General features: G+C 38.6%; 5 protein-coding genes, 2 long non-coding RNA genes and 4 pseudogenes across 60 annotated transcripts, besides 21 other annotated features; 4 read left to right on the forward strand and 7 right to left on the reverse strand.

Annotated features, from left to right (window-relative positions):
- Nucleotides 1–4,125: 4,125 nt before the first annotated feature.
- Nucleotides 4,126–46,425, reverse strand: COPB1 (coat protein complex I subunit beta 1). Of its 3 annotated transcripts, none has more exons than NM_001144062.2 (22): nt 46,356–46,425; nt 45,452–45,599; nt 40,824–41,053; nt 40,256–40,425; nt 37,179–37,293; nt 35,106–35,198; nt 32,981–33,118; nt 29,646–29,765; nt 27,604–27,711; nt 27,373–27,519; nt 26,183–26,328; nt 23,533–23,629; nt 22,399–22,559; nt 21,109–21,229; nt 15,950–16,177; nt 15,295–15,474; nt 12,896–13,040; nt 11,525–11,644; nt 7,800–7,945; nt 6,822–6,911; nt 5,146–5,301; nt 4,126–4,497 (listed from the first exon to the last, which is right to left on the reverse strand). In NM_001144062.2, the coding sequence occupies exons 2-22, from the start codon at nt 45,540–45,542 to the stop codon at nt 4,438–4,440; spliced, it is 2,862 nt and encodes a 953-aa protein (NP_001137534.1). In that variant the 5' UTR covers nt 45,543–45,599; nt 46,356–46,425; the 3' UTR covers nt 4,126–4,437. The 3 variants fall into 3 exon arrangements, with proteins under 3 accessions (NP_001137534.1, NP_001137533.1, NP_057535.1); NM_001144061.2 differs by having other exon boundaries at nt 46,321–46,425; NM_016451.5 differs by having other exon boundaries at nt 46,223–46,425.
- Nucleotides 25,508–25,564, forward strand: RNU7-49P (RNA, U7 small nuclear 49 pseudogene; annotated as a pseudogene).
- Nucleotides 46,547–46,646: an enhancer, noted in NCBI's record as "active region_4474". NCBI's record gives its function as "activates an Ori minimal core promoter by ATAC-STARR-seq in GM12878 lymphoblastoid cells {active_cell/tissue: GM12878}" and the evidence as "EXISTENCE:reporter gene assay evidence [ECO:0000049][PMID:35858748]".
- On the reverse strand, nt 51,490–190,276 carry PSMA1 (proteasome 20S subunit alpha 1). Of its 3 annotated transcripts, NM_148976.3 has the most exons (11): nt 190,069–190,276; nt 157,580–157,765; nt 65,611–65,655; nt 64,494–64,595; nt 64,256–64,359; nt 61,017–61,105; nt 60,431–60,501; nt 60,184–60,313; nt 57,486–57,565; nt 54,270–54,380; nt 51,490–51,862 (listed from the first exon to the last, which is right to left on the reverse strand). In NM_148976.3, the coding sequence occupies exons 2-11, from the start codon at nt 157,598–157,600 to the stop codon at nt 51,806–51,808; spliced, it is 810 nt and encodes a 269-aa protein (NP_683877.1). In that variant the 5' UTR covers nt 157,601–157,765; nt 190,069–190,276; the 3' UTR covers nt 51,490–51,805. The 3 variants fall into 3 exon arrangements, with proteins under 3 accessions (NP_683877.1, NP_002777.1, NP_001137409.1); NM_002786.4 differs by lacking the exons at nt 157,580–157,765; nt 190,069–190,276 and adding an exon at nt 66,911–67,000; NM_001143937.2 differs by lacking the exons at nt 51,490–51,862; nt 54,270–54,380; nt 57,486–57,565; ... (2 more) ...; nt 157,580–157,765; nt 190,069–190,276 and adding an exon at nt 66,911–67,000 and having other exon boundaries at nt 60,524–61,105.
- Nucleotides 66,793–67,407: an enhancer, noted in NCBI's record as "NANOG-H3K27ac hESC enhancer chr11:14541725-14542339 (GRCh37/hg19 assembly coordinates)". NCBI's record gives its function as "activates a minimal SCP1, AML or CMV promoter by ChIP-STARR-seq in primed H9 embryonic stem cells {active_cell/tissue: H9 hESC(primed)}" and the evidence as "EXISTENCE:reporter gene assay evidence [ECO:0000049][PMID:30033119]".
- Nucleotides 66,942–67,131: an enhancer, noted in NCBI's record as "active region_4475". NCBI's record gives its function as "activates an Ori minimal core promoter by ATAC-STARR-seq in GM12878 lymphoblastoid cells {active_cell/tissue: GM12878}" and the evidence as "EXISTENCE:reporter gene assay evidence [ECO:0000049][PMID:35858748]".
- Nucleotides 179,877–180,466: an enhancer, noted in NCBI's record as "OCT4-NANOG-H3K27ac-H3K4me1 hESC enhancer chr11:14654809-14655398 (GRCh37/hg19 assembly coordinates)". NCBI's record gives its function as "activates a minimal SCP1, AML or CMV promoter by ChIP-STARR-seq in primed H9 embryonic stem cells {active_cell/tissue: H9 hESC(primed)}" and the evidence as "EXISTENCE:reporter gene assay evidence [ECO:0000049][PMID:30033119]".
- Nucleotides 190,270–190,669: a silencer, noted in NCBI's record as "silent region_3173". NCBI's record gives its function as "represses an Ori minimal core promoter by ATAC-STARR-seq in GM12878 lymphoblastoid cells {active_cell/tissue: GM12878}" and the evidence as "EXISTENCE:reporter gene assay evidence [ECO:0000049][PMID:35858748]".
- PDE3B (phosphodiesterase 3B) lies at nt 190,418–445,935 on the forward strand. 11 transcript variants are annotated; one of them, NR_190763.1, is made up of 17 exons: nt 190,418–191,667; nt 318,551–318,601; nt 333,051–333,299; nt 335,720–335,856; nt 350,558–350,664; nt 364,797–365,007; nt 365,750–365,823; nt 377,312–377,460; nt 378,254–378,391; nt 379,336–379,447; nt 381,596–381,709; nt 390,441–390,640; nt 405,657–405,860; nt 407,819–407,980; nt 432,420–432,606; nt 435,850–435,920; nt 445,570–445,935. NR_190763.1 is itself a non-coding variant. In NM_001363570.2 (17 exons), the coding sequence occupies exons 1-17, from the start codon at nt 190,690–190,692 to the stop codon at nt 416,272–416,274; spliced, it is 3,573 nt and encodes a 1,190-aa protein (NP_001350499.1). In that variant the 5' UTR covers nt 190,418–190,689; the 3' UTR covers nt 416,275–418,658. The 11 variants fall into 11 exon arrangements, 7 of the variants coding, with proteins under 7 accessions (NP_001350499.1, NP_000913.2, NP_001350498.1 ...); NR_190766.1 differs by lacking the exons at nt 435,850–435,920; nt 445,570–445,935 and adding exons at nt 279,395–279,480; nt 434,574–435,438 and having other exon boundaries at nt 432,424–432,606; NM_001363570.2 differs by lacking the exons at nt 432,420–432,606; nt 435,850–435,920; nt 445,570–445,935 and adding exons at nt 322,197–322,430; nt 414,120–414,372; nt 416,075–418,658.
- Nucleotides 208,269–208,448: a silencer, noted in NCBI's record as "fragment chr11:14683201-14683380 (GRCh37/hg19 assembly coordinates)". NCBI's record gives its function as "represses an EF-1alpha promoter that drives an FKBP-Casp9 reporter gene in an ReSE screen in HepG2 liver carcinoma cells {active_cell/tissue: HepG2}" and the evidence as "EXISTENCE:reporter gene assay evidence [ECO:0000049][PMID:32094911]".
- On the reverse strand, nt 219,996–221,103 carry MORF4L1P3 (mortality factor 4 like 1 pseudogene 3; annotated as a pseudogene).
- Nucleotides 242,884–252,652, forward strand: LOC107984315 (uncharacterized). Its single transcript, XR_007062606.1, has 2 exons — nt 242,884–245,588; nt 247,268–252,652. It is a non-coding gene; the product is annotated as an uncharacterized LOC107984315 (long non-coding RNA).
- Nucleotides 262,205–262,791: an enhancer, noted in NCBI's record as "NANOG-H3K27ac-H3K4me1 hESC enhancer chr11:14737137-14737723 (GRCh37/hg19 assembly coordinates)". NCBI's record gives its function as "activates a minimal SCP1, AML or CMV promoter by ChIP-STARR-seq in naive H9 embryonic stem cells {active_cell/tissue: H9 hESC(naive)}" and the evidence as "EXISTENCE:reporter gene assay evidence [ECO:0000049][PMID:30033119]".
- Nucleotides 262,792–263,377: an enhancer, noted in NCBI's record as "NANOG-H3K27ac-H3K4me1 hESC enhancer chr11:14737724-14738309 (GRCh37/hg19 assembly coordinates)". NCBI's record gives its function as "activates a minimal SCP1, AML or CMV promoter by ChIP-STARR-seq in naive H9 embryonic stem cells {active_cell/tissue: H9 hESC(naive)}" and the evidence as "EXISTENCE:reporter gene assay evidence [ECO:0000049][PMID:30033119]".
- Nucleotides 273,285–273,848: an enhancer, noted in NCBI's record as "OCT4-NANOG hESC enhancer chr11:14748217-14748780 (GRCh37/hg19 assembly coordinates)". NCBI's record gives its function as "activates a minimal SCP1, AML or CMV promoter by ChIP-STARR-seq in naive H9 embryonic stem cells {active_cell/tissue: H9 hESC(naive)}" and the evidence as "EXISTENCE:reporter gene assay evidence [ECO:0000049][PMID:30033119]".
- Nucleotides 289,659–290,158: an enhancer, noted in NCBI's record as "H3K27ac hESC enhancer chr11:14764591-14765090 (GRCh37/hg19 assembly coordinates)". NCBI's record gives its function as "activates a minimal SCP1, AML or CMV promoter by ChIP-STARR-seq in primed H9 embryonic stem cells {active_cell/tissue: H9 hESC(primed)}" and the evidence as "EXISTENCE:reporter gene assay evidence [ECO:0000049][PMID:30033119]".
- Nucleotides 324,256–324,756: an enhancer, noted in NCBI's record as "H3K4me1 hESC enhancer chr11:14799188-14799688 (GRCh37/hg19 assembly coordinates)". NCBI's record gives its function as "activates a minimal SCP1, AML or CMV promoter by ChIP-STARR-seq in primed H9 embryonic stem cells {active_cell/tissue: H9 hESC(primed)}" and the evidence as "EXISTENCE:reporter gene assay evidence [ECO:0000049][PMID:30033119]".
- Nucleotides 363,855–364,030: a silencer, noted in NCBI's record as "fragment chr11:14838787-14838962 (GRCh37/hg19 assembly coordinates)". NCBI's record gives its function as "represses an EF-1alpha promoter that drives an FKBP-Casp9 reporter gene in an ReSE screen in K562 erythroleukemia cells {active_cell/tissue: K562}" and the evidence as "EXISTENCE:reporter gene assay evidence [ECO:0000049][PMID:32094911]".
- On the reverse strand, nt 383,246–399,324 carry LOC124902639 (uncharacterized). Its single transcript, XR_007062605.1, has 2 exons — nt 399,288–399,324; nt 383,246–385,534 (listed from the first exon to the last, which is right to left on the reverse strand). It is a non-coding gene; the product is annotated as an uncharacterized LOC124902639 (long non-coding RNA).
- Nucleotides 402,654–402,854: a silencer, noted in NCBI's record as "peak1207 fragment used in MPRA reporter construct". NCBI's record gives its function as "represses an SCP1 promoter by STARR-seq MPRAs in K562 erythroleukemia cells {active_cell/tissue: K562}" and the evidence as "EXISTENCE:reporter gene assay evidence [ECO:0000049][PMID:32103011]".
- CYP2R1 (cytochrome P450 family 2 subfamily R member 1) lies at nt 424,054–439,057 on the reverse strand. 34 transcript variants are annotated; one of them, NM_001400560.1, is made up of 7 exons: nt 437,363–438,285; nt 437,046–437,083; nt 434,244–434,443; nt 432,390–432,531; nt 426,750–427,382; nt 425,728–426,057; nt 424,054–424,911 (listed from the first exon to the last, which is right to left on the reverse strand). In NM_001400560.1, exons 4-7 carry the CDS (start codon nt 432,409–432,411, stop codon nt 424,736–424,738), a joined length of 1,161 nt encoding a protein of 386 aa, NP_001387489.1. In that variant the 5' UTR covers nt 432,412–432,531; nt 434,244–434,443; nt 437,046–437,083; nt 437,363–438,285; the 3' UTR covers nt 424,054–424,735. The 34 variants fall into 34 exon arrangements, 22 of the variants coding, with proteins under 22 accessions (NP_001387489.1, NP_001387488.1, NP_001387496.1 ...); NR_174521.1 differs by lacking the exon at nt 434,244–434,443 and having other exon boundaries at nt 425,728–425,821; nt 437,514–438,285; NR_174514.1 differs by lacking the exon at nt 434,244–434,443 and having other exon boundaries at nt 425,728–425,821; nt 426,750–426,973.
- Nucleotides 438,353–438,592: a silencer, noted in NCBI's record as "silent region_3174". NCBI's record gives its function as "represses an Ori minimal core promoter by ATAC-STARR-seq in GM12878 lymphoblastoid cells {active_cell/tissue: GM12878}" and the evidence as "EXISTENCE:reporter gene assay evidence [ECO:0000049][PMID:35858748]".
- Nucleotides 452,343–452,442: an enhancer, noted in NCBI's record as "active region_4476". NCBI's record gives its function as "activates an Ori minimal core promoter by ATAC-STARR-seq in GM12878 lymphoblastoid cells {active_cell/tissue: GM12878}" and the evidence as "EXISTENCE:reporter gene assay evidence [ECO:0000049][PMID:35858748]".
- Nucleotides 452,623–452,732: an enhancer, noted in NCBI's record as "active region_4477". NCBI's record gives its function as "activates an Ori minimal core promoter by ATAC-STARR-seq in GM12878 lymphoblastoid cells {active_cell/tissue: GM12878}" and the evidence as "EXISTENCE:reporter gene assay evidence [ECO:0000049][PMID:35858748]".
- On the forward strand, nt 454,113–454,613 carry CALCP (calcitonin pseudogene; annotated as a pseudogene).
- Nucleotides 454,375–454,874: an enhancer, noted in NCBI's record as "H3K4me1 hESC enhancer chr11:14929307-14929806 (GRCh37/hg19 assembly coordinates)". NCBI's record gives its function as "activates a minimal SCP1, AML or CMV promoter by ChIP-STARR-seq in naive H9 embryonic stem cells {active_cell/tissue: H9 hESC(naive)}" and the evidence as "EXISTENCE:reporter gene assay evidence [ECO:0000049][PMID:30033119]".
- Nucleotides 513,282–518,965, reverse strand: CALCA (calcitonin related polypeptide alpha). 7 transcript variants are annotated; one of them, NR_125898.2, is made up of 6 exons: nt 518,859–518,965; nt 517,721–517,815; nt 516,549–516,689; nt 515,440–515,611; nt 514,288–514,468; nt 513,282–513,715 (listed from the first exon to the last, which is right to left on the reverse strand). NR_125898.2 is itself a non-coding variant. In NM_001378950.1 (5 exons), exons 2-4 carry the CDS (start codon nt 517,804–517,806, stop codon nt 514,309–514,311), a joined length of 387 nt encoding a protein of 128 aa, NP_001365879.1. In that variant the 5' UTR covers nt 517,807–517,815; nt 518,859–518,965; the 3' UTR covers nt 513,282–513,715; nt 514,288–514,308. The 7 variants fall into 7 exon arrangements, 5 of the variants coding, with proteins under 5 accessions (NP_001365879.1, NP_001029125.1, NP_001365878.1 ...); NR_166196.1 differs by having other exon boundaries at nt 518,835–518,965; NM_001378950.1 differs by lacking the exon at nt 515,440–515,611.
- Nucleotides 518,146–518,792: an enhancer, noted in NCBI's record as "H3K4me1 hESC enhancer chr11:14993078-14993724 (GRCh37/hg19 assembly coordinates)". NCBI's record gives its function as "activates a minimal SCP1, AML or CMV promoter by ChIP-STARR-seq in naive H9 embryonic stem cells {active_cell/tissue: H9 hESC(naive)}" and the evidence as "EXISTENCE:reporter gene assay evidence [ECO:0000049][PMID:30033119]".
- Nucleotides 520,397–520,446: a silencer, noted in NCBI's record as "silent region_3175". NCBI's record gives its function as "represses an Ori minimal core promoter by ATAC-STARR-seq in GM12878 lymphoblastoid cells {active_cell/tissue: GM12878}" and the evidence as "EXISTENCE:reporter gene assay evidence [ECO:0000049][PMID:35858748]".
- Nucleotides 521,409–521,938: an enhancer, noted in NCBI's record as "NANOG-H3K4me1 hESC enhancer chr11:14996341-14996870 (GRCh37/hg19 assembly coordinates)". NCBI's record gives its function as "activates a minimal SCP1, AML or CMV promoter by ChIP-STARR-seq in naive H9 embryonic stem cells {active_cell/tissue: H9 hESC(naive)}" and the evidence as "EXISTENCE:reporter gene assay evidence [ECO:0000049][PMID:30033119]".
- On the reverse strand, nt 534,400–535,042 carry OR7E41P (olfactory receptor family 7 subfamily E member 41 pseudogene; annotated as a pseudogene).
- Nucleotides 552,677–552,971: a silencer, noted in NCBI's record as "tiled region #7615; HepG2 Repressive non-DNase unmatched - State 13:Ctcf, and K562 Repressive non-DNase unmatched - State 13:Ctcf". NCBI's record gives its function as "represses a minimal TATA promoter and a strong SV40 promoter by Sharpr-MPRA in HepG2 and K562 cells {active_cell/tissue: HepG2 | K562}" and the evidence as "EXISTENCE:reporter gene assay evidence [ECO:0000049][PMID:27701403]".

Consider the following 576,716-nt stretch of genomic DNA (forward strand, 5'->3'; position numbering starts at 1 on the left):
TAATTTAAACTCAATCTTGATTTAAGAGAAAGGCTATACATTAGCTGACTGGAACATTCATCAATCTGGAAGGAACAAGTCACAAATAAAACTACTTAGTTTACCCAATACATAGCACAAATATTTCACCTCTGATATTATTTGAGTTTCTAAAGATATTTATGTTTTGGTTCTCTTACCTTTCTGATATCCCTAAAATGAGTTTTTGTCTCCCACATTATTTCCCACTTAAGTAGAAAAGTTTCTGACAGGTAGCAAAATATCACTATCAACCTTGGCATTTTTTTTTTTTTTTTTTTCTGAGACAGGGTCTCACTCTGTTGCCCAGGCTGGAATGCAGTGGCATGATCACAGCTCACTACAGCCTCAACCTCCTGGGCCTTATCAGTCCTCCTACCTCAGCCTCCTGAATAGCTAGGACTACAGGTGCATGCCACCACGCCCGGCTAATTTTTTAATTTTTTGTAGAGACAGGGTTTTGCCATGTTGCCCAGGCTGGTCTTAAACCCCAGGCTCATGCCATCTGCCTGCCTCAGCCTCCCAAAGTGTTGGGATTACAGGTGTAAGCCATCGTGCCCAGCCAAAGTTGTTTTTAAAAGAAGAAAAAGCAAGTTTTCTATTAGTGAGGTAAGCAAACAGCTTGATGTATCTGCCAACTATATTAACTTCCTTCTCTTTGTTCTCATTTACGAATTACCTTGCTAATAGAAAAATAGCCAGGTGCAGTGGCTCACGCCTGTAATCCCAAAACTTTGAGAGGCCAATGTGGATGGATTGCTTGAGCTCAGGAGTTTGAGACCAGCCTGGGCAACATGGCAAAACTGTCTCTACAAAAAATACAAAAATTAAATTAGCTGGGCATGGTGGCATGTGCCTGTGGTCCCAGCTACTCGGGTGATGAGGTGAGAGAGGTGGAGGTTGCAGTGAGCCAAGATCGCACCACTGCCAGACCCCGTCCCAAAAAAAAAAAAAAAGGCCGGGCACCGTGGCTCACGCCTGTAATCCCAGCACTTTGGGAGGCTGAGGTAGGCAGATCACGAGGTTGAGATTGAGACCATCCTGGCCAATATGGTGAAAACCCATCTCTACTAAAAATAGATAAAAATTAGCTGGGCATGGTGGCCCACGCCTGTAGTCCCAGCTACTCAGGAGGCTGAGGCAGGAGAATTGCTTGAACCAGGGAGGTGGAGGTTGCAGTGAGCCAATTGTGCCACTGCACTCCAGCCTGGTGACAGAGCCAGAGTCCGTCTCAAAAAAAAAAAAAAAAGTTTTTTAAAAAAGGAAAAATAATCTTGCTTTTTCTTAAATTTTTTTTTTTTTGATGGGGGATCTCTTTGTTGCTCAGGCTGGTCTTGAACTTCTGGGCTCAAGTGATACTCCCACCTTGGCCTCCGAAAGTGTTGGGATTACAGGCATAAACCACCATGCCCAGGCTCCTTTAAAAAAAAATTTTTTTTTAAAAGAGAGGGAGTCTCACCCTGTCACCCAGGATGGACTGCAGCGGCACAATCATAGCTCGCTGCAGCCTTGAACTCCTGGTCCCGAGAATTTCTCCCGATTCAGCTTCCCGGGCACATGCCACCATACCAGGCTAATTTGTAAAATTTTTTTGTAGAGACAGGGTCTATGTTGCCCAGGTTGGTTTTGAATTCCTGGCCTCAATCCACCCTCCAGCCTTGGCCTCCCAAAGTGTTGGGATTATAGGTGCGAGCCACCACACTTGACCCTTTTTCTTCTTATAAAACAACTGAGTGCCAATCTCTTCTAATTGCAAAATGAAAAAAAAAAAAAAAAAAAAAAAAAATCACTGCACAGAGCTCCCTCTAGTGTTGTGACATTACTGCAATGTAAGCCATTTAATGCTCCTGTAAGCTTTACAGGTTTATCCACATTCAATACATTAATATATTAAGCTTTCATTTGGTATTTAATGTTTATTCTCTACCGGACATCATGGTCCTAATTATATGGTATCTTATAATGTGAACAGCTACTATCTTTGAATGTATATTATATCCCAAATAACAGGGCATAGTGTAAACAGCTTCTTTCAACAATGTGCTGCTATCCAATTCAGTTCACATTTATTACATGCACAAAGCTAATGAAATGCTAATGAAGTAAACAGTTTAATGTATCTGACAATTGTGTTAACTTCTTTGTTCTCCTTATTTATGAATTTAAGAAAATGGCAATGTGAGGCAATCTGATTCCAACAAAAATGGCCTGAATATGTCAGGCAGGCAACTTTCTAAGAGTATCAACCGAGATATATTCTAGGATGTACACAGGCATAATTCCTTCAGATATGAAATGTGATACTGGTTAACTGTGATTACAACACTAATATCATTAACAGGCTAAGTCACTTTTCCTGTCCCATATATTGTCAATAGGTCATGGAAAAAGGATTCCCTGGTAAAGTAAGGTTAGGATATACTGGGTTAAACCAAACTAATCTGCTTTCCTCTCAGAATCTCTGGTATGCTAATGTACATTGTGAATCTCCAGTGCAGGACAGTTTGAAGCTTTTCCCCAACTTACTTGACTATGGAATTACTTTTTCACTCAGAATATCTAATGACATCTAAGGAAGCTAATGTTCAGTAGAACAGAGTTTGGGAAATGATGATCTAATCCAAAGTTGCACCAGCTCCTTCGCTCTCATTGCAAATCTCTACCCTTGAATCGACATCCCTTCTCTGCACTTCCAGTATATCTTTCCCATTTGATAAGCCCTGGCTTTGTTCTAAGATCTCAGTGTTCTGGAATCTCAAATGCCCTGTAATCTAGGCTTTTTTTTTCTTTTTTTTTTTTTAAAAGCAAGTGGCTTCACAGTTTATGACATCATACAAGGTATCAATCTCCTTATACTCCAAACAAATCATTTCATTCTTAATGAAATAGGAGATGCTTTCAGTCTTTCACAGACCTTATCTAAGGACTCACAGGGAATGCAGCCTGAACCCTAGCTGGTAGACAAATAATAGCCTTAAGTTTAGACTTAGCTAAAAAATCAGACTACCTCAATCACCCCCAATGAAAGTAAAGGCCAAAAGGAAAGCACAATCAGACGCTGGGAAACTTAGCTTGGAAATGCATTTGGAATTATACTGCAGTGTGATGGTACCCAGTCCTAGTGTGAAGTGAGGAAAAGGAGACGAGTGAGTAAGGCACAGAGGCAACAGAGAAAAAGGCAGCTTTTTGAATCCTCTCTAGTTGAATCCTCCCAGTACCAGCTTCAGTAATTGGTTAGAACCAGTTTTATTCCTAACAAACATAGAACACCCTAAACTAAATGTGAGTAAGGCACGGAGGCAACAGAGAAAAAGGCAGCTTTTTGAATCCTCTCTAGTTGAATCCTCCCAGTACCAGCTTCAGTAATTGGTTAGAACCAGTTTTATTCCTAACAAACATAGAACACCCCAAACTAAATGTGAATGATTAAAAAATCTATTTTGGATTATCTACTCTTCATTATGATTCAGGATAATTAAGAACAGTATATCTATTTCAGTTCGGGTACATAATACTTCTTTAAACTGCAGAGCGATCTGTTTTCTCAAGTTATTTTGGGCCGGGTGCGGTGGCTCACGCCTGTAATCCCAACACTCCGGGAGGCTGAGGCGGGCGGATCACGAGGTCAGGAGATCGAGACCATCCTGGCCAACATGGTGAAAGCCCGTCTCTACTAAAAATACAAAAAATTAGCCAGGCGTGGTGGCGGGCACCTGTAGTCCCAGCTACTTGGGAGGCTGAGGCAGGAGAATGGTGTAAACCCGGGAGGTGGAGCTTGCAGTGAGCCAAGATCACGCCACTGCACTCCAGCCTGGGTGACAGAGCCAGACTCCATCTCAAAAAAAAAAAAAAAAGTTATTTTGATACTTTCTCCCTGGAGCTAAATTCAAGAGCAAATCCCTTCAAAACATGATAATGCATTTTTAGAGATAGCAATGTTGGAATATTAAATAAGTAAAAAACAACCAAGTGAATCAAGGCCTACCTTATTTTATATCATTGAATTTGTAAATTCTCTTAATAAAGCTGCATATATTCACAACTCAGTAATTTAAATTTATAATAGAAATTTATAACCCAACTAAAAGAAATCCATTGCCATATAACTAAAATTATGTAATCATTTATTTATAAAATAACAAAAATTTATGAATAGATCTGTTTATTGTACTGTGAAAAGGGTCTTGGTACATGAAACATTATATACTTTGAGGACAGCATTCAGAACTGTTAAGACAAAAGACAAACTATAATTTTAAACTCAATCTTGATTTAAGGGAAAGGCTATAAATTATTGGCTGAAAAGTATTCAGCATGAACTCAGATTCTATATAAGCATGAAAGAGTACAAAAGATGTTGGAGTCCAGTAAGCCCATACCTAAATTAACTGTAAAGCTTCAAGGACTTTTTGTTTATTTTTATATACTAGTTTTCTTCTGTGACAAGTTGATTTTATCTCCAAGACTTAAGGCCATTCCCTGTAAAGAAAAATTAAGATATTTATAATTATTTAAACTATGTACAATCAGTAGGTTATTCCATATTATTAAGCCCCAATTCAATTCAATGACACCATTATCAACAATAAAATCAAGGACATACCAAACAGACTTACCAAACTTTACTGGTAATTACCTTTCAGTGCTAGATTTTTCAAGCCGTCACCAGATTTTTTTTTTTTTTTTTTTTTTTGAGACGAAGTCTCATTCTGTCACCCAGGTTGGAGTGAAATGGCACAATCTCAGCTCACTGCAACCTCCACCTCCCGGGTTCAAGCAATTCTCCTGCCTCAGCCTCCCGAGTAGCTGGGATTACCGGGTGTGCGCTACAACACCCAGCTAATTAGTCACTAGATTTACACCTTGGCTTTCAAAAAATTCTAGAGAACCCATTTCACAAACACCCCATAGGAATCAATCTGGTTTTAGGCAAATATCCCAGAATGAGGGGCCCAAAAGGTGAGAAATTTTAATGAGAAAAGTTATACTTCTATTCAGAGTATATTATTATTGTATGTGTATATGCATCTAATGCTAAAAAGATACTACATATAGAAATAATAAAGTCATAAATTCCTCCCCCCTTTGTCAGTCCAGAGATACTCTCAAAAAAAAAGGAACTGTTACCTGGCTCTTTGCACGAATTCTTATATGGCCGGTAACAGCAGCATCTGGTCCCTGGTGAATTGGCTTCTCAATGCTGACATTTGCAAGTGCATCTTCACCAAATATGGAACGAGCATAAAGGTTGGCTGCCATAAAGCCACAGTAACCAGAAAGGGCCTGGAAAAAATTTGTGATAAATTCATTACTTTACCAGATACCTACATAGAGGCAAAAACCAAACAGCATAGGTGACTTTTTTTTTTTTTTTTTTGAGACAGAGTCTCACTCTGTTGTCCAGCTTGGAGCTGGAGTGCAGTGGCGTGATCTCGGCTCACTGCAACCTTCCTCCCAGGTTCAGGCGATTCTCCTGCCTCAGCCTCCCAAGTAGCTGGGATTACAGGCATTCGCCACCACACCTGGCTAATTTTTGTAATTTTAGTAGAGACAGGGTTTCACCATGTTGGCCAGGCTGGTCTTGAACTCCTGACCTCAAGTGATCCACCCGCCTCGGCCTCCCAAAATGCTGGGACTGCAGGTGTGAGCCACCACGCCCAGCCCCATTGGTTATTTATCACTTAAAACAGTACTTACATACAGGGTGGTGGTTACATAATCTTATGAGTTTGTCAAAACTCAACTATACATGTAAAAAGTGTGAATTTTACTGTGTATTATACCTCAATAAATCTGATGTTAAATAAATAGTTCTTAATCCGATTTGTATTTATATATTCTGTTTACTTAACTTGCTTGACTGCCTCCCATATCAGACCTTAAGCGCCATGAAGGAAGAGACTACTTTTGTTGGACTCAGTATATGCTGAATAAACTAATATATAAATTAAAACCTACTTGTTTGGTAGCAGACATTATTTTATTTATAAAATGAATATTATAACATTATAGAAATTTTACATAAAGAAAAAAGTTCCTTAGAGCTCCAGCTTCATTTTTCTTTCTCTCTCGTTTTTTTCATACATACACAAACATAGCAAAAAGTCACAGTATAACAACGATTCTGTATTTGAGCACATATATTTTAACCAACAATCAGAGCCCACGGAAGAGCTCATGGACATTTTCTAATCCAGTATTACAAATAAACGATTTTATTTATCTTTTTGAGACAGAGTTTCACTCTGTCACCCACGCTGGAATGCAGTGGTGTGATCTCGGCTCACTGCAACCTCCACCCCCTGGGGTTCAGGTGATTCTCCTGCCTCAACCTCCCAAGTAGCTGGGATTACAGGCACGTGCCACCACACCTGGGTAATTTTTGTATTTTTAGTAGAGATGGGGTTTCGCCATATTGGCCAGGCTGGTCTCAAACTCCTGACCTCAAGTGATCTGCCCGCCTCAGCCTCTCAAAGTGCTAGGATCACAGGAATGAACCACCATGTGCAGCATAAACTACTTTAGAATGTGCCTCTAGCTGAATGGGGGAGAAGATTGAAAAGAAAATAAAAAAAAAATTAATCTGACTATTCAGTTGGGTCACTGCACTAGGAAAAAGTAGGATGGTATAGTCCAATAGAAAGAGGTAAGCAGATTCCAACATTCTATGGGATAACATCTTTTAGATAGCCTAGAATGGTACTGCATATTGAATAACAAAAATGTGCTAGAGGAAATACAGGAAGGCCAGGAACCTACTCTACCATTCCATCAGATTTCTGAATTTCCTAGTCAAATTTTACCTTTTCTGGAGTCAGGCATTTCATATTGGTTGACTTTAATATGTGCTGTAAGTAGTCATTTAAATCAACCATGTTGGTGTTAACTGTCACCTGTAGAGAGGAAAAAAAAGTCAAGGAGATCATAAATCTTACTATGAGAAAGCTGTGAATCACCAGTATGTCATATTAAAAACTTGTTCCAACTGTTTAGGTTGGAAAGAGTAGACACCAAGAAACTAAATAACATCTATAAAATCCAACAAGCTGTAGGTTGGTATCAGTACTTCCCAATAGAGATAACTTCACAGAGATTCAATATGAAGCATATAGAATATTTCTTTTTTTTTTTGAGACAGGGTCTCACTCTGTCACCCAGGCTAGAGTGCAGTGCGTCATTTCAGCTCACTGCAGCCTCAACCTCCCATGTTCAAGTGATCCTCCCACCTCAGTCTCCGGAGTAGCTGGGACTACCACACCGGGCTAATTTTTGTATTTTTTGTAGAGATGGAGTTTCACCATTTTGCTCAGGCTGGTCTAGAACTCCTGAGCACGAGCAATCTGCCTGCCTCAGCCTCCCAAAGTGCTGGGATTACAGGCACGAGCTACCGTGCCCAGCCTCATATAGAATATTTCTAATAAAAGTCAAGGCTCAAAGGGACAAAGTTCCTCAACAGACCATGAACTTTGTAAAGCCTTTTTCGGGCACTAGATTAAATGGTAAGCTCTTGGTCATACATAGAAGGGATGGAATATTACCTATAATGTCTAAACCTATCAGATTGGCTATAGAACTGCTACTCTAATCAATTTATAACAGCAAATTACCAAACTACTTACATGATTTTTAGTTAAGGCTAATTTGCAAGAACAGATACTGAAAGACTATTTGCTTTTCATGTTAAACACTTTTTAGCGAGATTAATTTTATTAGCAGACTCCTCAACAGCAGGCAAAAGGAAGAAAGATAAAGGAATATGAGAAAATCTCCCAAGGACTAACTTTGTTTTCCCATTCAAATTCGGCCCACATCTGACGGAATTCTGCATCAGTGCAAGTTGCAGGCTGGATATAGTCCATGATGTCGATGTGAATATCACTGAGAACCACACAATTTCTGTCACTTGCTGCTCCAGAGACATCATAAACTGCAATTACATATACAAAAAGATTCGCAATCACTGGGGCAAACTTGAATTTAAAAAATCTTAATATCCAAATATCCAAAGAACTACACTATTAACAATAAGATTGTTTATATAATACTTATTATGTACAGAGCTCTATTCTACATGCTTTATAAATATTACTGGTTTAATACTCCCATCAATTCTGATAGTATTATTATTTTCCATCTTACATATGAGGAAATGAAAGCAGAGAAGTTAAGTAAGTTGTTCCAGATCACACAACTGATAAGTGGTGGGGATAGGATTCGAACTCAGGCACACTTTGTTTTTTGTGGTTAAACAAATAATTCAATTCAGTGAGTACTTACATAGCAGTTGCAGCATACTAGGCACTGCAGCAGATATACAAGTGGACGATGTTCCCATAGGAGGTACTTAACTAATACTTTTGAATAAATATTGCTGACCCATACTACTTAATGATACAAGATTAGTCATCCCTCAGTATTAATGGGGAATTGCTTCCAGGACCCCCTATGGATACCAAAATCTACAGATGCTCAAGTCCCTGATATTAAATGGCATAGTATTTGCATTACCTATACACATCTTCTCATATATTTTAAATCATCTCTAGCTTACTTACAGTACCTAATACAACATAAATGCTATGTAAATAGTTATACTGTATTGTTTAGGATATAATGACAAGGAAAAAATGTCTATATATGTTCAGTATAGACACAACCATTTTTTTTTTTTTCTAAAATATTTTCAGTTTGTGGCTGGTTGAATCCATGGATGTGGAACCCACGGATACAGAAGGCTGACTATATTTGCTTCTATGACCATTTCTTCCACAGTAGAGAGTTATAATCTGATTGGAGCCTACATTCCTCTTTCTAGGCTCTTTTCTTTTCTTTTTTTTTTTTTTTTTGAGATGGAGTTTCACTCTGTCACCCAGGCTGGAGTGCAGTGGCACAATCTCAGCTCACTGCAACCTCCACCCTTCGGGTTCAAATGATTCTCCTTCCTCAGCCTCCTGAGTAGCTGGGACCACAGGCGCCTGCCACCGCGCCTGGCTAATTTTTTGTATTTTTAGTAGAGATGTGGTTTCACCATCTTGGCCAGGCTGGTCTTGAACTCCTGACCTCATGATCCACCCGCCTTGGCCTCCCAAAGTGCTGGGATTACAGGCATGAGCCACTGTGCCCGGCCTCTAGGCTCTTTTCTTGACATTCTTCCACTCTTTCAACTTTCAGGGAAAACTGAGGCTACCAAGAATAAGCTCCTTTAATTTTCAGCTCCACATCTAAAAACAACTCTCTCTCTTGGAATTCACTCTCACATCCTTCCCTCTCATACGTATCAGAGAAGTACTACCTCATTTCTTCAAGATTAATACTTCCTGCCATCTGTGATTCCTGCTTTGGTCCAGGACCCCACTCCAATCACTATCTCTTTCATCCTTATGTCTTTACTTTCCCATTCTCTACCAACTTTCTTCCCTTATGGTCTATAAATATACTCGAGGTTCTCTTATTTTCAAAAAATAAATCCTCACTCATTCTTGCCTTCTCTTCTTGGTACTGCCCCTTCTTATTCCTATCAAAGCCAAGATCCTACACTCAGAATAGTCTACACTACCTGTATTTCTTCATATCGTATTTAGTCTTCAACCCACCACTAACACCCAAGATGTCCCACAAGAAATGTTTTAAAATCACTAATAGCCAAATCCAAAAGACCTCTCTTTCAGACTTTAATAACTAAAGTTATTTTATCCTGTGGAGCTTCAAATACTTTCTGAAGGTTTTTCCTTACTTTTCTAACCACACTTCAGATACCCTTGTAGGCTCTTTCTCCTTTGACCAAGCTTTCAGTGTTGCTGTTTGCTTGGATTCTGTTTTCAAATCTCCCCTCTTTTTAGTCTGTATGCCCTCTCTGGGTGATTTCTTCTATTCCTATGGCTTTTAAACAAATACTTATCTCTAGTTTATTTTTACTTATTTATTTATTTTTGAGACAGAGTCTCACTCTGTTGTCTAGGCTGGAGCGCAGTGGTGCGATCTCGGCTCACTGTAACCTCTGTCTCATGGGTTCAAGCTATTCTCCTGCCTCAGCCTCCCGAGTTAGCTGGGACTACAGGCGTGCGCCATTACGCCCAATTAATTTTGTATTTTTAGTAGAGACAGGATTTCGCTATGTTGGCCAGGCTGGTCTTGAGAACTCCTGATCTCAGGTAATCTGCCCGCCTCGGTCTCCCAAAGTGCTGGAATTACAGGTATGAGCCACCACACCCGGCCTATCTCTAGTTTAGACCTCTTGTTTGTGTCCCAGACTCACATCAAACTGTCCTTGAATATCTTTAGGCACTTTAATACCGAACCTGCTCAAGATTTAACCTATTATGTCTCTCTAAAGTTTGTTCTTCTCTCCTGTATTTCCTGTTATGATGATGACATAAACAACCCAATAAACCTAATCTGGAAATCTGAGTGTTACTCTAGCCACTTCCTCTTCAATCATTAACCATATCCTTAATATTATATTCATCCTTCTCTCCATTCCACTACTGTGTTGGCTCAAGTCCTCTGCCATCTCTCACTTGGGCTTCTCTACTAGTTAATCTTCCTGCCTCTTCCAATCAACCTTCTATAGTACTGTCGCAAAAAGATATAATGCTATAAGTCATTCATTTGTAATTCCTCAATGTTTCCTCTCTCCACAGATAAAGTCTAACATCCTTAGCATGACAAGTAAAATATGGCTTCCACAAACCTTCCTAACTTCATTTTTTTCCTGCCATCATCCTCCAACCCATTCTGAACTCCAAGTGTATCAAATCATTTGCATTTATTCTAACTGCATCCTTGTCTATCTGTAGTCTTCTACTGAGCACTTGCTCCTCCATGAAGCCTTTTCTAAGCTTTTCTCCCAATCCCCCACCACTCTGAGAACTGACCAAATCCCTTTATGGATTCCTACCTTACTTAGTACAGGTTTACTTATTTTTTTCTTTCACAGTACTTACCATTACATACTGCACATATTTATTTTATATATCTGTTTTCCCTTACTCAACCATAATCTATCATTTGTTCCTCACCATGGTAGCCCTATCCTTATGACAGAAATTGCAACAAAATAAGCTTACTGACTGAATGACTCTATACAAGCTAATCCCTAGGTCTGAGATACCCTTGTGCACCTAGCAACAAATGACTCAGGTAAAATATTATCCTTTGATAACACACCATCTTCCTTTATAAAGCCTTCCACACTGTTAGCATTTTTTTTTTCCCTAACCTCAAAGCATATGGTATATAAACCAACCTGTAACACACTGGACTACAATTATATATTGCCTTAGCTAGCTCCTCCTTTTGCCTGACAGTTTCTAGAGGACAGTGACTCTATCTGGTTCATTTCTGTACATCCAGAACATAGTTCAATGCGTGGTACCATAGAGAGTATCTCATAAATTATGAATAAATGGATTTAGATCCTCTCCTCATACAATGTCCCCAGCTACTCACTATAGAAATTCTTCAGTAAAAGTATTCAAACATTACATGCCATAAAACAGCACCTTACCTATATTACCAAAAATTATTCCATTTTCTGTTGATGCTACTTTGACGTTAGCTTTAATATTTGCGAAGTCATGAGGAGCAAGAGTCAAAGGAGACGGCTTTTCCACAAGTTTCAGATCCCCTGAAAGAAAGAGTTTGGATATGGTTAAAAATACACACACACACACACACACACACACACACACACACACACACACACACTAACCATAAAACCTTAAATGTATGCAGCTTAATAGTTTCTAGGAAAATAAGGAATATGACGAATATGAGAAGAGTATGAATCAAATATAATGAGGACAAAATAAAGAAACCACTTAACCATCCTTATTATTCACCATCAATAGGCATATTTTCTTTTAAAAGGTAATAGGCATCTCAGAATAATTCCATATTTAATTTGTGGGAAGGGAGGATACTTTGAGCCTACCATTTATTTATTTTGAGATAGGGTCTTGCTTTGTTACCTAGGCTGGAGTGCAACTGCATGATCATAGCTCACTACAGCCCTGATCTTCCAGGCTCAAGCGATCCTCCTACCTCAGCCTCCTGAGTCGCTGGGACTACAGGAGTGGCCCACCACACCTGGCTAATTTTCTTGATTTTTTGTAGAGATTGGGGTCATTTTATTTCAATGAATGAATGCAAACTTCTCAAAAAGCTTAAGTCTTAAACTATATACTTCATTATGAAGAAAGATAAAACAATCTGCATAAAGACTTGTAAATGCTTAAGAAACATGGTTTTTTATACAGCCATCAAGCTATGCTGAGGACAACAGGGCAAAAGTATGTTTTCCCCTTGATATCTTGAAGTTCCTTAACACTTGCATAAGCCATATGAAATCTGATGGGGGTACTGCACTGTTCCCATATACAATTTATATTTTCCAACTTCAAAACCAGATGTGGAAGTAAGCAGTCTGACCCATGTGTCTTTACTAAGAAAAAAAAATGCATCTCATATTGCTAAATGTAATATGATTTATTACTTTGGTCACATGTGGTATCTAACAGTTATGCATTCAGAAAATACTTAGTTCTGTAATGAGGCAATTAGAAATTAACTAAGTGAGCTACCTGGTCAATCTGCGACTTAAACAGCTCGTATTATAACTAGAAATACTGACATTTGCTAGATTAAGCTTATTAAATGAATCCACCTGAATGTGCCAAGAGCATAAAAATTCAGTATGACAGAGGTTCAGAAAACTGGAGTTTAAGGAAACTAAATGATAAATGAAAAACTAAGCCTTGATTCAAAATGTCAGAAAAGGTTCAAGAGAATTTTTATACTGAAACCTGTGCACCTCCCTTAATCTGTCATAAAGATCTACTATGTGACAATCTCTTTCCTGAATGGTAAGTTTCCTCACCTAGTGTAGCTAGTTCTAATGTGCAATTCTGCAAAGTATCACTGGTTTGGTTCACAACAAGTACATCCAGGACAATATCATATTGGTTGACATGAACGTAAGCTTCTGCATATACAGGATCTGAGAAACCTGTCAATTGGGTGACCTGTCAAAACAAAAACAAAGACATAATCAAATGACAGATGCAATTTCACCAAACATACCCTGGCCAAATGATTAAGTCTGGTAGGTTATTAACAGAGTTGCTTAGAAGTCATTTTGAGATAGGTAAAATAAAATTGTTTTATAATGCAGAAATGGAAATTGAAACCAGAATATTAAGAAATAACAGGTCCTAGAGTTTAAGACATCTATTTGTTTTTAAGCTCAATAACTCAGTATAAGGTATTATACATGTTGATTTTTGAGCTTATAAGTTCAGTAGTAGAAAAATGTTAAATATATTTAGCAAATACATTAAACATTATCCCAATTTTGCCAACTAAATAAATTTGGATACACTTTCATTTAAATCCCTCAGTAAGTATCTAAACTCACTACTTGATCTATGAAACTCAGGATCCAAATAAAATCCAAATCATGTGGTAGCCCTTGCTCCACAAACTGAGGCACTAAACAGATTATATAGTAAGAAATGATTGTAATGCCACAAAAATAAAATTACAAATGCCCTCCCACTCCAAATTTAAACACACTGAAAGCACTGTACTTTAAAAAGCTAATATTGTCACCAAAAGCATAGGCAATAAAAGAAAAAATAGATTAAACATCAAAATTAAACACTTTTATGCATCAAATATTATCAACAGAATGAAAAGGCAACTCACAGAATGGAAGAAAATATTTGCAAATCATGTATCTGATAAGGGGGTTAGTATCCAGAATATTAATAACTCCTAAAATTCAAACAAAAAAAACCAACAACCCAATTTAAAAATAGGCACAGGACTTGAACAAACATTTCTCCAAAGAAAATATACAAATGGCCAATAAGCACGTGAAAAGACACTCATCATCACTAATCATTAGGAAAATGCAAATCAAAACCACAATGAGATACCACTTCACATACCCATTAAGATGGCTATCATCAAAAAAAAACAAAACAAGTGTTGGCAAGGATATGGAGAAATTGGAACTCTTGTGCACTGCTGGTAAGAATGTAAAATAGTGTAGCTACCATGAAAAACACAATGGAGGTTCCTCAAAAAATTAAAAGTACAATTATCATATGATCCAGCAATTCTGCTTCTAGATATATACCCAAAAGAACTAAAAGCAGGGACTTGAACAGATATTTGTACATCTGTGTTAACAGCAGCATTCTTCACAGTAACCAAAAGGCAGAAGCAATGCACATATCCAGGGATGGATATATGGATAAACAAAATGTGGCATATACTTACAATGTAATATTATTCAGCCTTAATAAGGCAGGAAATTCTGATACATGCTATGACATGAATGAATCTTGAAGACATTATACTGAGTGAAATATGCCAGTCACAAAAGGAAAAATACTGTATTGTTCCACTTCTGTGAGGTACTTAAAATAGTCAAAATCACAGAGACACAAAGTAGAATGGTGGCTAGGGGTAAGTAGAGGTTGAGGGGAAGTAGGAATGACGAGTTATTGTTTAATGGACATAGTTTCAGCTTTGCAAGATGAAAACAGTCCTGGAGATGGCTGCATAACAATATGAATTTAATTAATGCCACAGAACTGTACACTTACAAATGGGTTAAAATGGCAAATCTTTTGCAACTTTAACTATAATTCAAAAAAACTAAAAAAATTTTATAAATGTAATATTATTGATATCAATTCCCAATTTTAAGGGAGGGAAATTGTTTTAGTAATTCCAATTCTGCTACTGACCTTATCTTAAACAAAAGTAATGTAAGACTGTTCATTCAGTCTAATAGATGAGGGATCACTGATTCTTAAATTTATATATTTAAGAGAGTAGAATCATTTTCCTAATAAAATTCTATATGGAACTCGATATATTAAGAATATAAAAGTAGAACTGCTCTGTTTAAAGTAGCAGAGAATAAGAGAAGGTGAGGTCAAGGTGTGGGAAGAGGCCAGGGCTGTTGCCTGTTCAGCTTCCCTTTAAAAACCTCAGCTAACCTTTAAGGATCCCCTTCCCTCAACTTCTATTTATTGGTCTATGATTCCAGACACAACTGGATCGAGTTAAACCATCTGATGGACTTACAGTACTATCACATATAGTAGTAAGGTACTTCATCAGCTTCTGAGTTTCAACTGAGGTTTAATGGACCTATCACAGTGACTTGACAAAATAGTTATCTTTCTTTTAAAAATAGCAGCACTAACAACTTCCTTAAGGAGTCGATTTAAATAATTTAGAGTCTATCAGACATTTTGTTACCTTGTTAAGTTTAGATGCTAGGGGATCTGCTGCCTCTTTCCTCTGTGTGTTACCCATTGCTGCCAGTAAACTCAGCTGAAACTGATCTTCCTTGCAGTTCATTTCATTCTTAGCAGTTAGTTGCATGAAGGAAATGGGGTCATCAGGCTGTACTGTCACATTCCTCTTTTCAGATTCTTTCTGTGTTGAGAATATAACAAAGTCTCTCTTTAATATGAAAAGATAGTTTTTTAGAGGCTTTTGACAGAGACAGCCCTCACATATGAAAACTGAAAAATCAACAAAACAACAAGAAAACCCACAAAGCACTTTTCTTTTCTTTTTTTTCTTCCTGAGACAGGCTGTTACTCTGTTGCCCAGGCGGAGTGCAGTGGTATGATCACAGCTCACTGCAGCCTCGAACTCTTAGATTCAAACGATCCTTCATCCTCAGCCTTCCAAGTAGCTGGAATGACAGGCACATACCACCATGCCTGGCTAATTTTCTCATTTTTTTTGTTGAGACAGGGGCTTGCTATGTAGCCCACACTGGTCTCAAACACCTGGCCCCAAGGAGTCCTCCTGCCTCAGCCTCCCAAAGTGCTGGGATTACAGGCGTGAGCCACTGCACGAAGAGACACAAAACACTTTTGTTGCCTCATCATATATACCTTACCTTTTGGGATAATTTCTCTTCTTCTAGTTTAGCAGATAACATGTGAGAAAGGGACTGTCTGCATTCCTTATTGAAAATGTCATTCATTAAAGGTGAACATTCAGACAAGACCTTGAGGCACAGGGAAATTCGATCCACATCATCATCAGTAATTGGCTTCTTAGGAAGAGAGGATTTTCCCAAATGCAGGATAGTAGCCATGAGCAACATAGCCTCAGCAACAAAAGACTAAGAAAGTAAAGAAATCGGTTACTGATATTGTCTTGATTCTCAGATTGCAATCATGTCACTTCATTATAACTCACAATCTAAATTTTCACTTCACCTGAATAAGATTTCAAATTCTTTGGATTTTATGTCCATATCTGTTTTTGCATTCTTCTCCTTCCTTTCTACTCTTAACTGCCACTCTCTAAGACCTGCATTAATCCTCAATTAGAGACAGCAGAGGCTTTTTAACTGTTTTCCCTTGCTCCAGTCCTTCTCTGTAACCACTTCATATGCTGATGCTGTCCTTTTTAATCCCAACTACAGAAAAGTTAAAAGAATGATATACTTTACCAATTGTTAACATTTTGCCACATTTGCTTACCTATTCTGTATATGTACACTTATTTTTTTTGGCTGACATGTGAAAAAGTCTTCACCTCATAAATGCTTCAGCATTCATCTCCTAAGAGTCAGAACAGTTTCCTACAAACCACAATTTCATTTTCTCATCTGAAAAATTCAACAATTCCAAAATACAGCTTCTATACTCTGAATTCAAATAAATCTCCCTAAATTGTCTTAAAATGTTTTTGTTTTATTTTTTAAATCCAGGATCAGCTTCATGCATTTTATCCCTCTTAATCTAGACCAGTTCTCTGCCGTTTTGTTTTTAATCGCACTAACTTTTTTAAAGAACTGAGGCCAGTTGTTTTATAGAATATCCCACACTTTTGATTAGAATACCAGATAGGTGATGTTTTGTATTTCACCCTGTACTGCATCACAAGGTACCTAAAGTTAGGCTGTCCAATTATTGTGCTGCTAAGCGTGATCACCTGATGCTGCTATCTTAATCTTTATACTGCACCAATCATTTCATTCCCTATGTAAATACCTTTAATGAATGTCAGCCTTCATACTGAAGTCCGTATTACTTAGCTCGCTATTCAAAGTCTTCCACAAGTGATTGCAACTTACTTTTTTAGTCTCATGTAGCATTATCCTGACACATATGCTCTAAGCCCTTGCCAAATTGCCTTTGGCTGAGTACTGATCTGCACACATGCATGAAAAACTACTGGAGGCCTGGGAAAAACCAGCAGAAGAGTAAGTATATGTCCCCCAAGTTTGGATACTGTCTCCAAAAGGAGAGGAAAGAGAGGAGGGGACAGAAAAAAAAATCCGAGGAAATGACTGAAAATTTCCCAAACTGATGGAGATATAAACCTGCAAACCCAACAAGCTCAATGAACCACAAGTACAGCAAACATGAAGAAAACCACACTAAGGCATATCCTAATCAAATTACTGAAACCAAGTGAAAAGGAGAAAATCTAAAACCAGTGGAAGAAATACACACACACACACACACACACACACACACACACACACACACACACTCTCTCTCTCTCTACACCCAGGGAGATAAGAATGACAGTAGACTTCTCACCAAAAAGCCAGAAGACAATGGAGCTTTACTTTTACACTACTGGGAAAAAAAAACAGAAGACTTAGAATCCTATACCCACAAAGGTAACTTTCTAAAGTGTACAAAAAAATAGGCTTTTTCCAGACAAAAACTGGAACAATCTGTTGCCAACAAATCTGCACTATAAGAAAAGTTAAAGCAAATTCTTTAGGCAAAAGATGTATGATACCAGAAACTTAGTCCTACACAAAGAAATGAAGAGTGTTGGAAATGGCATAAATGAAGGAGTGCCAGTGAGATTATAAGCAACCAAACTTCCTTCTTGTACCAAACAGTGCAAACATTATTAACTCGGTATGTTACAAGAAACTGGCTCTTTTAAGCAGGTATCAGTAAACACTCCCAACTTCCAGAAGTGATGCAACCAGGAGAGGAAAGCAAATTCAACTCTGAGATAAAAAAATGTTGGAGACTTTTAAAAAACATACTTTAAAGATTATACTGTGACCAGACCTGAATAAATAAATGCCCACAAAAGAGTTACAAAATAAATTATTGCTCAAAAATCAAATCAATTAAGGGATAATATACCTTGTAAATTATCTGGCTCTCATTTATGGCTTTTCTTATAATGGAATTAAAACAAAAACAAAAAGAACCTGGCCAGGCACGGTGGCTCATGCCTGTAATCCCAGCACTTTGGGAGGCCGAGGTGGGCGGATCACCTGAGGTCAGCAGTTCGAGACCAGCCTGGTCAACATGGTGAAACCCCAGTCTCTACTAAAAATACAAAAAAAATTAGACAGGCGTGGTGGCAGGCGCCTGTAGCCCCAGCTACTCGGGAGGCTGAGCCAGGAGAATTGCTTAAACCCAGGAGGCGGAGGTTGCAGTGAGCTGAGATCATGCCATGGCACTCCGGCCTGGGCAAGAAGAGTGAGACTCCGTCTAAAAAAAAATTTTTTTTTAGATCAAGCTGTTAGTCTCCAAAAACGAAGGAAATATGAGTGATGTGAGTGAAAGTGTTTCAATTTAGAAACCTGCTGTATAGATAACCAACATAATACGAAAGCTGAAGGAATCAAAAGGAGTCCCATTGCTACAGGCCCAATTTGAATGTCAGAAATTGCTGTGGTAGGACATTGTAACCAACTCTGCGCTACTACCACAAATGTTCTATGGATTCTGTTTCTTAAATAATAAGAGTTGAAACTACTTGATCAGTGGCAGCATAATGGATGTTGTCTTAGCAGGCATGAAAACATTCATTTCTTTCTACATCTCCATCAGAGCTCTTGGGTGACCAGCTAAATTGTCAATGAACAGTAATATTTTAAAAGGAGTCTTTTATTTCTGAGCAGTAGGTCTCAATGGTGAGCTTAAAATACTTAGTAAGCCATCCCGTAAAGAGGATGTGCTGACATCCAGGCTTTGTTGTTCCACTGACAGAGCACAGACAGAGTTGATTAAGCACAATTCTTAAGAGCCCTAGGATTTTCAAAATGGGAAATGAGCAATGGCTTCAACTTAAGTTACTGGTTGTATTAGCCCTTACCAAAAGAGTCAGCCTATCCTTTGAAGCTTTGAAGCCAGGCACCGACTTCTCTCTAGCTACCAAAGTCCTAGATGGCATCTTCTTCCAATATAAGGTTGTTTAGTCTACACTGAAAATCTGTTGTTTAGTGTGGTCACCTTCACCAATGATCTTGGCTAGATCTTCCAGATAACTTGCCACAGCTTCTCCATTAGGACTTGCTACTTCATGTCAAACTTTTACATTATGAAGACGGGCTTATTTCCTTAAACCTCATGAATCAACCTCTGCTAGCTTCAAACTCTTCTTCTGAAGCTTCCTAACCTCTCTCAGCCTTCATGGAATTGAAGAGAGTTAAGGTCTTAGTCTGGATTAGGCTTTTGGCTTAAGGGAATCTTGTGGCTGGTTTTATCTTCTATCCAGACCACTCAAACTTTCTATCAGCAATAAAGCTATTTCGCTTTCTTTCTTCTTCTTTTTTTTCCTCGAGACGGAGTCTTGTTCTGTCTCCCAGGCTGGAGTGCAGTGGTGTGATGTCAGCTCACTGCAACCTCTGCCTCCCATGTTCAAACAATTCTCCTGCCTCAGCCTCCCAAGTAGCTGGGAGTACAGGCGCCTGCCACCACACCTGGCTAATTTTTGTATTTTTAGTAGAGACAGGGTTTCACCATGTTGGCCAGGCTGGTCTCGAACTCCTGACCTCGTGATCCGCCTGTCTCGGGCCTCCCAAAGTGCTGGTGTGAGTCACCACGCCTGCCAAATGTTTCACTTTCTTATCATTCATGTGTTTACTGGAGTAGCACTTTTAATTTCCTTTAAGAGCATTTCCTTTGCATGCATAACTTGGCTACCTACTTGGCAAAAGCAGCCTAGCTTTTGGCTTAGCTCAGCTTTTGACATGCATTCCTTACTAAGTTTAATTATTTCTCACTTTTGATTTAAAGTGAAAGACATGTGACTCTTCCCTTCACTTAGAAGCCACTGTAGGATTATTAACCGGCCTAATTTCAATATTGTGGTATCTCAGGGAATAGAATAGGGAGGCCCAAGGAGGAAAGAGACGGGGTAACAGCCGGAACACACACAACAATTATTGATTACGTTTACTATTTTATATGGGAATGGTTCCTGGCATCCCAAAACAACTATGATAGTAACATTAAAGATCACTGATAACAGATCACCATAACAGATGTAATAATAATGAAAAAGTTTGAAATATTGTGAGAATTACCAAAATGTAACACAGAGATATGAAGTGAGCATATGCTTATTTGGAAAAATGATGCTAACAGACTTGCTCAACTCAGGGTTCCCACAAACCTTCATTTGTTTAAAAAAAAAAAAAAAAGCAATATGTGCAAAGTACAATAAAATGAAGTATGCCTGTAAATGCTATGTAAATAATTGTTACACTGCATTGTTTTCAACTTTCTATTATTTTTTACTGTTTATCATTTTTTAAAAAAGATATTTTCAATCCATAGTTGGTTGAATCTGCAGGTGCAGAAGCTGTGAATATGGAGGACCAACTGCATACCATTGTAAATGGGTGTTTGGTTAGAACGGTCAGAAGCTACAAAGCAGGCATGAACTACAGATGAGAATAACTTAAGAGACATTCTGGGATAAAACAGACAATGACCGAATGGATGCAGATGCTGGAGAGAAGGACATTTCCTTCACTGGTCCTGAACTAATCCCAGCAAACTGAGGTGACTTCATAAATCCTTTCTCTTCCACTGGAATAATCACATGACATTGTTATTGTATTACTTTGTCAATTTTCATTTTTTTAAAGCCCAAACAGAAGAGGAAGATACTTTATCAATTTTAGAGTAATATATTACTGTGTCCACTTCTGCTATTAAATCATAAACTCTTTCATGACAGAAACTTAGCATTAATTTTTGAGTCCCTCACTGTTCAATGCATATAGTAGGCACTCAATGTTTAATTGTTGGTTAAATGTAAAATAAATGAACTTACATTTTGCTTTTTCTTCTCCTGAACCAAAGCTACATAGCGCAATGCAATCTTGGTCAGAGTTGTGGCAAGGGAGGCAGCAACAAAGAAATCTCCATCCAGAAGGAATCCTCTCAAGGGAGGTCTGCAAAGCAACCAAGGAAAATCAAACCCACCAACTTGCTAAGCAGCATGCAGCTTCTGTATAAATGAATGATATAGGCCTATTAAACACTCTTATTACCATCCTTCAGTGATAAGGATACCTTAGCTAACTAACTCCTTAGCTCCCAGAAGAAAGAAGGAAAAAGAAAAATAATACATGACTTTAAAACTTATCTTTGGCCAGGTGCAGTGGCTCACACCTGTAATCCCAGCACTTTGGGAGGCCAAGGCGGGCGGATTACCTGAGGTCAGGAGTTCGAGGACAGCCTGGCCAACATGGTGAAACCCCGTCTCTACTAAAAATACAAAAATTAGCTGGGCATGGTGGCACAAACCTGTAATCCCAGCTACTCAGGAGATTGAGGCAGGAGAACTGCTTGAGCCCAGGAGACAGGTTGCAGTGAGCCATGATCGCGCCACTGCACTCTAGCGTGGCCGACAGAGCAAGACTCTGTGTCAAAAAAAAAAAAAAAAAAAAAAAAAAGAAAACTTATCTTTGAATGACACAAAAGCCATCAGAATATGGAAAGATACAATATTTAATTAGGGGCATACGTAATTGCAGCTAATGAAGTACCTCCGAATTCCAGCTTACCTGTTTATTTACTGGGTAAGCCTCAAATTCTTCTTCCATAAAATGGAGATAATATATTCTATCTCAAAGGCTTATTGTCAAGACTATATGAGACAAACTACTTAGCACAATGCCTAGCACTTAGTGGGTATTCAGTAAAATTTTAGGCAAAGATTTCACCATCTTCACCATTAAAATTTACTTAATAGAAAAATGCACAATTTTATTCCATCATTTAGAAATTGAAAAATCTTCAAAATGTTTTCAGATGCTAATAAACAACAAAACTCAAATATCTTCAGTTACCCCCACTTAGCATTTTCTGAGTAAAAATAATTTGAGTTTAAACAGAACAGTTATTTCCATAAAAACACTGGAAGGGACAGAGAATTAAAACCATCAATACAATTCCTAGGGGGAAGAACTTAAACATCCTCCGCTTCTCAAGTACCTTAAATGGCAAAGATTTTCATTTTGGTTGCAAAAGCAAGAGGAAAGAAATCATTTGACTGTCTTACATACAAGAGTAATAATAAAAGTAGTACAGCTGGCAGGGTATATGTGCCATAAATTACCTGTCTTCCTCTTTCTTGGTGGGTCTAGAACTGCTAAGGGCACTCTGAGTTGCATAGGTACCCATTTCAGTAACCAATTTCTGAACTGGCCCTACAGTTATTTCTTCTTCAGGTTTTAATTCACCAGCTTCTTTCTTTATTTCTGACTCTACAATTGGGATCTAAAAGTCAATTGGAAACATCATTTTAGTAATAGTATCAACAGCAAGCAAAATTATCTTTAAATATTTGATTGTTTCTCTAAAAAAGGCATTACCCTAATGGGATTTTTGGAACTGGGAACTCTGCTTTCAATTTATTTCCTTCCCAGGATAATGTAGTAGGTAGAATAGGGGCTTCAGAGATGGATATTCCAGGGTTTGAATTCTCACTCTGCCACTTACTACTTTGGACCTCAGTTTCTTAATCTGCTAAGTGGAAATCTTAATTCTTTCTACACATTTTACCTAATAGAAAAATGCATTGGACAGTGTCTAACACAAAGCAGATGGTCATTAAGTCGTATTCCTCTTCTTCATTCCTTTCCTTGAAATTTTAACCAAAACAGTACTCATCCTTCTAAAATGAAATAAATCCGACTTATTTGTACATAATAACCTCATCAACTAACTTTTAAATTAACTGAATGGCTATTATGTATTTATTACTCAATACCAGTCCATTACCTAATATAAGAGCACTAAGAGTATTTAATCATTACCTATTTTAATTTATTTTATAGGTGAAAAACACTGATGTCAAGTTAGGTTGAGGAACTTATATTCAAGGTCCTCCAGCTAACTGTCGACACAACAATGACTAGAACTAATTGTCAGGTCTCCTGATAATTAGTCCACTGTTCTTTCTATTCTACCATAAGGTTGTTAGGATGAAGAATACTGTCAGTTTTACTGCATAAATATTCTGAAGTCAGACTTACTCTAAGGCATTCTTCCTTCAGAATACAGGCTAAAGCAGAATTTTACAAGCTACTGCTTCTTTTTTTTTTTTTTTTTTTTAATAAACACAGAACATTTTGTTCAAACAAAATCTAACTCAGAAGTGTAAATAATGTAAGCAAATCACTATAAAAAGTCAGATTTTCCTAAAGGAAAAATTACCATATAAACTAACATTTACTAAAGTAAAACATACCTCTCCAAGGGACCTGCGGATCTCAGTCATCACACTCTGAATGTCTTCCTTGGTACTACAGTATTCTCCCAGGATCCATAATGCTCCTCGGTAAATCCTAGCACAATACAAGATCTGAAACATGAACTTGGCAGACAAATCTTGAAGCAGAGATCTTTCTTTGTTAATTTAAGCTCAAATAAAAACAAGGGCCAGGCACTCACGCCTGTAATCCCAGCACTTTGGGAGGCCGAGGCGGGCGGATCACGAGGTCAGGAGATCGAGACCATCCTGGCTAACATGGTGAAATCACGTCTCTACTAAAAATACAAAAAAATTAGCCGGGCATGGTGGCGGGCGCCTGTAGTCCCAGCTACCCGGGAGGCTGAGGCAGGAGAATGGCGGGAACCCATTCTCGGGAAGCGGAGCTTGCAGTGAGCCAAGATCGCGCCACTGCACTCCAGGCTGGGTGACAGAGCGAGACTCCGTCTCAAAAAAAAAAAAAAAACAAGGGCCAGGCACGGTGGCTCACGCCTGTAATCCTAGCACATTCGGAGGCTGAGGCCAGCGGATCACTTGAGCCCAGGAGCTCAAAACCAGCCTGGGCAACATGGTGAAACCCCATCTCTACTAAAAATACAAAAATCAGCCAGGCATGGTGATGCACATCTGTAATCCCAGCTATTGAGGAAACTGAGGCATAAGAGCTCCTTGAGGCCGGGCACAGTGGCTCACGCCTGTAATCCCAGCACTTTGAGAGGCTGAGGCGGGCGGATCACCTGAGGTTGGGAGTTCAAGACCAGCCTCACAAACATGGTGAAACCTCGTCTCTACTGAAAATACAAAAAAAATTTGCTGGATGCAGTGGCACGCACCTGTAGTCCAGATACTTGGGAGGCTGAGGCTGGAGAATCGCTTGAACATGAGAGGCGGCGGTTGCAGTGAGCCGAGATCGCGCCACTGCACTCTAGCCTGTGAGACAGAGCAAGACTCCATCTCAAAAAAAAAAAAAAAAAAAGAACTGCCTGAATCCAGGAGGCGGAGGTTGCAATGCCCTGAGATAGCGCCACTGCACTCCAGCCTGGGTGACAGAGCAAGCTTCTGTCTCAATAACAAAAAAACAAAAAACAAAAACCAACAAGATTCTGCAGTTCTAAAGTATTTTAGATAAATATTTCAGAAAGAATCTAACAAAACCTAGGTTTCAGTTCTCTCCAGAAATCACAAAGATTAAAAGTAAAATAACTGTTCTTATTATTAGGAACATTCTAAAACTGGTAAACCTAGCAGTAAAAATAAAATACCAAAATGTTTCCCAGTAAAGTGTCCATTTAGGACACAGTGAAGGCAAATTTGGCTTAATCTCTTACTACTCTAAGAAATGTATTATTTTATGGCCAGACACTGTGGCTCACACCTGTAATCTCAGCATCTGGGGAGGATGAGGTGGGAGGATTGCTTTAGTCCAGGAGTTCGAGACCAGCCTGGGCAACAAAGCAAGGCCCTCATCTCTCTTAAAAAAATAAATAAATAAAGTAAAAACAAAACAAAAACAAAAACAAAAAATCAGGAATGTATTATTTTAATGTAAAAAGTAATTCACTTTTTATTTTCAGTCACTGAAGAGGCAAGGTGTTGAACTGAACAATGGATACAGAAGAAGTACAAGGGATCAGTAAAAAAATAATAGTAAAGAAAGCAACCATTCATTCATTCATTTAGATTAAAAAAATAAATAGAGACAAAGTCTCACCATGTTGCCCAGGCTGGTCTCCAACTCCTGACATCCAGCAATTCTCCTGCCTTGGCCTCCCAAAGTGCTGGGAATACAAGTGTGAGCCACCATACCCAGCCAACAATTCTTTAGTTTAAAATGTTAAACTGAATAAAGTCCTTAGTCATCTTTCCCCTAAGATTTTAATTAAATTTATTCAGAAAAACTTAATTATAGAAACCAAAGCTCTAAGAGATTATGGCTGTCAAAAACAAATTCTTAATGTCATAGCTCTTTTAAAATTTGTTTAGCAGGCTTTCTGGTTTTTGCCGGAAAGCCCTCTCACAAAAAAAAAAAAAAAAAAAAAAAAAGCAAATCCTTAATATGATTTTCTTCTCACAAAGGAAGCAAATCCTGCTCTGCTCACTTCCATAAATATTAATATATTTTCATATCATAAAAACAATTTTGTACTTGTCCCTTCCTTCCTGAGACATATTTCAAGTCTGTTAGAGACTATCCATCAGATGCTTTAAATGAAGCAAAATTTAGATGCAACAGTCCTTTCTCATTAGCAAAGGCTCTCTGAAGGGAAAGACAGATTTAGGTTGCATTTTCAATCTTTCTCTTCATTAAATGTGAAAGGAAGATATAAATAATAGTAATAGCCAAAAAGTGATGCCATTTAAAAATATGCTCTTTAGTTACTTTAAGATTCACAATGTTTTAGAGAAAATCAGAATAGAGACCCTGAGCTAAATCACTCCTAAAAAAATTATTTTGGGCCATTTATTATAGACTAAATGAGAGTGGAGTTAGCGAGATGCTTGTTGTACAAACTTGTCTTATTTTGGCTTGATTGTCCTCTCCATTCTATTTTCTATCAACTGACCCTTTAAAGATAAAAACTGATAAAATGCTTACTTGACCTTACATTTAAATGTATTTTAAACCTACTTGACAGATTTAATAGCATGAAAGACTTCAAGCATCTTCTCAACAATAAGCATTCTCAGGTTATCAAAGCGCTGAATGGCTTCACGAACAAACTCCAAGACATCAGCAGCTGCTGCTTCGTTGTTGTCACTGAGAAATTCCATTAACTAAAAGAAAAAAAAAAAAAAGAAAATGGAACTAACAATTTTCGAAAAGAAAATTATCTAGGACAAGAAATAAATTAAAAGAATGTAATTCTTTTTTTGTTTTCTAAGAGACAGGGTCTTGCTTTGCTGCCCAGGCTAGAGAATAGTGGCACAATCATAGCTCACTGCAGCCTTGAACTCTTGGGCTCAAGTGATCCTCTGGCAGCCTCAGCCTCCCCAGGAGCTAGGACTTCAGGCATGACACTATGCCTAGCTAATATTAATTTTTTTGTAGAGACAGGGTCTCCCTATATTGCCCTGGCTGGTCTTGAATCCCTGGCCTCAAGTAATCCTCTTGCCTAGCCCTCCCAAAGTGCTCGAATTACAGACATGAAGTGCCATGCCTGACCCTTGTAATTCTTAATAATTTTCAAATACACAACAAAATGTAAATTGAGAGACAAGTACTATTATGTAAACAAAGTCACAATGGCTTTTCCATTTTATGTGCAGCAAAATTTATTTTAAAATTCACTATAAAAGATAAGCTAGAGATCCAAAACTCCAAATAAATAAATGAATTCGATCCTCCTAAATTGTAACTAAAATCATTTTAGAGAGAACTCAAGAGCTCAAAGGCAAAAATCAAATTATAATAACATACCTCACTTATCTGACAGTGACAGCAAAATATTCTACATATGTGAATTTTTCCTATAACTGATTCCTTTAAGAGCTAAAGCTATTTAAAATAAATACCTATTTGCCTTACTGAATAATATATATACACAGCATAATTTTACTTTAGGTAACTGTATCATCAATTAAAATAATATGCAAAGCTTTTTTTTGGTCACTGTTTTTGTTTTTTTGATGAATATATAAGTGAAAGAAGTCAGTCCTCACCCTTCTGAGTTTAAAGGTAGAGGTAGATATAAAGATCACTTCTCACCATGAGATTTAATGGTTCTAGGCAGCTGAGATTTCTGGAGTTTGTCAAATAACTATATTTTTTAAAAAATTCTTTTAGATAATTTCAAAATTAAAGTCATCAGAATTACATACCACAGGAATAACATTTGCAGCCATATCTGGAAATCGGACAGAACAGGAATGCAATGTTCGCACTAGGAGTTGTCTGTATTTGTCAGTATCTTCATGCTCAGACACATTATTTGTTTTTATCACTTCCTTCTTCAGGACAATAACCAGCTTATAGAATGAAGTAAAAATAAGTGAGAGTTACATCATATTTGGGCCTGATAGCTACAAAGTGCTGTCAGAGTTTCCTTTTACCTCTTCAACATTTCTAGAAGAGACAAGATCCAGTGCTAACTGCAGAGTTTTCTTTCGTACTTCTAAGTCTGGTGTGCTCAATACTCTTAGGATATCCATAACCAGATCCTAAAAAAGAAGAAAAAATCAAGAATTAACACCAATCTTTCTGGTCACAGGAAAAAAATCTTCACTGCAGAATGGTGGGGTTTATCTATCATCACTTTAATTCTTTAATCAATAACAAAACCACTAGTGGTGGAAGAACTAGATAGTTTGGGTCTCCTGATACACTGCAATATGAAATAATAGCACATGACACATTCAAACTGATAATGTTTACTTTGACTCTGTCAAGCTAAAGCTAAAGCTCCAACTTACAGTTTATAGAAAGTAACAGAAGTCAAAGAACAAGCTAAACAACGTAAGAAAGTAGCCATACACATCCAGAAAGAGGGGCATTTTATAGTATTACTGGTCTGGTCTCTTCAACAAATCAGTGTCATAAAAAAAAGATACTGTCCAAAATTAAGAGACTGAAAGGGCATAACCACCAAATACGATACATGGTCACAAAATGGGCAAACTAAACAAAAAGGGCTTTTGGGATAACTGGGAAAATCTACATATAGACTTGGTATTAGATAACATTCATAAATTATTAACAATTTCGTTAAATGTGATATTATTTGACTCCATAGGAAAATGTAACATTTAAAAGATGCACACTTAAAAACAATTCGAAACTGATAAAAAAGTTCTAAGAGTGAACTCCTGTATATCCTTCACCTACATTCACCAGTTAATATCTTCCCACATTTGCTCTTTTCTTTTTTTTGAGATGGAGTCTTGCTCTGTCACCCAGGCTGGAGTGCAGTGGCAAGATCTTGGCTCACTGCAACCTCTGCCTCCTGGGTTCAAGCAATTCTCCTGTCTCAGCCTCCTGAGTAGCTGGGACTACAGTTGCACACCACCATGTCCAGCTAATTTTTGTATTTTAATGGAGACAGGGAGGGTTTCACCATATTTGTCAGGGTGGTCTCGAACTCCTGACCTCAGGTGATCCACCTGCCTCAGCCTCCCAAAGTGCTGCGATTTTAGGCATGAGCCACCACACCTGGCCCACATTTGCTCTTTACTGCTGATAATTTTAGTGTATCTCTCTCAAGGGTAAGGATAATTTCTTATATAACCACATTATAATTATCAGAGAATTTAACACTGATCAATACTATTAACTAATATACACACCATATTCATATTTCTCAATCTGTCCCAATAATGTCCTTCATAGAAATTTGTTGTTGCTGTTGTTCTGATCCAAGATCAGCACTGCATTTACCTGCCATGGGGTTTTATTTTTATAACCATTATTATTCTCATGGATTAAACAAATATGGTGATAATTTTCTAGAATCAGATCACCTTTTATTCTCAATTGGTATAATAATTTTCCACGAAATGTAAATTATATTCAAATTAAAATGAGTATGTCACTGTCGCTAAGAATAGTCAATACAGTACAAACCGAAAAGATAAAAAAATATAATACTGATTCACTTTAGAAAAACATTTTTTTTTTTTGAGACAGAGTCTCACTCTGTTGCCCAGGCTGGAGTGCAGTGGCACGATCTCAGCTCACTGCAACCTCTGCCTCCTGGGTTCAAGTGATTCTCCTGCCTCAGCCTCCCAAGTAGTTGGGATTACAGGCGCACTTCACCACACCCAGCTAATTTTTGTTATTTTTAGTATAGACAGGGTTTTACCATGTTGGCCAGGCTGGTCTCAAACTCCTGACCTCAGATGATGTGCCCGCCTCTGCCTCCCAAAGTGCTGGGATTACAGGCGTGAGCCACCGCGTCCAGCCATTTTAGAAATATTTTTTGTGGTAAAGATAATACCCCAAAAGGCTATGATGACTCAATAGTTAACACTTTAGCTGATCAAAATATAAACTGCTCAGTTTCCAAGCATTTAGGTTAACCAAGATGGGCAAAGCTTGAGAATGACCTAAATTTGAAAAACATTTTATTTAGGATCTCTCTTTTTCAGATAACACTTACCTGTAGTACTCGTTCATGAGCAGGATGCTCTTTTAATTCTATCAAGCGATCCAAAACTATGAGTTTTACATTGTTGTCGCTCTCCTTAATAATTAAATCAATGTAACACTGAGCAGCAGCCTATATAAAAAAAGAAATACATTTTAAGAAGTTATTCATCTATCATAAAATTTGAAAATAAGCATGCGCGCGCACACCACACACACACACACACACACACACACACACTCCCATGAAGCCAAAATACACTCATTAATTAATCCCTGTACTAGAGTTTATATATTATACATTTTGTTCTGAGGAATGGGTTCCTCTAGTCCCTTGTTATTTTTCAAACTTACAGAAGATTAGAGGCATTACAAATTAAAAGGATGAAAAAAAGCTGCTATAGGTAGACATACTTACTAACAGCCAAAATTTAAGGGTTAAAACTAAGGAACAAGCCAGAAAAATGCAGGAAAAGAATCCCAAGAAGTACATCGATTAAGCATATTTCAGTTTAGAGGCAAAGTCTAACTCATCTGCATTGCAGTACACAAACAACAAGAATATAAAGATCACCCAGAGTTGTTAAAATATTTTAGTATTTATAATAACTATTAATAAGACAAAAAATGTGTAAAGTATTTTAGAATGATAGAATAAAATGTCCATACTGATACAAAGAAAGAAGGAAGGAAAAGAAGGGAGGGAGGGAAGAGAAAGAACAGCCCTTCCTTGCATAAGAATTCCAATAAATAAATACTGAATGAGAGAAATAGAAAACCACCATTAGAATACCAAAGCAATAATTGTAAGAAAATCCACTGATGGATGCTAAAATAAGTAGGTGTGAATTTGAGGAACAACATATTTGCATAGTTTCAAAGTATCTCCCCCTACAACATGTACTGATTACACTAGAAGAAATCATAAAACTGGAAGATCTGGCAGACAGCACCTTCACTGATCAAGGTTAACATCATCAGTAATAAGACATACAGACATCATGTACTCCTTGGTAAGATACACTAAGAAGGACACATCACTTCTGTGGTATTCTTTCCAAAAATGTACAACCTCAATCTGAGAAAACATCAGACAAACCCAAGTTACGGGATATTTTACAAACAAACCAGCCAGTATTCTTCAAATGCGTCAAGGTCATGAAAAATAATAAGTGACTAAGAACTAGCACAGATTGGAGGAGACTACGATATGACCACTGCATACAATATGGGATCCTAGGTTAGATCCTGAACAAAAAAAGGACGTCAGTGGGAAAACTGATGAAATATGAATAAAGCCTGTAGTTTGGTTAATAATATTGTTCTGATGTTAATTTTGTAGTTTTGACAATTATATGATTATAGAAAATGTGAACATATGAGAAAGGCTGGGTGAAGAATATATAAGAATGTTGTCCTCATCGGGCATGGTGGCTCATGCCTATAATCCCAGCACTTTGGGAGGTCGAGGCGGGTGGATCACAAGGTCAGGAGATCGAGACCATTCTGGCCAACATGGTGAAACCCTGTCTCTACCGAAAATACAAAAATTAGCTGGGTGTGGTGGCATGCGCCTGTAGTCCCAGCTACTCAGGAGGCTGAGGCAGGAGAATCACTTGAATCTGGGAGGCGGAGGTTGCAGTGAGCCAAGATCCCACCAGTATCTTCCAACCTGAGCGACGGAGTGAGACTCCGTCTCAAAAAACAAAAACAAAACAAAAAAACAACAACAGAAAAGAACTTTGTACTATGCAATTTTTCTGTAAGTTTAAAATTATTTCAAAATCAAAAATTAAAAAAAGTTCAAGTTTTGGGTAAAGCAGTAAATTCTCCAATTTAAACAATTTGGCTTTTAGAACAGCTCATTCTCTGAATAGATTAGGGGCTGATGATATAGTCTTGATAGAATAAATTAGAGAAAGGGAGAAAGGTAAATACTCTATTATTGAAAACACTCACTAAAACTTAAAATCTACATGTAACATTTTTCTTTTAATTTTTATTTTCTTAGAGACAGGGTCTCACTGTTTCACCTAGGCTGGAGTAATGATAGCTAACTGCAGTCTTGAACTCCTGGGCTCAAGCTATCCTCATGCCTCAGCCTTCAGAATAGCTGGGACTATAAGCACACACCACCATGCCCAGCTAATTCATATTATTTTTTGTCTTTCTCTGTTGCCTTGGCTGGAGTACAGTGGCACCACGATAGCTCACTGCAACCTCGAACTCCTGGCCTCAAACGATCATCCCACCTTGGCCTCCCAAAGTACTGGGACTCCAGGCATGCACCACCACACCTAGCACCAGCTAATTAAAAAAAAAAGGTTCTGTACAGATAGAGTCTCTCTTTGTTGCCCAGGCTGGTCTCAAACTCCTGGTTTTAAGCAATCCTCCCAGCTTGGCCTCCCAAAATGCTGGGATTTTAGGTGTTAGCCTCTGTGCCCAGCCACGCACGTAACTTTTGACTCCCCAAAAACTTAACTACTAATAACCTACTGTTGGCCAGAAGCCTTACCAATGACACAGTTGATTAAAACATGTTTTGTGGCCAGGCGCGGTGGCTTACGCCTGTAATCCCAGCATTTTGGGAAGCCGAGGTTAGCGGATCACTTGAGGTCAGGAGTTCAAGACCAGCCTGGCCAACATGGTGAAACTCCATCTCTACTAAAAACACAAAAAATTAGCTGGGCATAGCGGTGGGCACCTGTAATCCCAGCTACTCGGGAAGCTGAGGCAGGAGAATTGCTTAAACCCAGGAGGTGGAGGATGCAGTGAGCCAAGATTGCCTCACTCCAGCCTGGGTGACAAAGCAATACCTTGTCTCAAAACAAAACAAAACAACCCATATTTTGTATGTTAAATGTATTATATAATGTATTCTTATCAAGTAAGCTAGAAAAAAGAAAATGTTAAGAAAAGCATAAGGAAAATATTTACTACTCATTAAGAGGAAGTAGATCATCATAAAGGTCTTCATCCCCAACCTCTTTACACTGAGTAGGCTGAGGAGGAGGAGGAGGAAGAGGAAGAGGGATTAGTCTTGCTGTCTCAGGAGTAGCAGAGGTAGAAAAAAAGTCCATGTATAAGTGGACCTGCGCAGTTCGAACCTGTGTTGTCAGAGGTTAACTGTACTGTCATTCTCTGTCTGTATCTATATATGTGTGTATGAAAGCAGGAAGGAAGAAAAGAAGGAAGGCTGAACAATGTAAGGCATCAAATAATTTTATAAGTTTGTAGTTATTCTCTCTGTGCCATGTAACCACATAGTGAATTGAAATGTCACTAAATCATGAGTGCTAAGACAGAAAATCTATCATCTAATCTGGCCCCAAAAGAAATACACAGTACCTTGATTGCAGTTGGTGCACTAGAGAGTGTCACTAATGTCCCAGCAGCTTCATATTTTACAGCAGGGCTGGATGACTGTAATAAGTTATAGATGCAGCGAATAAAACGAGCTCTTTCTGATGGATTAGCATGACAGACCTGGAGAAGAAAACATTAACATTTCAACCGATTTCAGGAACGCTTGTTTTCAAATGGAGTTTTTTCATGAATGTCAGCTTATGGGATGCTAGTTTTCTCAATATGAAAGCTAAGAACAGTCTTATGAGGACATGAAAATATCAGACAAAATGGGATGAGACACTATGACACAACATCAGTAATTTCAGAAAGAAGCAAGTTAGAGGCCAACAAAAACATAGATAAGAAATGGCTTTACTAGATAGGATGGTGTGAACAAAATAATTTTTACAGCTGTGCACTTATTTATTCATCCCATCATAATTTATATTTTTACTGTTTCGTAAAAGGTTTTCTGATGACTTAAAATGTGTATGCTATACACAAGTGAAAGAGAAAAAGAAAATGTAAAGTAACAAAAGTAAGGACACATTAACCCAGTACACTAATATGGGTACTGTCACAGGATATTAAATTTGGTCCTAAATGTTTATTCTGGATGCCAAAGGGAAACATGACGGATGATATAAATCTCAATAGCTAATAAAAGGAAAATACCAGTTTTTCAAGCAAGAAAGATAACACATTTTTCCCAAGTACTACTACTTATTATTTGAGACTATATTCAACATTGGAGAGAAAACTAAAAATTTCTATCCCATTCTAAATGTATCCTGATACCTTTACTTGTATAGTAAATATCCCTTATTTTTTCTCTTTTGAAGTCAGTATTTGTAGTAGATTTTCCTAAAATATATATAGTCAAAACTCTATTACATGGACATGACTTAAAAGTTATTTCCTTTTACTATAACATGGACCCTACTTAAGTCATTAGATAGCAGGGAACCGCTAATTTTGAGAACCTCAGTGGTATCCTAAACTATACACATGAATTAAAAAGAACTATAGGCTGGACATGGTGGCTCACGCCTGTAATCTCAGCGCTTTGGGAGGCCAAGGTGGGCAGATCACGAGGTCAGGAGTTTGGGACCAGCCTGGCCAACATGGTGAAACCCCGTCTCTACTAAAAATACAAAAATTAGCTGGATACGGTGGCGTGCACCTGTAATCCCAGCTACTCAGGAGGCTGAGGCAGGAGAATCGCTTGAGCCCAGGAGGTAGAGGCAGCAGTGAGCCGCGATCGCACCACTGCACTCCAGCCTGGGCAATAGAGTGAGACTCTGCCCAAAAAAAACAAAAAACAACAAAAAAAAAACAAAAAAAAACTGTACAGTAAGTCTTGGTTTCATCTTAAATTCCCATTCCAAACTACTGGTACCTTGTGTTAAGAGGAGCCCCTTTCTTACAGAAGCAAGACAGCTATAATCAGTTAGTAATGTCTACCGGTGTTTTGACCATACTATCATATTTAATAAAGCCATCTGGACCTATGTTTTGTTGGCCTCTAATGGTATCAATAGCAAAGTTGGATCTTCTTGTACCTTTTATCAGAACATTAAGATGTAACCAACTCTTTCAAAGGATATATCATAGTAAAGTGTTGCCAATATAGTATTTGATTTAAAAATCCAAAATTCTTAGCTGGTTTTAGATTTCCTGTCAATGGCCTACAATGTCATATTAATGCATTTAAAGTTTTTCTATTCTCTTTTACAAACAGGGAACATAAAAAGTATTTAAGGCTTTTTTGTTTGATTTTAGTCTGATGTATGCTCAAGAAAATCTTGAATTTTATTTTAAAGCCTAATTATAATCTATTCAGTGACTGGGAAGTTCACAATGATTTATGTGCAGCTACACTGGCTCAAGCCATGAATTTTTATCAAAATCTTTATGGAGGTTTAGAAAGGATATAAGCAAGTATTCTACTTGGAAAATACAATAAACCAAAAGTAAAAGAAACAAAGGCTTTAATAGGCTATGCTATAAAATATTTATACTATTAAAATATATTATCCTAGCAATAATTATCCCAGAAAGAAAGTATTTAACCCTGTCTTAAACTGCTGAGTTTATTTTACTCATCATAGATTATCATTCTTACCTTATAAATCAGTTCAACAATAACCAGCTGCAGAATGTCTCCAAATGTTTGAACTTGATCAATGCAAGTACTTAAGTAATCCAAAGCTCGATCCTAAAAAAAATAAGAATATATTTATCATTCTCCACCTCATTCAATAGAAGGACTTAATGCATCTTAAAAAATACACACATTACAACTCAATATAAAACAAATGAGGAGATCAGGGCAAAGAGAAATTAACTGGGAAAAAAATCAAGAATAAAATTAACATATAAAATATAAGACATAAAGTTAAATATATTTTCTGGAAATGAGCCACAAACCTGGGGTCTGATTTTCTAGCAGCTAAACCAAAGAGGGAAAACACTATGTGTTATGGGATTCAGGGTATCCATACAATCAAAACCAGCTGCTTAGGTGTATAGTTATTCCTATTACTGAGACCTAAAAGAAAAATCTCCTATGTGTCCTCATATATTGGACACTGTAATATACAGAACTACAATGCTGAAAACATCTCTCCAGTAAAAGTATCAATAAATTTTATTGGACTATTTCTGATTACGCCCCTCAATGTAGGTTAACAGCATAATGCCAAAAGCATTGGTCAGTAAAACCAATTACACAAGAGGACAAAACACTGCTCATATACGCAGCTTTCTCATAATCTTGTTTAGGAAGACAAAATGACAATATTGAATACCACTTCACGTGCCCATTAACATTGCTACTATCAAAAAAACAATAGCAACAAGTGTTGGCATGGATGTGGAGAAAATGGAACCCTTGTGCACTACTAGTGAGAATGTAAAATGGTAGAGCTGCTGTGCAAAACAGTATGGCACTTCCTAAAATAATTAAAAACAGAATTGCTGTATATTCAGTAAATCCACTTCTGGGTGTATACCCAAAATAACAGAAAGCAAAGTCTCAAACAGATACGTGTACATCTACGTTCACAATAGCATTATTCCTAATAGCTAAAAGATTGAAGCAACCCAAGTGTCCACCAATGGATGAACAGGTAAACACAATGTAGCATATATTTACAATGGGGTATTATTTAGCCTTAAAAAGGAAAGAAATTCCAACACATGCCGCAACATAAATGAACCTTGAAGACATTAGGCTAAGTAAAATAAGCCAGTCACAAAAGGACAAATACTGTATGATTCCACTTATCCGGAATACTTAGTCAAAATCACAGAGACAGCAAGTAGAATGGTGGCTGCCAGGGACTGGGAGGAAGTGGTAATAAGGAGCTATTTTTTAATGGGTACAGAGTTTCAGTTTTGCAAGACAAAAAAAGTTATGAGGATGGAAGATAGTGATGGTTCTACATTATAAATGTATTTAAAATCATTGAACACTTAAAAATGGTTAAGAGGGTAAATTTTTTTGTTATGTGTATGTTACCACAATTTTAAATAACTGGGGGACAATCCATTAAAGGAAGATCTGGGGGAAAAAAGTCACAGTGTCTAGATTTCAGAGGACTGGAAGGCCTCCATATTTTTCAGACTTCATGCATATTATTTCCCATATTTTGGTGATAAATACTGGCTAGAAAATTTCAAGATTAGATGGCATCAAGGTGTACAGAGTAATTGCTAACCAAAAGTAGATCCATGTACTTTAACCACCAGCAGAGCAGGATGTGGAGTTGGCACCCGTGTATGAAAGTTGAAGAACCTAAAAGGATACACCTCTACACTGAAGGCCACCCTATTTCCACAGGCATGGCTAAGGATGTATCTATGCAAAGCTACTATTTTTCTCTACTAAACAATTTTAGATCTATACCATCATAGGAAAGAACAGTCATAATAATTTTAATTTTTAAAAACTGTAGGGTGGCTGCTCTAAAATGCCTCTTCAATGTTTAATTGAAAAAAGAATGTATACATATGCAATATTTTAGAGAAGGGTTAAGAAAAAAATGTATTTTTCTACAAGCTTAAAAATTTCAAAATACACAAACCACATGAACTATAAACAAAATTACTGACTAAAAACATGATTAAGTCTATGTAATACTTTCAATTGTCACTTAAATACAGTAATAAGAGTATTTTTTAAAAAGTACCTCACCTGATCTGCATGAATTAGCATCATAAATGCATTCCTTTTGCAACTTGCATCCTTCTCATTCACCAGAAAATCATGTATCAGTTCAGGAGCATCAGGTATAAGATGTTCAAAATTTCTTTAAATAAAACAGGTAACATCCATATTTAATAAAAGCCTACTTTACTATTTTAGTAACTCTCTGGACAATACCAAAATTAAATTTAATCAAACTTTACAACATACTTTTGCTTTTTTTTTTTTTTGGAGACAGAGTCTCACTCTGTTGCCTGGGCTGGAGTGCAGTGGTGCGATCTCAGCTCACTGCTGCCTCCACTTCCAGGGTTCAAGCAATTCTCCTGCCTCAGCCTCCCGAGTAGCTGCGATTATAGGTGCCCACCACTATGCCCAGCTAATTTTTTGTATTTTTAGTAGGGATGGGGTTTCACCATGTTGGCCAGGCTGGTCTTGAACTCCTGACCTCATGATTTGCCCACCTTGGCCTCCAAAGTGCTGGGATTACAGGTGTGAGCCACCGTGCCCAGACAAGGCTAGAGTGCAGTGGAGTGATCTCGGCTTACTGCAACCTCCGCCTTCTAGGTCGAGTGATTCTCCTGCCTCAGCCTCCTGAGTATCTGGGACTACAGGCACGTGCCACCATGCCAGGCTAATTTTTGTTATTTTTTTAGTAGAGACAGCATTTTGCCACGTTGGCCAGGCTTGTCTCATATTCCTGACCTCGAGTGATCCACCCACCTCGGCTTCCCAAAGTGCTGGGATTACAGACATGAACCACCACGCCCGGCCTGCTTTTTGAAACTTCAAATCAATTAGAACTGGGAGAAGGAGCCGGGCGCAGTGGCTCACACCTGTAATCCCAGCACTTTGAGAGGCCCAGGTGGGCGGATCACCTGAGGGTGGGAGTTTGAGATGAGCCTGACCAACATGGAGAAACTCCATCTCTACTAAAAATACAAAATTAGCCAGGCGTGGTAGCGCATGCCTGTAATCCTAGCTACTTGGGAGGCTGAGGCAGGAGAATTGCTTGAACCTGGGAGGTGGAGGCTGCAGTAAGCTGAGATCGTGCCATTGCACTCGAGCCTGGGCGACAAGAGTGAAACTCTGTCTCAAAAAAAAAAAAAAAAAGGAACTGGTAGAAGGAAACACAAAGTTATACCTTCATCTATTAAATTATCAAATTATACGTTTTCTAGTTCAATACAGAAAAAGCTGATTTATTCAACACACCATCTGTTAACCAATGTCTCTAATAACTGTTGTGCATACATTTTAAGCATATCAATATATTAAGAATTACATTAAGAGGAAAAACATAGTCCCTTGAATTTTATTAGTTGTGTACTATTTGCTTACTGACTTGCCTCTTCTTTTGGAAATTTAGAAATATTAGTACAGAGAAGAGTGAACACTAGCTTAATAAAATCCATCACCTTGCTTCAACAATTATAATTCATAGCTAGTTTTGTTTCATCTATATCCTTGCCAAATTTACCTCTTGCCATATTATTTTGAAGCAAATCACAGGCAATGTATCCTTTCTTCTGTAAATATATTGGTAGGTTTCTCTAAAATCAAGGACTCTTTACTTGCAAAACTAATTATTCATCATCACACCTCACAAAATTAATAATTTCCTAATATCAAGACATAGTGTTCACATTTCCAATTGTCCTATAAATGGCCTAATTTTTCTATGTGCACTATAGTTTAAATTCTGAAATTTGTGTAGTCTGTATGGTAACATTAAAGGAACTCACCCTACATTATTATTATTATTATTATTTTTATTATTATTTTTTGAGATGGAGTTTTGGTTTTGTTGCCCAGGCTAGAGTGCAATAGCGCGATCTCGGTTCATCGCAACCTCTGCCTCCCAGGTTCGAGCAATTCTTCTGCTTCAGCCTCCTGAGTAGCTAGGACTACAGGCATGTGCCACCACGCCCAGCTAATTTTGTATTTTTAGTAGAGACGGGGTTTCTCCATGTTGGTCAGGCTGGTCTCGAACTCCCGACCTCAGGTTATCGGCCCGCCTCGGCCTCCCAAAGTGCTGGGATTACAGGCATGAGCCACCACGCCTGGCTCATCTACATTATTAACCAGAATACCACTTTCCTTAATGGATAAAATCTAACAGTAAGATAACTATGAAATTATATCTTAACCAACAAATCTACTAAAGTACAAAGATGCTTATAAAAATTACATTGTAGTCCTTAATAAATTGATACCTGTGACTGTAAAAACTGAGCATTCTAGCTTCATCTAACTGGTTCCTTAAATTGGTTTAAAAATCCAAAATCTCAGCCGGGCGTGGCAGCCTGCACCTACAATCCCAGCACTTTGGGAGGCCAAGGCGAGTGGAACACTTGAGGTCAGGAGTTCGAGACCAGCCTGGCCAACATGGTGAAACCCCATATCTACTAAAAATACAAAAATTGGCTGGGCGTGGTGGTGGGTGCCTGTAATCCCAGCTACTTGGGAGGCTGAGGCAGGAGAATCACTTGAATCCGGGAGGTGGAGGTTGTTGTGAGCCGAGATCGCGCCACTGTGCTCCAGCCTGGGCAACGAGAGTGGAACTCCATCTCAAAACAAAACAAAAACAAATAAAAATTCAAAATCTTCAGCTTTCTAAGAATTGGACTCAGTTATAACTGTAGCCCTTCTCATTTAAAAAGTTCCTTCCTCAAAGCTTCTGACAGTAAAAAGACCGACATTCCACAAAACGAATTCTAAAACAAGGACCAAAGTTAAAAGCCTATAGAGGCTAAGCAAGTGAACATATAAAGTGGCTTGGAGTAATACGGTTGAGAATGACAAGCACTGTCATAAACTGTAAAGTATATAACTTATTTAAAGGGGGTTACTGTTATACAAGTTCAGCAGAATGTTGTCTTGTGGAAGCTAGGAACAGCGCTGCCAGATCTTTTGACTTTTCAATGTTCATAATAAAAAATACAGTGCTGGCCATACAAAATATATCTTCAAGCTATATTCAGTCTGCAAGCAACCACTTTGGAACCACTAGTCTAAAAGACTAAACAGTACTCACAGAATGAAGCCAAAGCAGTATCTTTATTTACCTATAGATGGTATAGATGGCCAAAACAGCATTTCTTCTAACATAGCTGTGTCGATGCTCCAAACATGCACGAATAGCTGGCATTAAAGGTTCTAGCAATTCTGCTTCTTTCAATTTGCAAAGAAAACGAAGAGTAGATCCTCGAATAAATTCATTAGGATGTTGAAGATCCTGATATAAAAATTAAAATATGAAATGCTGAGTTTCAGCTTTTTACAAAAAGAAAATTTTAATGCAAAACTTTCCAATGGAAAAAAAATACGTTTGAGAAAAAACCTAGATTACCGACAATTTCCATCATATTCTTGTTGACTGAAGCAATTTTTACCTATCTCATCAATGTCTTATATGTGTGTCACTGTTTTTTAATTAATATATACACATAAAATGCATAGAAAATGTCTGAAAAGTGACAATAAAACTTTTAAAAATAACTCTTTTACAATTCCAAATCTCTACAACTTACATCTTATCAAAGACTCAATTTTAACAATTAAAACACAGCCCATTCTACCAATTTTACATTTAAATTCAAAGCAATATTCAGAAATAATTATGATTTGGTTTACCTTTCTGTATGCATCACATACAAGGATCATCTCATGTAAAAGTCTCCCATCTGGAGTTGTTTTAGGAACAATTTCCCAAAATACCAGAAGTAATTTCTTGATAGTGTGATCCTGAAGAGGTAGCACAAAACGAATGATGGTCATCAGAAGTCCAGGAAGTTTTTCACCATTCAGAATCATAATGATTACTTTCTTCAAAGCTTCAGTCTTTGACTTTACATCTCCTTTTTCTGAATCAAAAATTTTTTTAAAAAAAAGCACAATTATTTCAAAAGAAAATTCATCACATAAATTTAAAAGCAATTAACAAAATAAAATGTACCTTCTTACTTCAGTATCAGCAATGGTAATAAAAGTACAAACCCAAGTGACAAGGTTCTCCACCTGGTTCTCCACCAAATAATCTGTCTTTGCTCAAGTCATTTATCTCTGGAAATCAGACTCTTTATATATAATATGAAGGCGCTGGATTAGATTTCTGGTTCCTAACCAATTGAGTTAATGCAGGCTCCATGAATCTACAGTCATACCAAGTAAACGTGTTTCAAAACACATATAGCTATTTTTCAAAATGTAAATACATACTATTAATTGATTTTGAATTCAAAACAGCTTTTAGCTATTTGTGTGCATTTTAACAAAGTTAAAACTACTATTATGGGAGGATAAATATGTAACTTTTTTAACATTAGAAAGAGAAACGTCATACTCAAAAAGGCTGAAAACTAAAGTAGTGGATTATTTCTAAAATCTCATCATAGTTCTGCAGGCAGGCTGTAAAACTTTAGAATCTTTCTTAAGATATCATCTGGAAAACTGGGAGGTAATTCAAATGTTCTAGATTAGTAGTCATTATTTAGAATTAAGGATGACACATTAAAGATAAAATGCTAGTTTACTGTTATTTAGCCTAAAAACTCTGCAACATAAAGTATTTTACGCAAAACTATCTAAAATTTCACACCATTATCATTGCATACTGAAGAATTTATAGTACTAAAAATCTTCTGGATCCAAAACTCAAAGGCAGAGAAGTATGTAGTAGCACACTGTACTACAACTGTTTAGATCATCAAAATAAATGAATTATCTTGGGAAGGGGAGAACAAAGAATGATTACAAGTCTTCAATAACCTTAGGGCCATTATGAGGAAAAGAACTACAACTAATGGGTAGTAGTTACCGGGAACCAGATTTGGGCCTAAATATGAGAAATACATTTCTAATGATTAGAGCTAAGCGGCTATGAAACAGAGTTCTGAGCGTCAGATGCGGTGGTTCATCTGGCCCACAGAACTCTTCATTTAATAGCCACTTAAAATTTTTGTATTTTTACTAGAGATGGGGTTTCGCCATGTTGGCCACGCTGGTCTCGAACTCCTGAAGTCAAGTGATCCACCTGCCTCAGCTTCCCAAAGTGCTGGGATTACAGGCATGAGCCACCATGCCCAGTCTCAACTCTTCTTAATGGCAAAAATATACATTAAACTGGAGAGTATGTATTTATTTATTGGTTGGAGGAAGGTAGCTAAGGCAGCTTCAATTAAGACTAGGGCATTGTTCCAACTAAGGGCAGATTTTATTCTTTACCTTCCTAGCTATAACCTTAGGTATCCTGAGGATCTAACAATGAAAATTTTTAAATTATGAGGAAAAACACTAATGAATGTATTCACTATTTTGCATTCAACTATCCTACATGAACATGAAAAAAGGGAAATATATGTGGCTTATGTATATAATGGTATCATTTTAAATATCATAAAACTGGGTTTCTTTTCCCTTCTCTAAAAATAGACCTCAATAGAAACCTAGTATTAAGTAACCTAGAATCAGGAGGTATTCCATTACTGCTGATTAAGAAGTGGGAATAGGCAAGTAAAATATTAAGTTTCTTTTCAAACTGCAAACTATCTTCTAAAAGATCCTTTCTATATTTGAAGCATAATTTTCACTCTGCTCTGTTTAAACAATATTTATCAGTTTAAGTTGTATTTATTTTTAGCAGTTCAATTAAACAAGAATCATTACTTTGGAAAGCATATTAATTATAAATTTTTTTTTTCTTGACAGAATCACTCACAAAAAGGAGACACGGTATACATTTTTAAAATTCAGAAATATGATAAATTTAGTAAAGTTCCAGGACACAAAATCAACATACAAAAATCAGTAGCATTTCTATATGACAACAGTGAACAATCTGAAAAAGAAATTGAAGAAGTAATCTAATCCCATTTACAATACCCACAGATAAAATTAGATACCTAGGAATTAATTTAACCAAATAAATGAAAGATTTCTACAATGAAAACTATAAATACTGATGAAAGAAATTGAAGAGAACATCAACAAATGGAAAGATATTCCATGATCATGGATTAGAAGAATCAGTATTGTTAAAATGTCCATACCACCCAAAGCAATCTAGAGTCAATGCAATTCCCATCAAAATACCAATGACATTCTTCACAGAAAAAAAAAAAAAATCCTAAAATTTATATGGAACCACAAAAGACCCAGAATAGCCAAAGCTATCCTAAGCAAAAAGAACAAAACTGAAGGAATCACATTACTTGACATCAAATTATCCTACATAGCTACAGTAACCAAAACAGCATGGTACTGGCATAAAAACAGACATAAAGACCCATGGAAAATAACAGAACCAAGAAACAAATCCATACACCTACAGTGAACTCATTTTGACAAAGGTGCCAAGAACATACATTGGAGAAAAGACAGTCCCTTCAATAAATGGTGCTTGGAAAACTATGTGCAGAAGAATGAAACTTGTCCCCCATCTCTCAACTTACACAAAAATAAAATCAAAATGGATTAAAGGCTTAAATCTAAGACTTTAAACTATGAAACTACTACAAGAAAATATTGGGAAAAATCTCCAGGACGCTGGTCTGGCCAAAAATTTCTTGAATAATACCCCACAGGCACAGGCAACCAAAGCAAAAACGGACAAATGGGATCACATCAAGTTAAAAAGCTTCCGCACAGCAAAGGAAACAATCGACATACGTGATGAGACAACCCACAGAATGGGAGAAAATATGTGCTAACTACCTATCTCACAAGGGATTAATAACCAGATATGTAAGGAGCTCAAACAACTCTACAGGAAAAAAAAAAACTCATAATCTGATTTAAAAATGGGCAAAAGATTTGAACAGACATTTCACAAAGACATACAATTGGCAAACAGGCATATGAAAAGGTGCTCAACATCACTGATCATCAGAGAAATGCATATCAAAACTACAATGAGATATCATCTCACCCCAGTTAAAATGGCTTTTATCCAAAAGACAAGCAAAAACAAATGCTGGAGAGGATGTGGAGAAAAGGGAACCCTCGTACACTGTTGGTGGGAATGTAAACTAGTATACCCACTATGGAGAACAGTTTGGAGGGTCCTCAAAAAACTAAAAACAGGGGTACCATACGATTCAGCAATCCGACTACTGGGTATATATCCAAAAGAAAGGAAATGAGTACATCAAAGAGATATCTGGACTCCTATGTTTGTTGCAGCACTGTTTACAACAGTCAAAACTTGAAAGCAACCTAAGTGTCCACCAACAGATAAATGTATAAAGAAAATGTGGTACATATACACAATGGAGTACTATTCAGCCATAAAAAAAGAATGAGATCTTGTCATTTGCAAAAATATGGATGGAACTGGAGGTCATTATGTTACATGAAATAAGTCAGGCATAGAAAGACAAACTTCACATGTTCTCACTTATTTGTGGAAGCTAAAAATCAAAACAAACTCACGGAGACAGAGTAAAAGGATGGTTATCAGAGGTGGGAAGGGTAGTGGTAGGGAAGTGGAGATGGTTAATGGGTACAGAAAAAATGAGTTAGACCCGATATTTGATAGCACACAGGGTAACTACAGTCAATAATAATTTAATTGGACATTTAAAAATAACTGAAAGTGTAACTGGATTGTCACACAGAAGACAAATGCTTGAAGGGATGGATACTCCATTTTTCCATGTGATAATTATGTATTGCATGCCTGTATCAAAGCATTTCATGTACCCCATAAATATATACATCTACTGTGTACCCCCAAAAATTAAACATTACAAAAAGTTCAGAAATATAGTTGTTTTCTTATTTGCAAAAATGCATAAAAAATGAAAAGGTAAACTTTTCTGGAAAATACATGTTTATTCCAGTGTTCACCTAATTGTTTGGGTGGGTAATCCAAAGAACAAAGTTCTTTTGGTTTTACAAGCTAAGTAACATGAAGTTAAGTGCACGATGGAATTAAGATATTCCAATACACATCCTCAACCTGTTGCCTAGAGAAAATAATCAGCCACATTAATATATTGAAGTCTACAAAAATTATGACATTTTGAGGAATATCTAAACTATTACAATTTCTTTAGGTTTACTAAGATAAACTGAGATGTTCTATTTCAAACAACCAATATTTAAAGAAGTTCGCATTTTTAATAAAAGGTCTATCGAAGAGATCCTAGAAAAACTTTAGACAAAAATTAAGCATTTCTAATTATAAAGGAATATGAAATATGAGTTTTTTATTTTTGTTTTTTCTTTTTTCATTTCATTCTCAAAATAATATCGAAGTTTACCTAGATCATTTTTTAAGCTAATTTCAGATGGTGGTTCTGAATCCATTGGCACGTTAATTAACGTGTAGCATACGTTCTCAGCCGCCGTCATGGTTTCTGGTTATATTATAACCAATCCTTGACACAAGATTTAAGGATGCCAGAAAATCTAGAAAAATAAACACAGACATATCATTACAAATTAAAAAAAAAAAACCCACAAACAAGTACCTATAGTGACCTTTTAAAGTATTAGAAAGGGCAGGTCAATCTATATCGTGTTCCCATAAAAATAAATTCTAGTAAAAACCACATTATCAGCTCTGGCATAAGGTATATTATCTATCACTCCCTCATCGCATCCCGGTCCAGTGTTTGAGAATGCTGTATAGCCGAATGAAGGCCCACAGAACAGTGACAGTCCCCCCAGCCACACCCCACAATGTTATGGACCGTATGGTTTTTACACAACACACAATCTGCATGCTCAAGTTAAGAGACCTTGTGCCTGAATACTCTGCCAAAACCCTAAAGCGCTTTATCGCGGTCCTTGGTGGGTTCCGACTCTATGTCCGCGGGTCCCTTAATCAACGCGCTGCACCCCCACCTCGCCCCACCCGCTTCCTCCTCCCCTTCCTCCAGCAAAGCAGCCCTAGGCCTGAAAGGGTACGCCTAGGGGTCTTGGGAGGGAAAAGACCCCCGGCCAATACAAAGGACGGGATGGAGCGTCCGACCCGGAGCTTCCTAGCCCTCCGCCCCCACCCCGACCCGCACCCCCACCCGTACCCCCACCCGGTCCCTTCTGCCAGGCCCAGACGCAAGCGGCCTAGTCGCTCCCCTTCCGCATCTTCCAGCTAGAAAGCCAGTTCTTCCGACTCTGCCCGACCCACCACGCCTCTGGGACTGGGGGCTTGTGGCCCACTACCAGGCTCCGAGGGGCAGTGGTTTGGTGCAGCCGCGGATCCGTCTACTGCGGCTCCGTCTACTCCGGCTATGAACCGCAGCAGCGGCGGCGGCGGCTCCAGAGTCCTTGGCTGACGTGGAAGGGGGTGGGGTAACGACCGAAGCCACAGCCACCTAGCACCTACGGCGACTCAGAGAGGACATGCTTTCTTTGTGCAGCGCTTGCGCGCTGCAAGTATATCCTATTTTCTTCCTCTTCTCTTGTCCAGGGTTTGATTAGGCCGCAGAGCAATGAAACCACGTATTTTCTAGTTTTCCCTGCAAGCCAAGCTCTGAGTTAAGCACTATGCTAATTTAAACGCTAACTGGAAATCGTTCCTTCTTCAGGAACAGTCAAGGGGAGAAAGTGCTTGGAGAGAGGGAAACTTTTACAGGGCTCTGTTCCCGTGAAAAAGAGCTCTGGACTAGAAAGTGGAAACCCAGTAATCCTTTTTCTTGTCCACACCCTAATAAACTGGGAAAGTAACTAATACTATTGGGAAGGTAATTCAGTTATTTTATTAATTATCACTAGATTAAAATCCATTTCAGTTCTTAACATCGCTAGTAGTTTGAATCTGCCTCTCTGCAGGTAGGGCTGGAGTTATTTGAAAATCCAAAGTCACATTGGTATAATTTCTGCTTTTTATTTAATAATGGCCTCTTTCCGTGATCCTTTCTGAGCACCCAGTAGATTAGAAAAAATTTTTATGCATAAAGGGAGACAGTCACTGTTTTAAAGGATTTTACGTATCTCCAAAGACCTGTTACAGCTGCAATCAGCCATAGTACTTTCGGTTTTGCCCATTTGAAGTTCCATAGCACGCCCCGCCCCTACACCTCCCTCTGCCCACAAAAGGGTTTTATGGCCAATTATTAATAACAAAATATCTTAAAGCTTAAGCAAAATACTGCGAATAAAAACAGATCTGACGGCAACTGCCCTAGTTAACAGGTTCATCTCAGGAAGATGGAACACCAATAGTACCTCATTTATGTAGGATCTAGCTCTTTTGAGCTTTCTCTTTTTAGAACCATCAAGCAATCTACAAATTCTTTGAGCACCCAAAATTGTATTCAAAGGCCATGTGTTGACAGCACTTTAAGAGTGCCTCTCTGATTCTGTGCATTCATTTTTTTTAATATTTAATCTTAATGGTAGAGTGACATGAATACAGAGATCCCATATACTCTTTACCTAGTTTCTCCCAATGGTAACATCTTGCATAGTTATAGTACAATATCAATTTCAGGAAATTGACAGACATAATTCACCCAGCCTTGTTCAGACTTCACTAGTTTTACATGTACTCGTTTTTATATTCACTTGTAGACAATTTTATCATGCTTATATGTGTGTAATCACCAACACAGTCGAGACAGAACAGTTCTATCACAAGGATTCTCATGCTGTCCTTTGATAGCCATAGCCACCTCCCACACTAACCTGTGGCAACCACTAATAATTCTCTATGATTTTTATCATCTCAATGTTATATAAATGGAATTATACAATGTAATCTTTTGAGATTGGATTTTTTTACTGAGCATAATTCCCCTGAGATCAATCCCGGGTGTGTGTACAACAGTTTGTTCCTTTTCTGTGTATTCGTTTTTAACATGGAAGTTTTACAAATGCAGTTATCTGGTTTCCAAGCCCACTTAACTTACCAAAAAGTGACAATCTGTCAGCAAGAAATGAGGCCAAAAAAGGTATAAAAACTAGATTTACAGTAAGAAAGCTCAGTTTAGGGCCATCATGGTGTAGGACTTAAACCGTACAGACTTCATTTGCCCCAGAGGTTCATTCTGTTACAGAATAACTTTGAGGTTTCTCATGACCCCAAGTCATTAAGTTCTAAATATGAAAAGGCAAGAAAATGTAATGTTTTACATATTACTTTAGTTAGATCTGAACCTACAATTGTCATTGGCAGTGCATATATTTTTCCATATTCTTAAGTACAAAGCTTTTTGAATGGGTATAAGGACCTTAATATTAACCTCATTAACTCTTCCTGATCTGTTGTAAAATACACTTTGTTTGGGCTGTTTTACTCTAAGATGTAATTATATAATTTTGAATGCCTTTAAATTATAAATGCAGAGCAAAGACCTTGTCATTTTATCAAGGACCATAGAAATTGTGGTATCTAAAAAGTCAAGGCCTAGAGAATAGGGACTTGCCCCAAATCATGTAATGGCCAAACACTGAGTTAGAACTAGGACCTGAATCCTGTCATCTACGTTATTATTTTTATTTTTTTGAGACAAGAGTCTCACTCTGTCACCCAGGCCGGAGTACAGCGGCATGATCATAGCTCACTGCAGCCTCAGACTCTGGACTCAAGTGATTCTCCCACCTCAGCCTCCTGAGTAGCTGGGACCACAGGTGTGTGCCACCACACCAGGCTAAGTTTTAAAAATTTTTGTAGAGATGGGGTCTCACTATATTGCCCAGGCTGGTCTTGAACTGAACTCAAGCAATCCTCCCACCTCGGCCTCTCAAAGTGTTGAGATTACAGGCGTGAGCCAACACACCCAGCCACTGCCTTTTATTCCATGCCAGTTCTTCAGAGCTGCACACATACATGCTCAATAAATTCCAGGTGAATTGAGTATCTTTGTATCAAAGTGACAGGCTTTATAAAACATCATTAGGATTTTACTGTTTGTAATTATTCAACAGACTAAATGGAATATGTGAGTACAACAGACTAAACATGAAAGGGCATCACAATGAACTGTATATACAGTGGGGTTGAGTATTACTGGAGTGGGGAGGACTTTAAGTTCTAAAGTCAGTATATAAGACTAAAAATCACATTGAAAAAATTACTTAAATTGCTCCCAAAGTATAATACAGAATATTTATTTTTTTAGCTGAATACAAGCCAACTAGTGGTTTGTATTTGTGGAACAGGTGCATGTTCCACAATGATAAACATAACAATATCTTTGGTTTTATTTTTTGAGACAGAGTCTCGCTCTGTCACCTGGCCAGGCTGGAGTGCAGTGGCATGATCTCGGCTCACTGCAACCTCTGCCTCCCAGGTTCAAGTGATTCTCCTGCCTCAGCCTCCCGAGTAGCTGGGACTACAGGCGCGTGCTACCATGCCCATTTAATTTTTGTATTTTTAGTAGAGACGGGATTTTGCCATGTTGCCCAGGCTGGTCTCGAACTCTTGACCTCAGGTGATCCACCCGCCTCGGCCTCCCAAAGTGCTGGGATTACAGGTATGAGCCACAATATCTTTAAACAGCAGAATCATTCAGCAAAGACAGAGGCTCACCCAATGGAATGCATGTGGAAGAGAGATCTGCCTAAGCAAAGGGCAGATTATTATATTTCCCACTTATGCTCCCTCCCCAGACTAAATACCCATTGAGTGTAGAGGCAGGTGGGAGTTCCTGAGTTCACTATTTTGTGTGTGTGTGTGTGTGTGTGTGTGTGTGTATGTGTGTGGAAAGTTACATGTGCTTGATGCAACTCCACTGTAGGTCAAATAGCCACATGGTACTTGCGTCTAACTCCCAAGCTTGCATGGTAGATTCCTGAGGCTACTGCTGGAGAAACTGACATCTCTCACATTCCAGTACTTAGACATCTTTCCCTTAATAAGGCTCCCAGAGCTACTTTTACCATTCTCTAAGAAATCAGGGGGATTTAAACCTACTAAGGCTTTTGAAGATTTGGGAAAGTTGGGGGGAAAAAATAAACTATGAATTTTAGAGTTTAAAAGGTGTTATCACATAAATTCTCCCTTTTAACCCTCACTATAATTCTCCAAAGGGTTTCCTTAAAAAAGAGCTAAGTAACTTGCCCAAAGCCAATAGCAGCTAATTAGAATTAGGTCTAAAATGGGTTACTATCTATAAATGAATTTTTCTTCAGAAAGATGTATTATCTCAGAAAATAAAATAACTCCTCTAGATGTCAGCAGCCAAATTTTGGATTATGGTTTTTGTCTTTTTTTTTTTTTTTTTTTTTTGAGACAGAGTCTCGCTCCAGGCTGGAGTGCAGTGGCGCGATCTTGGCTCACTGCAAGCTCCGCCTCCCGCGTTCACGCCATTCTCCTGCCTCAGCCTCTCCGAGTAGCTGGGACTACAGGCACCCTCCACCATGCCCGGCTAATTTTTTGTATTTTCAGTAGAGACGGGGTTTCACCGTGGTCTCGATCTCCCGATCTCGTGATCCGCCTGCCTCGGCCTCCCAAAGTGCTGGGATTACAAGCGTGAGCCACCGCGCCTGGCCGGATTATGGGTTTTTAAAAATTAAATTAAATTAAAATTTTTTTTGAGATGGAGTTTCACTCTTGTTGCCCAGGCTAGAGTGCAATGGCACGATCTTGGCTCACTGCAACCTCTGCCTCCTGGGTTCAAGCGATTCTCCTGCCCCAGCCTCCTGAGTAGCTAGGATTACATGCATGTGCCACCACACCCAGCTAATTGTTTTGTATTTTTAGTAGAGATGAGGTTTCTCCATGTTGGTCAGGCTGGTCTGGAACTCCCGACCTCAAGTGATCCGCCCACCTCAGCCTCCCAAAGTGCTGGGATTACAGGCATGAGCCACCACGCCCAGCCAGGATTATGGTTTTTTTTTTTAAATCAGATTTCCTCTAATTTCAGTTTACATGGTCTAAGATAAAAATGGTTCTGCAATACCTGAGTATGCCACTCATGGGAATAACAGAAGGCAGCCTAAAGATCATGCTGGAGTGGGGCTGGAGAGGATAAAAGGTTTGGGATTACAATTTCCCATGTGTTGTTTTTACAGAAGTTCCCTTCAAAGACCAGAGCTACAACTACTGCCATTTGCTGGTTGGAAAGAAAACCATTCATATGATAACTGATGCTTATATCAGGAAGTGGTGGTTTCTTAAGTTTTAATTAAAATCACCACAGTTGAACCCTGAAATTTGTATTCTAAACCAAATCTCCATGGATTCTCATGCAGCCAGTTCATACACTGGAGAACTGTTATAAGGCTATGACAGATAAGAGGTATTATTTTTCTCCATCACTAAAAATAAGGCAATTTAATTAGGCAAATGACCAGTTGTAATCCCAGACTACTATATAGAGTTGAAGCTACTTAAAAAAACAAAAACCCAATATACCAGGCGGTGAAACAATTTTATTTCACAGTTGTCTTTAAAACCACAAAGACACCTATGTTCTTCATATAAAAACATTAGTATAGATACCCATACTTTCTAGAAAATGATTATACAGACCCTTTCAAAGAAAAATGTATTCCATTATATAGGTTTCAGTGAGGTTGCTTGGAAAAAACTCACATCTGGACTGATTCCTAAAACATAGCATTCCACCACTCTGCAACTTTTGGTTCAAAGTATAGATTATTGTCATCAGTATGTGGTGCCTGTATTCTTACATATTTGATAATACATATATAGACTGGCTTATCACTTAATGTTCCATTGGTTCATCAGCCTTTTCTGCAGGTTCATCAGCAGGTTGAGCAGGCTTAACAGGGAAAGAAAAAAAGAAAATATGTAAAATGAACACTTGATCAATATACACATCTAATCACAAATATTACGTTATTAAAAATTGAGAAAAAGGGGTAAAGAGATATTCTGAATACTCAGTTTTAGTTCACTGTCCTGTTAACATTTCTGAGCAGTATTTTTTTTCTCCTTGAGTGCTCATGATTTGAGGGAATAAAGATTTTTTATTTAAAAAAAATACAGTTGGCTCGAACAACAAAGGTTTAAACAGTGAGGGTCCACTTATATGCAGATTTCTTTTTCTTTTTCTTTTTCTTTTTTGTTTGCTTTTACTCTAACATTGTTTAGGGTGAAGCTTTTTTTTGTTTGTTTGTTTTCCAATAAATATAAACTAGCAGACCAACTGTGTAGCCTAGAAATATAAAAAAAAAGAGTAAGAAAAAGTTAGGTATGCCGAATGCATAAAATATATGTAGAAAATAGTCTATTTGGTCGGGTGCAGCAGTTCACACCTGTAATCCCAACACTCTGGGAGGCTGAGGCATGAGGATTGCTTAAGCCCAGGAGTTTGAAACTGGCCTGGGCAACACAGTGAGATCCCATCTCTACTAAAAAGAAAAAAAATGTGCTGGGCATGGTGGCACACACCTGTAGTTTCAGCTACTTGGTGGCGCGGGGGAAGGTAGGAGAATCGCTTGAGCCCAGGAGTTCAACCTTGCAGTGAGCTATGATGGCACCACTGCACGCCAGCCTGGACAAGAGGGCAAGACCTTGTCTCAAAAAACAACAAAAAAGAAACTAGTCTATTTATGTGTTAATTGTCAGTTTATGTTATCAGTAAGGCTTCCAGTCAACAGCAGGCTATCAGAAGATTTTTAGGAGTCAAAAGTTATATGTGGATTTTCAACCATGCTGGGGTTTGGCACCACTAAACCCCACACTGTTCGAGGATAACTGTATATATAATTTCACATTTCTGAAAACCTAAATATCATTGAACAATTCCACCATTTTATCGTACTTTGCATTGCTCAGGAATAAAAGCTTTCCTTGTATTATCACTACTATGTTTAAAATACAATCAGCACTTTTTAGACATTCTTTTCCCCTTTGCCAAACTAGTTTGTGGTATTCCACAGCATTCTTCCCAACAGTGCTAGTTTTTACCAAAAACAGTTTAAATATTGCAAATCTTGATCCCCCAAATAGTACCAACAATATCCTTTCCAAGTTAAAAAAACTCATGCTGTAGAAATTTCCATACTAGATTCTTTTTTACTTTCAATTACACTGCTATCAAATAAGCATCTATAAATAGCAAATGTATATTCTAAACATCTAGCAAAAAGACCCATATTTCACCTGAGATTCACTTCTTGATGCTTTTCTCTTTATGAAGAGCCATCTTAGTGTCCAAAGCTGGCCCCCAATGAGCATTTCTCCCAGTCTCTGCTCAAACAGAATCTGGGCCAGGCCAGTGACTCACTTTAACCAACAGAATGTGTACAAGTGATGTTGTGCCAGTCCTGCATCTCAGCCTTAAGAATGCCTGGCGGCTTTCACTTCTGACTTTTGCAAGCCCTGAGTTGCCAATATGCTAGAGAGACCCTGCTGAAGAAGCGGCCCTGAAACTACGTGGACAGAGGCTCAGTCATCCTAGCAGAGGTCTCTGCCTTCTAGATGCTCCTCTAAGACACCTAAAAGGTGTGAGTAAAGAAGACATGTGACTGAAGTTATCTTGGGTGTTCCAGTTGCACCCCACAAATGACTGCAATGTTTGAGAGATCCCAGGTGAGACCAGCAAAGAACCATGTAGGTGAGCCCCAGTCAGCCGCAAAATTGTGAGAAGTAGTGTTTGTTGTTCTAGCCCCTAAGTTTTGGGGTAGCTTATTACCTAGCAATAGATAACCAAATAATCAACACTTCTCCCTTTTTGTGTTTGTTTTTTTTTTTTGAGACAGAGTCTCTCTCTGTCGCCCAGGCTGGAGGGCAGTGGTAGGATCTCAGCTCACTGCAACCTCCGCCTCCCGGGTTCAAGCGATTCTCCTGCCTCACCTCCTGAGTAGCTGGGACTACAGGTGCATGCCATGACGCCCAGCTAATTTTTGTATTTTTAGTAGAGACGGGGTTTCACCATGTTGGCCAGGATGGTCTCCATCTGTTGACCTCGTGATTCACCCGCCTCGGCCTCCCAAAGTGCTGGGATTACAGGCATGAGCCACCGCACCCGGCCCCCTTTTTGTGTTTATGGAGATCACTGCCCTTTCAATATTTAACTTTACTCAGTTCTTAATTTTCCTGTTGCCATTTGAATTATGGGCCCATTTCAATATTTAAGACAAAATGGAAAATTTACAGACACAGTTGTGGTAAGAACAGCAGCTTACAATAGAACTAAAGCCTCTTGTGTTATGATTATATACCTGTGCCTTTCTCTGTGGTCTTTCTTCAAGACCTTCCAGGAATGGAGACACATCATCATCATCATAGATTGTAAACTCCAAGTCTTTACCAACAATTCCAATGGAAACATTCTGAAGGGTAAAATATGGTAAAAGTAAAATAAGAGAATTTGGATGAAAAAATACATACGATAAAATATTGGGTGAAAAAAGCAGAATAAGAATTTATATAGCATTTGAATAAAACCTTAAAAACCACTTATGTGTAGGAGAAAAAAGAAGGAAACTAGTGGACCCTTGTCATTTGCAGATTTAATATTAATACTAACTTTTGATTATCATGAGTAACTCCAAAGATCTATGTTATCTAGAAACATTTTTTTAAAAAGATAATGCAGGCTATAAAGTCTTCACATTGATATTAAACAATAATTATCCAATCACCATAACAAAATGGCTTTATAAAACTGACTAATCTCACTTTATTAATGATCATTAACTTCAAGTAGGCCTTAGTGGTTCCTGGATCCCACTATACCCATTTCTACATCATTCATGCTCCCCTTCTTTTAGACACTTCTAACATTCTCCAAGCTCTTTGAAGCTGAAAACCTTGTTCCTATATTACTGCGAAAACAGAAGCAATTAGAAGAGAACTTTCACAAGTTCCCACTGTATCCACTCTTTCCTGTACCTATGTCCCTAGATTCTCTCCTTTCCCATTAAAACTTCCTAAGGCCAACCCTTCCACCTATGTACTATTAAAGGACATTGTTCTAACAATTTTCTCATTATTTTTCCTCATAAATGCTTCCCTAAATTTACTTGGATTACTCTCACAATCATGCAGCAAATGTGATGTAATTTCTTCCATCTTAAAAAACAAAACAATTTATTTCTCTCCTCTTCCAGTCACCACTCCATCTCAAAAAAAAAAAAAAAACCCAGATTGTAGGGGTAAATAGATAGTGGGGCTATGGGTAGAAATAGTTTTAAGGCTATTCAGGTAATTCATGTGAGAGATGATAGCGATTGGAGCAGAGTGACAGAGTGACCGTCAACAGAAATATCCTCCAAAAAGCTATCTGCAATTCCTCGTCTCCCATTCTCTCCTGATTCCACTATCAGGTTTTTGCCTTATTATTCCATTAAGCCTGTTTTGTCAGGTCCTCAGTGACAACTTCATTGCCCCTCCTCCTTGAAAGTTTATTCGTTTGCCTCCAAAGATGCCTCATTTTCCAAGTTTTCCTCCTACTTCTTTGACCACCTCTCTCAGTCTTTTTTGCCAACACCTAACTCATCTCCCAGTTGCTAAAGGTTAGTGTTCTTGGTCCAGTCCTCACAATGCTTGTCTAACTATTCAATTCCTTTAGGAATCTCTTCCAGTCCAGACTCTAAATGCCATTTCTATATAAAGACTTCAAAAATTTGAAATGTAGGTTGGACCACTCTCCATGGAACTCCACGTGTTGCTTATAACTGCTTACTCTGTACCGTCAATTAGACAAAAAGGCATTTCAAATTTTACATGTCCGCAACTGACTGCCTGACCTTCCTCCCCAACGCCTACTCTAAAACCTGTTCCTCCCACTATCTTCTTCACCTCAGTAAATCATAAATCTTTCATTCCAATTAATTAGGCCCAAAACCTTGGAGACATTCCCCCCTCACACCCTATAACAAATCTATTAGCAAACTTTTTTGGCTGTAATTTCAAAAGATATCCAAAATTGAACCACTACTCTTCATCTTTAACTCTGTCACTCTGCTGCAATCACTATCATCTCTCACATAATTACCTGAATAGCCTTAAAACTATTTCTACCCATAGCCCCACTATCTATCTACCCCTACAATCTGTTTTTTTTTTTTTTGAGATGGAGTTTTGCTTTGTCACCCAGGCTGGAGTGCATGCACCGCCACGCCCGGCTGATTTTTGTATTTTTAATAGAGACAGGGTTTCATCGTGTTGGCCAGGCTGGTCTCGAACTCCTGATCTCAAGTGATCCACTCACCTCAGCCTCCCAAAGTGTTGGGATTACAGGCGTGAGCCACTGCGGCTGGCCCACAAACCGGTTGTTTTTTTTTTTTTTTTTTTGAGACGGAGTCTCGCTCTGTCGCCCAGGCTGGACAGGCTGGAGTGCAGTGGCGCAATCTCAGCTCACTGCAAGCTCCACCTCCCAGGTTCACGCCATTCTCCTGCCTCAGCCTCCCGAGTAGCTGGGACTACAGGCGCCTGCCACCAAGCCCGGCTAATTTTTTGTATTTTTAGTAGAGATGGGGTTTCACCGTGTTAGCCAGGATAGTCTTGATCTCCTGACCTCGTGATCCACCTGCCTTGGTCTCCCAAAGTGCTGGGATTACAGGCGTGAGCCACCGCGCCCAGCCTCAATCTGTCGTTAAAATGCCAAACAGAGTGACTGTTTTAAAACCTAAACCAAATCATGGTATTCCTCTGCTCAAACTCTTAACAGCCCACCCAGAGTAAAATGCAGAGTAACCACAATGGCTTATGGGACCTCCATTACCTCTCTGATTTCTTCCCTTTTCCTCTTCCTCTCGATGATTGACCTCAACACTACTGGCCTCCTTGCCTTAAATACTAGGGCCTTTGCATTTGTATTTCCTAGAATAATTTTGCTCTAGATCTGCATAGCTCATACTCACTTACCTCCTTTATATCTTTTCCTCAAATTTCATTTTCTTGGTGAGAATATCCTCAACCACCTATTTTAAATTACACCTACCTACATCCAATTGGTCATTCTTTCTCCTTTTAACGCTTTTTTATTTTTTACATAGCATTTATCTTCTTCTAATATACTATATAATGTACTTATGTATATACTGTCTATCTTTCCCTACTAGGATGTACGTTCCATGAAGAAAAAGTTATTTGTTGTGTTTACTGTATTTTCAATGCTTAGAAAGTGCCTGCACATGGTAGGTGCTCAATATATATATATTTTTGTTAACTAAATAATACCAAGATATGCCAATCTGCTGAAAATAATGAAGGACATTTTGCATGAAATTTACTGGTTTTACTGCTTTGTACCAAAAAGAAATGTTTAAAAAATAAAATTGGATTACTTAGCAAATAGCTTAAAGGAAAAGAATCTGCCAAGACAATCATATCCCAAATTACAGAATGTTGCATATATACTCCATTACATTTATGCAATAAAGGTTTAAACTGTAACGTTAATATCTACAATTGGAAAAGACAATACTTACCTTTGTAGTCAGGTCCTGTTCTGCAGGAAGCGTCTCTCTTAAGGCACGCAGACCATGTTTAACTAGTTCATTTAAATTACCTATATGTAATAAATTAACAATTATTTCTTAATTTCATTGTTATGCTAGGCTTCTGTTATTTATCAAATCTACAGTCTCAAATTGTGGTTTTTAGTTACACACTAAATTTATCACAGTAAAAACAGCCAAGTTTAATGCTAGTCATATAATCTTTTAATAGCATTCTATGACATTGCTGATTCTTATTTTATTTAATGAGAGGACTCATGATTTTTGTTACGATTTTGATCTTCTCTTTTGCTAGGTCAAATCAAAATCCCGACTATAAATTATACAACTCCAAGTTTTGTAGAATGTGTTCTGTAGAATCCTAGTCCTTATATTTGCTCATTGTAAAAAGGAATCTCCAACTTATTCTATGTGGCCAGTATTACCGATAACAAGAATAAAAACATCACAAGAAAATAAAACTACAGACCCAATATAGATGCAAAAACAAAACAAAACAAAACAAAACCCTCAACAAAAACTACAAACGGAACCTGGCAACACATTAAAAAAATTATATACCATATACAAGTGAGATTTATCCCAAGAATAAGTTAGTTTAACAACTGAAAGTCAGTGTAATTTTCAGTTACACTGAAGGAAGGGAGAAAACCTGCATAACCACCCCAAGAGATGCATAAAAAGCACGTGATAAAACCTAAAATGTTTGCATAATAAAAACACAAAACAAACTAGTAATTGAAAGGAACCTCTTCAGTCTGATAGAGGGCATCTACAAAAAGCTGACAGGTAACATCAATCTTAGCAGTGAATGACTAAAACCTTTTCCCTTAAGTTTAGGAACAAAAAAAAGAAGGTTTGTTCATGCAACTTATATTCATCATTGTACCAGAGGTTCCAGCCACGGCAGTTAGAAAGGAGAAAGTAAAACTATCTCTATTCCCAGACAACATGATCTTAGGAATCTATAAAAAAATGACTAGAACTAATAAACAAGTTCAGCAAGATTGCAGGATATAAGATTGATATATAAAAATCAACTGTATTTCTATATAGTTGCAATGAATAATATGCAATGAAATTAAGAAAACAATTCTGTTCACAACAGCACCAAAAATAATAAAATACTTTAAGACAAATATGATTTGTACACTGAAAACTACAAAACATCAGTGAAAGAATTAAATACCTGGTTGGGTGTGGTGGCTCACGCCTGTAATCCCAGCACTTTGGGAGGCCCAGTTGGGCGGATCGCCTGAGGTCGGGAGTTTGAGACCAGCCTGACCAACATGGAGAAACCCCGTCTCTACTAAAAATACAAAATTAGCCAGGCGTGGTGGCGCATGCCTGCAATCCCAGCTACTCAGGAGGCTGAGGCAGGAGAATTGCTTGAACCTGGGAGGCAGAGGTTGCAATAAGCCGAGATCGCGCCATTGCACTCCAGCCTGGGCAAAAACAGTGAAACCCCGTCTCAGGAAAAAAAAAAAAAGAATTAAATACCTAAATAAATGAAGATATTCCATGTTCATGGATCAGATGCTTTGTATCATCAAAGTAGCAGTACTCCCCAAAATTATCTATAGATTTATTGCAATCTTTAGGAATTTCCTATCCAGGTTGAAATGTGCTAGGCAGAGGGTGCTGATATGAGCAGTTCTGAACCAAACTTTGGACACTGAGTTTCTAATGAGCTTCTCTGGGCAGAAACATCACATACATATTGCTGCAAGTGTACTCTGTGACTCCTTATGGGAAGGAAAGAGCATAAGGAAGCCTGCACATAGATTCCTCTGGACTGTATTTTTCCTTAATGATCCACCTATGTACTGTTATTTTATTGTTAAAAGTCTTACCTGGGAGTACAACTATATGCTGTGCGCTTTAAGTCCTAGCATATCTCCAAATTTAGGGGTAACCTTGGGGACCCCAAACCATTTACCATAATTTACAATGTTAAACTTTAAGCCAGCATTTACCAAGCTTATTTGTCCAAGGAATCCTCTTTTCCCAAAGTTAAACCTATTGTCATCCCACAAGTTTGCTTTGAGTAATGTCAATTAAACTATTTTTCTCTGCATTCACTAAACCCCAAATATTTCCTCCAAAGAATGCTTTGTCACCAGAAAACAGATAAGATGACAAAGAGAAATGTAAAACCCGATACCCTCCTTCCAATGCAAAGCAAAGCACTTGAAAACCTGTCCTGTCATAACATCTTACCTCTTTTACCTTCTTCTCCCTCAACTACACTGCCTTTTTATTTCTTGTTTATGGACTACTAATGCAGAAATGTCTGTGTGGCTTAAAATAACAAAAGACTCACAGAAAACTAAAAGTGAACAGAGCTTACAACTGGCAGGTAGTACAGTGGTTCTCCACTCTCCACTCCACAGGGCACACTTCTGACCAAATGAATCAAGAATTTTCAAGGTTGGGAACACATTTATATTTTGAAAAAGTTCTACTCGTGCTTGAAACTACTGTGGTAACCAGAAGTTAAGATTAGTATATGTGACAGAAACAATAAACTCTTCATGGGCATAATTTTTTTTAAAAAAATTCTTTCTATAAGACTTACAGTTTTATGCATTTAGGATACTATGTTTATTTACTATATAGACTGGAAAAGGCAAAAAAAAAAAAAAAAAAAAGCAAGGCTGTCACTTACACTCCATAAATTCAGACATATGTCTCTCCAAGTAAGTACGAGCTGATTGGGAACGGGCTCCAATGGACATGGCTCTGCAGTCAAAATAGTTAGCAGATGGACAGGTTTGGAAAATGTGAGGGCCCATATCCTACAAATAGAAATAAATACACCACATAATTATTTACTTTGGTTGAACTAAAAATTATAAAAATTTCTAGTTAATTAAAAAAAATCATTAACATATAACAATATTCAATGAACTTACATCATAACCAGCAATAAGGAGACCAACACCATATGGTCTCCGGCCATATCGTTGTGTTGGTATCTGGGTCTCTTAGACTGGTTAACGAGCTTGTTTTAACAAGGAATGAAGTACTGTCTTTATTTTCAAATTATACATTATTAACAAAGGTCTCTGGCTTATTCTTTAATTGTTGCATAATCCACCAGAGAAATAATGCAATAGGACACTATTTCTTTGGCCTAATATAAAATGTTTGACTTTCTACCGAACCTAAGAAAGAGTGCCAGCAAAATAATTTCTTCCCATCTAAAACCTGATTTGTTTTGGATACAAGGGGTCTAGGATTTCTTGGGACATCTAGAACCATTAAGAAACTTTAAATCCCCTCTAAAAAGATGCTTAGATGATTTTCCTGAAGTTGGGCTTATTTGTGTCTAGCAAATATAAATTGCTTATAAAGGCTAATGAAAGAGCAATCCAATTTGTTGTTTTAAAGTTTTCACAATCTTACCTATGTCATATTATTATTATATTCCTAATAATTAACACAAGTATCAAAACCCTTCAAAGTTCATATCCATAAATGCTAACATAAAAAGGATACTGCTTCCAATTAGAGATACAAGACGAGACACAGGCAGTGGTCTATCGAATACAAATCTGGAATCCAAACACTCCTGACGCATAAAATTACTAAAAAAGAAACAAAAAAAGTTTAGTAATTTCAAATTATAGACAACTATTCCAATCTAAATTGTTTGATTTCACTTCAAATTCTTCCAAGCGTTTACATGGATAACATCCATATAAGAAAAACAGAAGGTAAGAAAGACATGCCTGCAAGGGTGCGTTTTTGTGCTAAACTCTGGAGCCACATAAGGTTTTTAAAAAAGACTGAAACATTTTTTAGCTCTAGAAAATCTTTGTATCAGAGCACTTATGGAACAGAGAAGAGAAGGCTGAACAAAAGAAAAACAGCAACCTCTCTTCTCTTATCCTTCCCACTGTCAGCAAGCTTGTCGTAATTCTAGATCTCGAACCAGCAAAAAGATTATCTACTCTGTCCTTTTTTCTTGAAAGCAGACTAACATTTCTCCAAAAGAGCAAATATAAGAAATGGAAAACACAGCAGGGGGGATCTTTACGTGTTTCTGCCACTGTTACTTCTATTCATAAGAAGCACTCTAGAGGAGATACTGGACACTAGCCGCTGAGTCTCACTGTTAAATCTGATGAAATTCAAGCAAGGTTAACATTGGGGAGAAGAGAATTTATGCCTATAAATAAGATAAACAAGAAATGGATATGCTCCTTTTTCTCAATGTTGCTTTGTCCAGTATATGCGTATGTCACATCTGATCATCACATGGTTGACTACAGGAACCAAGCTATTTGTTCAGTACTTATATTTAAGTCCATTTCCCAATGCTGCCTAAAAGTATACTGCCCAATATGGCAGGCAATAATCACATGTGGCTATGGAGCTCTTGAAAAGTAGCTAGACTGAATTGAGATGTACACCAAGTACAAAATAACATACCAAATTTCAAAGACTTAGTACCTAAAAACGTGCAATAACTCATTAATAAAGTTTTTATATTGATTATGTGTTGGCATGGCAATATTTTATAGATTGGGTTAAATAAAATGTTTGATAATATAATACATTTTCCATTTTGAAGAGTAGGTGGAAACCCTTAAGGCTGTCATTATATTGCTGACTTAGAGCAAGGGACTGGCTGAGTAAATTGAAATTCTTTTTTTTTTTTTTTAATACTGAGTTTCGCTCTTGTTGCCCAGGCTGGAGTGCAATGGCATGATCTCAGCTCACTGCAACCTCTGCCTCCTGGGTTCAAGCGATTCTCTTGCCTCAGCCTCCCAAGTAGCTGGGATTACAGGTGCCTGCCACCACGTTCAGCTAATTTTTTTATTTTTAGTAGAGACAGGGTTTCACCATGTTGGCCAGGCTGGTCTTGAACTCCGGACCTCAGGTGATCCACCCGCTTCAGCCTCCCAGAGTGCTGGGATTACAGGCATGAGACACCATGCTCAGCCTGAAATTCTTAAACCATAGCATTACTATTTACACTGTTTTTGCTGCTGCTGTTGTTTTAAGAATAGGGTCTCACTCGGCTAGGTGCTGTGGCTCACGCCTGTAATCCCAGCACTTTGGGAGGCCGAGGCAGGTGGATCACGAGGTCAGGAGCTCTAGACCAGCCTGGCCAATATGGTGAAACCTCGTCTCTACTAAAAATGCAAAAATTAGCCGGGTGTGGTGGCACATGCTTGTAGTCCCAGCTACTCGGGAGGCTGAGGCAGAAGAATTCCTTGAACTCTGGAGGCGGAGGTTGCAGTGAGCCGAGATCATACCACTGCACTCTAGCCTGGGCGACAGCGCGAGACTCCGTCTCAAAAAAAAAAAAAAGAATAGGGTCTCACTCTGTTGCCTACGCTAGAGTACAGTGGCACTATCATAGCTCACTGCAACCTTGAAATCCTAGGCTCAAGCAATCCTCCCACCTCAGCCTTTTGAGTAGCTAGGACAACAGGTGTGTGCCACCACACCCAGCTAAGTTTTAAAATTTTTTGTAGAGATGGGGATTCACTATGTTGCCCTGGTCTCAAATTCTTGACCTTAAGCTTCTCAAAGAGCTAGAATTATAGGTAGGAGCCACTGTGCCAGGCCCACCCTTATAATTTATATTCTTTCTTTCCTAATCAAATCACAAATTTACAAGATTAGTTTTAGCTAACTACCTGCCATCCACAACACACATACTCACATAATACCTGAAAGGCTCTGTGTTAGTGGTTTACAGTAGGCAATTTAAAATATTTAAAAATAGGCTGGGTGCAGTGGCTCACACCTATAATCCCAGCACTTTGGGAGGCTGAGGTGGGCAGATTACCTGAGGTCAGGAGTTCAAGACTAGCCTGGCCAACATGGCGAAACCCCGTCTCTACTAAAAATACAAAAATTAGCCAGGCGTGGTGGCGGGTGCCTGTAATCCCAGCTACTCGGGAGGCTGAGGCAGGAGAATCGCTTGAACCTGGGAGGTAGAGGTTGCAGTGAGCTGAGATCACACCACTGCACTCCAGCCTGGGTGAGAGTGAGACTCCATCTCAAAAAAATAAATAAATAACATTTAAAAATAGCCTTGATAAAGAAAACACTGGAAAAAATTCAGTGTTTAGGTATTTAGCCAAATCTCAGATACTAAGTGGTGAAGGTGAGAACTCAATATGTGCAATTTCAAAGCCCTATCTCTTCATTTATGTATTGCCTTTTAACCATAAATAATCTGTCTCTTCTAGACTCTCACAGAAATTTTTCTGTTATATTATAGATAAACTACATTTGAGTTTATAGATAAACTTGCCTTCAAGTTCCCTTAAGACAAGATCCATGTCTGAGTCACTTATGTATACCCTGCAGTATCCAGTATTGAGCATTGCAAAAAATAAATGTCTAATAAATACTGATGTATTGAAGAAAACAAGCACAAAGAAAACAAGTGTGGTTCAGCTTGTCCTTAGAAACCAGACAAAAGTATCACGTTCTTCTTAGACATAACAGGGTCTCAAACGATATACATTGTATTAACAAACATCACATTACTCAGTGACTTCTGAAAAGTGCTAATGTTTAATCTTATTAGTTACTCCTACAGGGATCAAAAAATGGAAAATTTAATAACAAACTCAAAACCACCAAGGTATTCATAATCTTAATTTACAAGAACTTTGGCAGACAACTTCCTAAAATACCTTATCTGGATCTTTTTGAGAAAACTAATCAATTATGAAACAAAAAGGATGTTTATTTTTCATGATTATACTTACCATAACAGTCTAGCATCAGCAGTAAGCCCCGCAATTGAGATACCAATATGGTTGTCAACATGGAGAATTTTTTTCTGATGAGCTGCAAGCTCTGATTGCGCCCTCTAAATAGAGACATTATAAGATGTAAAAAAAAAAAAAAAAGAGACAAATGTAAAAATAAGTTTACAACCTTATTTTCTATGGTGAAATTTACATTGTTTTCTACAGAGGAAGACATATTTATTACTGTACTTACTTTCAATGCAACCAAAACTGCATGAGTTTTTGATTTCAGACCAACTGTGGCTGAACCTTGTTTAACAGCTTCCATTGCATATTCAATTTGATGAATCCTGCCCTAAAGAAAAAAAAAACAAAAAACACACATCTTAGAAGATCTTTTATAAATTAAAAATTAGGGTTTTCAAATATCAGGTGAGCACAGTTAAATCTCAACTGATTTTTTTTTTAATCAAGAGACCTTTTTTTTTTTTTGAGACAGGTTCTCACTCTGTCACCCAGGCTGGAGTGCAGTGGCACAATCTTCAGCTCAGTACAACCTCTGCCTCCTAGGCTCAAGCAGTCCTCTCACCTCACTGTCCACAGTAGCTGGGACTATAGGCAAGCACCACCACGCCCAGCTAATTTTTGTATTTCTTGTAGAGTCCGGGTTTCATGTTGTTCAGGGTGGTCTTGAACTCCAAGACTCAAGCAATCTACCTTCCTTGGCCTCCCAAAGTGCTGGGATTACAGGCATGAGCCACTGCACCCGGCTGAAAGCTTCTTTTAAAATAAATTTTCTTGTGTATATTTAACGTATGCAACATGATGTTATAAGATACACATATATAGTAGGGTCACTATCGCAGAATGAACACATCCGTTGTCTCACATAGTTACCCATTTTCCTCTGCTGTGGCAAGGGCTATAAACTACTCATTTAACAAAAATCTTGAATACAAAACACTACCTGCATTATTAACTGTAGTCTTCATGTTGTACATTAGATCTTTCCACTTGCTCAACCTACATATTTGCTACTTTGTATCTCCTCTTTTTTCCTCCCCACTGCCACCCCCTACCCTGGTAACCACTGTTTTACTCTCTCTATATATATATTTGCCCTTTTAAACAAAAGATTCCACATATAAGTGAGAGCATGAAACATTTTTCTTTCTGTTTCTGGCTTATTTCACTTAACATAATGTCCTCTAGGTCCATCAGGAAACCTATTTTAATTATAAATGCAACTTCCAAGAACGTCTAAAATAATTATATTCCATTTTCCCCAAGCCTACGCTCTCACAAGTTTCTAAATATATTGCAGCCACAAAAAGCCACTTCACAGAAAAGGTTTAAAAACATTATTTTACCTGGGGGCTCCAAACAGTGACATCATTGTCATACTGATTTCGAAACTAAAAGTAAAAGAAAAAAATACCTGTTAATAGAAGAACATTTCAAATCCCAACTCTTAACATTCATTAAGAAATATGCTTGTATTTCCATTCAATGTTAAGGCACTCTGTTCATGCAGTCTTACTGGAAGATTACTACTGTACTCAGATGTAAGCCAATTCTACATTTACCATAAACTCGTGGGAGAGGGAGAAGCAGATCTAAATGGGTCCTATTTTTCCAAACTCTTATTCTAACACCCTCCATATCAACCCCTTTAGGCTCAATTACTAAAGTTCACAATCAACTTTCTTGCCTATTTTTGCTTATGCTGCTCCCTTTTATTGGGCCCTAATAAATGGTTAAAAGTCTTCCTTTTCTTTAAGGTAGCTTAAATGTCGATTTCTTGAAGTCTTCTCCTTTTCTTCCCAAATCCCCCTAACATATACTCCCACAGCTCTTTATCTAAACGTCCCTTTCTGTTTTTATGATTAGGGACATGTATGACTTATTTTTTAATGTTCACTGTAGTTATGCCTGTACAAGTGCTGTCTGTATATTCACATTGAATGAACAAAAATGTCCTCACAAAGTTAGAGGTGGACACAAATAGCTGCAGCGATAGAACCATTACGGCTATTACGACTATTATAATAATAGTCATGGGAGTGAGATTGAGTGCTAGAATGGCAGACAGAACTGGAAACCCAGAACCCTATATTGTAACCCTGATTCCATCACTTCCCCTCTCAGCCTCGGCTTACTCATCCGCAACTAGGTGACTGGACAAAATGATTGAAAAGGGCCTCTTCTAATCGAAGTCTAGGCGAGAGATAAATAGACGGACCCACCAGGAAAACGGACGCTGTCCAGGAACACAAACCTGGGGGTCAAGTCCGCACTGGTGGTACAGGTAGGCCTCCAAGTCAAGTCTCTGTCTTCTCCTCTCCCATACACAGCACTAGGAGCTATTCTGGACCGCTCAGAATCTACTCCACTGAAGGAACCTGAGGGGCGAACTCATCTAGCTGACCGAGGAGGAAGTGTCGGAGGCTCCCCGGGAAGCGAAAGCGGTGGAAAGGCCGCACTGGCTACCGATAACCCCTAGCCCGGCCAGGCCGGAGATGCTGAATCACTGCCGGAGCCCGGCCGTCTGCCGAGGCTCTCATACCTCGTGGCACCGGGCGACGCTAAGGATGACAGGAGAGGTGGCTCGTCATCCCCCAGTCACCAGAGCTCTGCCCTAAACCTTCCAGAGATCGGGATTCAACGTACCATGGTGGCGGCGCGGGCCTGGTTGCGGCCTCCAGCAAAACTGAGAATCAAGGAGGTGCTGCCGAAAGTATCGCTCAGCGATCTACAGAGAAGTCTGCGGGAGTTTGACGGCGGCGGCGCAGGGTAGCGCAGTCTATTCCAGAGATATCGATAGGCTTGCAACACTTCCCCCTCCTTAAAACTTTCCGACCGCTCGGCGGCGGGCGGAGCCTCGGAAGATCTAGGAACTGAGACTGGCGGGAAAACCTGGCTGGGAGTGCCGGCGGCTGAGAGCTGCGGGGCAGCCCCTGTCACGTAGCCCTTCTAGGTTCCTGTGTATGGCGGATTCCCTCCAGTTTCTCCCGCTGGCGGGCTGCATCTAAAGTCGTCCGAGTCAACAGCCGTGACTCTGGGTGATACTAGCTCTCATTAACCGTCCACAGATTTGGGGTGTTATGTGACTGAAAGGAACGAGGCTGCAGGAAAGCCACAAGATAACGATCCGTTTCTGTGTGTCAGCTGTATTCTTCCTCGAGTATCTTGTTTGTGTACATGCTTTTATTTGCATTAAGGTTGGTGCAAAAGTAACTGCGGTTTTTGCCATTTGGCAAAATACTTTGGAATGCTCTTCCTTATTCCCTGGAGATGTTATCTTTCAAGGGTCTGTTGTCGTTAACCCCTCATTGTTATTATGATTGATTTCTTCCACCAGACTTTGAACTCCATGAGGGCGCTAATGTCTTTCTATGCCCCCAAAACCAAGCATGGTACCTGACAGATTAGGCCACTGAGAAAAAATGGACACTTTCTTTCGATTTATCTATTTCGTCTTTTGAGAGCATCTTTCCATAACGAAATAGTCTGACATCCACCGGCTATTTATATTCTTTGTAAAAAAGAGACTGGGTGTGGTGGCTCACGCCTGTAATCCCAGCGCTATTGGAGGCCGAGGGCGGAGGATCGCTTGAACCCAGGAGTTTGAGATCACTATATTATTTTAATACAGTGGGACCTCGTCGCTACAATAATAATAAGAATAAGAATAAGAATAAGAATAATAAAAAAAAAAGGCTGGGCATGTTGGCATGGGCCTGTGGTCCCAGCCACTCGGGAAGCTGATGTGGGAGGATCTCTTGAGCCAGGGAGATCGAGGTTGCAGTGAGCCATGGTCGCGCCGTTGCACTCCAGCCCGCCTGGGCAATAGAGATTCTGTTTCAAAAAAAAAAAAAGCCGGGCGCGGTGGCTCACGCTTGTAATCCCAACACTTTGGAAGGCAGAGGCGGGTGGATCACGAGGTCAGGAGATCGGACCATCCTGGCCAACATGGTAAAACCCCGTCTCTACTAAAAATACAAAAATTAGCCGGGCGTGGTGGCGTGCCTCAGGAGGCTGAGGCAGGAGAATCGCTTGAACCCGGGAGGCGGAGGTTGCAGTGAGCTGAGATCGTGCCACTGCACTCCAGCCTGGGCGACAGAGTGCGACTCCATCTCAAAAAAAAAAAAACAAAAAACAAAGTACTAAATTGTTCTCCAGAAATGTTTTACCAACATATACTCTCAACAGTAGTATATGAGGTTACCTTCTCTAATTCATCAACACTGGTTATTGTCGTATTTCTGAAAAACACTGTTGATTTGGTGGACTAAATTAACAGATTAAATTAATAGATTGTTCTCTTTCGTTTCTCCAGGACCTAGCACAATGCGTAGCACATATTAAGTGTTTATAAATAGTGCTAACTGATTAAATAAATGCTCATTTAAAAATTGTCATATACTACATAAACATTTTGAAAATTCTTTCCATATATATCTCTCTAGTCACATGCCTCACACAGATGTGTAATAAATATACAATTTTTAAAAATAAGATGATACTGTTTTTATTAATACACTTAAAAAGTTATAGCTATCATATGTCCATAAGTAATGGTCTATATTATTTTCAATAGTCGCATAGTATTTTATTGTATGGAAATATAATAATTTGCTTAATTATTAGTGTGCAATTCAATTGTTTCCAAGTTATTGGTATCATAAAAATACTATAATGAATATTCTTGTACATACACACCTATTGTGTGCATAATTACCTTACCTGATGAAGAATTCATAGAAGTAGAATTGTGGGGTCAAAGGGAACTTACATTTACAGTTATGATAAATATGGCTGAGTTGCAAAAAAAGTTATATCCATTTAATATTCTACGCTGCCTGAGAGTCAGTTTTCTCTGTATTCTTACCAACACTGGATATTATAAGTACTTTTTACTTTTATCAATTTGATAGGCCAAAAAAGAAAACCTGTTTCTTTAATTTTTAATTTTATTTATAGTTTTTTATTACTAGTAAAAAAATCTTTTGTTGTATTTCTTGGCTGTTTATGTTACTTTAGTGGATTGCCACTTCATTCCTTTCCTCATATTATTGTGTTAATCATTTTCTTACTGACTTGTAGGAGCTTCCTGTAATTAGGGATGGTAACCTCTTATTACTGTGTCACTTTTATAGAAAGGGCCTTTTGGATACAAATAAAAGAAACCCACTGAATCTAGTTTAAATAAAAGTTGAAGCACACATTGTAAATATGCAACAGGGAATCACATAAATATCCAAACATAATTTTTTGACTTTTTAAAAATTTACTGAGATATTCCTAGTACCTGAAACAAAGCCTGGCATATAGTAGGCACTCACTAAACATTTGTTGAATGAATGAGTGATAGATCTATCACTCCAAACCTGTCCTTCTGATAATTATTTCCTAAGCAAATATCTGGGGCTTTGCGATACATCCTTTATTCACAGCAATTGTCTGTACTCTTCAGAATGGCTGTTATCAAAGCTCTACTTGTAGACCAAAAGAAGGGGCATTTGGTTGACCTTTTTGTTAAGAATGAAAGTCCCAAGGGCTTATTAAAGGTTTATATGATTTTCAGCTCCTCTTTGTGTGTTTTGGGGATTTGGCTCAAGATACATCGTTAAAAACAACAACAACAACAACTTTTTTTTTAGAGACAGAGTCTAGCTGTGTAGCCCAGGCTAGAGTACAGTGGCATGATCATAGCTCACTGTAACCTTGAACTCCTGGGCTCAAGCCATCCTATTGCCTCAGCCTCCCAAGTAGCTAGGGCTACAGGTGCACACCACCATACCTGGCTAATTTTAAAATTTTTTGTAGAGACAGGGTCCTACTATGTTGCCCAGGCTGGTCATGAATGCCTGGCCTTAAAGTGATCCTCCCTCCTTGGCCTCCCAAAGTGCTGAAATTACAGGAGTGAGCCACCATACTCAGCTCCTCAGCTCTCAGGATACATTTTTTTTTTTTTTTTTTAAGACAGGGTATTTCTCTGTTGCCCAGGCTGGAGTGCAATGGCACAATCACTTCAGCCTGGACCTCCTGGGCCCAAGTGATCCTCCTACCTCAGCCTCCCAAGTAGCTGGGACTACAGGCAAGTACCCCCATGCCCAGATAATTTTATTTTTTTTGTAGAGACAAGGTCTTACTTTGTTGCCCAGGTTGGTCTCAAACTCCTGGACTCAAGCTATCCTCCTGCCTGGGCCTCCCAAAGTGCTGGGATTATAGGCATGAGCTACCATGCCCGGCCTCAAGATACATCTTGAGCATTAATCAGAAGCTGAAAAACTGATCAATAAAGATATTTTGTAGGAAGACTAGGTCAGCGAACATAGTACTACTTCTTTAAAGGTCATTGGAAGCCAGGCAAAGTGGCTCACACCTGTAATCCCGACACTTTTTTTTCTCCTGCTAATGCAGGAGAATTGCTTAGGGCCAGGAGTTACCAGCCTGAGCAACATAGCAAGACCCTGTCTCAAAAAAAAAAAAAAAAAAAAAAAAAAAAATGAAGGGAGGGAGAGAGAGAGGGAGGAAGAAAGGAAGGAAAGAAAATTAGCCAGGTGTAGTTGTATGCACCTGTAGTCCCAGCTACTCGAGAGGCTGAGGTGACAGGATCACATGAGCCCAGTGTCAGGCCTCTGAGCTCAAGCTAAGCCATCATATCCCCAGTGACCTGCACGTATACATCCAGATGGCCTGAAGCAACTGAAGATTCACAAAAGAAGTGAAAATAGCCTTAACTGACGAAGTTCCACCATTGATTTATTTCTGCCCCAACCTAACTGATCAATGTACTTTGTAATCTCCCCCACCCTTAAGAAGGTTCTTTGTAATTCTCCCCACCCTTGAGAATGTACTTTGTGAGATCCACCCCCTGCCCCCAAAACATTGCTCTTAACTCCACTGCCTATCCCAAAACCTCTAAGAACTAATAATGATAATCCACCACCCGTTGCTGACTCTCTTTTTGGACTCAGCCCGTCTGCACCCAGGTGAAATAAACAGCCATGTTGCTCACACAAAGCCTGTTTGGTAGTCTCTTCACACGGACACGTAAGACATTTGGTGCCGAAGACCCGGGTCAGCGGACTCCTTTGGGAGACCAGTCCGCTGTCCTCACCCTCACTCTGTGAAGAGATCCACCTATGACCTCGGGTCCTCAGACCAACCAGCCCAAGGAACATCTCACCGATTTTAAATCGGGAGCCCACTGGAAATCAGACTATCCAACTTGCCTGGCAGCCACTCCCAGAGCCCCTGGAACTCTGGTCCAAGGCTCTGACTGACTCCTTCCCAGATCTCGGCTTAGCGGCTGAAGACTGACACTGCCCAATCTTCTCGGAAGCCTCCTGGACCATCACACTTACAGTGGAGGGTAAGTCCGTCTCCTTCTTAATCAATAGGGAGGCTACCCACCCCTCATTACCTTCTTTTCAAGGGCCTGTTTCCCTTGCCTCCATAACTGTTGTGGGTATTGACGGCCAGGCTTCTAAACCCCTTAAAACTCCCCCACTCTGGTGCCAACTTGGACAACATTCCTTTATGCACTCTTTTTAGTTATCCCCAACTGCCCACTTTCCTTATTAAGCCAAGACATTTTAACCAAATTATCTGCTTCCCTGATTATTCCTGGACTACAGCCACACCTTATTGCCACCTTTTGCCCCAGTTCAAAGCCTCCTTCACATCCTCTCCTTGTATCTCCCTACCTTAATTCACAAGTATAGGACACCTCTACTCCCTCCTTGGCGACCGATCATGCACCCCTTACCATCCCATAAAAATCTAATCACCCTTACCCCGCTCAACGCCAATATCCCATCCCACAGCACGCTTTTAAAGGATTAAAGCCTGTTATCAGTTGCCTGTTACAGCATGGGCTTCTAAAACCTATAAACTCTCCTTACAATTCCCCCATTTTACTTGTCCAAAAACCAGACAAGTCTTACAGGTTAGTTCAGGATCTGTGCCTTATCAACCAAATTGTTTTGCCTATCCACCCTGTAGTGCGCAACCCGTACACTCTTTTGTCCTCAATACCTTCCTCCACAACTCACTATTCGGTTCTTGATCTTAAAGATGCTTTTTTCACTATTCCCCTGGACCCCTTGTCCCAGCCTCTCTTTGCTTTTACCTGGACTGACCCTGACACCCATCAGTCCCAGCAGCTTACCTGGGCTGTGCTGCCGCAAGGCTTCAGGGACAGCCCTCATTACTTCAGCCAAGCTCTTTCCCTTGATTTACTTTCTTTCCACCCTTCTGCTTCTCACCTTATTCAATATATTGATGACCTTCTACTTTGTAGCCCCTCCTTTGAATCTTCTCAACAAGACACCCTCCTGCTCCTTCAACATTTATTCTCCAAAGGATATCGGGTATCCCCCTCCAAAGCTCAAATTTCTTCTCCATCCGTTACCTACCTCAGCATAACTCTTCATAAAAACACACGTGCTCTCCCTGCCGACTGTGTCCAACTGATCTCTCAAACCCCAACACCTACAAAACGACAACTCCTTTCCTTCCAGGCATGGTTGGATACTTTCGCCTTTGGATACCTGGTTTTGCCATCCTAACAAAACCATTATATAAACTCACAAAAGGAAACCTAGCTGATCCCATAGATCCTAAATCCTTTCCCCAGTCCTCTTTCTGTTCCTCGAAGACAGCTTTAGTGACTGCCCCCACACTAGCTCTCCCTGACTCATCCCAACCCTTTTCATTACACACAGCCAAAGTGCAGGGCTGTGCAGTCAGAATTCTTACACAAGGACCGGGACCGCACCCTATAGCCTTTTTGTCCAAACAACTTGACCTTACTGTTTTAGGCTGGCCATCATGTCTCCGTGCAGTGGCTGCCGCTGCCCTAATACTTTTAGAGGCCCTCAAAATCACAAACTATGCTCAACTCACTCTCTACAGCTCTCATAATTTCCAAAATCTATTTTCTTCCTCACACCTGACGCATATACTTTCTGCTCCCCAGATCCTTCAGCTGTACTCACTCTTTGTTGAGTCTCCCACAATTACCATTGTTCCTGGCCTGGACTTCAATCTGGCCTCCCACATTATTCTGGATACCACACCTGACCCCCATGACTGTATCTCTCTGATGCACCTGACATTCACTCCATTTTCCCATGTTTCCTTCTTTCCTGTTCCTCACCCTGATCACACTTGGCTTATTGATGGCAGTTCCACCAGGCCTAATCGCCACTCACCAGCAAAGGCAGGCTATGCTATAGTATCTTCCACATCTATCACTGAGGCTACCACTCTGCCCCCCTCCACTATCTCTCAGCAAGCCTAACTCATTGCCTTAACTCGAGCCCTCACCTTTGCAAAGGGACTACGCGTCAATATTTATACTGACTCTTAATATGCCTTCCATATCTTGCATCACCACGCTGTTATATGGGCTGAAAGAGGTTTCCTCACTACACAAGGTCCTCCATCATTAATGCCTCTTTAATAAAAACTCTTCTCAAGGCCGCTTTACTTCCAAAGGAAGCTGGAGTCATACACTGCAAGGGCCACCAAAAGGCATCAGATTCCATCACTCAGGGCAACGCTTATGCTGATAAGGTAGCTAAAGAAGCAGCTAGAATTCCAACTTCTGTCCCTCATGGCCAGTTTTTCTCCTTCTCATCAGTCACTCCCACCTACTGCCCCACTGAAACTTCCACCTATCAATCTCTTCCCAAACAAGGCAAATGGTTCTTGGGCCAAGGAAAATACCTCCTTCCAGCCTCACAGGCCCATTCTATTCTATCATCATTTCATAACCTCTTCCATGTAGGTTGCAAGCTGCTAGCCTGCCTCTTAGAACCTCTCATTTCCTTTCCAACATGGAAATCTATCCTTAGGGAAATCACTTTTCAGTGTTCCATCTGCTATTCTACTACTCCTCAGGGATTGTTCAGGCCCCTTCCCTTCCCTACACATCAAGCTCGGGGATTTGCCCCCGCCCAGGACTGGCAAATTGACTTTACTCACATGCCTCGAGTCAGGAAACTAAAATACCTCTTGGTCTGCGTAGACACTTTCACTGGCTGGGTAGAGGCCTTTCCCACAGGGTCTGAGAAGGCCACCGCGGTCATTTCATCCCTTCTGTCAGACATAATTCCTCAGTTTGGCCTTCCCACCTCAGTTTCTCAGGCTCTTGGTATTCAGTGGCACCTGGTTTTACCTCAAACTGCCACCCTTAAGTCTCTCTTTAAGTGGATAGAAGATCTTCAGTGACAAAGTACACTTCAATACTTTCACCCTGATGAAGTCCTATTCTTTACTTTTATACTTACTCTTATTCTTGTTCCCAATCTTATGCCACCCTCTACCTCTCCCAGCTATCTCCACCACACTATCAATCTCAGTCACTCCCTCCTAGCTGTTTCTAATCCTTCTTTAACAAACAATTGCTGGCTTTGCATTTCTCTTTCCTCCAAAATCGCTGAGGCCTCGACTTACTACTAAAAAAAAAAAGGGGGAGGGAAACTCTGTATATTTTTAAATGAAGAGTGCTATTTTTACCTAAATCAATCTGGCCTGGTATATGACAACATAAAAAAACTCAAGGATAGAGCCCAAAAACTCGCCAGCCAAGCAAACAATAACGTTGAACCCCCTTGGACACTCTCTAATTGGACATCCTGAGTACTCCCAATTCTTAGTCCTTTAATACCTATTTTTCTCCTTCTTTTATTCGGACCTTGTGTCTTTTGTTTAGTTTCTCAATTCATATAAAACCACATCCAGGCCATCACCAATACTATATGACAAATGCTTCTTCTAACAACCCCACAATATCACCCCTTACCCCAAAATCTTTCTTCAGTTGAATCTCTCCCACTGTAGGTTCCCACGCTGCCCCAATCCCGCTTGAATCAGCCCTAAGAAACATCGCCCATTATCTCTCCATACCACCCCCAAAAATTTTCGCTGCCCCAACTCTTTACCACTATTTTGTTTTATTTTTCTTATTAATATAAGAAGACAGGAAGGTCAGGCCTCTGAGCCCAAGCTAAGCCATCATATCCCCAGTGACCTGCACGTATACATCCAGATGGCCTGAAGCAACTGAAGATCCACAAAAGAAGTGAAAATAGCCTTAACTGACGAAGTTCCACCATTGATTTATTTCTGCCCCAACCTAACTGATCAATGTACTTTGTAATCTCCCCCACCCTTAAGAAGGTTCTTTGTAATTCTCCCCACCCTTGAGAATGTACTTTGTGAGATCCACCCCCTGCCCCTAAAACATTGCTCTTAACTCCACTGCCTATCCCAAAATCTTTAAGAACTAATTAATGATAATCCACCACCCGTTGCTGACTCTCTTTTCGGACTCAGCCCGCCTGCACCCAGGTGAAATAAACAGCCATGTTGCTCACACAAAGCCTGTTTGGTGTTCTCTTCACACGGACACATGAGACACCCAGGAGTTCAAGTTTGCAATGAACTATGATCAGCCTGGGTGACAAAGACCCTGTCTCAAAAAAAAAAAAAAAAAAAATTAAAGGTAATTGGTAAGTTATGTTAGGCTTTTAAAAGAATCAAATAAAAGTAAATTCTAAATAAGAGCCAAGTTGAAAATTTTTTTCATGGATGTGTAAATCTTACCGTGTTATTATGTTTAGCACCTATAACTGGTACATTGAACAAATAGATGTATAGGGTGCAATTTGTAAGTAACTTATTTTCACTCCACATGTTAAAACACACCTGGTGGAGTTAATCCTCCCATGCTCATTGAATAAAATAAGATACAAATCTCATGAGTTTTCTGGTTGTTCAAGTAAAAAATGTTTGACTTCCCTTCTATGTCCCTGTCTAAAATTTCTCTCCTAATCGCCACCACATCTGCCCCCACCCCAACTCCCATCATCACCACCAACTCCAGGTTTCCTTCCTTCTTTCAAGTTCAAACAGAGGAACAGGCAAGAACATTCTTAACTTGGCTACTACAGTTCTGTGATTAAGGGCTGGTACTCTTTGAGCTTGGCAGATGTTTACAGTTGACACTTGTAACTTTATGCGTGCGTTCTTTGGTAACACCTTAACTCTCACCTTAGCCCAATGAGAAAATACTGGTAATCTTGTGCTTACCCTTGGGTAAATATATTTCATCTGGCTATCAGCTCAATATTAATAGCTAGCATGTATAGCTACACTCCCAGCTTTTTTTCTGTGGAAGTCTCATCCTTCTTTGTGAACCTTTCTCGTAGCCCTGGTCTAATCCAAATACCTACAGAGTGGCTTTGCCTCTGAGAGTGCAGACTTTGACCATATCCCAAACTCATTTTTGCAATTAGCCAAAATTTCTTGCTCTCATCCACTAGAATGTTAGCTCCATGAAGCGGGGAATTTTTATCTATTTTGCTCACCACTGCATTTGCCTATACCTAGAATAGGCGAATACAGTGCCTGTACTTAATAAGTGCTACATTAAGTATTGAATGAATGAATTCCTCAGATATGAGTCAGACACTAGTCCACTGTGACCTCAACCCCTGCCCTACCCCCCTGCTAGGTGTAGGGATCATATATCAAAGTTTCATTAAAGCCTCTTTCCCTAGGTGTGAGGTGAGGAAAAAGCAATGTCCACTCACAGCACACCAAAAACTCTCAAAATCTTCTAAACTCCAGTCTCTGAATTAGAAGTAGATGGACAGCTAAGAGTTGCAAAAACAGTTCCCTTTCCACTCCTGCCACCTTTTTTGGGCAATTTCTACTTTTTATGGTTTTCCACTTTATTATAAAATACGAGAATATTGGCATTTTACTTTCTTGGAGCCTCAGCCAAACTGAGACAGAAAGAGTCCCTTTTAAAATGCAACTACACATATAAAGCTTAATTGCACTTATTTGTTCATATGTTGTCCTCACATTAAATCAGGAGCCGCTGGAGGATAATGTTTCATATTTATCTTTGTACATATGTTTAATGTGTCACACTGACTCGATGCTCAATAAAATTTAGTTAAGAGTTAGTGGGCTGGATGCAGTGGCTCATGCCCGTAATCCCAGCACTTTGGGAGGCCAAGACGGGCAGATCATGAGGTCAGGAGTTCGAGACCAGCCTGACCAACATGGTGAAACCCTGTCGCTACTAAAAATACAAAAATTGGCCAGGTGCGGTGGTGCACGCCTGTAATCCTAGCTACTTAGGAGGCTGAGGCAGGAGAACTGCTTGAACCTGGGAGGTGGAGGTTGCAGTGAGCCGAGATCACTCCACTGCACTCTAGCTTGGGCGACAGGTCAAGACTCCGTCTCAAAAAAAAAAAAAAAAAAATTAGTGAATGAATAAAAGTTCTCTAGTAGTAGTAGCAATAATTTCAAATAATTTACATAGTACCAAAAGTTGAAGTCTAAAACTCTATGTTTCTAGTACTCTTCTAGTAGATAGTTTTATCTGGAAATATTTATAGGAAAATTGTGGAATTGCTTATACTTTGTCATTGTGCTAGATATTCTCTGATAACCCTATAGATATACTTCACCCTTTTTTTTCCTTTTTTCAACTTTTATTTTAGATTCAGAGGGTACATGTGCATGTTTATTACATGGGTAGATTGCGTGTTGTTGAACTTTGGTGTACAAATGATTTCATCATGCACATAGTGAGCATAGTACCCAATAGGCCCTTCTTCCACTCCCTCCACTCAAATCGACCCTGGGGTCTATTGTTCCCATCTTTGTGTCCATATGTACTCAATGTTCAGCTCGCATTTATAAGTGAGAACATGTGGTATTTGGTTTTCTGTTCCTGTGTTAGTTCACTTAGGATAATGGCCTCCAGCTCCATCCATGTTACTGCAAAGGACATGATTTTGTGTTTTCCTTTTGGTTTTAGAGATAGGGTCTCATTCTGTCTCCCAGGCTAGAGTGCAATGGCGCGAACTTAGCTCACCGTAGCCTCGACCTCCTGGGTTCAAGTGATCCCTCTACCTCAGCCTGAGTAGCTGGGATCACAGTTCTGTGCCACCACACCCACCTAATTTTTGTATTTTTTGTAGAGATGGGGCTTTGCCATGTTGCCCAAGCTGGTCTTGAACTCCTGAGCTCAAGTGATCCGCCTGTCTTCACCTCCCAAAGTGCTGGGATTACAGGAATGAGCCACCAAGCCCAGCCTCCTGTATTTTTTATGGCTGTATAGTATTCTATGGTACTTTAATCTTTTATAGATTGCATCAGTAAGATCCCTTCCTCTCTAGCTCCTGGTTGGGCTCAGCTAATGGAAGACACTAGTAGATCAGAAAGCAATAGGAAAGAGATATCAGATTATGTATTACCTTCTCCCGCTCCATGTTGGCCACAGGTTGGCAGTGGTACTGCATTACCACTTGCTGTTCCCCTGCCCACATTCTGATTATACTCTCTTCAGTTACCCCTTTGGAGAGTGCATCTGATTCTTGCTGAGACTCTGACTAATATAATACCATTTTAATTTTTTTCAGGGTACAGGAGTTATCCAATACTTTTTTCTGTGAAAAAAAAAAAATCCTCATCTTTTTTTGACATTAAGTTTGTATTATACTTCTGGAAATGTTAATATCAATAGGTCTAAAACAGCTGGAAAATAGAACCTAAGTTTATTATCTATGCCCTTCCCTATTTTCGACCTGTTCAAATATATAGGAAAAACAGCTTACAGCTGGTTTTATAATATACATTTTTTCTAATTAAAAAAGGGAGGCCAGGTGCGGTGGCTCACGCCTGTAATCCCAGCACTTTGGGAGGCCAAGGCGGGCAGATCTCCTGAGATCAGGAGTTCGAGATCAGCCTGGCCAAAATGGTGAAACCCCACCTCTACTAAAAATACAAAACTTAGCCCGGCGTAGTGGCACATGCCTGTAGTCCCAGCTACTCGGGAGGCTGAGGCAGAAGAATTGCTTGAACCTGGGAGGCAGAGGTTGCAGTGAGCCGAGATTGTGCCACTGCACTCCAGCCTGGGTGACAGAGCGAGACTCCGTCTCAAAAAAAAAAAAAAAGGGGGATATACATTGAAGATTTTTTTTCAATAAAGACAATATGATTGGCCAGGCTAGGTGGCTCATGCCTGTAATCCCAGCACTCTGGGAGGCCAAGGCGGGCAGACCACTTGAGGTCAGGAGTTGGAGACCACCTTGACCAACATGGCGAAACCCCAGCTTCTTGGGAGGCTGAGGCATAAGAATTGCTTGAACCAAGGAGGTGGAGGTTGCAGGTGAGCCGACATCTGCCACTGTACTCCAGCCTGGGTGACAGAGCAAGACTCTGTCTCAAAAAAAAAAATTTAAAAAAAATCTAAAAATAGCTGCTAAAAAAAGACAATATGATAAATTACTATATTGTACTAGGTAGTGAAACTTACTGTGTTTTTTCCCCTTCAATACTATCCATCTAGAGAAGGGAGAATATCCTGAGAATATATTTTCCAATATGTGTAACATGTATATACATCGTGTGTACATATGCATATTGTGTATATGATTCTTATTTCATAGAAATAAATACTGCATTTCTTTAGGTCCACTTGAATCTAAGCCTGAGCTCCCATCCTGCCATGCTGGTGAGAAATTCTACCTTAGTTATCATTGAGCATTTCCTCTCCATCCAGGGTTGTACAAAGTTTCTAGGGCTTGAATTATTATAGAAGTACCTGGAATTATCTCAAATTACTTGGTCATCTCTCCACATTGATTTGGTGCTGGGATTCCCTTTTGTGCCATCTTCACTTCAGACTGGTGACTCTCATATTTCTTTACCACTGTTGGTACTCAAGAATCTGGAATCAAGTAAGTGAATGTGGCAGCCCCTGCACCCAAGTACAGCTTCCTAAGGTACCCCATGTGGCTTTCCTCTTTGAGGTTTTGCCACTATCTGGGCTTTGTTACAGAACAAGATGGGAATCTTAGCTATTCACTCAAACTATAGGCTTCAGACTTCTAAGTTTTTTTCTTTTTTCTTTTCTTTTCTTTTTTTTTTTTAATAGAAACGGGGTCTCACTATGTTGCCCAGGCAGGTCTTGAACTCCTGGGCTCGAGCCATCTACCCAGCTCAGCCTCCCAAAGTGCTGGGATTACAGGCATGAGCCACTGAGCTTGGCCCAGACTTCTAACTTTTGAGGAATCCCTCTTTCACCTCCCTCTTCTCATTTCACAAGACAGAGCCTATGGTATTTCTGAGCAGTGTTTGCTTTTTGCCTTACAAAAATCTGAAGTCTAGATACTTGCTTGAATGGGAGAAAGGGGTAGTAGGATAGGAGAACACATAAAATTAATATCTCAAGGCTGGGCGCAGTGGCTCATGCCTGTAATCCCAGCACTTTGGGAGGCTGAGGAGGGTGGATCACCTGAGGTCAGGAGTTTGAGACCAGCCTGACCAAAATAGTGAAATCCCCATCTCTACTAAAAATACAAAATTAGCCGGGCATGGAGGTGCATGTCTGTAACCCCAGCTACTTGGGAAGCTGAGGCAGGAGAATCACTTGAACCCAGGAGGTGGAGGTTGCAGTGAGCCGAAATTGTGCCACTGCACTCCAGACTGGGCAACAAGAGCAAAACTCTGCCTCAAAAATACATACATACATACATACATAAATAAAATAAAATAAAAATTAATATCTCAAAATAAACTGCCACAAAAAATTTGTATCAAATTATATATGATTCTTTTTAAACCTGCTTTTCTATGTAAACATTAAACCACGAACATTTCTTCATGTCACATGCTTTAAATGTCTGTATAGCTATAAGGTATTACATCATATAAATGTTTCATAATTTATTTGACTAATATTTGATAGCCTTTAAACAGCTTGCTTTAAACTAGCCTTATCTGCACCCACTCCCACCTTTTTAAAATTTTAATTTTAATTTATTTGTTTATTTTTAGGACAGGCTTTTGCTCTGTTGCCCAGGCTGGAGTGCAGTGGTGTGATCAAAGTTCACTCCTGGGCTCAAGCAACTCTCCTGCCTCAGCCTCTAGAGTAGCTGGGTCTACAGGAGTGAGCCACTGTGCTGACCATTTTTTTTTTAATTACTGTGTTTTTTCCCTTTCAATACTATCCATCTGGAGAAGGGAGAATATCCTGAGAATATATTTTCCAATATGTGTAACATGTATATACATCGTGTGTACATATGCATATTTAAAAAAATTAAAAAAACAAACAAACCTGCTTATAGGAGGCCAGGTGCGGTGGCTCACGCCTGTAATCCCAGCACTTTGGGAGGCAGGCAGATCTCCTGAGATCAGGAATTCAAGACCAGCCTGGCCAACATGGCAAAACCCCGTCTCTACTAAAAATACAAAATTAGCGGGCATGGTGGCAGACGCCTGTAATCCCAGCTACTCGGGAGGCTGAGGCAGGAGAATTGCTTGAACCCAGGAGGCAGAGGTTGCAGTGGGCCGAGATTGCACCACTGCAATCCAGCTTGGGCGACAGAACGAGACTCCATCTCAGGAAAAACAAAAACAAAAAACAAACAAAAAAACCCCTGGTATTTTAGAAGCTTTTTATTTTTAACTGGTTATTCAGAAGCTAAGGTTTTTTTTTTTTCTGGCAACAGCTAACACTTGGAATAGAGCAATCTGGAATTAATAGACATAATTGGGAAGAATAACAATTTAGAGTTATATCTAAACTGTATAATATAATTTTCCTCCCTCAGTGTGTGACTAAAAGAGAGGCCTGTACAAAAGCCATGGCACACTTGAGTTGTTTAGAAATATTTTTTTCCAGAAATTAAGCAATTATTACAGACTGTCATCTAGATAGTTGAGTAACAATGAATCTTACATGTTCATGGGAAAATTTCTTTTTCTTTCTTTCTTTTTTTTTTTTTTTTGAGACGGAGTTTTGCTCTTGTTGCCTAGGCTAGAGTGCAATGGCACGATCTCGGCTCACTGCAACCTCCGCCTCCAGGGTTCAAGAGGTTCTCCTGCCTCAGCTTCCCGAGTAGCTGGGATTACAAGCATGCGCCACCACACCCGGCTAATTTTTGTATTTTTAGTAGAGACGGGGGTTTCTCCATTTTGGTCAGGCTGGTCTCGAACTCCCGATCTCAGGTGATGCGCCCACCTCGGCCTCCCAAAGTGCTGGGATTACAGGCATGAGCCACCCCACCCGGCCATTCATGGGAAAATTTCAGTTTGGCTTTTATTTGGATTTTTTTTATTCTAAAAAATCCTGAAATAACTAATAATGGTCTTTAAATTGGAGAATTAGTGTTGTTTTTCTGTTCCATTCTTCCTGCAAGATACCTCTATTGATCAATTTTGCAAATACTGGTTAAGAATCAGGGTGTATCCTGATCCAAATCCCCAAATCATGCTTCGAGGAGTTGAAAGCCATTAAAACCCCAAGAAACCAAATATCTCTTTTGTTGGTCCACAAGTAGGGCTTTTATATAAGAGCCACTCTGAAGTGTCCAGCCAAGCACTTTCAGCCACCAATATATATGCATAGAAGGTAATAGTGAAAAGCACAGGTTTTGGAGCCAGACATTTCTCATTCCTTCAAAAAATATTTGTTGATCACCTTACTATATACTAAGCATTATTACTAACAATAATAACTGTTATTACTAATCCCGGCCAATGTCTTCTCATTTTCAAAATAAACCTCTCTTAGGCCGCGCGAGGTGGCTCACGCCTGTAATCCCAGCACTTTGGGAGGCCGAGGGGGGCGGATCACCTGCGGTCAAGAATTCGAAACCAGCCTGACCAACATGGCGAAACCCCGTCTTTACTAAAAATACAAACATTAGCCGGGCTTGGTGGTGAGCGCCTGTAATCCCAACTACTCAGGAGGCTGAGGCAAGAGAATCGCTTGAACCCGGGAGGTGGAGGTTGCAGTGAGCAGAGATCTTGCCACTGCACTCCAGCCTGGGCGAAAGAGCGAGACTCCGACTCCAAAAAACAAACAAACAGAAAAACAAACAAAAAAACTCAGATATTTCTTCCTCTAATAGGACAAAGGCAGCATTTAAAAAAATTTTTTTTTATTTTTATTTTTGAGACGGAGTCTCGCTCTGTCGCCCAGGCTGGAGTGCAGTGGCACGATCTCGGCTTATCGCAAGCTCCGCCTCCTGAGTTCATGCCATTCTCCTGCCTCAGCCTCCCGAGTAGCTGGGACTACAGGCGCCCGCCACCACGCCAGGCTAATTTTGTTTTTCTATTTTTAGTAGAGATGGGGTTTCACTGTGTTAGCCAGGATGGTCTCAATCTCCTGACCTCGTGATCCGCCCGCCTCGGCCTCCCGAAGTGCTGGGATTACAGGCGTGAGCCACCGCGCCCTGCCAAAGGCAACATTTTTTCGTGTCATGATGGCTTCAGAATTTCTTTTCCTTTAGCTTGTTGCTGGAGTGGCAACGGCAACAAGAGAACAGACATTTTATGATGGAAGGAGTATGCTTACAAATAGGCCAAATATTTTCATTTGTTTTATTTCTTTATCTTTCCTCAAGACAAGAGAGAAAAAATTCAATCCTTAGTCTGCCAATAGACCAATAATTCCTAAGATATTGTTTACAATAAAAGTAATATGTCCTTTAAAACTAATGTTTTCTAGAATTTCAGTGGCAAACTAAGTGCGCAGTTCCTTCCTCTACTGCTAGGTGGCGATTAATGCCTTATTTAGAAAAAACAATTCTTCCTCCCTGACCCCACCACCCTCGCCCAGAAAAATACGTGCATTTTCTCTTCTTTAAGGTAAGACTTCCCTTAAGGATAATATTCTTTTATTCCTGTTTTGTCCAAGTGAATTTACATTCACCTTTTCCTTTAATTGTTAAGAATAACACATACAAATCAAACGCATACTGCAATAACTAAGGAAGAATAGATCATATCTTTTAAAGAGGGTGGTTTCCAAACTGAGTGTATGTTCATGAATGATACAGAGTAGGAAGTTGCTATAACTTCCCTGCAGGGTTTTTTTTTTTTTTCAGTTTCACTAAAGAAAAATTTCCTGGCCCATGCTAACATCATGCCTAATGTGATTAATTATAAATATAACATTATTAAATATAAAATAAAAATAGAGAAGGAAAATTATTTTAAAGACCTAAAGGCAATTTTAATGTGGTAAAATTACCCTTTTTTTTTTTTTTTTAGACAGAGTATCACTTTGTCACCCAGGCTGGAGTGCAGTGCCATGATCTCAGCTCCCTGCAACTTCCATCTCCCAGGTTCAAGTGATTCTCATGCCTCAGCCTCCCCAGTAGCTGAAATTACAGATGTGCACTGCCACACCTGGCTAACTTTTGTATTTTTAGTAGAGATGGGGTTTTGCCATGTTGGCCAGGCTGGTCTCGAACTCCTGGCCTCAAGTGATCCGCCTGCCTCGGACTCCCAAAGTGCTGGGATTACAAGTGTGAGCCACCGCGCCTGGCCTAAAATTGCTTTTTAATGTGAACTATGGGAAAAACAACGAAATAATTATTCATAAAAGTAACTGAGGGGGTATAATATAAAAAAATTTTTTTTCAGGCAATCTTTCAATATTTATTCCTAGCAAAATTACTTAAAAACTACACATAGTTCCTATGTATTTATAAGTCTAGTGAATCTGGTCTACATTTTTTTCTAAGTATGTTTAATTGTGTGTACATTGCTGTCTCCAACCTTCTTTGCCAAAAAGAATACGTGTAGTGGATGTTTGTTTTATATAAAATTCAAATATTGAATCCCTGTTTAAAGAAGACTCTCGGTTTGGGTCTTAAACTAAAGACTTTTCCCAGGCTGGACTCGATGAAGTCTAAAATCAAAAAGAAAAGCTGCTTCTGGCATTCTAGGCCTTCCCTGCATCCAGATGGCCTGTCTGTAGCCTAGCCAGAACCAAACCCTTCCTGCTGCCTTTTCAGCTGGTCTTGGATGACAGCCCCATGCTACGCCAGCTTCCATATCCCTTAACTCTTGAATGTCCAAGATTTTTAAGAAGAAGTGGGACTTCCCATGTGAATTTGGTTGAAAGGGTAAATCAAGTTTTATACTTGAAGTTTAGTTTATAAAATATTTATTCACATCACTACCACCAACCCCTTCACAGGCTTCCTCCCACAGTAGCTCAGTCAGCCAAGTGGCATCAGAGGGAGCACCGTTTGGAAGGGAGTGTGTGTGGGCAGCTTGCAGGTGAGGACAGGGCTGCCAAGGCAGACCATGCGGTCTGTCCTGTGCCTACACCCAGTACCTGACTTCTGCCTTTCCAGAGCATTTGTATACACACAGCAGTTCTGTTGTTTGGGGTGTGCGTAATTTCAAAAAGTACTTTTTAAAATAACTCATTGACAAGACTTACATTTAGCAAACAAGAATATGTAATGGCAGATATAAAATGACCATGCATGGATTTAAGTGGGAACTTCTCTGAAGTCGTTGGGACAGAAAAACAAATCTACTCCATGTTTTAAAAGTACCTTTGGAAATCTTACTAGTGGCAGCCATTGTTTTCTTATGGGTTCTCAAAGGCTTATTTGTCTGTGGGAATTTCAACAGAAGGTAATACACAGGCAAACTACACTTGAAGGCAACATTTCTCTCTGGCTTTCCTTTTCTACACAGAGAGATATTCTAACTGATTTGCAAGGGTGCTTCTCAGTTGGCCGGAATGAGATATTTTCAGATGAAAGCCTATGACTCTGTGTCACTTTCCCCCTTATTTTTGAATCTCATGTCTTAGTTCTGCAGTCACTGTTATTTTTAATTATTATTATTATGCCTGTTGCCAAGCTATTCCACTTTACACAGAGTTGATTAGAGACCTGACAAATCCAGGCCAACATAAAGTCCTGGCTTCCAGATCAGACTACGTGAACAAAGAAAAAAAAGAAATCTACCAAAGTGCCAGCTTTTAGAAAGCTCTTAAAGGAAAAAAAGGAAGAAAAAAATAATTTTAAAAACCAAAACAAACTAGAGTTATAAAGAGTGGAGCTTAAGAACAGGACCCACGGGCCGGGTGCGGTGGCTCACGCCTGTAATCCCAGCACTTTGGGAGGGCGAGACGGGCGGATCACGAAGTCAGGAGATGGAGACCATCCTGGCTAACATGGTGAAACCCCGTCTCTACTAAAAATACAAAAACAGAATTAGCCGGGCGTGGTGGCAGGCGCCTATAGTCCCAGCTACTCAGGAGGCTGAGGCAGGAGAATGGCGTGAACCTGGGAGGTGGAGCTTGCAGTGAGCCGAGATTGCGCCACTGCACTCCAGCCTGGGTGACAGAGCGAGACTCCGTCTCAAACAAACAAACAAAGAAAAAAAAAACAACAACAGGACCCACAGGAGGAAGATAAAGGATAAAAAAATCCTATATGGCTAAGATAAAAAGGAAACATATAAATGAGAGAATAAAAATAGACCTGATATCACTATAGATTTGCAGCATTTAGCCTGTAGTGCTGCGTGACTACTCTAAGCAGCAGGAACCTCTCTCCACCACTAACATAAAAGGGGCACTCTGGCACAGGGTTTCCATTTGTGGCTTCAGAACTGAAATGTTTCCCTTGACCCTCTCTACCCACCCAGCTCTGTTCAGATCTTCACTCCCTTGTTTTCAGCTTCCCTACTTGCTCTCTGCATTTGCCTGGCCCACAAATGCACAAAGTTGCCTTCTGTGGGTGACCTTGTCTTTTTGCAACTAAGATGATGAAAACTGGAACTCTCCATCCAGCTACGTTGTCTCAGGCCACCCTGGGTGACACTCCTCCCAGTTGGATCCAGTCCTCAGGATTTTTCCCTCTGAAAAACACAGTGAACTAGACAGGCTTTTAGGAAACATTACGTCCTCAGGAGAGATACGATATTGCTTATGGTTCAGCGCACACTTCCAGAAAATAAACTGAGATCGCCTAAATGCAGAAAGATCAAAAAAGCCCTTCATTTCTGGAGGTAAATGTCTGTTTTTCAGTTCTACACATACTACCTTACTAAAAGCTGATACCTGATGGATTGCAATTGGGTTTTCACACAACAATAAAATACTACTCCTATCAGAAAGGAAATGTGAAAAAAAATTGTGAACGTAAAAAAGGAACATGTGGAGTTAAACATCAACTTTTCCTCTTAGAAAATCTGCAGAAAAGCCCAGTTAAAGAAGAAGATTGTTTTAGAATAAGTCATCTAATGCTGGCTTACTGTTCTTTTTAAAAAAGGTACACTTTTTGTGAAAAGAATTTTACTTCCCCTGTCATTTTGGGATGGGGGACAAAAACTTGGGAGTATCACTCCCATGTTCTAGTGTAAAAGAAAAAAAAGTTCCTGGTATGAAAAATGTTATAAAGTTAACACTTGGACACAGGAAGGGGAACATCACACACCAGGGCCTGTTGTGGGGTGGGGGGAGGAGGGAGGGATAGCATTCGGAGATATATCTAATGTAAATGACGAGTTAATGGGTGCAGTACACCAACATAGCACATGTATACATATGTAACAAACCTGCACGTTGTGAACATGTACCCTAGAACTTAAAGCATAATTTTTAAAAAAAGAAAAATGTTCTAAAGTTATATATAACAATAGTTTTCTCCCCTAATTAAAATGTTGTATTTTTCTACTTTTCCACATTAACATGAGAATATATAAAAGGCATCCTTGCATAAAACCCTTTGACCAGATTTCACAACTCTAGTCCTATGCTAATAAGAAGTCTTTATTTAGTTTCAGTCTTTCCAAATAAGCCTGTATGCTTCTGACGCAGCAAACACCAGTTTGGTCCTCTCTGTCCTCTGTCCCTTGACCCCCAGGCTCAGTCTATTCACCTAAGGTAAAACTAGACCCTATTTGTACAGAACATATTCGTCTTTGTGCAGGCGCACACAGAACTGGGGGAGCTCTGCTCTGGCCCAGGAAAGAGATAGAGATTGGCTGCCATCCAGTTGAGTTGGCTCAAGAGAAGTTCAGCTTTCTTGTCCTCTCACAGACAGTCCCTTCCGTGCTGACCTTTAACTAATTGGCAGGGCTCTGGAGCCTTGACTCTGCTTCCCCACTGCCCACACTCTTTTCCCCCACATTCTTGATACCTTTTGGAAGGCAGAAAAGCTGGAGAAAGAGGCACTAGGGAGAGAAAAGTGCAAGTCTGAGCCTCTTAGGAGTTCCCCTCCTTCTTGATAAGGGAGTAGGACTGTTAATTTCAAAGGATACCAACACATGGCATGGAAAATTTGCAAACACATGGAGAATTTAGCATGGTCTATGCATCAGGGCGGATAGTTTATAAACCTTGGAAGAATATGCTAGCCTTTCTGCAGATATCCTATAGTCTTTTTGAAAGTCCATATTTAATGGAGCTTTTGCAAATATATTGCCGCTTTTTTATAATGAGCATTATCAGTATTTCCACTGTGTAAGATTAGATTCCAGGCAAAATTATAACGCATACAATGATCAAATAGTTTATAGCTACAGCTATTGTATATAGCTTTAGCTATTACAGCTAATAGCTAAAGCTTTTTAAAATGCAAACTATAATTACTTAATTTTGAAAAAGACCCAACAATTCTATATTAAAAATTCTCTATACCATGGTTAAAACTTTTAAAAAAGTAAATATTACAGAATAAAAATTATAAAATTGTGGAAGTACCTTTACAATTGTAAAAGCAAAGATTTGATTGTATTTTCCTGATTTTTGTTCCCCTTTCATGATGTTAATGATGATGGCTCAGTTACATGCTTGGCATCCTTCCTCCTGCTAATTTTGTACAAACAATCTTCTCCCTCATTTGGGGGCATCTGTAACCCATTCATCTAAACCACTCTATTTACCTTTCAAAGGCTGGCATTCAGCTGTAAGCAGGGAAAAAAAAACCCAACAACTTTCCAGTTTGTTGGCAACTTGTTGAAGGCAATTGACTGCTTTTCAATAGAAAATGTTTCCTTCCCCTATTGTGTCACCTCTACCCCCTAAAACATTTCACAAAGCTCTGGCTGAGCCCTCCCATGATTGCCAGACAATGGCTTCCTTTGGAAGAAAAATAACAGAAGCAGCTGGTGTCATAAACCTGAGGTGTTTTATTAAAGAGTCATTGCCCTCCACCTACAATGTCTGCACAATAAATGGCACCACAGGGCTGGAAGGGACTTCCCAATTCAATCCTACCTATTAAATTTTACAGGGCAGGAACCTGAGTTCCAGAGAAGTAAGGATATATAGTTCCAATTCTAGAGCAAGAGTTCTTCACTTTTTCTGTGCCAGAAACCATCTTTGCAGGTTGGCGAAGCTAATGGATTCCTTCTCAGAATGATTTTTTTCTTTCTTTCTTGAGACGGAGTCTAGCTCTGTCTCCCAGGCTGGAGTGCCGCGGCAAGATCTCGGCTCACTGTAACCTCCGCCTCCCAGGTTCGAGTGATTCTCCTGCTTCAGCCTCCCGAGTAGCTGGGATTATAGGTGCCCGCCACCACACCCAGCTAATTTTCACCCTGTTACCCAGGCTGGTTTTGAACTCCTGAGTTTAGGCAATCCACCCACCTTGGCCTCCCAAAGTGCTGGGATTACAAGCGTGAGCCACTGTGCCCTGCCAGAATAAGGTTTTTAAGAGCATAAAATAAAGTACATGAGGCTGGACCTTTCCTTGCACCAAATTTCAAAAATTAACTCAAAATGGAGCCAGGTGCAGTGGTATGTGCCTGTAGTTCCAGCTACTCTGGAGGCTGAAGGGAGAAGATCCTTTGAGCCCAGGAGTTCAAATCCAGTCTGGACTACATAGCAAGACACAGTTTCTTAAGAAAACAGGAGTAAATCTTAAGACTGTGGATTTGGCAGTGGCTTCTTTTGTCTTTTGAAAGATAGCTTTATTGAAATATAACTCATATAACCATAAAATTCATTCATGTAAAGCATACATGATTCGGTGGTTTTAGTATATTTACAGAATTGTGCAACTATCACCATGATCTAATTTTAAAACTTGATTTGGTTTCTTTTTTTTTTTTAAACAATAAGGAGGATTTATTGGCTTGTGTACAGAGAAAGTCAAATAATATAATAACACCAAGGTCTGCATTTTTCTCTGTCCTTCTGCCATTTTGGCTTTTATAAAAAACAGCTTTATTGAAATTAATTTACATACAGTAAGTCCTCACTTAAAGTCCTTACCAGGTATTTGGAAACTGCAACTTTAAGTGAAACAATGTACATCAGGTCCTTGAATAAGACTGTTTAGTTCAACTTCATTTTATTATAATGATGAGAAAAAAATATTGGTTCTGTTATATGTCCTTTTGCTTAAAGTCATAGTTTCCAAGAACCTACTGACAACATTGAGGACTTATTGTACTATACAGTTCACTCATTTAAAGTGTTCTTATGCCAAAAGTTTTCGGCATATTCACAGAGTTGTACAACCCTCACATAGGCAGTAACTTCTTAAATATGACATCAAAAGCTCAAGCAACAAAAGAAAATATAATAACTTGTACTACCTCAAAATAAAACTTTTTCTTTTTTGAGACACGATCTTGCTCTGTCATCCAAGCTGGAGTGCAGTGGCACAATCACTGCCTCGACCTCCTGGGCTCAAGCGATCCTCCCAACTCAGTCTCCTGAGTAGCTGGGACCACAGGCGCACAACACCAAGCCCGGCTAATTTTCGTATTTTTTGCGGAGACAAGGTTTTGCCATGTTTGCTGCCCAGGCTGGTCACAAACCCCTGAGCTCAAGCAACCCGCCCGCCTTGGCCTCTCAAAGTGCTGGGATTACAGGCGTGAGCTACCGTGCCCGGCCGGTAAATTAATAACTTTTGTGTTGCAAATAATATCATCAGGAAAGTGGAAAGGCAGCCCACAGAATGGAAAAAAAAATTGCAAATCATACATCTGTTAAGGAATTATATCCAGAATATATTAAGAACTCTCACAGTTCAATAATAAAAAGACAACCCAATTAAAGAATGGGCTAAGGTTTTATTTATTAAATAGATATTTCTCTAAAAGGAGATATACAAATGGCCAATAAGCCCATAGAAGATGTTCAACATCATTAATCATTAGGGAAATATAAACCAAAACTACAATGAAATACCACTTTATACTTACTAAGATGGCTACAATAAAAAAGATACGTAATCACAGGGGTTGGAGAGGATATTGAGAAATTGAAACCCTCAAACCACTGCCAGTAGTAACATAAAATGGTGTAATCACTTAGGAAAACAGTCACGCAGTTCTTCAAAAGTTTGAATGTAGAGTTACCATATGACTCAGCAATTCTATTTCTAGGTAATAACCCAAGAGAATTGAAAACATATATCCACCCAAAAACTTGTACATGAATGTTCATAGCAGCATTATTCATAATAGCTAAGAAGGGGAAACAACCTAAACGTGCATCAACATTGATAAACAAAATATGGTAAATCCAAACAATGGAATATTATTTGGCATTAAAAAGAACTGAAGTCCTGAAGTCCAGAAGATGGAGTGGAGTAGAGAGTAACAGCTAATGGGTTTCTTTCTGTGGTGATAAAAAATGCTGTAAACTTAGATTATAGTGAAGATTGCATAATTCTGTGATTAGAGCCAGTGGATTGTATACTTTAAGTGGAGAATTTTATGACTTGTATCTCAATAAAGATGTTTTAAAAAATAAAACACATAAGAATCCAAAGCAAACCAATTCTATTGAAATGCAGTTATCAAAATATTAAAAACAAATTTGGGATATAGTGATACATGTGATTGTTTAATTATTTTATTTTTAAAATTTAATTTAATTTAAGTACCAGGATACACGTGCAGGACGTGCAAGTTTGTTACATAGGTAAATGTGTGCCATGGTGGTTGGCTGCACCTATCAACCCATCACCTAGGTACTAAGCCTTGCTTGCATTAGCTATTTATCCTGATGCTCTCCCTTCCTTTCCCCTCGTACAGGCCCCAGCATGTGTTGTTCCCCTTCCTGTGTCCATGTGTTCTCATTGTTCAGTTCCCACTTAGAAGTGAGAACATGCGGTGTTTGGTTTTCTTTTCCTGTGTTAGTTTGCTGAGGATAATGGCTTCCAGCTCCATCTATGTCCCTGCAAAGGACATGATGTTGTTCCTTTTTTAATTAACACATTAAATTATAAGGTATAGCAGTAGATCTATTAACTACCATAATTTTGAAGTGTAATTAGTATATGTGATGTTTTAGATATCTGCAACAAATGTGAAAGCAATAAAAAAAAGTCTGTGATTTCCACTGGTGAAAGTCATAAGGACTGCTAATACTTTATGATTTCTTGTCTACATTAATAATTGAAGAACCATGTGCCAATCTAAGCCTACACATAGGAAGAGGTGAAAGATAGGGCAGAGATTGGGGGAGATCCTGAAGGAAATGCTAAATTTAAATTAGAGGTCAGTGAAAATAATGTAATTTTACTTTCCTTCCAAGTTCATGCACACCCTGAATTCTGTCTCTAGACTCCTTTGGGGGGGTCCATCAAGCTCAAGTTAAAAACCTTTGTAAAGAGAGTTAGTGAATGAGCTGGTTTAAAATTCAGGCCTCCTGTCTCTAAGTCTCTTGTTACCTAATTCTACCTTTCTCTCTCTCTCTCTCTCTTTTTTTTTTTTTTAGTAAAGGGGATTAGGTGGAAGAGATAGAGTTTTTATTTAAACCGCTAGACTGAGTCAGTTCTAAAAAGAGAGGGGCAAGAGGGTTGCTTATGTAGGAGTTTCCAAAGAAAAGAGGATTTTGATTGTGACCCTCCCCTTTTTTCTCCACCCTGCCCCCCAACAACACCAGCACCCATACAACCATATACAGCAAATGATGTTAGAATGCTTTTCCCTTTCAGCAGAAGACATTACTTTAGAGAAATAATTGTTGTTTAGAGCTCTCATGGAAATGTGGCTTTTTTTCCCCCCAGACAGAGTCTCGCTCTGTTGCCCAGGCTGGAGTACAATGGCACGATCTCGGCTCACTGCAACCTCTGCCTCTCGGGTTCAAGCAATTCTCCTGCCTCAGCCTCCCAAGTAGCTAGGATTACAGGCGTGTGTCACCATGCCCGGCTAATTTTCGTATTTTTAGTAGAGACAGGGTTTCACCATGTTGGCCAGGCTGGTCTCGAACTCCTGACCTCACAATCTGCCCACCTTGACCTCCCAAAGAGCTGGAATTAGAGGTGTCAGCCACCACATCCAGCCCAGGAAATGGGGATTTTAAAGTTTTTTCAGAGGGACTACTTTCTAGAATTTGCTTTTGAATGCCTGGAGAAGCAGAAAAGCTGCCAGCAGAGATTGAGTCAGTTGGATATAGAGTGGGAGTAACCTAGCTCAAACCACTCATTTTGGATTTTGCAAAAATTTAGTCACTCTTCAATTTAGAGGGGTGCTTACCAGAACATGCCTTATGATAAAGCTTTAAATAGACAGGTGCTAATATACACATGGTGACTAAGAGATGGAATGAAGGAAAACAGTGGCTCAAGTTGTTAGTTTCCATCATAATGAAATGACAACAAATATCAGATGATTACAATATGCATACACAAATACAGTAAAATAATATTTAAAAATAAGAATGGAATGTGTGGATGTGTGGCAGAAATCTGCCATTAATTTGAAAACTGGGGCAAGGAGATTTCTGGGTCCTCCTCTGAACTTTGCCTTCTTTCCAAATCACCTCTATCATGTAATATGGTGCAGCTTGTTAGAGTAGTAGGGCCTGGGCACTGGTTTAGAATTGGTCATCACTTCAGTACTGGAAATTAGAAGGTTAGAGAAATCTTTTTAAATGACTGTATTTTGTGAATTTAAAAATTCAGGGAATTTTGTATTTCTTTTCGTCATTAACAATTTTCTGGGCAGTATACTTTGCATGCCAAAACATTAGAGTCAAAAGGACAAAATATTTAAAGTTGACTCTCTCTGGAAAATCCAGGTTAAATGGTCATTATAGTTATAGATTTCAGGGAAAGTATCACAGATGAAGGGAACTGGGAGTGCAGTAAAAAATGGATAGGAACTGGGGAGGGTCCAGAGCAAAATCATCATTCAGGATTCCAAGCCAAAGCAAGGTCATGGGGTCAAGGTCCAGAGATTTGGACACACACTCTGAACAGGGATCATCAGTCAGAAACCAATAGACAAGAGACAACCAGAGGAGCTCAGAGGCTCTGTGGGGGACCAGGATAGGTAGCCAAACATCCAGGGCCATACTCCTTAACTGGAGCTCTCCAGGGATCGATGGAGGGAGGCAAAACAGGCAAGAGAGCAGACACGATGCTTGCTTAAAAACAGCTCCTGCCTCAGGTCTAAAGATTTACTGTGATTCTGATTGGAACAGAACTTAATCCCTACTTGGCTAACTTGAACCTGCAAATGGGAGGAGGAGGGAGATGGAGCAGAGGTCCCAGAGTAGAGGAGGAGATGGAGATGAGCATCAGCTGCTTCTGGTGGGCAAGATCCTGAGAGATCACTATATACAACACACACACACACACACACACCACACAGAGTTGTATATACAGATAATAATAATGATAGCAAAAATAATAGCTGATGTTTATATAGCTCTTATGTGTTACTGTTGTTAGCACTTTATAGATATTAATTTAATATTTATAACATACCTACTAAGTGCTACTTTTTTTCTATTTATTTATTTTTTAACTGGGACAGGACTATTGCAGTAAGTGGTACTATTATTATGTTCTATTATTATGTACTATTATTATGTTCACAAAAATGTTAAGTGATTTGCCCAAGCTCATATGACTGGTAGGTGGTAGAGGTGGATTTCAAGGTAGACACTGGCTTCAGTCTCTGTCACTACTTCAGACTTCTTGGTATATGTATGTGGTGTATACACACCTGTACACACAGGTGTGTGTGTGTGTGCATGTATACACATACTTTTACATACATATGTATGTATATATACACATGTATAGATACAGTAGTGTCTATATGTATAGATACTGGTGTACAAGTATCAAGTGTGCATATCTCTTCCCAACTCCATATTCAGGGACATCATATTGGCAGCTTGAAACTGGCCATAGTGGAAATATTTACAGTATGGAAATGAGCAAAGGCAATAGATCAGGATTTAATTTTTTTAAGAGTTGATTTATCAGCACCCCACTGGATATACATATCACACAGACACATACATCATGTGGATAGACATATGTAACATAGGTAACCAAGAACATAAATAAATTAATTCGCATCTTAAGCCACAAATTAAAAATATATTGTCTTTTCTTGACTGTGTAATAAATATTTTATTTTGACCTACTTTCCCTCACACCCAGTCTATACTGATTAAAAGATCCAATAAAGAGATTTCCTTATAAGATACTTGTTATAAATGTTAAACTAAATTTCAGTATAGAAAATAATGCCTTGCTACTGCTCTGTAGACAACACCTTATGACAGGTCTCTATCAGTCTGAAATCTGCTATGTTGTTTTATGAAAAATACTGATTTTTTTAAAAAGCCCTGATGGTTGCTATTACTGTTTTTTTTTTCTTTTCAGGTAGACTCATGATAGAGTCAGTAGTGAAAAAGATACATTACAATATCTATTTATGGTTTTTGATGAAATGTGCTTATAGGTTGCTGTTAATTTTAAATAAAACTTATTGCCTGGGACCTGCATGACTTTTTTGTTTAACTTAATAAAATCTTCTGGATATGGATTAACCTCCTTTGCTCAATATTTGTTATTGTTTCATCTGCAGTGAAATGGGAACTGTACACATTTTGTAAGTAGGTTGAAAGGCTTCTAAATCTCACTCTACTCTCTTGGAGTGAGCCCCATTATATGCAATCTGATTTTGTGATTTCCTGAAATGGAAATCAAACCTAAAGAGACATTCTTGGCCGGGCGTGGTGGCTCATGCCTGTAATCCCAGCACTTTGGGAGGCCAAGGCAGGAGGATCACAAGGTCAGGAGATCGAGACCATCCTGGCTAACACGTTGAAACCCTGTCTCTACTAAAAATACAAAAAATTAGCCGGGCATGGTGGCGGGCCCCTGTAGTCCCAGCTACTTAGGAGGCTGAGGCAGGAGAATGGTGCGAACCTGGGAGGCAGAGTTTGCAGTGAGCCGAGATCGTGCCACTGCACTCCAGCCTGAGTGACAGAGTGAGACTCCATCTCAAAAAAAAAAAAAAAAAAGAGACATTCTTGTCACCTCATACAACGTGGCAATAGTAGGCAGCTCTCCCTGTGCCTACTGGATTCTCTTGGTCAAATGAGTGTCACACAGTGTGCTCAAGGCCAGCACTCTGTCTGGGGCCATGAGAATGTGAACAGATTTTGCCCTGCTGCTCCAATGGCAAGAGGATGGGGTCAGTAGGTAATATGTTGGATGGGATCTTTGTTATCTCAGCAAAACGAAAGATGTTAACTCTTCTCAGCCTCATCTTCTCCTAATGTCTGGTATTCTGTATTTAACAAAACATATCATGGGTAAAACAATCATCTGAACAAATTCTGGGCACAGTCATTATTTGTAATCATGCTGAGATGCAATGGAGACCATATGACTGCCCTCTGGGGTTATGACTGCATCTCTTCATCTCAAAGGACAGAGCTGAACACAACTAGCTTATTATTATTATTTCAAGTTTACGTGAAAAAGCGTCCTTGTGCATGAGTTAGAGGCAAGCAAAGCTCAAAGTAAATATATTCATGTATTTCATAAACATTAATACGTTTCAAAAATACTGAAGGAAATCAAATCAAAATAAAACACAGCTTGATAGAAATATTATGCTAAGTTTTATCCCCAACCCAGTTGAAGTGATCTTTAAAAAACTTCAGTTTATCATATACTGCCTTTGGAATCCTAAAATTGTAGTGGAATTACTTCAGAAGCCCTAACATGTTACAGCAAATCTATTTATCTTGATAGATAAAGTTATTACAAAATCACTCATAAAGCCAGTTGCCTGGTATTTTTTCTTGGCTTTACTGGACATAATCAATTGACAAAGTTTGGGAAGACCTTATTAGTAATGATGGGTACCGTGAAGGTGTCATTTTAAGAAAACTAGAGAAGAAAAAAAACATTGAAAAGAGAGGTAAGGCAAGCAAAAGGATTCTAGAGAATACCAGATAACTAATTAGAGTTTGAGGGTGGGGGATCAGTTGGAGTGTTATTTTTGCTGACGTGAGTGATGAAACTTCTTAATTTTTTTACGGGAAAATAACCTTATAATTTATTATTATTAATTATATTTTCTTATTCTCCTGTAAGGAAGAAAATAGGATAATTCTTCATGTGTGTATATATACACATATATATGTGAGGAATTACCATCAAGATTGCATTTAAGCCTTTTGCAAATTTGGAGTATCATACTTTCATTAGAACGTCCATTATTTCTATGCAAAGAGTGGGGAAATGTCATGGACTTGCTTGACCTAACTAGGTTATTGATATATCTAAAGTTTAGGTATCTAAATATAGCACACAGCACAGTGCATGAACTCAACACTTAAAAATCTGACTTCAGTGACATTACTGTTGTGTCATTTGCATCTAGCAGATTTCACTATTATCATACATGCCGCAATTAACTAGTCTTCAAATACTATAATGATGTAATTTTTGATGTATAATTATTTTTAAGTTTCTTAAGACAGTTTCTTTGCTTGGATGCTTCTGGTGTTTTGAATCCTAGATTGAAGATCTAATATAATTTGTTTTATATATGCCATTATCAGGATGTGATGGGTACAGGAAGGCTAACCCAAAAGCAAAGAAATTATATGGCTTTCAGAGTTCAAATTTAGAGTCCCTACGTAATTTACTGGAACAGATCTATGCAAAATCATCCTGAAGAGACATGGATATTTGGTCAGCAGAATTGGCCTGTTATTTGATGGAAGGGGTGGTGAGCTGTTGAGGCATAGAAAAAAGACGGCCTCCAGGACAAATGTTGACAGTGTTCATCCAAGTGCTGTCAGGGGGAAGAGAGTCCCAGCCAGCCAAATGCCTCTGACGATTGCAGCTCCACAGACAAGGACATTTTCAAAGTAAACATGGATTTGGGAGATCATAGCCAATGAACTTCCAGTGTTCCCAGCTCCCCTACCATGATGTGAATGTCCCTATTGTGGGATTAATACATCAGACTCTGATAACCTGATCCCTTTAAATGTTGAACTATTCTAAAGCCTCTGGCTCTGCTTCATGTTCACCAAGCAACAGTCTAAGGAGGATCATGAAAGTCTACTTTAAAGAGGGGACAGTGGGCTAGCCATATGGATGTAACCCATTGCTGTGACATTTATTGCAAATTAATAAAGTGGCTTTTGTAGTTTGGTAGGGTAATTTGTTAAAATATTAATTTTATTTTATCCTCTCTATATTTTCCTCTTCTCTGCATTTCACAAGGTAGTGAGGCTTTATAATTTCTTATAATAAGAATGTTGGCAGGACAAAAATTAGAAGCAGCTTCAAGTTAGTGGTTTTCCTCAGCTCTGGAAAAGCTAAGCTGATTGACTAGATGTTGCTGGATTTCTTGGAGGGTTGAGACAGAAATGATCTTAGAGAGGAAAGAGGCTTCTCTAGGAGTTTCCCTGAGGCTGGAGAGGGTGAGATGTCAGAGCACAGAAAGATAGCAAGACCTCAGAGAGCAATTGGAGTGCCCATGGAGGCTGGATCCTCAGCACGAAAAGTTCCCGAGTCCGAAGCATCACAAAAGCCACAGTCTCTACTCCTGAGAGTGCCCTTCAGACTACAACAGTGGGTGTCTGGACAGTAACCAGACCAACAGTGCCTTGGCAAGGAATTACTTAGGCTGAATTTCTCTCCAGCTCATATGATGGGGATGTGGAGTTCAAAATAAGTTGATTTAAAGAAGAGAGAGAAACTTGTTTTTTTCTTGCACATCTGAAATTGCGGCTGAGATTGTCACACATAGTACATCAGTCCTGTGAGCTCAGTTAATATGAATTCATGCTAGGAAATCAAAATTTTGAACCTGAAAAGATAAGGGCAAGACAATTACTCTATGGTAATAAGTGCTATTCTTTAACAACTCTTGAAAATATGCTACTTGCCTTCTTGAAGCAGTGAGCATCTGCATTAGAGTCCCCCTGGGCCCCTTTGCCTTCACCAAGTTTTGCAAGAGCAAAACTTGATGAATTTCTATAATTTCTACCAACATCCCAAATGTTTAATTCTAATTTTATACAATACACAGTTTGTTAAATAAAGGTAAACTTTAATCCCTAATTAATGAAGTTTTATTATAGAGCTTATATAACTTTTTTTTTTTTTTTTTTTTTGAGACAGGGTCTGGCTTTATCACCCAGGCTGGAGTGTAGTAGTGCTATTATCATAGCTCACTGCAGCCACAATTTCCTGGGCTCGAGCAATCCCTACACCTCAGCCTCCCTATTAGCTGGGACTAAGGCATGCATCACGACACCCAGCTAACTTTTTACTTTTTGTAGAGATGAGTTCTTCCAATGTTGCCCAGGCTGATCTCGAATTCCTGGGCTCAAGCGATCTTCCTGCCTTGGCTTCCCAAAGTGCTGGGATTACAGGTGTGAGCCATTACACCCAGCCTATAACATTTTTTATAAGATACATTTTTTTGGAAACTTTTTATTTTAAAATTATTATAGATTCATAGGAAATTCATAGTACAGGGACGTTCTGTGTACCCTTTATCCTGTTTCCCCCAATGGTAACATCTTACATAACTATAGTACAATATTAAATTCAGGAAATTTATATTGGTACAATCCATTGAATTTATTCAAATTTCACCAGTTTTTACCTATACTCGTGTGTGTGTGTAGTTCTATGCAATTTCATCACATGTAGTAAATTGATGTAACAACAGTAAAAGTCAAGATACAGAACTGTTTTATTACTACAAATATCCCAAATGCTACCTCTCTATGGTCACACCTGTACTGCCCCCAACCCATCCCTAGTGCCACTAATCTGTTCTTCATCTCTGTAATTTTATCATTTTAGGAATGTTAGATAAATGAAATCATACAATATCCAACCTTTGAGATTGGCTTTTTTTTTTCACTCAGCATAATTTTCTTGAGACTCATACAAATTGTTGCATGTACTAATAGATTGTTTCTTTTTATTACTGAGTAGTATTCCATGATATAGATGCACCACAGTTTGTTTAGCCATTCACCCATTGAAGGACATTTGGGTTGTTTCCAATTTAGGCTACTACAAATAAACTTACAATGGGTATTCTTGTATAGGTTTTTGTGTGAACATAAATTTTCATTACTCTGGGTAAATGCCTAGGAATGTGATTGCTAGATCATGTGGTAAGTATAAGTTTAGATTTTTAAGAAATTGCCAAACTATTTTGCAGAGTGGCTATACCATTTTACACTACCACCAGCGATATATGAGAGAGTCAGTTTTCTCCACAGGCATTTAGTATTGTCATTATTTTAGCCATCCTAATAGGTATATAATGATATCTCATCATGGTTTTAATTTGCATCTTCCTAATGGCTAATGACATTGAACATATTTTATTTGCTTATTTGCCATTTGTATATCCTCTTTGCAGAAATATATTTTCATGTCTTTTACCTATTTTCTAATTAGATTGTTTCCTTGATGTTGATTTTTGAGTGTTCTTTATGGTCCTTTGTCAGATGTTTGGTTTACTATATTTTCTGCAGTGGTTTTTGGTTTGCAGACACCTTCTTTCAGCCTGTGTCTGTCTTCATTCTCTTAATGTGATATTTTACAGAGCAAAAGTTTTAAGTTTGATGAAGTCTAATTTATCAATTTTTCTCTTAAGGATCATTTCTGGGTATCATGTTGAGGAACTCTTCACATTGCCCTAAGTCCTGAAGGTTTTCTCCTTTGTTTTTGTGAAAACATTTTATAGTGTGACATTTTACTTTTAAATCTGTTATCCATTTTGAGTTAGTTTTTCTATAGGGTGTGAAGTTTAGGTTGAAGTTCATTATTTTGCCTATTGACATCCAGTTGCTCTAGCACTATTTATTGGAAGACTATCTTTTCTCCATTGAATTTTTTTTTGCAACATTGTTGAAAATCGGTTGGCTATACTTGTGTGATATATTTCTCTATTATATTTCACTGATCTATGTGTCTATCTCTCCATCAATATCACACTGTTTTCTTTACAGTAGCCTTAACATGTAAGATTCACTTTTTTTAAAAGTGGATTTTTTAAACGGATTTTTTTAGTGCTTATATATGCCAGGCATTGTTCTAAGTACTTCACATGCATAACTCACAAAATTCTATGAGATGGTATTATTAGACCAGTTTTATCGATGAGAAGACTGAGTACAAAGTAGTTAAGTAACTTGTTTGACAGATAGATTTGGAACCCAGGCCAACACTCTTACTACTATGCTTTATTGCCTCTCTAAACAGATTTTTATTTCTTCATAGAGTTGCTTTTACTGAGCACTGCATTGGCATTTTGCCATTCACCTATGTTGAGAGACATGACAAGAAACAGCTCTATGAAACTTATTGTTGCATTTACTGTTGGCAAGTTAAGGAGGATGTGGTTCACTACGTCACATGTGTCCTCTTTAGGAGAACAGATGGGAGAACTGTCTCTCAGATCGCAGTACCAGGAATAGCTATATTTCTCCTGAGTAAGTGGTTTGTTTTTATCTCTTGGACATTGTGAAACCATGTAAACAATTACATTTCCCACTTTATGCTTGCTGCTAAAAAGCTCAGAACCAAATTTTCAGCCTATCTTTAGCAATGATGTGTACTGGATGATGTGCATTACTTCTGACTTCATCTTATTTTTTTCTACCCTAATTTTCCCTTCTCTCTTATTTCCTCTTTAAAATTTTTTTTGCTTTAGTCTTTTAAAAAATAGAAACATACAAGAATTCTTCAGGCATCATATCTAGAGGAATAAAAATAAAAGAAAAAATATATAAGCACATAGCATAAAAAGTCAAATCCAAGGCTTTTAACAACAAAAAGAAACAGTATTTTGCTCACTCTTCCCCACCTCTGTGTTTTGCTCCACACAGCTAACTGTAGTCACATCTTTAGCCATTTCTTCTGGTGCTTGTACTTTTTCTCTCTTGACTTTTCAGTTTTAGATATCATCTCTTGATTTCCTACTATGGTGGTTAGGATCTAGTTTTCTTCTACCACCCTCTCCAACATAAACCCTTCACCTATCCCCATCCTCCCATTACATCACAATTTCAGTGTTTAAATTATTAGGCCTAAGAAAATATTGTTCACAGATGAACTGCTTGATGTTCACTTCATATCTGATACAATCATTTTGTTTTCCCTTTAGTTAATAATTGTCTTTTTAAAACATCAATGTTCATGAATTAATCACTAATTTCTCCCTAGCCCTCTAACAGAATTATAAATCTCTCCTTCTATCAGTTTTGTTTTCTCACTGACTTCTCTTCTGGATGTCACCCTGGGGACCTTCCTTGTCCGGCTCTGGTCTGGGTTGTTGCTGTCCAGGGCAGCTCTCCAGCTGTTTGAGATGCCCCCTTTTCATCATTTTGGGAATTCCTCCACATCCCCCTTTTGTTGGATCTCCTGTTTCCTTAGATCTCCTATATTCCTTTTGGTTTACTCACTGGGTTTGGTGGAGCTTATCCTGCAATAGCTTCCTGAGAAAAAGTTTATGGAATGTGTATTTCTTTGAGACCTAGCATGACTGAAAATGTTTTAAATTTAGCATTGCACTTGAGTGAAAGTCTGAGTATAGACTTCTAGGTTGGAAAAATTTTCTCTCAGAATTCTAAAGGCATTACTTCTTTGTCTTCTAACTTTCCATGTTGCTGTTGATATGTTTTACATTAATAATATTTCCTACGGGACATGAAAGGGTTTTTTCCCCTCCTCTCTGGAAAGTTTTGGAATCTTCTTTTTTTAATGTTTCATGATGATACACCTTAGAATAGTGTCCTTTTTCATTCTGTATGAGGAATGAACGTCAACACAATAGGCCTTTTAAATCTGAAAACACATTTCCTTCAGCTTTGAGAAACTACCATGTGTATTCTTTTTTAAAAGGCCATATCAGCTTCAGGCATCTTATTTTAGTAATTCCCTCCCCTCCACTTTCTCTGCTTACTCTTGAGAAAAAATTTTTTTGACATTTTACTTTTAAATCTGTTATCCATTTTGAGTTAGTTTTTCTATAGGGTGTGAAGTTTAGGTTGAAGTTCATTATTTTGCCTATAGACATCCAGTTGCTCTAGCACTATTTGTTGGAAGACTATCTTTTCTCCATAGAATGTTTTTGACATTTTACTTTTAAATCTATAGAACTGGGGGACTTGCTCTGTTGCCCAGGCTAGGGTACAGTGGAGCAATCATGGCTCACTGTCGCCTCCAACTCCTGGGCTCAAGCAATCCTTCCACATCAGCCTTCCAAGCAGTGGGAACTACAGGTGCATACCCAGCTACTTTTTTTATTTCTATTTTTTGTAGAGATGGGGGTATCACTGTGTTGCCCAGACCAGTCTCAAACTCCTGGCCTCAAGTGATCCTCTTGCCTTGGCCTCCCAAAGTTCTGGGAATCCAGGCATAAGCGACTGCACCCTGCTCATTCTTTCTAGAACTCCTGATTCAGTTGTTGGATCACCTGAACTGACTTTCTAGGTTTCTTATCTTTCCTTTTTCTTCTGGGAGATTTTTTTAACTTTATCTTTTAATTTTTCTTTTTTTTGAGACGGAGTCTCACTCTGTCACCAGGCTGGAGTGCAGTAGTGTGATCTCGGCTCACTGCAACCTCCGCCTCCCAGGTTCAAGTGATTCTCCTGCCTTAGCCTCCAGAGTAGCTGGGACTACAGGTGCACAAGCGCACCACCACACCCAGCTAATTTTTGTATTTTTAGTAGAAACGGGGTTTCACCATGTTGGCCAGGATGGTCTCGATCTCTTGACTTCGTGATCCGCCCACCTCGGCCCCCCAAAGTGCTGGGATTACAGGCGTGAGCCAACGTGCCTGGCCATCTTTTAATTTTTCTACTCAATTTTAAAATTTCTGCTATCACATTTTTATTTCTAAAAGCTATTTCTAGTTCTCTGTTTTCCCCTCACTCCTAGAGGGGTGAGGGAATTCATCATTCAGTCTGTAGACTTCCATTTAAATCCCTTGTTTTCAGTTGTGTCTAGCATATACTGCCCAGAGCGTTTGACCCAGCCTTTCATGAGAATAAACCTTCAGGCTTTTTCCTGGGTAACAGAAGAGCAGTCATTTGACAATAGTATGTTGGGAAGAAGATCTGGGGATCTAAACGGTCATTATAAAGCTTTCAAATAATCTTTTCTTTCTACCTACACCCCACAATTCCATCTTCAGAGACATCTGGTGCCTCCAATTGCAGAATTGTCCAGGGTTCCATGGTGCTATTTATCGTCCTTCTTTCAGCTTTCTCTGATTTGTCCCAGTATGAGTGAATCTGAATCCTGATTCAGGAGCAAAACAAAAGTTTGAAGTCAAAGCCAGAGAAATGGTGCCGATAGTCAAATACAAACGATGAGCAAAAACAAGAAAGTTTCTGCAAGTGGAAGGATAATCATATTAAAAGTCACAATCTACCTTGGCATGGTGGCTCACGGCTGTAATCCCAGCACTCAGGGAGGCCACGGTGGGGGGACTGCTTAAGGACAGGAGCTCGAGACTGGCCTGAGCAAGGTAGTGAGAGCCCATCTGCACAAAAAAAAAAAAAAAAAAAAAATACTGTGCATGGTGGCACACATCTGTAGTCCCAGCTGCTAGAAAGGCTGAGACAGGATCACTTGAGCCTAGGAGATCAAGGCTGCAGTGAGCTATGATTGTGCCACTGCAATCCAGTCTGGGCAACAGAGTAAGCTCCTGTCTCTAAAAAAATTAAAAAACAATAATAAATAAAAGTCACAATCTTTGTCTACCTTCTCTCTACATTTCCCTGTTTGAAAAGACTCTGCTTTGAGATAATGTGCTAAAGAGGAGCTGTAGTTCCCTCTACTGACCCAAGCTATTCCCTGAGGGAGAAGCAAGGCTATAAATGGGAGAACGAATTGCAAGATCAGAAACCTGGAGGTTGGGGAAAAGTTGAGATGTGTGTCCAGGCTTTAGGACTAAGGTCAACAACAATGTGAGGACAGAGAAGATCCAATTTTATGTGGTTTTTGATTTAGAAGTGCACAGGAGGGCCTGGTGTCTTAAAGGAGCCACTGGGAGGGGGCTAGGTTGTGGTTTCCATCCTCCCTGTCCAGTTGGTCTTTGAAGACTGGCTGGTTGATAGAAATCTACTGGTTAGGAACATTCCACATTACTACACGAAATATAGTGGGCCTTTACAAAACTTGGAGGCGTTCCTACACAAAGAGAATGCTGTTAATAAACTCTCCATCCAAGGGCATGAGCTCTGGGTTGTTGGTCAAGTGGGATGTGCTGCAAGACTCAGCCAGACCACCAATTTGCTGCCAACCTTGGCCCCTGGGGAAGTTTTGAGAGGGAATAGTTGTGTCCTTAATATCACATTTAATAACCTTAAATAAGCATAGGTATAGCCTACCTTTACTTAAGAGATGACTCAGAGTTAGTGAGCAAGAAATTTGCTGAAGGAAGGAGAGAAGGAAACAAAAAAGAAAGGAAGCAAAGAACTTACTTTCCATTTACAGCTTTATAATTCAGAAATTGGAAGGTGTAAATCACGAATACAAGGATTTGCTGTGAAAAGGTGTTGAAATCCCAATGGGAAGCAGAAGTTGAAGATGTAGTGGGTTAAGGAAGGAACTTTCTAATCATGAGAGAAAAGGGCAAAGGAAAGAAATAGAGAAACAAGATGGTGACTGCTAGCCAGAGGAATTTTAGTTCCCTTCCTCCTGGCAACACTGGAGAGATTCCCACAACCCTCAGCATCCGGAACTTAGTTCACAATGGGTGCGGGCAGATAAGTGACAGCTAGTGGGACTAGTGGCTTTCTGGAAGGATGGGATGGAAAAGCTCAGGACTTAACACAACCAGAGAGCAGAAGGGGATAGAAAATGACCACTAGACGGAAGCAGAACTGAAAGGCTGGCTGCTTTTGGTATTTAGCACATGCAAGGAGGGCTGGGTTGCAAGGAAACAAGGTGTCCATGCTGCTGGTGAGGTAAATGAACTTTACAGACAAAGATGACCCAGGGATTCTTAATATCTTTATACAGTCAAATGCTTAGAGCTTTAAGTGTTAGTGTCTTCTGTTAAAATATAAACACAAAAAATGAATATAACTGTTGTATCCTGAGTTCCCTAGAAATAGACTCTGAGATGGATATTTGCAGGCAGGGAGTTTATTGGAGAGTGCCTAGGGATTCAATATCAGGGAAAGAGTGAAGGAAGTAGGATTGGCTAGAAGAAGTTAAACTGCAGTAGGGTCACAACAAAGGTCTCTTGGCCAATCCTACAGGGAGCTCTGGAGTTGTCCTGCTTTGAAGCAAAGAAGGCTGGGCCTTAATACCTGGGCATGGACTAGTTATTAGATATGGGCTACCTATGAACTTGGGCAAGGTGACTCTCTTTAGCTGAAAACAATTATCAGGAGATAAATTATATGAGAGCTATCAGTGGCCAATATTCCTAGTAGTTGTGGGAATGACTGCCTTAATCCAACCAGGGGATCTGAGTGGCAAACCACAGCATTCATTACAGCCAATGCTTTGTGTTGGATCTACTAATTTTGCACAAGTTCCAGGAACAGTTCCTCCAGTATCCTGGTTAGACTCTTTTTTCTGGGTAAACTTACAAGCAGAAAGTTAGTGGGGTAAACTAGAACCTTGTTACTGACCTCTGGTCTGAAAGTTGCCACTGATACTCATTGTGTTCCTGTTCTACAACCCATTTTAGCTTCACTCACCCTCAGCTCTGCCATCCAGGTGGTTTACCTGGTGGGTTTCTGGTTACTATGTCCTTCTTGGGCCATGGCTGCTGCTCCTGCCTCCATTTACCATCAAAATTGGGCAAAGTGATACCAAGAGATGTACCAGTCAATCACCAGGACCTCCAAACCCACAAATCCCAGGGTTGCAGGGATAAGAAGCACAAATAACACAAGTGGATCACTGTGAGCGATGGTAAGCAGGGCCCAGGGCCACTCCTACTTCTTACTTTTGGTTCCCAGACTTATGTGTTGTACCTATTGAGAACACATGCCCATATAATGATGGTAGATTTAGAGTGTATGCTGCATCCTGGAAGATATCACTCTATCTTTGCAGGGTATCACCTATAAAGTAGCACCTCAGTTGCACCTGCAGAAGGCGATTTCATTACTCTGTCAAGCTGACAGCTTCTGTACACAGAAGCTGTATGGTATGAAACAGGAACAGTGGAATAATTTTGGTTTTAAAATATAGGCATATAATCATAGGTACATACATACGATATGCAAGCATAAAATATATGAAAGGAAAATTTTAACAGCAGTTAACCTTGGATGATTGGATTACAGATGAACATAATATTTTTCTTTTCATGTATATGAATATTTTAATATGTATCACAATGAACACATATCACTTCGTTGCTTAGAAAAGGAGAAACTAAATAAAATGAACATAAAAATATTAACTGCTAAATAAATCACAATTATTTAGAAAATAAAAAGAAGAGGAAGGTTGGGAATATGTCACATTATGGGAAAACTCAGATAGATTGCATTTGCTCTCTTTATGTGGCATTTTCCTTCACCATGCTGACTCAAAACAGCTCCTTCAATATCCGTTGAACTGAGCTTTGATCATTGCTGCTTTATAACATTACCTGAGACTGTCCAGTCCACTATCTATACATCTCCACATAGTTGCCTGCTAATGTGCCTGAAATGCCTAACTCTCCTATCCCAGTCTGTATTGGTCCTGTTCCTGGAATCTATTTCCTGTAACTACAACTGCATCTGCCTTTGGCTTTTGCAGTCAGCTGGTTACCACAGTGACTAGTGTCACTGATTTCTTTCTGGATTTCTGGTAACAGATTTTCTCCTTTGTGTGTTTGTATAATTCTTCTCAAATCTCTTTGTAGTCCTTCCTCAATTGTCAACCCTCCTCACTCTCATGTTACCTACCCACCCATTCCCAACTCCACCTGGACTGTCCTAGTCTCAGCTGCATCAGAAAGTGTGGGATGATAGACTATCTGCTCAATGTAGCCATGCCCTGCGCTGTTTTTGGGGGCACAGAGGTGGATACCTGCACAAAAGGACAACAGCTTATGATTTGTGCACTCTAGTCCTAAACTAAACTAAACTAAATTAAACTAAACTAAACTAAACTAAACTAAACTAAACTAAACTAAACTAAACTAAACTATAAACTAAACGAAATAAAGGGCAGTGTTGAAGCTAACAATGTATCAATCAGGGTCTAATCAGGAAATTAGAAATCACTCTAGATACCTTAAACAGAAGGGATTTAATTCATGGAATTTCTTACACAGGTGTTGGAAAGCTGGAAAAGCAAAAAGAGGAAGCTAGGAAAACCAAAGATTCATATTTCAGGAAGCCGCTTCTACCTTTAAGACTGGGAGAACAAAAGTGAGCCAATGCTATGAACATCCTCCAGAGCTACCACTGCTTCAGGGCCTGAGACTGTGGGAGGTGGGATGAGGTGTCCCCCAGCTAGTGCTTAGATCTCAGGGAGCAGGACCATGAAGAATTCTTGAGATATGAAGAGAGTTGCCATGGTTCATAGTTTCAGAGCAGTGAGGTCCAGCTGTTCTCTGTTACTGTCATTAGATGAATTGAGAAAGCTTGTTATAGCTTTTTTTCCCCCTTGTACATGAGCTACTTTGAAGGAGGTCTCTGTGTCTTGCAAACCAAAAAACCTTTCCAAGGCACCCAATGGTGCCTCAATGGTCTTTAGCCCAGACCTCAATGGTCTTTAGCCCAGACATCTTTCCTAACATTTTCCTTTACCATACTGGCTCAGAACAGCTCCTTCAATTTCAATGGAACTGCCAAAGAGTTTTGATTATTGCTGCTTTATAACAGTACAATATTTTTAAATCCATGAAAGAGTTCTACAACATTATCTTTTTTCCTTCGTGAATAAATATGCTTCTATTCATGAGCATTTTTTTTTTTTTTGAGACAGGGTCTCACTCTGCCACCCAGGCTGGAGTGCAGGGGCATGATCAGGGCTCACTGAAGCCTCTGCCTCCTGGGCTCAAGCGATCCTCCCATCCCAGCCTCCCGAGTAGCCCGGCTAATTTTTGTAGTTTTAGAGACTGGTCTCAAACTCCTGGACTCAAGTATCTGCCCACATACTGGCCTCCCAAAGTGCTGGGATTACAGGTGTGAGCCACCGGGCCTGGCTGTATTCATGAGCATTTTACAATTATTATGTCAAGTTCTGGTTTATAAAACTCTTAATGCCCCATTAATTATCATTGCATTAAATCTATGAATTAATATGGAAAGTGTTATTATGTCATTTATGTAATCTTTCCAGTTACAAGCAAAGATGGCTATGCATCCAGTCTGATTACCTTTATTGTGTCATTATGGTTTTAGAGTTTTCTTTTTAGTTCTTGTTAGGTTGACATTAAAGTATTTAATGGGGATTTAGAATTTCATTTGGAGATGGGATTGCTTTTTACGCTTTTATTCCTGGCTATTGATTGTAACAACTATTTTACAATCTGTTTGTTTCCTGCTGACCACTTGAGGAAATGAGAAATTGTCCAGTATGAGAAGAGGTGCTTAGCAGAAATGGATTTGAGATGCCTGTTTACTTTCACGTGTTTGTGTCTCTTGTGGACAGTGTTTGAGTAGTGACTGTCCCTTGTGAGCCATGCAGGCAGTGTACCTTTACCATTTTCCTCTACGAATAAGCAGAGTTAATTGACCTGTGCTGGGATCAAACCCATATCCTTAAACCCCCTAATGGCACAGGCAGTGCAGACCTTTGCTTTCAACAGCTCTCATTTCAAATAATTAGAGCTGCCTGGGCTGCTTTGGGAGCTATTGGTTTCTATGGTATTAAAGACTGAAGTGACTAATTATTTGAGGATTCATTGCAGGTTTTCAAGCAATGGATTAAGGGTTGGTCTAAATAACATCTTTAAAATATCATGTTTCTTTAAAATTATGTCAGTAATATGTGTTTACTGTAGAAAATAAGAAAATGCAGATAAGCTAAAAAAAAATGCCCATAATTCTACCATTTAGAGATAATCACTGTTAGGAAGACTTTGTTGTCTTTTCCTCTCCTAAATGGTTCCCTATTTCTGATGCAAATAATTATACAAATAAATATGCATACTTAATATATTTCCTAGTTTCTAAGTTGTACTTTCTCATTTTTCACATTTTTGAAATTTAGGTGCAATTTTATAATCAATGATTAAATTTAATAAAGTGTTTCTCTTCTCCCATGAAACAACCATAATTAAATAAAGTCTGTTGGGAGAAAGATTTTTAATTAAACTTTTAATTTTTAGATAATTTTAAATTTATACATAGTTGTAAGAAGTAATACAAAAAGATACCTTATATCCTTTACCCAATTACCCCTAATGGTAAACATCTTACAAACTTATAATACAGAACCACAACCAGCATACTGATATTGATACAGAACATTTCTAACATCATAGGATATCCCATGCTGCCCTTTTATAATCATACCCACCATCCTCCTACCCCCCCACCCCACCTACTCTGTTACCCTGGTAGCCACATATGTTCTTTGTTTCTATAATTTTGTCATCTGAAGAACGTTTCAAAAATGGAATCACACAATGTGTAAATTTTTGGCCTTTTTTTTCATTCAGCATAATTCTCTGGCGATTCATCCAGGTTTTGCATGCATTGATAATGTGTTCTTTTTTATTGTTGAGTAATATTCCACAATATAGATGTACTCAATTTTTAAACTATTCACTCATTGAAGTATATCTGGATTGCTTCCAGTTTTTGGTATTACAAATAAAGCTGCTATAAATATTCATGTACAGATTTTTGTGTGAATGTAAGTCTTCATTTGTCTGAGATAAATGCCCAGGGGTGCAATTGCTGGGTTGTATGGTAGTCACATGTTTAGCTTTTAAAGAAATTGCCAAACTGTCAGAGTGGCTGTCCCATTTTACTTTCCACCAGCAATGTATGAGTGATTTGTCTTTTCTTCATCCTTAGCAGCATTTGGGGGCTATTTTTTATTTCAGCCGTTCTTACAAGTAAGTGAATTTCTTTAATAGTTATAGTACTTTTCTTTTCTTTCTTTCTTTCTTTTTTTTTTTTTGAGAAGGGTCCCACTCTGTTGCCCAGGCTGGAATGTGGTGGTGCAATCACAGCTCACTGCAGTTCAACCTCCTAGGCTCAGGCCTTCCTCCCACCTCAGCCTACCAAGTAGCTGGGACTACAGGTACACATCACCACGCTTGGCTAATTAAAAAAATTTTTTTGTAGAGATGGGGTCTTACTTTTTGTCCAGGCTGGCCGTGAACTCCTGGGCTCAAGTAATCCTCCTGCCTCAGCCTCCCAAAGTGCTGAGATTACAGGCATGAGCCACAGCACCCAGCCTATAGGGCTCTTCAAATGATCTATTTCATATTGGGTGACTTGTGGTTGCATTTTTCAAGGAATTGCTCTATTTAAACTAAGTTGTCAAATTTATGTGTATAGAGTTGTTTTTAGTATGCCTTTATTATCCTTTAGATGTCTGCAGGGTCTGTAATGGTATCTCCTATTTCATTCCTGATATTAGAAAGTTGTGTCTTTTATCTTTTTTCTTTCTCAGTCCTGCTAGAGGTTTATCAGTTTTACCGATCTTTTCAAAGAACCAGCTCTTAGTTTTGTTAATTTTCTCTATTCTTTGTTTTTCACTTTCATTGATTTCTGCCCTTTGTTATATTTCCTTCATTTGCTTTGTGTTTATTTTATTCGCTTTTTCTAGGTTCTTGAATGTGAGCTTAGATTATTGATCCGATAATTTTCTTCTTTTCTTATATATGCTTTTAGTGCCATGAATTTCTCTGAGAGACATTTTATATTGCATAGAGAAAGCCTTAGTGTATCTGCTATGTTTATAGCTACCTACCAAGGAATTCAATTCAACAAATATTTATGGAGCACTTGGGCCAGGCACTGTTCTAAATCCTTGGTATATCATGGAGCAAAGCAGACAAAGATCTCTATCTTTGTGGAGCTTATATTCTAGCAGGGAGAGATAAGCAATAAGTAGTAAGCAAAATGTATATAATATGTTAGAAAATGGTAAGTGCAAGAACAAAAGGTAAAGCAGCGGCAAGAAGGCATGGATCTGTGGGGAACTATAGTGTTTATTTCCACAGTATTTACTGTACGGCATTTATCCACCACAGTTGTAGAATAAAATAAATTAGTCAGGCAAGCCTTCTGGAGAAGTTGAAATTTGAATAAGGATCTAAAGGAATTAGGGGAGTTACTCAAGCCATTATCTGAAAGAAGATTTTTTTCAGACAGATAGGGCAGCTGGAACAAAGGCCCCATGGTGGGAGCATACCTGGATATCTGACAAAAAGCAAGGCCAGTGTGGCCGGAGTGAAGTGAGCAAGGGAAAGTGGTAAAGATGGAGTTGGAGGTAATGGGGCTAGGGCTTTGGCTTTTACTTTGAGTGAAATGGGGAGCCAGGAGTATATGTGAAACAAAGGAATGACATGATATGACTAAGGCTTTAAAATAATCACTCTAGCTGCTATATTGGGAATAGACTATGGGTAGAAGCAGGTGACTTCTTAAGCTACTGGAGTAATGCAAGTGAAAGGCAGAGTGGCTTGGAGCAGAGGGGTAGCAGTGGGAGCAATGAGAAGTGATTATATTCTAAATATATTCTGAGGGTAGAGCTAATAGGATTTCTTCACAGTTGGACATGAGGTATTAGAAAAAGAGAAGGGTCTGGATAACTAGCTTGATGTAAATCCTTCAACATAAGTGGCCACATGTGATACCATATGCACACCTCCAACCCCTACAACTCTGCTTACTGCTTGTTAGGCTATGATAGGCCCTTACCTAGGGGCAGCTGATCAATAGGCTGGACATTGGCCTGTTGGGTGTCCTGGCAGGAAAATTCTGCCCAAACACATGGCAATTAACTATGTCAATAAGATATTTTATTTCAATAATCAGAACTGGAGAGACACAGGGAAAAATTCTTCAGTGAATGAAAGCTCAAAGGTGCAGAGTGAAGCCAGTATCAGACTTCATGAGTAAGCAGAAACCATGAATAAACAGGAGCGCTGAGCAAACAGAAGCCACAAGGCAGTGAAAAGATACAAAGAATAACAACATAAATGATAGAAGATAACCAAGACAAATCAAACCCTCAGGAGAGAGTCAATGGCTGGGTCTCGCTCACAGGCCAATCCTGGAGCCAGTCAGTTCCTCTGTTACCAGAACTGGGAGAATGGTGCTAGACAGGCAAAAACGACAGGTGTGCACCAGACATGTAGAGTCAGGCTGGAATCAGTGCCATGGAAGTCAGAACCACATGAGAGTCAAAATTATGAGGGTGCAAGAAAGCCAGAGAAAGCAGAGGAAACCTGTCTGCTGAGAGAATCAGAAAAGTGTAGCTAGCAGATGCTCAGAGAGGCACAGATGGCAGAGGATGCATCCACCTGAGAGTTGGGACTTCTTCTGATCTTCCTGTTTCAGTCCCAACGCAGGGTGGCCTAGCTATGCTGAACCCTGCACTTTGGTGCCTCAAGAGATTGCCTCTTGTGTCTGTTCAAAACACCTTCTTTTCTATTTTAGCTAGTGTGAGTAGTTTTTGGTCTATGCTCCCAGGATAAAGATGAGACATTTGGCTGGAAGTTTCTTGATATCTACTTATCTCTCAGATTTGAGCATGGCAGATAAGGTACAGGAAGTGAAAATGTAAATATCTGGTATAAAGAAGAACTAACTGTAACCATGCAAGGCATTTTACATGCCTTCTTTCATTTACTCTGTAGTGTGAGGGAGGTATCATTACTAAGGCTCACAGAAACTTAGTACAGTTCATCCTCATTATTCATGAATGGATTTGCCTACTTGCCAAAATTTATTTGTAGCCCAAATCAGTGCTCATGGAACTTTTGTGGTCATTTACAGATATGCGCAGATCCGTGACAAATGTGAGTTGTCTAACATGAATATTCCCAGCTGAGATTGAACAAAGCAATGCCTTGCCTTCTTGTTTCATCTCTTATACTGTAAACAAGAATCTTTTTGCAGTCTATTTAGTGCCACGTTTTTCTCATTTTTGTGTTTTTTGGTGATTTTGCTCTTTACAATGATTCCTAATAATAGCGTTGCAGTGCTGTCTGGTGTTCCTGAGAGTAAGAAGGCTGTGATGTGCCTTATACAGAAAACAAACGTGTGTTAGATAAGCTTCCTTCGGGTAGGAATTATAGCCCTGTAGGCTGTGAGTTCAGTGTTAATAAATCAACAATATATATTAAATAAGGTGTCTTTAAACAGAAACACACATAAAACTAGGTTATGTATTGATTGGTTGATGAAAATGTGACCAGAGGCTTGCAGGAACCTAACCTTGTATTTCCCCTGCAACAGCTCATAGCAAATGCTAGGTCAATGCTTCAGATTTTATAGAATATTAACTACCATAAAAGAGAATGAGAATTGACTGTAACATGTCTAGGATCAGGCAATCTGTGGAAGAGTGAAGTGCCCAACTCCAAAGCCATACCTTTCTAACTCTGGGCACCTTGTGCTCATTCCATCCCACCATGCTACCTTTCAGAAGAGAAAGAAAAGCTCCTTTGCTCAGCTTCCACTGCTCCTTCCACTGCATAATGCTGCCTTCCCTGGAGCTTGTTGCCCAGTTGGAAAATCAACAGGTATGTGAAACAACTGTGAAAAATATAAGATAGGCTACATTAGGGCTGGGATAGTAATGTGTGCCACATTTGCCCTCATTCATCCCTTAAATACATGTGGCTGACATTGCTAATCTATCATAGCTTCTTTTCCTGCTGAACTCAGATGGAATTTCACAGTCCTTAACTCAGGACTCTAAACCACAACTACCAGTCACTCAGAGTTGGCATCTAAGATGAAATCTTTATCTTCCTTGCAAAAGTGTCCTTACAAAATCAAGCATACTCCTGGAGGATCTGAGTTGCCAGGCTTAAAGAACTTTAGAGTTTAAGCAAATTTATTTGTCTGTTTCAAAGCCTATATCCTCTTAGGGAGCTCTTAGTGTCTTGGCTAGTGATAGCTCTTAGTGTCTTGGCTGACTCTGCTTTGGAAAGGCTTTCTGGAGTCCTTTGTATAAGACTTTGCTTCTGCAAGATTCACTGTAGCGGGGACATCTTTCTTGTTCATCTCTGAATCTCACCTGTGTGCCACAACTGGAGCTGAAGCAGCTGAGACACAGGGCACCATGTTGTGAGGCTGCACAGAGTAGGGGGGCCCTAGGCCTGGCCCATGACACCATTTTTCCCTCCTAGGACTCCAGGCCTGTGATGAGAGGGGCTGCTGCAAAGGTCTCTGACATGCCCTGGAGACATTTTCCCCATTATCTGGGCGATTAACATTTGGCTTCTTGTTACTTGTGCAAATTTCTGCAGCCAGATTGAGTTTCTTCCCAGAAAATTGGTTTTTCTTTTCTACCACATTGTCATCAGGCTGCAAATTTTCTGAAATTTTATGCTCTGCTTCCTATTGAATGCTTTGCTGCTTAGAAATTTCTTCTGCTGGGGGGAGGTTCAAAGATGGCCAAATAGGAACAGCTCCAGTCTGCAGCTCCCAGCATGAGCGACGCAGAAGACGGGTGATTTCCGTATTTCCAACTGAGGTACCAGGTTCATCCACTGGGGCTTGTCGGACAGTGAGTGCAGCCCACAGAGCATGAGGTGAAGCAGGGTGGGGCATTACCTCACCTGGGAAGTGCAAGGGATTGGGGAATTCCCTTTCCTAGCCAAGGGAAGCCATGACAGACGGTACCTGGAAAATCGGGGCACTCCCACCATAACACTGCACTTTTCCATCAGTCTTAGCAAATGGCACACCAGAGATTATATCCCACGCCTGGCTCAGGGGGTCCCACACCCACGGAGCCTCACTCACTGCTAGCACAGCAGTCTGAGATCAAACGGCAAGGCGGCAGCAAGGCTGGAGGAGGTGCGTCTGCCATTGCTGAGGCTTGAGTAGGCAAACAAAGCAGCCAGGAAGCTTGAACTGGGTGGAGCCCACCACAGCTCAAGAAGGCCTGCCAGCCTCTGTAGACTCCATCTCTGGAGGCGGGGCATAGCTGAACAAAAGGCAGCAGAAACTTCTGCAGACTTAAACATCCCTGTCTGACAGCTTTGAAGAGAGTAGTGGTTCTCCCAGCATGGAGTTTGAGATCTGAGAACAGACAGACTGCCTCCTCAAGTGGGTCCCTGACCCCCAAGTAGCCTAACTTGGAGACAACTCCCAGTAGGGGCCAACTGACACCTCATACAGGCAGGTAGCCCTCTGAGACAAAGCTTCCAGAGGAAGGATCAGACAGCAACATTTGCTGTTCTGCAATATTTGCTGTTCTGCCGCCTCCACTGGTGATACCCAGACAAAGAGGATTTGGAGTGGACCTCCAGCAAACTCCAACAGACCTGCAGCTGAGGGTCCTGACTGTTAGAAGGAAAACTAACAAACAGAAAGGACATCCGTACCAAAACCCCATCTGTATGTCACCATCATTAAAGACCAAAGGTAGATAAAACCACAAAGATGGGGAGAAACCAGAGCAGAAAAGATGAAAATTCTAAAAATCAGAGCACCTCTTCTCCTCCAAAGGAACACAGCTCCTCACCAGCAATGGAACAAAGCTGGATGGAGAATGACTTAGACGAGTTGAGAGAAGAAAGCTTCAGACGATCAGTAATAACAACCTTCTCCAAGCTAAAGGAGGATGTTCAAACCCATTGCAAAGAAGCTAAAAACCTTGAAAAAAATTAGACAAATGGCCAACTAGAATAAACAGCATAGAGAAGACCGTAAATGACCTGATGGAGCTGAAAGCTATGGCAGGAGAACATGATGCATGCAGAAGCTTCAGTAGCCGATTTGATCAAGTGGAGGAAAGGAGTGATTGAAGATCAAATGAAATGAAGCAAGAAGACAAGTTTATAGAAAAAAGACTAAAAAGAAACAAACAAAGCCTCCAAGAAATATGGGACTATGTGAAAAGACCAAATCTACATCTGATTGGTGTACCTGAAAATGACGGGGAGAATGGAACCAAGTTGGAAAACACTCTTCAGAATATTATCCAGGAGAACTTCCCCAACCTAGCAAGGCAGGCCAACATTCAAATTCAGGAAATACAGAGACCACCACAAAGATACTCCTTGAGAAGAGCAACTCCAAGACACATAATTATCAGAGTCACCAAAGTTGAAATGAAGGAAAAAATGTTAAGGGCAGCAAGAGAGAAAGGTCGGGTTACCCACAAAGGGAAGCCCATCATACTCCAACAGCAGATCTCTCAGAAGAAACTGTACAAGCCAGAAGAGAGTGGGGGCCAATAGTCAACATTCTTTTTTGTTTTGTTTTGTTTTGAGATGGAGTCTCGCTCTCTCACCCAGGCAGGAGTGTACTGGCGAGATCGCGGATCATGGCAAGCTCCACCTCCCAGGTTCTCGCCATTCTCCTGCCTCAGCCTTCCAAGTAGCTGGGACTACAGGAACCCACCACCACGCCCGGCTAATTTTTTGTATTTTTTAGTAGAGATGGCGTTTCACCATGTTAGCCAGGATGGTCTTGATCTCCTGACCCCGTGATCTGCCCGCCTTGGCCTCCCAAAGTGCTGGGATTACAGGCATGAGCCATCGTGCCAGGCCTCAACATTCTTAAACAAAAGAATTTTCAACCCAGAATTTCATATCCAGCCAAACTAAGCTTCACAAGTGAAGGAGAAGTAAAATCCTTTACAGACAATGCAGAGAGATTTTGTCGTCACCAGGCCTGCCTTATAAGAGTTCCTGAAGGAAGCATTAAACATGGAAAGGAACAATCAGTACCAGCCACTGCAAAAACATGCCAAACTGTGAAGACCATTGATGCTAGGAAGAAACTGCATCAACTAACGAGCAAAATAACCAGCTAACATCATAATGACAGGATCAAATTCACACATAACAATATTAACCTTAAATGTAAATGAGTTAAATGCTCCAATTAAAAGACACATACTGGCAAATTGGATAAAGAGTCAAGACCCATCAGTGTGCTGTATTCAGGAGACCTATCTCACATGCAGAGACACACATAGGCTCAAAATAAAGGGATGGAGGAAGATCTACCAAGCAAATGGAAAACAAAAAAAAAGCAGGGTTGCAAGTCTAGTCTCTGATAAAATAGACTTTAAGCCAACAAAGATCAAAAGAGACAAAGAAGGCCATTACATAATGGTAAAGGGATTAATTCAACAAGAAGAGCTAACTATCCTAAATATATATGCACCCAATACAGGAGCACCCAGATTCAGAAAGCAAGTCCTTAGAGACCTACAAAGAGACTTAGACTCCCATACAATAATAATGGGAGAATTTAACACCCCACTGTCAATATTAGACAGATCAACGAAACAGAAAGTTAACAAGGATATCCAGGAATTGAACTCAGCTCCACAGCAAGTGGACCTAATAGACATCTACAGAACTCTCCACACCAAATTAACAGAAGATATATTCTTCTCGGCACCACATCGCACTTATTTCAAAATTGACCACATATTTGGAAGTAAAGCACTCCTCAGCAAATGTAAAAAAACAGAAATTTTAAGAAACTGTCTCTCAGACCACAGTGCAATCAAACAAGAACTCAGGATTAAGAAATTCACTGAAAACTGCTCAACTACATGGAAACTGAACAACCTGCTCCTGAACGACTACTGAGTACATAACGAAATGAAGGCAGAAATAAAGATGTTCTTTGAAAACAGTGAGAACAGAGACACAACATACCAGAAACTCTGGGACACATTTAAAGCAGTGTGTAGAGGGAAATATATAGCACTAAATGCCTGCAAGAGAAAGCAAGAAAGATCTAAAATTGACACCCTAACATCACAATTAAAAGAACTAGAGAAGCAAGAGCAAACACATTCAAAAGCTAGCAGAAGGCAAGAAATAACTAAGATCAGAGCAGAACTGAAGGAGATAGAGACACAAAAAACCCTTCAAAAAATCAATGAATCCAGGAGCTGGTTTTTTGAAAAGATCAACAAAACTGATAGACTGATAGCAAGACTAATAAAGAAGAAAAGAGAGAAGAATCAAACAGACACAATAAAAAATGATAAAGGGGATATTACCACCAATCCCATGGAAATACAAACTACCATCAGAGAATACTATAAACACCTCTACGCAAATAAACTAGAAAATCTAGAAGAAATGGATAAAATCCTGGACACATACACCCTCTGAAGACTAAACCAGGAAGAAGTTGAATCTCTGAATAGACCAATAACAGGAGCCGAAACTGAGGCAATAATTAATAGCCTACCAACCAAAAAAAGTCCAGGACCAGATGGATTCACAGCCGAATTCTACCAGAGGTACAAGGAGGAGCTGGTACCATTCCTTCTGAAACTATTCCAATCAACAGAAAAAGAGAATCCTCCCTAACTCATTTTATGAGGCCAGCATCATCCTGATACCAAGCCTGGCAGAGACACAACAAAAAAAGAGAATTTTAGATCAATATCCCTGATGGACATCGATGCAAATATCCTCAATAAAATACTGGCAAACCGAATCCAGCAGCACATCAAAAAGCTTATCCACCATGATCAAGGGGGCTTCGTCCCTGGGATGTAAGGCTGGCTCAATGTATGCAAATCAATAAACATAATCCAGCATATAAACAGAACCAAAGACAAAAACCACATGATTATCTCAATAGATGCAGAAAAGGCCTTTGACAAAATTCAACAGGCCTTCATGCTAAAAACTCTCAATAAATTAGGTATTGATGGGACATATCTCAAAATAATAAGAGCTATTTATGACAAACCCACAGCCAATATCATATTGAATGGGCAAAAACTGGAAGCATTCCCTTTGAAAACTGGCACAAGACAGGGATGGCCTCTCTCACCACTCCTATTCAATATACTATTGGAAGTTCTGGCCAGGGCAATCAGGCAGGAGAAAGAAATAAAGGGTATTCAATTAGGAAAAGAGGAAGTCAAATTGTACTTGTTTGCAGATGACATGATTGTATATCCAGAAAACCCCATCGTGTCAGCCCAAAATCTCCTTAAGCTGATAAGCAACTTCAGCAAAGTCTGGAACTTATTGGGAACTGGAGCAAAGGTCACTTTTGTTATGCATTAGCAAAGAGCCTGGCGGTAGTGTGCCCCTGCTCTAGACATCTGTGGAACTTTGAATTTGAGATATATGATTTAGAGTATCGGGCAGAAGAAATTTCTAAGCAGCAAAACATTCAAGAATTGCCCTGGCTGCCTCTAAAATTCTATGTTCATATGCATGAACAAAGAAATAACCTGAAACTGGAACTTATATTTAAAAGAGAAGCAGAGTATAAAAGTTTGGAAAATTCACAGCCTGGCCATGTGGTAGAAAAGAAACACCCATTTTCAGGGAAGGAATTAAAGGAGGCTGCAGAAATTTGCATATCTCAAAGAGAGGGAAGTACTAGTAGCCAAGACAATGGGAAAAAGACCCTGAAGATATTTTACAGACCTTCACAACAGCCTCTCTTATCACAGGTCCAGAGGCCTAGGAGGGAAAAATGATTTTGTGGGTCAGGCCCAGGGCACACTGCTCCCTACATCCCAGCCACTCCAGCTCCAGATGTGGCTCAAAGTTACCCAGGTACTTGGGCTGCTGCTTCAGAAGGTGCAAGCCATAAGCCTTGGTAGCTTTCACACGGTGTTAAGCCTGCAGGTGCACATAGTGCAAGAGTTGAGGCTTGGATGCCCCTGCCTAGATTTCAGAAGACGTATGGTGATATGGTTTGGCTGTGTTCTCACCCAAATCTCATCTTGAATGGTAGTTCCCATAATCCCCATGTGTTGTGGGAGAGACCCAGTGGGAGGTAATTGAATGATGGGGGTGGTTACCCCCATCTCCTGATTGTGAGTTTTCATGAGATCTGATGGTTTTATAAGGGGCTTTTCCTGCTTTGGTCAGCACTTCTTTCCCCTGCCACCATGTCAAGAAAGACATGTTTGCTTCCCCTTCCACAATAATTATAAGTTTCCTGAGGCCTCCTTAGCCATGCAGAACTGTGAGTCAATTAAACTTCTTTCCTTTATAAATTACCGAGTCTTGGGTATTATCTTTGCAGCAATGTGAGAATGGACTTATACAGTAAATTGGTACCACTATAGTGGGGTGCTGCTATAAGGATACTAAAAAATGCAGAAGTGACTTTGGAACTGGGTAACAGGCAGAGGTTGGAACAGTTTGGAGGGCTCAGAAGAAGAAAGGAAAATGTTGGAAACTTTAGCACTTCCTAGAGACCTGTTGAAGGGCTTTGACCAAAATGCTGATAGTGATATGGACAATGAAGTCCCAGGCTGCGGTGATCTCAGATTGAGATGAGAAACTTGTTGGGAACTGGAGATGAACTCTTGCTTTGCTTTAGCAAAGAGACTGGCGGAATTTTACCCCTGCCCTAGAGATCTGTGGAACTTTGAACCTGGGGGAGATGATTTAGGGTATCCAGCAGAATAAATTTCTTTTTTTAAATTTTAAAAAAATTTATTATAGTTTAATTATAATACTTTAAATTCTAGGGTACATATGCACAATGTGCAGGTTTGTTACATATGTATACATGTGCCATGTTGGTGTGCTGCATCCATTAACTCGTCATTTACATTAGGTATATCTCCTAATGCTATCCCTCCCCCCTACCCCCACCCCACCTCAGGCCACAGTGTGTGATGTTCCCCACCCTGTGTCCATGTGTTCTCATTCTTCAATTCCCACCTACGAGTTAGAACATGCGGTGTTTGGTTTTCTGTCCTTGGGATAATTTGCTCAGAATGATGGTTTCCAGCTTCCTCCATGTCCCTACAAAGGACATGAACTCATCCTTTTTTATGGCTGCATAGTATTCCATGGTGTATATGTGCCACATTTTCTTCATCCAGTCTATCATTGTTGGACATTTGGGTTGGTTCCAAGTCTTTGCTATTGTGAATAGTGCCGCAATAAACATACGTGTGCATGTGTCTTTATAGCAGCATGATTTATAATCCTTTGGGTATATACCCAGTAATGGGATTGCTGGGTCAAATGGTATTTCTAGTTCTAGATCCTTGAGGAATCACCACACTGTCTTCCACAATGGTTGAACTAGTTTACAGTCCCACCAGCAATGTAAAAGTGCTCCTATTTCTCCACCTCCTCTCCAGCACCTGTTGTTTCCTGACTTTTTAATGATCACCATTCTAACTGGTGTGAGATGGTATCTCATTGTGGTTTTGATTTGTATTTCTCTGATGGCCAGTGATGATGAGCATTTTTTCATGTGTCTGTTGCCTGCATAAATGTCTTCTTTTGAGAAGTGTCTGTTCATATCCTTTGCCCACTTTTTGATGGGGTTGTTTGATTTTTTCTTGTATATTTGTTTTTTTCTTGTAAATTTGTTTAAATTCTTTGTAGATTCTGGATATTAGCCCTTTGTCAGATGGGTAGATTGTAAAAATTTTCTCCCATTCTGTAGGTTGCCTGTTCTCTCTGATGGTAGTTTCTTTTGCTGTGCAGAAGCTCTTTAGTTTAATTAGATCCCATTTGTCAATTTTGGCTTTTGTTGCCATTGCTTTTGATGTTTTAGTCATGAAGTCCTTGCACATGCCTATGTCCTGAATGGTATTGCCTAGGTTTTCTTCTAGGGTTTTTATGGTTTTAGGTCTAACATTTAAGTCTTTAATCCATCTTGAATTAATTTTTGTATAAGGTGTAAGTAAGGGATTCAGTTTTAGCTTTCTACATATGGCTAGCCAGTTTTCCCAGCACCATGTATTAAATAGGGAATCCTTTCCCCATTTCTTGTTTTTGTCAGGTTTGTCAAAGATCAGATGGTTGTAGATGTGTGGTATTATTTCTGAGGGCTCTGTTCTGTTCCATTGATCTATATCTCTGTTTTGGTTCCAGTGACATGCTGTTTTGTTTACTGTAGCCTTGTAGTATAGTTTGAAGTCAGATAGCATGATGCCTCCAGCTTTGTTCTTTTGGCTTAGGATTGTCTTGGCAATGCAGGCTCTGTTTTGGTTCCACGTGAACTTTAAAGTAGTTTTTTCCAATTCTGTGAAGAAAGTCATTGGTAGCTTGATGGGGATGGCATTGAATCTATAAATTACCTTGCGCAGTATGGCCATTTTCATGATATTGATTCTTCCTATCCGTGAGCATGGAATGTTCTTCCATTTCTTTGTGTCCTCTTTTATTTCGTTGAGCAGTGTTTTGTAGTTCTCCTTGAAGAGGTCCTTCACATCCCTTGTAAGTTGGATTCCTAGGTATTTTATTCTCTTTGAAGCAACTGTAAATGGCAGTTCACTCATGATTTGGCTCTCTGTTTGTCTGTTATTGGTGTATAAGAATGCTTGTGATTTTGCACATTGCTTTTGTATCCTGAGCTAACACTTGCTAAATGCCAGTCACTGTTCTAAGAAATCAGTATGTTATTTACTAACTTATTTGATTCCATGAAAGCCCTATAAGATAGGTCACTATTATTATCTTCATTTTACAGAGGAGAAATCTGCTCATGGTTCTGTAGTGGTACAGATGAGAAAACAATTAAGTAATCTGCTCATGGTTGCGCTGCCATTAAGTAGTGAAGGCAGGATCTGAACTCAGGTACTCCAGTCTCATAAAGAACATGCTTTAATACTACTACTAATTTTCTCCTTCCAATGATGATCTTTCCTCCATTCTACCTCTGCTATCCACTTCCACTGTCATACTGTGAACCCTCACATCACCTCAACCTGCCTCATCTTGAAATCACTAATTCAGGCATCTCACCCTCTGACCAACTTCCTGTCTCTCCAGAGAAGTTATAAAACAACAATAAAAGTAATAGTAATAATAGCATTTATATAGCCTAAGTGCTCTTCACAAGTTAACTTATTTATTCCTCACAATTCCCTGGCAAATGTAGGTATTATTACAACTGTTTTACAGATGAGGAAATTGAGGCAAAGGAGGTTAGGTGACATGCTCAAGGCCACACAGCTTATGGGTGGCAAAGCCAGAATTTGAACCCAGACAGTCAGGCTCCAGTGTTCACATCCTTAACTATTGTGTTAAGGATGATAAGCCTGGAGTTGAGGGAAAAGTTATTATCCCACTTAGGAGTTAACAAAAAAATCCATGCCTAACTCATGTTCCAAATATTTGTTTATCTGTTTGTTTGAAAGAGCCTCTAACATGATTTGCATATTCACTCATATTGAGAACCACAAATTAGATCATTTAAACAGCCACATGTTGTCGCTCATAAGTGGGAGTTGAACAATGAGAACACATGGGCACAGGGAGGTGAACATCACACACCGGGGCCTGTTGGGGGGTTGGGGGCTAGGGGAGGGATAGCATTAGGAGAAATACCTAATGTAGATCACGGGTTGATGGGTGCAGCAAGCCACCATGGCAAGTGTATACCTTTGTAACAAACTTGCATGTTCTGCACATGTACCCCAGAGCTTAAAGTATAATTAAAAAAAAATAGTCTCCCAATCTGGAGTTCTGGTCAAGTTTAACCCTATTGTTTGTTGTCCTGCTGGCCTTGGTTAGAATTGCTTCACATAAACAGGACAGGGCTGGGCTTGAGAGTGTCAGCATTATGACTTGTCCAGTTAAATGAAAAAAGCATCATTGTCAGTAGCTTGGCAGGGCTGGAGCAAGAAAGGATGGACAAATTTCTTGATACAGACATGATACCTGACGTGTTATTACTTGTGTTCATCTGATTTAATCCAATAGCTAGGAAGAAGACTAACTGATTAGCTGGGAATAGCTCAGGGCAGCAGTTTGCAACTCATTAATATGATGGCTTCTACTATAAGAAGAAAGCAGAATGAGAAATGCAAAGTAAAGAAGGTATTCTTGGCATGGGTCCAGGGGAAAAGCAGTCTGGCTGAAACCATTCAGTTTCGTCAGTCAGGAAGCAGCTATCTACGTAAACAGGAAGTAGAGAAGGTTGCAGGAGAGGGCAGTGGTTAGTTGGTGACAAACAAGAGCTGATACCAGATGGGTGTAAGTGGTTACATGTAAAAGAGATTCTGATAGAGGCCCAGACATTGCATGTTAATTATCCCGGCCTTCTCCTGGGAGAGCTTGTTTCACCAGAGTGTCTATGCAACATGTGTTGAGTCCTATTCTCAAATAGATACTTCCTTTAGAGCCTGGTTTTTGCCAGTTGTCTGCTGGGTAGTTTTATTTTATCTCATTGAATCATCTCAACATTCTGTGAGGATGGGATTAGGTGAAGAAACCAGCTCAAAGGGATTAAGTTACCTGGCCTAAATTCATTTACATCATGCTATTATACAACACTTTGGAAACTGTCTCCTCTCTTAAAAGTAACTATTAGGTATAACCTATTAGAAAGAAGGTATGTTGACATTCTAGAGATGCCATAACAAATTGCTACAAACCTCGTGACTTAAAACAACATAAATCTATCCTTTTACTATTCTAGAGGACAGAAGTCTGAAATCAAGGTATTGGCAGGGCCATGATCCTTCTGAAGGTTCTAGAAGAGAATGCTTCTTTGCCTTGTCCAGCTTCTGATGTCTCCAGGCATTCTTTGGCTTCTAGCTACGTAACGGCGATCTCTACCTTCATCTTCATATGGCCTTTCCTCTTTGTCTTTGTCTTTTACTCTTCTGTCTGTTATAAGGATACTTGGAATTGGATTTAAAATCCATCTGGATGATCTCATTTCAAGATCCTTAACTTAATTACAGCTGCAAAGACTTTTTTTTTTTTTTTTTTTTTTTAAATAAGGTAACATTAACAGGGGCCAAGTATTAGGACATGGACACATCCTTTTTGGGGCCAACTTTCGACCAACTATAAGAGGTGTCACTATTATAATATAAATGCAGATTTTGTAGTATTTTAATAACAACTAAGGAATTGAGAGGAGTATGTCTTGATTAGAGTTTCCATGTCTAGATCTCTATTCTTTAAAAGAATAAACTTTTACAAAATGCTAGTTCCCCTAGAAACCCCCCTCAAACCTTTGGCCTATTAGAATTTCAGAGCAAGAGGGGCATGTGATGCAAAGGCACATGTACTTTGAAAATGCCCTCCAAGTGAACATGATATATCCTTCCTACAAGCTACACACCCACATGTGTTTGAGAATTGCTTCTCTGAGGAAATGCCATTCCCAGGCTGATGGATGGGTAAGAGGGAACTTCAAGGTACACTGATTGTGTGCTGAGGAAAGGGAGAGAAAAATCTGTCTGCAGTGATAATGGAGGCCACAAATTGGGTTGATCTGAAGAACCTCAAATCCAAAGAGCAGGGCTGGAAAGAAAGATCTGATTACTACAAGAGAGCGACACTGTTGCTCATGTGATCTGTCTGCAATACAAATGTAATCATGTCACTCTCGCTTGAGATCTCATTGGCTGTCTATGAATAATGGATGATTTTCAGATTCCAGAACACAACACACAAGGATTTCACAAGCTGGCTTCTACCTACTATTTTAGAATCATCTCTCACCACTCTCCCTCAAAGACTGTCTGCTCCTGCCATACTAAAATTCTTGCTATTTCTCAAACACGTCTTATCCTTTATTGCCTTCCTAGCCTTGAACATGCTGTTCCATCTGCTTGGAATGCTATTCTCTGCTGGATAATTCCTGCTACACCTCAAGACCACTTTTCCTGCCACTCCATCTTCTGTCCTGCATTAAAAAGCCTCCTTATTCTCTTCAATAAGTTGGCATCTGCCTCTGCTGTGATTCTAAGTCACTCCATTCATAGGAACTGTTGGCCTTGTGTCCCATCTTAACTTCCCCTGAGTCCAGTACTTTGAGAGCTTCTAGAAAGATAAAACTGTGTCATACTCATCCCTAAATCTCCAGTGCCTAGTAAGTGCTTAATAAACATTTGCTGAAAAATGAAAGGATCAGATCATTATGGCTTCAAGTCTGAAATACATACTTGGTTTGGTGATAGTGGGATCCAGGCTTTAGATCTTAAGCCTGTCAGACTGGAGCCATAGGCAGAGAAGAACACAAGGGAGTAAGTCTGGAAGAGGCACAAGAAGAGGGAATTGTAGGAAACTGAGAGATTATCCAGTTTGGAGGCATAATGGGGGTTGTTTAAGAAGATTAGGAGCCCTCAGTTCATTCTCCCATCTTCAGCATGGAAACTACTGAAGTGGAATCGTGTTGGGATTCCCCTTAATACCAGTGGCAACACATCAGGAGTGATAGGAATGACAGATGAACTACAGATAGAAAGTGTCATACTGACACCAGGGAGCTATGTAGTTATGGGATGAATCGAGGGAAAGAGGACAAAGGGAAACACATATGAGAGAACCTTTAGAAAGTTCCCAAATAAGAAAAGAGGGATTTGATGTTGGGTCCCATTGGCTGGTGTACATATATTGGCTGGTGAATAGTCTACTATATTCTTGGTAGCTGTCATTCTCAGCCAATTCTGACGAAAGTGAACTACATTGCCCACCCTTGCATTTGTTCTAAGGGCATATAATTCATAGGCTGGCAACCTCTAATGAAGTCTTGGTATGAGAGCTTTTCTTAAAAGGATGTTAGTATCATCTGAATCAGTTGGCTCAAGCAGCACAGTGTAACAGTTAGGAATCCAAGGTCTAAAACCAAAGTGTACACCAATTAGACAAGTTAATTAACTTCTATGTGCCTTCGATTTCCTCTTTAGTAAAATGGATATGATAATACCAGTACATACTTCATGAGGTTGCTTTTGAGATTCAGATGGGCTAATATGAGTAAAACCCTTAATAAGAGTGATCAGTAAGTGTTATCTATGTTATAACTATTCAGAGGCAAATACACTAAAAAAATCACCTTCTGAGTTGAAATAATAATAATTATTTTTCCAGCATATAAGGACCTGTATTAGTCAAGACTCAGTTGCAACTGCCAGAACCCAACTCAAAATAGCTTAAGAAAAAAAGAGGTTTTTATTGATTTGTCTGTCTGAAAAGCCCAGGATTATCTGTAGTAACTTCAGTATTGTTTCAGGGTTGCAAAGTCACATTATTAAGACTTGGCTTCTTTATATCCCTTAGCTCTGCTTTCTTCTATACGAATTTTATTCGCAGGCAGTTTCCTCTTATAGAAGCAAGATGGTTGTTGGCAATGCCACACTTGCATTTCCACACAACTTAGTAACTTTCAACTTAATAACCCCAGTAGAAGGTCCAGCAAAAACTTTGCCCCTGATTCTTATTAGCCCAAATTGGATCACGTACTTATTCCTGAACCTGGATCATGTGTCTACTGCTGAGTGAGCAGAAAACCTTTCCACAAAGGCAAATCAAGGTTTGGTTACCTTGATCTGCAGAAGAAAGGCAATTGAGGCAGATAGGGATAGATTCAGATTTTATGGAACTGAAAGCCTTATAATTTTGGGGTCTTCTTTAATTAAAAAAAATACAAATTTAAAAACAGGTATAAAAGTTGGTTTTATTTAGAATGAGAAAATAAATCCCAACAAATTATTGAACTCTTGGAGATTTAGGTTCTTTACTTCTTAGATCGATTTAGACAATTTACCAGAAATGCTAATATATAAATGCTTGTTGATTGTAACCTGGCTTTCTCTCCCCACCTAGAATACTCCATAACTCCCAGCACCTCCCATGCAACTGAAGGCTTCTGAAGCTTAAGCTTTGTTAGTTTCACAATATAATCCACCTCTGGACACAGGGCAAGCAAAAACAAAACAACAACAACAACAACAACCAAAAAACCCCTAGCAAATATCCACTTCATACATTTCTTCCTTTTCTTTTTTTTTGAGATGGAGTCTCACTCTATCACCACGCTGGAGTATAGTGGCGCCATCTTGGCTCACTGCAACCTCTGCCTCCCAGGTTCAAACAATTCTCCTGCCTCAGCCTCCCAAGTAGCTGGGATTACAGGCACACGCCAACAGGCCCAGCTAATTTTTTTTTTTTTTTTTGTACTTTTTAGTAGAGATGGGGTTTCACCATGTTGGCCAGGTTGGTTTCAAACTCCTGACCTCAAGTGATCCACCCATCTCGGCTTCCCAAAGTGTTAGGATTACAGGCGTGAGCCACTGCTCCCAGCCTCATACACTTCTTAATAGCAGATTCCTTATTTTAAAGAATGGGCAACTGAATGTATATCCAAGTAACTCTGCTCAGTCCACCACATCTGGAGAACCCTGGGTCTTGGCAGTACAAATGATCATCATTTTGTACTTTGTGGCGACGGCCAAACCCAGCTGGATTTTTGCTACACTGATTTTAACAGCTCTGCGCTCACGTAATTCGGTGCTTTAAAAGGCCATGTTTTATTTGGCACTGATGCTTTCAACAAACTTACAGGGACCATTGGCCCCAGGAGCCAAAAGCTGAACCTGTGCTGCTACAGCTCCTGGCCCTGTCCTAATTTCCTCTTCTTCTTCTCTGCTGTTTCTTCTACCTTTCACTTCTCTTCTTCCTCTTTGTTTTCCTCCACCTTTTCTTCTTCCTTCTCCTCTTCTTCCCTGATTGTTTTGACAGATCATTGAGTTCAGACAGTACATCACACATGAGGCCTAAATTATGAATAAATTCCATTGACGTCAGGCCGTTTGTACATCCAGTGAACTTGGCTCAATTTTTGGCATCTCTAAGCCGTGTACACTGGAGATGCAGACGAGTGCCTTCAGGGCAACAGAGGCATTCCAGATGGTGGCGTTCAGATAGACTCCCCAACACACTGCCTCCCATCTGGGCCAGCGCTCAGAATGCCATAAGCCACTCTCAGCACATCCCCAAAGCTGCTGTTGACTCTTGGAAGGAGTGCAGCAAACATACTGTGACTTATCAGGGCAAACCTGCAGATGATTAACTTTGGGCTCATTATATGCTGCATTTCCACCCAAGTGGACTCCAGGCTGGGGGTAAAAGCAGGGTAGGAGAGAGGGCAGACAGAGTGAAACAACAGGAGTTAGGCAGCAATTATAAAAGTTTTCCCCAGCAAAGGAGACACAACATTAGGAGAAAAGTAGACGTTTAAAAATAGGCAAACATAAGTTAAAGTCCCTGCTATTTCACTCATTACTTGTGTGCACCTGTTAGGTTGTGGTAGATATCTGCTCAGTATTTTTCCCACACCCCTGCTTCTGAAAACGGCAGCCTCTTTTCACTTGGGGGACTCCTTTACTACTCCACATGGCTTCAGGGCTCATACCCTCCTACCCTAACCTCATCTGTCTCCTAGGGAGTGATTATCCCCAGCAGAGCCAATTACAGTGTCACAGCCCCCTGGACACAGCAAATAAGCACGTGGCTAATGCCAGTCCATAAAGTCCTTCTTTGAAAGTTTTTTAAAAAAATTCTATATTGGATCAAAGCTATGTAAGAATGTTAATATACCTTACAACTCCAAAATAAGGGAGAAAGGAAAATCACTGTCATACCAGCTGGGAGAAATGGAGACATTCAAAGTCAAAAAGCGATGCCTTCACTTTTCTGAATCACTGCCATAGCTACCTAGATTTATGGAGGCAATGTGGGATTATACATATGTGAATTTTCCTGGCAGCTAAAAGTTATCCCTTCAGAGGTAAAAGGACCTCTCTTTTTGTTTTTAAACCACGCTATTCGCAGGCTTTTCTAAAATATTTCACATATTTCCCTTACTTTTTAAGTGGAAGATACCACATTTAGCCTCTTCCGGATGGCTCAGAGGCATCAAAATAAGTGTCAGTTAATAGGCTATGTGATAATATGGTTTGGAGTGTTTTTTTTGTTTTTTGTTTTTTTTTTTTTTTTTTTTAAAGACTGTCCCAACCTGCACTGCCTAACTCTTTCCTGCTTACCCAAGCACCACAGGGCAAGCTCTCAACAAGAATGAGCTTGAGGTACCCTGGCCTCATTCATGGCCAAAGCCCTGATTCTATTCCTGTCTCATATCCCCCTTCCTGATATGTTCTTGCATTCCTCTGGCTCCTGAACTTCTGTTTGCTTCCTGCTTTTAGTCCCGCAGTTTTCCTTTAGATCTCACCTGTGACACAGCTGTTCTGTGACTGACCTTTGGTTCTCTTCCTCATATGCCATTCTGCCTTTGCCCTTAGGCCCTGTTCTGTCTCCAGCTGGCAATTGTAGTAAGACAGGCTGGGGTCCCATGACGAGGATCAGATGCTAGTGTTCCTGTCTCCTTTCACATGGTTAAAGGGACTGGAATCATTTACTGTAGAGACAAACAACCTTATACACTACAGTAACCCTCAGAGTAAGATTTTAAAATAACTGGAGATAGGGGAAGGGTTATAGAAGATATTCATGTTACTGCAGATTAGGCAGTATAGAAATCCATTTTCTGGGAAGCATCAATTACTCTCTTTACTGATTAATTGGGTTATACATGCTTCTTTGGAATTGTCAAATTTCCAAGCCTGACACTAGGCTCGATTGCTTGTTCCTATACTATCCAGGCCTAGCTTTCTCTTGTTCCTTTTCTGCTGACCCAGGAGTCCAAGGCTGCCAAAGGTATAACATTTTCTTTCTGCTTCCCTTCTTTCTGAACAGGTCTCTTTCTTCATCTCCATAAAAATGAATTAAAAAAATAAAACATAGAAATGCATCTCTCTCTATATATATGTTGAAAGTGGATGTTATACTTCTCAAGGGAGATAACATGCTAAAAGTATTATTCTGAATGAATAGATGACCTTATTTAAAGCTATAGGAAACATTGTGAAGGATGAGTCATTGCCAAATTAAAAGTTTACATTAAATATAAACTTTTGAGTCCCCTTTTAAGAACTTCAGAGAACCCTAGCTAAGCCTATGTTCTCAGTAACCCCTGCTGAATTGCTAAACCTCTCTTGCCTCTTTCACATGCAGTTGATCCACCCATTCCGACACAGAAAGCACATAAAAGTCTAGCCTGGAGGCCTCATCTCTGATAGGCAGACAGAAATTTGCCCCTCTTTTATTCGCCCCTCCTACTTATCCCATTCTCTGTTCTGCTCATGCTAGCTCTGTGATCCCATGGCATATTGCAGTGCAGTAGCCCTGAAACCTGGCTGCACATTGGAATCTATCCAGAGAGCTCTTGAACAGTTTTGGGGTGCTGAGCCCAATCTCTTCCCTCCACTGCAAGACTTCATTGCAGTGGTCAGAAAAAAAAAATCTGGTGTCCAGACCCAAATACAACCAATTAAATTAGAATCTTTCAGGCATGGGATTTCTCTTCTCAGTATTTTATTGAGAAAATTTTCAAACAGACAAGACAGTTGAAAAAATTTACAATCTTGCCACCTGGATTCTACCATTAGCATTTTATTATTCATGCCTATCCATTTAGTAACATTTTATTACCACATATCTATCCATCTGTTAACATCCCTCTGTCTACTAATCCACTTATTTTTTGATACATTTAAAAGTAAATTGGACCAGGTGTGGTGGCTCACACCGGTAATCCTGGCACTTTGGGAGGCCGAGGCTGGAGGACTACTTGAGGCCAGGAATTCGAGAGCAGCCTGGCCAACATGGTGAAACACCATCTCTACTAAAAATACAAAAATTAGCTGGGCATGGTGGCGCATGTCTGTAATCCCAGCTACTTGGGAGGCTAAGGCAGGAGAATCACTTGAACCCGGGAGGCAGAGGCTGCAGTGAGCCGAGATCGTGCCATTGTACTCCAGCCTGGGCGACCAAGTGAGACTCTGTCTCAAAAAAAAAAAGGAAATGCAGATAAATGATGTGTTACTCCCTGAGCCAGGGTAGTATGCATGTGGGTGTTTGTTTTTCATTATTCTTTATACTGTACACATATATGATAGGTATTCTATTTTATCCCCAAATAAAAAGACATTTAAAAAGAATGAATAGTATTCTTTGCCCAAGGGAAAATACTTAGGTAGTTTTTTCTGTGTGGAATACCTACCTACCCTCTTCTTTTCACCCATAGAAAGTCTACCTTTTTTTAGGAATTGGTATAACTTTCCCCCACCGAAGAATCTCTCCCTTGCTACTGCAGCCATCATCAATCTCTCTTTCTTTCTTTCTTTCTTTTTTTTTTAGATGGAGTCTTGCTCTGTCACCAGGCTGGAGTGCAGTGGCACGATCTCGGCTCACTGAAACCTCTGCTTTCCAGATTCAAGCCATTCTCCTGCCTCAGCCTCCTTAGTAGCTGGGATTACAGGTGCATGCCACCATTCTGAGCAAATTTTTTGTATTTTTAGTAGAGACAGGGTTCCACTATGTTGGCCAGGATGGTCTCGATCTCCTGACCTCGTGATCCGCCTGCCTCGGCCTCTCAATCTCTTTCTTTTGAATTTACTTAATATCTTTGCCATTCATCATAGCCCCAAATTAAATGCTATTTAATTTATATTCTTTTCATTTCAGGTAGAAAGGTAGCTTGCTGACACTAGTCTCAGATCCATTCCCACCCTTTCCCTGCTCTTCTCTGTTGCTGCCTCTCACAGGCTGTCTTGTTCTTTCATTCTTGATAGGTTAAAGCAATGAGAGGCACCACAGGAGGACTGGAAACGGGAAGAGAGAAGCCAGGCCATTTCTCACTCTGTTCCCTGTGTCCTTTGGAATCTGGCGGTGTCCCTCTGGACAGCCTCTCCCTTCTTTCTCCCAGATCTACTCAGGCAGTTCTCCTGGTGGTTTTTGCTCCTTCTGTCTGACAGCCAAGGCTTCTGGGCTCTGGTGACAACTGCTCCTCCCAGTGTCACCCTTGCAACAAGGAGAATAACTTCCCAATTTTGCTAATCTGTGAATTACTTCACCATTCCCTTTTCGACTTCTTCACTGCTCCATTCATCTGCATAATGAATCCTCTGTTGAAACAATTTCCCTTCCTCTGAAAGACCTGTTTTTTTTTTTTGTCTTTTTTTTTCCTGGCTAGATCCCAGCTGACATCATGTATAGTGAAAGAGCACAGGCTTGGAAACTGGAGGGACCTAAGTTTGAATCCTATTATTTATTCTATGAACTTGTTTAAGTTACTTAATTTCATTCTTAAACTAGGGGTTATAACACCTACTTCACTGGGTTGCTATGAGTGTTAAATGGCATACTATATGAACAGTGCCAATACCATAGTTAGGACTCAATAAATGGAAGCTACCATTATTGATTTATATACTCCCTGACAGCATAGCCATTTTCTTCTTTTTGTGTCTCAGTGCTTTACCTAAAGGTGTTTATCACATTACTTCCTCTGAAATTTAATTTAATCAGCAACTTATTGAGCATCTACTCTGTACTGGCAATTGTGTTAGGTAGTACTTCTAGAAGATATGATGAAAATACAGCCCTTGCCTTTAATGTGCTTACAATCTAATGAAAGTAAGAGATGTGACAACAACTAAGTCTGCAGAAATGCAATCTGACAAACACACCAAACTGAGGTACAAGTGACACCAACAGGTACATGGTTGAAGGAATGAGTGAGTGACTCTGCCTGGGAATATCAGGAAAAACTTCAGAAAGGAATAGGCGCTCTGCTGGTTTTGAATGAAAAGAAAACTTTCAACAGGCAAAGAATGAGGGAAAGAAGAATTTGGGCTGAGGGAATGGCATGAACTAAATGGTGGAGCTATAACCATGCACGTACATTTACAGCACAATTTCAACACCTCTAACAGGAGTAGGTGGAGGGAGATGTAGGGAGAGACCTTGAAATCCTTGATAGCTGCTGGGTATGGACTTGATCCTACAAGTAAAAAAACAATGCAAATTTTTGAGAAGGGGAGTGATTTCTGAGTGACCTCAGAAATCCAACTGTAACTTAAGAAAGAAAAAACAGAGTTTGGAGACCCATTATCAAGTTCTTACTATAGTCCTACTGTGACATAATCCACAACACATGGGGATAGATTGATAGGAAGGATGGACAAGAGTGTTCATTAAAATTGGCTTTGAAACAGCATTTCTCCATCTGTTTAGCATACGAGTGTCTCATGAATCACAATAATCGCAATTATAGCCAATTATTTTTTAATGTATTTAGAAAAAATATACATTCTTTATACTGGCCTATAATAAGGCTTTATGTGATCTGACCCAGAAAGTTCTCAGACTTCATCTGTATGCTTCCCCTTGCTCAGTCTACTCCAGCTCTATAAGCCATTTTTCTGTTGCTTGAATAGGCCAACCACGCCCTGGTTCTGACTCAAGGCCTTTGCAGCTGCTGTTCTATCTGCCTGGAGGAATTTTATTCCAGACCTTTGCTTATCCTTACATCTTCTGGCACTTCACTTCTTACTACCCTTCCTTTTACTTACCCTCCTTTAGGCATTCACCCTTCTTACTCTTTCTTGAATAAATCAAGCATGCTCTTGCCCCAGGGCCATTGCACTTGCTGTTTCTGCCTAGAATTCTCTTCTCCTAGATTTCTGCATGGCTTATTTCCTCACCTCCTTCAGGTCTTTCTTTGCTTATGTGTCAACTTTTCTGTGAGGAATCCCTGCATCCCTATTTAAAAATGTGAAGTTAAATATTCTTTCTCCTTTTCTACTTTCTTTTTCCCCATAGCACTTAACCACTTGGGATACTATGTATTTTCCTTTTCCTTTTTGTTTTTCCATGGTAGAATTTGAGGTGCATTAGGGAAGATATATATATATATGTGTGTGTGTATATATATATATATGTGTGTGTGTGTGTGTGTATATATATGTGTGTGTATATATATATGTGTATATATATGTGTGTATATATATGTGTGTGTGTATTATATATATATATATTTTTTTCTTTGTCAGTAGAAGGTGACTTACTGGAAAATTTAGAAACATGTGGCAACAAGACAGGTAGATCTCTGTACTGTTACTCCCCAGACCCAGAGCTTACACACCGTATAGAAAGAGCATACGTGCTTCAGAAGGAATGTGTAGGATCACTGAAATTGACCCCTCAGGGAAAGGTAAGAATGCTGTGTCTCATAGCCCATAATTTGCCAAAGGACAGCACTTAGGTAAGTACATGTTTATGATAACATCAAGGTTGTCTTGGCTTACACAAGCAACAGTACATAAAGTAGAAATCTTGAGGCATTCCTGGGCCTGGGGTTAATCAGAAGTCAACATGGCAGATTAGCATCCAAGATGAAGTGGCATCATCCTGCACAGTGTCCAACGCTGTACACTCGATTAGGAGGGAGTAAACAAGATTGAGCACTGGGAGCAACAGTAGCAGGACACCCAACAGCCCAAAGTTGGAAGGAGCACAAGTGTTCACTGATGGATGAATGGATAAACAGAATGTGGTCTAAACATACTATGAAATATTATCCAGCTTTAAAAGGGGAGGAAGTTCTGATGCATGCTACAACATGGATGAACCTTGAGGACATCATACAAATGAAATAAGCCAGGCAGAGAAGGATACATGCTGTATGATTCTACTCATATGAGGTACCTAGAGTAGTCAAACTGATAGAGAAAGTAGAATGTTGGTTGCTAGGAGTTGTGGGGATGGGAAGATGGGAAGTTATTTAATGGGTAGAGTTTCAGATCTGCAAGATGAAAAGAGTTCTAGTGATGGATGGTGGTGATGGCTTGCACCACAATGTGAATGTACTTTACTAACTGCACATTCAACACGGTTAAGATAGCAAATTTTCATTTTGTGTTTTTTACCAGAACTTAAAAAGAAAAACAGGGTTTTTTTTGTTTGTTTGTTAGTTTTCAAAAGAGTCACAGGACAAAACAAGGTGAGAATGGTCTCATGAAAACCAAAAAAACAGAGTGTTTCTAGAATGAAGGATTCATTGAATGCTGCTAAGAAAAAGATGAGATGAGGAATGAAAACATCAGTGGGACTAATGAACAGGGGCATCACTGCTGAAAAAATACAATGTCTTTAAGATGTAGAAGTGGGGTTGAAACCACATTGAAATGGGTAACACTCTCTTCTTCCTTATCTGGGAATGAGTTGGTTGTTGGTGATCATCAGTCTGATCCACTCCAAGAGAGATCGTAGCGGGGTCCAGTCTGTGCTCCCCTGGGATCGTTTGCCATGGCTAGAAGTTAAAACTACACAAACGCAAGATCAAAACCCGAGACCCGCACGCCCAGATGACCGGGACGAGGCCATACTTCACATCTTCTCTCACAGACTCACAATTAGGCAATGGTTACCTCAAACGACTTTATATGGCGGACACCCCAGTGAGAGGTGACAGTGTGCTGGCAGTCCTCACAGTTCTCGCTCGCTCTAGGCGCCTCCTCTGCCTGGGCTCCCACTTTAGCGGCACTTGAGGAGCCCTTCAGCCCACCACTGCACTGTGGGAGCCCCTTTCTGGGCTGGGCAAGGCCAGAGCCGGCTCCCTCAGCTTGCAGTGGAGGGAGAGGCGCGAGCGGGAACCGGGGCTGCGTGCAGCGCTTGCGGGCCAGCTGGAGTTCCAGGTGGGCATGGGCTTGGTGGGCCTGCACTCGGAGCAGCCGGCCGGCCCTGCCGGCCCTGGGCAGTGAGGGACTTGGCACCCAGGCCAGTGGCTGCAGAGGGTGTACTCTGGGTCCCCCAGCAGTGCCAGCCCACCGGCGCTACGCTCAATTTCTCACCCAACCTTAGCTGGCTTCCCGAGGGGCAGGGCTCAGGACCTGCAGCCCGCCATGCCTGAGCCTCCCACCCACTCTGTGGGTTCCTGGGCAGCTGGAGCCTCCCCGATGAGTGCCGCCCCCTGCTCCAGGGCGCCCAGTCCCATTGACCACCCAAGGGCTGAGGAGTGTGGGCGCACGGCACTGGGACTGGCAGGCAGTTCCACCTGCAGCCCCAGTGTGGGATTCACTGGGTGAAGCCAGCTGGGTTCCTGAGTCTGGCGGGGCCTTGGAGAGTCTTTATATCTAGCTCAGGGATTGTAAACATACCAATCAGCACCCTGTGTCTAGCTCAGGGTTTGTGAGTGCACCAATCGACACTCTGTATCTAGCTGCTCTGGGGCCTCGGAGAACCTGTGTGTCCATACTCTGTATCTAACTAATCTGATGGGGAGGTGGAGAACCTTTGTATCTAGCTCAGGGATTGTAAAGGCACCAATCAGCGCCCTGTTAAAACAGGCCACTTGGCTCTACCAATCAGCAGGATGTGGGTGGGGCCAGATAAGAGAATAAAAGCAGGCTGCCCCAGCCAGCAGTGGCAACCCGCTCGGGTCCCCTTCCACACTGTGGAAGGTTTGTTCTTTTGGTCTTTGCAATAAATCTTGCTACTGCTCACTCTTTAGGTCCACGCTGCTTTTATGAGCTGTAACACTCACTGCGAAGATCTGCAGCTTCACTCCTGAGCCCAGCGAGACCATGAGCCCACCGGGAGGAAGGAACAACTCCAGACATGCTGCCTTAAGAGCTGTAACACTCACTGCGAAGGTCTGCAGCTTCACTCCTGAGCCAGTGAGACCACGAACCCGCCACAAGGAAGAAACTCTGAACACATCATCTGAACATCAGAAGGAACAAACTCCAGACGCGCCACCTTAACAGCTGTAACACTCACCGCGAGGGTCCGCGGCTTCATTCTTGAAGTCAGTGAGACCAAGAACCCACCAATTCCGGACACACCAGGACCTTCCGCTGCTCGCTCCTCCTCGTCCCTTCTACCCGCTGGGGTCAGCCTCATCGACCCCGTCTCAACTCTGACACAGTCTCTCTCTCTCTCTCTCTCTCTATATATATATATATATATTTTTTTTTTAGATGGAGTCTCGCTTTGCTCCCCAGGCTGGAGTGCAGTGGTGCAATCTCTGCTCACTGCAAGCTCCACCTCCTGGTTTCACGCCATTCTCCTGCCTCAGCGTCCCAAGTAGCTGGGACTACAGGCGCCCGCCACCACACCCTGCTAATTTTTTGTATTTTTAGTAGAGACGGGGTTTCACCGTGTTAGCCAGGATGGTCTCAACCTCCTGACCTTGTGATCCGCCCGCCTGGGCCTCCCAAAGTGCTGGGATTACAGGCATGAGTCACTGTGCCCGGCCAGGGCAGATATTCTTGTAGAATTTTGTTTCTTGCTTTATCCCTGGTGCCTAAAACAATTTGTGGTATACAGTAAGTACTCAATAAACATTTTTTGAATGAATGACTGAATAAATGGATAAATAATTCCAGTCTCCTCATATCTCAGGTCTCAGATAAAATGCCTTCCTCAGAAATGCCTTTCCTAATCCTCCTATCTAAAACAGCCCTTCTCATCCTAGTTGTGCTTTATAATATCATTATGTTTTACTTTTCTCATATTACTTGTCATTATCTGAAATTATTCTATTTATTTACTTGCTTATTGTCTTCCTCCTCCCTCCTCCATTAGAATGTAGGCTCCTTGAGACCTGGGCCCTTGACACAATAATTGTTAAATGAGTGAATGTACAAAACACTGTGTTGAAAGCCTCAGATGAATTATCTCACCCACTTCTCATAGCAACCCCAATTAAATAGTACCATAGAATTCCCTTATCTCAAATGAGAAAACAGAGCTTTAAAGAGCTTACATAGCTAGAAAGTGGCAGAGCCCAGATTTGAACACAGGCATTTTGATTCCAGGACTCATTCTGAGTTAGTTTACGTAACTGAAGACTTCTGAGAGCCTTGTATATCTACAATCTGCAAGAGAAGGAAAGCATCTACAACGCTGCCCAAATTTACCTGACCACAGAAGCTTCTTCTTTGTGGGAAGTTCCTAGAATTTTATGGATATACTTTTGAAAATGCTTCCATAAGGTTCTAGCCCTTTTGACTTGGAAGTTGTTAGAGCTTTCTTTACAGGTCTAACATAACTTCATTGTAATTCAAGGCATGTCACCTAACATGCCTAAGAGCCATGGTGGGAAGAAGGAAGAGAGGTCTGCTGAATGGAAAAGCAAAGACATTCCGGGGTTACTGTCAAAGAAAGTAATAGAGGAGGAAAAATGAGAGAGAGAGAGAGAGAGAGAGAGAGAGAGAGAGAGAGAGAGAGAGAGCGCCAGCCCTAATGTGTGGTCCTAATAAGAGAAAGGCACAAAGATCGGCTTTCTTTCAGCAAAATCTGTGACTATTCAGTATGTGGTCCTGGGTAAGGCAGCAGAAAGTTAATTTTGGCATGTAAATCTCCAGTGGGTGAGTAGACATTGGTGTTGTTTACTCAAAATTCATTCTCTTTCTTCCTCTTTTCTAACAGAACACTGTATCTTGCCTTGTAATTCACCCTCAGGCCCTTAGCCTGTGCTTCCCTAAGCCAATTGCTCCCCTCACCAGTAAATGCTGTAGGAATGAATAGGTTGCCTTACGCAGTTGTGGTCAGTGAGACATAAAGGCAAGTCTGCCTGGGGACTTCTAGGAAAGGTTTACCTCTTCATGGAAAAGAGGCACATAGGAAGAGATGTTGGACAAAGCTAATGTTAATAATGAGAATGGCAGAGCTGAAGAATGGAAAGAACCTGATTCATGATGACATTCCTTGGCCAACCTACATTCTCATCTGGACTTCTTCTTATGTGAAGTAATAAATGTTTCTTATTATTAAAGCAATTTTCTTAAGTTTTTCTGTTACTGGTGACCAAAGCATCTCAACTGATATAGTTAGGAAATAGAACCCCTCATATCCCCTCCATATGTTCACACAGGTCAGAGTGTGAGCATTTGGAAGGAGCACTACAACAGTGGGAAGTCCAAATAGAGAGATCTACATCTCTGCAGTAAAAGATACTAATAAGCTTGATAAATTGTTGGCACAGGGAAGGGGGGGGTTCAGCTTTACATTTCCATCATGTCTAGACCAAGACATGTAGGTTCCCATGCAAAAAAACATTTCGTACTCCTTTAACCCAATATTCAGTAAATAAGTGTTCAATATTGATTTAATGGGGATGAGAATATCTGATTTTCTGTTAATCAAAATTGTAGATGTCTTTCCTTGTGTTTTAAATAAGAGATTTACCACATATATTGACCATAATACAACATTTTAACTTACTTGGAATTATTTTTCCATAGCACAATGTTAGCTTCTAGTTATCATTCATATTACAGTTAAAGGTAACTTATATGGGTCTACTTATGGGTTGAAAAAATGCATAACGTTTCTTTTTTTTATTATACTTTAATTTCTAGGGTACATGTTCACAACGTGCAGGTTTGATACATAGGTATACATGTGCCATGTTGGTTTGCTGCACTCATCAACTCATCATTTACATTAGGTAATTCTCCTAATGCTATCCCTCCCCCAGCCCCCAACCCCCAACAGGCCCCAATGTGTGATGTTCCCCACCCTGTGTCCAAGTGATCTCATTGTTCAATTCCCACCTATGGGTGAGAACACGCACTGTTTGATTTTCTATCCTTATGACAGTTTGCTGAGAATGGTTTCCAGCTTCATTCACGTCCCTGCAAAGGACATGAACTCATCCTTTTTTATGGCTGCATAGTATTCCATGGTGTATATGTGCCACATTTTCTTAATCCAGTCTATCATTGATGGACATTTGGGTTGGTTCCAAGTCTTTGCTATTGTGAATAGTGCCACAATAAACATACGTGTGCATGTGTCTTTACAGTAGCATTATTTACAATCCTTGAGGTATATACCCAGTAATGGGATTGCTGGGTCAAATGGTAATTCTAGTTCTAGATCCTTGAGGAATCACCACACTGTCTTCTACAATGGTTGAACTAATTTACACTCCCACCAACGGTGTAAAAGCATTATTTCTCCACATCCTCTCCAGCATCTGCTGTTTCCTGACTTTTTAATGACTGCCATACTAACTAGCATGAGATGGTATCTCATTGTGGTTTTGATTTGCATTTCTCTGATGACCAGTGATGATGAGCATTTTTTCATGTGTCTGTTGGCTGCATAGATGTCTTCTTTGCAGAAGTGTCTGTTCATATCCTTTACCCACTTTTTGATGTTTTTTTCTTGTAAATTTGTTTGAGTTCTTTGTAGATTCTGGATATTAGCCCTTTGTCAGATAGGTAGATTGTAAAAATTTTCTCCCATTCTGTAGGTTGACTGTTACTCTGATGGTAGTTTCTTTTGCTGTGCAGAAGCTCTTGAGTTTAATTAGATCTCATTTGTCAATTTTGGCTTTTGCTGCCATTGCTTTTGGTGTTTTAGTCATGAAGTCCTTGCCCATGCCTATGTCCTGAATGGTATTGCCTAGGTTTTCTTCTAGGGTTTTTATGGTTTTAGGTCTAACAGTTAAGTCTTTAATCCATCTTGAATTAATTTTTGTATAAGGTGTAAGGGAGGGATCCAGTTTCAGCTTTCTATATATGGCTAGCCAGTTTTCCCAGCACCATTTATGAAATAGAGAAATCCTTTCCCTATTGCTTGTTTTTGTCAGGTTTGTCAAAGATCAGATGGTTGTAGATGTGTGGTATTATTTCTGAAGCCTCTGTTCTGTTCCATTGGTCTATGTCTCTGTTTTGGTACCAGTACCATGCTGTTTTGGTTACTGTTGGCTTGTAGTATAGTTTGAAGTCAGGTAGTGTGATGCCTCCAGCTTTGTTCTTTTGGCTTAGGATTGTCTTGGCAATAAGAGCTCTTTTTTGGTTCCATATGAACTTTAAAGTAATTTTTTCCAATTCTGTGAAGAACGTCATTGGTAGCTTGATGGAGATGGCATTGAATCTATAAATTACTTTGGGCATTATGGCCATTTTCATGATATTGAGTCTTCCTATCCATGAACATGGAATATTCTTCCATTTGCTTGTGTCCTCTTTTATTTCCTTGAGCAGTGGTTTGTAGTTCTCCTTGAAGAGGTCCTTCACGTCCCTTGTAAGTTGGATTGCTAGGTATTTTATTCTCTTTGTAGCAATTGTGAATGGGAGTTCACTCATGATTTGGCTCTCTGTTTGTCTTTTAATGGTGTATAGGAATGCTTGTGATGTTTGCACATTGATTTTGTATCCTGAGACTTTGCTGAAGTTGCTTATCAGCTTAAGGAGATTTTGGGCTGAGACGATGGGGTTTTCTAAATATACAATCATGTCATCTGCAAACAGGTACAATTTGACTTCCTCATTTCCTAATTGAATACCCTTTATTTCTTTCCCTTGACTGATTGCCCTGGCCAGAACTTCCAACGCTATGTTGAATAGGAGTGGTGAGAGAGGGCATCCCTGTCTTGTGCCAGTTTTCAAAGGGAATGCTTCCAGTTTTTGCCCATTCAGTATGATATTGGTTATGGGTTTGTCATAAATAGCTCTTATTATTTTGAAATACGTTCCATCAATACCTAGTTTATTGAAAGTTTTTAGCATGAAGGGCTGTTGAATTTTGTCGAAGGCCTTTTCTGCATCTATTGAGATAATCACGTGGTTTTTCTCCTTGGTTCTGTTTATGTGATGGAGTACGTTTATTGATTTGCGTATATTGAACCAGCCTTGCATCCCAGGGATGAAGCCAACTTGATCATGGTGGATAAGCCTTTTGATGTGCTGCTGGATTCGGTTTGCCAGTATTTTATTGAAGATTTTTGCATTGATGTTCATCAGGGATATTGGTCTAAAATTACTTTTTTTGTTGTGTCTGTGCCACGCTTTGGTATCAAGATGATGTTGGCCTCATAAAATGAATTAGGGAGGATTCCCTCTTTTTCTATTGATTGGAATAGTTTCAAAAGGAATGGTACCAGCTCTTCCTTGTACCTCTGGTAGAATTCGGTTGTGAATCCATCTGGTCCTGGACTTTTTTTGGTTGGTAGGCTATTAATTATTGCCTCAATTTCAGAGCCTGTTATTGGTCTATTCAGAGATTCAACTTCTTCCTGGTTTAGTCTTGGGAGGGTGTATGTGTCCAGGAATTTATCCAATTCTTCTAGATTTTCTAGTTTATTTGCGTAGAGGTGTTTATAGCATTCTCTGATGGTAGTTTGTATTTCTGTGGGATTGGTGGTGATATCCCCTTTATCATTTTTTATTGCATCTATTTGATTCTTCTCTTTTCTTCTTTATTAGTCTTGCTAGCGGTCTATCCTATCTATTTTGTTGATCTTTTTCAAAAAACCAGCCCCTAGATTCATTGACTTTTTGAAGGTTTTTTTGTGTCTCTATCTCTTTCAGTTCTGCTCTGATCTTAGTTATTTCTTGCCTTCTGCTAGCTTTTGAATGTGTTTGCTCTTGCTTCTCTAGTTCTTTTAATTGTGATGTTAGGGTGTTGTTTTTAGATATCTCCTGCTGTCTCTTGTGGGCATTTAGTGCTATATATTTCCCTCTACACACTGCTTTGAGTGTGTCCCAGAGATTCTGGTATGTTGTGTCTTTGTTCTCACTGGTTTCAAAAAACATCTTTATTTTTGCCTTCATTTCGTTATTTACCCAGTAGTCACTCAGGAGCAAGTTGTTCAGTTTCCATGTAGTTGTGTGGTTTTTAGTCATTTTCTTAGTCCTGAGTTCTAATTTGATTGCACTGTGGTCTGAGAGACAGTTTGTTATAATTTCTGTTCTTTTACATTTGCTGAGGAGTGCTTTACTTCCAAATATGTGGTCAATTTTGGAATAAGTGTGATTGATGCTGAGAAGAATGTATATTCTGTTGATTTGGGGTGGAGAGTTCGGTAGATGACTATAAGGTCCGCTTGGTGCAGAGCTGAGTTCAATTTCTGGATATGCTTGTTAACTTTCTGTTTTGTTGATCTGTCTAATGTTGACAGTGGGGTGTTTGTCTCCCATTATTATTGTGTGGGAGTCTAAGTCTCTTTGTAGGTCTCTAAGGACTTGCTTTATGAATTTGGGTGCTCCTGTATTGGTTGCATATATATTTAGGACAGTTAGCTCTTCTTGTTGAATTAATCCCTTTACCATTATTTAATGGCCTTCTTTGTCTCTTTTGATCTTTGATGGTTTAAAGTCTGTTTTATCAGAGACTAGGATTGCAACCCCTGCTTTTTTTTTTCCATTTGCTTGGTAGATCTTCCTCCTTCCCTTATTTTGAGCCTACGTATGTCTCTGCACATAAGATGGGTCTCCTGAATACAGCACACTGATGGGTCTTGACTCTTTATCTAGTTTGCCAGTATGTGTCTTTTAATTGGAGCATTTAGCCCATTTACATTTAAGGTTAATATGTTATGTGTGAATTTCATCCTGTCATTATGATGTTAGCTGGTTATTTTGCTCATTATTTGATGCAGTTTATTCCTAGCATTGATGATCTTCACAATTTGGCATGTTTTTGCAGTGGCTGGTACCGGTTGTTCCTTTCCATGTTTAGTGCTTCCTTCAGGAGCTCTTGTAAGGCAGGCTCAGTGGTGACAAAATCTCTCAGCATTTTTCTGTAAAGGATCTTATTTCTCCTTCACTTATGAAGCTTAGTTTGGCTGGATATGAAATTCTGGGTTGAAAATTCTTTTCTTTAAGAATGTTGAATATTGGCCCCCATTCTCTTCTGGCTTTTAGAGTTTCTGCTGAGAGATCCGCTGTTAGTCTGATGGGCTTCCCTTTGTGGGTAACCCAACCTTTCTCTCTGGCTGCACTTAACATTTTTTCCTTCATTTCAACTTTGGTGAATCTGACAATTATGTGCCTTGGAGTTGCTCTTCTTGAGGAGTATCTTTATAGTGGTTTCTGTATTTCCTGAATTTGAATGTTGGCCTGCCTTGCTAGGTTGGGGAAGTTCTCCTGGATAATATCCTGAAGAGTGTTTTCCAACTTGGCTCCATTCTCCCCGTCACTTTCAAGTACACCAATCAGACATAGATGTGGTCTTTTCACATAGTCCCATATTTCTTGGAGGCTTTGTTCATTTCTTTTTACTCTTTTTTCTCTAATCTTGTTTTCTCACTTTATTTCATTAATTTGATCTTCAGTAACTGATACCCTTTCTTCCACTTGATCACATTGGCTATTGAAGCTTGTGCATGCATCACGAAGTTCTCGTACCATGGTTTTCAGCTCCATCAGGTCATTTAAGGTCTTCTCTCTGCTGTTTATTCTAGTTAGCCATTTGTCTAATCTTTTTTCAAGGTTTTTAGCTTCCTCGAGATGGGTTTGAACATCCTCCTTTACCTCGGAGAAGTCTGTTATTACCGACCTTCTGAAGCCTACTTCTGTCCACTCATCAAAGTCATTCTCTGCCCAGCTTTGTTCCGTTGCTGGCTAGGAGCTGTGTTCCTTTGGAGGAGAAAAGGCACTGTGAGTTTTAGAATTTTCAGCTTTTCTGCTCTGGTTTCTCCCCATCTTTGTGGTTTTATCTACCTTTGGTCTTTGATGTTGGTGACCTACAGATGGGGTTTTGGTGTAGATGACCTTTTTGTTGATGTTGATACTATTCCTTTCTGTTTGTTAGTTTTCCTCCTAACAGTCAAGTCCCTCAGCTGCAGGTCTGTTGGAGTTTGCTGGAGTTCCACTCCAGACCCTATTTGCCTGGGTGTCACCAGCAGAGGCTGCAGAACAGCATACATTGCTGTCTGGTCCTTCCTCTGGAAGCTTCGTCCCAGAGAGGCAGCCACCTATATGAGGTGTCTGTTGGCCACTACTGGGAGGTGTCTCCCAGTTAGGTTACACGGAGGTTAGGGATCCACTTGAGGAGGCAGTCTGTCCGTTCTCAGAGCTCAAACGCTATGCTGGGAGAACCACTGCTCTCTTCAGAGCTATGAGACAGGGACGTTTAAGTCTGCAGAAGTTGTCCGTTGCCTTATGTTCAGCTATGCCCTGCCCACAGAGGTGAAGTCTAGAGGCAGTAGGCCTTGTTAAGCTGTTGTGGGCTCCGCTCAGTTCGAGTTTCCCACCGCTTTTTTACCTACTCAAGCCTCAGCAATGGTGGATGCCCCTCCCCGAGCCAGGCTGCTGTCTCGCAGATCAATCTCAGACTGCTGAGCTAGCAGTGAGCAAGGCTCTGTGGGTGTGGGAGCCGCCGAGCCAGGCACGGAAGAGAATCACCTTGTCTGCTGGTTGCTAAGACCTTGGGAACAGCACTGTATTTGAGCGGGAGTGTCCCATTTTCCCAGGTAGTCTGTCATGGCTTCCCTTGGCTAGGAAAGGGAAATCCCCTGACCCCTTGTGCTTCCCAGGTGAGGTTATGCCCCACCCTGTTTCTGCTCGCCCTCTGTGGGCTGCACCCACTGTTCAACCAGTCCCAGTGAGATGCACCAGGTACCTCAGTTGGAAATGCAGAAATCACCCATCTTCTGCGTCGATCCTGCTGGGAGCTGCAGACAGGAGCTGTTCCTATTTGGCCATCTTGGAATGCTCCAACATTTCTTTATTTCTGGCTTTCACATTGGCATTCTTTCCCACTTTTGTGTAGTTCCAATTTTTTGTTTAGTATTCTTATGTGTTTTTTTTAAAACCAAATATCTTGGAAGCACTGTTAAAGAAATTAAAGTTTAGACAGGGAAACAAATCACTCATTCCCAGTAAATAGCATTATGTCATGCATTATTCCATTTTAGAAATTCAGCTTTGACTCCCTATTTCAGGTGACTGCCAGTTGGCTATTTCAGGAGTAAGGAGCCAAACATCATTTACACAAGCAACATGCACGGGGTCTTGCAACACAAATGGGTCAGTGCTAACTCAAGGGTGCTGCCTAAACTGGGGGGAGTGGGACTTGTGTTGGAAACAAACATGAGAGGAGTAGCTGACAGATCAATGGTGTAATACTGGAGTAAAAATCCCCAAACTACTACAGACAAGGATTTTAGGGATTCTTTCCTGTTCCTAAACTAAGTTCTAGCCTCCTGGATGCCCAGCTACATAACTATCCCTGGGTCTGGGATGAAATTTGCACTTGAAACCCACCAAAGGCTGCCGTTCTTCCACCTCAAAACACAAATCTAGCTACCTGCATTATTGCCTGAAAGCCTCTAGATATGGCCTGGAGAAGATGTAAACTCTCTCCGACTCAGTCTCTTGAGCTGGTAACTCTGGGTGAATGGAGGCTTAATGTAAATAGAACAAGGGGTTCTTCGTGATCACATAATCCTGTCTACATGCTCACTTTGGGGAAAATCAGGATGTCATGGGCTTCAGAATCAGAGTTTAAAAGATTTATAGATGCCTTAAGAAGCAAAAGTGAACACCCTTACTCCCAACTCCATGAACTTGCTCAGGTAACTTGTCCGAGGCCATATATCTAGTAAGTGAAAGAATGAGATTAAAATCCAAGTTGTCTAACTCTCAATACCTATGTACATAACAATTTTGCTAAATGAGAATTCTGTCAAGGTCCATGCCAAATAACCTCATGCATGAGAAAATCTTGTGAAGGGCTTACTGTCAGAAAAAGGTAAGGATATCAATGTTTACCCGCACCCTTCACCATTCTCCACCTTTAACGTCTACCCTAAATTTAGTCAATCCTCTCATTCTTTACATAGAGCCCTCATTGGTTCCTCACTATAGATTCATGGCTTCATACTTCACACCCAGCATAGCACACATGCATAAGTGGGTCCTAGCTCCGGCTCAGTAGAACCATCTATAATGGCACATCTATTTTTTAGATCCCTCCCATTAGAGCAAGAGGATCCAGCAGGATGGAGAAACTCATGAACACTAAATTACAATTGGAGAGGGAATTTCAGTTATGTGATAGAGACCGTTTCCCAGAACTAGACACCTGGGCAAAACTGTCTTGGCCATGAAAAGGCTGAGCTATCACCAAGCTTTTTGGGAGTAGCAAGGAAAACTGTCTCATTTATCACCACCTCTTTGGGACATTTGTTTGGGAGAAAAGAGTGGACTTTGTTTTATATTATCTTCCTTGACCTGGTACATTCATTGGGTGGAGAGCTCTGGGCCAGGCTTTCCAGCTCCTTTTAGACTTCCAGAGGTATGAAAAAAAAATCATAGTAATAGAAACTGATTTCTATATATGTATATGTATATATATTATTTTTCTTGTAATTTTACAGTCTACAAAGTGTATGAAATTTGACCTTTTTTTGATGGGAGGAGTAGAAAGTCATGCTCATAATCTTGGAGTAGCCTTTTGGAAGGTACTAAAAATGGCTGTTGGCGGTGATAAAGTTTAAATAAATAAACTTGGATGTGCAAGACAAGAGGCTGCAGATACTGGTCTAAAGTGCAGGTAAATATATAGAGAAAGGCAGAACCCAGCCTGCATTGAGTACTAACTGAATTTACACTGAAAGCAGGAACAAAGATGGTGAGTGTTTCTCATGGATTAGGTGTGGGCTCAGCAGACCTGGAGCCATTTCAGATTTCACGTGAGTTCCGCTCAGAAAGATCAAGTGACCCCAATACAGGATGGGTTCACCTGATTTCCATGGCTGTGCGGGGAGACATAAGTAACCAGTTGAAGGTCAATGTTTCACCCACACTATAGATGTGGGGGTTTGATGTGGGGGCTTCCAATGTACCCATGAAAGCAACTGTGAGAAGAATCATCAGCTTGGAACATCAGCCAGAAAGAGCTGGCTTTAAATATTTGCCACAGCTAGAGGTAACCAACGCAAAATTACATTGGTGCCAGTCAGGTAAGACATTTCCTGCTCCCTCTTATTCCTCTCACTGTTTTAACCCTGGAGGATCCAGAGGCAGCCTGATGGTGAGTAAGGAAGGAGAAGTAATTCACCAGGTAGGTAAAGAGAGATGAAGCCAGCTAAGCACCCCTCTTCCACTGTAAGCACTTTGTTAAGGGGAGAAATTTTAAATGAAATTTGGAACTTTGACTCTCACACTTAAATTACTGAACTTTTAATTAACAAAAGAGGACTATCCATATGACGAGATGTAATCAGATGACTTTATTATCTAGGAGTGATCTGCTCTAGATTTCTTTCAAGCAAAGGACCACTTCCTCCTCAAAATGGGCAATGAGGAGAGATGGAAAAGTTGTTTTTTATTGCACCCGATGAGTCCACTGACTCAAAGTGCTTAGGTGTGTGTCACAGTGTTTTGTGCTGAATTTTCCTGTTATTTGCAAGGGTTCTAATACCTTACAAAATATTCCATGCACAGACTAAACATCAAATATTCCTAGCTAATTATTCAAGTAAGACAAAGATGGAAATTATTAGGCTTACTAAAAGCAGCAAATATTTAGCTTCAGTAGATTCTTATTGGACTTAAGCTGGTTGACTGTTTAATTACAAATTCAAGAAACAAATTAAGTATTTATACAAAATGCAGAAATGTAGTGACAGGGAAAACAGATCTATAAAATTATGAATTGGAAATCAGTATCAAGAAATATTCCAGGAATTCAAATACAAAGAGAAGTTTTAATTCCATAGATCTGGTGACAGGGATACAGCTTGTGGCTTGATTCCTTTACAAGAGAAAAAAGACTGATGCTTAACTCTCTTTTGAGAAAGTTAGCATATAGTCTTCTGTTGGATCCCTACAAAATACTCTGAAAATCATTCTTAGCAAACTCTTCCCACCATTAAAATACATTTCTTCTAACTACTAAATGTCCTTTCCAGTAAGCTGAGAGAGGTAGAGTTTGAAGTAAATATTCATATTCATTCTTAGCTCACTGCAGCCTCCACCTCCTGGGTTCAAGTGATTATCCTGCCTCAGCCTCCTGAGTAGCTGGGATTACAGGCATATGCCACCACGCCCGGCTAATTTTTTTGTATTTTTAGTAGAGACAGGGTTTCACTATGTTGCCCAGGCTGGTCTTGAACCACTGACCTCAAATGATCCACCCACCTCGGCCTCCCAAAGTGTTGGGATTACAGATGTGAGCCACTGTGCCCAGCCTAATTCTACTTTCTTGACTGTTATATTCTGTAGAATATATGTGACATCTCTATATTCAGGCCTTTCTAGGGCCCCAATGCAAAGATAAAAATATTTGGGGCACATGCAATTTTAGTCCATTCCTTGTAATATGCTAGAGGTCACATGAGAAAAAAAGGTAGTTAGAAGTTAGATTTTTCTTGAAATCACCTCTTTTTAAAAATTAATTATTTTCAACTTTTTTGAGTTAGAGGTACATGTACAGGTTTGTACCTGAATATATTATGTGATGCTGAGGTTTGGGGTATGAATAATCCCATCATCCAGGTAAGGAGTATAGTACCTAATAGTTTTTCAACCCTTGCCCCCTTCCCTCCCTCCTTCCTCTGGTAATTCCCAGAGTCTACTGCTGCCGTCTTTATGTCCATAAGTACCCAATGTTTAGCTCCTACTTATAAGTGAGAACATGTGGTAATTGGTTTTCTCTTCTTGTGTTAATTTGCTTAGGATAATGACCTCTAATTGCTGCAAAGAACATGAGTTCATCCTTTTATGGCTGTGTAGTATTCCATGGGTTATTATATGTACCACATTTTCTTTATCCAATCCACCACTGATGAGCATCTAGGTTGATTCCATGTCTTTGCTATTGTGAATAGTGCTGTGATGAACATGAGAATACATATGCATTTTTGGTAGAAGAATTTATTTTCTTTTGGATATATACCTAGTAATGGGATTGCTAGGTTGAGTAATAGTTGTTTTAAGTTCTTTGAAAAATCTCCAACTGCTTTCCACAGTGGCTGAACTAATTCGCATTCCCATCAACAGTGTATAAGTGCTCCCTTTTCTCTGAAGCCTTGCCAACAGCTGTTGTTTTTTGACTTTTAATAATAGCCATTATGACTGGTGTGAGATGGTATATCACTGCAGTTTTGATTTGCATTTCTCTGAGGATAGCGATGTGGAGCATCTTTTCATGTTTCCCAGCCACTTCTGTGTCCTCTTTTGGGAAGTGGTCTGTTCATGTCTTTTTTGTCCATTAATTTTTTTATTTTTTTGAGACAGAGTCTCACTCTGTCACCCAGGTTGGAATACAACGGCGTGATCTTGGCTCACTGCAGCCTCAATCGCCCAGGCTCAAGTGATCCTCCCATCTCAGCCTCCCAAGTAGCTAGGACTACAGGCATGCAACACCATGCCTGGCGCTAACTTTGTTTATTTTTTATAGAGACGGGGTCTCACTATGTTGCCCAGGCTGGTCTCAAACTCCTGGAATCAAGCAATTCTCCTGCCTCAGCCTCCCAAAGTGCTGGGATTATAGGCATGAGCTACTGTGCCTGGCTTCTTTTGCCTATTTTTAATTAGGGTTATTTGTTTTTTGCTTGTTCAATTGTTTAAGTTCCACATAGATTCTGGATATCAGACTTCTATTGGATGCATACTTTGCAAATATGAAAATATTCACGTTTTCTCCCAACGTGTAGGTTGTATGTTTACTCTGTTGATAGTTTCTTTTGCTATGCAGAATCTCTTTAGTTTAATTAGGTGTCACTTGTCAATGTTTGCTTTTGCTGTAATTGCTTTTTAGAACGTCATAAATTCTTTCCCAAGGCCAATGTCTAGAATGGCATTTCCTTGATTTTCTTCTAGAATTCTTCTAGTTTCTGGTCTTACATTTAAATTTTTAATCCATCTTGAGTTAATTTCTGTATATGGTAAAATGTAGGGGCTCAGTTTCATTGCCCTGCATATGGCTAGCCAGCTATCTCAGCACAATTTATTGAATAGAGAGTCCTTTCCTCATTGCTTATTTTTGTCAACTTTGTTGAAGATTAGATGGCTATAAGCGTGCAGCTTTATTTCTGGATTCTCTCTTCTGTTCCATTGGTCTATGTGTTTCTGTACCAGTACCATGCTGTTTTGGTTACTGTAGCTTTATAGTATAGTCTGAAGTTGGGAAATGAAATCACCTCTTTTCAGGATGATCACCTGGGCCCAGGGAGGTCAAGGCTGCAGTGAGCTGTGTTCACACTGCTGCACTCCAGTCTAAGCTACAGAGTGAGACCCTGTCTGAATGAAAAAGAAAAAAAGAAAAAAAAAAAAAGAATCTGTTTTGAAATATTTGTCAAGACCCTCAGGGAGAGATTTCAAATGTAACAATTTAATAGTTTAAAAACCTTAAAAATCCAGGATAAATAAATGCAGGCCTACAGGACCAAACCTTATCAAAACTACTGATGTATTCAGTAATTGGATGTTTCTAATTCATGTGCATCAAAAGCCTTTATCATGAAACAGAGCTATAAAAAGAAATGGCAACATTAAAAAGCAGAGAGGCTAAGGACTTTTTCTTGATTTTTAATTCTGACATTTATTAGCTGTATAATCTTGTAGAAGTTGATACACCTGTTTTCTGCTAGGTAAAAAGGGAATATAGTATCTTCTCTCCACTGGAATTCTGTATCAATTATAAGGCAAAAAGGAAAAAATAAATAGCAGTCACAATATCACCTGATAAGCTGCTAAAGGCCAGAATTGAGGATGTGGCTTAGATGTGTGGGAATAATAGGCTTACTGACACATAGCCCCAGGCATACAGACCAGCTGGACCTGCTGGTCTCCCTGTGCAGGAGCCTGCCCCTGTAAAATATATGATATAGAGGAACAGAATAGAGTGCATACTCTCTGTGGATATTATGTTAAAATGAAGGAGGAAGGAGCTGAGATGAGCATTGTAAAATTCTTCTTCCAAACTTATCAATAAGGAAAGTCACCAGTGTTTCCCTGGGGAGGAGTGAGAGAGGTTGGCAGAGAGCCGACAGGAGTATTGTGCCAGTGAAGCTCTTTCCACAAGGAAAGAAACACTGGAGTAGAGGAAAAGTTTTAGCTCTGAACATTTCCCAGACTCTAATTCTTTTAATACATTGGGCTTGACCATTTAGCCTATATTCCATCAAGCTGTAGCTATCCTCTTGTGGAGAAGAGATCAGCAGACTATCAAGATAATTCTATTCTTACTTTCACAAGGCTGTTCTCCTAACACTAATTGTGATGCTCTGTGGGTCCTCCTGGTACTGTCCAGGGTTGCTTCTGACCCCAGAATGCTCTGAAATAGGCCAGAGTAATACATTAGATAAATTAACTTGTAGGCAACATTGTACCCCTGGCTGAAAATCAATTTCCCACCCCAGATGATGTCTAGCCAAGTTGTCCTATTATATAGTATGTAACTTTGGGTCCACTGAGAAGCAGACGCCAAGAAAGGATGAGAAATGGAAGAGATTTATTGGCAGGGGGAGCAGGTGAAGGCAGGGAATGCCTCCAAAGCATGGTGTAGGTCTGACATCTGTGCAAGAAGAGAGGGAAGGAAGGACAACTGGGTAGGAAGAATCTTAGACTGCAATGCAGCAGTTCTTAGAAAGGTTAAACCTGGCTGATGGAAAATCCTTCAGCCAAAGTTCCTTGTTGGAAGAGTTCTATTTCACTGGAATGGGCATGTTTTAGTACCCTAGTCATCTTCAGTCATTGGTAGAAGCAGCTAGCAGGAAGTGTGGCCTCAGTGTGAACATGATGATGGGTCCAGAGGCCATCAGTCCATTATGATCCTCACAGCAGGAAGTGTGAGCAGTGGATTTTCATGGATGTAACATGTATATAGCCCATCAGAAGTTCTACAATGGCACTGAATGACAGCATAAAAATACCCCAATAATAGTGTATATAACAAGGCAGGCACAGTGGCTCATGCCTGTAATCCTAGTACTTTGGGAGGCTGAGGTGGAAGGATCACTGAGGCCAGGAGTTTGAGACCAACTTGGGCAACATGGTGAGACTTCATCTCTACAAAAAATTTAAAAATTGGCCAAGCTTGCTGGCATGTGCCTGTAGTTCCAGCTGCCTGGGAGACTGAGGCAGGAGGATCTCTTCAGCTCAGGTGTTGGAGGCTGCAGTGAGCTATGAGCCTGGGTGCACTTAAGCCTGGGTCATACAGCGAGACCCTGTCTCTATTATATATATATATATAAAATGGACACAGGAAGGGGAACATCACACACCAGGGACTGTTGTGGGGTAGGGGGAGCGGGGAGGGTTAGCATTAGGAGATATACCTAATGCTAAATGACGAGTTAATGGGTGAAGCACACCAACATGGCACATGTATACATATATAACAAACCTGAACGTTGTGCACATGTACCCTAAAACTTAAAGTATAATAATAATAAAATTTAAAAAAGGCAAAAAAAAATTTTATATATATAAAATATGATTATATATGTTAAAAATATATAATTATATGAATATAAAGCAAGATCCTGTCTGTATTTTATACATATAAAACATATATGATTATATATGTTAAAATATATAATTATATATAATATAAAAGTATACATATTATGTATAAAATATATAAAATAATAAGATGCTTCACATCTGAATATAGACTTCTTCCCATTATCAAATTCCAGGGAGAAATTACAGTAAAAAATATTAGATTCCCTTGCAAGTTAAGTCTAAATAAGTTAAAACCCAAAGAGATTAAAGCCCTAAATCAAATTCTTTTGACTTTATGAGTTAAAGTTTAAAAAAATTAAAGTACAAAACTTGTCTTTCCTCATTTCTTACTCTACTCAGTCCTGGTCAAGAGAAGGCAGATGTGGTGTTCGTTTCCCTCAGTAGCGCAGTTCCTAGAATGGATGCAGTTCCTTCAAGAACTCAGAATTTGTTTTCATGATCCCCACTTAATAAAATAAAGTCCAAAGAATTCCTAGAACATACTGAATTATAAGAGTTCTAGCTCAGTCACTATGCAATTTGGAAAGCAAGCTAATCCCTAGATTGTAATGTTGATACTATAGGAAAATTATGGTTCCAGATCACATCACTTGGTGAGTCCAAAGACCATATCAAAGTTATCTGCATAACGATAGGTGGATGGAGATAATCCAGGCTTGTCTCATCAGGATTCATTCATTCATTCATACTGCAAATAATTACTGAATACCTACTATGTATCAGGAGATATTCTAGCAGCTAATAAAACAGACAAAGATTCTTGCCTTCATGGAGCAAAATTGCATTCTTTTGGGGAAGACCTTTTTTAAATAAGATAATTAAATATTTAACATATTAGTGACATGATAAGGAGAAAAAAATAAAAGAATGGAGTTATGAGATGTTGAGAGGGGATTAGAATTTTAGCTAGGAGAGCCAGGGAGACTATTTTGAATAAAAACCTAGAGGATGTTAAAGAGCAAGCCATGTGCCTATGTAGTGAATGATCATTTTAGGGTGGAGGAAATAGCAAATGCAAAAACAGGAGGCAGGAGTATTCCTGGAGTGTTTACAAAACAGCAAGGAATCCTATGTGGCTGGAGTGCAGTGAGCAAGGTGAAGAGTGATGAGATGAGATCAGGGGGATACAGAGGGCAGACCATGTAGTGTTCATTCTGATGAGATAGGAAGCCAGTGCAGGGTACAGAACAAGGTACTGACTTGAATTAACACGATCACCTGGATGCTTTGCTGAGAAGAGACTCTAAAGGGTAAGTGCAGCAGCAGGAAGACCATTTAGGAAACTGTTGCAATAATCTAAAGAAGACATGATTGTGGCTTGGACCAATGTGATAGCAGGGGAGGTGACAAATGGTTGGGTTTCTGGATACAGTTTGGTGGCAGTCACAGCCAATTTTCAGGAGTCAGGAAATTGTGAGCTTAAACTCAGTTGGGAGAAGTCAGCCATCAAGAAGTTAATCTTTTACTTCCAATATCAGAGGAAGAGCCACTTCTGCATACTATCTGCTTTCTCAGAGAGCGGCATTTGCAACACCTCTGGGTTCTACAAAAGTTTAAAAATCTTCACATGATGGCAGCCCCAATTAATGTTTTACTCAAAGTGCCTTTCCTTTATAACATATTCAAATCCTCTTAATTTTATTTTCCCATTGAGTCTCATGTTTCTGGCACCCCATGCTGATAAGAGTGGGGCTGTGTCTAGTGACACAGCCTCCGAAGATGTCTTATGAACAGGTATCTCAATCCTGTGCCACAGAGGCTATTGCCTGTACCTCTTGCTATAGCCTAAGACCTGCCTCCTGCTTCCTACTATTGTAATCACCCTCAGCAGAGACGTGAATTAAAGCTGCTTTGGAAACATGTACTCCTTTCAGTCTAGTGAGTGTCTACACCTATGTCATGTACTACATAAGACCTTATCTTGTCTTCACTTTGAATGTCACAAGCCTTGAGTGGCATTTCTTTCAGTTACATTTTTTTTCTCTGCAGGAAAGGGTTAAGCCTCTAGTGTTATATATCCCTCCTTTGTCCCATGACTATTTTTCAGAAAGGTTCATCTGATTTTATGATAATTCACCTTGTAACTTAGGTTAATCCCTTTCTTTTTGTGCCTATGACAAGGCTGGTATGATTTGCTGGATTTGAGCATCTTCTTTCCTTTGCTTTCTTACACAGACATTTTTCTTTTTTTCTCTTTTTGTTTTCTAGCCTAGAGATGCGTTTTTCTCACATGCTCCTCTAGGTTTTGTTTTGTGGGGGCTCACATAGTGAGATGTGAAATCTATGCATTCTGTGTTTTATCAAAAAGCAAAGATATTCTCACCTTCACCTTGCTGAGCTGCATAACATTTCCAGGAGACAGTCACCTAGTAGACCAACATACAACATAGGTCTGGATTTGACTTGTCATTGTCTTTTCCCAGCCTTGGAGGGCCAAGGCCTTTACCACTCTGCTACTGGCCTTGCTGAGAGCTGACCATGAATACATGCTTTTTGCAGGGTGGAATACCTGAAAGACAATGGAGAAGGTAAAAGGAACATGAGTTATATTAGATCTTCATCAGACATCCTGTTCCTCATCTCAAACTCACCAAACTCTCTTCTCCTCTCCTGGGGGTAAGTAGATACAGGCCAGGAGAGTTACTCTAATGGATGTTCCCCACGTGGAGGGAAATATCAAAAGTGAGGAATAAGTGCCTCCCCAGGAAAGTATATAAAATACTTAGCACAGTCCTTAAAATGAGGTTAGTGGTCAATAAATGTTAACAATTATATAGCAAAAGAATTGAAAAATTGAGATGAAAATTAGCTATGTTCTGTGCATAGCTAAAGTGGAAAAGTATAAATAGTAGAGCTAGGGCAACAAAACAAATTCTACAATGAAGGATTTTTTGTTTCTCAGTTTTTAGAGTAAAACTCTATGCCTTAAACTGTCCTTAAAATCATCTATGAATACAGCCTGTCTCCGATATGGAACCGGCCTCTTGACAAATGAATACAATTAGGTCAGGTGTGCATTTTTTTGTTGGATCCCAGGACCACAGAATTGGGTTAATCCTAATCTTTGGTAATGACACATACTCCTCACTAGATTGTTCCTTCCTTTCCTCCTTCCCACCCTCCCTTCCATGCTCTCTCTCTCTTCTCTCCTTCTCTCCCTTTCTGCTCTGCCATCTTCCCAACTTTGTCTCTTTTCAAGGGAGTCTTGTAACATTGATACCTTATTTTGAGTGGAATAGAACTTTTGGATTCTCCAGCCTCTATCCCCTTCCTTTCCCAGGCAATTGTCTTTATTTGTGCTGAGTTTGGAGTTGGAATAAACACTGAAAGTGACAGACTTGCCACATCTGGAGGAAAAAACAGCTGTTTTTTGGTTTCCCCCAAAATTGTAAGTGCATCTCTAAAGCTGAAAGGAAGTGCATGGTTTTGACTCAAACTCTGCCCTGTTTGCCAGCCCCAGGGAGTCTTGGTTGAGCTAGGAGGAATGTAACAAAACCTGACAACAGACAAGTATGATGTGGTGTGAAGTTTTATTATGAAACTTATGTGTAGTTCTGCTTTTCACCCAGTTGTGTCATAGGAAAACAAAACATTCATTTCAGTTTTTGCTAACCATGGTGTTTAGAATAGCAGAAAAATATAATTTGTATTTAAATATTATGTAGTGTAACACACAATTCTCATAAGATGTTGAAATTGTAGTATGTATTGATTCATAAGTCAGTTTTAAACTATTTCCTTACTTTCCTTCAATTGAAAGTATGATCATATATGTATTATCGTGTACAATATATCTATATAAAATATATACATTTAAAACAGGAAAGAGACATTTAATTATCATATAAGCAGTTTATCTGCATTAAAGAAACATTAGATAAAGCAGAAAATTAGAAAAAAAATGTATGGAGCAGTTTCTTAATTCATTCTACTAGCAACTGATATTGTGCTAGGTGAAAAGAAAAATACATAGATGACTAGGACATAGACTGTACCCTCTAGGAAAGAGATATAAATAAAATATTTTTTAAATATTCAACAGAAATTTAAAATTTGTCAAGCATTTTTAGTATCCTCTGTATCTTCCTGCTACCTTTAACTTAGTCATTTAGAGTAGGCTATGTTTACCCAGAGATCATATGATCTGTGGGTGACTGGGCCTGGTCATAATTTAACTTGAGGTCCAGTCCTCTTTAGACCATGTGCCTATACTTCCTTCCTTAGAAAGGGCAGGAGTTAGGAAGAAATCTTTCCATTTATTTTGTGGGCCGGGCGGGCTGGGCAGATGAGTGATAAAAGATGCAGTGTCAATGGTGCCCATTGAAGACAAGGAACTACATTAAGATGGAGATAGGGAAGGAACATGGTTATGCAGTGTATTAATGACTCATTCCAAATTTCACTGGATGGACAACCACCAAAGCAGAACATTTTTTCTAAAGTTATTTTGAATAGAGGATTTTAACAAATAAAGTCTGTAATAAAGTTAATAATGTAAAATACAGTAATAAAGTCAATAATTTTAAATAGGTTTATTAAGTCACATATTGGTCATGTATAAAGTTAGGAGTTAAAAATCAATTTTTTTTTAAAAATTGAGATGGAGTCTTGCTCCAGGGAGGCAGAGGTTGCAGTGAGCCGAGATGGTGCCCAGGCTGGACTGCAGTGGCACCATCTCGGCTCACTGCAACCTCTGCCTCCCAGGTTCAAGTGATTCTCATGTCTCAGATTCCCAAGTAGCTGGGATTACAGGTGTGCACCAACATGCCCAGCTAAATTTTTTGTATTTTTAGTAGAGACGGGGTTTCACCATGTTGGCCAGTCTGATCTCAAACTTCTGACCTCAGGTGATCTGCCCACCTCGGCCTCCCAAAGTGCTGGGATTATAGGCGTGAGCACTGTGCCCAGCCAAAAATCAACTGGTTCTACTGTGCCTCATTATGTGGTATTAAGGACAGACTTCCATTGGTTTCAGATAATCAGAACTATATTTCTGAGATTTCAAAATAATTATGTAGGAAATTACACAAAAGAAGTAAAGTAGTGAAACCCTATACCTGTGCTCATTTTATACAGCAAAGAACTGGAAGAACAGTATTTCAGTTCTTTTTAAGTAAGGTGGTTGAGGCCTCTGGACACAAAGGAGAAACAGGCAGTTGTCTAAATAATTCTGGCATCTTCCACAAATGAAACAAAAGTAGACCATTTGTAATTCTCTTGATTACAGTTTTTCATACATTTATATATGAATATCACATTTATAACAAAATCAAAATTACTTTATCACACTCTGCTGCTTTCATTTATCCTTCTACCTATCCATTCATCCAGTAAATATTTATATTGAACTTACTATGAGAAAAGAACTCTGCTTGTCACAGTATTATCAAATGTCTCAGTTGAAGAACAATTGCATGTCACTGGGATATGGGTTTAAATAATAAAATGAAGCTTTCATGGAAAATTTGGATATTATTTACAAAATAACCAAGTGTTAAATATAACAAGCAAACAGTACTCAGTTTTAAAAACTGAGGGTTGTTTGTTTTTTTAAAAAATACTCCTAAACTACCATGCAATTCTGAGTTAGGAGTTTCTATTATTAACAAACAGATGAAAAACTCTCCCCTGGTAAGAAGTGTCATCAGTGGATTTATTTCTAACTCTGTGGTTTATTTCATTATATGATGAGTAACATTTTTTCCTTTGTTACAGAGGTTGAGAAAAATTTGGTGAATATGTTTCATATAAGCTGAAAAAAAAAACCCCAAATAATGAATTGTTCTTCTTCAGACTGTATATCTGGCTCCTAGATCTCTCTTCAGAGCCTGGCCTTCTACTGTTCATTGCCAACTAGATATTTCTGTTAGTGATCCATAGGCATAATAAACTCAGTACGCAGAAAGATGAAATCCATGCAGTCTCACACAAAGCTACTCTGCTTGAATTTTCTCTCCTAATTAATAGTACCACCATCGATCTAGTTTCTCAAGCTAGAAATTTGATTCTCATCTAGAGCCTGCCTTTTTCTGCATTCCTCATAGTTACTAGGTCATCCAGTTCTGTTCATTAAATCTTCAGAAAATGCCTAGAATCTTTGCTTCCTTATCACTGCCACTGCTTTAGTTCCATTCACCTTTATCTTGCCTGGACTATGGCAAAGATCCCCAAAATGATCTTCCTGCCTTTAGTCTTTCAGTACTCTAGTCCATCCTTTACACTGCCATTGGAGGGATCTTTTTCTAACTTAAACTATGCTCATGTCACTCTCTTTCTCTGAAAGTTTCTGAGCGGATCCTCATTAACTACAGGATCGAGTCCAGTCATTTTAGCATGGCACTTAAGAGCCTTTATAATCTGATCCTAACTTTTCTTTTCAGACCCATCTCTCCAAAAGCATCATGTGCTTCTGCCAAATGGGATTGCTTGTCTGAATATATAGCCCATGCAAGTTCTTTTGTATATCTATGAGATATTGACAATGCTATCCTTTTGCCTAAAATGTCTTATTCACTTCTCTATTTGGTAAACCCCTACTTATCCTTCAGTGCCTATCTCAAATATAACCTCCTTTAAAAGGTCTTTTATGAAATCTTAAGAAAGTGTTAGTCCCTTCGCTTCTGTGCTGGGTTGTTCTTTGCTGGCCACTTGAGATCCCCTCTCCAGCATTCTCTACTTGCCCTGCGTCCTCAGAGGTTGACCTCTTTGGATGACAGTAACAGGTTTCCTTGTCCTCTGACTTTCTGGTAGATTTGAACAGTGGGACACGCTGAAAGAAACTCAGAGGACAGAAGAGTACAATTGTAATATTTTCCTACATCCCTCTCTTCCAGGCCTTGGATTGGCAGGGGCTGCATTACCTGAAACAGAGTTCCTGTGAGGTAGCTCTCTCCTATAGCTTGCTTTCTGAAGTTTGGTAATAGCTCTTTCCCTTTGTTTCTTCAGGCCTAGGTGTAGGAGCAATTTTCACTGTTGATGCTTCACTGTCCTTAACTGCCTATACCTTTGTAAATAAATTCCTTATTAAACTCTCTTTAATCACTCCTTTTCAGTATGCCATCTGTTTCCTGTCCTGACTGGTCCACTTCTGTGGTACCATTTAGATCTCTTTTTAACTGTACTTAATACTTTGTATTCCAATTGTTTTAGCCTACCTGTTTGTTTCCCTCATTGAACTCCTGAAAGGCAGATCTGAATCCAGGGAAAGAATCATTGTGACTAGGTGGGAAAGAGCCTTCTCTTCCTAGGAGGGTTTTGCAAAGACCGCAGTAGGACACGCAGAGGCCAGAGCAAGAGGGGATCTCTAGAATGTGCAGATAACCTGAGGGACATGGGATTAATCTTTGAGAATCAAGTAAAGAGCTGCCTGCCTGCCTTACCCATGGAAATCAGAGGCATCAACCTCAAACCAATTTGGGCTGAAGTCTGAGATGCTTGGCCTGGCATCTGGCACCTACTGATACAATCTTCCAAATTTCATCCAGTAAAGAGCCAAGAACTATAAACAAAAGGGCAACGACTGTAAGAACTGTGTAAGATTTCTTAAACTTCCCTAACTATTGGAGGTGAGAGTTGGAGGATCCCAACAGTTTTTTTTTTTTTTTTTTTTGAGACAGAGTCTTGCTCTGTCACCCAGGCTGGAGTGCATGGTGCCATCTTGGCTCACTGCAACCTTCACCTACCAGGCTCAAACTATTCTTGTGCCTCAGCCTCTGAGTAGCTGTGATTACAGGCAAGCACTACCATGCCCGGCTAATTTTTATACTTTTAGTAGGGATGGAGGTCTCACCATGTTGGCTAGGCTGGTCTCGAACTCCTGACCCAAATGATCTGCCTGCCTCGGCCTTCCAAAGTGCTAAGACTACAGGTGTGAACCACTGTGCCCGATCAGATCCCAATAAATATTAATAACACTTTTTCCTGCTTGAGTTTTCAACAAATTGAGAAATAAGATTACAATAGATAAAGGTTAAAATAATAATAATAGTAATGATAGCTCAAACTTCTGGAGAAGTTATTTTGTAACAGGCACTGTTCTATGTGCTTTAGATATGTTAAATCACTTAATCCTCACATCATCCTGTGAGTAGATACTATTAGCCCTATTTTGTAGGTGGAGAAATTGAAGCCCCAGGGAGGTTAAGCAACTGACCCAAAGTCTCATGGCTATTATTAAGTAGCAAACCCAGGGTATGAACCAGTTTGGCTCCAGAGTCTATGCACCTAACCACTACATTATATTGCCTCTTGAGAAATAACACATTTAGTACAGATTAAACTGATGGTGGAGAATGTCGTTTGTATCTATGAACAAAAGGGATTCCTAATAGTGAACCCCTAGTCACAGACAGTGCTGGACTTCTCTAGGCTTCCTTACATGAAGCCAGTCTGTGAAAAACACAGGGCATGGAAGAACAGAAGTTATCTTCTTTTCAGGCTGCCTGCTGAGAGTGGGTGTGGAGGGAGAAAATAAGGGGCTTGTGTTGCATGCCCACTTTCTTTTTTCATACTAATCAATCAGATTAAGTAATTTCTCCTTCTCTGGGAAGGAAAGAGTTGAGGGGTGGACAAAGTTTAGGGAATACCACACTAGTGGAATCTTCTCCATCTGGAAGGAAACACCAAAAATTGGGAAGGGATATTTCCCCCAATGTAGCATCCCTATATTTATTACTGTTAATTTCTTTTTTTAGTTCTCAATATCAATGCTACATTGTACTATAATCATTTGCTTGTCTGTTTCTACTTCCCCCTTCCTTCCTCAACCATGTGATTCTTAACAGCAGAAATCTTTTTCTATTAATCTCTGTTTCTCCAGTGACTGGCACAGGGTAAGCACTCAATAATTGCTTGTTAAATGAAAGAGTGAATAGACATTTCTCTCTAATTCTGAGAGAATACAGAAGTAAGAATTTAATACACACTAAGACTGTTAGCTCAGAAATAGGTTAGCTGCTTCAGAAAATCAGCTACTTGGTTTGAGTTCATCTTCAGCCTCTTTATTGTCCTTTTTTTTTGAAATATATATATACATATATATACGTATATATATATATGTGTGTGTGTGTGTGTGTGTGTGTATATGGGGTTAACAAGTGAGCTGGACAAGCTGAAAGCTTCTTACTGTTACCGCTGCTGTGACTCATGGCTTTACTGAAACTGGAATCAGGAGAGGTGTAAGGAACAACACAGCCTGGGAGCTTGGCACATACCTTGATTATTCCTTGCCTAGGAGAGAGAAGTACAGTGTGGAGGACATGGGCTTTGGTGTCAACCTGGTTTTGAAAATCTATTTTGCAACTTACTAGCTGATGACTTTGGCCAGATTATGTTTGTAGCATAGAAACTATGTTCTAGTAGTTTTTAGGCAATTTCCTTCTGTGAGGACATCATTTGCTTTTCAGAAAGATTCCCATTTGACCGCTTTTATGGAATTACTCATGCTCTAGCCTATGGCCTCCTTTTCCATTTTTGAAATATGCCTGCTTTATCTTCCAGACATCAGATTCTGCTGTCTGATAGCATGTAATTATCGAGAAATGTGATTATTCCTCTTACTTCTTTAATTTATCCTGCTTTTCTAGCTTGTGATTGTATCTCAATTAACTATTTCCTTAGTTACTGATTGACTTAATGGAATCCAGCTTCATTGACATAATTTGTGAACTTTGGCTACCACTAACATCTGTTTGAACCACAGTAGCCTGTCAAATTGCCCTGATATGTTTATTGCCTCTTCTAGAACTGCTGAAGTTTACTATCAATGGTCACTTCAAAAATGAATCAGTTATTTTAGCCTCTCAGTAGAGTTATCCAAATGTAATACATGTTTCCTTGAACAATCAAGCCTGTATGTTTTGTACCTGGTAACACATATTTCTGGGAATACTATATGGAATTATCCAAATCCTAAGCATCTAAAGGAATTGTCATTTATAAACCAGGACACAAAAATTAGTATTTTAAAGATGTCACCAAGGCCTGGTTTTCCAAAACTGAACTCCTACTGCATTACATTATAGACAAATGACAACTTGTTGTTAACTGGCTTCCATTTATTATTCCTTTCATGGTCCTACTATTCCAATGAGTTAAGTTCATACTGTTTTTCAAAGTTTGATTCACAAATTCAGAAACTATTCCCTGAAGGATACTAAACAGTAAGTAACAGTGACATTTGCTCACATTTGTGTATGATTTTACAGTTTATAAAGTATTTTTGCATCCATTTTCTCACTGGATTTAAGTTCTGTAACAGATGATCTTATACAGGCATATCTTTAAGCTACTAGAATAATAATTCTTGGGTTGATATTTTTGACATGCTGGTATATTTCTGCCTCCACAGCCATTGTGCATTCATTCATTATTCCTTCATCTAGCATGTATTGAATCTCCCTTTGTATTAAGCACTGTGCTAGAAATTCTGGAAAAAAGATGAATAAACATGGCCCTTACATTTAAGCCAGGGGGAAAGACTTAAAATTAATCAACAAAAATATGATTTAAAAATACTGTAATATAGGCTGGGCATGGCAGCTCACGCCTGTGATCCCAGCACTTTGGGAGGCGGAGGCAAGCAGATTGCTTGAGCTCAGGAGTTCAAGACCAGCCCGGGCAACATGGCGAAAACTTGCCTCTACAAAAATAAAAAAAATTAGCTGAGTGTGGTGGTGCACACCTGTGGTCCCAGCTACTTGGTAAACTGAAGTAGGGGAGCCAGGAGATCGACACTTCAGTGAGTTGAGATAGTGCCACTGAACTCCAACCTGGGTGACAGAGAGAGATCCTGTCTCAAAAAAAAAATCTGTAATATAGATTTATACCACATAAAGAGCTAAAAGAATACACGAAGAGGAGAGGTTAATTCTGGCTTAAACCTAGGGTGACTCAGCTTCAAAGAAGAGGTAATTATAAAGAAAAACAAGTAAAAGCCTGAAGAAATTAAGATTAATTTAAATTCATTTAAGTGTTTTTTATATCATATAATAGATTGCTTTCCTTGAGTGTGTGGAGACAGTATAACAGGAGCAAGAGTTGTGATGTCTAACGGGCAAAATAGGGTGTCATAATTTCAAAGAGGTTAGAAATCACTCTCTTAGTACCCTCAAAGTTTAAACACTGGATTACTCAGACCTTGTTATGTGTAATTTCTAGGTGATGAGTACTGGGAAAAATTTGTGCCAAATCAGCATAACTAAAGGGCTTTAATAGCAATCACTTACTTATCTTTATTGTAATAATCATGATAAGGTGACTATATGGCATCAGAACCTAGATAAGTATTTCCCATTTCATAAGTTAGGGCATTTTAAGTTGTATTTTTTAAGGATATTGAGCAAACACTTTTAATTCTCGTGTACCTAACAGTAAGGACAACAGTGATTTGCTTTCTTCTTGGTTATAAACACTCGTGTGTGTGTGCGTGTGTGTGTGTGTGTATGTGTATGTGTATGTTTAAAGGATGTTTTGAGCATTATAACATACCCCAAAGCTCTACCTGAGTTCTTTTTAAAAAGACAATTACAACAGAAGAAGAACAAACAGGATTTCCTCTATAACTAATATTGACTTAACTTTATAGGGTCCTAAGCCTGAACTCCTCTGTTTATTCATGAAACAGATCCAGGCTATTGGTCCATTTGAATTTATTTCCAAACTTCACAGTTCAGACTGTACAGCCAGTTTAACTCTTGGCTTTTCAGGTGACTTCACTTGCAAGGGTTATAGAAAAGGCCACAGCAGTGTTGGGATGTTGCAAAAGAAACCCATGCCCTGGCCCATAGCCCAGTAGACTAGAGTCCCTCAGCAAAAGAGAGTTTCCACTGTTTATACTTGGGAATTATCCCTGGTTTAGCCTTTGTCTCAAACCATCTGGATGTTAAAAGTGCTAATAAGCAACTGACTTACTGGAGGAATAAATTCAATCTAGTGATTCTATTCTGGAAGGCTCTGTAAAGACAGAGATACTGGCAATAAAGCAGCAAAGCAATTTCCCAAGTTTTGAGGTCGTCTAGACCTAGTTGTGAGATATTGATAACAGAGTGGCCACTGGAAATTCTTCATAGTGGCTCAACTTTTTTTGTAGATGAAAGAATTCATGTTTAGATCTTGTCCAACAACCCACTTCCTAGCTTTCTTAAAAGTAGCAAGTGTGGATTCTTTCCTAGAGACCCTGAAATTATTTCACAGCTCTCATTGTGAAAATTGTTGGGAAAGTTTTATGAGACTTGGGGTTTCCTGAGAGTTATCAAGATCATTTTAAATTTGACCACAAAGCTAATGTCAGAGAATAGCAGCTTTAAGGCCTCTCAAATCACAGTATTATACAAGAAAAAATATTCTTTTTTCTTCTAATGAAGAGTAGGGGTGTGTATGTCCTGTTATTATACCTTTTCATTTTCCTGTATTAGCTGTTACATTGACCTATGTCAGAGATGAAAACTGTGAGTGTACTTTTAATTAATTTTTATATGGAAATAGTCATTTAGGTAATGGAAAACACCATTTTTGTGAAATGGCTAGTGGGCATAATTGCACTCATTCATTTTATTTCAAGATCATGTTTTGCTTTATTAGTAAAAAGCATTTGTCAAAAATTTTAACTTTGAGATTTTTCTGAAATTATCTTTCTTTTCTTTTCTTTTTTTTTTTAATTTGAGACCCCTCCGTCACCCAGCTGGAGTGCAGTAGCACCATCATAGCTCACTGCAGCCTCAACCTCTTGGGCTCAGCCTCCAGAGTAGCTGGGACTACAGGCATGCGCCACCACCCCCAGCTAATTTTCAATGTTTTGTTTTGTTTTTTTTGTAGAGATGGGGTCCCATTATGTTGCCCAGGCTGGTCTCAAACTGCTGGGCTTAAGCTGTCCTCCCACCTTGGCCTCCTAAAGAGCTGGGATTACAGGCATGAGCCACCACATTTGGCCCTCAAAATTATCCTAAATATAGCAATGCTAGTAATGAATTGGCACATAGTAACCACCTTTTTCTCTCCACTAGCTATGAAAGTGTCTGTTTCTATAAGTAATTCTTTCTTTCCAGCTTTACAATCAGTTTTCTTTTGAGTTTTCCTTGGAAACCTCACATTCTCAGAAAAATATTGCAGACTCTTTCACTTTAAAGGCCAACACATGTCTCTCATGTTTCATTTAAACTTATGGTCAAGGAGTTAGCTTAATGTCAATCTCTCTATCATATCTGATGGTTCTCTGCGGCCTGGAAAAATACAATTGATAAGATTTACTGAATGCTTTTTATGTGCCAGACACTATTGTAAACACTTTCCATTTAGTAACTCATTTAATCCTCATAACCCTATGAGCTAGGGTCATCAGCTAAATCAACCTGTTAGTAGGCATCTTCTTGAATGTCATACTGAATTTATTAATCCATTCATAAAATACATATAGAATACCTGCTAGGTCCTAGATGCTCTAGACAGAAAAGTATGTAAGACTGGGTACCTATGCAGACTTTCAGGAGTTCGGAGTCAAGCAATTAGTAGCCCCAATTGCAGTTGCTTTGCCGGACACTGTGTGATTAATAGAACAGATTAATGAGGTCTCAGGCACATGGTATGTGGCAACTGATATGATAAATACATTCTTTTCTATTCCAATTAGAAGAGAGGATCAGAAACAGTTCACATTCCTGTGGGTTAGATAATAATTTTCAATTACACTTTTGACTTAGAGCTATGTTAATGTTCCTGCCTTCTGTCATAATATACTCTGAAGAAATCTGGACTGCCTGAACATTCGTCTGATACATTACATTGATGACATTATGCTGATTGTTTAGAATGAGCAAGAAGGCACTAGTATGCTAAAGGCCTTGGTAAGACACAGTGTTCCAGAGGGTTGGAAATAAATCCTATGAAGATTCAGGGATTTGAAACTTCAATGAAGTGTTTTAGGAATGCAATGGTCATAAACATGACAAGATATCCCCTTCAAAGTAAAAGAAAATTGCTGCATCTTGCGTGTGCCACCACAAAGAAGGAAATGAAGTGGCTGGTAGGCCTCTTTGGGTTCTGGAGGCGGCGTATTCCAAACCTATGAATACTGCTAGATTGAGTGACATAGAAAGTTGCCAGCTTTGAGTGAAGAGGTCCAGGCTGCACTGCAAACAGAGCTGCCACTTGGGGCATACAATCCAGCACATCTCATGGTGTAGGTGACAGTGGTGGGAAAACATGCAGTGTCTTACGGCAAGTATCATTGGGAGAATAACAACATAGGGCCCTGGAATTCTGGGGCAAGGCTATGCCATTTGTAGCATAGAATTATATGTCTTTTGAGAAAAAGCTCTTGGTGAATTACTGGGACTGGTAGAGGCAGAGTGCTTCACCATGGGGCACAAAGTGACCATGGGTCTAGAACTGCACATTACAAGTTTGGTTCTGCTGGATATGTTAAATCACAAGGCTGTATAGGTCCAGCAGTAGTCTACTTTAATATGGAAAATTACATCAAGGATTGAGCCTGAGAAGGACAAAGGACATGGCAAATTGCATGCGCAGGTAGCTCAGACCAGCATGTCATTCACAACAGCTGAAATAACACCCTTCCCTAGCTTGTTCCTATGGCCATATGGGGGCCCCGTAAGACCAACTGAAGTAGAAGGAAAGCTTAAGCTTGATTTTTGGGTGGGTCTGTTCTGTATGTGAGTACAAGCTCAAAATGGACCATGGCTGCATTACAACCACATTCAAGGATAGCCTTGAAAGACAGTGGAGAGGGAAAATCTTCCCAGTGCGTGGATCTGTAAAAAGTGCACCTAGTCATTGACTTCTTGTGGAATGAGAAGTGGCCCAGTATATATAGACTTGGGAAATAGCCAATGTCCTGGCTGTCTGGTCGGGGCCTGGAAAGAAAATAATTGAAAGATTTTAGAGAAGGAGTTCTGGGGTAGAGGTATGCAGGTAAACATGAAGAGTTTAGTGTGACATATTATGGCCCAATAGAAAGCATCTACCATGGAAGAGATTGTGAACAGTGAAGCAGATATAATAACCAGACCAGTTTATATAAGCCAGTCTTTGTTGTTGGCTACCCTGAAACTGACATTTTGGCATAAGAAAAAAGTGGCCATGCTGCCAGAGACAGGCTATGCATGGGCCCAGGAGCATGGACCTCCCATCACCAAAGCTGACCTAGCTTCTGCTGCTTCTGAATGTCCAACCTGTCAGCAACAGAGATCAATGCTGTTATATCACTATTTATTAATGAGACCAACTGGCCACTTGGTGGTAAGTCAACTACAAGGGCTAGAGGGTTGTTTTCACCTATTCTGGGTACAGGCTTGTCTTTCCTGATTGTAGTACCTTAGCCAGCACCATAATCCAGGGGCTTAAAGAATGTCTGATCTATGGGTATAGAATACCACACAAAAAACATTTGAACAGGTGACCCATTTCACAGTAAAGGAGATGCAGGATTGAACTCATGACCATGGGAGCTCTAGCTATATCTTCTACAACAAAATCATTTAGAAGTAGCCAACTTCACAGAACACTGGAACAGCTATCTAAAGGCACAGCTGAAACGTCAGCTCAGAAGCAACACTCTCAAAGGAGGCAGTGCCATCCTTTGCAGAGAGAAGCTCAGGATTATTCTTCTTCCTTTAGCTGGTCGTATGGGAACCCTTTCCTCTAGCCCCATTTTAGCCAAAGGTACCAACTGGGAAAGGGATGCTGTTGCAACTGTGGTAGATGACATGGGGATCTGAGCTAACTCAGAGACCTCTATATGGTACCATGTCATCAGCAGGAGGAACACAATGGCCATCGATGGGTGTAATCAGGACTAGCCCTATCTACCATCACTCCCAATAACTCTCAATGGGGGATTTTGGGCTCCCCATATGTGCAACTCTGGGCTCTGCAGGGCTGGAGGTCCCGAGAGGGAGTGCACTCTTGCCAGGGGACAGTGAGTGTCTCATTGAACTATATGTTATAGATACTGCCAGGGCAGTTTGGACACCTCATGTCCAGAGACCTGCAGGCAAGAATAGGGTCACATCTTGGCAGGGGTAATCAACCCTGATCATTGGGAGAAGGTAGTGCTGCTTATAGACAATAAGGATAGGAATATGTATGCAACTCCTATGTCATCTACTTGGAAGCCTGCTGGTACTCCTTTGGCCCACTGTAGCTGTGAAAGGACATGTACAACGACCCTGACTTGAAAAGGGTATGACTGCCAAGAGCTCAGACCCATCAGGAATGAAGGTTTGGGTCACACCACAAGGTAAGCTACCATTACTTGCCAAGGTGATAGCTGAGGGTTGAGAGGACTTGGAATGGATAATAGAGGTGGGAGAAGTTAAGTACCTTGTTGCAGTCTCAAGCCCAACTGCAGCAATGGGGCTCCAGTTCATCTCACTAACTTCCTTCTAAGTTTTCCCTCAGGAAGAAAAGCCCATAGGAAACATGGAGGATGTGTTCCCTAAATTTGCATAGAGAAGCAGATCTGTCCAGAGAAAGAGGTGGACTGTGGCAATCAAGAAAATTTGTCATTCAGCCTGGGTGTGGTAACTCATGCCTGTAATCCCAGCATTTTGGAAGGCCAAGGCAGGCAGATCACCTGAAGTCAGGAGTTTGAGACCAGTCTGGCCAACATGGTGAAACCCTATCTCTACCAAAAATACAAAATTAGCTGGGTTTGGTGGTGTGTGCTTGTAATCCTAGCTACTTGGGAGGCTGAGGTAGGAGAATCACTTGAACCCGGGAGGCAAAGTTTGCAGTGAGCTGAGATTGTGCCACTGCACTCCAGCCTGGGCAAAAAGAGTGAAACTCCATCTCAAAAAAGAAAATTTGTCACTCAAATCTTCTGCTATAGGGAACATAATTGACTACTGGACCATTACTCTTCTGGATCCACCCCTGTTTCAGTACTGAGGCAATACTTCTTTTGGGCTTCTCCTAGTCAGTAACAGCAAGGGTATAATGTAGGCCCATTCCTGTGAGATGAGGGACTCCTTTTAATAGGAGACTTTGGCTTGAGGACCTCACATTGGCCTGGTTGACACTTTCTTAGAATGATGCTGTAGTATAAGGCTCTTTCTACCTAATCCTCCTTCCTTTCCCCACTTTCCCTATTGTGAGACTTGCATCACAGTCTGAAGGCTCTCTCCACTTCCTCTGGCTATCTTCCATTTATCTTTCATAGGCACTTTCCACAATAAGTCACTTGCACGTCTAATTCTGTTTTGGCATTTGTTTCTCAGAGGATACAAACTAACACAGTGCCACCAGGGAATAAGACCTTAGCTAACGATAAAATGGTAGGGTATGAAGAAGACAGACTTAGAATCTACCTCCTGTACTGGATCTACAGAAATGTAGTATACAATGTTGACTGTGTTCTATGAACTGTTTTCTGCAAATGCCAATTCAAAAAACGTTATTTTTGCTAACTTAAAGAGGAAGTGCTGGAAAATAAAATGAAAGTAAAGGAATCACTTCCTCTATCTCTAACTGTTCTTTCACTTTTTTTTTTTCCCTATTTACAGTTTTTATTATTACTTAAGTGATAATCTTTTGTACAGTCTGGCAGTCTACAAATTTATAACACTTGGCATTTGAGCAAAACACTACTAGAAAATCACTCAAGTGTGCCCTGAAGGAGCAAAAGCATAATCTTAATTCATATAAATGAGACCATTTTGTTACTGCCTAGTCAATTGTTTGAAAAGAGAACTGAACATTAGGAATCTTGTACCTATTCTTATCTTATCTATGCTATTACCGTTTTGGCACATCTCTTAAATTCTTGAAACCGTATCTTATGTAACTAGAAAATCAAGTAAAGGTATTTACTCTCTAGAGCTAAAGAAAGACATATCCTTAGATGGGTCTCTTATATATTAATCATACTTCATGATGTGTGTGCATGCACATCATGAAGTGTGTGATGTCTGATGTAGAAAAAATCAGCATAAGATTTGGAGTAAAGAGACCTGAACTCAGCTCTACAACTTGTAAGAAACCTGGGCAAGTCCTATTGCCTTATTGAGTTTTGGTTACCCTGTAGGCTGTTGCAAAGTTCAAGTGTAACAGAGCACGTGAAAAGGCTTTGTAAATTATAAAATGCCATATAAATGTGAATTTTTATGATAGCGATGATAATTAGGGATCTTTTTTAGGACAGCTCCTGATATATGACAGATGTAAATAGCTTAGGATAAGCAGGAAGTTAATTTAACTCACTGTATTACTCTACTAGGGCTTCCATAACAAAACACCATAGATTGGGTAGCTTAAACAACAGAACTTTATTTGATCACAGTTCTGGAGGCTAGAAAGTCTAGAAGTTCAAGATCAAGGTGCTGGCACGGTTGGTTTCTTCTGAGGCTTCTCTCCTTAGCTTTCAGATAGCCCCCTTCTTGCTGTGTCTTCATAAGTTTTTTTTCTCCATCCCTGGTGTCTCTTCCTCTTCTTATAAGGACATAAGTCATATTGGATTAGTGCCCCACCATTAGGACTTCATTTAACCTTAATTACCTCTTTAAAGGCTCCATTTCCTAATACAGACACACTGGGGTTAGGGTTTCAAAATTCAAATTTTGAATGAACACAGTTTCATCCATAACACTCATCATTAAGTATGTTCAAATCCATTCCAGGGTCTATTCGAAACTATGCTGGTCTACCTCAGGATAATGTGGTTCCTAGACCTCCTGCCTCAGGGTTACTTGAGGTGCTTGGTAGAAATGCAGATTCCTCAGTCCCATCTCGGGTTTAATGAATCAGAATCTCTGGGGTTAGCATTCAGCAACTGCATTTTTATCATCTGGGTAAAAGTTATCTGGATGGTTCTTGTGTACCAAAGTTTAACAATTACTGTTATAACGGAAAGCACATAGAGCTTTGGAGTTCCATGGCCTGGGTTCAAATCCTGGCTCCACCAACTACTAGATGTGTAATCTTTGACAAATTACTTAATCTTTCTGCCCTACAAATTACTTAATCTCAATTGTCCCATGTGTTGTAAAAATGAGGATTATTATTTCTACTGGCAGATTGTTGTGAGGATGAGAATAAGAGGCTTAGAGGACCTCACATGCTGTAGTTGCTTCATAATATTTTTATTGTTATCATTCTCATACTTTATATTCTGATAAAACAATGATTTCATGAACACTTTCATTTTTATGCCTTTTTTCTTCCTTGCAATGCCATCCTCTCTTATATCTAAATCCTACCCATCCTTTAAGACAGATTTTAAATCTCATCTACTTTATGTCACCCATCCTGATCCTCATTGCAATTTGGCTATCTTTTAGGACAGGGATCCTCAACCCCCACACTGGTACTGGTCCATGGCCTGTTAGGAACCAGGCTGCACAACAGGAGGTGAGTGGCAGATGAGTGAGCCTTACCGCTTGAGCTCCACCTCCTGTCAGATCAGCAGAGGCATTAGATTCTCATAGGAACATGAATCCTTTTGTGAACTGCGCATGCAAGGGATCTAGGTTGCATGCTCCATCTAATGCCTGATGATCTGAGATGGAATAGTTTTTCTTTTTTTTTTATTATACTTTAAGTTTTAGGGTACACGTGCACATTGTGCAGGTTAGTTACATATGTATACATGTGCCATGCTGGTGCGCTGCACCCACTAACTTGTCATCTAGCATTAGGTATATCTCCCAACTAGTCGCTCCCCCCTCCCCCCACCCCACAACAGTCCCCAGAGTGTGATATTCCCCTTCCTGTGTCCATGTGATCTCATTGTTCAATTCCCACCTATGAGTGAGAATATGCGGTGTTTGGTTTTTTGTTCTTGCGATAGTTTACTGAGGATGATGATTTCCAATTTCATCCATGTCCCTACAAAGGACATGAACTCATCCTTTTTTATGGCTGCATAGTATTCCATGGTGTATATGTGCCACATTTTCTTCATCCAGTCTATCATTGTTGGACATTTGGGTTGGTTCCAAGTCTTTGCTATTGCGAATAATGCCGCAATAAACATACGTGTGCATGTGTCTTTATAGCAGCATGATTTATAGTCCTTTGGGTATATACCCAGTAATGGGATGGCTGGGTCAAATGGTATTTCTAGTTCTAGATCCCTGAGGAATCGCCACACTGACTTCCACAATGGTTGAACTAGTTTACAGTCCCACCAACAGTGTAAAAGTGTTCCTATTTCTCCACATCCTCTCCAGCACCTGTTGTTTCCTGACTTTTTAATGACTGCCATTCTAACTGGTGTGAGATGGTATCTCATTGTGGTTTTGATTTGCATTTCTCGGATGGCCAGTGATGATGAGCATTTTTTCATGTGTTTTTTGGCTGCATAAATGTCTTCTTTTGAGAAGTGTCTGTTCATGTCCTTCGCCCACTTGTTGATGGGGTTGTTTGTTTTTTTCTTGTAAATTTGTTTGAGTTCATTGTAGATTCTGGATATTAGCCCTTTGTCAGATGAGTAGGTTGCGAAAATTTTCTCCCATTTTGTAGGTTGTCTGTTCACTCTGATGGTAGTTTCTTTTGCTGTGCAGAAGCTCTTGAGTTTAATTAGATCCCATTTGTCAATTTTGGCTTCTGTTGCCATTGCTTTTGGTGTTTTAGACATGAAGTCCTTGCCCATGCCTATGTCCTGAATGGTATTGCCTAGGTTTTCTTCTAGGGTTTTTATGGTTTTAGGTCTAACGTTTAAGTCTTTAATCCATCTTGAATTGATTTTTATATAAGGTGTAAGGAAGGGATCCAGTTTCAGCTTTCTACATATGGCTAGCCAGTTTTTCCAGCACCATTTATTAAATAGGGAATCCTTTCCCCATTGCTTGTTTTTCTCAGGTTTGTCAAAGATCAGATAGTTGTAGATATGCGGTGTTATTTCTGAGGGCTCTGTTCTGTTCCATTGATCTATATCTCTGTTTTGGTACCAGTACCATGCTGTTTTGGTTAGTGTAGCCTTGTAGTATAGTTTGAAGTCAGGTAGTGTGATGCCTCCAGCTTTGTTCTTTTGGCTTAGGATTGACTTGGTGATGCGGGCTCTTTTTTGGTTCCGTATGAACTTTAAAGTAGTTTTTTCCAATTCTGGGAAGAAAGTCATTGGTAGCTTGATGGGGATGGCATTGAATCTGTAAATTACCTTGGGCAGTATGGCCATTTTCACGATATTGATTCTTCCTACCCATGAGCATGGAATGTTCTTCCATTTGTTTGTATCCTCTTTTATTTCCTTGAGCAGTGGTTTGTAGTTCTTCTTGAAGAGGTCCTTCACATCCCTTGTAAGTTGGATTGCTAGGTATTTTATTCTCTTTGAAGCAACTGTGAATGGGAGTTCACTCATGATTTGGCTCTCCGTCTGTTGTTGGTGTATAAGAATGCTTGTGATTTTTGTACATTGATTTTGTATCCTGAGACTTTGCTGAAGTTGCTTATCAGCTTAAGGAGATTTTGGGCTGAGACAATGGGGTTTTCTAGATATACAATCATGTCGTCTGCAAAAAGGGACAATTTGACTTCCTCTTTTCCTAATTGAATACCCTTTATTTCCTTCTCCTGCCTAATTGCCCTGGCCAGAACTTCCAACACTATGTTGAATAGGAGTGGTGAGAGAGGGCATCCCTGTCTTATGCCAGTTTTCAAAGGGAATGCTTCCAGTTTTTGCCCATTCAGTATGATATTGGCTGTGGGTTTCTCATAGATAGCTCTTATTATTTTGAGATACGTCCCATCAATACCTAATTTATTGAGAGTTTTTAGCATGAAGGGTTGTTGAATTTTGTCAAAGGACTTTTCTGCATCTATTGAGATAATCATCTGGTTTTTGTCTTTGGCTCTGTTTATATGCTGGATTACATTTATTGATTTGCGTATATTGAACCAGCCTTGCATCCCAGGGATGAAGCCCACTTGGTCATGGTGGATAAGCTTTTTGATGTGCTGCTGGATTCGGTTTGCCAGTATTTTATTGAGGATTTTTGCATCAATGTTCATCAAGGATATTGGTCTAAAATTCTCTTTTTTTGTTGTGTCTCTGCCTGGCTTTGGTATCAGAATGATGCTGGCCTCATAAAATGAGTTAGGGAGGATTCCCTCTTTTTCTATTGATTGGAATAGTTTCAGAAGGAATGGTACCAGTTCCTCCTTGTACCTCTGGTATAATTCGGCTGTGAATCCATCTGGTCCTGGACTCTTTTTGGTTGGTAAGCTATTGATTATTGCCACAATTTCAGCTCCTGTTATTGGTCTGTTCAGAGATTCAACTTCTTCCTGGTTTAGTCTTGGGAGAGTGTATGTGTCCAGGAATTTATCCATTTCTTCTAGATTTTCTAGTTTATTTGCGTAGAGGTGTTTGTAGTATTCCCTGAAGGTAGTTTGTATTTCTGTAGGATTGGTGGTGATATCCCCTTTATCATTTTTTATTGCGTCTATTTGATTCTTCTCTCTTTTTTTCTTTATTAGTCTTGCTAGCGGTCTATGAATTTTGTTGATCCTTTCAAAAAACCAGCTCCTGGATTCATTAATTTTTTGAAGGGTTTTTTGTGTCTCTATTTCCTTCAGTTCTGCTCTGATTTTAGTTATTTCTTGCCTTCTGCTAGCTTTTGAATGAGTTTGCTCTTGCTTTTCTAGTTCTTTTAATTGTGATGTTAGTGTGTCAATTTTCGATATTTCCTGCTTTCTCTTGTGGGCATTTAGTGCAATAAATTTCCCTCTACACACTGCTTTGAATGTGTCCCAGAGATTCTGGTATGTTGTGTCTTTGTTCTCGTTGGTTTCAAAGAACATCTTTATTTCTGCCTTCATTTTGTTATATACCCAGTAGTCATTCAGGAGCAGGTTGTTCAGTTTCCATGTAGTTGAGCGGTTTTGAGTGAGATTCTTAATCCTGAGTTCTAGTTTGATTGCACTGTGGTCTGAGAGATAGTTTGCTATAATTTCTGTTCTTTTACATTTGCTGAGGAGAGCTTTACTTCCCAGTATGTGGTCAAGTTTGGAATAGGTGTGGTGTGGTGCTGAAAAAAATGTATATTCTGTTGATTTGGGGTGGAGACTTCTGTAGATGTCTATTAGGTCCGCTTGGTGCAGAGATGAGTTCAATTCCTGGGTATCCTTGTTGACTTTCTGTCTCATTGATGTGTCTAATGTTGACATTGGGGTGTTAAAATCTCCCATTATTAATGTGTGGGAGTCTAAGTCTCTTTGTAGGTCACTCAGGACTTGCTTTATGAATCTTGGTGCTCCTGTATTGGGTGCATATATATTTAGGATAGTTAGCTCTTCTTGTTGAATTGATCCCTTTACCATTATGTAATGGCCTTCTTTGTCTCTTTTGATCTTTGTTGGTTTAAAGTCTGTTTTATCAGAGACTAGGATTGCAACCCCTGCCTTTTTTTGTTTTCCATTGGCTTGGTAGATCTTCCTCCATCCTTTTATTTTGAGCCTATGTGTGTCTCTGCACATGAGATGGGTTTCCTGAATACAGCACACTGATGGGTCTTGACTCTTTATCCAATTTGCCAGTCTGTGTCTTTTAATTGGAGCATTTAGTCCATTTACATTTAAAGTTAATATTGTTATGTGTGAATTTGATCCTGTCATTATTATGTTAGCTGGTTAATTTGCTCGTTAGTTGATGCAGTTTCTTCCTAGTCTCGATGGTCTTTACATTTTGGCATGATTTTGCAGTGGCTGGTACCGGTTGTTCCTTTCCATGTTTAGTGCTTCCTTCAGGAGCTCTTGTAAGGCAGGCCTGGTGGTGACAAAATCTCTCAGCATTTGCTTGTCTGTAAAGTATTTTATTTCTCCTTCACTTATGAAGCTTAGTTTGGCTGGATATGAAATTCTGGGTTGAAAATTCTTTTCTTTAAGAATGTTGAATATTGGCCCCCACTCTCTTCTGGCTTGTAGGGTTTCTGCCGAGAGATCCGCTGTTAGTCTGATGGGCTTCCCTTTGAGGGTAACCCGACCTTTCTCTTTGGCTGCCCTTAACATTTTTTCCTTCATTTCAGCTTTGGTGAATCTGACAATTATGTGTCTTGGAGTTGCTCTTCTCGAGGAGTATCTTTGTGGCGTTCTCTGTATTTCCTGAATCTGAACGTTGGCCTGCCTTGCTAGATTGGGGAAGTTCTCCTGGATAATATCCTGCAGAGTGTTTTCCAACTTGGTTCCATTCTCCCCATCACTTTCAGGTACACCAATCAGACGTAGATTTGGTCTTTTCATATTTCTTTTAATTCTTTTTTCTCTAGACTTCCCTTCTCACTTCATTTCATTCATTTCATCTTCCATCGCTGATACCCTTTCTTCCAGTTGATCGCATCGGCTCCTGAGGCTTCTGCATTCTTCACGTAGTTCTCGAGCCTTGGTTTTCAGCTCCATCAGCTCCTTTAAGCACTTCTCTGTATTGGTTATTCTAGTTATACATTCTTCTAAATTTTTTTCAAAGTTTTCAACTTCTTTGCCTTTGGTTTGAATGTCCTCCCATAGCTCAGAGTAATTTGATCATCTGAAGCCTTCTTCTCTCAGCTCGTCAAAGTCATTCTCCATCCAGCTTTGTTCCATTGCTGGTGAGGAACTGCGTTCCTTTGGAGGAGGAGAGGCGCTCTGCTTTTTAGAGTTTCCAGTTTTTCTGTTCTGTTTTTTCCCCATCTTTGTGGTTTTTATCTACTTTTGGTCTTTGATGATGGTGATGTACAGATGGGTTTTTGGTGTGGATGTCCTTTCTGTTTGTTAGCTTTCCTTCTAACAGACAGGACCCTCAGCTGCAGGTCTGTTGGAGTACCCTGCCGTGTGAGGTGTCAGTGTGCCCCTGCTGGGGGGTGCCTCCCAGTTAGGCTGCTCGGGGGTCAGGGGTCAGGGACCCACTTGAGGAGGCAGTCTGCCCGTTCTCAGATCTCCAGCTGCGTGCTGGGAGAACCACTGCTCTCTTCAAAGCTGTCAGACAGGGACATTTAAGTCTGCAGAGGTTCCTGCTGTCTTTTTGTTTGTCTGTGCCCTGCCCCCAGAAGTGGAGCCTACAAAGGCAGGCAGGCCTCCTTGAGCTGTGGTGGGCTCCACCCAGTTCGAGCTTCCTGGCTGCTTTGTTTACCTAATCAAGCCTGGGCAATGGCGGGCACCCCTCCCCCAGCCTAACTGCCGCCTTGCAGTTTGATCTCAGACTGCTGTGCTAGCAATCAGTGAGACTCTGTGGGCATAGGACCCTCCGAGCCAGGTGCGGGATATAATCTCGTGATGCGCCGTTTTTTAAGTCCGTCGGAAAAGCGCAGTATTAGGGTGGGAGTGACCCGATTTTCCAGGTGCCGTCTGTCACCCCTTTCTTTGACTCAGAAAGGGAACTCCCTGACCCCTTGCGCTTCCCAAGTGAGGCAATGCCTCGCCCTGCTTCGGCTCGTGCACGGTGTGCACACCCACTGACCTGCGCCCACTGTCTGGCACTCCCTAGTGAGATGAACCTGGTACCTCAGATGGAAATGCAGAAATCACCCGTCTTCTGCGTCGCTCACACTGAGAGCTGTAGACCCGGAGCTGTTCCTATTCGGCCATCTTGGCTCCTCTGATGGAATAGTTTCATCCCAAAATCATCCCCCCCGGTCTGTGGAAAATTGTCTTCCACAAAACCAGTCGTTGGTGCCAAAAAGGTTGGGACTGCTGTTTCTGGATATTCCATTTTGTATTACAGTTATTTGTGTATGTCTTGTTCCCCACTGACCATTTACAACTGATTCTATCCCAACACTTGTACACATACACGCAACACACAAATGCATGCAACACACACTTTTCGAGGGTACCTAGGACAGGGCTTAAATTAATAAATATTTGCTGAATGGAATGAAAGGGGATATGTTTTTTTGAAGGCGAAGATTCCACTTAATTCTTCGTAAAATTTAGGCTTTTTTTTTTTTTAAGTGATTTTTGTAGAGACAGGGTTTCACTATGTTGCCCAGGCTAGTCTTGAACTCCTGGCCTCAAGTTATTCTCCTAACTCAGCCTTCTGAAGTGTGGGATTACAGGCATGAGCCACCGTGCATAGCCAAAATTCAGGCTTTCTATGCCCATGATACAAGAAGTAGTAGCTCATGTTTTAGGGGCTGGTAGTATACAAGAAAATTTGAAACAGAATTTTGACAAATGTGAATGTATGCAGGGAATGAAGCTAATATATCCCTTCATTCTTATATCCCAATAAGTAAACAGAACTGGAGCCTTTAGTTATTATTATGAACATGTGGCCAGAGAAACTTACTGCACTGTGTACCTCTGGAAGAGTAAAGAGCTTGAGAGTGAGATTGATGAAGGATGAAGAAATTTTGATTGTTAGAGAAACTTGGAGCCCACAGTTTATTTTGAAACCATTTTTAGTAAAGATTTAGTCAGGTTCATTCCTATGAAGGTTTAGAAATGTCTGGTCTATTTTATAGCACAATAAAACCTCATGGTTTCCTGGTTGGCTGGTATTTGTTTAAAGAGAGTGGCTTGCTGGTCTGGACAACATTTGAGAAGCTATAATGAGAGGAAATCTGATGTAAACCGTTTCACCTGTAAAAAGGAGGGTCTCTAAGGAATAAAATCAGCCATAGCCATGAAGTTTACTGGTTAAAGAGCCATAGTTTTGATTTGTTTAAAGTGTTGTTCATGTTAGAGTGGATGTTAGTGATCCTTTCAAACATGATTACACATCCCAAAATACAGCATTAAAATCTTGAATTTATATAAGGTTTCTTGTTATTTTTCACAGTTTGCACTTACATTTAATATAGTTACCAAAGCACCAGACCATGCTAGAGAGTTGTCACTGGGAACAGTCCAAGCATAATTCTAGTGAAGATTGATGTTAGGTTAAGAACTGGAGCGCTGCAGTTAATCCTGGTTATTTAGCAGGAAAATGACATAAAATACTCTTGCTTTTGCCTGAATTATCTGACTAGACATTAATAAAATTCTGTAAATGTACAAGTCTTTATTTTGCTTTTCATTAGTAGATCTAGTTGTTTGTTTATTATTTCTGGAGCTGGTAAAAATATAGTGATTTTAAACAAAGAATGTTGAACAAGATCATTTCAATGATCTTACCATCGGAATCTTTTCAAAAGGGAGATTTCTCACTGACTTCAAAGGGGTAGGAGAAAAAAAGCAGAATAAGGTTGTATGACTCATTGAAGCCAGATAATAACTGTTTAGTTATTTTAACCTCTAAGAGCTATGCTAGACATTTATATTTGTTTCTGTATTATATAGAATCTGTAGCCTCACTGTCATATTTTTTACTCTCTTATTTGTAGGATAGCACTATGAATACAAAATAAGTGTTGGTTTATCATATCTATTTCTAGAAATGTAGGGAAGACTGTAGGTAGTATACCATTAAGGGGAATCCATTATTTTAAACTTATTTTTTTTACACAGGAGAAAAGTTGGTATATGTGTACTTTATATTGTATCAATAAACTACTCAAATTTTCTTTTTACACTAAAACTAACAAAGAAATGATGAAACTAAAGGTAAAGCTTTTTCCTGGCTAAACTTTCTAGAATGAAACTCTCTTTTCTTAATGTCAAAATAAGTGTTAATTCATTCCTCAATCCACTGCAATCTGGTTTCTGCCCCAACTGTGGCAACTGTTCCACATAAGGTTGACAATGAAACTTGTCATTGTCAGGTTTCATTGACACCCGTGGTTACTTTCCTGTCCTCATCTTTTTAGAATGTGGTATTTTATGCTTTTTTGTCCCCCTTCTGGAAACTTCCTCATTTTGGTTTGTGACACCACTCCTGTCTGATTCTCTTTCTAGCTTTGCTACTTCCTTTTCAGTCATTCTTTTGAGCAATTCTTTAGTTCCTTGTCCCTTACATGTTTGTATTCCTGAGTTCAAAAACAAATCCTCTTCTCTTCTCACACTATATACTCTCATAGGGGATATCTCTTTTTCTCCCAGGGTTCCACTTCTCCATATGTACTACAGGCTTCCAATCTATACCTCTAGCCCAGATTGTTTTCTTGAGCTTCAGACTCATACATCCAATGGCCAAGAAACATTCCCACTTGGATTCAATCTGTTCAAAAGGAAATCCATAATCTTTACTCTCAATTATTCCTCTAGTACTTCTTATCCTGTTCAATGGTTTCAAGATATTCTAGTCACCTAGGCTAGACCTGGGGAACCCTCTTCACAGTCTCCTTTTCTGCACATTCCAATTCTATGGAACTGATCAGAAAGTTTTATAGCTGTTATTAATTCAATTAATTCTTCCTTTCCAAATGGTACTACTGCCATTGCCTTACAGAACTTTATCTTTCATTTGGCCAATTATAATGGTTTCTTAAACGATTTTCCTAGCTTTGGTCTTACATTCTTTCAAACTAACCTTCATTCAATACCAGCATTGGGTTTTGAAAAACAATTAAATACAATAAAAATTGATCATGGCTTCTCCCTCCTTTAAAACTTAACAGTTCCTTACCACCTACAGAATAAAGTCCAGGTTTCTCAGAATGGCCTATAGGGATTCCCATGATTTGGCTTCCACCTATCTATCCAGTCTCATTTTCCCATTCCCATCTTCCCTCCCCCACAAATCATACCAATCTGTTTAAAGTTCCAGAAATGCCCATGATGTCTCATGCCTCCATGGCTTTGCAATACTGTTCTTTGTATGGAATACTCTCCCTCCTCCTTGTCCACCTGGGAAGCTCCTATTCTTCAATACCTAGGTTAGTATCTCTTCATCTGTGAACTACTCCATGTCCTATCACTGTACCTGGTAAGAACTCTGTTAGAGCATTTTGCACTGTACTGCATTTGTTTACTTATTTTCTCCTTTACCAAACTGAGGACAGGGACCGTGTCTTATTCATATTTGTACCTTTAGTATCTGAGTAGCATCAAGTACATGCTGAATAAATGAATACATTTGCAAACATAAATCTTTTTTTGTCTTCCCTATGTTTAATGCTAATATGAATGAAATTGGTTACGGCTTAATTTTTTTTTTCTGTTTCTCCATGTTACAACATATAGGCCCTAAATCAACATCTTTTCTGCAGAATGAGATCTAAGATATGTAGGGCCATGAAATTAAGATAATATTATGTATGCATTCCTTAAAATTTAATATATAAAACATTTCTGCATTTATAGTAATTAGAACAGAGGCATTAACATCCCTGTAGCATTTGCTTTTTGAAGAAAGAGAGCTATTTACTTGATTGTATAGTAAAAAGGCAGACTTAGTTGAATAAAATAATATTGAAAGTAAGGCTTAAAAAGAGTTGAACAGACAATATAATCTGGAGGTCTCCTTGGAAAAACTCAGAATTAACAGAGTCCTGTGAAGTCCTGAAGGGATGTGGGAGGATAAGGAAAAGGATAGATGTAAGAAAAATAAACTAATTTACATTTACTAAGCATCTACTCATTGTTAGTTACCTTACACGTGTAATTTAATTTAATCCACAGCAACTCTTTAAGAGGTAGACATTGTTATCCCCATTTCACAGATGAGGTAGGTAACATGAGACTTTAAGTAACCTCCAAGGTCATGTAGCTACAAATGGTAACTAGATCAGAATGACGCTAAAGTTTCCTTCCTTCACATCGTGCTACCTGGCCTTTCAAATGAAGTTCCCAGAGCTGCTGTGCTGCTGTGCGCAGCTTAGTAACACACACGAAGTCACATTATTTACTCCTATTTGCAATGATAATATGTAGGTGTTTCACTTAGCAGTTAATAGTAATATAACTGCAATTTATTTCTAATTCCATGCTTAATAAAAATTTTTTAAGAAAAGAATAGTCTTACACTTTTTGATGATGCTAATGAACTAGATGAATCCTTTTGAGCTCCTCTTGCAAAACTGCATGAATACATTTTAAGTTGGCTTAGTGGAGAAACACACCTCTCTCTCTCTCTCTCTCTCTCTCTCTCTCTCTCTCTCTATATATATATATATATATATATATATATATATATATATATTTTTTTTTTTTTTTTTTTTTTTTTTTTTTTGGTGCGCTCTGCTTGTTGGCTCCATTTGGAATCCAGAAATGACTGCTTTCTGGGGGAAAAGGCAGTTTGCTTTTGCTGCCTCCTGTAGATTGCTTGGCCTGGCAGTTTGTCACTTTCCTGGGCAAGTATCCAGTTTGTGGTAGTGAGGTGGTTTTGTGGCAGAACTCCACAATTAACCACAAGTTCAGTGTCAACGGTAGGCTGCCACCGTCGTGGCTGTGATCCTTCAGATCTGCTGGGATAGCCAGAGCTGAAGAAACTCCTGCTTGTCTAGGGAGGGAACAAGAAAACTTGGAAAGAGTCTGCATTGCTGTTTATTGTTCAAGTTTCAGTTTTTAGATTTATAATAAAAAATCCAGGAAATTTCTGGGTAAGCGTTATAGATTTAATACTTTTACCAATTGTTATATTTTAAAAGTATAATAGTAAATTTGTGTCAGAGATACAATTGTTGCTCTGAAAACTTGAAACGGAAAGAGGAAAATTCTTAAAAGTACTAGAATATATGCTTTCACAGCCAAAGAATTCAGGTACTGTCACTTGAGTTAAAATAAAAAATGACCCACACATCTCTGAAACATTTATTTTATGTTGAAAGTGAAATACGACATAAACATATGTGTAATTTTGTTTTTGTAAATCTAGGAAAAAGGGTTCTTTTAGTGATTTGGTGCAAATGAATGTTAAGAAAAATATTTTAAAATCACAATATGAAAAGTTTTTTCTATTATATTCTATTTTAAGAGTTTTCTATTAAAATTCATTGACTAATAAAGCCAAAAATCAAAGGAAATACAGTTAAAGTCTGATTTATTAAAATAGTTTTGAGAAATATCAACACACTTGAAAAATTCTGAGGACTTGCTGTAGGCTAAGTACTTGCTATAGGCATGAAGATTGAGCTAAGATTGAATAAGAGAGAATTCTTGTTTGAAGAATATATTGCAGAGCTAGCCATGTAAATAAGCAAATATGATAACAGAACATAAACCTTTATGTAACAAATAATAACAAACTCCAGTTCCATTAGTAGGGCCACACCATCTCTGTAGTCCCATCATACCTTACACTTAAGCCATAGGATACTTGAGTTATCCAAATGCACTATAGCTGAATTCCTCCAGATTTTTGCACTGCTTGCTTCCTTTGCCCAGATTATCTTTTCTACTTACTTTACTTAGGTAACTTATATTCACCTTTTAATATCAAGCCTAGAAATCACTTTCTCTGAGTCCTCCAGAGCATTACTCCTTACCTGCTACTCCTACTGTAGTCTGGGCTCCTGAGATCCCAGAGTACACTGAGGATTATTACCTCTGTATCACAGCTCCTGTTACAACGGGCTGTAATAGTCTTCTTACTGTCTTGCTTTCATTAGACTAAGGAACCACATCTTCACCATTATATCTTTGTCATCTAGCACAGTGTCCAGCACACCGGGCACATAATAAATACTGAATGAATGAATGCATTCATTAATGGAGATAGATTAAATGCTGGTAGAGGGGGGATGGTACGTAGGAGAAGTAAAAGAAGTTAGGGAATATAATACAGAGTTGAAAGAGAGAGGTCGGGGGAAAGAGGAGAGAGATCAGAAGACAGCCATCTGGACAGATGCTGGGGAGAGAAAGAAGGAAGACTGTAAGAGAGAGAAATGGAACTAGAAGAATGAGAAACTGAGAACAAGCTGAAACAATTACACAGTGGGGGCACCCTAGAAGAAAATGATTTTCTTCTGTTTTAATAGTCCTAACACATTGTTCTCAACAGTTCTTAATCACATATTTATTCTTTTGTGCTATTTAATAGTCTATGTGCAGACATTCTATCTCCCAGATAAAGCTGCAGCTCTGAGAAAACTCTGAAGGACCTGTTATAGTTTTAAAAAATGTTCTAAATAGCATTTAGTACAAATCTCGGCATATAGTGGGCACTAAATAGCTACTTGTTGAAAAGAACTAAAAGAATGAGTCAAAATGAGGCTCAGATTCTGAGATGAGTATTAGCTGGAAGGAACATAGGTATTGTTAACATACTTGGGCAACAGAGTCGCTACTGCACACAGAAAACAATGATCCTTTCTATGCTAGAGAAAAGCTTGTCCATTTTTGTTTTTAAATATAAGGTCGTAAATGTTAATTATTTAATTCTTTGAAAAACCTTATAAGGTTTTGCATGTATCTTCAGGGATGACTCTAGTTTTATAAATTTGGAATCTCAATGATACTGGTTAATTTACTGCCTATTTCTGAGTTTCTTTGATATTTAAAATGTGTCAGACCACTTTATCCTGAGAAATTAGAAAAAAAGAAATACCCAGGGGCTTGCATTGTCCTAAAATGACTTGGGAGCAGGGTGGTAACAGCCAGGATCCCATGTCATGGTAAACCAGGAGAGTGGAGAGATCCACTAAGGAGTGGAGAGATGATGGGTCAAAACGTGAGGGAAGGCACCTAATGTAGATGACGCCTTGATGGGTGCAGCAAACCACCACGGCACGTGTATACCTATGTAACAAACCTGTACGTTCTGCACATGTATCCCAGAACTTAAAGTATAATAATAATTAAAAAAAAAAAAGACGTGAGGGAAGGCAAAGTCAGGTAAAATAAGGATGGGGTAAAGTGCTGGGAAAAGTCAAAGGTATACTGTGACTTCAGTTTTTTTCATGACAGATAATGGTCATAAATTCTTGAACCTAAAGAACTAAGTAATTTTATTGGTTGTTTAAGTTTGGCAAGGGAATAATTAAATAATCTGACCTCTAAGAAATGTGGCCTAGTAATAATCTTTGACAAAGACTGTAAACAGAGAAGGGAGTTACTATAAACATAGCTAGCTCATTCTTTTTGTGCATATTTTTAGTTAAGTAAACTTCTGATGGTCTTTGGTCACGTCCTTACACTTTATTTTAGAATTCTCTCAGGTGCTAGGTTGGCCTTCAGAGGGATGCACTCCGACTATGGGTTATTGAAAGAGTTGGGCTTGTAGCCTTATAAAAACCTGAATGACAGCTAAAAGGCGGCTAGAGAATCTTGAAGACGATTTTGTGAAGAGGGCTTTGGATTTTATTTTTCAGAAAACAGTCATTTGACACAATCCCTTTATTTTTACTTGTCAACACTGAGACTTTGGTTTAGTTTGGTAGTATAAATAATATAAAAGGTTGCTCTTGGCTCTTGCTCTTATTATATTATTGGCAACCTGAAAGGTGAGTCTTAAGGATGCCTATGTATTTTTGGCATACAGAAATCAGAGCTTTTTAAGACTAGAAAGGATTTCAAAGGTTATCTAAATTAATTGCTTCATTTCACATTTGAGAAGAACAAGGCCAGTAAAAGTTATAGGATTGCTTAATGGCAGAGTATGAATGGCTAGGCCCAGACAAAAACTCACAAAACTGGATTTCTACTCCCTACCGTTTCCATGATCACGTGCCAATCCTACTTTAGATGATAACTTCAGATTAAATGCCCACACACATACACGCACATGCACACACACACACCTGTTAATCTGAATTTGTTCTAATTTTCAAATCAATTTATTATTTCCTATGGAATTTATAACGGGAATTTCAATAATGCTGGTGCTAGTTTTGTCACGCCCTTCTGTACAAACTCAAAATGTATCCATTTTTTACTTTAATCTTCAACTGGTGGTAATGAGTTCTATGCACATCATATAAAAAATACATTTGCTGAGTTTTGCTGAAATGAGCATTTTTTTTCTTGTCATGGGGATAAAATGACCTTTTGAATTTTTATCTTTTAGGACAAGCATTTGGGTAATACATTAGAAAAGGAAAAGCAAAGGAAAGGGAATTCTGGAACTTTTTCATTTTGGTTAAATTCTTGTGCTAATTTCTTAGTGCCTTTTGCTATGCATGTGAACTATGACCATATACGAAAATGGTCTGTTTTAGGTCATGACTGTGGGCAGAGATTAATTGGTGAAAAATGGGCCTGTTTGTGGGATTTACCACACAGTAAGGTTTCTCATCTGCCTGGAAAAATGTGGAATTAGCTCTTTGAGAAATGCAGTCCGGTCATGAGGTTGAAGCGAGAGCTTAGGGAGGGAAACACAGTTCACTCTCTAAGGCAGTTATGATTGGTTAGATTCCAGAGCAGTCCCTTTGGTGTAGTAAAGTTCTTTTCTTCTCGCTTTCAGGTCTGTGTTTCCTAATGTTGCTAGTTTCACCAGTACTTCACAGATAGCATCTTATTCGGCTTCCTTCAAGGCCTGCTGATCCAAACTGGGGAGTGGTCTTGGAGAGGATTCCTAGTTCTCTCCGCTCCCCCATCTAGAAAGTGCTGTTACAGTGAAAAAGCCTTCAATTTGCAAAGACCAATTGCGACAGCAAATCTGTGCTGTGTGGAAGGGGATACAAGTTGTGAACCGGCGGATATGTATGACAAGGGTACAAAATGGAAGGCGAGACGTTAGTTCTTCGCCTGTGAAGATGGTTCTTGAGCAACACTCAAGAACGTGCACGTGGAGTGCTACTAGAGTGCACTCCACGTGCACGTTCCTCCCTAAGAGCCACTGCAAGGATCCTGGGCCTGCTGCGTGGCCCAAGAATCCACGTTGCTTCTGAGGCTAGATCTAGCCACAGCGATTAGGGTTTCTTCGCCATGGCCTTGGTGGTGGCTGGCCCTAAACTGGTCACAGTCTGAAGACCCACCCTGAAAGGGACTAAGGTTAGAGACAGCGCCCCTCCCCTCCCACCCTTAGCTCAGCATCCCCACTAAGCACACCCCTTGGGGACCACAAACGCCCTCTTTCCCGAAGACCCCAGTAGTGACCTGTGGGATTCTGGCTGGGTGTCCGTGACTTACCCTCAAAGAGAACCTGCACGCCTGGGGTCCCAGGATGGCTGGCTTGCCCCTCCCGTCCGAAGATGACCTCGTCCTTCTCTTTCAGTCCCGGTGGGTCTTCGGACTGCCGCCGCCGCGCTTTCCTCGGCCTGGGCACGCTGGGTCGGCGTGGTCCCGGCTCGCGTCCCTGTTGGGCGGCCGCGGCGCGGGTGGCGGCGGGACAAGTCGTGAGCGCGCGCTGGGCGCGCGCCCGGCCGGGGCAGTCGCGGGGGAGGAGCGCCCGCCCGCCGCTCGCGCGCCCAACGGACCAGGCTGGGGCCGTGAGGTAACTGTTGCAGCCAGCGGAGGTGGGAGGCGACACTGAGTCTCCAGTCCCGAGAGGTGCCCGAGGGAAAAGGAGGCGGCAGCTAAACTGGTCCTGGAGAGAAGCCCCTTCCGCCCCTCTCCTCAGCCAGCATGTCCCGGACTCCGCCGCTCCTCAGTCCGCGCGGTGGGGACCCCGGGCCGTGGCGGCCGGCGCAGCCCTGACGGGTTGCGAACCAGGGGGCGCCCCGAACGCGGGGGTTGGGGTCTGGGAGCGCGAGCGGCCGCTACGGTACGAGCGGGGTGTGCTGAGTCCCGTGGCCACCCCCGGCCCCAGCCATGAGGAGGGACGAGCGAGACGCCAAAGCCATGCGGTCCCTGCAGCCGCCGGATGGGGCCGGCTCGCCCCCCGAGAGTCTGAGGAACGGCTACGTGAAGAGCTGCGTGAGCCCCTTGCGGCAGGACCCTCCGCGCGGCTTCTTCTTCCACCTCTGCCGCTTCTGCAACGTGGAGCTGCGGCCGCCGCCGGCCTCTCCCCAGCAGCCGCGGCGCTGCTCCCCCTTCTGCCGGGCGCGCCTCTCGCTGGGCGCCCTGGCTGCCTTTGTCCTCGCCCTGCTGCTGGGCGCGGAACCCGAGAGCTGGGCTGCCGGGGCCGCCTGGCTGCGGACGCTGCTGAGCGTGTGTTCGCACAGCTTGAGCCCCCTCTTCAGCATCGCCTGTGCCTTCTTCTTCCTCACCTGCTTCCTCACCCGGACCAAGCGGGGACCCGGCCCGGGCCGGAGCTGCGGCTCCTGGTGGCTGCTGGCGCTGCCCGCCTGCTGTTACCTGGGGGACTTCTTGGTGTGGCAGTGGTGGTCTTGGCCTTGGGGGGATGGCGACGCAGGGTCCGCGGCCCCGCACACGCCCCCGGAGGCGGCAGCGGGCAGGTTGCTGCTGGTGCTGAGCTGCGTAGGGCTGCTGCTGACGCTCGCGCACCCGCTGCGGCTCCGGCACTGCGTTCTGGTGCTGCTCCTGGCCAGCTTCGTCTGGTGGGTCTCCTTCACCAGCCTCGGGTCGCTGCCCTCCGCCCTCAGGCCGCTGCTCTCCGGCCTGGTGGGGGGCGCTGGCTGCCTGCTGGCCCTGGGGTTGGATCACTTCTTTCAAATCAGGGAAGCGCCTCTTCATCCTCGACTGTCCAGTGCCGCCGAAGAAAAAGTGCCTGTGATCCGACCCCGGAGGAGGTCCAGCTGCGTGTCGTTAGGAGAAACTGCAGCCAGTTACTATGGCAGTTGCAAAATATTCAGGAGACCGTCGTTGCCTTGTATTTCCAGAGAACAGGTATGTTAGCTGGAAGGCGAGGTCTGGGACGCGAGCGGGTTCGGGTTTACCGCTGCAGTTTCCGAGTTGAATTCGCTTATTTCAAAGCATGTTAACTTTCAGAATGGAAAAAGGGTGTGTTGCGGGGGGGGGGGGGGAGGAAATAATGTTTTATTCTGGAAAGGATTCTTAAAATACAGGAAGCCTTTTAAAAATGCAGAAGCAAGTAGCTTTTGTCATTGAATAGAAATCAAATAGCCCGCTAATCACATGGCACTTTTTAAGGACTGTATATGCAATAGATGAGTTCGCAGAAGAATGAGGTGAATCATTTGTGGTTGAATAGATTGACTACTCCCGCTTTTGGCATCCTCTGATATGTGTCTTTTTGGTGCCATTTATCTGTTTGCTGTTATAATGATGCCTACCCAAAAATAACATACAGCCTTTAGAATGAGAGGATACATCTATGAGTTTTAATCAGTGTGGTTTCGTTATTGAAAATCGAGAGGAAAAATCTGAGATTTTATCGTTACAAGACATGAGCTTTGCAAATGAGAGTAATTTAGATGAAAAGACAGCAGTATAGGTGAATATAATATTTTACAGATTAATTCAATGTTCTTTGTATTTGTTGCATAATTAGGAGACTGTTTTAACAGTTTAAACTTTAAACTTGGTAATTCCTGGAAAGATGCCAAAAGCATTTCCATTTTTTCACCATAGGTTTACATATTTTTGTTTTTTTTTTAAAAGGGATTGAAATCATTAGCAAATGAGTTTACATCTTTATATAGTATTGGAAAAGCTACCTGTTGTACATCACCAAGAAACTTAATAAGTATAGTTACTATTATTGAGCATTTATGAAGTGCAAAACATTTTACACATACTGTCTCAGATCCTCACAAGAACGGTGTTTGGCTGGTGCCATTAACCTCTAGAGATGAGAAATCTAGGCATATAGAGGTAACACAGCTTCACATGTCTAGTTAAGTGGTAGTTCTGGGATTTGATTAGATTTTTGAGTTTTCAGTGCTGTGTTCTGCACGACTAACTGGTAAGTATAGTGGTTTTAAGTAGGAGAGTAAGAGCGTACACCCTAGGTTTTCTGAATTTTTGGATTAGTGATATGCTTTACACTGGGAGCCAATATGTTGGAGACAAAAGTTTCTTGTCCTTAATGCATTTGATGCATTCTTCTCTCTTCTTTTCTGTTCTCTTCCTTCACTTCTTGTCTGTCTTCTCTTCGAAATAATCTCCAAGCTACTACATTGGTTTTATGACGTGTTGAACACTGATCTGTAATGTTCCAATGACACAATACTTTGCTTCTTGATTTGGCTTCAGAGGCCACTTCTGTGGTCAACCACTTGAAAAAGTTCTGTTATGCCTTTTGTTTTCTCAGTTTACTACCAGTGATAATAGATAGTACTTTAGGAAAATGTGTGTCGGGAGAAAAATTGTTTTGAGAGGATTTATTATGGAACAAAGTGGTATCAACTATTTTCATAGAATGGAATTAATTGAATTTTGACCAAATGTGAACAAATTGCATTTTTTAACACTGGAAAATTGTTTTAGCAGTTTCATCACTTTTGTGGGCAATTTTCCTGAACTTAACAGTTACAGTTTAACATATTTTAATTGTAATTTGTTGGTGCGGTAATTCTGTCTGTCCTCTTGTAAGTGGAAAATTTCTAGGCTTCTTAATCCTAGTGTGGTGCTCTTTCCATCACAGCATAGCTATATATGTATATAGCTATACCAGGTAGCTTCAATTATTGTTTATATTAGAGGAAAATACAATTTGTGCTTCTAAAGAGGGTGTAATTTCTTAGTGCAGAAAACCCTTATTCACATTCTACTTCTAATAGGAACATTTTTGCACACTTAAAGTATATGTGAATAGTTCAGGGTTTATACATGCCTACCTAATATTCTGTCTACAAAATAATTCTATTTTGACATTACTAGAAAAGGGTATTTTTAACTTAGCAGATACTATCATAACAAGAATGTTTATTTATGCTTGTTCCAGAAGTCTAACAGTGGATTTGTGCTTTTTGTTTGCATGTATATTATGTTAAATATATTGAGAGGAAATCAGTACTTTTATGGAAGTAAAAGATCAGGAGATTTTCTGATTTTCAAAGTGTTGTATATGACAATGGTAAAAACACTTGCTTGTTTCAGAAGGTGAAGGAAGATGAAAAGATTTTAGATGGGACCTGACATAGGAGAAAATGTCCTGGATTCATAGACAGAGGATTGAGGAGTCTTGGCTTAACTGTTTAATTTTGGAAAAGTCTGTGAACCTTTCTGAATCTTAGTATCCTGTCAAATTAAGGGATCCTAGTAGATGAATTCTGTAATATCTTCTAATTCTAAAATTAAATTATATAATACCTTCTAATTCTAAAATTAAATTCTTTTAGTTTACACTTTTGGTAAGGTAGAAATTAAAATAAAATAAGATGTCACAAACTAGTAGTTCTTGAAGTTTTACTTAAATGTTGAATGTTGACCTTGCTAACCTATACTTTCCAAGGTATAATAATTGAAAAAGATGAGCAAATATCCTGTATATTTTGGATAGGACTTTAAAAAAGTATATGGGGGTTCATTTGTAGGATGGTAACAAAATTATTACATGTTCATTTCCTTAAGAATTTAAACATTTTTATTAACCTCTTTGAAAGCCACTTAAACTTCTATCAATAGAAATGTTTTTAATTGTAGAATAATAGATTTAAAGTAGTTTTTAACTTTTGGGATGTTATATTACTGTGTTGAAAAATAATGGCATGTTTGTAAAACATTTGATTTTATAATTAGATTTATAATATTTGATTTAAATGCTATATATGTATCAGTTCAGTTCTTAACTAAGGTTTTTTTTTTTTTTTGGCAAAGCATTTAGAGATTTGAAGCCCAAATCTAGGTGCTGTTAATGGTGTTCTGCTTTGGTGGGTTAATGGAAAGAAGCACTGAGTTTGTAGTCTTATCTGCCAAGAATCAGCAGAAACTAATAGGAAGTTTAAAAAAATCAGTCGTCTGCATAGAAGCTTTAATCAGAATTAAACAAGCTACATTTCTATGCCATTTTAATTGCATATTCTACAGTGCAATTTTCAGCTTTTCAATGAGATCACTTTGTGTTTGACTAGGTAAATACAAGGTTTTGAAAGGCATAAGTTAGTGTGTGAGATATTTTTCTATACCTTTAGTGCTAAGTGCTTTCTAAATGGTTAGGTAAATATTTAAAAATTCCGTGGCCCTAATGCCCATAAATATTACTTAAAGTTTTAATTTTATTTGAAAAAGGTATACATATGTAGTGTGAGAGCCTAAAAAAGAGAGTTTTTTTTAAAGTGTGGTTATTTACTCACCTAAGGAATTTGCAAGGCATAATTCCCTGTTAATTTCTTTAAGAATACTGTAGTATTTGTGAAATTTATTTTATGGCTTCAGTGAGTGAGTGTTTTATTCCAATTTCATGTTACTATTTTGTGGTAAAATATCAGCCTACATAATAATTTTATACTTTATTTTGTAAATATAGTATGTACTCTGCCATGAGTATTATTTTTCAAAAACACAGATTTGATAGAGTCACTCTGTTTTAAAAATCTCTTATGGCTTTTCATTGTCCACAGGATACTGTTCATGCCCTTGACCCTTGCTTGCAAAGTCCTTCATAATCTGCACTCTGCCATTTTTTGTTTTATTTTTTTAAAAAGCATTTTATTACTAATGGGACACTCCCTCTCCACATGCATTCTAGCTATTTGAGGGCTGCTTCTTGTTATTGACATTGTTGTGGGTTTTTCTCTTTTGATTTTAACATCTCCACTTGTTGAAATCTCCTTTAAGGAACAAATAAGATTAGGAAGACTTTAGGCAGTGCACTGATACTCAAATTTATGTATAAGCTGAGAACAAATTATAGCAGAATGGGCCATATTTAAAAATAAAAGTTGACAAACCATATGAAACAGTGCTGATGAGTATTTCCATTATAGTGCATTAGATAGTCACATCTCCATAATTTGTTTTTATACACTTAGTAGAAGGTAACCATAAGTAAAAGCATAAAGTTTGTTTTTCATTGTCATCAGACTCTGTCCTCCTCAGTGGCAGGCCCTTCTCTCATTCTTTCTCTTTTCCCTTTCAATTACCAAGTCAGCTTATTTCCCTAGCACACTCTTCTAAGCCTTCTGTACCCCATTCAAAGCAAAAATTTATTCTTGCCGAAAAAGCCTATTTCAGTATAAATGTTGGTATAGATATATAAAATATAGGACAGGTTCAGAGTTTATCTAATCTAATTGAAATCTGCTCATTATATATTGTACAAGGAAAATAAATTGAACTCCAGAGAGATAAAAATACTGGCTGAGGGTTATTCTGTGAGATATTTGGAAAACGGGGACTAGAACCTAGGTCTTTACTCCTAGTCCACTTTTACTTTCCACAAGGAGCATATATACTTCCCATCATAGCCTTCCAAGGCTGTACTTAATTTTGCCAGGTATCTCCAATTATGTGAAAAAAGGCAGTGTCTCTGGTTAAAGGAGGTAGGCAAGAAGTGAGAGAGAGTCAGTTAAGAGGGACTCTTGAAAATCCTATAGTTTGTAATGACCTTGATGACAAACTTCTGATACAGTTATTTCAGAGTAATTTGTAAGGATGCAGCTGGTCGCAAACTCATGTACCTACATAACATTTATTTTATATGTTGAAGACAGAGGGGAGGGTCAAAAGGAGAGTAGGAAGAATGGAAGTGAACTGACTATTGCCTGCTTCGCTTAAAGGCATTCAGTTTAAACAAAAGAAACTGAAAAACTGTTAGCTAAACAACATTTTGGAAGAACTGGGTTCTGTCTGTGGGTGGTTCCTGACAGTTTATAACATTGACTTGTTGTTCATCTTGTTATTTACAAGCTGATCTGCACTTATTTAGGTTGTTGTTATAAGCCTGTTCTTAGAACTTGGGGCAGAAGAGTGTATCTCCCACTTTTTTTTTTTTCTTTTACAACCAACAACTTTCCTTCTGGCATTGATTTACCTAGCAGATAACTTTACAGATTTCTCCTCCTCCATCTGCTACAGCACGTTCTTTGGCCACCTCTTCCTTACATTTCATACAACTTGCATTCAGCAATGTTTTTTTTTTTTTTTTTTGAGACAGGGTCTCACTCTGTTGCCCAGGCTAGGGTGCAGTGATGTGCAATCTTGCCTCACTGCAAACTCTGCCTTGCAGGCTCAAGTAATCCTCCCACCTCAGCCTCCTGACTAGGTGGGACTGCAGTGCGTGCCATCATGCCCAGCTAATTTTTGTATCTTTTTTTTGTAGAGAAGGGGTTTCGCTGTGTTGCCCAGGCATGTCTCAAACTCCTGGGCTCTAGCCATCTGCCCACCTTGGCCAAAGATGTCCACATTTGAGAATATGTTACCTTATGTGGCAAAATGGACTTTGGAGATGGGTTTAAGGATTTTGAGATGAAGATATTATCCAGGATTATCTGAGTGGGTGCAGTGTAATCATGAGGGTCCTTAAAAAGTAGAAGAGAGAGGCAGAAGAGATTAGAGAAGATTTGACAGTGGAAGCAGGGTTGGAGTAATACAGTGTGATACACATCCACCCTTGGGAGGCTGAGGCCGGAGAATGGCTTGAACCCGGGAGGCGGAGCTTGCAGTGAGCCGAGATTACTCAACCCATCTTTGCTAGCTTTGGTGATGAAAGAAGGGGACCCTGAGCCAAGGAAAGCAGGCAGCCTCTAAGAAGATGAAAAAGGTAAGGAAGTAGATTTTTTCCCTAGAGCTCCCAGAAAGTATTGAAGCCCCACCAGCACCTTGGTTTAGCTTAGTGAGACCTATATCAGACTTCTGACTTGCAGACCTACGAGATACATTTGTGTTATTTTATGCCTTTGAATTTGCGATAATTTGTTACAGGAGCATACTAGTTTGCTAGGGCTGCCATGACAAAGTAGCACAAACTAGGTGGCTTGAACAGCAGAAATGAATTGTCTCAAGTTCTGGAGGCCAGAAGTCCAAGATCAAGTTATCTCCAGGGTTGGTTCCTTTTGAAGGCTGTGAGGGAGAATCTGTTCCATGTCTTTCTCCTAGCTTCTGGTGGTTTACTGGCAATCTTTGGCTTGCAGATGCATCACGCTGATCTCATTCTTCATCTTCGCATGGCATTCTCCCTGTATGTTCACATAGTCTTTCCCTGTACCTGTCTTTGTTTCCAAATTTTCTAATCTTCTAAGGATCCAGGTCATATTGGATTGGGGTCCACCCTGATTATCCCCGTAGAGACCTTATTTCCTAATAAGATTACATTCTGAGGTACTGAGGATTAGGACTCAACATATTTTTTTGGGGCGATACAATTCAGCCCATGTAGGTAGAAACAGAAAACTAAAGCTACGTAAAATTGAATTGTTTTTCAAAATGGATGCTGAATATAAATTGATACATTTATATTTTTGCTATCAGTGAGTAAGAATGCCCCTGGATCCACATTCTTATCAACCAGTGCTTCCTATTTACTGACTTTTAAGTTTGGCTAGTCTAGTGGGTATGAAATGGCATTTCTTTGTGATTGTAATCTGCATTTTTCTAATTTCTAGATTTATATGTATGTTGTGATGTAGAGATTCAATCTCATTTTTTATCCAAATGGATATCCAGTCATGCCAACACACTATATTGAAAAGTTTATTTATTCTCCATTCATCAGTGCTGCCTCTGTCCTATATCAAATTTCAATATATGTATGACTGTATCTGGGCTCTATTATGTTTGATTTGTTAGTTTATGCATCTTGTGTTAATACCACACTATCTTAGTTATAATAGCTTTCTAATAAGACTTAATATCCTGTATTGATAGTGTCCATTGATGTGCAAAAGTTTTCAATTTTGATGAAGTTTATCTACTTTTTCTTTTGTTGCCTATGATTTTGGTGTCATATCAAATAAATCACTGCAAATTCAATGTAATGAAGCTCTCATTCTGTGTTTTCTTTGAGGAGTTTTATAAAAGTTTTAGTTCTAATATTTAGGTCTTTGATTCATTTTGAGTTAATTTTTGTATACAAAATTTTGTATAATTACAGTGTAAGGTAATGGTCCAACTTTATTCTTTTGCCTGTGGATGTTACATTTTTCTAAGACCATTTGTTGAAAAAAACTGTTAATAACCTTTCAACAAAGTGTTGGCTTCTTTGTTGAAAATTATTTGACAGTACATGTGAGGATTTATTGCTAGGCTCTCTGTTCTATGTCATAGGTCTATACGTCTGTGTTTCTGTCAGTACCACACTGTTTTGATTATTGTATCTTTTAGTAAGTTTTGAAATCATGAAGTTTGAGACCTCAAACTTTGTTCTTTTTCAAGATTATTTTGGCTATTTGAGTGTCCTTTGAGATTCCAATATGAATTTTAGGATGAATTTTTCTGTTTCTGCAAAAAATGTCATTGGGGTTTATTTTTTATTGTGGTAAAAACCATAAAATTTACTCTGTTCTTTATTTTTAAGTGTACAGTTCAGTGGTGTTAAGTATATTCACATTGTTGTGAAACAGATCTCCCTATCTTTTCCATCTTGCAGAACTGACACTCTATACTCATTAAATAACAACTACCCTTCCGCTGTCCCCTGATAATCACCGTTTGACTTTATGTTTCAATGAATTTGAGGACTTTAGATACCTCATATAAGTGGAATCATACAGTATTTTTTTGTGACTTGCTTATTTCACTTAGTATAATCATCTTTGGGATTTTGATAGAGATTGCCTTGAATCTGTAGATTGCTTTTAGTAGCACTGGCATCTTAACAATAATAGGTTTTCTAATCCATGAAAATGGGATATCTTTTGATTTATTTGTATATTAATTTATTTCAGCAATATTTCATAGTTTTCAGTGTATGAGTCTTTCACCTCCATGGTTAAGTTTATTCCTGAGCATTTTATTCTTTTCAATGCTGTTGCAGATAGAACTGTTTTCTTAATTTCCTTTTTGAATTATTTATAGTATATAACTCTATGCAACTGATTTGTATGTGTTGATTTTTATATACTGCAGCTTTGCTGAATTTGTTTGTTCTAATGGTTTTTTTTGGTGGAATCTTCAGGGTCTTAACTTAGTTTTTGATCCCTAAAATTAGTGCTGCATATGTAGACTCAGAAACCTCACGTAAAAATTTAAATTGGCCTCAGGTTGGCAATGTTCCAAGGCAATGGTTAGAAGCAAATTCAGATTCTCCAAGGCCTCAAATAATTCCTACAGATAAAATCCCAAGGAAATTCAGCAGTGCCTAGTCAAAAATCCACAAATCAGGCAAGGTAATAAGGCACTATGAATAAGAACCTAAGAAAAAGTACACAACAAAAACACATCCGCCCTCGGGAGGCTGAGGCAGGAGAATGGCTTGAACCCGGGAGGCAAAGCTTGCAGTGAGCCGACATCATGCCACTACACTCCAGCCTGGGCGACAGAGCAAGACTCCGTCTCAAAAAAAAACCAAAAAAACCAACAAAAAAACCACACCCACCAAAGCTTCGGATTATATAAGAAATATAAAAACACGTTTATTATGATGAAAGAAATAAAATAGAAACCTGAAAAAAATGATTGGGGGACAGGTGATTAAAAAAACTGTCGCTGGCCGAGTGTGGTGGTTCATGCTTGTAATCTCAGCACTTTGGGAGGCCGAGGTGGGTGGATGGCTTGAATCCAGAAGTTCGAGACCAGCCTGGGCAACATGGCAAAACCCTGTCTCTACAAGATACAAAATATTAGCTAGGCATGGTGGCGAATGCCTATAGTCGCAGCTACCTGGGAGGCTAATGTGGGAGCATCACCTGAGCTGGGGAGGTCGAGGCTGCAGTGAGCTCTGATTGTACCACTGCACTGCTGCCTGAGTGACAGAGTGAGACTCTGTCTCAAGAAAAATCCCCCAAAACCCCAAAACACACACACACAAAGTTATATAGGTCAGAAGAGTTGGAGAATAAGAAGTAAAGTATAACTTGGACTTAATTGAAGTTCGAAAAGGGGATAATAAAATGGAGAGGAAGAAATATTAGAAAAAAATGTCTGTAAAATAGCATTTTAAAGAACTGATGAAAAATGCCAAGTTTTTGTCCAGAAAGCTCACTGAATCTCAAGCAGAATAAATTAAAAGAAACCCATACATTATTGCAAAATTACAGAACCTTAAATAAAAAGATAACTACTAAAAGAACTCAGAAAAGAGAAATGGCCTTCAAAAGAATGAATGGCAGTTTTACTGAAAGGTGACTTATTAGTAGCCACAGTGGAATCCATAAAGCAGTGGAATATCATCCGACAGGTGCTGAGAGAAAATAAGTGTCAAACTAGAAATCAGTGCCCCGCAAAACTATCTCCCTAGGAAAAGTGCAAGCTAAAACAATTTTAGAAAAGGAAAAATTGAGGGAGTTTTTACCACTGAAAGTACATACTCAGGCAGAAGAAATGAATGAGATCAAGAAGGTATACTAATGATAAATATAGGTAAAACTAAACAAACACTGTTATTATAAGACATTATTAACAATGTCTTCTAAGAGAACAGACTAGAACTAAAGTGCTAGAAAACAATAGCATTTACATTGGAAAGAAGAAATTAGAAGAGTATGTTAAAAAGTTATATTTCAAGGGGAGGGCTAAGAGTTTGACTTTAAATCTTGTTTATATATACACAGCAGCTGTCTACACACACACACACACACACACACACACACACACACACACACACAGAGCTAGTGCAACTGCTGAAAGAGTAGATATTGTGTGAATGGCTTCCAAACAAATAGAGGTGACAAAAGAATTGAGGGAAAAAAGGAGACCAAATAATTAATATCAGAGAAAAAAGGAGGTCAAAAAAGGAAACCTAGGCGAACAGGACAAATACTTAAAGCATGTAAAAAGATGATAGAAATAAATCTAGATACTACCACGAATCACAATAAATATAGAAGCAAAAACTTTGTTAAAAGAATATAAAGATTGTCCACTTGGATTTTCTGACTGTATACTCTTTGCAAACATAAGAATTTATCAAGGTTGGAAATAAAAGAATGGAAAAAGGACACAAGACACTATAATAAAACTGGTAATATTAATATCAGAAAAACTGGGAAAACACTTTGCTAGAGAAAAAGATGATCATTATGTAATTATAAAAGACTGAATTCACCAAGAAGATAAAATTTAAAATTGTAGATACCTAATAACATAAATGTCTATGTCTATATATATACATACACATATATACACACACATATAATTATTTCCAAATTCACCTACAGTAGAAAGCATTCCTTTTGTATATTTTATTTATACCTTTAATTCATTCCTATCACATTAATATACTCTTCTTATACTGTCTTAATTACCTTTCAGTTATTAGCCCCCTTTTTTGAGCATCTCAGTGTGCTAGGTGCTGTGGGGGAAATATAAAGATCAATAAGATATGGTTCTATCCCTAAGGAGTTTATATCTAGTAGACTCAGATGTGCAGACTAGCTCACCATGAGACACAATTGTGTAACTGCTGTGTTCCAGTCGAGCACCTCATTGTGGAAGGCAAATAGTGATCAGTTTTTCGGGGGAGTGTATTGGAAGTCTTTATAGAGGAGGCATTTGAAGGACATATTATATAAGACTTGATTAAGTAGAGACAGGCGTTGAGACTGGTAAACCATGTGATGGTAAAATTCATGACATTGTTGTGGAAATCAGAATGGAAAGCTAGTAAAGTGAGGAGTGTAGAGTTAGTGTGGGAATGTTACTGGAAAAGACTGGAAGATTGGTTGAGAGTAATGTATGGAAGATATTGAATGCCATCCTAAACTTTTTGATTTATTCAGTGGAAGATGTTGGAAGATTTTCAGAAGAGAAGAGACATTTTCTTTATTTAGTTTAGAGAGATTATTGACAATGGGAAAAGTAGATCAGAGAATGAAAATATTGGGAGCAGGGAGCCCGTTATAATCATTTATATGAGAGACTGAGAACAGTGGGAGTGGAAAAGCCCTGGTGATTGGAAAAAAGGAGGTATGAAGATGCTTAAAGTCTTAGTGACTGAAAGTTTACTGGTGTCATTAGCTAATGTAGGGAACATTGGAAGATGAGCTGGTTTGGGAGAAATGCTAAAGAGCTTGACTATTGATTAATGCATGTTCCAGTTTTCACATGTGAATGGTTGATACCTCTTTTACATCTCTAAATGGGATGTAAACTCCCTGAGTGTAAGAACTAAGCATTTCTGTTTTGTATTTATCATTTACATTTTGGAGTTCACAATGGATATCTGTTATTATATTTATACTTATTGTCATTTCTTATAATGTTTCCATGTTAACCTTTAGTGAAGAAAAGAACTGTGGGTGGAGATGGATCCCAATTTCCTACTGTCTTTGGTATTTTCCTTAATAGACAGTTATTGCACAGTGGTGAAGCTAGACTGCTTGAGTTTAAATGTCATCTCTACCACTTACAGAATGTTGGACAAGTTGTTTAACTTCTCTGTACCCCAGTTTCTCTGTGTATAAATTAGGGGTAATCACAGTACCTATCTTATTGATGTGAAATAGATGTGATATGAAATGTTGTGAGGATTAATAACCTGTAAGTTCTTGGAACAGTGTCTGGCACCTGGCAAGTTTTCAACAGATTAGTTGTTATGGCTGTTACTATTAATAGTTGAAATTCTCATCCTTGAATTATTTAATAGTTTATGCCAAGTTTCTCTAAATCAATGGTAAAACGAATTGAAATTTAGATCTATGAGACAATCCGTTTTTATTGTCTCGATACTTCTCTTGGGACTGGTATTAAGCAAAAAAGCAAATCCTTTCCATAAGGGATTATATAGGGGAAATTCTTTCAACAGTGGTCAGTATTTAGGACAACAAAGAAAAGATACAAGGAGTAATTTAAAAAGTGATTAAAAGGGGGGTAATTTGGATTTATTTTCTTTTAAAGTTTCAGAGTTAAAGATTAAGAACCTTTGGTCTTCCAGAAGAAAAATGTGTCAGCTGCTACAGTCATAATTTACTGTCCCATAAGCTTTTTGTTCCAGTTTGTCACTTTGGAGTTGGGAGTACACTGGGAAGTCAAACAAATGTCTTTACCCATAATTCTTCCTTCACAGTTCACTGTCTGTTAAGCATGTTGATAACTATGCAGCACCTCCCCAGGAATGGTAAGAGGGAGATAAGAGATACGGAAACAGAAAGAAGAGAAACTGTATGTAAAAAAGTGACTCTTCCAACCCTCTTTTTCACTCCAGTCAGTATTAGTCACTTTACTTTACTGCTTCAATGTAACACTTTGTTCCACTTTTCAGAAAAAGTCTCCTGAAGAGCTTCTACCAGTTAGATAGTAATCGTTAAAAGCAGACAAAAATAAATATGGATAGGAATTTTTACCAATATATGGGAAAATATTTTTCTTTACGGGAAAATACTTACATACACATTACTAAATACCAGTGTTTATCATTATGTAAGTCATTTTTTGTTTGTTTTTGTTGTAAAAATATGCACCATCTACAAATAACTTTAATACCTGAAAACTCATTTCTTCAGCAGCATTACTGGGCATTCTGCTAGGAGCTATAAAGGCTATGAAAAAGAATCACATAATGTCATTATTCTTAGGAGTTTAATGTAAGATAAAAAGTGAAGATTATATTTTAAATAATAAAACAGGCAGTGCAATTAATATTGTAGTGTTTGAGAGGTCTCAAAAAATAACACCCAAATTCCCTGCCCAAATTTTGAGAAGAGAGTGACAGATGAGATATCAGAATACTACCTGTATTCCTGATAAAGCTGTTATTCGAAGGCATGGCTTGTATCAGTAGATAGTTTTGCTTTCTAATACCAAACCCCAGAGTTAAACAGACTTCCCTGGTCATTAGCAGAATAGGACCAGGAACATTTTCCCTGTTTGCCTGGAGAGCCTATCCATGGAGAAGCATTGGAGAACTTCTGCTTCCATCTAGTGGGTAGGCTTCCAAGAGCAAAAAAAGGGGTAGAATTATGCTTACATGATTCTTTAGTCTAAACTTACCAGTCAGGTAAGTCACTATCCTCCTTCTAGGGGATAAATAAGTGAAAGGGTAGAGAGAGTCCAAAAATATTTAGCAACAGTTCTTCCTCATAGAAGCCATAGGATTGAGAAAAAGGCATTGCCTCTCTCAACACGATAATAGAAAAAGCTATTTGAAATTCTGACATCTTTTAGACAACATATATTTTAATTTTTGCTTGTCGCCTTTCTTTTTTTTTTGAGATGGAGTCCTGCTCTTGTCGCCCAGGCTGAAGTGCAATGGCACTATCTCGGCTCACTGCAACCTCCGTCTCCTGGGTTCAAGGATTCTCCTGCCTCACCCTCCCAAGTAGCTGGGATTACAGGCATGCGCCAACACTCCCAGCTAATTTTTGTATTTTTAGTAGAGACGGGGGTTTTGCCATGTTGGCCAGGCTGGTCTTGAACTCTTGACCTCGTGATCCGCCCGCCTCGGCCTCCCAAAGTGCTGAGATTACAGGCATGAGCCACCGCGCCAGATGTCACCTTTCTTGTAACTATAGTGTCTATATAGTTGCATGGAATGTACATAATTTAAAAACTGAGCCTAGATTCTGCCTTTGTTCATTTGTTTCTTTCTTGACAAAATCAAGTCACTTATTTCTGTGCATTTATTGTTGCACTTAATATTCTCTATCATATTTGGGTTGATAGGCCTTTCCTGTCTCTACATTTTATGTCCTTTAAATTCAGGGACAGTATCTTATTTATTTATGTGACCCTGGTGCTTGGCATATATCAAATAGTTTATTGAGTTGGATTATTGGATTAAATACTGTTTTTTTAAATCACTTCGCAGGACATTTTTTTCCTAGTTGATACATAATACTCATAATTTCATCACTGAAAGTAACTTGAAGAACAGGATGCCTAAGGAATAAGTTCTTGATGTCACAAAACCCAGCAAAAATCTTCTTCAGCAGGGGAAGCTTACTTAGGTGAATGCCTCAGTTTATAGGTGAAGCTTGGAAGAATGTTGCAAGTTGGGAGAATGGAAACTAATGCAGGACATTGTGTGCAGGAGTTGCCTCTAAAATAAAGGAGGAGCATGGAATGATAATTTGAGGTGAGGTCATAGTGAGGCAGTAGGGTTATAAACAGTTTTGACATTACTTTTTCAGATATGGCTTGCAGAGTTAAAAATTCCTAGATGTTTCAATGGTTCTCAGTTAACAAGTGTTGATAGAACATTTTCAGTGCTTAGACTGCACTTTTGATTTCTAGGGAGAACTTCATTTTTAACATAAATTTACTAATTTTAGTAGTTCACCAAGGAAGAAGATGGTAGTAAAATACTGGTCATAATTATTTAGCAAACTCTGGAAATGTGATTTTTTAAAAAAACTTTTCTTTAAGTTCAGGGGTACATGTGCAGGTTTGTAAAGGTAAACTTGTGTCATGGGAGTTTGTTGTACAGATTATTTCACCACCCAGGTATTAAGCCTAGTACCCATTAGTTATTTTTCCTCATCCTGTCCCTCCTCCCACTCCGGTAGGCCCCAGTGTGTGCTGTTCCTCCCTACGTGGTCATGTGTTCTCATCAAGTACATTTTTGTCAGGTAACTGAAGTTTATCTTTTTACAAGTAATATCTTTTTAATTCAAACACATTTTTGCTGTGACTATTTCTATTATGTTTACCCCTATTTCTGCTTACCCTGAATAGATCTTGATGAAAATAATATATTTCTCTGAAAAGTAAGGATTGTCATTTTAAAAATTAGTAAACATGTATTTGACAAAATTATTAGCAGGCACAGCAGAAGCAGTTCATACAATCTGTTTGGTAAACTGAGTGATCTCCCAGTTCTGTGTTCCCCCAAATAGTTCACCCACACATTCCATAAAAGGTTCTCTTTAGGCAGATGCAACAATACCCTGAAGGCATAATTGTTAGCTTTATAGTCAGCATTAGGCAATTAAAATCCTCCGAAATTAATTCCAGACTTGGCTGTAACCCTAAGAGCCATTCTGGAAGACAGAGGATGTAGAGTTTACGAGATCTTATGCCCTGTTTATAAGGGAGGGGAATATCCCCAAAATATTTAGGAGAGTTCACACATACTGAATGCCACTAATTTCAACGACAAGAGCTTATTTCTAATATTCCTTATATTATTGCTTCTAATATTCTTTTTTTTTTTTTTTGAGGTGGGGTCTCGCCCTGTTGCCCAGGCTGGAGTGCAATGGCATGATCTCGGCTCACTGCAACCTCTGCCTCCCAGGCTCAAGCGATCCTCCCACTTCAGCCTCTGGAGTAGCTGGGGCTACAGGCACGTGCCACCATTCCTGGCTATTTTTTTTTTGTATTTTGTAGAGATGAGGTTTTGCTGTGTTGCCCACGCTGGTCTTGAACTCCTGAGCTCTAGTCATCTGCCCACCTTGGCCTCCCAGAGTGCTGGGATTGCAGGCATGAGCCACTATTCCTGGCCCCTTCTAATATTCTAATACTAGAATATTCCTTATATTATTCTTTCTAATATTTCTTATATTTCTAATATGCCTTACATTAGTCTTTAGGGCTAATAGGAATAGCTTCTGAAGTGCTTATAATAGCTGCTTCGGGAGTGTGGCCTTTCTGATTAAATGCTAGCTGATCACCCTTAGAATATAAATTCTTGTTAAATAACATATTTACATTTAAATAGCAAGAAAGGAGAATGTAAGCATCCTGAAGATAAGAATTTTTGCCTGTTTTGACACTTCTCAAAAGAAGACATTTATGCAGCCAAAAAACACATGAAAAAATGCTCATCATCACTGGCCATCAGAGAAATGCAAATCAAAACCACAATGAGATACCATCTCACACCAGTTAGAATGGCAGTCATTAAAAAGTCAGGAAACAACAGGTGCTGGAGAGGATGTGGAGAAATAGGAACACTTTTACACTGTTGGTGGGACTATAAGTAGTTCAACCATTGTAGAAGACAGTGTGACGATTCCTCAGGGATCTAGAACTAGAAATACCATTTGACCCAGCCATCCCATTACTGGGTATGTACCCAAAGGATTATAAATCATGCTGCTATAAAGACACATGCACACATATGTTTATTGTGGCAGTATTCACAATAGCAAAGACTTGGAACCAAGCCAAATGTCCAACAATGATAGACTGGATTAAGAAAATGTGGCGGTTAAGAGGAGGATAGTCGAGATGGCCGAATAGGAACAGCTCCGGTCTACAGCTTCCAGCGTGAGCGACGCAAAAGACGGTTGATTTCTGCATTTCCATCTGAGGTACTGGGTTCATCTCACTAGGGAGTGCCAGACAGTGGGCGTAGGACAGTGGGTGCAGCGCACCGTGCACGAGCCGAAGCAGGGTGAGGCATTGCCTCACTCGGGAAGCGCAAGGGGTCAGGGAGTTCCCTTTCCTAGTCAAAGAAAGGGGTGACAGACGGCACCTGGAAAATCGGGTCACTCCCACCCTAATACTGCGCTTTTCCGACGGGCTTAAAAAACGGCGCACCACAAGATTATATCCCGCACCTGGCTCGGAGGGTCCTAGCCCACGGAGTCTCACTGATTGCTAGCACAGCAGTCTGAGATCAAACTGCAAGGCGGCAGTTAGGCTGGGGAAGGGGCGCCTGCCATTTCCGAGGCTTGCTTAGGTAAACAAAGCAGCAGGTAAGCTCGAACTGGGTGGAACCCACCACGGTTCAAGGAGGCCTGCCTGCTTCTGTAGGCTCCACCTCTGGGGGCAGGGCACAGACAAACAAAAAGACGCAGTAACCTCTGCAGACTTAAATGTCCCTGTCTGACAGCTTTGAAGAGAGCAGTGGTTCTCCCAGCACGCAGCTGGAGATCTGAGAACGGGCAGACTGCCTCCTCAAGTGGGTCCCTGACCCCTGACCCCCGAGCAGCCTAACTGGGAGGCACCCCCAAGTAGGGGCAGACTGACACTTCACACGGCCGGGTACTCCTCTGAGACAAAACTTCCAGAGGAACGATCAGACAGCAACATTCACGGTTCACAAAAATCCGCTGTTCTGCAGCCACCGCTGCTGTTACCCAGGCAAACAGGGTCTGGAGTGCACCTCTAGCAAACTCCAACAGACCTGCAGCTGAGGGTCCTGTCTGTTAGAAGGAAAACTAACAAACAGAAAGGACATCCACACCAAAAACCCATCTGTACATCACCATCATCAAAGACCAGAAGTAGATAAAACCACAAAGATGGGGAAAAAACAGAGCAGAAAAACTGGAAACTCTAAAAAGCAGAACGCCTCTCCTCCTCCAAAGGAACTCAGCTCCTCACTAGCAATGGAACAAAGCTGGACGGAGAATGACTTTGACGAGTTGAGAGAAGAAGGCTTCAGACAATGAAACTACTCTGAGCTACAGGAAGAAATTCAAACCAAAGGCAAAGAAGTTGAAAACTTTGAAAAAAATTTAGACGAATGTATAACTAGAATAACCAATACAGAGAAGTGCTTAAAGGAGCTGATGGAGCTGAAAGCCAAGGCTCGAGAACTACGTGAAGAATGCAGAAGCCTTAGGAGCTGATGCGATCAACTGGAAGAAAGGGTATCAGTGATGGAAGATGAAATGAATGAACTGAAGCGAGAAGGGAAGTTTAGAGAAAAGAGAATAACAAGAAACGAACAAAGCCTCCAAGAAATATGGGACTATGTGAAAAGACCAAATCTGCGTCTGATTGGTGTACCTGAAAGTGACGGGGAGAATGGAACCAAGTTGGAAAACACTCTGCAGGATATTATCTAGGAGAACTTCCCCAATCTAGCAAGGTAGGCCAACATTCAGATTCAGGAAATACAGAGAACGCCACAAAGATACTCCTCGAGAAGAGCAACTCCAAGACACATAATTGTCAGATTCACCAAAGTTGAAATGAAGGAAAAAATGTTAAGGGCAGCCAGAGAGAAAGGTCGGGTTACCCACAAAGGGAAGCCCATCAGACTAACAGCGGATCTCTCAGCAGAAACTCTACAAGCCAGAAGAGAGTGGGGGCCAATATTCAACATTCTTAAAGAAAAGAATTTTCAACCCAGAATTTCATATCCATCCAAACTAAGCTTCATAAGTGAAGGAGAAATAAAATACTTTACAGACAAGCAAATGCTGAGAGATTTTGTCACCACCAGGCCTGCCCTAAAAGAGCTCCTGAAGGAAGCACTAAACATGGAAAGGAACAACCGGTACCAGCCCCTGCAAAATCATGCCAAATTGTAAAGACCATCAAGGCTAGGAAGAAACTGCATCAACTAACGAGCAAAATAACCAGCTAACATCATAATGACAGGATCAAATTCACACATAACAATATTAACTTTAAATGTAAATGGGCTAAATGCTCCAATTAAAAGACACTCCTCACTTCAAAAAACCTGTCTCACGTGCAGAGACACACATAGGCTCAAAATAAAAGGAAGGAGGAAGATCTACCAAGCCAATGGAAAACAAAAAAAGGCAGGGGTTGCAATCCTAGTCTCTGATAAAACAGACTTTAAACCAACAAAGATCAAAAGAGACAAAGAAGGCCATTACATAAGGGTAAAGGGATCAATTCAACAAGAAGAGCTAACTATCCTAAATATATATGCACCCAATACAGGAGCACCCAGATTCAGAAAGCAAGTCCTGAGTAACCTACAAAGAGACTTAGACTCCCACACAATAATAATGGGAGACTTTAACACCCCACTGTCAACATTAGATCAACAAGACAGAAAGTTAACAAGGATACCCAGGAATTGAACTCATCTCTGCACCAAGCGGACCTAATAGACATCTACAGAACTCTCCACCCCAAATCAACAGAATATACATTTTTTTCAGCACCACACCACACCTATTCCAAAATTGACCACATAGTTGGAAGTAAAGCTCTCCTCAGCAAATGTAAACAAGCAGAAATTATAACAAGCTGTCTCTCAGACCACAGTGCAATCAAACTAGAGCTCAGGATTAAGAATCTCACTCAAAACCGCTCAACTATATGGAAACTGAACAACCTGCTCCTGAACGACTACTGGGTAAATAATGAAATGAAGGCAGAAATAAAGATGTTCTTTGAAACCAACGAGAACAAAGACACAACATATCAGAATCTCTGGGACACATTCAAAGCAGTGTGTAGAGGGAAATTTATAGCAGTAAATGCCCACAAGAGAAAGTAGGAAAGATCCAAAATTGACACCCTAATATCACAATTAAAAGAACTAGAAAAGCAAGAGCAAACACATTCAAAAGCTAGCAGAAGGCAAGAAATAACTAAAATCAGAGCAGAACTGAAGGAAATAGAGTCACAAAAAACACTTCAAAAAATCAATGAATCCAGGAGCTGGTTTTTTGAAAGGATCAAGAAAATTGATAGACCGCTAACAAGACTAATAAAGAAGAAAAGAGAGAAGAATCAAATAGACACAATAAAAAATGATAAAGGGGATATCACCACCAATCCCACAGAAATACAAACTACCGTCAGAGGATACTACAAACAGCTCTAAGCAAATAAACTAGAAAATCTAGAAGAAAGGGATAAATTCCTCGACACATACACCCTCCCAAGACTAAACCAGGAAGAAGTTGACTCTCTGAATAGACCAATAACAGGCTCTGAAATTGTGGCAATAATCAATAGCTTACCAACCAAAAAGAGTCCAGGACCAGATGGATTCACAGCCGAATTATACCAGAGGTACAAGGAGGAGCTGGTACCATTCCTCCTGAAACTATTCCAATCAATAGAAAAAGAGGGAATCCTCCCTAACTCATTTTATGAGACCAGCATCATCCTGATACCAAAGCCGGGCAGAGACACAACAAAAAAAGAGAATTTTAGACCAATATCCTTGATGAACATTGATGCAAAAATCCTCAATAAAATACTGGCAATCCGAATCCAGCAGCACATCAAAAAGCTTATCCAACATGATCAAGTGGGCTTCATCCCTGGGATGCAAGGCTGGTTCAATATCCGCAAATCAATAAATGTAATCCAGCATATAAACAGAACCAAAGACAAAAACCACATGATTATCTCAATAGATGCAGAAAAGTCCTTTGACAAAATTCAACAACCCTTCATGCTAAAAGCTCTCAATAAATTAAGTATTGATGGGACATATCTCAAAATAATAAGAGCTATCTATGACAGACCCACAGCCAATATCATACTGAATGGGCAAAAACTGGAAGCATTCCCTTTGAAAACTGGCACAAGACAGGGATGCTGTCTCTCACCACTCCTATTCCACATACTGTTGGAAGTTCTAGCCAGGGCAATTAGGCAGGAGAAGGAAATAAAGGGTATTCAATTAGGAAAAGAGGAAGTCAAATTGTCCCTGTTTGCAGATGACATGATTGTATACCTAGAAAACCCCATTGTCTCAGCCCAAAATCTCCTTAAGCTGATAAGCAACTTCAGCAAAGTCTCAGGATACAAAGTCAATGTACAAAAATCACAAGCATTCTTATACACCAATAACAGACAAACAGAGAGCCAAATCATGAGTGAACTCCCATTCACAATTGCTTCATTCACAATTTGATTCCTGGAATAAAATACCTAGGAATCCAACTTACAAAGGACATGAAGGATCTCTTCAAGGAGAACTACAAACCACTGCTCAATGAAATAAAAGAGGATACAAATAAATGGAAGAACATTCCATGCTCATGGGTAGGAAGAATCAATATCGTGAAAATGGCCATACTGCCCAAGGTAATTTATAGATTCAATGCCATCCCCATCAAGCTACCAATGACTTTCTTCACAGAATTGGAAAAAGCTACTTTAAAGTTCATATGGAATGAAAAAAGAGCCCGCATCGCCAAGTCAATCCAACACCAAAAGAACAAAGCTGGAGGCATCACACTACCTGACTTCAAACTATACTACAAGGCTACACTAACCAAAACAGCATGGTACTGGTACCAAAACAGAGATATAGATCAATGGAACAGAACAGAGCCCTCAGAAATAACGCCGCATATCTACAACTATCTGATCTTTGACAAACCTGAGAAAAACAAGCAATGGGGAAAGGATTCCCTATTTAATAAATGGTGCTGGGAAAACTGGCTAGCCATATGTAGAAAGCTGAAACTGGATCCCTTCCTTACACCTTATACAAAAATTAATTCAAGATGGATTAAAGACTTAAACGTTAGACCTAAAACCATAAAAACCCTAGAAGAAAACCTAGGCATTACCGTTCAGGACATAGGCATGGGCAAGGACTTCATGTCTAAAACACCAAAAGCAATGGCAACAGAAGCCAAAATTGACAAATGGGATCTAATTAAACTCAAGAGCTTCTGCACAGCAAAAGAAACTACCATCAGAGTGAACAGGCAACCTACAAAATGGGAGAAAATTTTCGCAACCTACTCATCTGACAAAGGGCTAATATCCAGAATCTACAATGAACTCAAACAAATTTACAAGAAAAAAACACACAACCCCATCAACAAGTGGGTGAAGGACATGAACAGACACTTCTCAAAAGAAGACATTTATGCAGCCAAAAAACACATGAAAAAATGCTCATCATCACTGGCCATCAGAGAAATGCAAATCAAAACCACAATGAGATACCATCTCACACCAGTTAGAATGACAATCATTAAAAAGTCAGGAAACCACAGGTGCTGGAGAGGATGTGGAGAAATAGGAACACTTTTACACTGTTGGTGGGACTGTAAACTAGTTCGACCATTGTGGAAGACAGTGTGGCAATTCCTCAGGGATCTAGAACTAGAAATACCATTTGACCCAGCCATCCCATTACTGGGTATATACCCAAAGGACTATAAATCATGCTGCTATAAAGACACATGCACACGTATGTTTATTGCGGCATTATTCACAATAGCAAAGACTTGGAACCAACCCAAATGTCCAACAATGATAGACTGGATGAAGAAAATATGGCACATATACACCATGGAATACTATGCAGCCGTAAAAAATGAGGAGTTCATGTCCTTTGTAGGGACATGGATGAAATTGGAAATCATCATTCCCAGTAAACTATCGCAAGGACAAAAAACCAAACACCACATATTCTCACTCATAGGTGGGAATTGAACAATGAGAACACATGGACACAGGAAGGGGAACATCACACTCTGGGGACTGTTGTGGGGTGGGGGGAGTGGGGAGGGATAGCATTAGGAGATACACCTAATGCTAAATGACGAGTTAATGAGTGCAGCACACCAGCATGGCACATGTATACACATGTAACTAACCTGCACATTGTGCACATGTACCCTAAAACTTAAAGTATAATAATAATAATAAAATTAAATTAAATTAAAAAAAAGAAAATGTGGCACACATACACCATGGAATACTATGCAGCCATAAAAAAGGATGAGTTCATGGCCTTCGTAGGGACATGGATGAAGCTGGAAACCATCATTCTCAGCAAACTGTCGCAAGGACAAAAAACCAAACACTGCATGTTCTCACTGATAGGTGGGAATTGAACAATGAGAACACATGGACACAGGAAGGGGAACATGACACAACGGGGACTGTTGTGGGGTTGGGGGAGGGTGGAGGGATAGCATTAGGAGATATACCTAATGCTAAATGACAAGTTAATGGGTGCAGCACAGCAACATGGCACATATATACATATGTAACAAACTTGCACGTTGTGCACATGTACCCTAAAACTTAAAGTATAATAATAATAATAATAATAATAATAAAAGAATTTTTGTCTGTTTTGTTCACTGCCATGTCCAAAATAATGCCTGGTAAGAGCTCAAATAGCTATTGAATGGGTAAATATCACACTGACTTTGCTGAAGTATTTAAATAATTTTCAGACATTATAAAAAGAAATACATTTTGGCCAAAAGCTTAATTAATGCAAGAGTAAAAAAAAAAAAGGTTTGAAGCATACAATCCTATTTCAGGGGGCTCAAGAGTTTAAAAGGAAGAAAGGGGGAGACATCCAGGTAAGAGGACACGTATGCTGTCTTTCCAATATTGGACATTATCTACTTTTTCTGAGACAGTATCGACGCTTTGAGCATGACACATCTTTTTGTAACAGAGTCCTACTTAAGCTCAATATTTAATTGGTACTTAGAGCCAAGAAATACATGTGGGCCTACATTTTTTTGCATGTATTTTGTGTTATAGCCTCTATACAATCTAAGGACACTTGGTTCTTTCTCTCAAAATCCTTTCCTCACTTTTGAGTAATTTACTTTTGAATTTATAAATACCTCACCTTATTATTCATCATATTATTTGCATTATGTTAAACCCTGGTCAACCCTTAAAATGTTAAAGGAAAGACATTACTATATTTTTTAATGAATACACTAAACTTTTAAGTACAAATATATTTGTCATCAGCCTCTGCAAAGCCATCAGATGTTTGAAAAAAAATTTTAAGCATGAAGCAAAGAGTCTAGTTTTAAGAACTTAGCTGTGAATGGATGATATCCTACCCATTTAATAGAGTTCTCCAAATGAACAGAAAGTATACAATGAAAGGAAGGTCCCTTAGACATTTGAAGTTTTTCTGCAGCACAATCCTGTCTGTCTGCTTTATTCAAGAATTTGTAGTCATTTTCAGAATTCATTCCAGAAACCAGCTTATTCGTTTAGATATCAGCACACTGGTCTTGGCAAAAGATAACACAAAAGTAAACACTACTATGTCAAAAAGGATGAAAAGCCAGCGATCCAACCAGTAGAATTGTTTTGGAAGCTGTTTGTCTCGGACTGAGATCACACATTAAGCCTTGGCTGTTGCCTTCCATTCTTGCACAAGCCTCCCTGCTCCTGGGGACCCTCTGTAAGAGTGAGCGTCCTAATGAAAATAGATGGCACACTCAAATGGCTAAAGTAGGGAGAGTTTATGAAGGAATGATTTATAAAAGAGTGGGAAGTGTTAAGAGAACATGGTATGAGTATCTGATGAGCAACAGCAGATAGCCGTTATCACCTTTAGACATACAAGGGCAGAATAGGGAGCTGTTAAGACTCAGAGAGTAGCTGTATAGAGATTCATTTGAAAGAAGCCGTGGCTCTGGTAGTAGAGGAGCATCACTAACCAGAGGTGATTTTACATGAGAGCAGGGGTGGAGGTGGGTGGGAGAGTGGGGGAGAATAACTACCCCAGGCTCACTTCCTGTCTTTCTGTCTTCTGCTCTTGTATTCCATTGGTTGACTCCACCCCAAAGACAGAGGGCAAGGGGGGCTTTGGATATAAACAAGAGTCTCCTGGGGCACTGAACAGGGTGGAGGAGAATGAAGAATGGATCTGGAGGGGCAAATGAAATATTCGTAACACTACCTTTTTTTAAATTATACTTTTAAGTTCTAGGGTACAAGTGCACAACGTGCAGGTTTGTTACATATGTATACATGTGCCATGTTGGGTGTGCTGCACGCATTAACTCGTCATTTACATTAAGTATTCCTCATGCTATCCCTCCCCCCTCCCCTCACCCCACGACAGGCCCCATTGTGTGATGTTCCCCACCCTGTGTCCAAGTGTTCTCACTATCCAATTCCCACCTATGAGTGAGAATATGCGGTGTTTGGTTTTCTGTCCTTGCGATAGCACTACCATTTTTTTAAGGACACAGTATCTGCAGTATCGGAGGAAGGTCCTTTTAGGAAGAATCATGTAAACAAAGGGTAGAGGAGTATTGAAATAAAGAGTATGTTGAGAAAATGGAAAATATTTCAGATAGTTTGGAGTGTGTGCTTAAGAAGAATAGGCATAAAAATGAAAGCATAGGTTAGTATTTGTAGACAAATGTTAATCTTTATATTGCATATCCTCTTATTTATTACTAAGTCTTGTATTATAAATGTTTTTATAAATACCTGAGAATCAATAGTGCCTTCATCATTAGGTGGGAGATAGTTGGTCGAGTTTTGTGCCTTAGCATAGTTATCTGGGTGATTTACACATAGCGGCTTAGTGCAAATAGTACAAAGATCAGAAGTCATTTAGAGAGTGGGGCTTTCAGTTAAGAATATAGGCTCTGGATTTGCACCATCTGTGTTTAATTTCTGACTCCAGCACTTTCCAGCTTGATGACCTTAGGCAAGTTATCTAATACCGGCTCAGTTTTCTCATTTTCAAAATAGGTACAGTCATAATAGTTTTATTTTAGAGTAGTTGTGAGGATTGAGTAATTCACATATTTAGCCCAGAGCCTAGCAGATACTGTTAATAAATGTTACCTATTTTTTGTTTTTTAGTTTAGGAGGGTATTATAGGTATCTTTGAATATTTGAAAGGCTGCCCCATGAAATAGGGATTAAACTTGTCTTCATGAGAACCTCCAGTATCAGAATCAGGAGTAATGTGTATAAGTAACAGGCAAACAGATTTGGGATTAATACGAGAAAATCTTTTAATAGTTATAGAGTTGCTTGAATTAGAATAGGTTAGCTCATGAGATAATGATTTACATACCAAGGGAAGTTTTCAGGAAAACATCAAGGGGATGTTTTAAAGTATTAATGTCTCAAAATGAGAAAATTAGATAAAAGCTTTAGGATATCTTCCAACCATAATAGTCTATTACTTTATCCTAAAAAATTTGTGAAAATCAAATTTTACGTAAGAGGAAATGTGTTTGATTTCCTTTTCCACATCTCTGTCTGTTCCTGTTGACAATTTCTGTTCCTAACTACCTTCCAACAATCCAGCTTACATGTCATCTATCTTTGTTTAATGATACGTATAATTTTTTTTTTTTTCAAGAGACAGAGTCTCACCATGTTCCCCAGACTGGGCGCAAACTCCTGGGTAGGTAATACTCTTGCATCAGTCTCCTGAGCAGTTGGTACTACAAGTGCACACCACCATGCCCAGCATATTTAACAATATTTATTGAGCACATACAAATGTGCCAGGTATTGCGCTGGATACTGTGATTAGTACAGTGAACAAGACACATCAGTCTCCTGCCCTAATGGAGCTTTAAGAAATTTTAGCAGAGGGAAATAGAAAGTAAAAACACAGTGAAATAAATTTCAGGTAGTTTTAAGTACTGTGATGCATGAAGAAAATAAAACAGAATAATAGTATAAAGGGATACTAGGGCTTTGGATGGTGGAGGTGAAGATGGTGCTTTAGGTATGGTAGGAAGGGAAAGCCTCTCTGAAGAGGTGACATTTTAACCAGCATATAAATGTTGAGAAGGAGCTGGTTGTGCTGAGGGAAGCACACTCTAGGCAGAAGAACCAGCAAAGGCCCTGTGGTGGGAAAGATCTTGACATGCTTGTTAGAAAGCAAACTGGGTGGCTAGAGAGTGGTGGGAGTGGTAAGAACAGTGTGGATCACATAAGGCCTTATACACCTTGTTAACATTTACATTTCACTCCAATTGCATTCTAATGGCAAGTCATGAGACAATTTTATGGTATAATTTATGTTTAAAAAAGATTATTCTTGCTTGTTTATGGGCTATTGACGGAATAGCTAGAGTGGAAGCAGGAAGATAGGAGGCTGTTGGAGTTATCCAAGTGAGACATAATAGTGACTTGGACTATCTCAGATGACTTTCTCCCCCATTTATCCCTGGATAGAATGTCCTTTAAAAAATATTTTATAGGCCAGGCATGGTGGCTCATCCCTGTAATCCTAGCTCTTTGGGAGGCCGAGATGGGAGGATTGCATGAGGCCAGGAGTTTGAGACCAGTTTGGGCAACATAGCAAGACTCTGTTTTTACAAATAATTAAAAAATTAGCCAGGCATGGTAGTGTGTGCCTGTGTTCCTAGCTACTTAGGGGGCTGAGGTGGGAGGCTAGGAATTTGAGGCTGCAGTGAGCTGTGATTGTGGTACTGTACTCCAGCCTGGGTGACAGAGTGAGACCTTGTCTTGAAAAAAAAAAAATATATATATATATATACATATATATATGTATATATATATTTTATAGTGTTTACCAGATACTAGTGTTAAAGTATCTTTATATTATATTTTAATTAGGTATACAATTGGCTTTCTCATTAGATTCTGAGTTTCTTAAGCACAAGGACAATGTCTTATCCCTTTTCTTATTATTTTAGGTAGCATTATAGCACTGTTATTAATTTTGCACTTAATGCATTGCTATTAAGTGAATTCATGAAACTTCTATCTGAACACAGGGCTTTTTATAGCTATTACAAATGGCACAGTTAAATACGTAAGTGCAATAAGGTAAGCTAGATTTGAGATGGAATTAAAAAAATACTTTCCCATACTTTACACACAGAATGTAGTTTGTATACAGTTTAGGAAAACCTACTAAGAAGGGAAAATCACAATGTTTTATTAGGGGTGAAACACAAATCAGAAAGGCTTAGGGAAATAAAACCAAGAACTAGTTTTGTTGGTCTATTTGTTATGATAAAGGCTAAACTAATGTTAACAAGAGACAAATATAGTGGCTCAAGTAAGAAAGAAGTTTATTTATCATATAACAACAGGTCACACATTCAGGCTGCTGGGTCTTTCACGGGCTCCTTCCTTTATGTTGCTCTGCCACCTCTTAGGGTCTTGTCTTAATCTGCACGGTCAAGCTAGGACATTGTCACACTTATCTTCCAGTCAGTGGGGAAGGGGAAAGAGAGAGTCCACAGAGTCCAGATAAATAATTTTATTTTAAACAAGTGAGGTGAAAGTTGCATGTATCATCTTGCTCATATTCCACTGGTACTTAGTCATATGGTCTTACTCAGCTACTAGAGAGATGGAGAAATGTAGTTTTTAGCTGGGGAGTCATAGCAAAAACTTTACTTTTTTTTTTTTTTTGAAATTTAAAGAAAAAATCTATTGAAGATCTGAAAAACAATTCCTAAAAGATAGACTTTTCCAGAAAACACTAGCTACACAATGTATTGTGTCTATCATGTTAAAACATGCATTAGACACAAATACAAAAACCATGAAACAAGCCACCATTCTTCAACAATTTGAGCAAAGATAAAATGCCTAAGTAACAACATGGATGACTTGCAAAGGATGGGCTCTTTACTTTAAGCACCATAAAAAAAAAAAGCACAAATGGATGAGTGTGTTCAGTTATATACACTGAATTGAACCTTTGGCACTAGGAATCAGAGTATTTTGTCATATAGCATTAACATGTATTATAAAAGTGCGTAGTGTCAAAGGAATAGAACCACCAACATTCAAAAGCAGCTTTGTCAACTAGGCAGTAAAACACTCTACAGCATATCCTCTGTTGTCCATCATTGAATACACTGGTAGTGACTTTGAAATTAAAAAAAAAAAGAAAAAGGATCTATTACCCCTTTTATTTTCTTTGTTTAAAACAAAACAGAAAAAAACATCAGTTGTTACACACTAACATCTTCAAAGCACATCGTTTGTACAAGAGATAGACTAAGAACAAAAATGTGTTTACAGAGATCCAAACATAAGTGAGTGAGAGCGCCTCTCACATGGCTCTCAGGACGGTTCTCAGGAGGAGCCACTTCATAATCTCTGGCACTAAACAAAGTTGTAGAATTCTTTGCCAGGTACTTCAGGAAATCATGAAGATAATTCAGTAATTAAGCAAGGCTCTTCTCATCCAGAGGTGTATAGGCCAACATTGCTCCAATTCGTACAAGTAATCTCAGGAGATGTGGCACTCCATACACCTGGGACATGGGTGCCTTGGGGTGATCTGCAAGAATTTCGGCATACTGTGGTCTCTCAAATTTGTAGAGTAGTTGGGTGCCCAACATTACGTTGAAGTATTCTTTTATCCCTGCCACAACTTCATTAACCGCATACTCCTTATTATCTGTGTTTCCACCAGATTTCTTGTAATTTGCGTAATCCTCAAGAATGGAATCCACATTTCTTCTTGGCAGGAAGTTAAAAGAGCTGTTTTCGTCTGGTAATTAAGTCCCAGTCATCAACAAGCCACAGTTTTAGCTCTTCAGGAAGCTTTACTTTAACTTCAACTCTGTTCATGAATGTTTCCTCATTTTCAACAGTAGGATCTACCCGGGTCCTTTTCTTCCGAGGAGGCCAAGGAGTCTCACTGGTACTGCCACCATCTCCATTTCCAGGGGTTTTCTGTTTGTTCTTTTTTGTTTTCACTTCAACATTTTTCTGTTGGAGACCAGATGTCTTCTTTCCTGGGGCAGCCCCTATCGTCTTCCCCTCTGCATACTGCTCCTGATTGGCTTTTTGAAGTTCTTATTCTTTCTGCAAATTAGTGTCCTTGTATTTGAGTACTCTGCTCTCTGGAACCCACTCATCCCAATTTTTATTCCAACCACTGTAATGTATAAAGTATTTCACTTGTTTGTCCTTAATGGCAACCTTTACACACTTTGTTTCATGAAGAAGAGGCCCATGAAAGCACAGCACTCACTCAACCTCCTGGAATTTAGGCTTTGGGTCCTGTTTTGAAGCCATTTATAAGTGATTTGCTGTCTCCTCCTTCTCCTACCACCCCCAACTAAAACTTTACTAACTTTGATTTTCAGCTAACAATCTTCTAAAGTTGCTGTTATTTGAACTACTTAAAGTGAATATGAGGGTAACAACTAATTAATTTCTGCTTCTTACCCTCATAGGAAAAATATTGAACTTCTATGTAGCACTTACACTTAGGGAGAGACATCTTGATCCTGATTGCAACTGGGATGGAAAACTGATTTTATTACTATTCTAAGAAAAGTTTTTATTTGTATTTTTATTAAAAATGAAGTTATGTTCAAATGAAAGAGAGTATGTATGAGTCTTGAAAATTGTTACTTTAGGTAAGGCAGGACTACTAATTTTTTTATTATTTTTATAAAGAAACAACTCTTGCTCACCAAAGGGCTTGTAGAAATGGTGGGCTGGTTGCCCTCATGGCAGGTATAAAGGATACGGATGTATAATATTTCTATTAAGGCAGTTTGGGATAAGGGATTACTTATTGCTTTTAATGTATATCTTCCTTGTTATCACATATTAGGTTGATATAATTCTTCATCAGGTAGAACTGAAGTTCTCAGAGTTGGAGTTGAGGATGAAAAGCTGCTTTAGAACCTTTTAGGCCTTAAGTCAGTGTTTCTGTTTTCAGGACTGTCTCCTAAAGAGAGGTAACTTTTTTTTCTGTTGGATGGTAAATTATCACCTATTTCTCTATTTCTTAAGAGCAGACATAATCTTTGGGGTCGTTCCTTTATAATCTTGATTCAGTATTTTTTCTTTCTTATCAATATTGTTATTCATTTTATTTTTTGCTTATTTAAAAAAAATTCAGATAATTTACATATAATAAAATGCATGGGCCTAAATGTTGAGTTGAAGTTTTGATGGTTATATACACTTATGTAATCATGAACCAAAACAAGATACAGAATCTTTCCTTGAACTTCTTTCCGGTCTGTTCCATCCAGCTCCTCAGAGACAGCCACTTACTGATTTCTATTGCCATGTATTTGTTTTAACTGTTTTTTAACCTCTTTAAATAAAATTATACAGTATGCATTCTTTTGTGTTGAGCATCTTTCACTTCATATACTGTCCTGTAATGCATTCATATTGTTTTGTATATCAGTCGTGAATATATTCAATGAATATGTTCCCTGAATGAATATATTTTATGAATACATCACAATTTATTTATTATTCTGTCACAATTTGTTTATACATTCTTATGTTGATGAATATTTAGGTTTCCAGTTTTTGCCTTATGAATTAGGCTGCTCTGAGCATTCTTGTGCAAGTCTTTTTTGTGGAGACATGTATTCATTTCTGTTGGGTAAATACCTAAGAGTGAAATTAAGTCAGAGTAGATGTGTATTTAACATTAAAAGAAACTGACATACACTTTTTCAAAGTGGTTGTACCATTTACACTCCTACCAGCAATATATGAGAGTTCCAGTTGCCCTACATCCTCACTAACATTTGATGTTGCCATTCTTTTATTTTAGCCATATAGTACCTGTGATGTTGAATGCCTTTTTATGTTCTTATTGACCATTTATGTATCTTCTTTTGTGAAATGTTCAAGTCTTTTGCTAATTTTAAAATTGGATTGTTCATTTTCAAAAAATTACTGGTTTGTAGTTGTTTTAGACAGTCATGCGTTGCTTAACAGTGAGGATATGTTCTGAGAAATGTGTTAGGTGATTTCGTCATTGTGCAAACATCACAGAGTACTTACACAAACCTAGATGTTACAGCCTACTCCACACCTAGGCTATATGTTATAGCCTATTGCTTCTAAGATACAAACCTGTACAGCATGTTACTGTACTGAATGCTGTAGGCAGTTGTAACACAATGCTAAGTATTTGTATATCTAAGCATATTTAAACATAGAAAAAGTACGGTAAAAATATGTACACCTGTATAGGGCACTTACCATGAATGGAGCTTGCAGGACTGGAAATTGCATTTGGTAAGTCAGTGAGTGAGAGGTGAGTGAATGGAAGGTCTAGGACATTACTGTACACTATTATGGACTTTATAAACACTGAACACTTAGGCTTTTTAGTTTTCCAATTACTTTATAAAAAAGTAACCGCGTCACAATGTCATGACAGCTGCAACTGAAAGTTCATTATGTGGCATGTCACTATATTATGGATGTGAGTCCTTTGCCATATGTATGTGTTATGAATATTTTCTCTCAATCTGTTGCTTACCTCTTCATTTTCCAAATGTCTTTGGATAAGCAGACATTTTAATTTTGTTTAAGTCTAATGCACTAATTTTTTTCCTTTACATTTAGTGCTTTTTTTATACCTTAAGAAATTTTTGCTTAAGCATCTCTAAGGTACTCTGTTTTCTTCTAGAAGTTTTATGGTGTATGATCTAACTTGAAGTAATTTTTTGGGTATGAGGTAAGGTAGGGGGTCAAAGTTTGCTTTTTCCATGTAGATAACCAGTTGTTCCAGCACTGTTTTGTTGAAAAGACTTGACACCCTTGTCTAAAATAAATTGGTAGTATATTTGTTGGCTTACATATAGGAAGCTAGCCTTAGTTTTTAATTTTTTTTCTGATTTAAATTCTAAAAAAAATGAAAACCAGGGATAGAACCTATAATGGGTAAGATGGCACTTATCTTGTTGTATTTTAGAGTTTTCTGGTGGTGTCATTTTCAGAATACATTTTGTGTTCCTCAGAATAAAGGAAATGAAGCTTATTTCTTTTATTCTCAAGCCAAATCACTCTCTGAGGATTGAGGAAGTAATCCAGGGTTTGATATGGGGCTCATGGCATAAGGTTAGGTAGCCTGTTATCTTTAACTTTCTAGATTACTTCATAAAAATAACTTGCGTATATGTAATGATATCTTTCTATGTTTTAGATGTTGTTCAAAGCACTGAATTGTAAACATATTCTCAATATTTCCCTCGAATCTTAAGTATTTACCTTTTATTTTTTTTAATTTAAAATAAAAAATTAACAGAGTAAAATAGATGTTTTTTGGTGTATGGTTCTATGAATTTTACCATGAGTATAGATTTTGTATATCCACTACAACATTCAGGACATAGAGTTGTCCCATTACTTCCAGAAGTTCCCTTGTGCTTTCTATCCCTTTGTAGTTATATCTTCCTTCTATCCCTAATCCCTGGTAACTACTAGTCTCTTTTCCTTCACTGTAGTTTTATCTTCTTGATGTCATAAGTGAAATCACACAGCATGTAACCTTTTGAGACTGGCTACTTTTATTTAGCATAATGCCTTTGAGATTCATCCGAGTTGTTGCATGAACCAGTTTATATTTTATTGTTAAGTAGTAGTCCATTGATTGGATGTACCTGTTTATCCATTCATTCATCCTTTTTATTTGGGGGGACAGAGTTTTGGTCTGTTGCCCAGGCTTGAGTGAGTGCGGTGACACGATCTCGGCTCACTGCAACCTCCGCCTCCCAGGTTCAAGTGATTCTCATGCCACAGCCTCCGGAGTAGCTGGGATTACAGGCATGCACCACCACGCCTGGCTGATTTTTGTATTTTTAGTAGAGATGGGGCTTTGCCATGTTGGCTAGGCTGGTTTTGAACTGGCCTCAAGTTATTCACTTGTCTTAGCCTCCCGGACTGCTGGGATTATAGGCATGAGCCACTGCACCTGGCCTATCCATTCATTCTTTGAAGAATATTTAGGTTTTTTTTTTCTAGTTGTGTTGATTAGGAATAGAACTGCTGTAAACATTCACGTACAAGTTTTTGTGTGAACATTAGTTTTTATTCCTCTAGTGTAATACCTGAGAGTGGGATTGCTGGGTCATTTGTTAAGTGTATGTTTAACTTTATAAGAAATTGCCACTGTTTTCCAGAGTGTTTATGCCATTTTGCAGTTTTACTGGCAGTGTATGAAAATTCTAGTAGTTCCACATCCTGACCAGCACTTGGTATTGTTAGTATTTTTAATTTTTGTCATTCTAGGTGTGTAGTGGTATTGCATCATGATTTAAATTTGCATTTCGTTAATGGGTAATGATTTTGAGCATCTGTTTTTTATGGGTTTATTTACATTATATATCATCTTTGGTTAAGTGGATATAAGTCTTTTGTTGGATTTGTGATTTGCAAATATTTTCTTCCAGTTTGTAGCTTGTTTCTTCATTCTATGAACAATGTCTTTCAGAGAACCGAAGATTTTAATTGTAATGAAGTTCAGTTTTTCAATTTTTTGTTTTATAAGTTCTTTTGATGTAATATTTAAGAACTTTTTAACCACAGGACATGTATATTTTTTCTTATGTTTTCTTATAAATCTTATAAAAATTTAGTAGCTTTATGTTTTACCTTAAGACCTGTGATGCATTTTGAGTTGATTTTTGTATAAAGTGTTAAGTTTAGGTTTATTTTCTCCTACATACAGAATTTCCAATTCTAACATCATTTGTTGTGTACTCTCCTTTGTTTATCGAATGGCTTTGGCACCTTTGTCAAGAATTAATTTGCTATATTTATGCAGATTTATTTCCGGGTTATTGATTCTGTCACATTGATCAATGTGTCATTCCCTCTGCCAATACCACACTGTCTTGATTACTAGAAAATTGTGTAGTGTGAATCTTCTTATCTTTTTTTTTTCAATATTGTTTGACCTTTGCAGAAACATTTTAGAATCAGCTTGTTTATATCTATGAAAAATTTGGCTGGGATTTCCATTATAATCACATTAAATTAGTAGAATCAATTTGGGTAGAATTGACATTTTTTAGGCTCTTGAGCCCCTATGTGTGGGCCCACTCCCACTCTGTGGAGTGTACTTTCATTTTCAATAAATCTCCACCTTTGTTGCTTCATTCTTTTCTTGCTTTGTTTGTGCATTTTGTCCAATTCTTTGTTCAAGACACCAAGAACCTAGACGCCCTCCACCGGTAACATATTTTGGCAAGCCAGCCAGGATGTAAAATAAGTTTGGGATTTATTTTTTTCCTTTTCCTTTCTGCTCCACGCAGTGGAATCTCTTCTTCACTCGGGACCCTTGGTGGGCAGCGCCTAAACACAGAGGCAACTGCAGATTTCTGGCTGGGATCACTCTGAAGGACTCTCTTCTGTCTTTTCTGCTTGTGGTTCCTGATCCCTACATGTGGAGCAGCTCAGGGCGAACTCACATGTGTTTCAGGCAACTTAAATCTTCTTTTCTTACACTAAATTTTTCCCTTACTCTACTCGACTGGCTAAGGACAAAAGAAACCCACCTAGCCTCCAGTTCCTATCACTACAGTTCACGGAATGGAGCAAAGTCCACTTTGCTCCATCACTCTAGTGGAACAGGAAGCATGCTGTTCCACTAGAGTGGGACCAAATGCTCCTCCTTTGCTCCATCACTGTAGTGGACCAGGAAGCATGGGAAAAGATGGCCTTATCAAATTTTAAGGATTCTGAAAGTCAGGGATTATACCTAGGAACCAAAGGGAAGCTCATAGTAGTAGGCCATTGCCTCTGGAGGGAAAACATGCAAAGCGGCACTGGTGCCCACGTAACGTCAGAGACGTCTGATACTCTTAAGACTGGACCCCAAAGAGGGATGCCCCAGGGGATCCTTTGGACCTCAACCTCTCTGAAGGGAACACCCTTGGCAGAGGTCCTAAGGCCTAGTACTAAGCCCTCCTTAGAATTTTATCTCACAGTTGCAATACTGTTTGGCCCCAGTATTGTTTGGAATCAAGTGTGTTGTTGAATGGGAAAGTGAGATGGAGTTGCATGTATCCAGGCTTTGATGCTGCTGTTCCAAGCAGGGTCAGGCCTGGTTATATGTGATGTTCTCCTTTGGTGCTGTTTGGCCCCAGTGTTCTTTGGAGTCTGGGGAGGTTTGACCTTTACAAATTAAACTGCCATGGAAACTGCTTTACCTGAAATTTTGGTTCACTGCCTTCATTGGATTAACTACTGGGGCAAACAAAAGTAGAACCGGCAAGTTTGTATTGCTGTCTCATGGCTAGAGTTCCAAGGTAAAAGCTATTGAATCTTCATTTGTATGTGTATATACATGTCTAGATGTGTTTATTTGTATGTACACTTATTGTTATACATTCTGTCTACAAAACTGACATACACGTAAAAGAGTACTCATAAATAAGTCTAAGTACTTTTCAAGTTCATGTGACTTAAGTATAACTTTACTAAACAAGCTGGTTTTAAAATGATTGGTAAAATAAAAATAGAAATGACTTCAAAAAAAAAAAAGGAATGGACATTTTTTACTGTTGAGTCTTCCAATCCATGGACATGATATATCTCTTTATTTACTTAGGTCTTCTTTGATTTTATTCATCAGTGTTTCGTAATTTTTAGCATATAAACCCTGTTGACTTTTTGTTTGATTTACATGTAAGTACAGATCCTCCTCAACTTATGATGATGGGGTTATGTATCCAGATAAACCCATCGTAAGTTGAAAATATTGTAAGCCAAAAACATATTTTTGGCTTACAGTATTCTCACCAGTCAAAACCAGACTTTCAATTTATGGTATTTTCACCAGTGAAAAGCACACTTTTGACTTAATATTTTCAAACCAGTGAAAAGCACATTTTTGACTTAATATTTTTATCAGTTGAAAGCACACTTTCAAATTGTGATATTTTCAACTTATAGTGCATTTATCTAGACATAACCTCATTGTAAGTCGAGGAGCATACTGAATGTATATTGCTTTTGTACCACTGTGATACGGTTTGGCTGTGTTCCCACCCAAATCTCATCTTGAATGGTGGCTCCCACAATTCCCATGTGTCATTACTTCCAGTGGGAAGTAATTGAATTGTGGGGGAGGGTCTTTCCTGTGCTGTTCTCGTGATAGTGAATAAGTCTCATGAGATCTGATGGTTTTGTAAGGGAGAGTTTCCCTGTACAAATTCTCTCTTGCCATGAGTGTGAGGACTTCCCTGCCATGTGGAACTGTGAGTCAATTAAACCTCTTTCCTTTATAAATTACCCAGTCTCAGGTATGTCTTTATTAGCAGCGTGAGAACAGACTAATATACATTGTAAAGCTGAAAAATTGTAAGTTGTACCATCATAGGTTGAGGACTGTCTGTATTTATTTCTTAGAGCTGTTGTAAATGGTATTTAACAAGAATTGGTTTCCAGTTGCTCTTTGCTAGTATATAGAAATACAATTGAGTTTTGTGTGTTGGCTTTGTATTCTGTGATGTTGCTGAATTCACTTATTAGTTCTAGAAGCATTTTTCATAGAGTTCTTGAGATTTTTCTATGTACAGTTGACCCTTGAATAATGCAGCAAGGTGGAAGTTAGGGGTGCTGACCCCTGAAGCAGTTGAAAATCTACAAATAACTTTTGACTCCCCCAAACCTAACTACTGATAGCCTGCTGTTGACTGGAAGCCTTACCATCAACATAAACAGTCAATTAGCACATATTTTTATGTTATATATGTTATATACTATATTCTTACAATAAAGTAAGCTAGAGAAAAGAAAATGTTATTAAGAGAATCACAAGGAAGAGAAAATATGTTTACTGTTTAATTCATGGAAGTGGATTATCATAAAGGTCTTCATCCTCACTGTCTTCACATTGAGTAGGTTGGGGAGGCGGAGGAAGAGGAACAGTTAGTCTGTCTCAGGGGTGGCAGAGGCAGAGGAAAATCCACATATAAGTGGACCTGTGCAGTTCAAACCTGTGTTCAAGGGTCGACTGTAAATGATAACGTTGTCTGTCAATAGGACAGTTTGATTTCTTTCTTTCTAATCTGTATACTTTTTATTTGTTATTTTCCTGCTTTATTGTACTGGCTAGGACTTCCAGTACCATGATGAATAAGAGAGATGTGATATTATATTTTTTCCTTGGTTCCAATCTAGGAAACCATTAAATATGATGTTGGCTGTAGTTTTGTTTAAATGCCCTTTATTATGTTGGGGAGGTTCCTTTCAGTTCTTAGTTTGCTGAGAGTTTTTATCATGAATGAATGTTGAATGCTGTCAAATGCCTTTTTTTGCATCAATATGATCATGTGGGTTTGTTTTTAAACTGTTAATATGATGGATTATATTGGTCAATTTAAAAAATATTGAACAGCTTTGCATTCCTAGTATAAATCCCACTTGATTGTGATATATTCTTATACATTGCTGGATTTGATTTGTTGATATTTTATTAAGGATTTTTGTTGTTGCTATGTTCATGAGGGACATAGGCCTGTAGTTTTTTGTTGTTTTTTTTTTAATACCTTTTTTGGTATTGGGGTAATGGTGACTCTCAAAACGAATTGGGAAGTTTTCCCTCCTCTATTTTCAGAAATGAGTGTATAGACCTGGTTTTATTTCTTCTTTTTTAAATATTTTTCTTTTATTGATACATAGTATTGATTTTTTTTTTTTTTGAGACGGAGTTTGGCTCTTGTTGTCCAGGCTGGAGTGCAATGGCATGATCTCAGCTCACCACAACCTCCGCCTCCCAGGTTCAAGTGATTCTCCTGCCTCAGCCTCCCAAGTAGCTGGGATTACAGGCATGCGCCACAACGCCTGGCTAATTTTTTTCTGTTTTTAGTAGAGACAGGGTTTCTCCATGTTGATCAGGCTGGTCTTGAACTCCTGACCTCAGGTGATCCGCCTGCCTTGGCCTCCCAGAGTGCTGGGATTACAGGCGTGAGCCACCGTGCCTGGCCTGATTTTTTTCTTTTAATGTTGGGTTGAATTTGCTAGTGAAACCATCTGGGTCTCAATTTTTTTTTTCTTTTTGTTTTTTTGGAAAGCTTTAAACTATGTGTTGAACTTATTTAATAGTTATAGAATTACTCAGAATATCTATCTCATCATTGGTGAGCTTTGGTAGTTTGAATTTTTCAAGTAATCGATTCATTTCATCTAAGTTACTGAATTTATGTGTAAAGTGTTATTTGTAGTGTTATTTTATTATCCTTTTAATATCTATGGAGTCTATAATGATATTCCTCTTTTATTCTTGTTATTGGTAATTTATGTCTATCTTTTTTTCTTTATCAGTTTTGTTTGAGGTTTATAAATTTTTAAATCTTTTCAAAGAACAAGATTTGGTTTCATTAATTTTCTCTATTATTTTTCTGTTATCACTCTTATTGATGGGGAGCTGATCATTATTTCTTTTTTTTCTGCTTGCTTTAGGTTTATTTTGTTCTTCTTTTCCTAATTTGTTAAGATAAAAGCTTAGATGATTGATTTTAGAGTTTTATTCTTTTCTAATATAAGCATTAGCTTCTTTGAGTTTCCCTCTAAGCACTATGCTAGCTGTGTGCCATAAATTTTGATACATTGCATTTTAGTTTTTATTTGGTTCAGACTATCTTCTAATTTCTCATTAAACTTCCTCTTTGAATGCTGGCTTATTTAGAAGTTATTTAATTTCTAGTGTTTGGAGTATTTCTGCCATCTTTTTGTTACCTATTTCTGGTTCAATTTCATTATGATCAGAGAACATACTTTGTATGATTTCAATTCTCTGCATATATTTGATGTCTAGATATGAGATTTTATCTGTGGTACTTATCCTGGATAGATTTACTAGGTTGTAGATTATGTCAGTCTTCAGTTTTGCTAGAAAATGCCAAATTGTTTTTCAAAGTTTGAAAGTATCAGGGGAACCCACCCCCCGTATTTCAACGTAGGTTCTTTATATTTTCTGTAAGTGTCGGCCAGTTGAGAAATAAAGAGAAAGTACAAAGAGAGGAATTTTACAGCTGGGCCTCTGGGGATGACATCACGTATCGGTAGGACCATGATGCCTACCTGAGCCTTAAAGCCAGCAGGTTGTATTAAGATTTCAAAAGGAGAGGGGGTACAAGAACAGGGAGTAGGTCACAAGATCACATGCTTCAAAGGGCAAAAAGGAGAACAAAGATCACATGCTTCTGAGGAAACAGTACAAGGGCAAATTCAGAACTACTGATTAGGGTCTTTGTTCAGCTGTGCACGTATTATCTTGATAAACATCTTAAACAACAGAAAACAGGGTTGAAGAGCAGAGAACTGGTCTGACCTCAAATTCACCAGGGTGGGGTTTTTCCCCACCCTAGTAAGCCTGAGGGTACTGTAGGGAACCAGGGCATATTTCAGTCCTTATCTCAACCGCATAAGACACTTGCAGAGCAGCGTTTATAGACCTCCCCCCAGGGATGCATTCCTTTCCCAGAGTCTTCATTATTAATATTCCTTGCTAGGAAAATAATTTAGTGATATCTTCCCTACTTGCACATCTGTTTATAGGCTCTCTGCAGGAAGAAAAATATGGCTCTATTCTGCCTGAACTTGCAGGCAGTCAGACCTTATGGTTGTCTTCCCATGTTCCCTAAAATTGCTGTTACTCTGTTTTTTTTTCAAGGTGCACTGATTTCATACTGTTCAAACACACATGTTTTATAATCAATTTGTACAGTTAACACAATAGTGGTCCTGAGGTGACGTACATCCTCAGCTTACGAAGATGACAGGATTAAGAGATTAAAGTAAGACAGGCATAAGAAATTATAAAAGTATTAATTTTGGGAACTGATAAATGTCCATATTAAAATGAAATCTTCACAATTTATGTTCAGAGATTGCAGTAAAGACAGGCGTAAGAAATTATAAAAGTATTAATTTTGGGAACTGATATATGTCCATATTAAAATGAAATCTTCACAATTTATGTTCCTCTGCCGCAGCTCCAGCCGGTCCCTCCGTTCAGTGTCCCTGACTTCCCGCAACATGAAAGTAGTTGTACGAATCTATTGCACCACTCCCCCTGCCCCAGAATGGGATATGAATGTTCTATATCCTCCCTAAACCTACTATGTATTTGATTTATTCATTATTCTAGTCTTGGAAGACAATTAATCACTAAGGGAACATTTTTCTCATCTTTTTTTTTTTTTTTTTTTTTTTTTTTAAGACAGAGTCTTGCTCTGTTACCTGGGCTGGAGTGCAGTGGCACAATCTCGGCTCCCTGAAACCTCCATCTCCTGGGTTCAAGTGCTTTTTCTCCCTCAGCTTCCCAAGTAGCTGGGATTACAGACGTGCACCACCATGCCTGGCTAATTTTTGTATTTTTAGTAGAGACAGGGTTTCACCATGTTGGCTAGGCTGGTCTTGAACTCCTGACCTCAGGTGATCCACGCGCCTTGACCTCCCAAAGTGCTAGGATTACAGGCATGAGCCACTGCACCTGGCCTCATCTTTCGTGAGTTAAGTTTTATATCATCCTTGATAATTTAGGGTATCACAGTAAGCATACTGAAGTTGAAAACTCAAGTAGGTTTTGGTTATCATTCCAAACGACTTGAAGTTTCTCATTGGTCATGGAGTTTTGGCTGTGAAACAGGACCTGGGGCTGCCTCTAGCCAGAGTGATTCTACCTATGCCACAGGTGGACAGGTAAGCCCTTTTATGGTTGCTGAAATAAGTCCATATCCTAGAGATGAGATTAGATTTTCACCAATATCTACTTCCAGTCTTCATGCTTTAAATGTTGAAGTTCTTCAGTTTTGTACAGGTAAAAGAAATTCTTCACCTAATTCTAAGTTTTTACCTAACTTCTTCAACCAGTCTTTTCATTGCCTGATGGAATTCTGCCTGGGTTTTAAATTCTTTTAAATTTAAAAATTTTTTTACGTTCTTCCTATCTGACAAAGACACAAGTCTTCCATTCGAATTCTACAAATCTCTTATACCTTTATCTGAGTCTATATTTTCAACCCTTATGTGCTAATGACAAATATTTAATTCCATCCTTAAAGGATAGTTGATTGTGGGCATCTACTGTATTTCATAACCTTTGTAATACAAGTTATATAATTTTTAGTGCTTAAACTATACTTTAAAGAAAATAATAACAGTGATTAGTAGAACTTAGCCTTGAATTAATTTGAGACTGTTGAAATAGTGGTGAACTTTTAAGACGCAGAGGAAAGTTTTTCCTTTGGGGATAAGTTATTTTAACCTGAGACATTTTAAATGACAGGAAAACATCTAGCTTTCTTTTTTTATGAGTGATTAAAATTTAAAGAGGAAAGTAAAGACTGAATTGGCTTTATACTTACTTTAAATTTTAAATTACCTTACCATCTATTTAACTTAAAAATAAGCCACTTTTATTATTCAGTTAACAAACTGAATATCATTCTTTGTTTTTATTTTTATTTTTTTTAAAGACAGAGTCTCGCTGTGTCGCCCAAGCTGGAGTGCAGTGGCATGATCTTAGCTCACTGCAAGCTCTGCCTCCTGGGTTCATGCCATTCTCCTGTCTCAGCATCCCTAGTAGCTGGGACTACAGGCGCCCGCCACCATGGCTGGCTAATTTTTTGTATTTTTATTAGAGACGGTGTTTCACCGTGTTAGCCAGGATGGTCTGGATCTCCTGACCTTGTGATCCACCTGCCTCGGCCTTCCAAAGTGCTGGGATTACAGGCGTGAGCCACCACGCCTGGCCATTCTTTTATTAAAATATTTTTTATAGTAAAAATGCAGGTGTATTATGTTATATTTATTCGTTTTGGTAATATGGTTTTATTAAACTTGACGAAAATGCCTTCCAACTATCCATGTGTTACTCAGAGGTATGAGAATGAATTAGCCGAACAATTTGAACAAAAGTTAAGATAATAGACATTTAGAATGCTTCTTGCTAGAATGAAGTTCTGATTTGTGAAGAATATTACTTTATCAGGTAGGGAAGATATATAAAGGCAGAAAAATTATTAAATTGTGACTTCCTAAATGTCTACTTAAAAACATTTATGGTAAATTTATAATGTTATATTGAATTGATTTGAATTATTTGAATCTTAAAATATAGTGTGGGAGCTTTTTTCTAAAGTATATATTATTAAAAGCTGAGAAATATTTAAGTGGTTGAAAGCCAGTGGGAAATATGAAGCAAACTGCTAATGCAACTGGGGAGACAATAGAACTATGTTTATTTAATATTAAGCATTAAACTTATGAAGATTTTACTGGAAATTTGATTGGTTTTTCTGTCACCCAAGGGTATTTTAAGCCTGTTTTATGCATTATACCTGGGCTGTACCAAGAGCAGATGGCAAGTTCCCAGGGGAACTTTCCAACTGACCCATAATTTGAGATAAGATGATAGTTTACAGAGCTACAAAAATAGTCTTGGGGTTTGCCACTGTTTTTGTTTTAGTTGCCTATCAGATCTTTTGTCACCTTTTCTCTCACAGATCATATGGATGACATACAGTTCTGTTTATTTGTCAATATCTAATTGATTAGCATAAAGTTATAAGATTATAATTCAAGAGGTGAAATGGATGCTAATTGGAACTCCTATTAGGAATTTGCTCATCAACATACAATTTCTTTTTTTGAATAATCAAAATATATACTTTTCATTATATAGATTCAGAAAGGTTCTGAAAACATAGGAGATATTTTCTTTTAAAGCTGCACTCAGAATTTTATTTCTGTGATACTCAGGTGAAAGTATGTAGTTTCCCTTTTCATTTAATTTTATTAAAATTGAATTAAAATTTTCTTTCTTTTTCTTTCTTTCTTTCTCTCTCTCTCTCTTTCTCTCTCTCTCTCTCTCTCTCTCTCTCTCCCTCCCTCCCTCCATCCCTCTCTCTCTCTCTCCCTCTCCCCCTCTCCCTCTTCTCTCTCTCGGAGAGAACATGAGTATTTTCAGGAAATTAGAGATTTGAATTTGAAATATTTTTTGTATATCAAGAAATCCATCAATCTTTGTTTAACTATGGAATCTTCAGAACATCAGAGTTGCATGTTTTTAAGCTTAGAGAAAAATGGACACACTGAATCTTAGCAACTGAAAGCAAATAGACATACGTCAGTATCTGTGTATAGTGCTGACACTTATGTCAGCACTTTATCCTATTTGCTTGGGAACTCTTGTTTAGTAGTGTGTTTACAATGAGGCCTTTCAGTGGAGAGGGCTACATGACTGAATGTGTGTGTACTCTGTATTGTCTGAGTACATTCTATGTGTAAACTTTAAGATATGTTTATAGACATATTTGTTATTGACATTTAGTCTTGTATTTATTTTATTTCTCAGAAGTATTTTATTTGTTCATTTTTGATAACTAGCACTCAGCCATTCACTTTTTATTTCTAATTTTGGTGTCTTTGTGTAGGTCACTGAGTGTGATTCCAGATAAGTTATTACAGCTAGATCTATGTGGCTCATCAGCCACATATTTGGTTTTTTTGTTGTTGTTGTTGTTTGTTTGTTTTGAGACAGTCTTCTCTGTCACCTAGGCTGCAGTGCAGTGGCATGATCTTGGCTCACTGCAACCTCTGCCTCCTGGGTTCACGCGATTCTTCTGCCTTAGCCTCCCCAGTAGCTGAGATTATAGGTGCCCACCACCATGCCTGGCTAATTTTTGTATTTTTAGTAGAGGTGAAGTTTCGCCATGCTGGCCAGGCTGGTCTCGAACTCCTGACCTCAGGTGATCCACCATCCTCGGCCTCCCAAAGTGCTGGGATTACAGGCCTGAGCCACTGTATGCGTCCCACATATTTGTTTTAGAGAGGGAAGTTCGTGCAATTAAAGGTGGAATAATCTGGATTTGTCATAAGTCCTATGATTTCATTGTGCTTTAGTTTTCTGAACAGATACGATGAAAATTATCTACTAAGAGTTTAAAATATATCGCTGAGGGTTAAAATAAAGTTCAAAGTACTCCCAAGTATTATGGGAATTTGTCTGTTTCTTGGGAAGCAGGGTAGACGTTATCTAGGTGGAAAAGACGAGTGGGCAATTTGAAATGTTAGACTAGGAGCTTGGAAAGAGAGAATAAGGCTAGAGTTATACTCTAGAAGTTACTCAGTATATTTTATTGAAGGCCTAATATATGTCCTTTAAGATTGAAGCCCTGGAATTCATGCAGACCACAAGACTAGCATCTCCTTTGCTTGTGGAATTGATAGTCTAGTTACTAGATTCTAGAGGGAGGATTATTTGCTTTGAAGGTCATAGGTGAAGCTTGGGAATGGATGAGACTGAAAAAAAAGAGTGTAGATATGATTAAAACAATTAAGGACACAGTGACTTTGGGAAATACATTATGTAGGTTTTTAGGAGAAAGACAAGGACTGTGGGGGAAGTACCTATGTTTGGTGATTGGCATGATGAAGAGTCAGTGAAGAAAAGAGGTTCAGAGTGTCAGGGATTTGGGGGATTTATCATTAAGCTAATTAAATTTAAGCTCCAGGTTTGTCACTTACATAAAATCCTTTCAAGTCTGTAGGAGGAAGGTTTTCACATGGGCATATGTTTCTGTAGGATTTCCAAAAGTAAGGCATTTCAATATTGCCATTTCTTTCATTCTGACTTACCCTCATGTCATATGGCATTAGAGTGGCTGCAGGCATTTTTGGGATCCAGCTAAGGGGAAGTTGAATAGGATTTACATTTAGTTTGGGAGGCATGTATTTATGTGGTCATGTCACTTCTGAATATAGACTAGCTGTTCTGGTATAGGAAGGATATCAAGGAATACTGGTGTTACTCACTGTGTTAACACTTAGTGTTATGACACAAAGATGGAAGGCTAGAGATCACCTGGTGATATGGACGTGTCCTATAATGCATCACATTAGAAGTACGTGGTAGGATAAGAGAAACAAAATTTGAAATACACGGGGCCAGAAGCTAGTCTGGGAAAAATTCTTCCAAATCGAATGGTTTATAAATGAAAGAAAATATATGAGTTTCTCTAAATTTGACAATACTAAAAGTTTATGACATTACCAGTAGTAGTTTGTGAACAGTTTGTGAAGACTATTTTGTAAAATATAAATAACAATTTAGTCTTTTGAAAATTAAAAAGATATTTATAGAAAACCTTACATATAATTGCCATATGAAGAGGTGATAACAAAAGTTATGCAAAAAATATGTAGAAGTATACTAGAAGTGTGTCAGGGAGTTTATTGATAACATTATTGTTATTTTTTCTGGATTCTTGTGATGTTTATGATGCTGTGACTTTTTTTTCTCATTCTCAGTAAGTATTCACCTTTGTATCTAATTTTGTATTTGTAATTTTGCTTCCTTTTTTTTTTTTTTTTAAAGAAGGCCCCCTAAATTCTAGAAGGTTCAGGCCCAACAATACCTGGGAGGCACAGAATCATGGAAGTTAAGAGGAGACAAATCACGGATGGAGAATATGTACTCTTTTAAATGATGCATTGGGGTAGCTAAGGAAGGCAGTTGCATTTGGCAATTCAGGGATTATTGATAATCTTCACTAATGAGTATGAATTTGGGAGTGGGAAGTGGAGGTTGTGTACTTTTTAAAGAAAGTGGCAGTAGAGTCCAAGAACAGTAGCTTTTGAGGAAAGCAAGGTCCAGGGAAGTTTTTTTGTATGTGTGCATGCTTCAAAGGTAGGTGGACATCTAAATACGTTAAAGGAAGGGAAAACATGCAAATAGCACAGAAGGAAAAATTAAAGGCAATAGCAAGAGAGGTTAAAGCAGTGTAGAAATAGTGACGAGAGCAGGGAGGAAAAAGGAAATGAGGTCAAGACATAGGAGTGTTCTAAATAGTAGAATTCAGTAAAGGTGATTTAATTGTTACTGTATTAGCACTGTGCTAGTGCTGAGTGCAATAATTGATTTTCATAATGCTGTAATTTTTCTGCAAATCAACATTTTATGCTTAGTTCATTAAGATTTATTATACAATTTATAAAGACTTACAATCACATAATTTATAAAGATTTTCATTTGGATGTTTAAAATGAAATGTTTCATGACATAGTTGGAAGATAATTATCTTAATTATCTAATTAGTTGAATATGTTAAAATTAATCTTCCAGAATTTTTTGACTTATTAAGTGATTGCCCCAAATCAGCTTAGAGATATTATCAAGTATTTTGCTAGTAAGTTATGTAAACTAATTAATAGAAAATACATGAAATAATCTTATTTTCTCTTAGTTTTATAGATGGTATGGAAAAAGGTACAGAATTGTCAGGTAGGATATTTATTATTATTTTTTCCATTTAACTCATCAAAATGTATTGAATGTTTATTATATGCCAGGAGCAGGTCTAGGTGCTGGAGATAGAGCAGTGAACAACACAAAATTTCTGCCTTCATGGAATTTACATTTTAGTGGAAGAGACAGAATATAAGCAAATAAGCATGTACGTATATATTGTCAGATAGTAATGTGTGTTACAAAGAAAAATAAGGGAGAGTAAGGCGACAGAGAGTTGTATAGGATGATATTTCAGATAGTGTGGTAAGGAAAGCCAGGTAGGACACTTATATGTTGCTTTTTGTCAGTGTATTTAGAAAACTATTTTATGCAAGTCAAATTGTGTTTACTAAGATCAAATCATTTACAATTTAATAGGAGCAACATCTGCTTACCTGAGTTTTCCCTTCTGAAATTATTGATTTATAATAGTACCAGGCTAGGTGTGGTGGCTCATGCCTGTAATCCCAGTACTTTGGGAGGCTGAGGTGGGAGAATTGCTTGGGTGCAGGAGTTTGAGACCAGCCTGGGCAAGATGCTGAGACCCCCATCTCTACAAAAATAAATAATTAAAAATCAGCCAGGCATGGTGGCATGTATCTGTAGTCCCAACTACTTGAGAGGCTGAGGCAGGAGGATCCTTTGAGCCCAGGAATTTGAGGCTGCAGTAAGCTATGACCATGCCATTGCACTCCAGCCTGGGTGACAAAGCAAGACCCTATCTCTAAAAATGATATATATAATAATAATAGTATCTACACCATAGGTTTGTTGCATGGTTTAAATAAGATTTTGTATGACTGTTTTGGTGCAGTGCTCTTACTCTTCACTTTATATGAAGTATGCCTGTAAAAGGGAATAAAACTTAGTATGTTTCGCAGATACTGTGTTTTTCACAAATTGGAGGTTTGTGGCAGCGCTGTGTTGAGCAAGTCTGTTGGCACCATTTTTCTTACAGCATATGCTCACTTTGTATCTTCGTATCACATTTTGGTAATTCTTGCGAAAAATTTTTAATTTTTTATTAGTATATCTATTATGACTATTTGTGATCAGCGATCTTTGATGTTACTACTGTAATTGTTTTGGGGCAACACGAATCACTGCACCCAGAGAAGAGAGCTAACTTAATTGATAAATGTGTGGGTTCTGACTGCTCTACCAGCTGGCTCTTCCCCTATCTTTCTCCCCTGTCCTTGGACCTCCCTATTCCCTGAGACACTGCAATAATGAAAATGGGCCGATTAATAATCCTACAGTGGCCTCTCAGTGCTCAAGAGAAAGCAATAGTTGCACATTTCTTACCTTAAATAGAAAGCCAGAATGATTGGACCTTAGTGAGGAAGGCATGTGGAAAGCTGACATACACCAAAATGCTAGGCTTCTTGAGCCAAACAGTTAGTCAAGCTGTGAATGCAAAGGAAAAGTTCTTGAAGGAAATTAAAAGCGCTTCTCCAGTGAACACAAAAATGGAAGTGACCAGCTTTACTGCTGATACGGAGAAGTTCGAGTGGTCTGGATAGAAAATCAAACCAGTCAGAACATTTCCTTAAACCAAAGCCTATCCCAGATCCAGGCCCTAACTCTCTTCAATTCTGTGAAGGCTGAGAGAAGTAAGGAAGCTGCAGGAGAAAAGTTTGAAGCTAGCGGAGGTTAGTTCATGAGGTTTTAGCAACTATCTCCATAACATAAAAGTGCAAGGTGAAGCAGCAAGTGCTGATGGAGAAGCTGCAGCAAGTTATCTAGAACATCTAGCTAAGGTAAGTGGAAGGTGGCTGCACTAAACAACAGATTTTCAACGTAGGTAAATCAGCCTTCTATTGGAAGAAGATGCTAGGACTTTCTAGCTAGAGAGAAGAGGTCAATGCCTGGTTTCAAAGCTTTGAAGCCTAGGCTGACTGTCTTGTTAGAGACTAATGCAGCTGATAACTTTAAGTTGATGCCAGTGCTCATTTCCCATTCTGAAAATCCTAGGGCCCTTAAGAATTATGGTAAATCTACTCTACTTGAGCCCTGTAAGCAGAACAACAAAGCCTAGATGACAGCACATCTGTTGGTAGCATAGTTTACTGAATATTTTAAGTCCACTGTTGAGATCTACTGCTCAAAAAAATATATTCCTTTCAAAATATTACTGCTCATTGACAGTGCAGCTAGTCGTCGTCCAAGAGCTCTGATGGAGATGTACAAGGAGATAAATGTTGTTTTCATGCCTGCAAACATAACATCCATTCTGCAGCCCATGGATCAAGGAGTAATTTTGACTTTCAAATCTTATTATTTCAGAATTACATCTTATAAGGCTATAGCTGCCATAGATTGATGGATGTGTGCAAAGTAATTGAAAAACCTGGAAAGGATTGACCATTCTAGATGCCCTTAAGAACATTTGTGATTCATGGGAGGAGATCAGAATATTGACATTAACAGGAATTTGGAAGAAGTTGATTCCAGCCCTCATGAGTGACTTTGAGGGGTTCAAGATGTTAGTGGAGGAAGTAACTGCAGATGTGATGGAAATAGCAAGGGAATAAATAGAGCCTGAAGATGTGACTGAATTACTTCAGTGTCATGAAAAAACTTGAACATATGAGTAGTTACTTTTTATGGATGAGCAAAGAAAGTGGATTCTTGAGATGGAATCTACTTCTGATAAAGATGCTGTGAACATTGTTGAAATGACAACAATGGGTTTACATAAACTTAGTGGATAAAGCAGTGGCAGCATTTGAGAAAATTGACTCCAATTTTAAAAGAAGTTCTAGTATGGATAAAATGAAGCATTGGATGCTCCAGAGAAGTTCTTCCCGAAAGGAAGAGTCAATTGATGTGGCACACTTCACTGTTGTCTTGTTTTAAGAAATTGCCACAGGCCACCCTGCCTTCAGCAACCACCACCCTGATAAGTCAGCAGCCATCAGTATTGAGGCAAGACCTCCCACCAGCAAAAGAACTACAGTTTGCTGAAGGCTTAGATGATCATTAACATTTTTTAGCAATAGAGTATTTTTAGATTAAGGTATGTACATTGTTCTTTAAGACATAATGCTACTTAGCACTTTACTACAGTATAGTGTAAATATACTTACAGTATAGTGTAAATATACTTTTTATGCACTGGGAAACCAAAAAATTCATGTGACATGCTTTATTCTGATACTCACTTTATTTCAGTGGTCCAGAACCACATTTACAGTATCTCCAAGGTATGCTTGCATTTCTTGTCTGCTTTTATGTGAACCAAATAAGTTATAATCCTCTATTAAATACCTTTCTTTTCTGTAGATACCTCCAAATTACAGAATGAAGCTTCTGTGTTTTTTCAACTTGGAGATTAAATAATGGTTTTAAATTGAGGCACATGCATATACTGTAAGGTATATTAGTCTCAGATATACTACTCAGTGAATATTTTCTTAGATACATACCTATATAGTCGCCACACAGATCCAAGTATGCCGTATTCCCAGCACACCAGAAGAAATCTTTGTTCACCCTTTGAGTCATTACTACCTTCTGTAGGTATCCACTGTTCTGACTTCCATTTCCATCAATTTGTTTTCTCGTTTTTCAATTTCATATTTCTGACTTCTATTTCCATTTCTATTTTATGAAAATTCAAAAAAGGCAAAACAATTTTATTTATTTATGGTTTGTTATCTTTTTTATCTGGCTTCATTTGCTGAAAACAACTCCTACAAAATTCATCCACATTGTTACGTTATCACCAGTTTGTTGGGTTTCAGTTCTGTGTAGTGTTCCATAGTTTGAATGGACCACAATTTATTTATTCATTTTCTAGTTTATGGACGTTTGGATTATTTTTATTTTGAGGGAGTAGTTATGGATAAAGCTTGTGTGAGCATTTTTATACATCATTTTGGTAGACATATGTACTAATTTTGTTGGCTATATACAAGGAGTGGGTTTACTGAGTCATAGGGTAGGTATATGTATTTTTAAAATAATTATTTTATTTTTTTTAAGTTCTGGGGTACATGTTCAGGATGTGCAGGTTACATAGATAAACATGTGCCATGGTAGTTTACTGGACCTGTTAACCCATCACCTAGGTATTAAGCCCAGCATGTTTTAGCTCTTTTCCCTAATGCTCTGCTTCCCCACCCTCCCCCAACAGGCCCCAGCAAGTATTGTTCCCCTCCCTGTGTCCATGTGTTCTCACTGTTTGGCTCCCACTTATAAGTAAGAACATGCAGTGTTTGGTTTTCTCTTCCTGCGTTAGTTTGCTAGAATAATGGCTTCCAGCTTCATCCATGTCCCTACAAAGGACATGATCTCATTCCTTTTAATGGCTGCATACTATTCCATCATGTGTATGCACCATTTTCTTTATCCAGTCTATCATTGATGGGCATTTGGGTTGATTCCATGTCTTTGCTATTGTGAATCGTGCTGCAGTGAACATATGTGTGCATGTATAATATACTGATTTATATTCCTTTGAGTATATACTAAGTAATGGGATTGCTGGGTCAAATGGTATTTCCGGTTCTAAATCTTGGCGGAATTGCCACGCTGTCTTCCACAATGGTTGAACTAATTTACATTCTCATCAACCATGTAAAAGTGTTCCTGTTTCTCCACAACCTTGCCAGCATTTGTTGTTTCTTGACTTTTTAAATAACCACCATTCTGTCTGGCGTGAGATGGTATCTCATTGTGGTTTTGATTTGCATTTCTCTAATGATCAGTGATGTTGAGCTGTTTTTCGTATGTCTGTTGGCTACATGTATGTCTTTTTTTGAGAAGTGTCTGTTCATATCCTTTGTAGGGTAGGTATACGTTTAACTTCAGTAGAAACTCCAAGCAGTTTCCCAAGTTGTACCAGTGTATTCACCCAAAAGCATTAGGTGAGAGTTTCATTTGCTTCACATTCTCAAGAACACTTCCAGTGAGTGAAGTCTTTCGCCATTCTGGGAGGTGTATATTTGTGTATCATTGTCATTTTAATTTGCATTTCTATGGTGCTGATGATGCGCGAGTGCTTCTATATATGTTGACTGGCCATTTGGATATTGATATTCTCTTTTGTGAAATTTCTCTTTAGATCTTTACCCCTTTAAAAAATTGGATTGTTTGCCTTATTTATTATTGATTTATAGTAATTCTTTATATTATGTATTTTATATACAAAACTTTTGTGGGATATATGTATTGGGAATATCTTCTCCTGGTCTGTGGCTTATCTCTTACTGTTTTAATCTTAATGGTGTCTTTTAGAGAACAAAAGTTCCTAGTTTTCATGAAGTCCAACTTATTTTTTTCTTTAGTAGTTTAGTGCTTTTGAATATTAATTTACAAAATCTTTGCCTACAGGAAGATCACAAAGATATTGTCCTACATTTTGTTCTAGAAGTTTTATAGATTTATCTTTCACTTTTTTTTTAGGCAGGGTCTTGCTCTGTCACTCAGGTTGGAGTGCAGTGGTGCAAATATAGCTCAGTGCAACCTTGACCTCCTGGGCTCAAGTGAGCCTCCTGCCTCCGCCTCCCTTGTAATTGGGACCACTGTGCATGCCACCATGTCCAGCAATTTTTTGATTTATTTTTATAGAGGTAGGGTCTTACCATGTTGCCCAGCCTGGCCTCACACTCCTGGGCTCAAAGGATCCTCCCGCCTTGACCTTCCAAGGTGCAGAGTCTATAGCTGTGAGCCACCACACCTGGCTACCTTTCACTTTTAGATATGTGATCTAGAATTAATTTTTGTTCATGGTGTGCAATTGGGATTAAGGTTTTTGTTTGTTTGTTTGTTTTACTGGTTTACAGTGCTCTAGCACCATTAATTGAAAAGATTGTCTTTTCCCTTCAGACTTTCAGTGGTCTTTTTCATAAACTAAGTGACTGTTTATATGTGGATCTGTTTTTGGACTCTGTTCCATTGGTCTATTTATGCATTCTTTGGTTGTTGTCAGACTCTCCAATATAATAAATTTTGAAGTCTGGTAGTGTCAGTTCTCAACTTTGTTCTTAAAGATTGCCTTGGCTAGTCTAGGACCTTTGCATTTGTATGTAATTTTTAGGATCCTTAGGTCAATTTCCACAAAAAAACTTAATGGAATTTTGATTTGGTTTGCATTGTATCTATAGATTAATTTGGGGAGGATTGGCATCATAGCAATATTGAGTCTTTTGAACCATGAGCATGATATATTTCTCCATTTATTTACATCTTAAAATTTTTTTCTCAATTTTTAGTTTTCAGTTGTAGATGTCTTTATTCATTGGTATTTTATTTTCTTATGTTATTGTATAAGTGGTGTTTCATAAATTTCATGTTTGATTGTTGTTGTTAGAAATAGAAATAGAAAAATCTTGAGCTTGTATTAAACAACCTTACTAAATTTGCTTATTCGTTGTAGTTGGTATATAATCATGTTACCTGTTTTCTTTTTGATCTTTATACTTTCCCACCCTTTTATTGCCTGTTTTCCTGACTATAACCTTTAGTATAATGTTGAATAGAAGTGATGATAGTGGACAATCTTCTTTTCTCTTTAACCTTTGGGGAAGTATTGAACATTTTACCAATCTAATAAATAGATTGGTATTAGTGGTAGGTTTGTGTGTATGTGTGTGTATATTATTATTACTATTATTTTTGGTAATAGCTACCTTTTATCAGATTAAGGAAGTTCCCTTCCATTCCTAGGTTACCAAGAGCTTTTTTTAAAAAAACGATAAATGAATGTTAAATTCTATCAAATACTTTTTCTGCATCTATTGAGATGATCCTAGAATTTCTCTGCTTAATTTTGTTAATGTAGTGAATTACTTTTTAAAAAAATTTTAATTTCTTTTTAAAGATGGGTCTCACTTCACTGTGCCTGGATATTACTTAGGTTTATTTTTGAATGTTGAACCAACACTGTATTCTTGGAATAAACCCCACTTGATTATGTATATTATGTATATTATCCTTATATATTGCTGGGTTTTCTTTGCTAAATTATCATTTTTATTTTTAAAAGTTTTCATCTGTGTTCATGAGAGATGTTAGCCTATAATTTTCTTTTCTTGTGTCCATATCATGTATGCATATTATTAGGCTTATGCTGGCCTCACACAGTGCTTAGGAAGTGTTTTCTTCTCTTTCTATTGGCTAGAAAAATAGTACAAGATTGATTTCTGTTATTTTTAATCTGTATGATAATCTCTTTTTCTCTTTTTAAAATTTGTGAAATAGTCATCAAAATAGAGTATGGTTGTCTTCTTTTGCAGCTGAAGAAACTGAAGCTTATAGAATTTAAGTACTATTAGATAGCTGGTGGTTACTGCTCTGTATTGAAAACCAGTTCTGTTTTACTTCAAAGCCTTTGCTATACAGTATACATGGAGGAAAATGAGTGACCAGGTGATCATATGGGGATCTTAAGAAATACCAGAAGTTGTTCTTTTGGAAACTTGTAAGCTTCTTTTAAAATCTTACTTCCTGTCGGTCTAAGAAGGGCACTCTTGATGAATGCTTCTTAGTTGTTTGTGAGGGTTGTGGCTTAAAGTAGCTAAGCTTTATAATTCTGTTGGCTCTGTCAAATGAAAAGTCTATCCATTCCAAAACTGAACAAATAAGTTTTATTTCTGTGTGAGAACAAATGGTTACTTGGAATTTACTGGGATTTTTCTTTTTCCAAATCCACATAGTACTGGCAACATCTTTTTTTTCTTTGATGTTAAGATATTTCCAACATTGATTCTTTACAGTATATGATAGGTCAAGGGATTCCATTCATCATATACTGATAGGTCCAAGGATGAGGGAAAAACTTCATACAAGGGAAATATAAGGTGAGTTTTAAGATGAATCTAGTACCTTATTTTCCCACAAGTCCAAACATTATTACTTTTTTATATAAGAAAAATGTTTAGCTGTTGTTTCATGTGGAAACATCTTTTCTTCCTTTAAGTGATATAGAATACTTGAAAAACTATTCCTTGTTTTCGTTACCAAAGAATTTAGGTTTTCTAACAATTGTTTCCTAATGACTTCTCATTCTGTAGCTATTTACATTTTTTTCTTGAAGATTTTATTGGAAATGTTTGGCGTCTTTATGAGTTTTCAGCAAGTTTTGATGTCGTTTAATCACTAAAGTTTATACTATGCCAGTGATGTTATTTTATTTGCTTAATATGAAAAACCTCAATAAGTTTGTCTCATTTCCAGTTAACTTAATTAGAACATTTGGCTCCCTCTGAAACTGCTTCTCATTTTTAAAGCAGAAGGTGTTATTTAGTGAAACCTACAAAAGAATAATGTTAGAGAAAATTGTACTTTTTAGCTGAAAAATGTTCTGTGTTAATAAATTTTAGAGCTAGAAACTTTTTCGAGAGCTCAGTTAATCCTTCTGGGACTTTTGAAATTGCTATCTCAGTGGCAGTATTTCTTGACAAATACAGTATTGAGTGCTTTTAATGATCTTTTGTTAATTATATATGGCTCCGACAGTAGAGATTTGAGTTTGGCTTAAATGAATAAATACTATTTTTACCCATGGTCACCTTAAAAATTGGAGTTAAAGTGTTGGCCTGCTGGTCTTTTTCCTTCTCTTTAGTTTTGCTAGTAATAGTAAGTTTTATTTGCCATTGTATAGGCTTAATTGGTTAACATGTGGCTGCTAATATTTAGTAAGGTTAATTTTTAGTATGAAAATTAAGAGTTTCATTTTGGTTTTTATATAAAGTGAAGCTATGTATTAATAGATTTGGTAGTTAATTATGCTGAATAACAAAAGTCTAATATTTGGATGATCAGTATATTAGTAGAATTAGAAATACTTGCTCTTGAAGTTGTTTAAAAATTGAGATAGAAAAAGAGGAAGTTGATTTTATTAATGCTGTAAAACTGTCAAAAATAAGTATTTAGAAAGGCATATTTGAGTGCTAAATTACTTATGAACTGACAACTGTTAATTCTTTGCTTAAAATTAAAATCAAAGTATAATGCCATTAAAACAAGTATAGAAAAGGCATGCCAGTTTCCCCCATATTTAGGGTATTATTTTTCAAAACATTTGCTGAATTAAAAAAAGGTTACTTAAATTTCAAATGTGTGTTTTCCTCTAAATGAAAATTTTCCCTTTTTCCTCAGTGTTTTTCTGATGTTCAAGTGGCAGTAGGTGTGGGAAGCCGTTGCAAGCAGTATCTCCCAAGAGTGAGCTTATTCTCCTATTGTAGATATCAGGATATCATTGCTTTCCTTTTCTGCACTGTATCATGTTTTAGTTATTTTATGGAAATCTATCAGAGTGGAAGAGCAAAAGGTCAGTTGGAAGAGAAAAAAGATGAAACTGAAACTAAAAGTGGTTAAATATACTTACATTAGGTATCAATTACTACTTGTATATTATCCATGTTACATTTTAAATTTGCATTGGCTTTTTTGTTGTTCTTTAGGTACCTTGCTAGGATTATTGATTTTGTTCATTATGAGCAGATCTGAGTGCCTATCATGTACATAATATTTCTGTGACCAGTTCATTCATTGTGCTCAAGTGATAATAACCAATTTTAATATTAATTCTGTAAAACATATAGCGCTTAATATTCCTCACATATGGAGCTTAATCTTCCCCCACAAATTTTATTTTGTATATTTTAATTGCAAAAATAAAGGATTTATTCATATTGTAGCTAGTTTGCATCAGCATGAATTAATAAGTTTCACTATTTTTCTTGTTAGCATTTTTAAGTTTTATTGAATTAGATGGGTAAATGAATAGTAATTATATTATCTGCAGTGTAATTATCTTTGATTTCAGTTATTCACACCATCTCTTTACAAGTGATAATCAAAAATTATTTCAAAGTTTGAAAATTTTTAACATAAAATTTCTGCTCAATTTTTATACTTTTTAAATTTCCTTCAAGTAATATATGCACATAGTTAACAATAAGATAGTACCAAAAGACTTAAGGTGAAAAATAGCAGTCTTCTTTCTATTTCTGTTCCACTCTACAGTCCTGCACTCCAAAAGCAATTACTCCTAATTTTTTCCCCATTTCTTAAGGTATTTACCTACATAATTTAAAATAATATGGCTCTTCTACTAATTTTTTGGCTTAAGCAGTTTTCTTATGATAATTGAAGAGTTAGCTCTTTTATTATGCCTCTCTCCATTCTTTCTCCATTCTCTTGCTATAGTTATGTCATGAATTTAAAATCTATTTTTGGTATTTATATTACTTGATTATGGAAATACTGTTTATTTGTGAACTAAGTAGTTCACTTTTTTTTTTTAAAGCATCCAGTGTTACTATTAATAAGTAGAAAGCCATTCTGATTTCTCTCTGGAAGCGTTCAAGATTTCCTTTACCCCTGGTGCTCACAAGTTTTGTGATGCTGTGCTTTGATAAGTGTCTTTTTTTCAACCTTTGTGCTGATATTTGATGGGTCTTTTTACTTTTTAATTTTTGGGGAAAAATTCATGTGTGTGTTTTTTTTTCTCTTCCCTTTTTTTGATTCTTTCTGGGCTTCCTGTTAGTTGAAAATTCTGTTCCCTAGGTTAATTTGCCTAATTTTTAAAGTGTTTTTCTCCTATAGTTTATCTCTTAGGCTTTTTGTCTTATTTTTCTAGTTGTCCTTCACTTCATCTTTCTGTCCGTCTACTGAATTATAAAAATTGTATTATCATAGTTTTAATTTCTTAGAGGGGTTCCTTATTCTCTGTTCCCATTTTAATATTATGTCTTTGATTCATGGGTACAACATCTATTCTTATTTTTCTGAGATTATTAATAAGAGTTTATTGATGTCATTCCTCCTACTTCCTAATTTCTTTTGGCACATTTTGGTCTTTGCTTTTCTGTTGCAAGCTTTTGTCAGATTCTTCAAGTCTTAGTTCTTGCAAAAGCAGAATCTAAAATACCCTATCTTTGGTTTATTTGGAAGGTGATTCCAGGAATTATAATGAGAGAATAAGGAGGTGAGACAGGGAAGAGAAGAAGTCCAGTAAAAGGTGTATTGATTTTGTGGGTTATCGTTTGGAGCAGCTGGAGCTCAATACTGCTGGAGACTTTCAGAGAGACTGTGTAGAACTGCACTGTCTAATACTAATCACTAGCTACATATGGCTATTAAAATTAAAATTAAAATGAATGAAATTAAGTAAAATTAGAGATTCAGTTTGCATTCACACCAGCCACACTTTAAGTGCAGATGTAGAACATTAGACAGTGCAGATATAGAACACTCCAATTCAGTCCAGTCCAGTGCAGATATAGGACATTTCCATCATGGTTTATAACATACCTTAGAATTGTACCATGGAGGTTCAGGAAAACTGACCTATTTATCTACCATCATCTGTCCCTTATTGATTAAGAGTTGCTCCTAGAGTTACTGACTCCCTGTCACTTATGGCCTGCGCCACACAGGGGCTGTGTCATTTCTGCTACCTTACTCATTTCCACTGGGTACCTAGTAACACCAAATGCAGAGTTTCTCTAGTTCATTTTTTTCTAGAGATCCAAATCCTGGTCTTCTGTCAGTCTGAGGCAAGTAGTCACTTGACTGAATGTGGTGGAGGGAAGATAGTCTTTTATAAGTATGCAGATTTTTAACCAAATTGCTCATATTTTTTTGGGGAAATCTTACCCCAGTATCCCATGGCAACTGTTACATTCGAGTTCCAAGCCTTTGGAGGATTCCATGGAGTAAATTGACTTCTTATTCTTGTCCTTTACCACAGGCATTCTGATTGCAGTTTTCCCTGATCTGCAAATTACTACCACTCTGTAGCTTAAGAAAAATTATGATATATAGTATTTCAAACATGTGGAGAAGTATAAAGAAAAAATATGCTTGCAATTCATATAGTGCTGGGATAAATTCAACTAAGCCCTGTAGGGTTGTCTTTTTTTTTTTAATACCAGGAATCTTTTGTTTAAATTTTAGGAGACTTGTCACCACTCAGTGATATCAAGGCTGCTGGGGTTATTATGTCCTTTTTCTTCTCCTTTGCTGTGTTTAGGTGGCTACTAGTTTATTGAGAAATTTTTGGTCTATTTGCATAAGAGATCTTAGCATATTATAATGTTCTTTCTATGTAACATTTGTCTGCATTTGGTTTTGATGTCCAGGTAACACTAGATTTATGAAAAAAGTTTGTGTTACCTCTTTTTCCGTTATGTGGAACAGTTTGTACAAAATTAATATTAGTTGTTCCTTAAATGCTTGGTTGAACTACCCAGTTTAGGCCCGGTTGTTTGTGTGTGTGTGTGTGTGTGAGACATTCCTTCTTACTAGTTTAATATTTTTCTTTTTAAAACACCTTAAATGTAGTTTTTTCAGTTAGAGTCTGTTAGTGGTAAGTTCTTTTTGTGTTTCTGGAAGTTTCTTTGTTTAACTCTCACTCTTGGATGATAGTTTAGCTGGGTATAGAATTCTGACAAGTCTGTTTTGAGTTTTTTCTTCCTTAAATCTTTTGAAAATTTTCTAAGTTTTTTCTTATTTTCAGTTTGGCTTGATGACCATGTGGCTTGATATGTGGCCTGAATCTTACTTAAATATTAGGTCTATAGATTTAACAAGTGAAAACTAATTTTTATAATTCATTTCCTAGTTTTTATTTAGATACCAGCAATATTCATGATAAAAAGTACCATATAGTCTCAGATATCTTTAATTTTAATGGTTAGAATTATGTTAAAATATTAAACCAGCATGTCTGAATCATGACTACATAATAAAGCCTATTGATTTAATTGGTTTGAGGTGGGAGTCCAAGCCTGTATTTTCTTTCAGTGTGCTCAAATAATTCTAATGTGCAGCCAGAGGTTAAAGAACATGAAGTTACAAATTGAGCTGTAAATTCAGAGATATTCTAATACAAATCTCAACTGTCTTTTTCTTTTTGTTTTGTTTTTATTTAAAAAGTTGGCAGCCTAAATTCAAAATGTATGTGGAAAGACAGATCAATAGTCAAAGCAATAAAAAAGAAGTACATCATTGGATTTATAGTTCCTGATTTTGAGATTTACTTAAAGACAATGTGGTATTAGTGATAGAATGGATATTATGGACAATAGACCCACACATACATATTCAGTTGGTTTTTGGCAAAGGTGGTAGGGCATTTCAAAGGAGGAAGTAATAATATTTACAACAAATGTGCTGGAAAAACTGTATAATACGTATGTAATAAAATGTATACTGACTCTTACCTCACATCATGCAGGAAAGGTGAACTTAAAATGTGTCATAGACCTAAATTTAAAACTAAAAAAAGCTGTAAGACATCTAGAAGAAAACATAGAACACAGAAAACACAAACCATAAAAGAAAAAAATTCATAAACTGGACCTTGTCAAAATTAAAACCTTTTGTTCTTTAAAAGTTATCAATAAGAAAATTAAAAGATAAGGGTTAACATAGGAAAAATATTTATAATACATATATTTGAGAAACGACTTATATATTGGATATATAAAGAACTCTTACAACTCAATGAAAAGAAAATAATTGACTCAATTTAAAATAGGCAGAATATTTCAGCACTGCTACTACATTCTAGAAGATTTGAACATGTACCATTTTCATTCCTTGGAAAATAGTTTGGCAGTTTAGCATATGATACTGGAATTCTCTCCTAGGTATTTATCCAAGAGAAATGAAAACAGATATCCACACAAAAATTTCGTCATGCATGTTTATAGCAGTTAATTCATAATAGCTGTAAACTGGGAACACCCAAATATTCATTGCAGATGAATGGTTAAACAAATTGTGCTCTATCCCTACCAGTAGAAGGGAATGAACTATGAACACACACATGGATAAGTCTTAAAACATTAACAAAAACATGACGCTAAATGGAGGAAGCCACATACAATATATTCTGTATAATATCATTTATATGAGATTTTAGAAATCAAAAACTAATTTATGGTGTCAGAAAGCAGATCAGTGACTTGGGGTAGTGGTAGGAGAGTTTGACTGCAGAGGCACATGAGGTATCTTTTGTTGGTGATGGAAATGTTTTGTATTTTAATTTTGTTGGTTGTCACACAGTTGTACAACATTTGTTAAAAATAATCAAACTGCACATTTTAAATGGGTGTATGCATATTTTATTCAACAAGTTTGACGAAGGAACTTAGGAACACTAAGTTGGACAATCTCATGAGCTTTTTTTGTGATTTCAAATCCATGTTAGTGGTTAAGCTACAATGTTTATTGTTGAATGTGGGTATTTACTATGGAGGAAGTGTGTGTATGGTCTTAGCTCATTTACAAATAAAATATTTTAACCTTTAATTGAATATTGATATAGCATGATGTTAACTTTATGTTACAGTTACTTTCTGCTGTGTATTACTGGGAATGTCTTTCGGTACTTATATAGAAATAAGGTAAAAAAGCTATACAATTAAAAATGTGGCAATAGTCACTTCAAATCTTTTATGTGTGCCTACTAAAGCAAACAAAATACTAAACTTGTTTTATATGTGTTCAATAAACTGCTGAACAAGAAAAGGATGCAATGGCCATGTTGTTAGACTGTTGGAGTAAGTGTAATAGCAATAACCTACCTTCCTTTTTACCTTCCTTTCTCCCCCTCTCCTTCCCTTTGTTTCTCCCTCCCTCCTTCACTCCCTTCTCTCCCTCTTCTACCTATCCTTATTTCCCTTTGCTGGTGACAGTGCAAGTTGAATTTGTACACTGATCTAGATTCAGATTAGTATAATAAATTTTTAAAAATATCAAGTTGAATGAAGAAGGAAAATTAAAATTATACAGTACCTGAAACTAAAAGGCTAAATAAATGGATTCATCTTTTAAAAAAAGTTACATTTTCTGAGCATCTATAATTCAGTTAAGAAGGTGACTGAAAATTGCAGTTTACTGGATGATCTTGGGAAAATTACTCACTGTGTTTCTCAGTTTTCTCATTTGTAAGACAACAATAATATGTTGAAAGGATTAAATGAGGTAATGTATTTAAAGTGCGGGCACATAGTAACTACTCAATAATTATTTGCCTGTCATCATCATGGTCATATTCAAAGTGAAATTTCTTCCACATCTGACCTTGGCTATTTTAATATATGTGTTACTAAGCAATATAATGTATTTTAAAGAAAAATACGGTGATATGCCACTTTCAAAGAAACAAAAAAGATGTGCATTATAAATTTTAGATCATAGGTGAAATTGTACTTATTATCAATTCATTAGGTGCATACAATACACATTTAGATAGGAGCATTGTTAATTCATTTTTAGAGTTTTTGACCACTTTCATACATTTCAAAATGGCTTTGAAGACATAACTGCAGTTTTCATATTTTTCATACTTTAGCATTTTGGTACATGCCATATTAGAATGTATCTTAGACATCTGATAAGTGTCAAGATTTCCCCCTTACTCTGTTATCTAGCAAATATTGAGTACCTGGTATGTACCAGGTGCTGGGGATATAACAGTGAAGACAATCTAGATGCCTCTGTCATGGAACTTAGATTTCATTGTTTGGGGAGATACTGGGGAGGAAAGATTGGACAAGACAACACATAAAATAACAAGATAACTTCAGATAGTAATAAGTGATGAGAAGAAGAAAATGGGATGATGGGGTAGAACATGCCTGGAAGGACTAATTTGGGTTGTGTGGTTATAGAAAGCCTTTGTGAGATGACATTTGAGCGAAGACCTGAGATGAAGAGTCCTGAAAATCTGGGGATGGATTTTCTAGTCAGTGGGGACAGGAGTTCAACTGCATCTTAGACCTGATGAACTTGGTATATTTGAATTCTTACAAAAGATGAATATTGCTAAAGGATGGTAATTAGGTAGAAGACTAATAAAGTAGAGGAGGGTGGAAAGATAGCCAGGACCTATCTTTCACAGATAGCCTTGGGCATCATTTCTTACTGAGTCTGTGAAGCTTGATGCCGTAAGCAAAGAGAAATATGGAAAATAAGTGGTTGGTATTAACGGTGTGGCTTTTAGGAAACAGGCAAAATATCCTGGAAGATTTTTATTGGGGATTTGGAAGTATAATAAAATAAATAATCATTAACTTTGTATGCCGTGGGGAGAAACCAGGTCTGATTATTGACTTCTCTTTAGGGAAACATCAGTTTGTAAAATGTGTTTTGAAAGCAGCAGAGGAGGTAATATGGGCATACTACTCTTTCCCTCCCATTAATTCTTTAGACTTCTTCTTTGATATTTTACTGAGAGTGTGGGGTTTTCCCCCTGTATATATGATATTTGTGATGAAGAAAGGCAAATAATTTAGCTAGAGTTCAACACTTTGTTTCCTACTCTTTGGTCAAAACATAAATAGTATTTGGATACCTTATAGTAACATACAAGGAGAAGTGACTAGAGAGAGCTTGTTTGGTTAAGATCACTCATTTAAGTAGATTAGAAAAGTATACCTATGGAGAAGCATCCCTTGGAAGGTAAGACTAGGTTATTTTATTTAGCCTTCTTCTTGGTTGCAATGGTTTGGATGCTTGTCCTCTTCAAACCTCATGTTGAAATTTGATCTTCAGTGTTAGAGGAAGGGCCTAAAGGGAGATATTTGGGTCATAGGGATGAGTCCCTCACAAATAGATTAATGACTTCCATTGGGGGTGAGTGAGTTCTCCATTAATTCCTGGAGGAGCTTGTTGTTAAAAAGAGCCTGGTACTTCCTTCCATCTCTCTCTTGCTTCTTTTTTTGTCATGTGGTCTATGCACACTGGCTTCCCTTCACCTTACCCCATGAGAGGAAACAACCTGAGGCCCTCCCTAGATGCAGATGTCCATTCTTGAACTTTCCAGTCATCAGAATCATGAGCCAAATAAATCCTTTTTCTTTATAAACTACCCAGCCTCAGGTATTCCTTTATAGCAACAAAAAATGGAATAAGACATTGGCTAAGTCCTATTATAAATATATATAAGTATTTAAATGTGTTTTTTACATATGGGGACAGCTTAGAGTCTCAAATATTAGACGTACCTAAATGTAATACATGGCTTCTAGACTGGATTCTATAAGCAGTACTATAAAGAATGTTATTGGATCAGCTGACAAAATTGTACTAGTACAGTAAATCTGATGCAGGTATTTAGTGATGTTGATTTTTCTGGAGTCGATAACTATAGTGTGGTTATGTAAGAGAATATTCCTCATCTTAGGAAATTTACATTGAAGAATTTAGGACTAAAAAGCATGATGTAAGCAACTTACTCTAAAAAAGTTCAGGGGTGAATTATATATATATATAGAGAGAGAGAATGTAGGTGTATGTTAATAATAAAACAAATAGGACAAAATTTTAACAATAGATGGATCTGGATAAAGGACATATAGGAGTTCTATGCACTAATCTTATTTTTGCACCTCTTCTGTAAGTTTAAAATTATGTCTAAATAAAATACTAAAAATGGGTTAAAGTTATTTTTTGTTTAAAAATAATTTCAAAATGTAGCTATATCTCATTGTCAGAAATACTATCAATTCTATGTTGAGTTTATCAAGCAAAATTCCAATGTTAGTACAATGATCAAGTGTTAAATATTGGGTTACAAACTAATATTTTTTGAATCTAGAGGTAGAAAAGATTAGTGTGGATTGGATGTTAGAACTGTGAAAAAAAAGTGCAGAGTGGTGAGGTAGTTAAGAGAAACTGGAAAGAATGAGCTGGTTGAGAATTCAGAATTGGAGAAGGTAAATTTAGTAGTTACCCATGTAAATGCTACCATTGTAGAGCAATGTTTTGTAGTCTTTTGCAGTCTTCCTGAGGATACTTACCATGTTTTATTGAATTTTAACGTGCACATTTTTTTTCACATTAAAAAAATCTCTGAAATCAGGGTGTACCTTATAATCAGTGGCATCTGATAATCACATCGGTGTGGATTAAAGTCAGTTTTTCCATATAAGATTTGTGGTTTTGCCTGTAACCTGGGGGCACTACCAGTAACCTGGAGGCACTACCACTTTTCTTCTGCCAGTAACCTGGGGACAGTACCAACCTGAAACTATTTTAAATTATCTTTTGTGTTTGAGTACTTGGACCACCCTAGTGTGAATTCGGATTACAGATTTGTGTGTGTTCTGGCTGGTGGTTCAAATTTGGAGAGGAGATAGCACCTCTCTCCCCCGCACCACTAGTGCCAAGATTGAGAAGACAAATTCCTGTGCTGTTGCTTTCCTTGTAATAGGTTTATTTCCCCTTTACTCTTATACGTTTTTTGTCACAGTCTTCTTATGAGGGTTCCTGTTAGACTATTGGATATTTTTTGTTGTTTTCAGTTATATATGAAAATAATGGTGATAAAAATACTTTTTTTCCTGCTTAACTTTGGTGTCCTTGCTTTTTGGATATATGTTCTTAATTGTATTATTCCTATTCATGGTTTCACAGATATCTTTAATCTCACCCTATCCAAAGGAATTCTAAAGGTAAAATAACACCCTACATTGATAGCTTGGTCCATTAAGTCATTTGTCTTGGGGAAAAGTTGTAGCATAAAGTCATAGTCAGTTTTTGGTTAGGAGGACCTTATAGAAGAGATGAATGAGCATACATACACCCTGGAGTTAGTCCAAGTTTTGGATTCTCTGAAGCTTACCTCTGTAACTTAATCTTTCTGAACTTTAGTTTCCTCATCTAGAGAATGGTTTGTGATATTACTGCTCTGTTAATGTTATTGTGCTCCTTCAATGAGATAGTGTATATAAAGGTCTAGTGTGGGCTCTGGCAGAGATGTGGTGCTGAATAGATGATTTATTTTTTTGATTGATTGTGATTGCCATTATTTTTGGTTTCCTAGGACATCCTCTTCCACCCAGTCCCTCTTCTTATGGAAATATATCTTGTCCAACCATCCCCTCCCACCAACCACGAGAGAGGTGGGCACATTATTCATCCTGGCCAATTTAGATTAATCCTCTAAATATAATGGTAGGTTCACGTCTGAGTGGGCATGTGACCAAAGTCCATCAGAGTCTTTTCCCATCAGGATTGATATACAGGGAATGGGGGAAGAAAACCTCTCTACCGGAATTACAAAGGTTGGATTTAGATCCAAAGCCACTGGCAACTACCATCTAATTCCATATGGAGAAGTCTGCTTAAATAATGAAGCTAAGGAGAAGCTATCAAGGATAAGAGATGGAGGTTGAGGGTTGGGGAGGGCGAAAAAGAGAGGGAGGAGAGAGACAGAGACTGAGGGAGATCCAGTTCCATTTTTTTAGGCTATCCTTCCTATAGCTCTTCTTTCAGAGATATGCCAGTCTCCTTTCCAGCTTTGTGAACTAGTAAATGCTTTTTTTAAAAAAATGTGGTTTAAGTTGGATTTCTGTCACTTGCAGTGAAGAGTTCTGATGAATATGATAATGGTGTTATTTGCCCAAAGAACTTTTCTTGCTCAAAGAACTGCCTATATTGCTTTCTTGCTAACTTGTTAAAGACTAGTATATAATAGGCTATTACATAGAGGATGAATGCCTGGAAAAAGAAATAAAAATTATGATTTTTTTAAGGAAGATCTCTGAGTTTAAGATTTTTTCCATGTCACATTATTATTTCTAGTGATGCTATAGGGATACCGTATTGCAAGTAAACATCTATAGATGTACAAAGAAAATTTGCAGTCTTAATTTTAATTAGAAACCATTTACCACATTTAGAAGCTCTGATTAAAGATATAATGGATAAAAGGGATAAAATTACATTTGCAGTTATTTGTTTTTAATCTTTAATGTCCCTTCTTATATGACTCTCAGATAGAGTGAGCAGGGCCCAACTTGTCTGAAGCTTAAGAGGTGACCCAGAATATAATTGAGAGGACTAGAAAGGTATATTAGACTATTCTTGCATTGCTATAAAGAAATATCTGAGATGGAGTAATTTATAAGAAAAGAAGTTTAATTGGCTTACAGTTCTGCAGGCTGTACAGGAAGCATAGTGCTGGCATCTGCTTCTGGGGAGGCCTCAGGAAGTTTTACTCATGGCGGAAGGTGAAGTGGGAGCAGGCACATCATATGGCCAGAGCAGGAGCAAGAGAGTCTGGTGCGGGAGGTGCCGGACTTTGCAACAATCATATCTCAAGAGAACTCACTCATTATTGCAAGGATAGCACCAAGCCATGAGGAACCCGCCCCCATGACCTAAACCCCTCCCACCAGGTCCCACCTCCAACATTGGGGATTACAATTCAACATGAGATTTGTAGGGGACATCCAAACTATATCAAAGGGCAATGGATCAGTGTCAGCATTCACTGCTGGTAAAAACAGTATTTGTATTCTTAATTTGGTTAGTCTGGATAGGAGCCAAAGATTCACAGCATGGCCGTATTCACTTGGAAGTTTGCAATTTGATTAAGGTTTGAGAACATGTCAGGGAAGGAAAGAATTTCCTTTAAAATCATCCTGCACACTGAATACCTAAAGTAGTACAAATAATTTGTTATGGCCTGAGAAGCTAAGAAAAAATTTAGTCATTCTTCTAAGTCCAAGAATGGCTGTAGGGGATAGTACATGAGTGACTATCCTGTCTACTTCTGTTTTCTGTTTTATTTTGTATATTTTTTAGAAACAGGATCTTTCTCTGTCCCCCACACTGGAGTGCGGTAATGCGATCATAGCTCACTGTAACCTCCAACTCCTGGGCTCAAGCTGTCCTCCTGCCTCAGCCTCCCAAGTAGCTAGGACTACAGACGTGTGCCACCACACCTAGCTAATTTTTTATTTTTTGTAGAGACAGGGTCTTACTATATTGGCTAGGCTGCTCTTGAACTCCTGGCCTCAAGCAATTCTCTTGTCTTGGGCTCCCAAAGCACTGAGATTATAGGAGTGAGCCACCACGCCCAATCCTGTTTTCTTTTTTGAGGTGCGTTAAATATTTACATTTTACCTGGAGTTTGGAAAAGTAGTTTATTTGGACGTACAAGCTTGTTTTTTTTTTTTTTTTTTTTTTTTTTGAGATGGAGTCTTGTCCTGTTGCCTGTGCTGGAGTGCAGTGGCATGATCTTGGCTCACTACAGTCTCCGCCTCGCAGGTTCAAGTGATTCTCCTGCCTCAGCCTCCCGAGTAGCTCGGCTTACAGGTGCACAGCACCACACCCAGCTAATTTTTGTATTTTTAATAGTGACAGGGTTTAACTATGTTGGGCAGGCTGGTCTTGGACTCCTGACCTCAAGTGATCCTCCTGCCTTGGCCTCCCAAAGTGTTGGGATTACAGGCATGAGCCACTGCGCCTGGCCAAGGTGTGTTTTTAAAGTAGAAGTTAATTCTGTGGATTGATTTAACCAATTTTCTTTGCAAGCAATTGTATAGGAGAATTAAATACAAATCCTCCTACTGATGTCAGATTTAGATAATGCCTTAATATGATGTAATATCTTAAATAGTGAACTGTTTGGTTATACCTTGTGCCATGATTTCCTTAATATATCTCATAAAGTTGTACAAAGAATAAGATTGAGATGCTTTACTGTTAGGCACATAGACATTTATGTAACATTCATTTTAAAAAATTTGAATACCAATTATGTGTAAGGTACTAGGATAAACACAAAGGATACAAGAAGTCTTTGCCTTAGGCCAATACATTCTGATAGAGTGTTAAAATAGTTACACAAGTATCTGTTACTCAAAGCATTAATTACATAGGTGTTATATATATTAAGTATATAAACATTATGTATATTAAGTGCCTTGTGCTGAGTATCAACTAAGTGTTTTAAGATCAGAGTCCATTTGGGGTTTGTGATGGTTAATTTTATGTGTGAACCTCACTGGATCACGGGATGACCAGATATTTGGTCAAATATTATTCTGAGTTTCTATGAGAGTGTTTTTGGATGAGATAGATGGATTATGAGTAGAGCAAAAAGGCAGACTCTCCCACATATAAGAGAGAATTCTTTCCTACCTGACTGCCTTCAAACTGGGACATTGGCTTTTTACCTGCCTTTGAACTTGAACTGAAACATTGGCCCTTCCTGGGTCCCAAGCTTGCTGGCCTTCAGATGGAAACTATACTGCCAGCTTTCTTGGTTCTTAATGCTTCAGACTTGGACTGAAACTAAACCATTGGTTCTCCAACTTGCTCCCACAACTCTGCACATGTTAGGTCAGCCTCCACAATCATGTGAACTACTTCCTTATAATAAAAAATCTTTACACACACACACACACACACACACACACACACTCACACACATACTATTGTTTCTGTTTCCCTGGAGAACTGTAATTAATAAAGGGTGACTTGGAAAGGCATCACAGAGGAGGTGGAATTTAAGCCAGAGGCTAAACTATCGTATAAGCAGGATTTCAGTAGATAAAGATGGTGAAGAAAAACACTACAGGCAGAGGAAATAGGGTATGTGATGGAAGCAGTCTCAAGTAGTATAATTTGGCTAGAGTTCAAGATGTTTCTACTGTTTTTTTGCATTTCAGAAGAGTTGTGGGAGAACACCAGTTTTACCACAACCTGGCTAGTACTTGGTGGTAGTGTGGTAGTGGCAGTGGCAGTGCGCGTGTGACTTTTTTTTTAAAAAATGACTGTAGCAGGTTGATTGATGATTGGTTAAAGAGGAAGTCTGCTTTCTCAGCATTCTGGTTAATCTAACCTGAGATCATTTTTCATTACTCTATCATGCTCCAGTCCAGGGGAGGGGAGGGTTATAGTCAGAAAAAAAGACCGTATAAATGTGTATATATATGTGTGTGTCTTGCTATTTGTATTGGTTCTCATAGTTTGCAAAGTGAATATGATGACATTCTTCCCTTGGCCCTATTTTTAGCTTGCTTTTCTCTTAGTGGACCTAAGTTATGAAATAGCAAAGGTTTATATAGCTTTGAAATTCATGTTTTTAGCTGGGCGTGGTGGCAGTGCCTGTCGTCCCAGCTACTCAGGGTATTGAGGCAGGAGGATCATTTGAGCCTGGGAGCTCCAGGCTGCAGTGAGCCATGCCTACACCTCTGCATTCCAGCCTGGGTGACCCAGCTAAACCCTGTCTCAAAAAAAAAAAAAAAAAAAAGAAATACATGTTTTATACCCTCAGATTTAATTGCTTATTTTACATATTTGACCATCCATTTCCTGGGATGACTGATGCCCCAAGATGGTGCCAATGTGGAATGGCAGTACTGTTTAGTAGGACTTTCTCCAGTGTCCAGTGTGGTATCCACCAGCCACACATAGCTATTGAGTCCTTGACATATGGCTAGTGTGGCTGAAAAATGGAATTTTAAGTTTTATTTAATTTTAATTGATTTAAATTTAAATTGTAACATATAGCTAGTGGTTACTGTATGAGACATTGCAGTTCTGGAGCTTAAGAAGTTTTGGCTTGTTTCTAGCTCTCTGGTGTTGAGAAGGGCTGACCAAGCAGTATTTTCACTCATATTTAAAATATAATATCTTAAATATTCTTAAATATTCTATTGGTGATTACACAGCAAATGAATTTTGATATTGCCAATTCTTCAGTAAAATTAGGTATTTATTAATTAATTGTTTATGTTCTGCCTCATTCCAAATAAAGATTGTATGTGAATGATAGGAAATGATCTATTAAAGGTACAATTATTAAAATAATGATAAAAGAAAAAGAGCCATGTAACAAATGAAGTGAGAAGAGAAGCAAGAAAAGGGGAAAAATCAGGTAGCGTGATGCCTCCAGCTTTTTTCTTTTGGCTTAGGATTGACTTGGCGATGCGGGCTCCTTTTTGGTTCCATATGAACTTTAAAGTAGTTTTTTCCAATTCTGTGAAGAAAGTCATTGGTAGCTTGATGGGGATGGCATTGGATCTATAAATTACCTTGGGCAGTATGGCCATTTTCACGATATTGATTCTTCCTACCCATGAGCATGGAATGTTCTTCCATTTGTTTGTATCCTCTTTTATTTCCTTGAGCAGTGGTTTGTAGTTCTCCTTGAAGAGGTCCTTCACGTCCCTTGTAAGTTGGATTCCTAGGTATTTTATTGTCTTTGAAGCAATTGTGAATGGCAGTTCACTCATGATTTGGCTCTCTGTTTGTGTGTTATTGGTGTATAAGAATGCTTGTGTCTTTTGCACATTGATTTTGTATCCTGAGACTTTGCTGAAGTTGCCTATCAGCTTAAGATTTTGGGCTGAGACGATGGGGTTTTCTAAATATACAATCATGTTATCTGCAAACAGAGACTATTTGACTTCCTCTTTTCCTAATTGAACACCCTTTATTTCCTTCTCCTGCCTGATTGCCCTGGCCAGAACTTCCAACGCTATGTTGAATAGGAGTGGTGAGAGAGGGCATTGCGACACTATTAACAGTAGCAAAGACTTGGAACCAAGCCAAATGTCCAACAATGATAGACTGGATTAAGAAAATGTGGCACATAGTGGGAGGAGCCAAGATGGCCGAATAGGAACAGCTCCGGTCTACAGCTCCCAGCGTGAGCGACGCAGAAGACAGGTGATTTCTGCATTTCCATCTGAGGTACCGGGTTCATCTCACTAGGGAGTGCCAGACAGTGGGCGCAGGCCAGTGGGTGTGCGCACCGTGCGCGAGCCGAAGCAGGGCGAGGCATTGCCTCACCTGGGAAGCGCAAGGGGTCAGGGAGTTCCCTTTCCGAGTCAAAGAAAGGGGTGACGGACGCACCTGGAAAATCGGGTCACTCCCACCCGAATACTGCGCTTTTCAGACCAGCTTAAAAAACGGCGCACCACGAGACTATATCCCACACCTGGCTTGGAGGGTGCTACGCCCACGGAATCTCGCTGATTGCTAGCACAGCAGTCTGAGATCAAACTGCAAGGCGGCAGCGAGGCTGGGGGAGGGGAGCCCGCCATTGCCCAGGCTTGCTTAGGTAAACAAAGCAGCCAGGAAGCTCGAACTGGGTGGAGCCCACCACAGCTCAAGGAGGCCTGCCTGCCTCTGTAGGCTCCACCTCTGGGGGCAGGGCACAGACAAACAAAAAGACAGCAGGAACCTCTGCAGACTTAAATGTCCCTGTCTGACAGCTTTGAAGAGAGCAGTGGTTCTCCCAGCACGCAGCTGGAGATCTGAGAACGGGCAGACTACCTCCTCAAGTGGGTCCCTGACCCCTGACCCCCGAGCAGCCTAACTGGGAGGCACCCCCCAGCAGGGGCACACTGACACCTCACACGGCAGGGTATTCCAACAGACCTGCAGCTGAGGGTCCTGTCTGTTAGAAGGAAAACTAACAAACAGAAAGGACATCCACACCAAAAACCCATCTGTACATCACCATCATCAAAGACCAAAAGTAGATAAAACCACAAAGATGGGGAAAAAACAGAACAGAAAAACTGGAAACTCTAAAACGCAGAGCGCCTCTCCTCCTCCAAAGGAACGCAGTTCCTCACCAGCAACGGAACAAAGCTGGATGGAGAATGACTTTGACGAGCTGAGAGAAGAAGGTTTCAGACGATCAAATTACTCTGAGCTACGGGAGGACATTCAAACCAAAGGCAAAGAAGTTGAAAACTTTGAAAAAAATTTAGAAGAATGTATAACTAGAATAACCAATACAGAGAAGTGCTTAAAGGAGCTGATGGAGCTGAAAACCAAGGCTCGAGAACTACGTGAAGAATGCAGAAGCCTCAGGAGCCGATGCGATCAACTGGAAGAAAGGGTATCAGCAATGGAAGATGAAATGAATGAAATGAAGCGAGAAGGGAAGTTTAGAGAAAAAAGAATAAAAAGAAATGAGCAAAGCCTCCAAGAAATATGGGACTATGTGAAAAGACCAAATCTACGTCTGATTGGTGTACCTGAAAGTGAGGGGGAGAATGGAACCAAGTTGGAAAACACTCTGCAGGATATTATCCAGGAGAACTTCCCCAATCTAGCAAGGCAGGCCAACATTCAGATTCAGGAAATACAGAGAACGCCACAAAGATACTCCTCGAGAAGAGCAACTCCAAGACACATAATTGTCAGATTCACCAAAGTTGAAATGAAGGAAAAAATGTTAAGGGCAGCCAGAGAGAAAGGTCGGGTTACCCTCAAAGGGAAGCCCATCAGACTAACAGCGGATCTCTCGGTAGAAACCCTACAAGCCAGAAGAGAGTGGGGGCCAATATTCAACATTCTTAAAGAAAAGAATTTTCAACCCAGAATTTCATATCCAGCCAAAGTAAGCTTCATAAGTGAAGGAGAAATAAAATACTTTACAGACAAGCAAATGCTGAGAGATTTTGTCACCACCAGGCCTGCCCTAAAAGAGCTCCTGAAGGAAGCGCTAAACATGGAAAGGAACAACCGGTACCAGCCACTGCAAAATCATGCCAAAATGTAAAGACCATCGAGACTAGGAAGAAACTGCATCAACTAATGAGCAAAATCACCAGCTAACATCATAATGACAGGATCAAATTCACACATAACAATATTAACTTTAAATGTAAATGGACTAAATGCTCCAATTAAAAGACACAGACTGGCAAGTTGGATAAAGAGTCAAGACCCATCAGTGTGCTGTATTCAGGAAACCCATCTCATGTGCAGAGACACACATAGGCTGAAAATAAAAGGATGGAGGAAGATCTACCAAGCCAATGGAAAACAAAAAAAGGCAGGGGTTGCAATCCTAGTCTCTGATAAAACAGACTTTAAACCAACAAAGATCAAAAGAGACAAAGAAGGCCATTACATAATGGTAAAGGGATCAATTCAACAAGAGGAGCTAACTATCCTAAATATATATGCACCCAATACAGGAGCACCCAGATTCATAAAGCAAGTCCTGAGTGACCTACAAAGAGACTTAGACTCCCACACATTAATAATGGGAGACTTTAACACCCCACTGTCAACATTAGACAGATCAACGAGACAGAAAGTCAACAAGGATACCCAGGAATTGAACTCATCTCTGCACCAAGTGGACCTAATAGACATCTACAGAACTCTCCACCCCAAATCAACAGAATATACGTTTTTTTCAGCACCACACCACACCTATTCCAAAATTGACCACATAGTTGGAAGTAAAGCTCTCCTCAGCAAATGTAAAAGAACAGAAATTATAGCAAACTATCTCTCAGACCACAGTGCAATCAAACTAGAACTCAGGATTAAGAATCTCACTCAAAACCGCTCAACTACATGGAAACTGAACAACCTGCTCCTGAATGACTACTGGGTACATAATGAAATGAAGGCAGAAATAAAGATGTTCTTTGAAACCAACGAGAACAAACACACAACATACCAGAATCTCTGGGACGCATTCAAAGCAGTGTGTAGAGGGAAATTTATAGCACTAAATGCCCACAAGAGAAAGCAGGAAAGATCCAAAATTGACACCCTAACATCACAATTAAAAGAACTAGAAAAGCAAGAGCAAACACATTCAAAAGCTAGCAGAAGGCAAGAAATAACTAAAATCAGAGCAGAACTGAAGGAAATAGAGACACAAAAAACCCTTCAAAAAATCAATGAATCCAGGAGCTGGTTTTTTGAAAGGATCAACAAAATTGATAGACTGCTAGCAAGACTAATAAAGAAAAAAAGAGAGGAGAATCAAATAGACACAATAAAAAATGATAAAGGGGATATCACCACCGATCCCACAGAAATACAAACTACCATCAGAGAATACTACAAACACCTCTACGCAAATAAACTAGAAAATCTAGAAGAAATGGATACATTCCTTGACACATACACTCTCCCAAGACTAAACCAGGAAGAAGTTGAATCTCTGAATAGACCAATAACAGGAGCTGAAATTGTGGCAATAATCTATAGTTTACCAACCAAAAAGAGTCCAGGACCAGATGGATTCACAGCCGAATTCTACCAGAGGTACAAGGAGGAACTGGTACCATTCCTTCTGAAACTATTCCAATCAATAGAAAAAGAGGGAATCCTCCCTAACTCATTTTATGAGGCCAGCATCATTCTGATACCAAAGCTGGGCAGAGACACAACCAAAAAAGAGAATTTTAGACCAATATCCTTGATGAACATTGATGCAAAAATCCTCAATAAAATACTGGCAAACCGAATCCAGCAGCACATCAAAAAGCTTATCCACCATGATCAAGTGGGCTTCATCCCTGGGATGCAAGGCTGGTTCAATATACGCAAATCAATAAATGTAATCCAGCATATAAACAGAGCCAAAGACAAAAACCACATGATTATCTCAATAGATGCAGAAAAAGCCTTTGACAAAATTCAACAACCCTTCATGCTAAAAACTCTCAATAAATTAGGTATTGATGGGACGTATTTCAAAATAATAAGAGCTATCTATGAGAAACCCACAGCCAATATCATACTGAATGGGCAAAAACTGGAAGCATTCCCTTTGAAAACTGGCACAAGACAGGGATGCCCTCTCTCACCGCTCCTATTCAACATAGTGTTGGAAGTTCTGGCCAGGGCAATCAGGCAGGAGAAGGAAATAAAGGGTATTCAATTAGGAAAAGAGGAAGTCAAATTGTCCCTGTTTGCAGACGACATGATTGTTTATCTAGAAAACCCCATCGTCTCAGCCCAAAATCTCCTTAAGCTGATAAGCAACTTCAGCAAAGTCTCAGGATACAAAATCAATGTACAAAAATCACAAGCATTCTTATACACCAACAACAGACAAACAGAGAGCCAAATCATGAGTGAACTCCCATTCACAATTGCTTCAAAGAGAATAAAATACCTAGGAATCCAACTTACAAGGGATGTGAAGGACCTCTTCAAGGAGAACTACAAACCACTGCTCAAGGAAATAAAAGAGGATACAAACAAATGGAAGAACATTCCATGCTCATGGGTAGGAAGAATCAATATCGTGAAAATGGCCATACTGCCCAAGGTAATTTACAGATTCAATGCCATCCCCATCAAGCTACCAATGACTTTCTTCACAGAATTGGAAAAAACTACTTTAAAGTTCATATGGAACCAAAAAAGAGCCCACATCGCCAAGTCAATCCTAAGCCAAAAGAACAAAGCTGGAGGCATCACACTACCTGACTTCAAACTATACTACAAGCCTACAGTAACCAAAACAGCATGGTACTGGTACCAAAACAGAGATATAGATCAATGGAACAGAACAGAGCCCTCAGAAATAACGCCGCATACCTACAACTATCTGATCTTTGACAAACCTGAGAAAAACAAGCAATGGGGAAAGGATTCCCTATTTAATAAATGGTGCTGGGAAAACTGGCTAGCCATATGTAGAAAGCTGAAACTGGATCCCTTCCTTACACCTTATACAAAAATCAATTCAAGATGGATTAAAGATTTAAACGTTAGACCTAAAACCATAAAAACCCTAGAAGAAAACCTAGGCATTACCATTCAGGACATAGGCGTGGGCAAGGACTTCATGTCCAAAACACCAAAAGCAATGGCAACAAAAGCCAAAATTGACAAATGGGATCTAATTAAACTCAAGAGCTTCTGCACAGCAAAAGAGACTACCATCAGAGTGAACAGGCAACCTACAACCTGGGAGAAAATTTTCGCAACCTACTCATCTGACAAAGGGCTAATATCCAGAATCTACAATGAACTCAAACAAATTTACAAGAAAAAAACAAACAACCCCATCAAAAAGTGGGCAAAGGACATGAACAGACACTTCTCAAAAGAAGACATTTATGCAGCCAAAAAATACATGAAAAAATGCTCATCATCACTGGCCATCAGAGAAATGCAAATCAAAACACTATGAGATACCATCTCACACCAGTTAGAATGGCAATCATTAAAAAGTCAGGAAACAGCAGGTGCTGGAGAGGATGTGGAGAAATAGGAACACTTTTACACTGTTGGTGGGACTGTAAACTAGTACAACCATTGTGGAAGTCAGTGTGGCGATTCCTCAGGGATCTAGAACTAGAAATACCATTTGACCCAGCCATCCCATTACTGGGTATATACCCAAAGGACTATAAATCATGCTGCTATAAAGACACATGCACACGTATGTTTATTGTGGCATTATTCACAATAGCAAAGACTTGGAACCGACCCAAATGTCCAACAATGATAGACTGGATGAAGAAAATGTGGCACATATACACCATGGAATACTATGCAGCCATAAAAAAGGATGAGTTCATGTCCTTTCTAGGGACATGGATGAAATTGGAAACCATCATTCTCAGTAAACTATCGCAAGAACAAAAAACCAAACACCGCATATTCTCACTCATAGGTGGGAATTGAACAATGAGATCACATGGTCACAGGAAGGGGAATATCACACTCTGTGGACTGTGGTGCGGGTGGGGGCAGGGGGGAGGGGTAGCATTGGGAGATATACCTAATGCTAGATGACGAGTTAGTGGGTGCAGCACACCAGCATGGCACATGTATACATATGTAACTAACCTGCGCAATGTGCACATGTACCCTAAAACTTAAAGTATAATTAAAAAAAAAAAAAAAGAAAATGTGGCACATATACACCATGGAATACTGTGCAGCCGTAAAAAATGATGAGTTCATGTCCTTTGTAGGGACATGGATGAAGCTGGAAACCAGTCTCAGCAAACTATCGCCAGGACAAAAAACAAAACACCGCATGTTCTCACTCATAGGTGGGAATTAAACAATGAGAACACATGGACACAGGAAGGGGAACATCACACACCAGGGCCTGTTGTGGAATAGGGGGACGGGGGAGGGAATAGCATTAGGAGATATGCCTAATGTTAAATGACGAGTTAATGGGTGCAGCACACCAACATGGCACATGTATACATATGTAACAAACCTGCACGTTGTGCACATGTACCTTAAAACTTAAAGTATAATTAAAAAAAAAAGAAAAGGGGAAAAATCTAGGAAAGTCTAGTCGAGGGTAGCAAAAAATCCATCTGTGTCAACTGGCAGATAGAGTAAAAAAAATAAATCCAATAAAAAAATAACATTTTTATGTAATGAGACATGCCATTGAGTCAAGAGAGAAACTTTTTCCAAAGACGAAACAAGGAGAAATTTATTCCGTTTTGTAAGATTTGTTGAGTAGTATAGTGGACGGCATCGTTTAATAGCAATTTTACAAATAATAGAGACATTTTTATCATATATTTACATCAAATCTTGGTAAAAAGTTTTTTGAAGAGCTAAAGCCTGCCAATAACCATGTGAGCGAGCTGAGAAGCAGATTCTGCAGAGCTAGTTTAGTCTTGAGATGACTGCAGTCCTGGCTGACAGTTTGATTATAACCTCATGAGAGAACTTGAACCAGAGGCACTCAGCTAAGCCACTTTCAGATTCTTGACCCACAGAAACTGAGATAAAAAATGTTTGTTGTTTTAAGCTGCTTAGTTTTGGGGTAATTTTTTTATGTAGAAGAAGCTAACTATGTTATGATATTTTTTTTAGAATGGAGGTGCTTGGTGTTAAATGATAAATAGATACAGCTTTCTAAACCTTCAAATCTTATTTATGAAAGTACATTTATAGCCTTATATGTTTGAGGGTGTAAATATAGTTAGGAAAAATGTTGAAATTAAGTATTTTCACTAGCCATCCTAAATGGCATCTGGCCATTTGAATGAATGAAAAATAGCTAATAACAATAGATAACATGTATTGAACTCTTTCTCTGTTTCAGAAACTATCCTAAGCATGTTATGGACATTGTATCATTTAGTCCTTACAGAATTGTATTGAGTACTTCAGACTTTAAAACCAAATCACTTTGACTCCAATTTAGCCATTGTACTAACCATACTGTGATCAGGTAACTTCTGAGGTATAGAAATTCATGTGTTAAACATCTGAGGGATTCTTAAATTTTGATGGATGCTGGAGATATAGTGGTGAGCAAAGGGAGACAGAACCTCAGATCTCATGCCACTTACAACATTTTGAAGTACATAGACATTAATACAATAAATACATATTTACAGACTGAGGTCAGTACTATGAAGATGAGTTCTGAGATCCTTTAATAAAAGCAAGTTTCTGGTCCAGGCACAGTGGCTCATGCCTGTAATTCTAGCAATTTTGGAGGCTAAGGTGGGAGGATCGCCTGAGGCCAGGAGTTTGAGACCAGCCTGGGCAATATAGTGAGACCCTGCTGCTACACAAATTTAAAAAAAAACCCATTAGCTGGGAATGATGATGCACACCTCTAGTCCTAGCTACTCAGGAGGCTGAGGCAGGAGGATCGTTTGGGCCCAGGAGTTTAAGGCTACAAGTGAGCTATGATTGGGCCACTGTACTCCAGCCTGGGCAATAGAGTGAGACTCCATCTCAAAAAAAAAAACAAAAACCAGTAAAAGCAAGTTTTTATTGTTGAAGAGCAATGGTATGCTTACAAACTGAAAGAAGGGCAACAAGGTTATAGCACAGAAAACAAAAAGAAGAGTGGTGTGAGATTAGGCTGGAAAGATATGCATGGGCCAGACTAGCAAGGCCTTGGAAGGTGATGTTTTATTCTACTTCCTAAGGGAAGCTATCGAAAAGTTTTTAACAGATATTATGTTAAGGTTTTCTTTTTGGAAATATCATTGTAGTTAAAATATGGACATTGTAGACATGCCATAGTGGCTATGGGGAGACTCTTAGGAAGCTGTTGAAATAACCAAACAAAAAAGATGGACTAAGGTATTGGCAAAAGTTTTTTCAGAAATGGAGAGAAATAGACTTGAAAGATGGTTACAGGATAAAATCAACAGGACTTGGTGAGAAAATTGATTACCAGGGGGTTGGGGAGAAGGCATTGTTAAGAATGGTGAAAAGATTTCCTACTTGCCTATCTGTGTGTATGATGATGCTATTTATTAAGGGTACAGAACATTAATAGGAAGGGGGACACATTTGGTGGTAAAACTCATTAGTTAGCTTTTGCCGAATTTGAGATATGTTTGAGACATCCAAGTTTGGAATGTTGAGAAAGATGTACAGGTTGAACATCCCTAATCTGAAAATCCAAAATCAGAAATGCTCCAAAATCTGAAGCTTTTTGAATGCCTATAAGATGCTTGAAGGTCATGCTCAAAGGAAATGCTCATTTGGAGCATTTCAGATTTTGGATATTTGGATTAGCGTTGCTCAGCCAGTGTAATGGAATTATGTTATTCTAAATTCTGAAATATGAAACACTTCTGATCTCAAGCATTTCAGATCAGGATACTCAACCTGTATTAGATTGGATCACACAGAACTCCAGGCCAGAGATAAGAATGTTCAAGGAATGGGCAAATATATGGTAATTGATGTAATGGTTAAGAATGCCTTGTGAGAGGGAGTGAGAAGAGAAGAAGGCCTAGAAGTTGAGGAACTCCAATATTAACTGGCCAAACTGAAGAGGATAACCTACAAAGGATATAGTAGAAGGATTCTTTCACTCATTTATTTATTTATTCAACAGATATTTATCAAGTGCCTATTATATACCAGGCACAAATATGGAATCCAGGGATATAGCAGGGATAAGATAGTCAAGATCTTTGCTGTCATGGAACCTAAACTGTAGTAGAAAGTACGTAAATAAACATAAATACTTTAGATAGGTACAGGTACTAAAAGGAAATAGAAAAGGATTATGTGACTGAGGAAGGGAAGACTAGAAGAGGAACAAGGCTTTTGAGGAAAATCAAGAACTTCCTTCTTTTTAGCCATGCTACTTTTGAGGTATCTATATCCAAATCCAAGTGATTAATAGGGGCTGCTGCATGCTAGTAAATAGCACCACCATTCACCCAAATTGGCAGGCTCAAACTTCCAGCAGCTTTTTTCTTTCTTTCGTTCTTTCTTTCTCTTTCTTTTTCTTTCTTTCTTTTTCTTTCTTTCTTTCTTTCTCTTTCTTTCTTTCTTTCTTTTTCTTTCTTTCTTTCTTTCTTCTTTCTCCTCTCTCTTTCTCCTTTCTTCCTTCCTTCCTTCCTTGCTTCCTTCTTTCTCTTTTTCTTTTCCCTTCCTTCCTTCCTTCCCTCCCTCCACCCCTCCCTCCTTTCCTCCCTCTGTCCCCCTTTCCCTTTCCCTCCCCCTCCCCCTTCCCTTCCCCCTCCTTCTCCCCTTCCCTTCCCCTCCCCTCCCCTCTCCCTCCTCCTGCCTATTCTCTCCCCTCTCCCTCCCTCCCCCTTCCCTCCCCTCCCCTCTCCTGTTCTCTCCTCTCCTTTCCTTTCCTTTTTCTCTCTCTCTTTCTTATACTCCATATTCAGTCCATTAGCAGCTCCTGACTACTCCATCTTTAACATTTGTGCTCAATATGATTACTTCAATTATATGCACTATTTCTTTACTCTAAGCCACCATTTTCTCTTGCCTAGACTATTGGAGTAACCTCTGTTCTGATCTCCCAGCTTCCAATCTTGTCCCCATATAATCTGGTATTCACATTGCAGCCCGAATGATCTTTTAAAAACCAAAATTCTTTGATCATATGCTCCAGTTGTTTCCTATAATATCGACACAGTTTACCATGGCAATAATGCTCTATATGATCTAGTCACTTTTTTGACTGCATTTTGGAATGCTCTTTCCCTCTACTTCAGCTTCACTGGCCAAGACTCCGCTATTCCTTGAAGATATCAGTATTATTCCAGACTTCAGGGCATTTGCATTTGCTGTTTTTTCACTTGGAATGCTCTTCCCCCATATTTTCACTTAGCTTGCTCCCTCACTTCATACCAGTCTCTGTTCAGCTGTGATCTTATGAAAGAGGTTTTCCCTGACCACCCTATATAAATAAGCCTTCTTTGACACCTGCCTATCATTCTGTATTCCCTTAGCCCATTTTTATTTTTCTTCATTTCACTTATCATCTAATATGTTCTTGTTTATTATTTTTTCTTTCCCTCTAGAATGCAAAGACCTTGTCTGTCTTATTAATGTCTGCATCCCAACAGCCAAGAATAATGCCTGGTATATAATATGTGGGTTCCATAAACATTTTTTTTTAGTGAATGAATGAATGAATATATAAGTCTGGAGCTCAGAGGAGATTTCAGTGCTGAAATGTAAATTTAGTAGTCAATAGCATATAAATGGTCATTTACACTGTAGGACTGGATGAAATTATCAAGAGATAGTATGGAGCCAAACCAGAAAAGGGACCCAGATTCAAGCCTTTCGCTGATTTTTCATTTATAAATCAGATTAGAAGGACCCAACAAGTTAGGAGGAAAACCAGGAGAGACATATCATTGAAACTAAGAGAGGAAATGTTCTAAGGACACAGCTTTGTTGGATAATGCTTACAGGCTGGATTAAGATGTGTTTGTAAATTAACCATTGGATTTGCAAAGATGAAGATTGTTTTGTGGCTTTTAAGAGTTATTTCAGTGGAGTGGTTGGGGTAGAAATCAGACTGGAGTATGACAGGTGAGGTAGGGAGAGTGAAGTAGACTCCTTTGAGAAGTCTTGCTGTGAAGAACAGAGAATTGAATGATCATTGAACGGAGGAAATGTAATCAAGGAAGGACTTAAGTATTCCCCCAGAGTTTTCTGAATTTGCAATTCATTCATCTTGATTATCTCCCCTTGAGGTCTAGCTGTCATCAGTTAACTGGAGGATTGATTCATAATCCCTTTTTGCAAGGTGGCAAAGCTTACCTTTCTCCTCAAACCTATCTACCAAAGTTCTCTTTCTTCTTTAATTTCATTAGAGTCCTTGGTAAATGATTCACATTTCTTTTTGTTATAACTCTTCAGTAAATTAAGCCTTTGCCTTTCTTGCTGATTTTACCGTATTATATAACTATCATAGATGATTTCAAATGTTAATAGTGATAGAAACTGTAATAATATAATACTAACATGTATTGATATTTACTATGTGGGGTCTTTTGAAGAAATTTACATTTTTTTAACTTAATATTCAAAACAACCATGGGAGGCAGGTGCTATTATTATCCTCAGTAGAGGATCTAAGGATCTGAGGTTCAGAGGGCTTAGGTAATTTCCTCAAGATCATATAGTTCATAAGTGGCTACAGGTATGATTGTAGAGCTTTTGCTGTTAGCCACCATGCTATTCTGTCTTTAAGTTAACAAAGTAAATGTTTCATCTTCTAATTATGTTAAACTAATATGCCTTTGGTGAATTGTTTTGGTAAAGTTAATACTTCTTTTTCTCCACTTTTATATCTGTTATGTGAATTTATGTCTTAGACTGGATTATTGGTAACTCTATTATTTTTACAATAATCAAATGTTAGGGCTAGATGGGACATTTAATTACATAATGAATGGAATAAAAATCTGCTAATCAGATAGATCTGTTTTCTAAACTGCATTTTTTCTCCTTTGTCTTTTTTGGCCTACCCTGTTGGCTGTGAACTTTATTTTAAAATTCATTTGTGCTTATAACAATAATAAGCACTATTTATTCCTTGAGTGGTTTTACAAACCTTACAAGGCTTACCATTTCCAGAGTGTCAGAGTAGCTATAGCAGGTTTACACTTAAATATACTCTTGGTTTTATGACATTCCATTTTGACAGTGATGAAGAGCATGCTTATAGGCATCGTTGAAAAGGAATGTTAGAACTGTTTATGTGATAGTTCTACAAGTTTCTTACATTTATCTATTATAGAAAGATCTATCATACATGCTTACTTTTCACAGAGTTTATAATATATGCATATGTTTTAATGGTTTGTTATAAATAATATGATTAGCTGGCAAAAGCTTTTAGCAATTTAAATTTTGGGGTTATTTTAAATTATGAATTTAAACAAGCTCTTTCATTTCAGGTGGTTGGCTAAACCCACTGTGGCTGATAGTGTTATATAAAGTTGTTTTCTAGTTTTGAAAAGCTAAAAGTTTATGTTTTTATGCTTTCTGTGAAAGTCACTAATACTTGTAACCTAATGAAAATGTTTCTACTGCTACAATTGTGGAGAAATTTTGAAAACCTAGATTTAGTCAGTATTTTTCATGCTAACATTGTAAAGAATGTCAGAGGCCATGGAGAGGATCTAAGGGAATCAGAGAAAAGGAAGAGGAAGTAACATTTTTAGAGTACATTTTATGTTCTAGGCAACTCAGTAATAGGGCAGTATATCATTTCATTCTCACAGAAGTCTTTCGAGGTATTATAATTTCCCTTTTACAGATGAGGAAACTGAGGTTGCAGAGGTTAATTATGTTGATAAAGATCATATAGATAAGTAGAACTAGGATTGAAATCTAGATCTACTTGATACTTAAGCTTCCTCTTACACTTGTTTTATGGAGTTGTTCTTGGGCCTTCTTAAACAGGTAATTATTCTATGTCATAGCAGAATTCTTGATAGAATTATGATATTTAAATTTTTATTTACTCAGCTATCATAAACATAAAAATACTATACTACTATATAAGCTTGCAGGTCTTTTGAATATAAAAACTAAACTGCATGTTGACTCATTTATCAGAGTTCTGTAGAATAATTAAAAGTAATTATAGGAGGTCTTTTTTAAGTGTATGTAGTCATTTGTATTATTTGAAAGCTTAGACAGCTTTTATAGCAGTTTGCTTCCAGACCATGCTCATTGATGCATTGAAGAGATACCCGTGAACCACCTTGTCTACTCCCATACAGCTGATTTATCTTTGTAGCAGTCCCTGAGTTAGAGAATCTTCCCTACTACCTCTGCTATAGTTTTCAGTAAATTGGGCAAGATCAAATGTTTCCTGGAGATAATTTCCTTAGCTCTTGTATTAGATCCCAACAGTAAATACATTATTGACTGATGTGAACACAGAAAGCATCTCAAACTTTTTGTTGATCAGAGCATAGCTCAGTTGTTTTAGGAATTCCAGATAAAATGACAGTAATGTATTGTGATTATTTCCTTCTTTTGAAATGAACTTGAATATACTTTTATGTTTATTTGTAAAATAACATTTCAAAGATCACATTGTGCTTATTTTTACAGTGGCCTCTGGCTGAAAGCAATAAAGTTCTGTCCTGGGTGGAACTAGGCTAGTTGCAGTTTCTCAAATTTCTTCAATGAGATGCTTTGCTTTTGTGAAAATAAGTCATATTGTCCACTGCCACCTTTGTTTACTTCTCCATTTTATCCCCTCTTGGTTACAGAAATTAGCTACTACAAATAAAATGCCAAGATTTTATAATTTTCTATGTTTAAATTTGCAAGTAAAAAGTTCTGTTGAAACATTTGTAAGATCAAACTAATGTGAGATAAATATGACTGATATTCAGAAGTTGATTAATCTAACTTTCAGTACTGTACCTATTACATAAAGTATGATTAATCTCTATGTGCAAGTATATAAACAAATTTTGAGTATAAAATCATAATCTAAAATTTTGTTTTATATTTAATGGAGTGTTCAAATACTTTGTAATAAAAACAATGGATGACTAAAATGATTGAATAAGTTATCAAATAGAGCTTTGTAAACTAGGGTTCATAGTTGCAAATAATAGAAATCAACTCTGGATATTTTAAGAACTAAAAAAAAAATTGAAACGTTACTGAGAAGCTTACAGAATCACTGAGAGGGTTGTAGAACTAGGCTCAATAAAAGGATCAGAATAGGAGAGGTTAGGCAGCAAATAGGACCACAACCAAAATCACAGCACATCAGTCTGGTGAATACATGCATGGCTACCACCAAAAATGAACACTCACTTGCCCCTCACGTTAGCCAATGAATGCTGTCTCTTCCACTGCTATCTAAGAACCTCGATGTTGCTACCATCAGTTTCCAGAATGGATTCTCTGATACTCCCCTCTGCATCATTATCTCCCAGTTTAAAGATGGGTGTTTCTGAGTAGCTGACCTAAGGTCACATACTAATACTGTAACTACAAGAATAGTTGGGAAAGTGAGGATTGGATATTTTCAGATTGTGTGGAGAACTAAGCTCTGTGGTCTATCAACACTCCTCAGGTAGGTAATTTCTAAGTGTAGGAAAGTTCAGATGTTGGGTGGCCAAAAATGTACAGATATCCACTACATTTCCTTGTGATAGCATCTAAGTTCTTTCCATTTCATTCTTTTATAAATTCTTTTAACATTATTGTTGCATAAGAGAAAAAGGCATAAATTATTTTAAAATTTTAGATTCAGAGACTTGGTTGGACACATGATATTACTCTGGATGTTCTTAGACGTTTCAGGCCATTTCAACCTTATTTTAGTTATTACTTTAACAAGTTTCTGCAAAGTTGTGGTTGTATTAATAGCAAACATACTAATAGTGCTATTTGAGCATTATCAGATATCATAAACATAGTATTCTATCCCTTCTTCTGAAAGATATATCAACATTTCCCTAGATATATCCTTATCTTTGTACTCACTTTGGAGAATGAGCTCTAAAAGTATAATGGAAGGAACAAAAACTTTAGAGCCAGATTTGGGATCAGATGTGACCTCTGTCACTCTGTCATCATCATTTGGTATCTAACATTAGCAGTTATTCTCATTTTAGATATGATAAAACTGAATCATAGAGAGGTTAAGTAGCTCAAGACTTTTAAATTAAACATGAACGATTAAACATTAAAAAGTATCCAGAAAAATTAACTTACTTTTTTTCTAAATGTAGTATAAATATTTTTAGTGCATCTCAAGTATGCAGTGACTTAGATACCCATATTCCAATTACAGATGTCTAATTTTTTAACTTACATACAGGAACAGGTAATCATGTTAGATCAGTTTGTCTCAGTTCCTTGTGTTTTATGTTTAGAATGTTGGGGATATTTTGTTCATATTCTAAATAACTATTTGTTATACCCTTCCACCATCATTTAATATGTTAAAGTTTTAAAGCATTTTACTTTGATTTTTTTTTTTTTTTTTTTTTGAGACAGAGTCTTGCTCTGTTGCCCAGGCTGGAGTGCAGTGGCACTATCTCGGCTCACTGCAAGTTCCGCGTCCCGAGTTCACGCCATTCTCCTGCCTCAGCCTCCCGAGTAGCTGGGACTGCAGGTGCCCGCCACCACACCCGGCTACTTTTTTGTATTTTTAGTAGAGACGGGGTTTCATCGTGTTAGCCAGGATGGTCTCGATCTCCTGACCTCGTGATCTGCCCACTTCAGCCTCCCAAAGTGCTGAGATTACAGGTGTGAGCCACCACGCCTGGCCTTTACTTTGATTTTTTAACCTTACAACACCCCTTGTACTTGTATAATGTCATTTTTACAGATGTGGGAAATTAGGAATATAGATTAAAAATGACATAGTTATAAGGCTATAGTTTAGTTCTCACAGAGAAACTCAGTCATATAAGTTAAGCGTTTTTGTTCCCAAATGATAGTCATAGTAGTAAAAGAAATTTTTAAATTTCACTTATTTATTCAGAAAGTGCTTACTGAGCGCCTAGTGTGTTCTGTGCACTGACTTAAGTGCTGGAGATACCTAAGTAAATCAGACGATTTCTGCTGTCATGGAGCTTATACACTTATAGAGGGAAGTAGAAAATAAATGTAAAAAATATTTTCACCTTTTGATAAGTAAGTGCTGTGGAGGAAAATTAAGCAAGGAAGGGTAAAGGGGAATTCTAGGGGTTAGGAAAGGGGAGTTATAATTTTAAACAGAATTATTGAGGAAGACATCACTAGGAAGGTGACATCTGAGCAACAAAAGACCTAAAGGAGGTATGGGAAGGAGACATGCGGATGTCTTGGAGAAGAACATTATAGGTAGAGAGAAGAGCGAAAGTCCAAGGCCCTGAGAATGCAGCATGTCTGACACGTTCAAGGTGAGGCAAGGTGCAGGTGGGGGGCAGTATGTTGAAAGCAAGGTAAGCAAAGGGAAGAGTAAAAGGAAATGAGATGAAAATAATGAAAAAGCATACGAAAGCAAGTGATTTTTTCTTGGGTCTAGATTTCATACTGGTACCTAACTTTGCTTAATTTTTCTGTTGTTAATAGGAGCTGTTAATGCCCAGTCAATATATCAGAGAATGGAGTTTGAGCAACTATAGTTTAATGAGGCAATTAAATTGAGAACCGTGGCTTTAGACTAGTTCAATATGAAGAACAGATTAAATGTACTCTGAGGAACTGCCTTTTAATTATAGATTTTTGAGATTCATTTTAGTGTCATTTTTTTCATGGTTAAACAACATGGAGAGGAAAGTAATGATCTTATAAAATAGAAGTGTTCAAGATAACTTACTAGGATGGATCATCTGTGTTTGCCAAATCAAACAGGGCAATTTAAAATACAGTTGTTCCTTGGTATACATGGGAGATTGGTTCCAGGACTCTTGAGTATATCCAAATCTGCACATACTCAGGTCCTACATTAGACCCTGCAGAACCCACGTATACAAGTTTCACATCCTGAACTTACTGTATTTTCAGCCCGTGTTTGGTTGAAGAAAAGCCATGTATATAAGTGGACTTCTACAGTTCAAACCTGTGTTGTTCAAGAGTCAACTGTGTATCAGGTTAGCATATAAACCTGTTTTGTTTTGCCTACCATAAAACACTGATCTTTAGATTGATACAATTGCTGTTTTATTCATTGGTTCATATACACCTAATGAGATTGCTATTTTAATTTTCATTGTTAAGACACACTTAAATTCCTAATACTTAAAAACGTATATGAAAAATTTATTTTCACAAATCGATATACCTATTTTTTGAACAGTAGTATGCATATTGCTTTACAAAATGACAGTGTAAAAATGGCATTCAGATTCCCGTTTCTAAGATGCTTGAACATTTTGATTTTTACTCATTAGAAGTTTAATTGTTATTAGTCAACAAGGAGAAACAATGAGGAACTTACAGAGGAGTGTCAGTTGTATTGAAAGATTAGGAGTGAATGTTTTATCTTGTAAAAAGATATCTCAGCCCCTAGGATGGTCTACAGAAATGACAATAAGCTCCGATTCTTATTTTAATTTTTTATTTTTTCTGTTTCTCTGTCTCCTGTCTTTTCCTGCGCATTCTCTCTTTTACTCCCAACCTCTCTTGTTTATTTCTTTGGATCCGTCAAAGTTGGAAATTGAACAGTATTTCTGATATATTATGTAGTATGAGTTCTGAAATCTTGGTGAATTAAATTCATGAATGCTACCATAGTGATTTTATTAAGGTGTGGCTTTTGATTACATGTTCTTCAAGCTAGGGTTATGGGAGTCAGCTAGTAGGTAGGCTTAGTTTGATTGTCCTACTTTAACATTTGTTTTTCCTTCTTGAAATAACTTTCATGAAGTTAGATACAGGCTTTTGTACAGGATCATTTTGTGGGAAATGGTGGGTCTGAAAAGTAAGCCATTGGTATTGATAAAAGCAGAGAGAAAATGAAAAAGAAAAAAGGTAGGAAAGATGTGCCTTTTAGCCAATAAATAGAAGTTTAAAAGACATGAAAGAATGAGATGTAATTTTTTTAGGAGCTCTAATTTAGCCATGAACACAGCCACCATTACTCTGCAGAAAGGGAAAAAAAGGGGATTCTGTTTCAGAATTTGCTGTATTAAAAACTATTTGAGAAAGAGAACACTTTATTGAAAATTGAAAATTATTGGCTAACATTCAGTGTGAGGGTATGTCGAAGTACCATCCGACTAAAAACAAATTAAGTGTAGTCGTGAGTCAAACATATTGTTTCTTCCAAAATTTAAATTAAATTAGTTTCATATGAGTGTTTTCTTTTTTTCTTGAGACAGGGTCTTGATCTGCTGCCCAGGCTGGAGTGCAGTGGCATGATCACAGCTCACTGTAGCTTTGGCCTCCCAGGCTCAAGTGATCCTCCCACTTCAGCCTCCTGAGTAGCTGTTACTACAGGCATATGCCACTACACTTGGCTAATTTTTAATTTTTTTGTACAATTGGGGGTCCCACTGTGTTTCCCAGGCTGGTCTGGAACTCCTGGGCTCAAGCGCCTCCAGCCTCCAGCTCCCAAAGTGCTGGGTTTACAGGCATGAGCCACTGCACCCAGCCAATTTTATGTGTTGATAACAATCTTGCTGAACTTACTGTTTCTTATAACTTATAGGTTGTTCTTCTTGGGATTACCAAGTAAATGTCCTTTGCAGTAGTGACACTTTTTCTTTCTTTTCAATCTAAGATTTTGCTTTTTTCTCTGATTGTGTAAAGTTAGCACTTCTAAAACAATACTCTCAGCATGTATTGCATGATTACATACTTTTTCTTCTTATATTAATAATATGAAGTATATTAATTGAATGCTCAATATTGAATTAATCTTGAACTTCTGGAATATGTCATATAATTCTATTCTTTTAAATGAGTTATTATGAAAAATTTTAACCATACAGAAAAGTTGAAATTTATTCGGTGGAAATCTGTATATCCTCTGTCTTAATTTAACAATTAACATTTTGCTATATCTCCTCTTTTTTTTTGTTAGACCACTTGAAGCTGTTTTTGAGAATACAGATTCCAATACAACCACAAAAACCTTACCACATCTAAGAAAATTAATACTGATTCTATCTTATGTAATATCTGTTCTTTATTTAAGTTTCCCGAAATATCCCCAAAATATCTTTTATAGCTTTCATTTTTTTCCAAACCAGGCAAGGTTTATACATTCATTGCATGCGGTTATGTCTCTTTCATCTCTTTCAATCTAGAATAGCCCACCCCATCATCTTTTCTTCTGTTGGACAGTTATACTAATATGCAGAGATGATGTCATATTTTTCACTACAGAAAAAGCACTCATAAATATGTATAAATGTATATCGATCATAATGCTTGAGAAGGAATGGGCATTGGACCCATACCTCTGCACTCTGGCTTGAAGGAAGATGAAAAGTTTCTAGATACAACAGAGGAAATGATAATATAGAGAAGTCCAGGAGGTACAAAGTCTGTGTGACAAAGATAGAAAGTAGAGGAATGTGATACAAAGGGAGAAATAAAACCTTTGAATCTTGGAGCTATATAATAAATGTTAAGATTCTTCATACTGAGGTTGTGAAGCAGGACAATAGTGAAGAGGAATACTGAAGAAATTATAGGAGTTTTAAAAATGATTACAAGATATATCCTATATAGAGAGAATATTACAATTTCTGGTGAAAACTATCAAATATAAGGGGATATTCTCCAGAACGAAAAGGTGAAAGAAAACACCTCATTGGCACTATGTAGAAGAAATGGGTTGTAATTATCCACCACTGCACCTGCCAGCCACGAATGGCTGTTTAAACTTCAGTTAAACTAGTTAAAATTACATAAAATAAAAAATCTAGTCCCTCAGTCACACTGACCACATTTCAAGTGCTCAATAGCTATACATAGCTAGTGGCTCCATATTAGAGTGTTTTCATCATCGAAAAAAGTTTAACTGGCCATCACTGCAATAGATTCAATATAAAGGTATGCTGGCTTTTAGGGTACACATTCAAGGTTTGGTAGGGAGCCTATTAAAACTGATCAAAATCCTTGATTGTTATTTAGTCTGGATGAATCACATAGGGGATAATGACAGTGAGGAAGAGAACACGGAAGCATATTTAGAGTCCTCACAAAAAATCTGGATGTGCTGGGAATAATAGGTTGTGTGTGTGTGTGTGTGTGTGTGTGTGTGTGTGTGTGACTCCTTATTGTTGATTGACACAGTGGAACAATGAAGGAAGATAGTAGAAGACAAGTAATCTAGTTTTACCTGTGCTCTTCTCTCTTGCAAGGTAGAAGGCTAAGCCTTTGATCCAGGCTGGAGGCCCTGAAACTGGGATTGATAGGATGGGCTTATTACTGTGGCCCTGAACTGAAGCCCAGTTGAGGGCGGCCTGGGAAGCAAGGCATGAACACAGCCTTGATAAACAAAATGAGTAAAGGATGCACAGTTAAGAGCCAAAAAGAGAATAGCCTGAACGTGTAGAAGGAAACTAAAGCTACAAGGGAGTTAAAAGCTGGTTGAAGTGAGTGTTTTGGGGGTTTTCTGTGAATTAATAATTTTGAAGAGGAAACAGCCCTGGTGCGTGGGGCACATTTTCGTAGAGAACACAAAGAAAAGAAAACCTCTTTGGTACATATTTTCTTTCAGTATTTTTGGGCAAGGAGAATGATGTACTTTTTACTGACAAGAGTATAACTAAAGTTGCCATTAACAGAAATAAAGCCCAGTTATCATAAAGGAACTGAAGTCCAAGATTAAAGAAGATTATAGAAAAGTACTTGATTGATTGTTCATAAACATATTCAAATATCCCAATACAGATGAATTTTGTCCTAGGGTATTGAGATAACTTACAAAGGAGATTAGCAAACAGACTATATATTTTTTTAAGACACTATAGAGAAGGAGAGAGGTTCTGGAATACTGGAGATAGATACATGCCATTCTGATTTTCAGAAGGGAGAAATGAAGGTTCCACAAACAATAAATCAATTGGTTTGACATTGACCTTAGAAAAGATTAAAGGGGTGGGTTTTGATCATCTGAGAGAGATAGTAGTGGTCACTAAGAAAAGATTAAAGAAGTGGGTTCTGAACACCCAAGAGAGGTAGTAGTGGTCATTAGGAGTTAGTATGGGCTCATGGTGCATAATTGTGACAGATTGACTTTTCAAGTCCACCATGTACTAGCTGTGCAACATTGAGTAATTTGCTTCATCTATCTGGGTCTCAGCTTTCTTATCTTTAAAATGAAAATAAAAATAATATCTATTACATAGGCTCGTAATAAAGAATAAATGAATTTACATTTGTAAAACATTTAGAACGAAATGTGATACATAAAAAGCACAATGTCAGTGATAGATAAATAGCTAGAGAGAGACCAACAGGCTGCCTTCTTTTTTTTTTTTTGAGATGGAATCTCGCTCTTTCACCCAGGCTGGACTGCAGTGGTGCAATCTTGGCTCACTGCAATCTCGGCCTCCCGGGTTCACGCTGTTCTCCTGCCTCAGCCTCCTGAGTAGCTGGGACTACAGGCAGGCGCCCTGCCACTATGCCCAGCTAATTTTTTGTGTTTTTAGTAGAGACAGGGTTTCACTGTGTTAGCCAGGATGGTCTCGATCTTCTGACCTCGTGATCCGCCAGCCTTGGCCTCCCAAAGTGCTGGGATTACAGGCGTGAGCCACTGCATCCGGCCACAGGCTGCCTTCTTTAATCAAACTTGTAGCTCCGTGAAATGAAACAGCTAATGTGCAAAGATTGTAGCAGCTCTTCTTTAAAAAAATTGAGGTGAAATTTGCATAGCCTAAAATTAACCATTTTTTTTATTATTATACTTTAAGTTTTAGGGTACACATGCACAATGTGCAGGTTAGTTACATATGTATACATGTGCCATGCTGGTGTGCTGCACCCATTAACTCCTCATTTAGCATTAGTTATATCTCCTAATGCTATCCCTTCCCCCCTCCCCCCACCCCACAACAGTCCCCAGAGTGTGATGTTCCCCTTCCTGTGTCCATGTGTTCTCATTGTTCAATTCCCATCTATGAGTGAGAACATGCGGTGTTTGGTTTTTTGTCCTTGGGGTAGTTTACTGAGAATGATGATTTCCAATTTCATCCATGTGCCTGCAAAGGACATGAACTCATCATTTTTTAAGGCTGCATAGTATTCCATGGTGTATATGTGCCACATTTTCTTAATCCAGTCTATCATTGTTGAACATTTGGGTTGGTTCCAAGTCTTTGCTATTGTGAATAGGGCCACAATAAACATACGTGTGCATGTGTCTTTATAGCAGCATGATTTATAGTCCTTTGGGTATATACCCAGTAGTGGGATGGCTGGGTCAAATGGTATTTCTAGTTCTAGATCCCTGAGGAATCGCCACACTGACTTCCACAATGGTTGAACTAATTTATACTCCCACCAACAGTGTAAAAGTGTTCCTATTTCTACACATCCTCTGCAGCATCTGTTGTTTCCTGACTTTTTAGTGATCGCCATTCTAACTGGCGTGAGATGGTATCTCATTGTGGTTTTGATTTGCATTTCTCTAATGACCAGTGATGATGAGCTTTCTGTCATATGTCTGTTGGCTGCATAAATGTCTTCTTTTGAGAAGTGTCTGTTCATATCCTTTGCCCACTTTTTGATGGGTTGTTTTTTCTTGTAAATTTGTTTAAGTTCTTTGTAGATTCTGAATATTAGCCCTTTGTTAGATGGATAGATTGCAAAAATTTTCTCCCATTCTCTAGGTTGACTTTTCACTTCTTTTGCTGTGCAGAAGCTCTTGAGTTTAATTAGATCCCATTTGTCAATTTTGGCTTTTGTTGCCATTGCTTTTTGTATTTTAGTCATGAAGTCTTTGCCCATGCCTATGTCCTGAATGGTATTGCCTAGGTTTTCTTCTAGGGTTTTTATGGTTTTAGGTCTTACGCTTAAGTCTTTAATCCATCTTGAGTTAATTTTTGTATAAGGTGTAAGAAAGGGGTCCAGTTTCAGTTTTCTCCATATGGCTAGCCAGTTTTCCCAACACCATTTATTAAACAGGATATCCTTTCCCCATTGCTTGTTTTTGCCAGGTTTGTCAAAGACCAGATGGTTGCAGATATATGGTATTATTTCTGAGGCTCCTGCTCTGTTCCATTGGTCGATATCTCTGTTTTGGTACTAGTACCATGCTGTTTTGGTTACTGTAGCCTTGTAATATAGTTTGAAGTCAGGTAGTGTGATGCCTCCAGCTTTGTTCTTTTTGCTTAGGATTGACTTGGCTATGCAGGCCCTTTTTTGGGTTTCATGTGAAATTTAAAGTAGTTTTCTCTAATTCTGTGAAGAAAGTCAATGGTAGCTTGATGGGGATAGCACTGAATCTATAAATTACCTTGGACAGTATGGCCCTTTTCACAATATTGATTCTTCCTAACCATGAGCGTGGAATGTGTTTCCATTTGTTTGTGTCCTCTCTTATTTCCTTGAGCAGTGGTTTGTAGTTTTCCTTGAAGAGGTCCTTCACATCCCTTGTAAGTTGGATTCCTAGGTATTTTATTCTCTTTGTAACAATTGTGAATGGCAGTTCACTCATGATTTGGCTCTCTGTTTGCCTCTTATTGGTATATAGGAATCCTTGTGATTTTTGCACACTGACTTTGTATCCTGAGACTTGCAGAAGTTGCTTATCAGCTTAAGGAGATTTTGGGCTGAGATGATGGGTTTTTCTAGATATGGAATCATGTCATCTACAAACAGAGACAATTTGACTTCCTTTCTTCCTATTTGAATACCCTCTATTTCTTTCTCTTGCGTGATTGCCCTGGCCAGAACTTCCAATACTTTGTTGACTAGGAGTGCTGAGAGAGGGCATCCTTGTCTTGTGCTGGTTTTCAAATGGAATGCTTCCAGTTTTTGCCCATTCAGTATGATATTGGCTCTGGGTTTGTCATAAATAGCTCTTATTATTTTGAGATACGTTCCATCGACACCTAGCTCATTGAGAGTTTTTAGCATGAAGGGGTGTTGAATTTTGTCGAAGGCCTTTTGTGCATCTGTTGAGATAATCATGTGGTTTTTGTCATTGGTTCTGCTTATGTGATGGATTACATTTATTGATTTGTGTATGTTGAACTAGCCTTGCATCCCAGGGTTGAAGCTGGCTTGATTGTGGTGGATAAGCTTTTTGATGTCCTGCTGGATTCGGTTTGCCAGTATTTTATTGAGAATTTTTGCATCGATGTTCATTAGGTATATTGGCCAAATTTTCTTGTTTTGTTGTGTCTCTGCCAGGTTTTGGTATCTGGATGATGCTAAACTCATAAAATGAGTTAGGGAGGATTTCCTTTTTTTCTATTGATTGGAATAGTTTCAGAAGGAATGGCACCAACTCATCTTTGTATCTCTGGTAGAATTGGGCTGTGAATCTGTCTGGTCCTGGACTTTTTTTGGTTGGTAGGCTATTAATTACTGCTTCAATTTCAGAACTTGTTATTGGTCTATTCAAGGATTTGACTTCTTCCTGGTTTAGACTTGGGAGGGTGTATGTGTCCGGGAATTTATCCATTTCTTCTAGATTTTCTAGTTTATTTGCATAGAGATGTTTATAGTACTCTCTGATGGTAGTTTGTATTTCCATGGGATCAGGGGTGATATCCCCTGTATCATTTTTTATTGAGTCTATTTGATTCTTCTCTCTTTTCATCTTTATTAGTCTGGCTAGCGGTCTGTCTATTTTGGTAATGTTTTCAAAAAACCAGCTCCTGGATTCACTGATTTTTTGAAAGATTTTTTGTGTCTCTATCTCCTTCAGTTCTGCTCTGATCTTAGTTATTTCTGGTCTTCTGCTAGCATTTGAATTTGTTTGCTCTTGCTTCTCTAGTACTTTTAATTGTGATGTTAGTGCATCGATTGTAGATCTTTTCTGCTTTCTCTTGTAGGCATTTAGTCTGTAAATTCCTCTCTAAACACTGCTTTGGTTCTGTGCCAGAGATTCTGATATGTAGTGTCTTTGTTCTCATTGGTTTCAAAGAATTTATTCATTTCTGCCTTAATTTCCTTATTTACACAGTAGTCATTCAGGAGCAGGTTGTTCAGTTTCCATGTAGTTGTGCGGTTTTGAGTGAGTTTCTTAATCCTAAGTTCTAATTTGATTGCACTGTGGCCTGAGAAACTGTTTGTTATGATTTCCATTCTTATTCATTTTCTGCAGAGTGTTTTACTTCCAATTATATGGTCAATTTTAGAATAAATGCGATGTGGTGCTGAGAAGAATGTATATTCCGTTGATTTGGGGTGGGGAGTTCTGTAGATGTGTATTAGGTCTGCTTGGTCCAGAGCTGAGTTCAAGTCTTGAATTTCCTTGTTGATTTTCTATCGTATTGATCTGTCTAATATTGTCAGTGGGGTGTTACAGTCTCCCACTATTACTGTGTCGGAGTCTAAGTCTCTTTGTAGGCCTCTAAGACTTGGTATTATGAATCTGGGTGCTCGTGTATTGGCTGCATATATATTTAGGATAGTTAGCTCTTTTTGTTGCATTGATCTGTTTACCATTATGTAATGCCCTTCTTTGTGTCTTTTGAGCTTTGTTGGTTTAAAGTCCGTTTTATCAGAGACTAGGATTGCATTTTTTTTGCTTTCCATTTGCTTGGTAAATATTCTGCTATCTTTTTTTGAGCCTATGTGTTTTTGCATATGAGATGGGTCTCCTGAATACAGCACATCAATGGGTCTTGACTCTTTATTCAATTTGCCAGTCCATGTCTTTTACTTGGGGCATTTAGCCCATTTACATTTAAGGTTAATATTGTTAAGTGTGAATTTGATCCTGTCATTATGATGCTAGCTGGTTGTTTTGCCTGTTAGTTGATGCAGTTTCTTCATAGTGTCGATGGTCTTTACAATTTGGTATGTTTTTGCAGTGGCTGGTACTGGTTGTTCCTTTCCATGTTTAGTGCTTCCTTTAGGAGCTCTTGTAAGGCAGGCCTGGTGATGACAAAATCTCTCAGCATTTGCTTGTCTGTAAAGGATTTTATTTTTCCTTTGTTTATCAAGCTTTAGTTTGACTGGATATGAAATTCTGAGTTGAAAATTCTTTTCTTTAAGAATGTTGAATATTGGCCCCTACTTTCTTCTGGCTTGTAGAGTTTCTGCCGAGAGATCCGCTGTTAGTCTGATGGGCTTCCCTTTGTGAGTAACCCAACCTTTCTCTCTGGCTGCCTTATCATTTTTTCCTTCATTTCAGCCTTGGTGAATCTGACAATTATGTGTCTTGGGGTTGTGCTTCTTGAGGAGTATCTTTGTGGTGTTCTCTGTATTTCCTGAATTTGAATGTTGGCCTGCCTTATTAGGTTCAGGAAGTTCTCCTGGATAATATCCTGAAGAGTGTTTTCCAACTTGGTTCCATTCTCCCTGTCACTTTCAGGTGCACAAATCAAACGCAATTTGGTCTTTTCACATAGTCCCATATTTCTTGGAGGCTTTGTTCGTTCCTTTTCATTCTGTTTTCTCTAATCTTCTTGCTTTATTTCATCAAGTTGATCTTCAATCTCTGATATCCTTTCTTCCACTTGATGAGTTCAGCTATCGATACTTGTGTATGCTTCATGAAGTTCTTGTGCTGTGTTTTTCAGCTCCACCAGATCATTTATGTTCTTCTCTAAACTGGTTATTCTAGTTAGCAATTCATCTAACCTTTTTTCTAGGTTCTTAGCTTCCTTGCTTTGGGTTAGGACATGCTCCTTTAGCTCAGAATCGTTTGTTATTACCCACCTTCTGAAGCCTACTTCTGTCTGTCAAACTCATTCTCCGTCCAATTTTGTTCCCTTGCTGGTGAGGAGTTGTGATCCTTTAGAGGAGAAGAGGCGTTGTGTTTTTTGGAATTTTCAGCCTTTTTGTGCTGGTTTCTCCCCATCTTTGTGGATTTATCTACCTTTGGTCTTTAATGTTGGTGACCTCTGGATGGGGTCTTTGAGTGGACATGCGATTTCTTTCTGCTTGTTAGTTTTCCTTCTGACAGTCAGGCCCCTATGCTGCAGGTCTGCTGGAGTTTGCTGGAGGTCCACTCCAGACCCTGTTTGCCTGAATGTCACCAGGAGAGGCTGCAGAACAGTAAAGATTGCTGACTGTTCCTTCCTCTGGAAGCTTTGTCCCAGAGGGGCTCTCACTAGATGCCAGCCAGAGCTCTCCTGTATGAGGTGTCTGTCAACTCCTGCTGAGAGATTTCTCCGAGTCAGGAGGCACGGGGGTCAGGGACCCACTTGAGGAGGCAGTCTGTCCCTTAGCAGAGCTTGAGCGCTGTGTTGGGAGATCTGCTGTTCTCTTCAGACCTGGCAGACAGGAACGTTTGTTTGCTGAAGTTGCACCCACAGCTGCCCCTTCCCCCAGGTGGTCCCAGGGAGATGGGAGTTGTATCTCTAAGCCCCTGACTGGGGCTGCTGCCTTTATTTCAGAGATACCCTGCCCAGAGAGGTGGAATCTAGAGAGGAAGTCTGGCTATAGTGGCTTTGCCAAGATGAAGTGGGCTCCACCCAGTTTGAACTTCCCAGCAGCTTTATTTATGCTGTGAGGGGAAAACCGCCTACTCAAGTCTCAGTAATGGCAGACACCCCTTCCCCCACCAAGTTGGAGCATCACAGGTTGACTTCAGACTGCTGTGCTGGCAGCAAGAATTTCAAGCCAATGGATCCCAGCTTGTTGGGCTCCATCAGGGTGGGATCCACTGAGCTAGACCACTGGGCTCCCTGGCTTCAACTCCCTTTCCAGGGTAGTGAACAGTTTTGTCTTGCTGGTGTTCCATGTGCCACTGGGGTATGAAAAGAAACTCCTGCAGCTAGCTCGGTGTCTGCCCAAATGGCTGCCCAGTTTTGTGCTTGAAACCCAGGACCCTGGTGGCGTAGGTACCAGAGGGATTTTCCTGGTCTGCAGGTTGCAAAGACTGTGGGAAATGCGTACTATCTGGGCCGCAATGCACCATTCCTCACGGCACAGTCCCTCATGGCTTCCCTTGGCTAGGGGAGGGAGTTCCTCAACCCCTTGCACTTCCTGGGTGAGGAGATGCCCCACCCTGCATCTGCTCGCCCTCTGTGGGCTGGACCCACTGTCTAACCAGTCCCATTGAGATGAGCTGGGTACCTCAGTTGGAAATACAGAAATCACTCACCTTCTGCATTGATCTCTCTGGGAGCTGCAGACCAGAGCTGTTGCTATTCGACCATCTTGCCAGCCACTATCAAAGAGATTAGTTTTATATTGTTGAGTGTTCTTAGCACCTTTGTTGAAAATCAGTTGACCACAGATATATAGGTTTATTTCTCAATTCTCAGTTTTATTCCATTGATCTACATGTCTGTCTTTATGCCATTACCATGATGTTTTGATTACTGTAGCTTTTATAATCAGTTATGCAACCAGCTATGTGAGTCTTATACTGTTTCTTTTTTCCTTTCTATTCTTTTTTCTTTGATTTGGTTATTCAATGTTCTTAAAATTCTGTATGAATTGTAGGATCAGTTTTTTCATTTCTGCAAAAAAAGTCATTGGGATTTTGATAGGAATTGCATTGCATTTTTAGTTTGCTTTGGGTGATATTGCCATTTTCACAATATTGTCTTCCAAGTCCATGAATGTGAATGTTTTTCCATTTAGTTAGGTCTTCTTTACTTTCTTTCAGCAATGTTTTGTAGTTTTCATTGTCAAAGTTTTGTACTGCCTTGATTAAGTTTATTACCAAGTATTTTATTATTTTTGATGCCATTGTAAATTCTGTTGTAAAGATGGATTATTTCATCTATATCTCCCATCTCAGTTCTTTCTCTTAAGATCCCAATGTGCATACACAGAGAATAAAATAAATTGAGTAGTAGATTTAGTTCTAAGCATCCTGAAAGGCTGGCAAAAAGGAAATGAGATAGGGAAGCAGGGTCAGTGTATGTGACTTTCTAATAAAAGAGAAGAACTTTTTTCTGGAACTCAACTCTAGGAGAAAATTATTATGAGAACTTTTGCATTAGGGACATGAAATAACATTATAAGGATAATTTTAATGTTTTATAGGAAACATATTTTTAATATTGACAATGAATAAAAGCCCAGGGGATAGGGTTATAATTTAGCTCAGTCATATAGTATAATTGTTCTTTAAGTGTTTATCCTTTTTGTTAATTTATAAGCTCTGTGAAAATAGCTTTTTTGTTTTTTTGTTTTTATTTTATAGAGACAGGGTCTCTCTATGTTGCCCAGGCTGGTCTTGAACTCCTGAGATCAAGCGATCCTCCCACCTCGGCCTCCCAAAGCACTGGGATTATAGGCGTGAGCCACTGCACCAGCCGAAGGTAGCTTTTTTGGAGGGAGACTGTGTTTTGTTCTTTTCACATTCCCTAGAGCAAGTGCCTCACAAGCTGTTTACAAAAATAATTTTTTTCTGAATTCTGTAATTAAATATCTGTGAAATTTATAAACTGACTTTGAAATTTTAGTGGTTCTTTAAAATGTTATTTCTTGATTCAGAGAAAGAATACTGTATCTGGATAATCACTTATTTTTAAGGTTTTGGTTTTTTGCTTGAGTCTTGTTTGTGATCTAACTATATTGATTAAGTTATTATACATACACACACACAGCAGATCTAATATGGCATTTTTTTTTAACCACGTACTTTTCTTGTTCCTGTTGTGGATCAACCATTATTTCTTTGTATTTAGCTACATAAAAAAAACTATCAAGAAATATATAAAAATGTACTTTTAGAAGTATTGATTTCTGCTCACCATCATTTGTCAACTTTGATGTTAGACAGCTACTAGTTAGCTGGAATTCAGTGCCAAATGAAGTCAGAGGTGGATAGGAATCTTTTATTATGTATATTTTTTTTATTTTCCTTCTCCTTTTATTTTTCCTCCTTTCCTCGCTATACTTTTTCCCTTCACCATTTTTTTTCCACCCTCCCTGCCTGTGCCCATCTAAAGTACATACAAGGATTGTTTAGCCTGTTTGACAGGAAAAGGAAAAGAATTAATGTATATTGGCTGGATTCTCTTGGAATTTTGTGAGATCAGGGACCTGAATCTGAATCAGGTAACATCCATGATAGTTATTCCACATCCCCATTTGCTATCTGATTCAGATTCAGGTCCCTAATAACATAGCATCCATGATAGTTATTCCATATCCCCATGTTCTATGTTATGTTGTCCAGCTCTTCCCTTCAGGACTGAAAGATTTATTTCCCCAGCTGCTAGGAAGATTGTCCACTGACAGGTCTCATCAGGAAGCCCTCTCATAAAATTGTTGAAATGTCTAACGAGAGCCTGTCTTGGCCAGGTGCCACCGCACTCATGCCTGTAATCCCCTCACTTTGGGAGGCCAAGGCGGATGGATCACTTAAGGTCAGGAGTTCGTGACCAGCCTGGCCAACATGGTGAAACCCTGTCTCTACTAAAAATACAAAAATTAGCTGGGCGTGGTGGCATTCACCTGCAATTCCAGCTACTCGGGAGGCTGAGGCACAAGAACCCAGGAGGCGGAGGTTGCAGTGAGCCGAGATCGCACCAGTGCACTCCAGCCTGGGTGATGGAGTGACACTCTATCTCAAAATAAAATAAAATAAAAAATAATAAAATAAAGCTGTCTTTAAAAAGCTAATGCCCTTTTTCTAGGGCAGCTCACATTAAATGAGTTGTTGATTTGATGCTGTAAAGGCTTCACCCTCTCTCAACCCAATTTAGGACAACTCTGAAGGGATGTCTTAGTTGCCCTTTTCTAGTTACTAGACTAGGATGTTTTAAAAGCTGAGGATATAAACTTACCTAAATGTTTTTGTATTCTTTTGCTAATGAGAAATAATCTTTCACTGGTGTCATGTTTTGAGATATTTGAAAGCTATCCTTAGGCTCATTTAGCTGTCACTTAAAATATTAAGCATTACATAAGGTTAAAAAAATGGAATAGTGGCAAGAGTATGACCCAGAAAGCATGAGTGAGGCTGAAAAGAATACGAGGATCCTTTCGATGGTAATTTTGGAAGATCCTATTTGAAATAGTGATCTTAATTATGTAGAATTTCATTTCCATCTCTATGGCTTTAGTCACTGTTACAGGACATTTTTGCATCACTATAAAGGAATACCTGAGACTGGTAATTTATAAAGAAAAGAGGTTTAGTTGGCTCATAGTTCTTCAGGCTGTACAGGAAGTGTGGTGCCAGCATCTGCTCCTGGCGAGTGCCTCAGTAAGCTTACAACCATGGTGGAAGGCAAAGGCGGAGGAGGTGTGTCATGTGGCGAGAGCCAGAGCAAGGGTTGGGGGAGGTGCCATGCTCTTTTAAACAACACAATCTTTAAAACAACATAATCTTTTAAACAACACAGTCATCACCAAGGGGATGATGCTAACCCATTCATGAAGGATCCAGCCCCATGATCTAGTCACCTCCCAGCAGGCCCCACCTTCAACTTTGGGAATCACATTTCAGCATGAGATTTGGAGGGATAAACATCCAAACCATATCAGTCACTCTGTTTTGTTTCAGAGTGAATGATACTTACAGAATCATAGTATTGTAAAGCCCTTTGATTTGCCACTTTTGACTAGACTTACACAACATAACACAAATATCAAAGCCTCAACATTGTAAAAAATAATATAACATGAAAGTGAGTGAGTACTAGGAAGAGTAAGTGCTGTCATGTCTTTCTCCCATAGAGAAGACAGTCAGAAGATAGCCTAAACAGAATCTGTTATTCATTGTGGTTGACTCCAGGGGATAGGGACAAAGGGAAGTGTATAGTTTTCATTTTAAGCCTTTATGTGCTGTATAAAGTTTTTAAAGAAGCATATCGTGTGCATAATCCCTAAAAAATCAAGCAACCAAAATGTAGTGGTGATGGTGGGATGTGTGTGTATTGGGGGAGGGAAGGAGGGGAGAATGGCTTAAAAATTAATTCATTTAAAATATTTCTTATTTTTTAACTTCCATATTTTGAATCAAATGATTTGCAAAAATAATGGATTGTTTTATAAACGCATGTAATATACATATTTAAGTAGCAGGTGTTTCATAAATACCTTGTTATAGAAGTGCACACATTTCTGTGTTTCAGAATTCAAAAGCCCCTTTGAAGAAATAGTCACTATTTGACTTACCACATACGTAATGACAAGAAATTTACAAGTATAATTAGATTTTTAGTGATTAAATTGTGCATATAATAATTTTACCAACATAGTATAGCATTTCCTTTAGCATTTATTATATTGTAAATGAGTGTTATAAGCGAGTTATAACCTAAATTCTTTAATGTAACCTAGTTCTTTAACATAATCTAAATGGTTTAACATAGGCATAGGCCTATAATATTAGTAAGAATAGATCATATGGTTTAGAATTATTTTAAAATGTTGAGGATTACTTCAGATCTTATTACTGTAATTCCCTATTTGTGATGGGTAGCCGTTCTGTGACCTATTAATTGTTCTCTTGGATATGTAGCTGTTTATGTTTCAGATTGGCTGCAGCTGTTTTGATTTGAGGCAGATGGCCTGAAGAAGCAGCATTCATAAATTAAATCACAATTTTTTTTCTATGTATTTTTAAATCATTCTCAGAAACCTGAAGTCTTTTCAGTACAGAGTTAATTTCAAATTCATAATATTCTTTGAATTTTCACATAATATATTAACTTGATTTTTGTATAACAATATTCTTTTCATTTTTGTGAAATACATAATTGCTAACTTATTTTAACATAGACATGAGCTAAAGAGACCCTAATTATATTTTTACACAAACCTTATACAATTATTTAAATTCTGACCCAAATAGCAGAATGGTTATTACACTGATTCTTTAATCATTTCAAAATAGGAACAATTATTTCCAATGGAATTCTCACTTTCTAACTTATTTAGTTCTCTTTTTCATTCATTATGGTTTTGGAAAGTATCTGAGACAGCTACATTTATTAACTACACTATAGTTAAGGTAAAAAGATAATGGTCTTTCTCGTCATTGTTGAAATACCCATACTAAAATGATACTATTAAAAAAAGAGCTAACTTCCTTTTAAGGAGTGGTCTATAGCCTTTCTCTTTTCTTTCTTTTTTTTTTTTTTTTGAGACAGAGTTTCGCTCTTTTGCCCAGGCTGGAGTGCAGTGGCGCAGTCTTGGCTCACTGCAGCTTCCGCCGCCTGGGTTCATGTGATTCTCATGCTTCAGCCTCCCAAGTAGCTGGGATTACAGGTATGTACCACCATGCCTGTCTAATTTTTGTCTTTTTAGTAGATTCGGGGTTTTGCCATGTTGCTCAGGCTGGTGTCAAACTCTTGGCCTCAAGTGATGCACCTGCCTCGGCTTCCCAAAGTGCTGGGATTACAAGCGTGAGCCATCCACGCCTGGCCAAGAACTTTCTATTTTTGTATAAAACTTTTTTTTTAAACATAGATTGGTACATATGTAAATGAAAAGTAATATTCATGTAGAAAGAGAAGTGAAGATCATCTAGTCTGGCCTTTCAGTGCTTGAATTTCCTTAAACACATTAACTAAATAGTAAGCTAGCTTATGCAGGTACTGATCCAATGATGAGTAACTCTATACCTCTGAAGATAATACATTCCATCTTTGGATAGCATTGACTAGTGAAAAGCAAATAGTTATACTGAATCAAAGTCAGCTTCCTTGTCTTTCTTTTTGTTTTTAACCTGTTGGCCCTAGATTCTTTGGGGCTACACAGAACGGTTTAAGCAGTCTTCCTTATGACAATCATAAAATATTTGAGGACAGCTTTTATGACTCCACAATCTCTCTTACCATTCCTGAAGTTTCTTCTCTAAATAAATACTTTTGGTTCCTTCAGCCATTCTTCATATGTCACAAAGGCCTTCTCTGTTATTCAGAATATACTGCAGATGGTCTCTACTAGGAGCAGAATCCATGAATAGGATTCAGGAAACCCATGGATTTTGATATTAGTCAGGGTTGTCCAGAAAAATAGAACCAATAGGAGGATATTTACACATGCACATCCTCCTATATCCCATAAATATATATATATTTATTTATATATATTTAAAATTTATATATTTATAGATTTAAAATAAATATATCCCATATATATATATATGTATCTTTGTGGAAGCTGAGAAGTCCCAAGATCTGCATTTAGCAAGCTGGAGACCTTGGAGAGCCAGTAGTGTAAGTTCCAATCTGAAAGCTGGTCAGCTTGAGACCCAAGAAGAGAGGATGTTTCAGTCCAGTTCTAAAGCTGGAAAACACCAGTGTTGTAGCTCAAGCTGTCAGGCAGGAAGAATTCCTCCTATTCAGCCTTTTGGTTCTATTTAATTGATTGAATGAGGTCCACCAGCAGTAGGGAAAGCAATCTGCTTTACTCAGTGTACTGCTTCAAATGTTAATCTCATCCAGAAATACCCTCCTAGATACATACAGAATAGAATAATGTTTGGCCAAATGTATGGGCACCTTGAAACTCAGTCAAGTTAACACATAAAATTAACTATCACAAATATGAAAAATTTGTATCCTTATATTTACTAACTTCTGAATGAGAGTTTATGATTATTTCAAATCATAAATTTGAAAATTTATGATTGTAAGCAACAGACCACTATAGCAAAACTGTGGCTTCACAACAGTAGAAATCACAGATAACTTTATATCCACTATAGTTGTTGCAGATATTTGGAAATATTGACATTCATTGGTTCTTAATGTGAATATTATATATAATTTCCTAATTATAAGAACATATATTATTGAATCATGTTTATTTTAATAATATTTATAATGTAGATATGATATAAATTTTATTGACTGATTGGTTTTCTCTGTTTTCTTATGCATTAAATTTTATGCTTTTAAGAATATTATTTTGAAAAGGATCCATAGGCTTTACTAGACTGCAAAAGGGGTCCATTGTTCAAGAAGTGGTTAAGAACCTTTGGTCTATACTTTTTCTAAAAGTGTAATTTTAGAAAGGAATACATTTTATGGGTGTGGCCCATTAACACTGACATAGGAGTAGAGATTATTATCTCCCTGCATCTACATAAAATAAACCAAGATCTCATTCATTTTTTTTAGGCAGCCAGACTGATCACACTAGTTGGAATTAGTCCATCTTTTGATTCTAGCCTGGTCTTTTCAGAATCACTCTGTTAGTGTGTTCCCTGTTCTACGTTTCTGTCATTTACAAATACAATAGGCATGTTGTCTATATCACAGATTACCAAACCTGGCTGCTCATCAGAATCATCTGAGGAGTTTTAAAAAATAGATTTTTAGTTCCTCCCTCACATTTAGTCAGAAACATTGTGCACCTGGTGATTATGCAAGCTGCCTGGCACTGTTCTGTGAATTCATATTTGGAAATCCCATTTTTTATATAATTTATGTCATTTATAGTAATATTTTTAAAAATGTTATAGAAGTTAGAATTTTGTAGTGTTGCACTTGCTAAGTCTTTCCAGGTTGACCTGCAGCACCCTGGAGGTTCCAATGATTATTACTTTATATCATTACTGTAATTCATTCTTTTCTGTTTTGAATCAGTTTGTTTCAAGAAATTGAGTGCATCTACCTAATTTCTCTGATACGCCATCTAATAATAAATCTTGGCAAAAAAGGAAATTGTCACTCATTTTTCTAGTGAGTTGATATAAACTTATACTAATCACTACCTCTTCACCTGATTTGTCATAAATTATTCCTTAAAACTTGTTTGTAATCAGTTGATATCAGCCGTATTGTTTTGGTTTAAGTTTCCCTAAAAGTCAAGCATGAAACAAGGACAGTAGTTTATTTGGGAAGTGATCCCACAAAGTGGGAATAAGGAAGTGGTCAAGAGTGAGACAGGGAAGAAGGAAATGCCAATATAAGACTATAGTATTGTAGTGGTAGTTTTGACAGCAGAAACTAGATTCTGCTGTGACATCCTGAAAAGTGTTCAGAAAGCTTCCTAGACTTTCTATCTGAAAGATAGGCAACGAGATTTATCTATCAGCTCTTGTTCTTTATTGGTCAAAGATTCCCTCCATCCCTTAACCTGGGAAAGTTAACTCACCCATATTTCCAGGCTGCCCTTGCTAACAGGCTGAGTGGGACATTGTAGTGCCAGTGAAAATCCTGGGACAGAAAGTGGAAAGATGGTGAATGCATCTTTGAAGTGGCAGTCTGTTAATGTGAGGTAAATCTTTTCAGGAAGGTTCACCACAAGTATGACAAAAAGTGGACTGAGGGACTGTGACATGGGTTATCAGTGGTACTTGCTACACTCATCTTCTGTATTCTAAGAAATCTACTTTTTTATTTTTATAAATCAATTACATTTGTTTGTTTCTAAGAGTCTTTAAAGGTTACCAATAACCTCATGTGCTAGTTCTCTCAGTATCCTGTGACTATAATTCATTCTGACTAAGAACTTGGAGTGACTTACCTGTCTTGGGCTTTAGTTCTGGCATTACAATGTTTGTTCAGACCTTTTCAGTTTCTGACAGAGAAAACTGGGACAATCTAGGAGTTAAAGAGTTTTACTTTCTCTTTAGTGGTATTATACTATCTTCTGAAATAAGGCTTTGTTGTTGTTGTTGTTCTATCTTGGTTTAATCTATCAAAGAAAAGAAAAAGAAAGAAAATTCCTTTTGTTGTCTCTTGAACTTTGCAAGCCATAGGTAATTTTGAGGTTTGGGTTTTTTGAGTTCACTGGTTAAATTCTTTAATTTCTTTTCCCAGCTCTCTTCTAAAGTTCCTCCCTCCTTCAAGTTTTATGCTATGGAGTCATGGCTGTCTTTTCTGTGAGAACGTTGAAATGTTTTATTAAATTTTAAGGAGATCCATTGAATATATCTAGACTTTTTCTTTATTTGTGGCCATCACAAACTCTGAGCTGACATGGTCACTCCTTGCATTTTCTCCTTGATTCTGATAAGCCCTGGAATCCTTCATTTAGGTATTACTTGTCTTTGTACAAGTCAAAGGCTACTGTTATTCAGTCACTTTTGTCCTCCTGCCCCATTCTTAATCTTTTTTCTTTTGCCTTACCCCTCTTTTCCACTTCTTCTAAAAGTTATCTAGTATTCTAGTATAATCTGTTGACTTTTGCTTTCTAAACTATCTACTGTTTGCTCTCATTTATTCCATTGCTTTGGGATGCTTATTCAGTGACCATAGCTAAACTGATAAACTACTTAGTCTTCAGGTATTAAGGAATGATAGTGTGTGGAAGTGGTAAGATAACATATTTGTGTTTTGTCAGGAGTCTAGGATCCCTGTTTTTCCCCTTTGTTTCCCTATTCACCATCCATTGGATCATAGGAAAAATTAACTGTTAATGTAAGTGAAAAGTAACTTAGTTCTTTGGAGGGAGAGATATAAAAGTTTTGACTCAGGTGATTTTACAATTACAAGCATATTTTCAGTATAGATCTTTTTGAGTGCCTTCCATGAACCACATACTTTATTAGTCACCGAGGATAAAGAAGGCCAGGAATATTGTTATCAAAGAATCTAATAAAAGAGATGGAGATGTAAACAAATACTTGAATTTTAATGTCGAAGTTAAATTGAATGCCCTAAATGATGGATATATTTTTTTATGAAATATCTTCTGTAATAACATGATGTTCTGATAATTCTTGGGTTTATAAATTGAATCATTTGGTGTGTGAAGTTGACATATTATTCTCAGATGCCAATTCTGATTTCTCCATGCTGAAAATTACGATGGTAAGAATCCAATAGCTTTGATTTCCTTAGGTAAATATTAGGCTAAACATCCAGTGCTGTATCTTCAGTATTTTCTACCAGGCAGAAGAATTGTTATTTTTATGCCTCTGTGTTTAAATGATAGAAGTAAGATACTTTAATTGAAAAGAGAATAAAAAACAAAGTATCCCTTTTAGAGGATGAAAGGGGAGCAGGAACTCCCCAGGTTTTTAAATATTTTAGTACATAAAATATACACAACAACTTAAAATTGTTACTTTTCTGGGAAAACTGAAGCACATGCAGGAGATTTTAAAAACTCCACTTGATGTTAGATGATTAAATAGTGTTTTGCTTTGGAAATTGAAAAGCAAGACTTGTTATAAAAATAGTTCATTCCATACCAATAAAATCTTATTGGCTTGTTTATTTTTATTTTGTAATAAGATAGAGTGAATGTGGAAGCTTGTGTTTTAAGAACTTCTTGTCCTGTTTAGATTATGTTAAATAACATACAACATTTTTTAAAACAGCTTTTATAAACAACTAAGACTTTAGACAAAGGAATATGAGTATGTGATGAGGCTTGACCCAATTAGGTAGGCAAAAACTTTAAAAAATATTTCATGGCATAGAGGGAGAATTAGTTCACTTTTTATTAATTACTTGTTCTTTTCTGAGTTACATGTATATTTATGGGAATTAAATATTTAAATAATTGGGTAATTTAATGTGATAATCTAATTTTACCAGCCAGTTTCTTTAGCATTTTAATTTTCACTGTTCCTTAACTCTATATAAATAAACAAATCAAGAGAACTCATTATTATTAATATCAATAATACTAACAAATCATGCTAACATTTCTTGAGATCAATCTCTAGAGTAATATGTAAGCTCTCATGTGTATTATCTCACTTGATGTCTCAATAACCTGAGTGTGTAGATATTATTATTGCTATGTTATAAACGACATTACTTAAAAGAACTCTGTAGTAAATCCTTTGGAAAAATAAATAGTGTTTTGGAATGTGAGCATGCATTCCTCAATTTATCTATTTTATACATATATACTTTTGTATATGACAACGTTTTGTTAAATATGCTATTTCTAGCCAGGTGCAGTGGTGGGTGCCTTTAGTCCCAGCTACTCAGGAGGCTGAGGTGGGTGGATCGCTTGAGCCCAGGAGTTCAAGTCCAGCCTGGGCAACATTGCAAGGCTCCATCTCTTTTAAAACAAACAAACAAACAAAAACAGCTATTTTTAGGTCTCTTCATCCTTTATTATTTTTATGAATGTCGCCATTATCTTTTGTGTCTGCTCAGATTTGAACTCTATAGGCTCTTTTGGCTTTGCTCCCCTTCTTCTCTTTCATGCCCTCTTCAAACCAGGAAGTTGCACAGTCTTGGAAGGACAATCTCTGTAATATTTCTCCCATTATCTGTTGTACTTTTTGAGCTCAGGACTGAGATTGAAATTTTTCTGAATGAGAAGAACCACCCTCAACCACGATTACTGAACACTGAGTGACTTTGGAAGTTAACTTTTGCTGCAGACTTGATAAATCCATCCTAAAGTTACAAGGAATAACAGTTTAAATGCAAAAATCATGTTATAGTAAAAGTCATTTTGATGACAATGAATGTTGTTTGAGTCACAAGTAATGTCAAGCCACTGTATATGTCACATCTTGTCAAAAGTTAAAACAAGAAGTTAGATGTCCATTCCCACACAAATTTATGGCAGATACATTTTCTAGATAAAATTATAGTTCTAGCAGCAGTTTTCAAACTAAAATACAAGTTAGGGATTTTCCGTATTTCAAAATCTGTTTAACTGTGCAATCAAGGAACTTCCAGGTAACTGTCAACTGGAAATGATTATTTACAGTGTAATGACCTGCTAAAAGTCAGGAGAAGAATCTAATAGAATTTTATAAATACCTTGTAAGTGAGGAATATACTTAAATAAAATAACGTGCCTGTGGACTGGTATCAATATTTGGCAGTGCTTGTCTGCGTGAAAAGACATTTTCAAAAATGAAATATGTAAAATCTCATTACAGATGAACATTAACAGATAAACGTTGATTTTGATGATAGAGAACACCAGCTTTGAGTCCCAATTAAAATGAAATACTCTTTCCCCAAAAGAATTCCATTCTTCTCATTGGAAGACCCACATTACAAAACATTATATTCACATTATTATATTTTGAATTTTGTCGATAAAAACTTTATGGAAATATATTTGTATTGTACTAGGTACCTACATAATAACCTTGATTTTGTCTCTTGGGCATTAAAGTCTAAAATATTTACTATCTGACCCTTATATACAAAGTTTGCTAACTGTGAGCTAAACAATTATTCATTCTTTTAAGTGAGCTCATACCTATCAAACACAGAGAAATAAGTCTCTACTGGTAGAGTTTCAACTATTAGTGTTGAAAAAATAATTCTACATCATTCCCAGAACAGACTTTAGATGATTATTTACTCCAACTTAACCCATTTTACAATTATTTTACAATTAAGAATCCTTATTTTACAATTAAGAATCCAAGGTTTAATGGAAGCTAAACATTGGTATAACTGAAAATGGAACTGAGATATTCTCATTTTCCATCTAGTGTTCTTTCTAGTGAACTTTATTTATATGCAAGTGTTTCTGCTGGATACTAAGAATGATAAAAAAGAAATATGAGAAATGGTGTCTATATCAAGATATATTATAATCTAGTTGGGGAGTGTATCAGTCAGGGTCCCAGCAAGAATAATACACTCCAATGGACTAGTTGAGGGTCATTTAATGACAGACTATTTATAAAAGGGTGGAGAGAGTTTTGGGAAATAGGCTTTTGCCATCGAAGCCTAAAGAGACAAGGGGTGGCTATAGGAGAGGCCCCTCAAGAGGAGCTGTGGCTTTTGGTGGAGGAATCCAACTACTGTCAACCCACGCTGTCCAGAAAGGAGGTGATACCCCACCTACAAATACCTTGACCTCATTCTCCTCCTGCCCTTTCATCTCCTGCTGGTGCCTCCCGTAGTCCTAATCCTGCCAAAAGCCACATGGCAAATAACCTTTGGATGGAGTCCAAAAAGGTTAGTCTCCTAAGGAAAACTGCGAGTTAGAGAGTGGATCTGAAGGGACAAATGGAGAATATCCACCTCAGAGAGCAGGATTACTTGTATGGTAATAGCACATGGTAACATATTCTAAGTGCATGAGCAATCTGGACTACATATACTTAATAGCATACTGACACACAAGATATCATTTTAAGTGCTTATTTTTTTTTTTTATTATACTTTAAGTTTTAGGGTGCATGTGCACATTGTGCAGGTTAGTTACATATGTATACATGTGCCATGCTGGTGTGCTGCACCCACTAACTCGTCATCTAGCATTAGGTATATCTCCCAATGCTATCCCTCCCCCCTCCCCCCACCCCACCACAGTCCCCAGAGTGTGATATTCCCCTTCCTGTGTCCATGTGATCTCATTGTTCAATTCCCACCTATGAGTGAGAATATGTGGTGTTTGGTTTTTTGCTCTTGCAATAGTTTACTGAGAATGATGATTTCCAGTATCATCCATGTCCCTACAAAGGACACGAACTCATCATTTTTTATGGCTGCATAGTACTCCATGGTGTATATGTGCCACATTTTCTTAATCCAGTCTATCATTGTTGGACATTTGGGTCGGTTCCAAGTCTTTGCTATTGTGAATAATGCCGCAATAAACATACGTGTGCATGTGTCTTTATAGCAGCATGATTTATAGTCCTTTGGGTATATACCCAGTAATGGGATGGCTGGGTCAAATGGTATTTCTAGTTCTAGATCCCTGAGGAATCGCCACACTGACTTCCACAATGGTTGAACTAGTTTACAGTCCCACCAACAGTGTAAAAGTGTTCCTATTTCTCCACATCCTCTCTAGCACCTGCTGTTTCCTGACTTTTTAATGACTGCCATTCTAACTGGTGTGAGATGGTATCTCATTGTGGTTTTGATTTGCATTTCTCTGATGGCCAGTGATGATGAGCATTTTTTCATGTGTTTTTTGGCTGCATAAATGTCTTCTTTTGAGAAGTGTCTGTTCATGTCCTTCACCCACTTGTTGATGGGGTTGTGTGTTTTTTTCTTGTAAATTTGTTTGAGTTCATTGTAGATTCTGGATATTAGCCCTTTTTCAGATGAGTAGGTTGCGAAAATTTTCTCCCATTTTGTAGGGTGCCTGTTCACTCTGATGGTAGTTTCTTTTGCTGTGCAGAAGCTCTTGAGTTTAATTAGATCCCATTTGTCAATTTTGGCTTTTGTTGCCATTGCTTTTGGTGTTTTGGACATGAAGTCCTTGCCCATGCCTATGTCCTGAATGGTAATGCCTAGGTTTTCTTCTAGGGTTTTTATGGTTTTAGGTCTAACGTTTAAATCTTTAATCCATCTTGAATTGATTTTTGTATAAGGTGTAAGGAAGGGATCCGGTTTCAGCTTTCTACATATGGCTAGCCAATTTTCCCAGCACCATTTATTAAATAGGGAATCCTTTCCCCATTGCTTGTTTTTGTCAGGTTTGTCAAAGATCAGATAGTTGTAGATATGTGGCGTTATTTCTGAGGACTCTGTTCTTTTCCATTGATCTATATCTCTGATTTGGTACCAGTACCATGCTGTTTTGGTTAGTGTAGCCTTGTAGTATAGTTTGAAGTCAGGTAGTGTGATGCCTCCAGCTTTGTTCTTTTGGCTTAGGATTGACTTGGCGATGCGGGCTCTTTTTTGGTTCCATATGAACTTTAAAGTAGTTTTTTCCAATTCTGTGAAGAAAGTCATTGGTAGCTTGATGGGGATGGCATTGAATCTGTAAATTACCTTGGGCAGTATGGCCATTTTCACGATATTGATTCTTCCTACCCATGAGCATGGAATGTTCTTCCATTTGTTTGTATCCTCTTTTATTTCCTTGAGCAGTGGTTTGTAGTTCTTCTTGAAGAGGTCCTTCACATCCCTTGTAAGTTGGATTCCTAGGTATTTTATTGTCTTTGAAGCAATTGTGAATGGGAGTTCACTCATGATTTGGCTCTCTGTTTGTCTGTTGTTGGTGTATAAGAATGCTTGTGATTTTTGTACATTGATTTTGTATCCTGAGACTTTGCTGAAGTTGCTTATCAGCTTAAGGAGATTTTGGGCTGAGACGATGGGGTTTTCTAGATATACAATCATGTCGTCTGCAAACAGGGACAATCCTTCTCCTGCCTAATTGTCCTGGCCAGAACTTCCAACACTATGTTGAATAGGAGTGGTGAGAGAGGGCATCCCTGTCTTGTGCCAGTTTTCAAAGGGAATGCTTCCAGTTTTTGCCCATTCAGTATGATATTGGCTGTGGGTTTCTCATAGATAGCTCTTATTATTTTGAGATACGTCCCATCAATACCTAATTTATTGAGAGTTTTTAGCATGAAGGGTTGTTGAATTTTGTCAAAGGCTTTTTCTGCATCTATTGAGATAGTCATGTGGTTTTTGTCTTTGGCTCTGTTTATATGCTGGATTACATTTATTGATTTGCGTATATTGAACCAGCCTTGCATCCCAGGGATGAAGCCCACTTGATCATGGTGGATAAGCTTTTTGATGTGCTGCTGGATTCGTTTTTTCCAGTATTTTATTGAGGATTTTTGCATCAATGTTCGTCAAGGATATTGGTCTAAAATTCTCTTTTTTGGTTGTGTCTCTGCCCGGCTTTGGTATCAGAATGATGCTGGCCTCATAAAATGAGTTAGGGAGGATTCCCTCTTTTTCTATTGACTGGAATAGTTTCAGAAGGAATGGTACCAGTTCCTCCTTGTACCTCTGGTACATTTTTTAAAGTACATTCTTTATCTGCACAACAAGTTTAAATCTGCACCACATTCCTTTTTACACTGACATCTGGAACAAAGTTCAGTCTAATTGTAGTTCAGTAGTAGTTCAGTTCTAAATTGGTAGGCCACTTCTGCTGCTGCATAAAGTTGTTCCACTGTCTATCAGAAGTAGTTTTTTTTTTTTTTTTTTTGAGACAGAGTCTTGCTTTGTCGCCTGGTTGGAGTGCAGTGGCGTGGTCTCGGCTCACTGAAACCTCCGCCTCCTGGGTTCAAGTGATTCTTCTGCCTCAGCTTCTAGAGTAGCTGGGACTACAGGTGTGTGCCACCACGCCCAGCTAATTTTTGTATTTTTAGTAGATACAGGGTTTCACCATGTTGGCCCAGATGGTCTCTATCTTGTGACCTTGTGATCTGCCCGCCTTGGCCTCCCAAAGTGCTGGGATTACAGATGTGAGCCACCGTGCCCGGCTACAGATATTGTTTTAAGTGGTTTAGAGCTCAGCTTCAGGAGGAGGCTAAGTAGTAAGAAGCCCAGAAGTTAAATAATGCATTGCTATTGTTTATCAGTTGAAAATTCATTATTTTGAGATTTTTATAAACTGGTCGTTTTTATAGGATGAAAGAGACTTACATAATAGAGATTCTCAACCTAAAAATAAATTGTGAGTATTGCAATATAATATTGTTGTTAAAGTTATAGATTTTGTAGTTAGAGAAACCACAGTATGATTCTGGCTCTGCTACTGCCTTGCCCTGTAAGTCTGGGCAAGTTGCTTAGACTTGCTCAGCCACAGTTTATTTAAAAGTGAGGACAGCCACAAGGTTGTTTCAAGTTTTAAGTGAGATAATGGCATATAGTAAGCCCTTAATAGATGTTAGCTATTATTAGTAGTGTTCATAGATTCTATAACCAAAATTTCAAATTTATAATGGAACAAGTGATATTTATAGGTTAAATCATTCTACAGATATTTATTAAACAATGATTATGTGCTGCGTACTCACTGTGCTAGATGCTATAATCAAAGTAGGAACAAATCAGACCTCGACCTCCTGGAGACTGAAGGTGCATAATTTGCATCTGATTTATATTAATAATTGATGAATTAGTAAACAGTTCCTGTACTGACATATGTGCTGCCAGCCTAATGGGTTACTTAGTTATCCTCATTGACCATCAGCATACCAAAAAGACTAGGATAGTTTAAAATTGTTTTTCTTCAAAATCAAGTTTAATGGGGTTCTTATTTAATATTTCAAAGTACATAATATATTCACATGGTTCAAAATGCAAAAAGTGGAAACAGTCATAAGTTGACAATTCTCTTTCGCATTGCTTAGTTCTCAACTTACCCCACAAAAGTAACCACTGTTCTCAGTGTGTATACATATTCTTTTGGAACATTAAAAAAATTGACATCACAGTTGTACATATTTCTGTGGTACATGTGATATTTTAATACTTGTATACATTGTGTAACAATCAAATCAGGGTAATTGGGATATCCATCACCTCCAACATTTATCTTTTCTTTGTGTTGGGAACATTACAGTTCTTCTCTCTAGCTATTTTGAAATATACAATAAATTGTTCTTAACTGTAATTTTCCTGTTATCCTATACTAGAACTTATTCCTTCTAGGATTTTTTTTTAGTTGTCTTGTGTTCAAGAATTAGCACAATTTATCATTGTGCTAGACTCTTTAATCACAGTAAAACACTAGACTTGTGTATTTGCTTCCTAATAAACGAGCAGCGCTATTAATATAGAAAAAAGACCGTTGAATTAAAAATAGAAGTCTTTAAAAATTCTAGTAGTACATTCATCATTGAAAGACTTTAATTATCATCTGATTTTCCTTTCTATGCCATTTGGAATTATAAATGGTAATTTTTTCTTTGTGTGGCACTACCAAAAAGTGCAATGTTTGGGAAAATAAGTTATTTCACATTGAACAGTAGTTAGACATTGTGCTCAGTTTAGATAGGATTACTTGAAGCTTGGTTTTGATTTGTCAGTTTCTTTAGCTTATACCTGCCATTTTGTAGTAACAGTCAATTCAGTATTATATTATTCTCAGATTTTATTATTTTATGCTATTTTTTACATGAACAATTAGTATTTAATGGTCCTTTGTAAAGTTTTTTCTCAAAATGTAGTGTTAATTTGTCTGCATGTTTAAAGTTTATTGGAAAAGTTATTTTGCCTATTCAGAGCGTAAAACTTTTAGTACATTTTGTTTTATAAGTATAGGATACCATGATGATCCCTGGGGAATCTGATTTTTTTTAACAGACAAGAGGTTCCCAGTTTTCATTTTTAAATCAAGTTGCTATGGGGCTAGCATCTTTGTTTGCTTAATTTTAATCACAATTACCATGACAAAACTTATTTATTTAGCTAATGCCTAACAGTGTCAAATGTATACTGCTGGAAACTGGACTAATTTCTATCTGACTAATAAAAATCCCAAATAAAAATGGTACATTTTTATTTTAAATGGAAAAAGATTAGTTTCTGAATATAAATTGAGTTTTTAAGTTTTTCTTTTTGGTTAATTAAAGTCTACTCTGATGCTTTTTTGTTAATTTTCTTTAATATCCATATCTCCTAAATTTAATATGCAGTTCTAAAATAAAGACAAGTCAGCTGGGTGTGGTGGTTCATGCCTGTAATCCCAGCACTTTGGGAAACTGAGCCTGGCAGATCGCTTGAGCCCAGGAGTTTAAGACCAGTTTGGGCAACATGGTGAGACCCTGTCTCTACGGATTTTATACTTTTTTTTTTTTTGAAATGGGATCTCACTGTATTGCCCAGGCTGGTTTTGAACTCCTGGGCTCAAATACTCCTCCTGCCTGGTACTACAGGCATTCACCACCCCACCCAGCTGATTTTGTACTTCTTGACAGGAAAAGAAAAATGAACAAGAAATTCCTTAATGCATATTTTAAGTGCTGCTTTAAAATTTTATCAGTACAGCTTTAGAACATCACGCTAGATAATAGTGTTGTACTGTTATTTCCTTTTTAATTTATTAAGAAAAAGGAAGATGCAGGGGAATGAATCTTTATTGAACTTTCCTGGCCTGTTCAAGGAATAGTAAATAAACCAACTTAGCTGGAGGGGAGTGGAGAGGGCCTTGTAGGCCATTGTTAAAACCTTAGGCTTTTACTCAGGTTGAGATGAGAAGTCACTGGAGAGTGTTGAACAAAGAAGTGACATTATGTGACTTAAGCTTTAAGAGGGTTGCTTTGCTCTGTTGAGAATAGATTCTACCTGGGCAAGAAAGGAAGCAAAGAATATTTAGGAGGCTTTGGTAATGATTTGGGCAAGAGAGCATGATGGCTTAGGCTAGAGTGGGAGCAATGAAGATATGATAAATGTTTATATTCTGTACATATTATGAAAGTAGAGATAACAGGATTTTCCAGTGTGATGTGTGAGAAAGAGGGGAGTTATATTTTTGGCCTAAGCCAAGGTAATGATGGGATTCCCACTAACTGAGATGAGGGAAGACTATGGGGAGGAAGGTCAGTTCAGTTTTGGACATGTTAAGTTCAAGGTATCTATTAGACAGCCAACTGGAGATGTTGAGTAGGCTATTGGATATATAATTCTTCAGCTCAGAGAAGAAGATACATATACATTTGTGAGTCATTAGCTTATTGAAGGTATTTACACCCACAAAGCTAAGTGAAATAGAAAAGAGAAGAGGTCCAAGGGCAGTGGGGGTCACAGCAATGTTAAAACATCAAAATGGTAAGTAAGACTCAGAGAGGAGACTGAGAAATAGTGTCCAGTGAATTAGAAAGAAATCTGGAGAATGTAATACTCCAGAAGCCAAGTGAGAAAAATAATTTCAGGGAGGAAAGAGTGTTAGATTGTGTCAAATGATGATGGATCAGAAGTATGAAGAGTGAGACTTGACCATTGGTTTTAACAACATTAGAGACCTCATCAAGAACAGATTTAATGAAAAAGTGCCAAAACCTGATTAGAGTCAACTTACCAGAGAATGAAAGGAGAAGAACTAGAAACAACCAATAAAGACAACTCTTTTGAAGAATTTTACAGAGAAATGAGATAGTGGCCGGGTGAAAGTATGATCATGATAAAGGGGTGTGTGTGTGTAATGAATGTGAGATGTGAGAAACTGCAGCATGTTTATAATCTAATTGGAATGATTTAGTAGAGAAAAAATGATGATGAGAGAGAGAATTGCTGCTGAAATATCTTCAGGTAGGGAAGAGGGAATCGAATCTACTACATTTATGGAAAAGTAGCTGTAGGCTGGAGCACAGACAGTTCATCTGTTGTGACAGAATGAAATGCCAGGTATATGGATACAGATATTAGAAGGTAATATGATGATTTGATAAATAAAAACAAGGTCTAGGTAGATACTTTCCATTTTTGAAAGAAATGTGTTATAAAAATTATTACCATTTTAGCATAGTGGAAAGGAATGAAATTGGAGGGAGATAAACCTGGGTTTAGATTTTAGCTCTGCCAATTACTAGCTGACATGTGGCAGAACTTAGTTACAATGCCCCTGTATTATTTAGGGACCCAGCAAGAAATAAAATTCACTAAAAAGTGGTTCAAATAAAAACACTTTAATGAAGAGTCTACTTTGAGAGAATGAACAGAGTTAAGGAATGGGCAAGATATGGTAAGGCAACTAGAAACTAGCAATTATGGAAAGCTGTTACCTCACCTGGGGCTGAAGAGGCAAGAGTGGACATGGTGTTTTTAGTTTAGTGATTGCCAAAGGTATGAAGGAAGGACCAGCTAGTAAGAGCTATAGTTGTGGAGGAACACAGCTGTTGCCAGAGACAATGGTACATAGGTAAGGAAGCAGCAGAGAAGAAATAACCTTGATCTCTCTCTACTCCTCAACTCTATTTTTCTGCTATTGACCTCCATTGGCTAAATGTAAGCAGAAACCAGCTGCAAGGCTTCTTAGGTGTTGCAGAATATAGGGTTCACTCTCCCTAGGGTCCAGAGAAGGGCAAAAGATGGATGTGGAGACAAATGCTGAGTAATCAGTAGAATCACTAAGCCTCAACTTCTCCATATATAAAATGAGGCTACCGCAAAGTTGCTGTGATGTTACATGTACTGCCAAGCACTGCTACATTGCTAGCATATAGTACTGTTTATTAAATGACAAATATAAGATGCTACAGCATAATGGTTGGTCCTTAAAGCTTTGGAATTAGGCAGATCTAGATTTAAGTTCTGTCCGTCACTTACTAATCATGAGATTTTGGGAAGTCTTTGTTTTGTCATCTGTAAAATGGGGAAATAAGGCTTACCACAGAGAATTCTAATAAAGATGAAAAGGGACAGTGTATATTAAGTGCCTAATATAGTGCTGGTACACAGCATGCAGTTTAAGTTACCATGACCATCATAATATTATATGACTAGAAAGAATAGTAAATGACATCAGTTTCCAAGTAATACTAGTCTCCTACCCCTCCCCCTCCCCCCACACTTTTTTTTTCTGCTTCTCAGTTTTTCTGAATAGGGTTATTTCTTTGTTACATAGGGTTCAAGGTTAATATCTTTGCACTTTAAACAATTAGGAAATATAGCTTTAGTTAGTTTAACTTTTTGGCTATTCATTTATTTTGTTTTTGATTTATGTTCGCTAAACACACACAAAGAGTTAAGTGGATTTTTTTATTAGGCCTAAGTTGGAAGGCATAGAAAAAGTTGGAAACACTGAATTCAGTCAGTTTCATTAGCATAGATTTATATATGAAGCTCAAGTAAAATGTCATCAAGAAATGGGAGAATATAGGATGCTGTAACAGTTAATTCAGAGCCGTACTATAATAAGTATTCTTTTTAAATTTCACATAAATATAACAGTTCTGTAAGCTTGATTTGAGGGCACATACATGTTTTTCTTTTTGGCTACATAGAGAACAATGAAATAAAGCCTCATTGACGTAATTGAACCTGATAACATCTCCTGGTTGTACTGCTGATGTTTCACTGTGGTTTTGGTGGTTTTGTAGAGCTCCGTAGAGCGTGTTAGACTTAAAAACATATTCAAACAGAAACTTTTATCAGGATTCAACTTTTTAACCATAAAGAAAAAATGAATGTAAATAAAGGTGCAGTCTTGGGTACACCTAGATCAACTTAAAAATGTTTAATAGTATATATTACTTAGAGAAATTACTGTTCCTTAATTAGTTTTGAACAAATAACCACAGTATGAAAAGAAATAATAATTTCTGGTATTGTATTATATATTAGCACAGAAGGAAAGAGGTAAATATAATAATGGAAGCTCCTAAAAACAGCAAGTTAAAATTTTATGCTTTCATTAAATGATGTCTTATAGTTTGATAGAACTACATGTTTAAAACATACCATAGCACTATAACTTTTTGTTTTAAACTGGGATTAAAAATTTAATTTTATTTATTTTATATATATATTTATAAAATTCTTATATTTAAGTTATTTACAAGATCTACTTTGGTATTGGGTTTAGATGCCTAAAACTTTGCTGACTTGGAAACAATGTGTATCAGAGCATTTACTGTCTACTTGGAAGTAAAATTTTAAAAGAGCTACATTTTATTATATAGGAGGAATGAGTGCTTGAACCAGTATTTCTTAAAAGTTTTAATATACATGTACCGCCAACTATGCATTCCGTATGCGTGGTAGCTACCCACCAACTTAAGGTAAATGTATAAAAAAGAATTAATCACAATTTTTGAAAACTAAAAAATTAAAATATTTTATATCAGTGTATATTTACAATATTAAAGGTATCTCTGTTTAGCTCAATGTTGAGTAAATAGGCTGCTTGTTGTAGGTTCATTGTATATCGTCATATTCTTTTCTCATCTCTATTTCTCTTAACTTGGAAAAATCCAACCAAAATTATAATTTATGAGGACAGTCAGCAGGGGTTTTTTGGCTGTTGGTTCTGAATACTCAGGTTAAACATGGACTCCAGAATTAAGAGATTGCTCACTGAAGACTCTTTCAAGGCTGAGTCACTTGCTAAGTTGATGGACATTATCATACTTGAAAGTTTAAGAAATAGAGGCTTTTGCATTTTATTGAAAAAAGCTCTTTTTGCTCTTTATATTTTATATTTACTTTTAAATATTTTATTTGCTCAGTTTTTCCAAAGCACACTGAAAAGATGTATACTCTGTATCCAAAAATTGAGTGCATTTACATTTATGCTATTTCTTTAACATTGAACTCAGCATAATGTATTTTAACCACCAGCCTCTTTCTGTGAAAACAAACAAACAAACAAAAAAAAAACAGGGTATATAGATTTGCAGTTAGTGTAGTACTCATTGCTTAGCAAGGCTTTTTCTTGATGTGCAGACAACTGATTTTTTCTCTCAGGACTGATTTCATCACATATTTCCCAGTCTATATCATAGTTTACAAAACAAATATTAAGTAGGAAAAAAAATCATGTTTTGTAGTATGAATTTTTCAGAGGTAAACACAAAAACTTGTCTGCTATTCTTCCTCAAGTGTATTACACATATACCAAGAGCTGATTTGGCTTTGCACTTCAGTGCATTTATCAAGCAGTAAAGTAAAATATCTGGTTTTTCTTTCAGCATAATATTTATCGTTTGTGTGGCTGAGAGTTTTATAAATCTCTCAGCAATAGTCTATCTTTTTTATATGCTTTTGCTAGGAGGAGCACAGAATCTGAATGGTGCCTGTGTAGTTTTTGTCTCTTTTAGGAACAAAAATCTTCAGTTTCATATATGAAAGCATTTTGTGCTTGTTCTAGAAAGATTCTGTTCATTTACCAAAGAGGTTTTTATGTTTTGTTTGAAAACTTTCCATAGCTTCATGTCATTATTTGATAAAGTTTCAAAGTAGACAACATCCAGAAGAATATAGGGTAAATGAATTACCAGTCAGAAAGAAATCCAGCTTTTAGATAGTTGCTATTGTATGTGCTAGTAAAATTTTTGTTTTTATCTCTTTGTGTGGTATTATCACATGCACAGATTTATATTGTTTGCATTAGAGTCCTATTCTTGATTTAGGTTCAACATTTATTCCGAGCTATTTATGTTACCCTATTTTTATCAATATCTTAGGCTTTAAAAACCAATTTTGAGCCATTTATTTATTGATTGGGGAGTATAATGCAACACAATGAAAATAATGCAAATTTAAAAGATATAAATAATATTCAAATGATGTGAAAATACTTCAGGTAAGATGATTTGTTCTCTTTTAGAATAATGCAGGTCTTAGAGAACCTTTTCAGCTTTTAAGAATATAAGTTTTTAAGATAATAATGAGATTTCTGCGGAAATCAAAATTAACCTTATAGTTCACAATTATGAAATATATGCAAACTAAGTTGTTTCCTTTTTCCCTCTAAATATTCTGGGACAATGAGGAACAACTAGTGATTGACAGATCATAATTTGATAAATAATGGCTAATATTCTATTACAATTTCCTAGTTTAAAATTTTATGTTTTTAAAAATATCATATATATATTTTTTTCGTGTATACATATATGTAATCTAATACTACGGAGACACTTAGCAGTATTTTCATTAAGTATTTGCTCTTTGCATATTTCTCACTTTATTCTGTCATTAGTTCTCCCACTGTTCAGGATCATTCCTATCAAGTACAAGCATGCTTTAGAACCTACCATGTTAAAAAAAAAAGTATTATTCCCACATTTTTTTCTGATGATTGCTTCATTTCATTCTTGCCTTTACAGCACAGTTTTTCAAAAGAGTTTTCTCTAGTCACTTTGTCTACTTCCTTACCTTCCTAAATTCATCTTAACTTTTACTAAAGCTGAACAAATATTTATGAAATATGTGTAAAGTACAGAGACTAAAGAAACAGACACCATCAACCCACCATTACTGGTGTTTTTGAACATTACCATTAACATTGAAGTTCCCTGTATGTCACTCCTGGATCTGGTTCACTTCTTTTTCTTTTAGAGATAATCACCATCCTGAATTTCTTTACAGTTTACCATAAGTATTTCTAATAAGCATATCGCAATGTGTATTTCATGTTAAATGAGTGAAGGTATACTGTATGTATCTGTCTGTGACTTGTTTTTCTTGTTCAACATTATGTTTCTGAGATCCATCCATATACGATGTAGCTGTATGTACTTCATTCATTTTCACTCCTATACTCCATTGTATGAATACATCAAAATTTTTCTATTTTATTGTTGATGAACATTTGGGTTGTATCTAGTTTTTTGCTACCCTAAGCTGCACAGCTATGTGCATTCTTCCTGTCTCCTTCTGTCAAACTGTAGCAAAGGACCAAGCTTTTGGGTTTTTCCCTGATCTGTTGTGGATTGATGCTTTTGTAAAATACACTAAAAATGTCTCACCATTGTCAAATTGCTATAAAAATATATAAACCTTTACTCTGAATTTCTGTATTTATCTTATTATGGACCACACTTTGAATACTGCTCTAAGATGTGTACCTAGCTGTGGAATTCCTGGGTCATTCATCTTCTATTACTTATGGAGAAAATTGTTTTCTCAAAATCACTAATGTGCTACTTGCTCAAATTACGCAGAAGGCAGTCTGCTAGCTCTTTGTGGCTTTCTGTGTATCTGCTTTCAATTCCTAATATGAAGGGGATTTCACAGTAAGACCTGCTGCTTTAGGGTAACATAGTTTTCATCCTAGAGAAAGTGACTGCAAATAAGATTGGGCTTTGCTTAAGAATTGATTCAAAGCCAATCTAGCAAGCACAAGTGAGAGAAAACTATGATAATGGGATAAAGGGCCAGGAAGAGTGAATTTATTGAGGGAGATGGTCTGTAATATTGTAATACTACAATATTGTAATGTACAATATTGAGGGAGATGGTCTGCAATATTGTAAAAATATAATATTGAAATATTGTAATACAAAATGCTACAGTAGAGAGATCTAAAGAGAGCAAGCAGAGAAAAAAGAAGCATTGTACATAGTAAGATTTTTAGAGACCTTTAAGAGTCCAGTTAAAATAGGGCATACATTCCTTCTCATATTAGCAGCCTTCCTTCTGCATAGGCAGCCTTTAATTGTCTAAATGCATTAGAGAACTTTCACAAAATATAAGCTAAGATGAGATTGCTCTTATAAGCAAGCAGCAGGACTACTTTTTATCAGTGTTTCTCCACCGTATTTTGATTACAACTCCGAATCCAGGGATATATATATATATATATTTATATTGTATATACATATGTAAAATATATGTACATATATTAAATATTATATATACATATATTATATATATGTTTCCATAATCATCTCCCCCTTCATGTAATTTTCATACCAAAGATGTACAGTATATCTGTTTGTATACTGTAGCCTTTGGAGGGCTACGAACCATTTTAATTTTCAAGATTTTTTTTTTTTTTTTGCCCCAAGAACCAGCTACCACTTGCTTGGAAGTGATAGCACCACTGTTGAGAGTATATCACATGAATACAAACATGGCTCTTGGCATTAGAGTACAAATATTTAAAAAGGTAATGTTTATTTAATCATGTAGGTCAATGAAGTGGGGAAGGCAGACTACTCAATGTTAAGAAACCATCCTAATGAAAAGTATACTTGAGTTAGCCAGAAATCAACTTCTACTTAGAGTTGTGAGTCAGGGAAATAAGGTATACAAGTATTTGTCTCTGTTTGATGGTATTATTGTGGGAAAAGTGTAGAAATGTGGATCAGATGATAGTACAGTTAAAAAAGTTAGCAGACCAAGAATGCCAATTAGTTCATTGATGCCTATCTCATAGGTGATTTTTAGTGATATATCGTATGGCTCTGTTTTCACTCCTGTCTATTCTAGACATCTATTCGTGAACTTAAGAAAACATCAGATTTATAGATGTTATGATAATGGGAGGAATGGAGAATAGGGTAGTTGACATTCTCAATCTCCAAAGAAGCTGACAGGCTAAAATAAGGGCAGAAGTAAAGTATTGCAGTTGGGTCTAAAAAGCCATATTTATAAGAATAGCATGGAGGAAAATGGATCATAACAATATCATGTATAAAAGAAACTTAGGGATTTTAGGTTATGTTAATCTTAAGGAGCATTTTAGGAAGCTATTAACATCTTAATTTGCAATAATTAGTGTCTCTTGAATCTAGATTATATGCTGATTAAATCACAACCTGAAATAATTATATCAGGACCACATTTAGGACCATATAAAATACTGCTTAAATTTAATGAGTCTGTTATATATATGGTATACTTTGCATGCAGTTATATCAGAGCCATTTTGTGGGCACTGGTTCACAAGTCTTCTGAGTGATTGTACTGTGTCTGAATTTTCTTTGGGAAGAAATAGATTTTTCCTCAGTGGTAAGAAAGAAATTACGTTCTGCAAGGATATTGATGAGGAGATGGTGATAATGATAATTGACAGTTTTTTGAGTGATTAAACATGGGTGTATTATGTAAAATATGAGTCAGCAAACTGTAGTCCACTGACCAAATGCTGCCAGCAGACTGTTTTTGTATCACCTTTGAGCTAATAATTTTTTTTGCATTTTAAAGGGTTATAAAACAAAAACAAAAAGCAAAGAATATGCCATAGAGACCTTATGTAGCCAGCAAAGCACCAAATAAGATCTTTTGCAACCAGAAAACTTAAGCCTGAAGGACAAAAAACAACACAAATAGTTCAATATATAGAAATTATGAGATTATATTACAGATTAACTGGGCTCATATTCAATACAGGTTCAAAGCTATGTACAAAATGGCTATTAGAATGAATTATTTAAGCAAAAGAAGACCTATTTAACTCAGTAAATGTCAAAGAAATTTAGGATTGATGATAGGTAGCAGTTATAGCTTCCTAAATTAAAGTTAATTTTATCTCCTTGGGCATAGTGACTACTATATTGGGTTGGGAAGCAGCCAAAAAGCTTGTTAGGAAGAAGGGCAGGAAAAAAACTAGTCTGGGACTAAAGTTACCATTGATAAGCTAGGCTATCAAGGAGACAGACAGGAAAACAATCACTAATTATGTGCATATCAAAAGGGGTATGTGCTGCTTTTGATAAGTCTATTCTTTTATACTTAATCTAACCCCAAGGACAACAAGCTTTTCAAAATGTTTTTGACAGAAGTACCTTATTGGTAGGAAAATAGCATCACCCATCACCCATGATGAGCCTTTGGAGATGGTGGGTAGGCAGAGAATATCTGATGATATGTAATTTTTCTTTTATTTTTTGTGACTTAATGTGATTATGGATTTATATTTTCCTTTTTGTGGTAGTATTTGAAGGTTAATATGGCTTGTTTTAGTTACTTTATTGTGATAATTCTTTATTCTTTTGATTTCTCAATTATAGATTATATTAATGAAATATTCTGTCGAGATAATTTTTATTTTCACCATTCCAATATCTCTTCCAGATTTTGAGCTATATTAGATAATTATAATTGAAAATGCTGAATTTTGTCTTTACATATACTTTTTTGTTTATTTTTGGTTTGTAACCAAGTGAATTTTTTTTTCTAGATGATTCTTTGGGATTGGGACTTAAAACAATGGTATAAGCCTCATTATCAAGTAAGTATAATTAATATCTGTGATGAATATCTAAATAATATCTGTGATCACTAAATAATATCTGTGATGCAACTTTTGACACTTAAAGTTACACTCACAATATTTCTGTGCCATAAGATTTTCTTTAACTAAACTAATAAGTTAACTAGAACCTTCATTGAGGTAGATTTTTTAAAAATATATTTTAATTATAAGGGAAAAAGAAAATGATAAAAACAAAATTTATATAAATTGTTATGAAAAATATTGCTAATATAATCTGGGCTCAGAATCAACTAATATTTCTATATTAAGGATAAGATTTTTTTCTTTTCTGATGTGGACCACTGTTCTATAAAGGGGAAAAAATAGATGGAAGGCCATATCTGAGACAAAGCAAAGCAGTTGGCAACATATTTTATTAGGGAAGTAAAGATATCCAACTTTCATTTTTTGGTAAACTTTTTATCAAATTATAACATACATGCAGGAAAGTGTACAGCTCAATTTTCAGAAGTTAAACATCCCATGTAACTGGTACTGATATGAAGAAATAGAATGTTTCCAGTATCTCAGAAGCCTCACATATGCCCAATTCCAGTCATTACCTATATCCCCAAAGATAAATCCTATCCGACTTCTAATAACTAGTTTTGCTAATTTTTGAACTTTATATATACACAAATGGAATAATATGTGTACTTTTTTAGGATTAATTTTTTGAACACCTAAGTAATATATGTTTATATCAGATAAAATGAAAATAGAAGTATTTAATATAAGGAGAAAAAAGGAAAATCACTCATAAAACATCAAGCAATAACTGTGTTAACTTTTGATGTCTATCTTTATTGATCTTTCCCATTATGCTAAATTTACTTAATAATTCTAATAGCTTATTTGAAGATTCTTTGAGTCTTGACGTACACAAAAATGTTATCTATGAATAAAGACAGATTTATTTATTTATTTCAAAACCTATGCCTTTTATTTCTTTTTCTCATGTTATTGTACTTTCTAGGACCTTCAACGCAGTGTTGAATGGAAGTGGTATGAGTAGGCAGCCTTGTTTTTCTTCATGAACTCAGGGAAAAAATGTTCAACATATCACCACTAATGTTTTTTGTAGATACCCTTTAGCAGATTAAGGAAGTTTTATTCTAATTCTAGTTTACTAAGGACTTTTTTTCTCTTAAGTTATGAGTGGGTATATAATTTTATCAGATGCTTTTTCTGCATCTATTCAAATGATTCGAGATTTTTTTCTAATTATTCTACTAATGTGGTGAATTACATTGTTTATGTTTGTTAAACCATCCCTGTATTCCCAGAATAAAGTAAATTTGATCAAGATGTATTTTGTTTAAATATTTATCACTAGATTCTATTTGTTAATGTTTTGTTTAGAAATTTTGAATTTGTGTTTATGAGAGAGTGTTGGCCTATAAATTCTTACTTTTCATAATGTTCTTGGCATTATATTGGTATCACGGTTACCAAGAACCTTGATATCAAGATAAAATAAGGTGAGATATTTACCCTTTCTATTACCTCGAAAAGTTTGGGTAAGATTAAAAATTGGTATTATTTCCTCCTTTAATGTTTGGAAGAATGCTCTGGTGAAGCTATCTCACCTTGAAGAATTATTTTGTGGTCAAATTTTAAGTTATGGATTCAATTTCTTTAATAGTTTTAGTATCATTTAGATTTTCCATCTTTTCTTCTAACAATTGAGTTACTTGTGTTTTTCTAGGAATTCCTTTTTTTGTTGTTGTTCCTTCTGGCATTTGTGAGACTGCTGAAAGCCCTATTTTAATTTCAAAATAGAAATCTTTTTGAGGATTTCTACTTGGTTTATCTCTCTCTTAGCCACTGTTTATAAATTGGCAAATACCTTTAGAGGAAAAGCAGGTCTGAATTTAAGCTCACTACTTTGTTTTTCTCATCACTTTGGGATCTTGTTTGGCACCCCCTGTCTTCATAGCTCTGAACTCCAATTTCGGTCTCCCAGCCCCTTGGGACTATAGATCTCTACTCTGTTTTCTGGCCTCTTTTGTGCTTCTCATCCTCTCTGCTCTGTGCCAGTTATGAATCAGCAGAAAATTCCTAGAGGGAAAAGAGTAGCACAGAATGTTGGATTTCTTTTAATCTTTTCTCTTAATTCTGGGTTCTTGGCCTTTTATGCCCTGGCTGTTTGGTTGTGTTTTGATGCCTTGAAATGTATGCTATTTATATTTTATTTCAGCTTTTCTAGTTGTTCTAGACAGAAGAGTTGGTCTGATACAAACCAGTCCCTCTTAGCTGGAAAATTAGGCAAGCCTCTTAAGACACTCTGAACCTATTCCCTCACCTACAAATTGAGAATAATACCAGTTCCCTCAAAGGGCTAATTAATATGTGCCTGGTACTTAATACAAATGTGGGCCAATATTATATAAATTTCAATAGTAATAAATACTAATCTGAACTTGAAGTATAAGACAGGAATGAGCATTTTTTTCTTTAAAAGGCCAGAGAGTAAGTATTTTAGCATTTGCTGGAAACATATGACCATTGCTACCTTTTGCCGTCCCCAGTGCTTCTCATTGCCTCCTTTGTCCTCTTCTCCCTCCCACTCCTCTTCTTTTTCAATAACCATTTAAAACATAAAAACTATTCTTAACTTTCTGTTCAACAATCAAGATTTTGCTAAATATAAGTGAATGGAAAATAGGAATTTAAGTTCAGCTTTTAAAATTGTGGCAAATAATTTGAATATTCAATTTGATCTGCCATAAGTTATCATGTCACTCTCTTGCTCATTTCTCTCGTTTCACCCAGTGTAAAAGTCTTTGTCATGTACGTAAAAGAACTTACACAACATGGTTCCCTCCCTTACTCTCTTGTACTTCTCTGTCTTTGTCTTCTACTACTTTCTCCTTCATTTACTCTGTTCCAGCTGCACTGGCCTCCTTGTTATTCCCCAAACAAGTCAGACAGGCTTCTGACTCAGGTCTTTGCACTTGCTAGTCTCTCTGCCTGGGATGCTTATTTCCCACACTTTGTCATGTCTTTACATAAGCATTTCCTTCTTAGTGAGGCATACCCCAACTATCCTCTCTAAAATTGCATTGCGTTCTATCACATCTTTTTCCCTTAACTTACTTTATTTTCTCTTTTTAGCAGCTTGTTCAAAATCTATTATATACGACCCTTTATTACTCATATTACTTAGCTTGGAATCCAGTGTTCTCAAAAATTTGGTCCCAACATGTCTTTCCAACCTGTTTTTCATTGCTTTCTTATATAATCTGTACTTCAACAATTTCATATTCCCTGTATAGCATTATTTTACCACTTAAAAATTGTATTTTACCACTTTTATACTTTTATTTATGCTGTGTCCATTTTGTGCAGTACACTTCCCCAATACATTTTTGTTTTGTTTTATTGTAAACAAATATAAATATAATCCTACCAAATTTTTAGGGCCCAGCTCAAATGCTACCCCTTCCATAAAATTTCTGTTACCATCCAAATGGAAGGTTTCTATATCTCTTTTGAACGCTAATGCCATTTTGTCTGTATATATAATTTTTTTCTTTTTTTGAGACGAAGTTTCTCTCTTGTTGCCCAGGCTGGAGTGCAGTGGCATGATCTCGGCTCACCGCAACCTCCAGCTCCCTGGTTCAAGCGATTCTCCTGCCTCAGCCTCCGGAGTAGCTGGGATTACAGGCATGTGCCACCACACCTGGCTAATTTTGTATTTTTAGTAGAGATGGGATTTCTCCATGTTGGTCAGGCTGGTCTTGAACTCCCGACCTCAGGTGATCTGCCCACCTCGGCCTCCCAAAGTGCTGGGATTACAGGGGTAAGAGACCACACTTGGCCATTTTGTCTGTATTTTTATCTCTTCACTTTCTGTTAATAATAACAGTACTATCTTTGCCTTTAGTTATATATACTATACTTTATATGCTCTGCATGTGTTACCATATGTAACTCTCTCTTTTCCTCCTTGCTAAGTACAGTTATTAAGTCTGGAAATAATGTAAGAGGCAATCAAGTGAGAACTACAAAAAATAGAAAGAGGAAGGCAGACTGGCTAGGGACCCTAGTACAGGAAAAACAACACAGTGACAGAGTCTCTTATGACCCACACCCAACAGCAAACCTGGTCTAGGCCCCCACTCTCAACCTAGCAACATAAGGTGACACAGGTAGGCTTATTCTTTCCCCAGATTAAACAAGAGCCCTGCCAACACTAGGCAAGTCTGGTGGCTCTAGCAAGGGGGAATTGATTTGGAACCACTGGCAATCAGTGACCAGGGAGAAGCATTCTCCTTCCCTCCTGGGCATGAGACTCCCCTTCCCCACTGACAGACACTGGGTGGCCAGTGTGCCTGGCAAGGGGGATGTCCTCACAAATGCCTAGCCCAGAAAGTGATCTTTGTTCCTGTCACCTGGAGACTCCTTTCTCTCCCCTAAAGGTACCAGATGACCCAACCTGAGGAAGCTCTCTTTCCCCCTACTGTAAGGCACCAGTGTGGACTGTGGACTAGTGGGAACCCAACGGGCACCAAATGCTAGATGACGAGTTAGTGGGTGCAGCGCACCAGCATGGCACATGTATACATATGTAACTAACCTGCACAATGTGCACATGTACCCTAAAACTTAAAGTATAATTAAAAAATAATAATAATAATAGTAATAATAAAAAAAAAAGAAAAAAAAATTCAGACACACCTAAATGATTGTGAATGCTTTGAAAATTGTCATCCAAACCACAGCCCACAAAAGTAGGCCAGGACCTGTGTGATAAACCTAAATGGGGATATGCCTTCTAATGGCAAAGATTTCTGTAGGACCCAGAGTCTTGTAAGTTATAGTGAAAATATTGAGGATAAAATAAAAAATCACCCATCATACCAAAACCAAGAAAATCACAACTTGAATAAGAAAAAGGAATGACAACACTAAGATGAATCAGATTTGGAATTATCTGGCAAGGATTTTTAAAGCAAACATCATAAAAATGCTCTAACAAATAATTACAAAGTATCTTGAAACAAATGGAAAAAGAAAGAAAATATTAGCAAAAGAAATATAAATTATAAAGAAGAAACAAATGGAAAGTATAGAGCTGAAAAATACAATAATAGAAATTTAAAATTACTGGATGGGATGAATAACAGTGGAGATGACAGTAGGATAGAATCTGTGAGCTTAAGCATAGATCAATAGAATTTAGCCAATTTTACAACATAGAGGAAACAGAAACAAAATCAGCAAGCCTTAGGGACCTATTGGGAAGTAACAAAGAACCAACATTTGTATTGCTCGTGTTTGAGAAGGAGAAAGGGGGTGGCATTGAAAGAGTATCTGAAGAAGTAATGGCTGAAAACTTCCCAGATTTAGCCAAAAACTTAATCCTACAGATTCAAGAAGCTTTCTGAACCCCAAATAGTATCAACCCCCTCAAAATCTACTCTCAGACATGTCATAATTAAACTTATGAAAGCTAAAGACAAAGAAAATATCTTAAAAAGCATCCAGAGAGAAACAACACATAACCTATAGGGGAACACCAATTCAAGTAATAGCAGATTTCTCATTTAAAACCATGAAGCCCAGAAGGAAGTGGCAGAACACTTTTGAAGAGGTGGAAGAAAATGGCTGTAAAGTCTATATCCAGCAAAAGTATTCTTTAAGAATGAAGGGGAGGAGGTTCCAAGATGGCTGAATAGGAACAGCTCCAGTCTACAGCTCCCAGCATGAGTGATGCAGAAGATGGGTGATTTCTGCATTTCCAAATGAGGTACTGGGTTCATCTCTCTGGGGCTTGTCAGACATGGATGCAGGACAGTAGGTGCAACCCATGGACTGTGAGCCAAAGCAGGGTGAGGCATCACCTCACCTGGGAAGCGCAAGGGGTCGGGGAATTCTTTTTCCTAGCCAAGGGAAGCCATGACAGACGGCACCTGGAAAATCGGGCAACTCCCACTGCGCTTTTCCACCTAATACTGCGCTTTTCCAACGGTCTTAGCAAACGGCACACCAGGAGATTATGTCCTGTGCCTGGCTCGGGGGGTTCCACACCCACGGAACCTCGCTCATTGCTAGCACAGCAGTCTAAGATGGAACTGCAAAGCAGCAGCGAGGCTGGGGGAGGGGTGCCCACCATTGCTGAGGCTTGAGTAGGTAAACAAAGCAGCCCTGAAGCTCAAAATGGGTGGAGCCCACCACAGCTCAAGGAGTCCTGCCGGCCTCTGTAGACTCCACCTCTGGGGGCAGGGCATAGCTGAACGAAAGGCAGCAAAAACTTCTGCAGACTTAAATGTCCCTGTCTGACAGCGTTGAAGAGAGGAGTGGTTCTCCCAGCACGGAGTTTGAGATCTAAGAATGGACAGACTGCCTCCTCAAGAGGGTCCCTGACCCCCGAGTAGCCTAACTGGGAGGCATCTCCCAGTAGGGGCTGACTGACGCCTCATACGGCCGGGCGCCCCTCTGAGACGAAGCTTCCAGAGGAACGATCAGGCAGCAACATTTGCCTTTCTGCAATATTTGCAGTTCTGCAGTCTGCACTGGTGATATCCAGGCAAAGAGTGTCTGGAGTGGACCTCCAGCAAACTCCAACAGACCTGCAGCTGAGGTTCCTGACTGTTAGAAGGAAAACTAACAAACAGAAAGAACATTCACACCAGAACCCCGTCTGACGTCACCATCATCAAAGACCAAAGGTAGATAAAACCACAAAGATGGGGAGAAACCAGAGCAGAAAAGCTGAAAATTCTAAAAATCAGAGTGCCCCTTCTCCTCCAAAGGAACGCAGCTCCTCGCCAGCAATGGAACAAAGCTGGACGGAGAATGACTTTGACGAGTTGAGAGAAGAAGGCTTCAGATGATTGGTAATAACAAACTTCTGTGAGCTGAAGGAGAATGTTCGAACCCATCGCAAAGAAGCCAAAAACCTTGAAAAAAGATTAGACGAATGGCTAACTAAAATAAACAGTGTATAGAAGACTTTAAATGACCTGTTGGAGCTGAACACCATGGCATGAGAACTGCGTGACACATGCACAAGCTTCAGTAGCCGATTCGATCAAGTAGAAGAAAGGGTGTCAGTGATTGAAGATCAGATGAATGAAATGAAGCGAGAAGAGAAATTTAGAGAAAAAAGAAAGAAATGAGCAAAGCCTCCAAGAAATATGGGACTATATGAAAAGACCAAATCTACGTCTGATGGGTGTACCTGAAAGTGACGGGGAGAATGGAACCAAGTTGGAAAACACTCTTCAGGATATTATCCAGGAGAACTTCCCCAACCTAGCAAGGAAGGCCAACATTCAAATTCAGGAAATACAGAGAACACCACAAAGATACTCCTCGAGAAGAGCAACTCCAAAACACATAATTGTCAGATTCACCAAAGTTGAAATAAAGGAAAAAATGTTAAGGGCAGCCAGAGAGAAAGGTCGGGTTACCCACAAAGGGAAGCCCATCAGACTAACAGCGGATCTCTCGGCAGAAACTCTACAAGCCAGGAGAGAGTGGGGTCCAATATTCAGTACTCTTCAACAAAAGAATTTTCAACCCAGAATTTCATATCCATCCCAACTAAGCTTCATAAGTGAAGGAGAAATAAAATCCTTTACAGACAAGCAAATGCTGAGAGATTTTGTCACCACCAGGCCTGCCTTACAAGAGCTCCTGAAGGAAGCACTAAACATGGAAAGGAACAACTGCTACCAGCCACTGCAAAAACATGCCAAATTGTAAAGACCATCGATGCTAGGAAGAAACTGCACCAAGTAACAAGCAAAATAACCAGCTAACATCATAATGACAGGATCAAATTCACACATAACAATATTAACCTTAAATGTAAATGGATTAAATGCTCCAATTAAAAGACACAGACTGGCAAATTGGATAGAGTAAAGACCCATCAGTGTGCTGTATTCAGGAGACCCATCTCACGTGCAGAGACACGCATAGGCTCAAAATAAAGGGATGGAGGAAGATCTACCAAGCAAATGGAAAAAAAAAAAAAAAGCAGGGGTTGCAATCCTAGTCTCTGATAAAACAGACTTTAAACCAACAAAGATCAGAAGAGACAAGGCCATTATATAATGGTAAAGGGATCAATTCAACAAGAAGAGCTAACTATCCTAAATATATATGCACCCAATATAGGAGCACCCAGATTCATAAAGCAAGTCCTTAGAGACCTACAAAGAGACTTAGACTCCCACACAATAATAATGGGAGACTTTAACACCCCACTGTCAACATTAGACAGATCAGTGAGACAGAAAGTTCACAAGGATATCCAAGAAGTTAACTCAGCTCTGCACCAAGCGAACCTAATAGACATCTACAGAACACTCCACCCCAAATCAACAGAATATACATTCTTCTCAGCACCACATTGCACTTATTCCAAAATTGACCACATAGTTGGAAGTAAAGCACTCCTCAGCAAATGTAAAAGAACAGAAATTATAACAAACTGTCTCTCAGACCACAGTGCAGTCAAACTGGAACTCAGGATTAAGAAACTCACTAAAAACCACTCAAGTACATGGAAACTGAACAACCTGCTCCTGAGTGACTAATGGGTAAATAACAAAATGAAGGCAGAAATAAAGATGGTCTGTGAAACCAACGAGAACAAAGACACAACATACCAGAATCTCTGGGACACATTTAAAGTAGTGTGTAGAGGGAAATTTATAGCACTAAATGCCCACAAGAGAAAGCAGGAAAGATCTAAAATTGACACCCTAATATCACAATTAAAAGAACAAGAGAAGCAAGAGCAAACACATTCAAAAGCTAGCAGAAGGCAAGAAATAACTAAGATCAGAGCAGAACTGAAGGAGATAGAGACACAAAAAACCCTTCAAAAAATCAATGAATCCAGGAGCTGGTTTTCTGAGAAGATCAACAAAATTGATAGACTGCTAGCAAGACTAATAAAGAAGAAAAGAGAAGAATCAAATAGACGTAATGAAAAATGATAAAGGGGATATCACCACCAATCCTACAGAGATACAAACTACCATCTGAGAATACTGTAAACACCCCTAAGCAAATAAACTAGAAAATCTAGAAGAAATGGATAAATTCCTCGACACATACACCCTCCCAAGACTAAACAGGAAGAAGTTGAATTTCTGAATAGACTAATAACAGGCTGTGAAATTGAGGCAATAATTAAGAGCCTACCAACCAAAAAAAGTCCAGGACCAGACGGAGTCACAGCTGAATTCTACCAGAGGTACAAAGAGGAGCTGGTACTGTTCCTTCTGAAACTATTCCAATCAATAGAAAAAGAGGGAATCCTCCCTAACTGATTTTATGAGGCCAGCAGCATCCTGATACCAAAGCCTGCCAGAGACACAACAAAAAATAATTTTAGACCAGTATCCCTGATGAACATCGATGCAAAAATCCTGAATAAAATACTGGCAAACCGAATCCAGCAGCACATCAAAAAGCTTATCCACCATGATCAAGTGCGCTTCATCCCTGGGATGCAAGGCTGGTTCAACATACACAAATCAATAAATGTAATCCATGATATAAAGAGAACCAAAGACAAAAACCACATGATTATCTCAATAGATGCAGAAAAGGCCTTTGACAAAATTCAGCAGCCCTTCATGCTAAAAACTCTCAATAAATTAGGTATTGATGGGATGTATCTCAAAATAATAAGAGCTATGTATGACAAACCCACAGCCAATATCATACTGAATGGGCAAAAACTGGAAGCATTCCCTTTGAAAAACAGCACAAGACAGGGGTGCCTCTCTCTCACCACTCCTGTTCAACATAGTGTTGGAAGTTCTGGTCAGGGCAGTCAGGCAGGAGAAAGAAATAAAAGGTATTCAGTTAGGAAAAGAGGAAGTCAAATTGTCCCTGTTTGCAGATGACATGATTGTATATCTAGAAAACCCCATCATGTCAGCCCCAAATCTCCTTAAGCTGATAAGCAACTTCAGCAAAGTCTCAGGATACAAAAGCAATGTGCAGAAATCACAAGCATTCTTATACACCATTAACAGACAAACAGCCAAATCATGAGTGAACTCCCATTCATGATGGCTTCAAAGAGAATAAAATACCTAGGAATCCAACTTGTGAGGGATGTGAAGGACCTCTTCAAGGAGAACTACAAACCACTGCTCAACGAAGTAAAAGAGGACACAAACAAGTGACAATACTGCCCAAAGTCATTTATAGATTCAATGCCATCCCCAACAAGCTAGCATTGACTTTCTTCACAGAATTGGAAAAAACTACTTGAAAGTTCATGTGGAACCAAAAAAGAGCCCACATTGCCAAGACAATCCTAAGCCAAAAGAACAAAGCTGGAGGCATCATGCTATCTGACTTCAAACTATACTGCAAGCCTACAGTAACCAAAACAGCATGGTACTGGTACCAAAACAGAGATATAGACCAATGGAACAGAACAGAGTCCTCAGAAATAGTACCACACATCCACAACCATCCAGTCTTTGACAAACCTGATAAAAACAAGAAATAGGGAAAGGATTGCCTATTTAATAAATGGTATTGAGAAAACTGGCTAGCCATATGTAGAAAGCTTTAACTGGATCCCTTACTTACACCTTATACAAAAATTAATTCAAGATGGATTAAAGACTTAAACGTTAGACCTAAAACCGTAAAAACCCTAGAAGAAAACCTAGGCAATACCATTCAAGACATAGGCATGGGCAAGGACTTCATGGCTAAAACACCAAAAGCAATGGCAACAAAAGCCAAAGTTGACAAATGGGATCTAATTAAACTAAAGAGCTTCTGCACAGCAAAAGAAACTACCATCAGAATGAACAGGCAACCTACAGAATGGGAGAAAATTTTCGCACTCTATCCATCTGACAAAAGGGCTAATATCCAGAATCTACAAGGAACTTAAACAAATTTACAAGAAAAAAATCAAACAACCCCATCAAAAAGTGAGCAAAGGATATGAACAGACACTTCTCGAAAGAAGACATTTATGCAGCCAACAGACACTTGAATGCTCATCATCACTGGCCATCAGAGAAATGCAAATCAAAACCACAATGAGATACCATCTCACACCAGTTAGAATGGTGATCATTAAAAAGTCAGGGAACAACAGGTGCTGGAGAGGATGTAGAGAAATAGGAACACTTTTACACTGTTGGTGGGACTGTAAACTAGTTCAACCATTGTGGAAGACAGTATGGTGATTGCTGAAGGATCTGGAACTAGAAATACCATTTGACCCAGCCATCCCATTACTGGGTATATACCCAAAGGATGATAAATCATGCTGCTATAAAGACACATGCACATGTATGTTTATTGCGGCACTATTCACAATAGCAAAGACTTGGAACCAACCCAGATGTCCATCAGTGATAGACTGGATTAAGAAAAAGTGGTACATATACACCATGGAATACTATGCAGCCATAAAAATGGATGAGTTCATGTCCTTTGTAGGGACATGGATGAAGCTGGAAACCATCATTCTGAGCAAGCTATCGCAAGGACAGAAAACCAAACACCGCATGTTCTTACTCATAGGTGGGAATTGGATAGTGAGAACACTTGGACACAGGAAGGGGAACATCACACACCGGGGCTTGTAGTGGGGTGGGGGAGTGGGGAGGGATAGCTAGCATTGGGAGATATACCTGATGTAAATGAGGAGTTGATGGGTGCAGCACACCAGCATGGCACATGTATACATATGTAACAAACCTGCACATTGTGCACATGTACCCTAGAACACAAAATATAATAATAAAAAAAAAGAATGAAGGGGAAAACATTGTGAAATGAAGGAAAACAAAAGAATCTGTCAGTAAGAGATTTACCTTGCAAGAAAGACAAAAGGAAGTTCTTTAAACCAGGCGTCACCAACCAGTACCGGTCTGTGGCCTGTTAGGAACTGGGCCACATAGCCGGAGATGAGCAGTGGGCAGATGAGCATTACCACCTGAGCTCTGCCTCTTGTCAGATCAGCCACCACATTAGATTCTCATAGGAGCACAAATCCTATGGTGAACTGCACATGCAAGGGATTTGGGGTTGTACGCTCCTTATGAGAATCTAAGGCCTGATGATCTGTGGTGAACAGTTTCATTCTGAAACCATCTCCTCGCACCCCTACCCAGTCTGTGGAAAAATTGTGTTCCACGAAACCTGTCCCTGATGCCAAAAAGGTTAGGGAACCCCTGCTTTAAACAGAAAGGAAATTATAAAAGAAGGACTCTTGAAGTAACAGGAAGGAAGAAAGAACAATGAAACAGGAAGAAATAGTGGGAGAATGCAATAGACTATCCTTCTTGTGAGTTTCATGAATCATATTTGATGATTGCAACAAAAATTATAACATCATCTGATACTCAAGACAAGACAATTATACTTAAAAGTAAGCAAGGTAGAGACCTAACTAGTAGTAAGGTTTTCACACTTCACTCAAAGTGGTAAAATGTTGATACCAGTAGACGGTGATAAGTCACATATGTACATTGTATTGCCAAGGGCAACCGCTAAGAAAACTTTATATAGTAATACACTCAGAAACTCTATAAATTAATCAAGATGGAATCATAAAAATATTCTAATAACCCCAGAAAAGCAAGAAAAAACAGAGGAACAAGGAACAGAAGAAACAAACACAAAACAAATAATAAAACAGCAAACTTATGGCCTGACAGAAGTATTTACCTTAAAAGGATACAATATGAAGAAAAGTAAAAATTGACCATGAAAAAAAGATTTGTCTATGAAAATGATTTTTTTTTACATGAGGTATTCCTGTTGTCATTGGAGATATTTATGAGTAGATTCTAATTACCTTGTATTGTTAAAGTGAAAGTCACACTGTACTCTCAGTAAATTTGTGATTTGTTCTTTCCTAATTTCAACAGTTTTTAAACAGTATTGAGGAAAGGTTACTTGCAAACAAAAATTGTTTTTGTGTGTGTTCCATTTGAATATGTAAATATTATAAGGAACATTTAGAATCACAATAATCAGAGAATTCAGATTAAAACAGCAATTAGAGGTTTTTTTGCCTATCAGATAGGGATTAATTAAATTCATAGTTGCTAATTGTAATGGGATATGGAAAAATAGGTGCTGTTATATACAATTAGAAGTGTAGATTTGATCAACATATTCTAAGGCAGTTTTAGAGGAATGACCTTATTTTAACATGTTAATTTGCATTCAGCAATTCAGATTATGGGAAGCTGTGTATAGGAAATATGCTTAATTGTTCACAGTAACATATATAGACAGGTGTTTATTTTAGTGGTATTTGCAGGGGAGAAAGGCTAGAAATAGTTGGGCTATGCCCTGGTATCAGGAAATGTTTTAAAGTGAAAACTAATACATATTAACACTTCATAAGAAAAAAAATTCCGCAAAGAGCAGACATTATTTAGCTAGCTTGGTGTAATGTTCATAATATTTCTCAGTTCCAAAATGTATTGGGGATACTTTAATAAACAGTTTTGTTGTGAACTCATTAATTTGAATAATTATTAATTGCAAACATACCCAAATGTAAGTTCAAGGTACAACAACAACAACAAAAAACAAAAGTAACATTTAATTTACTGTTCTGATTACTAGTCCATTTATTTCTATGGGTAATCGAGTTGAACATCATATGTATGTTTTTTCAGAGAGTAAAAATCATCTCATGTTTACATCGGTGACATATTTCTTCTAAATTAAAAAATTTTTTTCTACCAATTTTTTAAGGCCTTGCCTGATGCTACCCTGTCTGTGAGGTTTTTGTTAATTATTCATCTTTAAGTTATCGCTATCTCTTTTGAACTATAACATATTTTTCTTTATTTTTATCTCATCATTTTCCATAATATTAATAGTAATAATACTTTTTGTGCTTTAAATCATACATTATACACTGCTTTATTTGCTTTACATATATTATCAGATTTCTCATATTAGCCCATAATAAGGTAGACATTACTATCCTGATTTTACATTGAAGAAACTAAAATATTCAGAGGTTAAGTAAATTACTCAAGGTCACACAGGTAAGATTAAAGTTTAGGTTTCAAATTCAGGTATGTTTGCTACAAAACCTTGTCACTGTGTTAGACTGCCTCTAAAGTGAGTAAGGTAAATGAAATAAATGCTTTGTATGTTTAAAATTTTGTTATAAAGGAAAGGAAATAATGAATTAATGAAATGTTCAAATTACAGACTTTAAAGTAAATACAGATTTCGTTTTATACTAGTCATAAGGTAATTCAGTGTTAGTAGTTAATACCATTAAATATAATGTGATAATCAGCTAGCGAAAAAGAAAAAAATTAAAGTTCACGGTTATTTGCTACATATATATATATATAAATTTTAAGTTAGAATTATACCATTTGTTATATCATTTATGCCATGTACAAATGAATGAAAATTTCACTTTTTTTCTTTCTAGAATTCTGGAGGTGGAAATGGAGTTGATCTTTCAGTGCTAAATGAGGCTCGCAATATGGTGTCAGATCTTCTGACTGATCCAAGCCTTCCACCACAAGTCATTTCCTCTCTACGGAGTATTAGTAGCTTAATGGGTGCTTTCTCAGGTTCCTGTAGGCCAAAGATTAATCCTCTCACACCATTTCCTGGATTTTACCCCTGTTCTGAAATAGAGGACCCAGCTGAGAAAGGGGATAGAAAACTTAACAAGGTCGAAATACAGTAATCATCTAACCCTATTTATCAAATTTAATGATATTTTCAAATTAACTGCTCCTTTAAATTCTATATAGAATACAATTTTCGTTTCAAGGATCAGACATAATATTGAGCTGCTTGGGATGTTAGAGGCAATTATAAGCTCAAATAATTATAGTTGAGTATTCAGTTTTTATTTTAAATACATTGCTGTGATTAGCACTTATAACAACTATGTATTATTATTCTTGTTAAGAAGTAGAGAACAGCAAGCAAATTTTGTTCCAGGCTTGTACAACAAACTAGTAGTCAGATCACGTTATTGCTCTATTTTATTCTTTAGAATCTAGGAATTGTTCTTGTTGAGCCAAGAAGAAATGGTCATTATCATATTCATTTTATGAATTACATAGAATTATTTTAAAATGATTTTTAAGTTTTTTGAACCCTGTTTTCCCCCTTTTACACCTACTGAAGATTACTGTAGCCCAGTAGGCATTGATTTTTATATCATTAGAATAGAGGATTAATTTCTCTTTAAAATATAAATATTTCAAAATAGGATTTTCTTTAGAAAATAATAAATACTGTTCTAAATGGGTATGCATTATCCTTGTTCAGAGTGCTTTTACTTGTTTTATTTGACTATTATCAGTATCTTTGCCAATAGCTAAAATCATAAAACTTTAAAACTAGAAACATTGTAGAAATTATTTTACTCAACCACTTTATTCCAGATAAGGAAACTAACCAAGAGAAGACAAAATTTATTTCAGTTAATTTTGTCAATTGTAATAATGCTTATAGAACTTAGAAATAGGTAAATATAGTTTTTGTAGGGATTTTGATCATCAGTTAATTTTATCAGTTGTCAGCATTAGGGTTTAGAAATGTTGAAAAGTTAAGCAAACCCAGTTAGAGGAAAAGGATTTCAGAAGTATTGATCACAATCTGGATCATTGTTATGTGATACTTTTATTTTTTTAAAGTTTATGCAGTAGCACCTACATTAGTCAAAACCCAATTAATTAGTACTTAGTTACATGACTTCCTTTTTAGCACTCTATCTTATAAGAAAGAGGTTAATCACAAGCATTCAGAGGGCATAGCAATAAACCATAAATAAAATAACTCTAATGTATTCTTGAGTTAGTTTTCACTCTATATGTTACTCTTTCTTTGCATTTTCTGTTGATATTTGATACTCAGGATAGTAATTTTTAAAAATAGTAATTCTTAAAATTTTTAATCAGAAATCATATTGATATCAGTATTTAGTGTGTAGAAAAGTGTACTGGTACATTTTAGGAATATTTTAAACATAATATTAATTAAACAGGATGCCTAAATGCCTCATTTCCTGAGCATTGTAGTTAATCAAGGAAGGTTATTTTGGGTTCTGGAATCTACTGATAGAGTAAGTCATATAAGAACCAGGAAGTAACCCTTATTCCTTTTCTTTGTGTTCTTTAAACTCGTTATTAGAACTCTATATCGAATTTGTCTCTCCTTTTGGAAAAGCATATAAAAAGCCTGTTGTTACTTCAGAAAAGGGCAAAGGCATTTATTGAAAAAACAATAGGCAAAAGGGAAAAGGAACAGACAACTTGATATAACTATCTTATACACATTAAGAACAAAGAAAGATCATATGAACCTAAATGACACTCAACAAGGATATTAACATAAAGGACTTTTTCACTGCAGGTCTAATTAACTATTAACCTTTACAAAATCAGTGTCCTTGGGAAAACTGAAATATAAGACAGATACTTATCTCTGAGATTGCTGCAGTGTCTGCTGATAGAGGAAATTCATAAGAAGCAGAAACTATTATGTAAATCTCAGTAAAACACTTATTTATAATGGTCAAAAATGGAATATTGGTAATTGAACATTTGGGTTAGTTGAGAATATTTTTTAAAATTAGGGCAAAATATTAATGCTAAAGGTGTTCTGTATTTAACTCAGTCATTTATTCAAACCCAGAATCCTGCAGTTTCTCCTGATTAACAGCTAAGTAAATTCTATAGCACTGTACTGAAAATATAAAAAATTTAGAATATAGGGCTGATCATCCCTGATCCTAAGATTGTCCTCTGAAGTTGATTTTCAGGGTAAATCTTTCATATCCACTTTTTAAATTGCCGATTGTTTCTTATGAAACAAGTAGTAAAATGTACAAAAGAAAAAGAATCTAGCTTAAATTATAGAGTTCAGACATATTTTTTAGTAGGAGGAAGAGGAATAGAATAACAAAATAGAGTGTGAAATTTGGAGTAAATTGACAGATTTTCAGAATAAAATGTTTCTTTTTTCTCTGTACATGTTAAAAATATACTTTGTATTGATACTTTCATGTGCCATCACTAATATTACATATATAGCATATTAAAGAGTGACATTTTAAACCATTGTTAAATTATTCAACAGGGACTAAATAGGAATAGTTTGCCAACTCCACAGCTGAGGAGAAGCTCAGGAACTTCAGGATTGCTACCTGTTGAACAGTCTTCAAGGTGGGATCGTAATAATGGCAAAAGACCTCACCAAGAATTTGGCATTTCAAGGTAAAATCTGCAGAGCCTTTTAAGAAACTTGAATCAAATGCATCTACTTTGTTTCTGTCAATAATGTTTCAAATAGTTCTGGAAGCAGAAAGGAATGGTTGAAGTATTTTAGGTATAGGACAACATGTGTAGTAATAATATGGTAAAATAGAGAAACTGATTATTAAAGAGAAGCTAATGTGTCTTGTCCTAAAACTTTGATAGGCTGGGTACAAAATGTGCTGGATCCCTGAGAACATGAGATAGTTTAGGGAAATCAGGATCAACTCAGGACTGGATGCTGGGGAAGTTTTTAAATCGATAGAAGTGGCCATTACAGGGTTAGCCACCAATCCAATGAATAGTATCCAAAGGTAGGTCTGCAGAATTACTGACTTCTGAAAAGAGGAGCACGTTTCCAAGGCTCATCACAATTGTTAGGTTTAAGGTAACCAGACTTTCAAATCCTGTTCCTGCTGGAGGTTGAGACAACTAATATATTCTATATTCTGTTGAGGATTTACTTGGAACTGAACAATGCTAATCTTATAAATGAAAGGCATCAGTAACTTTAAGTAAATGAGGCTGGGAAAATGCAGGAGCTGAAATCTCCCGAATGTAAATATATACATTTACCCTGATAACAAAGGATTTAATAATACAGTACTTTGTCTTTTGAAAGCCAGGAAGGATACTGATCCTTGTGTGAGTTTGTCATAAGTTTTTTCTTTACTCAGCTTTCTAATTATGTTAATATAATATTGGAATTGGCACAAATTCTGTGTTAACCATTTTCTGGTATTACTGAGCATGTTTTATACTTTTGAGCTGTATAGTTTCACATTTGAAACAGTAGATGGCAGGATTGGATCATAGCTATTTGTTAAAGTTTATGTTAACAGATAATTAGATGATTATAATTTTCTAGATTCTTAGGTGGTTTATTAATTTGAATCTTGTATAATATATTCAAGCAGGTGAACTCCTTTTTTGTAAAAGAAAAATTGAATGAAGTGATGTCTAAAACAGGAATGGATTGAAGTATGAAGAGTACTGTACAGGAAAATGAGCATTGGTCCAAAATTTGCCATGGCCTGAACATCATAGTCTTTTTTTTTTTTTTGTAAAGGAAGCAGGATATAGGGAAGTGAATGATGTTAGGAACAGAAAATGTGACAGTATTTCTTAACTATGGGTAGCATTATCTTGAGAATATAGTTGGGTTTTAAAAGGTATGATAAAAATGTTTTATATTTTAACCTTTCATACTGATGTAACAGCAATGCATTTGCAGTTAAAGAAACATTTGATACATTGAGTTAAGGTCATTTTTATCCTGCTGCCTCAGATAATTGATTACAATAGAAACATAGTTCAGAGAAAACTAATCTTTAACTCTGAAAAGTGTTTATTATATAAAGCTAAATGTAGGTAGATTCTATGTAGTGACTTAACTCATTAAAACAAAATTTATGCCTCATAAAATATTTAGAAATTTGGAGAATAAATTAATTGGTGGTATTATGTACGTCTATTTTAAAGAGACCAGGCTAGATGTATCTTTTCTAGTTTGCAGAAGCTGGAGCCTCTTGGTAATAAATGTCTATGTGTACTTTGCACATAGGTGGGTTACGATGGGAATATATGAAACATTTACAACCACTATTCCTTTTCAGATTCAAATCTCTGGATCAGTGCTGTCTAATAGAAATTTTTGCAATGATGGAAATAGTTTATATCTGCACTGTCTAATATGGTACTCCCTAGCTACATGTGACTGTTAATCATTTGAAATGTGTCTAGCATGACTAAGGAACTGACTTTTAAATGTGATTTAATTCTTATTAATTTCATTCAGATATAAAGAGCCATATGTGACTGTTTTGTAGACATATGTGACATCCATATTAGTGCAGCTCTAGATCTTTAATGCGTAGTGATGTTTTGTTCAGGAATCTTTAGACTTTAGTAGCACAAAACTCATAGACTTATGACTCTGAAATCATCTTGACTTTATATTATAGTACTCCAGAATCGAGATCTCATATCCTTGATTTTGAGTCTTGAGCTTTGGATTCTGATCACAGTTTGCCTGACTGATTTCAGCATGATTCCGGTGTTGAACCTCTCATTTCCTGAGCCTATGCCTGATACCAGGTTTCTCATCATTCCAGCTGCTTTTTTGTCTGTTACTATTGTTCTGCCCTTATTTCCCCGCACAATGCTGCTATCCTCTAGTGGAGTGGTTGCTTACAAAATTGATTTACTTAGAGACTTGGTGTTATCTTTGCATCCTGTTACCTTATTCTACAGATAACAGTTGTCAGATATCTGTCTGCATTATCTTTTACTCTCTATTCTTCTCCTTTATCACTGTGCCTATACTATTTTATGCTTTCATTACTACTTACTTGGGCTATTGAATTAGCCTCTTAATTCCAGTTTCCAGTATCCTTCTTGACTTTATTAATCTTCCACCTTACACTAGAAATCTTCCTTAAATAAAACTGTGATTGCAGTTGTCCCTGGTTATCCCTGGGGGATTGGTTCCAGGCCCCTCCCCTTCCCATGGGTACAAAAATCCATGGATGCTTGAGTCCTTTATATAAAATGGTGTAGTATTTACATATTCTCTCTACACATCCTTTCATGTACTTTAAATCACCTCCAGATTATTTATAATACCTAAGGCAATGTAAATGCTATGTAAAGAGTTGTTATACTCTATTTTTTACTTGTATTTTTTTATTACTGTGTTTTTTTTCCTTGAATATTTTTGATTTGGGGTTGGTTAAATCTGTGGATGTAGAAACCTCACATACAGAGAGCTGACTATGTATAGTTTGTCTAGTCATTGCATTTTTGGACTCTTTACCAGTCCTATAGAATAACGCCCAAATTCCTAGTGTAGAATGTGAAACCCAATTATTACCTCATGACAGAGCTGCAGCCCTTACTTGGAAAAAGTAAATGAACTAACACAGATGAGCAGTCTTTCAAATAATGAGAATAGAAAAATGATATGGAAAGCTTTCTAGGTAAAAACAGTAGGCATGTAACTTGTTTAAGACTCTTCCTTGATGTTTTCTGGTAATTTTGTTCTTGGTTTAACACCATTTGAAAATTAAGCTAAATTATGTTTCAAAATAATTAAAATACAAACAATGAAATATATATAAGGTATTTGGATAAAAAGTAATACCCTATTTGTGTAAAGAATAATACAGGATTTAATTTTGCTTTTATTCATGCTTTGCCTAGAGAAAAAAATTAAGTATTATAACCCTGGGAGCTATGATAAAAATAATCAGAAGAAAGAAAACCACAGGGAAGAAGAGTTAGTCCCCCATTGAACAGCGACCCTGTTCTTATTGTTAAGAGTTTATTATTGTTCATCTGTTAGAGGACTTGAGATTTTACTAATTAAGGAGGCCATTCCTTTACAACACCAAAATATGTTTCCAACATCACCTTCCTCTAGTCTTCTGAAATTCTAGTCAAGCTGAACTATTTGATCTTCTCTCTGTCCATCTGTGCACCCTTTTAATTTAAAAAGCAATTTAACTGGAATAGATCTCAACTTCAGTTCTGTATATCCTTAGTTGGGCTCATAAATCACCTTATAAGGATAACACCTGGAGGTCCTTCTCCCTTCTCCAAGGAGAAGTACTCTTTTCTTCCTCTGAATTTCCATAACACATTCTCTTACGGCGCTTTTCACATTTGACTTTATGTCAGCCATTACTACTCCTCTAAAGCCTGTTTAAGTTCTGTAAAGAGTTCGAGATTGCATTAAAATGAATCTTTGAAGACAAATGGCTGCTTAACAAGTGTCCTGCAGAGGTATGGTATCCATATGAGATTATGACCCTTAATCTTGCCTTCTGCTTAAGTTTCAGATCTGGGATGAGATTTCTGTGGTCAGAAAGTTCCAGGAAAGGTTGTTTTCTGGATTTGCTGATGATAAAATTACCCATCTCTGAGTTCTAGTTTTAGTACAGGTTGAATATCCCTTATCTGAAAGTCTTGGGACCAGAAGTGTTTCAGATTTCAGGTTTTGGAATATTTGCCTATGCATAATGTTGTATCTTGGGGATACAACCCAATATTCATTTATATTTCATATACACATAGCCTGAACGTGATTTTATATAATATTTTAAATAATTTTATGCGTGAAACAAAGTTTTGACTATATTTTAACTGTGACCCATCTCATGTGGTCAAGTGTGGAATTTTCCATTTGCAGAGTCATGTTTATACTCAAGAAATTTTGAATTTTGGAGCATTTTGGATTTGGGATGCTCAACCTATACTTAGAGTTAAAAGAAGACTGAACTGCTATTTTTGAACTGAGTGATGGGACCCAGCCTTCTCTGAGGTCAAACAGCATATATTCAGGGCTCACAGGTCACTCTTTTTGAACAGGTTTTCCCTGGGGAAAAAAATAGGCAAGTTGTGTTCAATTACCCTGTGGGCTATCAATTATAGTTACCTCCTACACTAAAGAGACTTGCTTTTAAACCCATGAGTCACCATTTATCTTCACCGCTACTGTGTAATGAAATCTAATAACTCGTTGCCTGGCAATAGTATGTATGTTAAATTCTGTGCCTTATAATTTATCAGAGACTTACACCAAGGTTATATTAGCAAACTTGACCCTATTTGAACCCCAGCAATTCAAGAGGGCTAATTGTGTCATCCTACTCAGCTTCTTAAGAGAATAACTCTGTAAATTTAGACATCTACAGTTATCAAGTTTATACAACTGCATTGAAACTGAGTTGGTACAGACCTTGTTAAGGTAATTTGTATTGACTGTCTAGAAGTCAGCTCTTAAAATATAGCTTAGCTCAGGGACCATAACTTTTGACGTCTCTTGTTCGTTTGCTTTTGACAACTCATTCCCAAGTGAGTAGAAAAAGAAAAACAAACTCAATTTCTTCCACCATACTCTGACAGCACATTTCTGATACCAGATGTGTGGGGATTTCTCCCCACCAGCAAGCAAGCGAGCAAGCAAGCAGGCAAGCAAGCAATTCTGTAGTAGACATAAGCTAGGTGTCCTATAATTCAATTATTTCTTTTTCTTTTCTTTTTTTTTTTTTTTGAGACAGAGTCTCACTCTGTTGCCCAGGCTGGAGTGCAGTGGCACGATCTCTGCCCACTGCAGTCTCTGCCTCCTGGGATCAAGCAATTCTTCCTCAACCTCCTGAGTAGTTGGGACTACAGGCACATGCCACCATGCCCAGCTAATTTTTGTATTTTTAGTAGAGACGGGGTTTCACCATGTTGGCCAGGCTGGTCTCGAACTCCTGACCTCAGGTGATCTGCCTGCCTCGGCCTCCCAAAGTGCTGGGATTACAGGCATGAGACACCATGCCCAGCCTAATTCCATTATTTCTGACACCATCTACCTGGAGATAGCGTCAGATCATACTGGTTAAGGACTCAGTCCGACAAGACTGATCTCCACTTCTGATGCCAATAGCAAGCCTCAGGTTATTTTGCCTGTGCTTCTGACCAACCAGCTGTAAATCAGGGTTCCCACAGCCCCCTCCCTGGGTTCAGGTAATTTGCTAGAGCAGCTCACAGAACTCAAGGAAGCATGTTTACTGGCTTATTACAAATAATATTTTAAAGGATACAAATCAACAGCCAGATGAGGAGATACAAAGGACAGGTCTGGAAGGGGCCTGAGTACAGGAGCTTCTGCCCCTGTGGAGTTGGAGTATACCACCTTCCTTGCTTGTGGACATGTTCTTGTTCACTTTCCTGGAAGCCCCCACGTGTTTGGCTATTCACAAGCTCCTCAGACCCAGTCCTTTCTGGATTTTTATAGGAGCTTCATTTTATAGGCATGATTGAGTAAATCATTGGCCATTGGTGAGCAATTTAAGCTTTAGTCCCTCTCCTCTCTCTGGAGGTTGGGTAGTGGGGCTGAAAACCCCCATCATCTAATCCTGTCTTGGTCTTTCAAGTGACTAGCCTCTATCCTGAAGCTACCTAGAAGCTGCCAGCCATCAGTCAACTCATTAGCATACAAAAAGACACTTTGGAGATCCTCAGGAGTTTAGGAGTTGTATGCTAGGAAACAGGGACTGGACTAAAACCAAATATGTATTTCACAATATCACACCAAGTCTGACTTTAATCACCTTCCTGCCAACTATTAGTAGTCATTGGAACTACTCGTCTGCTTGTCTTCTGCTTTCTTCGTATTGATTTATGTAATTTCATTGAGGTGTGTATTTATCTGGTGCTGGGCCAGGACATGATGGGAAGATTCGGGAACTAATCTGAGAACCTATCATTTGACCTGTAACTCTTAATTCTAAATAGCTAAATGAATGTATGATATACTGAAATTATTGAAAGACCCTGGATCAAGGTAGAAGACAGTGGAGCAGTGCTGTGGTGCCATTCTGAAAGGAGAAATCTCTCTTTGTCTTGACTATTAATCATAGAATCAGGGAGTGGGCTTTGGTAGAATACACAGATTTTTCTCTTTTTTTGTTTTCTTTCTTTTTTATTTTAAACTAGAAGCTTTTAGAGTGTGTTTGTATGCTGTGAATGATATGGACAAGAAGAATATGAGATTTAATTTTGTTTGCATGTCTAAGTGTTTGAAAGCTCAATTCATTATCTTATTATTATTATTATCATTATACTTTCAGTTCTGGGGTACATGTGCAGAATGTGCAGTTTTGTTACATAGGTATACACGTGCCATGGTGGTTCACTGCACCCATCAACCCGTCACCTACATTAGATATTTCTCCTAATGCTATCCCTCCTCTAGTCCCCCACCCCCCGACAGGCCCTGGTGTGTGATGTTCCCCTCCCTTTGTCCATGTGTTCTCATTGTTCAACTCCCACTTATGAGTGAGAACATGTGGTGTTTGGTTTTCTGTTCTTGTGATAGTTTGCTGAGAATGATGGTTTCCAGCTTCATCCATGTCCCTGCAAAGGACATGAACTCTTCCTTTTTTATGGCTGCGTAGTATTCCGTGGTGTGTATGTGCCACATTTTCTTTATCCAGTCTATCATTGATGGACACTTCGGTTGGTTCCAAGTCATTGCTATTGTGAATAGCAATAAATATACATGTGCATGTGTTTTTATAATAGAATGCTTCATAATCCTTTGGGTGTATACCCAGTAATGGGATTGCTGAGTCAAATGGTATTTCTTGTCCTAGATCCTTGAAGAATCGCCACACTGTCTTCCACAATGGTTGAACTAATTTACACTCACCAACAGTGTAAAAGTATTCTTATTTCTCCACATCCTCTGCAGCATCTGTTGTTTCCCGACTTTTTAATGATCGCCATTCTAACTGGCATGAGATGGTATCTCATTGTGGTTTTGATTTGCATTTCTGTAAGGACCAGTGATAATGATCATTTTTCATATGTTTGTTGGCTGCATAAATGTCTTCTTTTGAGAAGTGTCTGTTCATATCTTTTGCCCACTTTTTGATGGGGTTGTATTTTTCTTGTAAATTTGTTTAAGTTCTTTGTAGATTCTGGATATTAGCCCTTTGTCAGATGGATAGAGTGTAAAAATTTTCTCCTATTCTGTAGGTTGCCTGTTCACTCTGATGGATGGTAGTTTCTTTTGCTGTGCAGAAGCTCTTTAATTAGATCGCATTGGTCAATGTTGCCTTTTGTTGCCATTGCTTTTGGTGTTTTAGACATGAAGTCTTTGCCCATGCCTGTGTCCTGAATGGTATTGCCTAGGTTTTCTTGTAAGATTTTTGTGGTTTTAGGTCTTACGTTTAAGTCTTTAATCCATCTTCAGTTAATTTTTGTATAAGGTGTAAGAAAGGGGTCCAGTTTCAGTTTTCTGCATATGGCTAGCCAGTTTTCCCAACACCATTTATTAAATAGGGAATCCTTTCCCCATTGCTTGTTGTGTCAGGTTTGTCAAAGATCAGATGGTTGTAGATGTGTGGTGTTATTTCTGAGGCCTCTGTTCTATCCTATTGGTCTATATATCGGTTTGGTACCAGTACCAGAGGAAAGAACAGGCAGTAATGATTGCTGTTCTGCAGCCTCTCCTGGTGATACCCAGGCAGGCAAACAGGGTGTTTTGGTTACTGTAGCCTTGCAGTATAGTTTGAAGTCAGGTAGCGTGATGCCTCCAGCTTTGTTCTTTTTGCTTAGGATTGTCTTGGCTATGAGGGATCTTTTTTGGTTCCATATGAAATTTAAAGTAGTTTTTTCTAATTCTGTGAAGAAAGTCAATGGTAGCTTGATGGGGATAGCACTGAATCTATATATTACTTTGGGCAGTATGGCCATTTTTGTGATATTGATTCTTCCTATCCATTAGCATGGAATGTTTTTTCATTTGTTTGTCCTCTCTTATTTCCTTGAGCAGTAGTTTGTAGTTCTCCTTGAAGAGGTCCTTCACAACCCTTGTGAGTTGGATTCCTAGGTATTTTATTCTCTTTATAACAAGTGTGAATGGGAGTTCACTCATGATTTGGCTCTCTTGTTTGTCTGTTTTTGTTGTATAGGAATGCTTGTGATTTTTGCATATTGATTTTTTATCCTGACACTTTTCTGAAGTTGCTTATCAGCTTAAGGAGATTTGGGGCTGAGACAATGGGGTTTTATAAATAATTGAATCATGTCATCTGCAAACAGAGACAATTTGACTTCCTCTCCTCCTAATTGAATACCGCTTATTTCTTTCTCTTGCCCGATTGCCCTGACCAGAACTTCCACTACCATGATGAATAGGAGTGGTGAGGGAGGGCATCCTTGTCTTGTGCTAATTTTCAGAAGGAATGCTTCCAGTTTTTGCCTATTCAGTATGATATTGCTTATTGGTTTGTCATAAATAGCTCTTATTATTTTGAGATACATTCCATTGATACCTAGTTCATTGAGAGTTTTTAGCATGAAGGGGTGTTGAATTTTGTCAAAGGACTTTTGTGCATCTATTGAGATAATCATGCGGTTTTTGTCATTGGTTCTGTTTATGTGATGGATTACGTTTATTGATTTGTGTATGTTGAACCAGCCTTGCATCGCAGGGATGAAGCCTACTTGATCGTGGTGGGTAAGCTTTTTGATGTGCTGCTGGATTCTGTTTGCCAATATTTTATTGAGGATTTTCATATCGATGTTCACCAGGGATATTGGCCTGAAATTTTCTTTTTTTGTTGTGTCTCTTCCAGGTTTTGGTATCAGGATGATGTCGGTGTCATAAAATGATTTAGGGAAGATTTCCTTTTTTTCTATTGAGTGGAGTAGTTTCAGAACGAATGGTACTAGCTCCTCTTTGTACCTGTCGTAGAATTCAGCTGTGAATCTGTCTGGTCCTGGACTTTTTTTTGGTTGGTAGGCTATTAATTACTGCCTCCATTTCAGAGCTTGTTATTGGTCGGTTCAGGGATTCGACTTCTTCCTGGTTTAGACTTGGGAGGGTGTGTGTGTCCACGAATTTATCCATTTCTTCTAGATTTTTTAGTTTATTTGTGTAGAGGTGTTTATAGTATCCTCTGATGGTAGTTTGTATTTCTGTGGGATCAGTGGTGATATCCCCTGTATCATTTTTTAATGTGTCTATTTGATTCTTTTCTTATTCTTCCTTATTAGCCTGGCTAGTGGTCAATATATTTTGTTGATCTTTTGAAAAAAATAGCTCCTGAATTCATTGATTTTTTGAAGGGTTTTTCGTGTCTCTATCTCCTTCAGTTCTGTTCTGATCTTAGTTATTTCTTGCCTTCTGCTAGCTTTTGAATTTGTTTGCTCTTGCTTCTCTAGTTCTTTTAATTGTGATGTTAGGGTGTCAATTTTAGATCTTTCCTGCTTTCTCTTATGGGCATTTAGTCCTATAAATTTCCTTTTACGCACTGCTTTAAATGTGTCCCAGAGATTCTGGTATGTTTTGTCTTTGTTCTCATTGGTTTCATAAAACATCTTTATTTCTGCCTTCATTTTGTTATGTACCCAGTAGTCATTCAGGAGCAGGTTGTTCAGTTTCCATGTAGTTGTGCGGTTTCGAGTGAGTTTCCTAATCCTGAGTTCTAATTTGATTGCACTGTGGTCTGAGAGACTGTTTGTTATGATTTCTGTTCTTTTGCCTTTGCTGAGGAGTGTTTTACTTCCCATTACGTGGTCAATCTTAGAATAAGTGCAGTGAGGTGCTGAGAAGAATGTATATTCTGTTGATTTGGGGTGGAGAGTTCTGTAGATGTCTCTTAGGTCCACTTGGTCCAGAGCTGAGTTCAAGTCCTGAATATCCTTGTTAATTTTCTGTCTCGTTGATCTGTCTAATATTGACAGTAGGGTGTTAAAGTCTCCCACTATTATTGTGTAGGAGTCTAAGTCTCTTTGTAGGTCTCTAAGAACTTGCTTTATGAATCTCGGTGCTCTTATATTGGGTACATATATATTTAGGATGGTTAGCTCTTTTGCATTTATCCGTTTACCATTATGTAATGCCCTTCTTTGTCTCTTTTAATCTTTGTTGGTTTAAAGTCTGTTTTATCAGAGATTAGGACTGCAACTCCTGCCTTTTTTTTTTTTTTTTTTGCTTTCCATTTTCTTGGTAAATATTCCTCCATCACTTTATTTTGAGCCTGATGTGTCTTTACAGGTGAGATGGGTCTCCTGAATACAGCACACTGATGGGTCTTGACTATCCAATTTGTCAGTCTGTGTATTTTAATTGAGGCATTTAGCCCATTTACGTTTAAGGTTAATATGTGTGAATTTGATGCTGTCATTATGATGCTAGCTGGTTGTTTTGCCCTTTAGTTGATGCAGTTTCTTAGTAGTGTTGATGGTCTTTACAATTTGGTATGTTTTTGCAGTGGCTGGTACTGGTTGTTCCTTTCCATGTTTAGTGCTTCCTTCAGGAGCTCTTGTTAGGCAGGCCTGGTGGTGACAGAATCTCTCAGCATTTGCTTGTCTGTAAAGTATTTTATTTCTCCTTCACTTATGAAGCTTAGTTTGGCTGGATATGAAATTCTGGGTTGAAAATTCTTTTTCTTTTGGCGGATCACGAGGTCAGGAGTTCGATTCCAGCCTGACCAACGTGGTGAAACCCCGTCTCTAATAAACATACAAAAGTTAGCTGGGCGTGGTGGTGCGCGCCTGTAATCGCAACTACTCAGGAGGCTGAGGCAGGAGAATTGCTTGAACCTGGGAGGCGGAGGTGGCAGTGAGCTGAGATTGCACCACTGCATTCCAGCCTGGGTGACAGAGAGAGACTCCATCTCAAAAAAGAATACTGGCCCTCATTCTATTCTGGCTTATAGGGTTTCTGCCGAGAGAGATCCGCTGTTAGTCTGATGGGCTTCCCTTTGTGAGTAACCTGAGCTTTCTCTCTGGGTGCCCTTAACATTTTTTCCTTCATTTCAACTTCGGTGAATCTGACAGTTATGTGTCTTGGGGTTGCTCTTCTCAAGGAATATCATTGTGGTATTCTCTGTATTTCCTGAATTTGAATGTTGGCCTGTCTTGTTAGGTTGGGGATGTTCTCTTGGATAATATCCTGAAGAGTGTTTTCCAACTTGGCTCCATTCCCCCTGTCACTTTCAGGTACACCAATCAAACGCAGATTTGGTATTTTCACATAGTCCCTTATTTCTTGGAGGCTTTGTTCATTTCTTTTTATTCTTTTTTCTCTAATCTTCTTGCTTTATTTCATCAAGTTGATCTTCAATCTCTGATATCCTTTCTTCCACTTGATCAATTAGGCTATTGATACTTGTGTATGCCTCACGAAGTTCTCGTGCTGTGTTTTTCAGCTCCATCAGGTCATTTATTTTCTTCTCTACACTGATTATTCTAGTTAGCAATTCGTCTGACCTTTTTTCAAGGTTCTTAGCTTCCTTGCATTGGATTAGAACATGCTCCTTTAGCTCGGATTAGTTTGTTGTTACCCACCTTCTGAAGCCTACTTCTGTCAGTTCATCAAACTCATTCTCTGTCCAGTTTTATTCCCCTGCTGGTGAGGAGTTGTGATTATTTGGAGAAGAGGCGTTGTGTTTTTTGGAATTTTCAGCCTTTTTGTGCTGGTTTCTCCCCATCTTTGTGGATTTATCTACCTTTGGTCTTTGATGTTTGTGACCTTCAGATGGGGTCTTTGAGTGGACATGCTATTCCTTTCTGTTGTTAGTTTTCCTTCTAACAGTCAGGCCCCTTTGCTTCCGGTCTGCTGCAGTTTGCTGGAGGTCCACTCCAGACCCTGTTTGCCTGGATGTCACCAGGAGAGGCTGCAGAGCAGCAATCATTACTGCCTGTTCTTTCCTCTGGAAGCTTTGTCCCAGAGGGACACCTGCCAGATGCCAGCCAGAGCTCTTCTGTATGGGGTGTCTGTCCGCCCCTACTGGGAGGTGTCTTCCAGTCAGGATACATGGGGGTCAGGGACCCACTTGAGGAGGTAGTCTGACCCTTAGCAGAGTTTGAAAACTGTGCTGGGAGGTCTGCTACTCTCTTCAGAGCCATTGGGCAGGGATGGTTAAGTCTGCTGAAGCTGCACCCGTAGCCACCCCTTCCCCCAGGTGCTCTGTCCCAGGGAGATTGGGGTTTTATCTGTAAGTCCCTGACTGGGGCTGCTGCCTTTTTTTCAGAGATGCCCTGCCCAGAGTGGAGAAATCTGGCAGTCTGGCCTCAATGGCCTTGCTGAGCTGCAGTGGGGTCCACCCAGTTCAAACTTTTGGGCTGCTTTGTTTACACTGTGAGGGCAAAACGCCTACTCAAGCCTCAGCAATGGCAGATGCCCCTCCTTCCACCAAGCTTGAGCATCCCAGGTGGATCTCAGACAGCTGCTGTGCTGGCAGTGAGAATTTCAAGCCAGTGGATCTTAGTTTGCTGGGCTCTGTGGCGGTGAGATCTGCAGAGCCAGACCACTTGGCTCCCTGGCTTTAGCCCTCTTTCCGGGGGAGTATAGGGTTCTGTCTTGCTGGCGTTCCAGGTGCCCCTGTGGTATGGAAAAAACAATACAACAACAAAAAAAACTCTTGCAGCTAGTTTGGTGTCTGCCTAAATGGCCGCCCAGTTTTTTGCTTGAAACCCAGGGCCCCGGTGGGGTAGGCACCGGAGGGAATCTCTTGGTCTGTGGATTGCGAAGACTGGGAAAAGCGTAGTATCTGGGCTGGAATGCACTGTTCCTCACGGCACAGTTCCTCACAGCTTGCCTTGGATAGGGGAGAAAATTCCCCAACCTCTTGCCCTTCCCAAGTGAGGTGATGCCCCACCCTGCTTCAGCTCGCCGTCTTTGGGCTGCATCCACTGTTCAACCAGTCCCAGTGAGACGAACTGGGTACCTCAGTTGGAAATGCAGAAATCACCCACCTTCTGCGTCAATCTTGCTGAGAGCTGCAGACTGGAGCTCTTTCTATTCAACCATCTTGCCTGGGAACACACACATTTTTCTATTTGAATGTTGCCCCGGGTGGTACTGTTACTCTTCTTTTCCAGTCTTTGCCACCCCACATGTAGGCAGTTGCCGGTATGAAATAATCAAAAGGATAAGAATCCAGCTTAAAAGAGTTTATTCAAACACAAAGCTGTGGATGCCCATCCAGGAAACACAGACTCCAAGGAAATAGGGTCAGTGCTTCAAAGTTGAAAAGTTAAGATCATATTTGTATAGGCAGAAAACAAAGATATTTAGCAGAATAACATTTTCCACACAAAGTTGGCTTCTGAGTTACAGCAATTTGATTAGTTACAGCTTGTTTGTTTTCTTTTTCCAATTTAAAAGAATATATTTAACAGTCCATCTTAGAAAGTGTGTCTTTGTGTAAGAGAAGAAAAAGGGAAGTTAATCTATAATGAAGATCAACAGTAAAGAGGGAAGGAGTCTTCTTTGACATCCTTTAGTTATTTGCAGCATTTAGCAAAGCAGTGTAAGTTAGGGGGGAATAAAAGGCTAATCTGTAGTCAGGGAAATCAAGGCTATGTCTGCCTAGGTTACAGCTGCCTGTTAGTGACTGAGGTCCCAAAATCACATTCCTTTAAGGCTCAGAATAAAAGTTCCAAAATTTGGTTTTGAATTACTTATTTTCACACAATGAAAATATGAAGAATGACTGAGCATTGACAGGGAGATGAGTTCATTGGGTGGTATTATTTGCTTACTGCTTGTTTTTTGCCTACACTAATAAAAGTTGTCAATACTTGTGAGGATAGGGAACAGAAAAAAATGAAAAACTATACTTTAGTCCAGTAGTTCTCAGTGAGGTCACTGGATCAGAAACTCCATCATATAAGAACTTGTTAGAAGTGTGGATTATCTGGCCCCACCCAAGACTTAGTGAATCAGAAACCTTGGGGACGAGACCAGCAGCCTATGTTTTAAGAAACCTTCAAAGTAATTGTGATAACCTATTTCACCCCAGGGATTGGCAGTCTGCAGCCTATGGACCTAATCTGGTCTATAACCTGTTTTTTTGTAAGTAAAATTTTATTGAAACAAAACCATACCCATTTGTTCATTTTAGTTTGTGGATGCTTTTGTGCTACATCAGCAGAGTTGAGTAGCTGCAATAGAGAACATATAGCCAAAAGTATTTACCATCAGGTTCTTTACAGAAAAAGTTTGCTGACTCCTGCTTTAGGCCTTAGGCACTAGAGGCGCAAACTCTGAATTTATGAGGATATATTTGCTAATTAAATTGAGAACCATGAGGAAAAAAGGTGAAACTTTTCCTGTTTTTAAAAATTTTAACCTGTTATTTTTCCCTTTTAGTCAAGGATGCTATCTAAATGGGCCTTTTAATTCAAATCTACTGACTATCCCGAAGCAAAGGTCATCTTCTGTATCACTGACTCACCATGTAGGTCTCAGAAGAGCTGGTAAGAAATCATTCTTTATGACTCAAATATGGGGGTTCTCAAAGTATATGGTAGTGTAAACACTTTTCATCACATATTTATAGCTAATTTTGAATACAATTTCATGTATTATAAGTTAACATGACTTAGCAGTTTGGGTTGGCTACTAATTGACCGTTTGCTAATTCTTTCAGTAAAAACAGTTTTAGAACATCTACTCTGTACCAGGTATTTTGCTAAGCAGTAGGGATTCAGAGATAAAATATATAACTATTTAACTAACCTGAATGGTTGCAGACCCAGGACAAGGGAAAATCTTCAAGAAAGAGTATTTTTTTTTTTCATAGAATGATAATTGTGGAGAAAAAAATTTTAGGATTAGAATAGAAAAAACCATGACTTCATCCTGGAAAAACATTATGATAGGAATTTTTTTTAATTAAAAGATTATAGAATGATTAAAAACTCTTGGATGCAAGATATTTTAATAAATACAACATAGGAATAGCAAAGCAATACTGATATTGTGCTTTTAAAGTACATTATGGCTGATATCACATAGGTACAATTTTGTGATTGGGATATACAATTACAAAATTCTTTTATACACAATAACCTATAAAGCATGTGAAGAGATCAGAAAATATTATTGATAATCAAGAAAAGTAGGCACTAGAAAAAGATCTATATATGATATTGATGCTGTATTTTACAATCTTTAAAATAACAATGATGTTTAAAAGGAAATAGAAGGAATAATGGCCAAAATGAATGGATACTTCGAATAGAGAACTAGAACACATAGAAAAGAAATGGACAGTCTAGAACTGAGAAATGCACTTGATTAAATTAAAAGCTTATTCAAGGGTTTAAGAATGGATTGGATACAACAGAATACAAAAGTAGTGAACTTGAAGACAGAGAAATAGAAAATACCCAAACTGAAGCACAGAGAAGGAAAAATACATAAATAACAGAACAAAGTTTAAAAGACATATGGGACACAGAAGTTCTAAAATATGTGTGACTGAAGTTCCAGAAGGAAAGGAGAGAAACAAAAGGACAGAATAACTTCGCAAAACTAATAAAAGAAAGCAAACAACAAATTCATAAAGTGCAGTGAACCCCAAGCAGGATAAATACAAGAAAATCACAGCTAGATGTATGAATCAAGCCTCCAAATTATAAAGAAAAAGTTTCAAAAGCAACCAAGCAAGGTTGTTTTTATTTTTCAAGGAACAACAATAATGATATTGACAGTGACTTGTTAACAGCAACTGTGAACTCCAAAGACAATGGCATATTTGAAAAAGTGTGGAAAGAATAAAACTTGACAGCATAGAATTCTTTATCCAATGAAGAAATATTCTTGAAAAATTAAATAGGAATAAAAATTTTTTTTAGTATCCTCACTTCCCTGCAACAGTAACTGTGGTGATGGGTATGTTAATTAATTTGATTGTCATAATCATTTCACAGTAAAAATGTAAATCAAGTCATTATGTTGTACACCTTGAATACATGCAGTTTTTGTCAATTGTACCTCAGTAAATCTGGAAAAAATCTTTTAGTAAATCAGATGAGAAGTAGAAAAACGTACATTTTTTTCAAACAAACAAAAGCTGAAATAATTTGTAGCTGGCAGACCTGTGCTACTAAGATTCAGTAAAGGAAGTTTCTTAGGCAGGGGGAAAATTATCCAGATTGAAGCATGGAACTACAAGAACAAACCAAAAGCACTGGTAAGGCTAAATAGATGGGTGAGGATTAAAAAGTGTTGATGGGTCAAAAAGTTGGCAAAGGATATGAATAGACACTTCTCAAAAGAAGACATTTATGCAGCCAACAGACATAGGAAAAAATGCTCATTATCCCTGGTCATCAGAGAAATGCAAATCAAAACCACAATGAGATAATATCTCACGCCAGTTAGAATGGCGATCACTAAAAAGTCAGGAAACAACAGATGCTGGAGAGGAGGTGGAGAAATAGGAAGGCTTTTACACAGTTGGTGGGACTGTAAATTAGTTCAACCAGTGTGGAAGACAGTGTGGCGATTCCTCAAGGATCTAGAACAAGAAATACCATTTGACCCAGCAATCCCATTACTGGGTATATACCCAAAGGATTGTAAATCATGTGGCTGGGCGTGGTGGTGCACGCCTGTAATCCCAGCACTTTGGGAGGCCAAGGCAGGCGGATCATGAGGTCAGGAGATCGAGACCATGGTGAAACCCCGTCTCTACTAAAAATACAAAAAAAAAAAAAATCAGCTGGGCGTGGTGGCAGGCACCTGTAGTTGCAGCTACTCGGGAGGCTGAGGCAGGAGAATGGCATGAACCTGGAAGGCAGAGCTTGCTGTGAGCCGAGATCGTGCCACTGCACTCCAGCCTGGGTGACAGAGCAAGACTCTGTCTCAAAAAAAAAAAAATCATGCTACTATAAAGACACATGCACACGTATGTTTATTGTGGCAGTGTTCACAATAGCAAAGACTTGGAACCAACCCAAATGTCCATCAATAATAGACTGAATAAAGAAAATGTGAGGCCGGGCGCGGTGGCTCATGCCTGTAATCCCAGCACTTTGGGAGGCCGAGGCGGGCGGATCACGAGGTCAGGAGATCGAGACCATCCCGGCTAAAATGGTGAAACCCCGTCTCTACTAAAAATACAAAAAATTAGCCGGGCGTAGTGGCGGGCGCCTGTAGTCCCAGCTATTTGGGAGGCTGAGGCAGGAGAATGGCATGAACCCGGGAGGCGGAGCTTGCAGTGAGCCGAGATCCCACCACTGCACTCCAGCCTGGGCGACAGAGTGAGACTCCGTCTCAAAAAAAAAAAAAAAAAAAAAAGAAAAAAAAGAAAATGTGGCACATATACACCATGGAATACTATGCAGCCATAAAAAAGGATGAGTTCATGTCCTTTGCAGGGACGTGGATGAAGCTGGAAACCATCATTAGCAAACCATCACAAGAACAGAAAACTAAACACCGCATGTTCTCACTCATAAGTGGGAGTTGAAAAATGAGAACACATGGACACAGGGAGGGGAACATCACACACTGGGACCAATCTGAGGCTGGGGGGCTGGGGGAGGGATAGCGTTAAGAGAAATACCTAATGTATATGACGAGTTGATGCATGCAGCAAACCACCATGGCACGTGTATACCTATGTAGCAAACCTGCACATTGTGCACATGTACCCTAGAACTTAAAGTATAATAATAATAAAAAAATTGATGGGTAAACACAATAATAACTTTCTTTTAGCATTTATGAAATACATAAAAGTCAAATATATAACAATAGCATAGAGGGTAGTCAAGGGGTAAATGGAATTAAATTTGTCGTAAGGTACTAGCAATGCTTGAAAAACAGTAAAAAGTTCTAATTTAAGAGAAGCTAATATTCAAAGATGAACATTGTAGTATTCAGGGGGCCAATTAAAAGACCAGTAGAAAAAGATATAACTAAAAAGCTTATAAGGAGGTAAAATGGCATGATTAAAAAAAGCTTGAATAATTCAAAAGAATCTGAGAAAAGAAAAGCAAAAACAGAAGAAACACACAAAAAATAAATAGCAGCATGGTGGATTAAACACACTTTATTACATTAAATATACACCTTTGGGGTAGAGGAAGGGATCTGACTAGAGTTGTCAGTATATTATCTGAAATGTCAAGTTTTCAACAAAAATTGGACTTTACGCTCCAATTAAAAGACAAAGATTAGGCTGGGCACTGTGACTCACACTTGTAATCCCAGCACTTTGGGAGGCTCAGGTGGGTGGATCACCTGAGGTCAGGAGTTTGAGACCAGCCTGGCCAACATGGTGAAACCCCATCTCTACAAAATTCAAAAATACAAAATACAAAAATTAACCAGACGTGGTGGTGGGCGCCTGTAATCCCAGCTACTCGGGAGGTTGAGGCACGAGAATCGCTTGAACCCGGGAGACAGAGATTGCGGTGAGCCGAGATTGTGCCACTGCACTTGAGCCTGGACGACAAAGCGAGCCTTCGTCTCAAAAAAAAAAAAAAAAAAGTAATCTTCTGACTGCTCATTGGTTGATGTCCAAATTATACTGATCCCCCCAGGGATGACTTCTAGGAAACCATGCTTAAAAATATAATCAAAAACTTAAGAGAAAAAGCTAACAGAAAACTGAGTAACTACACATTGCAGGAGAAACAGAAACTACACAATTAGTTCAGGTAAGTCACTAAACAAATTATCAGAAAGAAGAAAACACAAAGCCAGCAACATAATAAACCTTTGGTGTTGGAGGGATCTGATATCAAAACTTTACAGTATTTTATGTAAAATGTACGATTTTCAAGAAAAATATGTGAAACATGCAAAGATACAAGAAATTTTTGACATGTACCCAAGGAAAACGTAACCCATAGAAATTATCCCTGAAGTGGATTGGATTTTAGACTTAGTATAAAACAAAACTGTAACATTGTTTTAATAATTATAAAGTAAGGCTACTTTTACTCAATATTGGATTAGAGGTTCTAGCCAGGGCAATTAGGTGAGAAGGAATAAAAGGAAAAAGTAAAATTGTATTTGCAGATGGCATGAGCTTGTATATGTAAAATCCTAAGAAATTCACTGAAACCTATTATCACCAATAAGTTTATCAATGTGGCAGGATATACAAAATCAATTTTATTTCTATATGCTAACATTAAGGAATCCAAAACTCAAGTTACAGAACGATTTCTGTTTACAGTTAGCATTGAAAAAATCTTTGAAATAAATTTAGCAAAATAGTACAAGACTTTTACAATGGAAACTATAAAATATTGTTGAAATTAAAGAAGACCTAAATATATTGGAAGACATTCCACGTTTAAGGATCAGAAGACTTAATATTATTAAGATGGCAATATTCTTTGAATTGCACTAGATTCGATACAGTCCTTATCAAAATTTCAGCTTTGCCAAAATTGACAGTCTGATGCTAAAATTCGTATAGAAACGCAAGAGTCCCAGAATAGCCAAAACAGTTCTTTAATAAAAAAGAAGAAAAAGTACGAGGACTCCCACTTTCAAATTTTAAAACTTACTACCAGGCTACAGTAATTTAGTATGGTACTGGCATAGAGATATTTCTATTCAATGAAATTCAATTTGGCAGTTTCTCAAATTTTAAACATGAAGTTACCATATGACCCAGAAATTCTACTTCTTGATATATATCCAAGAGAAGTGAAACCGTAGGTCCACACAAAAACTTGTGCATAAATGTGTATAGCAGCATTATTCATAATAGCTAAAATTAGAAACAACCTAAATGGCTATCAATAAATGGTTAAACAAAACGTGGCTTAACCATACAGTAGAATATTTTTTGTCACAAAAGTGAAATGGAGTAGTATTCATATGCCATGAATGAACCTTGAAAACATTATGCTAAGTTAAATAAGGCAGTCACAAAAGACTACAAATTGTACAAATCTACTCATATAAAATGTCTAAAATGGACAGATCTATAGATAGAGAAAGTATATTAGTGGTTGCTATGGTTTTAATGCTTGTGTACTTCCAAAATTCACATGTTGAAACCTAATCCCCAATGAGACAGTATTAAGAGATGGGGCCTTTTGGAGATGACTAAGCATGAGGTTGGAGCCTTTGTGAATGAGATTAGTGCTCTTATAAAAGAGGCCTGAGGAAGCTAGCTATCCTGTCAGCCATGTGAGGATACAGTGAAAAAAGTACCATCTGTGAGGCAGAAACTGAGCCCTAATCAGACATCAAGACTGCTGGCACCTTGGTCTTGGACTTCCCAGCCTCCAAAAACTGTGAGCAGCCAAGTTCTATTGTTTACAAATTGCCCAGACTAAAGTATTTTTTTTTTTTAGGTGGTATAGATGGAATTTTAATACAGTGAAAGAAAATAGGGAGTACTGAGTTAATGGTTTTGGGTCATCTTTATAATTATCTGGTAGAAGACTGAATTTCCATCTTACATATTATATACACAGAAATCTACAGATTGGCTACAATTTAGGTGTTCAAAATGGGAATTAAAAGTATTATAAAAGCATATAAGATTCAGAAAGTTTAAATAGATAAATATTTTCTAATAATAAAACCATTAAAAGTTGATAACATTTTTTTTTCTTTTATTTATTATTATACTTTAAGTTTTAGGGTACATGTGCCCAATGTACAGGTTAGTTACATATGTATACATGTGCCATGCTGGTGCGCTGCACCCACTAACTCGTCATCTAGCATTAGGCATATCTCCCAATGCTATCCCTCCCCCCTCCCCCCACCCCACAACAGTCCCCAGAGTGTGATGTTCCCCTTCCTGTGTCCATGTGTTCTCATTGTTCAATTCCCACCTACAAGTGAGAATATGCAGTGTTTGGTTTTTTGTTCTTGCGATAGTTTACTGAGAATGATGATTTCCAATTTCATCCATGTCCCTACAAAGGACATGAACTCATCCTTTTTTATGGCTGCATAGTATTCCATAGTGTATATGTGCCACATTTTCTTCATCCAGTCTATCATTGTTGGACATTTGGGTCGGTTCCAAGTCTTTGCTATTGTGAATAATGCCGCAATAAACATACGTGTGCATGTGTCTTTATAGCAGCATGATTTATAGTCCTTTGGGTATATACCCAGTAATGGGATGGCTGGGTCAAATGGTATTTCTAGTTCTAGATCCCTGAGGAATCGCCACACTGACTTCCACAATGGTTGAACTAGTTTACAGTCCCACCAACAGTGTAAAAGTGTTCCTATTTCTCCACATCCTCTCCAGCACCTGTTGTTTCCTGACTTTTTAATGACTGCCATTCTAACTGGTGTGAGATGGTATCTCATTGTGGTTTTGATTTGCATTTCTCGGATGGCCAGTGATGATGAGCATTTTTTCATGTGTTTTTTGGCTGCATAAATGTCTTCTTTTGAGAAGTGTCTGTTCATGTCCTTTGCCCACTTGTTGATGGGGTTGTTTGTTTTTTTCTTGTAAATTTGTTTGAGTTCATCATAGATTCTGGATATTAGCCCTTTGTCAGATGAGTAGGTTGTGAAAATTTTCTCCCATTTTGTAGGTTGCCTGTTCACTCTGATGGTAGTTTCTTTTGCTGTGCAGAAGCTCTTGAGTTTAATTAGATCCCATTTGTCAATTTTGGCTTTTGTTGCCATTGCTTTTGGTGTTTTAGACATGAAGTCCTTGCCCATGCCTATGTCCTGAATGGTAATGCCTAGGTTTTCTTCTAGGGTTTTTGTGGTTTTAGGTCTAACGTTTAAGTCTTTAATCCATCTTGAATTGATTTTTGTATAAGGTGTAAGGAAGGGATCCAGTTTCAGCTTTGTACATATGGCTAGCGAGTTTTCCCAGCACCATATTAAATAGGGAATCCTTTCCCCATTGCTTGTTTTTCTCAGGTTTGTCAAAGATCAGATAGTTGTAGATATGCGGCGTGATTTCTGAGGGCTCTGTTTTGGTACCAGTACCATGCTGTTTTGGTTACTGTAGCCTTGTAGTATAGTTTGAAGTCAGGTAGTGTGATGCCTCCAGCTTTGTTCTTTTGGCTTAGGATTGGCTTGGCGATGTGGGCTCTTTTTTGGTTCCATATGAACTTTAAAGTAGTTTTTTCCAATTCTGTGAAGAAAGTCATTGGTAGCTTGATGGGGATGGCATTGAATCTGTAAATTACCTTGGGCAGTATGGCCATTTTCACAATATTGATTCTTCCTACCCATGAGCATGGAATGTTCTTCCATTTGTTTGTATCCTCTTTTATTTCCTTGAGCAGTGGTTTGTAGTTCTCCTTGAAGAGGTCCCTCACGTCCCTTGTAAGTTGGATTCCTAGGTATTTTATTCTCTTTGAAGCAATTGTGAATGGGAGTTCACTCATGATTTGGCTCTGTGTTTGTCTGTTATTGGTGTATAAGAATGCTTGTGATTTTTGTACATTGATTTTGTATCCTGAGACTTTGCTGAAGTTGCTTATCAGCTTAAGGAGATTTTGGGCTTTTTTTTATAGCAAGTTGAATGAACTAAGACAGTGGTCCCTTGTGACTATGGGTAGGAGCGACAGGAATAGAGAATGACTGCTAATGGGTCTATGGTTTCTTTTTGAGTTTATGGAAATATTCCAGAATTAGATAGTGGTGATAGTTGCACAACTCTGTGGATTTCTAAAATTCAGTGAATTGTACAATTTAAAATAGTAAATTGTATGGTATATGAATGATATCTTAAAAGGCTGTTTAAAAAACACGTAAGCATGTTCTGTCACCACAGTGGAATTAGATTTGAAAACATCTCTCAATAGATCTGCAGAAAATCCTCAAATTATAAATAACCTATGGGTCAAAGAAGAAAAAGCAATGAAAATCAGAAAATATTTTGAGCTGAATAATAATGAAAATAGGACTTATTAAAATGTCGGAAGAAGCTAAAGCAGTGCTTTCTTGGGAAATTTATAGCAAAAAAAGAGAAAAATTAAAAATCTGTTAAGCTTACATTTTAAGAAGCTATAAGTTTCACAGCAAAGTAAACCAAAAGAAAGAAGAAAACATGACACTGATACAAAAAGATTACACTGATACAAAAATGATAAAAAATCTGAAGAGTCATATATCTTCTAACGAAATTAAACCTGTAGTTAAAAACCTTCTTACAAATAAAATTGTAGGTCCAGATGACTTTACTGGTAAATTCTTCCCTATATTTAACGAAAATGTTGTTATGAAAGGTTATATCCAATGCCTTAGTTTTCTATAGCTGCTTGCTGTAAACTGCATATTCATATCTCCTCACTTACACCCCAATTCATGTGTTGAAACCTAATCCTCAGTGTGATGGTATTTGGAGCTGGGGCCTTTGGAATGTGATTAGGTCATGTGAGTGGACTCTTCATGAATGGGATGAGTGCCTTATAAAAGAGACCTCAAAGAGCTCTCTAATCCCTTCCGCCATGTGAGGACACGAGAAGATGGCCGTCAGTGAACCAGGAAGTGGGCCATCATCAGACACCACATCTGCCAGTGCCTTGATCTTGCACTTCCCAGCCTCCAGAACTGTGAGAATAAATTTCTCTTATTTATAAAATACCTAGTCTATGGTATTTTGTTATAGCAATCCAAAGGGACTAACACACTACTGTATCAAATTACCATATGCTTAGTGACTTAAATAACACAAATTTATACTTATAATTCTGGAGGTCAGAAGTTTAAAATTGATCTCATTGGGCCCAAAGCAAGGTGTCAGCAGGGCTATGTGTCTTCTGGAGGCTTTAGGGGGTAATCCATTTTCTTTGCATTTTCCAGTTTCCAGAGGCCTTCCTAGAGCTTGCCTGCCTGGATTCCTGGCCCATGGCCCCATTACTCCATCTTCATTGCCAGCAATGTCAGTCTGAATCCTGACGCTGCCATCTCTCTGGCTCTTTTATGTCTGCCTCTCTCTTTTACTTAGGCATAGGACTTAGCCGTGTGTGACTCCTGTAATGACAAGAACCCTTGTCATTACATTGAGCACAACTACATAATCCAGGATAATCTCCCCATCTCAAGGTTAGCTGATCAGCAACCTTAAGGCCATTTGCAATTTAAATATCCCTTTGCCATGCAATCTAACATATAGGTTCTGTGGTTTAGGATATGGACATCTTTGGGGGTGATTATTCTGCTTACCACAGCCAATCTTACACAACTCTTTCACTGAAAAGGGAAAGAGGAAACACCAGTTTTTTATGAGGCCAGCATAACCCTAATATTGAAACCTGACAAGGATATTACAAGTAAATTAGAGGCCAACATCTCTTGTGAATATAGATACAAAAATCCTAAACAAAAAGTTACACATATAATTGAGTAATATATTAAAATGATAATACCATAATGTTCATGTTGGGAAGTATTATTACAGGAATATAAAGTCTGTTTAACCTTTGAAAATTCACTGCATTAATAGAATAAAAGAGAATACTCATATGGTCATCTTAATTGGTACAGAGAAAGCTTTTCATGTATGTTCATTTGATAAATTTGATAATTATGATAAAAAATTATAAGCAAATTGGGAATAGAGGGGACATTTTTAATCTGATAAAGTATCTATCAAAAATGTTTTTCAAACATAATACATAATGAAATACTGAACATTTTTCTCCTGACTTTGGAAACAAGATAAAGATGTTCACTGTAAATACTTGTCTCCAACATTATCCTGTAATTTCTAGACAATGAATGAAGACAAGATAAAGAAAAGGAATAAATATTGGAAAGGAAGATATAAACCCTTTTATTTATTTGCAGATTACCATTTTGTATACATGGAAAATCTAGAAGGCTCTAAAAATATAGTAATAGAATTAATAAGTAAATTTTGCAATATTTTAATTGTACAGAAAAATTAATTATATTACTCTATACTATCAGAAAATGGTTAAAATGAAATTTAAAACACCATTTACCACAGCATCAAAAGCCACCAATTACGTAGAGATAAATTTAATAAAAAATATGCAATGCTGCTACACTCCATAACTTCAGGGAAAAATTTCCGTAACAAGACATAAAAATACTTACCATATGGGATTAGATGAATAAATTTGACTACATGAACATTAATAACCTCTTTATTGAAAAAAGTCATATAAAGGCCAGGCATGGTGGCTCACGCCTGTAATCTCAGCACTTAGGGAGGCTGAGGCTGGTGGATCATTTGAGGTCAGGAGTTCGAGGCCAGCCTCGTCAACATGGTAAGACCCCATCTCTACTAAAAACACAAAAAAATTAGCTGGGCGTGGTGGCGGGCACCTGTAGTCCCAGCTACTTGGGAAAGCTGAGGCAGGAGAATGGCATGAACCCGGGAGGTGGAGCTTGCAGTGAGCTGAGATCTGAGATCACGCCACTGTACTCCAGCCTGGGCAACTGAGTGAGACTCCATCTCAAAAAAAGAAAAAAAAAAAAAGCTAGGTGTAGTGGCGGGTGCCTGTAATCCCAGCTATTTGGGAGGCTGAGGCAGGAGAATTGCTTGAACCCAACAGATGGAGGCTGCAGTGAGCCCAGAGTGCACCACTGTACTCCGGCCTGGGCGATAGAGTGAGACTCCATCAAAAAAAAAAGTCATATAAAAAGAATTGAAAATAGTAACAACATCTGAGAAGGAACTAGAATTCAGCTGTATAAAGAACTTTGTCAGTGGAAGAATTATGGACAACTATTCATTTTCTATTGCTGCATATCAGATTACAACAAATGTAGCAGCTTTTGTGCAAGAGTCCACACACAGCTGAGTCCTCTGCTTGAGGTGTCATAAGTCTCAAAACAAGATGTTGGCTCTACCTTGTTCTCATCTGGAGAATCAGCTGGGAATGAATCGGCTGCCAAGCTCATTCAGGTTGTCCTCAGGTTGTTCTTCATTTCCGTTGGTTGTGGATTCTTGATGGCTCTGGGTTCTTGATGGCTATTGGCTGGGGGCCACCCACAGTTCGTAGAGGCTGCCCATAGTTTTTTGTCACATGGTCTTCCTCAGTATGGCTGCTTACTTCATGGAGCTAGCAAGAAGAATCTCTAGAGTGAGTCTCTAGCAAGATGGAATTCATAATGAAACATAATCATAGGGGTGACATCCTGTCATCTTTCTTTTGATAAGAAGCTAGTCACAGGTGTTTTCTACACAAAGACATGAACACCAGGGGGCAAGGGTTAATGCTACCTTAGAGTGTGTCCATCACCACAAGCCAATAGAAAAATTAGCAAAAGACTTGAATGAGGATTTCAGAAAAAAAACTATACAAATAGCATATAAACATGAAATGTGCTTAACCTTATTAGTAATGAGGAAATTAAAAAGTAAAGGTACGGTGCTCTTTTATTTATCATCAGATTGGCAAAAGATAAAGAACATTATATTTATACACACACACACACACACACACACACACACACGCAGAGAAAGAGAGAGAAAGTTTGTTTTAAGGGATTGGCTCACACAACTGTGTGGGCTTGCAAGGCAAGCAAGTAGGAAGTTTTCAGGACAGGCTGGCAGGCTGAAAATTCCAGCAGGGTTAATGTTGCAGTCTTGAACCTGAGACAAAATTTTTTCCTCTTTATGAGACCTCAGTCTTTTCTCATAAGGCCCTAAGCTAATTGGATGAGGCCCACCCATGTTATGGAAATTAATCTGCTTTACTCAAAGTTTATTGATTTAAATGTTAATCACATCTGAAAAATATCTTCACAACAACATCTATACTAGTGTTTGAATAAACAACTGAGCACCATAACCAAGTTGACACCATCGCACACATCTGTAAGTGTTTACCACTATGCCTGAAAATATTGTAGCTCCTTAATGACTGTTACTTGTTTTCCTTTCTGAATGAGACTTTACTTGGGTCTTTATTTTCAAATAAGGTTATAAATCTGCCTGCATCTTTCCAGATATACCCACACTGCTTTAGTTTGAGGCACTCAGCAAAGGTTTCTGGAATAAATAGACAGAATTATAGACTCATCTTATGTGTTCCTGAAGCACTCTGTTTTGTTCCCTTATTAAGCACTTAGCACTTGTTTGTATTCTTCACTACACTCTAGCTTCATTGAATTTCAGGGATGGTATCTTTTTCTTCATTGTGAAAACCAGTATATTTTCCAGCATATAGTAAGCTCTAAATATTTGTTGAATGAATGAATGAGCTGGAAATACTTTCATGTAATTTTTAAAGCGATCTGACATTGCATTAACATATGATGTTATTCTCAACTTGCTTAAATGCTATTAAGAATTTTAGTTCTTACTTTTACACTGTTGGTGGGACTATAAACTAGTTCAACCATTGTGGAAGATAGTGTGGCAATTCCTCAAGGATCTAGAACTAGAAATACCTTTTGACCCAGCCATCCCATTACTGGGTATATACCCAAAGGATTATAAGTCATGCTGCTGTAAAGACACATGCACACCTGTGTTTATTGCGGCACTATTCACAGTAGCAAAGACTTGGAACCAACCCAAATGTCCATCAGTGATAGACTGGATTAAGAAAATGTGGCACATACACACCATGGAATACTGTGCAGCCATAAAAAAGGATGAGTTCATGTCCTTTGCAGGGACATGGATGAAGCTGGAAACCATCATTCTGAGCAAGCTATCGCAAGGACAGAAAACCAAACACCATATGTCCTCACTCATAGGTGGGAATGAACAATGAGAACACTTGGACACAGGGTGGGGAACATCACACACTGGGGCCTATAGTGGGGTGGGGGGACGGGGGATGGATAGCATTAGGAGATATACCTAATGTAAATGATGAGTTAATGGGTGCAGCACACCAACATGGCACATGTATACATATGTAACAAACCTGCACATTGTGCACATGTACCTTAGAACTTAAAGTATAATTAAAAAAGAAAAAAAAAGAATTTTAGTTCTTTGGCCAGATGCAGTGGCTTAAGCTTGTAATCCCAGCATTTTGGGAGGCTGAGGCAGGAGGATGACTTGAGCCCAGGTGTTTGAGACCAGCCTGGGCAACATCTTGAAACCCTGTCTCTACAGAAAAATAGGTAAATTAGCTGGGCACGGTGGCCTGTGCCTGTAGTCTCCAAGGCCAGAGGATCAATTGAACCCAGGAGGTTGAGTCTGCAGTGAGCCATGATTGTGCCACTGGAATCCAGCCTGGGCAATGAAATGAGACCCCATCTCACAGACAAAAAAAGAGAATTTAAATAAAATTTAATTTTATTGAATTGAAAATAATTCAATAAAATTTGGTAGAGATGCTTTGCTCTTGTGGATAATCAATCTGATAGGGACACATAGGTGAAAGTTAAAGACCAATAGGAATTAGGAAAATTTCTGCCATACAGTATGTATGTTTTAGTCATACTGTTCACATTTACCTATTATAAATGTAGATATTTACCCAACAAGGGGTGTTTACCCAACAGCCATTGATCATGACAAATATGGCAAATATTGCATAAGTTTCTAGAATATTGTGAGGCCCCATGCAGGAATTTATAATTTATTTGTAAATAATCTGCTTTTTTTAAATAAGGAAAAAATCCATAAAAACACAAATATATTTAATAAACATACACACATAAATACATTCTTATTTATCTATCTCCTTTCTTTTAATTTTTAAAGGTGTTTTGTCCAGTCTGAGTCCTGTGAATTCTTCCAACCATGGACCAGTGTCTACTGGCTCTCTAACTAATCGATCACCCATAGAATTTCCTGATACTGCTGATTTTCTTAATAAGCCAAGCGTTATCTTGCAGAGATCTCTGGGCAATGCACCTAATACTCCAGATTTTTATCAGCAACTTAGAAATTCTGATAGCAATCTGTGTAACAGGTAAGTTTCCCAACTGTTTATTATTTCTGTTTCAAAATGTTGATTACAGTTAAGTCCTCAACATTTTGGATAGGTTCTTGGAAACTCCAGCTTTAAGCTAAATGACCATAGTTTTTTTCGGTGTTATAATGAAATGACATTATTTTAAGATGTGCTATAAGTTGTTTCACTTAAAATGTCAGTTTTCAAAAACTTATTGATGATATTGAGGACTTTACTGTATTTTAATAAAGTATTACCAGTTTTCTAGTTCTATGTTATAACTAGATGATGGATTCAGCCTATATTCTTTTCCTTATTTATCTAGTAGTTTTTATTCTAAATAAATATCTTCTCATTTTAGTGGTTATTAATTTTTTAAATTAAATGGTCTCCATCTGAGCTAAAATATAATGGTATTCTACCCATCCTAAGATCTTAGTAAATATTAAAGTATTTTAGTATACACTACTTTAGTACCTATTCATAGTACCCAGTAAATGGTGTTTGATCTTATTTCTGCTTTACTAATAGTAAGGGTTTACCTCAGATCCAATGTTGACTTTTCAAAAATATTTTGTTTCCTTCAAGGACACACAGATACTTTCTAGGTTAAAGCCTTTGAACTTTATGGAGAGATTGGAATTTTAGGATGCGTTGCAGTTGGGATCTTGGTTAAAAATTAAACAGATTTTCTAATTGTGTTCAGGTAAAAAACTTGTACCTCATTTACCGTATATATTTATCTATTTTATTCTATAAGCTGTGGACATCAAATGCTGAAATATGTTTCAACATCTGAATCAGATGGTACAGATTGCTGCAGTGGAAAATCAGGTGAGATTACAAAAGTCATATGTATTTGAGTTTAAGAGAAATTTCTTACAATGATTTTTAGAATGGGAAAATGAATGAGTTTAACTTCAGTTTATCCATCTTTAAAATGAAGATTATTATTTTTTACCCACTTCACAGAGGACTTATTTAGAACAAATTATAAGTAATAGATGGTGAAAGTAATTCAAAGAATAAAAATGTCCCATACAAATGAATGTAGTCTTCTTAGGTTATGTCTATTGTTTATAAATAGTGGAATTATTTATATTAAACATTGAAATTTGTAGTGCACAATCTAAATCCAAACGGTTTTGCATAAATTTTTTATGGCATAAAGAGGGGTTGTTTTAAAGTGTGGTTAATTATATCATTCTGAAATATTTTGTATCCTCATACAAGACATATTGTGTTGATGAAATTATAGTTGTTTTATAACCTTAAAATTTGATGACTCAAACTACCAGTAGTAGTTAACTAAGTAACTCAGACCAACATTTCCCCTGAGGGCAGCTAGAAAAGGTGGATGAATTATTTTTTTAAAAAAAATCTACTTGAAGCCATTGAAGAACTAAAAAAATCTTATGAATCACCAGTACAAGATCTGTTGGAAGACAGAACTCCAAGAAAGTGAGCCTGGAGTTTGGGGCTATCAAAAGAGTGTATGCCAATTCCACAGAGACCAATGACTGATAGGATGAGCAATTTTATTAGCAGCTTCATGGGGCTAGGAAGACAGAGGCTAGAGTTGAAGGCTTGCCATGGTTTGGATAACTTGATAAACTCTAAAGTGTTGTATCCTAAGAAAAAAGTTAAACCAAAAATAGATAAGCCTTTTCAGGGATTATAGGTTCTTCTCAATCCCTTTACATACCATAAAACTTACCCTTTTAAAGTGTGCAATTTAATAGTTTTTTGTTTTTTACATTTTAAAGGATTGTTAACAAATAAAATAAAATAAAAAGACTAATTCTTCACAAACTCTTCCAAAAAATAGAAGAGGAGGGAACACTTCCCAACTCATTCTTTTTTTTTTTTTTGTATATCATTACAATGGAATTCAGTTCAGCAATTAAAGGAATAAACTTCTGATACATGCTGCAACATAGATGAACTTCAAAACATTATTCTAAGTGAAAGAAGCCAGGCCCAAAAGATCATATATTATATGATTACATTTATATGAAATTCTTGAAAGACAAATTTATAGAGACAATAATCAGAACAGTTGTTGCATAAAGTGAGAATAGGGATTAACTATAAATAGGCATGAAGGAACATTTTGGGTGGGGGTGTTGAGAATGTTCTAAAATTGGATTGTAATGATTGTTGATAACTGCAAATATACTAAAATTGTTAAATTGTACACTTGTGGGCTGGATGTTTGTGTTCCTCCAAAAATTCATGTGTCGAAATCCTATACCCTGATATGACGGTATTGGGAGGTAAGGCCTTTGGGAGGTAATTAGGTCATGAAGGTGGATCCTTCATGAATGGGATTAGTTCCCTTATAAAAGAACCCCAGAAAACTCTCTTTCCCACCCTCTTTCCCACCGTGTGAGGATACAATGTGAAATCGGTAGTCTGCAATACTGGAACTTGGCCAGGCTGGCACCCTGATATCAGACGTCCAGCTTCCCTAACTGTGAGAAATAAATTCCTATTTTTTTATAAGCCACTCAGTCTGTAGTATCCAATTATAGCAGCCTGAACTAAGGCATTTTACAATGGGTAGATTTTAATGGTATGTAATTTATACTCAATAAAGTTTTTAAAAAGAACAATAATTTATTAAGTGTCATATTTCTTTGGGTGGACTAGCCTCAACTGGGAGATTCTCACCTGAGGACTTTGATGAGATTGCAGTCAGTGCAGTCAGATATTGGTTGGGGAAGCAGTTATCTGAAGGATTGATTGGGCAGAATTTCCAAGATGGGTTACTCATGTGCCTTTTGGCTATTGACCAGTCCATCTAAATATGACCCCTCCATGGGCTTCTTCAGTTTGTTGGCAGCATTCCAAGAGAGTAGGAAGTGGAAACTACCAGTTCAGTTAATGGCTGAACTCAGAACAGAGTGTCACTTCTGCCATATTCTGTTATCAGAGCAGTCATGAGGCCTGTTGAGATTCCAGAGGGTTGGTAAATAAATGCTCTGTCTTGATAGAGGAGTGACAAGAATACATTTCAGAAAAGTGTTTGGGACAAGAGATAGTGTTGTAGACATCTTTAGAAAGAAATGCTTCATTTACCTCACCTGTTTTTATTATTATCTGTAAGATAATAGTTATTAGGAGTTCATATCATTAAAAAGTAAATTATGTAATATACCTCAAGTGCAAACAACTTTTAGATTAACTTCTATTTTAGAATATCATTGTAGTTATTGCCTTACCTTACCAAGAATACTCGAATAGTCTAAATTTAATTTCTTAGACTAATTTTTTTCATTTGGAAAAAATAATATTTTCTAAACAGTAATACTTCCAGATCATCATCTAATCAATTAATGATTGGTATATTCATTGTATTAAGTTGAGATTATACTGACATTTATTAATCACCTATTATGTATAACATCTTGTAAGATGGGTATTATTATCCAAATTTTACAGGGGAGAAAGCTTGCCATTATTAAGTACGAAAATCAGGATTTGAACCTAGTTTTCTGAAACTCAACTCCAATGATTACTCTTAAGAATTTTTTTTTTTTTTTTTGAGACAGAGTCTTACTCTGTCATCCAGGCTAGAGAGTACAGTGGCACAATCATGGCTCACTGCAGCTTCCAACTCCTGGGCTCAAGCAATCTTCCCTCCTCAGTCTTCTGAGTAGTTGGGACTACAGCACCATGCCCGGCTAATTAAAAAAATTTTTTTTTGTAGAGATGAGAACTCGCTCTGTTGCCCAGGCCAGTCCCAAACTTTTGGCTTCAAGTGATCCTCCCGCCTTGGCCTCCCAAAGCACTAGGATTATAGGTATGAGCTGTTATGCCTGGCCAAGATCTCTTTTTACAAAAAAACAAACAAAACTCTACATATTGAGCTTATAGCATGTAATTATCATATAATCAGCACCCAGATCCAGAAACAAAATAAGAGGCTGGCCAAAATGGCCAACTAGAAGCAGCTAATGTGCACTGCTGTCATGGAGAGAAATAGAAGGGGTGAGTACATACAGCACCTTCAACTGAAACATACATGTACACATGTTGGGATTCATCAAGAAAACAACCCACAGAGAATGTAGAAAAGCAAGGCAGGATGACTGCCCACCTGGGAGTGACACGGAGCCAGGGGAGCCTCCCTCGCCCAGGGAAGCATGAGTAAGTGGGCAACCCTGGGGACCCATGCTTCTCCCATAGGTCTTTGCAACCCTTGAGTCAGGAGACCCTCCTCGTAAACCCACTGCACCAGGGCTTGCAGTCTGATATGCAGAGCTCTGTGGCATCTTGGCAGAGTAGCTGCTCAGGCACATGTGGAGCCCCAGGAGCTATAGATACTTGGGTTTCTAGGCAAAAGCAGCTGCAACTTGGCAAAGTAGGAGGTTAGACCCCCATACAGACCCCTAAGAAGTAGCTGAATTCAGGGGTCTGAGCAGCAATGGTCTTCAGGTCCCATGTCCACAGCACCTTGCAGGATAAGACCACTAGCTTGGAACTCCAGCCAGCCACTGGTAGCAGTGTTGATGGAGCTCCCAGAGGGAGGGGTAGGCTACCATCTTTGCTGTTTTGCAGCCTTAGCCATTGTTGCCTTCAGTGTAACCACCCTACAAAAATGCAGCCAGCTTGCTTTTTTATGTGGGTCCCTGACCTCTCTTCTCCTCACTGGGCAGGACCTCCCAACCAAGGTAACCAGCCACTCTTGCCACTGTTTTTCAGCTGGCAGTGGTTCCGAGCCTCCCTGAGATAGTGCTCCCGGGGGAGGGACAGGCCGCCATCTTTGCTGTTTCACAGCCTTAGCCATTGTTGCCTTCTGGCTCTAGGAAGTCCAAGGTGACTAGGTACTGGAGCCGTCTCTCACCGCAGCACAGTAGCTCTATGGGAAAGCAGCTAGACTGCTTTTTCACATGGGTCCCAGATCTTATTTCTTTTCACTGGGCAGAATCCTGTGACCAAGGTCTACAACCACCCCTGCTAGTGTTTTCTGTCCAGCAACAGTTTCAAACTTTGCTGGGATGGAGTTCCCAGAGGGAGGGGCAAGCTGCCATCTTTGCTGTTTTGCAGCCTTAACCATTGTTGCCTTTGGGATTTGGAGAGTCCAAAGTGACTGGGGGCTGCAGCAGACCCCAAACACAGCCCAACTGTTATATAAAGAAGTGGCCAGACTGCTTTTTTACACAGGTCCTCAACCCTATTTCTCCTCACTGGGTGGGACCTCCCAACTAGGGTGTCCAGCCATCTCTGCTGGTGTTTTCTGACCAGCAGCAGTTTCAAACCTCCCTGGGATGGAGCTCCCAGAGGGATAGGGGGACTGCCATCTTTGCTGTTTTACACCCTTCACTGTTGATACCTTCAGGTGCTAGATAAACCAAGGTGACTAGGGACTGGAGTGTACCCCCAGCATACTGCAGCAGCCCTACAGAAAAGTAACCAGATTGTTTGTTACTTGGGTTTCCAATCTCATATCTCTTCACTGGGCAGGTCCTCCTGGCCTGGGTCTCCAGCTCCCCTCACCTCCAGGCTATCAAGCCAGTAGCAGCTCTGGAACTCCCTGGGAAAGAACTCCCAGTGGGAGGGGTGGGTTGCTATCTTTGCTTTCTCACAGCCTTAGGCTTTGCTGTCTTCAGGCTTTGGAGAATCTGTGGGGACCAGGGGCTAGCTAGTCCATACCCGAGCACAGAGTATCCACCTCACAGAAAAGTGGTCGGACTGTTCTCCACGTAGGTCCTGGTCCTCACTTCTCCTCTCAACCTGGTACTCTAGCACAAACACGCTGTCCCTGTCAGACCACATCAATCAGAGGCAGCCCAGCAGTTAAAGGAAGAGCCACATGCAGAGATAAGAAAGAACCAATGCAAGAACTCCAGCAACCTAAATGGTCAGTATCTTATGACCTCCAAACAACCACACTAGTTCTTAACCAGGCTGAGCTGGCTGAAATGACAGAAATAGAATTCAGAATATGGATAGGAACAAAGATAATCAAGATCAGGAGAATGGCAAAACCCAGTTCAACAAAACTAAGAATCACAATAAAATGATACAGGAGCTGACAGATGAAATAGCCAGTATGAAAAGGAACCTAACTGATCTGATAGAGCTGAAAAACACACTACAAGAATTTTGTAATGCAATTCCAAGTACAGCAAAAGAGACCAAGCTGAGGAAAGAATCTTGAAACTTGAAGACTGACTCTCTGAAATAAGAAAGTAAGACAAAAATTATTTTAAAAAGAATGAAAAGGAATGAGCAAAACCTCTAGAAATATGGGATTGTGTAAAGAGGCCAAATCTACACATCATTGACATCCCTGACAGGAGAAAGCAAACAACCTGGAAAACATATTTCAGGATATCATCCATGAAAACTTCCCCAGCCTTGCTAGAGAGGCCAACACCCAAACTCAGGAAATACAGAGAACTCGTGCAAGATTCTACTCAAGAAGATCATCCCCAAGATGCATAATCATCAGATTTTCCAAGTTTGAAATCAAGGAAAGAATGTTAAAGGCAGCTAGAAAGGGCAGGTCACCTACGAAGGGAACCTGATCAGGCTAACAGTGGACATCTCAGCAGAAACCCTACAAGCCAGAAGAGCCTGGGCTCCTATATTCAACATTCTTAAAAAAAAAAAAAATCTTCAAGAATTTCATATCCAGCCAAACTAAGCTTCCTCAGTGAAGGAGAAATAAGATCCTTTTCAGATAAGCAAATGCTGAGGAAGTTTGTTACTACCATTTGTTACTACGAGACCCACTTAAAAGAGATCTTGAAAAGAGCACTAAATATGAAAGGAAGAACCATTACCAGGCAATACAAAAAAACACAGTTAAGTACACAGACCCAGTGATGTAAAGCTACCACACAAGCTGGCTTAATAACCAGGTAACAGCACAATGACAGGAACAAATCCACACACATCTATACTAACCTTGAGTGTAAATGGGCTAAATGCCCCATTTAAAAGGCATAGAGTGGCAAACTGGATTTTAAAAAAAGTAAGACCCAATGATACACTGTCTTCAAGAGACCCATTTCACAGGCAGCAACACCCATAGGCTCAAAACAAAGGGATGGAGGAAAATCTACCAAGCAAGTGGAAATCAGGAAAAAGCAGAGGTTGCAATCCTAATTTCAGACAAAACAGACTTTAAACCAACAAAGATCAAAAAAGGCAAAGAAGGGCATTACATAATGGTAAAGGGTTCAATTCAATAAGACCTAACTATTCTAAATATGTATTCACCCAACACAGGAGTACCCAGATTTATAAAGCAAGTTCTTAGAGATCTACAAAGTGCCTTAGACTCCCACACAATAATAGTGAGAGACTTCAACACTCCACTGACAGTATTAGGTCACTGAGGCAGAAAATTAACAAAGATATTCAGGACCTGAACTCAATATGGGACCAAATGGATCTGATAGACCTCTACAGAACTCTCCACTCAAAAACAACAGAATGTACATTTTTCTCATTGCCACATGGTACATATTCTAAAATCCATCAGACAACCCTCAGCAAATGTAAAAGAACTGAAGTCATGCCAAACATACTCCTGGACCACAGTGCAATAAAGATAGAAATCAAGACTAAAAAAAATCACTCAAAACCATGCAATTACATGGAAAGTAAACAACTGGCTCCTGAATGACTTTTGGGCAAATAGTGAAATTAAGGCAGAAATCAAGAAGTTTTTTAATACGAATGAGAACAAAGATACAACCTACAAAATCTCTGGGACACAGCCAAGGCAGTGTTAAGAGGGAAATTTATAGCACTAAGCAGCCATATCAAAAATTTAGAGAGATCCCAAATTAACAACCTAATATCACCACTAAAATAACTAGAGAAGAGAGAGCAAACCAACCCAAAAGCTGACAGAAAACAAGAAATAGCCAAAATCAGAGCTGAACTGAAGGTGATTGAGACACAAAAACACCATCCAAAAGATGAATGAAACCAGGAGTTGATTTTTTGAAAAAATTAGTAAGATAAATAGGCTGCTAGCTAGAGAAATACAGAAGAAAAGAGAGAAGATCCAAATAAACACAATTAGAAATGACAAAGGGGGTGGTACCACTGACCCCACAGAAATACAACCATCAGAGACTACTATGAACACCTCTTTACACACAAACTAGAAAACCTAGAAGAGATGGATAAATTCCTGTACACATAACCCCTCCCAAGACTGAACCAGGAAGACATGGATTCCCTGAATAGACCAATAAGAAGCTCCAAAACGGAATCTGTAATAAATAGCCCACCAACCAAAATAAATAAATAAAAATAAAGCCCAGGACCAGATGGATTCACAGCCACATCCTACCAGATGTACAAAGAAGAGCTGGTACTATTTATACTGAAAGTAGTATTACAAAAAACTGAAGAGGAAGGACTGAAAGTATTACAAAAAAATGAGGAGGAAGGACTCCTCCCCCAACCCATACTATGAGGCCAGCATCATTCTGATACCAAAACGTAGCAGAGACACAAGAAAAAAACAAAACCTCAAGCCAATATCCTTGATGAAAATTGATGCAAAAATCCTCAACAAAATACTTGCAAACCAAATTCAGCAGCACATCTAAAAGGCAATCCACCATGATCAAATAGGCTTCATCCCTAGGTTGCAAGTTTGGTTCAACATATGCAAATCAGTCAACCTGATTCATCACATAAACAGAACTAAAGACAAAAGCCACATGATTATCTCAATAGATGCAGAAAAAGGCTTTTGATAAAATTCAACATCCCTTCATGTTAAAAACTCAATAAACTAGGTATTGAAGGAACATACCTCAAAATAATAAGAACCATCTAGGAGAAACCCACAGCCAACATCACACTGAATGGGCAAAAGCTGGAAGCATTCCCCTTGAAAACGGGCACAAGACAAGGATGCCCTCTCTCACCACTCCTATTTAACATAGTATTGGAAGTCTTGACCACAGTAATCAGGAAAGAGAAAGAAATAAAGGGCATCCAAATAGGAAGAGAGGAGGTCAAACTATCCCTGTTTGCAGACATGATTCTATATCTAGAAAACCCCGAAGTCTCGGCCCGAAAGCTCCTTAAGCTAATAAGTAACTTCAGCAGAGTTTCAGGATACAAAATCAATGAACAGAAATAACTAGCATTCCTATACACTAACACAGCCAAAACAAGAGCCAAACCAGGAACACAATCCCATTTACAATTGCCACAAAAAGAATAAAATACCTAGGAATATAGCTAATCAGGGAGGTTAAAGACCTCTACAATGAGAATTACAAAACACTGCTCAAAGAAAGCAGAGATGACACAAACAAATGGAAAAACATTCTGTGCTCATGGATAGGAAGAATCAATATCATTAAAATGGTCATACTGCCCAAGGCAATTTATAGATTCAGTGTTATTCCTAACAAACTACCAATGAAATTCATCACAAAACTAGAAAAAGCTATTTTAAAATTCATATGGAACCAAAAAAGAGCCTGAGTAGCCAAGGCAATCCTAAGCAAAAAGAACAAAGCTGGAGGCATCATATTACCTGATTTCAAAGTATACTGCAGAACTGCAGTAACAAAATATCATGGTACTGGTACAAAAACAGACACATAGACCAATGGGACAGAATAGAGAGCCCAGAAATAAGACCACATGCCTACAACCATTTGATCTTTGACAAAGCCAACAAAAACAAGCCCATTAATGGGGAAAGGACTCCCTATTCAATAAATGGTGGTGGGATAACTGGCTAGCCATATGTAGAAGATTAAAACTGGATCCCTTCCTTACACCATATACAAAAATCAACTAAAGATGGTTTAAAGACTTAAATGTAAAACCCAAAACTATAAAAACTCTGGAAGACAACTGAGTCAATACCATTCTGGATATAGATACTGGCAAAGATTTCATGACAAAGATGCCAAAAGCAATCATAACAAAAGCAAAACTTGACAAATGGGATGTAATTATACTAAAGAGCTTCTGCACAGCAAAATAAACTATCAGCAGAGTAAACAGACAACCTATGGAAAGGGAGAAAATTTTTGCAAACTATGCATCTGATAAAGGCCTAATATCCAGCACCTACAAGGAACTTAAATTGACAAGAAAAAACAAACATAAAAAAGTGGGCAAAGGATATGAACAGACAATTTGCAAAAGAAGACATACATATGGGCAACAATCATATGAAAAACAGCTCAGCATCACTGATCATTAGCGAAATGCAAGTCAAAACCACAATGAAACACCATCTAACACCAGTCAGAATGGCTGCTGTTAAAAAGGCAAAAAATAACAGATGCTGGCGATGTTGGGGAGAAAAAGAAACACTTATACACTGTTGGTGGGAGTGTAAATTAGTTCGGTCATTGTGGTAGACAGTGTGGTGATTCCTCAAAGACCTAAAAATAGAAATACCATCTGACCCAGCAATCCCATTACTGGGTATATATCCAAAGGAATATAAGTCATTCTCTTATAAAGCCACATGCGTGTGTATGTTTATTGCAGCACTATTTACAATAGCAAAGACATAGAATCAACCTAAATATCCACCAATGATAGATTGGATAAAGAAAATATGGTACATATACACCATGGAATACTATGCAGCCATAAAAAGAATGAGATTGTGTCCTTTGCAGGGACATGGATGGAACTGGAGACCATTATCCTTAGCCACAGGAACAGAAAACCAAATATTGTTATGTTCTCACTTATAAGTGGGAGCTAACTGATGAGAACACATGGGCACATAGAGGGGAACAACACACACTGGGGCCTGTCAGAGGGTGGAGGGTGGGCGGAGGGAGAGGATCAGAAAAACAACTAATGGGTACTAGGCTTAATACCTGAGTAATGAAATAACCTGTACAACAAACCCCTTTGTTACATGCTTACCTATGTAACAAACCTGCACTTGTACCACTAAACTTAAAAAATAAATAAATGAAAAAAAATCACAGCTAGTGAAGTAGTGAGGCTAGGACTCATTTCTATAAGTAGTATTTAGATTTGAATCCAGATTCTATTTTACTATATAGTTTGGGCTCTATCTTATATGTCCATAGTGGAAAAGTAATAAATGATTATCATAGTTTTTCTAAGAGAAAAGGCAAAGAAAAGAAGATGTAGTATATATACATCATGGAATACTATGCAGCTATAAAAAAGACTGAGGTAATGTTTTTTGCAGAGACATGGATGGAGCTGGAGTCAAACTAACATAGGAACAGAAAACCAAATACTGTCACTTATAAGTGGGAGATGAATGACGAGAACACATGGACATAAAGAGGAGAACAACAGATACTGGGGCCTACCTGATGGTGGAGGGTGGGAGAAGGAAGAAAATCAGAAAAAAATAGTAATTGGGTACTAGGCCTAGTACCTGGGTGATGAAATAATCTGTACAACAAACTCCATGACACAAATTTACCTATATGACAAACCTGCACATGTACCCCTGAACCTAAGATAAAAGTTGTTTTTTAAAAAAGAAACAAAATATTACCCACACCTCAAAATTACCCATCATGACCCCTTCCAATCATATGCCCCAAAGATAATGATCTTTTTGTCTTTCATACGCTTTTGAACTTTTCTTAAAGAGAATCAGAGAGTATATACTTTTATGCCTGGCTTCCTTCACTAAACATTATATTTTTAAGTACCATCCATATTGTAGTTCATTCTCTTTGCTCTGTAGTGATCAATTGTGTAAATATACCACAAGTTATTTATTCTACTGTCGATAGGTTTTGGGTAATTTCCCTGTTTAAGATATTACAAATAGAATGAATATGAATGTTTTTTAACACGTGAATGAATGCTATTTAGCTATGAATACTGCTCTTCTTTTCCATGTGATTTGAGAAAAGAAATTATTACATTGGTAGAGATATAACTCACCATTAATAATATTATGGTTTAAGGTTTACATGTGATTTAATCTTATTGATTTGTAATTATGATTTTAGAATTTTTATCTAAAACTCAGAGATGTTGGAAATTGTTTATATCAAATTGGTAAGAAAATTTCTATTGATAGGAACTTTTTCTTTTTCTCACTTTTATAAAGAATATCCACTTAGCATCCATGAGTAGATATGAAAGGTGAGTCCAATACAGGAAGTGTCTTTGTTGCCTGAGCATAAGGTATCTAGGCAAAATAGCACAGGAAGATACAACTTAATGGTATCGTGAAATAATTTAGATTGAACTCCATTATGATTCATTTTATCTAAATATTTTTAACAATTATTTTTCATGTAAAGCTGTACATATAGGGCACATTTTACTCCTATATATTACTATATATATTTTTTGAAAGGTGAAGAAGAAAACATTTTCTCGAAAGAATCATTCAAACTTATGGAAACTCAACAAGAAGAGGAAACAGAGAAGAAAGACAGCAGAAAATTATTTCAGGAAGGTGATAAGTGGCTAACAGAAGAGGCACAGAGTGAACAGCAAACAAATGTAAAAGATAAACTTTCAATATGATTATGTTAAGGTGAAATATAATACTGTTAGTACTGGTTTCATTACTTTTGCCCAGAACAAGATTTTTAATATAGTAGTATTTTTTAATTTTTTTACTTATAAGTCACTATAACTGAAATATTGCTTGGGTTACAAATAATACAGTAACTTGTTCTAATTCTATCATCCTAAAGCAACAAACTGCATTCAGTTTTAAATGAACATATTTTATTTAGTTTTATATAAAATATATTATTTTCTATTCTGATATTTTCTTTTGCGTATGTGAAGGTATAGAGAATATGTGCATGTTACTAAAAACAATGAAAACAATGTATTTATAATGGCAATATAGTTTTGTTCTTAAATTTCAAAATTTAGGCTTTTAAGGAAAAGAAACACCTATTTCTTTTGAAAAATTATCCTGGTAATAAATGCCAATATAAGGATATGGTTTTTTTTCCTCTTACCCTTTGATACCTGTAACTACTAAAATGAAAATAATAGACTTTGGATTTGTGTAGTAATTTGGAAATATAATACTTTTATTCATAAAAGTAATATAAGAAGATTAATAAGTCTTACACCCAGGAGTTATGTTTTTAGTTTTTGAAGATAACATTCTAGAAAGAGAAATTAGAAGGGCAGATAAGACTATATTTAAGAATAACCATTATAGAAAATAGTACTGACTTTTTTAAATGTTTAATCCTAAGTGTTCTCATTGTAATATATATTTTACAGTATTTATAAAAGATAAAATAAAGTTGTTGTTTCCCTGTATGTACAGATTGAACAGGAAGTATCACTGGACCTGATTTTAGTAGAAGAGTATGACTCATTAATAGAAAAGATGAGCAACTGGAATTTTCCAATTTTTGAACTTGTAGAAAAGATGGGAGAGAAATCAGGAAGGATTCTCAGTCAGGTTTGCTTTCAAATATCTACTTTTTAACTGTAAATTAATTTTTCTTAAATCTTTATAAAAAGCAAAATCTAATATGTAATGGTTTAAGCACTAGTTCAACAATGACATTGTTCATTATTTTTTTCAGAAAAAAATAAATATATACATAAAACAATTATATATAAGATGTAGATCATACTATTATATATATGACAAGTAGTTTATTTGACCATATTAATGGGATTTAATTTATGCCAAAGAAATAATAAAGATTTACATTTTCTTGAATGTGGAGGTTGAAAAGGATATGAAAATATCATCTAGTTCTAACCATTGCAATTTAAGCTTCATTTTTTTCACCTGCACTCCCTATACTTTACCCAAGGCCGGATGATTCATTTCATGCTAGAACCATGGGAAAGTACTTTGATTTTACCACCCAGACTCAGGGTTATACCTGATGGGTCCGCATAACAGCATCAGATTAACTGCCCCAAAATATTACTCTCATTAATTACTTTCATATCTTATTTATGAAATGCAAAAACGTAAGGATAAATTTTGTGAAATATATAAGTTCATTTAATTGAAGTTCTTAGGGATAAAAATGTGATAAACTTAGTATTGTTTTGAATTTTGTTTTTAATACCCAGGACTAGATTAGAATAGAATTCACATGACCTTCAGTAAATTAGGAATAAAAAGCTAAGGAGAAGAATGGAAAAATTAAAAATTGGGACATGATATGTATGGTAAGCCTTCTTTAATTTTCAGTGGCTTTAGGGTGACATCTTCCATTCTGATTTTTTTGAAAGAATTAATTGTAGGCAAGTTTTAAATAAATTATTAAAGACGTATATTAATACATGGTTAACATTCCAGAATACAAATCACAAAAACATTATACTCAGCTACAAATAGAAATTCTGATTTTTAAAGTAAACTTTATTTTAATTGACATTTAGGTTATGTATACCTTATTTCAAGACACTGGTTTATTGGAAATATTTAAAATTCCCACTCAACAATTTATGAACTATTTTCGTGCATTAGAAAATGGCTATCGAGACATTCCTTGTAAGTATTAACATATTTTATTATTTAAGTTCAAATAATATGGGTTTTGAAACTCTTTATCATCTTTCTCTTCAGATGGTCCCTTAAACACTTTTAAAACTGCTTGTTTGAAATTTTCTTTTTTTTTTTTCTTGAGACAAGAGTCTTGATCTTGTCGTCCAGGCTGGAGTGCAATGGCGCGATCTTGGCCCACTGCAACCTCCGCCCCCCACGTTCAAGTGATTCTCCTGTCTTGGCCCTCGCAGGTAGCTGGGATTACAGGTGCCCGCCACCACACCCAGCTAATTTTTTATATTTTTAGTAGAGATGGGGTTTCACCATGTTGGCCAGGCTGGTGCTGAACTCCTGACCTCTGGTGATCCACCTGCCTTGGCCTCCCAAAGTGCTGCGATTATAGACGTCAGCTGCCGCGCCTGGCCTGAAAAATTTTTAAATGGAGTTTTAAAAAGAATATTTGTATTATACTACCTAGATTTAACTGACTACTGTTAACATTTTGTCTGTTTTTTGTTAACATTTTGGTATATATTCTCCAAGAGTTCTTACATAAATTTATTTTTTGTAAAGGTGGTCATAATATTGATACATATTTATGATCTGCTTTTTCACCTGGTTGTTATACAGTATACATCTTTCTATTTTTAAAATTAATTGCCTGTGTACTTTATCTTTTTAAAAGTTAGTCAAGAGTTTCAGAAAATCATTCACTTAAAAATGCTTAAAATTGATCATCTAATTTCAGTTTTTAACTGTGTTCTGATTTATGGAATAATTTAATGGCTATTATATATTATGTTTGAATATAATTTGAGTTTCATATTAGAAAAAGATGGACTGTCTTTATATATTGTCTACAGTTTCCCTCCATGTGGACACATTTTTGAGAAATTAATTCTATAAATAGTGAATTATTCTTCAATTGGCATAACTCACTAATAATGTTTAATAATTTAAGATGAGTTACATATACTATAATTTCCACTTATATATTGTGCATTCAAAAAAGTGGTTGGATTTTATAAATGGAATATAGGGATACTTTAAGATGGACTTCAAGGGAAATGGAACGAAAAGAAAGAGGTGGTAAGGAGTCTTCACTGTCAGCTTCAGTTAGGATACATTAGTTAAGAAAATAGTCTCTGGACCTAACTTTTCTAAACTTTAAAAATTTGTGAATGAGAATAACAATAGTACCTACTCCATAGGTAGTACTAATATAAGATAATTAATGTAAAGCACGTATCAGAATTCATGACACTTAGTAAATTGTTAGTAAAAGGTGGTGATTTATTAATAATAATTAAGTTCCCAGTGTACGCCATGTCATATCTATAGGCAAAACAATATTATTTTATCTACTAATGCATACATACACATTAAATATTTGTTGAAGTGTTAAATTTTTATTGGATATCGACATTAACTGCAATCATTAGATTCACATAGGTTATCTTATTCAATCTTTTTTGGCAAAGTTGTATTATCTAACTTTTATAGGTGAGAAGTAAACTCAGAAGGATCTTTCCCAAGATTATAAAACTAGATACCAAAGTAGTGTTTCAGTTTTAGGTCTATCTGAGTTCTGAAGCCTATACTCTTTACACTATGCCACATTGCCTTTTCACATAGTTGAATTTCAGGAAATAGATGTTTTATTGATCATATATGATGTGTCAGACACTGTGCTGGATGCTTTCACATATTTAGTATTTAATTCCTGTGGCAAGCCTGAGACATAGTATTTCTGACCTTTTTGTGGGGGACACAAATGTAAGTAACCAGAATTTGTAACTGTTCTGTGTACAAAACTGTTTTGTGTGCAAACATGGGTCTCTGTAATCCAGACACTACATGATATTTTTGAAAGCCAGAAAATAGCCACCTTGAGAACATTTTCCAATGCCTTTCAATACTCCTTGGTTATCCTGCCTTTTCTTTGGCACCTTTACTATGTTTTCATAGTATATGGGAAAGTTTTTAAAAGATATTTTTTTTAATACATCAAGAGACTTTAGATGAAATAAAATTCAATTGTGGGGAATTAGTCTGTCACATCTTTTTTATGAGGATATAGTATGACTAGGAAATTATTGTACTTTTTAAATGTTGTGTGTTAAACCTAACAGAAAAACGTTTTGGTGACTTTAGATCACAATCGTATACATGCCACAGATGTGCTACATGCAGTTTGGTATCTGACAACACGGCCAGTTCCTGGCTTACAGCAGATCCACAATGGTTGTGGAACAGGAAATGAAACAGGTACTTCCTTCTACAAATCTCTTAATTATTTTGATCAGGAATAGTAAATCAAGCTTTCTCATTTCATTACCTCTGTTCTTTTAAGTTTTTCATTAAGTAACCGTTTAGTACATACGAAGGACTGTGTACGTTTTTTTAACCACTTATCCCCAAGTTCTACTGTGTAAGTTTTGATGCATAATAATGACATGAAAAATTTTAAACCTGATACCCATCTTAAAGATAGATTAATATTCAGTACTGCTGGATCTATCATGTTTCCTTCTTTCCCCCATTCTTTTGTTTTCCTCACTGAGGTAGCCACTATCCCGAATATTATGATAATTAGTCCTTTGTTTTTTTAAAAAAAATTTTTTTTTTGTTTCAAGTACATCACATACATTTAAAATACATAACATTCAAAAACCAAAGAGAACATTTTCAAAAGCCTTGCAAAGTATTTCAATGATGACATTAAAAACTTTTATAAACAAATTTTGCTTCCAAAAAAGTTAATGCTATTCCTTATCATAAATATAATAGTTTATATAAATACAATGAATCATAACATTTATAGTTCTCTTATTCTAGCTTATTAAAAGGGCCAGGCCTGGTGACTCATGCCTATAATCTAGCACTTCTACAGGCTTAGGCAAGAGGATCACTTGAGGCCAGGAGTTTGAAACCAGCCTAGGCAACAAAGCAAGACCCCATCTCTACAAAAAAATTTTTAAAAAATTTAGCTGGATGTGGTGACACACACCTGTCCTAGCTACTCAGAAGGCTGAGGTGGGAGGATCTCTTGAGCCCAGGAGTTCAAGGCTGCAGTGAGCCATGATTATGTCATTGCACTGACATATATCAAGACAGAATTTGCTCAGTTACCAATACTTGAGAAATAACATTACCATACTAACCAGTGTAAATGTCATAGACTCAACCACTGATATTACTTTTTACATTTTGGTAGTTGAGTCTAAAGTATGCATTATTTGTTTAATGGATTTGCTTTATGTCACTGGTTCATTTTTGTCTGCCATCTGTATTTATTCTTTCTAGTGCCCTTCATTCCTTCCACCAGTCCTGTGCTTTTATTAGAGATAATTTTCTTCAACTTTTTTGTTTTAGCTGTCATTTTGTCTTAGAAGAATATATTTATATTTTAGCATGTTTGAAGGTATTATTCCATAATCTTGTGACTTTCACAGTTTTTGCTGACAAGTCAAGACTTAGGTCATATTGAGAAATATAATATATAAATATAATATGTTCCTTTTTCTCTTTCCTATTGGTTTTTAGCATTTTAACTATGATGTACTCATGTAATTTTTTTTTGTATTAATCCTGCCTGATGTTTAGTGAACCTTTTGAATATGTTGATTGGTAGTTTTTTACTGGTTTCTATCATGCTCTTCAAAATTCAGCCTCTCCATTGTCTAATTCCAAAGCCGCTCCCACATTTTTAGGTGTTTGTCACATCAGTACCTCACTTCTAGGTGCCAAAAGTCTGTATTAGTTTCCTATTGCTGCTGTAATAAGTTACCAGAAATTTAGTCACTGAAAACCACACAAATTTATTATCTTACAGTTCTGGAGGTCAGAAGTCCAAAAAAGGCTTCACTGGAGTAAAATCAAGGCATCAACAGAACTATTTTTCTCCTATATACTCTAGAGGAGAATTTGTTTCCTTGCCTCCTCCAATTACACTCCTTGGCTCATGGCCCTTTCTTTCTTTCTTTCTTTGTTTATTTTGGAGACGGTGTCTCACTCAGTCACCCAGGCCAGAGTACAGTGGCTTGATCTCGGCTCACCGCAACCTCCGCCTCCTAGGCGGGTTCAAGCAATTCTCCTGCCTCAGTCTCCCAAGCAGCTGGGACTACAGATGCACGCTGCCATGCCTGGCTAATTTTTCGTATTTTAGTAGAGATGGGGTTTCACCATGTTGCCCAGGCTGGTCTGGAACTCCTGAGCTCAGGCAATCCGCCCACCTCAGCCTCTCAAAGTGTTAGGATTACAGGCGTGAGCCACTGTGTCTGGCCGGCCCATTCTTTAAAGACAGCAGCATAACATCTTCAAATTTCTTTTTGACCCTGACCTTTTGATCTTTCCAAGGAACTAGTGAAAATCAATCCAGCTCTGCAACCTTGGCTTTCTGTGCAGAACACACTTAACTGACAGTGACTCTCTTAATTTTAGTCTCTCTTGTAGTCTGGATAGGCTGAGAATTTCCTGAATTATCAAGTCCTTATTCCTCTTTGCTTACGAGTTCTCCCCCAATCTTTCTTTTTCCTCTCATATTTACTATAAACAGTAAGAAACCAGACTACACCTTCAATGCTTTGCTTGGAAATTTCCTCAACTAAATGTCTAAGTTATCATTTGTAAGTTTTGTATTCCACATAACTGCAACACCTAATTCAGCCAAATTTTCTGTTACTGTGTAACACGGATTCCCTTGCCTCTAGTTTCCAATAACATGTTTCTCATTTCCTTCTGAGCATTCATTGGCAATGACCTTAATGACCATTTTTCTATCTCCAGTCTGTTCTCAATGACTTAGGTATAGTATTCTCTAAGACAATATATGTTTTCTCTCTCATGCTGCACACTTCCTTCTGAGTTCTTACTAGCAGTGTTATGAGTTCTCATACATAGTGTTATGGAGCCAAGTATCTGTAGAAGAAAGGAAACCAAGTAGCTTTGGGAAACCAAATAGCTATTGCAATGGAAAATTATGATGAAAACTAAGACAAGAAGGACCATGGGATGTGCTGTCCTATTCTCACTGCACTGGAGAACTAATGGAAAATAAATGACAAGTTTAGGGCTGTAATTAATGGTTGGAGAACCAGGTAGCATCTCTGACTGACCTAAAAGAAACCCTTATTTTTTTTTTAATTTATTTTATTTTATTTTTTTTTTGAGACGGAGTCTCACTTTGTCGCCCAGGCTGGAGTGCAGTGGCGCGATCTCGGCTCAGTGCAAGCGCCGCCTCCTGGGTTCATGCGATTCTCCTGCCTCAGCCTCCCGAGTAGCTGGGACCACAGGCGCCCTGCCACCATGGCCGGCTAATTTTTTGTATTTTTAGTGGAGACGGGTTTTCACCGTGTTAGCCAGGATGGTCTCGATCTCCCGACCTCGTGATTTGCCCGCCTCGGCCTCCCAAAGTGCTGGGATTATAGGTGTGAGCCACTGTGCCCGGCCAAGAAACCCTTATTTTTTATAGTAATAGGATCATAACTTCTGAAAATAAAACCCAATGTCTGATCCTGAAGTTGCTTGAAATACAATGCAAATGAGTTTGTGGCCTCAGTAGACTTCTTATGTTAGAATTAAGATATCAAATGGGAAATAAAGGATCCTGATAATCAAAAAGAGATCATTTGGATAGATTTAAATAAATGTTGCCTTGTATTCCCCAAATCCTGCTGATTCTTCATGCTGGGAAGCAGTCATTTCTCCTTGTGTTGATTGCCTGAAAACCCTGTAATTACCTCACTTGAGATTCTTGATTTATAGGGAAATAATTCACTTCTAAATCCAACTCCACTGTCACTCATTTCTTTGAGATCCATAATTAAACTTAAATCCTGCAGATCTTAGGGGAATAAGTATTAAGTCTGAACACCAGAATAATTTACCAATTCATATTGGTAGAAACCTGGGGGATATATGTCTGAATAGACTTAAGGGTGTTAGACCAGGGAGAAAGGAAGATGTACCTACCAGAGATTCTGGAGTCAGTGTATTAGCTTGAGCAACTGGCAGTGGCTCTAACAGTTTGCCTCATGAGTTGTCTAAAGTATAGGCATCAGATGAAGTAGAATTGTTGAAACTCCTTGTATACTGTAGAGGAAGGAATCCAGAAGCTCACAATGTTAAGATGTTGAAATGGGGTGATCATATTCAATTTTATCACCCATCCCTAATTTTATCCCCAAGAAGTATCCTCCTTTATCACAGTGGTGAGAAATATATTTCAGCATTAATTCCTGGAGAGTGAAATGCTATGCTGGTCCTACAGCCAGAGTTAGGGGCCTATGGAATTTAGGTGATAAAAGGATTTTGGCCTGGGTTCATCTCATAATGGTAGTTAGCAGAACCACACCCATTTTCTGAATGTATAGTTTGAGTAAACATATTCAGCAACTGTCAGAATCCCTTCATCAATTCCTTGATCTTTGGAAAGAGGACCATCGTTGTAGGAAGGATCAAATGGAATCTCCAGGAATTGCCTCATTCTGGCAAAACAGTGAACCAAAAGCAGTATACCACATTCCTAGATGAGTTGCAGAAATCAGTGCTACTAGCAAATACTTAATAGATGCAGGAATGGTGATTTCCATCACATTGCTGTTCAACTTAATTATATAGCTTTTACACAGGATAAGTAGATCCTGGAAAATGATGGTGGATTATTCTCAATGTAATCAGGTGGTTACTCTAGTTGCTACAGCTGTTCCAGATGTGGTCTCTTCTTTTAATAAGTTAACCTAACTTGTGATATTTGGCACAGAGCAATTGATCTGGAGAGTTGTTTTTCCTCCATAACTCATAGCAAAATTCACAAGAAGACATATATTTACATCTGGCAGGCATCACAATACACTTCTATTGTCTTAGTTCTGGGCTATGTCAAGTCTTTCATTCTCTGTTATAATCTAGTCTGTTCCCGTAAGTTATCAAGGTCAGCCATTACATTGATGAGATAATGATGAATAGCTCCATTGAGCAAGAAGTAACAGATATCCTAGATGCCTTCATAAGAGTGCCAGAAGATGAGAGATGAGAAAAATTGCTAAAAAATTCAGAGATCTGTCATATCATTGAAGTATACTAGGGATCCAGTGGTCTAGGACATGTTGAGATATTTCCTCCGAGTTGAGGGATAACTGATACATTTGAAATTCTCTACATAAAGGGCTCTTTGGATTCTGAAGGCAAATTCATGACTTCTGAGTACTATTGCTCCAAAATACTACTGTAAGGCTGTATGTGCAACCCAGAGCAAGAGAAGCATGTGAAGCAATTTCTACTCGTTGTGCAAATTACTCTGCCATTTTTCCATCTGACTGCCAAAAGAAAATGTCTTTTGCAGATAGAGATCCCCTTTGGAGTCTCTAGAAGACCACTACAAGATAATTACAGTGTAAATACATGGAGTTTTGAAACAAAACCAGGCAGCTTTCCTCAAATAATTATTTTCCTTTCTGTAAAAGCAGCTAAATTGTTGTTGCACTTTGGTAGAATCTGAATACTTGGCCATGGGCACTAGATTACCATGTTACCTGCCCATAATGAATTTGGGGCCCTCTGATCCTCCAGTTCATAAATTTGTCATGTGCAGTAGTTCTCAATCATCAAGGGGAAGAATTACTTACAAGATTAGTTTTGAGTTGCTCCTAAAAGCACAGAATGTAAGTTCAGACTTCCATGACATTTATTCCTAATACACCAATACCTCTTCCTTAATCCATAGTTACGGCTTTGTGGGGAATTCCCTATGACCAGTTGACTTAAAGAGAAAGACCAGTTGCCCTGGTTTATAAATAGTTCTGCCCAATATGCCAGTACTTCCTCAAAGTGGATAGCTACAGCATTGTAGGATCACTCAAAGGTATCTTTTGAAAGGTAATAAGGTAAATCCTTCCAGTGAGCAGGTCAAGCGGTGAATCAGTTGGTCAAGAAAGAGACATGGCCAGCTGAAAGGATCTGTACTGATTTATGATCAGTAGCTAAGAGCTTCCTTGGATGCTTTGGGACTTAGAAGGAAAAATATTTTAAAATTGGAGTTTTTAATTGGACAAGGTGTTTTAGTTAGGGGGTTTATGGCTAACCTTCCCAGAGTGGAAGGTGGATATTTGTTTGCGATGTGAATGCTTACTATGATGCTTAATTTTACATGTCAGCTTGGCTGGGCAGTAGTACCTACATATTTGGTCAGACATTAATTTTAATATTTCCTTCAGGGTATTTTTTGGATGAGATTAACATTTAAATTGATGGACTTTAAGTAAAGCAGATAACCCTCCATAAGGTCGGTGGGCCTCATCCAGTCAGTTGAAGGCCTTAATAGAAACAAAGAGTGACCTCCTCTGAGCAAACAGGAATTCCACCAGTAGACAGCCTTCAGACTTGAACTGGAATATCAGCTCTTCCTTGGGTCTTTAGCCAATCAGCCCACCCTGCAGATTTTGGATTTGCCAGCCTCCTTAATTTCATGAGCAAGTTCCTTAAAATAAATCTCTCTCTCTCTCCCTCTCTCTCTCTCTCTATATATATATATAAAATATATATATGAATTATATATATTCATATATATATATGAATAACCCTCACTAATATATAATATTTGCCAAAGGCCATTCACTGCAAAGAAGGCTCTTGATGATCAGGTGGACAAAATGATCTCTTATCTTATAGCGATCAGTCTCTTTCCCTATGAACTCCAGTTCTTATTCCGTGGGTTTATGCACACAACAGCTAAGTGTATTAGTCTGTTCTGACATTGCTATAAGGAAATACCTGAGACTGAGTAATTTGTGAAGGAAAGAGGCTTAATTGAGTCACAATTCTGCGGCTGTACAGGAGGCATGGCTGGAGAGGCCTCAGGAAACTTACAATCATGGCTAAAGGTGAAGGGAAAGAAAACACCATGTTTCTCAGGCTGGTCTAGAACTCCTGAGCTCAAGTGATCCACCTGCCTCGGCCTCCCAAAGTGGTGGGATTATAGGCATGAGCCACCGTGCCTGGCCCATGCTGTTTTGATTACTATCGCTTTGTAATAGATTTTGAAATCAGGTAGTCTGATGCCTCCAGCTTTGTTCTTTTTGCTCAAGATTGCTTTGGCTACTTGGAATGTTTTTGTGGTGCCATATGAATTTTTTTTTCTATTTCTCTAAAAATGTCATTTTTTTTGTTGCTAAGTATGTAGAAATGCAATTGATTTTTGCATGTTTATCTTGTTCCCTGCTAACTTGATGAACTAATTTATTAGTTCTAATAGTTTTTCAGTAGATTTCTTGGGATTTCCTACATATACGAGATTAGGCCATCTGTGAATAAAGATAGTTTTGCATCTTCATTTCCAATCTGGATGTCTTTTACTGAGGCGTCCTTTTAAATGTGTCAGCAAATTTTTAAAATCACAGTTTTCTGAAACGAAGTGAATAAATGGGATTCTAAGTAGTTATGTTTCATTGCCCTTGCCAACTGTGTTCTTTTTTGTACTGTTATTTTTTTGGAAACATATATAAGCTAATGTTTTAAGATCCTAATATATAAATTCCAAGTAATTACTGAATTTAAAAGGAAATATTTTGCCATGTTTGATTTTTAAAATATATTTTAAAATTGTAGGGAAAGTCCAGAATGTGTATCACATAGGAAAATTCAAATTATTGACTCTGTATTGATATTTAAAGTCTTATTAGAAATTTGAGTGCTTACATATATCATTATGCATATAATTTAACTGCCTCATGTTTGCTTTTTATAATTATTTAAAAAATAGCTCTAAGCCGGTGTAGTGGTACATAACTCTAGTCCAAGCTACTCAGGTGGCTGAGGGCAGGTCAATTGAGATGAGGAATTAGAGGGTGTAGCGTACTATTACGATTGGACCTATGAATAGCTAGCTGCTGCACTCCAACCTGGGCATCATAGCAAGACCCCATCTCTAAAAACATAAATTTTAAAAAAATGCTCTAGTGTGGGCTATTCCAAAACTTAATTTTGATACAAATTATAAATAGCATGAAAATAATGAGATATATTTATAATTGTCACTAGTGTATTAAAGTCATGTTAAAAAATTCTTGTGATGGTGTATTGAGTCAACTAAAATAGGATTAAATAATTCTTTTGGACTTTAACAAGCCAGAGCATTATTTCTAGGTTCCCCCAATGAATACAACCAAGGAAACTTTGTACCTAATATCTGTGGTTTTATGTGTCTACTTTAAATATAGTTTCTTTTTCCTTCTTATACTTTTTAAAGGTTTCTTTTGCAAAAATAATAGAATGATCATCTAGATAGATAAAGCCACCAAAAAAGAAGAAATCAATGGTAAGATATTAAGACACCAGAAGCACAGTGTGGATAGTGAACATATTGTTTCTAAGAAGAGGATAAAAATAGAGTTATGTTGACTGAGATGTTCCCCAGTTTTCCATGCCTTTTCATTTTCCACTATTTTTTATTCCGTTATATTATATGGAGCTTCATGAAAGAAAACAAAAGGGAGATAAGGAGTTGTAGTTAGGGCTACAAATGAAATGTAATCTTTCCGGATGAGATTTGAAAAGCATCTATGTAGAGAAGCTTAGTTTGGTAAGATATTAAATTCCTAAATCTTTGTAATGTTTTCATCAAATTTTATTCTCTAGTATTGCCTTTTTCTGTTATATCATATATCCTGGCCATTGTATCTATCTAGTCATTAAACAGCAAATATTTAGAAAATCAGAGGTTTTTAAAATTATTATTTGCCTGAGTAAGCATCAAACTTGTGTGAGAATCCTATCACGTCTTGTAAAGTAAGCAACTTCAGGGTCAGATTTAACACTGTTCCTCTCTACTAACATGTTAAATTGGGAATAATATACTCTTTTAAGTTCATAGATTTTAGTTCTTACTTAAATCAGCAAATAAAATAAGTAAGCATATTACCTATGAGAATCCCCTCCATAGCAAAATTGTGAGGAATTTATGTGCTAATGCTGGTTTATTTTGCTATTTATTGTTTCTCAGATTCTGATGGTAGAATTAACCATGGGCGAATTGCTTATATTTCTTCGAAGAGCTGCTCTAATCCTGATGAGAGTTATGGCTGCCTGTCTTCAAACATTCCTGCATTAGAATTGATGGCTCTATACGTGGCAGCTGCCATGCATGATTATGATCACCCAGGGAGGACAAATGCATTTCTAGTGGCTACAAATGCCCCTCAGGTAGGAAATATTTTTAAGAACCTTTAAAGAGTAATTCTGAAATTTTCAGTCATGCTGTGTATCCCTTTATAAATCATTCAGTTGAATCATATGTCCAATCCATCTGACTTTAATACCCTACATTTTAATTAATTGGATAACACATGGCATTAATGTGATGTGTGCTAGGAAATTAGGGGAAGAATCAACTTCTTGAACTAGAAAATAATAGACAGTTTTTGAAACAACTCATTGTTTTGTGAAATTCTAGAGTCCTTGCTGTCAATATTTTTGTCTTTAATCAAACCAGCAAAACTCTGACTGTATTTAAGATTTCTGTTCCGCTGGAGCCAAGATGGCCGAATAGGAACAGCTCTGGTCTACAGCTCCCAGCGTGAGTGACGCAGAAGACGGGTGATTTCTGCATTTCCATCGGAGGTACCAGGTTCATCTCACTAGGGAGTGCCAGACAGTGGGCACAGGACAGTGGGTGCAGCGCACCGTGCGCGAGCCGAAGCAGGGCGAGGCATTGCCTCACTCGGGAAGCACAAGGGGTCAGGGAGTTCCCTTTCCTAGTCAAAGAAAGGGGTGACAGACAGCACCTGGAAAATCAGGTCACTCCCACCCCAGTACTACGCTTTTCCGACGGGCTTAAAAAACGGCGCACCAGGAGATTACATCCCGCACCTGGCTCGGAGGGTCCTATGGCCACGGAGTCTCGCTGATTGCTAGCACAGCAGTCTGAGATCAAACTGCAAGGCAGCAGCAAGGCTGGGGAAAGGGCGCCCGCCATTGCCCAGGCTTGCTTAGGTAAACAAAGCAGCTGGGAAGCTCGAACTGGGTGGAGCCAACCACAGCCCAAGGAGGCCTGCCTGCCTCTGTAGGCTCCACCTCTGGGGGCAGGGCACAGACAAACAAAAAGACAGCAGTAACCTCTGCAGACTTAAATGTCCCCGTCTGACAGCTTTGAAGAGAGCAGTGGTTCTCCCAGCACGCAGCTGGAGATCTGAGAACGGGCAGACTGCCTCCTCAAGTGGGTCCCTGACCCCTGACCCCCGAGCAGCCTAACTGGGAGGCACCCCCTAGTAGGGGCAGACTGACACCTCACACGGCTGGGTACTCCTCCGAGACAAAACTTCCAGAGGAACGATCAGACAGCAGCGTTCACGGTTCACGAAAATCTGCTGTTCTGCAGCCACCGCTGCTGGTACCCAGGCAAACAGGGTCTGGAGTGCACCTCTAGCAAACTCCAACAGACCTGCAGCTGAGGGTCCTGTCTGTTAGAAGGAAAACTAACAAACAGAAAGGACATCCACACCAAAAACCCATCTGTACATCACCATCATCAAAGACCAAAAGTAGATAAAACCACAAAGATGGGGAAAAAACAGAGCAGAAAAACTGGAAACTCTAAAAAGCAGAACGCCTCTCCTCCTCCAAAGGAACTCAGCTCCTCACCAGCAATGGAACAAAGCTGGACGGAGAATGACTTTGACGAGTTGAGAGAAGAAGGCTTCAGACGATCAAATTACTCTGAGCTACAGGAGGAAATTCAAACCAAAGGCAAAGAAGTTGAAAACTTTGAAAAAAATTTAGAAGAATGTATAACTAGAATAACCAATACAGAGAAGTGCTTAAAGGAGCTGATGGAGCTGAAAGCCAAGGCTCGAAAACTACGTGAAGAATGCAGAAGCCTCAGGAGCCGATGTGATCAACCGGAAGAAAGGGTTTCGGTGATGGAAGATGAAACGAATGAAATGAAGCAAGAAGGGAAGTTTAGAGAACAAAGAATAAAAAGAAACAAACAAAGCCTCCAAGAAATATGGGACTATGTGAAAAGACCAAATCTATGTCTGACTGGTATACCTGAAAGTGAGGGGGAGAATGGAACCAAGATGGAAAACACTCTGTAGGATATTATCCAGGAGAACTTCCCCAATCTAGCAAGGCAGGCCAACATTCAGATTCAGGAAATACAGAGAACGCCACAAAGATACTCCTCGAGAAGAGCAACTCCAAGACTCATAACTGTCAGATTCACCAAAGTTGAAATGAAGGAAAAAAATGTTAAGGGCAGCCAGAGAGAAAGATTGGGTTACCACAAAGGGAAGCCCATCAGACTAACAGCGGATCTCTCAGCAGAAACTCTACAAGCCAGAAGAGAGTGGGGGCCAATATTCAACATTCTTAAAGAAAAGAATTTTCAACCCAGAATTTCATATCCAGCCAAACTAAGCTTCATAAGTAAAGGAGAAATAAAATACTTTACAGACAAGCAAATGCTGAGAGATTTTGTCACCACCAGGCCTGCCCTAAAAGAGCTCCTGAAGGAAGCACTAAACATGGAAAGGAACAACTGGTACCAGCCACTGCAAAATCATGCCAAATTGTAAAGACCATCGAGGCTAGGAAGAAACTGCATCAACTAATGAGCAAAATAACTAGCTAACATCATAATGACAGGATCAAATTCACACATAACAATATTAACTTTAAATGTAAATGGACTAAATGCTCCAATTAAAAGATACAGACTGGCAAATTGGATAAAGAGTCAAGACCCATCAGTGTGCTGTATTCAGGAAACCCATCTCATGTGCAGAGACACACATAGGCTCAAAATAAAAGGATGGAGGAAGATCTACCAAGCAAATGAAAAACAAAAAAAGGCAGGGGTTGCAATTCTAGTCTCTGATAAAACAGACTTTAAACCAACAAAGATCAAAAGAGACAAAGAAGGCCATTACATAATGGTAAAGGGATCAATTCAACAAGAAGAGCTAACTATCCTAAATATATATGCACCCAATACAGGAGCACCCAGATTCATAAAGCAAGTCCTGAGTAACCTACAAAGAGACTTAGACTCCCACACAATAATAATGGGGGACTTTAACACCCCACTGTCAACATTAGACAGATCAATGAGACAGAAAGTTAACAAGGATACCCAGGAATTGAACTCAGCTCTGCACCAAGCGGACCTAATAGACATCTACAGAACTCTCCACCCCAAATCAACAGAATATACATTTTTTTCAGCACCAGACCACTCCTATTCCAAAATTGACCATATAGTTGGAAGTAAAGCTCTCCTCAGCAAATGTAAAAGATCAGAAATTATGGCAAACTGTCTCTCAGACCACAGTGCAATCAAACTGGAACTCAGGATTAAGACACTCACTCAAAACCGCTCAACTACATGGAAACTGAACAACCTGCTCCTGAATGACTACTGGGTACATAATGAAATGAAGGCAGAAATAAAGATGTTCTTTGAAACCAACGAGAACAAAGACACAACATACCAGAATCTCTGGGACACATTCAAAGCAGTGTGTAGAGGGAAATTTATAGCACTAAATGCCCACAAGAGAAAGCAGGAAAGATCCAGAATTGACACCCTAACATCACAATTAAAAGAACTAGAAAAGCAAGAGCAAACACATTCAAAAGCTAGCAGAAGGCAAGAAATAACTAAAATCAGAGCAGAACTGAAGGAAATAGAGACACAAAAAACCCTTCAAAAAATCAATGAATCCAGGAGCTGGTTTTTTGAAAGGATCAACAAAATTGATAGACCGCTAGCAAGACTAATAAAGAAAAGAGAGAAGAATCAAATAGACGCAATAAAAAATGATAAAGGGGATATCACCACCGATCCCACAGAAATACAAACTGCCATCAGAGAATAGTACAAACAGCTCTAAGCAAATAAACTAGAAAATCTAGAAGAAATGGATACATTCCTCGACACATACACCCTCCCAAGACTAAACCAGGAAGAAGTTGACTCTCTGAACAGACCAATAACAGGCTCTGAAATTGTGGCAATAATCAATAGCTTACCAACCAAAAAGAGTCCAGGACCAGATGGATTCACAGCCGAATTCTACCAGAGGTACAAGGAGGAACTGGTACCATTCCTTCTGAAACTATTCCAATCAATAGAAAAAGAGGGATTCCTCCCCAACTCATTTTATGAGGCCAGCATCATCCTGATACCAAAGCCTGGCAGAGACACAACCAAAAAAGAGAATTTTAGACCAATATCCTTGATGAACATTGATGCAAAAATCCTCAATAAAATACTGGCAAACCGAATCCAGCAGCACATCAAAAAGCTTATCCACCATGATCAAGTGGGCTTCATCCCTGGGATGCAAGGCTGGTTCAATATATGCAAATCAATAAATGTAATCCAGCATATAAACAGAACCAAAGACAAAAACCACATGATTATCTCAATAGATGCAGAAAAGGCCTTTGACAAAATTCAACAACCCTTCATGCTAAAAACTCTCAATAAATTAGGTATTGATGGGACGTATCTCAAAATAATAAGAGCTATCTATGACAAACCCACAGCCAATATCATACTGAATGGGCAAAAACTGGAAGCATTCCCTTTGAAAACTGGCACAAGACAGGGATGCCCTCTCTCACCACTCCTATTCAACATAGTGTTGGAAGTTCGGGCCAGGGCAATTAGGCAGGAGAAGGAAATAAAGGGCATTCAATTAGGAAAAGAGGAAGTCAAATTGTCCCTGTTTGCAGATGACATGATTGTATATCTAGAAAACCCCATTGTCTCAGCCCAAAATCTCCTTAAGCTGATAAGCAACTTCAGCAAAGTCTGAGGACACAAAATCAATGTACAGAAATCACAAGCATTCTTATACACCAATAACAGACAAACACAGAGCCAAATCATGAGTGAACTCCCATTCACAATTGCTACAAAGAGGATAAAATACCTAGCAATCCAACTTACAAGGGATGTGAAGGACCTCTTCAAGGAGAACTACAAACCACTGCTCAATGAAATAAAAGAGGATACAAACAAATGGAAGAACATTCCATGCTCATGGGTAGGAAGAATCAGTATGAAAATGGCCTTACTGCCCAAGGTAATTTATAGATTCAATGCCATCCCCATCAAGCTACCAATGACTTTCTTCCCAGAATTGGAAAAAACTACTTTAAAGTTCATATGGAACCAAAAAAGAGCCTGCATCGCCAAGTCAATCCTAAGCCAAAAGAACAAAGCTGGAGGCATCACGCTACCTGACTTCAAACTATACTACAAGGCTACACTAACCAAAACAGCATGGTACTGGTACCAAAACAGAGATATAGATCAATGGAACAGAACAGAGCCCTCAGAAATAACGCTGCATATCTACAACTATCTGATCTTTGACAAACCTGAGAAAAACAAGCAATGGGGAAAGGATTCCCTGTTTAATAAATGGTGCTGGGAAAACTGGCTAGCCATATGTAGAAAGCTGAAACTGGATCCCTTCCTTACACCTTATACAAAAATTAATTCAAGATGGATTAAAGACTTAAACGTTAGACCTAAAACCATAAAAACCCTAGAAGAAAACCTAGGCATTACCATTCAGGAGATAGGCATGGGCAAGGACTTCATGTCTAAAACACCAGAAGCAATGGCAACAAAAGCCAAAATTGACAAATGGGATCTAATTAAACTCAAGAGCTTCTGCACAGCAAAAGAAACTACCATCAGAGTGAACAGGCAACCTACAAAATGGGAGAAAATTTTCGCAACCTACTCATCTGACAAAGGATTAATATCCAGAATCTACAATGAACTCAAACAAATTTACAAGAAAAAAACACACAACCCCATCAACAAGTGGGCGAAGGACATGAACAGACACTTCTCAAAAGAAGACATTTATGCAGCCAAAAAACACGTGAAAAAATGCTCACCATCACTGGCCATCCGAGAAATGCAAATCAGAACCACAGTGAGATACCATCTCACACCAGTTAGAATGGCAATCATTAAAAAGTCAGGAAACAACAGGTGCTGGAGAGGATGTGGAGAAATAGGAACACTTTTACACTGTTGGTGGGACTGTAAACTAGTTCAACCATTGTGGAAGTCAGTGTGGCGATTCCTCAGGGATCTAGAACTAGAAATACCATTTGACCTAGCCATCCCATTACTGGGTATATACCCAAAGGACTATAAATCATGCTGCTATAAAGACACATGCACACGTATGTTTATTGCGGCATTATTCACAATAGCAAAGACTTGGAACCGACCCAAATGTCCAACAATGATAGACTGGATGAAGAAAATGTGGCACATATACACCATGGAATACTATGCAGCCATAAAAAAGGATGAGTTCATGTCCTTTGTAGGGACATGGATGAAATTGGAAATCATCATTCTCAGTAAACTATCGCAAGAACAAAAAACCAAACACCGCATATTCTCAGTCATAGGTAGGAATTGAACAATGAGAACACATGGACACAGGAAGGGGAACATCACACTCTGGGGACTGTTGTAGGGTGGGGGAAGGGGGGAGGGATAGCTTTAGGAGATATACCTAATGCTAAATGACAAGTTAATGGGTGCAGCACACCAGCATGGCACATGTATACATATGTAACTAACCTGCACATTGTGCACATGTACCCTAAAACTTAAAGTATAATAATAATAAAATTAAAAAAAAAAGATTTCTGCTCCTCCTATTTAGGCCCATTGTATGGCTAGAAAGCTATAATGGTTGAGAACTATTAATCTTTTTTGTTGTTCTCTTTTTTCCCTTAAGATTTGCCTTAATACCAGAGCTAAAATCTCTTACTTCTGAATATATTAGTGTATGTAAAAATTCTTCTGGTATATTATTTTTGTACCTAGTATAGCTGGTAAAATATAAAATTCCTTTAAGGTCACAATTTGCATGAAAGAGGCAAGAGTTCTCAACAAATAGATACTGTAATTGCAATAGCTTTAAACATTAGGACTTGGAACTAAATATGTGTTGTGTTTTGCTTTGTTTTGTTTTTTGAGACGGAGTCCTGCTCTGTCACCCAGGCTGGAGTGCAGTGGGGCATTCTCGGCTTACTGCAAGCTCCGCCCCCCAGGTTCATGCCATTATCCTGCCTCAGTCTTTGGAGTAGCTGGGACTACCACACCCAGCTATTTTTTTTTTTTTTTTTTTTTTTAGTAGAGACGGGGTTTCACTGTGTTAGCCGGGATGGTCTCGATCTCTTGACCTCGTGATCCGTCTGCCTTGGCCTCCCAAAGTGCTGGGATTACAGGCGTGAGCCACCACGCCTGGCCCTAAATACGTGGTTTTAAGTAGAATTTAGTGTGGTTGTGGTTTAAGCAGATTTTTGTGTGGTAGCTGGGTTTGTTTATGCTGGGGATTCCTGAAATGTGATCTGTGTGTTTCTAATTGGATGCTTTATGAAGAGTAGGTGCTCAGTGATAGTTGCTGAATTCATCTCACTTCCCACTTCTTTATTCTATGTTTAAACCTTGGCTCTGATCCTTTCATTTTCTGTAGCCATTTTCTGTTTTTCTTTTTTTTCTTCAATCTCTTTCATATACTCCAACTTTTTTAAAAATAGGAGATATATTCTCTTGAATTGTGAGCATGTGTGTTGGGGTCGGGGGAAGGCATGTAGGGAACTATGAATATGTATATGTGTAAATGGGTATAATGGGGTGTGTGTGTGTGTGTGTGTGTGTGTTAATGGGTTAAAAGGGCCATGTGATTCATTTATCCAATGAGACTTTATTAATAGCTCATGATTTCCAGAGGTAACTTTCTGATTAATTTAAATCTAGTTACTAGTAGTTGCCCACTTTCTAAGTATTATTTTTTTAAAAAAGTACCTTCTAAGTGGCACATATTTTCTTATTTGCAATACCATTCTGTAAGAATCAGATGCCCATTCTCTCAAACCTAGCACATCATAATCTTTGAAAATCCTAGTCCTTTGGTGAATCATAGACCTGAGGATTAATGGCATAGTGGAAAAAGCACTGGACGAGATTAAAAGTCCTGTCTTAGATTTCTGATTGCCCACTTATTAGCTGTATGACCTCAAATAAAGGTTTATTCCTCTGAACCTAAAAATAGTTATCTGATATGATTAAGGAGGTAACATATGGAAGGTTTTATACTGTTTCTGATGGCATGAGAAGCTCCTGAATCAGAAATCACATAGGTAGAAGTTACTTACTGTTCTAGTCCACTCTGCTGTTTTGTTTTGCTTTGTTTTGTTTTGAGACAGAGTCTTGCTGTGTTGCCCAGGCTGGAGTGCAGTGACGTGATCTTGGCCCACTGCAACCTCCATCTCCTGGATTCAAGTGATTCTCCTGCCTCAGCCTCCCAAGTAGCTGGGATTACAGGTGCCTGCCACCATGCCCGGCTAATTTTTTATTTGTAGTAGAGACAGGGTTTCACCATGTTGACCAGGCTGGTCTCAAACTACTGACCTCATGTGATCTGTCCGCCTCAGCCTCCCAAAGTGCTGGGATTACAGGCATGAGCTACCATGCCGGCCTACTCTATGTTTTTATTACAGCTTTCATTTTCGTAAAGTATATCTTCCCTCAAGGATGTTAGAAATGAGTGAATTCCAATGTTAACTGTCTCACATGAAGATAATTTAAAACAATGTTATATGAACAACTTATACAAGTTGCATACTCAATTGTTGTCCTAATCAAAATACAGTTGTGAAGTCTGAACATGATATCAATAATCACGTTATTTCTAACTTCTCATTGTTACGAATTGCCATTAGATGAAGCCATAGGAAGTGCTAGAATGGAAAGGAGATGGATTAGAGAGTTCAGCTGTGAAAATGCATAGCCTCTTACCTAGTCTCCTTGCTTGTTGTCTGCTCTCCTTCAGTCTGTTCTCAACATGTCAGCCAGAATGTGACCCTGTTTCAGTGTGTTGCATCACTCTGTTCCAGACTCTTTTGCCAGGCGCTGTGGCTCACACCTGTAATCTCAGTGCTTTGGGTGGCTGAGACATGAGGATTGCTTGAGCCTAGGAGTTTGAGACCAATCTGGGCAACATTTGAGACCCTGTTTCAAAAAAATAAAAACAAAATAGTAAACTCTCCAATGGCATTCACCTTACCCCTAGTAAATGACAATCATAAAATGTTCTGCAAGGCCCTACATTATTGGTCCCATTAAGTCTCTCTCTCTTTTTTTTTTTTTTTTAACTTACTCAAGTCTAGTCTCACTGGCTTCCTTGCTAATACCATCTCTGTCCCTTTCTGAGAGTGTTTGCACTTTCTGTTCTCCCTGCCCAGAGGGCTTTTCCTTTAGATATCCGTATACGCATTTTGTCACCTCCTTCCATCTAAAATTTCAAAATCCCCTTCTTTATACCATTATGCTCCTTCTCTGCTTTTTTTCCATTGCAGTGATCATTTAGGATACTATATATTTTGTTTATGTACTTTGTTTTTTATATGTATCTTCTCAATGGAATATAAAGTTCCACAAGGGCAGGGATTTTTGTCTTTTATTCCATAATACCTAGAATAGTGCTTGACATACAAAAAGCATTTAGTAAATATTTGTTGAATGTTGAAGGATGTCTGAATTCTTTGCTCTGTAGTACTCCTAGGTTTTCTGAAAAATGTTCTGTGCTTCCCAAAGTAACGAAGTTTATGAGGCCTTCTTCAACTAGCACCTGTGAGATAAGGACCCTTGTAAAAATCTAGGGCTTAATGTGGTTAAGTAACAAAGTAGGTTCTTTCATCTTTGGAAACTCAGTGGGTCTAGTCAGGCCATAATTAATGAAAGATATTATAGTTTCAGTGTAATATAGACAGTAGCATATAATACCACCAGCTGGGTCAAGCATTCTTCTTCATTCTCATGGTAAGGAATGTGTGCTAGAAAGATACAGGAGGATTCTTGCCACGAAAGAAGGTGATACATATAGTCAGGTATATCCTGGAGGAATGTCAGTATTAATAAGATTCTAAGAGATTTCTGAGCTATTTCCAAATGAGAAGTTGGCTGAAAGATGCAGGTTAGTGCTTGAGATAGTAAAATTTCTGGAATATTTTTATGAGACTGGGTAAAAGGAAACAAAATTTTAAGTTGAGATTTTTAAATGTTTTGTCTTCCAAAATATGGATTAAGATGACTAAACACATGAATCTGTTACCCCTTCTTCCTGAGAATGCATTAAAATAATAGTAAGTTATGAAGTTCATTACAACAGAGAGCAGTAAGAGGAGGATGGGTATTATCACCAGCAGATAAAAGTTTTTTTTATAACATTTCTGGAAAATGAAAAATGGATGAATATTGACAGATAAAACAAAAGTACCCAGCACAGCTGGAACCCCAGAGACTCCTGTTACCATTTGCTCCTGCTTGCTCTCCCTGTGCATACACACACCTTTATGCAGAGTGACTAAAACCCTATGTTTACCTCCAGGCAGAAAACTCATCTCTTAGATATTGAAGGAACTGCCTGGAGAGAGTAACAGTTCCTGGAGTGGGTATTAGTAGTCTAAAGTAAATTTCTCTCATTCTAGACATCTAATAGCTGGCACCCATTATTCTAAAGCAAAACTTGCTAGGTAACAAACCCTATCCACATTTACATAGTTCCCACTCACTCATCCCAAGGGGAGAGACTCCACAATAAAACATACATAACAGCAGAGAGATTACAACTGAAATCTAGAATTTTTTTTTTTTTTTTGTGAGACAGGGTCTCACTCTGTTGCCAGGCTGGAGTGCAGTGGCACGATCTTGGCTCACTGCAACCTCTGCCTCCAGGGTTCAAGAGATTCTCCTGCTTCAGCTTCCGAGTAGCTGAGACTACAGGGGCATGCCACCACGCCCAGCTAATTTTTGTATTTTTAGTAGAGATGGGGTTTCACCATGTTGGCCAGGATGGTCTCGATCTCTTGACCTCGTGATCTGCCCACTTCAGCCACCCAAAGTGCTGGGATTACAGGCGTGAGCCACCGCACCCAGTTTAAAATTCATTTTTCTATATACACAGAAAACCAAGGATCATCAGCCATGGCATTAATCAGAAGCTTGGAAAGAAAAGGCTAAGATGGAAAGAATAACTGTCACAGGGAGAATCTAGGGAATAGAGAAGCATCTAATTATTTTTTTTAAAATGTATTCTCAGAATTTGAAAAATATTGCATCCATAAAGTAAGAACAGGAAACTATAATAAAGGAACATCAGAAAACAAGTTAGGCTCTTAGAAACTAAAAATATTACTGCAGGAAATTTTAAAAATTCAATATAAGCATTGGAAGTAGAAGTCCAGGTAGTCTGTCCCAGGACATAGACCAGGAAGATAAAAAGAGAATATAGGGAAGGAGAAGATAAGATATAGGGGACTAGGTCAAGATGTGACTAGTGGAAGTTCTAAAAAGAAGGGAGTCTTTGGATTGAAGGGGCTCACTAAGTGCCAGGAAAGTTGAATAGAGAAAAAAATTCAAACACCACACATAGCACATCATGGAAAAATTTCAGAACACCAGAGATTTTGTTTAAAAAAAAAAAGAATTCCCGAGAAGATGAAAACAATACATCTATAAAAGAACAAAAATTCAACTGTCATTGTATTTTAGCAACAATAGATGCTAGACAATACTGGAATGAAGTCTCTAAAATTCTAGGGGAATTTATTCATTTATTTATTTGTTCAAGTATTTATTGGGTGCATATTGTGGGATAGGCACTATTTAGGCATTGTTATATTAAATAAAACATGGGAAAAAATCTTGCCCCTCATCGAACTTACATTCTAGTACAGCAAGAAAATAAATACATAAATAATGTGTGTGAGCAAGAGAGAGAGAGAGAGACAGAGACAGAGCAAGAGAAAGAGAGACCAAGAGAGACAGACAGAGAGAGAAAGAGAAGATTATGACTTAAGAGCTAGGAAATAAGTAAAATGAGAGGAGATAGGAAGTGCTGGCATAAGAGTATTATTTTCAAGTTAGAGTTCTATATTCAGCTAAGCTACCATTTTACATGAGAGCAAAATAATGAGATTCTCAGATATGCAGTGATTTTAAACAGTCATATCTTGACCATCCTCAGAAAGTTATTTTAAAATGTATTTCAGCAGAAGAAGGGTGGTAACTAAGATAAAGGAAGATAAGGGATTATTAGAAATTTTTGAACTGATACGGTTTGTCTCTGTGTCCTCACCCAAATCTCATCTCAAATTGTAATCCTCACATGTCAAGGGCAGGGCCCTGGTGTGAGGTGATTAGACCATGGGGGCAGGTTCTCCCATGCTGTTCTTATGATAGTGAGGGAGTTGTCATGAGATCTGATGGTTTAAAAGTGGTAGTCTCCCCTGTGTGTGCTCTCTCTCCCTCTCCTGCTGTCTTGTGAAGAAGGTGCCTGCCTCTCCATTGCCTTCCACTGTGACTGTAAGTTTCCTGAGGCTTCCCCACCCATGTGGAACTGTGATTCAATTAAACCTCTTTTGTTTATAAATTACCTAGTCTCAGGTAGTATCTCTATAGCAGTGTAAACACAGAAAAGAACAAACCGAGAACAGTGTAAAAGAATCCTGAGATAACAGCTGTTTGTCAAGACTATTTCTTTACCCTATAAAAAAACAACAAAACTAGCTGCTTTGTGTTCTGTGGCACCTTATTTATCTGCTATCTCTCTACTGAATTTTTTTTTGAGTTGGGAATATTATTTTTTAAATGAACAATCTTTCTTAATCTTTTTCACTTGAAGTGCCTTCTTAGTTGGCCAGGTGTGGTGGCTCACGCCTGTAATCCCAGCACTTTGGGAGTCTGAGAAGGGCAGATCACGAGGTCAGGAGATAGAGACTATCCTGGTAACATGGTGAAACCCCGACTCTACTAAAAAACACAGAAAATTAGCTGGGCGTGGTGGCGGGCACCCGTAGTCCCAGCTACTCGGGAGGCTGAGGCAGGAGAACGGCTTGAACCCAGGAGGCAGAGCTTGCAGTGAGCTGAGATCGCGCCACTGCACTCTAGCCTGGGCAACAGAACGAGAGTCCATCTCAAAAAAAAAAAAAAAAGTGCCTTCTTAGTCATGAGATAATGGCTATGACCTAGATTTTTGTTAATGTTTCCTCCTGTTTCTTATGTTTTAAAAGGGGACATTTGTTCAGATTAGTCAGACTTATCCTTTGTATGATCTAAGTCCTTCTTATGTCTGAAGGGTTTTCTCTTTTTGTTCTTATTTAAGTGTTACTATTTGCTAAGATTCTGTCAGTTTGTATTAAACCCCTTCTCAGATCTTTCCAACTCAGAGGGTGAAAAGTAAGATTTATGACCAACTAATTTGTTTTGCCAAAGTATTGATGTATTTGCTGTAGAGAGAAGGATCTATAGCTAGAAAAAGCAGGTAACAAGATGCTTTAGCACAAAGTCAAAGGATGTTAGTTTATTGCAGCTCCAAATGAGCTGGGACCCTGTCTTTTTTCTCTGCTTCTAAGAGCCCGCAGTAAGAGCTGAGGCTTCATTATCTGTTTGCTTGAAATGTTTTTCTTATTTGGTTTAAGCTTGGTCTGCTGCTCTGTGTGCTACCTTCAAGTATTCTTCTAAAGTAGCATTGACATTTGCTTCCTACTTACTGCTTCATGATTCTTTCTTGCCTCCCACTCATCTTTGAGCTTGTGAGTCTACTGGGGATCAGCAGGGAACCCCTTCCACTTACTCTTCATATAGGCTTTTTCCTTCTTATGCAGTGACTTGGTTAGCTTTTCTCAATCCATTCTCATTTTCACCATGTCTTTGAAGTTTCCAGTATGGTCATTATATCTAGATTCTAATACTGATTCAGACCTTCCCCCCTCCGCCCATTTTATATTTCTTTGGCAATTTCAAAGGGTAATTTGAATGGTGAAAGAATTCCGAACTTGCTCATTTTTTTAAAAAACTGATCTTGCTATCTGTAAGTTTATTAAGTCAGCTAGCTTCACAGGGCATTCATTGTACATTGTGTTGTATTGAGCCCAGAATCAGATTACTTCCTCCTGAACAGACAGAGCTGTTCTCATAGTTAAGTCCTTGTCACATTTGAGCATGAATTAGTCAAATCATTATTAAATGTAAATGACCCCTTAGGGAGTTTTCGAAGCTTACTCTTTCTGTTTGGTATTTATAATGTTTAGAAGTTGTATTACAGGTGGTATGAAATGCCTTTATATGGCTCATTGCAAAGTTTAAATCATACCATTGCTTTTATAAAACCAAATAGCTTAAAAAATAATCACTTAGTGTTATGCATCTGTGCTTAAATCTAGGCTATAGCTAATTTTCACAAATAAGTAGAGCTATTCAATTAAGCTCTCAGAATATGTATCCTACCTGAGATCTCATTCCGTCCTTCTTTCTCATTACACAGTAGGCTCCATGAAAACAGGGATAGGGTTTTAATTTTTATCCCTGGCCTTTAACACAACTTGGCTGTAGAAGTTTTTTTAATAATTACTATGCTTATTTAATAATTTAAAGAATTGCTTAATTTGTAGAGGTGGAAGAGGCTTTAGAAATTCTATACTCCACTGATTTTAAGTCTGTATTCCAAAGTCCTAGAGTACTGAGGAGGCACCTCAGGGTCTTCTGCTGGAGTGAAGTGTAGAAAAAGTGAGTAGTTCCACACCATTTGAACCAGAGGATTTGTGTTTTTATCTGTTACATAGTTCTGTTTTACTCCCAGGCCCTGTGTGAGGATGGGAATCCAGGATATGTCCATCTCAGACAGGCAGGTCTCTTACTTACCCTGGACAGTACTGCTTCCTCTTCTTTAGTCACCATCACCATTGACTCCAGAATGACTAAACAACAGAAATGTATTCTGAAACCTGCTCTAGATCCCTAATGACTTTATTCACAGAAGTTTATCTGAGAAGGTTTTCTGATTAAATGAAATAGACCTCAAAGTATCAACTTTACATCTCTTGGGAGGCAGCACGGTGTCTGCAAAGATAAACTTTAAAGATATATAACCCTTTCACTTACTAGAGCTATGTATGTTGGAAGGAAAGGTGTATCTTAACCTCTTTGTACTTCAGTCTACTCATTTATAAAATTATCACAACCTATTTTCACAGGTACTAAAATACCTGGTAAAATGCCTAGTATATAGTAGGTATTCATTGTTTGTATACTTCCAACCTGATATTAAAGATATTAAACTTTAATATCTTTGAGGTGTCTGCCTCATTTTTCTATATTTCTTTTTAGGCAGTTTTATACAATGACAGATCTGTTCTGGAAAATCATCATGCTGCGTCAGCTTGGAATCTATATCTTTCTCGCCCAGAATACAACTTCCTTCTTCATCTTGATCATGTGGAATTCAAGCGCTTTCGTTTTTTAGTCATTGAAGCAATCCTTGCTACGGATCTTAAAAAGCATTTTGATTTTCTCGCAGAATTCAATGCCAAGGTTTGTTATGAAAATTAGTGCCTGATTTAAAAAATCTTTATTGTCAGTGTTACTGATAAAATATGTTTTTTAATGTTAAGTTAGAATTATTACTACTTAGGAAGTAACAATAAATAGTTGATATAAAATAATATATATGCCTATATTTTTAAAAATAAACATTTTTATTGTTATGGTAACATTTCCTAAAATATTATTGCTTGTTATATTTTCTTTCGACACATAAACTTATACTATTGTGACTTTATTTCACATATTTTTCACATAGAAACAAACCAGTTATTAGAAACAAACCAGTTATTTCAAATGAGTTTAAAGAGAGATTTGACAAAGCCATGCTCAGTGTCAAGTAAGGCATTATATAAAATTAACTTTATGTGTTTCTTAAGAATCCAGTTAATTATGTCTACCTCACTGCACCTGTTATACCTTCTTTATATTAGTGATTCTTTAGCTGGCTAGTTTAGGGAAAAGGAAGCACCCTCTTCTACTTGAGAATAATTCATTCATTCAACAAGTATTTATTGGGATTGCCCACTATGTACAGACATTGTACTAGGCCAAAGAACTCATATTCACCAGGGGATCAAGAATCACTGCCCCAGTATGACGGTGGTACTCATGGGACTATGCTTTATCCCTCAGACATTTGAGGTGAAAAAAGTTGAGAACCACTGCTTTAGATTCCCACCCTGGCTTGCAGGAAGCTGCTATTTTCTTGATGACTTTTGTGACCTAAAAGAAGCTGTACCTGCAGGGTAGAGAAACTGGTAACAAAGGAGTACTAGATTAGACCTGCTGGAAGGAGACCCTTATATATGTTGCTGTCATGACATTAATGAAATGCTTATAAAAATCAGTGAGAAGTAAGGGTACCTTTAAAATTATTTCATAGTTGTATAGTCTTATTCACTTTAATTTTTAAATAAAATTCATTTAAGTGCTTAAGTCACCTTTTATAGGTAAAAGATTATCTAATACAATACTTTGAATGTGTATTCCTTAAAGACTTCTATTTTGAAGTCTCTCAAAAAAATGCCATATGAATGGGGCTCTAGACTTCCTATTAAGTTTCAATCAAAAGAGCTCTTCTCTCAAGTGTTTTCTATGGTGGTGTTCTACATATATATTTTTTTTTTTCTGAAAGAGTTTGGTGCCAAAAAGCAACCATCACACTGAAGTTCAAAAGCTATGATGTGGCTCATTCTTTTCATTTTTTACAAAATGAAATTTTAGTTCTTGAAAGGCTTTTTTTCAGCTAATAATTATCATTTATTTAAATAACAATATTTAACATTTTCCGTGAACAAGGCATTTTTTCATTTATTAATCCTCATAGCAGCATGGCTAGATTGGTACTACTTTTCCTACTTCATAGATGAAGAAAGTTAGATTCGAATAGGTTAAGCAGTTTTTTCACTGTTACACACTGAATTTTTGATTCAGAATACAACTTGCTGATTCATGACATTCTGAGTCAGGATTTAAAACTATAGGGCCAGCTTCTCAGACTTGTGTTCAGTTCACTATATCATGTTGCCTTTCACAGCAAGGGCAAACTTCTCTAGCTTCTTAAGTGTTCTTTTTTGAGGTAGAAATAAGTAGTTATAATTCTTATATGATTTTTTGATATTGTGTATGTACTATACTTAATAAATACATATATATATATATACACACACACACACACATATAATTCATGATTCTTTGTGGTAATCACAAATATTGAAACCCATGGTTAGTTATATGTTTTGCTAGAAAGCATTTTTTAGAAAGGAAATTTAACCAATAGAGGTCCATATTATGGAATAAGCTGATTTTAAAAAGAACTATTTGCTGAAATTTCTTTCTGTCATTTAGACAGGAAACAGTTTTAAGATAATTTGGTAAAAGCAAACAAAACAACAAGTTTTAAAAATGCCTTCAGAACCTAAAATGATGTTGTTTTTCCAAAATAGGCAAATGATGTAAATAGTAATGGCATAGAATGGAGTAATGAAAATGATCGCCTCTTGGTATGCCAGGTGTGCATCAAACTGGCAGATATAAATGGCCCAGCAAAAGTTCGAGACTTGCATTTGAAATGGACAGAAGGCATTGTCAATGAATTTTATGAGCAGGTAAGTTGAAACCTGAGCTTGGTGGGATTTTTAAGAGCTGTCATGAGAAGACACTACTCTTTGGGTTTTGGATAGCTTTATTAAGTGTTTGAAATCTGAGTTGCTTTGACTGGGAAGGGTTAAAAATTGTTGCATTTGCTTTGGTTCTTAGTATTTTCTGTGTTCTGTTTGCCTTTGCTGTTAAAATTTTAAAAAATAACTTATTCCCTATCTTGACTGAGCTGAATATACTCATGAGTCTACAGGTAAGGCTGTTAGCAGCCGCAAATCCGAGTTTGCAGCAACCTCAATTCTTGCCCCCTCAGAAGAAAGAATTCAACTGAGGGGCATAAGGCAGAGGGAGAGACTGAACCAAGTTTTAGATCAGAAGTGAAAGTTTATTTAAAAGCTTTAGAGCAAGAATGAAAGGAAGTAAAGTACACTTGGAAGAAGGCCAGGCGGGCAACCTAAGAGATCAAGTGCATGGTTTGACCTTTGACTTGGAGTCTTATACATTGGCATGCTTCCAGGGTTGTGTTACTTCTCCCAATTCATCCTTTGAGGTGGCTGTCACATGTGCAGTGACCTGCCAGCACTTGGGAGGGGCCACATACACAGTGTGTTTACTGAAATTGTACTCATGCTCACTTGAGGCATTTTTCCCTTACCAGCCCAGTGTTCATGGAAGAAGGTCATATACCAATTAAACTCCACCATTTTGCCTCTTAGTGCACATGCTTGAGCCCACTCACCCACCTCCTGAGATCTTACCAGGAAGCTGCTGATCACCAGTTTCTGTTGGGTGACTGCCTTTCCCTGGTGCCAGCTGTGACCAATTATTATTTTAGAGAGACAGCTTAACCTATCACCTGATGGTCACCTGACATTTCTGATGGGGTTGGGGGTGGGCCCTCTCCTGCTCTGCCCATGTCTGCCTGACTACTTTCTATAACAAGTCTAGACTACATTATGATTCCAAGGTCTCTTTCAACCCTGAGATTCTGTAACCTAGAAGAATTTATTTCCAGATGAAGTGGTTTTTAAGTTATTCAGGGTGTGCTCAGAATATATTTAAAGAATATCAATCCATTTTCAATTCTGCTATAAAAAGACTAACTCCCTGCAGTAGGAACATCAACTGGGAAGAAATCCGGACAGAGGGCTACAAAATGGAGAGAATAGACACTTAGTGGTTCTCAAGGATTCAAAGATATAAGCAGGCTCTTTTGTTCTTAAATCTTTTTTTGAGACAGAGGCTTTCTCTGTTGCCCAGGCTGTAGTGCAGTGGCGCGATCTCGGCTCACTGCAACCTCTGCCACCTGGGTTCAAGCAATTCTCTTGCTTCAGCCTCCTGAGTAGCTGGGATTACAGGTGCACGCCACCATGCCTGGCTAATTTTTGTATTTTTAGTAGAGATGGGGTTTCACCATGTTGGTCAGGCTGGTCTCGAACTCCTGACCTTGTGATCCGCCCACCTCGGCCTCCCAAAGTGTTGGGATTACAGACATAAGCCACTGTGCCCGGCTGTTCTTAAATCTTTAATTTTTTTTTAAATTATTCTTTAAGTTCTGGGACACATGTGCAGAAGGTGCAGTTTTGTTATATAGGTATACACGTGCCATGGTGGTTTGCTGCACCCATCAACCTGTCATCTACATTAGGTATTTCTCCTAATGCTATCCCTCCTCTAGCCCCCTACCCCCTAACAGGCCCCCATGTGTGATATTCCCCTCCCTGTGTCCACGTGTTCTCATTGTTCAACTCCCACTTATGAGTGAGAACATGCGGTATTTGGTTTTCTGTTTCTGTTTTTGCTGAGAATGATGGTTTCCAGCTTCATCTATGTTCCTGCAAAGGACATGAACTCATCCTTTTTTATAACTGCATAGTATTCCATGGTATATATGTGCCACATTTTCTTTATCCAGTCTATCATTAATGGGCATTTGGGTTAGTTCCAAGTCTTTGAAAAGCATTCCTATTTCTCCACATCCTCTCCAGCATCTGTTGTTTCCTGACGTTCTAATGATCGCCATTCCAACTGGCATAAGAGGTTATCCCATTGTGGTTTTTATTTGCATTTCTCTAATGACTACTGATGATGAGCTTTTTTCATATGTTTGTTGGCTACATAAATGTCCCACGATGCATAATCATTGGATTCCCCAGGGTTGAAATGAAGGAAAAAATGTTAAGGGCAGCCAGAGAGAAAGGTTGGGTTACTCACAAAGGGAAGCCCATCAGACTACCAGTGGATCTCTCTGCAGAAACCCTACAAGCCAGAAGAGAGTGGGGGCCAATATTCAACATTCTTAAGGAAAAGAATTCTCAACCCAGAATTTCATGTCCAGCCAAATTAAGCTTCATAAGCGAAAGAGAAATAAAATCCTTTACACGCAAGCAAATACTGAGAGATTTTGTCACCACCAGGCCTGCCTTACAAGAACTCCTGAAGGACACACTAAATATGGAAAGGAAAAACCGATAACAGCCACCTCAAAAACATACCAAATTGTAAAGACCATGGACACTATGAAGAAACCACATCAACTAACGGGCAAAATTAACCTGCTAGCATCATAATGACAGGATCAAATTCATACATAACAGTATTAGCCTTAAATGTAAATGGGCTAAATGCCCCAATTAAAAGGCACAGACTGGCAAATTGGATAAAGAGTTAAGACCCATCAGTGTGCTGTATTCAGGAGACCCATCTCACGTGCAGACACACATAGGCTCAAAATAAAGGGATGGAGAAAGATTTACCCAGCAAATGGAAAGCGAAAAAAAAGCAGGGGTTGCAATCCTAGTCTCTGATGAAACAGACTTTAAACCAACACAGACAGAAAAAGACCAAGAAGGGCATTAAATAATGGTAAAGAGATCAATGCATCAAGAACAGCTAACTATCCTAAATATATATGCACCCAATACAGGAGCACCCAGATTCATAAAGCAAGTTTTTAGAGACCTACAAGGAGACTCAGACTCCCACAAAATAATAGTGGGAGATTTTAACACCCCACTGTCAATATTAGACAGATCAAGACAGAAAATTAACAAGGATATTCAGGACTTGAACTCAGCTCTGGACCAAGTGGACCTAATAGACATCTACAGAACTCTCCACCCCAAATCAACAGAATATACATTCTTCTCAGCACCACATCGCACTTGTTCTAAAATTGACCACATAATTGGAAGTAAAACACTCCTCAGCAAATGTAAAAGAATGGAAATCATAAACAGTCTCTCAGACCACAGTGCAATCAAATTAGAACTCAGGATTAGGAAACTCACTCAAAACTGCACAATGACATGGAAACTGAACAACTTGCTCCTGAATGACTACTGGGTAAATAACGAAATTAAGGCACAATGACATGGAAACGGAACAACCTGCTCCTGAATGACTACCAGGTAAATAATGAAATTAAGGCAGAAATAAATAGACACAATGTACCAGAATCTCTGGGACACAGCTAAAGCAGTGTTTAGAGGGAAATTTATAGCACTAAAATGCCCACAGGAGAAAGCAGGAAAGATCTAAAATCGACACCCTAACGTCACAATTAAAAGAACTAGAGAAGCAAGAGCAAACAAATTCAAAAGCTAGCAGAAGACAAGAAATAACTAAGATCAGAGCAGAACTGAAGGAGATAGAGACACAGAAAACCCTTCAAAAAAATCAATGAATCCAGGAGCTGGTTTTTTGAAAAGATTAACAAAATAGACCACTAGCTAGACTAATAAAGAAAAGAGAGAAGAATCAAATAGACACAATAAAAAATGATAAAGGGGAAATCACCACTGATCCCACAGAAATACAAACTACTATCAGAGAATACTATAAAATTTTTGGCATTAAAATAATCTTTCCACTTTGCTGAATCTGCCATTTTTTGGGGTCCCGTTTTGAGGCTTCCTACAATGTAGGAGTGCACTGATTTCCTGACATGCCTAACATTTTGTTATCTCCAAAATAGCAACTACACCTTTTTGGCTTTGGAATTACATTCCTTAGGAATCCTTGTTGGCCCTAATTATCAGGAAAGGTCAACATATCTACTAGGTGAGGGCTTTCTTAACATGAGTGGAAAGTGGGAGTAATTGAGCCTATATAACCATGCACCTGGTATACTTTGTTACTTCCAGATTGTATTGAAAATGTGCAATGTTTTACACCCACCAGCTAAACATCCCAACACAATAATGTATACTCTGCTGTTTATAAGTTACAAAATGCCGTACTGTATAATCATGGAAAGATTATTAATATTTTACTATTATCTATTTAAATTATATTTAATTTCGGGTAGTAAATGGCTATATTTACCTAATTTGTAAGATTATACTATGCAGTTTGCATATTCTCATTCTCAGTGATAATTGAAACTTGCTTTAGAGCTCGCCCATGGATCTCATGTTTACAAAAGAGGAATTTTATGCTAGGGAAAATGTTATCTTTATATTATATGTACAAATGGGTAATAAAAAATAATAGTGTATGTAAATTTTAGAAAATTCACTAGTTCAGTGAGAGAACATTAGAAATATTCATTTAGGTCCCGCATATCATTTTAAAAGCATATAGAATTAATACTTATTAAGCAAACCTGGAAGCCATGCCTGAGGTTGAATCCTGGCTTCTCTTCCTTATCTCCAATACGACCTTGGTTGGGTAAGTTACTTAACCTCTCTGTGCCAGTTTCCTCATTGATAAAATAGGAATGATGGTACCTACCTCATAAGGTTTCTGTGAGGATTAAATGAACTAATATATGTAGACTTCTTAGAATAGTTTCTGATACATAAGTGCTCAATAAATGTTAACTATTATAATTTCATATATATCACTAAAAACAATATGTTATCTCAGAGAGTTTCACTTAATCTAAGTGTCATTATTCAATATCAAAGCAGGAAAATGTCATCTGATATCCTCCCACTTATGAAAGTTTTAATCATCCCTCATCAGAACTAAACTTCTTTCTCATTCTGGTTATGCTATTAAACTTTCTTCAGATATTGATGTAAAATTCTAACCATGCCCAACTTTTTTTTTATTATACTAATTATACTGTCTTTAGATGCCTACAGCCATTTAACTGCCATGGACTTAGAAAAGCCAAACTCCTGGGTTATATCTGTGAAATTACAGAGTCCTATAGATAAACCCAACTGTTTTTGGAAAAATATCAATTGTTTTCTTCCTCATAGACAATAATCTCGTAAAAGATTTCTAATCATGGGACAGTTAATCACGGGGACAGTTTCTGGTTGTTTCCTCAGAGTTATGTTGGCTCATTACAGAACAGACACTCCTTACCTGCAGAATTTGTACATTGTGGGGAGTAATTTATCCCAAACCAGTTCAGACACTAGGACTAAAATGTTAATAGTACCATTTGGAGAATGCTCAGTACTTGCTAAACACTTTATATTAATATTTCCTTTAACCTCATCATAGCATCCCTATTAGGTAGATTATTATTCAGATTTTACACACAGTGCATTTGTACATAGAGCTTGCCCAACACCACACAGGTAGTAGTCTGATCTCAAATTAAGCCCTAGAAGCCACAGTGGGAGAGTACCAGAAGGCAGGCCGTTGGGGATCTAGCCCCAGGATCCTCACCTCAATCGTGGTAGCTCTACTTTATTTGTTTTTCATATTAGGTTTTCTGATTTTGAATCATTAGAGAGTTCTGCTGTTAAAAAAAAAAAAAAAGGGGGTGGAGGTAGTGTTATTGAAAAGCACTTGCAAAATTCAGCTCTGTACATTTGAGATATAACTACAACAAAAATGTTTCTATTATGCTTTTGCCCCTAGATAAAGAGAATCCATAATTGACACTATGGAATTTTGCAGTTTGTCAGTAAAATATCTGATACTTATTTTAATAGATCTGTATGTTTCTTATTAACTGAGTATCAGCCATATTGGTTGATGTGAACAGAATGTGAGAATAAAGTTTTGTTTAGGATTTCTCAATGTTAAATTCTTACAGTTGAAATGATAGATTGATGCTTATTCATAAAAAATATTTTGATATAGATTGTTTATTTTAAAAAAACTCAAGATAATTTTAACAGCAAAGCTCAGTGGTGGTTCTTTCACCAGTTAAAAATGTACTTTTCTTTTTAAAATATGCAGGGAGATGAAGAAGCAAATCTTGGTCTGCCCATCAGTCCATTCATGGATCGTTCTTCTCCTCAACTAGCAAAACTCCAAGAATCTTTTATCACCCACATAGTGGGTCCCCTGTGTAACTCCTATGATGCTGCTGGTTTGCTACCAGGTCAGTGGTTAGAAGCAGAAGAGGATAATGATACTGAAAGTGGTGATGATGAAGACGGTGAAGAATTAGATACAGAAGATGAAGAAATGGAAAACAATCTAAATCCAAGTAAGAATATAGGGACATTATAATTTATTTAATGTTATAGGTTGAGTATTCCAAGTCTGAAAATCTGAAATATGAAATGCTCCAAAATCCAAAATTTTTTGAGTGCCAGCATGGTGCTCAAAGGAAATATTCATTGGGACACTTGGATTTCAGATTTTTCAATTAGGGGTGCTAAATATAATGCAAATATTCCAAAATCAGAAACCCCTCTGGTCTCAAGCATTTTGAATAGGGATATTCAACCTTTAATAACTGCATATATCCATTTAACTTAGATTTGGAACTTTGTTTCTCAGATACAGATTCAGCAGTCATTACATTGAGTAACCACTATCTAAATGTTCAGATTCAACAGTCATGTTTTGAGTAACTTCTATATGCCGGGTACTGGGTGAATACTGTCATACAACAAGCATTCTTATTCTTATTTAATTAAAGTAACATCTCTTGAGGTGTTGTCCTCCAGCCAGTACTCTTCACAGTACCTGTGCATGCACGATAGGGCCATCACCACATCTGAACATATGTGAGGTGGATCCTCATGGCAAGTCCTCCTTCATGTCACTCCTTTTCACACATCTCACCCCCAATCCCACTAGGCAGCTGAGGAGCACAACTTCCATAGCAGCCTACTAATCTGCTGTTCACATAGACTTGAGAAGTAGATCAAAACAGTGGGGGGGAGGGGGGAAGGAAAACATACATTCCCTGGCTGTAGAGGGAGAGCCAATTTTGTGGCATTATGAATTTGAGTTACCAAACTGTAATGACATACTTTCCTGTATAAGACAATTAGTATAAATGGAAAATGAAATGAAAATTATCACTTTGTAATTGTGAATGAAATCAGTTATTTGCTCATTTTAAAGTAGAATTTAAATTATACCTACATAAGTATTGTTTTGATTTTCAAGCATGCAATAAATCAGACCAGACAGGAAAACTACAAAGAACCTCCCACTGCAACACACACATGCCTTGTATTTAGGATTAGCATGGCAAATCCTATTAAAATGTATTTAAAATTCTTTTTTTAAAAAAATGGCATTAGCATCTGAAGGTTGACTGACTTCTAAAAATTATACTCCCCCATCTCTACTAAAAATACAAAAATATGCTGGAAATGGTGGCAGGCGCCTGTAGTCCCAGCTACTAGGGAGGCTGAGGCAGGAGAATGGAGTGAACCCATGAGGCGGAGGTTCCAGTGAGCTGAGATCGTGCCACTGCACTCCAGCCTGGGCGACAGAGCAAGACTCCGTCTCAAAAAAAAAAAAATTGTACTCATCAAAATGTTGGTAATTGTGTTTAATTCAATACATAAGAATGCCCTTAAAGGTTGGTTTTTAACTTTGGGTTATTTTCATTTGAAATTTCAGCACGCTTCTTCCCTCTCCACCATACCCAGCCAGTTTTCCCTAAACCTCTTCTCTATTTTGTTTTTATCCGTAACAATACCATCTAACATATTCCTGTTTTGCTTCTTTCTGTTTTCCTAGCTCTTTCCACTAGAATCTGAACACCATAACGCAGGGATTATTTTTATAGTACTATTTCATTATATTATTTTTATTATACTATTATTTTATAGTACTGTTTACTTTTATACTCCCAGTGCTTAGATACCTAGAATAGGCACTTAATATTTGTTGAATGATTAAATCATATTGCTATGATTAGAATATATTTATTTTAAATTTCACAGAACCACCAAGAAGGAAAAGCAGACGGCGAATATTTTGTCAGCTAATGCACCACCTCACTGAAAACCACAAGATATGGAAGGAAATCGTAGAGGAAGAAGAAAAATGTAAAGCTGATGGGAATAAACTGCAGGTGGAGAATTCCTCCTTACCTCAAGCAGATGAGATTCAGGTAATTGAAGAGGCAGATGAAGAGGAATAGCGACAGTTTGAGTAAAAGAAAAGTCATATTGAAGAAGCCCAGAGGGTTGTGCCCAGGGGCAGAAATCATTGCCTAGTGTTCACCGGCTGACTCTCAACTGACCATTCCCATGTGGACAGGCCTTAATACTGTGAGAGGATCCTTGCTCTGCTGGCAGTTTCCCACTCCTATGCACTTTCACAGGAACTAGAAAACTATTCTTAAACCAAAAATACCATCCGTGTTGACCCATGTTGCAGAGCCCTTACTTAAATCCTTCACTGGTGTATGAATACTTTGTCATAATGCTGCTTTGCTGGGTAGTGAGCTCTTATTTTTCACTGGGGGTCAGCTATAACTAAAAACTCAAGTGACATATTTCAGTTACCAAAGTGGCCAGGAACTTTTTGCTTTTATGAAAATAGATTCATATTGTATTTCCCAGTGTGTCTTTTATGTCTTTGAATGTTTTGGAGAAAAGTCTATGCCTGTCTAAAAATGAATCCAGTGTTGCCTTTCTGAGGGATTTCTGCTCAATGCAATACACTGTTCAGTGCTATTCTCCCAGCTAGGTTTATCCATGAAGGACTGAGTGACCTTTGTTGTATTTAACAAAATCCAGGTGCATCAATTTCTGATGCTTTTTACTATTGTGTATTATCTACTATGTGTGTTTTATTTCTGCTGAGAGTATTCAGGTTTGCCATGGACATCAGAAGTTTGAATTCCAGTCTTATCTTATGTTCCATGGCTGAATTTTAAAGCTGTTTAGGTTTAACAATGAAGGGATTTATTCTTTAGTCAAAATTGTTGTTTTTACTCTAGCTCAGGATTCGTATTTTTAAAGATTTAGTTAATATGAACACAGCACAGATTTGTTAGAAGAAAAAAAATTTGCTGTAATACCAAAACTAACCTCATCAAAGATACAGAAAAAAAGAAATATAGTGAGCCCTAAAGGACACATACATTGAATAAATAATTGGAACATGTGGTTATCTTTAGATCCACATCTTAGCTGTCATTTGTTCACTCTAAAACTGATGTTCATCTTTCTGTTAATTTCCCTCTGCCTAAAGACTACATGACAGAAATGACCTATCACTACTTATTATTTCTGAAGCCTAACTGCAAGACTGATTTCTGAGAACAAGTAAAGAACTGGAATACTTATTTTTCATATAAAAATCTAAATGTGTTAATAAATCATTTCATACAAAAGTACATTATTAAATAACCACATTATTAAAATAATTGCAAGAAAATGGACCATATTTACAATGTTTTGTAAACTTGCTAGTGTGTGGATATGTACCCTACTTGTGAAATACATTTGAAGATATAAAGAGCAGCCAAAATGATGGCAAAATGGTAGGCTAATATTTTCTATTATTATTGGAGAACATATCATATTTTGGAATCATGCAATTTTGCACACAGTGAAACCATTAATTTTCCAAGGTAATTCCTTTAGAATATGGTATTGGCATGCAGTTTCTTACTTATCTAGAATATTTGGCTTATCTGAAAGATATCAATTTAAGATCTCTGGAAGTGTTAGAATTTTTGATCCTTCACAGTGTCAATATTTAATGAATCACTAAGCTTTATTTATTAGACGTGTTGAGTGAGTGCTGAGTTCCTTGCTGCCACTTTTGTTACCATTGTCACACACTATGTGTAAACCAGTCCCACCACTTATTACTAATAAAATTTTGACTGATAATTTATATTTGCACTTACAATATATATATCCTGTCCTTATATTTCTCTAGAGTACATTTTCCATCATGTTTAAGTGTATTTCTGCTATTATTTCCTCTCCTGCAGAATACATACAAGTGTATGTGTATAAAGTCATACATGTACAAGCATGCATATTGAGATTGAATCACATTTCCATACTGTCTGTTATTTTATTGGGTTTTATATTGGGTTTCTTTAGTTTATGTTGTTTTCTCAAAAGCAGCATTTTAAATTACGAATACTGGACTTATTGGATTTAATTATAAATCCAATTACTACTGGAAACTCATTTTTACATAATATAGTCCTTAAATTATTTAACCCTTGCTAAGTAATTGACATATGTAACAATAACTAGCCTAAAGAAACCCAAAAAAGTATCTCTCCCGAGCTGAAACTTAAAAATTCGTAAGTGTAAGAAAGAATGTGAGAATATATTAAATGCACACTGTACCATTAGATGAAATCTTACTTGAGAAATTGCCATAAGCCATATTACAGATCTTACTTTGTTACTGAATCAGATTAATTTCTTGTTATAATAATTTTCATCATAAATTTTCTATTTTTAAAGCCGCTGGTACTAGAAATATTCTTTTAATGCTATATCTATGTACCTACTGACACATTTTTCTCCATAAAAGTACTTTTAAAAATTACTTCATGATTTGAAAGCTGTTTCCTGCTATTATTTCATTACTTACTTTGTTGGTGCTATTGGCTTTTTCTACTTATTTTTACAAGAAACCTGGAGATTCTGGCTTACTTAAGTCATCAGAAATTCTCTGTATCTAGATTGCATCATCTCATAGAAACACACTTCACAAAAGAGATGAATAGATACAACTCTGGTTCCTTCATTATAGTTGCCAGATTAATATAAGCTGCTCTAGAGTGTGTAGGGGATAGGAGTGGCAGGTGGAGCAGAAATGAATCACTTCTCAAAGGAAGGTGACTTTTAAACTCAGAACTGAAGAATTAAAGACTTAGCTCAGAAATGATTGCTTGTAGAGAGAGAATAACAGCATGTACAGAGGCCAGAAGAGAAAGCATCCCCACACTGGATAAGCCAAAAGAGATTTAGGGTGGCTGGAAGATAGAGCACAAGAAGAGGGAGTGGTAGAGAGATGGTGGTTAATGAAGGGCCTTGTAAAACATGACATGCCACTTAAACTTTATTCCTAAAGGAAATGGGAACCAATGGAAAACTTTCAATCTGGAAGAATAACACGATTAGATTTACATTTTATGAGGATCAAATAGCATACTTCAGTTGTCCCTTGTTATATGTGGGGGATTGGTTCTAGGACCTCCTCAGCTATAAAAATCTTCACATATTCAATTCCCACAGTCAACCCTATGGAACCTGCAGATACAAAAAGTTGGCCCTCTCTATACAAGGGTTACGCATCCCACAAATACTATATTTTCATCTGCATTTGGTTGCGGATGCAGAACCTGCCAATGCAGAGCCAACTAAATTTACTGAAAAACTCCACATATAAGTGGACCCATGGAGTTCGAACCCATGTTGTTCAAGGGTCAGCTGTATTTTGAATGGTTTAAAACTATTGTTTTGGACTGAGTTCCTGCACCTAGGCCCCAGTAGACCAGACCAAAGCAAAATGGAGTCACTCATACTAAATGCCACACAATCAAACTGAAACTTTAAGGAAATAGGTAGATCCCCAGACTAGTTTTTCCTCAAAACAGGAGATTCCACTCTATCTGAGCATAATCAAGGAAGTCCCCTCTGCTTTAAACTGTACAAAGAAGATGTAATCTGAAGTAACCTAATGATAACCAATCAGTTTTTATTTTTCTATTATTCTTTGTTCCCATCCTTACAAAACCCACTGTTCTGCCATTACCCAGTGGGAACTTCATTCTATTTTGTAGAATGAAAGTTACCTGATACATGAATCTAGAATAAAAGCCAATTAGATCTGTAACTAATTTGTTGTTAATTTTGTCTTTTGACAGAACGGCAGAGCAAGATTTAGACATAGGGAGTGCTTGGTGATATTGACTGGAATAGATTGTGGACCACAGGGACATGTACAGAGTTATGGTTTAAGATAGATAGAGTTGGTATGGGGGTAAGAAAGATAATAAGGGTGGCTCCCAGATTTCTGATTTAGACAGCTGTCAATATCATTCACTGAGATAGGGTATATCAGAGGAGTTGATTTTGGATGTGTTAAGAGAGTGAAGAGATGAATTCAGATTAGAGCAAAGTGAGATTAAGGGGCTTGAGACAACCAAATGTATTTCAATGTAGGTATGGAACTCAGAAAAGTGATAGGGGCTACAAGTATGGATTTGGGAGTCAACAGCAAATAGTTGGAAGTCTACTTTGAGTATCAAGCTTTCCTTTTCTCAAAAACTGTGTGTCATAGTATTGGCTTCTGGTACATTGGACAATGAGCCCTTTTTGCTTGCTAACACTGCTGCATTCTGTATCTATTATTTATCCTGGACATCTCGCCATATCACTACACAGAAAAATTCCTTATTCTTGGCTGGGTGTGGTGGTTCACGCTGCAATCCCAGCACTTTGGGAGGCCGAGGAGGGTGGATCTCTTAAGCTCAGGAGTTCGAGACCAGCCTGGGTAACATGGCTCTCAGTATTAAGGTACTTCTACCTATTTCTTTTTGCATGTCTTGTAATTTATGCTTTATGAAAGTTGTTACTTGGTGTGGTATTGTAACTATTATAAAGTCCTTATGAATTATAGTATTTAGAATTACAAAGTGCACTTTTTTGTCTTATGTTTTCTGGCTTGAATTCTGCCTTGTTTTATTAAGATCATGACTCATGCTTTCTTTTTATTTGTATTTCCTGGCATGCCTTTAACCATCCTTTTATTTTTAACCTTTAACCTATGTTTTAAGTATCTCTTCTGTACAACAACAATATAGCATTGGATTTAGCCTGAAATCAAATCCAATGCTATATTATATGAACACCTTTTTGATAGGTGAGATAAGCCCATTTATATTTATTCATGTGACTGTAAGGACTTAATTCTTCATATTATTTGCTCTTTTCTTAAAAACTCATTATTTTAATTACAACATTTAAGAAAGTGTGTATCTTTGATTCAGTGGCTATAGTTATACTATCTTTGGACCCCATTTCTTTATAGTATCTGCTTCTCATCTATAAATTAAAAATTTAGCTTGTACATATTCTTATTTCCCACTACCCAATTTAAGGCAATATTATCCTTTACTCTTGTAAATTGTACTATTAAATATTCTTAAACTTCTACTACTTGTCACTTTTAAACTGTATCTTTTGAATTCTAACTATACAAAGCAAAGAGCTTATTCTGTGTTCTACCATTTCTCCTCTTCTCATTTTTTGTTAGATGCATTATTTTTATCAGAGTATAAAACATTTAGATAGTATTGTCACATTTATGCCACCATTGTCTTAGTTCTATAATTAAATGTATTCAGTGCTCAAGGCTAGTCCTTTTGTTGATGTTTCCTCAGTCATCACTTGGTTCACTGAAACTTGTCCTCATACCTGTTTAACAGTTTAGGCGCTAGAGAACTTACCGTTCAAAATCAGACGAAATTAGGGAGCCCTCAATCTAGGGCACTAATCCCAGGTAGGAGCACCACCATCTCCTTGGCATAGGAACCCAATTTATTTATACTTATTTCAGCACTTGGGGGCAAGTTCTACAGCTGCACAAACAGAAGGAGAAAATGAGATGGGGCAAATTGTTCAGCTGTTTATCCCAGTAAATCTGCTTGATTTCTTTCCACTTTTAGAAAAAGTTCTCCTTACCTACTTCTCTCCTTATGTACCGATTTTCTCCATAGCTATCCCGTGAAGAATGGGCTCCCATCTCCACCTGTGGCTTCGTCTATGCATGATTTTATTTGTGGTTTTCTATATTTTTCCATTCACCTTCCATCTCCTAAAATTTCAAAGTATCTGATCCACTAACATTGCCCTCAACCCGTATTCTCAATGCCTTTATTCCTTTTCCTATCCTTAATGGTTATTTCAGTGATACATGAGAAAAAACAAGTGTGCTCACTTGTTGAATAAGAAATTAGATTTCTAACATTTGAGTTAGTAGCTTAGCACTGACTGATGAGAGAGAAGGCATCCCTATTGCGTAGATCCAATGTATCTGTTACAATGTAATTTCAAAAAATAGATTTTTCCAATATGGCTTACTAATTCATGCTAATTTATATTTTTCCAAAAGTGCAGCATTTTATTTTTACCACAGCTAACTGGTTCCAAATAATTGAGTTGAAAGCATAATGAAAAACAGCCTTATAAATAGTAAAGCATAAGATAAATTATTGGGTGTGAATAAAAGGAATATGGAATGAAATAAGGCATGCCTCTGCTGTGATCTAGAGAATTCACTTCCCCTGTGTAAACCTCTATTTCCTTGGCTATAAAATGAGCACATTAAGTGAAGTTAAGGCCCTTCTACCTTTAAAAGTTTATGAATCTACATCTTTTATAATTTGTCAGGCTTACATTAACCTGATTAAGGAAAAATGCAAACTTGGAAGCAAGGCAATGAAAATAGCATGATCTTCATTCTGCATAGATTTATGGAGTTCCTAAATTGTACTAGCAGCAGTAGTGGTGTACTCAAAAGCAAAAGAAAGCCTCCTCAACTTTTATTATAGTCTACTTCAGTTCACTAAGTTGTTTTGCCTAGTAAAACTACCTTAAAGTTCAACTTAGGCTCTTAGAGCAGATATGACACTAAGTAGGAGGCCCTGGGATGAGAGATTTGCTGTATCAAAGAAAGAACAAAGACTAAGGAGCAACTTGAATATGTTTGTCAAGATTCAGGAAGGTTGGGGCAGGATGTGACGGCTCACACCTGTAATCCCAGTACTTTGGGAAGCTGAGCTTGGAGAACTGCTTGAGCCCAGGAGTTCAAGACCAGCCTGGACAACTATCTCTGAAAAAATAAAATAAAATAATTAAAGAAAGATTCAAGAAGGTAGGTTGGAAAGTTGCTTGGCTTAGCAAGTGAGGCAGACACTATAGTTGGTCTTCTGACTCTTCATAATTATCCCTAGTTTTGTTTAGATAACTACACCACCCATATGTAGCACATGTATTTTGGGAGAAGCCAACTCCATCACTACTTCTAGTAGTCAGGCATATGTTCAGGCTAAGTGAACCATAATTACACTCACAAAGCATAGTTTTAAATTAATGGATGGGCACATAACTCAGAACCTACAGGACACAAAAAACAGTTTTCTGGGGGCATCTGAAAAATTCCCTCGCTCTCCCAGAAACGATCTAAGCTTGCTTTCTCTGTATGGAGGTGAGCAAAGCACATGTGCTCCATGAGCTAGCCTTAAGATAAAGCTGGTATCATCTGGAAGGCAAAATTCAGAGGTGGAAAGACACAGGATCTTTGATTACACCATGTAACATCTAAGCCATACGGACCCTAAAACTTCCACCCTTCCTCCAAATTCCCCTTTTATTGCTTAAGTGAACTTGCAAGGATTTTCTTTCCCTTGCAACTGGAAACATCTGAATATATCCAAGATGCAAACTCCTGATGTATAACACACAAACTTGAAACTGTTCAACAACTAAGTCCAAACTAAGGTTAAATCCATATTCTTAATAGAAGTCATTGTGTGCACTGACTCTGAGGCTGCAACTATTCATGAGCCATGTTACAAGAGCATGTACCTGTAATATAACAACTTTAGAAGAAATGATGATGTAAAAATAGCTATAAATGGGTCAATATACATTCCAGTTTGTTTAGGGCAGTCATAATTTACCCTTGTTGTCCTGACATAATTATGAATAGGACCCCATTCACTCTCAAGTGTCCCAGTTTACACAGTTACCCTGTCTCTAAAGCATGTTTTTGGATTTGAATATAATTATCTTTAGAAAAATAACACTAACCCATGGAAATGCCTAGAGACCTCTAAAAGATATAAGTGAATTCGATCTTTAATCCTTGTGATTGGTTTTAGAAAGAAGTGGTGCCAGGGAAAATGTGCCAACAAAGATTCAATAGCCATTTATCATTTTAAATTTTAAATATATTATTGTAATGTCCTATCTACTTAACTGCTATGAAGATGGACACTCAGGGTCACACAGACCCTCATTTATAAGAAGAATGACACAGTTCTTATGAAGACAGAGCAGGAAGCAAGATATGAAAGCACTGGCAGGCTCTACATTAAATACATATTTCTTCTACCATCTCCCACCATATCTAAAATACCTCTATAGTCCTAACTCATTTATTTGTGTTTTAATTTCTTCTGTAGTCCTCTATTAAACTGGACTGGTACCACACAGTTTATTAATGACAATACCTGATCAGAAGGGAGCTGGTTTCTGGAACCAAGGCCCCCCAGGACAGAAGGCAGATGGAGTCAAGAAGGGATGAAAGTACCTGGTACTAAACAAGATGCTCAGCTTAGGGCGTCCATGACCCTTCTTAGCATTTTAAGCAACACCCATCATTTGCACCTTTGTGTCTCTCAACAGAGAATTTTACCCCAGAAGTCATAAAATCTTGAAAAACAATCACGACTAGTGCTTGTTTCTGCTCTAGTACTATTTTAAGACACATCTGTGTTCATTTGGCTTTTTGATGCTGTGACTTTTATTCTAATACACACATTGATTTGATTAAACCAAGTTCAGGGATAAGGCAAATATACATTCTTGTTCCCGAAAACATCCCAGGCAGTTTCAGCGTCTTTCAGCACAGATGAGGTAGGGTTGGGGCTGCAATGTCATGCCTAACCTGGGCTTCAGATCTGGAACTAGTTCATGTGGAAAATGCAAATGAAACCTCTGAAGCAATGCTGTAAAAAACAAGAACATTTCCATCCGAGCCAAGTGTTCTCCAAGACAATGTCTTCTTCCTAAACAGAAAAAGCAGATACAATAATTTTTTAAACCCACAATCTTTACCAAAATTAATGTCTAATATTTGGATGTCATTCAGGAAATCTGGAATTTAAACAAAGAAAGAGGGAACTATGTTTATTAAAGGATTTTCTTAAATCTCAAAGAATAGAAATTGACACTTCAGCAAGCAGAACCCATTCATTTACCTCCTTTTGTTAGACCACGGACTTTTGTAAGACTTTAGTTCCATCTCCCACTTCCCTCCTATGCTGCAACAGAGCCTAAGATATGCCACAAAAGATCTAATTTGAGGTGAGACATTTTGCTCAAGAACAGTCCACTTCATTTCAACTAAGTGTGTATTCTTCTCCAGTGAAGGGGAAGAGTTTCTAGTCCATCTTCCATGGGTCTTGTGTACCTTTTCACAGAAGAAGCAATATTTTCCTAATTGAAGATGAAGTACAATAACCAGAAGCCAAGAGAGTGAGATTCTAGTTTTACTTAAGTGACTATATCTTTTCCCTCTCTGGGTCTCAGTTTCTCAAGCTACCTGTTACTGAATTCTCATTCCACAAGTTTTGAAAAACAGATTTAGAAGAAGCCAGGGGTTCTCAAAAGTTCATCTATAGTTAATAAATTAAGGCTTATATTAAGCCGAAACAGATGTTAATTACTTCCAATTTAATCATTCTCTCCTGTTAGAATCAGTTCTGTGTTTTTAGAATTGGGATATTTAATTCTATAGAAGGATGCTTCAGATTAAGATGCTGTATCTAATGAATTATCATTATCCTTTATTCTAAAGTTACGCCCCGTGAAAGTTCTCTTACCTAGGGAAAAAGGAACCAAAGCTTCCTTCTTGGCAAAATATCCACTGCTGTCCAGAAATCGCTCAGGATGGAACACTTCTGGGTCTCTCCAGTACTTTTCATCAAAGTGTACAGAATAAAGATTTGTAATTACTGTTGTGCCTTTAGGAATGGAATAACCACGTACAACTGCATCTTCAGAGGTTGCATGGAAAATCCCTAATGGAACTATATTACAGAATCTTAAAACTTCATGCAAAACTGCCTCAGTATAAGGCATTTTGCATTTGTCGTCCCAAGAAGGCTTCCCATTAGGGCCCATAATTAAATCAATCTCTTTCTGAACTTGTCCTGTCAGAGAAAAAGTATTCAAGTTATTATGCAGTTCTTAGAATTATACCTAAAGTTATTTCCCTCTGGAATAAAATAAAGGATAACCTATAACAAGCCAATAGGATATAGATACATCCAGATTCAGATTTTTTATTATCTGGGCGTTCTATTGAAATATATGCTATATATCTTGTACTAACAGTAGCCAGTGCTCTGATAACCTATAACAAGCCAATAGGATATAGATACATCCAGATTCAGATTTTTTATTATCTGGGCGTTCTATTGAAATATATGCTATATATCTTGTTCTAACAGTAGCCAGTGCTCTGGGTAGCTCTATTGTGAAAGACATAAGTAATAAGAATAAACATTAAACATACCTAGAATTGGAGTAAGAAAAATAGTAAAGCATAAAATTAGTTTTTAAAATTCTATCAGAGTTCAGATTCCAGCTCTGCCACTTGCAGACACACAGTGTTTTTTCTCATTTATAAAATGGGCATAATAAGACCTCTTTCAGAGATTTTTTTTACATGAATTGAGATAATAGATTTGAAAACTCTTTTTTGTAACTATTAAATATTTCTATACTTGGCTGGCATCGCAGGAGTTCCTAAAGAAAATGTATTGTGCATGGCCAAGACTCAAAAACATGTATGAACCCTACATGTAAGGATAGACCCTGAGATCATCAAGAGAATCCTCACCTTGAATATTAGGATAAAGGGCCATGAAAAGAATCGCCCACCGTAGCACATTGGTTGTAGTTTCAGTTCCAGCAATGATGAGTTCACCCACTGAGAAAATTAGGTTTTCTTTGGAGAAAGTAGATGATGGGTCATTTTTACCTTGATCCATCTCATCTAAATAAGCATCAACAAAATGCTGAGGTAGCTGAGGCTTTCTGTTGACTGAAGCTTTTTCAATGAGTCTGGAGAGAAAATCATAGACTACAGCTGCATTTCTAAACAGCTGTTGATGTTTTCCAAAAGGCAGGATGCCAATCCATGGAAAGGCATTATACAAGAAGACTGAGGCACTGGCAGCTAGTTCCACATTTTCACTAAATAACTCAATCATGTGCTGAAAATCGGTGTCTTCATAAGTGAATCGTTCTCCAAAAATGATCAGATTGGTTATGTTTGAAACAGCATTCGTTATTAACTGTTTAAAGTCAAAAGGTCTACCTTTGTATGTTTCAATAGCATCATTGAAAAATTTGGTTTCTTCCAAGATTTTAGATTCAAAAGACTTTTGGCCATATCCAAAATATCGAAAACTGTTTACAGCTAATCGTCTGTGATCAACCCATCCTCGGCCATATCTGGAATTGAGTAAGCCTGAAAAAAAATATTAAAATATTGTATAATTCCTACTTCTCTGTATCTAAAAAATGAAAGGGAACAAAATTTTTTTAATGGATGGTTAGTCATCCTTCTCCAAATTGTCCTCCTATATAACTACATGGTTGGGTCCTGTTCTCAGCAACTCATTAGCCAGAGTATTATAACAGATAAAGTTTTTCTACTCCTTATCTGTGGACTGGCAGAAAAGGCCTATAATTGCACCACCACAAGAAGCTAGTCAGTCCTGTGTAATTTAACCTGGTGAAATAGGCCCAGGTGACTATATTATCCAACTTTTACTATAAGCCTAATTTACCAAAGACAAATGACCACATGTTCAATGGACAAAGTTTTATCTTAGACTAAACAAACACCTAAAAAATCATCCTTCTAGGATTAGAAATTTTCTGCTTAAAAGAGAATGGATTTTAGAAAATAAATTTCCTCCCATTAAAGGGATATGGTAGACAATCAAGTAACTATGACAGGGGTAAGGGTACTCTGAATGAGCTGTCAATATAGTCGAAATGCTGAAGTCAAAAAAAGGGCAAACATGAAGCTCAAACTTTTCTAATGCTGATATTGCCTGCCTTAAAATTTCAGAGTCTCCACAATGTATCTGCTGTTTTGATGTTGCTACTATTGAAATTTTCTCCCTTAAATTAATTCAACATCTTCAGTGCACATATTTATGTAACATGTACTTTACTCAAAATTTCACTCATTACTGGGACACGGTTGTACCTCTGATAAATTTCACATTGATAAGTGATTCCCAATGTTGGAGGTGGGGCATGGTGGGAACTGATTGGATCATAGGGGAAGATCCCTTATGAATGGTCTTACAACATCCCCTTGGTGATAAGTGAGTTCTCGCTCAGTTAATGTGAGATCTGGTTGTTTAAAAGTTAAGGACCTCTCCCTACTTGCTCTGTTGCTACCACTCTTGCCATATGACATGCTGGCTTTCCTCAATGCCTTCTGCCATGATTGTGAGCTTCAGTAGAAGCAGATGGCCTCAACAGAAGCAGATGCCAGCACCATGCTTCCTATAAAGTGTGCAGAACCATGAGCCAATTAAACCTCTTTTCTTTATAGGTTACCCAGCCTCGGGTATTTCTTTATAGCAATACAAAATGGACTAACACAACCCACAATGAAAAATGTCACATTCTCTTGTGTACATGAGGTACACACAAAATTTACATTCCAACAACTTATTGTGCAATAATTTTTGAATGTAGAACTTATTAAAAAGTTACTGTAAGGGGGTCATTAGTGCTGTGTAGCAATCTTACATTCCCATAGTCCATTCTTTTTTCTATACTCCCAGATGACTATTCATTCAACAAATATTCATTTAACATGTATTTGTGGAACACCTACTATGTTCCAGGCAATGTTCTAAGTGTCAGGAATGTATCAGGGAACAAAAGAAGCAAAGGTCCCTGCTCTCACAGAGCTTAGACACTAGTAGGAAAGACAGACAAAACAACAAATAAATTATACAGCACGTAAAAAGATATAGGGTAGTCAGCAAAATGCTCACTGAGAAGATGACATCTGAGTAAACATTCATAGGAGATGAGGAAGTGAGACAAGCAAATACCTGAGGAAAGACCACTGCAGTTAGAGGTAACAGCTAGTGCAATGGTGCCAAGATGAAACCAGCCCTAGAGAAATATGTGCACATGGGATATATACACAAGAAGGTACAGAGGAGCACTGTTTATAAAAACCCTACACTGGCCAAGCTGTGTGCCTGGGCATGACACTGGGCTCACCCAAAGGGCAACTTTTTCCCATTCACACAGTGGGCTAATAGTGGCCATGATTTTCTACTTCCAAGGTCAGTACATAGTACCTTAAAACAACACATATCAACATAGTGTTGGAAGTTCTGGCCAGGGCAATTAGGCAGGAGAAGGAAATAAAGGGTATTCAATTAGGAAAAGAGGAAGTCAAATTGTCTCTGTTTGCAGATGACATGATTGTATAACGAGAAAACCCCACTGTCTCAGCCCAAAATCTCCTTAAGCTGATAAGCAACTTCAGCAAATTCTCAGGATACAAAACCAATGTACAAAAATCACAAGCATTCTTATACACCAATAACAGACAAACACAGAGCCAAATCATGAGTGAACTCCCATTCACAATTGCTTCAAAGAGAATAAAATACCTAGGAATCCAACTTACAAGGGATGTGAAGGACCTCTTCAAGGAGAACTACAAACCACTGCTCAATGAAATAAAAGAGGAAACAAACAAATGGAAGAACATTCCATGCTCATGGGTAGGAGGAATCAATATCATGAAAATGGCCATACTGCCCAAGGTAATTTATAGATTCAATGCCATCCCCATCAAGCTACCAATGACTTTCTTCACAGAATTGGAAAAAACTACTTTAAAGTTCATATGGAACCAAAAAAGAGCCTGCATCGCCAAGTCAATCCTAAGCCAAAAGAACAAAGCTGGAGGCATCACGCTACCTGACTTCAAACTATACTACAAGGCTACACTAACCAAAACAGCATGGTACTGGTACCAAAACAGAGATATAGATCAATGGAACAGAACAGAGCCCTCAGAAATAATGCCGCATATCTACAACTATCTGATCTTTGACGAACCTGAGAAAAATAAGCAATGGGGAAAAGATTCCCTATTTAATAAATGGTGCTGGGAAAACTGGCTAGCCATATGTAGAAAGCTGAAACTGGATCCCTTCCTTACACCTTATACAAAAATTAATTCAAGATGGATTAAAGACTTAAACGTTAGACCTAAAACCATAAAAACCCTAGAAGAAAACCTAGGCATTACCATTCAGGAGATAGGCATGGGCAAGGACTTCATGTCTAAAACACCAAAAGCAATGGCAACAAAAGACAAAATTGACAAATGGGATCTAATTAAACTCAAGAGCTTCTGCACAGCAAAAGAAACTACCATCAGAGTGAACAGGCAACCTACAAAATGGGAGAAAATTTTTGCAACCTACTCATCTGACAAAGGGCTAATATCCAGAGTCTACAATGAACTCAAACAAATTTACAAGAAAAAAACAACCCCATCAACAAGTGGGCGAAGGACATGAACAGACACTTCTCAAAAGAAGACATTTATGCAGCCAAAAAACACATGAAAAAATGCTCACCATCACTGGCCATCAGAGAAATGCAAATCAAAACCATAATGAGATACCATCTCACACCAGTTAGAATGGCAATCATTAAAAAGTCAGGAAACAACAGGTGCTGGAGAGGATGTGGAGAATTAGGAATACTTTTACACTGTTGGTGGGACTGTAAACTAGTTCAACCATTGTGGAAGTCAGTGTGGCGATTCCTCAGGGATCTAGAACTAGAAATACCATTTGACCCTGCCATCCCATTACTGGGTATATACCCAAAGGACTATAAATCATGCTGCTATAAAGACACATGCACACATATGTTTATTGCGGCACTATTCACAATAGCAAAGACTTGGAACCAACCCAAAGGTCCAAAAATGATAGACTGGATGAAGAAAATGTGGCACATATACACCATGGAATACTATGCAGCCATAAAAAATAATGAGTTCATGTCCTTTGTTAGGGACATGGATGAAATTGGAAATCATCATTCTCAGTAAACTATCGCAAGAACAAAAAACCAAACACCGCATATTCTCACTCATAGGTGGGAACTGAACAATGAGAACACATGGACACAGGAAGGGGAACATCACACTCTGGGGACTGTTGTGGGGTGGGGGGAGGGGGAGGGATAGCATTAGGAGATATACCTAATGCTAAATGACGAGTTAATGGGTGCAGCATACCAGCATGGCACATGTATACATATGTAACTAACCTGCAAATTGTGCACCTGTACCCTAAAACTTAAAGTATAATAATAATTTAAAAAAATAAAAATTAAAAAAAGAAATAAAAAAACACATAATTTTCTACCTGGTTTTTAAAAATCTTAAGTTGAATGCTTTATGATAAAAACAGTCTAAACAATAAATTTACAGCTTTGAAAAATATATACTTTTCTCAAATATTACTGTGATTGCATCATCTTTCATTTTCATCATCTTTTTAAAGGTCTATTATAATTGTGGCTGCTTCTTTGGTCTAATTGTTTGTTTTTTATTTATATTACTGCTTTCAAGTATCATTATACTCTGGCCTGAGAATTCAGTCTTTTACAATTTGTGCTTTCTCTGCATTAGTTCATTTCCTTTGTGATGTAATATAGGATTTTAATTTTTGCCTTTTCAACCAATGTCTTTAGTTTTTGCCTATGTAAGCAAGATATTGTTAAATTTTTATTTGAAATTAAATGTGAAACTCAGAGAATTTAGGACACAACTTTAGTAAAAATTCTTATACTATTAACTATTAAAACCACTGTATGTGATCTGAACATTCTATTTTAGGCTGTCTGTTGCTGCTTTCTTCTTACCGATTTTGTCAACTTTCAGTCTTTCCCCCTTGTTGAATATGGAATCCCCAACACTGATCAATACTAAACCATACAGAATGCTAGTCCTTTACACAAACCATGCAACTCTATACTTACTAATCACAGTGATTAGTAGTCAAAAAAGCTGCTTCAAGTTCTGTAAGCTTATAAGTAAAATGATAGTAAAAATGTCACCAAGTACTCAAGACTAGGTTCAAAAGGGCACTTCGGATTCAAGTGGAAGTATGTGTTTATTCCTAACTTGTTTCACAAAACCTGCAGATGTTATTAGGTGTTGATTCTTTAAAACATTATTTATAATACTTATTAGAGCTGGACCACAATAGAATTAGCAATGTACTGGTCTAAAATATGCGTGTAGTACAGCCTGAAAGGTCCTCAAATACTAGGTTCTGTAAATAAATAGTTTCTTATTAATCAGTATAAAATAATCCCAACTGTATGCACTAAAACTTAAAATAAGGAATGTGATTTAAAATATCTTAGTAAATCACTAAATAGGTGCAAATAAACATACCTCCCATTTTTGTCATCTTCATGAATAAAGGAAGGCATGGTCTGTCTGCAAAAATTTCGCTTTGATGAACAAGGCATTCCTTTACTACATCATAGCCATTTAGAACCACAGTTGATATGCCTCCAAGATCTAAACTGAAGATCTTTGAGAAGAGAAGAAAAACAACATTTAAATGACAGCATGTATGGAGAAATATAACCATGGAAATCTACAAGTGGTAAGTGCGGCTCTTCCAGGATTTGTTACGTCCCTGAAAATATAGGCAGTTATTACTCAACTGACAATGTTCAGAGTGCCCTCCTTCTATAAGGCATGCAAAACTGTGTGATTTCATTATGCCATTCAGTGCCTAAAGTCACAGTCTTACCAACAGTATAATGAAAAGGGTACTGGACTCGGGAGGCCTGGGTCTAGTTTAAGGTTTGCCATTAAACAGATAAAAGACTCTGAGCAGAACACTTAACCTATCTGGGCTTCAGTATTGCCATAGAAAATATATTTGATATATATGCTCTTTTATGATTCATTTTACCTCAAAATGTTCAATGATATCTAGGAATCTCCTTCTATTTCCAAGATGAATGAGGCTAGTGAGGGAGAGGATTGTCAAATACCTGAGAGACAACTTTGAAGTATAAACATATTGTAACTAAGCCCATTTGTATTTGGCTCTCTGTATTCCACAAAGTGAATGAAGAGGGCTCTAAGGGAACCTAACCTTGGAGGAAAGGCATTTACCACATAGGTTAGGTGGCTGCCTCTCAGTTAAGGGGAAGGCAAAACAGGATCCATTCCATGCCTTGCTGGAGTTGTCTGCCCTGTGCCTCACCCCAGGTTCACTTACAATGTCACACCTCCTGTAGTCTATTCTAGTTAACCCAATATAAGAGGCCAGTCAGTGAGAGAACGATATTCCCTTATCAGTGGAATGTAAAGATTGCTTATTGCCATCCTTTCAGGATAGCATTTTACAGCCAAAATACTGAGACAAGCCTTATCCCTGTGCAAACAAGTCAAGGAGATTTAGCCATGGTACACACTACTTCAGAAGAAAACAGGAGGCTTAGCAGAGAACAAAAGTTCAGCAGAAAGTTATATCAGCAAAGGTCATGAGGACTGCCAAGTGGTAACAACTAACCAGCTGAGTAATGGGGCCACCAGAGTCTTTGGCACACGGGTGGGCTCTGCCAAGTGAGCACTAGGTATATCCAGAACCTTGGGAAAAGAACATGGACTGCCTGCCATAAGCAGTGGTATTAGTCAAAAGTGACAGTAGAAGAGTTCTAAGTAAAAGGGAATGGCTACCAGCCGAGCAAAGTGGGGACAATGCAGTAATGTAGTCCTATTAAAGGAAAGTCTCTTCGCAGAAGGGAACTTTAGCAGAGACAATAAAAAGATGCCATTCCACAAGGATAGTAAAAGAGCCATGAACTTAAAGTTGTGTCACTATGAAGGCAGAACAGAGGGCAAATGTATTTCAGGATAGAGCTTCAGGGTAGAGCTTCAAATTGTGGACACCAGGGATCATAAAAAGCAAGGAGGAGCCATGGCTTGAGAAAGTTGTTACACAATCCACCTTTACTCAAGAATCTGAAATAGTCCTCTATTTGAGGGTAGAACTGGAGAAATTTTTACTTGAACTAGTATGTATTCCTGTATACAGTTTTCAAGGACTTTTGGTAAAGGTGTGTGACTCAAATTGTGAAAACTTATCCTTAAACTGCTTTGATCTATGGAAGGGTACAAGATTAGCTTATATATTCTTTGATTTATTCAATAATTTTAGTGCCAATTATGGGCTAATTATAATGCTGGCAGAGATGTAAACAGGAATACACAAAACATTTTCCTTGCCTTCTAGATCACTCCATGATCTTCAAGTCTCTTTCCCTCACCCAAACCAGCCCTACTCATAATTTTTCACTCTCCCAGTTAATGACCACTCCATACATCCTTCAAGTGGTTGAGGCCCAGGACTTTGCAGTCACCCACACTGACTCATTATCTTCTTCCAAACTCCACATCCAACTGCTCAGCAGTTATGCTGTTTCTACCTTCAGAATATAAACAGAATCAGACAATTTATTATAACCTGCAGGTGACCGGTCTAAGTCACCTGCATTTCTCCCTTATAACAACAACCTCCTAACTGGCCTCCCTAATTTCATCCTTGTCTTTTTACAGGTAATTCTCAACGTGGCATTCTCTTGCTTTATGGCCTTTGTTCTTGCTCTTTTCTTAGTCTAGAATGTTCTTCCTTTTGATATTCCTATAGCTTGCTCCTTCATTTCCTTTGTCTTTGTTCAGATGCTATCTTTGTGGTGAGACCTGTTCTGATTAAGCAATTTAAAATCTGACCCACTAACATTCTCCATTCCCTTACCCTAATTTAGTTTACTTCCTACTCTGTACTCTTTGAATATATTATATAATTTACTTGTGTTTATATTGTCTGTCTTCCCCCAACTAGAATATAAGCTACATAAGGGCAGGAATCTGTTTTGGTCACTGCTATATCTCTAGCACCTAGGACAGTGCACAGCATATGACAATAGAAATATATGTTGAATTAATGAATAGTCATAGAGACATACATTTAAACATATTATTATAACATCATGGGCTAAATGCTAATAACAGACAAATGTGCAAAGTGCTGTTGATGAAAACCATTAAGTGACTGCCACACTTTTCAACCTTTGCTTGGTTTGTTTCCTCATTTGGAAGGCTTCCTTTGACTGCCATACTACCCTAACCATACCAAGTCTTTAGGGACCATCCTCCATGATGCCTTTCTTGGGGCACTCTTTTTCTCTCTGCTTTGAACCACACATGGGAGCTTAGAAGCTCCCATGGCACTTATTTAACACTATCTTGAACCAGAAACATTCATATTCTTGTCTTCTGCCTGCATGCTAAATTACAAACTCCTTAGGAGCAGTGATTTCATCTTTTTCATCTTTGAATCCTTACACAGAATCTCATTCAGTGCTGTGCATAAAGTTCTCAATAAATGCTGTAAAAATAAATTAATACGCTGTCAATTCTACTTGCTTTAATGGAATTATTTTATTGTCCTGAAGTCCATTACCTGAAAATAATCGATAAAGCCACTTGTATTGGCTTTCCTAGCCAGGGAATGCCTCTTGAAATCTAGACTAAGATTAAAGTTACTGCAGAAATTTAAACATTCAGAATCAATCTCCAAGGAAATGGTAATTTTCAGTGTGATACACTTCTATTTAAGATTGCCTTTAAAATGAATATATAAGTCCTGAGGACTGGCTGTTTAACTTTCAAGAATCACAAAGCAGAATTGAATTCACAGACTAACACAAAGGCGGGTGTCACTTGAAGTGACTGTCCTAAGCAATTTTAAAGTCCAGTTGTTTTTTTTTTTTTTTCTGTGAGCATACATCTCAAATTTAAAAGACAGTGGAAAACTAAGATTTTATTTAAGTCCTAGGTACAACTTTCCAGAACTTTTTGGAAGCACAGGAGGGAACAATATTCTTCAACCTCCAAAAAAAGGTATAGTATTTTAACAATTTATGCCAACTTTGAGACTTTGTCAGAATTGGAAAATATCTCTAAGATAATGGGAGATCTTTAGAGATGTTTCATACCAGGATAAAGATCAAATGCCGCTGTAGCCTAGAGTTAATATGTTTGGTGGTTATCAACTAGATCTAAGGCATAGTGAGGCAAACAATGTCTACTCTTTGATGCATACATTCTTTTTCATTTTTGCTCCTTTCAGTTTTTCCTCTGCCCCATTGCAGCTAGTAACAGTTTGGCCCTATTTCATTTGTAGTCAAGAGCTCTCTCTGTAAAGAACCATGGTTCCCTCAAACAGTGGTACCAGCAATAAAACTATGATAGGGGACTTAGAAAACCCCCTGCCCAAAAGAAATATTCATAGTAATACCGAGTGTCTTTCAGTTCAAATATTTATATAAGAAAAGCTTAATTCCTTTTTCTGTGAGAAACCATTTCAAATAACTTGTTTAAAAATACTTTCAAATTTGGAGGTCGAACAAATGTGTTCTGTGTATAGAAACTAATAACATAGGCCGGGCGCAGTGGCTCACACCTGTAATCCCAGCACTTTGGGAGGCCGAGGCGGGCAGATCACGAGGTCAGGAGATCGAGACCATCCTGCCTAACCGAGTGAATGCCCATCTCTACTAAAAATTACAAAAAATTAGCCGGGCGTGGTGGCGAGCACCTGTGGTCCCAGCTACTCGGGAGGCTGAGGCAGGAGAATGGCGTGAACTCGGGAGGCGGAGCTTTCAGTGAGCCGAGATGGCGTCACTGCACTCCAGCCTGGGTGACAGAGCAAGACTCGTCTCAAATAAAAAAAGAAAGAAACTAATAACATACACAATAACCAAGAACACTTGAGTAGCACTTTTCTGTTTTCTGTTGTTATTCTCACTACCGAGAAAAAAAAAAGACTCAGAATAGAGGTCAAGTTTTGTCTGGCAGAAGACCTGACCTCTAGTCTTATGCTTTCACATTTTATTTCTCTAGAATATTATGATGCTGTGTACCAAGATACCAAAGAGATGAAATATATTACATGAAAATCATGGGAATAAACTCAATTCTGGGAGAATTGCAGGTTGGAAAATAAGATCTAAGAATTATACATACCTTTATTATCTCGTCCAGCTTCCCTTTAACAACGTAAACTATTCGTGAACCATGAAAGGAACGTAAACCATTAGTGACTTTCTATTCTAGAAACCTAGACCAATTCTTTTTTTTTTTTTTTTTTTTTTTTTTTGAGACGGAGTCTGGCTCTGTTGCCCAGGCTGGAGTGCAGTGGCGCGATCTCGGCTCACTGAAAGCTCCGCCTCCCGGGTTCACGCCATTCTCCTGCCTCAGCCTCCCGAATAGCTGGGACTACAGGTGCCCGCCACCACGCCCGGCTAATTTTTTGTATTCTTTTAGTAGAGATGGGGTTTCACCGTGTTAGCCACGACGGTCTCGATCTCCTGATTTCGTGATCCGCCCGCCTCGGCCTCCTAAAGTGCTGGGATTATAGGCGTGAGCCACCGCGCCCGGGCACCTAGACCAATCCTTGTAAAAATTGGTTTAAGTAAGGATTTAAGGTCAAACCTGAAATACCACAGTTGCCAAACATCCCTGTACTTTTCCTTCAAAACACTGACCACAGCCTGTGGCCGATAATGAGATTAGTTTTCTCTCTCCCACTCATCTGCCAACTCCTTAAAAGGCTGTATCTGCCTTCTTCACCGCTAGCGTCAGGCCTGTAGTTGCATATAAATAAGTGTAATTCAAAACAAAACAGGTGAGCTCTGTCCCAGGACCCGTGGAAACTCCTGCCCCCTCCGGACGTCGGGACACCCACACACAAGCGGTGGTCGCCTTTTCCGCTGCCAGTCACAGGGCATTTCCGTGCTGCTTTCCCCTCCGCAGAATGAGGAGGAGCGAAGTACCGACCTCACCGGCTGGTTATGAGTTTTAAATGAGTCACCAAGTTGGCAGTGACAGTGGCACACAGAAGGCGCCTTTTAAGTATCTGCTAAGGTGCCGTTCCCAGCCAGTCAGAACGGCATTACCATCTGCGCTGTAGGACCCCCGCAGCGGATTTTAGTCATCAATTCATTCACGCGTTCACAATCGTTTCCCAGGGCCCGCTTCTCAGTCAGGGGCGTTCCCCTGCATTCTCCATTCTCACAGCAAACGCCTACACCAGTCGTTCGTCGACTGCAGACACCGAAGAACCTGCTATTAACCATCTAGAACTCAGAACGCCTTGATTTTCCGACAAGCCGCGTGCAGCTTCCACAGAGCTGCGAGGCCGACTCGCAAGACGCCCGCACCTGAGGGCATGCGTCCACCCTGGACCTGAAGTGGCGGCGCGGCTGGCGAGCCAAACGGCGCAGGCGCAGGAGCAAGAGCTCGAGCGGTAGCGGGAAAATCAGGACTGGATCGCCTCGGAGCCTCGGCCCGGAGTGGGTCACCGGCAGGGGCGGGGCTCCCCCTGCAAGGGGGCACGGCGTCGAGGACTTCTCCCTTCCAGACCCGGGAAGCGGGTGTCCCTCAAAGGGCAGCCGGCACACGGAGAGGTCCCGACTAGTCGGCCCAGGGGCGGCCATAAGTCCAACCAGGAAGGCCCTGGCCAGCCCGGGCCAGCCTGGCGGCCCTCCCTGCCCGGGGCCCGTCGGGGCTGTACCTCTCCGTACACCTGGCTCTGCTTTCTCATGTAGACATGGGGAAGCTCGGATGAGGCTGCCAGGGAATAGATGTTGCCGATAAATGGCAGCCCCGGCGGCCCCGGGGGGAAGCCCATCGGCCGCCTCTGCTTCAGCAGCTGGCGGACCCCTAGCGCGAAGAGCAGCAGGAAGAGCGCGCCGCCGAGCGCCGCCGCGCCCTCTTCAGCTCTCCAAAGCTTCCACATCGGCCCGAGCTGGAGGTGCGAACTCCACAGCAGCCCTGAGACCCAGGCACTCCCTCCAGCCCTGCCATACTCCCATTGGCAGGATACCCTCAGGTCCCGCCCTAGCTCCGTGGCCATTGGCTGACTGAGTGAGCGCTCAGGCCCCTTCGGGACAACTACCTTCTAGTTTTGCGCGGCTGAGAGTGGACTTTGCGGAGCGGGTGGCCGGTGCTACCCTTTGGAGGTGGCGCGGCTCTAGGCGGAGCAATGAGCCAGGAGTCCGTTTTCTAGAATGTTGACACAAGGGCATTGACGAGGTGTCAGGACGGCCTCACTCACTGGGCTAGGCGGATCCTGCCTCTCTGGGGCCAGACCTTTCTTAAAGTGTCTTTTTAAGTACCAGGTCTGCTTATTTCATTTCACACTAGGAAAACTGGAGAGATGATCAACACTGCAGTCTTTAGCTGAACCTGATACTTTTCAGAATTTCCAGTAGAAAATTGACCCATCAGTAGTAAAAGAAAGTAATTTTACTGTTTTGTCCTGTTTTACTATTTTTCTCCTGTTAATGTATTTTTGTGTGTGATCTTTTAATAATTGTGATGATTGAGCAGTTTATGTGATTAACTCAGTTTACCTATATTTGACCCCTCTCTGGTCTTTCCAAACTGATTACTTATTGGCAATCACGGGACTCTTGTCTGCACTTGTTCACGGAGAGTATTTACTATTCAAGATTTCTGCCTCCACTGCCTGGAATTAAGCAACTGATTTCATATTATTCTTGCTAATTGTTTTTATTCCTGTTTTCTATTGGGCAGTTCCTTGCAATACAGGACTTACTGGGTTTGGGACTCTTCTAACAGCTGCCCTCTAATTGTGATTTAGCAGTGGCATGAGTTTTATGGTCCTCATTAGCTTACGACTCATTCACACAACAAATATTTATTGAATGTCTACTATGTTCCCATGTCCTAAGCAATGGAGATACATAGGTGAATAAGAGCAACAAAGTCCTTTCTATAACTTACATTCTTATGAGAGGGAAGAGCAATGACATGGAAATACAATAATTTTCAATAATCAGAAGCAAACAAAAAGTGCGTTATAGAAAACGCCTGGTGGTTGGGGAGATACTTTAGCAGGCAAGGGCTGTCAAGGAAAGTCTTATTAGGAAGATGACATTGGAGCTGAGATCAACTGCTAAAGAAGTGTATTTGTTTCCTACTACTGTTGTAATAAATTACCACCAATCTGATGGCTTAAAACCACACAAATTTATTTTCTTACAATTCTTGAGGTGAGAAGTCCAAAATGAGTCTTCCAGGGCTGACAGAGAGGTGTTAGTGGGGCTTCATTCTTTCTAGAGACTGTAGGAGAGATTCTATTTCCTTGTCTTTTTCAGCTTCTAGAGGCTGCCCACATTCCTTGGCTTTCGTCCCCATTCCTTCCTCTTCAAGGCCATTAATGTCAGTTTGAATCCTTCCAACATCGCTGTCTCTCTGATTATCTCTCTTCTACTTCCTTCTTCCACTTATAAGGATCGTTGTGATTATATTGGGCCCACCTGGATAATCCCAACTCAAAGATCAGCTGATTAGCCCTTTAATTCCATCTGCAACCTTAATTCTTCTTGCCATGAAACCTAACATATTCACAGTTCTAGGGATTAGTATGTGGACCTATTGGGGGAGGGGAGCATTATTCTGCCTACTATAGAAGAGAAATTTGAGGCAGATATGGGGGAAAATATTCCAAACAGAGGAAATATCAAGGGCAAAGGCTTCATATACTAAGCAAACCTTGTCCTCTGAGAGTGTTTCCAATTTCTCTCCATCTCCCACGCAAGGACACTGCGGAAGTCAGCAAGTTAGTCAGGTCTTTGAGTTTTTCTGTTTAACTGGCTTGTGACTATCCCCAGGGGCTGAAGTTACCCCCACAGGTATGTGTCACAGTATCTGCAGCCACAGAATATCTACCTACTGCCTATTACAAATGCCTATTAAGAGATACCTTAAAATTCTTATTAATCAATAATCTAATAAAATGAAAAAATAATTGTGAGAGATCATTACTAAATTTGGTCTCTAGTTTCTTACCAAAGGCCAGTGGAGATGACACAGGATGGATATTGGGACTGTGGGTGGGAGGCAATGCTGCTGAGGCACCAGGAGCTGAGGAATATCACCTATGGGATGCCTGAGATCAACCCTGCCTTTGCAACACCAGGAGGCTTACAGTTTTTGGTCTGGCCACAGCTGTTATACAGTACAGGTACTTGGTTCAGGAGTGGGCCCCCTGCCATCATTTATTTTCAGAAAGGATTAATTTTCATTACAAAAATATCCTCCAATTCACTTAAATTAAGGAGCATTCCTTCTTTGGCATTCTTTCCCTGGCTACATAGCAGAGGAGAGCTGAGTTACCCCGAGGCAGCCATTTCTGACTGACAGCACTGATGAAATGTTCCCCACCCCACCCCACCACAGCTCCCCTTGAGAGATAATAGGTGGGGTATTCTCAGGAATAACTATAAGTCTTTCAGGACATAGAGCCTTCCCTGTAACAGTTTATCATGTTCCCTCAGCTCAATAAGGAGAAATCCCTCCCTTATTCCCCCTTCTTGCATTTGCTCTTTGAGTGATAGAAAACAATCAATAATGTTTGTCTATGGCTTTTATCATGACAGGAAGGTTTAGGGCAGCAGGAAGTTAAGTATTTCACTGTTTCATGGCTGAGATCTCATCTTCAGTACTCGGGGTGGAATGGGTGAACACACTGTATAGGGCTTTGCCATTTCTATGTGCAGAACAGTAATGGTTCTAACAGAGAACAGCAATGCTGTGCCAGAATCAGAGCCTCTTTCTGGGCCTTTGGGAACTGAACCCAAGCTCCAGGGCTCATCCTGAGGGGCAGTATCAAGTGAGATTCTCCTGGGGTCCCTTTCTGTTCTTGAATGGCTGCAGCCCTGGCCTGGGCCGTGGGAGTTGTCCCAGAGAGCTCCCCACACAGAGTGATGCAATCAGCGCAAATGTGCCTCCTTTGCATGTTCCATTATGTGCATTCTCAGTGTGTTTCATCAGAATTGAAGGAAGTGAGAGCCAAAGGAAGTGCCAAGCTGAGCCATACTGGAGGCTGAGCTAAAAGAAAAAAGTCAATAATAGTGATCCTGCCTTATTAAAAATTTGATGTCTTGTTCGTAATGGGTTTTTGCCTCAATTTTGATTTTAAACTGTTGCATTAAAGTGTTATCTTGCTTTTGATCTTCTTGGAGCCCTCTTAAATTCTGTTCCCAAGGTGAATTTCTCACTTGCCTTATCCTAGTCCTCATGCTGGGAGGTAGGGTACCCAAATGAAGACTTTGATTACAAAATGATGTGTAGAAACTGAATTCGTGCACTTGGATTTTCATTGTGCTCTTAGGAGCCAGGCACTGAGGTGGGGCTGGCAGACCAGTAGCACTTCTGGGTGAGATTAGGAACCTTATGAAAGTCTCCCTGTGACCACTTTAAAAAGTCCTCCTCACCCCACTGCCTGAAGTTCAGTCTTTACAAATTAAATGATACTAATTGAACATTCCCTATAACAGGCTAAGTTGGAAAATGCAAAACCTGGTGGCAGGAGAGTACAGCAATAGGAAGTTCTAAAAACGCTTATACATGAATGAATTTAATCCCACATTTACAGGCAAGGCCGAATGAGGGACATGATGACATGGATTTATTGGAGGTGGTGGCATGGTGATGATGATGATGGTGGTGGGTGTGGGGGTTTCAGAAGAGGATGCAGAAGGGGAAAGGAAGTTTTACAGAGAAACTTCTTTCCCTTCACAATTTTTCCAAAGGCTAGATCAACTTAGAGAAATCACATTTCTCAGAAGCAGGAGTTATTCCTGCCATTTCCTAGGGATACTCAGCCAACCAATCCTTGCCACTTCCTCCCATCCAGCTACCCACTGGGCCATCTTCTGTCATGATATCTTGTATTCCTTTCCTTGTGTTTCAAAAAAATAGAAATGCATGAACACTTCATGATCTTGTTGAAGACCCTCTTCCAAATGCAGTAACAGAGAGTCAGAGGAAGTTTAGTGTTCTATCCAAGTCACACAAGATAGCACCAGTAGAACCAGAATTCTGGGCTCTGGACTTGCCATGTGTTCTTTCAGTCATTCACCACAAATGTATTGGGCACCTACTAGATTAGATGCTGGGAATATAATGGTGAGCAAAATCAGCCATGGTCCCTGTGTTCCTGGGGTTTACATTCTATTGGGGGATGCCAACACCAGTCAAATAATCACAAGTAAATTTATTATTTATATTTTCAAACATTACTATGTTTTCAAGATGCCAAACATTTTTGTTTTCTGAAGTAAAGAAACAGTTCTACAAGTGTGCATAACATAGGAAATGTGATCAGTCTTGGAGGTCAGTAATTGTAGTCTGCACCAAACAACCAGCTTATATCCAGGGACTCCCCCATGATCGTGTTCATGGAAGATGTTACTACAATTCTTCCCTATCAACTGGTCTCATATGGACACTGAGTGAAGGGAAAGGAAAGTAACAAAATCCTCTATTTAAAATTCGTGAATATCACTCAGAGAGACATTTAAGTCTTAATTTAAAGCCTTCTTCTGCTTTGCAAATGATTTTCATAAACATTCTTATATTGTGCTTCTGAAAATAGTAGATTTGAAGAAGCAAACTAACAGTAGATTGAATTGTTGTTAGAGATAGCCACAGCAACAATTCTGGAGACATCTGACAATCTGATAATGAAAAAGGAAACAATAATTATCAAATATAGATGTAACAAACTAAAAAGCACAGGAGTCTGAGATCATTTAGGGTAGAGAATATCAGTGCCACACATCTCAAAGTCTGAGAGCATCATGTGTATGACAACAGAACACATTAATTCATGTTCTCATTAAATGAACATCCTTATCAAAGATTAAAATTATTTAAGAACATTCTAATTTAAGAGTGCAGAGGAAGTGTATATGTATTTTTGAAAGATTTGGCTACATTTCAAAAACAGAAAAAAAATTCCTAGAACTTGAATAATTTAACTTTGATTATTTAGAAAATGTTCTTTGGGAGCCCTAATACCCTGATGATGATGAAGGAGGCCTCCTAGCCCTGGCTTGAAGGTTTAGTGGGGTTGCCTCTGGCCCCTCTCTCCCTGGTTTTACAGGTCAATGCCCTCAGAGGAAACAAGAAGAGAGTGATCTGGTCTTTGTGTCTGAACCCCAAACAATTTTTAATCATTATGGAATATAAGTTGAGAAATTCTTTAGTGTCATTTGTGGAGGTTGTCCACCTCTCAGAGTGAACAACCTGGGCCTGTATCTGGGTACTGTATCTTGGGTCATCACACTCAGATCATGTTCTTCAACAACTTTGAAAATTATCTTCTGGTCTTCAGAAGGGACATTTGCAGATGGTTGGTGGTACAGAGGTTTATTTCTCTGGGGTTTTAGAGACTGGCATTTTAAGCATCAGAGAGAAAACAGAGCATTTTCTGGGCCTGCAGGAGATGGTCAGTCAGACTTTTCACAGGAATACCCGGCTTTCTAATTTCTGTCCATCCTCAAACCCACCCTCCTCAGGCCTGCTCCAGACCGCCTCTGTTGCAGAGCCTTATCCAAATGCTCTGGGCCATAATGCATCTCTACCTGTGAGCCCCTCCAGTTTATGCTTCTTATCACCTAGCTCAGCATTCACCTTGCAGGGCTTTCTCTTTTTCATCTATCATTTAACGAGAAAGGCTCTAGACTTCTGGAGAATAGGATCCCTGTATTACTCTTTTCCTGAACCTTAATACCCTCATATGTGGTTAGACACATCATGGAACCTGAACCCATCCTGGATGATTGGCTGGGTCTACCTGGGATAGTCTCTCCCATCAAGACTCCTCCTTAGAGGGCCCTCTGGGGAGGATATTTCAAGCCAGTTTGTAGGCTCCAGCAGAAGATGTGTTTTGCCTCTCGGTGGATTCATCGGACAACCACACTGGGAAGCTTTTGTCTACGGAAACACATGGTGTTATCCACAGAGAACTTGTTCACAGAGAAGCAAGGGCCCAGACACAATGCAAACCTGTTTTAAAGAAGAAGGAATAATCCCTACTGGTCTGAAGGGCATAGTGCTCCTCACCTCCTTTTCCTGTCTCTTCTGGGAATTGTACACTTCTGCTGTCCAGGGGATGGGGCAGTAATTTTCCTGATTATGCCTCACACCACAATGACACATCCTTGTACCTCTTAGCTATACTTCTGGAAGTCATAGCGTGACCTGATATAGAAAAGTAGTGTAGAGTTCACATGGCACAACATTTACAGCAACTTTATAGAATTTCAAAATTGGAAGAAATTTTGATTTCCAAAAGCTATATTTTACATACGGATGTGGAAGTTGAGGTCCTGAGAGGACAAATGACTCACTCAAGGTTACACATTGAGCTGGTGGCGAAAAAAACAGCACAGTGTACTGACTCCTGGGGCTATGCTCTTTCTTTTTTTCTCTTTTTCTTTTCTTTTCTTTTTTTAAGGCTGTCTCAACTGTGTGAGAGTGAGTATAAACTTATTCAGATTGGATATCTAATACCATTCAACCTGAAATCAAGTTGCTTGCTTCTTTTTTTTTTAATCCACGTAACTGAAAGCCACCCTACTAAACACTATAACTTAGCCTTCACTAGCTTCATTTTAAATAATACCCCGACATATATGTCTTTGTGGTAATGATTGCTTAAGATGTCTTTCAGGAACTTGCAGCAGCCCCTGTCCAGTTCAAGCCAGTTGAGACCCTCTGGCTGAGCCTGCACAGATGTCTGAAAAGTGACCTTTTGATGTCAGAGGGCCCAAAACTCCAGCCTCAGATCATGCTAATGCTGCCATTTTCTGAACATGTGACCTGTGAAGAGCCATGAACCCTGACTATGCTTAGTGCTGGATCAATGATTACCTCATTTTTTCGCACTGCCAATTACCTTTCCACATGCTTTTTATCACCCTGCTTCTTTATTGAATAAATATTCCTAAGTCTTATCTTCAGGAAGTTGGATTTGAGAGCTGTTCTACTGTCTCCTTCCCTGGCTGTCCTGTGAATAAATTTTTTCTCTACTGCAAAACTTGTCATTTCAGTAATTGGTTGTCTGCATGACAGGCAGAATGAACCTGGTTTGGGATCAAATCTAAGTAAATTTGCAGATGTTTGAGTTCCAATTTAAGCAAAACAGGTTGATTTATTTAAGCAGATTTGTCAACACAATAAAATGAGTAGAGAAATTTTCTGCTGTTGTAAGTATATCTTTTACTTTAATGAATTTAGTTATTTAAAAATTTCTATGATTTACTCTGAAATAAGTGGGGAAATACATATTTTTCTCCTGCAAAACTGGAAGTTTCCCACACAGTATCTTTGGATAATTTATATACTGTCATGATGTCTTTCATACAAATCAGTCTGGTCCAAGCAGAAAGACCTGGCTATATTTTCTCTTGAGTACATTCATTGCCCTAGGGAACCAGGTGTCTTAGCAAATATGGCAGGAATATGAGAAGTCTGTGGGCTAATATATTTTAGTTAAAAGTCTATGGTGAATATTATTACTGAATTCAAGTTTAACAATTAATAAAACATAAATATCTAATGTTTTGTTTCCAGTTTTAGTTTGGGTACTTTTCATTATACTTATGTGTTGATATCTTTAGAACACAATCTTACAATTAGGTTTATAGTCAAACTAAAATCTCCCTGGGTTTGCTTGTGGTAAGGCTACATAAACAGTGGTATAATAAACATCCCTTTCATACAGTATTCTCTGTGTCTGAAATAATTTCCTTGGTGTAGTTTTCCAAATTCAGAATTATTAGATCACTGCCAGATCACTAAGCAGAATCCCCATTTTGGTACCCTGCTACCTGGATTCGATGCCCCCCACCCCCCCTACCCACAAAGAGAAGTAATACAGTTCTCTCTGATAATAACCGAATACACAGCAGGCTAGCAATCACTTTATTTCCTTTTTAAGTTCTCTCTTAATAGCAGTCCCTTTAATAGAAGGCTTTTGGCTGTCTCCTTCAAAAACCATAATCTCTGTACAATTTGGAACACTCCAGTTAATTAGAGATCTTTAAACTGTGCCAAGATACAGAAAGGACCAAGCTTTAAAAAATATTGTCTTCCACATGGATTGGTCTAAAAGCAGTATTTTAACCTAAGCTCTGAAATACAGTTTTACAGTAACTATTATCTTAGGGCAAATGAAAATTTTGAAAAAATGCATTTTGACTATGTGACATATTATTCAATTTCAGAGCTTCATAATATGCTCTCAGCTATGAATCTAATAATATCCTAGAACTTACATATAAATTTAAAATCAAATTTAAACCACTTATGTTTTCTTTGTAAAGATTTGTGTGTATGTATGTGTGCATGTGGTGTGTATTCTGGCAATAGTGGTATTAAATTTCTGAAGAGAATAAAAATGTGTTAAAAATATTATATAAGTAATCCGCTCAGAATTTTTCAAAATATATTAGAAAATAGAACCTCTATCTTCTAATTAAATATTGAGAATTAGCCATTACTGCCCAAATAAAAGTTGTGAAAATAGTTAAATACCAAACTACAAGTAAGATAGTTATGGAGGTAATATATTTACTATTTATTTTTATTTATTTATTTTTTTTGAGATGGGGTTTTGTTCTTGTTGCCCAGGCTGGAGTGCAATGGCGCGATCTCGGCTCACTGCAACCCCCGCTTCCCAGGTTCAAGTGATTCTCCTGCCTCAGCCTCCTGAGTAGCTGGGATTACAGGTGTCCGCTACCATGCCCGGCTAATTTTTTGTATTTTTATTAGAGATGCGGTTTCACCATGTTGGCCAGGCTGGTCTCGAACTCCTGACCTCAGGTCATCCACCTGCCTTGGCCTCCCAAAGTGCTGGGATTACAGGCGTGGCCACCGCGCCCAGCCATACATTTACTATTTAAACAGTTCTTAAAAACATATAAGACAACCTTTGAAAATCAAAGAAATTATTAAACAAATGCCATGAGTAGATACAGAATTCATTAAAGAGGAATTAACAATGGGTAAACAAACATGAAAAGGCACAGCTTCACTCATAATAAAAAACGCAAAATAAAATATCTCTGAAATTCACAGCAGCTTAATTCAGAAAACCCAAAAACTGGACGTAACCCAGATATATATCAACAGGAGAATCAATAAATAACTGGGTATATTCATGCAATGGAATACTACTAAACAATAAAATGGGGGAGGAAAATCTGCTGGTACATGAAACAATGTGGAAGAATCTCAAAAACATGCCAAGTGAAAAAATGTATATCTCAAAGCGTACATACTGTATCTGTCCATTTACATGGAGTTCTGGAGCTGCCTTTAGTAAACTGTGATTTTAAAAATTGAAAATGGTATTTGCCTCTGGGAAGGTGGGAGCAGGTATTGGGGGCAGGGTTTGATGGAAAGGGGTATGAGGCAACTTTTTGGCATAATGGTAACATCCTGTATTTTCTTGTAGGTTTATATTTTGTAGGGGTATGCATTTTTCAAAACCCATCAAACTGAGTACTTAAAATTTATGCGTTTCATTGTATTGAAACTTCTTCCCTAAAAAGGACCAGCAAGCAAACATTGAACTCTATTTAGGATATGCATACTAAAGTGTGTAGGGTGAAGTGTCCTATTGAATGCAACTTACTTTGAGATAAGTTAAAAACAATACACATTAATGCATATACAAAGGGATGAATAGATATCTAAATATGTGTTAAAGCAAATACAGCAAAATTTTAAAGTCTAGGTATGGGGTACATGGGTATTCATTGTACAAGTGCTTCAACTTTTCTGAATTTTTCAGTTTTTTCTTAGTAAATTGCTGACAAACAAACTCTGAAGTACCATTTTGCCTATTAAATGAGAATAATATTTTTAAAAATATAATAAGCCGAAAAATTTTTAAACCCACAATAATGGCCATGATGCCATGAAACAGATACTCCCTTGTCTATTGATATTTGATATTGATACTAAAATATCTAATGGATTTTTTTGGGAGACAATTTAGCAATTTCTATCCAAAGTCACCAAAATGGCCTACCTCATCTAATAATTCTATATATAATCTACACCAAGAAATAATCTCAAACATGGAGAACTCTGAATAAAAAAAGATATTCATTATAACATTACTATATAAGAATAAGTTAGAAACCTAACTGACCAAGAATAAATCAATAGATAAATTTGTATCTCTTGTTGTCACAGAAAATTTGAGGTTCTGGTAATAAAATTACGTACAATCAAATAGTAAAATAGATATAGAAATAATGACTGATGAGGGAAATGAAATTATGAAGTAAAATACATCTTGAAATGCCCTTGAAATATTACACATAGTTAAAAGGCATAGCTATGAAGACAACGAAGTTTCACTGAAAATGTCTGTGATGTGATAGGTACAAAGTAGACAAGTGTGTACATATACACCATAATTAGAGCTGTGTGAAAGTGGTACATGTCTGAAGCTGTTTGTAGTGGATGCTGTTGTGTACTGCCCAAATCTCACTTTCAGGACTGAGTCTTGCATTCCTCCAGCCTCACTGGAGTATGGTGGCTGACAGCTCTCAGATGAGTCAGTTTCTGAGAATGGCTCTCAGCCAGAGGGAATTGTGTTGATCAACGTCTAGATCCTTCCTGGGAAAAATTCTCATTGAATGCATGATTGAGGGCAGGGCCAGCTACATAATTTGCAAAGTCCAATGAAAAATGAAAATATGGGTCCTCTTACTCCAAAATTACCAGGAACTTCATGACAGTAATAGCAGAGCATTAAACTAAGCATGGAGCCCTTGTGAGTATAGGGGCCCTGTGTGATTGCATAGATCATATGCCAATAAAGCTGGCCCTATTCCAGTGAGGCATAAAGGGTCAGGCTTCTTGCCTGAAGCTGGAACAACTCTGAAGTCTTAGCCCAGCTCTAGAGCTCCCTGTGAGACAGGTCTTTCCTGTACAGTTCAACTTTTCTTTCTGCCCATTCCTACTTTCTTCACTCCCTTATAGGTGTTGATACCAGGGATTCCTCCCAACTACCTTTTGGCACACAAATCTCCAACTAAGAGTTTGCTTCCCCTGGAATCTTACATAACATCTATTGTTAATGCAAAATAAATGAGCATAAAATACAGGAAGAAAATACAGTAATTGTATAAGAATAATTTCTTTCTCTTCTGAATTTTAGTGTATATGCTTACATGACATTTAAAATAAAAATAAGTTCCAGTTTAAAAAATGATACTTTTAAGAAAATACACAAAAGAATTGAAAGCATAGATGCAAATAGATAATTGTACACCAATTTCATAGCAGCATTATCAACAATAGCCAAAAGGTGAAAACCACGTAAATATTCATCAACATATAAAATAATGAACCAAATGTCATATATACATATGCAATGGTATATTATTTAGCCTTAAAAAGGAATAAAATCCTGTCACATGCTACAACATGATGAATACTGAGGACATTATGCTAAGTGAAAGCCAGACACAAAAGGACAAATATTGTAGGATTTTACTTATATGAGGCACCCAGAATAGGCAAACTCATACAGACAGAAGGTATAATAGAAATTACCAGGGGCTGGTAGAAGGAATAGTGGGGATTATTGTCAAATACAGTTTCCATTTGGGATGACGAACAAATTCTGGAAATGGATAATGATGATGATTTGCACAACATTGGGAATATAATTATTGCCACTGAACTGCATGATTAAAAGTGTCAGAATGGTGTTAAAAGGATTCTGTTCCTGCTTACAATTTCGAAAGCAACAGTAGCATATCACTCCCACCCTAACAATGAGAAAAACCTGAATAATCTATAAAATCATAATTTTTTGGACCCACCAGAAAGCTGAAGTCACAAGGCAAACTGAGTCACAAAGTATACTGATTCAAAAGGGTAACAAGCTCCTCCAAGAAGAAATGGATCACATGAATTGCTTCAACTTTGGAAGAAGAGGTGGCACTTGTAAAAGCTGGTAAGCAGGACTGGATTTGAGCAAATGCGTGTGTGGGCATCATCCAATTGGTTGAGAGATTGATAGAACAAAAAGATTGGGAAAGGTTGGATTCCTAGCCCTGTCAGATCCTATTTCAAGTTTAGATATGTTCTTTGTCCTGGATGTTTTTGCACTCGTTTTTATCATTAAAGACATTACGTTAAAATATTACTCTGGATTCCTGAGATTTTTGGCACCCCTTTACATTTTGCAATGGAAACAAGTGCCTCACTCATCTCACCCCAGTTCGGGCCTTCCAGGGCACCTTTATAGAGAAACTGATTTTGTTCACCAAATAAAACGAAGCTAGTCTTTGCCCCAGCAGTTTGCTTTCCTAGGTAAGGAGAGATCAGATATAAAATGTAGATGTGCTCTGGATTTATTCTTGATTGAGGATTGCACCAGGCAGCAGCAACAAAACGATTTTGATTTGCTGAGTCTGAATCTAATTGATCCACACAGGTTTCCCTTTGCTCGCTATGCTTAGGTCTGGCCTGGCCCACTGGCTTCTGACAGGGTGGCTTTTATTTTGGAAGTGTGAGGACGCACTGGACGGTCGCCACATGGGGATTTCTGGTTGAACAGTTTTCAGAGAATGAAATCAGTTCCTTCGTGGTTTTCCTGGGAGCATTTCCTGAGCGCTAGAAAAGTTCGCCTTTCTAGGCCCAGATCGCACAAGGGGCAAGCAAAGCGTCAAAACAGCGCCCCCTGTCGGCCGCGAAGGCGTGGCGGCCCGCGGACCGGCGGACCCCGGGTCATACCAGCTGTCCGGGTGCACAGGCCCAGGGGCCCCACGACCGCGGGTGTCGGGACCGTGGGCTCCACTGAGGAGCCCACCGAATCCTTCGGCCTGGCCAGGCGGGGGGTCTTCTTCCCAGTCCGCGGAAGCCAGGTCCGGGAGACGGCGGGGCTCACTGTGCCTTCGGACCTACACTCTGCTCGGGGGCCGGATTTCTGCAAAGCGTCCACTTGGAAAGAAGTTTCACTTGCAGGGAAGGCGGGTGTACGCAATGATGGTCCGTGTGTCCGGGATGTGAATGCCAACCAAGACTGCGTCCGTTGGTGGAGTGTGCGCGGGTCCTCCGTGAGGGTGCTTCTGGCAGTCACAGTTCACGAGTTAGCGAGAAGATGGCTGGGAGGCGGCGAGCCCCCGCTCCCGGGGCGCGCATTTCGAACTCCATAGGTATGGGTGAGTTGGTTAGCATTGGATTCGAGTGCTTGTTCTTATCTGAGTACAGACACCTGGTAACCTTCGGGCCTGCAGAGGCCCCTGTGCTCCTTTGGAGGGCGCTGCAGGACGGGCTGGGTTGCATCCGGGCCTTTACCCCAGGTAGCCGGCAGCAAGTGAACTGGCCTGGATTGGCCGGCCCAGGGCACCTCCACACACAGAGCCCCGCGGCACAAGGCAGCTGTGCAAAACGGTCTCTAGAGGGGCTGCCCTCGCCCTGGTGAATGGGCAGGAAGGCGTGTGCATATGTGTGTGTGTGTATGTGTGTTCGGGCGCGCGTTGGGGTGCAGCCGGCCGGTCGTAGGCTGCGGTGAAAGGTGGCTTGTTATTCTGGGCACCGCAAAGGGTTTCACTTCCCCTGGGTGAGCCTTCTGGGGGTGCTGTCTTGGGCAGAGCGCCAGCCCCAGTGGTACCACTGCTGGGGAGCCCGCTGGGGTCCGAGTCCGCCCACTGTGGGGATGTTGTCTGCTCTTGCCGTTAGCCCCGCACGTTCTCTGCATTTCCCCTGGTCTCTCCCCTTTGATCTGGAGGCGCTGTTTCAACGGCTGTCAGTCTCTAGAAGGGTAAATTCGGTTCCGGTCATTCTTCCAGTGGGCCCTTATCCCTAATCCTCCCTCTCCTCTCGCCTGCTCCCTCGGAGGCGAGCTCCCTGTTTGGGGCCGTCACGGCGCCGCGGCGTACTCTGCGCGCGCGCGGAGAGGCCCACTTCGGTGGCAACCTGAGCTGGGTCCAACACTACGGTGTGTGCCCCTTGGGGAACAGTCCCTAAATCAGCGCAGGGCAGCAGGCGATCCCAAGGAGATGGGTTTGTCCAGGGGTTTGGCCTTCTAGAGAGGCATGAGGCACCCGCATCTACGTTCAGGTGAAGCTACGGAGCTCAGTCCCTACAGACAGCCGGAGCCTTGGGCTGTGTACCTGTCATTAAATGTTCCTGGGACTAGGAACGTGCAGAGCAAGTGTGTATGTGTGTGTGTGTGTGTGTGTGTGTGTGTGTGTGTGTCTGGGCTATTGAAATAACGACCTTGCCCCGGGAAAGATAACCCCAGCTGTCTAAGTGCCTAAGGAGGGAGACAGTGAGCCTGCCTTCTTCAGCCATATTGGGCAGAAAGCCTTCATGGTAGACTAGACCCACAGGATGGGACTAAGTGCCTTCAACCCCAAGCGGAACCCGGCACCCTCAGGCCTGGACATCTCTCTCTGCTCTGTGAAGCTTCCAAACCGTTTACATTCATGAATGCCTTCAAACTTGAAGGTACCCCACTGGGGCAATGAGGCCTAGATAGTGTCCAGTTACTTGCCTGAGGTTACACAGGAACAGAGGCAGCACAGGAAACCTGGCCTCTAGCCACTCTGCCACACCAACCTCTTGGGGAAGGGCCCCAAAAGACACGAGGAACCCTAGGAGACACTCTAGAGAGCCCCCTGAACAAACGCAGAGCTGTGTGGAGCCTGGAGTTTTAAATTCCTATGAAGAACAAAGCCAAGGCAGACTACAGGAGGGGCAACTGAATCCCCCACCCCCAGCTCCACATGTTGTTCTAGGCCCTGGGGAAGGGTGCGTGGAGAGATATTTCATGAGGAGGTGTGAAGGGATGGAAAGACTTGGAAAGGGGACCTGAAGCCTGAGGAGACTTGGGGACTCCTAGTTAGGAAGTGCCTTTGGAAAAGCTATGGAAAATGGGCGGAGCCCGAGACATCCTCTAAAGAGTCCGGGATAGATGGGAAGAAGGATCTAGGCTGGTGGGCATGGTAGGGAAGAAAGCAGGTATTTAGGGCAGAAGCTCTGTGCAGTAATGAGTACCATGCTTTCGCCTTTAGATCCAGGTGTGAACATACCGAAAACTTAGCTGTAGCTGGCCTGGCCCCACTCACTAGAAGGTGAGAGAAACCCCTAATATACCAGGTTACCTTAAACGACTGAAAAAAGCTGTGACAGTGACCCCAGCTGGGGATTAACTGACTTGCCTAAAGGCGGCATCATTTTACTTGTTACATAGAGCAAACAAAGGCTCCCAGAAGTTCTCCCGCTTGCTGGCTCTCAGTCTTGGTCCTGTGCCAGGCAGGCAGCCTCCAGGCAGCGCCATTCAGGTGAGACAGCTTGGAACCAGGGGCTCCTCTGCTCCCACTGCCCCTGGGACCAGGCAGCTCTGTGCCTCTGAAACCATGCATGGCTCCCGGTGAAGCAGTGCCCACAGGTGGACCCTGACCTCATGCCCTGTCCCCTGGGAGTCGCAGTGGCCACATCCTCAGGGGAAGAAGCAGATACCAGGGAGCCTGGCTGTTTATCCTGGGGAGGGGCAGGCAGGGACTCACAGCCTGCATTGAGTTTGCTTCCCCTCCACAGGTCTCCCGTGGAGAGCAGCCCAGACCCGGCCACACTCAGTGAGGAGGAAGTGCGCCTCCTGCTGGCTGCACTGGTGCAGGACTATGTGCAGATGAAGGCCAGTGAGCTGGAGCAGGAGCAGGAGACAGAGCTCCAGGTGAGGCTCCCCAAGCGCCCAGAACAGGGCCTCCTTTCCCCGCAGCATACCAAGAAGGCGGATCCCAAGAGGTAGGAGAGAGCACACTGGCAAGGGGTCCAGCAAGCTGATTTGTTCAGGAGGACTTGGAGCCCAGCCTTTCTCAGGCTCCAGGGGAGACAGAGGTCCCAGTGCAGCTGGAAGGACTGTGGTTAGACACAATAAAAAGCTCCGTTTTTGAAAGCTGTTAGGAAGTGAAATGCGAAGATGTGGAATCGCTCACTGTGAGAATTGCTCTTGCAACAATAGCTCTCATTAGATGGGATAATTGTGAAATACATGTACTTTGTTTAGTGCTGACTATGAGCTGGTTACAGTTGTAAATAGTTGACTGATGATTTTGATCCTCACAACAATCTGTGAGGAAACTAAAACAAGTACGGTTAAGTAATTTGTTAAAAGTCATAAACTAGTAAATGGTAAAGCTGAGCTTTAAAATCCGGGTAGTTTGGCTCCACACTCCATTTTCTTAACTAGTATTTCTACTGCTTCTAGTTAGTGAGTGTGTGAAGACCTAGCATGGGGGCTGGAATACAGTAGGTGCCCTAATGTGTTAGGAGGTTTTAGACTTGCTGTTTCTTACACTTTCTCCTTCCGTTTCAGTCAGTTCGATTTCTGATGGCTGGTTCTCCCCATTCCTTCCCTTTCTAAGGTGGAGAGTAGATCTCAGGTAGAGCAGCTGATCACCAGCAGATGGCAACAAAGACTGTCCAGATAAGAGCTAAGAGCTCTTTACAATGTGATGAATTAGTAGTTCATTTGTAAAAAAGAAAACTGAAATAGAACTCATGGAAATGTTTCTCATTTCTGAATAACCAAATACACAGGAAACTAAGTAAAATCCTTAGGCTTAATTGATGTTGAAATGCCCTGAGAACATTTGTTGACATCCAGAGTGATATTGAAAAGAACTGATTGAGGATAGTGAACATCTTCATTGTGTTTGTAAACTCAGGAGGAATGCTCATTCAATATGATGTTAACAGTGGGATTTTTCATAAGTATCTTTGTTCAGAATAAGAACATTCTTTTCATTCTAGTTTTCTGAGAGTTTGTATCAAGAAGGTTCTTAAGTTTTATCAAATGTCTTTTTAAAATCTATGTAGATGATCATATGGTGTTTCTCTTTTATTCTGTTAATGTGGTGAATACATTGAGTTTTGGAGGTAAAACCAATATTATATTCCTAAAATAAACACCATTTGGTCATGATCATCATTCTTTTCCACATTGATGATTTTTGATTTACTTTTCTTGTTTGTTTAGGATTACTACATCTATATTTATGACATATATTTGCTTGTATTTTGCCTTCCTGGTGATGTCCTTATAACTTTTTGTGGGATTCTACTAGTTTCATTAAATGAATTCGGAAATGTTGCTTCTTTCTTTTTTCTCTGAAAAATTTCTGTTTGATTAATTATATTTCTTCCTTCTTGGAGCTTCCTTTGTGAGAGAGATTTAAGTTATATATTTAAGTCTTTATCAGATACAGAACTATTCAGATTTTCCATTTCCTCTTGTGCAAATTTTGGTAGCTTGTCTTATATAAGAAACTTGTATATTTTATCAAAATTGTCAAAATTATTGGCACAAAATATTCATAATATTCACTTATTTTCTTTTAATGTCTTTAGGATCGCTAGTGGTATAACACTTTTTATTCTGGATACTGGTAATATGTATTTTCTCTCTTTTTATCTTGCTCAGTTTTGCTAGGGGATTGTGAATTGTATTAATCTTCTCAAAGAACCAGCTTTTGGCTTTGTTGATTTTCTCTCTGCTATTTCATTAATTTCTACTGTTATTATTTTATTTTTCTCCTTTTTTAGATTTAATTTATGTCCTTTTCTTCTATCTTCTTTGGATGGAGGCTGAGGTAACTGATTCCCAACGTTTTGTTTTTTCAAATATATGTATTTAAAGCTATAATAACTTTTTAAAATAATGGTTTTTAACTGCAGCCCACAAATTTTGATGTCATATTTTAATTTCAATATTTCAATTGAAAAATATTTAAATTAAAAATGTTTTTTATTTTCTTTATGACTGCTTCTTTGATACATGGGTTATTTAGGTATATACTGCTAAATTTCCAAATATTTTTCTGTTATTGATTACAAATTTATTTTCACAACGGTTAGATAAATACTCTCAATGATTCCAGTTCTTGGAAATTTATTGAGAATTGCTTTATGATTAGCATATGATCTATTTTGGTAAATGTTCCACTTATCCTTCAAAGATTGCATATTTTGGAGGTGTTGAATGTAACATTGTATATAGGTTGATTGGGTCAAGATGCTTAATTGTGTTGTTAAAATCTCATTGACACTGTTTTTTTTTTTTTTTTTGAGACGGAGTTTCACTCTTGTTGCCCAGGCTGGAGTGCAATGGCGTGATCTTGGCTCACCACAACCTCTACCTCCTGGGTTCAAGTGATTCTCCTGCCTCAGCTTCCCAAATAGCTTGGATTACAGGCATGAGCCACCACGCCTGGCTAATTTTTGTATTTTTAGTAGAGATGGGGTTTCTCCATGTTGGTCAGGCTGGTCTCAAACTCTCGACCTCAGGTGATCCACTTGCCTTGGCCTCCCAAAGTGCTGGGATTACAGACTTGAGCCACCATGCCCAGCCATACCATGTATTTTTTTTTAACTGCTTTTTCTATCAGCTACTGAGAGAGATAAGTTGAATTATACAATTACATACATTTGTCTAGTTCTCCTTCGGGTTCTTTATTTCTGTTGTATATATTTTGAAACTATGCTATTAGGTGTATTTAAAATTTAGGATTTTTTTTTTCTTACTGTTTCAGGTCTTGAAATGTTCTTTATCACTAGTAATACTATGTATCTTAAAGTCTGCTTATTTGATATTATATAGCCACGCTATGTATATTATGTTAGTGTTTTTATAGTATATCTTCCCCATTTTCTAACTTTCATATTTATAAACAACATATAGTTAGCATTTTTAAAGACAGCCCGACCATTTTCTTCCTTAATTGGAGTGCTTAATCCTTGTACATTTAATATAATTTCTGATATAGTTGGGTTTGTCTTCTACCTTCTATTTATTTTGCTTTAGTCCCATCTGGCCTGTTTCTTTATTTTTTTTTCTTGTTTTCTTTTGTACAAACTAAGTGTTTTGTTCATTTTTTCAGTCTTTCTTTTCCTTTCTTTCTTTTTGCTTTTCCTTAATTGTAGTAGTGACTTTGTCAAAACTTGCCAAACTATAAATTTAAATGCATTTAATTTTATGTAAATTATACATCAATAAAGTTGATTTTAAGAAAAGATAATAAAAGAATAAAATAGAATACATAAAGGAAAGGAAGAAAATTTAAATTTCTTTCATATGTTTAATTAAAAATATATCCCTTTCCATTATCTATTTCTCTTTATACACTCTCCATTGTGTTTATTCACTAATGTATTACTTCTACTTTAATGTCCATTTCCAAAATATTTTTTCTTTTATTTCTAATGCTTTCCTTGGTTTTGTAAGCTCCATTTTCATATCTTCCTGCTCTCTTTTCTCCAATAATATTATTTCTGAGTTATTTTGATCCTAATTTAAGTTGTTCTTTTGATCCTAATTTATATTGCTCTTTTGAAACTTTTATTATTTTCTTAATTTCTTTTACCTTGTTTGTTTAGAATATTAGCATATAGTTTTTCCTATTTTGTGGGCATGTCTTTCTGGCTTGTTTTCATTGCTTGCAAGAATATTTTTCTGATAATAATTTTGAGGTTTCACTAATTTTATTTCTGTTGCTTGTATTTTAGTAAGACAAGTTTTCCTGTACTAGAAGGGAAGACAGCCGGTGTAGCTTTCCTAGCCTAAAGGTTCTAGAGCATCTTCTTCTGCAGTTTATTTGAAGTGTTAAAAAATACTGTGCTCTCTGAAATGGGCTGACTCTTCTTTCCTTTTCTTTGCTCCTTTTGTTCCTGCTCAGTACAGGGGCTTTGTCCTATAACTAAGATTTGGGCCCGGAATCCAGATCACCCCAGCATTCTCTGACTTAATATTGTCCCCTTGCACTCCCTTGCAAATTTTAGTCTACAAAGCTCCTCCCAGTTTTGATTGATATTTTCCGGAAGAATATACCTGCAATACATATAAAAACAAAGCATTCCTAGTAATATCCAAGTCATATATAATAAATAAGGAAAAGAAGACTACCCAATAGAATAATGTATACAGGTTACAAACAGGCAATCTATAAAGGAGGAAACCTGAATGTGAGATAAACATATGGAAGGGTGCTTCATCTCACACATAGTTGGAAATGCTTAATCTCACCCATGATTGGAAACATATGGAAAGGTGCTTCATCTCACTCATAATTGGAAATAGAGTTTCATCTGATTTAGCACTAAAAACATTATAATTATCTCATATAATAATTACCAAATTAAAAAAAGGAATCAAATCTTGGCTTCTTTTAAAATAATTCTGAAAAAAGAAAGCCGGAAAATAAATCTGATGACAAGAGAAAATTGCATCTCTAGTGCTCTTTCTCTCTCTCTGATTTCTGGGCCCTTGCTTATACTATTCCCACATCTCAGAATATTCTTTATCCATCTTTTAATCTAGCTAATTCCTACTCATCCTTCAGCTTTTATTTTAACTATCATCTCTTTCAGGAAACATCTTACTACCTTAGCTAAGATAAATGCCCTTACTATCTTATAAGATACGTAAAAGATGTATGTCCTTGGCATTTTATACTACCATAGCATTTTCCAAATATAAAAAAATACAAAAATGATGTCAGTTTTATACATTACCTTGGCTAGGCTATAGTACCCAGTTATTTAATCAAACACAAATCTAGATCTTTCTGTGAAAGTATTTTGTAGATGTGATTAACTTGTATAATCAGTTGACTATGTAAAAGAGACTATTTTCCATAAGCTGAGTGGGCTTGATTCAAGTACAGCCGTCCCTTGAAATCCATGGGAGATGTGTTCCAGGACCCCTAGTGAATACTAAAATCCATGGATGCTGCAAGTCCCTGATATAGAATGACATAGCATTTGCATATAACCTATGCATATACTCCCATATACTTTAGATAATCTCTAGATCACTTATAATATCTAATACAATGTAAATGCTGTGTAAATAGTTGTTACACTCTATAGTGTAGGGAATAATGACAGGGAAAAAAGTCTGTACATGTTCAGTAGAGCTGCAATATTTTTCCCAAATATTTTCAACCTGCTGTTGGTTGAATTGATGGATATGGAACCCAGGGATACGAAGGACTGACTGTAGTTGAAAGGCTTTAAAAGCAGAACTGAAGTTTGCCTGAGGAAGAAGAAATTTCACCTTTGTACTGTAGTTTCAGTTCTTGCCGGAGAGTTTCCAGATTTCTCCTCCTGATGGCCTGTTCTGTGGATTTTGGATTTGCCAAGGCAGCCCTCACAATCCGGTAAGCCAATTCCTTGCTGTAAATCTCTTTATATCCATATATATGGATATGTCCATTTATAGCTATATATACATACATATACACATATACATATATATATATGCATGACAGAGCCTGTAGAATAAATAAAATATTCTAAAATTATCTAAATAAAATTATATATTATATATGCTTTAATTTTATTTATTCTACTGGTTCTCTGTCTCTGATGGAACCCTATCTGATACAATTACTATACCAGATTATATAATTACCTATTTTCTTTCACATCAGACAGTAAATACCATTAAAGCAGAAATGCTGTCTTGTTGATCTTTGTATTTCTAGTGCTTAGAATATACTATATGCTCTAGCTGACCTTCTGGAAAAAAAAGGAATATAGTATATGCTCAAAAAAAATGTTGAATAACAAATCAATTTCCTACTGAGATTGAAGAATATAAGTGGCCTAATATGAAAAATCCTCAATATAGCTGTGGGAGACCCTGCTTAGTGCACTATAGGATTGGAGAAGGAATGGGCTAAGAGACTGCTAGATGCTTCTAGTAAGTTCTTTGGAATACCAGATAGTAACAATTCACTCCTTAGAGAAATCATCCATTTGGTAAGTCACTAGAATATCCATTAAGTTTTCACAGTTGTCACAAACATTGAAAAAAGTAAGCTGATTCTAGGAGTTAGTAATTTCTGTACTAAAAAAGAAGGTCCAACAGAATACTACTTGCATAGTTTAGTGGCAATAAACTTTGATATTTAAAGGAAATGTAAATGTTAATATATCAAGTGGCCCATAATTGCATACTCTAGGAGTCTGATTCCATTTTTAAATTTCAGTGAAAACATGAAAACAGAATTTCAACTGATTCAGCACAAAAGATTACAATAACCTAATATGATCATTGGAAAAGAATGAATCAGAATCTTGGCTTCTATTGAAGAACAGACATTACCTTGTAGGTATCCCCCGCCACAAAAAAGCCAGAAAAAATCTGATGACAATAGAGAATGACGTAAAAAATTTTTTAATGCTAAAGATTGAACTGTAAAAAACTCTCCTGAATTGTGCCCTAAACCTATGTGTTCCAAAAAAAGTTTGAAGGCTTATTCCATCTGCATCATCTGGGTACTTGTAAAGACATATACATATCCCCAGGCTCCATCCTATGCCAACCAAATCACCAGGGGTCAGGTCTGAGTATTAAATATTTACCAGGAGATTCTGACGCACAACGACTTTTGGGAAGTAGCACTCAACTGTCAGTGCTTATGTCATATCCTTTCTTTCCTTCATCTCATTGGTCAAGGTCAGGTTTCTGCAGGAAGCTCTCTGTGTTTTTTTTTTTTTACCTGCTGGCAAATTTCTGCGGTTCCTTTTGTTTACTAACTCCCTTATCTTAATATGGCATTTAATCAGAGTATGTTAGTTTATGAAACCATGAAATTGGGTTTGGAAAATAGTGGAGAAAAGTAAAACAATATTTAATTTCTTCCCATATTGGATCTTTAGATCCTGCTTTGCTACATTAGTTCAGGCATTCTCTCACATAGAACAACAGGCATATTAATATTCAAATGCAAATCTGAATGTAACCCACATCACTGGCAAGAAAGATCCTAGCATGTAGTTTCCTGGGAAGATATCATAGCTCACTTGGATTAAACAACAGCTAAGGATTTTCCAACTGATAAGCTTGATATAATAAAGTTCCTGACCTAATGCTTTAGGTTTAATTAACAGTACCACTTTAGGCTTAGAACAAAGGTCTAATCCTCAGGATCCAAAGTTCAAATCCCAGTTGTACTATTAAATGGGATTTTAGGAAATTTGCTTCACTTTTTCACATCTAGATTTTCTGATTAGTAAAATGAAGATACAGTATGTCATACTGAAACAATAACAATAGCTAATAGTCATTAGACGCTATGCTAAATGGAAGGCAAGTGGGAAAACAAAATGAATTGTTTCTCATCCATTGAAGAAATATTGGCAAGGTGTGGTGCCTCATGCCTGTAATCCCAGTGCTTTGGGAGGCTGAAGGAGGAAATTGTTTGAGGCCAGGATTTCGAGACCAGCCTGGTCAACATAGCAAGACCCCTGTCTTAACAAAAAATATATACAAAATTAACCTGATTTGGTGTGGGCACTTGTAGTTCCAGCTACTCAGGAGGTTGAGGTGGGAGGAAGTATTGGATCACCTGAGGCCACTGCACTCCAGCCTGGGTGACAGAGCAAGATGCAAGACCCTGTCTCTTAAAAAAAATAAAAAGAAAGAAGGAAGGAAGGAAGGAAGGAAAGAAAGAAGACATGAAAGCAAAAGAAAAGAAAAGAAAAAAGAGAGAAATTGGAGACCATGCAACTACCACAACTTTTAGTCATCGTACGGATTAGCCTGATGAGTATATCCACAGGAAAAAATGTGTAGTTCTGGTAAAATATTTTTTTTCAGAATCAGATAAAAGGAAAACAATAAAATGTGGATATCCTTGTTTTAAAAAATCAACAATATCATTATATTGAGATCTATCTATCTGGATCAAAGAAGGTATTTTTTGGCTGTGGCAGATTGCATTTTTCCAGTAGTGGCTGCAATAATATTTCCCATCCTGCAAGTTTTTTGAGAACCTTGACAAATTCTCATCAACTGACTGAGTTTATATTCTCTCCTCTTGAACTTGCATAGACCTTTGTGACTAGTTCAATTAATGCACTATGAGACTTCTGAGGCTAGGTCACTAAAGACAGTATAGCTTCTGCCTAGCTCTGTCTTTCAGAATTCTTGCCCTTGGAATCCAAGTATCATTCCATGAGGAAGCCCAAGCCACATGGAGAGACTCGTTCAGAAAGAAACCAAGTTTCCTAGCCCTCCACTCCAGCTGACTTTCCAACTGATCACCAGGACCAACCAGTTGAATGAGCCTTCTTGGAAGTGGATTTTCTGGCCCTTAGCCAAGGCAGATACAAGCATTTCCCACCAAGCCCTGCCCAAGTTGCAGATTTCTGAGCTAGAGGAATGATTGTTTTGTTTTATGCCACATAGTTGAAGAGTGGTATGTTATGTAGCAAAAGATTACCAGAACATTGCCTAATTTTCTAGAGCATGTATACATTAATACCACATGTCAGCATTTCTTTAATTACCCCATGGAGTGTTAGGATGGAGTAACTGGGCATCCAATTCAACTGCAGAATGTTATTCAGAGCAGTGCTAGAACTCCTGCTTGAAATTTATATAGCGGGTATGTTAGTATTTTTGTGTGGCTATAACAAACTACCACAGACTGGGTAACTTTAAAACAATAGGAATTTATTTCTCACAGTTCTGGAGGTCGGAAAGTCCAAGATCAAGGCAACTGCATGTTTGGTGTTTGGTGAGGGCTGCTCTCTGCTTCCAAGATGACACCTTGTTGCTGCATCCTCCACAAGGGACAAACTGTATCTTCACATGATGGAAGGGAGGGAAGGGATGATCTGGTGCTCTCAAGCCAGTTCTTTTATAAGGCATTGATCTATTCATAAGGGCAGAGCCCTCATGGCCTAAACACTTCCTAAAGATCCCATCTTTTAATGCTTACACTGGGGATTTAGTTTCAACATAAATTTTGGAGGGGACATAAACATTCAAACCATTGCAGTGGGTACATTTTCTTAAGTTGGAAAAAAATTTGTAGATGAATGTTAATTACAGTCCTATTTTTAATATCAAGAAAGAAAGACAAAGAAGGAAATGAAAATGGAAACTAAGTGATCACTAATAGGTGAAAAAGATATGGTATATCTATACAAGGAATGCTATACAGGCGCTAAAAAGAAGACAAAGATGTAAATGTACTGACCTACATTTTATGGGAAAAACACAAAATGACATGTATAGGAAGATCCCATTTGTGGTAAAATATATAAAAGATATTCCATTTATGTAGTTGTATAAGGAGAAAGATTTCTGGAAGGAGACGAGTAATGATACTTTTGGGGTATGGGAATGTGGAATTGAATTGGGAAATAGGAACTTATATTTCCTTTTCTATATTATCTGTATTTTTCAATTTCTTTATTTGAGTATAGGTTTTATAATAAAAAATGCTTTTTAAATGCATCAAAATTGTACAGATTTCCTATAAACTATCAGAATTAACTTTAAAAAGGAAAAAGATACCCTGAGGGGCATCTGGAAATATTAGATATGCATTTGACCTCTCTGGATGATCATATTTGTGTATGACAGCTGTCCCACACAGAGCTATGCACTCCAATGCGTTTGATGTCAGGCAGCCATGGATTTAATCTGGAATAGTAAAACTCTTTAAGAAAAAGTAAGCAATTTGATCAAGGCTGTTCCACCATAAGAATCTGAAGTACTCCAGGTGAGGTGGCTCATGCCTGTAATCCCAGCAGTTTGGAGGCTAAGGTGAAAGGATTGCCTGAGCCTAGGAGTTTGAAACCAGCCTGGGCAACATGGTGAGACTTCGTCTCTACAAAAAAATTAAAAAAAATTATCCAGGCGTGGTGGTACACGCCTATAGTCCCAGCTACTTGGGAGGCTGAAGTGGGAGTTATGCTTGAGCCCAGAAGGTTGAGGCTGCCATGAGCTATGATTGCACCACTGCACTCCAGCATGGGCGACAGAGTGAGACCCTGTCTCAAAAACAAATAGACAAAAGGATCTGAAGAACCATAAATAAAAGGATAAAATAGCTTTAACCTTTAACTTTCCCATAATAATGCTAAGTGTTCCACAGACAACATGGTTACTTACCTTATTTTTCAACTTGCTCTAAAATAAAATACATTGTCATAGTAACTGGGACAACCCTATATGTTACAGAGAGGAACAGTGTTGGGTATGACCCCATGGTCATTTACTTTACCCAACATTTTAGGACTCTCATATCAGTTCACTGGTGAATTGCTGGAGCTAAGGGTAAAAGTACTCTGATTTTCTAAACACACGTCAGCTAAGCATTAGGTTAGGTGGCCAGGGTGGAGATAGGTGGTGAGAAAAAGCAGTAATAAAGAATGAAATTTGCCTTATTGTAACTCAGATGGAAATACCATTGATAATTAATTATTTGTAATATTATCAAAACAAGCATCTCAGTATAGCTTTGATGTTTTCATGTTATTATATTATGTTTCATGATAGGAAAGTTTTGATTTGAGATTAAACAATCACTATGAAGAAACTTTCATGAAAAATAAAAGCCAAAGCAGGGAGCATGCTAACAATTATCCCCAAACCAGTAATCAATGAAATAGACAGAAAGCCACAGTGTTCAATTAGCCTTATGCAATCTCAAGATATTAAACTTTCAGTGCATCCAATCTTCCTGCTCCCCCGATCTGAGCTCCAAGAGCATGCATTCGTATGGTTGACAAGCCTGTGTTAAGCCCCCTGTGCCACGTATTTTGCCTGACATTAAGGACAGAGAGGTAAAGGATGCTCTCCTTGCCCTCTGAGAGCTTGAACTCATATCATTATGTGGTTCATATCAAGTTATGTTATGGCTTGTAGTAAATATGTCTTATAGAAAGGCTTGGGTCTTACTCATATTTGTTCACTGTCTCTACCACAGTTATCAACTGTAACCACAGCAAAAGGTTTAAATACTGATATGGTTTAGATTTGTATCCCTGCCCAAAACTCATGTTGAATTGTAATACCCAGTGTTGGTGGTAGGACCTGGTGGGAGGTGATTGGATCATTGGATCATGGGGGCAGTTACTCATGAATGGTTTAACACCATCCGCCTTGGTACTGTTGTCACAACAGTGAATGAGTTCTCATGACATCTAGTTGTTTAAAAGCATGTAGCACTTCCTTCCCCTCTCTCTTGCTCCTGCTCTCACCATGTGAGATGCCTTACCCTTTGCCTTCTGCCATGATTGGAAGCTTCCTGAGGCCTCCCCCGAAGCAGAAGCTGCTATGCTTCCTGTAATGCCTGCAGAACCGTGAGCTAATTAAACCCCTTTTCTTATAATTACCAAGTTTTAGGTATTTCTTTATAGCAAGGCAAAAATGGACTAATACAAATGGTAATTTTCTTTCCAAAATATGGTCAGGGAATAAAAAGAAAAATGAGAATAGATGAAAAAGAATCAGAATTGTTGGACAAAAGAAGGCACTGATGTTTCCTGATTGCCTGCCACATGCCAAACTTTGTGCTAGGGGTTTTGTATGTGTTCTTTTGTTGAATCCTTCTTCCAATCCTGTGAGGCAGAAAGGAAGCTAAGACTTATAGAAGCTTTACAGAGGTCTAACATCTTCATTTGTTCTCTTCCATTCTCCCCATTGCAGCTGGGTTGTCTGGTCTGATCATTGATTTAACAGCCATCCATAGTTCACCATTACCCTGGGAATAAAGTTCAAAACGCTACACTGACTTTTAAGGAGCAATGGGACCTGGTACTTTCCTACGTCTCCAGCCTCATTTCTTGCCTTGCTTTCTCTTGCTCTCTTCTCTGTAGACATAGAACATTTACTTCAGTTTCTTGAGCACATTATGCCCTCTTTCATATCCTGGCCTTCCCACAGGCTGTTTTCTCTGCTTGGAATGCTTTTCCTTCCTGTCTTCTCAATAATGTTGAATGAATGAATAAATGAAAGGATACTGGAGAGAGTAAGGGTAGGAACCTGTTCAGGGGAAAGACTAGGCATAGATAAAGGGATTAGAGAGTTAATCATAAACCTGTGATAATAGACGCATTCTTTAAGGTTTAAGCTGGTCAAAGATGACCAGATCTTGGTTTCTTCTCTTTTATTAGCTGCTTCTCCTCCTTCGAACCTCACCATTGGTGCCACTTCCTCTAGGAAGCTTCTCTCACCCCCACAATGGTTAAATCCTCTTGCTGTATGCCCCACAGCTCTATGTATTTTTTGTCTATAACGCTTATCACAACAGACTAAAGCTGCTTGAGGACAGGGCCTTGTCTTTCTTGTTTGCTTCTCTATCCCCAGCACAGAGCAGTTGTTCTAAATATATTTGATCATTTGAATTATGAACAGTTAGGAACACATAGTTGGTTTGTGTTTCTCATTGGTTTTGTTGTTGTAGTTTTTGGACCATTAGTTTCTTTCATGCAGTGTTATCAGTGGTTAGCAATTTTAGAAATTCCCATTCTTCCAGAGTGAGTGCAACTGGTTAGGGAGTGGGGCTATTCTCAAATACAAAATGATACTCTCTAATTTATAACATAATTAAAAAGCAACTATTCTGAGTTTTCTAAATGTCCCTCTGGGCACAGACGCTGGGGACACATGTTTATTTTCCATTCTTTTACCTCAGCTCCCTCCCCTTTTTCCTTTGCCTGACTAATTCCTATATATTATGTCTCGGCAGAACCGTAACTTCAGACAGCATGCATCTAGACTATGTAGGTGGCAGTGGCATCTTAATGCGAGGCACAAGAGTACTTGACATATGATAGCTAGATAAATGATGTTGAATGAATGAGTGAGTGAGTGAGTAAATGAAGGGATGTTGTGGGGGAGATTCAGGGTAGGATCTTGTCAGGGGAAAGGTCAAGAGGAAAAAGTTAGGGAATTAATCACAAAGCTATAATAATAACTGTGTTCTTTGACATTAATCTATAATAATAGCTGTGTTCTTTGATGACTGCTATCAAAAGATGCAGCACATCTAGCACCCAGAACTTAAATCATAATTTTATATTTATATATTGTATATTATTCTCCAATAAAAGGAAGCAGGAATCCCTGGATAAATGGATGACTCTAAGGCTGGGGTAGGGAAAATACAAAGTAAATTTGGAGCATCTTATAGTGCCAGAAAGTAAGGAAGTGCTCAAGTGCCTCTAAATATGGGCTGCATTTACTGACTCTCATGTGACAAACAGTATATGGAAAAGGAAAAAATAGTAATTTTGGTAACAGGAAAAGCTGGCAGACACTACCTTAACCAAGTGATCAAGATTAACATCACCAGTGATAAATATTAATAAACATCGTGAACTTCTCTATATGAGGCAATGAGAAAGACACCTTGCTTCTGGGACTTTTCCCCAAGATCTATAACCTCAAGCTAATCATGAGAAAACATCACTCAAATTTGGAACAGTCTAAAAAATACCTGACCAGTGTATTCCAAAGTGTCAAGGTCATGAAAAACAAGGAAAGACTGAGAAACTGTTAAAGACTCAGGGGAGACTAAGGAGACGTGACAACTAAATTGCAACATAGTATACTGGAAAGAAAAAGGACATTAGTGGAAAAACTGGCAAAATCTGAATACATTCTGTAGTTTGTTAATATTACTCTGTACCAGTGTTAATTTCTTAGTTTTGATAAAGGATCATGGTGAAGGGTATATGGGAACTCTGTATTATCTTTGCAACTCTCCTGTAAATAGAAATTTATTTTAAAATTTTAAAAAAAAGTTTTTTTTTCCTTTTTTTTTTTTTTGCCATGCAAGGCTTGGCTGCAGGATTTGTTTGTGAAGAATACTAATGCATGGAGTAGCGAAGCTTGTCTGATTTGGGATTCATGAAATCTTGGCCCTCTAGCAGTGCATATATGCTACCTTTTTCTGCATAGCTTTTTTGATTTTTATGGAAGGATTTCACATCCTTAAATTCCTTTGACCTTCTCCATCAAGAGGAAGGATAGGAAATGAAGTACATTAGTTGCTGTGGGACTAGAGTAAGCTTCTTCCAGGACCTTAGGATAAAATGAATAATCTCACATATAGTGTTCAAGATTAGGCATCTGTGGAAATGAAAGTGTGGTCTCTGAAAGAGACTGATCTAAAAGAAGACTGTGACATAATTAACACACTAAGGGAAGAGTCTGACAACGGTGGCAACCAAGTCCAGAAAAAGAATAGCCAAACACTATATATTTGTTAGCTTATTTCTAGCAGAGCCCAGGGGAAAGCAGACCCTAGCAGTCTCTCATAGACTTAACCAACAGGATCTTCCCTTTGGTAGAGATCAATGCCTCAGACTATTGCAACTCCTTTGTTCTGATTCTACTCTCCCTAAACAAATTATTAAGCACAAAAAAAGGAAGGTGAGCATGTATTTGCTTATCATTGTGCTAGGTAATTTAAATGCTTTATGTTTTTAAATTATCTCAAGACACTATGAAGTTGGCATTCTTGTCCCTTAATTTACATGTGCAAATCAGAGAGAGTTAAGAAAACACACTTGATTACACAGTAAGTGGCAGAGCTGGGATTCAAACCCAGATGATTCAATGCCTTGGCTCACGCTGTTCCTACACCCAGATGGTAAGTTCAGTCCTCCCTTGGTATACATGGAGGATTGGTTCCAGGAATCCCCGGGTATACTGAAATCCACGCATACTCAGTTTCCGAAGCCCGGAACCCGAGTATACAAAAAGTCTGCCCTCTGTATACACAGGTTTCACATCCCGAGAACACTTCATTTTCAATCTGTGTCTGGTTTGGTTGAAAAAAGCCCACATATAAGTGGACCTGTGCAGTTCACACCCATGTTGTTCAAGGGTCAACTGTACAGAAGAAACGCCCTTCAGCCCCACTGTGCTCTTTAGCCATCCTGCCGGATAGGGACTCCTGGCAAAACTGATCTTTGGGATTGCATTGTGGAAAGTGCCTGGTTTAGAAGCAGGAAATCCTACTTTCCTTAGGAAGACAAGCTCTGGAGTGAATCAACAACAGGGTGACTCCCTGACATTTGTTTCCCCCTTCTGTTGGGAGGTATCTTGATTTTTGTTTGGGCATTAATCCTGCCTAGCCCAAGTACTTTGGTTGAGGCTGATCCCATCCCTGGCACTTGGGGCAGGAAATGTGATTCAGACTAGTGTGACCCTATTTTATAGCCCCAGATTTTGGTTATAGGATGGGTGTGTAAGTGAAATTGGGTCAAGGAACACAAAGATTTGTTTGCTGGGAGCTCTGGGCTTTTCTAAGAGGTTTTCAGAAACATTCTTTCCTGTCTTCTGGAATATGAATGATGTCGTGCTGGACCCCTATTTAGTCCAACAGTGATGGCACCATGTCCAAGAGGCTGAAGAAGACACTGGAACTAGCACACTTGACGTAGGGTTTATTGGGGACTTAGATACAGGGCCATCCAAGAGAGGGGAGCTGGACAGAAAAACCGCTCCCATTAGTAAGAAGTGTGCAGGTTATATAGCATTTTCACGTAGCAGCTTCTACCTAGCAACCCCCAGCTAGCAACCCCCATTTAACCCAAAACAAAGGGCCTCAATTCCCTGAATTCCAAGGAATGGGTCAGGGGGCTTTGGATGTCCTTTAGAGATAAGGAGTGAACTGGATTTCTCAGAACCCTGAACACACATTCTTATTAGACCATAAGGTCATTCTCAGGGTATGCTTGAGCTATTGCTGTCAGGTGCATCTGCCCTACAAATGGGAAAGTGTGCAGCACAGGGGTGTGGATAAGGAAGCTGCCTGCTGCTAATTTTACTTTGCCACAGTGATATGTGGATCAAAGAAATCAAAATAAATGAAACGTTTGGTGTTCCCACCCTACCTTATGAGCTCATAGATCCATTTTATTATTAACTCAGTTTGAATTGGATTTTTTCCTATTTACAACTGAAATAATCTTACAGACAACTTCCAAACTAATTTTTCTGAAAGTTAGCCAGTGAGTAAGGTAATCACATAATTATTCAGATTAAGAGTATTTTGAGAAAGCAGTGGGAACCATTAATAACTGTCCTGGGCAAACTGAGATGTGTGGACACTCAACTCGTGAGGCATGAGCTGGTTGCAATTCTGCCTGTGGATAAGCTTCGAAACTCTGAGCAATTAATTTTAGATCTCTGGATATCAATTTTTCTATGTGTAAGATGAAATATGAAATTCTGTGAGTTTAGGTTATTTCTCTCCAGTCTATACTATTCTGCACTCCCTTCTGCAGTAAGAGTCTGAAGGCCAAAATGTTCTGTCGAGTAGATATAACAACAACAACAACAGCAGCAACAACAACAACAATAATAATGAAAGTCAACCACTGCAGCAGTAATGCATCACAAACCACCACAGAAATCTCAGTAGCTTTCAACAACAGTGATTTTTATTGCTGATAAATCTGCATATATGTTGTGGTTTGTCTGACCTCAGCTGCGCTGACTTGGCCAGGCTGAGTTCAGAATGCTCCATGTGTTTCCATTCCTGTATCCAGGCTGAAGAAACAATGACCATTTGGGGCATACTCTTCTCATGGCAGAGGGAGGAAGCTCCAAGAGGTCCGAAAAGAACCAAGCACATTTAAAACCTTTCTGACATGACATATGTTATATCCACTCACATTCCCTTGACCAAAGCAAGTTGTATGGCCACGCTCAATGTTAACCATGAGCATGACCATATGCTACTCCAAGAAAAAGACATTGAAAAGTCACATAGTGAAGGGCTTAGATATATAAATCTATTACAGGGTAGAAGTAAATAATTGATAATAATAATCCAATGTAATAACCTCTGGTACATACACTGGGCACTCACTAGGTGCCAGACTGTTAAGATACATAGTATCATTTAATCTCCACAGCAAGTATATGGGACAGATACTATTAGTATTTGTTGTATGAATGAGTGATTGCCTATTGTATACCTACTGGGCTATGTTCTGTGGCTACTGTATAAAACAGTTCTGATATTCAGTTGGCTGGATATTAGTCAGGTTACCTGGAGGGTTCTGTTAGGCATGAAGAGGAAGCTGAAATTATTTCCTAAACTCACATTAGCAATGATGCACATCTGAACCCAGGGCAACTGATGAACAGGAGAGTCTCGACTTACATAGAAAGAGAACTTCTAGTGTAGATGCCTTTTCTCCCTTCCCCTCCCAGTCATCACCTGTGGGCATCACTCTTTAGGGTTACTTCCTATATGGTACAATTGGATACATTGTCTTCCCCTTTTCCCAACATACAAGCTCAGTGGAAGATTCACAGGTTAACATACTGAATGTTTGCTAGTTAGGATTTTGCTCCTCTGCCATTTTCATACCTACATTACAGAAGCACCAGTGAACAATAATTACAAACCAGAAAACACATAATAAACAATCAGAAGATGGTACATTTGATGTCTGGAGGTTCTTATGATGGGATTACTAACACAAGGAAAAGCCTAATTAGGGGAAAATCTGGGACAAGGGTGATTTCCAGTCACTGTTCAAACAGTTCTTCCTCACACTCATTCCCAAGACCATTTTGATGTTGTAAGCCTGGAGCCTCAAATCTTGAGTCTTTTGCCAACTCATTATTCTTTAAAGGGATGGGCGAGAAAGCCTGTTTTTCTGTTTAATAAATAATATACTCTAACAATTAATACAAGATGTCAGGGCGCATAACTTTATTTCATCCAACATTTACTGAATATCTACTATATGCCAGGCAATGAGCTAGGTACAAGTGACAATCCTGCCATCAGGGTGACATACAGACCAGTGTGGAGAGAGACACATATGTACGGATTTAACCTTAATGAAGAGTGCTCCATTTGAGATGTGAACAAGTGATATGAGACAGAAGAGTGAATAATTATTTCTTTTTTTGAGGACAGGAGCAGAAAGAGTGGATGCCATTTTATCTGAGCCCTGAAATCTAAGACAGAAGAGGTAGAAGAACATTGTAGGAAGAGGTTCAACATGTAAAATGGCACAATAGAATTAAAACATGACTTTTCTCTTCCAGAGTCCTGGGGCTGTCTAAGGAACTATGGTGAGATAGAGTGTTATGGGTTGAATTTTGTCCCCCTCAAAAAGGTATGTTGAAGTCTTAAACTCAGAATGTGACTATTTGGAACTAGGGTCTTTATAGAGGTAATTAAGTTAAACTGAGGTCATAAGGGTGAGCCCTTGTCTAGTATGATCAGTGTTGTATAAAAAGGGGAAATTTGGTCACAGATAGACATGCATAGAGGGAAAATGATGTGAAGAAACACAGGAATGATGCCGTGTGGAGACTAAGGATTGGAGTGATGCATCTGTAAACCAAGGGATGCCAAAGATGCTGGCAAACAAGCAGAATCTAGAAAGAGACAAGGAAGGGTTCCCTTACAGGTGTCAGAGCGAGCATGGTCCAGCAACACTTTGGTCTCTGACTTCTAGCCTACAGAACTGTGACACAATACATTTCCATTGTCTCAAGCCACACAGTTTGTGGTACTTTGTTACAGAAGACCTAGAAACTGATACAGGGAATTAAGAAGGAGCTGTTAGGATTCTGGACTGCCCATTCCTATTTCAAACATGGTGTCTGTCATTTTATGCTTCTCTTAAGTGTTTGCTTGAGAAGCAGTGTTTCGTTGGTAAACATGAAAACAACAGGTAGCGAGTTTTGAGAGTGTGTCATTTGGACACTTTCAGTTGATTTAAGTTGCAAATAACCAAAAACCTAAGTCTACTGGCTTAAATAACAAGGTTTATGGTTCACATAATGACAAAAGGCTAGAAGTGATGTGAAATTCCTGTGCAATTAATAGAGGGTTTGATCAAGGCTCTAACTCCATTTCTTTGCAGTTTTCTGTAGAGTTCTCATGTGTTGGTTTCTTCCTCCGGTTGGCTCTTGTTATGGTAGCAAAACAGATGTGATATCTTCAAGCTTCACACAGCGCTCTACTCAAAGTAGGGATGAATAGATGAATAGCTTTGACTTGGTATTCCCAGCCAAGGCCTTGAGGTTCTCACTGATTGGGCCACTCCTGAACCAATCTCTGCATGCATTGATGAACTGAGGCCTGTGTTATGAACCAAATGTGGCAGGAGGGAAGGATTTGCCCTGATTGGCTTACCCACTTTTTCCATTAGCCTTATTTACATAACAAAACATTTAAAAAATTTAGTGGCTGAAAACCACAACAATTTGTTTTCTCATGATTCTGTGGGTCAGGAATTTGGGTAGGGCTCAGCTGGGATGTCTCATTCTCTACCATGTGGTGTTGCCTGGGCTCACTCATGCACTTAGGGTAACTTGGCAAGTCAGCAAAGGGCTGGCTGGTCCTGGGTAAGGACAGCCACATGTCTGCTGGTTGAGGGGGTAGTTTGGTTCTCTTCTCTGTGTTCTTTCCAGTAAGCCAGCTTGGGCTAATTCACTTGAACATGTCATTCTATGAGAGTGAGAACAGCTGTAAGGCCTCTTGACATGTAAACTTGGGACTTGTGTGACATGATTTCTGTCACATTATATATTGGTCAAAGCAAGTCCCTACATATTTTTAAAAAAATAATTTCAAGTTTTATTTTAGATTCAGGGGGTACATGTGCAGGTTTGTTACATGGGGATATTGCATGATGCTGAGGTTTGGGGTATGACTGATCCCGTCACTGAGGTAGTGAGCATAGTACCCAATAGTTAGGTTTTCAACCTTGTGCCCCTCTCTCCCTCTCCCTTTCAGTAGTTCCTAGTGTGTATTGTTGCCATATTTATGTTGACGGGTACCCAGTGTTTAGCTCCCACTTATAAGTGAAGACATGTGGTATTTAGTTTTCTGTTCCTGCATTAATTTCCTTAAGATATTGGCCTCCAGCTGCATCCATGTTGCTGCAAAGGACATTATTTCATTCTTTTTTATGGCTGCATAGTATTCATGGTGTATGTGCACCACATTTTCTTTATTCAATCCACTGTTGATAGGCACCTCGGTTGATTCCATGTCTTTGCTGTTGTGAGTAGTGCTGTGATTAATATACAAGCACATGTGACTTTTTGGTAGGATGATTTATTTATTTATTTATTTTTGGATATATACTCAGTAAGGGGATTGCTGGGTCAAATGGTAGTTCTGTTTTAGGATTTTTAAGAAATCTCCAAACTGCTTTCCACAGTGGCTGAAGTAATTTACATGCCCAACAATGGTGAATAAGCATTCCTTTTTCTCCACAACCTCACCAGTATCTGTTGTTTTTTGTTTTTCTTTAGTAATAGCCATTCTGAGTGGTGTGAAATGGTATCTTACTGTGGTTTTGATTTGCATTTTTCTGATGATTAGTGATGTTGAAACATTTTTTCATATATTGGTTGCTTGTATGTCTTCTTTTGAGAAGTGCCTGTTCATGTTTTTTGCCCACTTTTAAATGGGGTTATTTGCTTTTTGCTTGTTGAATTGGTTAAGTTTTTTATAGGTTCTGTATATATGTCCTTTGTTGGATACATAGTTTGCAAATATTTTCTCCTATTCTGTAGGTTGCCTGCTTACTCTGTTGATAGTTTCTTTTGCTGTGCAGAAGCTCTTTAGTTTAATTAGTTCCCATTTATCAATTTTTGTTTTTGTTGCCATTGCTTCTGAAGCAAGTCCCCACATCTTGATGTAAATAGTTATAAAAATTTGTGATCATTTAAAATCTATCAGACCCACCCTTACAACTGGGGGAGGGGTAACCAATTTCACCCAAACCACATGCTTCTAAGCAGAATGAACATCATGGAGAAAGCTGGATAGAGGCTGGAGAAGAGGCTGAAATCATGTTGTGGCAACTATACATTAATAAAACTGGCAAAAATGAAAAGAAATTAGCATGTAGGGGGATTTGTATGACATGCTTTGTATGACATGCTAAGCATACTTCATCATCTAGGCTCATGATTCTTCATAGTTGATGAATATGATGCATTCCCATTAGTAAACATGATTCAAAAGTTATTTACCATGGCTGTGATTCTCATCATGAAGAGTCGGGGTGAGAAATATTTCCTATAGGGACTGCATCAGACCCTCCATCTATTTGTGGGGAGGGTCATGGACTTACCTTAATTGTTACTCACAGTTCTAGGTGATGGGGAGTCACTGATGCCTTGATCCTGAGTGCAAGGCAGATTTTCTGCTTTTAGATCCAGTCTGAAGTTGCTCCTATAACAGTTCTGGGTTAAATTCACATAAACCTGCCTTCATTTCCCCCAGTGTGCACATATGCTGCTAGTTTGGGACTCTCCTGTTTCTAGCAGTACACTGTCTCCGTAAGCAACATTTCTTCCTGAAGTCCAAGTCCTTGGGGATCAGTCTACTTCTGAGTACTCACACACCATTCTCATTGCCATGGCTTTATCCTGCTCTCTAGCCTTGACAAGAGCAGCCCCCATCCATCCAATGTGTTTTTGGACCTCAATTCGGCAAATGGCCACAATACAATTCTTTTCTTTCCCAGAAGTCTCCTTCATACGTGCTCCACCTAACATGGTCTCCAATACCCAAACAAACATGAACATAAACTTACTGGGCAAGAGGAGGGTGATATCTTTGTGGCATTCAAGCTGCGGTTACAGTGTTCTGCCATGTGTAGATATTCACCTCTGCTGTTGGGCTGAATACAAGTTATAAAAGAAACATGGGATTTCCCTTGTTTATGGAGAAAATGAATAACTAAATAAATTTATTGAGTAAATGAATTAATATGGATAAATAAGATAACCCTGTGCAGCATCCCTCTAGGATGAAAAAGCATAGTGACATGGAAAATGTTCCCTGGTGGACAACTTTTCTCCTCTTCACTCAAAGCCCAGGAAGGCACCAGTACAAGTGGTTATAAGGCATCTTAATCTTGGATCCCCTCCATGCACTGGTGGAGAATACCTAAGCCAAGAGGAAGAGTTTAGAACAATGAAAATGTCTCTTAAATTGGGTAGGAATAAGGTTCCGAGCAATTCTTTGGCATACTGGAGCAGAGCAGGGATAAGGGTGGGGTAGATGGACGATAAAGAGAAAGAGTGTTGTAGGTGTGAGCTGGGAAGAACCCCTTTGTCACCTCCCCAGGGGCCCTTCCCAATAGAAAATCTCACCATGGAGCCCACAGCCTTGTTTCTGCAGGACTTCTGGCTGTGCCTCCCCATTGAGGAGTGGCTAGTTTACAAAAAGGACTTGAAGCCTTAAGTGTCTCTGACTTAATTCAGTGGCTGCTGCTCCATTTGGATAGCTCATTTCTGCTCCCACACCTCATTAGAGGCAGCCCTTGCTCACTTCCATTTGGCTAACAAGCATGAGCACTGGAGGAAATGGAGGCTATTTACAGTAAATTATTCAATTAGAACCAGGAGCAACAGTAACTTCTACCATTGCCTCACAGGCCAATCCCAGGGCAGCTCAAGATCGCTAGGATTGTTTAATCTGCAGAGTCCATTAGAGCTGTCAACAAGGGTAGTGTGGAAAGCAGTTGAAGGGTGCGGCTTGACTTTAGCTTTAGAAGCAGTCCCAGTATGGGGAGGAGGTATCTGGGGGAGAAAATTAAGCAGGGAGAGGCAGCAAGGCTAGTCAGGCTGGCCTTCTTGCCTGCTCCTCAAGGACTTCTAACCCATTGGTTCTCACCACTCTTGGATGCACATTGCAATCTCCCGGGAGGGTTTTACAAAGTGCTGATAACTGGGTTCCACTCCCCACACAGATTCTAATTGAGTCAGTCTGGGAGTCAGGGTTAGGAAGCTCCCCAGGTGGGGAGGCTAAAAGGGAATGGAGAGATTTTACTATTTCACAGTGGAAAGCTGGAAAGACTCCTACAAAACCCAGCTTCTCAGGTGAAGAAACAAGAGGAAAAGGTCTCCTACCTGGCTTAGCAACAAAGAGAGGACCAAAAACTCTTGAGTTCTCAGGTCAATTAATTTTCCCATTTAACACTCTTCTTTCACTTACCAGTCATGTGACCTTTGCCAAGTCTCTGTTTTCTCATTTGTAAATGGGTATAGTCATTTATTCTACTTATTTCTTATTGCCACGGGGTCTGAGTTCATGAAGATGTTCCTGAAGATAGTAGGGGGAGAAGAAAGAGCAGAGATACATTTTTTAAGTGCAAGACTTTAGAAGAGATTATCTAAATCAATGGTCCCCAACCTTTTTGGCACCAGGGACTGGTTTCATGGAAGATAATTTTTCCACAGACCTGGGTAGTCTGGGGGTCAGGGTTAGGAAGCTCCCCAGGTGGGGAGGCTAAAAGGAAATGGAGAGATTTTACTATTTCACAGTGGAAAGCTGGAAGGACTCCTACAAAACCCAGCTTCTCAGGTGAAGAAACAAGAGGAAAAGGTCTCATACCTGGCTTAGTAGCAAGGATGATTCAGGTGCATTACATTTATTGTGCACTTTCTTTCTGTTATTATTACACTGCAATATATAATGAAGTAATTATACAACTCACCATAATGTAGAAACAGGGGGAGTCCTGAACTTGTTTTCCTGCAACTAGATGGTCCCTTCTGGGGGTCATGGGAGACAGTGACACCCGAAGTGTGTTTCTTATGTCCAGTATACTCTGTAATCTCATTTTGGTTGCTGTCACTGCAGAAAATCCTGCTTCACAAAGATAGGATGTTGGAAATGGAAGCAGGCTTTTCAATGCTTTTGTGGCAATCTCAGGATATCCCACCTTGACCTTAATCCAGAATGTATGTAGATTTTACATTGGCTCAAACATACTTTTAAGGCTACCATCATTTGCGATCTCAAGCAGTTGATCCCCTTCTAGCACGGACAATGCTGACTCACCTGGCTTATTAAAAAATGGGTCACAGATCCATTCCTTCCCAGTTCGGGGGTTTTTGTGGTTGAAAAGTAATGCTCAAACTCTTTTGAAAGCTGAGATAGGTGATCATGCGTCAGCTTGGAGAAAGATGACCTGACTCAGTCTCTTTCAAAATCTCTGCTAATGTTTGAAACATGTCAAAAATCCCAATGTTCACTTGTCACCCCCATAATTCCAGTTTGGCTTTGAATGCAGCCACTTTATCTGCCAACTTGAACACAGTTGTTGTTCTCTCCTGGCATGACAGATTGAATTTATTGAGCAGGTTGAATATACCACACAAGTAAGTAAGTTATGTGACCCATTCTGTGTCAATGAAATGTGCTGCCAGTGATGACTGGTTTTCTAAACGAAATCTCTGGAGTGGCTCTCATAGTTCAAAAACTCTGGCCAGTGATCTACCTTTAGGAAGCCAATGCTCTTCTGTGTATAAGAGAAGACATGTGTGCTCTGTGTCCATCTCCTCACAGAGCTGCATGAACAGATATGAATTAAGGGCATGTACTTTAATGTAGTTGATAATTTTAATCACATCCCACAAAACATTGTTAAGTTCAGGTGATATTTTTCAGCTAGCCAGCATTTCTCTATGGCTGACACAGTGCATAGACTCACATTCAGAAGCAACTTCTTTGAACTGAGTAGTGAAACCAGAAAGCTGTCCAGTCATGGCAGCTGCTCCACCCATGCATATACTGACACCAAATGACCAACACACATTTCCTGATATGTAATCATTCAAGGACTTGGATAGTTCTGCAACTGTGGTGTTGGTTGGCAGCAAAAGTGCATGTAACACATCCCCATGCACATCCTCCTGAAAATAAATTGCACAAAAGCAAGTGTTGTTGCCTTGTTGTCAACTTGGTAGACTTGTCAACCTGGATTGCATACCATGGTGACTCATTAATCCTCTCTAACAATTGTGCCTCAACATCCTCTGCTATTTCATCAATTCATCTAGTTATGGTGCTAGCTGAAAGAGGAACACATGCTACCTTTTGAACTGCAGCCTCTCCTAAAAATTCATGAAATGTCCTTAGCAGCAGGTGGTATCAACTCTTCGCCATTAGTAAAGGACTTCTTCACTTTAGCAATGCAATTAGTCACTAAGAATTACGCTCTTGGTGCAAACACATTTGATAAAGTGGTGGCCTTCAATTGCTTCTGTTTGGTATTATTCCATTTTCACACTGCTAATAAAGACATACCAGAGACTAGGTAATTTATTAAGAAAAGGTTTAGTGGACTCACAGTTGCATGTGGCTGGGGAGGCCTCACAATCATGGCAGAAGGCAAAACACATGTCTTTGATGGTGGTAGACAAGAGAGAGAATGAGAACCAAGCAAAAAGGGTTTCCCTTTATGAAACCATCAGATCTCATGAGACTTATTCACTACGATGAGAACAGTATGGGGAAACCAACCCCATGATTCAGTTATCTCCCACCAGGTCCCTCCCACAACACGTGGGAATTATGGGAGCTACAATTCAAGATGAGATTTGGGTGGGGATACAGCCAAACCGTATCATGTTCTTTGTGTTCACATTTCTTTCTTTGGAAAATGCCAAAGGCTTGTCTTTTAGCACAAGGTGCTTGGTCTCCCTGTTGTGAAGGAATTTTGAAGGTTTCATGGCTTCATTTGATAGCTGGTCACTGCACATTATACAAAGCACACTTAGAGAATGTGAATCACCTGTTGCAATGAACCCATAATTTAAGAAGGACTCTTGGTATTTTCTTTTAAATGCAGCTTTCTTTTTGTTGGCAGTCTTAGAGTCTTGTGCTATCTCATCATTTGGTCTTTCCCTCTTTTCAAAGAAGTTCTCCAGTGATGTTTGTTTTTTACTAATTTTGGCTAGGGTTATCTTGTTGGCTTACCAAAACTGACTGAGATAAGCGCACAGTGCAGAAAAGAGGTGCAGATGGAAGTGGTAAATAAAATAATGGGTGGGCCACATGCAGACTAAATAAGTGTCGGATTCTGACTTAAAGCCTGCCACCGAGGCAGCTGTACAATTGAAGTAAATCAACTCACTTGCCACTATACAGCCTGCCACTAAATGCAGCTTAATTGTCACTTGCCACTCACTGATAGGGTTTTGATATGTCTGCAAGCAGTTGATTTATTATGGTCTCTGTGCAGTCAAACCTCTCTGCTAATGTTTATCTGTATTTGCAGCCACTCACCAGTGCTAGCATTGCTGCCTTGGCTCCACCTCAGATCATCAGGCATTAGATTCTCATAAGGAGGGTGCAACCTAGATCCCTCGCATGTGCAGTTCACAGTAGGGTTTGCACTCCTATGAGAATCTAATGCCACTGCTGATCTGACAGGAGGTGGAGCTCAGGCCACAATGTGAGCTATGAGGAGGGGCTGTAAATACAGATGAAGCTTTGTTCGTCCCACCACTCACCTCCTGCTGTGAGGCCCAGTTCCTAACAGGCCATGGACTTGTACCAGTCTGTGGCCCAGGGGTTGGGAACCCGTGATCTAAATGACAAGGGCGGGATAGACATGCATGAAAAATAGACATTCAAAGGACTCTATCTTTTAATTTTTTTCACCAAAGGGCTGCAGTAAAATCTGGTCTGAGTGTTGTGAAGTCTCTGATCAGGCTGCCTCTCTGCTTGCTGGAGTCAAATCCAGTCTCATTTGTCTGCTAAGGAGCCAGTGGCTGTTTTGCCTCCTCATGAGTGGTCAGTTAGTCCAGGGCTAGCACATATCTAATTCATAGTTAACAAGGTTGTCAGATGAATGAGTGTATGAACTCTTGGCTCCTTACAGACTTGGTTTCTGTCCCACCTTCCTCAAACTCCTAAAATGATGACCATGCCCATGAAAAGCTACAATCCCAACCATCATATACCCTTGTACTAACATGCTTCGCTATACTTCACTTTATTTTCAGCCTTAATGATTCCAAAGAGAATTATAATTTTTGATCCAAATGACTAAGGCACTCTCTTATACAGCCTGTAATTCCTTCCTTCCTTCCTTCCTTCCTTCCTTCCTTCCTTCCTTCCTTCCTTCCTTCCTTCCTTCCCTCCCTCCCTCCCTCCCTCCCTCCCTCCCTCCCTCCCTCAAGTTATTGTTGAATTAAACCACAGGAATCTTAGCTACATACCTTGGAAGTCAGTATGTGAAGTCTTGTGTTGTTCTGCCCACTAAACTTTCATGCCCAAGGCACTTTGCCAACAGGCCCAAAGGGGATACTAAAGGGCTCATGTAGTTGACCTCATTTACCAGGACAGGAACATGTATTGGTTGCCATGAGCCCAAGGGTAGAGCTTCCTCTTCTGACCTCTTTATCCCTATAATAATGAGATAGAAGATGTAGGGGAAAATGCAAACTGGAGATGGCTAGAAGTGGAAGCCAGGGAGCCCATGGGTGACTATCCAGACAGTAGCCACAGAGGCAAGGTCTGTATACAGTTGGCAGCAGAGAGGTTTGAGATTAGGAAACAACTATGGGCGTGGGCCCCCCAGGCAAGATGGGAATGAAGAGGGGAGGGCAGGGAAGGGGAGGGGAGGGAAGGGGAGAGGAGGGGAGGGAAGAGGAGAGGAGGGGAGGGAAGGGAAAGGGAAGGAAGGGAAAAGACTTCTTGTTTTTGTCCTGGGAAAGCTGCTTCTAGACTGGAACTAGCAATTAGGCTAGGACAGGTGCCCAAGGCAGCTCTGAAGGTGACCTTCCCCAGGAAATCAGTGGCCCCAGCTATGAGGGTCAGAAGTCAGAGCTCATGGAGGCCTATGGTACATCCTTTGCACACCAGCCAAGGTTTCAGATTCTGCTCTGCTCTGTCCTACAGAGCAGCACTTGGCCCAGCAGAAGAGGTTTCTCCTCTAAGGAGGTTTCTCAACCTGACCCAGGATAACCAAACCCCTTAGTAATGAAACTTCTGCACTTTGGGTCCTCATCCTCCCCAGGACAGTGCTTGGGCAACAGAGGCAGCATGTTGAATTGCTGGTTCTGTCAAGGCAGCTTTGGGAGAAGCTCTTAAGCTTCTGGACACCTCCTGAAATGACTACTGGGAAATTAGTAGTATCTTGACTTGATAGGTTGGATGGCATGGAAGGTAGGGCTTTCCTGCAGACTTGACTGGGGCTGTCTGTGAGGCTGCTATCTTTTCTGCCAAAGCCCAAGGTCTCCACACACACAGTGTTCTCAGCCTTGACAATACTAGCATCTTCTTCCGCATATCATCCCGTCTAGAAATTGCAGGAGCCTCTATTATGAGGGCAAAGCATTAGAAGCAAAACCCACTTGATTTCAGACATTAAAGCAGTAGCAAGCTAGCAGCTTTAGATCGGAGAAGAGAGGCCAGCTGAATCCAGCTGAGAAGATAGGCCCTGGGTCTCTATGTACCTACCCAAGTACAGGCTGGTTTCAGGAAAATGTCCTTCTCTGGCTTGTCTTTTGGCACTAATAGGTCAAATTAGGCACTAATATTGATGACCTTATGCAGATCACTCTCTCTCTCTGGGCCTCTATCTTCTCACATGTCAGATGGAGCATTAAAACTAGATCAGTAGCCGGGTGCAATGGCTTATGCCTGTAATCCCAGCACTTTGTGAGGCTGAGGTAGGGGGATTACCTGAGGTCAGGAGTTCAAGACCAGCCTGGCCAACGTGGTAAAACCCCATCTCTACTAAAAATACAAAAATTAGCTGGTAGTGGTGGCACGTGCTGGCCTGTAATCCCAGCTACATAGGAGGCTGAGGCAGGAGAATTGCTTGACCCCAGGAGGTAGAGGTTGCAATTAGCTGAGATCACACCACTGCACTCCAGCCTGGGTGACAGAGAGAGACTCTGTCTCAAAAAACGAAACAAAACAAAACAAAAACAAACAAACAAAAAACTAGATCAGCTCAAAAGCTCTTGCAACCCTAATACTCTGAGAGCTCCTCCTTCTGTTCCCTGCTGAGCCTGGACCTGCTTCTGGCCTCCCTGTGTCCTCAGCCATTGCTATTCCTTCTCTCACCTGCCTTACATTCTTGAGCCTGGGTTTCCTTTGCTTATTTTCTTACTGTGACCCAGAGATAGCTCATCTTTGCTGTTTCTCTCTTGCTTGCCCATTAACCATCTGTACTTCGCTATTAGTGAATGTGTTCATTATACTTGGCATAGCTCTTAAGTGTTTCTGGAGCTCCTTCACAAAAATTCTGTCACTAATTTTCACAAAGGAACTTGACCTGGAAGAACCCCACACAACTCAGTCTCCAGGGGGCCTGTTTTAGTCACTGAACCTTAGGGCCATCTATTCTGGATTAAGGCTTATTTCTTCTTACCTTGACACATCTATATGAGCTGAACTAGTTTCACATGAAAACTTGCTTCCACAGGGAACTTTAAGAAATTACAATGCTTTTAAAATAGGAGTTTATTAATCTCCTCTTCCAATATTAAAAGCTATTAACCAAATTATGTCTTGCTGGTTTGGGGGCTTTATAACCACAGAAATTAGACTGTATTGATGTGACTCTCTCTTAGTTGCTTAAAGGGCAAATTTCCAGGCTGACCCAGCTCGAAGCCTGCAATGCCTTGAATAATTTTTCTCCAGGGGTCTCTGAGTGGTCACTGGCTACAGCCCTCCCCCATCTCTACAGTCAGAAGCTTTCAAGGAGGCTACAGTGATGAGAAGCAAGCTTCTCACAATTTATTAATCAGGTATGGAGAAGGACTATTGAAGAACAGGCCCCTAGAGTGTCAGTAGCTAGCCTAAGACATTGATTTTTAGAGCTGCAGAGGAGCAACTGGCTTCTGGGCAAGGCCTTGGACATGATCTCAATAAGGAAAAGTGAGGCAATGACTTTCTTGAGAGCAGAGGAAACTCAAGGACATGTTTTCCTCATTCACTGAGGGAAAGCGTGGTGGGCAGGTACCTGTATTATTTGAGACTGGATAGTTTATAAAGAAAAGAGGTTTAATTGACCCACAGTTCTGCAGGCTGTACAGGAGGCATGGTTGGAGAGGCCTCAGGAAACTTACAATCATGGCAGAAGGCAAAGGGGAAGCAAGCACATCTTCACATGGCTGACGAGAGAGAGGGAGAGAGAGAAGGGAGAGGTCTACACACTTTCAAACAACCAGATCTCATGAGAACTGTATCATCAAAACAGCAAGGGGGAAGTCCACCTCCATGATCCATTCACCCTCTACCTGATCCCTCCTCCAACACTGGGAATTACAATTTGACATGAGATTTGGGTGGGGACACAGAGCCAACCATATCATTCTGCCCCTGGCCCCTCCAAAATCTCATGTCCTTCTCACATTTCAAAACACAATCATGCCTTCCCACCAGTCCCCTGAAGTCTTAAGTTATTCTTGCATTAACTCAAAAGTCCAAGTCCAAAGTCTCATCTGAGACTGGGCAAGTTTCTTCCACTACCTATGAGCCTGTAAAATCAGAAACAAGTTAGTTACTTCCAAGATACAATGGGGGTACAAACATTGAGTTAAATGCTCCCATTCCAAAAAAGAGAAATTGTCCAAAGCAAAGGGCTACAGGCCCCATGCAAGTCCAAAACCCAGCAGGGCAAGTCATTAAATCTTAAAGCTCCAAAATAACCTCCTTCACTCCATATCTCACATCCAGGCCACACTGATGCAAGGGATGGACTCCTAAGGCCTTGAACTGTTCCACCCTTGTGACTCTGCAGGGTGCAGGCCTTGTGGCTACTTTCATGAGCCGGTGTTGAGTGCCTGCAGATTTTCCAGTTGCACAGTGCAAGGTGTCAGTGGATATACCATTCTGGGGTCTGGAGGATGGTGGCCCTGTTTTCACAGCTCCACTAGGCAGTGCCCCAGTTGGGTATCTGTGTGGGGGCTCTAACCCCACATTTTCCTCCTGCACTGCCCTAGCAGAGGTTCTCCATGAGGGCTCTGCCCCTGCAGCAGACTTCCGCCTGGACATCCAGGTGTTTCCATACATCCTCTGAAATCTTGGCAGAGGCTCCCAAGCATCAACTCAACTCTTGATCTCTGCAAATCTGCACACTTAACACCACGTGGAAGCTGCCAAGGTTTTACACCCCCTGGAGCAGTGGCTTGAGACATATCTGGGGCCCTTTTAGCCATGGCTGGAGCTGGAGTAGCTGCAATGCAGGGCATGGTGTCCAGAGGCTGCACAGAGCAGTGGGGCCCTGGGCCTGGCACATAAAACCATGTTTTCCTCCTAGGCCTCTGGGCCTGTGATGGGAGGGGCTGCTATAAAGATCTCTGAAGTGTCTTCCAGGCATTTTCCCCATTGTCTTGGCTATTAGCATTTGGTACCTTTACTTATGCAAATTTCTGCAGCAGGCTTGAATTCCTCCCATGAAATGTTTTTTTTTTTTCTACCACATGGCCAGGGTGCAAATTTCTCAAGCTTTTATGCTCTGCTTCCCTTTTAAATATAAGCTCCAATTTCAGGTCATTTTTTTTTTTTTTTGCTTATACAAATGAGTGTAGGCTTTTGGAAGCAGCCAGGCCAAATCTTGAATGCTTTGCTGCTTAGAAATTTCTTCCACCAGATACCCTAAATATATCATCTTTCTCAAGTTCAAAGTTTAACAGATCCCTAGAGCAGGGGCACAATGCCACCAATCTCTTTGCTAAAGCATAGCAAGAGTGACCTTTACTCCAGTTCCCACTAAGTTTCTTATCTCCATCTGAGACCTCCTCAGTCCAGACTTCATTGTCCATATTACTATCAGCATTTTGTTCACAACAATTTAACAATTCTCTAGGAAGTTCCAAACTTTCCCTCATCTTCCTGTCTTCTTCTGAGCTCTTCAAATTGTTCCAACCTCTGTCCCTTACCCAGTTCCAAAGTTGCTTCCACATTTTCAGGTATCTTTATAGCAATACCCCACTCTCAGTACCAGTTTTTTTTTTTTTTTTTTTTTTTTTTTTGAGACAGGGTCTCACTCTGTCACCCAGGCTGAAGTGCAGTGGCATGATCTTGGCTCACTGCAACCTCTGCCTCCTGGGTTCAAGTGATTCTCCCACCTCAGCCTCCTGAGTAGCTGGGAGCTGGGACTACAGGTGCATGCCACCATGCCCAGCTAATTTTTGTATTTTTTGGTAGAGACGGGGTTTCACTATGTTGGCCAGGCTTGTCTCGAATTCCTGCCTTTAAGTGATTCACATGCCTCTGCCTCCCAAAGTGCTGGCATTACAGGCATGATCCACCACACCTGGCCCAATTTTCTGTATTAGTCTGTTCTCACATTGCTATAAAAACCTACCTGAGACTGGGTAGTTTATAAAGAAAGAAGTTTATTTGACTCACAGATCTGCAGGCTGTGCAGGAGGCATGGCTGGAGAGGCCTCAGGGAACTTACAATCATGGTGGAAGTTGGAGGGGAAGAAAACACATCTTTACATGGCTGGCAGGAGAGAGAGAGGGGGAAGGGGGAGGTGCTACACACTTTCAAACAGTCAGATCTCATGAGAACTGTATTGTGAGAACGGCAAGGGGGAAGTCCGCCCGCATGATTCAGTCATCTCCCATTAGGCCCCTCCTTCAACACTGGGAATTACAATTTGACATGGGATTTGGGTGGGGACAAAGAGCCAAACGATACAATGTAGGTATATAGAAAGAGATTTATGAGGGACTGGAAGGTCTGGAAGCTGGAGCCCAGGTGGGCCAGTGGTGTAAATCCCAGTCCAAGCCTAAAGTTCCAAGAACTGGAGAGCCAATAGTGTAAGTACCAGTCTGCATCTGAAAGCCAGGGAAACAGAAGCGCTTATGTCCAAGTGCAGGAGAAGATGAATGCACCAGCTCAGACAGAGAGAGATAATTCACCTTCCTTCTGCCTGTTTGTTCTATGCATGGCCTCGGCAGACTGGATGTTACCCACCCTCTTTGGGTGATCTTCTTTGCTCAGTCTACCCATTCAAATGCTAATCTGTTTCAGAAACATCCTCACAAACATGCACAGAAATAATGTTTTACCAGCTACCTGGGCATCCCTTAGTCCAGTCGAGTTGACATAAAATTAACCATCAGAGTGCCCAAGGAGATATGACTTAAATGATGTTAGGAGACCAACCGCTTCCAAATATCTCTCATCTTTCCATGATGCTACCTACCATTGGGGCTTTGCATTTCTTGCTAGAGACCTAAGCTATGCCAAGCACAATCCTGGTGCTGAAAATACAAGTGAAATAAGACCTAGCTCCTGACCTTATGGAACTTCTGGCTTATTTTGGAGCTTGATAGGACTAGTTGGCTGTGAGGTTAAATTATAATAGCTGTAGGATGTCCCCCAGCATTTTGACTTAGGAACTGAGTGGAAGCTCTGAAATACTGATGTTAGTTACTCTCATACATGTTAGGAGGGAGTGTCCCAGCATTTTTCAAAAGCCAGCACCTCTAGGCTCTGGGTCCATCCTCCTCCACCCTCTTGTTTTTCACTCTTGCATCAATTTGCTCCTTTACACTGGACCATTCTCATCAGCATGCAAACATGTCTGTTTTCTGCTATTTTTAATCCCTCTCTTTGACTTCTGACCTTACTGCTGCTGTTTTATAAAAAAGTTATCTCTGTCACTTTTTCCTTGCCTTTCATTCTCTCTCCACCTTACATCAGTCAGGCCAGTGAAATGGCTCTTGAAAAGGTCACTAAGGGTTCCCTTGTTGCCAAATCCAGGGGTTATATTTCTGGCTTCATCTTACTTGATATCTCTAGCATTTTTGACATAACTGGGTATTCCCTCTTTATTCAAATTTATCTTGTTTTTTATGACTCCACTTCACTGGCCACTTTTTCTTAATTTCCTTTCCTGACCCTTCTTTTTCTTCTGAACCTCTAAATTTTAGAGAGCCCCACTGTAACTGCCCAAGAGTTTCACCTTGCCCACTGCCTAGACAGAGCCAATTTATCAAGACGGGAATTGCAATGGAGAAAGAGTAATTCATGCAGAGCCAGCTGTGCAAGAGACTGGAGTTATTTTTATTACTCAAATTAGTCTCCTGAAAACTCAGAGATCAGAGTTTTTAGGATAATTTGGTGGGTAGGGGGCCAGTGAATCGGGAGTGCTGATTGGTTGGCTCGGGGATGAAATCATAGGGAGTCGAAGCTGTTCTCTTATGCTGAGTCAGTTCCTGGGCAGAGGCCACACAACTGGTTGGCAGGTCCAGGTGGGGCCACCTGGTTGTTAGAAATGTGAAAACCTGAAAAGACACCTCAAAAGGGCGATCTTAGGTTCACAATAGTGATGTTACCTTTAAGAGTAATTGGGAAAGTTGCGAATCTTATGACCTCTGGAATAATGGCTCGTAATATTTAGAATTCCAGCTCTTCTCATTCTGACTTGGTGGCTGGTGGCCTTTCATTCATTCTGCAAGAACAGTTTAGCTTTGGGGAAGGGCTATTATTTAAACTATAAGCTAAATTCCTCCCCAAGGCTAGTTTGACCTATGACCAGGAATGGATAAGGACAATTTAGAGGTTAGAGGCAAGATGGAGTTGGTTAGGTCTGATGTCTTTCACTGTTAGGTCTGATGTCTTTCACTGTCATAATTTCCTCAATTATAATTTTGCAAAGGCAGTTTCACTGCCCCAGGCCCTCTACTCCTCTCTGCCCTCTTAATCTGAGTGAGCCTCTCTGCTTCCATGGCTTCAAATACTGCTGATGACTCCTAAATTTAGTTACCCTCTGAGCTCCAGATTTATAATTAAATTGCTTATTTGACATCTCTATTTAACACTTGGCATGACAGAAACAAAAATATTGATTTCTGTGAATAGTTAATTATCCACAAAACTGTGCATAGTTATCCTCCTGTGGATAAATAGTTAGCAAAACTCTTCCCTTCTGCATAAGAATCTGACTTTCAAGCTTTTTAGCTACGTTCTCCTAATAACCTGAAGATGGTAAGAATGTCAACTCTGTTACTAGGCAATGTCACTTAGAGTGAAAATGACCCCTGGTAGGTAATCTAAACCTGGAGTGGGAGGAAGTATAAATGAACCGTAAATGCCTCCTGTGAGAGCACGCTTTGGAGCTTCTCTGTGTGTGGCAGTTCTTGTAATTGTCATGGCTCCTGTAGGCAATGAAGCTATTAAGCTAGGGAAGCCCCTGCACCTGACTGATATAGATGCAGAAAATCATAATGTGGTTCTGGCATGGAGAGCTTTTTCAGCTTTTCTCTGTTGAAAATCTCCATCATTCTTACCTTTATCACTGAGAATCCAGAATCCTTCTGGATCTATATACTGCAATTTTCTTCACGTTTTTGCTTTCCCTATTGTTGGACATTTAGGTTTTTTCAATTTCTGCTATTATAGATAATGCTGCAGTGAAGAGCCTCATACATACAGATTTGCCCTCCTTTTGAATTATCTCCTCATTCTAAATTACAATGAATAAAATTACTGGGTGTGAATAATTTTATGATTTTCAATATATACTGCCATGTTCCTGTTTTATATCCAGTGCCAGAAAGTATGTACACATTAATTTTACTGAAAAATCTGTTGCACTAGTGTTATTATTACACATTCCTTGCCAAGTTAATAGATATAAAAACATACATTATTGTTTAATGTAAATTTTGTTGCACCCTCAACCCGTGTTTGCTATCTACATTTTTTCTGTTTATATCTTTGCTGATTTAGCTATGAGAGCATTTATGATATTTATAATATATTAGAATACATTTTATATGTTATACATAATAGTCCATTTCTCTAACATTTAAGACAAATGCTTCTGCTGTTTTCATTTTCATTATGGTTAGTTTATTCTTGTACACAAGCTATTATTGATCTTTTCCTTCATGAATTCTTTCAAAGTTTCAAAGTTCAGGCATTATCATCTAAATAAATGTATAAAAACTCTTGGTTCTATTCTGTGAAATTTATTCACATTAAATTATTTAACAAATTCTTAATTTTAAATGTACATTTTTGGATGTAACTTGATTTTTCCCCAAACTGGTAATCCAGTGGTAGCTTCAGAGTCTGTATGTTGGGGACTTGTGGAGCAACCTTGCTAAAAGCGCGGGCAGATTCCTGGTCTTGCAACTGCACTTGTACAGCATGCATGTTGTTTTAATTTAGACCTCATGCTATTTGGTAGCTTGTGATAATAGTAAGAATGATGGAGATTTTGAACAGAGAAAAGCTAAGAAGCTCTCCAAGCCAGAACCACATTATAATTTTCATGACTCATAGGAACTTTTGCTTTTATGAGTGCCTTTCTTCATGAAAATATTAAAAATTATATTTTACAACTGCTTTGTTATTATACTCCAGGATGGATTATCATATGTTCATTATTACTATTGTATTATTTTTTCTTATTTTAAAAGATCTTAAAATGAAAACATTTTTGTGGTCACTAAACTGCCTTTTGTGCCTAGTGGATAAGTTAACCCTGCCCCAAATTACCCCTTAGCACTAATTAACTCTCTTTATCTAAAGTATTGGGCCTGCTTCTTGCCTTTTTATTCTGTTCTTCTGATACGCATTTGTCTTATATAAGAACCACAGTATTTAACTATTATTATTTTTAATATGTTCTAATAGTTTTTAGAGCTGACCTATATCCCCAGATTTCTTCTTTTTAAGTTTCTTGACCACCTGTTTTTCCAAGTGAATTTTAGAATTGCTCTATTTTAATAGAGTCCTCTTGAATTTGCATTGTATTTGTAAGTTATCTCATTGAGAGATGACATCTTTATAAAGTTACAACAGTTTGCTATTTTGCTCTATAAACAAAATACCATTACCATGCTAGAGAGAGAGTTTAATAGGAATTGAGACAGAGGCCAGAAATTGGGTAAAGAAGAACCTGTACTTTTTTAGGGTGAGTGACCAACTAGGGGTGCTCAGTGAGGCTGGGACAAAAGCTCCCATGAACCAAGATAGCCCCAGAAGTAGGTCTCAAGCCAGCCCTATAGGACAAGTGCTTAGTTTATTCTTCAGATGAGGGGAAAGGGGATGCCCATGGGGTGAGACTAAAGACCATTCTTTTGGCCAAACCCACCTGCTCCCAATCTGGCATTCTAAAGAGGCTATAGTTTGATAATATGAATATTAGGATTATACACAAGTTTAAACAAGACATTTTGTTTTTCCATGCACATATCCTTGAGGCCAATGAGTAGTGGTAGGAATAGAAGAGATGAGAAGGTGGAGGCTGACCAATATGGCAGCATATTTAATCATCACTTATAACCATCTTGCTCCTCTCCCTTTTTTCTTTCATGAGAAACATTTTATTTATAGTTATAACTTTATATTTTTTAAATATGAAAGACAATCATTTAAGGACAGACTTGCAAAATTCAGAGGCCTTCCTCCCTAAGTCCAAGTCTTTAGTGTTGAAAGTGAAAAATCATGATACTTCAAGTGAATGACTTACAGGTATTGTCTGCTATGAATAGACATAACTCTAATATAAAGGCCGTTAGAGGAAATTGAGTAACTTTAATGTAGAGAGAATTTGGATTTATATTATATTTTATAAGTCACATGCTGAGGTTATACTTGGCAAGCTATTTCCTTTTATGAATCATGAATAGGACCTAGGCTGGGAAGATTTTTGTGCCTCCAAGAAAAAGATGAAAGGTGTGATCTGAAAACTTAAACTTTCAAAATTTCAAAGGCAATGTTTTATTTCAATTTTAATGTTATGGGGCACATTAGAGCAACTTACTGGAAAATCTCTCTGTGGGTCTATGCTTGCCTACTCATCATGCCCAGAAGTATACAGTTATCTTTATACTCAAAGAAGCACCCCCTCACTCCAAATAAATCAAATAATGACCTATATGTGTACCAGGGATATACATTAGTTTCCAACACTGATCAATGTTGTTCAGTATCTCTCTAAACAAAATCTCATCCTATATTTGAGATGTGTGAGTAGATTTTTAAAAGGGGACAAGCTGAATAAACAGAAAAAAATTCTCATGATGAAATAGGGAATTTAGCTTAAAGTTATGAACTGATCACATTCTTAAACATCAAATAGAAGTAAAAGTAAATTAATTTTAGAAAATATAAACTCAGGCTAATAAAAACTCCCAGTTATTAAGTACCAATGAATGTGAACTAAAATTTAAAAATCACAAAAATATACATGAAACAAGTCATCATACGCAAGTGTCATCAGAAATAAGAAACTAAAGAATCAGACCCACAAATAATGCAGATATAGGACTTACTGGTTTCAAAATAAGTTTGTCTAATATTTTTGAGTAAATTAAAAGTGACGTTACAAGTTGAATTAATCAGTTAGGGCTGCCATAACAAAATACCACAGATGGGGTGGCTTAAACAATGGAAATCTAGTTTCTCACAGTTCTAGAGGCTGGGAAGTTCAAGGCCAAGGTGGCAGCTGTTTTGGTTCTTGATGAGGGCTCTCTTCCTGACTTGCAGATGGCTGCCTTCTCACTGTGTCCTCATATGGAGAAGAGAAGGAGCTCTTGTGTCTTTTCCTCTTCTTATGAGGGCATTAGGCCTCTTAGATTAGGGCTCCGCCCTATGACTTCATTTAACTTTTCTCATCTCCTTACAGACCTTATATCCAAATACAATTATATTGAGGGCTTAGAGCTTCAACATGTGAATTTTGGGGGACATAAACAATTAGTTTATAACACAACTATAACTAAAAATAAAGTGTCTATAAAAAATCTAAGATTGATTGGAAAAACAAACCAAATAAAATTTTTAGAAGCCAAAAACAACTAAAAATTTAAAAATCAATAGGTAGGTTAAGTAGAATATTAAAGCTAAGGAGAGAATTAATGATTTGGAAGACAGATTTAAAGAAATTCCTTTGATCCAGTTGTGCAACAAGAAAATAGAGGCCAGGTGCAGTGGCTCATGCCTGTAATCCCAGTACTTTGAGATGCCAAGACAAGCAGATCACCTGAGGTCAGGAGTTTAAGACCAGCCTGGCCAACACAGTGAAACCCTATCTCTACTAAAAATACAAAAAATTAGCATAGCATGATGGCGCATGTCTGTAATCTCAGCTACTCAGGAGGCCAAGGCACGAATATCACTTGAACCCAGGAGGTGGAGATTGCAGTGAGCTGAGATCATGCCACTGCGCTCCATCCTGGGTGACAGAGTGAGACTCTGTCTCAAAAAAAAAAAAAAAAAAAAAAAAACAGAGAGAGAGAATAGAAAATATGATATAAAAGTTTAAAACCTTGGTGGATGGTGTGAAGTCTAATGTCAACAAATCAAGTACCAGAAGGAGAGGATACAGAGAATGGATGAGAGGAAATAATGGAAAGGTAATGGATGTGAGTTTTCCAGAAATGACAGAAGTTTATGACTTTTAAAATTCAACAAGCTCTACAAATCTCAAAGATAATTAATAAAAAGAAATTTATACTTAGACACAAATATATGAAATGACAGCGATGTCTAAATGACAAAGGAAAGACCTTAAAAGTAACTAGGACAAAAATACAGGTCATCTGCAAATAAATACCAATTAAACTAATAACTGATTTCTCAACAGCAACAGTGAAAGCCAGAAGATTGTAGAATAACATCTTTAAAGTACTGAAAGAAAATAAAATATCATCCCACCTATGTGTGTGTGTGTGTTCAGAAAAAAGGGGCAAAATAAAAATATTTCAAAGAAACGAAAAGAAATTAAGACTATTTACCATAAATAGAACCTCTATAAAGAATATTCTAAATCAGAGTTTTTCTGTCTTTTCCTTTTTACTGACAGTATTGAAATGATCCTATATGCTTGTGTATTCAATATGACAATGTTCTAGAAGTGATAATTATTAGATCAACAGATATGCCTCTGCATTTCAAATTTTGGCAGATACTACTAAGCTTTTCTTAAAAACAATAGCACTAGAGCTCATCAATCTTTTAACTTCTTTTCAGACTCAGGCTACACCAAGTGCTGGACTCAGTCAGGACCATATATGTATATATTCCACGTGCCCATTCAGATGTGATGAAACTCTTTTGCGACTGCTTGTCCTGATGCTTTTGTCTTTTGCATTGACTTTAGGTAATGGAGACCCCTAAGTCCCCTACTCCCATCCTTCTCTCCACTGCTCCTCAGTGGGAGTCTTCATTACAGCAGCCCCTATCACCCACTCACATTCATGGCCATGAGCAAAACTTCCATAACTTGTGATGATAATAGAGGTAATTAGTTGCAAACCAGGCCACATAGGGATTCTAAGTTATTGTGTTCCTCAGATATACATTTCTGTCTTATATAAGAACCCTCCTCAGGCAGCTTTTTCTGATTCTTCTTCTGAGAAGCTCTGAGATCAGCCCAATATCTTACTTACTTTGGTCAGGTCAAGAAGGGAGACAGTGTGGCCCTGTGTTCACAGTCAATCAATCAATAAACATATCTTAAGCTTCTGTTGTATAACACACTAGAAAGAGACACACAAATGCATAATTAAAATAAAATGTAGTAACTCTTAACATGAATTCAAACAAAATACTACATCTGATTCTGCATGACCTTGGACAATCATGCTCCTTATCCGGACCTCTAATTTCCCAAGACCTCCAATGGCCCCATTCCAGTAATATACCCGTAAATATTCAGTTGTTAACATTCTGAAAAAACACGTCTATAAGTTTGTTATAAATTTTACTGACATAAAAGGTGTGTAGCACACAATTTACAATGACAAAATGTGCTATAATATTTATTGCAAATTATGTAGCCAGTTGGTCCTTACAGAATGCTTTATTGATTTTTGCTGAACTCTTGTATCATAGACAACCTATGCTTGTAACTGATGACGGAGTATAGCTCTGGCCTGAGCGTTGGTCAGTATTTTTGTTTTCATATGTAAGACAAAAAGGAAACAATAAATACATATGTTGGAACTTCACTCATTCATCAGTAACATGACTAGCTTCTTTGTGAAACTGGATAATAGTGATAAAATACTGAAAGGCTGTTTCCTCAATTTTCTGTTAGTCACAATGTACCAGCTATAGACATGACACACTTGTAAGCTTAATTGCCATTTAAAAAATTTTCTCTATTATTTCTTGAGTCTAAGCAATCAAGAAAACAGTAAATCAAGCTCTGATTCGTAGTATTTGTAATTTCTGGGATGTAAGTATTCCTACCATGATCAAATTCAAGCTACCACATATGCATCACTGAATGAAAGTTGGGAAGAGATGTGACTAGCACACCATTATATAATGTTTCTACCATACATACACAATAGGTGTAAATAACCTTAACAGCACAGATAAAAGTGACATGTAGTACAATAAATAGGAAGTGACAAGTTTCGCATATTTATTACCTTCTTTTTACATTTAATTCAATTATAAGTTTATATAATTTAATTTTATTAATGGCTCAATGGTGTTTAGTAAAATGGCTCAGCATTTCTAAAAATTTAACAATCAGCTCTCAAAAGCCAGTGTGAGCCAGTTCCATAACGCCACTGCCTACTGCTCTTAAGATAATGTTCTATAATCCAGTAACCTCCAGAAGCTTCTGGAAGAGCATTTCATAACCAGATAGCATGACAGCTGGCACCAAAATTTTTCTTTTTGGCTATCCCTGCCCAGAAGGTAATTATTTATAAATGACAGGATCTGGAGGGGTGTGACTAGGTTTAGTTTGTTACTTAGCCCACAAATTCATGGGATAAAGCACAGTCTTGAAGGAAAGCAAAACGAAAATAAAAGCATCATTTTTGAACATAGTGAAAGGAATGCGATTCTCCATTCACTCCCCCACCCTCTGCTGCCCTCATGCATTTATTTATACACAAACACTAACTTTTGTTTATAGCTCTCAAAGCTCACCTTCGGCCCATGGTAATAATCAGCCCCTTCAGTCAATGCCTTCAACTTTTTGCTGGCTAGAGAAGCAAAGTTACTCTCTAGTGGTCTTTCCTACCAGGCCTACCACTCCTACCCGAAGTGATGAGTCAGTGAGAGAACTAGAACAAGAACTCAGATCTTATGCTCTTTGCCCCATGTTAAGTTGTGTACATATACACATACATGCATGTACATAAACATGCACAGCCATGCACATATATACACTCACTCATACTCACAGAAGCTTGTCTGTCATCTGGCTTCCAGAAGCTTTGTTTCTCCTTCACAGTTGAGCTGTGGGCCCAACCAAGGCCACTAAGTGGAGATGAAGTTCCTTCATCTGTAACTGTGGCTCTGCAGGTGCCTGGAAGACTTGTGAGTGGGGAAATTCTGTCTCAGGCTGAGGCCTCAGCTCTATGCCTCCCCACTTTGAGGTTGAGAAATATCCAAAGCTTAGACTTCCACTGCCCTTTGTCCTTCTAGTTTCTCAGGGGAGGGTTTCTCAGCTCTAGGGGATAGGGAGAAGAAGGATCTATAAGGGACCTGGGGAGACTTCCACCTCCCCTGGAAAGTGAGGGAATCACTGAAAAACAAACCCCTTAAAGAATGAGAGAAAGACAGAGATAATTCTCATTCGTAACAACTAAGTTTCCAATATAATCCCAGGTTTTGAATGGTTTTCTCTTGAAAGCTCCCTGAGGAAAGAAACCTTGCAATTCCTCTAAGCAGCTTGTTCTTTCTTTGTCTGACCTCATTCTTTTCAGCTTCAGAGTCAGCTCTGCTATCTCTTGATGGACCTTTTGGGGGTCCTGTGATGGCACCCTCTGTTTTGATATACCTCCAAGATTAGGACAGCATCATCTTTTCCATTGGCACCTGCACAGAGAACGTTATCAAAGTGACAGGGCAGTATAAAAATAGCTGATGACCAGAGAGAACCCAGACCTGTGATGGAGATAACAGATCAGAAGGTCATGATGATAGTAGCTGACATGCCCAAAAATATGACAGGTGGGCAAATATCCAGATACCACAAGTTTTATTCCATATCCTGCCACCATCCCTACAGAATATGAGCTAGAGGGGAGCTTGACGATCATATGGTTCCAATTTCTCCATTTTATAGAAAAGAATGCTGAGACCTAGTGAGGACTGGCCTAGCTAAGGCCACACAGGGAGGCCAAAGCAGAGAAAAGGAATAAAAAGTCAGGGTCCTGGGCTCCTGACTCTCACCCTAGGCCCATTTTCTTTTCCCTATATTATACTGCTACATATTCTGGTGGCATTGTCTGCTTGAGAACCAATGGTTGCTCAGCTTAGGGAAGAAAGGCCATCCTTGCTCAGGCATAAACAGTGTGGGCTGTGGCTGGTCACATCTGCCTATCCAACCTCTTCAGTCCCACCTCCTGGGGACCTCAGAAATCTGAGCAAAGACTGGGTGTCCTAGCCAAGATGAGAACACCTGTGACCAAGTTCTACTTCCAAAGGCAACATGGTCTCAGCAGAGACACAGGAAGAGGCCAATTGCTGCAGTCTGGTTTTGGTGCCTTATTGAGTTAGTGACTCAGCAGCTAGCACCAGTCTCTTTGATTGGCTAGCGTGTCTGGGGACGGTAGTACCCAGATTTCAGCTAAAGTGATTCTCAGGAGTTTGCTCTTGGCAAGCATGCCAGCATTTCTCCAAAAGGAAACTTCTCATTCTGGTTCCAGAATTGACTTTGGGGGATCCCAGGACCTCATGTTTCCTCTCTAGGGAATTAACATCTGCCTGCTGGTTTGGCCCTCTAAGATGCTTCTTGATTTTGATTTTTTTTTCTGGACCTTCACTCAGTATATTGGCCTAAGACCCTTTTTCTGTCCCCTGACACTTTTTTCTCTCTTTCCAAGCTCAGTGTACAATTCCCTAAGTTTTCCTCACTGTACAGTCTCAAACAGGCCCACTTAAGTTGGCTTGTATAAGGGATATGTGCATTTTTTTAAATGTAAAACACAGCTATTAAGTTATTAGCATCCGCAAGTGCTGAGTACTGTGTTAGGTACCCTGGAGACCACAAGAAGAAAAACCAACAATCCCTGCCTTTGAAATACCTAGAATATATAAGGGGAGACAGAGAGGCTAACCAATTATAATATCATGTATTCAGGGCTGTAATCAAAGTGATCTATAATCAAAGTGCTGTAAACCTGGTTACTCAAAGTTTGGTCTTCAAACTGGTAGCATTGGCATCATGGGGAACTTTGTAGGAGTTGCAATCTCTGGCCTCAGCCCAAACCTACTGATTAGGATCAGCATTTTAACATAATTTGTACATGAATCACCTGGGGGTGCTAATGCTGCTGGTGCCTGGGTCCCACTTTGAGAAATGAGGTTGTAGAGCACAAAGGAAGGGACAGTTCTGCCTAGCTGAGGGAAGGGCTAAGGGTGACATTGAAAGAACCATAGAAGATGTGACATATACACTGGGGAAGGAAGGATGGATAAGAGTTTTCTGAGAAAACGCAGGGAGAAGACAAGTGGATGGGCAGTCCAGGCAGAGGAAATAACACAAATAAAGGCACAGGAGCATGAAAAGTGTATCTGGGGAATGATAAGTTGTAGTCATATTGGACAAATAGATGAAGATGAAATTGAAAATATAGGCTGGGACCATATTGTGAAAAATCTTTTGTGCTATGTCAAAGGCTGTAAGCAACAGGAATTCAAGAAGTTCTTTGAGTAGAGGAGAAGCAAGATTATATCCCTCTCACTTAAATGAAGAGGGCAGACTAAATGAGAGAAAGTCAAACAACATCAAGAAGTCTGGAGGAGTTTATTGCAATAATCTAGGCATGAAATGAATAAGGGTTAGTACAATGAAATGGCTGTGGAATGGATGTTATTTTAAGCTGCTATTATTTGTGGTAATTTTTTATGCAGCAACAGATAACTAACATAGATTTCAGTACTTGGAAGTGGGGTGATGCTGTAACAAATACCTAAAAATATAGAAGCAGTTGCGTAACCAGAGATTAGGCAGTAGCTGGAAGAATTTTGAAAAGCATGTATGAGAAAGTTTAAATTACCTTGAACAGATTTTTAGTAAAAATCTGAATGTTAAGGGCACAGCTGGGGATTAGCATGGAAGGTTTAGGTAAAGGAAATGGATGAGGCTGAATTATTTGATCACTTTTGGGAATCAGATGAGCTCAGCACCACCTGAGCTGAAGCCACACTTGTCCTATCCAAACTCCTCAGTCCCACTCTCCTGAGGACCTCAGAAATCTGAGTAAAGACTGGGTTACAAAAGATAAGTCCATTTTTTTTTTTTAACAAAAATACTGATAGGTAGGCCCTACCCCAATAGTCTAATTTTAGTCTCATCTGTTTCTACTTTATCTTTCACTCTCTGTGCTCTGACTTTAGTATATTCCGTTTCTTAAACATGATTTGCAGCTATGTGTGGTAATTATTTAACAACTGATGACTCTCTGGAAAGAAAAGGGCTGATTTGTAGCATTTGCTCATTTCCATTGTGTAAATACTCCCAAAATCACTGATTTCAAGCTACCAATAAGATATCACTGAACACAGAGTTGGGAAGAGATGTTAACAATTGGCTTCCATGAGCTGATATGAGCAAACTCCGTCATGCCATTGATACTATGACTGTGTTCCTGGTTGCTAGGTCTGCATGCTCTGCACTTTCCCCCAAGACCCTTCTCTTTGGCCACTTCCCTTCAATGTTCAGATTTCCAATTAAAGATTATTTCCTAATGTGACCTTGGAGTTCATACAAATGGTTAAAGTCCTAAGTTCTAAGTGGAAACAAAGAACAGAATTCTGAGTAACTAGGACTCATGAAGGGAGAACATGAGCAGTTATGTAGGCCACAGATTGGGGATTAGCATGGAAGGTTTAGGTAAAGGAAATGGATGAGGCTGAATTATTTGATCACTCTTGGGAATCAGATGAGCTCAGCACCACCTGAGCTGAAGCCACAACTGTCCTACAGGCAAGCTCAGCAATCTTTAACAGCTCCCAGATCTGGTGTGTGTAACATTGCCTTCTGGTTTCTGTAGGATTCTATGGAGTTGCCTTTGCATTCCTGAGTCTTACCCTGGGCCCAGCCTTCAAGAGACCAAAGGACAAAAAACCTGAGTAATCCTGCCCTGACTTGGTATTATTGCACCTAGTTTTGAAATCCTCAGCCCTGGCAGCTGCATATTTTACCATCTCCAGAAACCCAGTCATTGGTGATCAAGGAGGCAGCTCTCTAGCAAAGCTGGCCTTCCTCATGAAGCTCTGAGAGGGATCTGGCTATCTCACAGGAACTGTGTGACATCCAACTGTGACCTTACAAGCTTGTTTCTTATCAAGTTTTAAAGCTCCCCATCCATCATAGGACTTTCAATAACTTCCTGTTTCTGGATAGAGGGACCAGTAGTTCTCATCTGCAGAGGGGAGAAAATGGACATGACTTCCATTCAATAACTGATCAGCTCATTCAGGCCCTTGTTACCTCTTACTTCCTCAGTTGCTTTATTCACCTGGCAGAATCCTGTGCATTTTTAGATACTCAATAGGATAGTATTTTCCCAGGAAATCTTTTCTATCTGGGTCAGGTTGGACCACAACTTCTTGTGCCTACTGCAAGGATAGCATTTATCACATTGGGTTCTAATTGCCTCCTTTTTTCATGCCACAATACTTCTTGAGCACTTATACTTGATACTATATTAAGTGTTTTGATAGAGAGCAACAGGAATGCAGTCCTTGTGTGAATGTCTGAGAATAGATGTTAATCAAATAATTGAACTAATAAATGCATAAACTAAAACTGAAATGGTAAGCTGAAAGGGAAGCACTTCTGCCATTTGAAATCAAATATGAAAGAAATAAAACCTAGACTGAGGGGTTGTAATCTGGGAAGACTTCTCTAAGGAAGTAATACTTAACTGAGATCTGAAAGATAAGAGATACCTGGGAATAGAGAAGATAAGATGACTTCAGGGCAGAGAAATGCCACATTGAAAGGCCCTGTGGCAGCAAGAACAGGCTGAATGTGACTCACTAAAAGAATGCCAGAGTAACTGGACTTCAGAGTGGGAGGAAGAGCATGGTGAGAATGAAGGTGGAGCAGTAGTCAGGTGTCATATTATACACAGCTTTGTAGACTATCTTAAAGGTTTTATACAAAGCCTGGCACATTGTTGGTTACTTTTATGAAGGCAAGGAAGCATTCCTACAAATGTCCAAGACCTACAGATAAGCCAAGCTCTCCAGGAAGCCTCTAAAGCAACCCTGTTTGTGGAAATAATTTATCTTATCATTGTCCTGGCAAGTCTGAATAGGAGAGATGAGGCCCAAATTTATAGTGCTTGGCTCAGGGCCCTACCAGAGACAAGGGAAAGTTGTTTGTTCATGCTACTCATCACTTACATGCAGCAGTGGCTATAGGAATATCCAGAAAACGTTTTGCCAAGAGAAGAGCTATCTGAGGATCCAAATAATTAAAGAGACTTATCCCTCAGCATCAGACAAATTCTTTATAATAGATAACCATCTAGGATGGATTTAGCTAATGAGATGGCTCATACAAACCTCAGTGCAGCTAGGGACTTCATAGTGGAAAAAAAAAGTGATTTCCTTTAAATTTCTGGCAATTAATACCAAATCCTTGCTTGAGATGTCTGGTCTCAGTCACAGCCAATTCTCCATGAAGGGTCTGCCCAAGAGTGAATCTCTTGGGAATCAAATGGAGCTAGAGAGCAGAGAAAGTGAATTCTGCTCATGATTAGAGGACTTTTCTAAGAGTCAGAGTAATCCAAAGTTAGAATGAGATAACAGGAGATGGTTACCTCAAGATTTCAAAAATAAGCCAGAAGACCATGTGGGAGATAGAGAGAACATTCAACCATGTGCTTGGTATACATGGCCTTAAGGGTTTCTTTCCCACCATGAGAATCTCAGAGGCAGAAAGGATGACATGAAATAGTAGATGCAGAACAGAGAGAAATGAGACCTCATAGAGGGAAGGAAAGTGCTGGTAAAATGCACTCAATGACGTTGAAGAACAGAAGAACTTAATTTTGTTTGAAGTGGAAGCAGCTTATGCTATTGCACCTAATCTGATCTGGGCCTGGGAACCAGGGGAATGAGATCTGATGATGAAGCCTCCTTTCTGGGAACTGTGGCCTTCAATGTGATCTCAGGTCAGCACCTCCAGTCAACTCCAAAGGCTGTGCTTTCCAGATTTCAGGGGTTGAGCTGGAGTTATCACAGTTTGATAGGTATTCGATATCTATTACTATGTAGCAAGTTACCTCAAAATTTGGCAGTTCACAACTACAAATACTTATCATCTCACAGTTTCTGAGAACCAGGAATCTGGAAGAGGCTCAGCTAGGTGGTTCTGGCTCAGGGTTTCTCATGAGGATGCAGTCAAACTTTCAACTGGGGCTGTGGTGATCTCAAGGCTCAACTGGGCCTGAATTATCCACTTCTGAGCTCACACACTTGGTTATTAGCAGGCTGTCATTTCTCACTGGCCACTGGCCAGAGATCTCCATCCCATTGCACACGGGCCTCTCCACAGCCTACTTGAGTAGCCTCTTGACATGGCATCTGGCTTCTTACAGAAGAAGTTACCCAAGAGGTAGAGAAAAGTGAGCAAGTGGGTGAAGCAGTGCCCAAAGAGGAAGCGGAGTTTGTATGTAGAATATACATAGAGTTCCTACAACTCAATAGTAATAAGAAAAGCTGTCCAATTAAAAGTGGGCAAAATATTTAAACAGAAACTTTACAAAAGAAGATAAACAAATGGCCATAAGAAGATATTCAACTATTAGTAGTCATTAGGGAAATTTTTTTTTCTTTGAGGTAGGGTCTCATTTTGTCACCCAGATAGGAGTGCAGTGGTGTGATCATGGCTCACAGCAGCCTCAACCTCCCCAGGCTCAAGCAATCCTCCCACCTCAGCCTCTCGAGTAGCTGGGACTACGGGCAAATGCCACCGTGCTTGACTAATTTTTATAAAAAAATTTTCGTGGAGACCGGGTCTCACTATATTGCCCAGGCTAGTCTCAAACTCCTGGGTTTAAGCGATCCATCTGCCTCAGCCACCCAAAGTGTTGGGATTACAGGCATGAGCCACCATGCTCATCTGGGAAATAAAAATTAAAACCCACAATCAGATACTGCTACAGAATCATAAGAGTGGCTAAAATTAAAAAGACTTGAAAACGCCAAGCATTTGCAAGGGTGTGTGGAGCAAGTTAAATGATCACACAGTTCTGCTGGGAGTGTAAAATGGCATAGCCATTTGAAAACAGTTTAGTTATATGCATATTTACCATACTACTTCTAGGTATTTATCCAAGAGAACTTAACTGTTCACAGAAATACTAGTACATAAATGGTCATAAGAGTATCATTCATAATAAAACCTAGGAACATTTTAAGTATTCATCCAACAATGAAATACTACTTAACCCTCTTCCTCCCCCAAATCCTTGAGAATTGGTACCTGATTAATCCCCCAAGTAATTATATAATGATACATGCAACAATATAAATAAGTTTCATGAACATTATGTGAGTGAAAGGAGCTAGATATAAAAGAATACATTCTATCTATCTATCTGTCTATCATCTACCTATCTAATCTATCTTTCTATCTATCTGTATAAAAGTTACTCCACAGTAATGGAAATCAGGTCAGTGATTTCATAGAACAGGGGTTTAGGAGACATTGACTTCAAAGTAGCATGAGGAATATTCTTGAACAATGGAAATATTTGATACTTTTCTTGTGGTGATAGTTACATGGGTTAGATGGTAAACATTTGCAAAACTCATTGAAATATAATTTAAAATATAATTTTATATATTACGTATTATATAGCCCAAATCCTAAATATAACAAAGGTAGTACAAAATCCTAAATAAATCACAAATTAAATTCAGTAGTATATTTTAACATATCCTTGACCAAGTAGAGTTTATCAAGAAGTATAGTGATTTAAGAGAGAAAACTCTAGATAGACAGCCTGGGATTAGGTTTACATCTTGAGATGAATCTAAAAACTGTATGGCTTTCATCAATCTATTTAATCTCTGTGTATCTTAGTATCTTCATCCACAAAATAGGGCTTATGGTAGTGTGTACCTTATGCAGTTGTTGTAAAGATTAAAAGAGTTAATATCTAAAAAGTACTTATTGTGGTGCTTAGCATGTAGTCAGAATTTGAAAATCTCAACTGCAATGATTAGTTCTACATTTGAAAATATATTATTAATATTACTAAATTGAAGGAAGAAAGCCATAAGATAATCTTGTTAGATACCAAAAGGTGTTTTGATAAAATTTAATATCCATTTATGATTTAAAAACATTTCTTAGTACTTTCTTAAGTGATAAAAAATCTCCCTCTGAATTCAACAGCCTTCATCTTCAAGGATGCCTGCTATTACAATTTCTACTTCAACATTGTTCAAGAAGCTCTAGTTGATGCAGGATGAGCAAAAATATGAAATAAGATTTATTGTTTTTCATAGATAATACAATTATCTACCAGAGAAACCCAATCCCATTCAAAATACAAATAGTATTTTTTAAAAATTGAAAATTATTCTAACTTCTGGAAGAGTAAATGTGTGAAAATTGTCAAGAGCGTTTTGAAAAAGATGAGTATGGGGGTGTTTTTCCTTCCCTAGCTATTAAGCTGTGATACTGGTGCACAGATATATCAATGCAAGAGAAAAACAAGAAGGCCAGAAGATGATCAGTATATGATACGTTTGATATTTCAAATAAATTGAGGACATTTTGGTTTATTTAATAAATAATATTAAGACAGAAGACATAATCTGATAATTAATAAAATCTTTCACTTCTTTGTGAGTGTAACCACTGTATGATTTCTGAGATCTGCCATATTGTTGGGGAGTATTTGCCAAGCCAACTTGGAACCACGCATTAGGGGGGTGATTCTAGAATCCTTTTGCTTTTTGAGAAGGGTGCATTAATTCTCTATCAATAATTTTTCAGTAATTACTTTACATAATTTGAGGCTGTATTGTTGAGTGCGTGTTTTCATGATAAATTTATCTTCTTGCTCTATTGTTCTTTTTCTATATGGCATATTTCTTATTCCATAAACCATTTTTTGCCTTGAATTCTATTTTGACCATATATTAAGAAGTTGTCACAACTTGTTGTTTATATTTGTCTTACATATCTTTCGTTACATTTTGAATTTTAATCCATTTGAATCTTTTTGTTCTAAAAGTTTCCTTTGTGCAATAAACATTGCTGAATCCTTTAAAAATGCAACCTGATAGCCTTGGTGTTTAAATTGTTGACTTGAACTAATTTGAAATTATTTTAAAGCCATCTAAGTATTTATTATTGCCATCATTTTTCACATGGTGCATCCACTATACATTCTTGGGGTCTTTATTTTTGTGCTTTGCATTGAATAGAATAGATTCTCTTTGGCTAGTTTAAAAGTTATTTAGTATTTAAAATTTTTATGATGGTTGCCTTAACTTAAAAAAGACCCATGCTTGTGTTTATTTATTCCTATTAAACATGAGTTATATATGCTATCCACCTATTCCAACTACCCAGCTTAGAAAATAAAACCTTAGGAAAGAAAAACCTTGATAGAAGCTACCTGTGTATCCCTCTTCATGACATTTCCTTCCCATCCCCACAAAATTAATCACTCTTTTGAATGTGATATTTACAATCCCTATACATGACTTTGTATTTTTACTATATGTGAATATATCTTTAACTTATGTATAGTATTGTTACATATGCTTTAATCTCAAAATAAATGGCATCACCTGATATGCATCCTTTGCAACTTACCTTATTTTACACTTACCATTATGTTTAAAATTTATCCAAAGTTGATACATATATTTATATTCAGTGCTGTGTAATGTATTGTGCATGTCCATTATACAAATGAACCACAATTAATTTATCTAAGGTATACGTTATTCAGTTTCAGCAACAGGAGGCTGCAACAGAGATGAGACAAACATCCTTTAAGATGATTTTGAGAAGACAGAGTGAAAATGATTACCAAAATAAATTACTAAAAAGAAATAACAAACCTGCACGTTGTGCACATGTACCCTAGAACTTAAAGTATAATAAAAAAAGAAATAAGTAAATTTGTCAAGTTGGACGATCATCAAATTTACTTAGAGCTCAACGGGAGGAAAAGCAAGCTGTGGCAGCAAAAATAATTTTATTTTATAAAGTTATAAAATAATTCTAGGGTGGCCTCTCTTTCTGGCTTGTAGATGGCTGCCTTCTCACTTTGTCTTCACCTGGCCTTCCACTCTGTGTGCACATGCATGAAGAGAGAGAGAAGGCTCTCTTGTGTCTCTTTCTCCTCTTATAAGGACACTAGTCCTATCAGATTAGGGCCCTACCCTTATGACCTTTTTAACCTTAATTACATCCTCAAAGGCCCTATCTCCAAATGCCATTAGGTCTTGAGTTAGGTCTTCAACATATAAATTTGGGAGGAGATTGGGGGTTAGGTCTTCAACATATAAATTTGGGAGGACACAACTTAATCCATAACATCCCCAAATACTATGAATCACTGAATTATTGCCACAACACTACATAAAAGCAAACTTAATTTCAGTGGCTTATAATAACAAATACTTGTTTTTCTTGCTTATGGGTTTGTGGCTTGGTTTGGATGAAACTGATCTCAGCTAGTGTTGGTTGGGTATGGATCCAGGCTGTAGGCCAGGTTTAGGTCCACATGTCTTATTTTGGAGTCCAGATTAATAAGGCAAAGACTACTTCTATGATTTGAATATGTCTCTCAAATTTCATGTGTTGGAAACTTAGTCACCAGATTAATTTGTTGATTGGCAGTGGGGCCTTTGAGGGGAAATTAGGATTAGATAAGGTCATCAGTGTGGAGCACACATGATGGGACTGGTGACTTTATAAGAAGAGGAAGAGAGACCTGAGCTGACATACAATCTTGCCCTCTTACCATGTGATGCCCTTCCCCCATATTATAACATAGCAAAATGGCCCTCACCAGATGCTTGCAGGCACCATTCTCTTGACTTCCTAGCCTGTAGAACTATGAAAAATAATTTTTTTCTTTATAAATTACCCAGTCTTTTGTATTTTATAATAGCAATGCAAAATGGACTAAGATAGATATCTAGGGTATGTTCTTTTCATGGTGATGGCAGAAGCACAAAAGCCCAAAAGCCAACCACGTAAACATATTTCAAGCGTCTGCTTGCACCATGTCTACTATAGCCCATTTGCCAAAACAAACCACATGGTCAAGCCCAGAGTCATGAGGCAGAGAAGTCAACTTCTCTCCTTATGGCAACTTCTACCCATGGTGAACCAACCATTATATCATGGCAATAACAAGCGTTTCTAATACTATGATAGTATAGTGAAGAACTGGGAGCAATAATTCAGTCAGCCACAGCATATATACTGAGGATCTGATTGTTTGGGATGAGCATTAACTGGCATTAAAAGACATCCTTTCTCTGTAGTGTCCTAGGGGTTTGTAAGTAGTAAAGACTGATGATGCATCCACATCAAAACTCATTGTTTCTCCATTTTGTGCTTTGATTGCCGTATGCACTTCTTACATCTTTTCTTAGGTTCCTGATCCAGTGAACTCTATGTTTTATTTGAGGATTAAAATTAACCACACTCTTTTACTCTATGAACTCTGGGTCATTTGAGAAATATTCACAAGGTCTTTGTGTGAATTCAATATAGTATTAACTTTATTATTGGTGAAGGTGTCCTGGACCCAAGACTGAAATAATCTTCCTGCTGTTTCTCCTCCTGATTTTGAAGTTACCTGTCCACTCACAGGTATCAAACCTGGAGAGGACCCTCCTGGTTTGCTTTGTTCACTGCATGGGAAGAAGAAGAAAAGCTGGTCAGAATTAATGACATGGAGGAGGAAGATGGGGTTAGAAGTGTGTCCAAATGAAAGAAATAGTCTGTGGAAAAGCAGTGTGTAGAGGGAAATTTATAGCACTAAATGCCCACAAGAGAAAGCAGGAAAGATCCAAAATTGACACCGTAACATCACAATTAAAAGAACTAGAAAAGCAAGAGCAAACACATTCAAAAGCTAGCAGAAGGCAAGAAATAACTAAAATCAGAGCAGAACTGAAGGAAATAGAGACACAAAAACCCTTCAAAAAATTAATGAATCCAGGAGCTGGTTTTTTGAAAGGATCAACAAAATAGATAGACCGCTAGCAAGACTAATAAAGAAAAAAAGAGAGAAGAATCAAATAGACACAATACAAAATGATAAAGGGGATATCACCACCGATCCCACAGAAATACAAACTACCATCAGAGAATACTACAAACACCTCTACGCAAATAAACTAGAAAATCTAGAAGAAATGGATAAATTCCTCGACACATACACTCTCCCAAGACTAAACCAGGAAGAAGTTGAATCTCTGAATAGACCAATAACAGGAGCTGAAATTGTGGCAATAATCAATAGCTTACCAACCAAAGAGTCCAGGACCAGACGGATTCACAGCTGAATTCTACCAGAGGTACAAGGAGGAACTGGTACCATTCCTTCTGAAACTATTCCAATCAATAGAAAAAGAGGGAATCCTCCCTAACTCATTTTATGAGGCCAGCATCATTCTGATACCAAAGCCAGGCAGAAACACAACAAAAAAAGAGAATTTTAGACCAATATCCTTGATGAACATTGATGCAAAAATCCTCAATAAAACACTGGCAAAGTGAATCCAGCAGCACATCAAAAAGCTTATCCACCATGACCAAGTGGGCTTCATCCCTGGGATGCAAGGCTGGTTCAATATATGCAAATCAATAAATGTAATCCAGCATATAAACAGAGCCAAAGACAAAAACCACATGATTATCTCAATAGATGCAGAAAAGGCCTTTGACAAAATTCAACAACCCTTCATGCTAAAAACTCTCAATAAATTAGGTATTGATGGGACGTATTTCAAAATAAAAAGAGCTATCTATGACAGACCCACAGCCAATATCATACTGAATGGGCAAAAACTGGAAGCATTCCCTTTGAAAACTGGCACAAGACAGGGATGCCCTCTCTCACCACTCCTATTCAACATAGTGTTGGAAGTTCTGGCCAGGGCAATTAGGCAGGAGAAGGAAATAAAGGGTATTCAATTAGGAAAACAGGAAGTCAAATTGTCCCTTTTTGCAGACGACATGATTGTATATCTAGAAAACTCCATCGTCTCAGCCCAAAATCTCCTTAAGCTGATAAGCAACTTCAGCAAAGTCTCAGGATACAAAATCAATGTACAAAAATCACAAGCATTCTTATACACCAACAACAAACAGAGAGCCAAATCATGAGTGAACTCCCATTCACAATTGCTTCAAAGAGAATAAAATACCTAGGAATCCAACTGACAAGGGATGTGAAGGACCTCTTCAAGGAGAACTACAAACCACTGCTCAAGGAAATAAAAGAGGATACAAACAAATGGAAGAACATTCCATGCTCATGGGTAGGAAGAATCAATATTGTGAAAATGGCCATACTGCCCAAGGTAATTTACAGATTCAATGCCATCCCCATCAAGCTACCAATGACTTTCTTCACAGAATTGGAAAAAACTACTTTAAAGTTCATGTGGAACCAAAAAAGAGCCCGCATCGCCAAGTCAATCCTAAGCCAAAAGAACAAAGCTGGAGGCATCACACTACCTGACTTCAAACTATACTACAAGGCTACAGTAACCAAAACAGCATGGTACTGGTACCAAAACAGAGATATAGATCAATGGAACAGAACAGAGCCCTCAGAAATAATGCCGCATATCTACAACTATCTGATCTTTGACAAACCTGAGAAAAACAAGCAATGGGGAAAGGATTCCCTATTTAATAAACGGTGCTGGGAAAATTGGCTAGCCACATGTAGAAAGCTGAAACTGGATCCCTTCCTTACACCTTATACAAAAATCAATTCAAGATGGATTAAAGACTTAAATGTTAGACCTAAAACCATAAAAACCCTAGAAGAAAACCTAGGCATTACCATTCAGGACATAGGCATGGGCAAGGACTTCATGTCTAAAACACCAAAGGCAATGGCAACAAAAGCCAAAACTGACAAATGGGATCTAATTAAACTAAAGAGCTTCTGCACAGCAAAAGAAACTACCATTAGAGTGAACAGGCAACCTACAAAATGGGAGAAAATTTTCGCAACCTACTCATCTGACAAAAGGCTAATATCCAGAATCTACAATGAACTCAAACAAATTTACAGGAAAAAAACAAACAACCCCATCAAAAAGTGGGCGAAGGACATGAACAGACACTTCTCGAAAGAAGACATTTATGCAGCCAAAAAACACCTGAAAAAAATGCTCATCATCACTGGCCATCAGAGAAATGCAAATCAAAACCACAATGAGATACCATCTCACACCAGTTAGAATGGCCATCATTAAAAAGTCAGGAAACAACAGGTGCTGGAGAGGATGTGGAGAAATAGGAACACTTTTACACTGTTGGTGGGACTGTAAACTAGTTCAACCATTGTGGAAGTCAGTGTGGTGATTCCTCAGGGATCTAGAACTAGAAATACCATTTGACCCAGCCATCCCATTACTGGGTATATACCCAAAGGACTATAAATCATGCTGCTATAAAGACACATGCACACGTATGTTTATTGCGGCATTATTCACAATAGCAAAGACTTGGAACCGACCCAAATGTCCAACAATGATAGACTGGATGAAGAAAATGTGGCACATATACACCATGGAATACTATGCAGCCATAAAAAAATGATGAGTTCATGTCCTTTGTAGGGACATGGATGAAATTGGAAATCATCATTCTCAGTAAACTATCACAAGAACAAAAAACCAAACACCGCATATTCTCACTCATAGGTGGGAATTGAACAATGAGATCACATGAACACAGGAAGGGGAACATCACACTCTGGGGACTGTTGTGTGGTGGGGGGAGGGGGGAGGGATAGCATTGGGAGATATACCTAATGCTAGATGACAAGTTAGTGGGTGCAGCGCACCAGCATGGCACATGTATACATATGTAACTAACCTGCACAATGTGCACATGTACCCTAAAACTTAAAGTATAATAATAAAGGAAAAAAAAAAGTCTTGAGGCAGGAAACAGAGTTACTGACAAACTGATGGCCACTGCAGTCTTTAGGCTGTTGAACAATTTACTATCCAGATGTGATTGTTAAAGCTTAAGGCCCTTGGAGAATTTGGCATGAAGAAAAATAGGTCCAGAGGGAACCTAAGAGTTGACCACAAAAGTAAAAGAGAAGAAGACTTTACTTCATTCATTTACTCTTTCATTCAACAAACATTTATAGAGTGCTACCTTGTGCCAGGCACACTGTTCAGCATTTTGGGATACAGCAATTAACAAAATAACCATATCCCTGACCATGTGAATCTTATACTTAAGGCTGGGAGGGATACAAATAACAAAATAATATACAAAACATATAGTATACTAGAGGTAATAAATAGTAAGGAGAAAAAAATTAAGCAAAGAAGAGGGCTAGCGTATGTTGTTAGTGGGAGTGGAGTGCAATTTCAGAAAGAATGGTCAGGATAGGTGACATCTGAGAAATAACTGGAGGAGATGAGGGCCGTGGATGGAGGGTGTTCTTCACAGAGTACGAGTGGTGGTTGAGTGCTGGAAGACAGAAGTTGAGGAATAGTAAGAGGGCCAGTGTGCGGGAGAGTAGGAGATGAGGTCAGGCAGGTAATGGGGGTGGTGGTGAGAGGAGAGAAAGGGAAGATCAACTTGGCCTGCAATGCTTCAGGTGTTTGCTCATGAGATGGGGAGTCACTGGGATGTTTTGAGCATAGGAGAGACACGGTGTGATCTATCTTTTACAGTCACAGTGGGTTATTGTGTTGAATACAGACTGAAGGAGAGAAGGGGGCATAATTCTATATGGCCTGAGAAAATAGAGTCAGTGGGTAGAAGGAGCTGACTTTTCTAACCACTAGCTGACTAGTTAGCTAATAACTAACCCTAATTAGCTGACTACCACCAGTGAAACTGGCTGCCAACTCACTTTGGGAGTTACACTCAGCAGCTTGTCACTGGTGGTCCCAAAGGATGCTATGGTTGTTGATGCTGGGTAATTCCTACCTTGAATAAGGAAGGCATCAGACTCTATGACATTCTGGATTCCTTCCAATACTGAGAGTCCTTGATTCTATAGCATGTACCACCTCAATCTCCCCCACTAGAATGTAAGCCCATGAGCCCAGGGAGTTTTGTCTGCTCTGTTCAGTTCATTGCTCTATTCCTAGTGCCTAGAATAGTGCCTAGCATATAGCAGGCACTCAATAAGTATTTGTGAAGTATGTGAATGTCTCTGTTAAACCTATTGCTGGACCTTGAGCAAGACATTTCTCTGAACCTCACAGAATAAAAAAGTTGGGTTGAATGGCATTGATGACCTTTCTAGGTTGGCCAGTCTGTGATCCCCATTTTAGGCTCTGAGCCATCTAAAGCAGGCTAAGGGGTGCATGAAGAGCTTCTTATATGGAGGAAGGGCAGGGATGGGTAAAGGCAAACCTGCATGAAGGAGGAGTACATGGGTAACTTCTGAGGCTGGAGACCAGGGCACCCTCTGAAAATAAATATGAATTGTTCTCTTTGACATGCACAAGGCCCTAATTCCAATAGGGGATGCTTCACTAGAAACTGAGGGTACAAGACACTAGGGATCCATCCCAGGCATGTTGTCTTTGTGCTAAGTGAGTCAGATTGGTTGGTCAACAGAGTGCTTACAGGCCCCTGAAACTCTCCTGGGAAAAATAGCATAAATAGCAGCAGAGATTCCATTGAAGGGTATAGAAAATACATTTTTAATTTTGATAGAGTTCACAAATGACAGCATTGACATTTCTTTAAACAAATACTTCTGTCAAGGCACAGCATTACCATGTGTCCCCAGATGCCCAAGAGGCAGTGATTTCATGTCCCCCTGAGGTTTAGCAGAGCCACCAATGTCAATAGGGTGGCTGACGGGGCCTAGATTTGCTACCAGATAAGCCAATGAGACATGCTGTCAGATTTATGGTTACATAATCAAGTATTTAAAAAGATGCACAATAGGTAACTGCAATGAGCTTGTTCTGCATTTAGCAATAGTTCCTTTCAAACAAAGAAGATAGTTTTCAGTATCAAGAAGGATGCCTATATGTATGTCTTCCATGGAGCCTTTCCTACAAATTGCTTTCATTACACATTAAAAGGAGTTCAGCTTTATTGTGACCTAGGAGGAAGAAAATAACAGCTAGAATTTAGTTACTGGTTAATTGTCAGACTTAACATCTATTACCTCACTTGCTCTTTATAGTAATGCTTGGAGGTAGGTACTATTGTAGCCCTCAATTTACAGATGGAGAAACTGAGGCTTGGAGAGAGTTAAGTAACCTGTTCATGGTCATATAGCTGGTAAAGGGCAAATACAGTTCTTGAACTCAAGTCTGTACACTTAATTCAGAGGTACACAACATAGTAATGTATACTCTAAAATGATAGTGTCATTATCTTTCAAACTCAAAGGCTAGAATAATCAAAATTATAAATGTCAAACAGCAGTGTTCTAAATAAACAGGATCTGTATTTCTTGGTCTGATGATCTCAGGGTTACAAGGAGAGACTGAAAAAACAGAGATGAATCCAAATTCTAGGGTCTTAGCTACTGGAACTCAGATACTGGTGTGGGTACCTTCCCTTATGGATTTTTTAAAACCACATGGTCTCAGAGAGGCTCAGAGTGGTTTTACACCCCTGTAAAAACCAGTCATTCATCTTCCCATCCCATCATACAAGGGCAGTCACCTTCTTGAGTCATTCAGCTGCTCAGGCTTGAAGGTCCCTGCGGCGCCTGCCAAAGGCTTTGGAACCCACATTGGTGGGCACAAAGTTGTTCTTCACCACACCCCCTGATCTGCTCAGCAAGCCTGCCAGCCGATGAGTCACACAGGTGGCAGTGTCACAGGCTCTCTTCTGGGCAATGATTCTGATTTGCAGGATGGAGAAAGAAGAGAAGATCTGTGAGTGAGAGGCTGGGAGAGAGGTCAGCCCCATGGGACCTTCATGGTAAAGTTGCTGTGCTGAAAGGCACCAATTAACTTTAAGTGTTTCTCCTAAACACAATTATCAGAGCAGAAAATCACAAGGCCATTAGGGAAAATGCCATGATCACTCCCCATAGATATTCCCAGGGGTGTCAGAAAACCCAAGGTGACTCTGGATGACTGGCTATGGAATGTGGAGCAGTAACAGCCAATCTTTCCTGTATAAATTAACTAAAAATCAAAGCGGAGGTTTATGACACTGGAGTGAATTATGGTCCCACACCCAGCCCCATTCACAAAGGACTATAAAATCTACACCCCAGTCACGGGCACCAAATACCCTTTCTTAGGAAAATAAAAAATTCCTCAGTCTTACCTGGAAGAGGAGCGGAGTTTGCAGCATCAAGTCCTAGAGGTGCTTACCTGCTCCTTAGGACCCCTGTTCTTCCTGCTTGAGCTTGGTCAAAGGGACCACCCACCATATCCTCTGTCCAGCTAGCCTAGGGTTAAGGCTATTTCTAAGCATAGGTCTTAGACACTATGAAGCCTGGGACATAGATCAGAGCAATGACCACCACAGCTCAGATCTTTGGGGAAAAATAATTTTATTCCTCAAATGATCAGCACATTCAGAAGCAGGACAGAGGAGCTCTGATGACATCTCTGGGGGACTCAAAGCGGCCCTCATTTTCTGGTATTTTCCCAGGTGATTCTCTTCCAACCTGTGAGTCCTGCTCTCTTTCCTCCCATCTGAAGTTTGAGACATCCTCTGCCACAAGGAAAGCCACCAATACCAGCCCAAAGAGCCACCAGAGAGGAACCAAACCACATGCATCAAGTTATAGGAAGGATGCAAGAAGGGAAATTAGGAAGGAAAGGGAGGAGTTTAGTTGGCATTCTGGGGCATGCTAACATGAGGGCGATGGTCTCTCTCCAAGTCGCTGGACATATCCCTTTTCTTTCCAGGTGCTCCAACCCCAATTGCAGTTTGGGGGAACGTGTGAAACTTGTTGAAGTCCTGCGTGTATGTGCCCAGCATGCAAGTACTCAGATTACCGCACCGCTTAGATCTGGGGCTGTCCAGGCTGCAGGGAAAACACATACCAGACAGTACCATGCACCAGAATCTGTCCCCATGGGCAGTCACTTAGAAGGTTAGACCAGGCAGGGGACCCTGGGAGCAGGAGGGGCAGGCAGGAGGGCAGCTCACTTATCTATCCTTCATTAGGAGAGCTCAGAGGTGCAGTGGGCTAGGGCAATGCAGGGAAGGGCTGGATGGGGAAGGATGATCTTTTCTGGCATTCCACATGCTGTTCAGTCCTTCATGCTTGACAGAGGGGTTCTCAGGGCAGATGCAGGGGCAACACATGCCTCTGCCTGAGCAGTGCTGGGGCCAGGCCAGGGGCTGGTCTCTGCTCAGGCTCAAGGTACACAGGGATGTGGATCTGGGGAAGGGTGCTCTCCCTGGCCTCCTGACAACATGCACATCTCCACAGATGCCACACATTTAAAGGCTCAAACCTACCTCAGACACTGCTCTACCCATCCCCATCCCCTGCAAGGGCCTCACCTTCACCTTGCAAATGTGAAATGAAAGCTCCTTGCAGGTGTGAAAGAATGTCGTATGCAGATTAACAAGGTGGATCCAAATTTCTAAAACTTCCTGAGATGTACTATGTGTATCCCTGACTTCACCCTTACTAGTCTTAACTCATCCAGTGCTGGGAGGTCTCCCAGTACTGCAAGAACAATTCCCACAGTGAGCGATTCCACACCTCCCCATTTCATTTCCTAAGAACTTTCAGAAACGGAGCCTTTTGTTATGTCTAACCACGGTACCTCCAGCTGCAGTGGGACCTCTGTCTCCCTTGGAGGCTGAGAACAGCTGGGCCCCAGGTCCCGGTGAACAACACAGCCTGTTGGATTCCTGGCCAGTGTGTTCTCTCCTACCTCTCGGGATCCACCTTCCTGTGTATGCTGCGGGGAGAGGAGGCCCTGTGCTGAGCGCTTGGGGAGCCTCACCTGGAGCCCTCTCTCTCTTGCTCCTGCTCCAGCTCACTGGCCTTCATCTGCACATAGTCCTGCACCAGTGCAGCCAGCAGGAGGCGCGCTTCGTCCTCACTGAGCGTGGCCGGGTCTGCTGGGCTGCTCTCCAGGGCAGACCTGTGGAGGGGAAGCAAACTCAGTGCAGGCTGTGAGCCCCTGCCTGCCCCTCCCCAGGATAAGCAGCCAGGCTTCCTGGTCTTTGCTTCTTCCCCTGAGGATGTGGCCAGCGGGAGTCCTAGGGGACAGGGCACAAGGCCAGTGTCCTCCTCAGGACCCAGGCACTGGTGTGGCCTCTAAACAGTGGTGTGCTGGAGCCAGTTTGTATAGGCTTGTGAAAGCTAATGGTTAAATTTTCAAGAATTTTGCAAGCTGAGTGCAGCCATTATTAAAAATTAAATGCAAAAACTTACAGTTAGTGCTGAACCTGAAAATAGTTTCAGTTTAATAGATTTATATGTGGGTGAGAAATAGATCAACAGGTAAAATACCAGATTTAACAATAACAAATTTAGTGGCAAACTATTTAACAGAATAGGATGCAATTCATTTTTCAAATCATGGCTGAATAGGATAAATAGGATGGCTACACATACAAAAGTTTGGCTAAAAGCAACAAAAGCATTTTGTGAGACTCAGTGGGCTATATAAAATTTATAATAGGCCGGGCGCGGTGGCTCACGGCTGTAATCTCAGCACTTTGGGAGGCTGAGGCAGGTGGATCACCTGAGGTCAGGAGTTTGAGACCAGCCTGGCCAACATGGTGAAACCCTATCTCTACTAAAAATACAAAAATTAGCCGGGCATGGTGGTGGGCGCCTGTAATCCCGGCTACTTGGGAGGCTGAGGCAGGAGAATTGCTTGAACCCAGGAGATGGAAGTTGCAGTGAGCCGACACGGTGCCATTGCACTCCAGCATGGATGACAGAGTGAGACTCTGTCTCAAAAAAATTATAATGAAGAATATTGTCTAAATATTTATCACTACTTATAAATTGTGTACCACACATTTTTATATCAAAAAATTATATATGTGCATGAGTACATACCTTACCCCGGCCCCCTGTCGGTTTTTAAGCATTCAGTACACCACACTTAAGAGGCATGGAATTGTCTGATACCAGTGTGGTTCTGGCTTCAGGCTGTCTTACCTGAATGGTGCTGCATGGAGGCTGCCTGCCTGCAACAGGACCAAGATGCTGAGAGCCAGGAAGGGGGAGAACTTTTGGAAGCCCATGACACCTCTCTGCAAGGGAAGAATGAGATAAACCACCTGCGCCAGTTCGAAGTTCTAGGAGCCCACAGACCTTGGCTCCTATCCTGGTTTTCTGTCTTGCTTCTAACGCTCTGGCTTTGTGGCTTCAGACTGGTCATTATATTTCTCTTCTTTTTTGTTTCCTCATCAGCACAGTGGACTTCTGGGAGGTTCAGTGGGCCTGTAGCATGCACAGTCTGATAGAGCTGGAGGAGCGATCCTAGAGGGAGAGCTGAGTGGGGGAGGTCTCAGTCCTACCCTTCTCCCCAAAGCCACACAGATACATATAAACCTGTTAGCCAGGTCTCTGTGGAGGACATGCTCCCAGGCCCCTGTCACAGAAGCTGATCCCATAAGGAAACCCAGAGCTGTCCTCCTCTTCTGGGGCTTTTGCATACACCTTGGTGGGAGGGGTGGGATCTATCCACAGAGATTATCTCTGCAATTGGAATCTGAGAAATAAAAGAATCAATTTTAGTGCTCAGCCTAAGCTCCGCCTGCTGGCACCTCAGTCCCCTGCAGGAACCAAGTTTTACTCTTAAATTGGGACCCAAGACTTTCTCTCTTTGCTCCCAGAGCCTGTGACTGGGGCTTGCAGTTTAGGGCTGCTTGTCCCTCAGTCGTCGTGCCTATTTGCCACCCATCCGCTCTGTTCCAGGTTCTGAACCAATTTCCCTGGGACTGCTGGGCTCCAGACGCCGTCCCTGATCGCACCGTCTGCGGAAAGTTTCTCTTGCCTCAGGCTCTGTGCGCGGTCCCTGGGGAGCCTGAGTGTCCCGAGACTGGCCTAAGCCTGTGTGCAGTGCGAGAGAGTAAGACTGGAGTCCGCAGCCGAGCAGGAAGAGCGAGCCGGGGGATTGAGACTGTCCGATCCAACCTAGGGCACGAGCCTGGTATAAATCGCGGACTAACAGAGACTATCTGATGAAGAGACTAACGGAGAGAGAGGGAGAGGAGGAAAGGGAGTGAGAAAATGACGAATGGAGGGAGAGGGAGGGAGAGACATATACCTGAGCCAGGATCTCGGGGCTCACCTGGCGGGAGGTGGCTTGGATCAGAGGCGGTGGCAGCGGCGGCGGCGGCGTCCAGCCAGAGCCCTGTGGAAGCGGCGGCGACACTTGGGCTGGGCAGTGTCTCTGATGCCTCCCAGCGCCAGCGACTGCTCTTATTCCCGCCGCTGTGGGTCGGGAAAGTTCCGCCAGTGCACAGCAACCAATGGGCGGAGGGGTCCTTTGCCCCTGGGTTGCGTCACCCTCATGCTTCCAGAACCTGGAGGATCCAGCAGGACCGTCCCACTTGTATTTGCATTGAGGTCATTGATGGAAATGGTGGGGGATGGTGGGGGCACCAACAAGTAACGCCCTTAAAGTGAGCGGGAATTTGAGGGCAGTTTGACGTCATGGTGAATTTCACCTCTCAGTCCGGCCTGGTTTTGAACCCTCGCCCCACTCCACCCCTGGTTTCACGATTTGGCGGAAAGGGTCCAGGATTGTAGGGACTCTTCCAACTCTGATCCCAGACCCCTGCCCAAGTGAGATTTTAAAGGTTAATGCCCCTAAGGGTGGGTTCTGGGCCCAAGAAATCTGACTCCAGTAGCTGGTATTACCCACAGAGGGCCAGGGCTCGTGGGAAACAAGAGACGGAGCTGGGAGCAAGAACTTTGTTAGACAGGAGTTCAATTACAGTTGGCCCAATTCCTGGTTGTGTGATCATGGGCAAGTAACTTCACAGAGGCTCAGTGTACTCATCTTTGAAATGGGGACCACAATCTCATCTTGAAGGAATATTGTGAGAAACAGCCCAGCGCCTGGGCCTCAGATAGGCAGGGATCTACAAGAGTTTCCTGGTCCGCACAGGGGATTCTGTAAGATCTCCATGGATACTTTCCGAATCTCCATCTCCCCGGACTGTCCCGGGGTACTCTTCAGATCCATTACATGTGTGAGGAGGGGGCCGATGACCTGCTGGGCCTGAGGGGTGAGTTGCAAGGTACAGATGCGGAAGCCTCCATCCAGACCTCTGGACCTCCCCCTTCCTACCCTGCCATCCATCACCTGCCTGAGCCGTTTGCACAGCTGCCCCTTTGCTTCCGGCTGCTGTTTGCCAAGATGTCCCAGAGACATTCTATTCCGGCCCCGTACCCCCACCCCCGCACTTCAGTCCTCTACTAAAGAGCAGGCAGGTGTGACAGTGCTGTGTGGTCCCTGCCTAGATCAAGCTCACACTCGCTTCCGGTCACACTCATTTACACACACCCAAACCCATTACTGTCTCCCAACATGTGCCCACTCTGAATCACAGACACTAAAAAACAGATACTGGCCAGAAGAGTATCCTGAGGTGTTCACTCAAACGTGTCCCAAGCCTGCCTCCGAGTCTCTCGGGCGGTCGCATCCACACACTCGCACGACGATGACCTGCTTGCATCAAACCTGCACACATCACGAACAGGCGCCCTCCATCACACCCAATTACGCGTGACCTCAACAGCTCTCACATCCCGCAGAACCGGGTTTCAGTTCCACTGTGCCTGAGCGTTCAGCTCAGCAGAGGTAGGGACTAAGGCGCTTGCCGCCCACAGCGTCCAGAGTGGCAAGAAAGAAGCTTTTCAGCGTCTCCACCATCTCCCGGTGGAACGCGCAGCGCGCGATCTGCTGCAGCCGGTCCGGGCGCTGCCTGTGCGGTGAGCGCAGCAGCGGCATCCCGGGGCTGTGGGCGGAGGCAAGGACTCTAGCTTGAGGTTCTTTGAGGCAGAGCAGAAATTAGCCCCTAGGTGTGCCGTCCGTGGCGCGAGTCACGGAACTCCAGGTACCCCGGGGTCGTGTCCGCACCTTTGTCCTCAGTCCCCAGAAGCGTCGAAATTTCTTAGCACGACACCCCTGCCTCGCGCTACATCTCTTCCCCCTAGGGGGTTGGTGGCCTCCGTGCTCAAAGGAGGCAGCGGGAACGCCTAACTTCTAAGATGCCCTTAATTGATCTCCTCCTTCTTAACTACAGCGAGGGAATAACAACTCGGGGCTGGGGACTGGGTATCTAAGACTCGCTCTCCGCAGGGTCCGCCGGCAGGGCGGCCACAGGACCCGGGACTGGAACTGGCCCGGGAGGACACCGGCGCGTGTCAGGCGCAGAGCGTGAAACAGGCAAGCTGCGCGCAGAGCAGGGCTTGGATGGCGGATCTTGGGCACAATGAGCCCCGGATCCTGAAGGAAGATAACCCCTGCTGAGACCCTGTCCGGAGCCTTGGAGCTTTTCAGCAGTTTAGGCTCGGATCTCCGGCCTGGGTTTTCGGTGCAGAGCTGCTTGAAGAGTTGCGAAGGCCGCAGTGCGGGCACTGAGTGGGGCGTAGTGCTTGGGCCTCTGCCACTGGGGCTGTAGCAGAAGGGTATTTGCGCTCAGCTACCACATACTTCAGCGGAAATGATTTTTTTCCAAGACCAGAGGTTTCTAACATAAGAACCTCCTGAAACCGTTTGTAAGTGTGTGTGTCTGTGATGTGTGTTTTCCTAAAGAGAGAGTTCATAGCTTTCGCCCGTGCCACGGTGACCGCAAAATGAAAGCCAGTAGACGCAGATTTTGTGGCCATGTCACTTTGAGGGGTCGGAATTCTACTCCTGACTGTGGTGTGTGTCTTCAGCCTTCAGAATAGACACGTACTCCCCACTATCAAATCTTTGGCAGCTACAAATCAAAGGCTGGTGCCGTGGGGCGCTAACCAGAGTCTGCGTCCAGAGGGCGCTAGTGTAGCCCCGAGCAGTTTCAAGACTGACTGTAAAAGTCTGTCTCTTTAGGACAGGAGGGACGGTCATTAACTCACCTCTCAAGCACTCCTTGAGTTTGTAGGAATTGCCTGGCTCCTTGCTGGGGGCCGAAAGTTTTTTTCGTTTTTGTTTGAAAATCATTTTCTCCAGCAATTAGCACCATGCCAGGCACCCTAGTAGACGATCCGCCAAAGTTAAATGAATGAAAATTCATTCTGGCAAATTCACCAGTTTCACAAGGTAGCTTGCAGAAAATTCGGACCTAGTTAGAGCGGCATTTCGCTTTGCTTTCCGAAATCCACAAACTATTCAGCCAGACTCCTCCCATTTTATTTGTCACAGCAAGTCGGTTCCCAGGTAGAAGTTTTCAGGAATGAGGCAGGGAAGTAAGGATTTCGTCTAGGGTTCTCTCTAAAGACTGAGATCTTCTGGTGCAAAATGCGAAGTCATTCTCTGAGCCCATCCCGGATTTACTGAGCGAGCGAAGGAAGGGTAGAGCTTCCCGTGAGCGGATCACTTAGATTTCATCCCGCTATTCCTGGAACTTCTCTGAGTTTCAGTACTAAACAGAGCATGGTCTAACGGAAGTCGCCAAGGAAAATGCTGATTTTAAAAAAATAGTCGCTTGACTATTTGACCCTTGATTTTTACTGTCTTACTTCCTAACTTAAAAATCTGGAAACCAGGGTCAGTTTTGAAACAATCTGATTTTGGAAAAAAACATTTTTACAACACTCCAATAAAGTCTAACTGTAATGTTTGTTCCCATTCGTTTAGACCAGATTCCTGTACCCTTTGCTTAAGAAATAAAAATAAACATGAAGTCTGGTTGAAAATTCTTACGTGAATTTCCACGTGATTAAAAAAGTCACACCTGAAGGCTTGAGTTCAGAGCTCAAGTTAAATTTATTACTGCTCTACAATTCCTTTATAATATGGACTCAACCACAAAATCTCAGCAGTAGCAACAGCACCACCAGCAACAGTAATACAACAGCCCACAACACATACATTTTCTTCAGCCTGGTAGAAACGTGGAGCTATCAAATTAACTGGAAAAAATCCCAACTGAAAATCGATTGCACTGTTTAAAGAAGGGCAGAAATCAAAGCTTTCCATCATCGTGTTTACTGAAGAACATGCCAAGAGAAGTAGTTGCTTCTGAATCATTTTCCTAAGACACTTTTAGACTGCAGTAAAGCTGCTTCTGGGGAAGGGAGTACAGAAATGGCTGCCAAAGAGACAGCGAGATTCACAATAACCAAGATACAGAAACAGCCTAAGTGTCCATTGATGAATGAATTATTAAAGAAAATGTGGTGTGTGTTTATCACACACACACAATGGAATATTAGTCAGCAGTATTATTCAGAAGAAGGAAATATTGTCATTTGTGCCAACATGGCTGAACCTGGGGAATATTATGACACACAAAATAAGTGAGGCACAGAAAGACACGTAATACATGATCTCACTTATATGTAGAATCTCAAAAAACAAGTCGAACTCAGTAACAAAGGTTAGAATGGTGATTATTTGGGGCTGCGGTTGGGGGTAAAAGAGAAATACTAGTTAAAGGATACAACCTTTCAGTTATAAGATGAGTAAGTTCTGGAGACCTAATATACAGCCTGGTGACTATAGTTAACATATGCTTGAAATTTGCAAAGAGAGTAGATCTCAAGAGCTCTAAGCGCACACACACACACACACACACAGGAAACTATGTGAGGTAATGATATGTTAATTAACTTGATTGTTGCAATCATTTCACAAAGTATACATGTATCAAAATATCATATTGTATACCTTAAAAATAAAAACCTTTAATATGGAAATAAAAGTGAAAAAAAAAAAGAGTGAGAGACAGCTGAAATTCCCCAGTGGGAATTTTGCTGAAGACTTTAGAAGAGGGGCATCTGTATAAATACTGAAGAGGATATCAATGTTTTACTAATAACCTAGATATAGAATTATCTAAAAGATGTTGCATGTGCAGTAAGTATGAAAAGTCATATAAATCATATTAAATTGAAACAAAGAAAAGATATTATAAATATTATAACTACCATCAACTAAGTTCCATCCGTGTGCCAGGCACTGTGTGTATATTATCTTTCTTACTCTCAACAGTTTAATAAGATAGATATTTTTATCTTTGTTGTATATGCAAGGGAATAGTAAGAGTATTTGGCTTGAATTAATTATATTTTCCAGGCTCCTTTTGAGGACCTGAAACATAGCTTATCTCTCTGCCATGTCAGGTAAGAGGTCTGGTCCCCTGGATCCAGGCACTGACTCAGAGGAAGATATGGGCATGTCTGCCTGCTTCAGGGCTAATGTGATTTGTAGTGAGAGACTCAATCAGCAGGCATAAATCATTTACAATTCCTGTACCAATATTTGGGAACATTGACAGTTTTGCAGCAGGAAAATAAACATTGGTGCCACCACTTAAGATAAGTAAATTGCTAAAGAATAAAACCCAAATCAGATTTATAATAATATTCATAAGATAAAATTTTAAAACACTTGAGTTCAAACAAACAAAAATCCAAATGACTTAACTTCCTATATTTAGCATCATGCATTACTTCATCTTGTCTGAAATTGTGGTTGATTTTATGGAGTGTTCTATTTTGCCAGTGGATATGGGGGTTGAGATGGGATGAGATAGGAGTTAGTAGAAACAGTGCTGGGAGTCAGGAGTTAGGGTTCTAATTCTCACCCCTAAGGGTATGGCTTTGAGAAAATCATTTGGGCCTCTGTTTCCACATCTGATATATGAACTTTTATGGGATCGAGGGATTCCTAAATTCCCTTTTAATTCTGACATTCTATGAACATGCTGTGAATTTTATGCTGCTTTACAGTACTTTCCTATAACACCTGCTATTTGGCTTCCTCCACTTACACTGGCAGGTACCATTGTCTTCTAAAAGAACAACTGAGGAGTTCAACATGAAGGAGGAAGGATATGTCATTCTTTGCAGTGACACAATCAGAAAAGGTACTGCTCCCCCACCTAAATATGAGGGATAAGTGATTTTCAGAAGAGACAGGAGAAGAAGGGACAAATGTCCTGGTCCTTGTCTCCTTGTCAACAAAAGATGTACTGGTACCCTTTGAAAGGGGACAGAGAGGATGCCAGCTGAACTGGGAGCACTAAGTTCTCTGCTTTGTGAAAATGAATCTGCAATGAACTCCTGGTCTTTGTCTGGATGCCCATCTTTCTGCAAGTTGTCAGCAGAAGCTTTTCAATGTGGCTACTTGGTGAGTTCACATACAGCCCAACCCATAGTTCTGATGGAGCCTGAAAATCAGCCCTGAAAAGTTCTCCTCAGAGGATGCCTCTGAAGTGAGAGGCATGAAAAAAGAGGCTAACCTTCAGGTAGGTCCAGCCAATATTTTAACAAATATTCAATAAATAATTTGGTTGGAAGGTAAATCAATTGAATATGCATTGAGAAATATATTATGTCAAGTAGTACATACAATAAATACATAAAATGCATTTGTTTAGAGGGGTTATAAAATTATAATTATATGGCTATACATGTTTGGAAATATTCTGTATTAGTAGAAATAGAATGAACCAAGTAAGTACTTTTATTAAAATATATGAGGAGCAGGTGAAAGAAAGAAGTGTAGGACTATTTATATCTTTGTTACCAAAAAGCAAAGAGAAAAGTATGGCTAGTTAACTGGAGTTAATGAAGAGACCCCCACCAGCTTTTCTAACTAGGCTCTCTTCTTGTGTTAATGACATTGTGTCCACAAATGCTGTGTGCAAATGAGGCAATCAGGTAGAGCCATCCTTGATCTCCAGATCATCTTGGGTGGGTTTGGAGTGCATTATGAGTAGAGAAAAAAGACTGAGATCATATGGCTAAGGCCTTGTATTGCAAATAAAGAAGATATGCTGAGTTTTTGTGTTTGAGACCATCTTGGGCCTACCTGTTGGTCTCCTGCTGGTATAACCTGAGAAATGTGAGTAAATCCAGGTTGCCTCACCTTCTATGTTTGCTGTCATCATTTTATGTAAGGACCCCTGGACTAGGGAATAGTAGAGTTTGTTCTCTTGGTGGCCATTGAGAGCTAAGTTAGGTTGCTAGTAATTGGGTGACCTGATGCCTCATTTGTTTCTCCCTGAACTCTATTGCTGTCAGAGGTTCAGCATTATCTAGAGGAAGTGAGATAATGAAGTTAACAGGATTGAGGGTTCACCATATGCAGGAAAAGGTGGAAATGAATAAGACCGATTTACTAAAAGCACTATGTGGTCTCTCAGGGAGACAAGACCCACACAACTGAAATAATGAAAGAAGAATACAAGATAGTGAATAAGTATACTAGTTTCTCATTGCTGCTGTAACAAATTACCACAAATTTAGTGGCTTAAAACAACACACATTTATTATATTACATTTTTGTAGGTTAGAAGTTCAACATCCAACATGGGTCTCACTGGTCTAAAATGTTTGCAGGGCTGTTTTTCTTTCTATAGGTTCTAGGGGAGAATCCATTTCCTTTCAATTTCCAGCTTCTAGAGGCCTCCCAAGTTCCTTAGCTCATGGCCGCCTTCCTCTGTCTTCAAACCCAAAGTGGAATACATCTCACATCACATCACTGACCTCCTTTTTTGCTTCCCTCTTTTACTTGACAGGATCCTTGTGATTACCTTAGGGCCAACTCCTGGAGAATCCAGGATAATCTCTCTATCTCAGGGTCCTCTATTTAATCACATCTGCAAGGTCCCTTTTGCTCTGTTCTCAGGGATTAGGGTGTGAACATTTTGGGGGAGGTCATTCTTATGTCTGCCATAATAAGTAAAGGCTGGGCTAATTGGCCAGGAATGTAAATGATGGGGGTTGGAGAAACAGGCTGCAAGCACTTTTAGGAAGCCTCCCAGAGATGGTGGGGCCAGAACCAGAAAGTGTCTAAATGGGGGAAATGACAGAGTCTCTGTTGAGGGATCCATCTACTGGGTTGGGGAAGAGGATGAGGAGAAAAGACAAGCCCTCTTTATATCAGGTGCCATCCTCTATGCCTCTTTTGCTGGGAAGGGAGACCTCCTGAATATGTACTGTATGGTTGTTGGCATTCACTCCTCAGGTGGACTGTCTAGAAATCATGAAATCTCATGTATCAGAAGTTTCTCTTTTATCAACTTCCAATTTATTATGTGTCCCTTTTATATTCATGTTTAGATATGCTGTAAACAAAGGGGAGATACTGAGCCAACTGGTGTCAGATTTGGTGCAGACATCTCTGGGGTGAATTTCCAGTAGGGGTAGGGAATGAAACCTTTGCCACCACATTAGTCCATGTCTTAGCATATTATGATGGTGCTATTAAATCTTAAAGTTGGAGCTTAGCCTTTGAACCCATGGCTTAGATATCTTGCTAGACTCCTTTGACAAATAACCAAAGAGCAGGTTTCTAATAAATTGATCATTGAATTAAAACACATTTGAAAAAAATCCACTTAAAAAAATTTAGTGGCTTCGCTGACGTTGGGCAGGCAATAGGGAATTGCTAAAACATGAGGGGTGTGTAGGTGAGCCTCAGGACTTTCCAGCACCCAGTGTGGGGAAGATTTCTAATGTCTCCCTACTCCCATGAGATAAGTTGGTAGTTATTCATACTCAGGCACTGGGGCTTGTGAAGATTTTATGTGTAACTCCTCCCTACCATGGGACATATTAACTGCCATTAGAGCTTAGAACAAGGGACACCAAGTCAGTACATTTTAGGTTAGATCAGAAATGAGAAAAACATTTATGGCAGAAAGAAAGAATGGGATTTTATTTCTATGGGGGTTTTCCTGGCCTCTCATTCTTGGAAAATGAGAGGGCTTAACTGAGATTTTTGTAGAGTGGAGCTGACTGTTGCCCAGGGAACAATTCTTCCCAACCTCAGTGGTACTTTATTTGCTGTAGGCACCAGGAGAGGTTCCTTCCAAGGTCCAGAGGCTATTTTTATGGTGACTTCAGCTGCCAGGGAAAGAGCTGAGTATAGTGGAAAAGGGCCAGGCTGGTCACTGAGAGGTGGATGGACTTGGTGGGTGACGTCAAGGAATTACTCAGGATGGATTCCTTTAACATGATTAAAATTCTCCCTTGGCTCAGACTACCCGGATCTAGAATGGCTCTTCACTCCCTGGCCAGGAACATTGTTCCGTGGAACAAGAGAGATAGAGATAGGAAGCTTCCCATGGTACCAGAAAGCTCATTACAGAGATGACTCTTTTATGGGTATTGCCAGGGAATAATAAGTTACATATAAGGGGATTTCTTATATAAATAGACTCTGACTGAGATTATGAAGAGTGGGGCTTTGAGGTCTTATGCAACTGGATTTGAGTCTTGGCTCTACCACTCGCTTATTGTTCTTAGGCAGATAATAATCTCCCTAAACTACAGTTTCTGAACATGTAAAATGGGGATAGTAAGAACTACCTAGGAGGGTTAAAGCTATTTTATGCTAGAATACCTGATGCATTGCTTGGCATGAAGCAAATTCTTAAGAGTGGTGGCCATTATTATTAAAACAAGAACTTATTCCTTGAAGTGCCAAATGACATCAGCTTAATACAGTAAATTAAATAAAATCATTACACATTCCTCTGTCTTCTTAAGAGGCCAATCTATAAGCCTTTAATTCTCAGAATAAAACTAATTGCCAAGGCCACAACAGAATGGCTCTGCCTTTCCCAACCCTCTCAGATTCATGCCTGGCTGCATTGCAGCCTCACTGCCCAGCAGGATTAAGCACCTGGCATATTACCAGGATATGTAGAGTAGGCACTGTAGAGTGATGGCTATTATTGTCGTTATGACAAAAGCTTACCCCTTCAAGTGCCAAACTATATCAATTTAGTTTGAAAAATTAGAAAAAAATGGATTTCACACACCTCTACATTTTTATAAAGAATAAACCAAATATAGTTTCAATTCTTTCTTGACAATTCATTGTCACCATCATAAGAATATCACTTAATGTGTTGGCCCACATGTTGGACCAATAGCCTCAAGCAAGATCATACCACACTGTCTTTCTTTTTGAGGTGTAATATACATGTAATTTTATGATTATTCTATTTTTTTTCTTCAGTTTGTCTCCTATCGCTTATTACTGGTTTCAAGTAATATAGTAGTAATCTATCTACTTCCATTTTCATTTGGTACACAGCAAAACAAACAATAAAACACCAACAAAAACAAAAACCAAGCTTAGTAGAATGGTATGGGAACAAAGAACTTATAGTCATGGAGTATGGACCTGTAAATACTGGTCAAGAACTATAGAAAGGGGACTTTTTGGACATCTGCTCAACTAATTTGTACTCAAGAGAACAGAAGCAAAGCTTTTCAGAATTATGTTTAGGCACACAGCAGATACTGAGTGTGCTCTTATGGTCTTTTGGTCAGGAACTTCATGGTCTTTTGCAACAACGGCTTCAATTGACTTCTGCTTAGGGAAACCAAACAGAACAAGCAAACATGGTAGAGCTGTGTGTGCATGAAGAGCCTATAGACCTTGAGTGAGAACTTCTTAATGGTCATGATGGCAATAATGGATCACTGTGACACCATTACAGTTATTCATATATGGGTTTTTTTGGTCTTTTTTTCTCAGCTTTGTCTGGCTTAAGGGAGGTTGCCAGGCCAGTGACACCTGATGAGTGGGTGTTTTGTAGTTTCTTTCAGGAGGTAGAATACTGGTGAAGACAAAGTCCATGATGTGGGAAGTTGTCTCAGTCTGCTATCTGTTAGCTTTGACACAATACCTGAAACTGGGTAATTGATAGAGAAAAGGAATTCATTTCTTATAGTTATGGAGGTTGAGAAGTACAAGGTTGAGGGGCCACATCTGGTGAGGGCCTTGTTGCTGGTGGGGTCTCCCTGCAAAGTCCTGAGGTGGCACAGGGCAGCACATGGAGAAGGGTTTGTGTGTGCTTGTTCCTCTCCTTATAAAGCCACTAGTACCGCTCCCATGACAACCCATCAATCCATTAACCATTTCCTTAATCCGTCAATAGATTAATTCATCCATGAGGGCAGAGCTTTCATAATCCAATCACCTCTTAATGACCCCCACCTCTCAATACTGCCTCATTGAGGATTAAGTTTCCATATGAGTTTTGGAGGGGACATTAAAACTGTAGACAAGGGTTCAGTGATCCAGGTTGCAATTTTATGAGGATTATGTCTCTAATTAATAGGGTTCTGAGGACTTGAGTAGAAATGGTATCTTTATTTCCAGGAAAATATCTAATTGGTCCTTGGAGCTGAGGAAAGATCAATCAATTTTCAGGTTTTCAGATCTTATATTGATTTCTGTACTGCAAAGTCATTCTTTGGAATCAAAAACCCTAGAGGATCTTAAAAGGCCCTTTGGAAACCCCTTAGACCTGGTGCCAGTTGTCTTAGGCGTACTTTTAAGCAGTAGTGAAACATGCTTAAGCAATCGATGCCTAATTTGTCTTCAGCACCAACAAGTATTATTTACAGATAACCTCCAGTTAAATGAGAATGTAGTGACCAGGCTGCCTAAGGAGTCCAAGGACTGAGCAAAGACCACAGGTTAGTGAATGGTTCTTCCTTTTTCCCTCCTTTGCCTTGTGGTAAGTCTGGCAATGACTTGATTCTTTTGTCTTCGTCTCAGAATTTCAAGATTTATTGCCCAAAAGACTGCTAAAAAATCCTTTTTCCTCTCTGTAGGAAGATAGAGATTCCAGGTTCCTGCAGGTCTTAAAGCAGGATAAGGAGAGGTTGTAGAGAAAGTTTATTTTTACTTCTGTCATGTATATTGAACAGGAAATGTCTACACAAGCCTTCTGGCTTTTATGTTCCTTCTCTGAGGTCCTACTATGTATGGGGTAAAGTTAGATCATATGCAGTTGCCAGATCATATAGAGATCATGTTAGGAAAGTTGTTCTAGTGATTTGACCTCTGTTTATATGTTTTACAAATAGTTACATGTAATTAAAATAGCTGTGAGGCCCATTCCAGTCTTATTCTTTTAGTTTATTTAAATGGAGAGGGAGTGAAGGAGGTCAATATAGAAGAATAAAGAACAAATGAAGGATGTTATGTGACAGCAATTAGATTTACTAGGGGGTTAGTTGAGAAATACTGGTGATGATTATTTTATTATATTTTGGTGGTGAATGTCTGCTCGAATTCCTGGTAAGCACTTCTAGAAGAAGCAGTGTTCAAGAAAGCTTCTTTCAGGGGGTTCTTGTTCAAGATGGCAGACAGAAGCAGCTAGTGTGTGCATCGCTTTCACTGAGAGGAAACAAAATGGGTTCAAGTGATTCTTGTGCCTCAGCCTCTGGAGTAGCTGGGACTGCAGGCACACGTCACCATGCCTGGCTAATTTTTTTTGTTTTTAATAGAGACAGAGTTTCACTATGTTTTTGCCAGGCTGGTCTCAAACTCCTGACCTCAGGTCATCCGCCCAACTCGGCCTCCCAAAATGCTGGGATTACAGGTGTGAGCCACCGTGCTGGCAAGAAGTGCCTGCCCTTTTAAGGCTGAATAGCCTTCCATTGTATGAATGAACTGCACTGCGCTTTTTCATTCATCTGTCCATGGAACCTTGGGTTGCTTCCACGTTTTTGGCTGTTGTGAAGAATGCTGCTATGAATATGGGTGTACAAATATCTCTTCCACTCCTGACTTCTAATTCTAGATGGTAGGTACCCACAAATGCAACTGCGGGATCATCTGATAATTCTGTTTCTAATTTTTCAAGTACACGCCATACTGTTTTCCCTGTTCCTGCACAGTTTTACATTCTGATCATGTTTGAGCATTCCTACTTCCCTCCAGTTTCACCATTGCTTGTTTGTTTATCATATCCATCCTAATGTGTGGTATCACAGTTTTGGTTTGATTTGCACTTCCCTATGATTAGTGATTTTGAATACCATTTTATATGGTTATTGGCCATTGGTATATCTTTCTTAGGGAGATGTCTACTCAAGTCTTCTGACCATTGTTAATGGGATGCCTTAGGTTTCTTGTTGTTTAGTTCTAGCGGTTCTTTATATATTATGGATATCAGCCTCTTTTCAGATATATGGTTTGCAAATATTTTTCCTAATCCATGGATTATTTTTTCACTCAGTTCATGGTGTTTTTTGATGCATAAAAATATTTCTCATTTAGCTGTAATCCAAGAAATCTAATTTTCTTTTGTTGCCTATGCTTTTGGTGTCATATCCCAGAAAGCATTCCCCACTCTGATGTCATAAAGGTTTTGCCAGCATTTTCTTTTAGGCATTTTATGGTTTTAGCTTTTGGGGTTAGGTCTTTGATCCAGTTTGTGTTAGTTTTTGCATCTCGTGTGACATAGGGTCCACCTTCATTTTTCTGCATGTGGAAATCAAGTTTCTCCAACACCATTTGTTGAAAAGGCTGCATTTCCACCAATGAATTTTCTTGGCACTCATGTTAAAAATCATTTGAACATGTATGTGAGAAGTAATTTCTGGGCTCAAGAACAAACAAACAACAGACAACAGGTAAAGATGTAGCGTGGGCCGGGTGCGGTTGCTCACGCCTGTAATCCTAACATTTTGGGAGGCCGAGGCGGGTGGGTCACCTGAGGTTGGGAGTTCAAGGCCAGCCTGACCAAGAGGGAGAAACCTGGTCTCTACTAAAAATAAAAATTAGCTGGGTGTGGTGGTGCATGCCTGTAATCTCGGCTACTCGGGAGGCTGAGGCAGGAGAATTGCTTGAACCCAGGAGTCGGAGTTTGCAGTGAGCCGAGATCACGCCATTGCACTCCAGCCTGGGCAACAAGAATGAAATGCCATCTCAAAAAATAAATAAATAAATAAAATAAAATAAAAAATAAAAATACAGGATGATTTCAAGAGTTCCAATCCAGCCTAAAAAACAAGAGTATAGAAGGGTGTAACTGGAGCAGAAAGAGAATAACTTAGAAACCACCATAATGAGAAAGTTAGGAATCTTCTTTCCAAGCCATCTGGAAATATGCAATAAATATTTGTGAACTAAAATTTCCATACTGTACTGTCAAACAATAGGACTCATTTGCTCCATCTTTTTGTATTTTATACCCAGTTATCAACTTCTCTTCATTCCCCATCGCACCCCTTTTCTTTCTAGCCTCTGCTAACCACCTTTATAATCTCCACCTTCATGAGACTCCTTTTGTGTGTATGAGTTTGTTGGAGTCTCATTCTGTTGCCCAAGTTGGAGCAAGATCTTGGCTCACTGCAACCTCTGCCTTTTAGATTCAAGCAATTCTCCTGCCTCAGTCTCCCAAGTAGCTGGGACTACAGGCATGCACCACCACCCCCAGGTAATTTTTATATTTTTAGTAGAGATGTGGTTTCACCATGTTTGCCAGGCTGGTCTCAAACTCGTGGCCTCAAGTGATCCATCCGACTTGGCCTCCCAAAGTGCTGGGATTACAGGCATGAGCCACCACACCTGGCCAATATTTTCTTTTTTGTTCCTACATATAAGTGATGACATGTAATATTTGTCATTCTGCGCCTGGCTTATTTCACTTAATATACTGACCTGCAATCTCATCCATTTTTGCTGCAGTGGAGAGTATTTTATTCCTTTTTAGTCTGAATAATACTTTATTGTGTGTGTATACCACAGTGTCTTAATTGAAACAAATTTTTTAAAAACAAATATTTTAAAAATGTTTCGGAATGAGAAACTTTAGGAACACCGTGACCATTTTATTTTCTATTTCCCATTTTATGTATGTACAAGTGTGAAATAAAGCAGCAATCAGTGTGTGTATAAATCTATCGCTTCAACAAATGTAAAATGAAAATGCTAAGTGGTAAGACAAAAGAGCATAATAAAAATTTTTTATAGTGTTGAAGGACAATGCATTTGAAGATAACATTTGAAGAAATTATATTACAATTAAGTTCTATTCTTACTCATCAGAGCTTGATCCCTCTAGGAACTTCATCATTGGAACCATCTCTTTTGCTTAAAAAAAAAAAAAATCCTCATACCCACACAGGTACATGTAAATCAGAATCTTAGGTAATGAGACTCAGGCCTCATCATTTGTAAGCTACCCAGGTGATTTCAATCAAAGCCAAGATTGAAGACCAGTGACATGGATCTCTATACATAACCTGCCTAAATAGATTCCCTAGAAGCAGCTTATAAAGGAATTCCACATGAACTGTGGGAAAGGATGTGAATTTGATGTACAGGATTCCTCACTTAACATCTTTGACAGTCTCTTGAAAACTGCACCTTTAAGCAAAATTATGTATAGTGAAACCAATTTATTTCTCATCAACATTATAACTAGACAACTTTGAACAAACCAATGGTGTTGGAGGACCTGCTGTACATTGTTTCCATAAAGTCAATTTTCAGGGAATTACAAAATGAAGTGAGGACTTCCTGTATATAAAAAGATGGTTGTGATTCCACCTGGACGACAGGGTTATTGTTCAGAAACTAAAGGAGGCCGCCTAGGTATAGAGGATTCAGTCATGAGGTTTATGCTATACAAAGGATCCCAGAATACTCACCCATTCCAGTTAAAGGCATAACAAAGAAAGCAATATTCACATAGGAAATATGGAAAGGAATATAAGCCATCAAGCAACAAAAGTAATGTGACAAAGGGGGCAGGATTTGCAGATGTAGAGATTTAATGTGGTTGCCCTTTCTAACCCACACAAGAAAAAGGATGAAACAGATCATGAGATTAGACTTTCCTCCTGCACAGCCTCCACAGGGCACTTTGAATGCCCCTGTTTCTCAGGCTGCAGATGAAGGGGTTCAGCATGGGGGTGACCATAGCGTACAACACTGATGCCACCACACCATTCCTGGGGGCTGGTGACACAGCTGAAGTCAGGTACATGCCAATGCCTGTTCCATAAAATAAGCAAACAATTGCCAGGTGAGAGCCACAGGTGGAGAAGGCTTTATACTTCCCATCTGACAATGGAATTCTTAGAATGGAGGGCACAATTTTATAGTAAGACAAAAGGATCCCTGAAATGGGAAGAAAACCAAATATAGTACTATCTAAATGTATGAATATGTTACTGATGACAGTCAGAACAGGCAAGGTTGAGAAGTTGAGATCAGTCACAGAAAAAATTAGAGATTTCCACATTCTTGAAGCAGGTGAATTGTAACAATCCAGTTGTGCAGCTAGGAATCCAACAGGCTAAGGAAAAAGACATCAACACTAAGAAGACACAGAGGTGAGGATTCATGATGACTGGGTAGTGCAGGGGGTGACAGATGGCCACAAATCAGTCATAGGCCATCACAGTCAGGAGCATGTCATCTATACATACAAAAAGGACAAAGAAAGGTATCTGTGTCAGACAGCCTGCATGGGAGATGACTCTGCTATGTGATTGCATGTCTACAATCATCTTGGGGACCGTGGCCAAGGTGAAACCAATGTCAGGCAAGGACAGGTTGGAGAGGAAGAAGTACATGGGGATGTGGAGGTGGGAGTCAGGGCTGACGGCCAGGATGATGAGCAGGTTCCCCAGCATCGTGACCAGGCACATGGATAGGAACAGCCCAGCAAGGAGTGGCTGCAGTTCTGGATCCTCTGAGAGTCCCAGGAGGAGGAATTCTGAGACACCTGTGAGATTCTGTGGCTCTGTGTGACTTGGACACCTTGAGAAGAAAAAAGGATTGGAAAAAATAAAAGATAAAAACCAGGACTTAATGTTGTGTGTATATTTCGGATACAAGCAATTCACAAGGAACATTTTCACACTTGAGGACCATACACCCTCAGCAATATTTCTCAGTTGTGACAAACCCAAAAATCTCAGAATTATTACATGATTTACTTTTTTGCTATTCAACTCTTTCTGTGCATACCTACTTTAGAGAAAATCCACTGGAGAATGTTAGAAGACCAAAACCTAATATATAACAAATCTAAGATCTCAGTAAAATATGGCCTACTCTTTTCAGAAAAAATAAAAAATGTTCTTCTCTCTCTAGGAAAACAAACTCAGTCTAATTTAAAAATTAAGAAGCAGTGAAATACACTTTATTTTATTCTGACACTGTGCAACAAATTCCTTTGATGTAGAATATTTATAAGCACTATACAAGAGCTAGGATCACGTTATCTAAAAATGAAATCGAACCTTATAGTTCTTAATCAAAAGACCTTTTTACATGCCAGTTACTTTTCATATTTATTATCATCCTTAGGTTTTCTGACATAATTTCTTCATAAAAGTAAATGCACACTCAAACATGGGAGCTATGTTTCCAGATTTATTTAATATATAACTCTCTGCCAAGCACGTTGGCTCACACCTGTATTCCCAGCACTTTGGAAGGCCGAGGCTGGTGGATCACCTGAGGTCAGAAGTTCCAGACCAGCCTGACCAGCATGGTGATACCCCATCTCTACTGAAAATACGAAATTAGCCAGGTGTGGTGGTGGGCATCTGTAATCCCAGCCACTCAGGAGGCTGAAGCAGGAGAATCCCTTAGAACCTGGGATGTAGAAGTTGTACACCCTGTGATATTATTTTTGATATCCTAGGGAGATATTGCTTCTAATGTCATAGTGGGCATACACCCTGTGATATTATTTGTAATATCCTACAAAGATACTACTGCTAATATCACAGTGGGTGTATACCCTGTGATATTATTCATAATATTTTACTGAGATATTACTCCTGATATCACAGTGAGTGTACACCATGTTTGTACACTTGGTGATATTATTCACAATAACCTAAAAATTACTTTAATATCACAGTGGGTGTACACCCTGTGATATTATTTGTAATATCCTAGGAAGATATTGCTCCTAATATCACAGTGGTTGTACATCCTGTGATATTATTCATAATAACCCAGGGAATTATTACTCCTAATATCACAGTGGGTGTACGCTCTGTGATATTATTCATAATATCCTAGAGAAATATTTTTCCCAATATCACAGTGGATGTACACACTTTTATATGAAAAGTAATATCCTAGGGAGATATTACTCCTAATATCACAGTGGGTGTGCACCATAAATGAACACCCTGTGATGTTATTTGTAATATTCTAGGGAGAAATTACTCCTAATATGACAGTGATAGTTTGTTGTTATTCATAATATCCAAGGGAGATATTGCACCTGTCACAGTGGGTGTAAACCATGTGTGTACATTCTGTGATGTTATTCGTAATGTTTTAGAAAGTTATTGTTCCTAATGCCACAGAGGGTGTATACCATGTGTGTGTACTCTGAGAGGTTATTCATAATATCCTAGGGATATATTTCTCCTAATATCACAGTGGGTGTATATCATATGTGTACACCCTGTACTATTATTTGTTATATCCTGTGCAGATATTACTCCTAATATCATAGTGGGTGCACACCATGGGTGTAAAATCTGTGATGTTATTCATAGTGTCCTAGGGAGATATTACTCCTAATGTCATAGTGGGTGTACAGCCTGTGACATTATTCATAATATCCTGGGGTGGTATTATTCCTATTATCACAGTGGGTGTACACCCTGTGATATTATTTATGATATTCTAGGGGATATTATGGTATACACTGCGATATTTTTGTATTATTTTAGGGAGATAGTTCTTCTAAAGTCACAGTGGGTTTACACCATGTGTATTTGTAATATTCTAGGGAGATATTACTCCTAATATCACTGTGAGTGTACACCCTGCGATGTTATTTGTAACGTTTTAGGGAGATATTACTTCTAAAGTCACAGTGGGTGTAAGATATTCTTCTTAATATTTTAGGGAGATATTACCTCTAATATCACAGTGGGTGTACACCCTGTGATATTCCTCATAATATCCTATGGATACATTACTCCTAATGTATCACCTAGTAGTGATATTGTTCATAATGTCCAGGAAGGGAGAGAATTATATTACACCACAATATTGCAGGGGTTGGGGAAGAATGATATTACACACAATATCACGTGGGATGTACACCTCCCCTGTGATATTGTTTCTCATATCCATGGGGTGAGAGGGTGATATTACTCCAAATATCGCTGGGGTTGTACACACTCCCTGTGATATTGTTGCTAATATCCAGGAGGGAGAGGATGATATTACTTCCAATATCATAGGAGGTGTACAACCCCCTGTGATATTGTTCCTAATATCCAAGGGGGAGAGGATGATATTATTTCCAATATCGTGGAGGGTGTCCATGATATGGTTCGTAATATCCTAGGGGGCAGAAGGGGGTGACATTACTCCCCGCATCGCGGGGGGTGTCCATCCCCCTGTGATATGGTTCGTAATATCCAGGGCGGGAGAGGGGGGTGATATTACTCCCCATATCGTGGGGGGGGTCCACTCCCTTGTGATATGGTTCGTAATATCGGGGGGGAGAGGGGCGTGATATTACTCCCCATATCGCAAAGTGTGTCCACCTCCCTGTGATATGGTTCATAATATCCAGGGCAGGAGAGGGGGGTGATATTAATCCCCATATCGCAAGAAGTTTACACCAACCCCTGTGATATTGCTTCTAATATATAGGGAGGGAAAGGATTATATTACTCCCAATATCGAAGGGTGTGTACACCCCCACCCCCCCGTGGTGTTGTTTATAATATCCAGGGAACGAGAGGATGATGTTACTCCCGAAATTGCAGAGGGTGTACTCTACCCCTGTGATATTGTTCCTAATATTCATGGGAGAATGGATGATACTACTTCCAATATTGCAGGGGTTGTACACCCCCCTGTGATATTGTTCGTAATATAAAGGGAGGGAGAGGATGACATTACATTCAATATCGCGAGGGGTGTACGCCCCGTCCGTGTTATTGTTCCTAATATCCAGGTGGGGAGAAGAAGATATTACTCCGAATATCGCAGTGTTGTACATTTCCTGTGTGTTATATTTTCTAAAATACAGGGAGAGAGAGGAGAGGATTACCTCCAATTTGGCAGGTAATTTACACTCCCCGTAATATTGTTCCTAATATCGAGGGGGGAGATGATAATATTATCCTAAGTATTGCAGAGGGTCTACACCATCTCTGTGATATTATTCCTAATTTCCAGGGGGAGAGAGTATGATATTACTCCCAATATCGTAAAAGTGTACACCCCTGCTGTGATATTGTTCCTAATATCTGGGGGATGGGGCGAGTATGATATTACTCCCAATATGGCAGTGGGTGTACATTCCCCCTGTGTTATTGTTTCTAATATACAAGAGGGAGAGGATAGTATTTTTCCCAATTTGGCAGGTACTTTACACCGTCCTTGTAATATTGTTCCTAATATCGAGGGGAGAAGACAATAATATTACCCTAAATATTGCAGGGGTGTACACCACCCCTGTGATATTGTTCCTAATTTCCAGGGGGAGAAAGGATGATATTACTCCCAATATCGTAAAAGTGTACAAACCCCTATGATATTGTTTCAAATATTCAGGGAGGGCAAGTATGATCTTCCTCCCAATCTAGAAGGGGGAATACATCCCCCAGTAATATGGTTCCTAATATCCAGTGGGGGAGGGGATGACATTACTCCCAATATCGCAGGAGGTGTACACCCCTCTGTCATATTGTTCATAATGTTCAAAGGGAAAGATAATATTACTCGAAATATTGTTAATGCCTTGTGTCTCCAGCCGCCTGTGATATGGTTCGTAATATCCAGCAGGGGAGAGTGTGGTGATATTACTCCCCATATTGTGGGGGATGTCCGTCCCCCGTGACATGATTTGTAATATCCAGGTGGGGAGAGGGGCATATTCCTCCCCATATCGCAGGGGTGTCCACCCCCCTGTGACATGGTTCGTAATATCCAGATGGTGGAGAGGGGGGTGATATTACTCCCCATATCGCAAGGGGTGTCCACCCCCCTGTGACACGGTTCATAAAAACCAGGGCGGGAGAGAAAGGTGATATTACTCCCCATATAGTGGGTGGTATCCACCCCCCTGTGACATGGATCATAATACCCTGGGGGAGGGGGGTGATAGTGCTCCCCATATTGTGGGGGTTGTTCACCCCCCTGTGACACAGTTTGTAATATCTGGTGGCAGAGAGTGAGGTGATATTACTCCCCCATCTTGGGGGGTGTCCACCCCCCTGTGACATGGTTCGTAATATCCAGGTGGTGAGAGTGGGGTGATATTACTCTGCATATCACAGAGGATTTTTCCCCCACTGTGACATGGTTCATAATATCCAGTTGGGGGAGAGGGGGGTGATTTTACTCCCCATATTGCAAAGGGTGTCCACCCCCCATGACATGGTTCGTAATATCCAGGGGGGAGAGGAGTGTGATATTACTCCCCATATCGTTGGGGGTGTTTAACCGCCTGTGACATGGTTCATAATATCCACTGCGGGGAAAGGGGTGTGATATTACTCCTCATATTGTGGGGGATGTCCACCTCCCTATGACATGGTTTGTAATATCCAGTGGGGGAAGAGGGGGGTGATAATACTCCCCATATCATGGGGGGTGTCCACGCCTCGTGACATGGTTTGTAATATCGAGCGGGGGATAGCTGAATCAATCAAGCAGAAGCAAGGATATCAGAGATTGAAGATCAACTTAGTGAAATAAAGCGAGAAGACAAAACTAGAGAAAAAAGAATAAAAAGGAACGAATAAAACCTCCAAGAAATATGGGACTATGTGACAAGACCAAATCTACGTTTGATTGGTGTACCTGAAAGTAACAAGGAGAATAGAACCAAGTTGAAAAATACTCTTCAGGATATTATCCAGGAGAACTTCCCCAACCTAGAAAGACAGGCCAACATTCAAATTCAGGAAATACAGAGAATACTACTAAGATACTCCTCGAGAAGAGCAACCCCAAGACACATAATCATCAGACCCACCAAAGTTGAAATGAAGGAAAAAATGTTAAGGGCAACCAGAGAGGAAGGTCAGGTTATCCACAAAAGGAAGCCCATAAGACTAACAGCGAATCTCTCAGCAGAAAACCTAGAAGCTGGAAGACAGTGGGGGCCAATATTCAACATTCTTAAAGAAAAGAATTTTCAACTCAGAATTTCATGTACAGCCAAACTAAGCTTCATAAGTGAAGGAGAAATAAAATCTCTTACAGATAAGGAAATGCTGAGAGATTTTGTCACCAGCAGGCCTGCCTTACAAGAGATCCTGAAGGAAGCACAAAATATGGAAAGGAACAACCAGTATCAGCCACTGGAAAAACATACCAAATGGTAAAGTCCATTGACACTTTGAAGAAACTGCATCAACTAATGGGCAAAATAACCAGCTAGCATCATAATGACAGGATCAAATTCACACATAACAATATTAACCTTAAATGTAAATGGGCTAAATGCCCCCAATTAAAAGACACAGACTGGCAAATTGGATAAAGAGTCAAGACCCATCAGATCAGTGTGCTGTACTCAGGATACCGATCTCACCTGCAAAGACACACATAGGCTCAAAATAAAGGGATGGAGGAATATTTACCAAGCAAATGGAAAACCAAAAAAAAAAAAAAATAGCAGGAGTTGCCATCCTAATCTCTGATAAAACAGACTTTAAACCAACAAAAATCAAAAGAGACAAAGAAGGGCATTACATAATGGTAAAGGGATCAATGCATCAAGAAGAGCTAACTATCCTAAATATATATGCACCCAGTACAGAAGCACTCAGATTCATAAAGCAAGTACTTAGAGACCTACAAGGAGACTTAGACTCCCACACAATAATAGTGGGAGACTGTAACATCCCACTGTCAATATTAGATCAACGAGACAGAAAATTAACAAGGATATTCAGGACTTGAACTCAGCTCTGGACCAAGCAGACCTAATAGACATCTACAGAACTCTCCACCCCAAATCAACAGAGTATACATTCTTCTCAGCACCTCATCGCACTTATTCCAAACTTGACCACATAATTGGAAGCAAAACACTCCTCAGCAAATGCAAAAGAACGGAAATCATAACCAACAGTCTCTCAGACCACAGTGCAATCAAATTAGAACTCAGGATTAAGAAACTCACTCAAAACCACACAACTACACAGAAACTGAACAACCTGCTCCTGAATGATTACTGGGTAAATAACGAAATGAAGGAAGAAATAAAGACGTTTTTTGAAACCAATGAGAACAAAGACACAATGCAGCAGAATCTCTGGGATACATTTAAAGCAGTGTGTAGAGGGAAATTTATAGCACTAAATGCCCACAAGAGAAAGCAGAAAAGATCTAAAATCAACACCCTAACATCAACATTAAAAGAACTAGAGAAGAAAGAGCAAACAAACTCAAAAGCTAGCAGAAAACAAGAGATAACTAAGATCAGAGCAGAACTGAAGGAGATAGAGATACGAAAAACCCTTCAAAAAATCAATGAATCCAGGACCTATTTTTTTGAAAAGATCCACAAAATAGATAGACCACTAGCCAGATTAGTAAAGAAGAAAAGACGGAAGAATCAAATAGACGCGATAAAAAATGATAAAGGGGATATCACCACTGATCACACAGAAATACAAACTACCATCAGAGAATACTATAAACACCTCAATGCAAATAAACTAGAAAATCTAGAAGAAATGGATACATTCCTGGACACATACACAGTCCCAAGTCTAAACCAGGAAGAAGTCGAATCCCTGAATAGGCCCATAACAAAATCTGAAATTGAGGCAGTAATTAATAGCCTACCAACCAAAAAAAGTCCAGGACCAGACGGATTCACAGCCAAATTCTACCAGAGGTACAAAGAGGAGCTGGTACCATTCCTTCTCAAATTATTCTAAATAATAGAAAAAGAGGGAATCCTCCCAAACTCAATTTGTGAGGTCAGCATCATCCTGATACCAAAATCTTGCAGAGACACAACATAAAAAGAAAATTTCAGGCCAATATCCCTGATGAACATCAATGCAAAAATCCTCAATAAAATACTGGCAAACCGAATCGAGCAGCGCATCAAAAAGCCTATCCACCACAATCAACTCAGCTTCATCCCTGGGATGCAAGGCTGGTTTAACATACACAAATCAATAAACGTAATCCATCACATAAACAGAACCAGCAACAAAAACCACGTGATTATCTCAATAGATTCAGAAAAGGCCTTCGACAAAATTGAACACCCCTTCATGCTAAAAACTCTCAATAAACTAGGTATCAATGGAATGTATCTCAAAATAATAAGAGCTATTTATGACAAACCCGCAGCCAATATCACACTGAGTGGGCACAAACTAGAAGCATTCTCTTTAAAAACTGGCACAAGACAAGGATCCCTCTTTCACCACTCCTATTGAACATAGTATTGGAAGTTCTGGCCAGGGCAATCAGGCAAGAGAAAGAAATAAAGCGTATTTAAATAGGAAAAGAGGAAGTCAAATTGTCTCTGTTTGCAGATGACATGATTGTATATGTAGAAAACCCCATCGTGTCAACCCCAAACCTCCTTAAGCTGTCAAGCAACTTCAGCAAAGTCTCAGGATACAAAATCAATGTGCAAAAATCACAAGCATTCCTATACACCATAACAGACAAACAGAGAGCCAAATCATGAGTAAACTTCCATTCACAATTGCTACTAAGAGAATAAAATAACTAGGAATACAACTTACAAGGGATGTGAAGGACCTCTTCAAGGAGAACTACAAACCACTGCTCAAGGAAATAAGAGAGGTCACAAACAAATGGAAAAACATTTCATGCTCTTGGATAGGAAGAATCAGTATCGTGAAAATGGCCATACTGCCCAAAGTAATTTATTGATTCAATGGTATCCCCATCAAGCTCCCATTGACTTTCTTCACAGAATTGGAAAAAACTACTTTAAACTTCATATGGAACCAGAAAACAGCCCGCATAGCCAAGACTATCCTAAGCAAAAAGAACAAAGCTGGAGGCATTGCGCTACCTGACTTCAAACTATATTACAAGGCTACAGTAACCAAAATAGCATGGTACTGGTACCAACACAGATATACAGACCAATGGAACAGAACAGAGGCCTCAGAAGTAACACCACACATCTACAACCATCTGATCTTTGACAAACCTCATACAAACAAGCAATAGGGAAAGGATTCTCTGTTTAATAAATGGTGTTGGAAAAACTGGCTAGCCATATGCAGAAAATTGAAACTGGACTGTTCCTTACACCTTATACAAAAATTAACTGAAGTTGGATTAAAGACTTAAACGAAAGACCTAAAACCATAAAAATCCTAGAAGAAAACCTAGGCAATACCATTCAGCACATAAGCATGAGCAAAGACTTCATGTCCAAAACACCAAAAGCAATGGGAACAAAAGCCAAAATTGACAAATGGGATCTAATTAAACGAAAGAGCTTCTGTGCAGCAAAAGAAACTATCATCGGAGTGAACATGCAACCTACAGAATGGGAGAAAATTTTTGCACTCTATCTATCTGACAAAGGGCTAATATCCAGAATCTACAAAGAACTTAAAACAAATTTACAAGAAAAAACAACCCCATCAAAAAGTGGGCAAAGGATATTAACATACACTTCTCAAAAGAAGACATTTATGCAGCCAAGAAACATATGCAAAAAGACTCATCATCACTGGTCATTAGAGAAATGCAAATCAAAACCACAATGAAATACCATCTCATGCCAGTTAGAATGGTGATCATTAAAAAGTCAGGAAACAACAGATGCTGGAGAGGATGTGGAGAAATAGGAACACTTTTACACTGTTGGTGGGAAGGTAAATTAGTTCAACCATTGTGGAAGACAGTGTGGCAATTCCTCAAGGATCTAGAACTAGAAATACCATTTGACCCAGCAATCCCATTATTGGGTATATACCCAAAGGATTATGAATCATTCTACTATAAAGACACATGCACATGTATGTTTATCATGGCACTATTCACAATAGCAAATACTTGGATCCAACCCAAATGTCCATCAATGATAGACTGGATAAAGAAAATGTGGCACATATACACTATGGAATACTATGCAGCCATAAAAAGGATGAGTTCATGTCCTTTGCAGGGACATGGATGAAGCTGGAAACTATCATTCTCAGCAAACCAAAACAAGAATACAAAACCAAACACCGCATGTTCTCACTCATAAGTGGGAGTTGAACAATGAGAACACATGGACACAGGGACGGGAACATCACACACCAGGGCCTATTGAGGGGTGAAGGGCTAGGGGAGGGATAGCATTAGGAGAAATACCTAATGTATTTGACAGGTTGATGGGTGCAGCAAACCACCATAGCATGTGTATACCTATGTAACAAAACTGCACGTTCTGCACATGTACCCCAGAACTTAAAATGTAATAAAAAAAAGAAAGATTCCAAGCATACATTTACCTATACAAAATCAGACAAAAAACACTGATACATAGGTGGTAGGCAAGTAGATAAATAAGAATAGTTTTATAATTAAGTTTCATGCTATACATGCCTTTTAAATGTACTTCATTAATTATATTTGAATTCAATAGAATAAAATAAGCTTAAGGAACTGCTGAATTGTAAGTAAATATTTAATAACAGGATCATACAATTTATCATGAATTAAAGCTGTACTTTGCATTTTTTAGTGCATATGTCTTCTTTAGACAGTAAGAATATTTTCCCTGCTATAAAAATACTTTCTCATACCTTCTCATTTTTCTTAGTCATAAAATTATTTTATTTTGTCAGAGCATATAGTACTTTTTACAGTAGGAAAACAGGAATGAATTAACACAAAATTTGAATGAAACTTAAAACAAAGCCTTGCATAAAATGTATCACATTATTTCAGGAGTATGATTCTGGGAATCAGATATTATATGTTACCTTGCAATTTTTTCCAAGTTACAATTTATATACTATCAGATACACCCATTTTAAGAGCACTCACAGTTTGATTAATTTTGACAAATGTGTATACACATGTAATCACCACCATATTTAAGATGTAGAATATTTTTATCACCCCAAAAGTTTCCCTTCTTCCCCTTCCCAGCCAATCACCCTTTTCCTCACCCATACTTCCACTGATCTGCTGTGATTGTAGATTAGATTAGTTTTCTAGAGTTTCCAATAATCGTAACCATACATTATATACTCTTTTATCTGCATTCTTTTTGGAACCTATCCATGTTGTGTATATCAGTAGTTTGTTTCTTTTTACTTCTGAGTAATAGTTCATTGTATGAATGTACCACATTGTGTTTATTCACTTGATGGACATTTTGGCTGTTTGTAGTTTTTGTCTTTCATAAAAAAAAATCTGTGAACAATCTTGTACATATTGTTTTGTGGAAATATGTTTTTATTTTTCTTGGGTAAATACCTAGAAGTGTCATTGCTGTATTACATGATAAGCATATGTTTAATTTTATAAGCTGCCAAACCATTTACCAAAATGATTGTAACAATTTACATTCCCGTCAATTATTTATGACAATTCCACTTGTTCCACATTCTCCTCAACACTTAGCATTGTCAGCTTTTAAAATTTTTAGCCATTCTACTAGTGGTGTATTTGTATCTCACTGTGGTTTTGATTTGCATTTTCCTGATGACTAATAATCTTAGCATCTTTTGATGTGTGTATTGACCATTTGTGTATCTTCTTTTGTGGAATGTTTGTCAAAACCTTCCGCCTGTCTTTTAACTGAGTGGATGTCTTCTAACATTGAGTCATAAGAGTTCTTATAAATTGTGAGACTTATACATATCTGATATATATTTAGATATCAGTTTTTGTCAGATGTATGTATTATGAATATTTTCTCCCAGCCTGTGGCATTTCTTTAAAAAGCAGGAGGTTTTAGTTTTATGCAGTCCAATGTTTCATGCTTTTTGTTTCCTATGTAAAGAAATCCTTACCAACTCCAGGGTCACAAAGATTTTCTCCTGCGCTTTCTTCTCTAAGTTTTATAGTTTTAGCTTTTATGCTTAGGTCTATGGTCCTTTTCAAGTTAATGTTTTGGTATGGTGTGGGATCAAGATTTCTTTTTTTTTTTAATCTTACATGAATATTCAGTTGTTGCAGTACCATTTGTTAAAAAGATTATCCTCTTCTCATTGAATTGGCTTGGAACTTTTGTCAAAATCAGTTGACCACATGCATATATTTCTATTTCTGAACTCTTCTGTTGCATTGATCTGTATATTTATCCTTATTCCATTACCACACTGTCTTAATTACTGTAGTTTACATTAAGTCTTGAAAACAAGTAGTGTGAGTTCTCCTGATTTATTCTTTTTCAAAATGGTTTTGGCTATTGTAGGTCCTTTACATTTTGATTTATTACTATTTCTCACAGGTTTTTTTTTTGTAGATTTCTCCAAATTTGGTACTTACATTGTATCACCATCTGTGAATGAAAGCAGTTTTATATCTTTCTCTCCAATATGTATAACTTGTGTTTATTTTTCTTATCTTATTGCATTGACTTTGACATCCAGTACAATGTTAAATAAACATGATGGTTGTAAACATTTTTGCTTTGTTTACAATCTTTGGGGGAAAGCATTCATTTATTCACAAGTAAATGTGATGTCAACTTCAGGGTATTTATAGATTGTTTTGATCAAATTCCTTCTATTCTATAAAAACTGAGACTTTTTACCATAAATTTGACTATGTCAAATGTATTTTCTACACCTATTAAGATGTTCTATTTTTATTTTTTTAATGTTATTTTGTTGAATTGCATTGATTGATTTGAAATATTAAACAAACTTTGCATATCTGGGATAAATTCCACTTGTTCAAGATACATAATACTTTGTACATATTATTTGATGCAATTTGTTACTATTATAGTATTAAGGATTTATTTTGTCTATGTAGATGATGGATATTAAATTAACCCGTAGTTTCTTTTTCCTATAACATTTTCATCTTTTTTCTTTAAATCAGGGTAATGCTAGCTTCAGAAAGTGAGTTGGGATGGGTATCTCATTCTTAATCCTCTAAGTGATTTTGTGTAATTTTCACTTCATATACTTCATTTTTCTTCTCTTGCAGTTCCACTCAGTTTCATTTTTTAAATCTTCCATTTTTCTCCTCATTACATTCATGTTTTTATTTAAATTCTTAAGCATATTAAACACATTTTTAAAGTGATTTTTATCTTTCTTGCTACTAATTCCACCTTATTATTTCTGTATCTGTTTCTATGGAATTATTTTTTTATTTGGGTACATTTTCTTCTATTTTTGCATATCTATCAATTTTTGATTGAATGTTAAACATTGTAAACATTTTATTGTTAAGTGCTGGATTTTGTTGTATTTCTTTAAAGGAAATTAATTTTGTTCCGGCAAGAAATTCAACTACTTGTGATTCAGTTTGATCTTTTCTAGGCTTGTTTTAAAACTTTTTTTGCGTTTTGAGGGTGTGTTTAAAGTCACTGTTCCTGTAGTACCAGTTTAGCTCCGGATAGGCTTCTTGTGGCGTCTCTAGTAAATTTCATATGCATTTAACTATATCATTCTGCCCTGGCTGGAAGGAACTTGAATAATTCTGGCTCTGAATAAGCTATGGATATTATTTGGCTTCTACTTCCTGGTAATTTTTCTTTTTCTACATGTTGTTATTTGTACAGTCTTGTTAAATTTTATGCTATTCATGGACAGATTATTATTCAGTCAAAGACTCAAAGGGACTCCCATTCAATTACCCAGAGCCCTTTTTTCTAAATAGTCATCCTCTCTGCAATATTCTACCTTGCAAAATCTAGTTGCCTGGGCCACCCTAAACTCTAATCTCTGTTTCCTCAACTCAGGGAAAACCCCTCATACTTCGATCAGCTTCCCTATATCTGCACTCATGGGCCATAAATTGTCTATAGGCTAAAATTGGAAGCTATTGTAGGATTCACCTATTTTCCTTCTGTCAGGGATCACAACCCTTTACTGAATTTGTCCAGTGTCCAAACACTTTTATTTTATGTATATTTGGCCAGCTTTCTAATTGTTCCCGGTTAGAGAGTACATCCATGTTCTTTTACTCCCTCTTGACTGTAAGCAAAACCTACAGTATTAAATAATAATCAGAATCTGTCATTGATGTTTCTCCATACATATTTGGGGGGGATGCTGTGTACCATTTTAATCTGATGATTTTGATTTACAGATTTTATTATTTCAAGGATTTTTTTCTGGATTCTATTTCTAAACAATTTTTGGGGGCATTCTATTTGTTGGGTTCACTATTTTTGGGACATCAAATATCCTCAATGTGAGATTTTCTTTCTCTGATTTCTATGTCTATTTTTTACCCCATTTGTTTTACTCTTTTTTCTATTAATTTATGATTATTGGATTAAACCTTCCAACTGTTTTTATTTAAGTATTGCTTTATATATCCTGTTCAGGTAATTTCTAGTTTATAGACAATGTTATTTTGACTTGTTTTTATTTCCTTAAGTTTGCAATTTCTATTTTTCTTTCAATTCTGTTACTTTGTTTTCCATTTAGACTTTAAGCTCTTGATTTACTGATTTCATATTTACTAAGTAGATCTATAAAGCTCAGAACTTGCAGGCAATTTGTTTCTATATTCTATGTTATGTTATTATCCGACTGGGTTATTTGACAGTTCTTGCTTACTTTCTGGATTATTTGCTTCCTGGGAATGAATTCTGTTTGATATCTCTCTCAATTTATTTGAGAATTGTTTTTCTTTTCTGATTGGAGGTCTAGATATTTCTTTCCACTCACTTTTCTGAAGGCAGTTTATACCTTGGGTCTTGACCTAAATGTTAGTTACTTAGAGAGGCTTTCTCTTATTCTCTTATCTAAATTAGGATTCCACTGTTATTCTCCATCTCTGAACCCTGGTCTTTTCCTTTATAGCATTTATTACAATGTGTGATTTTGATCACAATTTGAGAAAGAAAATTCCTTTTATCTTTGAGGTAATTTTTGCTCACACCCCAAAAGGTTTACCAGTGCCATCAAGGGTTGTTTTTTTTTTAGTTTTTAGCATTAGAAATTTCATCATAGTAACTTGCTATCTGGTGAATAAAAAAAATTACTGTGAAACTTTCAGAGAATTTTAAAGAAAAATAACTAGTTTATAAACAGCACAGATAATATAGCTTGCTTGGGGCATGAATAAATGTCTAAATGTCATTGGAAGATATTGATTTTCACAGCTAGTTTGTTTGATCCTTTCTATTAAAGTCCTTACCCAGTGCTAAATGATCAATACCACTTAAGAGTGTTCTCAGAACATCACAAAAAAAGATGATTAAAAGGACAAAAATGTATGGATAAAACAAAAATCTGATGCTCTTTTTGGTCCTGTCTGAAAATGATATTTTACTCTATGCCCCAAATCTACCCCATGCACATTCTGAAAATTTCTGACTTCATCTTTTCAGACTTTTTATTCTCTCTCTCTCTCTCATATATAGATAGCTATATAACTACTTTTTATTTTGTGCACTGTCATTGGCACAACTTAACTGTGGCCAGACAAAACATGTGAGGAATTTACATGCTTGAAACCAAAACATTATTATATTTTTGTGATATATCTAGAGCCAACTGAAAGGAATTAGAAAAAAACACCACAAAATTTAGTTGGGCAGAAAAGTGGTTAAATCCAACGTGGGTGTTTCAAAATACCATTTGTCCCAATTAACTCACTATAAAAGAGCCCAGCATATTCTATTCCAAAGTAGAATCATTTTGGAAGCAAATAATATATTTTGTTTAACAATGGTGCATTCCTTTTAGAGTATAAAAGCCTCTGGGATGCCAAAATGGTTTATTTGAAACTTTTGTTGCTGGTATTTAGAAAGTAAATCCTAAAGATTTTGTTAAAATTTTTGGCAAGTCAAATGGTTTCTAACTGTTTGTTTTCAACAAAACTGAAAAAGATTCAAATCAAGATATCTTGTACATCGTTAAAAATTATTTTTAAAGCTAGATTAGCAGGTGCTTTCTGGCATTTAACTCAGAAGTAGTTCAAAGAATTGTGATATTGCAATGACAAAACTTCTTCCATTCCCATTCTCATTTTTTATGTGAATGAAGTTTCTTAACTCTTACATCCATTAAAACAACAACTACCAGATAGTGTGAGAATTGCTGCTGAGCATTTTTTTTATTTTAGTAGTATGTAAGAATTGTCCATGGATGATGGAACTGATTAAAAAATATCCATCTTGTTAAGAGATGCATTTCTAGTAAAAATTGACTGTCTATATAATTAATATAAATGTAATATGTTTATGTTTAATCAATTCTATTATAAATATTTGTAATGATAATTCATTTTAGAAGAAAATTTTATAAAGTATTATAGATATGAGAAATGAAAATATATATTCATCTATTTTTTCAAGAAGAATAAAATGAATGAGTAAAAAACTCTCAACAATAAAATGTAATGCATTATGATGAAATTCAAGGGAAATAGAAGTATGTAAAATTTTTGACAGTTAAAGAAAAGCCTGCTCCTTTATTTCTGAAATGGATGATATCATTATCAAGTTGCTATGGTATTTAGATTCCAAAGGCTGTATTTAAAAGAGCAAGACATTGAGAGGCCAAGGCAAGCAGATCACTTGAGGTCAGGAGCTCAAGACCAGCTTGGCCAACATGGTGAAACCTCATCTCTACTAGAAATACAAAAATTAACTGGATGTGGTGGCATGCTCCTGTAATCCCAGCTACTTGGGAGGCTGAGGCAGGAGAACCACTTGAACCTGGGAAGCAGAGATTGCAGTGAGCTTAGATCATGCCACTGCACTCCAGCCTGGGCAACAGACTAAAGTGCAGACTCCATCTGGAAAAAGAGAAAAAGAGCAATGCAATAGCTTAAAATGTCAATAGTTATAATATATTGGAAAGTTTATATTTTCTATTTTATAACTATTTAAATTTATGAGAAACATTTAGGTGTCACCTAAAAAAAGTTAGTGAGCAAAATTGTTTGAAGATCACTGTACTAAGCTATGCAGACTTGTAATAATCTCAGTTAGTTTAACTTTTGTAATCTGAAAAAGTAGACATAATTATATCAAATTTACAGAGTACTGTGAGAGTTAAATGAAATAATAAATGCAAACATCCTAGCAATAAAAAAGGTCTCAATGAATGTTAAGTTTATTTTCAAGTGAAGACTCCAAGTTGAACTGACCTTTCTAAGAAAGATGGTGTGAGGCCTGCCCCAGCTCCAATGAGAGAGGTTATAGAAGCCATACCTTGGGTTAGCAGCCCTGGGTAAGGTGTAGGGACAGGCCAAAAATTCCAGAGAAATGAAGAGACATATCTGGGTACTACTTAATTGGGGCAGGACCAGAACAGGAAACCAAACAATTTCCCACTTCTCCACATACAAAACATTTCCTATGTGTCTGGTGCAGTGTGTCAAAGCCATTTCAATCATATAATTTAATCCCATGAACAAACTAAAACAAAGGTTTTCCAATGAGATTTTCTCTGACCCACTACATTCAAATTGCAAGTTCATCCCCATTTCCTGCTTAATTTTTCCATTATACACAACATCTGGCATTTCATATATTTTATTTTTTATTTGTCTGTTCCCCACTAGAATGTAGTAAGGTAGAAATCATGAGTTTTGTTTACCATACTATATTCACCACCTGCAATAGTGTTGGGCATGTAGTAGGTGTTTACTGAATTCAATGTATCAATAAATATTTAAAAACTTAAAGGAAAAATATTTTAGGGGACAATGTTTATGAACCAAGTGAAAACTTGTGGGATGAATGCAAGAACAAAAATGTGGACAAATAAGTGTTGAAGGGGCCTGTCTGAAGGGTACTAATTAATAAATCATTTTCATTCTGGAAAAATCTTTCCAGTGCTTTCAAAACTCTGCTTTGTGTTTTGTTCAGGCAGAGTTAATTAGTGCTCCATGAATAAAGGTTCCATAGTAAAATAAGCTTGAGAAATCTTTTTGGAAATTCATGACATTAAAAGACTGAAAGAAAAAACATAAATGAAAATATAATCTTAAATTTTGTTTAAGGGAAAGTGAATTTATTTGTGCAGAATACATTTTTCTTCACTTACTTTTAAACGTTTTCCATTGAATATTAGCTTATGAATTTCTGCTTTTTAGGCATACCTCAGTTCTATGTTCTTAGTGACATCTTGCTGAAAACAGTGCTCTGAATACGTGACATGAGGCTAGAGAAAGTCATAACTGAAGGGACAGACTAAGTGAATGGCGGCTTGGAGCACCAACCTATAAAGAGGCTAAGACATCTCTAGGCTATTGGAAATATGCCACCAGTTCTGTTTTCCACTACTAGATGGAAAATGGTGAAATGCACATGGTTCTTACTTCTGCTGAAGGAGATAGTGCCCTCTAGTGGAAATTAAAACAAAAAGACCCTCCTTGCTGGCGTCAATTGCTAGAGCTGTGCTCCTCACTAACCACTACACGTGGCTATTTAAAATTTTAATTTCCTATGTTTTAAATTAAAATTTCTGTTTCTCAGCTAAGTTGTATTAGCCACACTTCCAGAGCTCAACAGCCACATGTGGCTAGCGGTTACTGTACTGGATAGCACAGAAATAGAACATTCTCACCTTTGGACAAAGTTTGTACGGGGTGTACCACTAACCCCAAGCTAAGCAGCTGACATGCCTTAAGTCTGTTGTCATAGTCAACTAAAATTCCCAAACCATTAAAATGCCTGGTATTGTGCTTTTTACTAGGAATGAGTGATTCACTTTGTTGTTGAATTTTTCATTTCTTAAAAATACCTCTCAAGAAGTAATTTCAGAAAAAAACCACAATTTCAAATATTTTAACTTTAAATAAACAAAAATGCTACATTAAACATAGCTTTTATAGCATAAAAAGGCATACTATTTTTTATTTATGGAAAATTAGTTTTATTGTATCCCTACTAAATAATATTGAACAATTTTACAAAGAATTTTGGCTTAAAGCAGTGTCATATTTTTAGCTTATTTGTATTCTCTATCCTACACTTTTCTAGGTGGGCTCTATCTTCCTCAACTTCAGTAAGGAATAATGAGAGTTACTAAAGTTTCAGGCTTGCGTTATTTCTGGAAATCCAAAATACTCACGAAAACTATTTGGAAGGCAAGTTTTGTCATAAACAATCCATGGCATTTATCCTGCATGAAAGCTGGGTAGTAGCACAAGAAAACCAATAAAGATTCACAAACATTTGGCTTACTTATTCTGGTCATGTCCATATGTGTAAAAGAGGCAACTGGCAGGCATCATGCCCAAGAAATTCTCATCAATTAAAATCCACTTTGGGAGGCTGAGGTGGGCAGATTATGAGGTCAGGAGTTCGAGACCAGCCTGGCCAACATGGTGAAACACTCCTTCTACTAAAAAGACAAAATGAAGCCAGGCATGGTGGCACACGCCTGTAATCCCAGCTACTCGGGAGGCTGAGGCAGGAGAATTGCTTGAATCTGGTTGGCAGAGGTTGCAGTGAGCCAAAATCGCACCACTGCACTCCAGCCTGGGTGGCAGAGCAAGACTCTGTCTCAAAAAAAAAAAAATTATCTTTTGTTTATTGCTGTAACCATTCTCTTAAAAGCCTCAGTCAGTATCCTCTGCACACACTTCCTTCAAAATCTATCTCATATATAACATTCTAAGTGCTAGAAAAATATTAAAAGTGTCTCTTTCTTTTTCTTATGTCATTGACTTGAATTGTCTTGCTGGCTGAGACATATTTTTGATGCTTATTAAGTTAAATTACCTCTTTCTACGGAGTCAATTCATTCTATCATAAAACACAGCATGCAAAATATTACTGACAATGTATGACCTCATAATTATGTATTTTACATAGAATCTTTTACAAAATGCTTTTCTCTATATATTCATTAGCTTGACAATTTGTTGTTATTTTAATGTAATGTATTTCCTCTTGTCAGCACATTGGGAACTGGGGTTTCTTGATCAGGCCTTGGGAAAAGTGCATTTGAATAGAAGCTTGAGAGATTAGTTGTCACTAACAAATTAAACATAAGACAAATAAGTGTAGCATCTTGCAATATGTACCCAAAAGCTAACTATACATATATATGGAAAGCCTGGGGGAGACATGGCTCAGTAGATACATTTGTGAAAAATATTTGGTGGTTTTAGTGATTCTTGGTTTTGAGATATGTTGGCAAAATGACAGTGTAGTGGATACTAATTGGGACAACTGTTTGACTATCCCTTCTCCTCTCTGAGAACAACAATAACACACAGGGTTAGGTCTCCATTGATCATGTCTGATCTAAATGACCTGCAGCGAACTTGCCCCGGTGGCGTGAAAAAGACTGGCCAGCCAACCTCTGTTCCCAAGATTTGTCACTCAGAACTAAGGAGAGAGAGTTTGTTAATGACATGTGAGATACGGCACCTGTCAGTCCTATATTTCCCAGCATGAGTGTCCTGGAAGGATTTATGCCTTTCAAGTTCTAGTCAAGTAACTGTCAGGTCAGTTTGCCCATTCTGTGCAGTAAAATAAGATGTAGCCATTTATGCCTAGTGATCCATTATTGGAACGCTAAGCTAGTGGGAGTCATTTATATCCTGCTGCTCAAGTTCATCACCAAGGTCTGATTTTTCACCAAAATATGGCAACTTCCAGCATAAATGGGTTAAAATCTCAGTTATTGTCCTCTGTACAAACTTCTTCCAAAATTCTTTTCTTTACTCTTTATCCTTCAAAATCTCCTATATTTTCAGTGACTTTTTTTTTTTTGCCTAAGCTCATTTGAGTTGGCTTTCTATCACTTGCAACCAAAGTTGAGAATACATATTGTTGTCAAAGGAACTAATGTAATCTTAGTTTACAATACTGTAAGTAGTTAAGACAAGATGAGTGATACCCATATTTTATTTTAAACTGTTGCAATATAGTGATTCTGGATGTCAAATTTGATGGTGAAGAGATTCAAAGTTACATCATATAAAAAAGGAGTTTGAAAGAATTAGGAATTTAACTTAGAAAAGAGACTCCATTTGAATGATAGCCTGCTATGTGGCTATTAGATTTGTTTTATACTGATTTAAAGGAACTTGAAAATTATCTGAAGTCCAACATGCTTTCAATGCCTAAATCTCTTCTATTTACTGCCTAGTAGATAGCTGACTTATTCTTGATAAATCCAGTGATTTAAAAATAATTCCGCTAAGAGCTATTGAGTACCCACTGTGTGCTAACTACTGTACTAGAATGTGTTTTGGCAATGAGGAGAGATATTGTCTCTGACCTTGTGGCAACTATGGGTTCGCTAAGGAATTAACTACCACTTGACACATCTCATCTTTAGATAATTCAGAAAATTCTTCCTGGGACCAGTGGAAAAACATTATAGAAATACATGATCTATTTGAATAGTTTGAAAATGGCTAAATCTAAATGAGACCAGATATTTAGACAGAATTGGATAACATCCAGTCTTAGATTACATGAAAATAAGGGCACCTTTTGTACAAGTGGTTTCCAATATTGGGACTGCAGACCACAAGGAATCCAAGGAGTTACTTAAAAAGGTTTAGGAATCCACATGTGCTTTAGTAATAATTTTGGATTAATAAGTAATATTGCTACCACTATTATGTAAGTGACCTTTGAAATTTTCATCCACTCATGCATTCATCATTCAATATGTAGAAGATCTATCAGGTTCTAGATATCGTTCTAAAAGCTGGAGGAAAAATCCAGAACAAAAACATTCGGAAAGACTGGGAGTCACCACTTTGTGCTCCTTGCAATACTCAGCATATTTACTTTATGCTTTTATCAGAATGTCAGATGGCAAATCTATGATTCTGTTGGCTTTTGGGGAGTGGGCAGACTGGGCTTTTCATATGCAAAGTTGATAAACAAGTTGTTAGGATATAAATAGTACTCTGTAAGCCATATGATCCAGGATGACTCAAAAGTTTTAGGACTTTTATTTTGACCTATGGTAGTGGATAAAATATAACTTGACCAAAACTACATTATTTTTCTATGTTCACACAAAAAGAGTTTCTTCTTTTCTTATGGCAGTTAATTTAATATGAAACAGGCCTGTTCAAAAATAATGAGATGTCTGTTTCCATGGTAGCTTTACAAGAACTGTCCACAAAGCAGAAGATTTCAAAAGCTCCAGTAACCTGTCCTCAGAATTGTGTGGTTGTTAATAATCTTGGGAGACCCTGCAGTCCTAGGGCATATGGTATCAGAAGTGAGAAAAGAAAACAATCAAGCTCTGTTCTTTGCCCCTTTCTTTGCACAGGGCTAAAAGGTGAGGGCAAGACTACAGAGACCCATTAGTCAAGATACATCTTAAAAAGAATTAGTTAAAACCAGTGAATTGTGCACTATCCCAGTGCTATCTGTTGTGGGACACATTTTTATTGCCTGTATTACAAAGAATAATACATAAGTGTTCACAAGAGCAGTGCCTTCTTCCAATATTACTGATAAAATCAATACTATCTATGCATAGTCATGTTAAAATACAGAAAATCTTCTAGGTTATAAGCAGATAAAAAGGGACTCTACAGTATTAATATACTTAAAAGAAAGATATGTCAAAAGAATGGAGTGTTGGCATGAAATATGGTAAACATGGTGTCAAAGAGGAATATTTTGGCAGCATTTATACAGTGTTGTCTAGAAAATGAAGAGAAACCAAATTGTTACTTATATCTCTGCTGTAGGACAGAGATTTTTTTAAAAATCAGGTTTTATTATGGCTTGAATGAAATCTCTCTGTGGTTTATACATTTCTGTGCTTGCCAAGTAATTATTAAAAATTCTTAAATTGCTTGTTGATTAACTAGCTGCCAGGAAGCAGACACAGTATACTATTCATTGTGGAGGTATACATTCCATTGTATATTAACATGTTTTCATGGAAGATCTGATCAGTGAATTTGGGTATAGAGTATGACTGATAGCCTAAATTAGTAAATTTGACTGTCTAGCTTATGTATGTATCATTTATTGAGAATCTGAGATCCACCAGCTCATGTTCATGGATAAAATGAAGACTAGAAAAGGAGACTATAACATTGGACAATGATGTCATCTCATGAGACTCTGTCTAAGCAATTAGTTATTTACCCTAGGTGAATTATTTTCCACCTACCTTCTGGTCCTCTGACCTATAAATCAGTCAGACATTGGAAATGTGGAAGATTAGTCTCATTTGTTAGGTGCTTTACAAAGAACAAACAAACAAACAAAAAAACTGGAAAAAGATCTCTCTGTCCAGATATATGGTTTTATTTCCACCTCACCTATGAACATCCAATTCCCAAATTGATATCTATATAGGCATAGATGATTTAATATAGTACACACTTTATTTGAAAAAATTGCATTTATACATTATAGATGCCAATTAAAAATTCCCAGATTTCAAACACTTAAGTTGAATGATTCTTATGAATTTTTTTGTTGTTAATATTTTAAGTGGTTTGATAAGGAGAATTAGGAACAATGAGGACAAATGTTTTGAAGATCTTTTTCAGGCTTAACTCAGGTACAAATCTGGTTTAAGTTGTATTGATCATCACAGATTAGCTATAAACTAAACTCTGGCTATGACTAAATATGTTGGATTGAATGACTTATAAGTACCTTTTAATTTTTAAAAGTTGATAAACAGGATGAGGAGTGTAACTGCCCAATAGGTTCACCTTGCTTGCTGCCTAGACAGAGCCGATTTATCAAGAAAGGGTAATTGCAATAGAGAAAGACTTACTCACACAGAGCCAGCTGTGCAGGATACAGAAGTTTTATTATTAATCAAATCAGTCTCCTGAAAAACTCGGGGACTAAAGTTTTTAAGGATAATTTGGTGGGTAGGGGCTCACGAAGTGGGGAGTGCTGATCGGTCAAGTTGGAGTGAGTTTTTCTTGCTGTCTTCTATTCCTGGGTAGGGTTGCAGAACTGTTTGAGCCAGATTACAGGTCTGGGCAGTGTCAGCTGTGCATCAGAATGCAGGGTCTGCAAAATATCACAAACACTGATCTGAGGTTTTACAATAGTGATGTTATTGCCAGGAGCAATTTGGTAGGCTTAGAATCTTGCAGCCTCCAGCTGCAAAAGTCCTAAACCATAATTTCTAATGTTGTGGCTAATTTGTTAGTCCTGGAAAGGCAGTCTAGTTCCCAGGCAGGAAGCGGTTTGTTTCGGGAAAGGGCTGTTAATCATCTTTGTTTCAAAGCTAATTTATAATCTAAATTCCTCCCAAAGTTAGTCTGGCATATTCCTAGGACAGCCTGGAGGTTAAAGCAAGATGGAGTTGGTTAGGTCAGATCTCTTTCACTGTAATAATTTTCTCAGTTATGATTTTTGCGAAGGTGGTTTCAATCCCTCCCTTTGGATTTATAACACCTTATTCTTCAAGTGTGGGCTACGAAGTTGGGAAAAATGAAAACTGCTCTAACCTTTTCCTGCTGACAGGGGGATAGATGTTGACCCCAAGGTAAGAGGAGTGGAACTGCTTTGCAGCTGTTTGCACATACTCTTGGGTGCCTCATTAAGGTTTCAAAGCTTGCATGACAAGGGCGTTAGTATTCTCATCTATAGTTTTAGCAAAGAACAGTGAACTATAAGGTAAATAATGAGTCCCAGGATAAAGACTGAAAGCCTTAGCTTCAGAAGTTTTGGAGAATTGATCTTAAACTCTGGGGGATCCAGGTGAATAGCTTGGAGAACAAATTCGACATGGGGTTACTAACAGAGAGAGATTTGGGTCAGAGGTTGTTAGACAGATTGGGGTAGACAGGACAGAGCGAATTTAAATGTACTGCCCCAAATCTTTTTTTGTCAGTTGCCTAGTCCTGAGACTAGATCAGTTCAGCTCAACAGCTATCTTATGTATCAGGAGGTTCATTGCAAATGGGCTAAGCCTCTTAAGTTATAGAGGAGGAAGGTGGTGGCAATCTGACACGTTTTTATTGCCTGTATTACAAAGAATAAGCTTCAGTTTTCAGGGCCTCAGGTAAAAGGTAGTAGCCATTTCATTGAGTCCAAGTCAGAAAAGTGAAACAAAAATCTGAGAGTGTTAGTTTGGGGACTTGCAGCCCACAAAGAATTCAGGATTTAGTTCAAACTATAGAAAATAATAAAAATTCAAGAACAACTAACAACAGATATACTATAGTTTTTTGAAACACATTTTTTCTCTCTCCAGTCCCCACTTTTATTAAACACAAATCATAGTAGGACAAGTTTGCTTGCAAAATAAATCTTAGTTTTATTATGCTTGGCCTGATTATTTGCATAAAGTGCATTAGGAATAATTATTTTCCATACAAATTGTAGAATTAATCTTAAACTTTTTAAAATTGGCTTTGCTGAAAGTTTGTTCCATAAGGAATATCAGGTTACACTCTTTTTTTTTTTTTTTTTTGAGATGGAGTCTCACTCTGTTGCCCAAGCTGGAGTGCAGTGGCAGGATCTCAGCTCACTGCAAGCTCCGCCTCCTGGGTTCACGCCATTCTCCTGCCTCAGCCTCCCAAGTAGCTGGGACTACAAGCACTCGCCATCACACCCGGCTAATTCAGATTACACTCTTTAAAGCCTTGAGCCTAGTTGCAAATTTGTGACATCGAATACCTAGTTTAGTTGGGTAAATTCTTCTTGTCTTGAGGTCTCAGGATAACGTGGGGGCTCCTGGGTCTGTAAGAAAGTGACATTCTTTACCTACCTTGGGCCATGAACCCTGTACAGGTATGAGGCCAGTTAGCCCAATGGGCTTTTTTTTTTTTTTTTTTTTGATGGGTCTTGCTCTGTCACCCAGGTTGGAGTGGAGTGGTGCAATCTTAGGTCACTGCAACCTCCGCCTTCTGGGTTAAAGGGATTCCCCTGCCTCAGCCTCCCAAGTAGCTGGGACTACAGGTGCCCGCCACCACATCCAGCTAATGTTTTTGTATTTTAATAGAGATGGGGTTTCACTGTGTTGGCCAGGATGGTCTCAATCTCCTGATCTCGTGGTCCACCCACCTTGACCTCCCAAAGTGCTGGGATTACAGGCATGAGCCACCATGCCTGGCACCCAATGGGGTTTTATTGGCTCTACAAGTCAAGTTTGATTCCTAAGAAAAAAAAAAAAGCACACCATTCCAGTCAAATCTTTGGTAAAATAACTGGCATCTCCAATTGTGTTCTGTTACAAAAGAAAACAGATTCTTATTACACTTATGAAAATAACTATACTGCCATAAGTTGAGTATACTCACAAATAGTTTCTAAATTCTGGAGAAATCAGGTAAGAGAGAAAATGATATGCTCTGAGCTTTGTTTACAAGAGTATACTTTACTCAATCGCTAAAAGTTGTAAATAGCTCAAAAGGAAAAAAGTTCTCTTAATTCTGAAAAATAAAAGGATTAGCAATGTTTAACATATCAGCTCTCCATGAGAGTCTTAGAAGTTTTTTTTCTCTATTCCAATAGCACAATTTCTAAAGTTATCAGAGACCTGTATTCAAGAGTACCCATCAGAGTTTTCTATCAGATTATAAACCACCTTTTGAAAAGAATCAAAACAAGACAACAATTATCTGTGGGTGACAAAATTCTCAGGACGACCATAGTTAAAAATGCAATTAAAAAAGAAATCTGGTCATCTCTGTGACACACAACAATTTAACATAAGAATTGTAATTGGGGGAGGGGCTATCAAAATCTGATGGAGCCATTAGGGGGAGAGGTGGCAGTGGTATCCACGAATCACCATTCTCAGTCTTTTCTGCCTGTGGGCTCTGGAGACTCAGGACAGTCTGGAAGACAGTCTGGAAGAGGGAGATCCCCCCAAGCACAGCACACCTGCTCTGCCAAGGGGCAGCCAGACTACCTATTTAAGCAGGTCCCTGATCCCATTTCCCCTGACTGGGTGAGAACTCCCAACAGGGGTCTCCAGACACCTCATACAAAAGCCTCTAGTTGGCATCAGGTCAGTGCCCCTCTGGGACAGAGTTCCCAGAAGAAGGAGCAGGCAACCATCTTTGCTGTGTTGCAGCCTCCACTGGTGATACCACCAGGTACAGGAGGGACTCAAGTGAATAAAGTCTGGAGTGGAACCCCAGGAAACCACAGCAGCCCTATAGAAGAGAGGCCTAACTGCTAAAAGAAAAATAAACAGAAAGCAGCAACAACAACAACATCAATGTAAAAGGCCCCACAAACTCACCAGCCAAAGCTCAGAAACTTTAAAGATTGAAGGTAGATAAACCCACAAAGTTGAGGAAGAATCAATGCAAAAACATGAAAACTCAAAAAGCCAGAGTGCTTCTTCTCCTCCAAATTATGTCAACACTTCTTCAGCAAGGGCACAGATCTGGGCTGAGGCTGAGATGGATGAATTGACAGAAGTAGGCTTCAGAAGTGGGCAAAAATGAACTTTGCTGAGCTAAAGAAGTATGTTCTAACTAATTTCAAAGAAGCTAAGAACCAAGATAAAACATTACAGGAGTTGTTCACCAGAATAACCAGTTTAGAGAGAAACATAAATGACCTGATGGAGCTGGAAAACACAAGATGAGAACTTCACAATACAAACACAAGTATCAATAGCTGAATAGACCAAGCAAAAGAAAGAATATCAGAACTTGAAGATTATCCTGCTGAAATAAGGCAGGCAGACAAGATTAGAGAAAAAAGAAAGAGAAGGAGGAGCAAAACCTCTGAGAAATATGAGATTATGTAAAAAGATCGAACTTATGACTGATTGAGTTACCTGAAAGACATGGGGTGAACATAACCAAGTTGGAAAACACACTTCCATATGACAGGAGGATATCATTTAGGATATGCCAGCAGGATATCATCCAGGAGAACTTCCCCAACCTATCAAGACAGGCCAACATTCAAATTCAGGAAAACCAGAGAACCCCAGTAAGATACTTTATGAGAAGATCAACCCCAAGACACATAATCATCAGATTCTCCAAGTTCAAAATGGTGAAAAATGTTAAGGGCAGCCAGAGAGACAGGCCAGGTCACCTACAAAGGGAAGCCCATCAAACTAACAGTGGACATTTCTGCAGAAACTCTACAACCCAAAATAGATTGGGGGCCAATATTCAAGATTCTTAACAAAGGAATTTCCAACCTGTAATTTCATATCTGGCCAAACTAAGCTTCATAAGCGAAGGAGAAATAAGATTTGCTTGTCCTTTTCAGACAAGCAAATGCTGAGAGAATTCATCACCACCAGGCCTGTCTTGCATGAGCTCCTGAAGGAAGCACTAAATATGGAAAGGAAAAACTGTTACCAGCTAGTACAAAAACACACTGGAGTACACAGACCAATGACACTATGAAGCAATTACATAAATAAGTCTGCAAAATAACCAGCAAACATCATGACAGGATGAAATTCACTCATAGCAATACTTACCTTAAATGTACATAAGCTAAATACCCCAATTACAAGGCACAGAATGGCAAGCTGGATAAAGGGTCAAGACCCATTGGTGTGCTGTATTCAAGAGACCCATCTCACATGCAAAGACACACATAGACTGAAAATAAAGGGATCTAGGAAAATTTACCAAGCAAATGGAAAGCAGAAAAAAGCAGGGGTTGCAATTCTAGTGATATGGTTTGGCTGTGTCTCCCCACCCAAATCTCGCCTTGAATTGTAATAATCCCTATGTGTCAAGGGCGGGACCAGGTGGAGATAATTGAATCATGGAGGCAGTTTCTGCCATGCTGTTCTCATGATAGTGAGGGAATTCTCAGAAGATCTGATGGTTTTGAAAGGGGTTTTCCCCTTTGCTTGGTGCTCATACTCTCCTGCTTCCCTATGAAGAGGTGCCTTCCATCATGATTGTAAATTTCCTGACGCCTCCCCAGCCATGCTGGACTGTGAGTCAATTAAACCTTTTTCCTTTATAAGTTACCCAGTCTTGGGTATGTCTTTATTAGTGGTGTGAGAATGGTCTGATACAGCAAATTGCTACCAGGAGTGGGGCACTGCTGTAAAGATATGCAAAAATGTGAAAGTGACTTTGGAAGTGGGTAACAGGCAGAGGTTGTAACAGTTTAGAGGGTTCAGAAGAAGACAGGAAAATGTAGGAATGTTTGGAACTTCCTAGAGACTTGTTGAATGGTTTTGACCAAAATGCTGATAGTAATATGGATGGACAATGAATTCCAGCCTGAGCTGGTCTCAGATGGAGATTAGGAACTTCTTGGGAACTGGAGCAAAGGTGACTCTTGCTATGCTTTAACAAAGAAACTGGTTACTTTTTGCCCCTGCCCTACAGAACTGTGATACTTTGGACTTGAGAGACATAATTTAGGGTATCTGGTGGAAGAAATGTCTATGCAGCAAAGCTTTCATGAGGTGACAGAGCATAAAAGTTTGGAAAATTTGCAACCTGATGATGCAGTAGAAAAGAAAAACCTATTTTCTGAGAAGAAATTCAAGCAGGATGCAGAAATTGGTGTAAGTATTGAGAAGCCAAATGCTAATTGCCAAAACAATGGAGGAAATGCCTCCAGGACATGTCAGACACCTTTATGGCAGCCCCTCCCATCACAGGCCCGGAGGCCTAGCAGAGAAACATGGTTCTCTGGGCTGGGTCAAGGGCCCCCTGCTGTGTGAAACCTCAGTACTTGGTGTCCTGTTTTCCAGCTGCTCCAGCCATAGCCAAAATTGGCTAAAGTATAGCTCAGGGCATTGCTTCAGAGGGTGCAAGGCCCAAGCCTTGGCAAATTTCATGTGGTGTTGGTCCTGTGGGGACACATAAAGCAAGAATTGAAGTTTGAAAACCTCCACATAGATTTCAGAGGATATAAGGAAATGCATGGATGTATAGGCCTGGAAAAGCCACACTCAATGCCAGCCCATGAAAGCAGCCAGGAGGTGGGCTATACTCTGCAAAGCCACAGAGGTGGAGCTTCCCAAGGCTGTGGGAGCCCACCTCTTGCATCAGTGTGACCTGGATGTAAGACATGGAGTCAAATGAGATCATTTTGAAACTTTAAGGTTTAATGATTGCCCCACTGGATTTCGGACTTGCATGGGGCCTGTAGCCCCTTTGTTGTGGCCAATTCCTTCCATTTGGAATGGGTGTATTTATCCAATGCCTGTACCCCCATTGTATCTAGGAAGTAACTAATTTGCTTTTGATTTTATAGGCTCATAGGCAGAAGGGATGTGCCTTGTCTCAGATGAGACTTTGGACTTGGACTTTTGGGTGAATACTTGAATGAGTTAAGATTTTGGGGGACTGTTGGAAGGGCATGATTTTGTTTTGAAATGTGATAACATAAGATTTGGGAGGGCTGAGGGGCAGAATGATATGGTTTGTTTCTCTGTGCCCCCCCAAATCTCACCTTGAATTGTAATAATCCCTATAGGTCAAGGGAATGATCAGGTGGAGATAATTGAAACATGAGGGCTGTTTCTACCTTACTGTTCTCATAATAGTGAGGGAGTTCTCATGAGATCTGCTGGTTTTATAAGGGGCTTCTCTGTTCACTTGGTGCTCATTCTCTCTCCTGCTACCTTGTGAAGAGGTGCCTTCTTCCATAATTGTAAATTTCCTCAGGCCTCTCCAGCCATGCTGGGTTGTGAGTGAATTAAATCTCTTTCCTTTATAAATTACTCAGTTTGGGGTATGTCTTTATTAGCAGTGTGAGAGTGGACTAATACAACTAGTTTCTGACAAAACAAACTTTACAGCAGCAAATATAAAAAAAGACAAAGAAAGGCATTATATAATGGTAAAGGGTTCAATTCAACAAGAAGAGCTAATTCTCCTAAATATATATGCACTCAGTACAGGAGTACTCAGATTCATAAACAAGTTCTTAGAGACCTACAAAAAGATTTAGACTCCTGCACAATAATAGTGGGAGACTTTAACACCCCACTGTCAATGTTAGAAAGTTAAGACAGAAAATTAATAAAGATATTCGGAACTTGAACTCAGCTGTAGATCAAATGGACCTGATAGATATCTACAGAGCTCTCCACCCAAAAACAACAGAATATCATTCTTGTCCATGCCATATGGCATGGAACTTACTCTAAAATTGATCACATAATTGGAAATAAAACCCTTCTCAGCAAATACAAAAGAACTGAAATCACAACAAACAGTCTCTCAGACCACAATGCAATCAAATTAGAATTCAAGATTAAGAAACTCACTCAAAACCACACAAGTACAAGAAAATTGAACAACTTGCTCCTGAAAGACTCTTGGGTAAATGATGAAATTAATATAGAAATCAAGAAGTTCTTTGAAACTAACTAGAACAAAGAGACAACATACCAGAATCTCTGGAATGCAGCTAAAGTAGTGTTAAGAGGGAAATTTATAGCACTAAATGCCCACATCAAAAAGCTAGAAGGATCTCAAATCGACATTCTAATATTACAATGAAATGAACTAGAAAACCAAGAGCAAACAAACCCCAGAGCTAGCAGAAGACAAGAAATAACCAAGCTCAGAGCAGAACTAAAGGAGATAGAGACACAAAAAGACCCTTAAAAAAATCAGTGAATCCAAGAGCTGTTTTTTTTTGGAAAAAAAAAAAAAAAGATAAAATAAATAGACCACTAGCCAGACTAATGAATAAGAAAAGAGAGAAGAATCAAATAGATGCAATAAAAAATGATAAAGGGTATATCACCACTGATCCCACAGAAATACAAACAACCAACAAAGAATGTTATAAACACCTCTATGCAAATAAACTAGAAAATCTAGAAGAAATGGATAAATTCCTAAACACATACACCTTCCCAAGACTGAACCAGGAAGAAGTTGAATCCCTGAATAAACCAATAATAAGTTGTGAAATTGAGGCAGTAATAAATAGCCTACCAACCAAAAAAAGCCCAGGACCAGATGGATTTACAGCTGAATTCTATCAGACTTAGAATTCTACCAGAGGTTAAAAGAGGAGCTGGTACCATTTCTTCTGAAACTATTCCAAACAATTGAAAAGGAAGAACTCCTCCCTAACTCATTTTATGAGACCAGCATCATCCTAATACCAAAACCTGGCAGAGATACAACAAAAAAGAGCACTTCAGGCCAATATCTCTGATGAACATCAATGCAAAAATCCTCGATAAAATACTTGCAAACTGCCAGCAGCACATCAAAAAGTTTATCCACCACAATCAAATTGGCTTCATCACTGGGATGCAAGGCTGGTTCAACATATGCAAATTAATAAATGTAATTCATCACATAATTATAATTAAAGACAAAAGCCACATGGTTATTTCAATAGATGTAGAAAAGGCCTTCAAAAAAATTCAATATTCTTTCATGTTAAAAACTCTCAATAAACAAGGTATTGAAGGAATATACCTCAAAATGATTAGAGCCATTTATGAACAAAACCACAGCCAGTATTACACTAAATGGGCAAAAGTTGGAAGCATTCCCCTTGAAAACTTGTCCAAGACAAGTATATCTTCTCTCATCACTCCTATTCAACATGGTATTGGAAGTTCTGGCCTGGACAATCAGGCAACAGAAAGAAATAAAGCATATCCAAATAGGAAAAGACAAAGTAAAATTGTCTTTGTTTGCAGATGACATAATTCTATATCTAGAAAACCCCTTATTCTCAGCCCAAAAGCTTTTTAAACTGATAAGCAACTTCAGCAAAGTCTCAGGATACAAAATCAATGTGCAAATATCACAAGCATCTGTCTACACCAACAACAGACAAGCAGAGAGCCAAATCATGAATGAACTCCCATTTGCAATTGTTACAAAGAGAATAAAACAAATACCAAGGAATACAGGTAACAAAGGAAGTGAAGGACCTCTTCAAGGAGAACTACAACTACTCCCCAAGGAAATCAGAAGGACACAAACAGATGCTCTGGGTAGGAAGAATCAATATCGTGAAAATGGCCATACTGCCCAAAGTAATTTACAGATTCAATGCTATTCCCATCAAGCTACCATTGACATTCTTCACAGAATTAGAAAAAACAATTTTAAAACTCATATGAAACCAAAAAAGAACTCATATAGCCAAGACAATTCCAAGCAAAAAGAACAAAGCTGGAGGTATCATGCTACTCGACTTCAAGCTATGCTACAAGGCTACAGTAACCAAAATAGCATAGTACTGATATAAAAACAGAGACATAGACTACTGTAACAAAATAGAGAACTCAGAAATAAGACCACACATCTATAACCATCTGTTCTTCCACAAACCTGACAAAAACAAGCAATGGGGAAAGTATTCCCAATTTAATAAATGGTGCTGGGAAAACTGGCTAGCCATATGCAGAAAATTGAAATTAAAAGTAGACCCCTTCCTTACTCCTTAAACAAAAATTAACTCAAGATGGATTGGATGTAAAACCCAAAGCTATTAAAAACTCCAGAAGAAAACCTAGGTTAATGTCATTCAGGACATAGGCACAGGCAAAAGTTTCATGCAATTGATGAAAACAATTGCAACTAAAAAGCAAAAATTGACAAATGGGATCTAATTAAACTAAAGAGCTTCTGCACAGCAATAGAAACTATTATCTGAGTGAACATACAACCTACAGAGAGGGAGTAAATTTTTGCAATCTAACCATCTGATAAAGGTCTAATATACAGAATCTATAAGAAACTTAAATTTACAAGAAAAAAAGCAATCCCATTAAAAAGTGGGCAAATGACATGAATAGACACTTCTCAAAAGAATGTCTTCTTAAGAAGACAACAAACATATGACATATGACAAGGAGAGCAACATCACTGATCATTAGAGAAATGCAAATTGCAATCACAATGAGATACCATCTCATACCAGTCAGAATGGCAATTATTGAAAAGTCAAATAACAACAGATGCTGTAGAGGTTGCAGAGAAATAGAAACACTTTTACACTGTTGGTGGGAATGTAAATTAGTTCAACCATTATGGAGGACAGAGTGGCAATTCCTCAAAGATCTAGAACCAGAAATATCATTTGGCACAGCAATCCCGTTACTGAGCATATACGCAAAGGAATATACATCATTCTATTATAAAGATAACATGCATGTGTATGTTCATTGCAGCACTATTCATAATAGCAAAGACAGAGAATCAACCCAAATGGCCATCAATGATAGACTGGATAAAGAAAATGAGGTACATATATACCATGGAATAGTATGCAGCTGTAAAAAGAAATGAGATCATGTCCTTTGCAGGGACATGGATGGAGCTGGAAGCCATTATTCTCAGCAAACTAACACAGGAACAGAAAACCAAACACCACATGTTCTCCCTTGCAAGTGGGAGCTGAACAGTGAGAACACATGGCTGCAGGGAGGAGAGCAACACACTCTGGGGCCTGTTAGGGGGAGGTGAAGGGAGGGATAGTATTAGGAAAAATAGCTAATGCATACTGGGCTTAATAGTGAGATGATGGGTTGACAGGTGCAGCAAACTATGGTGACACATATTTGCCTATGTAACAAACCTACACACCCTGCACATGTACCCCAGAACTTTAAAAAAATTATGACTAATAACATTTACTGAGACATGTCAGCATTTTAGGAATCTTATTATTAATTTCGTAACACATATTAACATATTTATATGAATATAACTCAAAGAAAGTTAAACACCATTTTAAATTTGACAGTGTTTCCTGTATGATTTTAATACATCAAGTAAGCTGAATATGTCTCTTTTGGACTTTTGGGGACCTTTTTTTAAATTTAGAATATGATCTTGGAAGGCTTGCCAAATATTAAAGGTTTAAAACACTGGATATCACAAAATATGATCACAGGTTATTCATTTAGCTGAAATGGTAACTCAAAAAAATTTTAAAAGGCAAAAATCCATACTTGCTGATAGAAGAGAGAATCAGCTTTCTAAACAAGACCCAATAAAGGCAGCATGAAGCCAGTGAAATCTATCTCTTCTCCCTCCCCGCTCCCGTTTTTGTAGTTTACTCAAAAGGCAAACAAAAATCTTTTATTGTCTCTCAATATTCTATAAAATTTTTTTTCAAAAGAGAAACCCAAATTTTATTTTTGTATTAGTGTATCTTTAATGCTAAAGCTGGTTTTTAATTAAATTTTATAAATCTATTCAGTTTTAACTAGTTTGTTCATAAAGTAAGATTTTCATAAACTTTTTATAACTTTATAATATTTTTGTTAAAGAACAAATCAATGTTCAAAAAAATCCTGTTACTTTGACATATGGGCCAAGATTCTGGCCCTATGTCAGTGTGCATTTGTTTTAATATTTAATTTATGGAAGAACTAAATAATAAATACCCTTTTAATTTTAGTCAACTTGCCTACTGGCAGAATTCTTTATAAAGTTAATTTTTCATAAACCTTCTATAACTTGCTTAAGCTTTCAATTTTATTTTCTTTCTTACAAGAAAATATAATTCTTAAATTTTCTAAATTAGACAAAATTAGTTTTTTGAAAAAAAGATATTCCTATGACTTTGTATCAAAAGCACATAATTTTTCTTTTTAGTGTAAGCAATTTTAATTAGATAGGTGCAGAGTCTAGGATGCACAACAGAACTGCAGATAAAGTCTGACTGTTTCCAGCACAGCTAGGAGACATGGCTAGCTCCACATGTCCCCAGGCCTTAATTAGAATCTATTGACTCTAAAGCATGTAAATTACACAGTTTTCAAAAGTCAAAGAAACAGTTTATGACATTAAAGTATTTAACAAATCTAATCTCTGACTTAATTTAGACCAAATGTCTAAATTTTGAAGACATTTTTATTTTACTAATAATCTTTAAAACTGTTTTTATTTCCCAAAGATTACTAAAGTCACATGAACTAGAAGGCATTAGAGTTTCTATTTGTCTGACAAAATATTTAAGTACTTTCATTTTCTTTAAGCCAATTAATTAGAGCTCCTTTATATAAAGATCAAACACACAACACTTATAAATACAGAGACAGAAGAAGATGTAGCAGTTGTGAGTTTTTTTTTTCATTTTATGAACCTTATCTCACAACTCATACAGGCCATCTATGACATACGTGGACTTTCTGACTTGTCCTATATTTTCCTCTTTCTTCAATAATTCGTCATTCTACTTTAGGACTGGAATTTACTGTAAAAGATCCTTTCTCATGTTAAATTTCTTTTCTTTATAACCTTCCTTACCATAAATACATCTTCAGATCCATAAATTTCTTTACATATCTATCCTCTACTAAAGTAATTTCTGATGCCTCCTAAAGTCAAAAATGTCGGGTAATGTGATGCAAAATAGAGCAGAGCCTTAGATTTTGAGAGGAAACTGTCTCTTACACTTCTTGGGGTTCCATGAGGAAAACAGAGATTTCTCCCAAAATATGCCCTGTGGCACCTTCTCTGTTTTTCCCAAGGAGTCCCAGGCTCTCAGAAATTACCTTAGGTCCTCTCATGTGGGCATCAAGGTGTCAAGAAGACATACTGGGGAAATAGTTCAGTAGACTGAGAAGAAAAACAAACAAGAAATTTTTCTCAAAAAAAGGAAAAAAAAAAACAAGATCCAAGTAGAGAAAAGTCATAAAAGCCTTTTAAATATATATGTATAGTATATATACATATATAAATATATATCTTGAATATTCATTTTTAGTTAAGCTGGTTTTAACCATAGAGTTCTTTAAATAATTTATTTTTTATCTCTTATATGTGACTCTAGCCAGGACAGACAGCCAATATTTCTGGCTTTTGAATTCTACCACAGGTAACCTCCCATACAAAATTAGTAAGTCTTAACTAAGGTTATGACTTAACCATGGATGCATAAGCTATCTCAGAGATGATAAGCAGTTTCTTCTCTTTCTTTCTTTCTTTTCTTTTCTTTCTTTCTTTCTCTCTTTCTTTCTTTCTTTCCTTCTTTTTCTTTCTTTCTTTTTCTTTCTTTCTTTCTTCCTTTCTTCCTTCCATCCTTTCTTCTGTCCTTCCTTCCTTCCTTCCTTCCTTTCTTCCTTTTGTTCTTTTTTCCAAGATTTAGAATCTCCCTAAAGGTAGTTCAGAGAAAGAAAAAATCAAGACAGAAAATCAGAAGCAGTCCACTCAGGGGGGAAATGAATCAATACATGACAAAAAAAAGAACACAAATAACAAACCAGAATGGACTCATTCCTTAAGCCAAGAATTGAACTTGGGCTACCATTGTCAAAAGACAAAGCCTTAGCCACTGAGCTGCAGCACTGAGCAGTTTCCATTGCTTTTTCCAGAAGGAGGCTACAGCAGCCAATTTCGAGCTTGCAAAGGCTTTTAACTGCTGCTTTTAGGGCCAACTATGATATGAACCCCAAAATTCCTCTCCTCTAGATGGCAGAGACCAAGAGAAAGTATCCCCACATGGCCACAAGGTTAAACTCTCAAGGACATAAAACAAGAGAGAGAAACTTCATCCATTACTGGTTTCAGGGACCTGCAGCAAAGTTTGTAACCAACAAGCCTGCTAGGCTGGTGTGAAAAGCAGGTGTATAGGGTTCTTAAGCCCACATTCTATCCTGTGATACTCATCTCTCAATGACAGAATGACACAGAAAGACAAATTCCTGCCACAAAGTACACCAGATTCACTACAGCCTAAGAGTAGTCTCACAAATTCTTTTTTCTATTAATCAAACCCTTGCAGAGGAGACAAACAGTGATGACATTTACTGTATACACACACACACACACACACACACACACACACACAGAGGCCAGAAGCCTGGCTGGTAAGAAATTCTTACCCTTTTTGCTGGCACACCATGTTTCTGGGTTCCCTTTCTCTGCAGCTTCCAGAAGAATGGAGTGGCTTTTGATGACCCTGCTCCCTCTGCCACAGCTGTGGGGGGCAGATCATGTCAAAAAAGAAAATTATCCATTATGTTTTATGGAATCATAGACAAAACTTTTCAATTTTGCAAGATACTGCCCAATAGGTTGCATGAGTTACCAAATTAACATTTTCCTTCCCAGCTGAGGAAAATATACATAACAAACGGACACTAGTTACCTCGGTCAGCACCCAATATCAACATGGCAAGACTCAAACTTTCTCCCCTTGGTCCTTGTCACCTTTGATCCACTCAAGGTGGGGAGGGATGACCTCTGACTGGGAATTTTGGAGGTGTTCTCTGGGCAAGATGAAGAGCAGACAGTCATCCCAAGTCAGGCCTGTTGAGCTTTCTTCAGGACTCACCAAATGTGACCAGAACTTGGGTTCTCCAAGTTAGGCCTGCTGGACTTCTGTCAGCAATTCCTTTAGAGATCCCCTCCACATATACAAACACACACACACAAAAATACAAGACAGACAAAAGGTCTTCCAAACCAAGATCCCTAACCAAGAATTCCAAGAGTATTCCTTCCAAACTAGCCGCCTATTCTCCAACTGAGAAATCTCCCCCAAATCTTTCTGACTGAGGAGAAATCTCCTGAATCACGATTCTTCCTACTAATTAGAAAGAGCCAACAGAGATCCCCGAAGGAGCTCAAAAAATTTGGATAAGAAAGGAGGTGTTGGCAGTTCCTAGAATACTCACCAAATCGGCTACAGTTACAGACACTCCATGATGGGGCTATAGACAGACATCCTGTGATAGGACTACAGTTACAGACACTCTGTGGTGGAACTACAGACAGACACTCTGCAGTGGGGATACAGACAGACCCACCACCATGTGGCTACAGACAGACACTCCACTATGGGGCTACAGTTATGGGATAGGACATGTCCCCAGGACTATTTCTTTATTGCAATTAAATCCATGCACATTAGATCAGCAGTGCCCTACCGGTAGAGATGGTACTAGAGTAGAGTCAGCCCCTGTCCAGGAGAACTAGATGGTCACTTGGCTGGCCTCTGGATTGGTTGCCAGAGGGGGCTATTGAACCATTAACAGGTAGCCACAAGGGCAATCCCAGATGAGCCCCCAAATGTGTAACTGCCCAATGGGTTCACCTTGCCCACTGCCTAGATACAGCTGATTTATCAAGACAGGGGAATTGCAATAAAGAAAGACTTATTCACACAGAGCTTGTTGTGTGGGAGACTGAAGTTTTATTATTATTCAAATCAGTCTCCTGGAAAACTCGGGGACTGAAGTTTTTAAGGATAATTTGGTGGGTAGGGGTCATGAAGTGAGGAGTGCTAATTGGTTAGGTTGGAGATGAAATCATAGGGGGTCAGAATGAGTTTTTCTTGCTGTCTTCTGCTCCTGGATGGGATTGCAGAACTGGTTGCACCAGATTACAGGTCTGGGTGGTGTCAGCTGGTGCATCATAATGCAGGGTTTGCAAAATATCACGAGCACTGATCTGAGGTTTTACAATAGTGATGTCATTGCCAGGAGCAATTTGGGAGGCTTAGAATCTTGCAGCCTCCAGCTGCGTGACTACTAAACCATAATTTCTAATCTTGTGACCAACTTGTTAGTCCTGCAAAGGTGGTCTAGTTCCCAGGCAGGAAGGGGTTTATTTTGGGAAAGGGCTATTATCATCTTTGTTTCAAAGCTAACTTATAACCTAAGTTTCTCCCAAAGTTAGTCTGGCTTATTCCTAGGAATGAACAAGGACAGCTTGGGGGTTAGAAGCAAGATGGAGTCGGTTAGGTCAGATCTCTTTCACTGTAATAATTTTCTCAGTTATGATATTTGCACGGGTGGTTTCAGGAGTCCAGTACAGAGTAAAATGCATGGACCAGGAAGCTTAAGGGTGTTCTTTGTATTGTATGCTTGGTGTGAGCTATGAGGGATGTTTAAAAGCAGAAAAAATTGCTATCAGTAAGAAGATTCAGGCATCCTTTTTTATCTAGATGGGAGAAAAATAATAAATTGATTGTATATTCAGAAGAAAACCAGATTGTTCAGTAGAAAAATTCATTTCCTGGAATTGAAATCACCATCAAATATCATTTTTAAATGGATTTTATTTTCAAAATGAAAAAGGCTTTTTGTTTGTTTCTGATTATAAAAGTAATGGGATTAATGGGAAAGATAATGGTATAAGTGCACATTTATCTATGCCTTATATTTACTGAAATGAAGTAAAACAATGAACTAAAAGAAAGTAAACTTCATTAATGCTGGAACTAGAGCAGGCTTCATCTTTATAAAACAATCTCGGGATAAAGGATGCCAAGGGCAGGTTCATGATCTTCCTGTTCATGTGCACAGTGGGCTGGGCTGTGGGAAGTGGGTGGAGCTGGGTCACAGGAACCTCAGTGGCACGTCTCAATCAGAGGAGCAGATACTGTTGGCATGATTGGGCTGGAGGCAGAATGGAAAACATCTTACTTAGAATGAAGTGAGGCCTAGAAGAGAAATTGTATGACTAAATAATGCCATTATGATTCTATGACTTCCCAAGCAGTAGAGATCTACAGGTGAACATTTACTGCAGCTGCAAACCAGGAATAATAGTATTGATTTGCAAAATTAAATGTACACTAAGCTTTTAAGACCTCTCAATATTGAAAATAGATTGCATATCAGAAGTAGTAAAATAAATCCAAATTTAGGGTATGCCTCCCATGGAATATGGCATAGCACAGAATGAATAATAAATGTTTTAAAATAAATACAGTAAGAAAATGCAGTCAAATTTCCCAGACTGCAGTTGCAGATAGACACAGCTCCATACCCACTGATCCACCTGCCCATGATAGACAGCTTATACCAGAGAAGAGAGAATATTTCCTGTAAAAATCCCTCCCTTTAGCATTAGTGCTAATGGCAAGATCAAAATAATGCTTGAGTAAATAGGAAGGAGACTCAAGGAGTTTCTACCAATACTAATCAGGGACAAATTTTAGACTTGCATTAAGAGATACATATGCAGGAAAATATTCAGCATGCAAACCAAATAAACATTTTATAGTGAAAAGGATTAAAAGAACATTTTATGCAAAAGATGGATGAAAGTAACATTTTGGAACATTTACTCTAGGAAACAGAAACATTTTAACTATAACCACATTGTGCTTTCAGGGAAATTAAAGAAAACAAGGATTCAAGCAGGAAATTTTATGATAGGGTGAGATAGAAAGCTACTGGAAAAACTAAGGTAAAAAGAAAAGGAAGAAAAGGATCACTTTCCAGACATAAATAACATTATACTAATGTTAGTTTCCTGCTTTAATAATGATACTGTATTTCTGTAAGTTGTTTATATGTGTGTATACATGTGTGTATGTACATATATGTGTATGTATATATATATATATATATATATATATATATCCAGTTATATCTATACAGATCTCACTGTTGCACTGTTGAACAATGAGATCTATATCCCAGCATCTAGAGCACTGGGATATAGTAGGTACTCAATAAATATTTTTTGAATGAATGAATCAATTTCACTCATAGTGGTGTGCCATAGTGGTAAAGAGTAATCATCAGAATTATTCAGGGAGTTGTTTAAAAATACAGAAATCTAGGTTTCATCCCATATCTATTTAATTAGAATCGCTGAGGATGTAATAGAAATTGATAAGAACAGAACAATAGTGAGCGACTTCAACATATGCCTCTCATGATCACACCCAGTGACTCACTTGGAGAATTTGAGCTTCTTGTCTCAGCCATTTGAGGCTCATCATGTCTATAAGTCCTGATTCCTGGGGTTGGGGGATGGGTATTATTCTACCTGGGCACAGTCAGGATTCTATCAAGCCTCAAGTTATGGCTGCTGCCTGGTAATTTTTGTCTCTCCCTGCTAGTAAAACAATAGAGAAAGAAAAAACTTACTATACTATGGGGTAGTTAACCCTGATCACTGTAAGGAGGTATGGTTGATGCTAAATAATGGAAGCAGGGAGAAGTATATCTGGAACCCAGGGAACCTGCTGGGGTATTGCTTTGTATTTCCAACCCAGTTTTAACTGTGAATAGGCAATTACAACAAAGATGACCCAACAAAGACTTGATAACTAGAGGCTTTGGCTCCTTAGGGATGAAAATTAGGGTCACAACACCACGAAAGCAATTCAGACCAGCAGAAGTAGTAGACAATGGTGGAAAGAAATCTGAAGTGGATAGTAAAGGGGTAACATAATAAATATCAGTGATGATCTTGAGATCAACAACTGCAGCAGGGATTCTATGGTATGAATCTGTGTCCCTTCAAAATTCTGATCTTGTAATTTAAATCCTAAGGTGATGGTATTAAAAGGTGAGG

This window comes from Homo sapiens, chromosome 11, assembly GCF_000001405.40.
Source record: "Homo sapiens chromosome 11, GRCh38.p14 Primary Assembly".
Lineage (NCBI taxonomy): Eukaryota > Metazoa > Chordata > Mammalia > Primates > Hominidae > Homo > Homo sapiens.

Coding starts and splice junctions, on each gene's coding strand:
- COPB1 (NM_001144062.2), bottom strand. CDS start 45,542: ATGACGGCGGCTGAGAACGTATGCTACACGTTAATTAACGTGCCAATG. Junction 21,230..22,398: donor ACCAAGAAAGAGGAAGACAG/GTAATTTATGGC, acceptor GTTGCTTTGCAG/ACCTCCCTTGAGAGGATTCC. Junction 11,645..12,895: donor ATTAGAACTAGCTACACTAG/GTGAGGAAACTT, acceptor TCTTTCTTTCAG/GGGATCTGAAACTTGTGGAA.
- PSMA1 (NM_148976.3), bottom strand. CDS start 157,600: ATGCAGCTCAGCAAGGTGAAG. Junction 60,314..60,430: donor TCCTTATTGCTGGTTATGAT/GTAAGTTCATTG, acceptor TTCTATTTGTAG/GATATGGGCCCTCACATTTT. Junction 51,863..54,269: donor GACCACAGAGAAAGGCACAG/GTATATAATCAT, acceptor TTCCCTGTTAAG/CCTGCTCAACCTGCTGATGA.
- PDE3B (NM_001363570.2), top strand. CDS start 190,690: ATGAGGAGGGACGAGCGAGACGCCAAAGCCATGCGGTCCCTGCAGCCG. Junction 191,668..318,550: donor CTTGTATTTCCAGAGAACAG/GTATGTTAGCTG, acceptor TTTTTTTTCTAG/ATGATTCTTTGGGATTGGGA. Junction 377,461..378,253: donor AGAGTGAACAGCAAACAAAT/GTAAAAGATAAA, acceptor CTGTATGTACAG/ATTGAACAGGAAGTATCACT.
- CYP2R1 (NM_024514.5), bottom strand. CDS start 438,819: ATGTGGAAGCTTTGGAGAGCTGAAGAGGGCGCGGCGGCGCTCGGCGGC. Junction 432,532..438,594: donor AGAGCCAGGTGTACGGAGAG/GTACAGCCCCGA, acceptor CTCTTCTCAAAG/ATCTTCAGTTTAGATCTTGG. Junction 426,058..426,749: donor CCTTTATCCTAATATTCAAG/GTGAGGATTCTC, acceptor TTTCTCTGACAG/GACAAGTTCAGAAAGAGATT.
- CALCA (NM_001741.3), bottom strand. CDS start 517,806: ATGGGCTTCCAAAAGTTCTCCCCCTTCCTGGCTCTCAGCATCTTGGTC. Junction 516,690..517,720: donor CTCCATGCAGCACCATTCAG/GTAAGACAGCCT, acceptor TCCCCTCCACAG/GTCTGCCCTGGAGAGCAGCC. Junction 515,612..516,548: donor CAAGAGAGAGAGGGCTCCAG/GTGAGGCTCCCC, acceptor TTTTCCCTGCAG/CCTGGACAGCCCCAGATCTA.